Raw genomic sequence first — 576,716 nt, forward strand, 5'->3', positions numbered from 1 at the left:
GCTCTTTTGATTTATGTTTATGACCAAGACAGTGAAGTTTCTGTTGCTGGTTGGATAGTTTGAGATACAGACACTGAGGGTTTTCATATGCACAATGTTAAAGGATGAGAAAGGAAAACAAAGAAAACAGAATCAAACAAGAGGAGAAGCTGAGCTGTTGTTATGGACTGAATTTTGTACTTACCCCCAAATTTGTATGTTGAAGCTCTAGCCTCCAGTGTGATGGTATTTGGAAGTAAGTCTTTTGGGAGGTTAGTCATATGTAAATGAACTCATGAGGATGGAGCCTGCATGATTGGATTTTTTTTTTTTTAAATGAGGAAGAGAGACTAGAGTGCACTCTCTTTCTCCACCACGTGTATGAGGACACATCAAGAAGGCAGCCATCCTAAAGCCAGAAATGAGAGTCTTTACCAGGATCTGAATCTGCCAAGACCTTGACCTTGAACTTCCCAGGCTCCAGAATTGTGCCACCCAATCTACGTATTGCATTATAGCAGCCCGAGCTAAGACAGTTTTGAAGCAGGTCTAACAAAATTAGACAACCTCACAGAGAGTTTGAAGCTACAATGGCTTTAAAGAGTTTCCCCTCGTTGGGCTAAGATGACCAGGTCTTTACAGTCCCTGAAAGTGTGGGCACTGATCTGAGCTGCTGTGAGAAGGGGTATTTTGTTGAGTGAGGTAGCTCTTTGCAGCTGAGAAACCACTATCTCACTGAAAGTGATCTGCCTACTATGTCAGACTATCTTATTCAAAGAGCTTTTTCCAGAATTTATTCAGCAATATTTTCCTATTTCTCTATCACCCCTAAGTTCTACATTAGCACAGTTTAAAATTGAATCCTCTACTTTTGTTTGCACACTGAAGTTTCTATCTAGGTGGGTTTTTATGACTTTATAGAATACATCTTGGCAAAATGCCTCTATGTTCATTATCTTAAGAGATGTTATTTCCTGTTCCTGATGTCAATGAGAAAAAAAGATGGTTCATTTTCTTACAAGACTTTTCTTGAAATAAACTGAACCACCTGTGGTTTGTCAGGCAGTAAATGTTTTTTTCCCTAGAGGTTGAATTTTTATATATTCGATAACAAGTGGTATATATACATCAAACATGAATTTTTCTCTTTAAAAAGACACAATCATGATGTTTTCATTATTAAAGGAATTAGTTGGTGACATTAGTTGGAGCAGCCATAAAGATTGCTTTGCACCAACAAAGTATCCACACATTTAAATATTTTCTTTATTCTTTCCTTGTCTGTTTTCTTCCATTCTTTCAATAAATATCCATCTATTGTTTACCATATATTATGTACTATACTATGTATTAAGGACATAAATGACACAGTCATACAGCCTCTTCTCTTAAGGAGCTCACAGTCAAGTTGAGGAAATATATATAAAAACAACCAAAAAATGCAATACAGAATACTGTACACTGACAGATCAACACAGAAATAGTGGTATGAAAGAAAAAATTAACCAACAGGACCTGATAATATAATTGGAGACACACATAAATCATGAAATTGCTGCATCTGAATAAATCCTAGAGGTCAATTACACAAAACAATCATCCCATACTTGGGTAACCCCTACAATCTTTTTGCTCAGAGATGGTCCAGCTTGTGTTGACAACTTTCATTGACAAGCAATTCTAATTCATTCTTTGGGTAAATCTGGTGTTAAAACAAAAAGTGAAAAGAAAAAGATACTACGATAAACTCTATCCCTTCAAAGTTGATGCTAATTAGTCCTTTTTTATCCTTAGAGAATGAATATAATCTCTCATCCACATGCCAACCTTTCAAATATATATAATAGCAACAATTATTTTGTTTATCTTCTTCAAAATTCAAGACATGAGATAGAATTAAGACTTTATATTTTTATGTTTAACTGAAAAATACTTCATATCCTTCCAAAAAAGGCATTTATGAGAATAATAATCGTAAGTCTATATATGAAAGTCACATTCCTATGAATATATTTGAAAACCAATGTGTAGCTCTAACCTACATGATAGGTTTGCTAATTAAATCAGTGCTTCTCAAACATTAAAGTGCATATGAATCACTTGAAAATTTCATTAAATGTTCATTCAGATGTAGTAGGTCTGAGATAGGGCCTAAAAATTTGCCCTTATTGGAAGCTTCAATATGTAAATAAACTTACATACTGAAGGTAATGAGTGATAGTTACATAGCTGACACTGTTGCCTTGTTCACATCTGGTTGGACCTGCAGTCCAGTGCCCTAGTCAAAGGACAGTCATCAATAGGCCAGATCTGCAAGGCAACAGCAAACTTTGAGGAGGTTCAATATGATGCATTTATCTAAAAGGGGCATTCCATGTTGATTGCAAAAGAACTTTCATCTTCGGAGCTTCGCGTGCAAAGTCTTGATAGGAGGATGGCAGAAGCAGAAGTCACAGCAGAGATATCCATGGAGGCAACAATGAACACTCACTTCTGATGTAATTATGAGATGGTGAAATTGAAAAAGCAGTGATTTTCAAAATTGGATGCACCTTAGAATCACTCAGGGAGCTTTTCAAAATCCCAATGCCCAGGCTGAACCCCAGCCCAGAATCTTGGGGGCTATGAGCTTTCAATGTTTGTTCAAAAAAAAAAAAGAAAAATCCTAGGTGATTTCTGAAATACAGAAGTACAGTCAAGGTTGACAGTCACTTATGCTAGATATACTGTCAATCACTAAATCAGCTATTGAATTCTAGAAAACAAGGCATAAAACAATGTTCTCCTTGAGACTTGGTTATGGAGTTGTGACTGGGTTGTCTGTGTAACCTTATATTACTGGTTCTCAAGTGTCAGCTCTCACCAGAATCACCTGGAGAACTTGTCAGAAATGCAGATTGCTAGGTCCCTTTCTCAGAATTTTTTATTTAGTAGGCCAGGGGTAGGGCCTAAAAATGTGCATTTCTGACAAGTTCTCAAGTGATGCTAATGTTGCATTTCTGACAAGTTCTCAAGTGATGCGAATGTTGCTGACAAATGGACCACACTTTCAGAACTACTACCCTATATTATAGATGAATCAGGAGATTGGGAGAGAGTGAAAAAGAGAAAAGGAGAAAGGGGAAAAAAAGAAACAGCTTCTAGGCATTGGAAGTAATCAGAATAAATATAAATTTGTGAAAGATGGTGGGCAGTATGTCCACAGGATTCAAGGAGTTTGCTGTGACAATAGTAAAGGTAATAAAATGGAAAGGGCAAGAAATGAGACTCGTAGAGTGGGCTATGAAAGACATGAGAAGAGTGTGAATTTCACCCTGTAGTGTATGTAATGGTAATTATCCTGACCAAAGGTGGGAATCAGAAAGGTAATTCTGGCCTTAGTATGTTAGTAATTAATGCAAGGATCAAATTGATTCCTACCCTTTTCAAAAAAAATCTAAAATAGACATTGATTGGGATTTTTTTCACAAGAAACATTCTGGAAACAAGGTAAAAAATACATGTATACTGTATTTTAAAATGAGAATTGGTGAAATAACAAATCTACAAAAAGTTTTAGGTATTTAGAATAAAATACTAAAATTTCTTTTCAAGATAATTGAAATTTCTGCTTCCAAATATTACAAAACTGTTTCTTAATGATGTTTTAAAACTAAAAGTTCTGTTCTTTAATTTTTTTTAGAATATGTATATATGCCATCCTACCAGCAAAACTGATATGCAAATTCTAGTGCCCAAATTTTGGTCTCTACCATCATTTACAAGAACCAGAGCTTCTTGGAGAAAAGGCTGACTTCATGTCTACAGCATAGATGATCCAAGTTGAATTCAGAACATCTTGCTAGGTCAGAAAGCAAGGCTATTTTTAAAGATTAAATAGGTCATGCAATGAGGACATAGGAGCCAAGGAGCCATATTGAAGAGTTTGAAATGGGACAAAAGTGTGATAATTTATGCATCAAAAAAGAAAAGAAATTTATAGTTGCATAAATTAAATTTATAAAAAGCCATGAGTTTATAATGACACCAAAAGGGAGTCTTCATAAGGTATACAATATCACATATAATATCTTTTTGCTAAAAATATTTAAATTTAATTGAACTTTTAAATTTAACTTGTAATTTAAGGGAATTACAAGCATTATAGGGAAGAAGATAACCAATACTATAAGAATGACCGGCCAGATCTGGATGGTGGAGATGGAACAGTTTCTAGGACAACCAACAGTCAGTTCATGAGAGTTTCTTCACAAAAAGGTGCTATTAAAGAAGAGAAAACCTAAAGGGACATAAAATTTGTGATGGGGAGATCTTAGTTAAGACAGATAATCAGGAAAGAATATGTTAAAGTAATTAGGGAAATTTGAATATGGATGGGGTATTAACTGATACTAAGAAATTTTAATGCACTTCATTAGGTGTTATCCTATTATTTTGGCTATGGAAGAAGATATTTTTAGAGAAGCATTCTGAAATATTTAGAAGTGAAATGTTACCTGGTCTGTAATTGATATTAAAATACACTACAGACAGTGAGATACAAATGTGTGGATGTATTAGTTTTAATTTACTCATAAGAGTGATTAACTTGCCCTAATCTGGAATGCAGATTCCAAAATATAATTAGCTAGATTTTTATTCCAAAAGCCTAATTCCAAGGCAGCTGATGATAGCATTCCAACAATCTTTAATCTCAATCAACTCCAGAATTTTATTAATTAGCATCATTGCCTACTAGAATTGAATTTTTACAGTTAAAATTATTGGCTGGTTAGTAAACATCATGAATATTAGAGATAGGTTTTCATTAGTGAATTAGTTGTTTTCAAGATGTATGGATTTCAGTAGAAGTACTTTAGAGACATTCCTGCCCTTGAACAAACAGGTCATAAAAATCAAGCAAGCAGAGCAAACTTGTCCTTAGAAATGTTACTCTCACCTTGATTCCTAAATGGTCCTATGTGTATCCAGAAGATTTTTGCTTGCCTGACTCCCATCAGTAATGCGTGTTGAATCTTGCCACCAGATGATTGTCACAATTGAAGCACCAAAAATAAAGCTGGGGCTTTCATGAAGCCAAAACAGTTTGTCTGAGAACATTGTGTCTTTCTGTATTTGTGTCAGGATTCTATTCCAGACTCGTTTCCAGTGATACCTGGTATGAAGTTGTTGGGGGGAGAACCAACAACCATCACTTGCCTCTAACTGTTGAAGGCTATTAATGTTCACCAAAAGGAATCTAATAGTTGCACATGATCAAATTGGTTTAGTTCAGTTTGCAACATCATTCTTCTTGTCATGGTGATTGATTAAAGAATGTAAATGGAACCTACATCAGAGCAGTAAGACTGAACTGTGGGAGTTTTATAGAAATTATTTAGAAAGTGCTGTTCTTCAAAGACACTATAAACACACTGGAATTGCCAAGCTTGTTGAGGAGAATCTTGAGGCTGTTTAGAGCCATAATGGCAACTGCATGGAAACAGTCTGCATGAGAAAGAATCCAAAGCCAAGGAAAACAAGATTTAGAGCCAGACAGGTTCTTGATGTTTGAGCATCTGTATACAGAAATACCAGAATTTAATTCTCTCCATGAAATTTTCAATTATAAGAATGCCAAAATTATCCTTAACAATTAGGATTACATTTCTATCACTGCAACTAGTACAAATCTTTATAAAACATTAAGTTATATATTTCTGAGAGTAATACATGATTACAAAGGATATTTAGGGGTTTTTTTACCCCATACTCATCTTTGCTGTTTCCTTTTCTCAGTTCTCTTGGATGGATGAGCTCAAGGAATAACTAGTTCTGTTCATGTTCCAAGTTTATGTTATGTGTAGGCTCCTCCTAGCATATCCTTAGCAACACTAATCCAGACTGACTGATCAATGTAAGTGCTAGGTAAACAGATGCATAACAAGGACTTCGTTTATCCATAGAATCTGTTTGAAATAACTTGATCAATAAAAATTCCTAATTTTACTTATTTGATATCTAGACCATCTTTCTTGACTTGTAATTTGTTTCAACTCAGGTTGTTCACATACTAGTAAGAGAATGAAGCAAGGTAGTTAAAGATAGCAGCAGAAGAGTATTGAAAGTGTGAGAACACTATAGCTAAGCTGGGATGGGAAGAAAGTTAATACAGAGATGACTGACAGAATGAAGATAGATCTAGAAGCCAATGAACTGGTTTTGTAATGTCAAAGAACTATTGTCTTAAGAATTGCTGATTGAGAGGGTAGGAACGACAGGAGTCTAGCAGAGTAAATGCAGGACAACTTTTATAAGTAGCCTCTATCATCACTCTGAAGCCTGATGGACTAACACAGTACATTCATGACTTTTTTATACTATCAACAAAAATAAAAAATAATTCATTCATTTATTTTCCAGACTTCCATTGTGGCCTTATTTTGTACAACTGCTAATATCTATTAACAATAAGAAAATTCGTAAGCTGTACCTGAATTTTTATTCTACATACAAAAGTTGTAAAACTTAGCTGATGTTCTGTCTTTGGAAGCTAATAAAAGTGTGATTTTTCTCACTCTTTCCTCTCCAAAGGCTAGTCATCAGGTCATTTATTTCATTATTGAATAAGAATCTTTAAGAAGTCCGTAAACAAAACATTAAGATGTAAATAAACTTACCAATGCAAATAAAAATCTATTAATTTGTTTATTACTAATGAATAGTAGGGTCAGCTTATAGACCACCAATACCCTTTTTCTATTGTCAACTATCTATGATGACATAAATAGACTGAGAGGACCATTATCTGTGGGTGGATTGCCATTAGTAGGTGTAGTTTATTAATTCCACAGTCTAAAAGATAACCCTAGATTTAAACTAAATATGTGGAAAACTGATACACAGACATTGAAATAACTCTAGATTACTGAATTGTACTTTAATGTGATATTAAAAGATGTTGAGACAATTCCAAGACATTCTAAAAGTATGTTGATGGGTATATTATTCAGTTTGTTACACATAATACATGCTTATATACTAGAACCCTCAAAAACAAATTCACATTTGATTTTAAGATTAATTATAGTTGTGTCTTTCCTAAGATACTGAATTGCTCTTAAATTTATGGGTGAATTATGTGACTTACTAGATTTCCTTCTTTATATTGTCTAGAAGAAGCAGATTTGTCACCAACGGCTATCAAGAACATAGATATTCATCAAGTATTTATTAATAGCCATATTTAGTTCAATTTATTTGCTTTTAAATTTTTTGTCACAATTACTTCTTATTTACCTGAATTTAGTCTCTTTATATCTGTTCAGAAGTCAACCAATATCGCAGTTTTGGTTTGAAATGGGGGCTTTAATTAAATAATTAATAAGTATTTGATTATAAAAGTCATATAAATATGGTTATATGAGTATACTTCATATATATGCACACATTTATATACTGATTCTGATGATTCTTCTTAAATTGCTTCTTTCCATCTCGATGTTTCATATTTTTTGACCAAACTTAAATCAGATTAGGTAGCAATTCCATGTGATTTATACAAATTTGTTCACATTGTCCAATTTTTGCTATCTTTAAGAAATACTGGATTTCCCTTTAGCAGCAACTGTTTCATTTTTGTAGTAATTGTCTCTGTTCAAGACAATTAGGAGTGATGGGGACTTTATTACTTAATTAGCAAGGCCTGAAGAACACTGCTCCACCAGCTTAATTAAATCTATTTTAAAATGGACAATATAAACTATAGCTGGCTGTTAATGATCAATAAATCTTGTCTATTTGTTCATTTTTTTTCCTCCTAAATCTTTTCTTTTAAACCTGTGATCTTCTAGCTATTTCCTCAAAACGAAGTGAAACAACTGCAGAGAGATAGTATATCTCAAACATCCAAAAGACATTCAATACCTTCCGATTCCCTGTTCTCTATACTGCTATTATGACAATCACTTTTGAAGATAACTTTTTTTTCATTCTTGCCATTTGTCTAAGTAAAAACTGTTCCCTAAAATAATGAGTAATTCAGGAAATGGGAGCAATCCTTTATCACCTTCTTTGAAAAGAATGAATAAATTAATTATAGTGATTACAAAGTCCTTTTCTAATTCTTTAATGATTTGAACAATTAAATAGAAATACTTCCGATGCTTTGAATAGTATTTAAATTTAACTAAATAGACCCTTTTCATTTGTGTGTTATTTGCATTGTTTTCTTTTTCTTTTAGTCCCCTTTCTCCTATATACCCAAGCTGTCTCTTATGTATCTGTGCTGACATCTTGGTTTGTCTTTGACTATATAGAAATACATATGACTTATTTGGGACAAAAAAGGAGTCGTGAGCAAAACAGAATAGCCATGCTCTTGTTTATAAAACTATGATGCTTGAAGGTGACTAAAACAGGACATAGAACAGAAAGTAGGATAGGTATCCCCACGATGAGTTAGAAATCCTTAGATACGGGGCTAAATCACTTAACAGCCAGAAAGTACTAACCAATCACTCTAGTTATTTTGTGTATAATGTTTTTGGAGAGGAGTGTCAGAGACAGCTAGCTGCTTACTGAACAGCCATTGTACATTTTTTCTCTACAAGTATAACCCTAAATACATAATGTAGCAATATTAATGTACACAACTGAAAACTCCATTCCTCAGCCTGTCTTGCAGGTGAGGGTGGCCGTGTGATTAAGTACTGGCCAGTAAGCTATAAGAAAAAGATTTAAAAATGACTTCCAGCAAAACTCCTTTAAAAGGCAGGATATGTCTTTTCCCTTTTCCCTTCATTTTGCCTAGAATGTATATGTGATGGCTAGAGATTCAGCAATTCTTTTGTGACCAAATATATTTGTTCACTGCAGCATTCTAGTCCAGAACAGTGCCTAATATGGGGCTCAAAAAATTTGTCTAACACATGTATGAATGAATAAAGCAACGAAGCAGAAAGATCTCTTCCTCAGTAGATGCCTTGTCTTCATCTCTTACTGAGATTCTTTTTGTTAAAGATTGCCATTTTTAAGGCCAGGCTTTGGGATTATTGGCTATATTTATTAGCTACGTGCCCTTTAGTAAGTCACTTACTATTCATAAACTTTGGTTTTATTATATGTAAGCTGAGATAATAATACCTATCTTGCATGGTATAAGCTAACGACATACATCTCAATAAACAACTTCTTATTTCTTCTTATTTCATTACTATACAAACACTCATTTCAGAATATTATGTAATTTTTCAAAATAAAGTATATATAAAAATAAAGATGGAAAACCTTCATTCTTTATTCTTATATTGTTTTCTATTTACAAGATAGAAACTTTAACTAGATTATTAAAATATAGTTTCATATTAAGGATGGCACACTCAAGATTTTTCTACATGAATTCCATCAGAAAGATAAAAATGAAACAGAAGAATTCAAGGGAGGGAGGGATTTCTTTTGGCTGGGCATACCAGAAAAGGTTTCAGAAAAGTTTTCAGAAAAGAGGCAGCACAGTGGCCAGGGTCTGATGGATGGAATAAGATGGAAGAAAGGTCATACTGCAACTGGTGTTTCAGGTTCTTGTCCTGTCCCAGAAAGAATTCAGAGACAAGAGACAAGACTTAGAGGTTAAAAAAAGGTAAAGTGAGGATTTATTAAAGGATGAATAGTACACTCTCAGGGGAGAGCAGGCAGGCTCAGGTGAGCAGCTGCCTTGAGTTTCCTTGGCAAGTTAGCTATATAGGGTGTAAAAATGGATGGGCGGAATATTCATTGGGGAGGGAAGGGTTTGGGGTCCTATTCCCTGATTATCATCCCAACTCCACCTTCCCAACGGGAGGAGAGATTTTTGTCCTTACTTAGTCTGGATCAGAAGGGTCATGGCGTTGGTGTATGATGGGTACTTCTGATCTGCAAGGCTAATTTTATTGAAATGAGGGCATAATGAGCAAAAGGTTACATTCGCACACTGAAAATTCCTGCCTTTTCTCACCTTTCTTTGTTCTTCTCCAGACCACTTGTCATCCCAAAAGGCATGATCCCTTATCAGCCCCAAGGTTCCTGCTTTTCTTTCTCTGCCCAAGGACGCCTGCTGCTTACATGATGTGTGGTTTCCTGCATTTGGCTTGTGCCCCACCTTTCTGCCCAATTTCTGCCATTTGGTCTGTGTCCCCCTTTCTCTGCTCATATCTAGCTATCTGCCTGCTCTGACAATACCAGCTGACAGAACAGCATAAGACATAGAAATAGAAAATGTGTTCAGGTGGCAATCGATTTGTTTTGACTGGAAAGTAAGAAATGTAAAAGGAGTATTAGAATATGAGGATTGAAAGGCATCAAGATATAGCTTAGCTGGAAAAATAATAGTTAACTTTCTGAAAAGGAAGATGCTGTGTACAACTATGTTCACATTCTTTACTTTGTAGGAAGATGAGTTTCTGGAAGTGGGAGGGAAGACTGAATCAGAACTACTTCAAAGCACTGTGATGCTGCCCCTGTGATGATGCAATCTCAGTGTCTTTCACTGACACATGTTCATCCTTTTCGCCAATCACCTGAATTCATGACAGATTCCAACTACTTATTCTACTAGCCCGAGGTGCAGAGATATTTCTGATGCCTTTCATAATGCTTCTAGAAACCCCTGTTCTCTTTACCTTCTGTCCACTCTCTGGACAAGAAATGTGCTTCCTACCATGATTAAAGGCCTATTTAACATCTCACTTTATATACTTCTTTTGATTCTTTTTAATAGTCCAACCCTATCATTTGAACATCTTGTGGCAGATATGATGGGTCAAACAGTTTACCAGGCCATGTCAGATTCAACAGCAGATACTGCAGAACACACATAAAAGGGAGGGTATATTGGCTGGGAGAGTGTTAGCCCAGCCAAAGTAAAACAGAAACAGGAACAGAAAAGAAAAACCTGATTTCAAGATATTAAATTTTTCCTCCAGAATTGTATTTTTTTCTTTCAAAACCTTCTTACCCATTTCACAAAGTAAAATCTTGCCTTATCCAAGAAAGTTTGGATTTTATTGTGACATTTAATTACTCTATTGTTAAAAGGAGGAAAAAAAGGAAAGAAAAGAAAAAAAAAAAGGCATTACATAAGCCAGTGGCCCACAACTCTTCTGATTCTCTTTTGATAATGCATCCGACAACCAGAATAATGCACGTGGAAATACTCTTCCCAGCACTCAGTCTGCTTCTTCGTCAACTTCAATGGCAAGGTTCACTGAATGGTCTCATTGTCTACAAGCAGCTCCAGAGGCCCTTAAAACTCACCAGTCAGGCTGGGAGAATCAGTAGATATTTGGCCTTTTATCACAGGATGGATCCACAGACTGACACACCAATTAAACTAGGTAGAGTAGGAGGAATGAAGTAACTTGAACAAATCTCATCGGTTAATGACATTCCAGCCTTCAGCTGTTCTAAGTTTTTGAAATGTCAAACACTGAGAAATCTTTTTTGAGTATCTCGTTCACTGGTGGAGTCAGGTAGCCTCAAACATGATGCAAATTGCTCCTGGGGCGTGGCATGGAGCAGTCTACCTCCTGCTTTTCATACATTTTGTGGAACTAGTTGATCAAATCACCAGACTCGGTACATCAGAAGGCAGTCATAACTCTTCTGAGAATATGTGAAAGTCAAAATTAGAATCAATTATGGATTAAAAATGCAGTGGAATCTTTAATCTGCCTTAGATACAAGTAGCAACATCTAAGGGTAGTCTTCATCATGCTTGAGACACTTGAGAGGATTCAAAGTCTGAGAGGATTCAGTTTATTTATATCTAAATGCAATTTGGAATGATTCATAAATTAGTGAATACTGAAGATTAACAGACCCCTAATTAAAAATGTTTTGTTGGTGTGATGAACAGTGCTTTCTTTCATGAAACAAGATACAGGAATACTCTGAAATGTTTTCTCTGCTTTTTTCACTTTTACCACCCTCTTTTTCATGTGGTTGCTGTAAATGCCAACTCTCTCACGCCAGTATGCTGCCATCTTACCAAGACTCTTTCTGTGAAAAGACTGTTTTCAATTATTGAGATTAGATTTCTAAGTTCTTAATAGCAAACATACTAAATGTTGTTAGCTGAATCTACAGCTAAATCTACCTACTCTATTTTCTACTCTCAATCAATAACTGTTTTTGCCTGCATACCAGTGGAGGGTTTGTTTGTTTATTTGGTGGCATACTTTCATCAGAAATGTAGAAAAGAGATGCTTATTTCAAGGAAACCGGTAACACTTTCCTGGAAGTATTTGATTTTTTGTCTTAATTTTGGTGATTGACAGAAAAGATATCCTAAATGGCAGAATAAGCAGAATAAACATTCAAAAACGTTGGCATCATCCAAACATGGGTTTAAACCCTGGTTTCACTGTGTACTATTTGTGTAACTTTGGGTGAGACTCTGAGTCTCAGCTTCCTCATTTGCAAAAGGACATTATCTACATTGTAAAATTGTAAGGAAAATTTGAAAAGATAGTATATTTAATGGTTTTCATGCCATGACACATACACAGGAGATACTCAACAAAAGACAGCATACAACAAATAAATTATTGCCAGTCTTCATTTCTGCCGGTAGAGCTGTAAAAACATCAGGAAGCTCACAATCTAATTCTGACAGTGTAGCCTTCTCAAATTAACAGAAACCATCTCCATCCAAACATTTGCCATAATATATGACAAAGGATCTCCTAAGTTGGGTCACACATAGAAGGTCCTGAGACATGCTAGTGTCCCAACAAGCTCAGACTTTGATCTGATAGATCCAAAGAGAAACTACTGATATTGGGCTTCTAAAATTGTGGTGATGAGGAGCAGAACAAAACAGAAGCTTAAATGTTTGGCAAGATGATACCATGAGAAAACCTGCCTCCCTCTACACTGACCACTTTCCCTTTAAATATGACCTCTGTTTCATGAATTAGGCATACTGACACTGAAGGAAGAAATGTGAAAAGCCATCCAAGGAAGAAAGTATGAGACAATAAAGATAGCCTATTTTCTCAGTTACCTTCAACTGAATGCAGCCAAATGAAAGTTATGAGATTCCTTTAATTAGTTTTGGAAATCCATGCTTGCAATTTAGTGGAGGGAGATGCTGGTCTGCCCTACTACAATTTTCTTTGACTTGATATTAAAGCCACTGTTTCTGCCCTTTAATGTTCTACAGCATTTTCCCTTTTCTAATCTGTCACTTCAATTTTTCCAAAGTATGCTTTTTTTTCTTTGCAATTATACTGAGGTATAATTGACATACAGTACTGTGTAAGTTTTAAGGTGTACAGCACAGTGATTTGACTTACATATACAGTTTAGAGAACATCTATCATCTCATATAGATACAGAATTAAAGAAATAGGAAAAAGTTTTTGTGATGATAACACAATATTTACTCTCTTAAAGCTTTTATATATAACATACAGCACTGTTAATCATATTTATCATGTTGTACATTACCTCCCTAGCACTTACTTGTCTTGTAACTGGAAGTTTGTTCCTTTTGACTTCTTTCATCTAATCCCTCTTCTCCTACTCCCTTACCTCTGATCCCTCACAAGTCTGATCTCTTTCACATGAGTTCGTTTGTTGGTTTTTGAAGTATAAATGACCTACAGAATTGTGTTAGTTCCTGTTATACAACAGTGATTTGGTATTTCTATACATTTCAAAATGATCACCACAGTCAGTCCAGTTATGATATGTCACCATACAAAGATATTACACAGTTAGTTATTGACTTCATTCTCCACCCTGTGTATTTCATACCCATGACTCATTTATTTTGCAACTGGAAGTTTATACCTTTTCCTGTCTCTCACCTATTTCCTTCCTCTCCCTTCTCCCCCAACCCCTCTGGCAACCACCTGCTTATTCTCTGTATCTGCAACTCTGTTTCTGTTTAGTTATGTTTGTACATTTGTTTTATTGTTTAGATTCCACATATAAGTAAGATAATATGGTATCTGTCTTTCTCTGTCTGACTTATTTCATTCAGCATTATACCCACTAGGTATATCCATGTTGACACAAATGGCAAGATTTCACACTTTTTATGGCTGAGTTTATACATAAACACACATCTATATGAAATAGCCCACATGTCCCAGCTTTCTTATAGCCATGGGTGGCCAATGAGCTTCAAGTAGAAGCCTCCCAGAGATTTCTGGGAATGTTTCACCTTCCAAACGTATTAGTGTCCTTCCTTCTTATTCCTTCCTTCTTCTTCCTGTCTGAAAATTGGGTGGAAATCTGTAAATTGGGTAGCTTCTTTGAGATTATGAGACAATCAGGAGAGTTAAATGACAGGCTTTGGACGATGGGGTGAAAAGACAGTAGGAGCTTAAAATGTTGATTTTTAAGGCTCCCATATCATCACTGTATCACTTGTCCTTAGACTTTTATTTATCTAAGAAACATAAGCTTTTATTTGGTTAAACTGCTATAGTCAAGCTTTTGATGATTGCAGGGGATATACTATCTGAAAAGATTCTCTTTTTTTAAATAAGAAATGTTTACAATCTACATATATAGATTTAAAATATAAATATATATGATTTATTAATATAGATCTCTGTTTCAACACTGTTTGGCTTAGGATAAGTAGTTTTAATTATCAGGATCTTAGCATCCAAGAGTGAGCTAGTTAAGTAATATTTAAGTGATTTTTTTTCCTTCTAAAGTTCTAGAATTCCATGAAATGTCCAAATGTAACTGAAAAATAAGTACTTCTTAACTTGTACCTGCTCTGTAAATTGAATCAGTCATATCTGAGAGAAGAAACTGAAAATGTTTTAGAGAGATAGCCAAGGATTTGACCTTGTATAAGCTGGGTGAATTTGGGACAGGACCTCATACACTCAACAACTGGAAGCCAAGTAGAACATATTTCTAATTACAGATAACACAATACAAAAATATTATGTTTAAGTGAGTTTAAGATAAAAAATTAGGACAGAGTTCTGGAGGGTAATACGAGTTCTGGAGGTATTTATTATCATATAAAAGAAAGAGGCAGGATACTAGAAGCACTTCTCCCATTTGAAGCTGAAGTTGCTACGTGCTATACTGGTCACACTGTGGTAGAAGATGCTAATACTTACTTCAAATATTTATCATTTATTGGGAAAAGATTAATTTAAGTTGTACTGCCTGCAAATCACTGGGGAAAATACAAAGGTATGCAGAGAGAAATAACAACATGTTCAGGAAACTCTGAATCCACCAGATAAGGAAGCTTCATAAATAACCATAAAATAGCTTGAAATGGTATAAGGGTGACCATGCATTTGGTTTACCTAGGATTAATTCTGTTGTCCTGGCTTAATTGTTCACATTGTTCCCTTCCATACTTAAAAGTATTTAACAATGGTTACACAGGTTTGAAGTAAATTTTATTTTATATATTTATCAATCCAACATGCTGATTTTTATCCTTCCTGCCTTTTGCAATAATACAGGAACAAAATTTTAAGTCTCCAAATGTGTCCTTATGCTCATTAATCTACCAACTTGCTTCCTTTCCATATCATCTAGTCATTAGCAACACAAAAGAAATCTAAACAAAATCTGAAGAAGCGGTATTTTCAAGGATAGTGACATAAATGGTACATTATAGCACCTTTAGAAAATACATTGAATTAGAATAAGTAAAAAAAAAAAAAAGAGTAAATTCAAAGCACAAAATGAACCTGTAGGGCATACATGAGAATTATTAATAGAGGAGAGATTAAGAGCATCCTCTTTGCCTAAGGAAAGATGCTGTTAATGTGTTCTCTGATTGTAAAAGATAAAACTTTGCTCCCATTATAAGTGACATTTACCAAATGAAATGGTAATATCCTATTTTACATTATTAGCTGTAGTATTAGTTCTTCTGGCCAGAGTTGACACCCAGAAGACACCTAACAGGGGATGATGATGAAAAAATAACCACATTAAAGCTACGTATGATGGCACTGAAAGTGTAGCACACAGTGGGAGGTATCTAACTGATCTGTGGTTTTCGGGCTTATTCTTCCCCACAGGAAGCAGTTTAGGGTCACTTACGGACTTTTATGATTGGTTTTAGCTTTTTTCTTTTCTGATTGTGATAAAGAATAAAAATGCTTTTCATATCCTTAGCACCCACTGGAGAAATCATCTTCTTTCCTAATAGTAATAGGAAGTGCTGTAATTAAAAGCAGAGATTTTATTCCTTCCCAATAATCTGACTTCGCATAAATCCCCTGTAGTAAAACCATTTATCTATGGTTTGTTGAGAGATAATTATAAATAGACTTTAAAAAGCAGTTTTGGTTAATAAAGCAGCACTACAAATTGAGCAGGATTAATCAATTCCATTATTCTGTACTTCAAAATAAATGAGGAGGGGCAAGACAACAGAGCAAGGAGACTCCCATTTTCTACTGAAGTAAGCCATCCTGCTTTAATCACTGTTACCCAAAGTGAACTAAAGAGATTTATAAATCACTTATTAATGCTGAAAAGAAAAAAAAAAGTTCCCAGGTATAGACAGAAATTATTAAAATATTACCAAAAAAGTATAATTTTATGGGTTTAATGAAAGATTTACTGGGAGTAGAAATTTGATTGAAAGGCTGGTTAAAAACAAATCATAAAATAAAATCCTCCTTCTCCATCTGTTCTTGAGGTTCTTGTCTCTCAATACTTAGAGAAGATTTCAAGTTTCCAAAGGTGACATTTAAAAGTGGCAAAGTGAGAATTTTTACCCTTATCTTTCTGGTACCTCAATGATGAGGTCAATCCTCTTCTTTGCCAACCTAAGTCCTTAGGACCATTTCAATTTCACATGATTATCTGGTTAACTTAATCAGTGTCCCAATATCACTGTTCCTTAACTACAGAACTCAGAACAATTCACCTTTAAGGTAAGGAAAGACTCTTAGGACCCCACAATAGGATTCTCTATCTCTTGGACATTCTTTACATTTGAAATCTTGACCTTCTGATTTTCACTTTCTGGCTATAGCCGTCTCTTCTTTTACATCCACTAAGGATATGCTCCAAATGCACCAATTACTCAATAATTTTTAATTACCATTTCTCTTGACCCTAATCTATACCTTCAAAATCCCTGTCTATGTTTCATCCAGACCCACTGGTTAATGACCTCAAATAATTCCTAATTCTTACCTAGCATAATTTGGTTGAAAGAGCGCTAGATATAAAGGCATATGCAGGTTAAAATTCTGTTTCTGCCATTTAGAACTTGTGACCTTCTCTAAGGCACTATGATTTCTCAGCTTTAGTTTCTTCTTCAGTAAAATGGAAGTAATGTCTACCTCTAAACATTTTGTGATGATTAAATAAGGTAATGTGTGTAAAGTTGATCAGTAGATATAGAAGCTAAATAAAGATTAATTCCTCCTTCTTTTTTTTCGTTTCTTTGTCCTTATGAAGAATTCCTACCCCAAGACCTAGCCAACTAACATGTACACTTCTACAACTATGCTATTAAACTGTGACTGTGAAAATACCATATCTGGCCTCAATTAAACAACTGCAGTAAAGTTTGAAATTCCTTTTACAGCTCTCTATAGGCTGTTCCCTTTAGTGCCCCTTCTTTTGGTTATTCTAAGTCCTTATTATATGTGTACAACTCCATCTCAGTCTGCTATTCTCAGTCCCAGCAAATTATCTCGCATCCTCCTCCTCTGAGAATCTAATAGGCTATGAAACATAAACTACATCAACTTCTCTCCTACCACATTCAAACTCATCTATCTACTATCTACCAACCTACTATTTCCCCCATACCTATTCCTCTTCTTTATGTCTCAAAAGAGATGTCTCACCTCACCGCCAAGACAGACAGCTCCATCCATGTTAATTATCTCATTCCCCTCCTGTTCCATTGGGGACCCTACTTTATTGATGATACCCTCTTTTTGTTGGAGTTTGTACTTTTCTTCTCAGCATATTGAACATATTTATTATTTTCTATTTAAAGATATTTTCTTGGTCATATATTTCTCCCAGAACATAATCCTTGCTCTGTAATTCAGCTTACTGCCCAAGTCCTTGAAAGAACAGACTGTATTTATTTTTTTCATTTTCTCACTTCCCAATCCCTTCTTAACCCACAGAGATAACTTCTGCCTTCATTATTTAATAAAATAAATTTTTATATTATAGCTAGGCCCTTCATAAGTTCAGAATCTAGTGAGCATTTAAAATTCATTATTTTGCTTTATCTCTCAGAAGTATTTGCCACTGTCGTCTTCTTAAGAATTTTTTTCCCCTCTTGATCTCAGAATATCATTCTCTTCCTAACTCTATTAACAATTCCCTCTTTTCCCTTCATTTTACCCCACATCTTTACACAGCCTTGAAATACTTTGTTTCCTAATTTCTTTGATCTTCTTTGGTTTTCTCTTACTGTAGACATTTCCCTCTCAAGGTCATATTCATGCTCATGAAATCAATGGCCAAATAAAATTTGAGAATATTCATATTTGCATTTTGCCCTGTACTGATGCTTGAGCTACCAGATAAATATCTACATATCTAGATATCTACAAATGGACATTCTCTTCTAAATTAAAGGATCTCCATTAATCCAGTATCCAATATAAACACTTGACATAACTCTCTAAGTAGATAATGTCTATCCATGTTAGAGTGTGAGTCCAAGCAACTAGGGAGAGATTAGCAGTACTGTCTCCAGGCATTCAAGAGGAAAATAAAGGTGAGCCTAGGTTCAAATGAATACCCTAAGTCAAAGCTAAGAAAATAAAATAAAATAAAACACACCTGGAAAAATTACCCAGAAAATTCCTGAGTGATAGTTTATAATAGTATGGGAATGTCCATGGTTTGTGGTTGATACTGACTGCCAAACTATTCAGGGGTAGACCATGTTGACCTAAAGGCAGAATCAGTGAACACTGGTCCTTGATTCATCAGTTTCTAACATTTTTATATAAAACCAATCCAATTACCAAATCAACTTACTCCCACCACCTAAACATATCTCAGACTAATTCTCTTATCTCCATCCCATTGTCACTGCTTCAGTTCAGGTCATCATCATTTGTCACATTCACTATTGCAAAAGCCAGCTAATCAGTCTTTCTTGGTCCCAATGCTACCGATCTGTTTCAAGTCTAATGAATCTTCCGCATTGCCTTCAGAATGATCTTTCTACATGAACCTGGTCAAGTTACACTATTGCTGTAAAAGTCCTCTGCTAAAAAGTTAAAATCGATATCCCTTAGCATGCTGAACAAGAATATTCACAAACTTGCCCCTGCCCATTTTCTAGGCTTAGCTCCAACTGCTTTGGTCAATCGTGTTCCTTTTTACTCACCATGACATTCTTTCACACCTCTGTATTCCCTGCTGGGCCTGACTGTTATGTCCTAAAATCCATGTTTTCACCCAGTGAAATAGCAGTGATTCTTTAAATTTTAACTGAAATAAATTTTAACTATCTTTGTCATAGTTGCCTGTAATGTGCTGCAAGTGGCATAAATTAATATTGCCAGAATTACCTAAGTATCATATCCTAAGATTCTGTGATCTACTTGAGGTTGGGTAACACACTTATTTACATGTGCATGCCCCATATTCTGATGTGTGCCTAACACCAAAAAGTGCTCAAAAATATCTGTAGTTGAACTGTTTGGATGGATGGATGGATGGATGGGTGGGTGGGTGAATAGATGAATTAATGAGTGACAGGTCACTGTAAAAATGATCATGTCCCATATAAATTCTAAGCTGGTTTGAGTATATTTAACTATGGGAAAATATTCTTAGTACTTTTGGAAGAAGACTCACAGTTAATCACAGAAAGTGAAAAGGATTGCCAGCCCCAAAGGGGAAGCCTTTCTTTCAGATACTGGATGAAAAGATCAATGCTTCTTACAGTTGCTATTTAAAAATTCTAAATGATATTTAAATATATAAAAATTACTACTTCTGTCAGTAATTACAGCTTCAGAGTTGATTTAATGCAGACTCAGGGGATAAATTAGTATCTGGCAACTAATCAGTAATTATGAAGGGAGTGAAACTCTGATCAATAATCACCCCTGCTCTCTCTTGCCCTTCTCCATCATTATTGATGCCTTTCCCTACCAGGCTCAGCACCACTCACTTCCCAAGGAAGTTTATGTGGGGTGTGCTTAGCCTCAGAAATTATCATCTGTCATGACCAAGAAGTGACAGGGAAAGAATTCATACTATGCCTCTAGCCAGGTTTCAGTTTCTTGCCTGACACTCACCCAGCCCAATGTCCCAGTCTGCTCAGTGAGGGCTTACCTATCTTTGATCAGCTTTATTTCACTTTGGGTGAATGGATGGGTAACTCAACTTAAATTACTCTTGCCTTCTCCATTAGCTTCAGTACTACCTGCGATCTGAAGTTTTCTTCTGAATCATCTCACTGTTTTATTACGACATTTGCTTAAATCAAACTTGTGTTTGCACCTTACCTTCGTACACCCTATATGTGAAGCTGGACCTCCTCTAAAGTGCTAGTTCTAGAACCTAGATGTGTTTCTAAGTTCCCTATTAAGTTCGCTCTTTAGCTTACATCATTTTACAGTGGTTCTTGATGCAGGGGCAGTGAGCATACTGTCCCCTGTGAGACATTTGGCAATGCCCAGAGATGTTTTTGGTGGTCACAGTGGGGGATGCAACTAGTCGGGCAGGGATGCTGTTAAACATCCTATCATGCACAGGACAGCCCCCAGATCCACCTTACAATAAAGAATTATCTGGCCCACAACGTCAAATAGTGTTGGGGTTGAGAAATCCTGCATCTAGCATTTTCCTCTTCCTTGTACACCACTGGTGCTTAAAGTGCCAATATGCCTCATGGCTGTACTGACTTCAGTTATAAACCCAGGACAAAAAGCATATAATGTTTGTCAAATTGTGATACTATAATTTAGTCACTTATACTTCTTTTTGCCCAGGTTTCCCATCTTGATGAAATAACAGCTGACAGAGAGGGCTCTGGGGGTTTAATAAATCTATTTTAATGAGGATCTTTGCCGTCCTCAGGTGAAAAATGCACCAAAAGTGTTATTCCCATCACAAGAGAGAGCAAGGATTACTTTGCAGATTGGCATGTGAAGTTCATTCTTGCAATGCACCTCCATCTCATAGCTCCAAAAAGTGCAAAATTTGCCCATAAAAAATAGAAGTGGACTGACAACTTCAGCATTTTCTTTTTCCTCTGTCAGGATAAGTGGAGTCACTGAAGAATCGACTGTCAGGTGATTGCATCTCTAAATTATCCAGTGCATCAGCTACCACTGTTATTAAATTCTTTGCTTGGTTTACAGAATCCCCTAATGTATAAAGCAGGCAGTAGATACAGATTACACTGATTTCACAAAAGGAGGTATTAAAAAGTCCATAATGTACCCACCAAAAGTCTCAATTTGGCAAATGTGGTATATATAAAGCTGTAAGGATTGGAACGGAAAAGATTAGAGACTTTGTCTTCCTCGAGTTCAGAAAAAGACAGTTTCCCACATCTGACAGGATTTGAATGTTGATCTGCCTCTGGGAAGCTGCCTATATACAGTAGCCTAGATGGATTTAGTTTGCTTTCCTTCCAAATGAACCTACAATTAAAAGGCCCTTTAAGAAGCTAAATTTAATTTTTTACACATTTTTTATTTTAACTAGAAAGATATTACTATTTTCCCTTTTGCACATTACTTTATTTTTTATATATATTCTAACATGATTGCAACCATGGTGAATTTTAGTTGTATAGTCTTTTAACTACCTTAATTATCCTTTTAGCAAATTAAAATATTCAATTCACTCATTTGTTTATTCATTCATTGTTCTTTCAAGTAAATATTTATGGAGTGCATTCTCCAAGACAGTATTACATTCAATTACTATATCCATAAATACCACTGTGCCTGAACCACTAACTTCTCTTGCTTGGACTACTTTGAGAACCCTCCATTTTCAGTTTAGGGAATTCATTGGATGGCATATTGGAAAATAAAAGTGGCATAGATAAAAGTGAAGCTGATTTTTTTCCTGTCATTAAACTAGAAGTTGAAATGTAGTGGTCCAGGTCTTCTGCAACAATCCTCGGTCTCTGACCTAATCTTTCCCTGAGATATCCTTACATTGCAGATTCCATCCTCCACATCTCCTTACAGTTGCAATTTGGCCCTTGCATCTCCATCCTTTACCTCTATGTTTTGAGGGGGGAGAAATATCAAGAGAAGGAAAAACAGCTGCTGGCAGAGTCAGCTCCATATGTAGAGCTTTACCCCAAAGTCCCACCAAGAGATTTCAGCTTATCTCTTACTGGCCACAGCAATTACATGACCATTCCAAGCTGCAAGGAAGGCTGAGAAATAGAATTTTTACAAGTGTGCATAGCAACCTGAAAAAAAATGGGGTTATGTTAGTAGAAGAAAGAAGAGAGGAGGAATATTGGGTAGACAGCAGTCTCGTCTATATCTTGTTTCTACTGTTGCTACTCTTGTTCTCCTGCAGTCCATTTCCCAGGAGCAGTCAGAAAGGTATTTTCACAACATAAGTCAAATAAAGCCATTTCCTGATTTAAAGCCATAACATGTAGAATAAAGCTAAGTCCTTTTCCATGGCCTATATGCTGAGATATAGTTTCACACCATTTCTTAATATTTTCCCTCTCATTTCCTACTATAGCCACACTATCTAGTCTTCAAACAGCCCTAGTTCATCTCAGCCCTCCATCCTGTATACCTGCTATTCCCTCTGCCTAGAACTCTCTTCCACAAGGATTTTGATGGCTTGACCTATGTTAGCATTCAATAGGTAAACTTAGTGAAATCTTCACTGATCACTCAGCAGAGTGATAAATTCAGAGTTTGTACTTCCAAGACTCAAATATTTGTTTCTACCACAAGTTAGCTGAGTGACTTAGGCAGTTATTGATCTCTTCTTTGTCTCAGACTCCTTATCTGAAAATGGGTTTAACTGTATCTACCCATCGGGTGGTTGTTAGCATTCAATGAGTTAATAGGTCTAAACTGCAAAGAACATTATCTGGCACATTGTAGTCATTTGATAAATGTTGGCAATTTTTTAAATGGTGCTTTCCCATCCTTCACAAGCTCCTAGCTATGCTTTCAGTTTGCTTTGTTTCCTCCAAAACATAGCTAACTTACTTATGTGACTACTTATTGACTACCCCACTCCAGGAAAATATAAACTGTCTGAAAGGCACCCCTCTATATACAGACCCTAGAACAGTTCCCAACATGGATTAGGTGCTCAAAAAGAAATATTTTACTGAATGAATTGTGAAACAATTAATACATGTATTTATTTTCCTGATATTAAAATAAGATTATGTTATATCTGATATATTGTTTCTGGATTATTAAAATACTGTCACTTGATTGTTGGCCTCCTTTTTTTCCAGTTCTGACCTGGTTTCAAAAGATCAAGAATGCATTAGAAGCTTGGGGAAAAAATCCTAATTTTAAATAAACTTTATTTGGAAGCTAGGAGAGAAATCGTAAGATCTCACATGTGTATTTCTCAAAGTTTAGAGCAAGGTCCGCAAACATTTTTCTGCAGAGGGCTAGAATGTAAATATTTTAAGGTTTTATTTTATAATATTAAACTTATTTTATTTGTATTAGCTGTGAATATAAAGGTTTATTTATGCTAAAACAGTATCTTAGTGAAAATACTGAGGAGAAGTTTAGACTGTGTTACTCATTTAAGATTAAATGGATCCTGGGTTGATATTATAAATCACCAATGGAAATCAGAAAATGTCTGTATGGTCTACAAATGGGTTACAGATGTTAAAATTATTTTCTTGAGTTTTTAAGTAAGAGTGGAATTGGTATAATGATGAATATATGCTTTAAAATTATATGTTTAAATAAAAAATTATTTTTATACTTGGATTTGTAAATGATTAGCTGGTAATTACAAGTCATTTCACTGTTTTGGCCCTCAGTTTCCTGTTTTATAAAATGAAGAAGATGAAATAGATAGCCTTTGATATCTTTTTTAACACTAAACATCTATAATTTTATGAACTTTTTTTTAATTTAAATTGTTTTATCCTCCTCAAGACATGTTCTAAAATCTATTAATCAGTATAATTTATGAATTGATTGAAAAAATATTTATTGAGTGTTTATGTGTCAGATATCATAATTTCTGACACGGATGCAAAGTCCAATCAGACAAAGGCTCAACACATAATTCCAGGGAGTATTTCAGAAAGATTAGTTTTGCAGGTAGAATTTATAATATACCATGCCATCAAGAAACCACAAGGCATACTATCAAGCAGCAATTTGTGTAAAAGTAATTCCTTTTATACAATAAATCAAAATTAGTGGCAGAGTTAACCAAAGGATTCTTAAAATTTTTGAAATGTTACAATGGAGGGAAAGGTTAAATTTTGAAAATTCATAGTAAAAATGCATGTCCGTGGATTTATTCAGAATTGTTTTTATATATTTTTCTTCAATTTAAGAAATAAAATTATCATTTATTCTCAAGACAAAGACTTAAAACACGTAACACACCTCAGCACTGTCTTTTTTTCAAAGGGTGAAAAGTGGCATTATAACCATACAAAAGCTTTAAAAAATCATTCTGATTTCATGAACATTTAACATGTGCACCTGCTGTTGTGTTGAACTGGCAGGTGGCTAACAATTTTTTACCACTGTGAACCCTTTTCCTTAATGCCTGCTTGCAGTTTCATGTCATTTTCTGCCCTGAGGAGAAGAGTGTACCTGCTGTTTAATCTGCCTAACTATCCTGCCTGATGAGTTTGCCATTTTGTGCACACCTATATTATAGCTGCAGTTTCATGAAACAGTCTAGATTTGCTGTTTCCAAAACTGTCTATTCTTAAGATCATAATGTGGTTCCGCAGAGCAATTCAAAAGAGAGGTAACAACAATCTGACACATGAAGATTAGTTGGTCCTCAGAAAATGGGAAGTCATACCTTCGTGTGGTCACCACTTTCCAAGGGCTAGCCTTTAGTTTTGCTAATCCAGAATCCTAATTTGATCACGTCACCAAGAACAGATCAGGCTTTGAGGAATCAAGTCAGGATGTGAGTAACCAAACACACAAGAGAAAAATGATTCACTAACACAGAATGGAGCTATGGGTTTCATAAACCTATCTACACTGGCATCTCCATCCAAATCACCCATCATTAGAATCAAAGCATCCGGAAGATAGAATTTATTATGTAAAAGTAGCTTGATGGTGGTTGAACTGGAGTTAAAGTTGGATATTTTTAAAAGAGGTTTCATCTATTAGAAGAATGTGAGGAACTACTACCTTCTCTAGCAGTGGAATACAAGTCTCCAGAAAAGAAGAAATTCATGTTTGCTAGGGTTTACTCTGTGTCAGCTATCATATTATGTGTGTATATAATTTCACTTATTTGCACAATAATATTTGCATTCAAAGTGGGTAATGAGGTTGTTTTTACTTACTAGGAACAAATCTGAAGTCCAGAGAACATCTCATTGCTTTAGGGAGTAGAGTCCAGATGCATAGTCAGGCCTGTCGGACTTCAAAGCTCAACCCAGAGACGTCCTACTCCCTGTGATATGCTTAACCTCCCCACTTCAATGCAGTGCCTCTTCTGAATGCAGAACATCAAGTAAAAACTGATGAAGGAGTTTGTTTGTTTTTTTTTTTTCTTTTCTAAACTCAACATAAACTTCACCCTACTCTGATTTACACTTTTATTCCTTTCGATACATGTACAAACCACAAGTTCCTTTTTCTACTGTCTTAATCCTGAGGCTTCCTTGTTCATCTTAACTGGATATGGGTATTTCCAAACCTCTATAAAAACTTTTAGAAAGTGAAATGATATCACTGGGATATAACTAGCCATTGGTGAATGCCTCTTATCTTCTACTGCTCATTATTTTCATTCAAGTAAACTGGATTTCTTTAAATCAACTTGATGGTATAAAAACACAGAATGGTTTATTTTTCTTTAATCACTGCTTTCCAAAATACTCTTGTTGAACTGCAGTTCCCTACTGGGAAGCAGATTCCTTCATGACCATCTTACGGGGTTTCTACAGCCCTCTGGACATGTTGACTATAGAGTTCAACACTGTTTAAAATTCCACATAATAATCCATTTAAAGCTTTGCTCATCCCCATTGTTGGCTATAATTGTGGCTTCAGGAATATTAATTGGAAAGGAGCTGTGTTCTTCTCTTCCCTCTTCTAGGGAGTAGCTACTTAATTAGGAGGCTAAGGAGAAAGGGAAATAGTGAACATCAGTGTACTTAATGATATAGCCAAAATCCTTTCGGTAGTGCCTATTGCTGCTTTTTTGAACAACGACTGGTGGCTTCTGCTTGTCAAGTGTGCCTCCCTCATAAGGCACACCTGTCTCAGAGTACCACCACCCTCACAGGTTTTTCCACTCCACAGTTCCTGGGTATGGGAGTTCAAGTTCTTTCTCTTTCACCATGATCCTCCCAGGTTCCAACTCAAGTTGTTCACCTCATGTAAAGGCATCTTCCCTGGCCATTAGCCTTTCTGGGTTGGCTCCCACAACCCAGAAAAATCAGTTACCTTTCCCACTGTGCACTAGACACAGAAGAAATTCACACATCCAGTGTGCATGCACAAAGCTTTACACCCACCCCAGGGTGCCCTGCTCTCTCTCTCCAATTCTTTCCCAGAAGGACAGTCAGAAATCCACTGCCCAGGTGTATATTCAATTGAGAGAAAAAACACCAGACTCGTGTACTGTGGTATAGTATGTAAGTATAGGTATGCGAGTGATTCTCTTAGAGTGTCCTCATCATTTGAATTGGTGGCAGAGTGCCTACGTATAGTACTTATTGTGTAAAGGCTTCACATCATCCACAATTCGCTTCCCATGAGGCCCATAATGCTGATAACACTTCCTTTATCTCTTGCCTCTCTATACGTCTTAGATATATTGGGCTGAAAGTAAGGTTGAGGTCATCAATGGTAAAAGAAAGATCGATCCCACTGGCACTTAGTAAGGCCTGGCAGGAGAAATACAGCAAAAATTTTGGGTAGCTATCTTGAGAACGGAATGCATTTAGTAACTTTTTCTTCAACTTTGGACTGACTTCAATTACTAAGCTCTAGGAAACAGAAAAAGTCCTATCTTTTTCTTATTACACATTTTTTAAAATATATTATTCCAAAACTTACCGAATGCCTTCCACATGATAACCATTATAATGAATGCTGATACAGAAAATGGATAAAATATAACTACCACCCCCACAGTCACAGTCAGGTGTGTTAGTTCATGCCCCGTTTTCAGTCACAATACTCACAGCTGCCCACTAACTTTAACTTGAACCTTTTCTCACTGTAATGACAGTATTTATTAAGTGTGATAGGAGCACCAAGAGGGGTGAGAATAGTTCTCTGTGGGAGGTGGGAGGTCAAGGAAGGCTTCCCAGATGAAGAATTGTTCCTATTGCTTCTTAAAGAACAAGTAGAAATTAGCCAGTTAAAAAGATAAGAATGGGCATTCAAGAAAGAAGGTGTAACTTGTGCAAAAGCATGAAGACATAAAATAAATAGGAAAATACAAGTAATCAAGCATGGCTTGAACAGAGTCCATAATAATAGCAGAAGTATAAGCAATGCAATCATATTTAAGAACTTTTTTTAGCTGTCTTTAGTACTAGTGATTCTTAAACTTTGCCAAGCATTAGAATTTTCCAGGATTCTTGCTCAAATGCAAATTTTCAAATCCCACCAGAGATTTCCCAGCCCCACTAGAAATTCTCAGTCTGTATGTGTGAAGTAGGGCCCAGTATTCTGCACTTTTAAAGACATTCCAGGAGAATCCAAACTTGTAGCTTATGTAGTTCACTATCATAGATACTGGAAAGTTCTTGAAAGGTTTTGAGCAAGGGGGTAACATGCTTACATTTGCATTTTAGATACACACCTCTAGATATCCTGTGGCTGAATGACTGGAAAAGGCAAGAGCAGGGGTAGGAGACTACTTAGATGGCTATTACAAGAGTCCAAGCAAGACATGGGGGTGGAACAAACTGTCAGATTACATGATGGTTATTATGTGACTTTCCCTCGTCTGTGTCTGGTATTAAGATGAATTGTGTACATGAAGCTCTGTGAAGACAGAAAATATGGCATTGTCATGTACACACTCCTTCATAGTGCAGGTCACATAGTAGGCACTAAATTTGCTGAATGATTGAGTGAGATGAAATTTAAAGGTGCTATATAAATATATTATTTTGTTCCAAGCTAAAAATTGCAAACATACAACATCTAAGAAGTAATCTGCCTCCTTTGATTGAACAATGAAACAACACATAGGGGCTTAGACATGTAATTTCAGATCTCTATCGTATCTGTGACCTTGGTTATAACTTTGGGTAGCTGGCTTAACCACAGTTTCCATCTATTTTCATATGCTTCAATTCGTCTATTCATAGAATCATAGCAACAAAGATAATTCTTACTGACCTCATATAATGGTGGTAAGAAACAAACAACCAAAGCTATGGTTAAGTACTTTATGACTGAAACATAATGTGCCTTCCTAAATGTGGAAGCAACCAAGATGACCTTTCAGAAGACAATTAATTACTCAGACTCCACTAAAATTCTAGAGCAGTCCAGATACTAACAGTATTCCTTTGACATGATAAGGCATAGCAGATATGATATGCATATATGAAATAATTTCATATAACATTTATTATATTGCAATTATTAAAAAGCTCTATCAAAACCAACCCAAAAGGTAGCATTAATATAATAAAACTGTAATCTATTCTCAATGGCTTAACTGGAATGTGAGTGGTGGTAGAAAATATTAGGCAGGATAGTAGGCCAAATTCTAAAAACCATAAGCTTCCACTTTCAGGGCAGATTTCTGGTAGTTACTGCAGTTGGCTACTCATAATGAGGTAAAATTTAGTTGAAATGTGACAATTTAGATGAAAATCTAACCTGGTTCCTAAATTCAAACCCTCATTTCTAGGCAGAGGCTCATACAGGAAACACATGGGACAATACTGCTGCAAGAAATTTTAATTTAAATGTATAGCTAAGATTGTTTTATTCAGGATCCTTATTTTCTTTCTCCTTTTTGCCTCCATCCTCAACATTCAATAAAAGAAATAAGAAGAGAGATGCAGAAACTCTTTTCATGCTCTTTATAAAATAAAAAATATTGTGATTATCTAAAAAACCAGCAGGAAATTCTTCCAGGGCTTAATGATGATGATGACATTAGCCTTGCTCTACTGAAAAGATGATCAAAGGTGGAATGAGAGACAACATAACTTTGCATTAGTCAGGTTGTAAAAGGGATTCCATCAAAAGATGAAATCTTTAAAGTGTAAAATTGAAATGTTACAACTTGCAGAAGACTGTGTCATTTTTCCTGCAAAGGTATTAAAATGTCACATTACAGAAAAGGAGAGTTTACTATTACTGAGATGTAATAATGTTACATGGCTATATATATACACAAACATATGTGTGCGTATACATATTTTTAAGTACATTGAACCACTGTTTTCTTCTATTAAACTAAAAACACTGAGTATACCTGAAAGTCACAGTTAGCTATAATTCGTGAGTTTGAATCTACATGAGACAAATTCACTACATGTGTGAGCCGCTTTGCAGTGTTTTCTGATTCTTTGGAGGACTAAGGTGAACTTTATTCTCCTTGGATTTCAAGCAAATTAATCAGAACAGCCCAGCACTTTTATTTACTGGAGCAAGAAGTTAAAATTTTTACTGATTCCAGTAATTCATAAAAGCAGTAGTCAGGGTTTCCTGTAGAATTTTTCAATTGGTCACGAAGTACTAAAGGAGAGGATATATAGAATTTCCACCACATAACAAAAACAGCAGAATAGGAGAACCCTAATATTGCTTGAGACTATTTGCTGTCCCTATGAGTCCCATGCTGTTGAGATGAAGTCAAAATAAATCTAGTTTAAACAGTGTTTATCAAACACTGTGAATAGAGCATTATGATACATGCCAAAAGGGAAACAAGTGACATATATATTCCCTTAGGAAATTCAAAACTCTAAAACTAAAAGTTTAAAACCTGAAAGTTTGCAGATTTGTTTCATATTCAAGAATCAAAAATCTCCTTAGGAAAATGCCACATCAAAAATGAACCTACATCTCTAAATTAGTCCAGCACAGGCAGAGAAGGAATGACCTATTATTAAGTGTTTCTTTACCATTGGACTAGCATTTGGGGACTGTTAAAACATGCAAAATATGCTACATGCCCCCAAACTAGGACCACAACAGGCCACAACTCAGCAAGATGCTGCTATCAAAAGCTTCTGGGACCTGAGACCTAAATGAGGAACTTAAAATCTGTGACTTTCAATTCATGCTTTCTTTTAAAAGGATGGCAGATAGAGGTAGAGTCAACAGTACTATTGAAATTTTGAGCACATATATAGATGATTGAGTAAGTTAAATGAATCTGTGATAAAACTACACTATATTCATAATAAAACCAAAGCAAAGTAGAGACCCAGACCAATCACCCTACGCTTTCAGAGGAATGAGCCTCCTGTGTACAGGAAATCAGGAGGCATTTCAGGTAAACTTTGAAAATTTAGGAGAACAATAAGAACAAAGAAAAAGATTAGAAAGAAAAATATTCCAAAAGACAGAAACATGTGAAAGGGCAAGTCCTGGAAATGAGGAAGATAACTGAATTCAGTGAGGTTCTGATTTATATTAAATCACATATCTTGAAAGGCCTTGAATTCCATGCTGAAGAGTTTGAATTTATTCTGAAAGTAGTAGAAAACTGGAAGATTTCTGAGATGAGGAAAGGTCATTATGAACGAACCTGTGATTTAGAAAGAAAATATTTGTGGCAGAATGGCAAGTGAAATTGATGGCAAAAAATCAGAAGTAAGAAGTAAAGTGCAGGCCAAGTGGAATAGGAGTATGAAGAGAAGAGATGGAAAAAGATACAAAAGACATTTTTGGGATAAAATCACGATTTAGTGACTAATCAGATAAAGGAGAAAGGAAGATGGATAAGTTATTGTATCTTAGGCAACTGGAAGATTGATATCACCACTAATAAAAAAAATGACCATACAAAAGAGTAAAGTATTTTGTCAGGGATGAGAATGAAAGTGGGTAGAGAACATCCACTTCATTTCAAATGCATTGTGTTTAAGGAACCCAGGTATATGCAAGCAAAGGTATTTATCAGGCTTTTGAAAATTCATATTGTCAACAAGGACACTGCTCAGGACTGAAAGAAGGTGATGTGAGAGCTTTCTGAATGTAATGATCATTGAAGCAGTAAATATGAATGGGTTTGTCCAGGAAGAGAAAGATGTAGCCACTGTAGGTGAGTGGAGAATGGTTTCTAACAGCCCACTTATCTCATAAAATGATCAATTTATCACATGACTCAACCTTTGAAATCTAAGGATAATGTGAGCAAAAGGAAGAGATTAGTGATGCTAGAAGGAAGGTGGCTGACCACGTTATTTTCAAATGCCTTCCTAAATAATGCAAAGTATTTCCTGTATAATAAAAGCTTTGAGAAAGCAAAGTATGCAGGTCCCAAGGAAATGCCTTTAGAAAACAAAGGAGGGGACAGAAAACCAACCTGAAGTCATTTTCAAAATGGGATACAAATGGCCTTATAAATATGTATTGCTCAAGAAAATTTATGTCATAAACATTTTATTTTTAGAAGTACTGCCATCTAAGAATTCAACAGGTCAGTAAAGCATTAGAGGAATTATTTTAGAGTAGACTATATAGCACGTTTGGATTAAAAGTATGGCAGCAGCTGGAGTATTTGTGGAATTTTTGTTATAAAATCAGATACAATCAAATAAATTGGGATGATAATAGACACGTGAAAAGTAACCTAACGTAAATAGAAGTTTCCTTCTGATTAAGCACCTTGACTTCTAAGGTCTTATTCAAAATCTTTACAAAGAAGCACAAAATAAAAAATATCTAAAAAAGTCATTATTAAACACAAGATCTCTTCTTACCTTCCTGCATTATCTATCTTAACATCTTTCCCTTTGAATGAATATCTGCTATTATCTCTTTAAAAGCTGCAATTTCAATTCTGTAACAAAAGAGACTAATCTTATATATAAATGTATATCATGTCTTCAGTCCTTTGCATCTAAAATAATTTTGTATTTTGTAATGGATATACAAGAAAAGATGTTAAATTATAAGCACTCAACAAACCATAGCCTCTGACCCTTTCTATTTCCCTGCCTGCCACCCTCCCCAGACTTTAAACAGGTTGTAAAAAAGGACTTTGTCTTTGGCTTCTTGGCTTCTCCTGCTGTCCCACCAGGTAAAGGTTTGCTCTGCTCCCGAACCGTTTCATAGGATTGGGTAAATCAGGAAAAGAAAACCTTTAGGAGAGGTGGGGCTGACATTCAGACAAATACTTGTTCAGAAGGCAGAAACACTGTTTTTTGGGGGGCCTCCATTCCAACTGGATGGTGTATGTGTTGTAAAGGTAAATAAATACATTGAAAATCAACCCAAAAAGAAACCAGAACAATGTTTCTCAAACTATCTCTGGTGAAGGACCAGCTTTTTCCCCAATCCATCACAGACCAATGTTTTTTAAATACAATAAAAATAAAGTAATATAAAAATGAAATTTAAAAAGACAAAAATCAAGCCCATATTTTATTACTACATACATTACACACACACACACACACACACACACACACACAAAACCTCTATCAATATGCTATAAAGAAGTCTAAGTGTTTCCTCTCAATTTCTGTACTTTTCTCATTGCTACTGGCAGCATCAACTTCTAGGATCAGCATGAATCTGCACAATTCTCTGAGAGGAGCTCTGCACAGAAAGATATTATATTGAAGAAGAAAGAAAAGAAAACCATAGATCCAGGTAGGTGGCAGGATGGGTGAAAGAGCCAAGATACTTTGGCTTCCGTTTGGGGCAATATTTCTGGTGAGGAAGGAAAAATAGGACTTGGAAAAAAGCTTTGAAGGCATTCAATATGGAAAACAATTTTAAGAACTAACGCTATGGCTAAAATTTCGGGTTGACATTCTTTGAGAAATACTGAGTAAAGAATGGATCTCCTTTTAATATTTTTGGTTGTTGATATCTTTACTGAATTTAATACTAGAAGAGACAAAAATGCAAAAACAATGCAGTGTGGTTAGCCCTATGTTTAGTAAAAGAAATACTCAGCTCTATCAAATCAAAAAAGAATGCTTCTTCTGAATTTGGGGTAAGGGAGGGTTTTCATGAAGGAGAAACCTATATGCCGAGACCTGAAAGATAAATGAGTCATTGAAGAGAAATGGTAGAGGAAAAAGGGTTGTAGGCCAAGTACATGAATAAACGAATTAAGTATGAATGAACAAATGAATGAATGAATGCCTGGTCACCAACTAGAAAGTAAGAAAGAGCACTTCCTAGTCAAGGGAGTTTAATGTGGCTAAAAGATAACAACAAAAGTAAACAATAATACTATTTTTTAAAGAAACCAATTAACCACATACTGTGCATTTTTTTAGCCTCAATTTTTTTGAGATATAGGCCAGGTACATTTAACATTGAATACATATCCATCCATCCATCCATCCATCCATCCATCCATCCAATATCTGCTTGGTGTTAGGCATTATGCTCTATGCTGGAGATGAAGCAACTATAAAGATTTATATTTCAAAACATTTTACTTCAATATTTCACAATTAGCAATGTAAATACAAAAAAAACAAAGTGATTAGAAAGAATTAGAAAAAGAAAATTAAATCTTTAAGGGAAGCTGAGATTCATAGTTAAGTTTATTTTTATTATTGTGGGGGAGGTGGTAATGGTTTGTTTTATTTTAATTAACTTTTGTTCTCACAGTATTTGTTCTCGTTGAAATCCTGATGGACAAATAAATAAATATTCCCATAAACACTATATGAGACTGTATTTGGAAGTGAGAAAACCAATCATAGAAGCCACTTGAGCCAGTAAATGTGAAAGCACAACAAATAATCTGGGCCACCACAAAAATTTAAAGAGTAGTCACATGAATTTTATGTGGTTTTAGAAGACAAAACACATCCCTGAACCACCTGGTTCTCTGCCCCTATAGTCTTTTGCTTTTCCCAACTAAAACTACTTGTTCACCATTACCTCTCCTTCCCCCAGATCCCAGCTCAAGATCAATCTTGTGCTCAAGGGGAATATAAAAATCCATAGCTGAGCATTTTAAACAGTGAAATACCATTAAAATGAGCTAGCTACTCAATTTTTTTTCCTGACCACTATGATGTTAAGAGTAGCAATTAACACATAATGATCCATTATTTATATGAAATTCAATCTTTGTAAGAATTTTATTTGGTACAAATTCTATCCATTTTCCACCAAAGACATTGAAGCTCAGAGAGGATACACAACTGTCCAATATCAAACGGCTAGTTAATATTCAAGCAGAATTTAAACCCACTCTCTTTGATCTCAAATCCTATGCTCCTACTACAACTTTACTGATCTTCTGAAAAGTGAAAATAGAAGCAATTTAATAATGATTTTCCCCTTGGGAAATTTCAGATTTACCCTATTTTCACTTTTGCCAATTATCCATCCAGAATCTTGTTCTAGTTTCTAGTTTCTTCTTAAAAGGAATTTTTTTTTTAAATGGTTGCTTTCTTCTTTTTCCAGTGCATCTTTCTCTGTAATTTTATCAACAACATATTAACTAAAATGTTAAAAGTAAACAAAGAAGGCAATACCTCTAGCTACCCACTAAAAATGGTTCATTCTTTTTTGAGCCCATGGCTGGACAACCTCCCTTGCAGTAAGTTTTATGCATGGAATATCACTGAAAAGGCATGTGCCACTTCAAGATCTGGCCCATAAATTCGTCCTTCACAAGCTCTACTATGGTCTTTCCTTTTTCTGTGACAGGGATGTTCAAAGTCTGTACTAAAGATAGCAGAGCCTAAGGAGTCACATCAGAGTGTCACTAAATAACTAGATGGAGAAGAGCTACTCTGCAGACCTTTCTCTCAAAACTGTTGAACCAGGAACACATTTACAGGGTTAGTGAATATTTGGTTCTGTCAAAAATGTCCATAAGACATTCAGTTCATGCCAAAAGGCCTTCAAATGTGGTCCTATCAAAAACATCCATGAGCATATTTGGTCCACACCAAATGGTTTTAGACAAGATCAAATATCAAGGACCTTTTGGCATAAAGTGATGTCTTACAGATATTTTGGTCAGGACCAAATGTCCTGAAAGGGCTTATAGGGTTAAGTCACAGAAATGTCAAGAGGTGTTTGTTACTACAGCTTCACCTATATTACCCTAATTCAGCAGCAATATATAATGGTTAAGGCCAGCTCTGTGAAAGTCAGTTTCTAATTTATAGACTAGGGAACATAATCATATCTACCTCACAGAATGGTTATGAGAACTAAATTAGGTAACAATAATATTACCTGATTACCTGTCTCAGTAAATGGTACTCATAATAATAATAATAATTATTATCTTATGATGGAGATTATTTCAAGGATTTTATTCATGTTTTAGTTGTCCTCATATAACTAAAGAGTCTTTCAGTATTTGTGCAAAATTTTCATAGACTTTGTGTCATTTTTAATATCATGTGGTCAATTATAAACTCACTGTCATCAATATGCCTAGCTATAGCATTTGCCCTATGACAGATTAGCTGGATTTTATCTGCTTAAAACTGAAAACTCAACAAAAAATTTGTTGGAATTGCTTGGAAAATCACAGTATCATAATGGCTGTGGATTAAGATCTGAGGGGTTTTCATATGGGTGAAACATATGAGCTTCTAAAGCTGAGCCTTTTAATATAGTTTTATCTGCTTAGAAATTTCTCTCTTAAAACGTGATCTCTATAATTACTCTCTTGGTTGCAAATAACAGAAATACAACTCAATCTTATTTTTAACTCAAATTTGATTAAGCCAAAGAGAATTTATTAGCTCATACTATGGAGAATATCAGAAATACACCTAGCTTCAGTAAAGACAGGATCCAAGAATACTGTCGGGTTTCCCCTTTCTTCCTTCCTCCCTCCCTCCCCCGACTCCCTATTTTCCTCTCTCAATTCCTTATTTTCTTTTTTTTCTTCCTTCCTCTCTCTCATCCATCATTTTTTCTCCATTCTTCAGCTCTGATTTCTTGTTTTGGTTCCATTTTCAAATTGGCTTTCTCCACATATTTGTAAAAGCAGCTTAGCTGACAGCACGTTAAAAAAGACAATGATTTTATGCTTAACAAAAGCTTTGAGGTAGGCACTAATTGGCCTGGTTTGGTTATGTTCCTATCTTTGAACTAACCTCCATGTTACTTTGATAGCCAGGCCTGTGACACAGGTTTTGCCCCTAACACACCCATAGGGTAACTTAGGCTTCCTTGAGTCATGTGGGTTAAAAATGGTGGAATCATGGCTTCACATAATGATGTGGTCACTGAGTCCATTACATCCCAAAATTTAACTATGATACACACATACTTCTCTTCCCACACAATATCAAAATTCTAGTTGCAACGTGACTTTACTATTTCAACTTCAGTTAAAAGGACAATCACTCTATCAACAAGGACAAATAACCCAAGGTTTTGTATAATTATTGCCTCTAGCTATATGACCGACACTGGTGAGTGATATCTATTCCACCCAGTCATATTTACATGAAGCTATTCATAGTCTGGCAATTTTAGGGACCTAAAATATAGAATTTGAAAGGCATTTAATCTAAAATAGATAGCAGTTTGACAACTACTCTGCTTTCGTATATAAAAATACGCCAGTACTGTAGCCTTGGGAGGGAAATCCCCATTGCCATTTAATCTCTATTCAACACTTTCCACATTTTAGGGTCTGTTACTTGGAAAGTACAAGCCCATTTCCTATTTATAATTTTTCTTAGGTTATTATGTCTGCAAATATCATAAATCTAAAGTTCAGGACAATTAGCTAGAGGTGTTTCTGAGTTCATTGGGTTATCTAAACAAGTCACCAGAGCATCTCTTTTCATTACATTACTCTGTTTTCCTCCATGTTGGTTTATTTATGGGCCAAATTCTTCCTATGAGATGGGAAAGATGATCCTTGGTAGCTCTAGGCTTAAGTTTTTGGAGAGGTAACATATCCAGGAAAGAAAGGAAAGTTATTTTCCAACATTCTAACAAAATCCTCTAAGTAGGACTCTTACCAACTTTGCTTAAGTCACGTGCTCCTGAATCCATCATTGAGGTGATATGAATGCAAAGGACTTGCACAGAATATTCTCATACCTTGACCTAGGAGGTGAGATCAACGTCACATTAATCACATAGACCAAGAATGAAGTGGGGCCATTTTTCCAAACAGATGCTTGACAAAACACCATCTGTCCAGGGTATCTAGATTTCCTATAGTTGACACTGCCAGAGAGGAGACTTACTAATATGTGAGGTGCTTGGTACTATGTGTAATAACCTCCAATTTCTTTCAATGGTCTTTTGCACATAAAGCATCAGAAGCAAGTGCCAAAAAATTGACTTTGGTCTGTTTTTTTTTTTTTCAACTTTCACCAACTTTTCTCTTTCCTCTCCTACATTATGCAATTTAGTTCCACAATCATATACTGAATATTTGTTCTTTGCTTTTAAATACATATGACATAACCTTTAATTAGTGGTAGTCTAGTAGAGAAGACAGACATATAAAATGGGTAATTCTACTATAAGAGAGAAATGAATACACACTACAGTGGAACTAAACTGTACTGATTTATTTGATCAGAATTGTAAAAACACTCTTTTCCAAATTACATATTCTGTGCCTGTGAGTCTGTTTTTATTCCTGGGAATATAATAATGTTCAATAGTTATGCAAGGCTTCTTTTTACTCAGATTTTGCTGGTCTCTTAAAATAGATGTTATGTAATAATAGGCTAACCTTAAGCCAATTGCATAATTTAGATATGCTGTAAGTATTATTATTAAATGAGTTACCCGGAATCACTTCCCACCACACATATTAATGTATATTATCCAGATACCCAAAAAATGGTTTTGAATGGTAGGCAATGAAACCAAAATATAAAAATCTTTCTAGAAAGTGAGGACTGTAAAGTATGACTTCTAAAAGTACATATCATCTTCTGAATTTAAAGATACCAATATAAAGTTGACACTTTGATTCACTCACAGGAGTTACGGCAATTAACAGTAATAGGAGTTTAAAGTTCACAAAGAATGCAGAATTACCACTCAATAGTAAAATATTGTAAAGTTTTCTTTACAAATATTTTTGATATAACCTGGACTTATCAAGTCCATCATTTTGGCATAAATACTCTCAGAATACATCTGGGAAAACTAAACTCATGAGATTTATGGTTTTTGTAGGGAAAATCAGTCTCTGATTTCTTCATCTCATTATTAATGATAAGGGTTAAAAGGCAAGAGATAAGTAACCTAAATGATGAAACAATATGTCAGGTTTTATGGTATTCCAAGACAGATCCAGTAACTTACAGATATAGTTTCAGAATTGCAGTTTACCAGCAAAAACTATGTATCTAAGGAACAAGTTTAATATGATCATGTTTCAGCTATGCATGGCTGCCTATGTAACTGTAAAATGATCAATATATACTTAGAAAGGGACTCTAAGACAGGGACCATTCCTCAGGGAAAACTGAGCCAGTCTCATTTCCTATGTATTCATATGAGAACAAGTATACAATTTTTTAAACATTTAATGCAGAATGGTTGCCATGTAATTTAATAAATGGAGAATTAAGAACAAGAAGAGAAAAAAACTGGATTTCTTGAAATGTTTCCTTATAATCTCTGAATTGATGGAGAAATTAGAAATATAACCTTATGGTATATGATGATGCATTATCATTTTTATTATCATTATGTAATGGTGTTGTCAAAGGATACCCAGTAGAAGCTACAACCATTAACAAGCAAAACAGCATTTTAGCTTTCAACATTTCTCCCTCAAATGTCACATAGAAACAGGGGTAACGGAGAAGACAGAAAGAAAAAAAAAAAGAGATTCTGAAGTAGAAAGGATATTTGAAAGTTTTTAATTAAAAAAATTAGTTGAAACTTTTTATTCATAGGTTGCATATTTCCAATAATTAACATATAAAAAATAAATAATAGCTGATGTTAGGATTTAAGAGCAAAGAAGGATCTACAGTTCTTTACTTCCTTGGGCTTTAATTGAGGAGAATTCTCCTCAATACACTAAAATAATTCCATGAGAATGCATGCTGTTGTATTTACATAAACAACTTCAGAGCTCATGAAGCAGATGGGTGAATATGATTCCCCATCATTACAAAGCTCTACCTTCTGCAATAGGGTCTAGAGATTGTAGGCGACAAAGTATGGCTGGAAAACTGTCAGAAATTCCAAAGTTATATTCCCATGATGCCACCTCAACAAGACAGGCAGGGGACAAAATCCATTAAGTCAGTTAAATACAATTATGCTTGTTGATGGCCTCAGGATTGAGAATATGAGTATGAAATTAGACCACCAAGTCTGCAATAATGTTTGAAGAATGCAGGACTTGCCACCTAAAACTCTCTTTCCCTCACTGACAGCAAAGTCCCTTTTGCCGTGTAATGTAACCTGGTCACAGGTTCTGGACTTTGGAGATGGCATCTTTAGGGAGCCATTTTACTCTGCCTACTATAGTTCCCCTTTTAAAGTATGGATTCTCAAAGAAAGAAGTCATACTTTGAATCAGTCTATCTAAACTCGTCACAGCCAAGAATGCTTCACCCAGGCTCCATAATTTGAAATTTTGTATCTAGTCTGCAAAGTGTATTTATTAAGTGGCTGGGAATTCATTGTGTTTTTATTAATTAAAGTACTTTATTACTAACAATTAGACCATTTGATTACCAGGAGGTAGCCACTTTATTAAAATGAGTTCATATCACAAAGAAACATCATATTTGCCTTCATTTGCTTATCTTTATATTAAGTTGTTCAGGTTAGACTTTTTGGAACACATTGGATATTTTTAATTCATGCTGAAATGTTCCTGAATAACCCTAGATTTTATTAATTTATTCAATTATGAATTTGAATCACAAAATATCCTAACGATAAAGAAATGAAGCATTTTGACTCCTATTCACCTCTTTCTATTAGAGAGTAAAATCATTCCTAACAGCCCTCCAGTAGACTTCCTCTTAGGTCCCACTGGTCAGGTTTCATTTCCATTGTGGCAGATCAGTTCTGTCAACAAAGAGGAGGAGAGGAAGTGGTTGTTGGGTAGCAACCAACACCATCGGACTGCACTGACAGTTTAACAATAAAATCCGTAATTTGCACTGGCTATACAAATAGTTCGGTTCTGTTTTTGATGTTTGGTTGCTGACAGCTTTTTAAGCCCTACCTCTTCCGCTCCATATCTGGACAAGCTGATAAGAAATAATCCCAGGCACTTTTACATTTGGCTCCATGGGAGCCTCATCCTGGCTCCGCTCCCTAATTACCATAAAAACCCCAAAGCAGTATCCTTTTCTTGCTTTCCCAAGCTACTTTTTAACCAGTTTGGGAGTCTGCCTTGCTCTGCCCAGAAAACCCCATTTATGTGAGTCATAAACTTTTCTATAGCCTCTCAGTGTGTATGTAGTAACATCAGTCTTGATATCCAAACCAAATTTTGATGAGGATTCATCCTTTTTCTGTGGGATAGCTTAAACAAGGTCTTAACTTCTATAAAAGTATTTTTAAATGCATTAACTCTTTTGATCTGTACAATAATTCTTTCTGGTAGTTCTAATTAGCAAAATGGCTACAGATTAGTAAACTGGGTTTCTAGAATATAAGTGACTTCCCCAAAGACAGGTGGTAAATGAAAAACCTAGGTCTCAAAAACTCCAATTCAGTACCATTGCTTCTGTACTACAGTACCACTGATACATTTTCCAAATATGGTTTGGTAAAATGTCCTTATTTCAAGAATAATTTAAAATTAATGATACATTATATGAGGCTTGCAAAATTCCTGCACAAGCAAAATTTATGCAGAAGCAGAAAACATATGTCAAATAACTGTATGATAAAGATGATAAATATTGGCACTTAAATTTTTAAAAATGAACTATTTCAAGACCTCTGAAAGTTCCAATGACATAATAACCAGAAATTATTCTGTACATGTTAGGGTTATATACATGTATGTCATACCCAATTATGTATAAGCGTGTTTGTGTGTGTGTGTGTGTGTGTGTGTGTGTGTTTCATGAAGGTTTTGAGACCTCCCTATGAGTCAGTCACTATGCTCAATGCCTTACGTACTCCATCCCATTTGATCCTCATAGTAACCGTAGAAGTTAGGTATGTTTCCTCTTTCACAAATGGCAAACCAGAGTCTTAGAGAGTTCATGTAACTTGTTCAGATTTATAGACCTGAATGTAGGAGACCTGGGATTTGAAAACAGACTGCCTGAATCCAAAAAAGTCTGTAATCTTAACAAAGATTTGATACTATCTCCCTGATAATTTTTCTTCTAGAAATTATCATATTTTGGGAGGCTATTAATCAGTGTATTTGAAACATTTTAACTGTATTTATTGCTAAAAATTCAATGTTTAAACATATCACTAACTCAGACTTATCAATAATTTCAAGGTAATGGTTACTAAATGTAATTTTCCATGTCCTAGGAGAAAGCCTGAGTATCCATACAATATCACATTTTTAGAAATTATTGTTAAAGAAAATGAAAACACTTTAATAATCAACTTTATGTGTTCATTATTCATTTTAGTAATTCCTTGCATTTCTATAGTTAGTTTTACAGTTCTAAAGTGCTTTCACATTCTCATTCGCTCCTCATAAACCTATCAAGGTAGGAAGAGAAAGCATTATTGTTCCTATTTTATAGCCACAGCTACCACAAAGAAAATTTATACATGTTTCAGAGTCTGATGTAATGTTTTTGATTTCAGAATAAACAAAAATGTTGAAAATATGACAGTTCCTGAAAAAAAATTATTTTTTAAAAAGTCATTTAATATCTCATTGTGTGCCCCACTGCAAGAAGTTATTTATAAAAGATGCTTCCAGTTGAAAAGTTTTTGAAGTCTTTTTTAATTTTTTAAAACCTTATGCATATTAAACATGTAATATGTTTGGGGAGTGTAGAACTTGCTGCACAATGAAGTATCAAATCAGCAACAAGAAATAAAAGAAGGCTTTTAAATATTATTTTAATTTGCTTTAATTACTTTTAATATTACTTCTTCAATAAGATGACCTATTTAAAATTAGGATCCTAAGGAATAAACTTTATTTATTCATCTGCTCGTTCATTCAACAAACTTATTGAGCCCTGACAAATATGGCCTTAATGTTCCCCTTAGCTTATTATATAGACTTCAGACAAGCTTCTCCCTGACTTGAAACCCTTAAATTCCCTTTACTTAGAGAATTTATTTAGAAAATTTACAATTATAAATTATTTCTTTAACCTTTTGAGATGCAATTTTTAAAAATAGCCTCTTGCTAATTTTATAACCCAGGAATGTCTTTCTCAAGGACCTACAAAGCCACCCCTTGGAAAGGTAATCATCAAGCAAGACAGAATCCCTGTTTTCCAGTTTCTGTGGGAGGGTAGAAGCCTAACTTGCTCCAAGCTGTGAAACTACCCCCTGTCACAAAGATAGGAGAAAGTTTAACCACAATCCTTCTGCCCAGCTCTTAAAAACGTTCCCATCCTTTGTTCAGCAGAGTTAATCTCAGACTATTTATGGCCTCTCTCTCACACAGTAGCTTCAAATAGTCTTCCTTGCTTATAGGACTTCACTGGGTGCAATTTTTGTTTTGACAGAATTAGTTATTTCTGAAGCCCTTTGATAGGCATTGAGGATAACCCCAGATGAGTAGCATGGTTACCCTACCCTCAAGTAGTTCAGAGTTGGGGTTACAGGAAGGAGGAGCACGCAAATAATTAAATAGGTCATTAGAGTCTGTCCAGGGGTATTATAAAAAGGAAACACATGTTGACTGAAAAGACAGCATTTCAGATAGCTCTGAGTAACTGCTCAGAAGAGGCGGGGGGAACTCAGTATTACATATGATTTTAGTGGAGGGAGTACATACAGTCAAGCACACATTTACAAAGAGGCTTGCTCCTAGTCACCAGGAGTAGATGTCATCATTAATGATTTTAGTGCTTTTCTAAATATGAGGAGATGTAAAAATTTGGGCTCATACAATCTTCTCCTGAAAATATCTAACTATCTATGCTCTGCCAGTGTTCCCAGAGCACAGAGGGCCTCATTCCTGATCTCCACCCTGAACTCCTTCCAGGACGTGTAGGAGGTCAGTGGCTGCAGCGGCTCATGATTTAATCCGAGGAGAGGTAGATGGCAAGTGACAACGTGATCCAATATTTGTAGAGGCAGATGGCAAGTGCCAATTTTTAGTTGGCAGACAGAATGCTAAATAATTTAGAAGCAACAAGCAAACCAAGGCAGCTAAACAAGTAGGTCATGTAATACTTTCCAGAACAAAATTTGAAGTAAATCTTAAAGATAAGCTACTAGTAAATTTTAGGGTTCCCATAGCAAGCAAGGGGTTGTCACTAGTAAGAGTTAGAAACTAATACCAGCACCATTCCAGCTGCCCTAACATATTTATCCTATCTTTACCATATCCTTTGTGCAATACTTCTGAAAGTCACTTGCTCAGAGGATGTAAATATTAGTAAGGTTTAATCCTGGCCTCAAAAAGCTCACACTCTGCATTAATCCTCAAAATGTAATTAGCAGTTTAAACTGGCAAGGTTGCAAAACAGTACAGTCTGTCATTGGCTTCACCTTTCACTACTACCATACACTTCTTCTAGGCACCCAAAATATACTAAAGTCCCAGGGCTGTCCTGGCCTCCAGGTACTCAAACTCATACACTGTGCTAGCCTGCCTGGCTGCCTTCTTGTACTTTTCTCTGCTAATTAAGTAAAATGTCCGTAACATTTATGTAATTGTCTCAGAGACTAAATCTCTACTCATCCATTTTAATCTTAAACAAATTTTGTCAATAAAGTGGTTCTAATACAGTAAGAGGTAGTAAATTTAAGCTCTTCTTACTGGCATTGTTAAAAAATAAGCTAAGGTATATTAAAAATGTTGAGTTTCAGCAAAAATCAATTCCAATCAGGCAGTATCAACCTGGAAATGGTTGGAGTGCTCCAATGATAGGAAATAGGAGAGAGACTTTTATGGAGAAAAGGAAGAAGCAAAACAAGAAACTTATTTGATTGGCTATAGCTTAAGCTTTTGTCTTATTTGGAAAAGTTTAGTTGGCTGTTTGTGATTGGTTGTTCTTAGGTTTTGTTTTCTTAACTCTGAGACATTTACAGACTTAGGTTTTGGGTTTCTTATAAAGGCTGCTAAGGTATTAGAACCACCTCTGACAGCCTCCTTGTTTAATTAATAACAGTCTACATCAGGAAGTGTGTGGTGAAGGAAACAAAAATTACCTAAGTCAACCACCTTCTGAAACTTGAAATAGGCTCAGGGGACTGATATACCACAATTAAAATCTCGCCTCCTCCACTCACTTCTGGGTGACTTGGGGAAGTATCTTTCCCTTTGCTAGCTTTCACTTCTCTGAGCTGCCAAATGAAAAAAACAAAACAAAACTGTCCCTTCCTATAAAGTACTGGAAAATTAGCTATCCCTGACCACTAGTGAGGGCTCGATAAATGTGAGTTATAAGTAACTTCTTTCTAATCATTCATTCACTCAGTAAGTATTTGTTGGTGGCTAATGTGTGCCATGCACTGTTCTGGGAACAGGTGACAAACCAATGAACAATATTAAATACATTCTCCCAACTGGTCATCAGACTTCTATTTGAAGACCTCCAGTGACAGGAAACCTACTACCTCCTGAAATGGCTCATTCAGGCAATTCTGACTGTGAGAAACATTGCCTTAAATTACGTGAAAAAGCAGTTGCTTCACAATTTCTATCCATTAACTCTATTTCCATAGCACTAGAGCACCTACTGAGTAAGTGTGTTGGCTTTTCACCATGCAAGCTTTTAAATATAGAAGGTAGTTTGGGTGAAGTCTGGCTACCTAAGGGCCTGCAATAATCTCTGACTCTGGACTGGTCACTTCCTCCAAATCTACTCTTTGCTTGTTTTCCTCTGTTTCTTTGAAAGAACGGTATACAGAAGTAGCCATAGCATTTCCTCTTTTAAGATACTGTACCTCTTTTTAATAAAATCTAGGCTCAAAGTAGATTTAACAGCAACAACATGACAATAACAATTCATATTGGGCTTCAGGTCATCTGAAAGCTTATTGGTCTAAGTCCCATATCCCTCATTTTATACTTGTGAAGTTTTGCGTTTTTTAAAAATAAAGTGCAGAATGGTTTATAGTTTATCTTTTTATATAATTTATCACAGCAACATATTGATATCAATTTGCCTCTAGCTTTTTACCATGTGACATTTTACTGTCCCTCTCAATTTTGTGTAATTTGCAAATTCAAACATGTCCCATCTCTCTCCAAATAGGTCACTGCTATAAAATGTGGACCATTGTCAGTGTTGAGAGACGAACTCATTGTTTCTGTGTTAAAATTCTCCCTCCAATTTGATATCAAGCTATCCATCATTAATGTTTGGATACCATCAATCCATTATATATCCATCGGATAATGCTATTCTCTCTAGACCCATACTACCATGGTGAAAATTGGAATTACAATTTCCAATATCCTCTTCTGGCATTTATCTTAGTCTCTATAATTCTTTAAAGCTACTCTCTAATATTCCTTCTACAAGTTCTTTCATAGAATAGAATCTAATCACAGAACAAAAGAAATTCACTTTTCGAATCCAATCATTCCCTTACAGTCTCTTCATCCTTCGGGGGTGTTTTCTCCTTTCTCTTCCTTTCCAGACATCATTTGCTTTGAATGAGAGGACAACAATTTGAGCAGTTATGATCTCTTCACATACTTCTCATTAATATTTATCCCTCTAGATTCATGGAGTGGGCTCATTTCCTTCCTTCCCTCTCGCCTTCCTGTCTCACTCCCTTTTACCCTCCCCCACTTCCCTCCTCCTCCCGTCCTTCCTTCTTCCTTCCCACTCTCCCTCCCTCTCTTTGCCTGTGCTTCCCTCTCTTCACTCTCCTGGCTCCCATCTGCTTTTCTTTCTCCAGAAATGATTATAAAATAAAATTTTGTTATCAAGAGGTAGTATAAAGTGCAAAGAGCACAAAGAGCACAAATTTTTGATGGAGCAAGTAATTCTCTACAGTTTGGGCATTTGCTTAATCTCTTTAGACTTACTTCATAGGTTTTTACGAACAATAATTGAATAGATGTAAAAAACTTAGAGCATCTTTAAAGCATAATAGATGTTAAATAAATATTAATGCAGCATGAGTTTAAAGTTACAATTCTACAATTTAGATGGCCAAAATATGTAATTTGTGTTTTTACCAGAAATAGATTCAATCTCTACTACAGATTCCCCATTCCCACTCAGTAGTGGGGAGAAGAGAAGCAGCATGACAAGACCTTCAACTTGGCACGAAAAGTGTCTTAGTCTATCTCAGTCTCAAAAACAGTGGGTTTTGGATGTTTGTTGTTTTTGTTGTTGTTTGGGAAATACACAGTAAATTTTAAAAGGCAATATTCTATCCATGCAGATTTTCCTACTTCTTCCAGGAAACTCTCCTCTCTCCTTATTTCCATGGTGGTCTCAGGCAAAATTTTCATGATAGTCACCCTTCCTCTGGCCCCATTTACACAGCACAGTGCTTTCTCCTTCATCTCTTTATCTGGTGCAAACTTTCCTTCCATTTTATATCCTGAATATGACTTAAAATAAAATTCTATTTATTCTAAAATTCTGATTTAAGTCCTCCATACAAGGCTCTTGAATTGTAAAAGTGAGTATTTGGAACAGACTGTCTACAGGCAAATTAGAAAAGAATCGCACTATCCTCGAGTTAAAAAAAAGAAGTGAAATTGTTTCTTTTCATTTTTAATAATGACAGTGATACGAAACATAAAGCCATTCTGTGCAAATTCTATAAATCAAAATTTGAAAATAATATACCAAATATGAATTTTTAATTATAATTATTTAAAAGTTAAGGTCACTAGGATATAAGCATTGGTTGTAAAAGAGTTATTTATGCTCCTTGCTTTCAAGGAAATGAAAGTGCTTATTACAATTTCCATGCATACTTGCTCCAATATTTGTTTTCTTTAAAAAAATAAATTTGATTCATGTGGCAGGATGCATCTTAAGTCATTTTTGATGTGTTTTATGGGAAACTTCTTTTTTTGCTGGCAAAGTTAATATAGAACAAGGGCTATAAAAGTATTTTAAAAGATGTCTAGCAAATTTGTGTCTAAATATTTTGCTAGTCTATAATAAAAGCTGTATTAGGCTTTATAAAATTTAAGCATTTTAGTTCTTTAAAAATAGAGGTTTTATCGATAGCATGTTTCTTGTTATGGTCATAAGTTAATTTCATTAGTAAATATATATGCCACTTTAAATGTATAAAATCTAACTCTTTCAACACAGTAAATCTTTAGTAAAGAAGAAATTGCATTGGTCATGGAAAAAATTGATTTTCAGATTATGTTTGAATCATAGATGTGCTGATTGTGAGGTTCACACTCAAAGTGAGTTTTCTTCATTCTTTTTCTAGGGTGTTTTGAATTGGAGAACTGATGTCAGTACTGTTAGTCTGACATTTAGTTGGAATCAATGTTTTCATAAATGTCAACAATTTGTTTTCATCAAAGAATTTCATAATCTCTTCAACGATTTCAGAGACTTTTATACACTGACTTTTGTTCATATATCATTTTGCTTAAAATATTGTTAGTATAGACCAAATAATTTTAAGTATACTTTAAGTATATCTTTGATTTTCATTACAGAATCTAGATCCTTATCAATACATCAACAATTTCTAAAATAGCATTAGAAGAGTATCCTCCAATGAATATTCTGTGGCACAAGGGCATCAATTCAACTTTCTTACTGCTGTTTTGACAATGGCTTCAAATTTATGCAGGTAAATGTATTTTTAGTATACTTCAACATTTGTTCACACTGTAGTGTTTTAAATGTATCAGAATCAATAAAGATTTTTACCTTATTGTTTACCACAAAATTTAGACAATGCATGGAATGAGAAGTATAAAATACCTTTAACTACTCTGAATATCTTCTATCCATTCTCTTTTCCAAGCATAATATGTGCAGTACTGTTGTCTCTCTTATACCTCAAGTTATTTTTTTATGTCTCAATTTAAAGGTTTTGGCAAAAACTAAATTTTGTATATAATTTACTCAACAAGACCTTGCCAATATTCTTATGTTCACTTTCACTCTCTGTTTAGAATGCCTCAATAGTCTTTCAAATTTCAATTTTGAATACAACACTATTTTTGCTCTTTTCATCTTTGTCAAGATTATTTGATGAAGGTTGTCTATGTTTTGTCCCTTCTCATTTTTCAGTTGAATATTTTCCATCTTCAAATAGAATAAAATTTATAGAATCTTTTGGTTTGTAATAAACTAACAAGGATCTAGTATATTTTTAGCAATTTGGAAGAACTTATTAATGCTTCTGCAGCTATTCTGTCATTTGGTAATTTAAAAATTTTCCATTGTTTAATATTCAAATTATATCATCAAGTATCCTAATCTTCAGAAAATATATTTGGTCTAATGAATTTTTCATGTACATTTTATCCCAGTTTGTTTTGTTTTGTTTTGTTTTTTGAAATTTACCATTTCTGGCTGACATGGAGATGAGAGATAAATTCACATCCTTTTTTATCAGTGACATATTAGTGTTATACTACACAGAGACTAATAGCTCTGAAATCTCCCTTTTATAGCATTACATCTATCTTCTCCAAAAATGTATCTAAATAATACAAAATATTTTCTTTCACTTATGTATCCAATGACTTTCCATTTTGTTTTCAAAAATTTTTCTTTTCATCCTGACATATGAGGAAAATAGTATATAACAGCTCAGAAATTATTTTAAAATGTATGAAAATTTAAATAACACGAACATGATAAACTCATCAAATTTTAACAATACATAATTTTTGTACTGACAAAATTTCCATGATAAGAGAATATCTGTTCAAAAACAACTGGCCAGTTAGCTGATAATTTATAACTACTTATAATTATGATAATTTATATCTATGCAATGTTTATTTTGTGATTCAAGTGTATTAGTCACAGTTCTCCAAAGAAACAGAAGCAAAGGATATATATAAAAAGACTTACTATAAGGTATTGGCTCATACAATGGAGGATGAGAAGTCCCATGACCAAGGTGGAGACCCAGGAAGGCCAATGGTGTAGTTAAAAGGCCTGAGAGCTGGAGATCCAGTGGTGTAGATTTCAGTCCAAGTCTGAAGGCATAAGAACAAGGAATGCCGAGGGCAGGAGAAGATCAATGTCCCAGCTCATCAGGCAGGTAGAGAATGAGAGAAAGAGAGAGCCCTCCCATCCTCCACCTTTCTGTCCTGTTCAGGGCCTCAAATCCATCCACATTCCTTTTACCCAGTCCACTGGTCCAATTGCTAACCTCCTCTGGAAACACCCACACAGACACACCCAGAAATAATGTTTAACCGTATATCTGACATCTCATGATCCAGTCAAATTGACACATAAAATTAAATATAAGAATAAGTGATATTTAGTTATTACATAATGGTTCATGTAATGATGAAGATACTTGTACATTCATATTGTGAACCCAGCAGTATAGTCTTTGTCCTATAAACATATGGCAGATGATGCAAAGGAAAATATTATATAACAACTTAACCAACCCACTTACAATACAGAACTTTTTCCTCTTAATTTCAAACAATAAAAAAATAAGATCGTAATGTAGAAACATAGCTAATTTTAAATTTTGTTGCACCAATAAGCTCAGTTATCAAATTAATTCCTCTTCTACAGGTCAAAGGAGAATGATATGTTAATATATGAATTCTGTGAGAATAAAATGCTGTATTTCCATCTTTGGGAAGGTTCTTGTAAAATAATGAACACTGATTGCCATAGATGTTACTATCACCATTGTTACCAGAAGTCCCTGTTCAAACCAGCACAACTGGAGTTTACACTTCTCTTTACCTTGGTATATTGAACGTCTGCTTCAAGAGCTACTTTTCTGCCCAGGTTATTACCCCAGATATTTCCAAACTGCCTAAATGACTGCCCAGAAGTTCCTGAAATACCAAAATATCATATACCACACGTGCCACAGTGTAGGTCTCTGCTACTGCTAAAAGGTTTCCCCTTTTAGGATACACAGAATACCCTTCACTGAGGGAAACTATTACAGTTCTTGCCCATAGTGCTTTCTTTCCTGACATCATCTCTGACAGCAACTAGGTTTAGGAAAACAATCCAATTTGTCCTCACTTTAACAAAGGTGCACTTTCTGTAGCTTTATGATGAATGTCTGTTTCTTAAGGTAAGGAGAAAACCACTAGATCTATCATAAAGATTTTTTTTCTTTCATTCCTAAAAGTCTTTGGAGGCATGAGATCCACACAACAAACTGTATTAATTCCAATATGGCCATTGGCTGTTCAATTTAGATCCTAATACCACATGTTTTCTCCCCACAAAGTTCCCAGATTATCAGTCTATGAAACCCTAATGTGTCTTTGGAGTTATATTTTTTAAAACACAGGTCTAATTCAATCTTTGCATTTTACTCTGTAGAAATAGGTCTCAATGGAATTCAGTAACTTATCCAATTTACAAAGGCATGTTTAGGAGCTTAACTGGACTATCCTAGATATTCAGTGCAGCCTCGCATTTCTTGTTACGGTAAATTTATGAGCTCATAACTCATAGTTACAGATATTTGTAAAGGTTCCCATTTTGTTTGAACTAGACTATGTACCTGAATGATGAGTTAATTTCCAACTCACCAATTCTCCCCAGAGTTTCAAAACAGGTTCTCTAGAATTTTAGAGCTTCACTTCAATATCATTCATAATAGTCTGTCACATTTTTTAAGGCAATGCCAGTCTTCACACATTACTATTGGGTAATCCAAGCCCCCTTCCTAGAGATCAGTTTGACTATGTAAGATCTTCTGGAGAAAAAAAAAACAGAAGAAGAACACTAAAAAGCATTCTTATTAAAATAATGCTAACAACATAAAAACAGTTATGTCACAAATAAAAGAAAAAAAAGTATTTTACGCAAGATAATGAATTAAGATAATTCTAACACGTGGCATAAATTCTATTGCCCTGTTCTTAATAGTTCCTATTCTGCTTTCACACTATGTTTTGCATAAGAAGCATCAGATTTCATTTTTTAAAATCCTTCCTTGTAATAAAAATGTATTAAAAAGCCCCAACACTTTCAGGCTTGTTAGCACATTTTCAAAGTAACATTAGATGTACAGCCCCAAGTGGGAATATTAAAACAACACACATATCAAGCTATGGGACTTGAGAGGAAAATAAGTTTGTGATATGTTTTGTTGGGCCTGATTTACAGTTAGAACATAACTTTCAGTCATGCATTATTAACTGGAGATAGGACAGGAAAAAGGTTTTACTGTCCCAAGATTAATTAATGGCTGTTCTTCAGTAAGCATTTGCCTCAGAGGCAGAGTTAGCTGGAACAATTTCCTCTTATACTCTGGGGAACTTGTAACACTGTACCTGAAAACTCAACTTCATAGAATCCTAATACCCTGAAGAAAAAAAAAATAACTATGACAAAACTGAAACTGCCTACCTGAACACAGACAAGTATTTAACTCAGAGGAGCAGTCTGCATGCTTGCCTTGCTCTGACGGGAAAATTCATGTTCCTTTCACATCTGTAAGTGCAGGTGGATACTTCCTCATTATATCCAGAAATAACTAGTTGCATGGGACAAACTTGACTACAACTTCCTCTTCTTCAAAGGCATCTGCCTGGCACCCTGAGTAATCAAAATCCACCCCATATTGTAAACAGTAGTGACATTTTAACCTAATATTGTTGAGGGTTCAGCATTTTCAAAAAAATAGAAGTAAGCGTCACCTGGATTTTGCATTTCATCACATTCTTTTTTCCTTTTCTTTCATCTTCTTTTTGTTGGGAAAGACAGCACTTAGGGTATAAGGATTAAATTTTCGTATTCAAAGACATATGTCACCACTGTTTCACTCCCATAAAATATTTGCCTGACTAATATTTTATAATATTTTTTCCTACAAGCACACTGTGTTTCTTTAACTTTCAGTCATTGCCAATCTTTTGTAGTTACCACAACAACAGGTGTTAAGTGGTGTATACATGTGTATAGGATGAGCCTTTATTGATCTTTGTTATCTTCATCTTTCTTTTTCAGTAGTTTGGGTGTGGATTTCTCTGAATTTATTCTGTTTGGCATAGAATTTTTTAAGTCTATCATCAAATTTTATCTTCCATCAATTGCCCCTCAGGGGTTATCTGGGAATTAGGTATTAGTCTATGTTGTACATCAGTTCTTCAAATTTTTGTTGTATCACAGTATTTTATTTGGCCAACAATATTTGGTTTTGATTGTAGTATAGCTTTTTAAGTATAAATAAATTATAGAAGTGAGACTAGTGTGTACCTTAGGAAGAGGAGGGGACTGATGTTTCCTGGGAAGATGCATGAGGGAAACTCCTGGGGTGAAAGAAATGAACAGAGGCTAACACATGAATATATATGAAAAATTAGTCGAGTTGTATAATTAAGATACAACTAAGTGCTGTACACACTTTACATAAATTATACCTTGATAAAATTTTAAGGCATTTTTTCATTTATTATCCTCACAAAAATGGCATTTATTATATTCTTAAAATTCTACACAGCACTGGCTTTAGGAACTAAAATAATATAATACAACAGCAATATTTATTTAATTCATTGATTATTCCTTCAGTAACACCTTTTGGGACATCTACTTTGTGGAAAGTGTAGACATAAGACATAGTATTTCCTTGAGCTCACAGTTTAAAGACATGTAAGTTCAGGTACAATTGTTATCAGGGTAGAATTCCTATGTTTGGGGAAAATACAGTGGATTTTTAAAAAACACATAAGTGGGGTCAACAACCAAGTCTGAGGGGTGAAATATAAGGGAAAGCTTCCCTAAGTACAAGATGGCTGAGCTTGATGTGCACTTACGGAGATAAAAATCAAAGTAGAGAAACTTTTTTTAAAGTGGCCAAAAAATGGCATTGAAGTATGCTGGCAGAAGAATACAAAATTATTACACCACTTTTCTCTTTAAACGCATAAACCAGATAAATTAAGTGCAAGAAGACTTTAAGAAATGAATGGCTTATTGGAAATATATTCTCATTACCTACAAAAGGTTCAACAAGAAAGTAAGTTAATTAAAACTTTGAAAGATGAGAGGAAAACTGCTTCAGTTTTACCTGGGAACAAAGGTCTTTGGAGAAGATTTTATAAGAGAAGATCTGTTAGGCAATAGGGCCGCATGATCTTAAGTTTTATTTGGTAGAATGATGAACATTAGTGACCAGCTTGGGCTGAGCTCTTGTAACACATGTTAACTTCAAAGGAAGACTCTGGTCCAAGGCAGTAACACTTACTAATGTCAATAGTTTTCAGCCAGTAACTCCACTTTTTGTCATTCTTTTCCTAGCAACAGACTCTGACCTCAAATTATCCATTTGCCTATTTTTCATATGCCCCAGACCAGCAACATTTCAACCACATTTCTATTCCCTCTGGCCTTGCTCCTACTTGTTGCCCTATCTTGCTTCACTACTCCTTTTCTGAATGGCTCAGTATTCTCCTTTACATTGAAAGCCGTAAGAGCTTAGCAAAATAAAAATTTATCTTTCATGCCCACAAAATCCAACATAGATGTTCTGTTCAGTCAGGGTGACTTCCACATTATCATTTAACATCCAGTCTCTTTCCAGCTTTCCCTAGGGTCTGAAGTGTTCTGTTAAGATCCTTTCCAGCTGGCAGATGGGGGAAGAGGAAGTATAAAGAAAATATAGGAAGTTTTGATGAGCTAAGACGGGCAGTATTTCAAATCACTTCAGCTCACATTCAAGTGGCTAAAACCCAGCCACATGGCCACGTCTAAGTGTAAGGGAGGCTGAGAGATGTCGTCTAGCTGTCTGCTCAGGAGGAAGAGAAAATTATTTCGGAAAGCCCATAGCAGTTTCCACCACATCGTTTCATTACTGTTCTGCAGCTAATTTCCACTTTTATCTGGGCTTCCCAATATAATAAGCTTCACAGACAGATATCTGCAGTCCCTACTGGCCCTGAGTTGACATGCCTGAATTTTGGTAGTAAAAGACAGTGATAATTCATAAACCAATATGTATGTATTAAATGTCTACTCTGTGTCTAAATACTGGGGAAAAGTAGTAATTGAAGTGAATAAAAATGCTAACCCTCATGAGCTTACATTATCTCAGCATCTTCTCACAGGCTTGTGAGAAGAAAGAATAGCCACCTGTCTCTGTTAGAGAGTAAGAAGAGCATCCAGAAGATCCTTGTGATTAGAAACATCTCCTGTATTCAGGTCACATATTATTAATAGAGATTCAGACATGAGTTAATCCTCTAACCCTCCTAAACATATTAATAGTATATTAAATATATGTAATTTTTGGAAAGAATGATATATTGAGACATAAGAGCGTCTGTGTGAATCTACCTGTCAGATCCCTTTCTTTGAGATGGGAAGGTGATAGTACATAGAGGATGAAAGAGTCCTTGAGGACAGAAAATGTACACAGATGGAGGACAAAAATAAAAAAATATTTCCCACTTCATAATTTTACTTCAGACATCAATGCACATCATGCTAAGTAATTTTGTATTTATATGTACAAAACTCTAAGGAAAAAATCTTACCAAAAGCCAACGTTCCACTCTAGAATATTAGATGATGAGTTCATTTTCCAGCCATTACACTGCAAGATTTTCCTTGGCTTACCATAGGGTTATGTTCCAATAAACCCACTATAAGACAACAATGCACTTAATACACCTAACCTACCGAACATCATAGCTGAGCCTAGCCTACCTTAAATGTGCTCAAAACACTCACATTACTCTACAGTTGGGCAAAATCATCTAATGCAAAGCCTATTCTATAATAAAGTGTTGAATACTTCATTTAATTGATTGAAAACAGTATGAAAGTGTAAAATGGAACGGTTATATGGGTCCAGAATGGTTGTAAGCATATCACTTGTTCACCCTTGTGATCGTGTGGCTGACTGGGAGCTGAAGCTTGCTACCGCTGCACAGCATCACGAGAGAGTATCCTACTGTGTATCACTGGCCTCCAGAAAAGATAAAAATTCAAAAATCAAAATTCTAAGTACAGTTTCCACTGAATGTGTATTGCTTTTGCACCATTATAAAGCCTTAAGTCGAATTACCACAAGTTAGGAACCATTTTATGTCAAAAGAAATATTGAATCTCTAACTTCATGTGATGGAGATCAATTTTGTATGTCTCCAAAACCACCTATTGTACAACTGATCAGCCTCACATTAACCCTTCTCAAAGCTGAAAAATAAAAAATACTCTTGAACCTTAGTTCAAGGAAATGGTTTCTTGCCTCCTCCACCTGACTTGGAATTGTTAAATTCAGTAGGTAAGGAGATTATAAGTTTAAACAATGAGATTTTATATGGGAGTTTTCTAAGTTTAGTTTGCTGTTTCCAGTGTTCCTATAAAAGAGGAAACAGTATGAAGAAACCTAGTCCCTATTATCACCTATCAGTAGCTAGAGCACTAAAAAGGGCTTTTTATTTAAATTTAAATAAATAAATATTTATTTGTTAATTTATTTAAAGACCCCACATAGCTCTTCAGAGCTGTTCTCAGAAATTGAATGTTTCATATAAAAACTCTAAAATGATCTTTATGTAAAATGAGTTTGTGTTCCTAATTATTAAATCTCTTATCTTCCTATTAGGAAAATATACTAACCATTATTTCTTAAATTTGCAGAAATTTACATTCTTACAGGTTTATCATCTGCCTCCCGTATGTTATGACGAAAATGACAGTGAATACCATAAATAGTGAAAATTAACCACTCATATCTGGGCTGGTTAAACAACGCCTGAACTTTTGTTAGCTCTGTATGTCCACAAATACATAGACGTTTTAGCTAGAGAGGCTTAAATCTTATCTAGTCCAAGGCCTTCATTTTACAGATGAGAAAACGGAGGCCTACAAAGGTTATGGAAATCCATACTAACATTAGAAAAACAATGCAAGTATACCATCCCTCGAAGTTGAGTCAGTGTCAGCCCTATATACCTACTAAGTTTAATGTTTTTAAATTAAAGAACTGGATTGGATTTCAACTTTTGATCTAAATCAGATGAATGAGTGTTGATTAGTTCTAGAATAGACATCAGATAAAAATAAACAAGGGTCAAAATCTGTTTTTTAACAAGTATTTTAACTTCCCACTGAGTATAGTTAATTGCTCTTATTCATGTAGCCCGGCCAGGCCATGACTTGGGGAAGCAAACACTTTATTTGCTAAGCAAAATACTTCGGGAAGCAAATATTTTTATTCTGTTTTGAAAATGGGTTTACTTCTGTTAAATTAGTTATCCCGAGAGAGGGTAAAAGCTAATTCAGGGCTTGTTTATCTATTCAGAGGGATACATTCCTATTCTGCCTGCACTGCAGAAATTTGAGGAAACTCAGGTCCAAGGCTTTAATGCTGAAACTTTAAATCTGTTCATTGACTCTTTACAGGATTAACTTTCTAAGTATGCTTAAGTTCTGAGGCATTTGTTTGCCATGGAAGTCAGAGTCCTTAAGCCTAATCAGGAGCTGTTGCTGCAGTTTATTTATAGTTCAGAAGGTCAAACTGATTCGCTTAATTGGAAAACACTGCTTCCTAGTCTATGCACCTATTGATGTACTGTACACTTGACGCGATTAGTTACCAGGGTGAGATTCTAATATGACCTTTGTTAATAATGTACATTCTCCATAATGGGCTGTTTGCAGTTTCTAAGAGCCGTTTACATGATGTGCTTGGTAATCAGTTATACAGTACAATTCCTATGGTGGAGAGAAAGATCCACTTTAATTGGAATAGTGCAGAAGGCTCAAATATGAGAAAATTTTGGTAGTCTGTGGCTGATTTCTTGCAGACTTCCACATATGCTTTTAAAATGGAAAAAGCATGCTTGTACAACTCGCCTGACATCATGCACTTTCCATTTGGAAAGCTGCAGTAAAAGATATGAACACATCATGAGGGGAAGAGTATAAGGTGACAGAATGGGAAAATTATTTGCCCAGTTAGACAAATATTGCTCATAGCATGACCATACCTCATTCACGCTGCAGCAAAGGACACACATGGACACACACACACACATGAGCTTGCTCTTAGAATTTCTATTTAAAAGAGTACTACCATCAAACCATTCGGCCAGATTCATTTTAAAGAATACCATTTGTGGATTTTCATGTTGCTTATGGGGCACGGAAGACTAGAATGTCCATTTTAAAAAGAAACAACAAAGTACACTCTTTAAGGTGAGTAGCACAATGTTATGGAAAATTCAAAAAGTTCCTTGGACTTTGAGTCAGGCATCCCGAAATCATTGTTGGCTTTACCACTTATTTTCTGTGTGATTTTGGTCAAGGTAATTAACCTCTTTGAGGCTCTGCTCATTCATCTATGAAATGAGAATAATAATAGATATCTCATAGGTGTGAGTATTAAATAAAGTGGCACACAGCCTGCTTTACTACAACGTAAGAGTTCCTAAGAGAACACAAAACAAAATCAAAATATTAACATAACCGTTTAGTTGTATTCATTTTCTAATAAAACTAGTGAGAGAAAAAAGGAATTAAGAGCCAGGGAAATTCAGACCAGAAAAAAAAAAGTTATTTTTCCTGCAATATTTAAATTTAAAAATGCTTTCATAACTACAAAAACTAAAAACTAAAAACTAAATATCAGATTCAGAAACTAAACATCCCTAAGACACCCAATCTTTAAAATTTTCTTTCATTTACTCATTGTCTTTTCTCACTACCACAGTGCTTCTTACATGGTCTTATACCCAGTCATATTTCCAACAAAACATAAAGCCGTTAAAATAAAATATCCTTGCTGCTAAACAATAGCATATTTTTTTCAGAATCTAGTTACTATCAAGAGTGGCCTGCATAATGTAGATGTTCCCATACCTGTATGCCTACAACAATCATTTAGCAAGATTCTTAAGACTCTAGATTTTAGACCTTATTCCAGACTTGCTGATGCAGTAAGTCTCTTACAAGGCCAAAGATCTATATTTCAATACGCATATCTTTGTTCTATCCAAAATAATAGCCTCCAGCAAAAATAATACATAAGAAGCAAATCTGAATCACGTTGCTATTGCCTATAAATTAAGCTCAAAATTATTTTATTAAGCTTTATCCTGAGAATTAATGATGGCATAAGAACTGGATAAGATTTTAGAATAGTTACTTTTAAAACAAAATTGTAAAAGGAATTATCAGTTACTTGTGGTTAATAATGCACAATTCATCTTAATAGTGGTGTGGCAAAATTATGCAATGAAATAGGTGGAGGCCTCATAAGCCCTCTGTGCCATTACCTGCAGAAAAAGAACATGTTTCAACTTCTAGGCTCTTTATTTTCAAGGTTTTCACACTAATCTCACAAAACCTTTTTTTAGATGTTGTATCCGTCACTTGAATTGAGAGACTAACAGATGCTTCATGCCTCATGTTTCCACACCCTCCTTGCTAAGTGTGTATTGCTTCTATCTCTATTTTTTTTTATCATGTGTAATGTTAAAACATTTCTTTAAGTGGAAAACTAAATTCTAAGCCTCCTCTGGTTAAAAAAAAAGTTTGTTTTTTTCGCAGGATATGTTTTCTGAGCAAGATGCCTCTACATTTTTCTTAAATTGAACATTCACATGTTTTCAGAATGGAACAAATAAATTTCAAGATTTGAAAGCAGAGCCATACCGACATTTAGTTGGCCAAGTACCAGAAGGCCTCTTCAGAGTGACAGCGTCACTGACTTCACATACACTAGAGCTGGTGCTATGGCCCTGGTAGCAAAGTAAGAGAATCTATATGTACTGGAGACCCTATAGAGATAGAAAGTTTTTCATAATCAACCTTCCACAGTATCCCTGTAACTTCCTTGCTAAAGATCTCTACAGTAAATGAAACATATTAGAATGAGCCACTCAAGTTACTAAAGTGGATATAATGATATGGTAGTATTGCAGAAAGAAAGCAATCTTTAAAATTAGAGTACCTGATCCAAGTCACATCCATGTTACTTATAAAGTAGTGACCATAGGTAGTCACATGCTTTCTCTGGATTTTGTATTCTCAGCTTTAAACTGAAAATCATAGCAGAGTTAACCACATTGGGTGGGAGCAATATGCAAGACAAAATATGTGAGAAAGAATTAATAAACAGCCCTGAAGATGAAGATTCCTCCATCTTTCACATTTGATCTTTATATGAATATAGTAGTTCTCAATTTAACAAAAAAAAAATAGTAGGAACTACTTTTTTTCACGTATTTATGTAGAAAAATAATCTGAATCATTAAATTAAAACATAAAAATAAAAATCCAGAGAGACACTAATAATTTTAGCACAGGTGCTGCAAACAACTGAAGAAAGTGGAGACACAGGATCAAGCCTATCTGCTTTTCCAGTTCTTAATCTGTTTCCCAAAATTGATTTCTTTAAATTTAACTGGAAAGTAATAAAAATAAAAACATGGCTTTCACCACATCTGTCTTATTTTTCAGTTCTTTCTAATGCTCTTTGTATTGATTCCCATCTCTCAGATTCATTGTGGCTCTGGTAATGGTGACTAATTTAAGTGCTTGAGATTGGAAAAGGTGACATTAGGTAAAAGAGGGTAACAGACCTACTGTGCTTGGTGTCCCCAGCACCCTCTCCACTGACTTTTTGCACAAGAAAGGAGGAAAAGAAGTTTTTCCCATAACTGGTCATTTTTATGTTGTTTTAATATATTGAGCAGGATCTGGTCATTATTATATAATCCAGGGCAAAAATATAGCAACATGGTGAGACAGGAGGGAAGAAGGCAGAGCACAATCATTAAAAGAATGATGCAGCAATTGAGGATAGGACATAAGCTGGTTAGAACCAACTCAGCCCAAGATGGCAGAAGATTCAACTTCCAGTAGAATTTGAGCCTCATTATAGGCTCATTGTAATACATTAGCATGCTAAATGACACACCCACAGGTGCTATGACAGCTCCTAGGTGGACTATAAAAGTCTAAAAATTGAGTGGGTGCCCAATTCCTGGAAATCCTTGCCCCTTCACCAAAACAGGTGGAACAATCCTCCCACTTGCTCACATATGAAATTACCCAGCTTATAAAAACTAACAAGCCCATACCCTGGGTGGCCTCTCTTGCTTCCTGAGATGGCCCACAACCTGTCTATCAAATATGTATCTCCCTGAATAAATCTACTTTCACTTTACTATGGCTTGCTCTTGAATTCTTTCCTGTGCGAGACATGTACCTATTCTCTGGCAACAATAGAATTGATGGCAAAGTAAGAGATTCAACCTAGAACCTCAAAATTAGATGTGAGTGGCATGGCTTACCACAGCTGCTTTTACAACTACACAAGATTTTGCTAAAGTTCTCAGTGATGTGGATGTGGGATGATGTGGGTACCTAGGTTCAGAAAGCCTTCATTCAGAAATTCTTAGCATAGTAGATCCCACCTGGGTGAAGGTGGCACTCATTGCTATCACTTGAGCATCTTTTTCTTAATGGAACTGAGAAAAACTGCAGCACTAACTGAACAACTCCAGCCAGATACATCCCTTTATCCTTTGCTGAAACCTGTATCCTCTGAGCTTTTTGCAATGAACTATGGTTTGTATAAGATTCTATGTTATGACTCTAATTTTTACCAATTCCCAACCCCAGTGGGACTAAATCTGGGCTATTTTCTCAATAAATGTATCACCAAAAATAAGGATTTATAAAACATATTTGATTGTTATTTAATGATAAATTTTAGTCAAATGCAATTTCCCCACTCTGCTGTCTTCTATCCCCATGTCTTAACCTCTTTTCTGCCAATAGAAAGAAAAATGCAATTGGAACTTATTTAACTCTTTCAATGCCACATTGCCAGAAAGACTTAATTCATGCCATACAATCTATTGTTTGTTTTCTCTTCGCAACCTCAAGTTACCTCTGTTCTTATTCACAAACTTCATTCACTTTTTTTTCTTTTTTTAAAGGTTTTTTTGGGGGGATGGGGAGGTAACTAGGTTTATTTATTTATTTTTAGAGGCGGTACTGGGGATTGAACCCAGGACTTCATGCATGCTAAGCATGAGCTCTACCACTTCAGCTATATCCATTCACTTTCAATGATCACTCTCATTATGTAGCTCACGTTGTTTCTCTGGCCAAGTATTAACTGAGTGGCCCTTATTTTCCTTATTTTTTATTAGTTGTAGCCCTAGAGTTCTCATTTCTTTCCCATTTTCAATCTTTTCTCTAAATTGTCCCCAAGCCTCTCATTCTTCAACCATAGGTGTGTGTGTTGTCTGTGTGCATGTGTGTGACTATGTCTGTAAAAAAAGTAAGTTGATCTGCAAGAATATAAAGATAAAAAAATTAAAATTACCCTGTAACATTTACACTGATTGGTACAATATAAAATGAAAGAGAAGGAATATCTTCTATACTAATGGGATCAAACTGTTCAACTAGTTTAGTCAGTAATATTACATAGCTAAGGAAAGACTGAAATATCAGCAATGGGAATAAGGAAAAAGGAAGTCCTAATACAAGCTTTGATAATCCATGTGCATCAACATTTAAACCCTTTAAAATGCATCTCCAGAGACACAAAGAACCCAGTTAGTTGCTAGTGAGACATGCTCTGCTGAGAGGCAGATATTACAGACTCTTCCCTGATCTGTAAATAGTATCACTCACAACTGTTTGCCTTCATAATTCAATTTGTACCAAACATTGTTATAATTAAATTTAGATGCCCAGTTACATTTATATGAAGAATGAACTTTTATATCAGAGGATGCACATTGTATTTTTATAAAAAAAAAAAAAAAAGGAAAGAAATGTATCATTGTAGAGAAATAATTTGGCATCCTGGAGTATAAGTGTGTCTCTAGTAAATTAAAAAAGAATATCTAACCATCTCCATATTGACTGACGAAACCCAGCTTACATGCTTGCCAAGCCCCCAAACTTGTATCATCAAAATAACGTCGTCCTATAAAAGCTCTTTTGTCTAGCCAAATGACAACAAAAGTATCTCAGGTTTTTTCCTTTACAAACTTGAATATCAAAAAAAAATTAAAAACATGTTTTTTTTCTAAAAACTTAGGAATATTAAGAGCAGCAAGAGAAAAGCAACTTGTTTCATACAAGAGAACCCACATAGCACTGTCAGCAGATTTTTACACATGAATTTTGCAGGCCAGGTGGAGTGGAATGATATTTTCAAAGTGCTAAAAGAAAAAAAAGAAAGAAAGAAAAAACTTCTAGCAAAGAATACTCTACACAGCAAATTCAACATCCAGAATTGAAGATAGTTTTCCAGACTAGCAAAAACTAAAGAAGTTCATGACCAGTAAACCAGCATTACAAGAAATGTTAAGGGGACTTCTTCAAGCTGAAAAGAAAAGGGCATTAATTGGTAACAAGAACATATATAAAATAATAAATCTCATTGGAGAAGTAAATGCATAATACATAATTAATTACTTATAAAGCTAGTATGATGGTTGAAAGACAAAAATTGTAAAAATAACTATGATTACAATAACCAGTTAATATATACACAATAGAATATTATTTAGCCATAAAAAGAAGAAAATTGTACTACTTGCAACAACATAGATGAACCTCAAGAGCATTATGCGAAGTGAAGTAAGTCAGACAAATACTGTATAATCTCTTATATGCGAAATCTAAAAACAAAACAAAACAAAGCCAAGGTTATTAGATACAAAAAATAGATTGGTAGTTGTAAAAGGCAGGGTATAGGGGTGGGAGAAATGAGTAAACTGGTTTTGTATGTTTTTTTTGTTTTGTTTTGTTTTTTGTTCTTATTTAAATAAATTAAATGATAATTTAAAAGTAAAATAACAAAAATTAAGAGAAAATTACTGGGAAACCTTTAGCTATCTGAATATCACATTGCCCTCCAAATCATATTCATTATATAGTTCTTGCTGGACATGAATATTTTTGTTTATTAATTGATTCAAGATAAAATCTTTCAAAGATTTGGCTACTGTACACAATAGCTAGTTTTTCTGGTTATAATTTTGTCATAGAAAGTGTTAGATTTTGTCCAATAGCTATTTTCTGCTGCTTTTTACTTGGTAATATATTTTTTTTTGAGATTGCATAGTGATTCGCCCCAAGGGAAAATCATAATTGGTTTAAGCCAGTCATAAACATTCTGTCCTCTTTTTGCAGACACTAATTTTTACAGCTTCTTATTTGCAGAAAGAGATGACCCAACCCAATCATTTTTCTGGCCAATGAAACAGTAGGGTAAGTATTCTGCAGTGTAGAAAAGCTCTTGTTCCTTAATTAAAATAACAGATACATAAGGAGAGTTTACTCAGATCACCTCTTCTCCTGTTTCCTGTCTTTGGTAACGCTGTGAGAATGTGATGATTGGAGATGGTAAGCCATCTTCTGACCATGATAAGAAAGCCAAGATAATCACACAGGTGTCAGCCCAGTGAATTGAGAACTAACACCAACAACAGCCTATTTCTTGTCTTCATGCTTTGTAAGAAAACTATATCCCACATTTAATCCACCATTAACAGGTCAAAATTGTTCCTATACATTTATTCTGGATCAGGAAAATATAGAGAACCACTTTTATGTTATAGAAAACCTAGAGGAGCTGTGCATGTGTGTCTGTGACATCTATATTTTCTTCTCAGGCATGTATTACTCCCACCCCAATTCATATTATCATGTATGTCTAAATTTATACTGTATCCCACATTCTGACATGATTTTTGATTGATGGTTCAGTTGTTTTCCATGAAAGCAGTCTTGTTGAATATAACATGAACTTTGGCCAACATCAGCAATTCCCTTTGTCCAATGACAATTCCCAGTCTCATTTTTAAGGTAAACATTTTGGATAGATAAATTGAGATTTTATCCAATAATCTCTTCACTCATTCATATTAATGTATTCATTATACAATGTAAAGTTGACTTTTGTATATACTCATATACATATTTTGAAATAGATTTAATAAATTACAGCAGTTATTATTCCAACACTGGCACAGTTAGTCATCAGGTCTTTGACCACTGAGGTTTCACAATATCTGTTCTATCCTAAAAGGGCTGGATCTATTTGTTTCCACAGTTGGTACATTCTGTTGCATATGAGGAACAACTACAAAATATCTCTGAAATTACTTTGCCATAAGAAATAACCAATTAAAACACAATAAAGAAAGAACAAAGAAACATCAACTTGTAAAAAAAAAGTTGGGGGGGTGGATTTAGAGGTTATTTCTACGTAACAATTTCAACAGACACTTCAGATTCAAAAGCCAGTACCTAACTTGTCTTAAATTACAAAAAAAGTTTAATGCCTTGACAACAAAATTAATCTTCAAACCAAGCATTCAACAACACAGAAGTTGTGATGTTATTGTGCATATGTTTGTTTAAACAAGATAATTATCTCTGTCATTCCAAAAGCCAATTCTTCTCCATTTTAGCATCTTCATTAAAACTACTGTCAAATCAGATAGTGCAACACAAATAGGAAATATACTGTCCACATAATCAAGATTTTTTAAAAGACTATTTGCAAATTTTAACCTAAGGCAAACTGATATTTTTAAAGTTGGGACTTCTTGGAACCAATTGTGGAGAAGGTGCATTCTGCCATGCAGAGATGTGGGAAAGTTTTTCAAGAGGAAAGTAACAACAAAAGAATTAGAGATATAAAGTACAGGGCACATTTTGGGATTGCACAGTTAGGTTAAAGCAAGAGGGAATTAATCAGAATGATAAAAGACAAGGTATAAAGGGAAATAGATTCCAAACCACGGAAAGTCTTGAATGACATTCCAAATTCAATACTGATAGCTGATTGGGATACTATTGAATTTTTTTTATATTGTTTATCCATTTCTTATACTTGACATTAGAAACAGAGATTAGCTTACCTATCTCATCATCCCCTTGGATTCCACATGAACTTCGCACTTGTGAATCTAATTGCAACCAACGGTCAGTCTCCAAATATTGGCCCAACATACCTCAAGTGTTATAAATTGCTTCCAAACCACTAAGACATTCTCAAATGGGTTCTTCAATAGATGGCACATGAAAAGGACTTTTCCTAACCCACTTCTCTTCAATTAAAAGATTTTGCTTTTCACTGTGCATGTTTCTGACTGCACTGTTTACAGAAGTGCATTCCAAGTGCATATGGGTAATTGTTCTTATGAAGAAGTAAGGCCTTAGTCATCCCCCATCACATGAAAGGTCAAGAAACAAGATGAAATGATTACTGGTACCCTCTTCTCTACCAGAGAAAGACATCATTTATTTACCATCATACAAATATCATATCCAAACGATACCAATAAATGCATACTGATTAATGCATAAAGAGTGAGTGTATAATATTTTGTAAGTCTCCTTCATAGATGAGACCTAGTAAAAGATACTGAGGACATCTATTCATAACAATAAAAAGTTGCCATGGAATTTCAATTTTCTTTTGTAATCCATGGCATGTCATTTTTTTAAGTTACTTTGCTTATTTTTTTTAAATTTTTTGAAGAGGGGGCAGTAATTAGGTTTATTTATCAATTTTTTTTTAACAAAGGTACTGGGAATTAAACCCAGGACCTTGTGCATGCTAGGCATGCACTCTACCACTGAGCTACTACCCTCCCCATTGTGGTACATCATTTAACTTCACCTGTAAGATTAAGAAGATTTGCCATTCTAGACCAAAGAGGATTTCCCATCCTTTAGGACTAGGACTAAGATTGAACCTAATTGGGAAATCTAGGTCTTTCACCTAGAATAATGTGTGAGAGAAGTGCATTCAAGATTTATTCTTTCCAGGGTGTATTAACGTATATTATAAATCCTCCAAAACACATTAGCAAAGGTATCCATTAGCAATTTTTATCTTTGGATTGATATGTGCTGCTAATAACAGTTTTTCTACATTACTAACAAGTGTTTTGAAGTACCTATTCTGCACTCAAAACCATTCAAGTCCTTAGTAATCCATTAACTTAATGAAAGTAGGTGTGATGAATCATAAGGAGGCTTGTTTTATTTGTAGGGTATCTGCTAATTCATGGCTATAAAGGTGTTTCTGTAACACTTGATACAGAAAATACAATATTCCAGCCATGCCATTTCTTGGATGCTTCTCAAAGGAAATAATGCAAACTCTAAGATATACCTGAAACTATGTCTGAGGCAATGATATTTTCAATGCATGTGATTTCCAAATTTATTAAGTAAATAAAACATGTGTTTTAGATATTAAAATAAATCAGCAAGAATATACCTATTTTTCTAGACCTAACTACAATAGGCTATTGTAGCTATTAGAGCAATGATTATATATAACAATATGATTTCTACTTTTATCCTAGCCAGTGAAAGATGAGGATGTATGCCATAGGGAAAGAAAGGAAACTAACAGAGCAGAACAAGACAAAAATTGAGAACTATCTTCTGCAGCTGTAATGTAATAGGAATCTTGGAAAATAAAATTATGCGAGGTTTCATAACAATACTGACAATAAGAATTTGTTTACATGTATCAATAATGCTGAGGAAATGCCCTTTAAGATACACTTTTCAAACAAATGCAAAGAAGTTCATCTCTCAGAATGTCAGAAAAGAAATTCACAACATATATTTGGAAACAAGAGTTGGAGAAGAGTGAGAAAACAAAAATAATGGGAATTCTTAGGGTTTTAAGATGGTGTCAATATGGGGAGAAAAAATACACATGTATTATGTGTGTATGTCCCAAAATGTTTTTTTCAAAGTTAGTTAAAATTGTTTTTGAAAACAGTAAGCCAAAGTAAAGAGAGTATTTAATGAGAAACCTTGACATTTTTCATAATCAAGAAGATTAAGAAAGAAAGATTATTTTCATAAGCACAGTTGAAAATACAAACTACTGAACTACTCATTATCCTTTGTTAAGAAAATAAAGGAGTTATCTGGAGACCATTTACATACCAGTTACCATAAAGACACAACGAATAAACTGCATACATCTTGTGGGGTTCGGGTCCCCTTTATACTAATACAAATTCTATCTCATCATAATGAAACAGAATTGGGGGCTATTCGCTGTAAGAAAAAAAAAAAACCTGTAATATTCTACTCTTTTTATTTCTGCTTTATTTTTAAATTTCCTATAGGTTTTTTTTCTTTTTGCTACAATTTTTCTTACAAGTTTTTATGGGAAAATTTGTTTACTTACTACCTTTCTGATAGAAAACTGAATTTGTTAGAAACATTCTTAATAGGAAATGAAATTTACATACTTGAATTTGCTATCCCACCAACAATATGGTAATTAACTTACTATCTGTTCTCTACCTAAATTTAGTCTGTAATTCCACTGTTTGGTAATCAAAAAGCCTTAAGACTTTTTGACTTAGTTTTCCCATTATAGTCCTGTTTATGAAAAGGAACTGTTATTTTAACAGATTCTTTTCTGATGAAAACATGAAGCTTGTTTCTTCTACAAAGCGGTTAGAAAACCAAATTTAGATTTGGGATCAGGGATATGAGAGCTATATAACAAAACAGTGGTAGTTGCATAAATGCCTGACATCTAAAGAAAGAATACTGAAAATAAGCAATAAGGAAGAAAGGCAGGAGTGAAACCAAGTTAAGATTAATCAGCCATTTAAAATGCTGTAGATGAAAAGCTGGCTGGGGGCAAAAGATTGAAACAGAGAACATCCAATCTGGTAAGAAGAATGTTTATATCTTCACTCCTACTTCAGGTGTCAAGGAAGTTAAACCTTTCCCTTTTATAAGATGATTGTTTCATACATTACTTTCTCTCCAGAAATTCCCCACATCCCATGAGTTTAGTACATTTGACTGCCTTATACTAAGAGAAATCATTAGACAAGAATGTCACTGTCTTCCAACCGTAAAGCTACACAATAATTTTCATCTACCTTCATATTTTTCTTTCCTCCTCTTACAACTGACAAGGTGAATCTTTTTTTGAGGAAGTCCAATTCTTGTACAAGTGTTTTAGAATCTGTCCCTCATTCGCTTTTAAAGGAATGCTGATCATTTATTCAGTCAAAATATCTTTACTGAGCACTGATTCTTTGCTATATACCATGCTAGGAAATACTACAGTGGCCACAGAGAGACATAATCTCTCCACTCAGAGAGCTTCCAGAATGCTGGGAGACCAAGACATTAATCAATCACACTAGTAAACATTAACTCATAAGTGTGTTAACTGCCTATAGAATAACCAAATAATGCAATGAGAGCTCTTTAAAGAAATCAGGGGAGAAGTCCCTAATGAAGTAGACTTCAGCTGACGTATGGAGTATCTGTATATTAATTCGACCAAGAGAAAAGAGAAATAAGTTATAGAAAGGAAAAAAAAAGAAAAAAAAATATTCTAAGGCTAAAAAATGGCCAATCTTACTAAAGCAAGGAAAATAAGAGGAAAATCAGAGAAACTGAGCTAAGAGGTAGGAAGCAATTAGAGGATGCAAAACTTTATGGGCATGTTTAGGAAATCTGTATATATCCTAAGGTTAATGAGAACTTATCAGAGGGTTTTACACAGGGAGGTGGCAAAATCACTCCATCAGAAATGTCAGACCATATTCCAGAAGGAATTATGGAAAGATCACTTAAAAATAACTTCTGTAGTATTCTAGGCAAAACTATGTTAGAGTTTGATAAAGGTTTGGGGGAAAGATTAAGAATTTTGTTCTTTCAGTCTCATCATTCTTAGTTTATTAAGTTCTAACTTGACCCCATCTGTTGCCTCCATTTATTTGCTGCCAGTTCACAGTCAAACTACTCAAATAAATTGATTATATATGCAGTATCCTCACACCCACCTCTTATTAAATATGGAAACTGCAGAATTTCAGACTCACCACTAGTTAGAATCACTAGCTACCTCCATACTGCAAAATTCATTGAATCATTTTCTGTTATCTTATTTCACATTTAAACTGCATTTGACCAAGTTGACCAATAATTTATTCAACAAATGCATTTTTCATTCAACAAATATATATTGAGTTTCTACTGTGTAGCATTCACTGTACATTTTATTAGGTACACAAAAAAGACATGGGTCCAGAGGTTGAAACAAATAGTAATCAAAGAGTCATACAAATACATGAAAAATTTCAACTGAAATTAACTTTATGAAAATTACTCGGAACTTATTTGCTTAAGAGAATCAATATGTTCATCTCTTGACTATCATTATATCACATTCTCCTACATCCTGGCTGTTCTTGACTATATATCTATCCATTTATGTATCTGTCTGATGCATCCCAACAATCATGTTCCCTAGATTGACCTGAAACAGATATATTTTTCCTTTGGACAGATACAACACCTGAAAGACAGCTGCCCCCCACTTTAAAATGCTGATAGGAATCCCTCCATCTCTGTCTTGCTCCCTTTCCCTGCCAGGTACAACACATGCTGGCCATACATCTTGAAATGTACTTGTTATTTTCCTCACCCCTACCTAGATATGCTGCTATCCTCATGTAGCTATAAAAGGAAAAGAACTAAGGGAAAGGCTGGAGAGTACTTAGGACAGACTGGTTTGATCAATTAAACTCTTTCTCTGATTGTATAACTCCAATACTGTTGAAAATCTTTCTTTTTTGAATATTCATGAGTATTTTGTATTACCAGAGATAGTACAAAACATTACAAAATTGATTCACAGGCATCGAGATTTTAGCCAGTATCAACTCTTACTAATAGTTTCAAGAATACAAGCAGTAAGTGTTCTGGGGCCCCCACCACAGCTACCCAGGTCCTCTGTGCCAGCATACCACACACCCCAGCATGGTGTGGCCCAGTTTAACAGACAAGGTTTCTGAATAACTACGTAGTTGCCTCACTTACATAGAAGGCAATGTTTGGGTTGTAAAACAGCTTCATTTTATAATAAAACAATTTCACACTTTAAGTGACATTTCCAAGGAGCCAAACTCCATTAATCCATAGATTCCATGTATGTTTTACTCTGAACAATCCCAGACAACGAGGTACATCTCATTAAAAACATTCCATAGATAGGTGACATGTGGTAAAAAAGATGATTTAGTTTGCTTGGCAGCCTGTCATTAGTTTGTACATAAGGAGATCAGGCCTAGTCACTCCGTCCCTCCCCCTTTCCACCTCAGATGTGTCCTGCTCACCCCCTATGCCCATTTGCCTCAAAGTCAGTAAATAGATTACAGACATGTTGTTTAACCATTCATGTCTCAGCATGAAGAGACATGGGGATAGGCACATTCTCTTATATATTACCAATAAACTGACTTTTTAAAATCATATTTCTGATTATTTTCGTACTTGTTTTTCCGTCATCTAAAGATAAAATAAGAACTCCAGGAAGTAACATCCACAGCCCTCTACAATCCGTTGCCAACCACCCTACATAGCGTCAACTTCTGTATCTCTCAAGCACTTTATGATTTTGTCATCCTGAACTTCCTACTCCAAACCCAGCAAGTTCTTTCATGTATTTCCTCTTGCTTTCTCCCTTATACTGACACACATCAGACCCTCAGTAAAGACTGACCAACTTGAGCTTGGCTGCTTATCTACAACAAGGCAAGAATTATATTCACATTTAGTAAACTGGAAAAATAAAATTATATCCTAAAGAGTTACAAGGAACAAGGACACCCTCTTAATAAGGCTGAAATATTATCAAATTTACCTTATTAGTAACTGGAAGAAAAGTGAATTAAGCCGATCACTTTAATTGAAAATGAAATCAGACCAAACCTAATTAAACTGTGGTACAACACAGACCCTACACACAATGAAAACATTTGTCCTACTGTTGCAGACCTTGTAAACACTGCCAGCATCCTGGTAATGCCTCATTTCCCTCAGACTCTTCTAAATACCACAAAATTTATCGATGCATATAGTGAGGTCAGGTAATGAATTTTCAAGGTCATTTTGCAAATAGGAGTAAACAGTTTCTTTTGACTCCTCCTAGATGTCTCTGCATAATGGGTTGCTTCTGCTGAATTCATTAACTTTCTCACTATGCTGTAAACTAATTTTTCTTCCTACCCTCATTATAATCTACATTTATATAGCTCATATTAAATGCTCAAAACACTCCAATAACTTTGCCTTACTAACCCATAAAACAACTTTCTGAAGAAAATAGAGAGAGCTGTCACATTTCCCTTTTTACCCTTGAGGATGAAGAGCTGTGAATAAATTTGCTTCTATAAAATGAATCCAGGACCCAAGTTCCTGAAATAGAGTTTGCTACTCTTCTATCGGAGTCTAAAATTTTACATAAACATTTACAAAATATTTTCCTTTGGGTTGTTGTTATCGTGGGAGCTGCTACTTTAAAAAAAAAAAACACACAATCACATTGTGTGTTCAGCATGCAAGCCCATCAGAATGCCACTGGGAAGGGAAGGATTGCCTTTTGATATCCAATCTTTCCAGGAAAGTTATTCCCAGACACACCTTTTTAGCAGACCCTCTATCTCTCACTATATCTATTTCATTCTTCTTTCTCGAGTTTCCCTTCTTCCTGTTAGTTTTCTATAAATCAGATTCCTGTTTAAAAAAAACACAAACAAAATCGTGAGACAGATTTGGGATCATTCTCGTAGGAAGTCAAATAGCCAGACATCCTGTATTATGTAACATAATGTACCCTAATAACAAAAAATACTAAAAATTTAAATTGGCATTGTTCTAGGTAGTAAGAATCTAGAGTACCTTATCTTTAGCATGTGTATCATTTTAGCATGTATAAAAAACTTACTTTACTTAAGAAACCCAACGGTGGTCCATTAAGCCTTGAATCCACACTGACACCCATGCTGCAAATCCTTACATCTTTGCCTTCAATGAAATACCTAGACATCTGAGATTTTTAGTCTGCTACAGCAGTGCAACATCTAAGAGGTTTTCCTAGAGGACTTGTTATTAATTTAAAGTAAATTAGACTGAGTTATATGATTTCAGGGCTACAAGAGTATAGCCCCCTCTCTCACTCATCACTCACCCTCAACCTGCTATATCCCTGATTCTTTCCAACCAGTGCTTGGTATCTAAAAATTTACCATTAAATCTTCATCTCTTTAGGGTGAAAATAAATTTCTTTTTGGATTAGGTAATACCAGAGTGACCAAATAGTTTATCATCTAAACTGGGTAAGAGTAAAGCTCTGTGAAATGAGAATGAAAGAGGACACTATTAATAAATCTGTTAGAGCAACAGAAGAAAAGGCACGAGCCCAGGATGCATAGTCACCCTTGACACCTTAACATCTTCTCAGCAACTTATGCTAAATGTAGAAGAAATGACCAAAAGAAATGTACCACTGAATGGAAGCAAAAGAACTCTATCCAAAGGGGTATGTAAAAAGAATAAAGAGTAATTAATCTGGACTGTAAAAGGCAAATATTATAAACTTCATATAGATTCTCTGGCTAAATGATAATCCAGCAACTGGAATTAATAATTATAATAATTCTAATAATTTTCCACTTAATTTGAAATTTAGCAACTGAAGTCAAAGATCCTCTTTATCTTTTGAAATAAATTTTAAGGGAAAGGAAGTCCCAATCAATGCCTCCTCAATATTTTGGTCACATTGGTGTTCATTGTTATTATTCCCTTCTGTAGAAAAAAGAAGTTTATTTTATTTATTTTTATTTTAATTAGGCAAAACTTCCAACTATGCCAATATTGTATACATAAAATCTGAGATTTTGCAAACTGTCCTTTGCAGCATGTATTATGCTATTAAATATATTTTATAGAAAATAAATAGTTTTTAAAATAAATATTATTAGTAATAGTCTTTCTGCTAATTTGCTGATTTATCCATCCTTTGAGAACCATCCAATATTTGTTTTCTACATTTATTTTATTTATCCACAGGACTTGATGTTTGTTTCCTCCTTCTACCATTCTAACAACATCAACTGTCTCACCAGAAAAACAAATAGTGTCAAACCAGTCCATGGTACTGTGAGAAAGGAAGGCAGAAAATGACAGGCTCCCTATTGACTGACATATATGCATTTCATTTGTTGTCAGGACAGATTCCCAAGGCTGTGGAAACCACAGAAAATAAATAGGCTTTGGTGCAATGAATTCCATGGTTTTCTGGAGGACCCTGATAAAGACACATAAACTTTAAGACATAATTTCTGTCTCATCAGTTGTGCATAAAACACCTAGGTTAGGAAGAGAGATCGAGGATGAAGATTGAGTCCCTTTCTTTAGATTCTTGACATATACATGAATACTAGGTAAATTAAACTACGTACATGGGTTATTGGAGCACAGTAATTGGGAGACATGGTTCATTTTGACTTAAAGGACTGGGGAAGATTTCTCATACAAAGACACATGATTTAACACCTTAAAACATTAAATCTTGGTCAATGACAAGTGCAGAAAGCAACAGCTTCATAGACATGTGACTTGTGCAATGACAGAAGGCAGACTTGGGAAGGGTTCCATACTGGGTTTGATGTTCCACTTAATGATCGTGAAATACATAATAATTTTTAAATAATGGAGCTTGCATTTTAATTTTGCACTAGGTCCCACAAATTATTCACCTGGTTTTGAGTGTGGGAGAGCAACTTATCCTGAGCTCATGGCAGGATTAAAAGTTAATGGGTCACAAAACCTGTCAATATTACTGGAAGATGGGGGTGTGGTGGGAGTCTATCAGTGAGAAACCAAGTTTGCAAAGAAAGGCTGTGCCAGATCACAAGGGTCTGGGTTTTAGTGTCACATTCCAGAATTTATTTTAGAACCATTCACAAGTCTGCAGTATTTTTAAGATAAATTCTATAATTAGAATGCTGTGGTGATGTGAAAGATGGACTGAAAAAGCCAAGGAGTTCAGATAGAATGTTATTAAAATGGCCTCAATGAAAAACAATTAAGGCTCAATGATACATAAAACCACTGAAGGCGGAGTCTGAGACACAGTTCATAGAGTGGGCTAACTGTCTGCTTCCTTGTCCTGGCACTGTGCATGTCTCCATCCCCTTTCTCCAAAACCACAGAAAATATTACTATGGCCAAGTTATTGTGTGATCTCACTGCTTTTTCCAATTTTCTGCTGAACACACTCCTATAATAGTCAAAATCATCCAGAATGAAATTTTGGGTAAGATACTCCCCATAAAGCACAGCACAATTTAATCATTTTTAGGGGGTGGGTATAGTTTGGATGTAGAGCACATGCTTATTAGTATGTGTGAGGTCCTGGGTTCAGTCCCCAGTAAAAATTTAAAAATAATGATAAAAAATAAAATCATCTTTAGGGATAAATGTTAAAACAACCATGTGAATAGACCTATCAAAAGTATTTCCACTATATTCCCATCTTCTTCCGGTTTTACAGCTGAGATAGCTCCCCAGTTTCTTTTTTCCTTCAATGGTGTTTTAATGCTTAAAATATTTTAACTATAACCCGACACTTGTTTAAAAAGCTGACTTTGATTTTGAAACAATTATATTAATTAGAAGTGATCATTTTTAGCAATGAAACACCCTGAATACATATTAAAAGTCAGAATAAATAACCAACAGCTAAAAATAAATCTTTATCTAATAGTGACTGTAAAACATTGATTTTATTCAGAATATTGACTATGTTGTATAAAGTGCATTCTTGCTTCATTTTATATCAACCACAGCCAGAAAATTGCACAGATTGAGAATGCCATCCTGAGCCTCAAAGAGAATAGATTTGGCCTCAAACGTAAACTCTGGCTTATTCTGCCTCGTCAAAAAGATTGGAGCTTAAAGGTTTTGCTCAATTAGCAGCCTTCTTGTCTATTTAAAATGCAGCATCTGGAATCTGAGCTTCAGGTTAACCAAATAACCATCTGTTAAAAAACTGTCAGCAGAAAACTGTTAAAATCCCTGTTTCTCTTGCAAAGTTTTCTAGAAATTCACAGTATGGTGATTGTGACTATATGTAATTATATTTGAGTTAGGTTCATTAGCATTCCTCTGAATATTCAACACAGAAATATTAACACAGCCAATTTTCTAACCTCTTGCCCTCTCCCATCATGCACATACCCAGAAACCTTTCCCTCATTCTCTCCTCCTCACTCTGCTCCAGCAACACTGGGCTCCTTGCTTGTTTTCAAATATACAGACACATTACTACTATGTCTATATATTTGTCCTGAAACGTTTGTCCTTCTGGTTCCCTATGTCTGGGCCCTTCTCCCATTTTTTTATGGCTTGTCCTCAAGCTCTTTCAGATCTTTGTTCTAATGGTACCTTTTCATTGATAGCTTCTCTGACTATCCTCTTTAAAATTGAATACCATCTTCAGCTATCCAAATTCCTGTTTTATCTTTCTTAATATAACATGTCAACATCTATTATACTTGGAAGATTTTGTTGCTCAGTTTATTGTGTGCATCCTCTTTCTACAATGTAAACTCTGTAAGGGCAGGGATTTGGGTTGTTTGTGCTCCCTGGATCTCCAGTGTCCACGATAGTGTCTGGTACATTGCAGGCACTCAATAAACATGTCCTATTAAATGACTGGAAGTAGTCCCATGGATTCTTTTTTTAATTCACTTTTACCCTACCAGACAGAAGCTGAACTGGCCTGCAAATCTAAATCAAAATCACAGAGCCTGATGACTTTCAAACACTGAAGTGTCAAAGTTATCAGGTGGCCCCTGTAAGTTATTTTATGTATGCGCCCATAATGACTGTAATATATTATACAAAAAAAAATCTTAACTTGCCATGGATTGTTGTAGTCAGCTGAAGCTCCATAATAAAATACCATAGATGGGGTGACTTAAACAACAGAAATTTATTTTCTCACAGTTCTAGAGGTTAGAAATCCAAGATCAAGATGCCAGCATAATCAGGTTCTGGTGAGAGCTAACTTCCCAGCTGACAGATGGTTACGCTCTTGCTGCATCCTCACATTGTAAGGAGAGAGACCAACAAGCTCTCTGGTGTCTCTACTTATAAGTACCCCTATACCATCAGGAGTTTCTGACCCTCCTGACCGCAACTAAACCTAATTGTCCCCCAAAGGCACCATCACCAAACACCATCACTTTGTGAGTAAGGGCTTCAATAAGTGAATTTGGGGGAGGGAGGGACGCAACTCAGTCCCTAGTATTAACTTAGAGTACAGATCACTGCAAAACATTTCTTAACTTGTTTTCATGAAGTTCTTCCACAGTTGAATTCAGATGGGTGTCCCTTTTCTTCTCTCCCTCTAATTTTTTTTTTGTCTTCTCCATTCTCCAGGTACAATACAAAGTTATTTTGGTTTTGTTTTGGTTTTCTATCCAACTGTCCTGGTCCCATCCATCCTGGATTCTTTCCCTGAGATCAAGATTATAAAGATCTTTATGGTTTCATCCATTTACTTATAGTGACATGAATTCTTACATTTCTTAGATTTCCACTCTCTTTGGAGTGAAAGGCTTTTAAATACAACAAAGGCTTCACAGGCTAATATTGCACCCCACTAGGAGCAGAACTTGATGAACTTATCATGCTAACTTGATAATTACATTTACACTTGATTTTATTAAAAACAAAAGTCCTCACCTAGATAACAGAGAATGTATATGGGAAACGAGGTGACAGAACAATTTATTCTAACATACGGGTTTAACTTCCTATGTATAGACTTTAAATCAAAAAGTCAGAAAAAAGATTTTTAAAAAGCATTTGTTATAGCTAAAATAAAAATCCATGCAGAAAAAAGAATTTTAGAAGATGAGGACAGATTAGAAAATTTCTGGGACATTAAGACTACTAACATGCCCATTATAGAGGTCCCTGAAGGAGAAGAGAGAGAGAAGGGGAGAGAAAATATCTGAAGACACCAACTAAAAACTTCCCTAAACTGGGAAAGGAAACAGATGGCCAGGTATTAGAAGAATGGAGGTCCCAAACAGGATCAACCCAAAGAATACCACAAAAAGAGACACTGTAATTAAAATGACAAAAGAAAAAAAAAAAAAGGAAAGGAAAGGGGGAAAAAAGATAAAGAGAGAATACTAAAAGCAACAAGGGAAAAACAAAAAGGAACAAGTTATGTACAAGAAATTCCTATAAGGCAATTTCTGCTGACTTTTCAGCAGAAACCCTGCAGACCATAAAGGAGAGGCATGATAATTTAAAGTCATGAAAAGGGAAAATCTACAATAAAGAATACTCTACCTGGCAAATATTTCATTCAGATTTAATGGAGAGATCAAAAATTTTAAAGACAAACAAAAGCTAAGAGAGTTCAGCACCTCCATCCAGCTTTATAAGAAATATTGAAGGGACTTCTCAGAGAAAAAAAAAAATGGTCACAACTAGAAATATGAAAATTACGAAAGGAAAAATCTCACTGGTAAAGGCAAATTATAGTAAAGGTAACAAATCAATCATATATAAAGCTAGTAGGAAGGCTAAAAGACAAAAGTGTTAAAATCTTCTATATCCACAATATGTAGTTAAGGGATACACAAAACAAAAAGAGGTAAAAAATTGGATGTAAAAAGCAGTAAATATTGGAGAGGGGAGGAAGAGTAAAAAATGCAGGGTTGTTAAAATGTGTTTGAACTTAAGAGATCAGCAACTTACAATAATCATGTATATACATAGATTGCTATATGTAAACCTCATGGTAACCATAAACCGAAACTCTGCAATAGATACACACACAAAAAAAATTGAAAGGAATCTAGATATAACACTAAACAAAGCCATCAAATCACAAGGGAAAAAGAGCAAAAAAAGCAGAAAAGAACTACAAAATAACCCCAAACAACTAATAAAATGGCAATAAGAACATACATATCAATAATTATTTTAAATATAAATGGACTAAATGCTCCAATCAAAAATATATAGAGTGGCTGAATGAATACAAAGACAAGACCCGTACATATGCTGCCTACAGGAGATTCATTCAGATCTCAGAAAAAAAAGACTGAACATGAAGGGATGGAAAAACGTATTCCATGCAAAAAAAAAAAATCAAAAGAAAGCAAGGCTAGTGATATTTATAATCAGAAGAAAAAGACTTTAAAACAAAGACTGTACCTCTTGGGGAGTGATAGAAATGTCAGCTATCTTGAATGTGGTGTTGGTTTCACTGGTGTAAACATCTATCAAAATTCATCAAATCGTATATTTGAAATATGTGTAGTTTACTATACAGGAACCATACCACAATAAGTGTGTTAAAAAAAAACTGTAGTAAGAGACAAAGAAAGACATTACATAATAATCAAGGGGATCAATCCAAGAAGGAGGTAAAACAATTGTAAATACACATGCATCCAATATTTAAGGAGCACTTAAATACATGAAGCAAATATTAACAGAGAGAAATTGACAGTAACACAAAAATAGCATAGGACTTCAACACCCCACTTACATCAATGAACAGATTATCTAGACAAAAAAATCAATAGGGAAATACTGGCCTTAGAAGACACAGTAGATCAGATAGATTTAATAATAATAATAATCTATAAAATCATACATATTCATTTAGCTTTCTTTTTCTGCTCATCATTTCTATCTTAGCAAGATATAAATCATACACTTCACATTACTTTATAACAATGCAAGTATTCCAAAGAATTGGAAAAAGTACCAATAAGTTAGAAGACTATCATGTGACTTCTTTGAATCATTAGGCTTCCATACAGTTTTGCTAATCTAAGGTAAAATAAGCTTTATTTTTAATTGCTACAGAGACTAACTTGTGAAACAAGTAATTCAGCTTTTACAATATTTACCATTGCTTCTGTGTATTCATTAAGTAGTGATTATGAGAAACAGACCATCAGATGATTTAATGTTCTTCCTACACTGACTCTTGTTTTCCATTTTTCTGTCATTTTTGAAGTTCACATTAAGTCAAAATTTTCCATTCATAATGCCATCGATTTTTAATGAAAAGTATAGGTGGATGAATACTACAAAATAAATTTCTTGGATGCTCTCTCTTTCTGCTCTAATCTGGAGATGGGCATATTGTTGTCAATGCTAGCTTTTACTCTTAAGAGTAGAATTTGAAATTAAACACAATTCTAAAAATCTAGAATCTATGGGGAAAGTATTTTCTAATAAGTGTGTTAGCATTAGGGTTACTAACAAACTTTTCTTGTGATAACGGGATTTAAACTTATACCAGTCAAGCAAAGATACTGGTTCTTGGTAATTCCCATTTTTTATTTAAATATAATGAAAAGAAACAGGGAAGCAAGAAAAGAGGAAAGTAACAAAAAAATTATATTGCATTATTGTGCTAAATTAGTCTACTTGGATTTTTCCTCCAAGTTTCCCACTGGTGTTAAGCTCTTTTAAGAGAATAATAAGGTGCTAAATGCCATCAGTAACAGATCATTAACAACCCTAAATACAGAAATAACATATAAGACCATTCCACTTTTTTCCCTCAGTAGTGAACTCTTCTACTGATGTTTCTTAATTAAGATCAGTGTTGTTTATAAAGACCGTTGATCTCTCTAAACTCTCTATTCTTCAGACCCGTTATAAAAGAATTACAGACCACAGAAATACGAAGACTTCTGTCTAGCTTCTTTCATTGTGTAGAATTTATTTCCCAACTTGTTTTTGGGCACTGACAAAGACCTAAATGTTAAATCATTAAGAATTCCTGCTTGAAACTTTCAGCATCTTTATTTATTACAGGTTTTAATTGCGATTCAAGAAGCAATATAAGATTGATGAAAAGGAGTAAATGTCTGAATGGTACAGTAAATGTCATTGAATTCATTTCATTTGGGGGGTTTAAGGTAATTAATCTTACATGGTTAATATCCACAGAGGACTTGAATTGGATTGGTGAGTTTGGGGCTAGACAGGCAATGTAAAATGCAAAGATTTGGGAATCCAAAGGCCAATTAGTTATGAAAATCACAATTACCAAAAGGATTTGATTTCTTACTAAAATAATAAAGCCCAGTAAAACCCTTTGTATAAATAATTTATTGTCCTCCACTTTTCATTCTGTGAAGTTCTGGTGTTAGCCCATACTTAAAATGTGCCTAAAATAATTGTAAAGCAAAATGTGACAGTGTAACACAATAAGAAATGCCTGTGAGAGCAACACAGGAAATAATAGAGTCAGTAATTTCTGTTTTAATAAGAGGAGTGGTAGGAATAAAAATGTTCTGTACTATATATATAGTCATTATAAACCACCAGATATACCAATGTCTCCCTTGGCATATTGCTCTCATCTCCTAATTACTTAGTAACTTCTTAATTTACTGATGCCTTTTACACTTACTTCATGATGTTTTCCCTCTTCTTTTACTCGTATTAGCTTTCCATCTTTTTTCTTTTACATCAATATAGATACATCTCTGACTCTTCCATTTCTGTATATCCTCACCATCATCTCAGATACTCACTTCCTTGGTAAACTAGCCCTTGCCACCACCACCAAATACACTATTTGAAATCTCAGTTCCAAGAACTCAACATGTCATTCTCCAGTCATTTCTCCCTGTTTATCCATTGTATTAATCCAACCACAAACACACAGACACACACACACAAAGCTAGCCTTATCAGACTCTCCACTTCACTCCATTTCACCATTTTTTTTCACCAAGTGAGAAGAATTTTAAATGTCAGGAGTTGAAAGAGTAATAAAGTTCAGGCTAATGGACTCACTGTAAGTTATAAATTCCAGGAAATAACAAGTTAAATGGCAAGAGAGGAGAGAGGGAGGGAGAATATAAAAAATACATGCTTCTTAATTGCATTCCAGGGAATAACAATCCTTAACGGATACTTCTGAAAGCACTGGAACAACATCAAAGAAATTCTGTTCATATACCTCTCATTAAAAAAAGAGAAAATTACTTTCACACATAATCATGGAAGATGTGAAGGAAAAACATAGAACAGATATGATTATATGAATAAAAAATGAGCAGAATTAATAAAATATGTGGAGTTTACCTCAATTTCAGTTTCATACTAAGATACAGGGCAGTTTAGCCATCAATATCATTCTACTACAATTTGTTCTGGTTAGCAAAAGAATAATTTTTGCAGTTATGGCCATTTATATCTACTTTTAAAATTATCACCCAAAATGTGATAGATATACAAGCCTCACAATCCTTTGAATCTACGTCAAATAAAATTAACAACTCTTTTGTTCAATCCACATTGTTGAATAGTTTGAAACTATTCTCATCATTTGGGGTGGAATAGCTCTTAATCGTGCTAATGGGAGGCAAGAAGTGATGAATAATGAAAGAAGTCATTGGCCTTCCTAAGTGTTAATTCCCAGGGATGTAAATCTCGGCTCATTACAAGTATTTTAGACAGATTAAGGCACACTGATGAGCATTTAGCGGTATCAAGTCACAGAATGCAATGTCTGGGAACCTCTGTATTCGAATTATGAAGCTGTGTCATGAGACAAGCACTAAATCTAATGAAGCTCCAGTTTGGATAGTCATATTTTATAGTTGACTGGTTTGGTTCTGGGATTCCTTGCCATAGTGATTAGGTCACATTAATGGCAGGACAAAGGCTATTAATATGACTCTGCCAGAGAAAATTTTAATGGATTGTTGAAGAGAACTTGGAGCACAGGAGAACTCATGTCAAGCTAAAAGGAATTCATATATCACTTTTTAAATAAAATCACTAGGTCTCCAGCTTGATAGTCTTCCCTTTTGTGCAAATTTAAAATGTTCATATGGAAAATCAAGAATTATTGAGAAAAAAATGTAAGCATATTAATGATTTTTCTAGTCTCTATCACAGGGAATTTAGACTAAGCACAGTTAGAGATGTTTCTCTCTTGACCCTGAAATGCAGTTTAGTTACTACAACCTTCTGCATGTTAGAAATCTAAGAGACAGTCAGCAGTTCACTGAGAAGTTCCAAGTCATAATCTTGAAGGTGTATTCATGTTGAGTTAATGATCTCAAAGGTATATTCATGGTGAAGTGAAATACTTCCCTAGGGCTTTCTGACCTATAAATAAATGTTCAATTGACTTTAAGCAGATCCAGCACTACATTTAGAAAAAATGGCACAGGCATTAGAAACAAAAATTTAACCCTCTAAGAAACCATGTCCCCCAAAATAAACGGGTAAAATAAAAATAAGTAAAAGATTTAGATAGAGAAATTTCTGAGTTATCTATTTTGAACAAATAAAACAATATACTTTCTGAAAGAAACAAAATACTATCCCTTTACTGCGTCTTCTTTAACAACATTAAGTGATTTTACCAAATGTAGGTTCATTTTAAGTTTCTTCTTTCTATGTGTAAGAAATTCAAAAGAGTCCTAAACAAGTGTGGTAGAAAGCTTCTAACATGCTCTAATGAGTCCTACCCTCCTTGTATTCACACTCATATAATTCGCTCCTGTTGAATGTAAGCTAGATTTAGTGGCTCTCGTCTAATGAACAGAATATAACAAAGTGATAGAATGTCACTTCCAAGGAAAGGTTTAAAAATGATAGTGGCTTCCATTCTGCATGCTTCTCTTGCTTCCTTGCTCTTTTGCTTTGATGGAAGTTAGTTGTCACATTATAAGCTCATCTATGGGAGGGCCATGTAACAAGGGACTTTAGAGGCCTCTTGCCAACGGCAAGCATGGGTAGAGGCCCTTAGTAAAACAATTCCATACGAAGAACTAAATCCTGCCAACTGCTACATGAATGAGCTTAAAAATAAACTGTCCCTCAGCCACGCTTTCAGATGAGAATATAGCCCCAGCAGATACCTGGCTTGTAACCTTATGAGACCATGAACCAGAAGCACCTAGCTAAGCTTTACCCAGATAGGAATCTGCATAGAAATTGTGAAATAATAATCATTTGTTGTCTTAAGCCTTTAAATTTGGGGAAATATGTTATACAACAACATATAACTAACAGAACAACAAAAAAAATTAATAACTTGCAAAAGATTGTCATTTGGCCCAAGATTTAAAGTTTGATTTCAGTTTAATGTTAAACTAAATCAAACTGTCCAAAATACATAAGATATATTTTGCAATTTCCTTAAAAATAACAATAAATTCAGGTTAAATTAGAAAATAATTATTCATAAAAATACTCATCTCTAATTTAGTTAACATCTACTATAGAGTACTTCATAAAGGATTTGTAACAATATAAAAAACTATATCCTTATAATAGTAAATGACATCTCTTAAGACTTTAATCAGATTTGATAGGATTACTTGAAGCTCAATGATGTCTCTGAAAAGCAAGCAAAGATGCCTTCAAATTTTTAAAATATTACTTTGATTTTAATTTGTAAATCTCTTGAAATTGCTCTTTTTATTATCCTGATGTAGAATACAAAATAGTAAGACTTTGCAAACACATAGTATTTATGTAGCCATCTATTTTATATATGTGAAACTTATGTCAAATATGTATTTAAGCTGTTCATGATAGATTATTTTTTAGAGGTTAGAAAGTAATGATTCTTAGACTAATGCCTTACTTTTAAGTTCACGTCTATTAACCAATGCTGGAAATTTTCAGTAGTTTATAATTATGCTATTTTAATACGTGATTTAAAAAATTACATTTTACTAAATTTTTGTGCAAAAATCAAATTCATATCAAGATTTCTGGACCTCTCTCTCTCTGTTGGAGACAGCCCGCACTCTGTCTATGGAGCGTGTACCTACTTTTAATCTAAGCACCCAACCCACATATCTTGTGGCCTTTCTCTTGCCTTTCAATGTATCTCTCTGAATAAATCTACCTTTACTCAAAAAAAAAATTTCTGGAAACCTGAAAACTGTAAGCTATTTAATGGTACATAATCATATTAAAAGTGGCAATTTCATGAAAGCAAAAAAAAAAAAAAAAGTTTCCATCAAATAAAGATGCAGCACAGAGATGTTAGACATTTAGATAGAACTGAGCACCGAGCAGGGGGAAAGGGAGGGGGAAGGAGCAACCCAGAATATGCCTGCACTCAGGATAAGGGGCTCCAACATTTTCTACTTTCTATAAATGAGGGCCAGTGAAGAAGTCGACTAGGATTGAACGCTGTGGCTGCACAATAGACAGAAGGACTCAGCTTAACTTGACCCAGTGCTCATTATAATGTAATTAACACTGCAGTTTGAGCCCCTCCTGCAGGTTTCTCTGTGTGCATCATGGGTAAGAACACGCACAAAAGGGATGGGCGTGCCTGAGAACAAGGAAAGTGAGCCGTGAATCAATCAACCACGAAAAACATCCCCTAAGCCAGGATGTAAGACACAGAAAAACAAAGGAGCAGTACCATTTTTCCTCTCTTGGATCGGCCCGCTCCCAGTTCTCGGATGTGTACTATATTTTATTACCTTTTACTTCGCTAATAAAATCTTCTGTTTATATCACGCTTTCTGTCTCTCATTAAAAGTTCATTTTTTTCAAGTAACTAAGAACCGAGGTAACTTCTCCTCCCTTCTTCTCTGTAACAGAGACATTTTATAATTTATACCCCAAATGATAAAGAACTGACACTAAAAGACATCAAAAAGAATATAGGGAACAGAAGACGACATATTTTAGAAGCAAAAAGGGGAGAATCAAAATATCTTTTTAGAAAATCTTTAGATAAAATAATATCCTAACAGTCTTAAATATTTCAAATATTTCAAAGTATATTCCCATTACTATATGCAGGAAATATAATCGGTAAGAACTGTGCCCCATATCCGCATAGGGGATGTTGTGGGACACAATGCCACAGTCGCCTGTGGTTAAAAGAATTTACCAAGGACCAAAGACAATGAGGATCTAAGAACAAAAGGAAGGTTTAATAGATACACTGCTACAGGCAACAGAGAGGTGCCTGTGTGAGCACCAAGGGTGGACGTGCAGGGTCTTTTATTGGGGGAAAGGAGCTGTGACCACAAGGAATAGGGGGTTGCATGATCAACTTGTGTACAAATACATGATTGACTGTAAGATCTGTTAGGGGCTTGTATCAATAATAGCATTATAACTCTGATAAGGGCAGGATGTGAGGCTTGTCCACCTAGGGCATTGTGAGATGGGCTATTTCTTGGGGCAGTTTACCTTTGTTAGGGTAAACATACATTAAGAGAAGATATTTTTATCTTGCAGAAATGGGGGTATGTGAAGGGTCCTGCAGTGGGGAGTGAGGGGTTAATAGGTGTTAATAGGCTCCAAGCACATGGAAAGCCCAAGAGTGGGGAGTTTTTATGAACTTCAGAGAGCCTCAGCAAGCTCCACAGGGGAGGATATGTTCCATGTGTTCTTTATTTCCATTTGGAAGTGTCAGTTTTGGGAGCAATTGAGAAGTAGACTGATCTGAACAAGCTGATCATCTTGACTCTTTAAATGACTGACAGGCTGTGTCACTCCTCCATGTGAGTGCATCCAACTGTTATATGACACCTCATAATGCAGTGAAATGGTTTAATTAATTCTTGATAAACTGAGTTACCCTCAAAATATTTAAAAGGTTCAATAACTGGACCACACTCTACAGTGGTATCTCTTTTGACTTAAAAGATAAAAGAACAGACAAAAATACTAAGTATTTATGACAAAGGGCTCACAGTACTAAATAGTAATAAAATTATTAGTTCTTAAAAATAGTTCTCAGGAATATGTAGGTGTATGTCTCCTTAATGAGCACATTTTGAGTTAGTCTTCCAAAGGCAAACTATCATGCTTTGTAATAAAACATTTTTTGCATCTGCTGCCAAAAGTAGAGTACTGAGTTAGAAAGCAGTCTTAAAGTTCAGATAAATAAAAAGTGAAAAGTATAAGAAAAAACAACTCGGCTTATATAAATCTTAATAGACTGTTTCAGCAGGTCTCAAGGTGTGATCTTGAAGTTCCTGGAGACATCGTGACAGTTTTAAGGAATCTGTAAGGTTAATAGTTAAAATTAAGCTAAATATAAAATACATATTTTTTACTTTTAATCACTCTAAAGTGTAATGGACTGTATATGTAAAAATACTAAGAATATATTGAAGATTTTAAGTATATGTACCACTAAAATGTAAGACAAAATAGCACAAAAAGTGAGATGAAGGAATAGGGAGCATGATTGTAAGGTGTTTAGACTACATATGAAGCTGTGTAATATAATTTGAAGCTAGATTGCAATCAACTAAAGATTTCTATTGTAAATCTTATAGAAATTACTAAAGTAAAACAAAACATAACTTTTTAAAAAACAATGGTAGACCTAAAATGGGATCATAAAAAATACTTAAATAATCCAACAGCAAGCAGAAAAAAAAATTAAAGTGAGAGGGACAAACAACAAACAAAACAAGTAAAAAGCAACTAGAAAAAATGTAGCCTTTAATCCTCCTATATCAATATTTACATTAAATGTAAATTATCTAAACATGCCAATTAAAGACAGAAAGACTGGATAAAAAGCAAGACTCAAGTATATGTCTTGATTCCATAAGAATCTCATTTTAAAAAATAAGGCAATAAATACATTAAAAGGATGAAAAAAGATATAGCACGAAAACAGTAATCAAAAGGAAGCCTGAATGGCTACATTAACATCAGACAAAGTAAACTTCAAGAAAAGAAAATTATTGGAAATAAAAGGAGACATTCTTTAGTGGTGAAAGTGTCAATATACCAAAAAGCCATAATAATCCTAAATGTATATGTATATAACAACAGATATTCAAAATACATAAAACAAAAACTGATGGAACTTAAAAAAAAATGAACAAATCTACAATTAAAATTGGATACTTTAATATTCATTTCTCAATGAGAAATAAAACAAATAGATAGGAAATGAATACAGATATAGAAGGTCAGGTCAACATCATCAACCTATTTTCCTAATTGATGTTTACTGACATTTGTAGAATAATCCACATAACAAGAATAGAATATACAATCTTTTCAGATACACATGGAGCATTCACCAAGATAAACAATAATCTGGGCCGTAAACCAACCTACATTAAAAAAAAAAGCCAGTATATTTTTCCATATAACAGAATAAGAAGAAAATCATATGATCATACAAAAATGATATAGAAGAAAAAGTGTAACCAAACTCAGCTTATAATCAGGATAATTCTCAGCAAATCAAGATTAGAAAAGAATTTTCTTAATTGTTAAAAGGTATGTACAAAGAGATCCTACAGTAATATTATACATGGTAAGAGTCTGAATGCTTCCTCCTTAAGTTCAGGAATAAAGTCAGAAAGCCCACTTTCACCACTCCTGTTCAACAAAGACCGTAGACCTTAGCCGGTACAAAACAATAAAACTGTTAAAAGACAAACAGGAAAACAAATTTATGGTTACCAAAGGGAAAGGGGAGGGAGAGGGATAAATTAGGAGTATGGGATTAATAGATATACACCATTATATATAAAATAGATAAACAACAAGGATTTACTGTATAGCACATAGAACTGCATTTAATATCTTATAATAACCTATAATGGAAAAGAATCTGAAGCTGCACACATGAAACTAATACAATACTGTAAATCAACTATAGTTAAATAAATAAAAAGAAACAAAATAAAAAACATACAGAAAGGGGGGAATAAAACTAACTATTTACAATATAATTAACCACATGGAAAAAATTTATATATAAGAAGGAATTGTGAGTAAAAATATATCCATAAAAATATAAATAAATCTAAAACCATTATTTGTAAAAACAACAATAATCAAATGTAATATGTAATCCTAGTAAATTAGTTACATTATCCTCTGTGCTCACATCGTTCTTAGTGAAGTTCTTTAATGAAGATTCTATCACACTGTTTTCAGTCAAATGTAAAACTTCTTGATGGCATGGATCCCATCTTTTTAATCTCATATCCATAATGCTTAGCGAAGTATCAGATAAAAAAAGATTTAATACAGTCTATGAATCAGAAATTAAAAATTAGAACCAAGGACAATTAGAGTCAAAGACTGCAAACAAACCTAAAGCATAAGGCTAAAAGTAAAACCCTAGAAAAATCATAACTTGTAAAGCTTAATGAGAGTTTATAAGAATTAAAAATAATAATAAGGTTCTTGCTTCATTTTGTGGGGAGGAAAAAATTCATTAACTTTAAGCTTTGTAATTAAGTATTTATGGTAAAATTTCAAGAGTAGTAGTAAAAATTACTAAAAGAAGGTACAGAAGTTCAAATCCAGTTGAGGGAAACATATCAGAATATTAAAGAATAACCTATTCTAAAAAGAGAAAGAAAGAGGGAAGAAAAGACACATAGACAAATGATGTACATAGAGAGAATGAAATAATATGTTAAAAATGAAACCATATACAAAATATAAATGAGCAAAATTCACCAGTTAAAATACAAAGATTTTCAGATCTAATTTCTAGATAAAATATTTATGCATTGCATATCTATAGCTAGATATGACTTTGAAGAGACAAGTGAAACATAAGAACCTGAAAAGGTTGAAAGTAAAAGGCTAGATAAGGCACACTGAGAAAATAAGGACCAAAAGATAACTGGACTATTTATGTCAGTATCAGTTTAATATCACACAATTAAACATAAAGCATTATTAAAGCTATATAGGGTTTTTAACGATTAAGCTTCATTTTACAATATAATCTTAAAAATGTTAAACATATGCACCTAATAAAATATCCTTTAAAAGTATGAATTAAATTAGTATGAATGTAGAAAATTGGGACAATATAATTATCATCTTGATCTAATCAACATACACTGAACATTGCACCTCACAGATTATAGCCTTCCCTCTCAAGAACACATGGAACATTTTACAAAATTGAACATTAGATTAATAATTTGGTATATTAAGCCACAAAGATATCTGAAAAAATTTCAAAGAATCAGTAACATATTATCTGACTAAATCAACTGATGACTAAATTTGAAAATTTAAAATTACAATTCCAAATAATTCATAGGTCAAAGAAGATATCTTAAAAAAACATTAAAGTGTTCTTATAGTAGAAAAGAAGAAAGCCATAAAATTAGGAGCCTGCCATCCAAGTTTAGTTGTAAGGAGAATAGAACAAGTCCAAAGAAAACAACTGACATCAAATAAAACAATGGAATAAATTAAATAGCAAAACATAGTACAGGTAAGATAAAATAACTACAAATTGATTCTTTGAAATGAATAATAAGCAAACTTCTAGTGACACTGATTAAGAAAAAGGACAGAAAGCACACATAAACAAGAGTCAATGACTACAGCCACAGTAAAGATTTTTAAATAGAATGTCTATGTAGTCCTATATTGCACAATTGCCAAAATACTACTACCTTCAAATGTCCTGGTAGCCTAGTACAGCTTGGAACAATTGACTTAAGGCATCATGATTAAAGAAATTGAATTGTAATTATATAAAATACTTAGGAATAAATCTAACCAAGGAGGTGAAAGAATTATACACAGAAAACTATAAACCACTGATGAAGGAAATTAAAGAAGACTTTAAAAATGGAAAGATATCCAATGCTCTTGGATTGGAAGAATCAATATTGTCAAAATGGTCACACTGCCCAAGGCAATCTACAGACTTAATGCAATCCCTATTCAATTACCCAGGACATATTTCACAGAACTAGAACAAATCATAATAAAATTTATATGGAACCATCAAAGACCTAGAATTGCCAAAGCATTACTGAAGAGAAAGAAAGAGGCTGGAGGAATAACCTCCCAGACTTCAGGCAATACTACAGAGCTGCAGTCATCAAGACAGCATGGTATTGGTACAAAAACAGACATATAGACCAATGGAACAGAATAGAGAGCCCAGAAATGAACCCACAAACTTTTGGTCAACTTATCTTTGACAAAGGAGGCAAGAATATACATTGGAATAAAGACAGTCTCTTCAGCAAAAGGTGTTGGGAAAACTGGACAGCAGCATGTAAAGCAATGAAGCTAGAACACTCCCTTACACCATATACAAATATAAACTCAAAATGGATCAAAGACTTAAACATAAGACAAGATACAATAAACCTCCTAGAGGAAAATATAGGCAAAACATTATCTGACATACATCTCAAAAATTTTCTCCTAGAAGAAATAAAAGAAAGAATAAACAAACGGGACCCAATGAAACGTACACACTTCTGCACAACAAAGGAAACCATAAGTAAAACAAAAAGACAACCTACAGAATGGGAAAAAATTTTTGCAGATGAAACCGACAAAGGCTTGATCTCCAGAATATATAAGCAGCTCATAAGGCTCAATAAGAAAAAAATAAACAACCCAATCCAAAAATGGGCAAAAAACCAAAACAAGCAATTCTCCAAGGAAGACATACAAATGATCAATAGACACATGAAAAAATGTTCAATATCACTAATTATCAGAGAAATGCAAATCAAAACTACAATGAGGTATCACCTCACACCAGTCAGAATGGCCATCATTCAAAAATCCACAAATGACAAATGCTGGAGAGGCTGTGGAGAAAATGGAACCCTCCTACACTGCTGGTGGGAATGCAGTTTGGTACACCCACTGTGGAAAACACTATGGAGATTCCTCAAAAGACTAGGAATAGACTTACCATATGACCAAGGAATCCCACTTCTGGGCATATATCCAGAAGGAACCCTACTTCAGAATGACACCTGCAACCCAATGTTCATAGCAGCACTATTTACAATAGCCAAGATATGGAGACAGCCTAAATGTCCATCAACAGATGACTGGGTAAAGAAGAGGTGGTATATTTATACAATGGAATACTACTCAGCCATAAAAACCGACAACATAATGCCATTTGCAGCAACATGGATGCTCCTGGAGAATGTCATTCTAAGTGAAGTAAGCCAGAAAGAGAGAGAAAAATACCATATGAGATTGCTCATATGTGGAATCTAAAAAAAAAAAAAAAAAAAACCCAAAAAAACAACAACAAAAAAACCAAAGCATAAATACAAAACAAAAATAGACTCACAGACATAGAATACAAACTTGTGGTTGCCAAGGGGGCAGGGGGTGGGAAGAGATAGACTGGGATTTCAAAATTGTAGAATAGATAAACAAGATTATACTGTATAGCACAGGGAAATATACACAAGATCTTATGGTAGCTCACAGAGAAAAAAATGTGACAATGAATATATATATGGTCATGTATAACTGAAAAATTGTGTTCTACAATGGAATTTGACACAACATTGTAAAATGATTATAAATCAATAAAAAAAGTTAAAAAAAAAAAAAAGAACTGTAATTACAATCTTACACCAGGATACCACTAGACTTTGGCTGTTTTATACTTTGAAGGTAAGATTACTTCTATCTAATACAAATACTTCTATATTATGGAAAGAGAGAAAATATACACCAAATTATTTATAAAATAATGATATAGCATTTATAGCAAAACCAACAAAAACAGTACAGGAAAGGAAAATCACATGGTGATAACAGACATAAAATCCTGAAAAAAAAAAAAAAAGCAATGACAAACCATACTAAGCAAACTTTTAAAAAAATTATATGTCATGCCCACCTCGGTCTTATACAGAAATGAAATGTTACTTTAATATTTTTTAAATCTATTAAAGAAAATTCACCTAATTTCCAGGCTGAAGGAGAAAAACTATACTTGGATCTCACTAAACAGTAGGAATATGTTTCAATAAAAACTCAATACTTGTTTGTGATAAAACCAAACAATTTGAAAACTAAGAATATGAGGAAAGGTATCTACTGGAAATCTTAAAAATGTAAATCATCATCATATTTAATAGTGAAATGCTAGAAACATTCTTTTTAAAATAAGAAAAAGAGATAATGATACTCACCACCACAAATTCTACTCAACAGTGCTCCAAAGCTATTAGCCAGTACAGTGAAAAAAGAAAGACAAATAAAATGTCTAGAGAATGAAAAGGTGTAACCATGACTTTCAGTATGTGAAGGAAGATATAAATGTATATACAGTACATAAAATCTAGAAGTAAATTATTAGAAGTAGTAAAGTATTTAGCAGGATTTCTAAATAATATCCCCATAATTGCTTATTTTATTTATCCTAAAATATATCCAAAATATTTTTAAATTTAGAATAAGAAATTTTAGAGTTGTTCTCAAATTTTAAATATTGCAATATTAGCCCCACAATTAGCATTGAACAAAGTAGTTCCCCGTTCATCAGAAACTAAGATTTTGTATTGTGGGGTTTTTTGTTATTTTTTGTTTTTGTTTTTATTGAATTATAGTTGATTTACAATATTGTGTTAGTTTCTGGTGTAAGGATTCTGTATTACATTTTAAAGTTAATGTATTAGTCACTTTATTTGGCTTTTAAGGGCAATTTTAAAGAAGAAAATGTGCCTTTTGTACATGTTGGATTAGTTAGAAATGTTAGTTATGTATAGTTAATTATCACCAGATAAATGGTTGAATTCAATCTCCTATCATAACTGTAGTTTACAATTTTGAGAGAACAGTTTACTACAATAAACATTTTAACAAATGTGGTGTCTATAGCAAAAAGCAAAATGTAAACAAAAAAAACCCTATTTATTTCACATCTACAAAGCAACATTTTTGAAACCGTTATACAAAATGTTCAATTTAACAGAAAAATAACTTTGTCCTTTTTAGCATACAGTTTGAGATAGACTCAACTTTATGCTAAGAAGTAGAATAAATAAAGATGACTTACATTTTATAATCACAGCTATGTAAAAATATTTATCTACTTACCAAGATGAAATTATCCGCAAAGTTTGGCTTCTGAAAACACCTGTGTTAACAGATTCCCCTTCTAGTAAGGCTCTCCTTCAATTGTGACTGAGGCCTGGTTTTGCTTCTGCTACACCTTCTGCTTAAGGCTGAATTGAAACATTTGCTTTTCCCCCACATATTAGTAATCTTGACAAAATAAATTATTTTCAAAGTATATCAAGTTAAAATTCTTTATGGAATCATGGGATATACTATACTCAAATTCCATGTGATGTCAGCCACAAATAATTACTTAAGTTTTTAACAGGTAATTGATCTTTACCGATTATTTTTGATAACACCTACACAGAATAATAAATTATTCAATAAAGTCATGCCTAGTTCACAATTTTAAAAGTCTGCTTTCTACATCATGGCCCAAATATGCAGATTATGCAGTTGAGCCAAAATGACTTCAACATATTCATATAAAAGACGAAAGGAAGAGAGGTTCAACACAGCTGTGTTTTACACTCTTTGAAATTATCCACTTTATCAGGGAAATATTCTAACTTATCCTTACTGTCATAAGATTATTAAGACACAATTCTATACAGACATCAGTCACCAAGGAGTTAACCCAAGCTACTGAAATGCAGGCCAAACTGATTCTTATTTACAAAGTCTGAGTAAAAGCCAAAGAAGGCAGTTTTCTTCATAATATGTTTAAGAGTGTGAACATTGTCAAGAGAGGAATCACGTTGATTGAAATCTCTTTCCATTATATAAAATATTGCATGTGAATATATTATTTTATATTTTTTGCAAATGAAGTATAAGACCATTAGCATGTATTTCTTTTAGGAGAAACAGAAGCACATTTCCCTTACCACTGTCATCTGTAAAAGTCAAGGACTTGAAAGAGCAGTGGGAATGTATACAAATTCAAATAAATAAGGAAAGAGAAACAAGCAGTAAAGTCTTCTGAATAAGAAGACAGCAATTATGTTGTGATTGCAATATCTTTGTTTCTTTTAAAAGTATTTATTGAGTATTGACCACGGCCTATGCCAGGTCCTTCAAACGCATTATCTGAAATCTTCACCACAAACTAGTAAGGTGGAAATTATTATCTTCATGTTGCTGATGAAGAAACTGTGCCTCTGAAAGCTTAATTAAGTATCTTGCCAAAAACTCATAGTTGACAGAGACAGATTTCAAGCCTGCCGGATGCCAAAGCCAGTATTAGCTCCTCTAAGCTACACTTTCTTTATACCTACCACTACCATGGATGATGCTAATAATAACAATAATAATAATAATAACAACAACAACAACAACAAATAAACTTTACTGACCGCTTGCTATATAATACATAGTGCTTAGTTTTTAAATGTATGATTTCAGTAATTCCTAACAATTTAATTGGCCCCTTCTACAATGCCAAACAGATCACTGTAGTTTAAAACTCTTCAAAGGCTCTAAATCCTAGAGTAGTCATCTCCAAACATTTTGGTTGCACATCCATCTGCTCCTTAACAATTTTTAAGCATACTCCCAACATGGTATATTTATTTACTTACAAGTTAGATACATATATATGATGCAGCATACTTTAAAATAAAAATTAAAGAATGATATAATGTTATATAGAAGTTCTAATATATTCCTGCATACTCTGAAGGAATATATTAAGCAAACATCTGCATTCATCACACATAAGAGACCAATATTTTATATGATCAACGCCTGACTCCTCCACATGGGAGGCCCTCTCTAACATTCCAGCTGAACTGAGTTATTTTAATACACTCAGCAGCTTCACACCTATGTTTATTGCTCACATATCTTCCTGTGCCAGGAATGACTTTCTCAGCACATGACAAAAGTCCACTCATCTTTCAAGATGAAGCCACTTATAATATTATTGCATTTATACTTGTTTATGTGTCTACCTGACCCTGCTTCACTGAGAGCTTTCTGGTGGCCTGAATTTCAACTAAGTCTTGTCTGTGTCTCTAGTATCCAATGCAGTGCTTGGCACATAGAAAGCAATGACTTGGAAATGAATAAGTGAATAAAATGCATCTATTCTGTTTTTCACCATGTATATCCTATGATTTTTCTGTCACACTATATGTTCTTGAAAAATCAGTAGACTAGAAAAAGAAATAAAAATGGAATCTAAAATTATCTCTACCTCCATTGGCTGGGAATACATAAACACAGCTGATGTGTGATAAACGGAAACAGGATCACAGAATCAAAGAATTTTACTCCTAGAAGGGACTTTAGACAAGTTAGAGCTGAGGTCAACAAGTCAAAGGAAGATAAAGGAGTTAGACAGACCAAGAGCAGACACTGCAGCACTGAACAACAGAAGCAATGGAAAAATACTTCGAGGGGTGTGTGTATGTGTGTGTGTGCATGTGTGTGTGTGCGTGTGAAGCAGAGAGACAGAGAAAATGACTTTCTTAAACTAAAACAGAAAGTTTCATCATGTTACCTGTGGAAATTACAAAACTATACACTACCATCTAATATTATTGGACAGTATTTGCATATTATATTCTGTTTTTCCCCTTGTATATCAGAAACATTGTAAAGGCTATCTTTTGATTTCCCTCTATCATTTACTAAACTTCTCTCATTATTTTTAACACTGCCTTATCGATGTGCTTCTCAGTATCACAATGGTTTCTTGGAATTTTATATGGATATGAAAATAAAGGTCATGTGATTTATGATAGTACCTTTTAAAAGGCTGTCTGAAGGAAACATTCTGTGTTTTTAAAATTGACTATAACAACACATTTCTAAGGGGCCTACTTGTGAAGTTATTTGTCCTTCTACAAAAAGAATTAAGCAAAAAGTTGTCCAGGACTAGAATCTAGAAAACTGCTTAGAAATAATCTTTTCCTTTGTAATTAAAAAGCAAAATCTGCCCAGCATATTTTATCCCTATGAGGATTAAAAAAGTAATTGCATTTCTCATCTATGTACAAGTGAATGTATTCAGTTTAAAGAAACTCTAATTATGGTATTTTGTGAATGGTAAAAAATATTACCTTTGTAATTACAATGTGGTATTAAAATTATTTATTATTTATTTATTTATTTATTGGCTCTAAATTTTATTGTAATAAATAATTTACGAAGAGTTTTAAGATTTCCATTGATTCCTAGTTTGAATCAATATTTTTAATAGTATATACTAAATACAGGCTTCTTGTTGCGTATATAAAAGTAAGTAAATAATCAAACAAATAAGGATTCAAAGCAAGTTCACCGAAAATTTTCCACATTAGCTGATTTAAACTGAAGTCCATACAAGTTGAAATTGAATACAATATATTTTTTCCTTTGCTGCTCTTCCTACCACTGAGACAGTGCTACGTTATCATGTAAAACAGAATTCCAGTGAAATTCTTATCTCTGCCTGCAATATAATCCCCACAGCAGAGTCTAAGGCATGCCAGTATATATAACTTTTGCAAGTTAATTGTTTGTTTTAAACGTCTAAAATTGAAGTACCAGTGAATTTTACAAAACACTCACACAAAAATATGTAAACCAAACCCCCATGTAAGCAGCAGCCCACAAAATAAGAAACAGAAGAATGTATTACATGAAATGCACCGTTTGTATTCAAAGTGAAGGACAGCAGGGCAGAGGAAAGATTTTAGGAATGATATTGATAGACAGGGTCAATAGTTAATCACTAGTCTGTGATATACAAAGCAAAGTCATTCCACGTGGTGCGGGTTTGGTTACATTCATAGGAAGAATGCAAATTTAGAGCAGGTAAATGGTCAACAGTCTTAGAAAACTCTTAGCCCAAGAAATAAACTTTAATTACTCTTCAGTCTTACAAGGTAAGGTGCATCACATAGGCACCAAAGATGTTTCCTCTAGAGCTGGGTTACACCATGCACCACAGGAAGACCCAATTGTCTCATAGAATGTTTCCCAAGAAAATACCTAAATCATCATATGAATTCATCTCTATTTATTAAGTAACAAAGCAATAATAGTAACTAATGTGCATGTAGCTGGTACTCTTTCAAGTATTCCCATTAATCTCCACTGTAACCTCATCAAATAGGCACTATTTTCATCTTTATGTTACAGTTGAGTCAATATACATAGAGGTCATATAAGTTGGCCAAGTTTATAATATTAGCTATTAAAGGAGACAAGCTTTGACTGGTATATGCAGAAAATTTCTTAAAATGAAAAACCAAAACTGGATTTTAATAATTTATTAAAGTTAGTAGATAAGAGAATATTACAGATTTAGGCCATTCTTAGTCTTGCCCTTTAAAAAAATAAGGGATATAAACACACTTGTCCTGAATCCCCACACATTCTTAATTGCTATAGTCCCTTTAAGAAGCAGTATTTTAAACACAAAGAGAAAAGACTTAATTGCATTTTGTATATATGATAGACTTTTATCTAAAATCAGAAACTAATTATATTATATTTAAAATATGTGCATTAAATTTTAAATTATACTAATTTTTTTCTGGAGTGGTTCCCTATGAAACTAATCATTTCTATAACAATTAAAAGGATAATTTATCATATACATATCCATGCACATCCATCCTATAGTATGTAAACAGAGCTTTTAATTAATCAAATACAGACTCACACATACACACACAACCACATACACATCCTGTTTTTTCATGTTATATTATCAACGAGTCCTAAACTATTAATAGTTAATATAACACGTCTTTAATTTTGCTGCTATATCAATCAGCCAAGTGCATATATCAAAAACATTTAATTTATTTTTTCTCTCAATTTGTTTACCCCTTTAATTTGAATGACAGCTTCTCTTTGGCTCCGAAACCCTAGAAAGCTGATGTAAGTGGGATTCAGAGAAAAAAAAAATCATAAAATCACTTCAAAGATACCAACAGACTTCAGAGAGCAAAGTAACTTTCTTTTCATATGACTCAAAGTGTATTTCTACCCAGGAGTCACTGAATTTAAGAGAGTTTGCAAAGACTTCTTACCACTCAAAGTTTTATCATGTGATGTCTCGTGCTTTCCTAAAGAAAGCATTGCTAGTACTCTTTACAGATAAATGTGAACACAATGAAGACATTCCAGAAAGACAGAATATTTGGAAGTTTTCTTTCCTTTCTCCTCTCTAAGCTTCTGCTTATGCCACTATCAAAAAAAAGTCTCTCTAAATTAATGTCAAGGTGACACTAATATAACAAACAACAAATTTGTGAGCACCTAGTTGGGAGTAAATCTGCAAACTATGCCCCTATCCCCATGTGAAAAAAGTCAAATGAACTACCTCAAATTACCATTTTTACCAACTTCTTTGTATACATACCTTTAAGACTTTGAAGTATGATATTTTGTTCAAATCTTACCCTTAGCTTCATTGTATGTGTTTTTTTTTGTTCCCTGCCTCTATTTTCTTTGTTCTTCATCCTTTATTTCTTTATTTGCCTCATATATGCTTTGTTCTTTGTCCCTTCTTTCTTGTGTCTAATTTACATTATCTTGCAATATAATGTCTTTAGGAACAAAAAGGGAAATAAATAATACATGAATAAACAAAAACAAATCACAACTGAAATAACCAAATGTGAAGCAACGTAAAGAAGTTTCATGCCTTTCCTGTCAGATTCATTGAAAATTTATTGAGAATCTGGAGGACTGAATCTGTGCAATACTTTTCTATGTAATAGTATATCTCTTGTCTTTTTCTTGGAAATAAGCATAGTTAAAAAGACAGCTCTCAGAACATCTCAAAAGATGACTAGCACCATAGCAGCATATGTTTTAGCTTGTTTTGAAATATTCATTGAAACTATTCTTGCATTGGCAATTCTTTGGCCCAGAAATTGGAAAATAATTCAGTAGTGTTTAACTGCGCTCTCATTCAAACCTAAAAGACTAATATATCTAACGTATAATTATTAAGAAAAGATTTAAGAAAGCTATTTCTAATCTTTCCTTTTCTACAAGTCTGGTCCATGTAAAAATCAAATGCTCACATTGGTTAAATTCAATCCAAAAAAATGGTAGCAGGTATTAATTTTTCACCAGGAGAGAAAATTCAAACTAAGTTTCAAATGTAACATGCATGATCTTTGACAATTTTAACCCAAAACTGACAGAATATAGCCATGTCCATCTTTGAGGGTATATATTATCTATATTTCTAAAATATATTTCTAAAATATTGTTTAAAATATTTCTAAATATACTTTTAAATTAATGTCCAAAAATAGTGTCTGTATTTCTGCTAACTTGACTAAAGGGGAATGAGGAGTAAAGACTGTCCACCATTTGGGTCTGCTAAGGGGCAAGACAGAGAGTGGTGACATTTTGTTTTATCAGAAACACTGACAGGTCTTTGGATATGAAAATACAGTCCCAAAGAAAAGTTAGGGAAAGTGAGCTAAATAGGGTGAGGAAAACTAGACTGAAGGGGAGAAACCTAGTTTTAAGCAATCTTGCAAAAGGTAAACTCCTAAAGCTAGAAAAGGGAACAGGGGAAGGCTGCATGGTGAAGGGCTGTTTTACAACTGTCTACAAGTAGAACACAGCCAGTGAAAAATCCCCGTAGCTAAATGGACGAAAGGATTTTTTAGGATAAGACAATTTACAGAAATGCAACATAGAATTCCTTCTGCTGCCCTAAAATCTCAGTAAAACCTACTACATGTAGGAATGATTTGTATGAGTAGCAGATTAAGTATGGGGATAGTTCAGTGTATTATAAACAGAAGGAAACAGAAATGATAATAAGAGGTCAGCAGAAGGAACTCAGAAACAGAAGGAACCACAAGGCTGTAACCTCCTAGAACCCCACAGAAACTTAGAGACAGTCTGCAGAGTATGTGGGATGAGTATTCCTGATTAAATCTCAACCAACTGAATGAATTCAGCTGACATCCAGTTTACAAAAAAACTAAAGAATTACCTTCTAAACAGAGGGGATGTAAAGTTTAAAAGAAACACGGAGATGTAGTTTGAAACACCTACATGTTCTTTAAAGTCAGTCTTCCCTGAAGGGAGAGAGTTAACTAGAAACTGCTTGCTATCCTTTCCCAAACCCAAGCTTCTAACAGAAAATTCAGCTGTTTCCAACTCAAATCAGAAAGGTTTTATTACGAATATCATTTGAATCATTTCACAGGTCCCACAGCATTTAAACTTTTCATGCAAGTGGGAAATGTGAGCTCCGAGCACCAGAGTCTGAGTGCCTGATTTCCAAGGCGATGCAGTGCCTCAGGTTTGAGTGCCTGTTAGTTGTCAGGAACCTGGCTGCTAACATGTCACAGGCAATAAAGTACATATTACATGTTGCCACAGAAAACTGATATGGGTCCCCACAAAACATAAAGGTGTCCAAAGCATGCCTTTTGCTGTAGCTGTCATTGCTACTTGACTTTATTAGGATTTCAAAGAACCAGGTCAATATTAGAACACTGGACATCAGCCCAGTCATTACATTTTGTTGACAGCTTAGCTGTGCCAGAACTTGAAACTCAGTTCCTCACGTTTAGCAGACAGAATAGATTTCTGTTTCCAATAAGCTCTTGACAAAAAGAATCTATGAAGACTGCATGTTTACAGAAGTCTGTGCACTGTGAGGAGAAAAATATGAGAGTATCTGACAAACTGCAGACCTTCTGAACGTGTTCTACACACTGGATTTCACTGAGCTTCCTGAATAAAGCAAGAATGCAAAGAGGAACGTAAATTTAGGAACACTGATGAAGAATTATTCTAGGTGCAATGTTAATTCTTAAATAGTGTTTATGTTTCCAGCTTATTAGTTTTCCTTAAGAACTATATAGGCTATCTGCCAAAGTATGTATTATCAATGAATTTATTTACTTTACTATAGAGAGGTATACTTAAATTTCCATGTTGTAACTATTCACTGACCATATCCCATTGTATGGCACTATGAGACCAAATGTGAGGCACCACACAGCTACATATTCCTAAAAGCATTGTTATTTTTTACAACTGAGGATAAATGAATTAGGTGCTAACAAAGTTCAGATAGAATGTTGATTTAATGTTGCACCACAAGAATATTTTACTCACTATTCCCTCATTTTATTTGTTCTGCTTAAGCTTTTAACTCCCAGACTTCTGTACTTACAGAGATATCTGATGTCTCTAAACACTATCTGGTAGATGTAAAAGGTAACAGAAATGTCTTCCAGATTCTGCTATGTCTGCCTTATGGCAATCAGACTCATTTATCCAAGCAAGTTCCACTTAGGACATGGAAGAAAATATGGGTTCCATTTTGAATGACAGTCATCAAAAGCATTGATTCATTCATTTAATTCCTTTTTGGAGTAAGACAGGATCACACTTGTACTTTAAGAAGCCATTTAAAAATACTTTGTCCATTGACATTCTATCAAACTTCAATGTTTTCTAAGTAAAGAGCAACATTTAAAGTTATGTTGCTCTCCAAATAGTGCGGGCTTCTTAAAATGTATGTTCATAAATCTAAAATTTTATAAGACTGGGTTAGTTGAAAGAAGTTCATAGATTTTTAGAAATAGGATATAGACATAGGAAACACAAGAGGATATGAAACATACAGTAACAATTTTAAAATGAGATTCTTCCTCTCTCAGTTTCTTCTAAAGCCCCCAAAGGCCAAGAACAAAATAACAGGAGGCAATAGTTCAAACTGAATTTGCTAGACTATCAAAGCAAGACTTGAAAAGGAGATATATTGGTTTGCTTGGGCTGTTATGACAAAGTACCACAGACGGCGTGGCTCAAACAATAAATAGAAACTTATTTTCTCATAATTCTGGAGGCCAGCTTCCAAGATCAGGGTGTTGGCAGGACTGGTTTCTTCCAAGGCCATTCTCCTTGACTAGTTTATTGCCAGTTTCTCCCTTATCTTCACACGGGCTTCCCTCTACACCCGTCTGTGTCCAAATTTCCTCCGCATATAAGGACATCAGTCATGCTGGATTAAGGTCCACCATAATGACCTTATTTTACCTCTTTAAAGATGCTACCCTTAAATAGAGTCACATTCTAAGATATTGGGGTGGGTGGGAGTGTTAGAATTTCAACATATAAATTTGGGAAGGATACAACTCAGCCCATGGAAAGAGATAATCAAAACCTTGTGACCTGAAGCTGAACAGAATCTCAAGGATATACAATAATTGTGCCAAAAGAAGTTTTTTCCCAGAGAAAATGATTGCGGTTCTGTGGCATTTTCCCCTACCCATCTTATGCAGGAGGAAAGGTAGATACTTCACCCTCACTCCATGTCAAGTGAAAAGGGCTTTAAAAGAACAGATTATACAGCTTTACATACATTTCAGGAAGTTTAGGGGAATATAAAAGACCAGTTTTTGACTTATGCTTGAGAAATTTAATGTGAAAAGATACAGGTAATGTGAAGGTTAATTTTATGTGTCAACTTGACTGAGCCACAGGATGCCCAGATATTTGGTCAAACATTATTCTAGGTCTATCTGTGAGGGTGTTTTTGGATGAAATTACCATTTGAGTAGGTAGAATGAGTAGAGCCCTCCCTAGCACGGGTGCCATCGTTCAGTCAGTTGAGGGCCTGAACAGAACAAAATGGCTGATCTTCCTGCGAGTAAGAGAGACCTCTTCCTGTCTGATGTCTTGAACAAAAGCATTGTTTGTTTGTTTGCTTTTTTCCTGCTTTCAGACTTAAACTAAAACTTTGGCTCTTCATGGGTTTTGAGGCTGCTGGCTTTCAGACTTGGAAAGTTTACCATCAGCTCTTCTGACTTTCAGGCCTTTGGATTTCAGCTAGAACTAACCCATCAGCTATCCTGAGTCTGCAGCGTGCTGACTACAGGCCTTGGGGCTTCTCAGCCTCCATATTCATGTGAGGCAAGTCCTTATAATTAATCTATTTTATATATATATATATATATATATATGCCATCCGTATCTATATATCTGTGTGTGTGTGTGTGTGTGTGTGTGTGTGTGTGTGTGTATGTACTTATACATATAATAGATTTATTATAAGAAATATATAGACTTCCTGTTGGTCTGTTTCTCTGGAGAACCCTGACTAGTATAGCTAAAACTGTCAAGAGATGATCTTACTGGATCAAACAAGCTGTATGTCCACTGCTGATAAAGTGAAGGAGAGTATTTCCATGGTCCAGATGTGATCATGTAAGTGGAAGCTGCCTTTAGGGTCACCTTTTCAAAATGACACTGTCAAAGAGACTCCGCAGCTAAGAGGCACTGGAGGTATACTATTGGAGGGGAAAGCTGAGGGGTGTCATACAGCTCCCAACAGAAAAGAGGCATTGCCTGACACAAGGCAGGCTGCAGTCTTTGAAATCTCTAAGAAAAGTTACCGAAGTAAAAAAGAGAGAAAGATTTGACTTTGAACTTGAGCATACAAATGCCATATCAAAATTATATTTGTTAGAGAACAATGAGAAGATAGGTACAGGTGGTCAAAGGTACAGACTTCCTATTAGACATTAGGTTCCACAACAAGCAGTTAGAGCACTGCCTTGGATAACCTCTACAATTTTCATTTTTGGTTAAAATTTTTTCTTACTAAGATTCTAAAAACCCAAAATATATCTTATCATTTTTCCTTCCAGTTTTATGTATCATCTTTCAGATTCATTGTTACCAATTTTATCTTGCCAGTTTCCTAGACTAATTAGTGAAGAAACAGTGTCAGATTTCTACCTAATCATTTAAGTTTGACAATTTGTGCTAAGGACATTTCTGATATAGGTATATATGCAATTCTGAAAATCAGGATAGTTAGTGGTTATGGTCTTTGTTTTATGTGATTGTTCTTGTTGTGTAGAGATTCGTACAAGAGCATACAAAGAATAGACTTGAATAGGTAACCGAAATTGAACATTTTGCCTACATAATAAAGTGGAAACTCCATAGTATGGCATGCAAAGCCATGAGCGATTTGAACCTAACCTATCTTCCCATAGTTTATCTCATTCCACTCCTTTCACTGCAGTCACCTCCAGACTACTTGCCTTCTACTTATTTTCCTTCCCTATCCATCTGGTAAACTGCTTTACATCCATCAAGATTCTGTGAAAGTCTGCATCCATCAACATTCTCCTTTGTGAAAGCTTCCCAAGTCCCTCAAAGCTCACAAATGTTTCAACTTATAGCACTTTTTCTAGAGTTCTATTGTGAGATTTAACATGTCATATCACAATTGACAGTGTGTAACTATCTCACTGAGGAAACAATTTGGTTGAGGAAGGAAGGGTAAGGGAACAAATAAGTTGGTCATATGCATCCTTTCTTTCCCTACCTCCCGAAACCTAGAGCCATGCTTGCCTTAGTGATTAGAATACAGAACAATGGAAAATCACCACACCACACGGTATCACATCACAGAATTTTCTCTGGTTGTTTTGTTTAGGACCCTTGCCTTAGAGTTGATCTCAAATTGGTTAAAGAAAAAACATACAATTTTAAAACTTGTTCCCTAGTTCTTTGCCAGGGGTAAAGACCAAAAGTAGATAGCCCCTTGCATAGGAAAATATATTAATGAATATTTGAATGCATGCTTCAGAAGCAGAGGTAGAGACATAATGGTTGTATACAAGAATGTAAAAGTAGTAAGAGATGTGAAGGACTGGCAAAGCGAGCATAAACATGAGAAATCTGAGTAAAGCAGAGATACAGGAGGAGAGAGTGGTAGTTGTGAGCCAAAAGGAAGGGAACCCAGCCAGTGTGATGACAATAGACTCATGTTTCAAGAGGAAAGCTAGGATCAGATGACTGGATGAAGTAGACCCAGGAATGCAGGACCCTCGAAATCTACAGAAATGTTATAGAGGCAATTCTACAATACATGGGATGGATGGAATCTCAAATTATCTTACTTGGATATCTTACTTGGATAAATAAAGGGTGATCCAGAATGCTAGAGGCTTAGTGCCTTAATATTTTCTCAAAACTGTTGAACTGGAGCTCCTGTTAAGGCATGGTGGCTTAGCCCACTATAACTCTTTCTTCACACTGATTACAACTAAAAACTCTAGATGAAAGGCAAAATAACTACCTAAAGAATCTAGAAAAATAAAGGAAATTGGGCAGATTATGAAGGAAAACTAAAACTTTGAAAAGTAACCTAAGTGAACAGCTAAAATTCTATAGAAACTCCATCTTCCTAGCCCAGCAAAGTAGCCTCTGTAGGTTGGAGGGGTGGAGGAATCACAGAGAAAATAGAGCTGAAGAAGACAGGCCACTGATTGTGAGCATGAATCATCACAAGCTTCAGATTCACCCCTAAGCTATGCCTGTGTGGGACAGAACCAAATCAGTGTAGCAAAGGCTTACAGAACTGGACTGTGATTTGAAACACCACCTACAGAAGGCAACAGAACTTAAGGTCTGAAATTACCTGGATTGAATGCTGCTAAAACAAACACATCAACATGCTCTAGAGAATCGTAACAAGACCCAGAATCGATAGAAATTAATATTCACAATGTTCAGAACATAATTCAGAATTACTCAATGTATAAAAAATCAGGAATGTGAAAAATTCTCAAGGAAAAAGATTATCAGTAAATGGCAGCCCTGAGATAACTCAGAACAATTATGTGACACATATTTTAAAGCAGCAATTTTACTATGCTCCTGAGATAAGTAAAAGGTGTTGAATTCAATGACTAGATAAAAATTCTCAGCAGATAAATAGATCTTATAGCAAAAACCCAAATGGTAATGTAAGAAGTGAAAAATGCAATATCTAAAGTAAAACAACAACCAAAAAAACAAAACCAACCTTATTGGATGGGCTGAACAGAAAGGAGAAAAAAGAAATCAATGAACTTGAAGATAGTCAACAGAAATTATTCAGTCTGAAGGACAGAGAAAAAAAATTAACAGAGCCTCAAAGATCAAAAGGTCTAACCTAGGAAAATTGAAGTATTAGGAGAGGAGAAAGAGATTTGACAGAGAAAAATATTTGAAGAAATAATGACCAAAAATTTCTCAAATGTGATGAAAGATATATATATAGCTAAGTAAATACTAAACAGAATGAAATAAAACAAACACACACACACACACACACACACACACACACACTTCATAACCAAATTGCTGAAATAAAAGATAAATGGAAAAAATTAAGAAACAACCAGAAAATATGATACATTTTGTTATAAGCTGAATTATGCTCTCCTAACATCTATATGTTTAAGTCCTAACCTCTAGGACCTCAGAATGTGACTGTATTTGGACCTAGGGTCTTTAAAGAGGTAATTAAGATAAAGCAAGGTCATTGATGTGAGTCCTAATCAAACATGACTGGTATCCTTATAAGAAGAGGAAATTTGGATGTAGACATGTAGAGAGAAGACCATGTGAAGACACAGGGAGAAGATGGCCATCCACAAGCCAAGGAGAGTGGTCTCAGAAGAAACCAACTCTGCAGACACCTTGATCTCAAAATCTAGCCTCCAGAATTGTGAGAAAATAAGTCATTTTATTTAAGCCTCCCAGTCTGTGGTACTTTGTTATGGCTGCCCCAGCAAACTAACATACATTTGCTCTATGCATTCAATATATTTCCAATTAAAACTCCAACATACTTTCTTTTTTGCAGAAATAGAAAAGGAGATTCTAAAATGTATAGGAAAATGCAAATGATCTAGAATGATCAAAAATAAAGGAGTAAATAAATAACATTACAGGACTTAACTGATATCAAGACTTAAACTATAAAGTTATGATAATCAAGATAGTACAGTATTAAAAACAAGATAACCAAATAAATGGAACAGAATAGATATTGTCTAGAAATAGACATATAAATATATAGCCACTTGATTTTTCGACAAAGATGGCAATTCAGTGGGGAAAGGAATGTCTTTTTAACAAATAATGTTGGATAAATTGGATATCCACATGGAAAAAAGTGAACATTGATCCTTGCCTCATACCAACCATGAAATTTAACTTGAAATGGATTATAAAACTAAATGTAAAACAAACTACAAAATTCTAGAAAAAGTTCTAGGAAAAAATCTTTGCCACCTTGGGGTAGGTGAAGATTTCTTAAAGAACACTTAAAAATTCAAAGCATAAAAGAAAATAGAGAAATTAGATTCCATCAAAATTTAAAGCTTTTTCACATTGTAAGACACTATTTCAAAAACAAGAAGATAAGCTACAGACTGAAAGAAAATATTCACAACACATGTGTCAGACAAAAGAATTATAACTGGAATATATAAAGAACTCTTAAACTTTAATAATAAAAAGACAAACAGTGCAATTCAAAAATAAACATGCAAATATTCACTTTAGAAAAGAGTATATATGACGAAAAGTTCATGAAAAGATGTTCACCATTATTGGTTATAATGGAAATGCAAATTAAAGCCACAGTGAGATACCAATGGCCAAAGTTACTTTTTAAAAATTAAACTTTTATCTCTACCAGACCCAAACATTAAACCCCTATATTTAACAAAAAGATACAAAACACATACATCCACACAACACTTGTACAAAATGTTTACAGCAGCTTCAGTTGCAATAACCAAAAAACTGACATTAGTATCTATGTCCATGAATGGAGGAATGGTAATACCCATTCTACTGAACACTACTCAGCAGTAAAAAGGAATGAATTGTATTGATACACACAACAACATGGAAAAATCTCTAAATCATTATGCTGAGTAAAAGGAGTCAGATTTTTTAAAAGAATGTATTACATTAGTATAAAATTCTAAAAGTAATTTATAAATTCTAAAAACAATTCAGTGATTGTCTGGAGCATGTGGTGGGGGATGGGGTGGTTTGCCAAGGGGCACAAGTAAACTTTATGTTGTAACTAAAATGCTCATTATCTTGTGACTATGATATGCGTATGTATATAAGTTGATCAATTTGTATACTTTAAATATACAGTCAATTCTTATTCATGATAGCTATGTTCTATAAAGTTGTTTCAAATACTGAATTAGAGAATGTGCAACTATTGCTCCTAGGGAAACACAGAGTTAGGTTCCTGTGAGCCTCTCTTGTCAACAACATTTCCATCAACCAAAATGCCACTTGCTTTGTAAATATTTGTTTACCAGCATCCTTGTAAAACAAGCCTTTCTCATCAGCACTGAGTACCTGTTCTCCCACATATCCTCTTCTTGTGTAAAACTTAGCAAGCACTTAAAAAATTTTTCTGCAGCCTCCTGAACTACAAACTTAGCTTCACACACAAGTTCAACATTTTTCCCATGTGTTAAAATAAATTTCTATCTCCAAGATGGAGCTGCTCCTTTCCAGGGTGCCACATCAGCAAACTGAAAGTTAGATATTTCATTTGCCTGTTAATGCTTCTTCATTAGGTCAGAAACCCAATATATCCAGTCAGTCGATTCCCCAAATGCCAAGCCAACTGTAGGCTCTATACTTACTTCCTTTTTCCTTGATCTATGTAAATACGGTATGAAACCCTAACCAATCAACTGAAGTCCAGTACTTCATTGTTTTCTGCTTGTGTGACCCCAGAACAGTCTAAACCTGGCTCTATCCTGTTTCTAACAAGATACAGAGTTGTTTTTCAGAGACAACAGAACAAAACCACAAGTTATGCAGCCGAAGCTTGGGCAGAGGAGAAAATTTTGACAAACACCCAGAACCAAAGTTTGTCCCCACCATGGAATCAACAGACCGGGACATGACTGGAACCTGAACACCAGAACCCTTTCCTAAGCAAAGGGTCCTTTGTCCAGGAAGATCTGGTGTGGAAGCCCAGTTACTATCCCTTACCAAAGATGGCCAAATTCCAAAGCCCTCCAATTGAAATCCACCCTCACCAGTGTTTCCACATACCAACCCTCTATCTCTAACTCTAAAAAGCTTGACCAAACACCAGATCAGGGAGATTTGAGTCGTGCCTCCTGTCTCCTTGCAGGTCCACCGCTCAAGAAAAAACTCTTTTCTCAAACACCAGCACCATTGTGTTGGTTTCTATACATGTCAGCAGGCTGTAAACTCTTTCTGGGTAACACTTGCCTCTTTCTATAAAAGCTTGCAGCCCTCTCCCCTTACTTCACAGTTCTCTGAACTCTTGAGAGTGGGAACTGCGGCTTCATGAAGCGTTAAATAAAGTTTGTTTGTATCACCTAAATTGTCTTCTTTAATCATTTTAACACATATTACCTTTTGAAACATGGAAGCCAGCCAGTAGTAGTCAAAGAGGGTTTAACATTTTCCTGACCTTGCATAACATACATGTACATTCCTTTGGCTTTCAGCCTCCTTATAATACTATCCATTATGCTTTTTAAAAAATCAGTCATCTCATGAATCACAAATTTAGCCACTTTTCCATATTTTCCATAGCTTCATGTATAAATGTTACTTTAGCACTTTCCAGAGCAGCCTAACATACAGACTGACAGATTTTCTCTTCCTTTTCTGGATGCGCCATATTGTTGACTCATTAACACTGAACTCAGAGCCAGAAGCACTAGAACTTATGCCTGACAGAAACTGACCTAAGCCACATACTTCCTTGGCACATCACAGCCTTCTTATACTTAGGAACACCAGATAGCACTTCAGCACCATGCTTGGGAGATTATTTTTTTCAACAGCAAAATCAACAAAAAGCACAAAAAATGTGAATAATGTGGTACTGAATGCATCACCAAAAAAGCACTTGTTTACAATCTGAGAACCAAAGCATGAAGGCAAGGCAAATTTTCAGTGTTTTGCTGTTTTGCACATGTCCATGAGGGACTCAAAAAGCACCATGAGTATTGATTTTGGGATGACAAATAAATTTTAGCAAGTAGGCAAATTCACAAATATGAGATGTGCAAATAAGAGTCAACTGTGTATAGATTGCTGTACTTCAATGATACGTCAAAGATCTATGAAGAAAATTGTTGGTGCATGTCCAAATGAATGAATGAAGGAACTCAAGTAACTGTGCAGAACAAAGCCTTCAGATATGCACGTGTACAGCAGCCAGTCTGAGACTCTTGGGAATTTTGCAGTAATCTCTGCCCATTCCTTCTGTGCCATCTGCAGAACAAAACCAGGAACACCTGACAACTGATTGTAACACAAGCTGCCAGCTTGGTGACACTGATACTTTACTTTAGTCACATCCATACTTAAGGAACAAAGCATGTGGAAAAAATGGAGATGATCGCAGACCGTCCTCCAACACAGTTTATACAGGTGTTCCCTGCTCTGAAGAGGACACCATAACGTTTTTTTTTCTCACAGGTCTACTCATTCCAAAGTTACTAACAGCCACTGTGACCTGAAAGAAGTCTGTATATTTTTTCTGGTTTAAATTAGCACATTGAAGGTATCACTGGAATGATTTTTGTGCAGACAATTTAGAGACTACAGCTCACCCCATTCTAAATCATGTCTCTTTCCCAGTTTAGTTAGCAAACACACCAAGTAACTTAAAAAAAAATCTAGGCTCTCCCTGAAAACAACCAATATTGCCACTATTTCTCAAATGTGTCACTGTCCTCCTGTTGCTAAGCTACTCATTTTAACATTCTTACTCCACATTTCATTTTAAATTATTCCTCATCACTCTTACTTGTAAATCATATTGGTCTAAATGTAAACTCTTTTATCTGTGTTTTTGCTGTTTTCACCTAACAGTTGTTTTAGTTGTTTAGTTGTTTTCTGTTTGTTTATTTTTTCAGGAATAGCTTAACCAATTTATTTTTGCTTATGTTCTTTTTTTTTTACCTTTTTTTATTTTTAAGTTTTATTAGGTAGAATTATTACAGTTCGATTGCACATATACATTATATTGCATGTAAATACATTATAAAGTATACTGCATTTTTTTTAGTTTACATATATGTACTAATTATTGTTTCTAGGAACATATTAAGCTTTCAATATGTTTAAAATATTTCAACTTTTAACTCCTGATGATTTGTAGTTCAGGAAAAAAATAACCGTAGACCTCACAAATAGGCAGGATATTTAAGATACTTTCTTTTAAACTCAAATATCTTGGCTTCTGTGCTGCTGTCTTTTTGACAACTTTTCCCTCTCTATTTCTGACTCTCTGGGTGTATGTACTTCTGTCTATCATTCTCCATTCCTATCTTTCTCATTTTCTTTACTGATTACTGTCAATCTGTGTCATTGTTCATCTTTGCAAGTCTTTTTCTTAATCTGGCTTTCAGTTTCTGTCACTTCCTATAGCTGATTTCTTTTTCCCTTCTATTTCCTCTTTTTCTTTCTGCTGTCATGGCAGATAGCACAGCGCAGCAGTTAAGAGTTTGGTCTCTAGAGCCAGAGTTCTCAGGTCTGAGTACTGGCTTTGCCACTTAATGAGTATAACGAGTAAACAACGTAAGCCTTCTGGGCTTCAGTTTCCTCATCTCTAAAATGAGGATAATAATAGCATTCTCAGACAGTTTTTATTAGTTTTACATGAGTCATCCTTGCAAGTCACTTTTGAAAGTGCCTACAGTAGCACAGTGATCACTACTGTGTTTGCTAAATAAATAGTAAGTGTAATCTATTATCAGAAATATTACACTGACATGGAGACAGTGATATTGAATTAAGTGGAAACAATTACAGAAACAGGCTAAACTGCAGGATTGAAAAGGAAAGATTTGGAGCAGGGCAGTATCAGGGACTTGGGATGAAAACACCTTTACATAGAAATAAAACCCTTCTGGTCTTTCTGATGATTATCAATGCATTTTAGAGTGAGGGACAGCCTATTCTCCTACAAGAAATGTTAAGAACCCAGGAAGACTCTGAGAAGACTTAGAGGTGCATGACTGAGGGAACACAGTAAGAGGATGACAGGGATGGAAATAGTAAAAAGTGGCATTAACAACTCAGATAAGTAAAATAAGTTTGTTAGGATAAGGTACAAGGGAGAATGAAGTTAGTCTGCATTCCATCAGGTTCCGCATGGAAGCCTACTGGACAGCATTTTGAATAAGGCAGAGGCAGTGTCAGGCTCGAGATAAGAAAAAGGCAGTGTTTCTAACGGGGGTATACACACATATTCTAGATGTGCAGCATTATGGTAGTGCCCAGAAAGAACGGTGTGTATGTGTATGAACCACTTTTTTCTGTGTACAGCATTTTTTACAAAATGAAATAAAAGGCACCAGAAAAGTCAATGTTGAAAAGAATTTCATCCCCAAAAGAAATTGTTTACTTCAGTGAACTGCCTTAAAGAGTTCTGACACATGTTCTCTGTCTTCTTTCTCCCCACTTCACACTCAGCCCTGCTGATCTACAGGTAACTTTAGGCCCACCTCCAGGAAGAGACAACAGCCTACCAGAGATTCTTCACCAGTTTGTGGTAATCTTAATGATGCAGTAAATCCTTTTTTCACTTCACTTGTAGTGGTTCTGACTCTGTGACTGAATTCTACCTGGTGTACTGCCTCAGCAAACAGGAATGCAACCAAGTACAACTTCTAATTCTGTCCTAAATTATTTTTTAAAAACTAATGCATCAGTTATATCCCTAATATGATGGTAATAACTTTTTGTACTATAAATATATGCAAAATAAAGCCAAAATATACTAACTTAGTAGAATTAGATAATCTAATATTTTTCTATTTCCAACTGCTTCTGCAATTCTTTTGTATAAATTCTTTAGCCAAATTGTTAAATGCTCTAAGAAAAAGACAAAATCCAACCTTTCATAAATATTTTTCCTCTTTAGTAAATGTTTTCCCTTTCATCCTGAAAAGAAATTCTCCACACTTCAGTTGTCTGCCTTAAAAAATTCTCATAATCTATAACCTTGGTTACAAAATAATCCTACTGGTTGACTATGCCTCTGGGGCCTTCTCACTGATTTCAGTGTTAGTGTCAGTATTAGCTAGACTATACATCTGAATACTGATTTCCATGCCCCATACACGCTAACTGGGGACTAGGATTTCAACATAACTTTATGGGGAAACACTATTCAACCCATAAACCAGCCAAACGGAGATGAAGGAGAGAGCATTCCGTGCACAGGGCACAACAAGTATAAGTCACCTGACTCTGAAAAGAAAGCATTGTTTAAAGACCAGAAAACACGCTCTCATGAGACTGGAGAAGAGACTGAGAAGAGCGGTGCAGAGGGAGATTGCCCAGGGGAGAGCATTGTAGGGCAATGACAGTCAGAGTAAGGTGTTTGCAATGGGAAAACACTCATGTGTTTCAAGAAGGAAAGTGACACGATCTAATTTCTAATTTTAAAAGATCACTCCAGGTGCTAGGTGTTGAATGGATTGCAAGGGGTGGGGTAATAAAAATTTTAATATAGGAAAAACTTGTTAAACAAAACAATACTATAAATAACCAAAGAAGACATAGTAAACAAAGTTAAAAGTTAGCAGAAGACTGGAGGAATATATTGAAAGCATAAATAATACAATCATTTAGTATGCTGATATATATAAAAGCCAAAAAATCAATAAGAACAAGATGAACAATTTAACGGATATAAGAAATATAAATAAGCAATTCACAGGTACAAAAATGGTCGATTACCTATGAAAACAGGTTCAACTTTACCAGCATTTGAGAAGACATAAGCAATGAGTTTTAAGCTTTCATCTATCAAATTTTTTAAAAAGTTTTATAAAATTAAGTGTTAATAAGAGAGAGATGAAATAGATACTATGAAATACTGCTATTAGGGATGTGACTAGATATAAATATTTTAAAAATGATAATTCACTTGTTCTGTACCTATCCTACAGAATATATTCCCAAATATATGATGTTCACTATTCTGTTAATATTTTTATACAGTACATATGTTATATATATTAAAACATTCGAACAGTCTGTGCTTTCTATAGGTACATATCCATCAGCATAGAAATATTTTTTTAAAATCTTAAAAATATAGACCAAACTGATTCTAATAGTTATCTCTGAGTGAATTATTGGACTTAGAAAATTGGTAAATCGAAGGAGAATTTAATCATATCTCATTGTTTTAATGTTTTAAATCAGGAAAATGCATTCCTCACAGACACAGTATAATACAGTAGTTAGAAGTACAGACTCTAGAGCCAGACTGCCTGGTTTTAAATTCCAAGTCAGTGATTTACACATGCACGACCTTGGGCAAGTTACTTAGGTTATTTGTTCTTCTGCTTTTTTAATTTGTAAAATGAATATAAAAATTAAACCTACTTATACATCATTTTGGATACATTTGATGATTGAATTAATGTTTTATATATATATGTGTGTGTGTGTGTGACTGTATGTGTATATATATAGATGAATATGTATGTACTTGTGTATGTGTATCAAGATTGTTGCACCAACCCTGATATATAGTAATGTTAATTCTTATAACTTGTGTAATTTAAAATATTTTAAAAGTTCAATGTGACTCCAAAGAAAAAGATTACTATCAATTTTGGGAAATACATGCAGAACAGTAAACATAAATCTGTATTTCCATTGTATTATTTCAGAGGGAGTTACCTTTTACTGTTGGAATGATAAGAGAAACTAACAGAAGATGCGGGACTTTTAAATCTCAGATTTAGATAAGTTTACATGAGAAAACACGCATCAGTGAAGAAAACATCTCTGGTTGGATTAGGAAGTTCACCTAAGGATGTTGTCGGGAAAGAGCATGATGCATAAAAGGCTCTGAATTTGATGCTCTGGGGTTTGAACTTTATCTCTGTAACAAAGAAGAGTCCTTGATGCTTTTCAAGCAGAGGAATGATATGGTATGCTAGCAGTTTTAGGTTGACTTTTCTATCTTGGTATACAGGATTGACTGTAGAGGAAACACCAAAGCAAGCAGGCTTATCACAGCTGTAGCAATAGTTTGTATGGTGATGAGGATTAGAACTAAAATGGTTAGAAATGGAAAGAAAAGAAAGATCAACAGTATCTGAGAATCCCTTGGTTTCCAGAAATACATCACCTTACACCCAATTAGAGTTGCCAGATTTAGAAAATAAAAACATAGCAAATACAGTTAAATTTGAACTTCAGATAAAATAACAAAAGTTATTTAATTTTAAGTATACCCCTAAAATTGCCTTTATTGTTTTTCTGAAATTCAATTTTAACTGGATATCCTATATTTTTATCTAGCATTCGTAACCCCAATAAACATATTTTATATTTATAATCAGATTTAATCATCCTGCACTGCACTGTAAGTTCTTTGTTTGACTGTTCAGTCAATGATATGAGAAGACAGAAGTGGCCACATGGCAATCACAACTTCTCTTTTAATGGGACTGTGGTTACATCTTCTAGTGGAAACATTCCACTTCATGTTTAAGGCAGTAGAGCCCGAAGTCATGGGAACAGAACACAAAAAGCTTGTGAGTGGGCTATCACTTTGAATCTTTTGAACTGTTCTCCAATACTGCAATTTGTTATCACCCAACTAAGACTGTTACTAGTGTTTTTAGTAGGTTACTCTATGTTTCCACTAAGCCATCCTTCCATTACAATGGCTGATTTGGCACATGATAAAACTAGTAAATCCTCTGGATTAAGCCCATTCATCATTACTTTTGCTATAAAAATGTCACTTGGTCAAACATGGCAGTAGACATAGTATTTGGAAAGTCTACAAGTGGTGCTAGCAGAAGCTAGGGTGTGGATAAGAAGGGCAAATCCATTTTCAGACTATGTGTTATTCCAAAGAGGACAAACCATTGCATCTTTCAAAATAGAAGAGATCAAATATAATCAGTTTATCATCTTGCTGGTTGGACCTCAGGAAATGGGTGTCATATCAGGAGCTCAACATTAGTCTCTACCTTTGGCAAGTGGTTATAGCACTTGGTGAGTGGATATGCATTTTATTTACCTGTAGCATACCCCTCTTCCTGTCATCATGGAAATTTTGTTAATGAGCCCACTGAGCAAGCACAAGGATGGTGGAGGAGAGAGGCTGTTTGACATTCACAGAATGAGTCATCTTGTTTCTTAAATCTGGAAGCCTCTATTGAGCAGCTATCCTCTGGTGGGCATTTGTATGTAACAGCAGTATCTTTACACCCTGAGAGTTCTGTCCATGTATCTCTTCTCCATACTTGTTTTGGCAAAAATTCTCCAATCATGTTTTTCCAGGTCCCTGGCCATTCAGCCAAATCAGCCCTTGCCCATAAACAGATGTAAATCCATACATCTGGCCATTGTTCCTTCTACACAAACTGAACATACAGATTTTCACCCCATTAGGAATATTTCCATTCTTCCTATTTCCATGTATTACATGGCCATTCCTGAGTGGGATAGTGATGCCTGTATTTCAGATTGGTACCAACATAAGACTTGAAACTTCTATAGATAATATCCCAATGTACTTTTTTAGTCAGCTAACCATAGATAACTTTCCATGAGGCCATAGGTGGAATTGAAAGAGAGAAGTTGCAATGTAGCAGTAGCAATTGTCTTAAAAGTTAGAGAGACTTGCTCACATTTATGCCAACAGGACACATTTCTATTTGTTGATAGACTACCACTGTATATGCTTGATATTAGAACTTAATGAACCAAATAATGTATTCATCTTCTCTTGCTATGTACAAAATACCACAAATTCAGTGGCTTAAAATAACACTCACTGATTAGTTCACAGTCTGGTAGGTCAGAAGCCTGATATCATATGAATGGATTCTCTTCTTTAGGTCCCATAAGGTTTAAATCAAGGTGTGAGTGGTGCTGTGTTTCTTTCTGGAGGCCCTGGGTAAGAATCTACTTCCAAGTATATTCAGGTTTTTGGCAGAATTCAGTTTCTTTAGGTTATAGGACTGAGGCCACTGTTTCTTTGACATGTGGCCCTTTTTCGTCATCAAGCCAGAAGCAGTGCATCATATCCTGTCATGCTTTAAACACCTCTGATTCCCTCCTCTATGCTAGCTAGAGAAAACTTCCTGTTTTTAAGTGGCTCCATTAATTAGATTAGGCTTACCAGGATCATTGAGAATAGTTTTCCTATTTCAAGGTCACCTGATTAATAACCTTAATTACATCTTCAAAGTGCATGGTGTTGCTCCAAAACTCTAGGATTCTATGCTATAATGCTCCTACTTGGGCTTGTCAGAGGTTTATAGAGTATCTGTACCTTCCATGGACACCTGAGGTGCCACTGAATCAGTTAATGCTCAGCTGAAGAAATTTTTTATCTGAGTTCCATTCAAAATCAGCAGCCACATGGGCTATGTGGAAGGCAAATCAAAATAGTGGTTTTAAGTCAGGTCCTTGTTCACTCAACCTACGTTTCTTTTTCATTTTTCAGTTATATGGATCAAGTAATTTTAGTAGATATCCCATCTATTTCAGCACTAGAAGAACACCATGATTAATTAGTTAGACCATTCTGACAGAATCAGCCAGACAATTCTGTTGTTTCCTCAGCCTTGCTACCCATTTGGTAACCATACCCATTTTTCACATGATTGAGTACTGCCACTCCAGGATCCCATCAAGCCCCTGTAGCTCATTTCAATGGTAGTATACAGCCCTACTGGTCATCCCCAGCTTGCTGAAAAAGCTACTACAGAGATTTCAAAGAATGCTGCTACTTCCTCACAAATATATTTCTCAGTGCTGTCATAAAAGGAGTATTTTCTGAACTCTTGTGGAATAAATGAGGGAGGGAGACATTGACTGGGTTGCATATGAGTCCTTGGATTCCCTTCTTTATTTTTATCAAGAAAATTCTAAAAACTCAACTTAATTTAATGTAGGTCATCATTTAGTCCACATTGCAGTCAACCAACCAAGAAAGCAACAGGTTTCTTCATCTAAAACCTTGAATCAAAATCTGTGAAAAATAAACCCATATAAATTAGTTCAGCCCAATCCAATGTTATGCTCTTTTGTTAAATATCTGTATGATCCTTCCCCCACTTGTGCTCTCAAGATTCACTGATATAAATGAACAAAAATTTTTAATCATTTAAGTTTGAGAATTACACCCCTCCAAATCACTTATTATATACTAGTCCTCCATTTAGGTGTGCTGGGACCCTTTGTTATAAATATGGAAGCCAAGAGGATTGATTGGGTATCTTAAGGAATATTAACTTCCTTTTGAAAGTTGTTTGCCTTAGGTAAGATTATTACAGGTAATTTCTGGTGACAAGAGAGGTTCAATGAAATTAGAGCAGTCAAGATTATCTGAACATATACATATATTCCTATTCTGATATTTGAGTTCCCTCCCTTTTTCAATCAATTCCCTAACATATGAGACTTGGCTAGTCAAGTGAATTTAACTGCATTATAATTCTGCTTCCCACAGGATAAGTTTGAGTCAGATTATAGGCCCCATTGGCCCTATGGTTATAAAAATAAGAAATTATTTTAAGTTATTCATAAGGACTTTCTGGTTCTCTAACTGTGCCATGAGTTGAGGATCTAAAGTCTTAAATTTCCCTTTTCTTTTTTGTAGATTCTCTGCTTTAGTTAAAAGCTGCCGTTTCTCCGCACTTCCTATATAATGTTTGTTTTGACTTTTTTTTAAATTAAAGTATAGTTTATTTACATTATTACTTTAAGGTGTATAGCAAAGCAATTCAGTTACACATATACAAACTACATATACATATATTTTCAGGTTCTTTTTCATTATAGCTCATTACAAGAAATTGAATATAGTTCCCCGTGCTATACAGTAGGTCCTTGTTTATTTTACGCATAGCAGTGTGTGCGTGTTATGTAACTCTAGTTCCTATAATAGAAATACCTCCCAATTCTCAGGGGCTTAAAATATGAAAGTAATTTTTTTCCCATATCTAAGTCCTATGAAGGTTTACAGTTAGAGAGTATTCCATGTAGTCATTCAATTGATTCAATCCCTTCTCTTATGTATCCCTTGAAATTCTCTAATAATTCTAATAATTCAACCAGCAGACTGGGAAAGAAAAGGTAAGAAGATATATGCAGATTTCTATGGGATCTCTACAGGAAATTCTTATCCCAGGAAATAGCTTAGATCACTTGGGCCCCATTCCATGAACCAGAATTTAGTCATATGGTCACATGTAACTGCAAGGAAGACTGAAGAACTTAGTCTAGCTGTGTATCCAGGAGGAACTCATTTTGATAATACACAAACTTAATACTACTTTCCATCCTCTTATTCTCATATAAATATCATTCTATTATCACACATAATGCTCATTCACCCTTTCCCCAAAGTCTCATTCATTCATGAATTCAGTTGAATGTCCAGAAACTGCAGATGATGCACATTTCTTGTCATCAGGTTCAGACGCATCTTCCCATGATCCAGCAACTTGGAAACCAAACTAACACGTTGTCTTCTCCCCACCCATAAAACCCTCAATGGTGAAGCAGGAAAGAAAGACTCCAACAGAATCTCTTGTTTGGAAATGAAGGGAGTGGATGACACAAGCAGTCACTGGTCCACAGAAAGTATGACATTCCACTGGGCAGGCATAGTGAAGGCCCCATATCTAGGAATAGGGAGATATTCTTAATATCCCAAATCTTCTTTCTAGGAAGAATTGTTTTCTGAGAATCCTATATTTTGCCCTCTTTCAAGTATTTCCTTGTTGAATATCCATTATTATCCACTAAAGTATGAGAAATGTCTGTCTTCTTTAGAAGCTAAACAAATTTTGCATTGACTTTTGGTCCCAGGGCTTTTTTGATTTTATTTTTTTTAAAGATCACTAAATATTAATAGATCTGTCCACTTAAGCTGGTAGTTCTTTCCTATTTGCTTCTAGTTAATTCTGTGTTCCCAGCAACTATACACAAAGTTGTTTCTTAAACTATGTCTTAAAGCTTGCCTAGTTCATTCTTTCTCAAAGTACTGGAGACATTATTGGCACTACCTGAAACAATAGGGTCTTATAAGAAAAAAATATGTTTAATCTGATAATTACCACACAAATGATTCACTCTTTAATAAAGAGTCTTACTATGTATCTTGGTTACTAGAACCTTTTACAACTTTACAACCAAATACTCTTAGTATTTGGTTTCAAGAAACAGTCAACTTTTCCAATCTTGTAAGGCACTTGAGCTCTGAACTTTCTCTGTTACCTTTGATCTCTACTTGAAAACAAGTTAATTATTGCTTGGGTTAATCTCTTTCTTATAATATCTGGCAAAATGTCACACTAATAGTAGCCAACACACACTATCACTCTCTTTCAAACTTTCCCCTAAAAGGATTCTAAGTTATAACAAGAATCATTTTATCATTTGTCTTGCCATAGTGCTGGCAGTTATAGATTTTTCATTGCTGCCTACACTTTTTTGCTAAATAAACTCCACCTATTTTAGTTCTGTTGTTACAGCATCATCCAAATTATGACACCAACTTCTGAATTTAGTCAGGGAAATTAATCACTGCAGATATTTCAAGCAGGAAGAAACTTAATAAAGATGTGGCAGTTTTACAAATTACCACAAATTCTTTAACATTATTCCCACTGCCAGATGGGAGCAGTGTCTTCTCACCAGAACCTGGATCAGCTTGTATCTCCTTCAACAATAGGGTACAAAACCAGTGACCCCATATAACTTCCAAATCTAGATCATAAAAATCCATTAAGCTTATGCCCAGTCTTCCTTGCAGTCATTATGAGGGAAGCCAGATGCCATGTAAGAAGACTACTTGCCAAGAGTACTATGCTGGAGAGGCCAGTGGACAGTCAGACCACCAAATCAACTGCAGGACATCAAATAAGCCTTATTGGGATTACATCTATTTCAGCTTCCACATCTAACTGCAACCATATAAGAGTCCCTCAGCAGAGCTTTCCAGACATACATCCCCAAATTTCTGACACAGAAAACTACGAAAAGTAAAACTGGCTATTTTAAAAAGCTGCCTAATGAAACTTACAAGCTTCTGCACAGCAAAGGAAACCAGAAATAAAACAAGAAGAAAACCTACGGAATGGGAGAAAATTTTTGCAAGTGAAACCGACAAAGGCTTGATCTCCAGAATATATAATCAGCTCATACGACTCAATAAGAAAAAAATAAACAACCCAATCCAAAAATGTGCAGAAGACCTAAACAAGCAATTCTCCAAGGAAGACATACAAATGATCAAAAAGCACATGAGAAATGCAAATCAAAACTACAATGAGGTATCACCTCACACCAGTCAGAATGGCCGTCATTCAAAAATACACAAATGACAAATGCTGGAGAGGCTGTGGAGAAAGGGGAACCCTCCTACACTGCTCGTGGGAAGGCAGTTTGGTGCAGCCACTATGGAAAACAGTGTGGAGATTCCTCAAAAGACTAGGAATAGACTTACCATATGACCCAGGAATCCCACTCCTGGGCTTATATCCAGAAGGAAATCTACTTCAGGATGACACCTGCACCCCAGTGTTCATAGCAGCACTATTTACAATAGCCAAAACATGGAAACAGCCTAAATGTCCATCAACAGGTGACTGGATAAAGAAGATGTGGTATATTTATACAATGGAATACTACTCAGCCATAAAAACCGACAACATAATGCCATTTGCAGCAACATGGATGCTCCTGGAGAATGTCATTCTAAGTGAAGTAAGCCAGAAAGAGAAAGAAAAATACCACATGAGATCGCTCATATGTGGAATCTAAAAAACAAAAACAAAAACAAACAAACAAACAAAAACAAAGCGTAAATAAAGGACAGAAATAGACTCACAGACAGAGAATACAGACTTGTGGTTACCAGGGGGGTGGAGGGTGGGAAGGGATAGACTGGGATTTCAAAACTGTAGAATAGACTACACTGTATAGCACAGGGAAATATACACAAAATGTTATGATAACTCACAGAGAAAAAAATGTGACAATGAGTGTGTATATGTCCATGAATAACTGAAAAATTGTGCTGAACACTGGAATTTGACACAACATTGTAAAATGATTATAAATCAATAAAAAATGTTAAAAAAAAAAAAAGCTGCCATACTTAGGGGTAATTTTTACTCAGAAGTAGTAACCAGAACACAAAGAATTAGATGCTTATGAAATTTCTGGAAAAGAAATTTCCACATATGAAAAATTAACTGCCATTTCTCTCCCACCATTAAAAACTAGATAATCAGAAAATACATGAAACTTCTGTTTGCATACATTGGAAAATAGTCAGCAGAGGACTGTGATCCCTATGAGAAGAGCAGCTAATGAGATGGGCTCTGTGATTGCCCAAGCTTACCCCATGGTGGCAGTTTCCAGGCTGCAGATCACACAAGTGAACAAAGAGCCTAGAGGCCTCACAGACTTGCAGGAGATAGGAGACAGTGAAAGGAGTTAAGCAAGGTCAAGGCAGCTAGAACTTGTGGGGCAGAGTTACTTAGGGAAAGAGCCCCAGATACCAAAGTCCTTGTTGAATACTGATCTGGATAAACATAGGCTGAAATTCCATGGGACCAAGGAATAAAACATTGGAAAGTAGTTAGTAGGTCCAATAATACCTGGAGCACTTACAGGGATAGAACAGGTCACATTCTACTATCTAGATTGAAGTGACATCAAATTTAGGACAATTTCAAGTTCTTTGAAGGGTATCATCTCAGATGTGCATCTAAATAAGGCCTAACTAAAGGCTATTCTGTATCCACATCCAATATGGTAAAATTTATAAAATCCATCATCCAATAAAAACTTCTGTGGTATACAAAGTAACAGGAAAATATGACCCATAACCAGGAGGACAATTAATTAATAAAAGCAAATCCACAAATTATAGAGATTAAACTTTAAAACATATATTATAAATATCATGAACATGATCAGGGATGTAAAGAAAACATGAACATGATAAGAAAAGAAAAAGAAGCTTATAATAAAGAGTCAAGTAGAACTTCTAGAGATGAAAAATACATTTTAATTGAAAAATTATGAGAGTAATCTCAGATTAGACACTTTAGAAGAAAAGATCGGTGAACTTGAAGGAATAGTAATACAGTGACTCAAAATAAAGCTCACAGAAAAAAGTCTAAAAAAACTGAACAGCACATCAGTGATCTGTGTCCAACCCGGCAATATTAAACTGCTAAAAATATGTTTAATTGGAGTCTCAGGAAAAATATGTGTAAGTAAAGAAAAAATTAAAGAAATGACTAGCATAGTATCAAACTCAATGAAAACTCTAATTTTACAGATTGAAGATGCTCAAAAACCCTAAGAAATGCAGAGGAACATCATAATGAAATCACTAAACATCAGTGACACAGCAAAAACCTTGAAAGGGGTTGCAAGGGAGGAAAAATGAATTATATTTTTTTAAAAGCTAAGAATGATAGTTAACTTCTTGTCAGAGTTTAGGTAAGCCACAAGAAAATTAATTTACATCTATAAACTACTAAAAGGAGAAAAGCTATCAATGATAATTTCATGCCCAAAGAAAATATGTTTTAAAGATAAAGGCAAAATAATAATTTTTACACACACAAAAAATGAGCTGGCAAAATTTATCATTAGCAGAATTGCACTAAAAGAAATATTAAAAGAAGTCCTTTAAGTAAAACAAAAATGATACCAGAGATAAATTTGGAGCTACAAAAAGAAATGATAAGCGCCAGAAATGCTAACTACATGAGTAAATACTGAAGCCATTTTTCCTCAATTTTTAATCTTTTATGATAATAATTGATGATATGTAGCAAAAATTATGTAGTCAATATTATAACATGGGTAGAAGTAAAGCATATGACAACATTATCACAAAAGCCAAGAGGGAGTAATTGGGAGGTTCTTACAGTATATATGAACTAGTTTGGTATCATTTGAATATAGACTATGATAAGTTAAAGATATATTGCAAACCTGAGAGAAACTATTAAACATATATACATATATGTCAAATAAGCCAACAGTAGAGATAAAATAGAATCATAATAAATATTCAATTAACTTGAAACAAGACAGGAAACAAGAAAAAAGAGAACAAACAGAAGGTGGAAAACTAGAAAACAAATATCAAGATTGTGGATTTACACAAAACTGTATTAAATTGAAATGATCTAACTACACAAAGTAAAAGAGAAGGGAGTATCAGAGTAAATAAAAAGCATGACCCAACTCTATACTACACAAGAAAGCTACAATGACTACAGAGACTCAAACTGGTTAAATGTAAAAAGATTTAAAAATATGTATATATAAAAACCATGCAAATACTAATCAACAGAAAGCTAGAGTAGCTATATTAATACCAGACAAAGTAGATTTCAGAACAAAGAATATTACTAGGGATAAAAATATACATTCTATAGGAAAAAAAGGTACAGTTCATTAAGAAATCATAACAATCCTAAGTGTCTATGTATCTAGTATTGGAATATCAAAATTCATAAAACAAATACTGCTGGAAGTTGAAGAAAATTAAACAAATACATACTTAGACCTAAGAACTTCAGTATCCCTCTCTTTGCAATCAGTAAAACAAGTAACCTCCCTACAAAAAAAAAAAAAAAAAAAAAAACCTAGTAAGAACACAGGAAGATTTTAATAACAGCATCAAGGAATTTGACATAGTTAGCATTTGTAGAACGTTCCACATCAAAAGAGTTGACTATGATTTGATTTTTTTAAGTGTATATAAAATACTCCCCAAGACTGATAACCTACTTCCAATTAAAAAGTATCTATAAATTTAGAAGAGATGAAATTGAAGTGGGAGGAAAGGGGGCAGGGCACAATGATTGAAGGAATGACACAGTAATTGAGGACAGGAAAAACTGGTTAGAATCAAGACGGCAGAAGATTCGACTTCCAGTAGGCCTTGAGCGTCAGGCATACCCACAGGTGCCATGACAGCTCCTAGGCTGACCATAAAAGGTCAAAAAGCAGGTAGGGGGTGCATTTCCTGGAAATTCTCACCCTTTCCCCAAAGTAGTTCGAATATCCTTCTACTCGTTAGCATATAAAATTACCGAGCCCATAAAATTTAACAACTCTTCACCTCATGGTCGCTCTCTCTCGCCTTCTGAGATGGCCCATACTCTGTCTATGGAGTGAGTATCTGGTTTTACTTTAAACTAAATACCCCCACAACTCACAGTCTCTCTCCCTCGCATCCTTCTGAGATTGCCCACATTCTGCCTTATGGAGTGTGTATCTCCTGAGCCATTTTTCCACCTGAGTGAGATAGACCCCACTCTCTGTGAAGTGTGTATCTTTCTAAATAAACTTGCTTTCACTTTACTATTTCTAGCTCTTGAATTCTTTCCTGTGCAAGGCAAGAACCTATTCTCCCATGACAAAATCATGCAAAGTTTTGTTTTCTAACTATAACAGAATTAAATAATCATCATCAACAACAAAAAAGGGTATCTGGAAAATCTTCAAATATTTGAAAATGAGAAATAAACAAATAAATAATTTATAAGTAAAAGAAAAAAAATCACAGAAGAAAATAGAAATTTTTTTAACTGAAGGGAAGTTAAACAAAATGTATAAAAATTTGGAGATGTGGCTAAAGCATTGCTTAGAGGAAAATCATAGTACTTAGCACCAACACTAAAAAGGAGGAAAGTTCTCAAATTAAAAATCTCATTTTCAACTTTAAGAAACTAGTGAAGAAAATTAAGCCTACAGTAAGCAGATGGAAAAATACAAGGAAGATTAAAGTGGAAACTAATGGAACAAAAAAACAAAAAATAGACAAGCAATAGAGAAAATAAAGTCAAACAATGGTTCTTTAAAATTGGAAAAAACAATGCATAACCATTTATCTCAGATCAAGGTCAGGTCAAGAAAAAAAGAAAAGTTATCACTATCCAGAATGAAAGAAGAGACATCACTGCAGATACAAACACTGAAAAAAAAAAAAAGAGGATATTATTAACAACTATATTTCAATAGATCTGACAATTTAAATAAAATGGACAAATCCTTCTAAAGACAAAAATTTTCAAAGCTCAATTTACATGTATTAAATAGGTCTATATACAATATATGGCTCTATATGTATTATAGAAATTGAATTTATAAATGTAAAATTTCCCCAGAAGAATAAGAAAAATTAAAAAAAAAAGTTCCAAGCCCATACAGATTGGAAACAAAGTAAAATTTCCTCATTCTCAGATGATATGATTATGCCTGTATTGGACATCCTAAGGAACATACACGGTAACTATGAAAACTTACAAATGTGTGTACCAAGGTTGTAGAACTTGTCATTACACTAAAAGTGACTGCATTTACATTTTTTAGCATCTAAAAATTGGAGCTTGAAATCAATAAAATAATACCATTCATAAATTCCATAAAAATGGAATAATATTACCTAGTCTTATGTCTGGCTTCTTGTGCTCACCATAATTCTTTGGAGCTTCATATATGTTGTTGCCTTTATCAGTAATTTGTTCCCTATTTTGCTGAGTAGCATTCTTTCATATAGCTATACCAAGATGTGTTCACCCATTTATCAGTTGATGGATATCTGGGATGTTTCCAGTTTTGGATTATAGTCTTACAAATATAAAACTCTTTGTGTCAACATATATGATTATTGTTCATGGGTAAATATCTATAAGTGGGATTTCTGGGTCATGTAGTAAGTGTACTGTAAATTCTACGATACATTTCTAAGTGATTTTTTAACTTGGCCTGTGGCATTTTACATTTCTTCTAGCAATACATAAAAGTTACATTTGTTCCTCAACCTCACTAAAGTATAATATTGCCAGTCTTTTTCATTTTAGTTATTCTTGTGGTTATGCAGTATTATCTCAATGGGGTTTTAATTTTTCCAGAGATTAATTATTTTGAGCATTTCATAATATTCAATGAAATGTTAAGCAAACATTAAGAAGCAATTTAAAAATATTATACAGCATTATCATGATTATTACAAAGCATGTTGAAAGAAGAAAACTTTGTAATCTACACTGTAATTACACCCAAGTTAAGCTTGTATGTGCTTATATATAAGGAAATTAATTTAAATTAATTGTTGTGCCAAGGCCATTGCAGCACAGATTCTTACATTTTCATATCAGTTAGTTGGAGATTTTTTCCACATGCACATGCTTCCCAGCCAGCTCTCGTTAAGACTGTTAATGTTATATTTTCAGATTATAATGCTGCTATAATGTAGATATGCTAGAGGCTAGAAAAGGGAGAATCTGATTCATGTAGACTAACTATCCAATGAATGTTTCAAGAACTAAGTAAGATATTTGATAAAAGCCCTAAAAATGATGTGTTTGTTAGCATTTGGATGTGTCCAATTTATTTTTCTCTGTATGTCCCTAATTCCCCCAAATGAAGATGAGAAAGATACCATTTATATATCTAAGAGCTGACACTAAATTAGCAGAACACTAGAAAAACCAGGAAGCTGATCACAGATGAAGGAAATGGCACAAAGTGAGTAACTCAGAGGCTCTGCTGTCTGTTTTTCATCCACACCTAAACCTATTCTCAACTAAGCGTTCTGGCCATAGACAAAAAGTCCAAAAGAACTTGTAAAACATTTAGCAGTCTATAGAATCCTATAAAATAACTGGATAATGGATTCCACACATTTTTGGTGAAGTCTGAAAGGATGAGATATTAACAAATTTGTCCTCAAGTTGCCTCACTGGTCACAATTGTTCCAGATTCAGGAGCATTCTATGTGTTTCATGTCTGAAATGTGCTAAATTACTTCTTTCCTTGTTTCATCGTTGCTATTTATTAGCCTCCATTGCACAAACTCTTGTCACCTACCTGCATCTCCCATTCGCATTTCTGTGGACTTCCCTGTATCTCTTGGCATTGTTTTAATTTGTTTTGAATCTATAAATATCCTGATTATATGCTCCTAGGAGAACTGTAACTTTGTTCCATCATATTTTATGAAGCACTTGACATTTTCCAATGTTCTCTTTGTCAATACTTACAAGTGTATTTGCTAATCGCTTTGCATTGTTTTATCCTCTCTTTGTCTTCTACAATCAACTCAGTTCTTTCATTTATTCTCTGTCCATTTCCCAAGTTCACCTTTTAGCATCTCAGCTCAGTAGTTGAAACTTTTTGGGCAAATTTCCTTAACTATTTAATAATGTCTTCTGTAAGTTGCACAAAAATCTATTTCAGACAATCATGCATTTTTCCTAAATTTCTGTCATTTTGTTCTGTCCTATTATTCTTATTTTTTGACTGATTTTCCATGTTATTATTTTCACTATTATTATGGATATTTGCCATTCTTTTCAAAGGAATTTGAACATTCTAATATTCTTTTCTCCATTCCCTTTCTTTCTATTTGCCAATAACTTACTGAAATATCCATCTTAGTGTTTTGAAAAACTGATTATGTTAAGGATAATAAAAATTTATATTAGTCAACTTAAATGTTAAAGATATGCCAAACAGGGATCTCAAGAAGAGCAGAATGCTTGGGGAAGGGGAAAACATTTTCAGAAGTTTGAGAAGCTAATCTTAATTCTTTTGAGATTTTCACTTGATTAATCATTTCTAAATCATATATGTACTTTTTATTTGAACATTATTTACATGCATCCCAGTCAGATCTCCTTATTAAGACATATTTTCTTGTCATTCATTCTTATAAATGCAACTAGAATGCAGATTCAAAACTCAGTTTTCTTCTCTATACCATGTAACTTACTCCTATGAATTGCTCTTTTTCATATCAACGTCTTTACTTTTTACTTTCTGTAATTTTGGCATAGACACAAACTCTTATCTTCTATTCCTTCAAGCTAGAAAAATACAAATGCATATTTCAATACATAGTTTCTCATCCTTCAAAGTTATACACACAGGCCTCATAAATTCTTTAAAATCCTAAAACCTGAGTGTGTGTATGTATATGTGTGTGTCTGTGTGTGTTTAATAGCCATAGCTTCAAATCAAATCTCTTTATGACTAAGTTTTTAATCACTGAGAGTAGAAGAGAGTTGCCTAAGGAACTCAATCCTATGAAGCATACTATCAGAGAAGCATACTATTAAAATTTACCATTCTAATAGTGGCACATACAGAAAAATTGAGAATAATGCAGGTTAAATTATTCCCACTTTTAAATTTGAATTGACTAGATAGAAGGGGGTTCAAAGCCCTGCCCTGGCACTGGCTGTGGGAGCAACTGATCCTTTTGGACCCTCTGAGGACCTTCAGTTGCCCCGGCTCTAGAATGAGGTCTATAATGTGGACCTGTCTGTAAGTTTGTTTAAGGAAGAAGAAGTATGAGATGTCTTAGGCATCTTAGCACAATGTGCAGTATAGCATTATTAACAATAAATGCTAGCTCTCTTTTAAAAAATAATTTGAATTGAAAGTGCAACAAAGTTCAATGACAGCTCTCATAAAAAGAAGTAATAAATCTCATCCTACCGAAGTAGAGACTTCTACCTGAGACATTTGGCATTCAGGAGATGATAAATCTTGATGCCTTCACAAATGTGAAAATGTGGCTACAGGATCTTAGCTTTTTTCAAACTGTATTTCCAAGCAAAAGCATATTTTTTCCATACATACATTTCAACTTAACTACCTTTTAACTTGTACAAAATTTATTTTTTAGCTACTTTTTTCATAAAGTACAAAGCACTTGTGACCTGAAATCACTTATCTCAGGAGTGACAATGAGTTGAAGCCCAAAGATGACCTGAAACCCAGCTGGCCAAGTGCCTTTCTCAGTGACAGGCTCCAGTATAACATCACATAGAATTCAAGTTTGTGCTTTGTCGAAATAATAAATTTTAGCGTGACACAAACATTTATGGTTATAGGAAATTGGCTGAAACCTCAAATGTTAAATTGACAAGTAGGAAAGGTCAATTTGAAATAGTGATTCAGACTTCTCTAATATGTGTGCTGTATGCTGTCATTACATAACAAATCAAATTGCTGGGGCAGTATTTAGGACCTAAGAACTAAATTGTTTTCCCAATTAAAATGAGAATTGGAAAATGTTCGGAAAAAGGAAAATCTCTATTTTATCTTCTTTCCTGGTTCCCAAGACCATCATAAATTATTTCCTAGGACTGTACAGTATAAAACTCGAAAAACTTTAAGGAACAAATCTGAAAACTCATCTTCCCCAACTTCCAAACTAACCTATTGATTCTCAATTTTTAGGAAAGAAAATTGAGACATGAAGATTTTTAGAAATTAATCCAATTTGACACAAAAAGATGAGCCATCAGATTTTGTGAATCTTGTTTAACAAAGAAAATCATTTTTCCCCAAACCAACTATATAATATGTGATCTGCATGTAGCTTCATCCAGGATTGGCTATGACTAATGCCACTCCATCACAGTAAACACTGCTCTAAGCTGCCTTGTCTGTCATTGTTAACACTTCAATCAAACACTTTGAAGACTGCTGTAGGAAAAACACTTATTGAGTTCCTGGTTCACACAAATACTGTTGGGACCTAGAAAATGGTTTCACAGTTAAATATAGCATTTCAAAGAGGAAAAAAAGCATTCATGAGAAATAAAAGCTCTCTCCCATCCCACCTCCATCTCTTTGTGCATCAATTCTGTGAAGTTTGGCTAAGGAAGTCCTGGTATTCTTGTATAATGGCTCTAAGTAAAGTTCTCCTACACTTTCTTCCAAAACTTGGCTTCTTAAATGAAGCATTATATAATACAGGAGTAATGGAGGCTTTTGAAAGTAATTTGGGATTTAGGTTAAGAAACAGCAAAATTAAGATTTGAAAATTACATACTCCTCATATACATTTTAAGCTTCAATTTTCTGGTCATGAATCTTTATTCTGCTTTTAAAAGAAAAGCACATGTTGAGGAGAGATACATGTAAGAGGAAAATTGAGTTTTATGTGGCCTCCTACTACAGTTTGAAATGTAGTCCCTAGAGCAGCATTCACTGCATAAAATAATTGCACACAAGTGCTATTATATTAATTTCAGCCAAGATTACCACCTATTCTTACATCCCATTTTATTTGAATAAAGGATGAATTAAAGTTCCTGGCCCCTATATTTTGGTTGGAAAAAGAATGGTGAAAGTTTGAGTGACTGCTGTATGAAATAATTCAACTCCCCAAGTTACTAATGTATCATCATTAAGAAGTGGTTTATGTATGAAACAAAATCAGATTTGCTGTCTTGTTATTGAAGAGTTTGGTTATTCCCAAACCCATGTGAAAATCTAAAGCACTGGAGAATTCCTCAAAAGTGTGGATTTCATAGCTCTAACCCAAACATATTAAGAATATACAGGAATGAGGTAATATCATTTATGTTATCCTGTAATGCTCCTCTAAATATTTCTGATGTTCAGAACCACTTGACTAGAAGTTATTTATCAGATATAAATGTGAAGAACTAATACCTGTGGGTTTTCCATAGTAATAGGCATCAAGTGTTAATATATTATGTTTAGTCATCCTACTATGAACAAATAATTTGATATGCTTAAATGAAAACCATTTTATTTCTTATTTGTGATTCATGCTTGCATTAAAATCATATTAAGGTAAATTTTACATAGATCTAATCTAATAGTAAACTGTGGTCTCTAAAATGGGAGATGCAAAGCATAGGTTTAATGTTTATAAGAACATATGTTGTGAACAATAAGAATCCTAATTAAAATTGAAAATATTACTCCAAGCTAGTGTCTTTCGGAGCACTAATTTTTATTTTAATCAAATGCATCAATTTTTTATAGCTCTGCAGAGAAGAGTATTATGTGTTATATATGTGTATGTTTTTATAGCATTTCATGGAGTCTAAATGGCCTCTGAAATAGATATTGTGCTATTATCTCCTGTATCAATTTTCAGAATATTTGAGAAGAAAGGGGTGCTTTCTTTACAAATCTTAACTGTTCTGTCTAAGTTTTTCTTGGGATTTATTGAGTGTACTACTTGCAGGACTGTATCTTTGTGCTCTAGGCCCTGTGCAAAACAAACATAGTGATGTATGTGTTGTTATTCATCTGTGTATCTAAGAACATACATGGAGCACAGTCAAGAACTATACTTTGTGCTGAAGATATGGTGGTTAAAAAGTCAGAGACAATCCCTGCCCTAACAGAGTTTACCACCTCATAAGGAAGACATACATTAAACAGGGAACTGAGAGTGAAATAAATTCCACCAAGTGTGAGCAGGGAAGTTATCACTGCATAATTGATGTCAATGCAGGAACCCAAAGGATAAATAGGAGTTATCTACTTATCTGGACAAAGAGAGTTCAAGGCAAAAAAAAAAAGCAGATATGGTTAGAAAAAGGTCAAGCCTGCTACTGTGTTGAATTGCTCTTAAATAGTAGGTGATGACATAAGTGACGGTGGGCTCTGAAGGCAGACAGCTGTAGTTCTAAATCTAATTCTGCCACCACTACTGAGCCATGTCTGCCAGCAGATTAATTAATCTCTCTAAAAATTTCCCTATGTGTTAAATGAAGTTTGTAATAAAGTTGTAGTGAAGATGAAAGGAACAAATAACAGCTAAAAAATTACAAAAAAAAATTTAATACTTGCTTAACATAATGATATATAACCTTATCTTATTGAATATCTAAATTCCTAGCTCAAGAATTGGGTTCTAACTCCACGGGTCTGTTACACAGCATGGCATTGTAAGGAACTACGGATGGACTCCTGCAGAAAAGCTTTATAAACTCATTATTGCTATTCAGGATTTGGCAGAGGAGAAAATTAGATAGGGAAACTGAAAATACCAGAATCTTTGTTTCCATGTTCAAAAATATTGGAGAGTATTTATTGGAATAAGAAAGGCTTCCTTTGAATTTTAGATGTTGGAAAAGAAAAGGCTGCTTGTGAATTTTAGAAAGTAAAGATAGATTTAAATGTAGAAGGTAGCAGCACAGGCAGCAGGACAGCAAATGAAATTAACTTGGATAAATGACTCAGAGGGTGTTGGCAAAAATTACCTTAATTGTTCTTATGCACAGGTTATCACTGGGATAAATATTGAAATTAGATTTGAAAGTGATTGGATTATTTTATGAGCCTCAAAAGTACTTACAGGTAACTAGCACAAGCAATAATTTTTTAATCAAATCTCATGATGCAGGAAGTAAACTGATCATTCAGAGGTCAGAATGACATTTATGGGGGTGAGAAATTTCTGTCTCTGAAACTGGCTGAACGGACACTGCCAGAGGTAGAACTTGAGTAGAAGGATTTATTACCCAATACAGTACACAGTTCTCATATCACTAATTAATCATTAGGGGAAAATAGAAGAACCTGTCTGATACAAGCTCAAGTTCCTTAAATTAATAGTTTTCAGGACAATCAGATGTAGTTTAATGGATAGAGCATAAGATTTAACACCCCCAGAATTTAAAAAATAGATAAATGGGTTCTCATCTATTCTTCTACTACTCATATATTTATCTGAAGATATTTATTGGATATCTACTAGGGGCCATAGATTGTATTAGATACTATGATTTGTTATGGGTTGAACTGTGTTCCCGTCAAAATTCATTTGTTAAAGTCCTAACCCTCAGTACCTCAGAATGTAACTTTATTTGGAAATAGTTATTATAGAAGCAATTATTTATGATGAAGTCATTCTGGAGTAGAGTGGGCCCCTAATTCAATATAACTGGTATCCTTATAAAAAGGAGAAATTTGGACACACACAAATGGAGAACACTTTGTAAAACTGAAAGCAGAGACTGGGGCAATGCTTATACAAGCCAATAACACCAAAGAGTTCCAGCTAACCACCACGGAAGAGGAGAGGCGTGGAACAGATTCTCCTTCACAGCCCTCAGAAGGAGCCAACCCTGTTAACACTTTGATCTCAGACTTGTGATCTCCAGAACTGTGATACAATACATTTCTGTTATTTAAGCAACCCAGTTTGTGGTACTTTGTTACCTGAGCAAACTAATGCAGGACTGGAGCAGAGAATCCCCCACCCTCATGTTGCCTATATTCCAGTGACTAGCAGTAAATCAGCACACTTTTCTGTGTCTCTCAACCTCAAATGAGGAAGTTTTAGTTTAATCAAAAAAAATGTGTAGATTTGTGGCTAAAAGAATAAAACAAAAATATGCCAATCCAAAAGAATCCATTTATTAGTCAAAAACATAATTAATCTGGGCTTTATGCTGCATTTTCTCTATCTAATCTTCCAGATGAATGAAGTCCCCACCCTTTTCTGTGCCTTGGTTGCTGAACTTTGCAGACTGCATCAGTCAGTATCCTTTCCCCTTTGTTTTCCAGTTGCGTTCAACCAATATGAGGCACTGGAACGCGAGCAGGAATCAAGAGAGAGCCCAGTAGCTTCTCACTATTGGCCTGCAGTGTTAATAATGGCTAGAATCCTCTCCACTTGGTCATCAGTCTACTGTCTCCTCTCAATAAGTTCCCCAAACATTGCTCCCTACTTTTCCCCTTAAAACTAGGCTTGATAACAGCTAGTTCTTGGTAACTGTTCCATAATAATTGTTGCTAATTCCAGGGGGCTTTATCCTTTCTTGTTGTTGCCCTTAACCCTGACCTCACTTTGTAAATAATGTCAACTTTATACTTTGCTAATGAAGTCCTTGAATATGTCAACAATTTCTTTCCAGAGCCTGATACAAGAATTTTCCAGGAATATGCCAGGAAATAAACTCTAAAATCTGAATTTCAGGTTTGATGTCTCACATATTTGATGAGCACACAGATAATCTCTCTGCTAGGGGGCATCAGGACACTGGCACTTCATGGTTGCAGTGGCAACAAGGTTACTCAAATTGTCACAGGTGGCAAGAGATGGAGTGCAATGCAAAGAGGCTTTGGGAGATCAATTTTCTGTGTCATTTAGCTGTTATGTTGACATAGTTGATGTAAAAAATTGGAATATGTTTGCCATTTCTGACTGACAGACAAACACACACACAAATTAACTCAAAGTCTGAAATTCTTTTTTAAAGTACAGAAAACCACTATGAAGCTTTTCTCACATACCTGGAGTGCAGAATGACTGTGGATCAGAACCAAAGCCTGATTGTAAGGGCTATAGAGATGCAGTGCCAGTTATATGTACAATTACTTCAGATCTCTCGTGCTAACTTTAAAGACACTAGTTAGAAAGAAGTAAAACCCTGAAAATTGGGGTGAGGATTTTGGGTCAGTATATCTGGGTCAGTATATCTCCACTTTCTGTGGAGAGCTGGAAGGAAAGGTGGATGACCTGATGTAAAATCTACATTAATCCATAGTCAGCAGATAAAAGGTTAGTTGTTGGACATGTTTTGGGAAAAAAAAAAAAACAAGATTGGAAAACAAGTGACAAGGGAATCTAGAAGACAGGATTGTGACTAAACATTTCAGAATGAGCACAGAGTGTGAAAATATTCATGGGCCACATAAATTCTCTCCAGTGAAGTGAAGGCACTCACCAATCAAGTGAAAAAAAATTACCTATTGTGCAGATATAAGTCAGCTTCTATCCTTGGCCGCTAAATTGCTTGTTTAATGGGCCCATTTACAAAGTGGCCATAGTGGCAGGGATGGAGGCTATGTGCAGGCTCAATAGCATAGACAACATAGACTTCCCTTCAGTAAGACTGATCTGGTCACAAGGAATGCTGAGTATCCAAGATGCCAACAGCAGAAGCAAATGCTAGGCCCCCAATATGACCATTTCCAGTGGAGCTATCTATTTAACAGATGAAAGCTGAGTCCTTTAGAACCATTTTATCACAAAGGCTGTTCTCATGGGAATATACTCAGATTCCAAAAATAGATTTTCTTTTGTCTGCAAAACTCTACCGATATTGCTATGCAAGGACCAACTAAATGCCTTATTCATCACTTTAGTATCCTAAAAAAAAAAATCACTTTTGCTGAGGGGACATATTTTACAGTGAAAGAAATATAGCAATGTGCCCCTCTGAACATGTTCTCTAGTCTTATCACATTCCCCAGAGATAAACTGGTGGATAAAGTGATGAATTAGTCACCAAAGGCTCAAGAAAGGCACTTGGTAAGTGAAGAAACCCTATTTGTTTGTAATGCTCTTTACATGATGTGGAATGTGCTTTAAGCTAGTAGACAATAAACAGTTCCATCTCCTCTGTAGATAGAATGCTTGGGTCTGGGAAACTGGAGTAGATGTGGGAATAGATCTTCTTACTATTACACCCAATAGTGCACTAGAAGCAACCTCAGTGGGATTGGAAAAGTGATGCTTCCACCAGGAAAGTATACAGTCATGATTCCACTGAAATAGAAACTGAGACTGACCTCAGGCTATATTGGGCTCCTCATTTTGATGAACTAACTGGCAAAGAAAGAGGCCTGAGTACTGGTTTGATTAACTAATTCAATTACCAAGGAGATATTTGATTGCTTTCAGCTAGTGGGACAAAGAGAATTTTGAAATCCAGGCAACTCGCTGTGGCATCTGTTAATACAGCCATTCTTTCACTAATTGCCAATGGGAAATTGGGGCAATATAATCTAGTTAGGGCCACTAGAGACTTGGGTTCTATAGGAGTGAAGATTTGGGTCATGCCAACAAGAAAAAACCACCAACTGATGTTGGCTGGAAATAAAGGGAACATAAAACTAGTGATCAAAGAATGAAGCTATAATTCCAACAAGCCTTATAACCTAAGCATTATAATTTGTTACAGAAGTGGACACTATCATCAGCTATGTTTTATATTAATCATTATGTTTCTCCTTTCCATTCATTCCTGATATTGACACTCTATACAAAGGGCACTGATGCTCTTCAGTAACATTACCAATTAAAGTTCCTGATGAAATTCTTGCTACGTTGACATATTCCAAAGGTGATAATGTAATTAATAAGACTTTATGTTTCCTCTATGTTTGAGGATCCTTTTTTCCCTTGCATCTCAGATTTGTGTATCTAAATGAAGAATGGGAATGATTGCTAATTGGGGGGGGGTGGGGAGGATGAACTGTGCTGAATAGTCTGCATTTGCTTTTACACTTCTGGATCTATTATTTGCCCTGATCTTTAGCTCAGAACCATATCACTTGGTAGCTCATCTTCTGGCACCTTGTTGGTTTCAATTAATAGGAGGTACTACCAGGAGAAAAGGAGTAAGAGGACAAAGTTATTAGGTACTGATTCCTTCCACATATCAGCTCCTCTCAACCCATGATTTTGACAGTGGCTGTGTTCCCCTATGTGTGTCTACTACTATTGGGCAGCCCATCTCCCACAGCCACAGCCATTACTGGGCTCTGATGGGTATCACTTGCTATCCTTATCCCAGAAGGCTTCGGAGTAGTCATGGCTTTCCATTGTTGAGGGTCACCGAATGCTTCACCATCGCTTTTTGCTTCTCTTAATTCTGCCTATGTCTCCATAATTAGTCCTTTCCTTTAATTCACATCAGTTAACACTTTGTGCCTTCTGTATTCTACTAGCATTCTGACCAAATTTATGGTTGATAAATGTCTTTTGTGATCCCCTAATGCAGATTAAAATTTACTTGTCCAGGAATAGAAACTTTTTTTTAAGGTGCTATATAATAGATTTATTTAATATTTGAATTATCTTCTGTTTTTTTTTCAATTTAGAGAGTCATTTTTCCCTTTTTTAGTTTTATTATGTAGAATTATTACAGTTTGACTGCACATACACATTATATTGCATGTAAATACATATTTACAGTAAACTATCTCTTTTTTTTTAAATCTAGATTCCACCAGACACTACTGTGAAATATGTTTGTTTGACCAGCAGTGATGGGAGAGCTAAAAGATTTGGAAGGAGAAGATATATTCCCTGAGAACAGAAGATTTAAGGGTAGCAATATTCTCAGTATTATGCTCTAGTTGCTATATTCAAACCAAACTAATTGCATTAAAAATCTTCCTGCAATATGCTGAAGTAGGATGAACTGGTGAAAATGACATAATTACAAAGTTAACAAAATCTGGTACACTGAAATAAATAACAAGGAATTGTCTCATTTATATCTTTAAAAACCTATCAGACTTTTTAAACCAAGGTAACAGCTATCAGCTAGTTAGTTGGCTAGCTGATATATTTTGTTGTTGTTGTTGTTGTTTATTACTATGCTATTTTAGAACAGTGGTAATGACCTATTTTATGAAGACTAAGCTATTGTTGAGTTTTGTCCTTTAAGTACCTATGCAACTTATTCAAAATACTAACTGAAATCCTGTCTGTTTTTTTTTTTCTTTTACTTTCTTTGGAAAGAAGAATGTGAAAAAGAAACCTTCAGAATATTATATAGAATCAATGACCACCACATGTCAACTCTTATTGGCCTTTGCCATTGCCTTTGCCATCTACTCAATGTTTTTATTGATAAACAAGAGTTTTATGATTCACATTTAGCCTCCCTCCCAGTTTTGCTCTTTGGAGGCTAAATGCAATACTGTTGAAACATACTCTGTGAATTTAATAAGAAAATGATCGATTTTAATGCTACCTCAGGAGGAAAAAGTGTAATGTTCAACACTATAGTAAAAAATAGGAGGCAGATTTTGGTAGCTGTTCATTGAAATTGAGAAAGGCTCCTATTTCTTCCTATATTCCAGAACAAGTCACTATAGCAAACTTGTCGGCTTTAGCCAACTTGTGTTTTTATGTATCAGCAAAGATGTGCTTCAAAGAAAACTCCCTTTTGAAATGTATGATAAAAGACTACTCAAAGCAAACTGAATCCATCATCAAATAACGTGTATTTTCTTTTTTTAAAAATGGGAAAAGAAAACACAGCTCTTACTTGCAATACATTTTTAATAGTATTTTGAGTAGCTTTATTATTATTTTTTCTGTGAGAGTACATCAGATTCAGACATGCTCTAAAAGAAAAATCTTCTGTCTAAATAATACGTAGTTAATAATTTATTTTAAATGGAATATTGGAACATTAAAGTCAGTCAGTATGTATCAAGAGGTCTTTCTTAAAAAAATTCCTAAGAATCAAAACCCATAGATATTATTTTTTAGTGTTTCTATGGCCAGGAATTACTCATAATGCAAATTTTAGTTTCTACTGTGGACCATAGACCCTACCCCCAAATTCCATTCCCCATTCCTCAATCTACCCATTCCTACCTTTACCTGTTTTGTTCACCCCTCTTAGATTCTGGTTCTATTCAGTCCAAACCAATAGCATATGCATATGCATGTCATATGCAGTATCTGAACTGATAAGTGGGTCATCCCAGCACTAACTAGTGCTGAAAACAAAGCAGCATGTCCTCAAACATGAATGCATGAATGGATAAACAAATAACACATTATAGATTGAACTAGAAATTCAAATCCTATAAAAATGAATATTGATAAATTAACACTTGAAACCAATGTAGAAAAATACCTTTTGATTCTGAATTTGTGATTATGTATAGAAAATTAAGTAGGGCTTGACAGCAAACAACTCATGCATTTAAGAGAAAGAATAATTTTACTACCCAATGGTTCCAAAATTATAAATGTTTGTCTTATTTCATTGAAGAATATAAAATCACAAATACTGCAACTGATACCAAATATGAACAAAATTATAATAAAATTGTGTTCACAAAGAAAGTAATGGAACAGAATATAAAATCCAGAAATAGACCTACACATACATGTTCACCTGATTTACAACAAAATACTACTGCAATTCAGACTGAAAGAGCAGTCTTTTGAATAATTGTGCTGGTCCAGTAAATAGCCACAAAGGAAAAAATAAAACTGACCCTTACCTCACACCATATGCAAAAGTAATTTGAGACAGATCATAATCCTAAATGAGAAAAATAAAACAAAAAGCTTCTAGATGAAAAGATTAAAAAAAAAATCTTTTTGACCATAGATAGGCATAATTTCTTGAACAGGCTGCAAAACCACTAACTATAAAAGAAAAAATGTTGAATTAAAAAATTCTGTCATCAAAAATACAACAAGAGAATGAAATGGCAAGCTACAGACTGAGAAAAGATATTCCCACTATTTAGGTACAGCAAAAGACTTAAACTCAGAATCCTACAATCTAATTTTTTAAGTGACCAAAACTTGAAAGGAAACATCACTCAGAATGAAAGGTAAATGGAAAATAAGCATATGAGAAGATATTCAGCATCATTAGTCATCACAGAAATGTAAACTGAAATCACAATGAGACATAACATCCCCACAGGAATGGCTATATTTTCACATAACATCCCCACAGGAATGGCTATATTTTCACATAGAAATATATTTTTAATTTTATTCACAATACCAGCACTGACTGATATCAAGGAATACTAATACATTTCTGATGGGGCTGTAAATTGGTACATATACTTTGGAAACCAGTTTGACAGTACCTGTTATAATCACACACATATAAACACACATCCTATAACTGCAGATTTAAATATAGCTCAAGAAGAAATGAGTGCTTTTGACAGTGGAATGACATATACAAAACTTATGAATGTTCATGGCAGTGTTATGTACAAAAATCAAAAGCTGGAAACAATCCAAATGCCCAACAATAGTAGAATGAACAAATGAAAACTGTCAAAGCAATGGGAAAAAAATGAACTGTTGCTACAGACAAAAGCAAGGATATATCTCACACCTGTAAGATTGAACTAAAGAAGCCGGAAACAAACACATATATTATGTTTAATTAATGTGAAGTTCAAAGTAAGAAAAGCTAATCTATGATGCTAGAGATTAAAATCACAGTTATCCTATAGTGTATACCAACTGAGAGCAAGCATGAAGGTACATACCGGGTGGTGCAAATATATACTTTGATCTGAGTGGTGGTTTACTTGAATGTATATACGTGTATAGAAATGCAACTATTTGCAGCTTTACGATGTGGCAGATTTGATTAACAGATGATAGACCAGAACTGACATTTACTGAGTTCCGATGATATATGTGGGTTATTTCATTTAATTCTCACGACCATTTTTAAAGGATATGTTATTATTTCTCCTTTACAGATGATAAACTGGATATTTAAACAGGTTAAATAATATAGCTAAGTCACATAAGTGGCATTCAAATTCAGATCTCTGGGATTCCAAAATCCATAGCTTTAAAAACAAAACAAAACAAAAAACTATTCTGTTTCATCCACTTATCTTCTTAAAGTACATCATAGTGATGGGTTTATGAAAAGTCTAATCCTCATAGTTACAATTATACTTTAGAGGCTATTAGGGACTCTGAGATGTGGTAATTTTTAAACTTACTGAGACATGAATTTGAGTATCAAGTCACTTAGAGATTGAGTCTGACTTAACCTATGATTCGTAATACTGCATTGCCAATCTCTACCTATCAATGCAAATGCAATAGCCCTTATGAAATAGTCATTAAATAAATATTCATTACGTGTCTTCTATTTTCCAGGTACTGTTCTAGGTCTCAAGTAATTTATGCTACATCATGTATAAAAAGTTCACAAAAATAGTCATTAAACATTTGTTGATGTAGTCTTAGTAAATGTCAAGTGTTTACTAAGAATATTTCTCCTTCCTTGTCTTACTATGAAATTATAGATACAGTCAGAAAGAAAAATAAAGGCCTTTAAATAAACTGTCTTTAAATAAACTTATTAAAATGTCAGCCATTACCTAGGCACACTGGGCCCTTTATTTCTCCAGAACCAGAAAGGCTCAAATATTCTGGGATATTCGCTTTTCCTTTTCTTCCCTTTCCCATCTTTAGGGACTCCTGTTAAACGTTCTTTCAAATAAAACATTTCTATTCATATGCAAATAAACCAAAACTCATTCCCTAAGACTTTGCAACTTTCCATCTCTTTTTATATACAATAGCTATTAAAATTATCACACCTTATCAACTAGTGCCTTCATTGAACTCAAAAAGGTATACTGAAAATACGTTTATCACTATTACAATTCAAAAGTTTACATGAGTAAACTGAGGGTGAATCGAGGGTGAAGAACATAAAGAGGGAGGAACTGTGTGAAAATCCAAAATAGGCCTATTTATCCACAAATAATGCTGGTTTAGAATGTGGTAAGTTCATTTCCCCTTTTCCATGCCTAAAATGAGTGTTCTATTTATGAAAATTAATCAAAATGTCTCAGATACTAATTTTAAATACAGGAAAATAATCCTATAGTTTAAATTTCTTTATGCTATGAATAAAATCAGTAAAAATGTGCAATTTTTAGGCATAACCTACTGATATTCTTAAGAAAATACTTCTAAAAAATTGACATATTAACAATAGATTTAGATAAATTATCCCGATAACTTACCCTACTTGCATCTAGACTCCATCCCTAGTACAGGAACTAATATCCTCATTCTTAACAGTCTTTGGAATATGTAAAATTATGATAAATACTTATAGCACCAGAAACAAATGGTCATTGGGGAAAAATATTTTAAATGGTTCACTGATCCAATTAGTCATCGTGAGAAAGAGTAATAAGTTGAACATTACTTATTTTACACTTTAATATTATTGTCATTATGTATCACCTATGGAATATGTACCATGATATAATAGGTATATAATACTGTAGAATAGGTGTACACACCCTTCACTGTTTTCCTATGATTATCACCCAGATCTAAGTTGGTTTGGGTTTCAAAAACATCTTCTTGGTTCTCATAATTCCTAAGAACACTATTTCATGGTTTGGCCAAGATAGGAAATTACATTTTTAATTCCTAGCCATGCTTCTTGTAGTCCATCCAAACAAGGTTATTTGCTATTTCCTATTATTTCATGGTTTTATGATAAAAGCAAGACTTAGGGAATCAGAATATCCAACTCAAGTCTTGCCTCATCCTCTTCTTGTTCTGTACTTTGGTCAAATTATAGCTATTCCAAATCTTATTTTCTGATCCAAAAATGAGAATAATGGCTCCTTCACATTTTAGTGTAGTAGGATTACAAACTGAACTCATATAACTCAGATTCACAGAGAAAATGCAACTTCTTTACTTCTGTCTACCACAAATGTAGTCTTTCTCCTAAACCTGAACCTATTGTAACGTGGAAAATAAGTAACTGTTACAGATTTTCTTTGGATTAAATTCAGACTCTCAGGAAAAAGTGCTAGGTCTCTCAGATGCCTCAGTCTTCCATGCCCCTTCTCAGGTCCTTTTCACGGTAGCTTCTGAGTATATGGAAAGAGAGATACGGCTTAAGCAACTTCATGTTAGAGACTGACTCAGAATTGTTAGGCTTTCCTAGTCTCCAGGACCTTAGTTCACCTGATGGCACCCAATACTGATACAGCTCATAATCTGGTCTTGAACTAGTAGAGCTTGGTGGTACACTCTGGCTAATTAAACCTCATCTCTGACCCTCCCAGTACTTTAAACTCCTCTGAGATCTTACTATGACTCGTATGAACTTGGTTCCCTGGTTAGAAAAACCTACAAATGAGTCACTTTGCCCCTGCTACAATTTTCCCTCTGGAAACTTACCAGGAAGCACCTTGGCAACATCTTGTTTGGTATATGGCATTCGAGAACCCAGGGCATCACAATTGGCTATGTAGCAGATTAGTACAGGATAGTCTGCAAGGAATGCTCTTTCCCAAGATCTCAATGAGGACCATTGGAAAAAGCCCCATTCACCCCTAATCAGTGCTATTTTACTTACTAAAACATGTCTGCCTTCCCTTTTCTCTTTCTTCAGATGCCCACCAAATTAGCATGAAAGATTTTATTTTTCTTCCTCCATATCAAATGTTTCATCCTCTATAAGAGTAAATCTTATAGTCTGGCTACTCTAGGAGAAAGATCATCTTCACTACCTTATGGAAAAAACTTGATTTAAATCCTTCTAGTTCTTGAGGTGTTCAATGGGTGATAAATGAATCTGGAAATTCCAATTGTTTTCAAAAGATACTGCCTTTGCTGCAAAATCATTTTTTTGCACATTCAAAGTTAAAACTTGCCTCGGTTCTCCACTTTTCATTTCATGACAACAAGTCTCACTCCAGGTATCTGAAACCCCACCTAAGCCAGAACTGAGGTCATGTGTTTAAAAACACAAAAAGGAAATGAACATTCAGAATTACCCAAATACACCTTATTTCTATCTTCATAGACTTGTCATCAAGTTTCTGCTAGTTAAAATGGATTTCTATTTCTGCATTTTAATATTCCAAACTCCTTTCAGGATCCTTCCCAAATATTAGCTCTTTCAAAATCCTTATAAGTAGAGGCAATCTCTATTATTGTCAATATCTCTTCACATTTTTTTTCTGTTTTGATTTTATGGTATTTATCACTCTCTCTCTTAAATTATTATAACAGTTACATTTGTATTTTTCTCTCTTGCTAGATTCTATGTTCCTTATAGGTACAAGCTATATATTGGAAACAGTCTGACATAACTGGAAGACATGTCTAGCTCCTTTAGGATATTGGGCAAGTCAGTTAAAAATTCTGTATACACAAGGTCATTTTATCTGTAAATTAATAATAATAATAGTATTGTAGCCTTGCATAATTACTGTAAAAATATCAATATTACATGTGAAAAGTTCCCTGCACAGTGTCAATTTGTGCTCAACAAACAATAATGCAATTAATTAATTAGAATGTAGCATTCTTTTTAGAATAGCCCACTCCACAGAGCAGATACTCAATTTTTGTTCTGTTAATATCCAGGAATGATTCTAAACTTTGAAGAAAACCTTCTGATATTGAGAATGCAATATAAGGAACCATGATGAGTGATAAAATTAATATCATTATTTATATTAAAAACAATTTAATTTGAAGAATCCAATGAACAGCAACTAAAAAATATATATATACCTTTATATGGGACTTCATAAGTATGCACTTTCTTTCTTGTTTCTAAAGTCCAATTATTACTGCCGGCAAGGCGGCAAAAATGAAATCTTACCCTGTATACTACTTTCCACAGAACTTTTGTCAATGCAGTATTATTAGGAGAAGTAGTTCAGATTTAAAAATCTGAAGTTCAGAGGGGTTGGGGCACTTGCCCAAGGTCAGTTAACTGACTAGTCAGTAATGTGAACAGGTTAAGAATCAACTCCTCCCAATTTCCTGCCTCATTTCTTCTCTCATCAATCAGCAACAACAAACCTGAGAAGCTAATATTTTGCTAATGAGAATGCCATTCTGTTTTAGTTAGACTTTTTGAAAACATGTTTTTCTATTTCTGTCACTTATTAGTAATAACGATAACAGCAACATTGCCTATTTATGATGCAGGTCTTACTAGAAATAAATTTCCTGCTGTTCTGGGAATCTGGCTGTATGCCTAAACTATCAATAACTGTTGATCCACCAATCCATTTGTTACCCTCACAAGAGAGATTAAGCTCTTGTCATCTGACAACATATCTTGGCATCAAGAATACCTAGATTTTAGTCACTAAGGCCTATTCACTCTTTAATGCCTCAAGCCAGTCATCTACTTCTCTTCTCCTGCCCAAAGGTTTACTTCTGCAAAATTACACAAGGCTAATAGTTGCATTACTATTATACTGTACCAAAAAGAAGAAAAAAAAAAAAAAAGGAAGGAAAGAAAGAAAGAAACAATCAAAGAAACAAAGAAACAAAGAAATAAAGAAGGAAGGAAAGAAGAAGGAAAGGAAAAGAAAGGAAGAAAAAAATATTTGAAATACCATTCAGAGGTGATTGAATGCCTTGCTGGAGAGCTGGAGATGGTGTTTTCTCTTTCGCTTTCTCCTTTTTCTCTCTCTGCTTCCCTCCCTTTCTCCTTCCCTTCATTCTTTCCTCCTGTCCCTTCCTTCCTTCTTTCTTTTCTTTCTGATTTCTCTCTCTTCACAAATGTGCAGCATTGTGAGCAAACACCAACCATTACAACAACAGGATCAAAACAACCACAGAGCTTCACGATGAGACCAATCAATTATTTTACATTTAGATTTTTTAGCTTATAAATTTTTTTCTTTTCTTTCTTTCTGCTTTCTTTCTTTCCTTTTCTCTTTTTTTTCAAATTAAGTATGGAAAACATAAAAGATTTGAAAAACAATAACCTAAACCCTAAACATATAATGCATTAAAATACGGTAAAATTGTGCCCACTTAGTCTTAAAGATTGCCTTCTAGACAAATTGTTTGCAATACAGCAACTAGAGAGAAGTCAGTCCACCAAAAGCAAATTCTGACTCTTTATGTGCCATTGGGAGTAGTCTCTCACAAAAGAGGGTGCTTGTTATAGTCTACTCATTTTGTAAAATTTTACTTGTCTGGACATATAGTTTCCAGAGAAAAAATATCTTACTCTAAAATATAGTAGTAACCAAACAAAGATTTATGCATTAGTCAGAAAAGTGATTAAAATAAGCTGATCACTCTTTGATCCTTTTTTTTTTTTTCCCTGATCATTTAAAATAGAGCTTAGATGATGTTCAGTAGATTTGCTCTAGGTTAGAGAAGCTTCTTAAAGGGCACTGCTTTTCTGGCTTCTCCAGAGAAAACCATTGACTTATGCTGTGCAATAAAAGTAATCAGTCTTAGCTCAATATATTCACAAAAGAAAACTCAAGTTTTTGAGAAAAAGAAATGTATCTACAATCATCCAGAGTTAGGATTTACATGACATTCTACTGACATAGACTCTTCAATACAACTTTGAGACCTCGCTGCTAATATTTATTAGCATCTAAATCTACCCATTCAGTGACCACATGTGACCCTTAAACAACATAGGATTAGGGGCATCAACTTCCCTGCCCTCGTGGTCAAAAATTTGAGTATAACTTTTGATTTCCCCAAACCTTTAAGTCCTAGTAGACTACTGTTCACCAAAATCCTTACCAATCACATAAATGGTCAATTAACAACATACCTTGTATGTGTTAACACATTCTTTGCATTATATAAGTGCATTGTTACAGTACTGTAAGCTAGAGAAAAAACATATTATTGCAAAATCATAAGGCAGAAAAAATACATTTATAGTAGTATGCTGTATTTATCAATAATCTAAGTTTACATGCTCTGTTTACAAGATGAATTTTCTGTCAGTACCTACATCAATGTTGCCTTATATAATGCAAAATACTGTAATACATATTACTAATACTAGACATCAAAAATGAAAAGTCAATTTGAAAAATAAATTTATATTTATTTACAGGTATAACGATTCATGCATTGACAACAAAGTAGCAATCTGATTGCTTTACAGTAGCCTAGTGTAATCAGTACGATAGCTTCATAGTTGCCTAGCCTGTACACTAATGGATTGTTATAAAATTTTTATGGAATACCATGTCATATTCATACTACAGTATTAGAAATACTGTTACTTAAAAAAAAACCCACATACTTTTGATGATAGAACAGTAAGAAAATTAATGCATTATTAATTTAATAATATCACACATCTTATGCTTATGTAAAGGTAGACTAGTATCTAGGTATATTTTATGCATTCATGACATACCTAATTTTTTCTTAATTTTGTTGTTATTTCTAGGCTACATGGTTTGTCTGAAAGTTTTTTTCAAATTGTTTCTAATCTCCAAAATTTTTTCCAGTGTAATTATTGAAAATAATTCACATGTAAGTAGACCTATGCAGTTCAAACCCATGTTGTTCAAGGGTCAACTGTATTTACTGACCATCTTGTATGCCAGGCACTATGCTGATTCTTAATCACAACAGATAAGATCCCTTGTCTGTTACATATACACATGCAGGCACATACATACCCCTATACATACACAAAAACTCCTCTGAGAATCTAGCACTATAATGTTGTATAACAAAACAACAGAAAACTCAGTGGCTTAAAATAACTATTTATTATTGCTCATGAGTCTTTGGGTGAACTGGGTGATTCTGGGGTTTTAAATGGGTTCACTCATGCATCTGTAGTCAACTGTGTGTCAACTAGTCGGTCTTGACTGGGTTCACTCATATCTGGGGATCAGCTGACTGAAGTCTAGCCTGGCATAGGAGGGATGATGAGTGGTGTAACTCTGTTCCATATATCTCATCCTCCAGAAATATAGCTGAAGGATTTGATAGAGGTAGCAAGCCCCAAATGCAAGTGCTTTTCATGCCTTTGCATGTTCAGTTGTTTACAAAGAAGGCCACAATGATTCTTCCCTTCGCTTTACACAATGCCTTTTTGCAATGTGTTTATTTACTTAACTCTTGAATCTGGGATGGTCTTGTGACGTGCTTTGACTGTCAGAATGTGTCAATGTGACGTTGCTCAACTTCTGAGCCTAGGCTCCAAGAGGCTTTGCAGCTTCTATTTTTTCCTGCTTGGAAAGTCAGGTTACCATGTGAAGAAACTCTCTATACAGCTTACTGGAGGATGGTAAGACGACATGGTACAGAGATCAGTCACCTCAGGTGAGAACTCGTAAGTAAGCCAGCCCCTAAATCAAGCCACCAGATGAATGCATCTGAGCAAGCCACCACAGAAAAGACCAGCAGAAAACCACCCAGCTCAGCCAACCCCATATTGCTGACCCACAGAAATAAAATGATTTTTGTTTCAAGACATTATGTTTGGGGGTGGTTTTTAGTACAGCAATAGATACCTGGGACACTGTATTTGCATCATGTTTGGTAATACTATCTCATTGGTGAAATAAAATCACATGGCTATTTCCAGAGTCAAGAAGTAAGGCAGAATGTCCTGTCCACAATGGGAAGAGTGAAAAATTAAGGGCATCAATGCAACTGATCAAACCTACGTACACTACAATATAAGAAAACTAATGATGAGAAGCTTAAATGATTTGCTCATTACCCATTTAGTAACAAAAAGTGCTAATCCCAGCTCATTCAAGTATAGAGCCTGTGCTCCCTCTTGTCTACCACCAAAGCAGATCTGTGATGGTATATGGGAGTTTGGCTTCTTGAGGCTGGGACCCCTGACTTCTGTTAAGACCTATGCTGTAACTTAATTTTACATTTCTCCTCTTTTCCATAGTTGAGACGAAGTAAGTACCTGAAAGCTCAGAGTATTCAGATCCTGAGACCAAAGATGAACGAAAATGGGTGCTCTCTAAGGACCTTCACACCAACAGCATTTTTAACTAAGCATGATGTTGCCCTTGTTATTAATGAGACCCCAACAAAGTTCTGTATTTCTGCTGAATGGGCTCTGCCCTTATTCTAAGGTCTGATTTCTCACATTAGGTGCCTCAATTCTTCTAAATACAGTTCTATTCTGAAATTCTACTTCTGGTAATTGGTCTATTTCTTCATTGTTCTCTTTGCTTTCTTTAGTCCCAGTCAGATACTGGACATATTTTCCTCATTCAAATAACTATGACTCAAGCCCTACTGCCATTTTCAGACATTTTTGGACTGCCTGCCTAGACTTCCAAGAATTACTCAAACCTCCATCATCTCATTCTTCACACTGGATAGGATGCCCTAATATTTAATTTTTCAACCCTCTTGCTAATTTTTTCTTATAGTTCTACTAAATCCTAAGACAGAATATTTTATTTATCTTTTATGCTCCCCTGCAGGACTTTGCAGTGTTTTGAATCTAGCCAGTGTTTCATTAATCTGTGTTGAATATATGACATAAGTAAATGTTTAAGTAAATGTAAGTTATTATTTGGAGAAGCAGCTTCATATTGTTGCTTGTTAGAGTAGTAACTCCTGCCATTATCTCTTCCCTGATACTATTTTTACACCAATAGTTTGGCAAAAAGATTAACCACTGGGGACTCTAATTTAATAATCATAGAAACAGCTTCCATTACCTCCTGATGTGTCTACAGTTATCTATGGACTGTCTGAAGTTACTAGGTACCATGGTGATCTGTATTTCTATGGAGGCTAAGTGGAGAAATGGATATCTGATTCAGTTGTGTCGGGAACATGACATTGGATAAAAAGCTGAAAATACTGCATTGTACACAGCACACTGATTTCTCTCTCAACTACTTTCATAAGAAAGTACAGTTCTTCTTGGCCTTTGGTGCACATGAAACTGGTGAAAAAAATCAGAACGACAGATGTCTAAAGTCCTTTAATAAACAGAAATCAGTGTAGTTTTGATTCTCTCTTATCTTTTCTAATGTTATTCATATTCCATTTGCAAAAAAATATATACCCAGTGACCACTGTAGAATAAATCCGTGATGGTTAATTTTATGTGTCAACTTCACTATGCTGTGAGGTGCTCATGTTTTTCGTTAGCTATTATTCTGGGTGTGTCTGTGAGAGTGTTTTTGGATGAGATTAACATTTGAACCCATAGACTGAGTAAAGCATATTGCCCTCATCAACATGGTCTAATTCAATCCACTGAAGGCCTGAATAGAATAAAAGGCTTGGTAAGAAAGAATTTTTTTCTCTCTGCCTGACTGTCTTCCAGCAGAAACATTGGGCTTTTTTCTGCTTTAGAGCTTGGACTCGGACTGGAACTTACGCTGTCAGCTCTCCTGGTTCTCAGACCTTAAAACTCAGACTGGAACTATTCCATCAATTCTCCTGGGTCTGGACTTCTCAAGCTCCATAATCGTGTGAGTCAATTCCTTATGATAAATATTAGTTCATTTATCTGAAAAAACCCGGACTAATACAAAGTCCTTCCTCCCAGGAATGTAAACAGAAACATAGAACAAGCCAAGCACTCAGTGACGATTTCAGATCCCAGCAAGATGAGAAGTAATAATCCTTTATTATCATCATTTAACCCTCAATCATTTTGAAGCATCTGCCTTCTGAAATCATAAACTATTCAGAAAACATTAAAAGAAACAAGGTTTTTAGCCCAAAAGACCAAGGAAAGATGAAATCCATATTTTCCTATGTATGTTAGCAAGTTTTTAACAAGTAATTAAAATGAATAATATGTATCCTTAAAGGTCTGATGGTTGTCATGGTACTCAGCAAAGACATATTTATCATTTTCCAGTGCTCATGCAGCATTAATAAAAAAGGGATACCACAACTCCCCATGCTGTGCCAGAGCAAGATTTTGCTTTTATATTATATCCACAATCAGCAGATAGAATGGAGACTAGAAAAGATGAAAAACTAGCACCCTCTTTCCTCCACCCTCCTCCTTTTTCCACTCAAGAGATACTTGACAGTATTTTATGTAATTTTGTATGTGTGTGTATGCTTTTAGGTTTAAGAATTCATTAAAGAAATGCATCAATAGGGGAAACTTAGTCAAAGCAATATAATAATACACAAGAATGTTCCAAAAATCACACACTTGGACAATGGAAAAGATAAAAAAAAAATTCAATGGTAGGAAATTTGATAAGAACAAAGACTTTGATGGAAAGATTTTACCTATTTCACTACTATGAGTTCAGGAAAAGTAGTTCATGCAATGACTGTCATAACGATCATTATAGGTCTAATATGTAAATGTCATATTGCTAAGAATAACAGAATTGTTGATAATTTAAAATAGGAAGAACTCCAGTATGAAAACATACTCTGAATAATGACATTTTCATATTTTTCTCTGAGCCACTGGTCCAACATATTTTTATAAAAAGTTGGTCAAGGGAATATTTCTCAGTACCTAAAAATCACCATACTCCAAAGAAAACTAGTTCTTGAAAATGCAACAAAGAGAAAAATAAGAGAGAGCACCAGAAAAAGAAAGGTCGAGAAAGAAGAAAAAGAACAGAAAAAAGAGAGAGAGAGAGAGAGAAGAAAAGAAAGAAAAAAAGAAGAGCTGAAAACATTAGGTAAACACATTGCCTATTATTAGTGTTAATTTGTTTAAAGTATCAGAAGTTTTAATAATTAAGTTGTTTCATCCAGAGGAAAGCTATTGATTAAAATAAATGTTTATTGCTCAGGGATTGTTAAGAAGGTGACTGAGGTCAGACACAAAGGATTTTTTTATAATTATTGAGACTCAAGCTTGTGTCTTATCTTTTAGACTTAATGCACAGCCTAGTACAAGCTCTCACAGGAAACAGAAGCACAGACCCAGCAAGACTTACCATTCTGATATACAGTGTTAGACTAATATAAATTGATAATACACTAGCTCACTGCTGCAGAGAAAAATCTATAGCTACTAATGGGTTTTGCTCTTGGGGTTGAAAGTCACAAAAATATTACATTCCTGTCCTCAGATATTAGTTAATTTTCCTTTAGTGACTACTTTGGGAAATAAAGGACCACAGAAGGCTAAAAGGTTCCCATAAATTTCAACTACAATATGTTTAAAGAAAATAAAGTGGACTTTTATGTCAGGGGTGTGGTTTCTTATATGAAAGCTTTGGTAACAACTAATGATTATCATTCTAGTCATCTATACTTCCCCTAATGGTTACCCATGACAATATAGTTTATTCTGCAAGAAAATCCTGAATGATCAAAGCATATGCAATCATGCGTTATGCTTGTGGAAATATATTTACTCCTGTTTATGGTTTTGGAAAAATACAGTCTCAATCTGTCATTAGGAAAAATTTCATTCAAGCACTTAATATAGAATAAAATAAAATATTTGTGTAAAAGACATGAGACAACTACCCTCAACTGAAATAAACTTTCTGCTATTTAGTATGGTTTAATTGTAGAAACAAGTGTTCTAACTGACAAATAGAACTAATCTGAAAACCATTAACTTTTTGTCCCTGAAGGGAAGGAAATTTAGCAAGTGTCTTAAACCATCTACTGAGGTTTCCACACCTGTTAACCAAGAAAATAAAAGGTACTTTCCTCAAAGAGAAAATTTTTGCTTGGTATTTGATTAGTATTTTTAGAAGCACAAAATAAGTTGTAAGCACTGTGAAATCTGAAGTGAAAAACTTAACACAATTCCAATAGAATATAATCTAAGGTAACTAACAATGTTTATCAGTCTTGTGCATAAGAATTAGAAGTTTGGAGTCAGAAGTTTGTTTTTTTGTTTTGTTTTGTTTTGTTTTGTTTTTTGGAGTCAGAAGATTTAAAATTGGTAGATTAGTAGACGACCCCAATGCTTTGCCCCTTCTTGTATCTACATGTTTTGCTATACAACCTTGCAATCTCCTCCCATGGACACGGGAGTAGACATAATTTCCACCGATGGGTTCAGCCATGTATTGCTTTTGGTTAATGATATATTAACAAATATGATGCAAAGAAAAGATTAAAATGGGTTTATACAATTGGGTTCATTTTCACACTTGCTCTCTAATACTGTCATGAAAGGAGATACCTGGTCTAGCCTAATAAAGGATAGGAGACATAAGGAATAAACTGAGGTTTCCCAGTTGCTCCAGATAAGACCATGCTAAATCATGTGATAATGAGTTAACACCTAGGCATAATCAGCAGATTTGCTGCAAGCAGTATTCCATCCATATCTTAAAAATGGTCTCTGTAATACTTCTGGTGGGACCCTACCACTACATTGTGAGTAAGCTAAGTTCATAATATGGGAGGACCATGTGAAGATATTACACTTGGTAGATCCAGCTAAGATCCTGACTTGCATCTATCACCAGACATATTAGTGAACAAACCTTCATATAATTATAGTCCCTGGCCTTAAAGTCCAGGTTTTTTTAAGATATAGTAAGCCACAAAGTTTGAGTGTTTGGAGGCAGATAATCTGCCTTTTTATTTTATAGTTCTCCAAATCGAGAGGAACCACATCCAAACCTGGATGAGGTTTTGGACCATGTGAGACTGATGCTGTGACTGCAAGATATTTGAGGGTCTGGGTGGAATAGTGTTGAGCAAATGTTATATATTAAAGGTTGATTAAATAATTGTAACTATAAGTAAAGACCATACTAACTTAATTAATGGACCCAATTATTTTCTCTCCCTGTATCTACATATTCTCCCATATAACTTTTCAAATCTCCCCAGGGTAGGTGGAAGGGGGATTGATATAATTCCCTTCACTTGGGTTTTTTCATGTCTCATGCCTTGGCCAATGAGTTGTTAGCAAACATGATGCAAACAGAAACCTGGAATGGTCTAGTACAACTGTACTTGCCCTTGCTATAGCCCTCTTCTGTAAACATGAGAAGGACATGTGTAGGCCAGTCTGCAGGAAGATGTAAACATGTGAAGCAAAGCCAAGCAGACTCAGCCATTCCAGCTGAAGTTTTTCCAAATCATTTAATAGCCTGAAACACCCTGAAAATGAAACTGAATCCCATCAAAATTAGCAAAGCCACCTGCCAACCACCTCAGAGGTTAAATTAAATAAATTTAATAAAAGCTTATTGCTAAAGGCCGAGGAAGTTCTAGATTATTGTTACCAGATTTTGTGGCAAAACAATAAACTGATTCCACACAGCAAATACCAAACAACAGTCTATTAAAAGGTAAAAATGAATGCCACTCTCAGGTTATACTGTACTCCATTGTTACATCAGGAAGACACATAAGGGGTTAATTAACTTTCTACATGACCAAATTCTGCCCATACACTATACTTATTGGGTATGCGTTTGAAAAGCAGAAACTTAATATTCATGGGGAAATATATACATGTACACATGTCACAACCGCATCCTACTGAGATACAGAGAAGTGGTGAGCATCTGTACGAAATTGCCCCTTGCACTGTTAGGCGGAGCCACCCAACAAATTACCTGTAAAATAAAGTTACTGTTAACTAGAACACCAATAGTTTTTGCACATCGGCCTGTGAAATCAAATTTACATCCTTAAAATTTTACTGTAGGAAAATTCTTATTTAAAAACAAGAGACAAATATTGAGGCCAAGATGGTAGAATAGAAGACCCTGAACTCACCTCCTCCCATGGGCACACCAAAATTACAACTATATACAGAGCAGCTGTCTTTGAGATAACCTGAAGACTAGCAGAAAAGATTTTACACAACTAAAGATATAAAGAAGGGGTCACACCAAGATGGGTGGGAGGGCAAAAGACACGATGTAGTCAAGACCTATACCCCCAGGTAGGCGACACACAAATGGGAAGATAATCACAATTACACAGGTTCTCGAGAAGGAGTGAGAGATTGAATTAACACACTAGGCTCCCCAGCTCAGGGGTCCTGCACCAGGAAGATGAGCTCCCAGAATGTCTGGCTTTGAAGGCTAGCAAGGCTTGCATGTGGGAGTTCCAGAGGGCTATATAAAACAGACTCCATTCTTAAAGGGCCTGAGCAAAAACCTCACATACTATGACTCCTAGCACAGAGGCATTAATTTTAAAGAAGCCTGGTCCAGATCCACTAGCCGATCTTGCAGAGCCTCTGGGAGAGACAGGAGGCAACTGAGTCTCCTCCTGGGGACATAGATACTAGCAGTAAACATTTTTGTGAGCTTGCTCTATCATGAGGACACTGGTGCTAAAATTCTCTCTCTAGCCTATTAGCACTAGGGGCTTACCCACCCACCAATGGTCCAGAACCAGTCCAGGGACCCCTAGATCCCACAGCCAGCTGCCCCAGGACCTGGCCCTGCCCACCAGTGGACTGGCACCAGCCTTGGGACACATCAGAACATGTGGTCAGCTGTGCCAGGACATGGCCTCTTCTACCAGTGGCTAGCACTTCCAACGCTATGTTGAATAAAAGTAGTAAGAGTGGGCATCCTTGTCTTGTTCTTGATCTTAGAGGAAATGCTTTCAGTTTTTCACTGTTGAGTATGATGTTAGTTATGAGCTTGTCATATGTGGTGTTTATTATGGTGGGGTATGTTCCCTCAATGCCCAATTTCTGGAGAGTTTTTAGCTTAAATGGATGCTGAATTTTGTCAAAAGCTTTTTCTGCATCTGGTCCTGGACTTCTGTTTGTTGGGAGTTTGTTTTTTTTTTAATTATTTTTCTGATTCAATTTCATTACTGGTAATTAGTCTGGTCATTTGATGACTATCCTTAGTGTTATGTTTGGATTTCTTTCACTTTTGGGTGTGTGTGTCTATTACAGACTTTTGGTTTGTGGTTACCAGGAGGTAAATAGCAATCCAAAAATATACCTGATTGTTTTTAGTTGCTGATTGCTTAATTTAAATGCATTTTATCAACCCTGCATTTGTACCCTCCTCCCCTTATGATTACAATTTTTGACACCCAATGAACATATTTTAAAGTGTCAACCTAAGAGCAATACTCTTTACATTCTGTTAGATACATTCTAAAGCAATGTAGATGGTTTTTCAAATGGTTTTCTTTAGGGTTTTTTTTTCTTTTTATTGAATAAATATAACATATGATATTGTATAAGTTTAAGGTATATAGCATGTTATTTTGATATATTTATACATTATAATATGACTGCTGGTGTACTATTTATCACATTACATAGCTATATTATAATATTATTATCTATATTCATTATACTGTGCACTATATCTGTATGGCTTATATACTACTTGTTCCAAGTTTGTACTCTTAAACCCTGGTACCTCTCTGGGCACATCTGTACACCAAATGGCTCCCACTATGTAAATCTTAGGCATGACATTGTCAATCCAATAGTATTATTAGATGTGATTTTTCACAAATTGTCCACTAAGAGAGACCATGTTCAATGTAAGCAAGTGAACACTGTAAGTGTCAAGTCACTTTGTGTGGAGGTTTGAGTCCTCTGTATAGCAGTGACTAATGCCAGAGCTATTATAACCCCAATGCACTTTTTATGCCTGTAGATAAAAGAAATATCCCTTCATAAGACTTCTATCCAAAGGCTACTCAGACAGGTGTCAAATGAAACCCTGGTTCCCAAATCTATTACAGAACCTTCACTAAATACAATTTTACTCATGTATTTCACTCATTATGATATTTCCATAGGGTTCTCTACATGTATTTTGTCTTCATCTGAAAGGGGATTTTATTTTTCTTTCTCCTTTTTTCAGTAAAAGCACATGGCTGATGTTATTTAAGACCTAATGTTCCACAGTGGAGTACTATATGAGGTCATAAATGGCTCTAGCAGTTATCAAAAGCCTCGGCTTCAACCTCAGCATTTAATCATCTGTAAAAGCTAGTTATAGGCTCATATACTTCCTCACTGTGAACATTATTCCTCTTATACGACAAGGTAAAAAATACTTTAAGAAAATGGATTAAACAAATCACATCATCCAAAAATTAATAATGAACTATTTTTGCTCATCTCATAAGAATTTGGGAGTTCTATATTTTTGCTGACTTCTTTAAATGTGCATGAATTATTTAACATTTGTTCAGTCCTTTGAAGATGGAAGGCACTATAGAAGTGCTAAGTATTATTAATGACGTTATTATATGAGGTTAATTTAAAAGTAAGGATTAGATGAATAATAGCACAAAGGAATGTTTATGGAGAAAAGAAATGAGATTTGTGATTAGACACGTTTCATCTAGAGAATATTTTGTTTTCTTTTGAGAAGGGGTCTATTTACACTTTCTGAGCTTTGGCCAAAATGCCTTCTTCATATATTTGGAAAAGATGTATTATACTGATGCTGGAAATCTGCACAATGAAGAGTGCTATGCTTCATACATAGGAAGACCTACTATTGAGGAAAAAAAACTTTAAGTCATTTTTTAAGAATAGGAATGATAGGTTTATACTCATGCAGAATTTCTCAACTACTTCCCATTTCAAATGAGGATAACTTTTTCAAAGATCACACACACACACACACACCCCAGAGTCAGCGCTGTAGTTGGTATGCCCTGGTACAAAGCTTTCTGGATTCTGTGGAATTGGAAACTATATTCTATGTCTTATTTGTGCCATAGTTAATTAATATTCAAGACTCTCTCCAGGGAATAAAACAAAAATTGTTTAAATTTTTATGTTCACTATAGTGTAATAATGAATTCTACATCTGCCCCCCTCAATACTTTTTAACTGAACTTTCTCCTATTTCAACATAAATAAGTGTAATTTTCAAATTCTAGAGCACTCTATAAGCACTGTTTAATTTCCACAATTTAGCATGAAGATGAAATATTTTATGGCTGTATTAGGGTAGTGAGGCCCTGGACCAAAAATGGAGAGATGCAATTTCCAATGATTTTGATAAGAGATTCATTTATGCAGCCAATTTGGTCAAGGCATTTTCTGTTTTTTATATTCAAGTCAACTATGCACTTTCTCCCTTCCCTTCTAATTATACTCTATTGCTTTTCTTGAGGAGTGAACTATGAAAAAACACTTTTGTTTGTCAACAGAAATGGAACTGAAGAATATTTTCATGGAAGATTTATGATACATAGCCAATTACATCTGGATTGCAGATAGCAAATTAGTTTTGGATTTGTCTCATTCAAAAATCAATGACAAGTGTGATTCATCATAATAATTTTGGAGAGGAATCATAGCAGATCATAGCCTGCACCACAAATGATGCTGCTTTCATAATCTATCATGATTAAACAGTGGTCTAGAGTTATCTGAATGAGAACTTGGAATAATATATAAACATTGATAATTAGATGCTGATTTGAGGTAGGGGACATGGAGATTTGTGTGTATTGTTATCTTGCTTTATACTGAGCAGATTAAGAATTGTTTGTATTTGCTACTTTTGAATTAAATTAGAATCCTCATGAAAATTCTGCCTGAAACTTAAAACTCTGTTACTCTCCTATTTAAATATTGTTAGAATAGTCCCTATTGAAAGAATTTCTTGCAATGTTTGCCATCTTTTATGACTTTTTTTTTTAATTTTAGAGGTTTAAAAGGTTTCAAACTTAGGAAAAATTGCTCCCCAACAGATTTGTCCTTCCCAGTCGTGATTTACTTCCAGTGAGTTAGAAATACAATGCAACACTAAGTCTGCTGTTCTCAAAAAGATCTTCATATCCAAACTGCAAAAGTGTTCATCTTTGCCTCCTTGGAAACTCTGCTCATGATTATGAAGTCTCCATGACTTCATAATATATTTGCTCCCTCAGTAAATATTTAGTGAATATTGTGCTATGTTCTAGGTACTGTTCAAGGTATTGGAAGTACAACATTAAAAACAAATAGGCAAAAATGTCTGCCTTCTTTGACCTTACACTCAAGTGGGAGGAATCAGAAGGAAAGAAAATATATATGGTGATACTACACTGTTACTGAAAAAAAGAAATCACAAAAAAAAGGTTAAGGAATGTGAAATAGAAAAAGATTCCAGAAATTCTGAAATGTGCTACTATAGTTACGTGCAGATACAACTGAAAAATTACTGTCCTTTCTTCACTGAATGCCCTAAAAAAAGGGTAACTGAGGCAACCATGAACAAAGCTTTTAAAGTTTTATCTGCCCATTTGACCTGTCAGCTGTTCATTGGCTTTGCTCAGAAAGAACCACATTTTGTTGAATTGCTGTTTGTAATGTGGGAAAGATTACAGTTAGAATGACTAACTTAGACAGACAGAGTCTTTAACACTGGAAAGAGACTTAGAAAATATTTAGTTCTGTACCTTCATTGTATCATGGAGTAAATTTTATACAGATAGATTAAATTACTTCCTTACAATTCCATGACTAGTGAAGTCAGCACTAAGACTTGACCTAAATTTCATAATACCAAGTGCAAAATTCTCTGCGATCATTCTGCTCATTCTGCTGTCTCTCTCCTAAATATGCTGGATGCCCTACTGCAGCCCTCCATCCCACAGCTGGTTAGTGTTTCCTCCTCCTAAGTATCTAGCTCAGAAAGGTTTAAGGTAGAGGTGCATTTCTTCAGAGGCTTTAAGCTCTAAAAGGATAACTGACGGTGCATCCTCAAGGTATTAAAAAGCAAACCATCCTGTACATAAAATACGTATAAAGAATATAAAGTTGCTTTTCCCATGATGATATATTTGATAGTTTATTTGCAATATCAAGCATCTAATTCTTTCAAAGAATACCTTTATTGGCTCTGACTAGTGTTCTAGCTCATACTAATTCTGCTTGTTGGATGATCCATCACTGATTATCAGAATTCAGCCATTTGTTTATAATCCAATTTCACCATTTATATTAAATATAGTGTGACTAAGGTTGGCTATGCATTTACCAAACTCACTTCATTCTCCTCTTACACTACATTTTAGGCCTCCTTTAAAGTCAGATGTGACTATTTTTCTAATATTGGGATATCAGAATATAATGAAAGTATATCACTTCAATCATATCACTTCAGGACTGATCACTAAAATTTCCCTGTGTGACCCTCAATGCTTTCTCCATCCTTCTGTCTGATAGAATAGGACTCAGGAAAACATAGCAGAGCCGGAACCACAAGATGGAAGAGGCTTTGGTCTCTGAATTACTTCATAGAAATCTATTTGCCATACACCCAAATTGAATGCTATGTTAGTAAGAAATGCATTTCTATTGAGTTGAGCCAGAAATTTGGGAGGTTATTTTTTTTTGAAATACAGTCAGTTACAATATGTCAGTTTCTGGTGTACAGCACAATATCCCAGTCACTCATACATACATATATTCTTTTTCATTAAAGGTTATTACAAGACATTGAATATAGTTCCCTGTGCTATACAGAGGAAACTTGTTTTTTTTTAATCTGTTTTTATATATAGTAGCTAACATTTGCAAATCTCAAACTGGAAGGTTATTTTTTGTATCAGCTAGCCTACCCTGATTAATACATATGGATTGCATCCACATATCCAAATGCAAATTGATGCCTTTTATTCTCTTAAAAGTCTCACAAACTTTCTTGATTCATATGTCCATGTCCATATACTGCTAATCAACAGAATTTAGGAGTGCTTTTCATATAAATTTTCCAATGAATATTTTTAAATATATTTGGACCTCTCATTTATTGATGATCTCTTAAAGTTTCTTCATTAAAAAAAAAAATCAGTCCATAGTACAGAGCTGATTGTAAAAGATAGTCCACAGTTGCTTACATATCTTGTATTTATATAAATGGTTAGTATTTTTATTAGCAAGAATATTAAGATGTGCAAAAGTTATAAAGAATAGTAGAGTTCCCTATATACCCTGCAACTGAAGTCAGCACTAAGAAATTAAAATACTCTCACTACAATTGAAGCCTATGGTGAACCCATCCTCAATCACATTTTTGTCCTTTCCAGATAGTTACTCTCTTGAATTTGATTTTTAGCATCTTTATGTATTTATTTTATTGAAATATCTGTTCCTAAGTAATATGTAGTCTTGTTTTGCATGTGTTTACATGATACAATTGTTTATATACACATAGTATAGGTACTGCTATATGTATTCTCAACTTGCTTATTTTGGTTAACATTATATTTTAAAAATCCATCCTTATTGATACATGTGACTCCAATTTATTCACTTTTACTACGTCATTCCATTGTATGTCTATATCACAAATTTCCTCTTCTATTGATGAATTTTTGGATTCTTTCTAAATTTCTGCTATTGAAATATTTGCTATCTAAAACTTCACTATGCACGTCTCCTTCTGTGTACATAAAAGAGCTTTCATAGGGTACCTACAAAGACATAAGCTCCTGTATTTTAGGAGCTATCAGTCAAGATAAACTAGTTAACGCTGCAGCAACTAACAGCTGTAAAATCTCAGTAGTTTAACACACAATAGTTAAGGACTTGCTTGCATAAGTTTGCTGTCCAGGTAATGCTCCAGGGGAGCTGTCCTTCAGCCACAGGCTTAGCATTCATAATGCTTGAGTGTATGGTAACTCTGTATCACCATACACTCACATGGTCCCAGGAGCAGAGCAAGAGAGTGCATGGAGTTGTGTGTACTAGGAGTTGTGTGTACTAGCACTCATGTACTTGACTTGTAAACAAAACATATCATTTTCATTCACATTTTATTCATCTATGCAAGACTCACAGTTATGCTGAGCATTAACGCAGCAGGAGAATTTAATCCTCCTATGAGTTAAACAGGAGAGAAGAACCGGTGTATATCTTTTTGTATTCAACATTTTATTTAAGATTAATATAAATAAATATAAAGCAATATCTTATTAATAATTACAAAAGTTTCTCCAAAATATTGAACTAATTTCTATCAGTAGTGCAGTATGGAGCATTAGGGGTGCTCCACATCAGACTTGATGTGATTTTGTCAGACTTGATTTTGTAGACTTTTTCATCTTATTGTGGCTCCCATGGGCCTCTTCATGGCTGATAATGAGGATAACCACCATTTCACATATTTCTTCTTCGTGAAGTGTTGTTGGCATAAATTGTCATTCTCTCCTTGGTATGTACTTTAAAATTATATATTCTGGATGCTAATTCTCTGTCAGTTTATATGTTGCAACTATCTTTACAGAGTTTGTGGCTCATCATTTCACTTTTATTTATGATGCTTTTTGATGACTAGAGATTTTAAACTTAATGTTCACAGCACCTTACATTGAACTAGTCCATTGTCTTCTCCAATGATGTGCAATGGCACTCTGTTTTTGTATAGTTTCCAAACAAGCTTGAGTCTGTTTCTCGACTCGCTTTTGTTTCTTCGACCTGGTGTTTACCCTATGACAAGTCTGCACTGCCTTCATTTCTACTGCTATATAATAAGCCCTGCTATCTGGTTCCCCTGGTACCTGTTTTTGTTCATTCATATGACCAACAAATATTGGTTTCACATATACTATGTGTTAGGAACTTTTCTAGAAGCTGGGAATTAATAAGAAAACAAAAGAAGCAAATTTTTGTGCCCTCATTAAGTTTCTCCTCTAGTAGGTGAGATGAACAATAATAAATTGCAGGTAATACTAATCATATAGTGAAAAAATTGATACATGCTTTAGAAAATAAAAAACATGGCAGGAAGATAGGAAGTGCCAGGGTTAGGAAAGCTACCATTCTACGTAAGAGAGGCTTCCCATTTGAACAGACATCTGAAGAAGGTAGAGGAGAGAATCATTCAATCACCCAAGGGAAAAGCATACTCAGGGAGAAGCCCAGGGCAAAGGTTCTGAAGTTGACGTTTATTATTTTTAAGCATTTTTATATTCTTTACAAGCACTTGAAATTTGCTAGGAATGTAAACTTACTCTTTAAATTTTTCTGTTTCTCTTGGCCATTTGCTCTTCTACATATACATTTACATATAAATTCTTTACAGAACAATCTCTTACTGTTGCATGCAGAGAGTTTACTACTGACCAGTGTAAAAGTCTGATCAACTTCTAAAATAATACTTATTTTCTCCACTGATAATGTACAAAGTAAACTATAAAGAAAATATTTATGCAACACTATTTTCCTCAGCTGAAAATAAGGAGTAGCTTATAACGTCAGAGCTGGACAGTCTGCATCCTAAAGGCTTTGGTGGGAGGGCTTGGAGAACTTCCGCAGATAATCAGGACAACGCTGTTGTAAGTAACTTAAACCCTTAAACTAGCTTCCCTGGATCAGAATTCCAGTCTCTGCAACATGACTTTGACTGACTCTGTGACCTCACTCAAGAAATTAACCACTTTGATTTTCAATTGTCTTATGAGTAATAAGGGAGTCACAATATATTTATTCCCTTTAGGATTATTGAGAGGAATAAATAAATATTTGTGAGTGTTTTATTGGTAAGTAGCTTAATACAAGTTTGTACAATTTGAATTAAGATCTTCATGCAACCCCTGTTGTACATGGTTAGCCATGTTTTGCAAGAGCTAAATTCAGAGTCCAGAGTGCTCACCATTACACCATGGAACCGCAGGCCTGCAAGAGCTAAATTCATTGAGGTTTGATCCAGGTCCTCTCCAGAGACAGCAAACACTGATGGACCAAAATAATTACCATAATCATTCTCCTGCTAAAAATTGTTCAAAGATCTCATCACCTGCAGGATAAAATCTGAACTTACACAGGGCATGCAACCCATTCATCATCTGCCTCCTGGGCAACCTCACCTCCACCTCTGTCCCACACACACACTACAGTTCATCCACACTCAGGGTCTCTGCACATGCTTTTCCTGCTTCCTAGAATGCCCTCTCCTCTTTTGTTCCTTAAGACTGCCTGGAAGGTTACCAGCTCTGTGTCACCTCTGCTACCTAGAGGCACAGACAGGAGATGATTCTGTGCTATTTGATCATTATTTCCAAGTATAAGACATTCCTTTCGTGTGTACTGAGGCTTTTAGGTCAGGTCCCAATTGATTGGTCTGAAGATAATTTTAAAATACAGCTCAATTAAGGCAGGGCAGAATCCTTTAAAACCTGTGACGTACAAAATTGGATGTATCCTAATAGCCCAAGATTATACTAATATTGACTGAAGAATTTGAACTGGTATCCCTTTATGATCCTGGGGCTTTTACAACAGCCTTACTACAGCATTGTATGATTACTACAATTAAGTATGAGAAGCTCATCATTACTTGGTGTTGAACAAAACATGGTATGAATTGTATTTGGTCTTAGGTGCAGCTAATGGTACGTACCAGATAAGATCTGTAAAAATCTACAAGAAATCGATTTTCAGTGTTCCCTCTTGCCTATAAAGGTACTGTCCTGATTTGGTGAGCATATTAATTGCTTTCTTTGTAGGGAGATCTATGCCTGGGAAATAAACTTGGCTGACCAGCCTATGAACCCAAATCATCTATTTTTTGTATTGATTTAGCACTGACTCACTTAACCTATTAAAGCACCTTATTTTGCTGGGCTATATAGCAGGGTGAAATTTCTCTTACATTTATTGCACCTCCCAATAGTCCTGTGAAATAAGTGGTCATAAATGACAGTTGCAGAACCTGTGTGCCAAACTTCTCTACTGCAGTCATTATACATCCTTCTCAGACACTGGCCAACTGAGCACTCAGATGTAAATGTATACTGATAATTACACTTGTCTGGGCTTTGTTTTGTCATTTTTTCATTTCCTCTTTATATTGTGCCATGTATTATAGCAGTATGTTGTTATGATCTTCCTACAATTATATTTTCTCATATGCGTGCATCTCACATACAATGTTAGGATTTTTTTTTTATACATTCCAATCTCAGGTCCACAACACAATTTGATCCTCCTTTCTCCTCTACAAATGTATTTCCAGAAATGATACTAAGAAAAACTTGCTTCCCTGAAGAAACACCATTAAGAAAGTTTGTTCTATTTGTTTTGTGGCCAACATCGCCCATTTAGCAGGCAATTTTTTGAGCTATGTATATTGATATGTGCATCTTTTTGAAAGTTCACCATATGGTGACTCCAACATCACTGTCTGGCTACAGACCATAAGGAGAAATTGTGAAGTTTATAAACTATACAGCTATCAGAGCTAATTCTCATCTATACTCCAACTGCATCCCCTAGCAGGTTGTTCTATTTATTACTCTATCTTCAAAGCTCTTAATTATTTCTATTAGCAGCAAATCTTACACCTGGACTTTAGCAAGCCAAGCTTATGATACTTTTATTGGAAAGTGCTAACAAAATTAATTACGAAATTCCCTACATTGAGAGTTTTCAACATGGTAATGAGTTGTCAAACCTCTCTAGCTTTTACTTCCACAGCCTCGGTTCTGGGTCCACGCCTTTACGGATCTAACTCAAATTCATTCTTAAAAATTCGGCTTAAATTATGCCTCCTCCAAGAAGATATCTTTGATTTTTACAGGCTGATTCTAATGCCTATTTCTGTGCTCTCATATCACCCTGTGCACACTTCCGAGATTGGACTTACCATGCTGTCTATACCTTACAGATTGACCGCTGTGCTCTCTCCCCAAGCAGAGGGTAAACTGATTAAGAGCAAGTATTTTGTCTTACTTGGTATTGCAGCCTGAGCAGTGCCTACAGTAGCTACTTAAATATTTAATGAAGAAAGGCAAATGAAACTTGTAATTTTCTCTTTCTCCACTTCAGAAAGGGTTATTACTCAAGGTTTGTGAATTTGTTTAAAAAAAATTTGGCCCCATATGAAATTCTGCACAGTATCTAGCATGTATTAGAAGCTCCATAAATGTGTGAAAAAATGAGTGAATAAATAAATGAAATATAAACTCCCCAAGCATTGTTTTTGCTCTCAAGCTCTACATAACCTGAAGAGTGGGAGTAAGGATGTGATCTAATTGCAAAATAAAATTGATGTATTCCTAATGATTTTTTAGATAATAAAGTACAGGTGCAAAGCCTTAAAAAAAAAAAAGAAAGAAATTTACTTTACAATTCCACCTGTTCTAACATTCCTATATCTTTCAGCCAAATTATGTTCACTGTGCACAGAACCTACAAATGATTGCACAGCATGCTTACATTTTAAAGCATAGCTATTATGGAGAAAACAGTCTGCCAAAGATTAACAAAGCATCTTTTTAAAAAAAAAATTTAAAGAACCTAGGAGACTTTTATGAACAATTGCTTTAACAAAATGAGATATCCACAGCTGCCAATTAGTACAGTGTTAATGAAGGCCAAGCATCGTAAGAATGCTTCTTTATTGCATCTGCCTACACATATTCCTCATTCTCCCTTTCTACCTGGCTGTGGAGATTGGTCCAGTAAAAACATGCTGCAGATGAATTGCTCAGAGGATGTCAGAAGGGAATGTTTCAGAGCACATCCTAACACTATTCTGCAATTGTTATTTTTCATGGGTGTCCACATCCTGGTAATATATCCCTAGATTTGACTGTAATCTTGCCACAGAGCTCACCTGTAGGTCTCATAAACTTGTTTTAGTGTAGCCTTAAGTCACAGATTCTGTGGAACCAGACAGATAGTACTACCCCATAACATCCATTAGAGAACACATCTGCACTTACATCTACTACTAATAACTGTTTCCACAGGGGAACCACATCCTGTCGCATGAAAACATACAACATTACAAGCCACTGGCTGGCCACGTACCTATTGCTTTTGTAATTGGATTAATCATTCCTAATACACACTAGGTTTCAATTGTCCTTATATCCCCTGGATTCATGACATATTGGGATGTAAAAACAAAGATTGCTTATACTTTGAATGATTAGAGAACTGGTTACTAAATACTGGGTAACTGTTTTTAGAAGCCTCCCTGGCTTAAAATGTGGAAAATAGATAAATATGAAGTTTTAGGAAATCAGAGGATAGTACAATGATGTATGAACAATAGAGGTTCTTGCTGTTTCATGTAAGTTAATTAGGACCCATGTTCTGATTGTTTCCAAATGATATGTTAAGGTGATATAGTAGGTTGAATGGTGGTCCTTTAAAAGATGTGTCCATGTCTTAACCCCTAACCCCATGAATATAACCTTATTTGGAAAGAGGATATTGGCAGATGTAATTAAGTTAAGGACTTTGAGATGATATCATCCTGTATTATCCAAGTAAGCCTTAAATCCAATGACAAGTGCCCTTATAAGAGACAGAAGAAAGGACAGACACAAAAAGGAGGAGACCATGTGAAAACAGAGGCAGAAATAAGAGTTATGCAGATGTAAGCCACAGAATGCCTGGGGCCACCTGAAGCTGGAAGAGACAGGGAAAGATTCTCCCCAACAGCCATCAGAGGGAGCAAGACCCTGCCAACACCTTTATTTCAGACTTCTCACCTAAAATAAGTGAGAGAATAGATGTCTATTGCTTTAAGCCACAAAGTTTGTAGAAACTTGCTGTCGTGGCCCTAGGAAACAAGTATAGTCATTTTGTAATGAAGACGCAGCATCTGAAAGGCAAGCCCGTGCTTCTGCTTCGAAGTAGGGGGTTCCATTAGGGAGATGCAAAGTCACTGCGAAGCCAAGGACACTTCAGCTTCAGGACCCTCACTTCTGTGAGCCCTTTCCAAGGAGTGGGTACTAGTAATTTCTTCATATGATCAGATGTTTTGTACCATCTATGTAAGATATTTGAATCACTATTAGTTAAGATTGCTTTCTCTTTCCACTCCAACTTTTCCACACTCATTTCCCCTTGTTTTGACGGACTGGAGATCCACAGATGATTTAGGGATCTAGCTAATAGGAAACTGAGATAAGGATACATTTTATTTGGGTTTACTGTGCTATATTTATATGGTTCTTATTGATTTGCATGTTGAAGTTATTGTTAAATGTCCTGCTGTAGGAATGATTTCCAAGAACTCCCTCTACTGACAACTGTGTCATCTGACCTGCTGAGTTGACCCTGAAATGCAAGGCCCATATAACATTATGACAAGGCCATTCCCTGAGACCTCTGACATTAGAAGTACATAATAGAGGAGGAAAAATAAGGCTTGAAATGTACAAAGCCAGAAGATAGTTAGTCTGAAAATAATTCTTCCAATCATCACATGTGTAAAATTATAAGGACCAATTCTCATTGATGCCTAGTCAAAATGAAAATTTCTCTTCTGTCAGGAATATACATGACAATGCAGCAAATATTGTTACACATACACTCTACACAATTTTGATGGAAATCACAAGGACTAGAATGTATTAGCTCCCCTGTGTTGGGTACTAGCCAGAGCAGTCCTGCAAACAGCAAAAACATCTTTGTATGAAGTCACATGTCTCTGCAACCCAACTGTCAATAATAAAAAAGAAATTGCCATCGACCATGCTAGAGAAAAGCCTCTATACAGAGGCTGTTATCTTTACTGAAATTGATAATACAAAATTGTTGTCAAACGAAAGGTGATCAAAAAGCTTGCAGCCAAAATGCGTAGCTAATAAATATGATTACAGAGTTGTGTCAGGTAATAAATTATTGAAAACATACCATTAATTTTTGAATTGTATAATGTTTCTGATATTTTTTAGCTTTAGGGATTTTTTTTGATCTGTTGTGATTTCTAATGCTAAGTGAATATTCACTTTTGTGCCAAATTTTATGTTCTTTTCCTTAAAACGTGCCCCTAAATTGTATATGTTTCAGCCCTCACAAAACCTGGATTGGCCCTTGCTGCCAGGATATCACATTAGCTTTTTTAAATACACTAGGGATTTGGGGGGGAAGACAGAGAAATATGCCTTTGAGTTAATAGGAAAAGGAATTCTCTACTTTGGAATATTTTAATTTATATTAAATGCTTTTGAATATACTTCACTGTTTTGTAGTAGTAATGATGTTATGAAATACTTTCTTTCTTAAGGTTCAGTGTCTTATTATGTATTACTCCAACTTTTTCTTCAGAGATCTGAAATATGTGCAGCACAGGTGTTAGTGCCAATTTTTAGGTGAGAAGCCAAATTTAGCATTTTGACTCAATGTCTCTGGTCTTCCATGTAATGGCTAAACAACAGCTTCTTAGGAGAGAAATTCCAAAAAAAAATCCTTCTCAGATTATATTTCTGAATGCATAAATTTATGTCCAAATACTAATGAAGTGATAATCAATTCTTTAGGCAACCATTTCATCTTGTCTGTCTTCTGTTAGTTCAGAAAGGCGATCTGTATCTGATAATTTACATGTATATGCGTGTTTTTCATGCTGAGAGGAATATTTAAGATGTTTTATTGTTGGTAGTTATGGTTTGCTCTTCACAGTTCTTCTACCAAAAATCTCATCTGGCATCTCTTGATAAGGGAGATATGCTCTGATTCCTAAATCTAGCCTTACAGAGGTCTCTTCTAACTGCCTCCCCTACCGTCTTCCCTCCCATCACCGTATGTCTAGTCTGGAGAGAACGTGCTCGTGAGCAAAGCTAAGGCACCTCTGAAAGGCCTGGGTGGAAACAGCTGTACAATGCTGTGCACATCCCCTTTGTCACAAAGGTGGAAGGTCACGAAGAAAGAGAAGAATGTCACTAAATAGGTGATTATTCATTCCCTAAAAAACTATAAACTGGGCTTTCAGTAATGAATTTGTTCTTGATTCCTTAACAGTACCTTCATGGCAAACACCTAGATTAGTGTTTGGTTAAATCACTGGGTACTGTAGCCTGGCTACACTGACACAGAAAACTGACCATCCTAGGGAGTATTTTGACCATCACTAAGGGTCTTTCTAAAAGGTAAAGGCATTTTGTGAATTTTAGCAATGCATGCTAAAAAAAATTCAGGGAGTGAGTATTTTAGCCATCTACAGAAAACTTTTCGCATGAACATACAGCCTGTAAAGTTACGGGTTTGCTTAGGTGGGATTTTATATACAACAATGGACCAAAAATCAGAAAACCTGGATTTCAACCCAAACACTGCAACTAAACAGGCCACGGGACAATTCCCATCCCCTGCTCTCAGAACCTCAGTTCCTTCAACTGTAAAATGAGGCAGCTGTACTGCATGATCTCTAACTCTCCTGCCAGCTCGAAAAGGCCATGGTCCTATTATACACATTGGATCACACATATGTCCACAAGAAGCATTGTCTTGGGGCATGCCAGAAATAATTTACAGGGATAAAGAAGGCGAGTAGGATGAAGAATAGAAGGATGAAGGGGTGACTTTCTCCCTAGAGGAAAGAGACATTGCTATTTTCTCAGATGAAGAGGCTATCCTGGAGAAAAGCCTCTCTGCATAGATTTGCAGTCTCCTGGGAGACCACTAAAGAAATTCACAGCTTGCCGGTGTTGCGGCCAGACAGCAAAGAAAGAAGAGCCAACACCAAGGAAGAAAATGCAAGGAAGGATTAGTTCAACATTTGTTTCCTTGTTACTTAGAGGAATAAATGCACAAAGTCCTTCTTGTTCTAGCATCACACAAACCCAGTTTTCTAAGATCAGTTGTTTCAAGTCTAGCAAAATCCTATTTGTACAGAGTGGGCCAAGACTAGATTCATTCCAAAAAAGTGGATTTTGTGAGGAAAAAAAGGAGGGGGGGGGGTGACTGACAAGGTATTCTCATGCTCTGAGCGTCAGGACTAATCTTGAGGCTCCTTCCATTTCGACAGCAGCCCGAATCCTGACTTCTGAGAGAGTCAAGGGAGTACCTGTCAGCGCGAAAGGAACTGAAGAGTAGGCAGGAGAGAGGTTTCTCAGAATCTCTGCTTTCTTGTTGCCTGTGAAATGTGTCACTTCTTTCATTTTGAAGAATCTGGGGATATGGCATTAAATTGGTAAGAATTGTGATATACTAGAAAGTGATACAGTGCAAAATGAACGCTATTTCTTAAAGTCTGTTTAACCTTTGGATACTAGTGAAGTGCTGAGAGGTGCTGCCACCACAGCACGCCTGTCAGGCAGCTGGAAAATCACTGTGCTCTTCTACTACTTTCTCAGAGAAAGAAACACATAGTGCCTTAATTAACATAATATTCTTCACAAATATAATTTTGCCAAATGTCGTGTAAAAGCTATTTGTACCTAGATAAATACATACTCTTAATTCTGCACTGACTAAAATCCTTAGAGACTGAGAACAAATTGATTGATCAGTTGATTGAATAACTGAAAATTAACTAGAAAAAATATTCTTATTACCCTTAATAATCTTTCTAAAATTTTCTGTTCAACATCCTGCTTTTGTAAATTGACTATATTGGATGAATTTCATCATTCTTCGATAACTGAAATCTTGAAATGTTTTAGATTTTTCACTAGGAAGATTTTTTTTCATTGTGCCACAAGGATGGAAAAACAAACCAAATTTGGACTTATTTGTGGATTACAGACTGTTGTTAGTATTTTTAAATCACTGCTAAGTACTGATTGATTATGTTAGTCCACCTAAAAATCTACTATTTTTCTCTCACTCACTAAAGAAAAAAGGATTCTAGTTAATTGCAGTGCCAAATACTGGTTTCTAGATCATCAAATTTTATTCCACTTGTATAATCCTAGCAATACCTCGAGCTTCTAGCCCTCTTCCCTTCTCCTACTCTAATTGTGTTATCTTGCTTATTTCCAAACCTCAACTATCAAAAATGTACCAGTGATGTCCAAATCCATTTTTCCAAGCCAGATCTACTTCTGAGTTTTATACCCACAGTTTTGGCTGTCTCGATAGCCATCCCCGCCTTGATGGCCAACCCCACCTTGATATCCCACAAGCTTCTCTTACAATATATACAAAGCTAAGCTAGACATATTCCCTCCTAAAACTCTCCACCTCTATTCTCTACATTTAATTGTCATACACACCAGAAACTTAGGAGTTACCCTAGATTCTGCTTCTCTCCACCTCTTTCTATATTTAATTAGTTATTTAATTGGTTATTTGGTTATATTTAACCAGATTTATTTGCTCTTCAATAACAAAATCAAACCCTTCTTCTTCACCTACTCTGGTACACTACTAATTCAGTACTTATCTCTCACTTGAACTTGCTCCCTTACAATCCATTTTCCACAGTATGAATAGAGTGTTATTTACAAAATGAAATAAAATTAAGCATCCTACTGTTTAAAATCTCTTAGTGATATACAGGGTAAAATTCAAACTCATTAATGCTGCACATAAGGTTTATCATAATCTGGCTTCTATCCAGATCTTCAGCCTCTTCCCCTTCCAGCTCTCAATAAGCTGTGCTCTCTCATATCTCTTCCATACAATAGTGTGCAGTAGAATTGTCTCCTTGAGAAATTCTTGCTTATCATTCAAAGTTCAGGTCAACTAACCTCCCCTAAGAGGCCTTCCCTCACCCTCTAGCTAGCCTGTCACCCCCTCTTGGTGCTGCCTCTATACTTGGTATGCATTACTATTATGACATATTCCAACTATGCCATTACTTATCATGCATGTGATCCTCACCGCTCCAATCTACTCAAAAGTACATTGCTCCAACAATTTTCCTTCTCTAGTTCATCATGCTTTTCCCTCCTTAGTGAATTATATTAAGCATTCATTTTGTAAAATGTCTCTGCTTAAAAAATGATTCATAACCCCATACACTCCTATAACTATTACCCTATTTTTTCTATCCTCCTTTGCAGCAAAACTTCTTAAATTATGCACACTCATTATTTTTTTTTCTCCCCCCATTCATTATAACCATTTTCCAAATTCACCTGTGACCTTTGCATTACTAAGCCAAAAGTCAATTCTCAGCCCTTATTTTATTGGTTTTATCAGCAGCATTTGACATAGTTGATATCCCTTCTCTTTTTTCAAACTCTCTCTTCACTTGGCTTCTGAGAAAACATCAGCTTTCCCTACCACACTGGCTTCTATTTCTAAGCCCCTGTGATGATTAATTTTATTTGTCAACTTGACTGGACTAAGGGATGCTCAGATATTTGGTTAAACATTATTTCTGGGTATGTCTGTGAGGGTGTTTCTGAAAGATACTAGCATTTGAATTGGTGGGTTGAGTAAAACAGATGGCCCTCCCCAATGTGGATGGGTATCATCTAATCTGTTGAGAACCTGAATAGAACAGGAAGGAGAAGGAAGACTGAATTCATTCTCTTCCTGGCTGCTCAGGTGGAACCTGTACCTTTTTTTTCCTGCTGTACCCATGGTTCTCCAGATTTCAGACCTGAACTGCAATCTACACCATCAGCTGCCTGCCTCTCAGGCCTCTGAATTACACTACCAGCTTTCCTCAGTCCTTCCTGCTTGCAGACAGCAGATTGTGGGACTTATCCTCCACAATTACATTAGCACATAAATATTGTATCTTCTTGACTTTATTCTCTGGAGAACCCTAATATACCCTCCTTTGCTGATCTTCTCTTACCTTCCCGACCTCTGAATGTAGGAGTGTACCAGGACTCTGATGGTCCCCTTCTCTTCTCTATCTATGCCTGTTCACTTGGCAGCTTCATCTAGCCTCGTGCTTTAAGTACTATCTTTGCACTGACAAATCCTAAACTTACATTTCCTCAGCCAAGATATCTTCCCTGGACTTCAGATTCATATCCACCTGGTTACTTGATATGTCCATTCAGCTATCTCATGAGTATCTCAAATTTAAATTTTCAAAACTGAGCTTCTTACATCCCTATCCTGCCATCTTCCAAATTTCAGTTGATGGTAGCACTATTCTTTCTATTGCTCAATTTTTAAAGCCATACTAACACCCTAATTCTTTTTCTCACACTTTATAGGCAATTTCTCAGCAAATCCTGCAAGTGATACCTTCAAGATATACTCCAAATCTGACCGGCTTCTTGCCACCTTCACTCCGATGCCCTCTCCAAGTTACACTTGAATTACTGCAAAAGCCTTCTAACCTTTCACTCTACTTCTATCTCTGGTTACTATGGTTTATTATCAAAATAGCCAAATTGGTTCTATTCAGACATAAATCAGAATGTGTCAATACTATCTTTCAATGGCTTCCCAACTCTCTTACATTAAACAGCAGAATCACAGTAAAGCCTAAAAAGGCCTAAACAGTCTGGCCCCCCATTATCTCTTGGATCTTATTTCCTATCATTGTCTTCTATTTCAGTCACATCAGCCTCTCTCTTGCTCCATGAAAAAGTCAAGATAATCAATGCTTCTTTGCATTTGCTCTTCTCTGTGCATATAACACACTTCTCTTAGACATTAGCTTGACTCACTCTCTCACCTCCTGGAAGTCTTAGTCAAATGCCACTTTCACTGAGACTTTTCCTAAACACCTTATTGATAACTGCAGCCCAATTCCCCCCACCTACCATCACAGTATTCCCTCATCCTTTTTTGTTTCATTTTCCTATGAAGAAAAACATCCTCTGAATTTCTACACCTTTTATTTATTTGTTTATTGTATCTTCCTCTGTTAGAGTATAAGATCTATGACTTCAGAGCTTTTTGTTGGTTTTATTTACTATTTCGGTGCCTAGAACCATATAGGCATGGTTCAAAATATTTATTAAATCAATGATGAGTATATTAAGCTATACATCTTGTCACCTAACTAAAGATATGATGCGGAGAAAACTTAATAAAAGTAAAATCAGTTTAATGAAAGCTACACAGTGAGTATGCTCTGCAAGGAAGGAGCTGAATATAATGGATACAAGGAATAATTTAATATGAAACAGCAACTATCAAACAAGAACCAAAAATATCACTGATTTTCTGTAAATACGGTGTACAACTCCAATAAAGTAGAGGTATGTGGGAGAAACTGCAAAAAGAAAAAATATGTGGGATGGAAGGGAGAGTACGATTTTAGTGCTCTGCAGGCTGAGTGGGAAAGCCTTACTTATATAATAATTGGATGCAGAGTGGTTTAGAGGGATGCATAATCCCTGAAGTAACGTGCAAAGTGATAAAAGAGATGGAGAAAAGAGGACATGAGGGAAAAGAAGAGGAAAAACTAAGAGAGCCAGTGATTAGAACAGCATGACTGAGACGTGGAATTAGTGTCTTAATTGGGTAGGGAAATATCAGCAACTCCCTGTGAAAGATAGGTCAAAATTAAAATCACACTAGTATAATGTTTCTAAATAGCTGTTGTATTTATTTTAATGGCTTAAAAAGACTTTAGATATGAAGTTGACCACAGTGTGTGCATTAATCAAGAAAGCCTTACTGCTGTAACAAACTACCCCCAAATTTGAAAAGTCTAATCTAATGAAGTTTTTTTTTTCCCACTATATTTTCATCACAGTCTAGTGAGGGTCACTAGGGGCTCTAATTCATACAGTCATTTAAGGATTCAGGCTTCTTCACCTAGTGACTGTAATTTCTCGGTCCTTGGCGCTCCCAGCTAGATCCTCTGTATCTAGCCAAGAGATGAAGAGAGAGTATACAGAGTAGTTCATGAGCCAGTCCTGGAGGAGAGTACATATGCCTACAACCCACTGGCCAGAATTCCATCACACAGCCACACAAAACTAAAAGACAGGCTGTGGAATACAGTGTAGTTAAATGCCCAGAAAGACCCAACTAGCCACGTGTCAAAAACTGAAAGATCTGAGACTGAAATTTTAACCCACTTGAACACTAATAAGTTAGCCTGACATGCTTTCACAGATGCTGGTAAAGGACATGAGACTCCTGAGTAACAGACACAGAATAATTTATTATGTATAGAAATAGAAGTAGCCAGAGTATTGGCAGTTTGGGGGGTCAGTCCACAGGGTAATGGGAAAAGGTTCAGATGATGCCTGCAACAGATTGTATTACAGGAGAGAAAGCATAAGCTTACAGAATCCAAATTTTTTATAATGGGTAGGGAATCATACTTGACCTTTGCTGTAGAGAGAAATGCTAGCCCATCTTCCATTGTTGAATGTTATACAAACATCTTTGAAAAGATGGTGCAGAACAGACAGTGGTCAGTGCCTCACATGCAAGGTATACAGAAACACAAAAGACCCATGGATAATTGTCCCAAAGAACTACATGTAATAAAATAGTTCTCAATTACTCAATTACTTAAGGTAACTGAGCAAGTTATGTCTAATGAGCTATTAACATCTTGACATGTCTGAAAATGTGTCCTAAAACTCTTAATATTATATTGTTACCCAGATTAATCCGGATTCAGAGGAACCACGCTCCACCTATCTTCATGAAAGTGAAGAAAAGCAAGAGTAGTTGCAAAATTCACAAGTATATGCTTTGTGGTAAACAGATTATCAAAGAAGAAAAATCTGATTTTATGTAACTAATAATTACTAATAACTAATAACAATTTTATGTAACTAATAATTTCCATATTATTATTCTGTATTGTATGGCTGAACAGAATTATCTGTAAATTTACTTTGTACTGAAAATTTTATATTATTGCCCCAGTACTTAAAATGATAAAGCAAACAAATCCTTGAATCAAGATTAGGCATAAAATGTACCATTTAGGAAAAGCACATTATCATGTGATGAGATGCTGAAGTGACCAAAGGAGATAGCATATATCTGGATATGCCTAAACATACATGCTAATTTTTTTTTTTTAAATGTAATCTCTTGGGGCACTTTGGTCTACCAGGAAAAGTACTGATACTAGGTTTAAAAAAATTATTTAAGCTTATTCCAAAACTACCTACTTGTTTATATTCAAATTTGTTTCATTCAGCCAACATTTATTGAGCAGAAAACATACACAGATACTAGGCTAAACACGGGAGCTGAAACAGTAAGCCACCATTGTAGACTTCAGAGATCCCAGTTTGGGAGACATACTTATAATTACAATGCACTATAATAATATGGGCAGAGTGATATAGCAAATGCTATAATAATGATAGAGACAGCTGTTAAACATAATGGAAAGAAAAGCAAACTCTTTACTCTTTATGTGAGGATCTCATCACTAATTCGTGGGAGTCTTCACAGGAGTGACACTGGAACTTAGTTATTAAAGATAAATTGGAGATTCCCAAAAGGACAGTGTGGAAATAAATTACAAAAAGATTGATATGAAGAACAGATGGAATGAAAAGATGTGCTGTGAAAGGACAGAAGTCAGTTCCTGATGATAGAAACTTTTAAGGGTTGGGGAAAACATCCTGTGAGATGGGACTGTGATTGGGACTAGATTTTGATGAGCCTTGATTGCAAAAGAAAGAGGTTTGGATTTATACTGATAGCAGTAAGGAAGCAGGTGATATTTTATTCCTGGTCCTACTGAACGCAAGCCTTAGGCTCAAACTAATTATGTTCATCAGTTTGAAGTTCAGTTTGTCATTGCCATTTGCACCACAACTTTTAAACTTTTGCTTATTTATATTTCAACAAATACTTACTGAATGCCAGATGCTGTGCTAGGTGCTAGGGGACCCACCTGTCCCCTGTGGAGTAACTAAGGTATGATTTCTGCCTTTAAAAAGTTTACAACCTAACAGAGGGAACATATTTCAACATAATAAAGGCCATGTATGATGAGCCCACAGCTAATATCAGTGGTTAAAAGCTGAAAGTATTTCCTATAAGATCAGGAACAAACAAGGATGCCCACTCTCACCATCTTTATTCAACATAGCATTGGAATTCCTAATCACAGAAATCAGAAAAGAAAAAGAAATAAAAGAAATCCAAGTTGGAAAGAAACAAGTAAAACTCTCACTGTTTGCAAATGACATGATACTATACATAGAGAATCCTAAAGATGCTGCCAAAAAACTTCTAAAGCTCATCAGTAAATGTGGTAAAGTTGAGACTGGAGATATCACGTTCCCTCACTTCAGACTATACTACAAAGCTACAGTAATCAAAACAGTATGGAAGTGGCACCAAAAAAAGAAAACACATAGATCAATGGAGTTCTATGAATAGAGGACCCAGAAATAAACTCACACACTTATGGTTCATTAATCTATGACAAAGGAGACAAGAATATACAATGGAGAAAAGACAGTTTCTTCAATAAATGGTGCTAGTAAAACTGGACTGCTACATTTAAAAGAAAGAAATTAGAACATTTTCTCACATCATATACAAAAATAAACTCAAAATGGATTAAAGAACTAAATGCAGGAACAGAAACCATAAAATTTCTAGAAGAAAATATAGACAGAACACTCATTGACATAAATCATAGCAAGATTTTTTGGATCTGCCTCCAAAGGCAAGGGAAACAAAAGCAAACATAAACAAATGGGACCTAATAAAACATAAAAGCTTTTGCACAGCAAAGAAAACTATCAGCAAAATGAAAAGACAACCTACTGAATGGAAGAAAATATTTGCAAATGATATGACCAATAAGGGGTTAATATCCAAAACATATAAACAGCTTATACAACTCAACATCAAAAAAATGTTGACCCAATTAAAGAATGGGCAGAAGAACTGAATAAACATTTTTCCAAAGAAGACATACATATGGACAACAGGTAAATGAAAAGATGTTCAACATCATTAATCATCAGAGAAATACAAATCAAAACTATAATGAGATATCACCTCACACCTGTCAGAATGGTTATCATCAAAAAGACCACAGGTAACAAATGTTGGTGACGATGTGGAGAAAAGGGAACCCTCGTATATTTTTGGTGAGAGTGTAAGGTTGGTGCAGCCACTGTGGAAAAACATTTAGTTGTTCCTCAAAAAACTAAAAACAGAACTACCATGTGATCCAGCAATTCCACTCCTGGGTATACATCCAAAGAAAACAAAAACATTAATTCAAAAAGATACATGCACCCCATTGTTTATATAATAGCATTATTTACAACAGCCAGGATATGGAAACAACTTAAGCATCCATCAACAGATAAATGGATAAAGAAAATATGGTATAGATGTACAATGGAATATTACTCAAGCATAAAAAATAATGGAATTTTGCCATTTACAACAACATAGATTTGGAAGATATTATGTCTAGTGAAATTAACATAATACTCACAAACTAGTAGTGACCACTGGAAAGAGAGGAGGGAGGAGAAACAAGACAGGGGAAGAAAATTAAGAGGTACAAACTGCTACGTATAAAATAAATAAGGTACAAGGATATACTGTACAGCACTAGGGAATAATCCAATATTTTATAATAACTATAAATGGAATATAACCTTTAAAATTTTTGTATCACTAGGTTGTAAACTGAAACATATAATATTGTAAATCCACTATACTTCAATAAAAAAGTTCACAACCTACTTTCTATAATAAATCCAAAAATACATTTAAAAATAAAGGAAGGAAGTAATGAGTGAATAACATGGTAATTCAGTGCTGTGAGACAAGGTATCACAAGAGTGCATAATGGGGGACCAGGGAAAAGACCCAACAAAAAGTTGAGTCCCAGAGACTAAGAAGTGAGGGCCATGTAGAGAGGGAAAAAGCATGTTCAAAACAATGCAATGGAATCTCCCTGGGTGAGGAGCCAAAGAGTCTTCAAGGGAGCAACAGAGACAGATGAGTAAACTCGGAACTGGCTTGGCCAAATGTCCTGGCCCCTGCCTTTTGCTTGGATCTTGGCTTCATCCCCTTCTACCGTCTCACTTGCTCACAATGCTCCATCCAGACTAACTTTCTTCTATTTCTTAAGTGCAGTTCTCATTCCTGCCTTAGGACCTTTGTCCTTACTGTTTCTTATATCTAACATGCTCTTCCCTTGAGCTTTACATGCATGGCTTATTCATGTGGATGGAAATGCCATCTCATCAGAGAGCCTCTCCTGTCCAATCTAATACAACCTATTTAACCACGACACATCTACCTCATATTACCCCATTCTATTTTCTTTATATAGCATTTAGCAGTACCTGATAATTACACTTATTTACTTCTATGTATATTTAGCATCTATACTCCCCTTATAGGAAGATTCTGAAACATGAAACTTAACTCCTCTTTAGTTCACAACTCTGTTCCCAGCACACAGAATAGTACATAATAGATGCCTAATAAATATTGAATGAATGAACCAGAAAGTGAATTAAAGGTATGTCATGATCATATTTATAATTTGTAAAGGTATCCAAGTTGCAGTCAAGGGAGGGGTATATTAATAAAATCATATGATCCAGCAATCCCACTCCTGAGCATATATCCAGAGAAAACTGTAATTCAAAAAGACACATGCACCCCAATATTCATAGCAGCAGTATTTACATTAGCAAAGACATGGAAACAACTTGAATGTCCAAAGATGTGAGATATATATATATATATACACACATACACACACACACACATACACACACACACATACACAATGGAATATTATTCAGCCACCAAAAAAGAATGAAATGCCATTGCAGCAACATGGATGGACTGAGAGATTATCATATTAAGTGAAGTCAGACAGAGAAAGACAAATATCATATGATATCACTTATATGTGGCATCTTAAAAAAAAAGATTATATTTCTATTTACAGACTCAGGGACATAGAAAACAAACTGTGGTTACCAAAGGGGAAAGGGCAGGGAGGGACAAATTAAGGGTTGGAGATAGACACATGTCACTGTATATAAAATAGATAAACAACAAGGACCTACTGTATAGCACAAGGCACTATATGCAACTTCTTGTACTACTATATAATGGAAAAGAATCTGAAAAGAAAAAAATATATATATATGTATGTATAACTGAATCACTTTGCTGTATACCTGAAACTAACATTATAAATCAGCTACACTTCAATAAAAATGTTTTAAAAAAGAAACTAAATAATAGAGGAAAACAATTTGGACAAGAAATGATAAGGTTCTGAACTAAGGCAAAGGAGACGTTAGATATGAAAAGAGGAGACAAGTGGACAGACAGCGGGGTCAGTTGCTGCGACATGGATCCAAGGAAGAAGAGAAGATGGATCTAGTTTTGCATAAAGCACAGAAATATAAAGTGGGGATTTAGATCCACTATAAAGGAAACTTTCTGGGACTCAATCTTGGGACTAGCCCTATTGGGAATATAGTAATTGCATTAAATGCTGCTTGTACCCATAAAAAGTGGTTATTAATCTCTTCTTCCACACAATACCTGTGGAGGACTTTTCTTTATGAGGTTATATGAACTCAATCTCTACTTTGGAAAATTGAAATCGTTATTATTATAGTTTTATTATTACTACCTGTAGCTAGTACAAGTCCCTTTTAGAATGGATATAATTCACAAAAATGCAGCATAATACAAAGTTCTTTCTATTTGCTCTTTCCCAGATAGGTGTCTGAAATATAAATATTATGGAGATGAATTCGTATTTTCCAACCATAATCAGGTTTCTTATTTAATCTCTTAGCAAAATATTCCTATTGGTTTTCATCTCTTCTGATTCAGCTCATCTTTCCTACACAGAGAACTGTCTCCATGAAAAATTAAATGTACAAGTGGAATTATTTTTTCTGTGTGCAGTTATAAACAGATAAGCAGAGTCTACACCAATTGATAGTCAATAGAATCCAGTTTTCTAACTCAGGGGATCTTGAAAAGTCTGTGTTTACGTTTAAGGCCTTAATTTAAATGTTAATATTCAAAGAATTTGATGTACAGAAAAATGCTCTGACAATATGTAAAATGCTATTATCTATAATACACTGACATAACTGCCCCACCTCCAAAATTACTAAAAGCATAGTATACTTAGGTAACATCTCCAAAGATAAAGAGATAAACTGACTTTTTAAAAATTTTTCTTCTCTTTGAAAAAATATTAATCTTAGAGCTCAAAATAAGATGTAGATAAGAATCGTTTAAATAGATTCCAAAACCAGGGTGGACTTCTATCATTTCTTGCTTTAAGCTACAACTATGAAGTTGTTAATGAACCTATACTCTTCACTACATATCTAAACAACTTTCAGGAAAAGCAAAAATTGGCTGCCCAGCATCTGATACTTTAATACCAGTAAGGCAGCCCTAGGAAGTAGGCTCTATAGCACGTTTTTAAGACCCAAGTCAAGAAAGAAGAAAGGATGAGTAATCTGCCTGAATCTTCCAATCTATCTGATAACCTCCATCTGCACCTTTTATAAAATTTGTCTCCTGTAATTTTTTGTATTTCATATTTTCCTTTGAATTTTGTATCTTGGTTATTATATCCAAAGGGTATGACATCACTTCACTGGCAATTGGAAACCTGTCTGAAAAAAAATAAAATAAAATAAAAGAAGGAAAAATAGTATTATAAATGAATGAATATGCTAACTTTTCATAATTAAAAAAAAAAAAAAGGACGATTTTTTTTCCAGTTAAACTGGTAGGGATAACACCAAGGATTCCCTACACAAAGGTTTTTAGTCAGGTCTTTTTGTGGACTGCTCTGGAAGGCTTTTACAACAGAGTAGCCTGAGGCACAGAAAAGGAGGCAGGACATGTTTTGATAACTCCAAAATGGCTTACAGGCCCAGAAGCAGAGCATCTAAATACCTACCATGGGAAGTCATTAATTTAACAAGAGGTATTTATGGCTGCTTGATCAGAGACTCACAAAGCTTATTGTGACCAATTGACTTGCACCATCATTGGCCATAAGGCCTCAAGTCCACTGTCATTCCTTGACAGGTATTTTCCTCTGATATATTCCAATGCAATGTGAAACCCATCCCAATGCCAAAATTTCTACATTGCTTTTATTGGTTTTAGTCATTACTGTACTGAACCCAGTGCCATGCATAAAATGAGAATAATGTCTCCTTTGTTATAGCAATCAAACCTAGACCTGAGGTCAAGCTGAGGAACTGATACTGTACCATCGTACCCTCTCACCAGACAAGCTGTACACACCTCCTCTCTCTTCTTTCATCCTTAAGCTGAGCACACAAAAGCCATCATACAGATCTACTCGCACAACTCAACGTCCGTGGGTCTTCCACTGATACCCAAGAGGCATGGGGCTTCCCTGAAGCCTCCACTACCCTTCCCAACTACTGCTGCACTCCTACTCAGTTGGGAGTTAATTAACGAAAGCTTTTAAGAAATGGATTTTGTACTAAATCCCAAAAGGCCAGAAATTAATGAACAGAAAAAGACAGAAGCCCAACTGCTCTAGACCTTAGAAACACCTCCCATATAAGGCGTTCTTCCCCGAAAGCTTTCGACAGGTAGAAAGTAGTACATTTACCTCAATTGAATTGCTAATGTTTGAACAGATTCTCTTACACGCATTTCTAAGGTACTATATATTTTCTGCGAACCCAAACGAATGTTCTTAAAAGGGTTTTAGAACAGGGTCACAGAAAGCAGTGGCCCACAGAAATAAGTTCATATTTGCTCACATATATGGCTAAGGGAATGCATCACAGATCAATTGTGAATCTCATTATTAAGAAATTTCAGGCTGTCAGAACCTTAAAAGCCATATTTTCCCTATAACACACAGATGCATTTCCATTCACCTTTCTTATAAAGGTCTCCATTAGAAGAAAAAAAATTTGAATGACAATCCTAAAGAGAACTAGTCAACACTTTTATTTTTCCATACGAGTTATCTTGAGAGCTTCTATCATATATTCCATTACAACTTCTATGTAAGGTATGCTATGTAAGGTAGGCCAGATAAACATGTATGTTAGCTTTCCTTGGACAATGAACACTACAAAGAGACAAAAAAAAAAAAAAAAACCACTTCCCTTTTATTGCTTTTATTGTCAAAGGCTCCCAGGTAAATTAAGTGTTCTCCATAGTGGGTTGCTCATTCTAAGTAAACTTTCTTAGGAATATGGGCCCCCATTTAAGGTAGTGGTCTACTCCCTGAAGCAGCTGTAATAGTTTAAGCTTATCTCATCAATATTATTATCTTTGGTTTAACTATAGGGCAAAGCATTAGGGGGCTTTTCAACCCATGTTCATCACACACAAGTAATATGGCTATGATTCAAAACATAAATGCCTACAGAATCCAAGCAGCACAGGTAAGTGGGTGAGGATGATGGGGTGTAAGAGACAAAGCAATGTGGGAACTGTGAGGAAGGAATGAGGGCATATTCCATCATAAGGAGGCAGATGCTACTAAATTCTAGACACTTGTTGCTGTGAGGCAATGAGGACCCAGTGGAGGGAGGTGTACCAATGCTTAAGATAAGCTGGAAATGTGAATATGTTTTGTCTGTCTATGGAATTTCTCAATTTAAAATGTTGGCTAAAAAACTTTTGAGACTCTTAGCCAAACACATCATGCTTTCAGGTGCAAATTCAGTCAAAGGGTTGCCAGTTAGTTGCACCCTTTCTATGTTGATTGACTGTATATCCAAGTGTAATGTTAATTTTATATGTCAACTTGGCTAGGTCACAGTACCCAGATATTTGGTGAAACACATCTGGATGTTGCTGAGAAGATATACTGCAGAAGAAATTAATATTTAAATATAAAGACTCTGCATAAAGGAGATTACCCTCCATAATGTGAGTGGGCCTCATCCAGTTGAAGGTCTTAATAGAAAAAGACTTCTCTCCCCAAAATAGGAAATTTCTGCCACCAGATTGCCTTTGAACTTGAACTGCAACATCAATTCTTCACTGGGTCTTCAGCCTTTTGGGCTACCCTGAAGATTTTGGACTTGCCAACCTCTAAAATGATGTGAGCCAATTCCTTAAAATCAATCTCTCTCTCTCTCTCTCTCTCTTTCTCTCTCTCTCTCAATCTCTCTCTCTAGCTCTCTCTCCATATGTATATGGCTATATATAAATATATGTTGTTATAATTAATACAAAATGGAAACTGAACTTGAAAATTCCCTGAGCAGACAAAACCATTTTAGCCACATAAGCAAAACTTACTTTAGTTTCTGCAAAACAGGTGAAATTTAACTTTGGTTATTTCTTGTAAATGCCTCTGATAATCATAAAATAAACTTAAGTCATCTTTCTTAAAAAATGGTGTAAGATAATCACTTTTAACGAATCCCCTATCATTTGGAACTCTCCACTGTAAAAACCAATTATCATGAGTTAAACAACTTCCTCATTTTCTCTTTATAAGCCATCCTGTAACACCATGCCCCTTAGCTTCACATCAATTTTCAATTTGAAACCGCCTAGTTCCTAAACTGTTCTTATAGGCACAATAAACTCTTACTAAATACTATTTATTGATTTGGTGATTTTAATTTTACTTTTTATGGATTTCTTGAATATATATATATATTCTATCATTTCTGTTTCTCTGGAGAACCCTGACTAATTCACCAGTTTTGTTTGCTTGCTTGGGACAATTTTATGCCTATTTTCTCAGGATAACTAAGTAGTAAGAGTTTTACTCTCAAAATTTACAAGTTTGGATAATAAGTTACTTGACCACCCTAATTATACAGCTTTATCTCTGCCACCAAAAATGACTACATGCTAAATTCTACAAAGCAAAACCTAACCAGTCACTCTGCTCTAGCTCATTTGCCTCCTGGTACCTTCCTTCCAAACAAATTATAATTGGTTTCAAATAAAAGTTTCAGAAATATCATGCTCATCCCTTCAACTCTCTCTTTCTCACCCTCTGTCTCTCTCCTTAAAAATAACAATTTGAAACATCTCTTATTTGAATTATCTTTCTTTTTTTTATTCCTAATTTATATGGGGTTTTTTTAAGGTGAAGTACTTTTGACTTACAATATTATATTAGTTTCAGGTGTATAACATAGTGATTTAACATTTTTTATAGATTACACTCCATATAAAGTTATTATAAAATATTGGCTATATTCCCTATGCTGTACATTATATCCTTGTATATTATTTATTTTGTATCAAGTAGTTTATACCTCTATAATTCCCTTGCCATTTGAGATAACATAGATGGACCTGGAGAATATTATACTTAGTGATTGATGTTTTTAAATGGTAAACTACTTCAAATCATGTTTCTTTTATTCAGTTCTCAATCTAACATTACAAGACCCTTGACTCTTACTTTGTGAACTGCTCTTACCCAAGACTTTCTCTTGTTTTCCCCCTTTCCACTTTGTTTCTCACTTAAATCACTGTCTAAAAAGGATTATGGGAGTGGGAGGAACTTTGGTCTACATAATCATTCAAGGCCTCAACTACTTCTGTCTACCTATTCCAGCATCCCTAGGGTTTCCATAGAATCCTCTATATCTGACTGGTAGGTAAGGGGAGAGAAATGACCTGAAGATTAGACCAAGCGCCCAGGTCCACATTCTGTTGGTCAGACCCAGATGACCCATCTAACCGAAAGGAAGGCTGAGAAATATAGTTCAACTGTGTTCCAGGAAGAAAAGGAAGTAGAGCCTGGTGAACATATATAATGGGCCACAGCTTGCCTTCAATGTCTCCCTAAGATCAGTGGCATAATTATAAAATGCAATTTGGTAAATACTATGCTATGATGAGCATAGAAAAAGAAAAGTTACTAATTCCAGCCTAAAATGAACATAGCATATATAAAGTTAGAAGCAATTGCTTAGGGTTATAAACCTAAGAAAAAAGCCTTGCAATATTAATGAGAAACCAAGCTTCTTCCAATTCTCTTAATGAAATCATATCATTAGTAATTATCTCCTCAAATCTGTCCTGAACACTAATTCTAAAGGTCAAATTCTGAGATTCCGACAGGCTGCTTAAATTCTGAGAAATTTATTTTGAGAGTTAAATTCATTAAATTTTACCCAGTATAAACAAAACAAACTTTATGCTTCCTCATTCAATACATCTCATTAGCTTAAACAAGAATTTTTAATTCATTTTTTGTTTTTCTGATTGTTTGCTTGCCTTTACTTATATCAATTCTTTTTTGTTATTCCTAGTGTCTGTGTTACTCAATGGGACTGGCAGGATACAGATTTCATCTATCTTTCATATGTTGAGAGAAAAAAAGGCAATAAACAGTTTTGGAAAAACAGTCAAAACAGATTTTTAGTAGAAGCAAAGCACTTTGTCCTCCAACTCATTTTTTCCGTCTGTTAAATTTCCTCAGTCTAATTACAGAGCAAAGGGGTAAGGAAAGCTTCCAGTTCTCTTCACTAACTCCCACCTCAAATCTGCTCACATAGAAGAGCAAGATGTGAGAAATGGGTCAGATTTGCTGATATTTTATTGGATCACCGTTTCAAGAGGCAGAGTGGGGGGATTTTGATGTTGCCACGTGAAAGTTGGATTCTACATGGCAGACATTCTCTTTGGATGTTCTTCCTTCCACAAGGCTAGAGAAGAAAGACTGGGTGTAGGGACTGGTCTTCAACCATTAAGGTTCACTTTCTCTGTCTTCATCAAGCACTAATGTTTTTGAACTCCTTTTCTTGCTGGCTGTCATATTCTAAACTAATTTTTTTTATCATCATTGGAATGTTAAATCACAGGCTTAGACATGAAATTAGGGGGAAAAAATAGAGTAGATCTTTCTACCTGTTGGTTAAACTGAGTTCTCCCATTGGCCTTGCCTAAGATTGAGTCTGAAGCTTAAGAGTAATAAAATATGTGACCCAGCCTATTTTTGTCCATCAAGAATCGTGAGCATGGTGAGTGACAGTCACAGAACAGAATCAGTGGTTTAGAATTCTGAGTTCTTGACATCACTTAGTACTGTATTATATTTATAAAAATATCTATTTTAATTTTTAACAAAAACTTCAAGGACTACTTTTCCAGATATTGATGATATGATGAAAGGAAGAAAATCTGCCCTAAGGATGATGGTCAGCAGAAAAAAAGTGTATAGCACAGCTTTACAACATTAACCTCTAGAACAGATCTTTGTGTAAATTTCACAAAACTCCCTACTTATGCAAAATTACATTTACAAATTAGTTTGGCTACAATTTTTACATTTAAATATATAAAGCCTGTTTCAACATCCATCTATCACATACTTAAGGCATATTCCACCCCACAAGTACCTGAAAATCCCTAGGAAAGTAGCTGTCATTTTGTTTCAAAATGAAATTGATGGAGCAGCATATTTTTTGCTCACCATTGCCTCTTTCCCAATGTCACTCAATTCCCAAGTGATAAATGTAAACTGATTTTAATCACTATAGTCAAATGGGCACATACTTCAAGAAACTTCAAGGAACTTATTAAACTATAAAATAAAAAAGCTGGAATTTTCCATAGAGATCATTTGTCTACTCAGCTCTTTTAATGGAGATAGTACAAATTTTTAACCTTCAAATTTTGAGGTTGGAGATTTTTTACCTCTTTGGCAGTTAGGAATATATTAAAAACCATCACAAATGAAGAATTTGGGTACTGAAAGAGATAAAGACCAAAACATAGATGGTCTGAGAAAAAACTGATACAAAATAATGATGTATGACAACTACACCATTGTTTAAGAGTTTAACTATGGAAAGAAAAGTTAGAGACCAATGGCAGGTAGAGACTGTAAGATGCCTCAGAATTGGGTGGAGAAGAAATAAAGACATATATGTTTTAGGGTAAATGCTGGTGGAACATAAACATTTGAAGAAGAAATTTAACTTCAGTTTTACACAAATTAATATATTTTTAACAAAAAGAAACACCAAAATTTTGCTACTTTGGACTTACAATGTTGTATCTGCCAAATGGTTCTTGCGGGAAAATGTTTCTAATAACTTAAAATCATCAAATCTCCCATGTACATTCAGAGCCTGAGGCATAAGACAAAATCTTAGGTAAAACCCTCCCTCTACAATTTGAGATTCTGGAGGTGAAAATTCTTCTCTGCTATTTGGACAGGTGCAAAGAAAGCATTGTCTGAACTTAAGCAAACAAATGAAAGTATAACAATATTCTAATCCTTTGAAAGCTGAGGTTGTTCCTACTTCTGCTGGCATGGAGGAACACTGGAGGAAAATGGCATCAACCTGTACTTTTTCTGCTTCTTGGCATCCATGTTGCATCACTGTGCCTCTGCACCAGCAATCACCGGCAGGCAGCAAAGGCCTTTATGGTTTAATATTTATGCTCATCTGAGATGCTCTGAGTGAAAAAAAGGCAACCCTTCATCCCTTGAAAAATAGTCATTCATTTAAACTAACATGATCATTATCCCTGAGAGCCAGGTCACTGAATATAACAAATTTAAAACTGAAGAGAAAAAGGGCACTGCAATGCCTGCTTTCCAGCACACCAATGTTTTTAAAGTAATGCAAATGCCAGTATAATATTATAGCACACTCGAAGGTATATATATAAGTGGAATGGACTTTCTAAATAGACTTGCTCCTAAGTATTTCTTACATTGAGTTGATCATTTTGGTTCCATTTGCTACTGGTGTTTTGTTCTAATTTCTAGCAGTCAAGAAACATTCTCAGCAAAAAAGTATAAAAATCTTGTTCTTATTAGTTTGAACACAGCTCTTGAACTGAGTTAGTGTTTTTCACTCATATGAATGTCAGCCTGTGAAAGAAATGACTACGCTTTTGTGAGATGCAATTTTTAATGTCAAGTCCAGGAATTAGCTGTGATTTTAAAAAAAAAGTGTTGTAATATAAATAAATGTGAATCACAAACCCAAAAAGACCTACACACAACTCACAGGGAAACAAAGAAAAAGGAAAAGAGACAACTTATAGGAAACTTTGATTTCAAGTTACAAGAGAGTTTAGGTTATTGTTCAGTGTATTTAAAACAATATTGACAGATTAATGCAAATAAAGATACATTAATACTCATCAACATTGCTCTGTATTTTTAAATTTATTTTCTTGGCCCTACATTTGTAATCTTAGGGAACTACAAATTATAATTACCTAGTACTTTCTCTCAAAGAGTTGAATACTTAGGAGACACGAAAGACATTTAGTTACAAATATATAATCATAGGTACATAACCATAGGAAATTTTCAGTAAATGCAATTTAGAGCTTTTTTCAACACCCTTTATTCTGGTAAGTTTAAATGAAAATGTAAAATAAAAGATGAATTCAGGAAACCATTTTCCAAAGTGGATCACACTGGATATCAGTTATTTTCTTTGGAAAAATTGGGCAATCTGAATCAGTCAAGAGATGTGGGATAGGATCTCTGCCCTACCACATCCTAGCATTGGCTCTAGACAAGACTCTTCATCTTCATGAGCTGTAATTTCTCAATCCTTTAATTGGGGATCTTTTCATTTCCATGATTTCACCTTCCTAGTTAATAATAAAGGTACAATAGTAAGTATAAATTAAATTTACTGAGCACTAACTATGTACCAGATACTCTTCTAAGCATTTTACATATATTAATTTCTATAATACTCTTAATAACCCTAGGTATATCTTATATATGTTATACATTGTAATATATAGTAACTATTACATATGACATATTGTATATTAATATGATCATCATCAGGGAGATTAAGGAGAGAAAGCAGATCATATAAAGTCTTATAAGGACTTTAAATTTCTCTCTGGGTGAGACTGGGAATGATTTGGAGAGTTTTGGATAGAGGAGGGACATGAGCTGACTTTCTCTTTAAAAGGTTCAGAGTGCTTATAACCAAGAAGACAAGAGATACGTGTTGGCAAAGAAATGGAGGAAAGGGGACACTTATACTCTGCTGGTAAGAATGCAAATTGGTGCAGCCACTATGGAAAACAGTACGGACATTCCTCAAAAAATTTAAGATAGAACTACCATGTGATCCATCAATTCCACTTCTGGGTTATAACCAAAGGAAATAAAACAATATTGAAGAGATATATGCACTCCATATTTATTGCAGCTTTATTCACAATAGTCAAGACAGAGAAACAACTTCAGTGCCTGTCAATGAATAAATAAATCAAGAGTAATTTCGCCATGAGAAAAAAGGAAATCTTGCCATTTGCAACAGCATGGATGGAACTTTAGGGCATTATGTGTGATAAGCCATACAGAGAAAGACAAATACTGTACAGTATCATTTACATGTGGAATCTAAAAAATCTGAACTTATAAAAATAGAGAGTAGAATGGTGGTTACCAGGGGCCTGGAGTGGAGTGGAATTGGGGAGATGTTGTGTAAGAGTACAAACTTGCAATCAGTTGATAAGTAAGCCCTGGAAATCTAAAGCACAACATAGTGATTACTGACAACAATACTGTATTATAAACTTCAAAGCTGCTAAGAGACTAGATCTTAACTGTTCCCATTATAGAATGGAAATAATAATTATGTGACTTGATACAGTTGTTAGCTAATGCTACTGTGGTAATCATACTGCAATACATGAAAGTATCAAATCAACTGTTACATACCTTCAATTTACACAATGCTATATGTCAATTATATCTCAATAAAAATAATAAAAGAAAAGGCTCACTCTGGCTGCTGTGTTGGAAATATATTACTGAGGGCAGTAGTAAAAGCAGAGAGAGCTCAGTGAAGTGGCTTGATGATAATTCAGGTGAGAGATGATGGGGGCCAGCACCAGAGGGCAGCAATAGAGGGGGAGAGAATGTCTGGATTCTGATTGTATTTCAGAAGTTGAGTCAGTGAGATTTCCTGATGTATCAAATGTGGGATGAGGAAGAAAAAAGGAAAAACTGAGGATGCCGAAGGTTTTGGCTCAAATACCTGGGAGGATGGAATTGCCATTTACTGAGGTGTAGAATATTGTGGCTGGGGCAGATCTGAGAGGGAAAATCAGGAGTTCATGCTTATATACCCATGAACTGTCACTTCATCGTCACTCAGCAGGGCACCAGCAGCTCTACAGTGGCAGTTTTGGAGCGTGTAGGTGCCACTATTGCTGCACTTGGCAAAATGGCACCTGGAAGCCAGTAAGAGTATGTGCAGCTATTCCTCTAACCTACTGTTCTTTCAGGCTACACCATCCCTTCCTCACTCCTCACTCTGGCTCTGGTTGACACACTGAGAACCCATGGGTCATAACTCCCCACCTGGGAAAAGTGGCTCCATGCTGGCAAAGCTGCGATTCAGGGGCAGCTCCACTACACACTGGTATGTGTAGCAAAATGGGGCAGAGAGAGAAGGGGAAAAGCCATTCTCTTCCTTTGCATCATCATACATATATATTTTAAAGAGCTCAATAGTGGTGTTATTTGTGCTCCAAAATTCAGTTTCCCAAAATAGCTCCTCAGATTAGACTTACTTTCACTCCTTTCTCTAGGATCAAATATTCTCTGGAGACTGAACTAAAAACATATTTGATTAAGAGCCTCAAGCTTTGCTAAAATCATGATTATTAGGCCTGATTTTGGGTCAAATGCAGCTGTTCCCTACTTACTCACTAATTATAAATATCCCTATAACTAGGTAAGGTTAAACCCCAGCAGTGCAAATCAAGTCCTTTCCCAGAAGCATCTTCACCCCCAAAATGCAAACAGACTTTCCTTGGATTTGTGTTATCAGTTTTCCAGGCATGGGCAAATGTGTTTAAACTCCATCAACTGATTAATACAAGACTCACCGTATAATTTTCACTTTAGTGTCTTAGCTCTTTAATCCTCATTTTACAGATGAAACTGTGTCAGATCTGAGATTTAAACCCAGGCCTTTTTGACTTCAAGACTCATGAGTTTAATCACAAAACCAATTAGAAAAGCAAAGATCAAGAAAGATTGGGGATTATGTGGGCAGAAATGGCAGGAAATGAAGTGTATCAGTTCTCTCATCTGATTAAAATTTACAGTATTATCCTTGAATTAGACAATTAAAGCTTCAGGTGTGAATGTTTAGAAAACATTACAATAATCAGTAAAACTGAGTTTAAGATGATATTTTCCACATTACTGGAGAAAAATAAGGAATGTAGTATTTAGGGGCATGATCTTTATAGGCAGACATGCTGGGATAGAATTCTAATGTCTCTCCTCACTAATGGTGCAATCTTGGACACATCATTTACCTTGTTGAGCCATAAAAGACAAAGTCTTTCAGCTGACTTACAAAATAGAATGTAATACTGCACGTAAGAAATATACCTTTAGGGGGAGGGTATAGCTCAAGTGGTAGAGAGCATGTTTAGCATGCATGAGGTCTTGGGTTCAATCCACAGTACCTCCTCTAAAATTAAATAAACATATAAACCTAACTACCCCTCCCCAAAAAATAAAATAAAAAATAAAAACTTTGAAAAAAGGGAAAAAAGGAAATATACCTCTAAAAAGTAGAGTAAAATTTAGGCAAATACCAAACAAAAGTCAGGGCTGGCAAAAAAAAAAAAAGACTTCAGGCAAAAATGTGTAATTATGTAACAGGACCTTTCTGGTTAACCCCAAACTGACAGAATCAAAAGCTAAAGCAATAAGATAAGACATCCACTACATTCCAGAATAAGTAAAGAGCAGGAGCCAAACACTGTTTCCAGAACCTATTATGAGAGGGAATGAAACTGATTTGCTGCTCTCAGCTATCATCCCAACCAATCTATTCCCCAGCCCTGTCAGTAGGTATGAACAAAAGCCAGAGAAGAAGTAAAGGAAGGAGAGTGAGAGAGAAAAAGAAAAAGAGAGAGACAGAGATAGAATAAGGGAGAAAGAGAGAAAATTATCATTTCCTGAAATTAAGTAAGGGAATCACTCCAAGGAAACATTGTGCAGTGGATTGGCTGAGCTGTCAGAGCCTCACCTTTACCCCCAAAGCCTATGTGATTGAAAGAAAATTAGATAAAAAGAGCAGAGTAGAGAGATGTAGTAGAGCAGCCTGCACATCCACCTCATGTCAAATGAGAGAATGTGAGTTTCCAGCAAGTCCAATGGGCACCACAGAAGGCAGCACAGACTGAGTTGTCTTGAAGGTATTTCTGAAGAGGGCCACCTGCTGGGCAAAGATGTTCAGCAACAAGAGACAATGGATGTACTGATGGGACAGAAAGGAGGGAGATTTGAAACAGTCTGAGCTAGAACTTCTCTACCATATGAGTAACCTGTACAATGCATAGGCTTTTAATATCATTGACCAGAAAGGTCTTTCTGGGACTGCTACAGGACCTACTTGAGATAGCAGTATCATTAAATGTCATCAGGAAAAGAGAGATTCAAGAGAACGTGACTAAAGTCAATGACTGGAGAAAACAAAGTCATTTTCTTCATACTTCATGGAGCTTAGCCTATTCAATCACTATAACTAGTTTCAAAGGTAGTACAGAGAGTGGGCTTAAACTGATTAAAAATCTCACACACAGTGAAGATGGGCTAATCATGAACCTCTAGGTACTGAATGTAATAGTATCAAAATGTCACAAGCAAAAATGGACTCTGGGGCCGGATTGCATAGGTTGGAATTCTGATAAGTAACACTAAGCAAGTTATTTAAATTCTCTGTCCCTTCATTTCATAATCTGAAAAGTGGACTTAATAATAGGACCTTCCTCATTAGGTTTTTGTGAGGATCAAAGTATATAATATAACAAGTACTTCAAACAGTAATAAACACATAGAAAGTACTACATACATGCTAGCCAGCAGCAGCAGCATTATTATTAATGCTAGGAGAAATAGAAACACATTTGTGGGTGGAAATGTGAATAGAGCATTCTCAATTTTTAATAACTGAAAAAGAATCTACATAAAAAATAAATAATAAATATTTGCATGGTTAGAAAAATATTAATTACCATCTCAGGAAAAAACAGTAATAAAGAAATAAAAAAGTAAAAATATGAGTTACAAAGGTCTTGTGCCTTCCTATATAAAAAGCACAGTAGATACAAAAGGAATAAAACATCAAAAGAAAACAGAGTTAACAAAATGTAAATATACTGTATATATATAAAATTGTCAATATCATTATACTCAAGAATAAACAAAAATTGAATAAAGGGGGACTTTTAAAATGAACAAATTATTAAAAATTGAAAATTATTATCAATGTTAGCTAAATCACTAGGTAAAAGGCACCCCCATGCAAGTCTGCATAAATTGGTGCAAATCTTTTGAAAGCAGTTGGTTACATAAGCCAAAGAGATTTCAAAATGTCCTTGCCCTTGGAATTGAAAATTACATTCTTAAATTATCCAAAGGAAATATAGTGAAATACAGAAAATGTATAGACAAAGGTATTTAATGTAGCATTATTTAGAAGCAATATATATATATATATTTTGAATGTCCATGAATAATGTATACTTAGGTATTGAAGTATATGGATCTGACTATCAAGTAGTCATTTAAAATTAAGTTTTTGTTAAATGTGATTAGAAATTTCTGTTTTCAAATAAGTGAAAAGAAAAGGATATAAAGTTAGATAAAAAATAATATCTTAATTATGCAAATAACATACTAGTAAAATAAAGCGTAATATAAAGTGAATGCACAAAAATGTCAATAGTGATTATTTCAAGTATGTGAATCATTTTTTTCCTTAATTCTAATTTTGGTAATTTTAGTTTTCAATAGTGGGTATACATTACTTATAACCAGAATTCTTAATTTGTAATTTAAGTTTCAAATACCAGCAGAGTTTGGAAGATGGAAACAACCCACAGCCAAGCCCTCTCATCACTATGTATATGTACCTATACATGCACTGATGTGAATTCTCATTCAACGGGTACTATACTTGTCTGAAATATATTCCTTTAGCTACACTGGTTTCATTGTGCTGTTGCACTGAAAGTTTATCCTTTTAACCATTTTATTGCATTTCTTTGTAAGATAAATGTTTATCAGGGATACATTGCTCTTCTTGGTGACTATGCTATGGTGGAGAGAAAATGTATTCTTTAAGGTAGGTCAGTGCCAGCTCACCATATTCTTTCCTCTTTTATTTGGTTGTGACACATGGATTGAATGTTTTCATTAGTCTGAGACTTGGATCTTTTGCCTCCTAAATCTTTTTCTTTCCCTTGCCTGTTTTGTCACAGTTTATTAAAAGCACATTTTGTTCTGTGGAATTAGATTCCCATCTCCTTAGCTTGATGGGATTTTTGTCTCGTCACCTGAGAACTGTAGATTACAGGATAATTCAGTAATACTTTAAATCAAGGAATTTAATAAAACTGCTATGTTGAATACAATTTAAAAGCACTCTAAAATAGATTAGTCTAAAATATATGGACTGCCTTTCAGTTTCTATAAACTTTTAAAGATAGACTGTGAATATTTATGTGGGATAAAAATCCAGATTAAAAATTTAAATTATATGCATATATATGTATACAAAGGCACATATTACATAGATATCTGCAGACAGAACTCAAATTGAGTACCATGAAGTCAGAAAGAACACATGGTACAGGTAAAAAGCAAAAGCCCTTAATCTATCCTCATTTTTAGCCCTGCTCCTTCTTCCCCTCCCCCAAACCCTCTCATTATGCCCTCCCTTTTCCTCTCTTTCTCTCTCCTCTCCCTTCCCCATCTCCCTCTCACTGTGTGTATGTGTGTGTGTCTGTCTGTGTGTGTTAAAGAATTCTTAGGCTGTAATTTTCTATCTTTGTATGAAATATAAAATAAAATGGCCTAAAGTTGTCATTTACACTAATTTGGTCATTTTGATACATGCAAAAAAGAAAAATAATCCATTTACATTCTACCCATCTTTTCTAAAATAGATTAAAAAACAGGAAAAATTGCAACTTGAAATATTGCCACATACTGGTGATCCAGAGAAATGATGTTTCAAAACAAACAAACAAAAAACCTGAAATATTACACTAATTATTTTAAAGCTTTACCCAAAGAGTACTCAGAGTTAATTTTTAAGTGACTTTAGCAAGTTATTTCACTTCTCTGATCCTCAATTTCTCCCTTTTTTCAGAATAATAAATTGGGGTTTTTCTTAAAAATATAATGCTTATTATAAAAACCATCTTAAAACATACAAAGAAGAGAGATTACATGGGCAGAGATCTTCCATGGAGAGTGAATGGTTTGAGCCACATATTGGGCACCCTGGAATCCAACACTAGGAAGACAAGTCTCACTGGCTAGTAGGACTAAGAGGAGGGCTGAGAGAAGCCTGGAGTCCATTCATCAGGCATGTACATACGCTTGCTTAATCCTGAAACAGGGCAGAGAGGGCAGGTTGAAACTCCATGGGTTGCTGGCAAGTTTCCCCCAACCTTCCCAGCACATGCCCCAGCCTAAACTGAGACATCGCTCCAGCCCCTTGCTTCATTATGCAATTCTGCACTGGGGAGAGGGCTGTCCTGGTTTAGAGGAGATCTCTGCTATGAGATACAAAAGCAGCTCAGACCTACAGAGGTGTCTAAGCAGGACATGGGTAGCCATTACTGGCCTTTACACAGGAGTGCATCAGAAGTGGTCTAAGTCTCTGACAGTAGCAGGACCACTACAGCCTGTACCCTGACCCACACTGAACACCTTCACCAGTGCCTCTTACTCCAGCATTGTTCATCTCAAGGGTGAGGGGGCCAGTGCTGGGGGGAAAATCACATACAAAGAAAACGGAGTCACTTCAGACCTGAACCTCAGGGCTTCTGCCCCAGCAATGTGGAACCCAACCTTGCCCCCAGTAGAGCAGTGACAGCCACTGAGCAGAGGAGAAGCCCTAGCTGACACCTGGCTCTGGCCCTAGCCCATCCATCTCAAGCCCCTCTCCTACCAAGGTGATAGCTGCTAGAACACCCCGGGGAAGTCATGACTTGTATTGATGTCAGATCCTGCCTGTTCACCAAAGCCACTGGGAACATGCAGACTGTATAGGGGACACCACTTTAACATTGCAATAGGTATCTGTTTCACAGAGACAGAGAAACTTAAGCAAAAGGAGAAGACAGAGGAATTTGTTTCAATTAGAGAGCAATAGAAAACCCCTGAAAAACAACTAATAAAACAATTCACCAGATAAAAAGTTCAAAGTTTTAGCAATAAGAATGCTAACTGAATTAGGGAAAAGAACAGAGGAAAATATGAGAATTTTAACAAGGAATTAGAAAATATAAAAAAGAACCAGTCAGAACTGAAGAACACAATAACTGAAATGAAAAACACATTAGAAGGAATTAACAGCAGACTAGGTGATACAGAAGAAGGCATAAGTGACTTGGAAGACAGAATCATGGAAATCACTCAATTGGAACAGCAAAAAAAGAGGTGGGGAGAGTTTAAGAAACCTCTGGGACAACGTAAGTATACCAACATTCACATTATAGGAGTCCCTAGAAGAAGAAGGGCAGCATCAAAAATGCATTTGATGAAATTATGGCTGAAAACTTCCCAAACCTGTAAAAGAAAACTTATCAAGGTACAGGAAGCACAGAGGATCCCAAACAAGATGAACTCAAACAGACTCAAACCAAAACATATCATAATTAAAATGGCAAAGTTAAAGGTAAAAAGAAAATTCTAAAGGAAGAAAGATAAAAACAAAGAGTTACATAAAAGGTAACTCTCATAAGGCTATCAGCTGATTTTTCTGCAGAAACTTTGCAGGCAGAAGGGAGTGGCATGATATAGTTAAAAGTGCTTAAAGGGAAAAACCTAAAACCTAGGAGAATCTAGCTAGAAATATTATCATTAGGATTAAAAGAGAGATAAACAACTTCGCAAACAAGCAAAAACTAAAAAAGTTTATCAATATTAAACCTACCATAAAAGAAATGTTAAAATCTTCTCTAAGTGGAAAAAAAATGGGTTTAACAACAAGTATCTATAGGAAAGAAAAACGTATCACTAGAAAAAGCAAACATATATAAAGACTGAAGATCAACCACTTAAATAAGCTAATACGAAGAGTAAAAAAGGAAAATTCTAAAATCAACTGTAACTACAATAATCACTATAGGAATAAACATGAATGTATAAAATATGGTATTACAAACACAAAATGTAGGGAAGGGGAGTAAAAAATATAGATATTGTTGAATGTATTTGAATTGAAGCAAGTACCTGTTTAAAACAAGTAGATATAGTTATAGGTCAACATATATGAACTCCTTGGTAACCACAAATCAAAAACCTACAGTAGATACACAAAAACTAGAGAGAAAAAAACACAAGCATAATGCTAAAGAAAAGTGTCAGACCACAAGGAGAGAAACTAGAAGAAAACAACAAAGAAAAACTACAAAAATAGCCAGAAAAACAAATGGCAAAATGGCCATAAGTATACACCTATCAATAATCATTTTAAATGCCGATGCACTAAGTATTCTAATCAAAATACACATGGTGACTGACTGGATTAAAACAAAAAAAGACCTGTCTATTTGCTACTTACAAGAGACTCACTTAAGAGCTGAAGACACACAGAGATTAAAAGTAAGAGAATGGAAAAATATTTTATGCAAATGAAAACAGTAAGAAAGCAGGGGTAGCAATACTCTTATCAAAAAAAAAATAGACTTTAAAATAAAATCTACAACAAATGACAAAGAAGGGCATTATATAATGATAAGGGATCAAAACAAGAAGAGGATATAACACACATTAAGTACATATTCAACTAATAAAGGAGCACCTAAATAGATGAAGCAAATATTAACAGACATAAAGGGAGAAATTGAAAATAATACAATAGTAGGGGACCTTAATACCTCACTTACATCAATGGACAGATCATCCAGATAGAAGATCAAAAAAGCAATAGTGGTCTTAAAAGACATATTAGAACAGTTACTAGGAGTCAATAGGTATCTATCGGACATTCCCTCCAAAAACAGCAGAACACATTCTTTTCAAGTGCACATGAAATGTTCTTCAGAATAGATCACATGTTATACCAGAATACAAGTATCAACAAACGTCAGAGGACAGAAATTATATCAAGCATTTTTTTCAGACCAGAACAGTATGAAGCTGGAAGTCAAGCACAGGAAGGAAAATGGAAAAAGCACAAACACATGGAGGCTAAGCAACATGATACTAAAAACCAATGGATCAATGAATAAATTAAAGAGAAAATCAGAAAATACTTTGAGATATACGAAAGTGGAAACACAACACTCCAAAATCTACGAGATGCTGCAAAATAAGTTCAAGATGGAAGTTTATAGTTATACTGGCCTACCTCAAGAAACAAGAAAAATCTCAAATAAACAATCTAACCTACCATTTAAGGAATTAGAAAAAGAAGAGCAAACAAAGCTCAAAGCCAGTAAAAGAAAGGAAATAATAAAGATCAGAGAGGAAATAAACAGAACAGGGGTCAAAAGAACCATTGGAAAGATCAATGAAATCAAGAGCTGATTTTTTGAAAAGATAAAGAAAATTGATAGACCTAGCCAGGCTTATCAAGAAAAAGAAAGGTGAGGTGACCCAAATAGAACAAAATGATAAATAAAAGAGGAAAAATAACAACTCATATCACAGAGATTTAAAAAAATCACAAGAGAACACTATGAAGATGTATGCTAACAAATTGGACAATCTAGAAGAAATGGACAAATTTCAAGAATCATACAACCTTCCAAGACTGAACCAGGAATAGAGAATCTGAGCAGACTGGTTACTAGTAACGAAAATAAATTTGTGGAAAAAAAAAAAATCTAAGCAAACAGAAGTCCAGGACCAAATGACTTCACAGGGGAATTCTACCAAATATAAGGAAGAGTGAATACTTATCCTTCTTAAATTACTCCAAAAAATTGAAAACTCAAATTCATTCTACAAGACCACTATTACCTTAGTACCAAAATCAGACAAAGACATTGGGCCAAGATGGCGGAGTAGAAGGACGCTGGTAGCTCACCCTCTCCCACAAATGCACCAAGACTCACATCCACAGACCCACTCAGCCAGCCAGAGCACCTGCTGGAACTCTGACAGAACATCATCCTCTTCAAAAGATAGAGACGCCAAAAATCCAATAGGAGAAAAGGAAAAAATTAAGAAAAAAAGGCAAAACAGAGCAGGACAGGTCCTGCGGGGAGGGAGCGGCAAAGGAGGACTGGCGCTCGTTCACTGGGTCCCCCCTCTCCAACGGAGGGGCCAGCGGGACAGAGGAGGAGCCTCTGAGGCTCGGATCTGTACAGAGCAGCCCTTGACCAACAGAACTAAGTTAAACGGGCAGAGAGGGTTCCCGCGACACCCAGCCCGAGAGGTGGCCCGACAACTGGAGGCAAGGCCAGGCTGCCCGAGCCAGGTGGAGGACGGGGATGGCTGCACTGAGGCAGCCCCGGGGGAATGCAGGGGGCTGTGCACCATGGCTGTGGGTGCACAGGGCAGAACAACCTGGGCACTCCATAAAACAACACGGCTGATGTGCCCTGGGGGGAAGGGGGCATACCCCAAACTCTGAAAACCCACGGAAAGTTTTCGGGTGAAGAGAGGCGGGGCTCAGGCACAGCTGCCATATCCTCCGGCGCTTAGCACCCAGGAGGGGGTGGGGGCGAAACCTGCATCCGCCCCTAAAGATTTAGCAGCCTCAAAGGCCAGATGGAGACTTGTCTACAGCCAGAGGCAGATAGGATCCTTCAGTCCTGGTCCCCCAGAGAACTTGCTCCGCCAAGACAAACAAGGAGCTGGGTTTTGGCCTGGAGCAGGGACAGGGCTGTTCCTCGGTCTTCCCGGAGCCCGCCTGCAGAGCGCCAACCCGAGGCGGAGCTCGCAGCAGCACAGAGCAGCAGAGCGAAAGGTGCCGGGAGAGGGCAGGCAGCCCCCTACCTTTCAGGCAGGAATGCTGTGCTGGGAGGGGGCGCAACACCCCCCTCCCACCTGGCGAGTCTGCAACATCTGACTGCAGCATTGGGAGGGGCAGTGACCCGCCCGCCCACAGCAAAGGAGAGCTGCACCTGACCCAGTGTTGGGAGGAGGCGCGATCTGCTTGCCAACAGGCACTGGGAGCAGCACAGATGAGGGTGCCAACGGAGGGCCTCTGAAAACAGCAAGCTGAGCTTCCAAAACAGGACGAAGACAGAAACACTTCACATTAAAAGCACACAGTCTCCAGAACACCGACCCCCCCCCTTTTTTTTTAAATCTGTTTTTATCTGTTCTATTTTCTATTACCCTTTTAATTTTTACTTCTTAAACAATTATATATACCCTCAGGTTTAATCCCTTTTAAATTTTTAAAAAATATTTTATTATTATTTTTAAAAATTCTGCTTCAACTTGCTCTTCTATTATTCATTATACACTGTTTTCAAACCTTTGTTTCTCCCTTCTTTTAAAATTCTTTCTCTCTCTCTTTTTTTTCTTTTCTGTTTTATTCCTACATAGGCATTAGATAGATAAACTCCATTAGGATGACAATAGATAACTGATACTCCATAAACCACAGTGCCAGAGAGGTATGAGCAAGATGAAGAAGCAGAGAAACCATTCCCAATTAAAAGAACAAGAGAAATCCCCTGAAAGAACAATCAATGAAATAGACATCAATAGCCTGCTAGATCAAGATTTCAAAAAAGGAGTGATCAAAGTATTCAAGGAACTAAAACAGATAGTGTTTAGACATATAAAAATGTCAAAAATGAAATTGAAGCTATAAAGAAGAGCCAAGTAGAACTGGTAAACTCATTGGCTGAGATGAGGAATGATCTAATGGCTGTGCAAAGCAGACTAGATAATGCAGAGGAACGAATTAGTGACCTAGAAGACAGAACAATGGAAAGCACCCAATCAGAACAGCTACAAGATAAACAAATAAAAACAAATGAAAATAGCATAAGGAACCTATGGGATAATATAAAACGTGCCAATCTTCGCATAATAGGGGTCCCAGAAGGGGAAGAAAGATCAAAGGAGATTGAAAAGGTTTTTGAAGAAATCATGACTGAAAACTTCCCAAACTTAAAGAAGGAATCAGATATCCAAGTACAGGAAGCTCAGAGGGTCCCAAATAGGAAGAACCCAAACAGACCCACACCAAGACATATCATAATTAAGATGGCCAGAGTCAAGGATAAAGAAATGATACTAAAGGCAGCAAGAGAAAAAGCAGAGTGAGTTACAAGGGAACCCCCATAAGGCTCTCAGCTGATTTCTCTACACAAACACTACAGGCCAGAAGGGAGTGGCAAGATATATTCAAAGTTCTGAATGAAAAAAAAGATGCAGCCTAGGATGCTTTATCCAGCAAGGCTATCCTTTAGGATAGAAGGAGACATAAAGAATTTCACAGACAAGAGAAAGCTACAAGAGTTTAGCAACACTAAACCCATGCTAAAAGAAATATTGAAAGGTCTACTCTAAATAGAAAAGCAGCAGGATGCTACAGAAATGAGAAACTCACAACTGGAAAGGTGATAATTCATGAATTACAAATAAAAATAAACACAAAATTCTAAAAGAAGACATACAAATCATTGAGAGTGGAAGAGGGAGGCAGGAAAATATAGAATTTTTTTTTTCTTTCTTTTTTAAATTTTTTGTTCTTGGTAGGATGGGTTTGGGATCATGTTACTATCAGTTTAATAAAAACAGTTATACTAAGGGGCTAAAAGACTTACAAAAAAGGGTAACCACAAGCGAAAAACTTACAAGGGAGTCACAAAAACTAAATAAAATCCATGATAATACAAAGGAAAATTACCAAACCACAAAAGGAAGAAGAAAGGAACAAAGAGGAAATACCAAATCAACTGCAAAGATAAATGCAAAATGGCAATAAACACACACCTATCATTAATTACTGTAAATGTTAATGTACTAAATACTCCAGTCAAAAGACATAGAGTGGCAGACTGGATAATAAAGCAAGAACCTTCAATATGCTGCATACAAGAGACCCACTTTAGGGAGAAGGACACATATAGATTGAGAGTGAAAAGATGGAAAAGGATATTCCATGCAAATGGAAAAGCCAAAAAAGCAGGTGTTGCAGTACTGATTTCAGACAAAATAGACTTTAAAACAAAGGCCATAAAGAAAGATAAAGGACATTTTATAATGATTAAAGGAGTGATACAAGATGAGGATATTACACTCATTAATATATATACACCCAATATAGGAGCACCTAAATACATAAAACAATTACTAACAGAGATAATGGGGGATATTGATGGGAATACAATCATAGTCGGAGATTTTAACACAGCATTAACATCACTAGACAGATCTTCCAGACAGAAAATAAATAAGGCAACAGAGAAACTAAATAATACAATAGAAAAATAAGATTTGGTGGATATTTTCAGAGCATTACACCCCCCCCCAAAATAGGACATACATTCTTTTCAAGTGCACATGGAACATTTTCCAGGATTGATCATGTACTTGGGCACAAAAGAAACCTCAGCAATTTTAAGAAGGCAGAAATTATCACAAGCATCTTTACTGACCACAATGCCATGAAACTAGAAATCAACAACAGAGAAACAAAGGAGAAAAAAAGGAAAGCATGGAGATTAAACAATATGTTATTAAAAAACAATGGGTCAATGAGGAAATCAAAGCTGAAATTTAAAAATACCTTGAGACAAATAAAAATGAAAGCACAACCACACAAAATTTATGGGACACAGCAAAGGCAGTGCTAAGAGGGAAGTTTATAGCAATACAGGCCTTCTTCAAAAAAGAAGAACAATCTCAAATAAATAATTTAACCCACCAGCTGAATGAACTAGAAAAAGAAGAACAAAAAACCCCCAAAAGGCAGCAGAAGGAAGGCAATTATAAAGATTAGGAAGGAAATAAATAAAATACAGGTTAAAAAGACCATAGGAAAAAAATCAATCAAACCAAAAGCTGTTTTTTTTGAAAAAGTAAATAAAATCGAAAAACCTCTGGCCAAACTCACTAAGAAAAAAAAGAGAGCACAAATTAGCAAAATAAGAAAGGAAAATGGAGAAATTACAACAAATTAAATAGAAATACAGAATATCATATGAGAATATTATGAAAAACTATATGGAACCAAACTGGATAACCTAGAGGAGGTGGACAAGTTTCTGGAAACATACTGTCCACCAAGACTGAATCAAGAAGAAACTGACCACTTGAACAAACTGATCACTAGAAGTGAAATCGAAATAGCAATAAAAAACCTCCCTACACATAAAAGTCCAGGACCGGATGGCTTCACTGGGGACTTCTACCAATCATACAAAGCAGAACTCATACCAGTCATTCTCAAACTTTTCCAGATGATTGAAAAGGAGGGAATACTCCCAAACTCATTCTATGAAGCCACCATCACCCTGACACCAAAACCAGGAAAAGACACTACCAAAAAAGAGAATTATAGGCCAGTATCACTAATGAACATAGACGCCAAAATCCTCACCCAAATATTATCAAATAGAATCCAACAACACATAAAAAAGATTATACATCATTCCCAAGTGGGGTTCATCCCAGGGACACAAGCGTATTTCAACATATGCAAATCAATCAATATAATACATCACATCAACAAGAGAAAGGACAAAAACTACATGATCATCTCAACAGATGCAGTAAAAGCATTTAATAAAATTCAACACCCATTTATGATAAAAACTCTCACCAAAGTGGCTATAGGGAACATATCTCAACATAATAAAAGCTATATATGACAAACCTACAGCCAGCATAGTACTCAATGGTGAAAAACTCAAAAGATTCCCACTAAAATCTGGGACAAGACAAGGATGCCCACTATCACCACTCCTATTCAACATTGTCTTGGAAGTCCTAGACACAGCAATCAGGCAAGAGAGAGAAATAAAAGGGATCCAAATTGGAAAAGAAGAGGTAAAAGTGTCACTATATGCCGATGACATGATACTGTATATAGAAAACCCCAGAAGGTCCACACGAAAATTACCAGAGCTGATCAAAGAATTCAGCAAGGTAGCAAGTTACAAGATTAACGTTCAAAAATCAGTTGCATTTCTTTACATTAATGATGAATCAACAGAAAAAGAAAGTAAAGAAACAATCCCCTTTAAAATAGCACCCAAAGTAATAAAATACCTAGGAATAAATCTAACCAAGTGGGTGAAAGAATTATACACAGAAAACTATAAACCAATGATGAAGGAAATTAAAGAAGGTTTTTAAAAATGGAAAGATATCCCATGTTCTTGGGTTGGAAGAATCAGTATTGTTAAAATGGTCACACTGCCCAAGGCAATCTACAGACTTAATACAATCCCTATCAAATTATCCAGGACATATTTCACAGAACTAGAACAAATCATAATAAAATTTATACAGAACCATCGAAGACCTAGAATTGCCAAAGCCTTACTGAAGAGAATGAAAGAGGCTGGAGGAATAACTCTCCCAGACTTCAGACAATACTATAGAGCCACAGTCATCAAGACAACATGGTATTGATACAAAAACAGACATATAGACCAATGGAACAGGATAGAGAGCCCAGAAATGAACCTGCAAACTTTTGGTCAACTAATCTTTGACAAAGGAGGCAAGAATACACAATGGAATAAAGACAGTCTCTTCAGCAAATGGTGTTGGGAAAACTGGACAGCAGCATGTAAAGCAGTGAAGCTAGAACACTCCCTTACACCATACACAAAAATAAACTAAAAATGGATCAAAGACTTAAACATAAGACAAGATACAATAAACCTCCTAGAAGAAAATATAGGCAAAACATTATCTGACATACATCTCAAAAATGTTCTCCTAGAACAGTCTACTCAAGCAATAGAAATAAAAGCAAGAATAAACAAATGGGACCTAATGAAACTCACAAGCTTCTGCACAGCAAAGGAAACCATAAGTCAAACAAAAAGACAACCTATGGAATGGGAGAAAATTTTTGCAAATGAAACCAACAAAGGCTTGATCTCCAGAATATATATAAGCAGCTCATACGACTAAATAAGAAACAACCAAACAACCTAATCCAAAAATCGGCAAAAGACCAAAACAAGCAATTCTCCAAGGAAGACATACAAATGATCAATAGACACATGAAAAAATGCTCAATATCACTAATTATCAGAGAAATGCAAATCAAAACTACAATGAGGTATCACCTCACACCAGTCAGAATGCCCATAATTCAAAAATCCACAAATGACAAATGCTGGAGAGGCTGTGGGAAAAGGGGAACCCTCCTGCACTTTGGTAGGAATGCAGTTTGGTGCAGCCACTGTGGAAAACAGTATGGAGATTGCTCAAAAGACTAGGAATAGATTTACCATATGACCCAGGAATCCCACTCCTGGGCATATATCCAGAAGGAACCCTACTTCAGAATGACACCTGCAACCCAATGTTCATAGCAGCACTATTTACAATGGCCAAGACATGGAGACAGCCTAAATGTCCATCAATAGATGCCTGGATAAAGAAGGCGTGGTATATTTATACAATGGAATACTACTCAGCCATAAAAACTGACTACATAACACCATTTGCAGCAACATGGATGCTCCTGGAGAATGTCATTCTAAGTGAAGTAATCCAGAAAGAGAAAGAAAAATACCATATGAGATCGCTCATATGTGGAATCTAAAACAAACAACCAAAGCATAAATACAAAACAGAAACAGATTCATAGACATAGAATACAAACTTGTGGTTGCCAAGGGGGCAGAGGGTGGGAAGGGATAGAAGGGACTTCAAAATTGTAGAATAGATAAACAAGATTATACTGTATAGCACAGGGAAATATACACAAGATCTTATGGTAGCTCACAGAGAAAAAAATGTGACAATGAATATATATATGTGTATGTGTGTGTGTATATATATATAACTGAAAAATTGTGCCCTGCACTGGAATTTGACACAACATTGTAAAATGATTATAAATCAATAAAAAAGTTAAAAAAATTGTCTCAAAAAGAAACAAATACCTACTAATAAACTTAACCAAGGAGGTGAAAGACCTTTACTCTGAAAACTATTATACACTGCTGAAGGAAACTGCAGATGATACAAAGATATGAAAGTATATCTCATGCTTTTGGATTGGAAGAAGTAATATTGTTAAAATATCCATAGTATTCAAAGCAATCTACAGATTTAATGCAATTCCTATCAAAATATCCACAATACTTTTCACAGAACTAGAACAAATAATCCTAAAATTTATATGGAACTACAAAGAGCTCAAATTGCCAAAGCAATCTTGAGGAAAAGGAACAAATCTTCTGACTTCAGACTATACTATAAAGCTACAGTAATCAAAACAATATTGTACTAGCATAGAAACAAATACATAGATCAATGGAACAATATAGAGGGCATAGAAATAAACTCACATACTTAATCTATGACAAAGGAGGGAAGAATATGCAATAAAAAAAAGACCTAACTGGTGCTAGGAAAACTGGACAGCTACATGTAGAAGAATGAAATTAGAACATTTTCTCAGATCACATACAAAAATAAACTCAATATGTGTTAAAGATTTAAATGAAAAACCTGAAATTCCTAAAATTCAAGAAGAGAACATAGAACACTGACATAAATCATAGCAGTGTGTTTTTAATCTGTATCCTAAGACAAAAGAAACAAAAGCAAAAATTTAAATTTATAAAAATAAACAAATGGGATATAATTAAATACAAAAGCTTTTTGCACAGCAAAGGAAACCATCAACAAAACAAAGACAACCTACTGAATGGAAGAAAATGTTTGCAATATGATCAATAAGAGACTAACATCCAAAATAAATAAACAGCTCATAAAACCAGTATCAAAAAAAATAATTAAAAAATTGCAAAAAGACCTGAATAGGCATTTTTCCAAAGATGATTACAGATGGCCAACAGACATATGAAAAATTGCTCACCACTGCTAATCATTAGAGAAATGTAAATCAAACCATAAGAGATATCACCTCACACCTGTCAAAACGGCTGTTGTCAAAAAGTCTACAATTAATAAACGTTGGAGAGGATGTGGACATATGGGAGCCCTAGTACACTGTTGGTGGGAATGTAAATTGGTGCAGCCATTATGGAAAACTGTATGGAAGTTCCTCAAGAAACTAAAACTAGAATTACCGTATCACCCAGCAATTCTACTCCTAGATAAATATTCAAAGAAAACAAAAACAGTAATTCAAAAGATATTCACCCAATGTTCATGGCAGCATTATTTACAATATCCAAGATATGGAAGCAATCCAAATGTCCATCAACAGAAGAATGGATTAAAAAACTTTAGCACACACACACACACACACACACACACACATACAAGTATTACTTAGCCATAAAAAAGAATGGATTTTGGTCATTTGCGATAATGTGGATGGATCTAGATGTTATTATGCTTAATGAAATAAGTCAGAGAAAAACAAAAACTCTGATATCATTTGTATGTGAAATCTAAAATATAAAACAAAATAATATATATACAAAATAGAAGCTGACTTAGAAAACTAACTAATAGATACCAGGGGGAAGGGGGAAGGAGCAAGATTAGAGTATGGGATTAAGAGACACAAACTATAAAATAAATAAGCAACAAGGATATGTTGTACAGCACAGGAAAATATAGCCATTATTTTGCAATAACTTTAAATGGAGTATAATCTATAAAAATATTGAATCACTATGTTGTACACCTGAGTCTAATATAATATTGTAAATCAACTAATACTTCAACTATACTGTCAAAAGAAGCAAAATGAAAAGTAATCATCACTAAAATTAGAGAACAATATAACATACATTTGTTCAGGCATATATATACAGAAGGAACAGAGATAAATGGTGTTCAAATTAAAACATAGTACTTATAGTATTACTGAATAAAATGTACTGAATTTGTTTCCTTGAAGTTTAGAAAGTAAAAAAAACAATAATAAAAATGAAATACTGAAGTTCAGGTGAAATATTTTTGTTTCGAGAGTTATTAAGTTCTAAATGAACCTTTTGGTGTTAAAAAATGCAAAAAATATAAGGAAGTACTTGCCATTTTTTTTTTCTTTTGCCTTCCAATGTTACAACAGTGGAGAGTATAAGTGACTTTCCACTCTGAAAGTTGAGAAAGATATCATTCTTCCTCCACCTCTCATTGTTGTTAAGTTTCTTATCATTTTTCTTTTGACAATGTTTGAAAAAAATTTATTCTGTTCTAACAGCCTAATTTCTCCAGGTGTTAAATTTTAGAGCACTCAATCTCTCTACTCCTTTGTCACTAATATCAAGTCATGTGAAGGGGATGAATGTTTGTTTATAAAGGGCTTTTGCTTGCTATCAAACAATGATCCACATTGTATTTTAGATTTAGAAACTGGTTGAGTATTTTGTCTAATTTAATCTTGTACACAGCTCCAGCAGGTAGATAACACTTGTAACAAACATTTCCTGCACCAGAGGTTACTGTGAGTTTTTATATCTGAAGTAAAGACAGGTTCAATTTGTGATTATCTTTTTCCTACAATAGCCTTGTTTTATGACTTTATACAATTATCTGAAACATGCTTTACAAACCTTGACATCTGTGCAAATATAGTTTACATTTCAGAGAGAAAAAGAAAATGTCCCTTATAAAACAATTCAACCACAGAGTACGCATTTCTTCTTCAAAGAACTATTTTAAACTAAAAAAAACAAAATCACAGACACAAAGCAGGAGAGAAGATTGGTGGTTACCAAGGGGCTTGAGGTGGGGGTTTGAGGAAATAGGTGAAGGTGGGTTAAAGGGTATAAAATTCCAGTTATAAGATAAATATGTTCTGGGTATCTAATGTACAGCATGATGACTATAGTTAACAATATTGTATTGTATATTTGGAAGTTGCTAAGGAAAAAAAAAAGCTGTATCTATGTGTAGTGACAATGTGTTAACTAACCTTATTGTGGTAATCACTTCACAATGTACACTTATATCAAATCAATCAATCAGTCAATCAACAAAAGTTAATCATTGACCACAAACTACTTCCTATAAATAAAGAAAGTAGTGAGTGATTTAGGGGAAAGAAAGAATACTTTCAAGAAACTGAAGAAAGAAAATATCACATATGATAGAGAACTGAGTAATCAAAAGCAATTAGATATGGAACCTTTGACTCAGCTTGACTACTCAGGGCATAGGTTTTATTCATCCCCAGCTTTCTAATATATTTGTTTCTTCCAGTTTTCTAGTTAATACAAAGAAAGTAATTTATAACACAGCCCATGAATAAAGTATTTTCTAAATTATTTGCTTCATAATTTCCCTTTAATGAAAGCAAGTTCCCTTCTTAAATAGAAACTTGTATTTCCTATTTCATATTTTTTCTAATTAAGAGGAAGCTTATACTATTCTTTTCCCACAGTACTGTATCTCCTAAGTATATACTGTTCAGAAGAAATGCCTGTTGCAAATACCCATCTCAGCAGGGTATAAAATTCTCAGAACAAAGTTACTTTTCTTCAAAACATTATTAACATATTCTCACTTTCATATGACATTAGATGTTGCATTATTCCTTTTACTATGGCTTCTCCATCCATCTTTTGGTTGGCTAGATGTGTGTATATGTAATTGGTTCAAAATAACCACCCATATTTTAGTTTTCCATTATTTCAAGTTTGAGAAAGGCCTGCCCATTTTCTTTGATTTTTTAAAATGAAAATATGGATCTCACTTTCTTTACTATAGAATGAATAGGTCACATGCTATCATCTCCTTGCATTGAATATTGCTGGAGAAATGTGATCAATACTTTATTTCCCCTTTATAGTTGATTGGATTGTTTTTCTACCTGGATACTAAGGTTTTTTTTTCCTTGAAGTTCACTAACACATCTAGAATATGACTCAAATTAGGTTTGATTTTATTGGTTTTACTTTTATTTCATAACATGGAATATCCTTTTGATTGTCAGATTGATTTTATCCTTTATGTTAAGAAAAGTTTATTCAGTGATTTTCTCTTCCATTTGTTGTGTTTCCTGCAAACTTGTAATGTTTAAAATTTAATAGGTGCAAACCTCTAAAGTTCGAAATCATAGACAAGGTGAAAACTATATAGAGATACGTATTTTAAAAGACAGTAGGTGCTTAAATAAATACATCATATATTTTCCTCCTCCATTTTAGTTTTGAAATGCTTTTAATATAGTAATTCTATGCAGTTTTCACTAGTGCACCAACTTCAGTCTATGTGATTTTATAACTTTATAAACGCAAATTTGTGCAAACCTACTGAACTTTAAATATCATAAATTTTCAGGAAAAGCAACAAAGGAAGATAAAATGTAATCACTGAATAAACTATTTCTAACACAAAAGATGAAATAAGTCTGCAAATCAAAAAGAGATTACATGTTTCAAATAAAAGTAAAACCAACCAATCTAAATTGAGGAATATTCTAGTTGAGTTACTAAAATTCAAGGGGAAAAAAAACAATACTAAGCACTTTCTTTCTTTCTTTACTGGTTTATTGACAACCTCTACCTTTGAAATATTTATGAATACAGATATTTCTGTTTATTTTGTTCTCTACTGTACCCTGTCCTAGACCAGTGCAAAGCCCATTGTGGTAAGAGTTTAAATGAAAAATACTTAAGTTACCAGGTTGTTATATGAGATAACATATTATGAGGATGAGAGAAGTTAATATTTGTTTTGCTTCTATTAATGCTAATCATTTTACTTCTATTTTAACACATTTGATCATATAGAGTAAACACTGAGATTTCTGTTTTACAGTTGAGGAAACTGAAGTTTAGAAAATTTAAGTAAGTTGCATAAAGTCACAGAGATAACTGTAGAAATGACAGAAAACCATGCTATGACTTACAATCCATGATCCTTGCACTACACAATCTCTCTGAAAGTATATAGCATATGGTTGATACTACTATCATTTGTTTTCCTTTTGTTATTATTTGCGTCCCATTTTCGGTAAAATTTTACATTTTCAAAGATTATATTTCCTCCTGACTGCTGTGTTTCAGATTCTAGGTTTTGCAAAAGGTAACACTGCATGAGGCTAATCACTAAAGGGCACTGACATGAAGATTATGTTTTCATAAACTCAAATTAAATGAGAGAAGTATATGATAGAGTTCTTTAAATATTAATTGTATAGCTGTCCTCATTTTCCAAAATAGATATCCTTCAAGTACCTCTGCTTAAAAGTGACTAAAATTTTCAAGTCTACCTAGATGCTTTTTAAAGAGACATATAATAAATCTTTCACTAAGGGGAAGATTCCTTCTGCTTTTAATTAATTATTCCCCCAATAATTAGCTTTGTAAGTTCATATTTATATAATTGGATTTAATTTGTTCAAATTATTCTACATCTAGTTAGTTTTTCTTCCTCTATTTTCATATGTTCTGATATTTTATCCTTCAAGGACTAGTTAAAATGGTTTTTCATAGCATTTCCTTCAGTCACTCAAGCCAGATGTAATTTTGCATTTTTTTTCTAAATAACGTTAGTATTTTATCTGACTTATTTTGGTTCTTATTATTTTCTACTTTGTATCCCTCCTATTTTAGTGCAAGCATTTAGAAAGCAAAAAAATATATTTTACATTCTCATAAAATACCCCATGGAATCTTCAGTATGCTTTTAATATAGCAGTATCCAATAGGTGTCCAATAACTACTGATTGAATGCTCAAATTGGTATTTATTAGAGTTGTAATATATGAAACTAAAATATTGCTGAATACTTAAATGCTATATTAAATACTCTTTCAAAAGTATACTTTATAATTGCTATTCTAGTACTTTCTATTATATCAACAAATTTCCTTAATTTACTGAATATACGAGCATGACATTTTTATAAAGAGATGGGAGCATTTACTAAATATGTGTTCATACATATTTGGGGGAAATATCTTTCTGAATACAGAGTATGTTTCATCAAAATTGCTAAATGCTAATATTCAACTATTCTTTTTTAATAATGAGTGGATACTTACTTAACAGCTAGTTCAAGAGTAGTTGTATTAAATCCTAACGTAAATTAAATGGCTATTTCAGACACTCAAACGGGTTGCTGCTAAGTCTTTAATTACTGTTGCTCTCATGCCTGGCCTTTCAAAACTTCCTAGGGAAGCAGATACTTAGATATCTGCTTCAAATTTTGTGTTAATTTTATTTAAATTTTTAATTAAAATTCAATATTGGGATAATTAAATGAATATAATTTACTGAATTCTATTGAGAGTTGCTTTCATGACTTGAGGACAATGTTGAATATGAATGTTCAGAATACTTGTATAGAATAAAAGTTGCCAAAGAAATAAGGAAATTCTGATAGAGCCAAGTTCTGGACCTGGATTTTGGTGTATATGTTTTGCCAAAAATTGAATTACCTCCAACATAGCTATGAACCTGGAACTTGTCTTCCAGTGAAAAATAAAATAAAATACGTAACAACCCCTGATTATCACTTCTGGCTGGAGGAGAAATACTTAGGCACATTTAGTTTTTATAACACTTCCCTAGAATGTATAATTTACCATGAATTAGAATTTTTACTTTTAGCATACATATTCTTTTCTAATTTTTTCTTACATTTATCAAAATATTTTTGTGCACTAATAAAATATTTTAAGTTAATATTAAACAACATGTACTTTCATACCTTAAACAAAGGCTTTATTTGCATTCCTAACTGGTTTGACCACAACAAAAAAATGTCTTTCAAATCATTTTTGAATGGAGAAAGTTAATCTTGGCGGAACAAAATTACAGTCCCAATATTCCAACTTATCACATACATTTACAGGGCTCTTTTATTTACAAAATAGAGTATCCCATTTCATTCTCAGCACAACCCAGTAAGAGTGCAGGGCATGTTTTACACATGAAGGTACTGAGAGTTGTAAAGGTAAAAACGAATTGCCCAAAATCATACCAAAAAATAATTCCAGAACCAGAGCTAAAAACTGATTCTTCGGTCAGTGCTTTTTCTATTGCCTCCTCTTCCTATAAATACAAGACTCAAGGAACAATCATTGCAGGTAGGGTTTCAGTCAATAAAAGTAAAGAGGTATTCACAAAATAATTCAATAATTTTTCATATATTTATTGAGCACTTGTAATGATCGTGATACTGTTTATGATGCTCTGAGAAATACAGAAATCACATTTTCATGTACTTATGTATTTAATTATCTATTTATTCAATAAACATTTTTTAAACACATACTGTGTGTCAGGCACTGAGAAAAATACAGAAATGAATAAAATACATCATCTACCTTCATGGAGATTATATTAGGGTTGTGATGTCAAACATAAAAAATAACTATAATGAATATAGTGAGTGTCCCCAAAAAGACATATTTATAAAGTCCTAGGATATCATAGTTGGAATAAAAATCTCTGCCTTAGAGTTCAGGAAATATTTCAATGTAAAAATGGCTTTTAGCTGCCAATTTTAGCCAAAAACACACTTAAATCTTTTATTATAAAAATTAAAGCTTATTAAAAAGAAAAAAAAATCATAGTAAACCCTAATAACATATGACTTGAAGTACAGTGATATCTTTACTACCAACAAGAAGCGTTTCCCATAACAAAATGCAATTAGAGAAGGTAAAAAATGTGAGATATACAGAAAGTGAAAAAAAGAAGATGACAGTTAAATCATGGAAATAAAACACAGACAAACCAAATTACTGCTTATCTTAGTATTTTCTTGACTATTCTCTGTATACTCCCTACCCTACCTGGGACCTACTGCATTCCAAACAAATAATATTTTGTGATAAGATATCCTCTGGCTATCAGTCCATTCCCCACAGTACTTAAGGCTATAGACTACAGATGTGAAGCTTGCTGATGCAATCTGTTGAGAATAGTTTGAATATTCTGCTAACACTGAAATGTTAAGTGGGTAACTAACTTTTAGCCTTATGTTTTAAAATAAACAATGAGTTTTATGAATGCTTGGCCATCCTTGATTTGCTTTGATATGCTCCTGACTCTTGTCTACACTGATCTAGTGCTATAAAACTTAGTGCCCAGGACATCTTAAGGGAAAAGAACTTATATCATTTGTTGGGATCATCGAAGCAGAGCTGAATCTACCCTAATTGGAGAGGAAAAGACAAAACAGTCTAAGAACTCATGGCTACTGAACAATGGTCTGTACCTATAGGGACTCCTTCTTTACTCTCAGTTAAGTGCACTGGGAAAAGTGAGAATCCCTCAAGTCACCTCTTTGGCCCACTGATTTCTTCCTGACTAGGTCTTTGTACAAAAGGGAACAGTATTAATGTTTGCTTAAATATCATACATATATTTTTATAATAGTCATCCTGACTGATACAAGGTGCTATTTCATTGTGGTTTTTATTTGCATTTCCCTGATGATTAATGAAGTTGAGCATTTTTTCATATACATGATGGCCATTTGTATGTCTTCTTATATTCAAGTTCTTAGCCCATTTTTTAACCAAGTTACTAGTTTTTGGTTTTTTGTCTTACTTTGTTTTTTGTATTTCTTACTATAGGGTTATAGGGATTTCTTGCATATTTTAGAGATTAGAAACAAAAGACAACTGTTGGTAAGGATGTAGAGAAACAGAAGCCCTTGCACACTGTTGGTGGGAATGCTAAATGGTGCAGCTGCTGTGGAAAACAGTGTGGAGGTTCCTCAAAATATTAAAAATGGAACAACCATATGATTTAGCAATTCCACTTCTGGGTATTTATCCAAAAGAATTGAAGTTGGGATCTCAAAGAGATATTAGCAATCCTATATTCATTGCAGCACCAAATATTGACTTTCATAATAGTCAAAATGTGGAAACCACCTAGATGTTTATCAACAGAAGAATGGATAAAGAAAACATGGTATGTACATATAATAGAATACTATTCATCCTTTAAAAAGAAGAGAATTTTGTGATATGTGACAACATGGATGAATCTTGAGGATATTATTCTAATAAGTATAATAAGCCCATCACAGAAAGATAAATTCCACATGATTCCACTAATATAAGCTTTCTAAGATAGTCAAATTCTCAAATTCATAGAATCAAAGAGTAGAATGGTGGTTGCCAGCATCTAGGGGACAAGGGGAGAAAATGGTGAGTTACTAATTAATGTGCACAAACTTTCAGTTAGGCAAGATGTATAGACTCTATAGATCTGCAGTGCAACAGTATACAAGTTAACAATAATGCATTATACACTTAAAAATTGTTAAGAGGGTAGATCTCATGTTAAATGTTCTTTCTACAGTAAAATAAAATGAAATTAAAATGTCAAGCATATTTTACCCCACATAGGTAGGTATCTCTGTGAAAAGGTAAAAGAACATGCCCTTCTGAATTCATCCCTGAAATTAAAAAATTACACCTTACTCAGATTAATACACTGAAAAAGTGTTCTTGGTTTAATACGGCACCACTAGATTACTTCATTGATCTTAACATCAAGTCTGACCTCTTCTAATGTATATATCAGAATAATATGAAATTTCTAACAGCAATACCATTCGTTACTCTTATTTTCCACTAAATTAACATATTATTAAAAGATCATTTATTGATTGCCTTACAATGGCAACCATTGATCTAGGAGTGCTGGAGAATATAAGGATGAATAAGATAGAATCTAAGGACACAGTCTAGAGGAAGAAAGAAAATTTTGAACAAACACCTAAAAACGGAATCCCACTCGTGCTATAATAGCACTGTGGGTAAATTGCTTCATGTATAAAACAAAGGACATGACTAGCTCTGCTCAAGTCAAGAAATGCTTCAGGAGGAAGTGATTTCAACCAGAGTCTGAAAGAGCAGGAGTCTGCTAGGTGAAGAAGAAAAGGCTCTTCCCACACAAAAAGAACAACAGGTAGAGCCAAGTCATGGAGTGAAGGATTAACTGGAAGAATACTAATGCTCCCCTTGACTTGTATATGGGGACACGGTGAGACAGGAGACTGGAAGAGTCTTATTTAGAGTAAATAATGAAGAGCATAGTTTATCTTGCCAAAAACAAAGTCTGATCCTATCCAATTGATATGGAAAGGATTTTTAATAATACAAAAGTATTGGAGAATGTAAGTACAGAGACAAGGCAACTGGTTAGAAGATTCCACCAATGCTCAGTGGCCTCCAAAAGTTTTTGATCATGCAATCTTATCAGTAAAAAATTGAGCCTGTACTCTCTACTACAGGCATATCTTATAACATATATTGACATATGTAAAGTACATGTTACAGAGTTCACTTGGAAACTTAAAAGGATAAGAAAAATAAACAGAAATAGAAATTCTAAACTGTTTTCTCTGACTTTCAAGGAGCATCATCAAATGTGTGTGTATCCCTTTTCAGAGATTGCTGGACTAGATGATAGTTTCCGAGGACAAAGACAGCAGGAAAGGAGAAAAGAGAAGGGCAATGAAAATGACTTAGAAAGCAGACTCGAAGAAGGTGGTAACTGGACACAGGGATGCAAGAACAAGGAAAAACTGAGATTTTTTGTTTGGATTGCAAGTTTTAACATGTTTTGGGAGAGGACAGATGAGAAGAGAGAAAAACTAATTTAGTTTGAACTTGCTGGTATAAATGTCTTTTATATAAAGGTGTAGAGCTCAGAAGAGCTTGAGATACAATCATTGAGAGTCATAGGCATTAGTTGCTAACTGAGATTCTGAAAAGGATGAGATTGTCTAGAGGGGGATAGTAAAGAAAACAATGGTTAATAAGCATGTAGGGAGAAGGTTATACTCTGTTTCGAGAAGCCAAGGGAAGTTGGATCCTCTCTCCATAAAAATGCACAGCAAATATTTTCTAATTAATTTTAAGGAATTCCAAATCATAAAAAGCGAAGACAAGGGAACACTATTCAGGAAAAGGAATACACATACCCCAATATAATGCATCATGATACACAGGCTATGTATATGATGAAGTATATTTTAAGAAATCAATTTTATAGTCTTGTAAGTTTAAGTTTATAGTCTTAGAAGTATAATTGCATAAATTTAGGCCTCAAAATACCAAGCAAAATCTAAAGCAAGCATAATAAATAGATCCTTTTAAACTCTAATTTCAAGCACAATGTAAACTGGGCAAACGTGAATTATTTTTTAGTGGGTAGAGTAACTCAAGCAGGGAAATGTGCCTTTGTCCAGCTTAGGAAAGGAAGCACACACACTTCTCTTTATTATTAAATTCCTTTTCCAAGATGGTTTGCATAAGGTAACAAAGACTTAATAGTGAAAACAGAAATAAGTATAATGTGCTATTTTCCTATGAAGACAATACTCCGGCCCCACCATCGGTGGAACATGAACTTTTGAATTATTTCCCATGGGTGGCAAAAGACTTGTGTTGATCCATCCAATTTCTGTATTTAGCAACATTCTGTTTAGAAAAGTTACCAATCCACATCTCTCCTCTTCAATTTGGAAATTCTCTGAGGCAACTGTGCAAAACTAAATCAAAAAAAAAAAAAAAAAAAAAGGCCTATGTTACCTGAATCCACTGTACACTTTCAGTAACTTAACCTGCAGAAGAAAGAAAATTAAATTCTCACTGAAACCTTAGTCTCTTATAAAATTAAATCAACACAATTGTTTTGCCCTATGGTTTCATCAAACTTGACTGTAATTAATACTATGAAGTTGTATTTCAAAATCTCACAGGAAACAAATAGGAACTAAAAACTTTCACCTTTTGTTTGCTTGGAGCATTGGCTGTGATTGATAATCTTCAGGTCTCTAAAAAAGAAAAAAAAAAACTTATATAGGTTTCTATCCCATAATAAGCAAATAAATATCTACAGAGGACAGAAAGGGAAGAAGCCACTATCCTTCACAGAATATTTTTTTTTTCTCAAAATTCCACCATGAACGGACAAAATCACCTTAGTAGTGTTCTTAATTTCTTGGATTTCATCAGCTTTCTATTACCTCCAAAAGCAAACATTCTGACTAAGAGGCTCTGTCATTAGAAGTTGAGTTCTTATTGGGCTCATCCATGCGAATAATCAAAGGAATTGGAGGACTTCAATTCCAGTCAGCATCTTATGCCTGATTTTATTTAACTAGAGTTCCCTTGGCCTTAGTGCCCCTGAAAAGAGCACTTTTTTGTCCTTCACTTGAATGGACCAAATGTTTTAGATGTGTTCTTCCTGACACTTGGAGGCCTGAGCTAACAGCATTTGATAAAAGATGTCATTGATTTTCATTCTACTAAGTAATTTATTTGGGCTACCTTTTTTTTTTCCTATGGACTTCAACCAGTTGGGGAGTAAAGTTTAGTGGCCCCTCTTGCTCTCCACTTTGTGAAGCATGGCACACATAAATAATTCAACTGCATTTCACAGGGGAGGTCAGGAGGAGAAACAGTGCATGCAAAGGGAACCTTTGTGGAAATGGCTGCTGGGTTTTCCAGAAAGAGCTCAAATATTTTAAGAATGCCTAGGTATTAGGACAAATGGACTGGGAGAAGAGGAGGAAAGAGGAACATAGCCTGTTAGGAGAAAAACATTTGGTTTGTTTCTAGAAGAAAATCATTGGCACTAACTATCTTTTGGAATGCCTTAATTCTTACAGATAAAAGTACAGCAAAGTGCTAAAATTTATTTCAATAATCAGGGGATTGTCAAACTTTTTAACTACCTGTCCATAAAAAGCACTGACCAATCAGAACATATATATAGTAACACCTATATATAATAATATAGCATTTCAAGATTCAACAGTTATTGAGCATCCAGTATTTACCCACCTGTTCTAAGTGTGCTTATGTGCTTGAATTCAATTAATGAGGACTGCAATCTTTTGAAAAGTATTATTTTATTTTTGTTTTAATAAAAATAATAATAGTGAAAGGAGTAAAATACCATACCGAGCTAGCTAGTAAGGGAGAGATTTTCAAGTCAAGCTCCTTAGTGTGAAATTCAATGTCTTTTAACTCTCACTTTTTTCTCTCCTCCCTCTCCTCTGTCCTTACCTTCCTTCTTCCCTCTCTCCCTCTCTCTCTCTCTCTCTCTCACGAACACACAGGCACACTCACATGTGCACATGTATAGAGAAGTTTCAAAGTCCTTTTCATATTAGCACCTGCTGCCTCTTATTCTGATGTTATTAAATAGTGTCATTTTCTAAAGTGCCTGGTGAACTGCTGTTTACCAAACATTTTTTGTGATGTATAATCTACAATTTATTTTTCTGTATTTTTTTAATTGAAGTATATAGTCAGTTCACAACGTTGTGTCAGTTTCTGGTGTATGGCATAATGCTTCAGTCATACATGAACATACATATATTTGTTTTCATATTCTTTTTCACCATAAGTTACTATAAGATATTGAATATAGTTCCCTGTGCTATATAGTATAATATATACTATATTACATATAACATATATATAATATATTATATATTACAATATATATTAATTAGTATCTTCAAATCTCAGACTCCCAATTTATCCCTTCCCAACCCTTTCCGCCTCTGGTAACCATAAGTTTGTTTTCTACGTCTATGAGTCTATGTCTGTGAGTCTGTGAGTCTGTTTCTGTTTTGTAAATAAGTTCATTATGTCTTTTTTTTTTTAGATTCTACATATAAGTGATATCATATGGTATTTTTCTTTCTCTTTCTGGTTTACTTCACTTAGAATGACGATCTCCAGGTCCATCTATGTTGCTGCAAATGGCATTATTTTATTCTTTTTTATGGCTGAGTAGTATTCCATTGTATAAATATACATCTTCTTTACCCAGTCATCTGTCGATGCACATTTAGGTTGTTTCCATGTTTTAGCTATTGTAAATAGTGCTGCTAGGGACTTTGGCATGCATGTATTTTTTTGAAGTAAGGTACCCTCTGGATATATGCCTAGGAGTGGGATTGCTGATATGGTAAGTCTATTTTTAGCTTTTTGAGGAATCTCCATACTGTTTTCCATAATGGCTGCACCAAACTACATTCCCACCAACAGTGTGGGAGGGTTCCCTTTTCTTCACAGCCTTTCTAGCATTTATCATTTGTGGACTTCTGAATGATGGCCATTCTGACTGGTGTGAGATTGTAGTTTTAACTGCATCTCTCTGATAATTAGTGATATTGAGCATTTTTTCATGTGCCTTTTGGCCATTTGTACGCCTTCATTGGAGAATTGTTTGTTTAGGTCTTCTGCCCATTTTTGAATAGAGTTGTTTGTTTCTTTCTTATTAAGTTGTATGAGCTGTATATATATTCTGGAAATTAAGCCCTTGTCAGTCTCATCATTTGCAAATATTTTCTCCCATTCCATTGTTTATCAAACTTATAATATGAAAATTAAGACACTCTGTGCTTCAGATCAGTGCCACACAAAGTTAAATAGGAGTTCCACTGGCCTTGCTACCTGAGTTTCAGATAATTATTTAGTAATTCTGATCATTACACTGTTCATACCTAACCATTTCTGCCCCACGGTTACCTGCCTCAGCCTGGCTTATTCAATCTTAGCTCCATTATTTTGGTGGTGACCCTAATGTATATACCCCAATGTCATACTGAAGAAACTACTTAAGTTCTCCTTACAGATTACAGAATTTGAAGTCTCCAAGCAATGCTTTTTCATTTCTTTTAGAAAGCATAAAGTCTCTGTGATAAGCATTTTAAAGGTATTTTCATATTACTTATTGCCCCTTGTTTGCATGTAAGTATTTTCATTGAAAAATTGAAATAACCACAAGCATTGAGATCACAAAGTACCCATGCCCATGCAATGTGCTCTTGACTTAAATTCTCATTAAATACCCACAGAAATTCTTCAAGGAAGGTATCATTGTCTTAGTTCACTTGGGCTACTATAATAGAATACTATGGACTGGGTGGCTTTGTAAACAACAGAAATTTATTTCTCATAATTTCAGAGGCTGGAAAGTCCAAAGTCAAGACACTGACAGATTCAATGTCTGGTGATGTTCATTTCCTGGTTCATAGACAAACATCTTTCCACTGTCTTCACATGACAGAAACAGTGAGAGAGCTCTCAGGGTCTCTTTTGTAAGGACATTAATCCTATTCATGAGGGCTCCACCCTCTTGACCCACCTCCTAATCACTATCACAGCTCTACCTCCTAATATCATCACATTGGGGGTTAGAATTTCAACATATGAAATTTGGGAGGACACAAACATTCAGTCCATTGCAATTATCATTCTCACTTTTATAGGTAAGAAAATAGACTTGAGAGGTTAAATAAATTAAGTAAGGAAGCTGTTAAGTAAAAGATCCAGGGTTGGAAAATAAATCTATCTGATTCTGAATTCTAGATTATTTCCTCAGTAAGGCCTTGACTTCACAAGTTTGTTGTATGTGATTTGCTTATTAAAAGCATGTAAGAGAAATTACCAATTGCATGACCAATATTAATGCAGCTACCAATTGCACAAACTTTGTTGAATGGGCTTTTTCCTAAGTCACTATTATCAAAACATATCACTTAAAGAAATAATTACTGCTTCCACCTGGAAAACAAATTTTGAGCCTACATTTGTATAATTTTGGACATTATAATTGAAGAAAATTTGAAGTTCACAACATAGAAATTTCCTGCTAAATCACGTATACTCCATCTATAAAGAAAATGCAATGCACTGGTCAGCATAATATATTCTTTTATTTGTCTGCTTTCAGAAATACAGCTTTAAAAGAACCTAGAGAATTCAGATCTGTGGATAAAATGTATAAGCAAAAATAAAATTACCTCTTTTATTTATAAAAAAATTAGACTTAGCATTTGGTCATTCCTCATGTTCATACTGGTATCAAGTACTAGTGTCAAACATACTATTATTAACTCCAGATATTTCTCTCTATACTGATAGTTACTGATAGTCACACCTCCATGAATAAGTATAGGAAATTTTCATTCAAGAGCATGTCAGTATGTCTGAGAGATCCATTATTTGAACAACAATGTTATACCATCAGTCAGAATCCTTGGAGCAAATTTAGAGACCACTTAACTTGTTTTGTTTTTGTTTTTTTTTTTTTTTTGACAAGGCCAGAGGCCAGAGCTCTTCAAAAGGGCTTTACATAAAGATGTCAAGGACTAAACAATCATCACTCCTTTTAAGCACTTATCATCTCAGCATTCTTCCGATGTGGGGAAACTTTACACTTTATAAGTCTTCATAGCAGGAGAAATAGATCCCAGAAATGAGAAAATATAAGCATTTGCTTCCCAGGTTCCCTTGAATCTGGGATGTAAACATGGACCTGAACTCTGCCAATCACATGCATCCATGTCAGGCTTCAATTCAAAAGCTAGTCTCTCTAGCTGGCAGCACTAGAGTTACCATAAGGTTGAGAAGTTGGCAGAGTACAAACTGTCGCAACTGGCATTCAATGAAGGCAGCAACAGTTTCATCATCAGGCCAGTGCTGAAGTGTGGCTTGGGTGTAAGTTGCACTTAGGCTAGGCCTCCTGTCTCCCAACTGTACTGAGACCTCTCTCATCCCTCTAATAAAATTTTATCTTGATAAAATTAGTTGGAGTTACTGCTTACCGCTGAAAAACTGTTGATAAAAAACTCTGTCTCTATTTTACAACAGGATCAATAGAAGCCTTTTTGCTAATGGGAAGTAATGGAGAACAACTGTTGAATCAAACTGATCATTTATTGAATGTTTATACCTATTAAATAATTTTAGCTCTAGTAATTACCATTATTAGTATAGTAGTCAGAGTCTTGAAGATCTTTTTCTAGGACTATCCCTGCTGCATTTCTCTTCCTTTTATCATGAGTTGGATTCAGCCCATCTGCTTCTCCCTTCTAACATTACTCTATTTTTATGATAAATTAAGTGATATGAAAATGGTTGGTTCAATATGTCCCAACCCATCAATAAGTTGCATGTGGCTCCTAAGGATCAACAGTGTTAAAGTGGCTCCAAGAAAATTGGTTACACTAACGTTCAGCCCTAAATCTTGCAAACTGGCACCATGAGAATCAGCTACAATCCCCTTTCTGCTTTCTAAAGGAAAAAGTTTCTGAGCTCAGGTTATTGGATTCAGGCAAGCTAACATCTAGTCAGTCTTTTTCTCTATCTTATTCATATTAACTATATATTATCTAATAACTGTAGCTGACCTTCCTCCTTCTACCCCCTGTCCAGACCTGAATCAGGGCCATTATTTGATTTTGATATTATCGATATTTATGCACAGAAATATGCTCTTACACTAAAGAGTCTACCAATATAAATTAGTAATTTTAATTTGAGCAAAACCAGACCCCCCAAAATTGATTTTAACTAATTAACAACTTTCAGTTCAAATAGATATTAGGAACTGATTAAACACTAAGTTATTATCAATGTGGAGGAAAAATAAATTGCATATTTTAAGTTTAAAAACAGTTGTGTTTTAATTAATTCCTTTTTGATCTCAAGAGAAGCGGTGAGTTTTAAAATTACTTTTCATTTTTTTTAATCACCACAACTTTTTGTCATTACTAAGGTCCTCCCATTCGAGGTCAATTCTTAATAATATTTCTGCATGTAAACATTAACATTTTGAGTAAAGTTGCTTTAAATGATTTTGCCTTTTGATTTTTACACATAGCTCTTAAATACAAAGATTTTCTACATGCACTCTGGAGAAAGACTTTCTACAACTATCAAATTTAGTTTTTAAACTGTACTTTTAATATATCATTTTAAAAAAGCTGGTGAAATATACACGTAGTTTTTAAAATCAAGACTGTGTCAAATTGTGTGGATTTAAATACTGTCTTCACCATTTATTAGATCTTTGATCTTGGGTAGGTAATTTAGTATTTCTATGTTCCAGTTTCCTAAAATGAAAAATGAGGATAACAATAAAAACCATGTCTTAGGTTGGTATGAGAATTAAAGGAGTTGTTATACATAAAGCACTTGGAATTTTGCTAGCATAAAATAAATGTGCAATAGATGTTAGCTATTATTACTATCAGTTTTGTTCCAGATATGGACAGATATCAGATATAGTGAAATGCAAAGAATAGGCGCCTTGAAGTCAAAACTACTCATATTCAAATACTGGAATGTGAAGGAGATGTAAAATCTGTGTGCTTAAATTCGGATCTGAATAGTAATATTTATATGGAAGAATTCCTACTGCCAAAACCACCTCTGCGTGGCAAGTGTTGGAAATGCTAAAATATATATATATATCCTCTGCTTAAAAAGATATCTCTTCTAATCATAGATATTTCAAGATCCCTACTGAGCTTTGCACACACAAACCTTTTGTAAATGTCTACAATGATACCTGCACACATCTGCTTTATTTTTTTTCTTAGAGTAACACTAACTCCCCTTGTCCACTCATATTTAAACCTTCATACCAAAAGTTTCCACTTAAAAGTCATGCTCTTCTTTCAGAAAAGAAAAAGGGATTTTATCTTTCACAATACAAGTATCTTGTGAAGTTGAGTTGCTGTCCTTATTGTTTACCCTTTCTAAGACAAATGTGTATTTTATAGCTGAAATCAAGATGAATCTTGTGACCTCTGTGCCCAAGCTCACAACTGTACCATAACAAAACCCTCTGACAGTTCTGCATACTCAGCTCTCTTGGATGTGGTTGTAGAGATAATTTTGTGTCTTGGTTGGGTCCCCTGACCTGAGACAAGGACTAAGTGCATTCAGGTTATTTGGGAGGTGCAGAAATGCAAGCAGAGAAGTAAAGAGGTAATGTGGAGTTGCAAGGAACAGTGGAAAGAGGTGTATTAAGCCCTAGAACCAAAACCTTGAGAATCAGGAGCACTGATGTCACATGAGTAGTTAGTCCCAGGAGGTCACTGAGGAGTCAACTCTACATTACAACCAGGCACAGTTCATAGTCTGCATCTACATCCAAAGGGGGAGCAAGGTAGAAAGTCACTGTCATGAAGGCAGGAGAAGATGGATGTCTCAGCTCAAACAGAATGAACAAATTTATTCTTCTCCCATGTTTTTGTTCTATTCAGGCCCTCAGCAGACTGAATGATGCTCACTTGCATTGGGGAGGGCAATCCACTTTACTCGGTCAAACAACTCAAATGCTAATCTCTTCTGGACACGCCTTCACAAATACACCCAGAAATAATATTTTAACAGCTATCCCAGCATCCCTTAGCTCAGTCAAACTGACACATAAAATTAACCATTACAAGGGAGAAATTACAAATTGTAGTGGAATGGTTCCATCATGGTGCTATAGTGACTTTGGATGTTTCCATTAGGCAAGGATCAACTACAGTCTAATCCAAGTCTTTGTGGAACATACTATGATCTACTCTAGAACATGACAAGATAAGAAGTCTTTTTAGAAGCTGTCACAAGATCACTTTTCATCCATATCCCTCTCTTGCAAGAGGGACACTACCTTATGGAAGGCCGTTATGAAGCAGTTTCTCATCTGCCTCACTGGTTCTAGTGAAACATGGGAATTTCTAACTTGCTCTCTCTTTGGGTACAACTGTAGACTACACAACTGCTTGGGTGCAATTTAGAGATGGCTTCTCAATGACATTGTGACTCACTACTTGTGTGATCTGTCATCTGACCCCTCTGGTTCTAAATTGTCCTGTGACATCCTAGGATGTGGGGAGTCAACACCATGTTGATCTTGCTTTTGCTGTCTGTGTAATAAACTCTTTAAATCCATGTGGGCTTATTTTCTCTTCACCAGTCAAATCTATGGAAGTTGGCAAGCCAACCTAGCAGCTACCACCACACTGCTGCCGAGAGATTACTGGACTGCTTGATGCAAAGGCAGCTGCCACAATGGGAAACTAAAGCTTTATATCTGGGAAGTGGTGTAAAATGCATGTCTCAGAGTTATCTTGGTCAAGGGATGAAGGATAGCTAGAATATTTATACCCTCACACCCATGTTATTGATTAAGGGCTGTCTTGGAGTGACATTAATGATCAGGTGATTCTGGTATGTGGTTTGAGGCAGTAAAGTGTGTTTCAGCAGTACAAAGACGTAGATGCTGGCCATTTTAAATTCAAGTTTGCACACACAGATGTGGTAAAGGGAAGCAAGAGAATATTGGCAGAGTACTGACCATGTTCAATCAATGGTCATGCCAAAAGGATATTGTATTATAGATAGAGTCTAGTGATGTCTACCTAAGAATATTAATATTAACCATCTTTTCAAAGAAGAGATAACTTAAATAAAATAGTCTCACCTACCCCATCACTTTCTATCCTTTTACTTTCATTTTTCCTATAGTATGAGTTTATATGTCTGTCATCTTTTCCCTTCACATAGCAGGGGCTTTGTCTAACTTCCTCACCACTATATCTTCAGGGCCTAGGAAAGTGGGCATGGACAACAATAAACGCATGAATGAATCAATTTATTTTTCAATATGTCTTTGGCTAAGATAATCCACAGCCTCTGTTAAGACTGTGTCATTAGAAAAGCCATTTATAATTGCTAGGTGATGACTCCTTATTCTAAGAAACTGCAGGGTAAGAACCAATATATATTATATTCATGTTATATCTCTAAGAGCCACCAATAATAGAGTAATAGAATCTTGCACATAGTAGACTTTACATACTATTCAATCTATTGAACTGTTTCTTATAAAAATACATTATTCCCTTTCATTTGTATGACTATTGGTGTTTTTAAACACTTCTACTTCAATTATCTCATCTATTTCTCTCTATTGGTAGGTATTATAATTCCAATTTTGCATATGAGGAAGAATATTATTTTCAAGAAAATTGAATGAGTTTTTCCAATGATGCAACTCCTAACCATTTATTTAGCACATGTATACTGAATGTCTACTCTAAGCCTAACACCATCCTAGACTCAGGGAACAAAAGTATAAAGTCCCTAAATGGAAAGAATTCACATTCCAGTAGAAGAGTTCTACAAAATCATTTCCAATGGATGAACATCCCAGGTGGCAAACCAGTCTGATTCCGATCCTGATATTGCTGTCTTCCAGTTCTGTCCCTCATCCTGAGCAAATTACTGACCCTTTCTGGGCTGCCATTTCCCCAGTACTTTAAGAGGTACACAGGAATACTATGAACTTTATAAGTTAGTTATAAAGATTAAATGAGGCACATAGAACCATACCTGGAATATAGTAAGTGCTTAATAAATATCAATTGCTACTATAAATGCGTTTTGAAAGAGATGTTCCAGGTGAAGTAGATGAACAACTAACTATAGCCCCAGAATAAGGTAAATCAACTTTCCTTTTGTTTTCCAACATGGAAGCTAAGTTGGAGGTAAAGTCTGAAGAAGATCAAGAACTAACGCAGAGAAGAAGACATGATGAGAGGACCTGAACTAAAATAACAATTCATGTAGCAGATGAAAACAGAATTGGTGATGAGTTGCACAGGTGAGATAAGGAGAGAGAAAAATAAATGATGATGAGATTTGGGGCTGGGTCAGTCTTCTAATGGTGCAATATTTACAAATATAATGAATATTTATGAAAAATGAGGTTTGGAGAGAATGCAGGAAAAGATGAGGATAGGTGCAGTTTTAGACAAGGTCTGGTGCTCTTCCTACTATACTTTGCTACCTGAAAAAGTGTGAATTTGTTAGAATTTGATTCTAAATGAAAGAAGACAATATAAGCATAGATACAAAGTGTAACAGAGTTTGTAAGGGCAAAAGCTGACTTCAAAATGAAGAGCAAAAAGAATTCCGTTGCCAGGGTCTGAAGAATCCTTTAATGTCATGAATCCAGTGCCAGTGCCCAAGTAAACTTTCACCAAATCTGACCACATACACATATACACACACAAATACATTCACAAATTATGTGCACATAAGTGCAATGCATTTGATTTTAACAAACATTGAAAATGCTCTGCCCTTCTTAATTACTCAATAAATATTTCATTTGATGTATTTGATGGTCATCTGCTCATATGATGTTTCATTCCTTCATCAGAAGGCTCCAAATATAATTTTATTGTGTCTTTACTGCAGAGGAATTTAAAATCAGAATTTTTTATTTTGTGCTTGTCACATTTAATGATAATAATCACCTTCAATCCTTCAAAGTAATTTCATATCCAAGTGAGAGACAGTTCTTCTCTTAAAATTCTGATAAATTTGTTGTGATACAATTGCATTGACTAAGCAATTAACAAGTAACAGGGCTGAGATTGCAACCGTGGCATAAACAACAAAGCAATTTAAAGTGACAGAGCTGTCAGGTGAGTGAATCTCATTTGACAGTCTTACCCAGTTTTAATATCTTACTATTTGTGTTCTGGGAATAATGTAAATGAAGCATGAGAATAGGTTTGTTGAAGAGGTTTTTTTGGCATACTTATTCATGTCATAGCTACTCATTATGCTGAAGAATTTTAAAAGGTTACAATGAAATGATGTTTACCTTGGCTTGTAGTTGTGAAAGTGTGTGTGTATAACATGCAAGCTAAGGTTCAGCTCCAGAACACAAGCTCACCTCTTTCAAAACGAGCTCTTAGGCTGTGGATGAATGTCATGATCTATGCATGATTTATTTAATACCGTGGAGCCTATTTTTGCAATAAAAAAAAGGCTTCAGGTTTGACATTCATTTACTGAAAATATGAAAAACAACTTTACCCACTGACATGTGTCACAAAACTCACGGGAAAAAAATGCTTCCTCTTGGGTTGCATATAATGTACTCGCTGTACAGTTCATTCTAACTGCACTGTAGGTCTAGTTTTTTTTTTTTCCCACTATGTATACATTCCCAGTTGCACACACACTTTGTCCTCAAGCAACTATGTTTCCAAACATAATTCTAGACAAACTAAAAACAGCTTTAACTTCCACCCTGCCAAAAGAGAAGGTGAGGACTTGTAAGTAAAGATGACATCAATATAAAAATTTCTGCAGACAAGAAAATGCAAGCATGCTGGTTTTCCCTTCTGTTCCTAAAATCATAAATGGATAACTCCATTGAGTCATTTCCCAAGGGGTAGGAGCATGTCTACTACAAACATTGGTCACATAGGTATAACTCATCTCCAAAGAAGAGGAGCCAATGATTGGCATGTGTTTCAGACACAAGTCTGTGCAACCAAGTACCTTCTCCTGAATTCCTGATTTTAAGAAGTAGTCAGTAATATTTATTATGCACTTGGGAAGAAACTGGGAGAAAGTATAAAAAGGGAGGAACAAGGCCAAAGAAATGAGCCAATTTTTTCTGCCTGGGAAGTTGCTTGTCCCCTGGGTGTGTAAGGAAAATCCATAGGAGTTTCAGGTAATACAGTTTAGTAGCTCTTCTTTTAGGAATCATAATCCTAGGAGCCACATTTTGGTGATGGAATAAGTGGGCCACTTCTGTTATTCATTACGAAAGATGCTTTGTTTCTGTGAGTTTATATCTACTATTTGATAAATGTCTAGACTCCTCAAATAAAAATACTAAAATTCCAATAGTCTTTAATTTAAAAATTTAAAGAATCTCCAAGGCAGAGTTAGTCAGTCTCCATGATTTACAATATATGTCACTTACCATATTTTGAAAATGCTTTTTCTTTCCCACAATGAAAGAATAATATCCAACAAAAAGAAAATGGGGCTGTAAAAGTTCTCCTTCATCTGGTTTTATCACCAAAGTCTGTTTCCTCTGGAATAGCAATACTACAGGAGGATGGAACAATTCAGGTGAGTGAAGAAAGGCATATGTACCAATCCACAACACAAGAGTCAAAATTTTGAACATTGTAATGTGTTACCCCTCCTCAGAAAGCTGCAGAATAGAGCCTTCTTGCCAAAACAGATTCTGAGACTCCCAAGATAAACATGACCAGAATCCAGCAGATTTCCTGCAGATAATCCATAATGTTGTGTTGGGCTATAAATCATGAGCAAAAGCCCACAGACATTCATGCAAGCCCAGAAATGAATAAGGAAGAAGTTATAAATTGCCCTTTCTTCTCATGAAACAAACTCAGGTGTAAAAGGAACCAGCTATGATGGGTAAGAATATTTACTGAAGTTATGGACATTTTGAGTACTAGATCATTCCTCAGAAAATTCTGTCATACAGACAAATGAAAGGCTTCTAGAAATATCATAGCAAAGACCAATGTGGTCCATATCCCGAAGCAGCCACAAAGATGTAGATTGTGAAACCCTTCTTAATACTGTCATCATTCTCTTTCATTTTGTCAGTGTCTAGGTAAGTGAGTGAACATACAAAGGAATATCCCATAATATTTAAATGTCTGGAAAGGAAATCTACTCTTCTGCCCAGCAAGTAACTGACTCTTCTTTCCTCAGTATCAATAGGTAAGCAATAAATGGCCATGGAATTGAACTGAATACACTGTCCCAAGGATTGCTTCAGGGTAACCATCTACTGCTGCAAGCAGCTCAATCTACTCCATGAGAAATTCTTCTTGTGAGAAATACTCCTGTTACCCTTTATATACAGTATGTGGTAATTGTATTGGTCAAGAGAAATACCCTCACTCTCCTGTAGGTATGATTACTACAACTTTGCTTAAATGACGAGAATGACAACCTCTAAGTGGGAGACTGAAACTCATTATTTTAATCAGTCAATGCAGCACAAAATTATCTATGATTTAGACTTCAGGCCATGCATAAACATTTTTAACAAATGTATTTTAATGAATAATAAGCAGAAATCAATTCAAGCAAGGACCTGAATAACAGATAGCAGAGCCTATTCTGAAGACAGCATCTTGGCAGCTTATGCTCAAAGACTGTTACTTGGCTGAGAATTCTTGTGACAATTAAATCTGGAGGCTTTAGCACTAGATCTTCACAGAGATCAACACTTGTGGAAATACAAAGAGGGGAAATTAATCTTCAAATTAACTACTATTTAAGAAAAGCATTCAACGATCATCATGAGATTAGCATTTAGAGCAGAAAACTTGTTTCTAGGTGTCATGACCTTGCATATTTGGGTATTTAATGTTTTCTATGTGTCCTGGAGACTGTGCATGTATATTTAATGAACAAATAACACTGGTAAGACTGCCTGGAAAGTTCAGTGGTTGGTGAAGTTTGCCTTTACTTTCTCTTCTTTCCATCGTGACCTCTAAAACTTCTAAAGGTCTAAGGGCTCTCCAGGTGCTCATATCTAATAGTATTCGAGAAAATATCAAATGCATGATCTCACTCTTGTTAACAATAAGGATTTAACAATTCTTTCTGGAGTTTTTCTTTTCCTTTCTTTTTTTTAATGAACTCTTCAGGAAATGGAGTGAATTGTGACTGGTGGAATTTTATTCATCATTCAGGCAGAAGGTTTGGTAGGTGAGTAATCTAAGGGTTCACAGGATGGGAGAACAGCTTCTGCTACTTTGTGTAGGATTTAATCCTAAATGCACATTCTTCTTGGCTCGGATATTATCTAACAAAAACACTCTCTTAAAACCTGATTTCAAGCCCTTCTCTCAGTTATTGATGTGTTCAGCAACAAAGAATTAATATGAATGTGGCAGAAAAAAATACATCTCATTCATCCGTTTTTTTTTAATTCTTTCAATAAATATTTGAGTGTCTGTTATGTTTGATGTTCTAGCTCAGTGGTTCTCAACAGGACTAAATTTAACCCCTAGGGGACAAAAAAGTCTGGATACACTTTTGGCTATCACAAATGAGAGGATGCTCATGGCATTTAGTGAGTAGAGACCAGGCTGATATTCTGCTAACCATCCTACAGTGTACAGGGTAGCCTCCCACAACAAGGATTTGTCCCACTCCAAATGTCAAAAGTGCTGCTACTGAGAAGCCCTCCTCTATCTAGACATATGATAGTAAACAGAACAAATAATTGTTTCTATATTTGTCTCCCATTATCACTATAATAAAATAATTTCAAAGATTATCTAGCTGCCACCTTTTACCCTATGGAAATTCAAAACTGCGAGGTTTATTAATACTTGACTTAATAAACAGTTAAAGAAACTGACAGTTATTGACCACTTATTTTGACCAAATGCTACACAATGTTACATACTATGAAGCATATTAATAGTACCTCTTTCAGTGCAGTGCATACATTCCTTTCTCACTGGATCCACACTTTTTCAGGTCATTACAGCAGAGTCCTTAAGCAGAAGTTAGAATCCCAGCATCCCTCACCAGCAATAGTTCTTACATTTTTTTCTAACCTCATGGACTCATAGCATGACTCTAGCTATCATTTCTTCCAGCTACCTTCTACACAATTGTTGGCCAAATCCCTCCAAACTGTAAAGGTGTTTATGATGTCCTTCTTAATGTTAAAGGACTTCTATCAACCTTAATTATCTGCTAAGCTTTGCCCTCTATTTCTATGATCACTGCCTAAAAGGAAACCTGAAGTTCATACAACTTGCCTTTTAACATCCACTTCAATACATGCCCTTTGTTTCCTTGTAGGAGATACAGGGTGACTTCTACCAGTCACCTAGGTCAAATTCTTCACCAGAATATGAAATAAAGGGTAGGAAGGGAAGCCACAGGCAGCATGCATTCAACTTGAGAAACAGTAAAATTTTCATCAGCTGAAGGCTCTGAGAACATGTGAATAGACAATGGATGAGATGTCACTTGTAAAGAGATTGATGGATGATGATAGATAGATAGATAGATAGATAGATAGAGTACTTTAATGGATTGTTTTAATATTTATGGAACATATGAATTTGTTAGGAATATTGAATGCATTGGATGGCACAGCCACAAAACAATCTTGATAGACTGGAGAGATCGGAGTAAATCTTACAACATGAAATTTCACAGGGATAATAAAAAGGTTTTGTACCGGACTGTAACAGGATTAAGAGCATTACAGCAGAGTGGTTCAGAGCACAGACACTAGAACAGGGCTATAAGGGTTCAGATTCTGGCACCATCAATTTCACTTGTAAATAGCTGTGTGACTTTTGACAAGTCATTTGACCTCATTGTGACTTGTTCTCTTTATCTATAAAATAGGGTTAATTATAGTTTCAATTTCATAATTTTTTTAAGAATAAAATGAGTTAATGTGTTAGAAAAGTGCCTGACATAAAGTGAGTGCTATGTAAGGGTAATGATGGAGGGGCATGATTTCACTGCAGAAAATCTGCAGAAAAACATAATTAGGGAAGAAGAGATTAGTCAAACTCAATTTGAGTTTTTAAAAATGATATTAATATTCAAAGTTAAAGAAATAAAAAGCCCCTGTGCATTATAGATGAATAGTAATTAGTTCAAGAAGAAGCAACAATCCTTTGCTGTTATTCAAACCACATCTGGAAGATTGGTTAAAGACAATATAAAGGACATATGAAGAGAGAAAGCAAGAAAGAGAAGAGATTTGAAGCCACATTCAATGAGGAATGATGGACTCAAAGGCAATAGGGAAGTTTGGCATAAAAAGAAGAATCTCACAGGAGATATGGAGGACATACTGGCTGTCATCAAATATCCAAAGAGCCGTAATGTATAGAGTGGTTGAATTAGACCTATATTACCCCAATGGTTATAATTAGGAAGAAAAATGACAGAGAATCTAAATTTATTTTTAGATTTTTTAAAGTTTTCTTAAAGAACATTTCAGGGATGGAAAAGCTTACTTCAAAATGTACATATCTTTTCAGGAACTGTTCAAGAATAGAGTTCGTTAAGTAGGCAAATACCTTACTCACTCTGGCTGGTAGGTCAAAGAGGTGGAGGGAGAGTTGGGGGTTGGGAAGGGAGGAATGGCCAGGAATGACAAAGCTTATGGAATGAAGGTCCCTGGAACGGAAACATCTCTATCCATAGCCATAAGCAAACCAGCAAAGCTGTAGGAAGGTAGTCCAAACAGTGTCAAAATCCTAATTAGCGAGGCTAACAGTGAAATAATCAATTCAGACATTAGGTGACCGAATCCAAAGGAGAATAATCTAAAAAGAAAGATAAGCTACTGGGGACTCACCTCAGATGCCACCTCCTCAGAGAGGCCATTTTCTGACCACAGTATTGGTTACTCCTTGACGGACATTCTCTCTAGCATTACTATGTTTTGTTTTTGTTTGTTCATTTTCATTTATTCTCCCTAAGATATTTCCCCTCCTACAATGTAAACTCCATGAGAGTAAGGACCTGCGTCTGTTTTGTTTTCCACTATATGCCCAGCATCTAAAAGAGTGCCCAATATATAGTACACCCAGCAAGCAACTATTCAAAAAGTAAACGGATGAATATCCAGATTGACAAACAATTAAAGAACCAAGGCAGCCAGAGGCAGTGGAGGTCACTGAGAGAACAGGTTGATGCTCTTTCCAGAAATAACTACACAGCTAATGAGTGACCACCTGGTTCATATATTCAGGCCTAATGGTTTGGGGATAAGTGATGTGTCCTAGACAATTAAGGGTATTTGAGGAAATTGAGAGTGAAAAAAAAGTCTAAGGAAATTTTAAACACTGGAAGTAGGGGAAGATATAGTGGACTACATCAAACCACTACATCAGGGTTTTCAAAGGATCATCCCAGACCAGCAGCACCGGAATCACCTAGGAACTTGTTAGAATGCAAATCCTTAGCCTCCTAATTTAGACCTACTGAACCCAAAACTTCAAGGGTAAAGCCCAGCAATCCATATTTTAACAAATCTTCCATAGACTGTTGTCGTGCATGTCCCAGTGCGAAAACCACTGGGCTGCACCATCTTCTGAGGCCCTTCCAATGCTCCATGATTCTATAAGAGACAAGAATAAGCCCTGAGTGATAGAAGAAAATTCCTAAAGCATCCCTGACCAAAATTTACTCCATGGAACATGAAAACAGCAATAAAAATAGTAACTAGAATAATTCCTCAGGTTGTTAATTGTTTGTTTGCTTGTTCTGAGAAGAAAATTTTTTTCTAAGAAAGTGTTAGATTTAAAAATGTATTTCTTTCCTGCTGGAGTTCTTAGAGCCTTGATACTAATAGAAATTATGACCCTCCAAGAAAATGGAGGCGTGGTATGTCGTATTTTCCACATGTATTTGATCAAGAATCCCTATTCCCACAGTGTATCTTGCAGAAAGAGTGTTTTGCTAAATTCCATCTAGGAAACACAAACTCAAGGATGCTGAGTTTTTTAGGTTTTTTTCTTCTTTTTTTTTTTGAGAACCAAGTGCCCAAAAAGCAGAAGAGTTGCTGACAGAACACCAGGGTCAAGTTTTTGTCCCTGGCTAACCAGGTCTGTATACTAATATATTCGTTTCTATCAGTAGGACAGTGTTGCTCCAATTTAAGATGGGATTGATACTTATGTTTCTGGAGAATTTTGTGCTCCACTAAGGGTACTGTGAAGAACAGGTGTGCTAATAAGTCTCAGATTGTTTTCTAGACCATGAGCAGCTTGGACATTTCTGTATTTTCTTACTTACGTGAATAATGGAAGAGAGTTCTGGTCTTCTTTTTCCTAGTATAAAGAAGCTAAAAATGAACTTGACTGTGATTCATTAAACATCATTACCTGTGTCAGGCATCAGAAAATTACATTTCAGCCAAGGGCATGAAAATACGTATGTGAGTTACAGTGATGGTAAACAACTTTTCAACTAATTTATTCAAGTATTTACAGTTTTCATTTAAAAGCAAAAGGAACAATATGAAATGTTGAACAAAAATAATTAATCTGTATATATAATACTCATTAAAATACAGGAAAAATTCAGTGCTCTCTCCAAAAGTACCGTTCAAGCTATGTCAGAGCAGTTACCAGAAGCTTCTTGGGTTCTATAAAGTACACCAAGGGAACTTAATGAACACTAATTAATCAAAGTAATATTTAGTTCCATTTCCAATTAACTCCTGCAATGAATGTTCGTAATAGAGAATATGGATGCCTAAAGACAAATCTATTATTTATTTAGGTGTTATTTATTTATGCCTCCAACTACATCCAAAAATAATTAATTCAAACCACAATGCAAGTTATCAATACAATAAAACTATTTTCAAAAGCACAGGAAAAAAAATGACTCAGGCAATATGTGGGAAGAAAGAAGTTATAAAATAAAACTCAGGATAAAGGAAACCAGGCAAAAGGCTTAGCTTTGAACTTTCTATATATCATATACCCAATGAGTCACAAAGTTTATCTTACCCAAATTCTGAAAAAAAAATTATATATATATAAAAAATATATATGAGGATGTGGGTCCTCATAAGAAATCATGAATAACATCCTCAATTGCTGTTTTACTACAAATATGCAGAGCTCTACATAAGGCTATTTCTCATACAACTGCAATTAAAAACCAAGGACAGAGTTTAATAATGCTCTACAGTATGTAGTGCGATATATACTGAGCTAACCTGATACAGGTTTAAAGCTTAGAATCAGGAGAATTTATGGATGATGTGCCTCTTAGAGTAACCCACCAATTATTGTGTCTCAGCTGAACTTCCTACAGGACTAAGACAGATCATTCAAATGTGGGGATACTATCAAGCATTTGAAGTTTATACATTCTATATTGTCAACTGAGTCTTGCACCATGAATACAAGTCCACAGACACTATTCGTATAGGGTTAAATCTACTACACTGAAGAAATGATTTCTTGTATCTGACAAATCAAGTGTAAGTTAAGGTATCAAAAGCCCTTACAAGTAAGTTAGATCGTATTTGTTTACCAGGATGGTAGATCAGGCTTTGAGAGATTTTGTGATTCCTTTATGGACCAGCTAGGGCAAGGTTGATCTGATATCACTAAAACCAAAGTGGCTGGCTAAATTTATTTTGCTAACTGACTGGACTGAATAAAGGGTTTCACATTTGGACATGAAAGAATTCCCTTTCAATTTTTGTTGTCCTAGCTCTAACAATGTATTCTGAATAGCAAGTGCCCAGTAAGTATCTTTGAATGAACAGCTATTATTAAGGTGTTTTGGAAACAGATTATGTTAGGAGACTTGTTCACTCATTCAATTACTACTCATTATACAACTTCCATGTTCCAAATACCGTGCTAGTTATGAGGATACAATGATGAGCTGGGCAGACTTAGTCTCTGTTCTCACAAAGACCAACAATAAATAATTAGGCAAACTAAGATTTTTGTTTCAATTGTGATGATTTTTCAAAAGAAAAAGAGAGGGTGCTAGTGTTAGAAAAGTAAATAGGGAAGAATAAATATTATAACTACCTGCCGTTAGGAAGTTAGAATTTTGTGGATAATATTCTTAAGAATGATGAGAGCCAGCTCATCCGAGTGCAACAAATATTTTTTTGAGCATTTACTATGTTACAGCTCTGGGCTAGTCACTATAGTGTACAGAGATGATTAAATTTCAGCCTCTGCACTTAATAACGTAAAAATCCAGTAATAAAAATGTCCTCTAGCTATAATCTAAAGAAAATTTGTTAGCTTCATGCAAAGAGATCACAAATCCACTAATAAAGTTCAAAGGATGAAAAGTTCCTCACAGTTGAAATGATTAGAGGGTTTTATAAAGTAAGAGATATTTGTAATGGCATTAAAGAATGCCTATGTGAAACAACCTAAATGTCCTTTGATGGATGAATGGATAAAGAAAATGTGGCATATACATACAATGGAATGTTATTCAGTCTTTTTTAAAAAAGGAAACCCTGCCATTTATAATAACATGGATGGATCTGGAGGACAATAAGCTAAATGAAATAAGCCAGACACAGAAAAGCAAGTATTGTGTGATCTCACTTATATACAGAATCTAAATAGTCAAACTCACAGAAGTAGAGTAGAATAGTGATTGCCAGGGCCTGGAGGAAGGGGAAATGGTCAAAGGGTATAAATTTTCCACTATACAAGATGAGTAATTTCTGGAGATCCGCTATACAGCATTGTGCCTATAGCTAAGAATACTGTATTATATGCTTAAAATTTGTTAAAAGAGTAGATCTTTTATGTTAAGCATTCTTATCACACATAAAAAAATGATGGTGGTAATGATGATGAGGCTGGGAGGAAACTTTGGGGGATGATGGATATGCATACAGCCTTGATGGTAGTGATGGTGTCAGAAGTATACATGCATCCCCAAACTAGCTAAACTGTATACATTAAATATGTACACCATTTTTCATGTCAGTCACACCTCAGTAAAGTAGTTTAAAGGAAAAAAATAAATAGTGCCTACATAGAATACGGATGGAAGAAAAAGAGGAGAAGGGTATTTTAACTGACAGAGAAGCAAAAGCAAAGGGGATGGCATGAGGAAACAGGCTACCAGCAGCTGTTAGGAGGTAAAGATGAAGGAACATGTAAGTTAATAGGGGGATAAGGCAGGACAGGGGGGTGACAGCCAGCTCAGGAGACTATTAGATGCCAGGCTACAAAGTGTGCTCTTCATTCAGTAGGTGATGGAAACTTACTGGAGACTTTTGATCAGGAGAGTGACATGATAAAAAGGGAGCTTCAAGAACCTTGAACTCTGTAGGGTGATTTTGAGAGATGAGAGACCAAAGGTAATCAGAGCAGCTGGTAGTCGAGACAAAAGGTAATAAGGTCCTGAACTATGACAGTAGGAATGGAAATGAGAAATTAGTAAAGAACGCTGAGCTCCAAACCCATTAGGAATCACCCGCAGTAACTGATCTGATCACAGCAGCAGTGACACCTCCATTAACTCGACTGCATCATATTTCCAAGAGCATAAGAACTGATTGGTCCCGGGAGCCACTCCTGAAGCAAATGCAAGCTTATTCTGCCACAATCTGCATGGATGTATTCAATCACACAGGACCACCCATGCAGTCTTTGACTTAATTTTAAAATCACATACTAGATCAGTACTGAAACATTTATCCCATTGTGCTCTCTTGCAGATCTTTGAAATTATTAAAATGCACTTAACTTTTCCCACTTCTCTCTCTGCTTTATTTCAAAGAGACTTCACTTCCTTATTTACAAACATAAACTTTTTCTATCTCCTTACCTAACATTATTCCTTACCTCTCAAAACCTTAGCTACAAATACAAGTTATAATGTCATATCTTGGAAGAGAATGGAAGGAAATTCCATATTCAAATAGTAAATAATAAACAGTAAGTATCCAAGAAAATTGGGACATCTATTTTATAAAGAAGGGACCTGCCAGTGACATGTTTTGTTATTGGAAACTTTATTACTGATGGTAAAACATAACCTAGAAGGCAAACTTTTAGTGTTTAGAAACACAGGCTTGGAAATTAGACTTCCTGTTTTTGTGTTCTCTGTTTACGCACACCTGTGAGATGTGGGTAAGATAATGCAACTTCTCCAAACTTCAATTTTCTTATCTAAAAATAGGACTATTATACTAACTGTATTTTTTGAGGATCATATGAAACAATCCACATAAAGCACTTTTACACAGTAGCAAGCACATGGCACTCCAAAATAGTGAGTTATGATTACTATTTTTATTATTTTATATAATATTGTATATTATTTGGTATATTTTCATCAATCATCATCATACTGGAGGTCTTCTATCTTCTCTTCTTTCTCTAGAAAAAATGATTTTGATATAATCTCAGTCTAGCTTGGGATATCCATATCTTTTCAAGTTCATCTGTAACCCAGTGAATCAGAGAATATACAGAATCCAGAAGCACAACTTTCTTTGGTGCCCAACAGACATCCCCTTCCCTATGGTCATTCATCTTCCTAAGTCACTTGAGATTTTCTTAGAGCTAAGATGATCAGAATTTCCGTTTTATCCTCCATGCTAAGTAAAGTAAATACAAACGAACTTTGTTCAAAGACAATCTATTAAAACATCACCTCACAACCTAACAGTAAAGGGGATATTTTTTCTTTTAAATTTAGAAATATCTCACATTCCATCCACTGCACTTGAGATTACTTCACCCTAAGACAACACATTCTTTTATAACCTAACAAAAATTTGACATTTTTTATATACCCCATGACTATGTCCTTGAATGTATAAACAGAAACTCATCCTCTTTATCAGTTTTTGCCAAAACATGTTCTACAGAATTGTCCCCTGAGGTGTCTTTTCTCAAAACTAGTCAAACAGATGTAGAAAATGCTGTATTCCCTATTTTCCCTCCCTTAGAGATTCACAATGAATACCAGCATTTTAAAGGCTCTTACAAATCTCATCAAAAAGAAACATATTAAACTATGCTTCACTTGGTGGGGTTTTTTTTTAAGTAACAAAACTTTTTAATATTACAAATAACAATAACCATGCTGAAGAGAAAATGTTCTAGAAATTTTGACTCATCTAAATTCAATCAAGGCATTGAGAACCCTTGGATTATTTTTCACATTAAGTACACTATTGAGAAATAGTTCAAGAGATTGAAGGTAGTCATTTAGATCCTAAATGTCATTCACCATTGATCTTTTTAAGGGATTGCTATTCCTAAAATTATTGAAACAAATTATCATAGGTGACTAGAATTTAATTAAAAAGTTAATATAGTGAATATTTCATGCTATTAATGTGCAAATTATTGGGAGAATCTATTTTTGATTGCTGTCTTAAAATTTCAGTACTGAAGGGCAGTCAGAAGGAAACTTCCAATTTATTATTTTCACATTTTGCCCCAATCATTGAAGAATTTTATACCTACTGTGTGCATGGGCATTTGACATTTGAAAAGTCCCATGAAGAAATGGTAAAGGCCTTTAATTATTACACAACTCTACGCCACTAAAAGCTGACCATAAAAAGGGGCTTCAAAATGAATAAAAGGCCTCTCTAAAGTATGTTAACTTTTGATCTTCTCTTAATCCTGAGGAAGAGACAGAGAACAGTTTCTCTTTCAGGTTGAGCTAAAGACAGTTTTTAAGATACATGTGCTAGAACAACTATATGTTTCTGCAAAAGGGATCCCAAATTCTTCAGGGTCAACAACTTGAAATGAAGGGAAAAAAAAAAAAAAAGATACCCTGTGTGTTGATTTAATGTCTGTTACTGAAACCCTGAAGCACAACGCTGGGTGAAAGGACTTAAAAGTTTTCATCAGCTTCTAAATTTATTCCTGACAGAAATTAGAACACAAGCACTTAAAAAAGAGAGAGAGAGAGAGAGTAGAGAGTGAAAGAACTAAGTATGGGGTGAGAAGGAGAAAATTTAGGATGTGGAAGAAAATACTTTAAAACTTTCAAATCTGGAAGAAGTTTGTTGGTGCCTTTTTCAAAGTTTTTTTTTTTTATTAATAAATGAAAGCCACTATAATGTAGAATTATATCTACAAGTCTGATAAGGAATATTTAACATTCACTCACATTATTTTTAAGTTGTGTTTCCTCATGGTTTGACTGTACAAGATCAAACAAACACTATGGATTTCAATTTTAAAAAAAGGATGACATTTTGATTGATTTTCTTTCTTTATCTTATTCACTTTCCTGCTCTAGTTATTCTCCATTTGCACCTCCCTTGACTTCTCCTCTTAAAAGTAAAGATGAATTAAAGACATTCTAATTTGTACTGTCAAATTAATCACTGACTTAAAAGACTAGGTATAAATACAAAAATAGTTTAATCAACTTCCTCAACAAACTTACAAAAAAATGTTGTAGATTCAAATCGGGGACCCTATTTCAGATATCCCATTTGGTTTAATTGGTTCAACTCACTTTTACTTTAAAACAATCTAACTTCAGCCTAATAATCAATTAAATGCAATTATTAATAATTTTATATTCTATTTATTCTTATAATTCAATAATATATCTTATTAGATTTAGTTGGATATATAGATATGTGACTTTGAATACATTATTTAACTCTTCATCATGCAGACCCTTTATAGATAAACAGGATCCCTCAGGGTATCCAGCCTCACCAGGTAGCTTTTCTAAACCTTCTATTCTCCCTGACCTCCTGCACACCATCCTTACCACATGATGACCCTGGGTGTCATTTCCATGTGGAAAAAAAAAAAAAAGAAACATGGACACATTTCTTCTCTACACACTTAGAAGCAATATTCGGCATACACAGCTGTCCTCTCATCCTTCCCCTAAAGCTCAGGGAAATAACTGTTTCCTTCCTTTTCTAAATATAACCCCTCTATTTCACGCCTCTGTAACTCTTCTCAGTTTCTGTAGGGCATTACTAGTCCCTGTTTTTAAGACTTTCTTCTTTGACCCAGATTCTGAAACTTATGTCTGGTCTTTCTCTTCATTACTTTTGAACAACTACAGTACTATTAATAGGAGTTGGTGGTTCATAAAGTCTCAAAGTAAAAAAAAAAAAAAAAAAAAAAGGAGGAGGAGGAGAAGAAGAAGAAGAAACAGAACGAAGGAAAATCATTATTCACTCTCACAAAGACATGAAGATAGACTAAGTGATATTAAAAACATTTTCAACAACATCTAAATTAAAAAATTAAATTTTAAAAAACTTGGAGGAGGTAATGGCTCACCATAAAACAGAAAATTTGTAACTCTATTATCCCATCCCTAGAGTAATCTAATTGAGATTAGTGGTAAGAACACTGCAACAGTGTCAGAGAATTGCCATTCTATTGCACTTCATTCTTGTATCCTATCGCTCACCTTCAATGGGCTTCACATCTGTAAAATGAGAGAGTTGCTTTAGAGGGTTTTAAAATTGCTTGACCACAATGCATTCACAAGTGATAAGCAGCAGTGGTCTCACTGGTGTAAAACCTGTGCTGTCTCACATGCTCAGAAGGGCTCCACCATTGGATTAATAATTCACTATTGCCATCTGAAATTTTAAAATCATTTTTTAACCAAGGAGACACATAGTTTCATCTGACTTCGGGCCCTGCAATATATGTAGCTGGTCCTGGTGGTGAGACCAGCTTGATGAGCTGAGATCAGCATTTCCTTAATGAATTAATTGAGAAGAACTGCTAATGTACATCACACAAAGATTAAACACTCTTGTTCCAGTTTTGTTTACAAGCATGTGTGTATCTGTGTGTGGAACAGGCAGGGGAGTGGGTATTCATGTGTGTACATTTGGTTGCAATATAAAACACTTTTATGTGAGTTGTGGTCAGTGATTAGACAATTACTAAGGCCCCTACCAGTTCTAACATTCTAGGGTGCTGTGTCTCTTGTTATGAACTGACCCAGCATAATTGAAAAGATTTTTTCTACAGTAGAAGAAAAACCCATCATCCAGTGGGAAAACCTAATGATTCCAAAAAAAGGATTCAAATTCAAAGCCAGCTAGTTTCACCTTCCTTTTGAAATGCTCCTATGCACAAAGAAAAAAAAATAACTTAACCACTCTAAATATGGAACTATATTTATATAAACATATTTTTTAAATAAATCGAGATCAGTGCCACATAGTATATAACAAAAAAATAGGAAAGGTAGAATTATTCTTTGTTTGCAACATATCAAGTGTGTATTCTCCAAAGATCATAACAAACTTAACTGGTCTCTTATTATAAGCTGTACTTTAGAATATCATCATCATAAACACTAATATAATTATTTTGAATCCCCGAATATTTAGAACTTCTATTAGGTCTTTTTTCAAAGATAACATTTAGTATGATTATATACAACATTCTGATATCTATTTATTGAAACTGCACATTGAACCTGGGATAAGACACAGTATTTGTGCAATAATAAGCACTTTGCAGAGATGGGTGTGTTGATATAAAACTACTAAATGTATGTAAGCCACATAATTTTTTCATATTTAGAAAGCAATGGCATGTTTTTCTCTTAAAGAAACTACTTTTACAACCCACATTTACAAAATGTGAGCTTTCCAGAGATTAAAAGCTTTTTCCAGCCAAGCAGAAATAGGATGGAGTTAAAATACTTTCCTGACACACTCCAAACTCACCAGAGTTCAACAGGGAAGCCAGTAAGAAAGTCCATTCAGTGGTACTACTCTCCTGAGAGAATGTTCAAAAGATAAAATTATGACCCCAAGGTGAACTGAAAGCCAGGATTCTGCTGATAATTATAGTTCCAAAACCATTTCAATTTCAATGCATTTTAGAAGCTTCATATATGTGAATTATTTGTCAAATTGATATCATTACACATGCCGTAATGTGTATTTTGGGTGCTCATAACGAGCACCCTGCAGCTAAAATAGTTTGGATATACAGAGTCTGAGTCTGATAAATAGCTATCATTTTTCTTCTGTGGTTAAGGAAGTCATATTCATAGCCTAGCTGATAATACAATGCAAATGACATTTCTAATGTGTCCCAGCATTAGACAAAAGATCAGAGAGGAGTAGGCCAGCGGTAAAAAAAACCCAATCAGTGTTACGGGTATGTCAAGAAATTACGGTTACCAAAGGGGAAAGGGTGGGGGAGGGATAAATTAGGAGTTGGGGATTAACAAATACACATTACCATGTATAAAATGAACAAGTACCTACTGTATACGACAGGGGACTATATTCAATATCTTGTAATAACATATAATGAAAAATAATCTGAAAAAGAAAATACATATATGTGTATGTACAACTGAATTGTTTGCTGTACACCTGAAATTATCATTGTAAATCATCTACACTAATAAATAAATAAATAAAATTTAGAAAAAAATCAATTAAAAAAAGAAACTAGCTATACAGTTATGCAAAAAGAAGTCGTGGATAAAGTTGACAGCTCACAAGTTAAGAAGTTAAAAGACCTGCACTGATCTCTTGTTTCAGCTCCAGCCACTATTTTGTTTTCTCTTGTACTTCTGCAGCTTTATTAGCAAAGGGAGGTGATAAACATGTTCTCAGACTCATCTTCCAAACTTACTGTTAGAGTGACTGAGAGGCAGTATGATATAGAGGAAGACATATTCACGGCTCAATCTGCTATATGAATGAGGGCCATTCATTTAGTTAACAGAGAAGGTCAATTTTTTCTCTCATCTGTAAGATGAAACTTCTTATAATACAGAGTTCACAGAATTGATATGCAAATCAAATAATATCTTGTATGGGAAAACTGGTTTGCAAACAGTAAACTGCTATTATAAATGTTAGATTACTGGCTTGGAGTTGCATGAGAAATACTTCAAATAGGATCTATTTAGATATCCTGGATCTAAATTCCTAGGAAAATAATTATAAAGGAAGATATAATTCCAATATTCTCAGAATATTGGAAGCATCTATAATAATTTTAAAATGAATAGAGTTAGTGTGAAAAATATACACAATTTGATGATCTATCCATATTTATCCATCTCAAACAAAACAAACCTGCAATCTGGGGAGGAGGGGTAAGTAGGAAAAAAGTAGGAAGGTTCTTATTTGTTTAGAGCCATAGCACCGTCACCAGCCAGGTATTAGGGAATTGGCTTATCCTATAGAACTTCTTTTTGAGGGTAGTTATTTCCTTCCATCTCCTCCAGCTCTATCATCCCTATTCCACATCCTACACACATACATACTATAGTAACTTCTGTTACTACAAGTGTTTGGGAGAAAAAGAGAGAGAGAGAAACCTGAAGAAGGGACCAGCTGTGATCAGACAGATGGAATGTTCTTATCAGTCTGGTCTGCACAATGTGCCTGAACTTGGAGTGGACCTAATATGACCCAACCCCATAGATAGTAAATAAGACAGTGGTGAGCACTCTGAAACCAAATTAAAGCGCTAGTTCTAGGAGAAAAGTAAATGGATGCCACTTGGCATATAACTAGACAAAACAATAAAGCATTACAAGCTCAGGTTTTCTATCAGTACAAGATAAGCCCATGTTTTTCACTATAGCATAGAGTTTTCATGACCCGACCTCTGCCTTATCATTTTTTGCCTTTTTACATTGCATGTTACATTCTGGCAATATTCAAACGTTTGTATTTCTTTATTAACTCAATGTTGTTTCTGTACTCCATGATTTGCCTTAAAATAAAAACAGTGTCCCTTTCATACACATACACCTAGCTACTGCCTTCACATCATCAAGCCTCATGTCAAGTGACAAGTCTTACAAATGATCTTTCCTAACTGTGAAACTTGATTTCATGGCCTCCTCTTGTGTTCTCACAAAATTTTATGCAGGGACTTACACTGCACTTATTACATGAGAAAGTCTGTGTATTTCTGTTCCCCTCACTGCAACAAGTAAACAAGTTTCTTGGGGGCAGAGACTGTGTCCCAGTCTCCTCTGCAGTGTCAGCAACAGACACAGTGCCTGTCTCTCTCCTAGATAAGCAGTCCCTGATATTTCAGAGGGCAATGCAGGTTCTGAGATTCCGGGGAGGGTGGTTTGGGCCAAACTCACAAGAGCCAAAGGTAAGGAAAAGGTAGAGCCAAAGCAGAACATCAGAGACAATCCAAAATTGATTGCTTGAGCAGACAACCCAGAGTTAATCCAGTAGAAAGTTAAATCCAAGTGTCTTGGCATAACAGCAAGTGAAAGTCAGGCGTGGACACAAGGAAAGAGAGAATCAGGGTACAGCAAGTGGATTATATCAGAGCACTGAAAGCAGAATCTGGAGCTCTTTCTCCTCACTAGGATTCAAGCTTCAGGAGACCCTGAACAAGAGCAGCACTTATCTCAGGACCAGGGGGTAGGAGGAGCTGTTGAAGATATAAAGATGATCAGACAATTGTGAAGGTAACTTTCCATGCAATATCTTATTCGAGCCCACTGCATCTTCACTAAACCTAAGATAAAATGTGACTTAATGTCACAAATATAAACTAAAAGGTGTCCTTTAAGAAACTAGAACCCCAGTCTTCTGACTGAAGCCATCCAATAAAAAATTCCAATAGACAGCACCCAAAAAGTATGTTACTATAGCTCCTGCATTATAAGAGACAGTAAACTATCAAAATGAATCTCAAAATTAAGTATATTCATTATAGTGTTTTAAAAACTATCTTCAGATGAGTTATATGTAGTGTTCATGTATGTTAATAAATAGCAGGTTAAACTCAAATGTATTAAACAAAAGATTACACATGTATGTAATATTTACAGTGCCTAAAACTGCCTGATTTGTGTTTGTAATAAACATGTGAATTTATTAAACAGCCAAGAAAAAAGTTAACATTGAATATTCAGAACAAGGAGTAGTTTCATCCAAGGGAATATTTCATTGGCAGATGGAAGTGAATATGCAAAATTGTTCCAGTTAAGCAAATGTTTCATATAAATTTTCAAGATAAAACATGTTTGTACTTCTATGCAATTTGCACTATTTTTAATAGTCTGCTACTGGATGGTTTTTTATATGACAAGTTATTTTTATCAACCTACTCCTCTGAAGCAACACTGAGTCCGAAAAACTGAAATGCAAGAAAAGCTCTGGCATAGAAGTAAAATAATGACATTTTAACAGGACCATGAAACGATGACAGATGTACAAGGGAAAGTTCTTAAACATGCTGGAGAAGAAGCCCATTAAGCCCCCAGACCTTGTGATATCTGCTCATCACTCAGTCTGGGATTCACTATACAAATGGTTCAGAACTTCCAAGATTTATTAGACTTAGTGCCCTAGTGTTAGGGCCTCATTCCTGGAACACCATGTTGAATTTATGAATGGAATTCAGGGGAAAAAATGGTGATTCCAAGGTTAAAAAGGAATGTATGCCACAGGGTTAAGAGACTCTGAAATCAAAAACCCTGGGTTTGATTCCCAGCTCTACCAAGTATAAGATACACGATCTTGGGCAACTTGCTAACTCTAAATATGCTTCTGTTTCCTCACCTGTAAAATGGAAATAATGATGTCACCTACTTTACAGAGCTGCTGTGAGAAACAAATCATACCATGACTATTAAATGCTGGCAACAATAAATTCATGGATGAATATGTAAAGAAATAGCTGAAATAATCAAACAGTGTGATATTCACATGAATGTGTTTCTACTGCAATGATCTATAAACTCTAAGAGTTTCTATCACTTGTATATGCCATTAGGAAGCTTCCTTGACTAAACTCAAATTTAGCTTGCAAATAAAAGCAAGAGTTCTAACTTTTAGTTTGAAAAAAAAATCAATGTATTTCACACTTAATAAGACCATAGTCTTCTTTTAAAGTCTTAAATTAATTTAACATTACCCTGAAACAATTAGCCACCAAATCTTAATGAGAAAAAAAGAATATTTTGAATATTTGTGTTATTTTACTAAAACAGACACAAGAAGTGTATAACTTCTTTCCAAACTGAATTACTAAGAAAACTCTCTTAAATAGTCATCAAAAATTTTTAACATTCACCAAACTTCTCTGAAAATATAAATAATTTTAAGGTTAGAATGAGTCTTTGATATCAAGTCCATAGCACCCACTTTACACAGAAGGAAACTGAATCCCAAAGACATGTGATTTGCTCAAACTAGTACAGAGTAGTGATCAGAGACCAAGTGATAGAATCAGGTCCCCAACTAAAACAATACTGTTCATTTCAATACATCACATTGACAGTGGGATGTATTTACTCATACAAAGTTACAAATTTTGAAATCTTTCAGTATTTGCTTAGTATTTGTCCATTTCTATTGAGAGTCAAGTATGCTATATAATGTGCTGATTAAAAAGATACTAAGAAATTGGCCATCTTCCAAAAATACAAAAGAATTAATTCAAGTCATGAAATAAGACTTTATCAAGTATTTCTGGAGGGAAAGAGTTGAAAGAAAAGATCATTGTCTCCATGACTTCATGATGTGAAAAGTCATTATCAAGAGGAAAGTGTTAGTTGCCTTCAAATTCAAGGCCAAAAAATAAGCAAAATAACAAGAGATTTAGACCAGTGTGGTAGACTATGTTTCCAAAGATGGCCAGAGTAAAATCTCCTCTTCAGTATGTTCCTTTACAACATGAACTTACCATTTTCCCATCAACAGGTGAAGTCTGTTTCCTCTCTCCCTGAATATGGATGGGTCCTATGATCTGTTTGGAACTATAAAATATGTTGTAAGTTATACCGTATAACTTCTCTTGCAAGGTCTTAAAAGGTCTGCTCAGCTTCCAGCTTTACTGCTTATAATGCTTCCTTTGCAAACCCAATCACCACGCTGTGAGGAAGCACAAGTAGATGTGTGAAGAGGGCCACTTGGAAAACAGAGCCTATAGGCTGACAGTCCCCACTGAGCTCCCAACGTACAGTGAGCACCAATTTTCAGCAAGTGAATGAGGTCATTTAGACTTCCAGCCATCCCATCACTTCATCTAGTGCCACATAAAGCAAAACTGCTCAGAGTGCCCAACTCAAATTTCTGATGCAGAAAACACTGAGCAGATTGGTAAATCAATGAATTAAGCTTCCAAAGGTTACCTTCTACTTACTCTTTACGCTAAATGACTTTCCATGTGCTTCTGTAACACACTATTATTCCCCTACCATAGCATTTATCAAGTTCCATCTTAATTATCTCTGACTTACCTTTACCTCTCACTGTGTTGCATGCAAAAATAGTTCTATACCATAACAGATCACTGCAGCAGCCAGAGGAAATATTTGGATCCTAAACATTTATGTAATGCTTGGATAATACTTAGTCCTACATATAATATATAGTTTCTAGAGTACCTTAGTCTGGGTTGAATAAACAAGGTCATACAAATTTTTTAAACAAAATAATATCTCTAAGCCTGTGCCCTCTAGTCACATCATTGCTCAATTCCATCCAGGTAGTTCTGAGGATCCCCAGAGAGTGATTCTCAGCATACCAGTTCTTTTTACGATTCTACAGAACTTTATCCTTTTCTCCTTTCATGCCTCATGTTGCTGAAGTTCTATCCTGTGCTATTACCAATGTTGCAATGAACATCTTTGCCACTGAAGTACACCACAGGATGCTACTGATGCCTGTTCATTTCTGAGTGTGTAGGGTGTTAAAATCTTCACAAATGTTATTAATTTAGTCAAGTCCAATGTCTTTTGCATCTTCTCATGTCAGGACAAAAGATTTGGTGATAATTCCCCTTCTGGAGCTACTGGTAAGCCATATCTTCAATACTCTACATAACTTTACATAAAGTATTCTTTCCCTAGACAGAATGATATTTTCTCATTCATTCCTTCAAAAGTATTTATTCAATTAATGGCATTGTTCTCAGCACTGGGTGCAATGGAAAGCAAGGCAGACAAGGATTCTGCTCTCATAAAACTTGCAGGCAGACCAAAAACGAACACATAAAGGAAATAACTACAAATTATGATAAGCTGTAAAACTGCAGAATTCTGGCATAGAACAAGGTAAGAGAGATCTACTTCCATCCCTTCTTTAGAAGCTAGAGACAGCCTTTTTGTGGAAGTGACGCTTTAGCTGACTTCAAAAGTATGAAACAGAGAGAGAGAGAGAAAAAAAAAGAAGATGATGCGAAAAAAACATTTCTCGGCAAAGGAAAAAGTATGTCCAAAGTCTCTGAGGTTAAAAAGAACTTGGTCTGTTCTAGGAGCAGAAAAGAGGCTAAAGAACTTGAACCAGCGAGTTCTGGGATGAATGAATTAGATGAGGTTAGAAAAATAAGCAGGGAGTAGACCATGCAGGGAATGAAATCTTGCCATTTGCAACAACATAGATGGATCTAGAAGATATTATGCTAAGTGAAATAAGTCAGACAGAGAAAGACAAATACTGCACATTCTCACTTATATGTGGAATGTAAAAAACAAAACAAACAAACAAAACAAAATTAAAACAGACTCACAGATATAGGGAAGTACCCAGCAGTTGCCAGAAGGGAGGGTGTTGGGGGGTTATGAAATAAATGAAGGCAATTAAGAGGTAAAAAACCTCCAGTAATAAAGTAAGTAAGTCACAGGGATGTAATATACAGCATAAGGAATATGGTCAATATAATAAATTTATATGGGAATAGATGGTTATTAGACTCATCCTGGTGATCATTTAATAATGTATGCAAATATCAAATCACTATGCAGCACACCCAAAACTAATATAATATTGTATGTCAACTGTATTTCAAATAAAAAATAAATAGGAATTTCTTTGCTAGTGCTCTAAAAAAAAGAGGACTAATTAAATTGACAGGGTTTTGTTTTTCTTTCTCAGGGAATCCCCTTGAAGACAGCAAACTACCAGCATCAATAATAGCACAGAGAATGGGCATTGCCAAAGATATTCAGTGGGACTTCTTCACTTCACTGTGGTCACATGGCCGAATGAAATTCGTGTGAAATTATGATGCCTTGTCTAAAACATCTAACACCTGATAGAGCTCAGAGTCATTCTGTGATTCCATGGCACCAGAAGACCCAATACAAAAAGCATGAAGAGAAAGAGGTTTGAATCCACAGTCTCTGTGGAGAGTTGAACAACAGAAAGAATGTTCAATGGCTTATGAATTATGATTATCAGAAGAAGGTAAATGCCTTTCAACATCCAACTTGAGTTGATAATTAGACATCTAATCTTTATATCTCTTTTCTTTAAAAAATTTGTAATAACAATCACAGGTTCATGGACTTTTGAATGATGGCCCATTCTGACTGGTGTGAGGTCAGGGTATGGAGAAAAGGGAACCCTCCTACACTGCTTATGGGAATGTAGTTTGGTACAGCCATTATAAAAACAGTATGGAGATTCCTCAAAAAAACTAAAAACAGACCACCATATGATCCAGCAATTCCACTTCTGGGCATATATCCAGAGGGAACTCTAATTCAAAAAGATACATGCACCTAAATGTTCATAGCAGCACTGTATACAATAGCCAAAACATGGAAGCAACCTAAATAGATGACTGGATAAAGAAGTTGTGGTATATTTATACAATGGAATACTACTCAGCCATAGAAAAGAATAAAATAATACCATTTGCAGCAATATGGATGGACCTAGGGGTTGGTATTCTAAGTGAAGTAAGCCAGAAAGAAAAAGAAAAATACCATATGATATCACTCATATGTGGAATCTAAAAAAAAAAAAAAAGAAAAAAAAAAGGACACTATGAACTCATCTATAAAACAGAAACAGACTTACAGACACAGTAACCAATCTTATGGTTACCAGGGAAAAGGGGTAGGAAGGTATAAATTCCAGAGTCTGAGATTTATAAATGTTAGCCACTATATGTAAAAATAGATTTTAAAAAAGTTTCTGTGTAGCACAGGGAACTATGTTCAATATCTTGCAATAACCTTTAATGAAAAAATATGCAAACAAATATATATATGTATATGCATGGCTGGGACATTGTCCTGTACACCAGAAATTGACACATTGTAACTGACTGTGTATTTCAATAAAAAAAAATCACAGGTGAGTTTCAAGAGTGAGCATGTGCAACTGTTCATGTGTAACCAAACCTAAAAACAGTTTAACTAATATTCCACTAAATTATGAAATAAGACAGCTAATTCTTCACACCAGATTATTTTATGTATATCAGCATTGCCTGTGACTGAAATTTTGCTACTTTCTTCCAAATTCTAGTAATGTTAGTATAATTTTGAATGTTAACAGAGTGGGACACAAATATTATTTATCCTATGTATAAATTCTATGAATAATCCTCTTTTTCCCTTAGGTAATTCTCTATCTGAATTTCAAGATGGATAACAAGAGTTGATATATGTTAACCCAAAGCAAATATGCTTTCTTGCTCTCTCCTGCTCACTCTCTCTCTCTCCCATATACACGTACACACACATACACACACACACACACGCATGCACACACGTGACACAGGCAAAGAGAAATACCATCAGTCAACAAATGCCTTGCTAGAACAGAAATCAAACTGAAGGCTCATAAAACAAAGAGAAGAGAAGAAGAAATTCTCCTGACAATATACAAAGAAGAAGCGGGCTAACTGCCAGCTCAAAAAAGAATTCTTTAGGTAATATTTTCAAATCATATGCCTTAATTTTATTACTGGACTAAGAAAATGAATATATAGAAGCTCAAGTAAACCAAAGGCTTTCACACCATTTCTGGCCTCTCCAAAAATTCAGACTCCTCTCTCCTTTCCTTCACACTTGAGGCAACTGAGCTTATATATATAAACAAATACCAAGTGCCATGAAACAGCAGGCCTCTTTTCTTTAAAATAGTTGAATATATTTTATGAGCTATGTTAAAAAATAAAGTGGCAATTTATTTGTTGCTTACACATGTTCAGACTTTCATGAACATTTTTGGTGAAAACTTCTGTTATGGGCTGAATTATGTTCCCCCAAAATTCATATGTTGAAGTCCCAATGCCCCATATCTCAGAATGGGGCTGTATTTGGAGAGTGGATATTTAAAGAGGAGACTGTTAGAGCGAGGTCATTAGAAGGGACCTAATCCAATATCATTGCTGTCCTTATGAGAGGAAATTAGGACACAGACTCTCACACAGAGGGAAGTCCAGATGAAGACACAGGGAGAAGGCAGCCATATACAAGCCAGAAGGGTAGACTCAGAAGAACCCCAGCCCTGCTAACACAGTGCTCTCTAACACTGAGCCTCCAGGAGGTAAGAAAATACATTTCTGTTGTGTAGGCCACTCTGTCTGTGGTACTTTGTAATGGCAGCCAGAGCAAACTAATAAAACTACTAACTGCCTAAATTCATGGCAATAAGCACTTCCTAAATACAATTACTGGTATTACAAAGATCACTTGTCCATAAATATCACCCACAACTAAACAGAAATATAACTGAGAGAATTTCTTATAAAATCAAACTAACACACTCTGTAGTTGTATATGTACCTTCTTCCTAAGTCTGGCCAAGTGTTTCATATCTTTAGATCCATTTACAGCCTCAGGGGGGCAGAACTGGCACATTCAGAAACCCCAGGTAGAGTGCTGCAAGACAGAAAAGCTCAGGACTGGAATATGGAAATAAGAAAAGAAATGGCTGTAGGGTTAGCTTTCTGGGGTGAAGATAAATTTTTTTCCAATGTGAGAGAGTCTGACTCAGATCAAAACAAGCTGTCCCAGGTTAAAGTCATCTTGACTCCTTGTCCCTGCTCAGTGGTCCCCTGTAAAACTTCTAGCTGAAGGTTTCTTTCTGTTGTCCTAGTCACTTGTCTGCCTCAATTCACTGGACCAGAATTTCCTATAGAGCAAAGACCACATGTCTGGCACATCAAGGGCATGTGTATTTGAGAAGTTGATGAGTAAATGGATGACTATAGAAAAAAAATGGGTGAAAATAAATCAAAGATTCAGGGCATCTAACAAAATTCCAAACAGTAGGCGATTGGCAGTGCAGGCAGATGAACTGTTTAATAGCAGATATCAGTATAATGAAGTCATTGAACAATACGTATTATTCAGCCCCTGGAGGCATTATTCATCTTATTGTAATTTAGTCCCAAGAAGATTATACTCATTACATTCAACTTTGGTTATATGGTTATAATAGATCTAACAACCAGACTGAGTCAGTGTTGAATCAATGAACTTCTCAGAGTCCCTGGGGATGAGGAGACTTGCATACGGAAAGTAATTTAGGAACAGAACATAGTTAAGCTCCATAAGGACAAGTTATATGTCTATGCTGTATCTCTAGTCATGACACATATCAGGTTCTCAATACATATTTGTTAAGTCAAGTAATGTTTAAAATATATTCAAGTCAGCTGAAACATATTGCAAATTAATGAAAGCTGTGCTGTAAAACAAATTTCAATAATTAACTGATCCAGAAATACCAAATATAATGGGTGGCATTTGGTGAAACCAGACCCTCCAACATCATCCTTCCCTGAGTTATGTAGAGCCTGTCAGTCAGCCTCACACAACTCCACTCAGTATTTGGTCTGTAGCCAGTGAGAAAGCATGTGGGTCAAACCACTTAATCAAGATGTGTTCTGGGTGCACTCACCATGCCTGTTATTCTAACATGAGCTGAGCATTCATCATTTTAATTACATATTCACAGCACCTTAGCCATCTATGTGGCAATCGAATTATTCAAAGTGTTAACTATTTGCTTTTTTGACCCAAGGGACAAAACTGTAGGGAGGGAAGGGGTGAGAAGGGAGTTGGAGCTGATAAAAGGGGTGTAAAGGGAATTGACATTAATTAGACACATGCTGTGTGTCAGCCATGGTGATAGGCTTATAATAGCTCTCATATCATACAGTCTTCCTAACCACTGTCTGGGGCAGATGTAATCATCTCCACTTTACAAATGGGATAAGTGAATCTCAGAGCTTTACTAAATCAATTTAGTTAAAAACAATAATCATTTATACTTTACGATTCTGTAAGTCAATAATGGAGGCTGGGTTCAGCTGAGAGATTTTCTGATCTCTGCTGGACTTTCTCAAACATCTGTTGTCACTGCAGATGAGGTAGGAGACCCTGATTCTGATTCTGGGGAGTGGCAAGTCATTAGCTGGGAATCCCTTTCCTTCACATGATCTCTTTAAATGTGGTGAGAGATCTGGGCTCCAAAGAACCACACAACCACTCATTCTTTTGGCCACCTCATTGTTGGCCAAAGCAATTACAAGGCCAAATCCAGAGTCAAGGATTAAGGAAATAGATACTACCTCTTAATGAGAAGAGCTACAAAGTCACATGGCTAGAGTGCAGAGTGAAGAATTAGAAACATTTTGCAATCAAAACTAGCACAGGTATCAAGTAGCTTTTCCAAGATCACCCAACTGTTAATCACTGAGACAGATTTTCTTCTATAATAGTTCTCAGCAACTGCCACAATGCTACATAAATGGTAGATGTTTAAGAATGCTTTGAACAAAGACAAATTCCACTAACTATATTGTGTACCTAATTAAAAGCTATATCTCAGGCTATCTTTGCTCTTCATCTGATAAATTGCTACGAGACCTTATTTAAAGTTCCCCCCAAAATTAAAAAAAATAAATAAATTGTTTATGATCCTTAATAGCCTTTCTTTTTTTGTAAAGAATCTGTTAGAAATTCTATATATTAACCGCTTTTGTTAGTCTATTTGTTTTGTCTGATTGTCTTTAATTGTTAGGTGGAAACAAGAGATTCCTTTAAAAAAAAGTCAGATTCTAAAATGAAGGTTCAAGTCAAACTAACCAAGTAACAAGAAGCCATACTGCCAAGGACAAGCACACAATACTCCTCTAGTTTGAGAAAAATTCCAGCAAGAAAGTTTTTCAGAGAGCCAGCACTCTCTAGAGATCATACCCAGTAGTGGTCAAAACCAAGACAACTGCACCAGGCAGGGAAGCCAACCAGGATTAGGAATGGCTTTAGAAGCAAATCAATTCAAACAGCACAGTGCTAGCAGCATCACATCAGCCTCACTCCTTACCACAGGAGTACCTTATAGGCCCTCGCACTTGACTCTGAAAATAGTATCTTATTAAAAAAAAAAAGCAGAAAACTTCAGCCACTGGGTGGAAGATAGCCTGCACAGGAGAAACTGAGGATGGCCCTCTTGGCAGGAAATAAGAACTCCCACAATACTCAGAAAATAATCGCAAACTACCAAGAAAGATAATATTTTTTAAGTACTGCAAGGTGAAACTCATTACACAAATGGAGGTAGAAGTTGTGAATGATAACAGCCAACTTTGACCCCTACCACGTGTCATATCTTGCAGTAAATGCTGTATTATTATTTCATTTAATTCTCACATTGACTCTAAAAGGTAGATTCTATTTTATTTGTATTGACAGGTAAGAAAATTGAGCAAGAGGTTAAATAACACTCTCTAGGTCATACAGCTAGTACACAGCAAGGCCTGAGTTTAAAACCACAGTTCTCTGATCCCAGAGTCCATACCTTCAACCTGTACATCACTGCCTCTTAAGTAAAGCATGGGGTTCCATTTAAATAAGGAAAAGATGAGCAAAACTATTGTCTTTACATAAGGGAAATTTGAATTATTGGTATACAGCTAAATATAACTAATCATAGATAGATAGATAGATAGATAGATAGATAGATAGATAGATAGATAGATAGGTTTTACATAAAACAATTATTCTGATCAAAGTAAACTCAAAATGGTTTAAAGACTTAACATAAGACAAGACACTACAAACCTCTTAGAAGAAACCACAGGCAAAATATTATCTGACATAAATCTTAGCATGTTCTCCTAGAGCAGTCTACCCAGGCAATAGAAATAAAAGCAAAAATAAACAAATGGGACCTGATTAAACTTATAAGCTTTTGCACAGCAAAGGAAACCATAAGCAAAACAAAAAGATAAGCTACAGGCTGGGAGAAAATGTTTGCAAATGATAAGACTGACAAGGGCTTAATTTCCAAATAGATAAACAGCTCATACAACTTAATACCGAAAAACAAACAACCCAATCCAAAAATGGGCAGAAGACCTAAACAAGCAATTCTCTAATGAAGACATACAAATGGCCAAAAGGCACATGAAAAAATGCTCAATATCACTAATTATCAGAGAGATGCAATCAAAACTACAATGAGGTATCACCTCAAACCAGTGAGAATGGCCATCATTCAAAAGTCCACAAATGATAAATGCTGGAGACGCTGTGGAGTAAAGGGAACCCTCCCACACTGTTGGTGGAAATGTAGTTTGGTGGAGCCATTATGGAAAACAGTATGGAGAGTCCTCAAAAGAATAAAAATAGACTTACCATATATGATCCAGCAATCCCACTCCTGGGCATATATCCAGACGGAAACTTACTTCAAAAAGATACATGCATGCCAAAGTTCAGAGCAGCACTACTTACAATAGCTAAAACATGGAAACAACCTAAATGTTCATCGACAGATGACTGGGTAAAGAAGATGTGGTATATTTATACAATGGAATACTACTCAGCCATAAAAAAGAATAAAATAATACCATCTACAGCAACATGGATGGACCCGGAGATTGTCATTCTAAGTGAAGTAAACCAGAAAGAAAAAGAAAAATACCGTATGATATCACTTATATGTGGAAGCTAAAAAAAAAAGAAGACAAAACAGAAACAGACTCACAGACTTAAAAAACAAACGTATGGTTACCAGAGGGGAAAGGGGTGGGAAGGGATAAATTGGGAGTTCAAGAATTATTAATATTAACTACTATATATAAAAATGTACACTCTATAGCCCAAGGAACTATATTCAATATCTTGTAGGAACCTGTAATGAAAAAGAATATAAAACTGAATATATGTACATATATGTATGACTGAAGTATTATGCTGTACACCAAAAATTGACACAATGTTGTAAACTGACTATACTTCAATTTTTAAAAAGTATAATGTTACATGTAAGCATAAGTTAACATTTTCAGATAGAAGAAAACTGGATAGTCCTTTCTTTTTGTAAGAATAGAGTCTCCACTCTCTCAACTTTCAAAATATAGCATCAGCCTTTCCATTACCACTCTCTGTTATTCAAAGGACATAAACATCCTTAAGTTATGAGCTCAAAAGTCCAAATGATCTGGCCTGAACTTGAGGGTATAACCTTTAACCAAGTCAAAATCTATTGTCAAAACTCATTCAAAATCTCACCAGAAAGGCTGAATATACTATTATAACAGCCACCATTTCTGAATACTTATATGTCAGATGCTTTACACGTGTTACCTTTAATGCTCATATAGCAAGGCAATATTGATTGATATTGATATGATATTGATACATGTCATTGGGTTTGTTTGTTTTATAGTCCCTTTTACCCATAATTGTCCCCCTACCATTCAAACAGCAGCACTGGTTATCTATACATACTGCTCTTGGCTTAGCATTTGATATAGACTGAAAAATGAGTCAAATACATGGCTTTCAAGCACTATATAGACTTTTACAAATATTTAACAGAAACAATATTGAAATCCACAGTTTTTAATTGCAGGAATGAAGTGCTTGAGAAAAAAAGTTTCTTTCTTTACTTTTTCCCTCAATCTCTCTGCCTCTGTCTCTCTTTCGCTCTCTCTCCCCTCCACCTCTATTCTTCCCACCCTCCCTCTTTCTTTTTTAAAAAAATTCTAATCATTTAGCTTTACTTATCAAGAGCCAAATCCAATAGAATTCACAGATAAGAATTTATTCATTAACCATAGAGAAGGAAAATAAAATATGAAATGATACAAAAGCCTTATTTCACTAGGATCATATGCCTAAGATTTAGATGAGGTGAGACTGAAATGAGGTGGGAGATCCAGTTACCTCACCCCTCCATCACCATCCAGAATTAATTTCAGGTGAAAAAAGTGGAGAAATGATAGAAACTGCAATGAATCAACAGGTATATTTTGAGAAATCACAGAGTATAAAAAATAATCATTGAATAAACAAAATGTGGTATAAACATACAATGAAATATTATTCAGTCTTAGAAAGGAAGGAAATTCTGGCACATGCCACAGCATGGATAAAGTTTGAGGACTAAGTAAATTAAGCCAGTCACAAAAAGACAAGTACTGTATTATCTCATTTATATGAGGTACTGAGGGTAGTCAAATTCAGAGACAGAAAGTAAAATGTTAATTTCCAGGGGGCTTGGAGAAGGAGACGTGGGGAGTTACTGCTTCACAAGTATAGAGTTTTAATTTTTCAAGATGAAAAGAATTCTGGATATGGATGGTTACACAACAGTGTGAATGCATTTTTAATTCAACTGAACTGCACACTTAAAAATAGTTAAGATGCTAATTCTATGTTATGTGTATTTTACCACAATTTAAAATTTTAAGAATTATTTAAGTAAGTATATAACTTTCCAGACTTCTTACCAGTTCCAGAGGGTCCTGCTCCTCTTCATTCATGCTAATCCAATGTCCTGGAATCAGGACCAGGAACAATACCTGACGTCTACTCAGAAAGACAGATTTTTTCAGAACTCAACAGTTACTGGGCACATTCTCCCCGGACAGACAACCATGGACTGATCCACAGATTCTCTGCCACTGTGTGCTCTTCCCAGTAGGAAATCTATTGTTAATAATTTTAGGAAGTGTGACTTTCCGTGGCTACTTCTTGGCATAGCCAAATGAACCTCCAACATTAGTTTCTACAGTTGGGCCAGTTCCCCAAGAACCTCGGTCCACTTTCATTTAATGGTCCTCTCTTCTCTCTCCCAGTATCATTCTGCCTCAAGAGATCATCATACCTTATATCACACTTATGATCTCCAACATTACAAATTTTGGAAGCAAACACACATATACACAATATATATACATATGTGAATTGATGAGGAGTTTATCAATTGTGTAAATACAATAAAATCTTTATGTGTTATAAGGGCATACTTACTGAATACTAATATACTTCCATCGACGGTTATAGTTTTCTGTGTTTCTTAACTTTATATAGTGTGCTTTTTTTCAAGAAATATCTCATGAGACTAATTTCCAGGGAACATGCTTTTGAAAATGGTATGTTAATGAAACATTATATTAATAAGGTCAGAAATTTTGAGTTTTATCTCTGAGGTCTTCAATCATCTGTCTAAAAGCAAATGTGAATGTTGAGGTCCTGCTACCTTCTGTGGATGTCTGTTATTTCTGCCTCCACAACTCCCATTCCTCCTCCTTCTGTTTTTTTTTGTTTTTTTTAATTTTTACTTTTTTGGGGGGTGGGGCTAGAGGGAGAGGGGAGGTAATTAGGTCTGTTTGTTTCTTTGTTTGTTTTAGAGGAGGTACTGGGGATTGAACCCAGGACCTTGTGCATGCTAAGCATGCACTCTACCACTTGAGCTATACCTTCCCCACCCCCCTTCTAGAAACAATTACTTGGTTTTCCTTTGGAGAACCATCCTTACTCACAAAATCAACCCACCCAGTTTGGATATGGTTTATTCTACCCTCAGTTTCAAGGACAGTCCCATGAACCAGCCCAGCCAATCAACATATTTTATCCTACCTGACACAGAAATTGGGTCAGGGTGGGCACATGATCAAAGTCAAGCTGACTCTTAATTTTTTTTTTTTTTTTTTTTGGGCTGGAACTTTCAGGAAAGAAAATCTCTTTTAACCAGGGTTGCTCAACTTGTAAGATATAAGTCTGAAGCTGCTCGGGGCAGCATACAGAGAAGGACAGTCTAAAACTAAAGTCTGCCCAGGAAAGCAGAGCCAAGTGGTAGAGTGTTCATGGACATATGTGAGTCACTGACTCTAGCTGAGGGCAACAACACCTAGGTTTTTCAGTTACATCAGTATTTTTCCCCCCTTTTTAGGCCATTATTAGTGGGGTATCAGTCACTTTTGAGCCAAAGAATCCTGATTAATGCACTACTCTAAATAGGCAGCACTGTTCCCCCAGTAATAAATAGCACAGGTAGAGTGCTTTGGAAAGGTTAATTCATAGTGCTTAAGAGAAGTTAATTCACTTTCATGAATCTAGCCTTATATCCTTTATCCTAATTCTGGAGCAAAAATGTCACAGGATTATTAAGAAGGAAATCTCTTTCTTCTACAATCAAATGAACCCCAACTTCAGGTTTCAGCTTCTATTCCTTAATTTATTGAGGTCTCACAACTTTTAAAGTGCTTTAAATTAAGATTCATTTTGTAAGCCTCATGAATCGTAATTAATCTTTACAAGCACCTGGAGATTCTTGGGTGCAAGACCAGATAAAAGACAAAGCAACATTATTAAATAATTTAACCATTATTATTTTTTCAAGAGAAAATACAAGTATGAAAACCTTCAGGGAACATGATAATCAGGGAGACAATAACGAAGAGCTGATTAAAAAGAAGCCTCTTTGTCCCTGCAAAAGAGAAAATCTTTGCAGAGTTTTTGGTGAATTCATGGTTCGTGCTTCATATCCCTTTACTCCCTGCAGACCGCTCCCTCCAGCTCTCCAGCACAAACAGACACACAGACCCCAGAGGAAGGTTCTTTGTGCACGTTTGAATTAAGGGTTCTGAGGAGAACATGTAACAGTTCCTATACAATGATGGAAATGTAATGTCATGAGACACTTCTCCAAAAGAGAGCTGCCTGGCAGAGATGAACATTTTAAAACATCAAACAATAGGGAAATCTCATAAATATCAGTTCTGACCACTCATTAGAAGCTAGAAAAAAGGAAATGACTGATTCTAGACAAATTGCTTTCTGGATATACACAGAAAAAAGGAAATGACTGATTCTTAAAAAAAAAAAACAAAACTGCTTATTGGATATACACAGAAATAGAGCATGACTTTGATTTGGTGGTGAATGGAAGTTGTCCTAAAAACAAATTTAGGTAAAAAAAAAAGTTCCCAGCTTGGCGGGTGCATCTTTTGCAGCCCCATGACAGGATTAATTCCTGTGGTGCCACATCACTTCATATAAAGGTCAGGCTCAAGCGATAATGATAAAAGGACAGGTCATCTCCTAAGAATTAATGACTAGAGGGAAGGAATTGATGGCCTTTGGCTCTACCTTCAGCCATTAACCCCAGCTGGCCATTAATCCTCAAGAGATGCCCTGTGTTGAGGATGTTATTGCTGTTATAAACTCTAAGTGAAGGAAACTGCACAGGCTCAAACACTGGCATGAGAAATTTAACTTAATGAATGATGCATTTTGAAAAGCATATTCAAGATAATCAGACAAATAGTTGAGCTATATGTGACTTAGCCAGCTTGCATCCATCGGCTCCTTTTAGTTAGGTTAAAACTAACTCTACAAATGATGCCAAAGCTAGGCTCTGAGTCTGACTGGTTTTATATATGAGTGCTGTGATTGATATTCCATTATTGTCAGTGTTCCTGATTAGTGCAGTATAATTACAAGGTTTATTGCTAATGTCAGTGAAATTACAGAGATTAGCAGCTAGCAAGGGTTTTGCAGACATTTCCAAAGGTCTGTCCGCCCACTGACTAGTTGATGGAGTTGATATTTTGCTCCCCACCAAACAGTTTGTAAAAGGGACCTGGACTATTCCACATGCCTTTCTGACTGACATTTCCAGAACTATCTTCCTTATGCCTGAGGTGATAATTCCCCAAATTGGGTTTATGTGCTGGAAAAAAAGTTGATCCTTATAGGCTGCTTGAAATGCCATCTCTGCAGGGACTCATCTTGAAGCAGTAATTCCAGAGTGACATGAAAGGATTAAAAGGTAAATAAAGGAATTGGGTATGCTCCAAAGTCAATTCATTCAAACAGCTACTTGTAGGAAAAACAAAAAGTAAAAGTAATACCATGTTGGGATTAACAGTGAGAAGTAAAATTATTTGAGGCATTGTAAGAGTAGTATTAGCAATAGAAAGAAATATCCTGGACCTAGATGTAAGATGTTAGCTGGAATTGGGAAACAACTCAAAAGTAATTTAGCTTCCTAATGGACACCATTAAGTGATTTCTACTAAGTGCTAATCTCTGATATGATTCACTTTCAAATCAATAAATCAGACCAGCTGTGCCCTCTCAAGACAAAAAAAAAAAAAAAAAAAAAACCTGTGATGAATCTATACGTGGAGGAAGTCTCAAATAGATAATGTCTAAATATCATAACATATTTTGTCTGGTGTCTTCTAAATTGCTATAATTTGTAAGCTTTAAAGTAAGGTGCAAGAGAAGCACTTTTACCTCAATTTTAAAGATGAAGATGCTGTGACACAGTAATTGCTCAAGATTCCATGGACAGAAAATGAAAGAACCAAAATCTGAACCTAGGTCTTTCTAACTCCAAAGCCCATGTCCTTTTGCGCTGCCTCTTTAGAAATGACATTGATACATGACCTTTTTACCTTAGTCTAGCCTATGACTCTTCATGACACAGCTCTAAAATATACCTTCAGTCTCATCTTCCAGGGTATCCTGAAGATGTTCCAGCCAAGTGACTTTATGCTGTTCCCTGACTGTCCTTGTGATTCCTCCCATATCCACTGTCATCTATGAACACCTGACTCATCATTCAGTGCCCATATGCCTCCTTTTCCACAAAGCCCTTCCCAATATCCAGGCACCTTTTCACCATCTGACCACTCTCATAGCATTACTGAGGTACTGACTTTTGACACACTTTCTTATATCCTATTTATTTGTATATGGAACATATTCACTATTAAATCATAAGCTTGTTGGAAATAGTAATTAATTATATTCCACCTTTATTCTCCATTATGACAACATCTTTCAAAATTAATGAATGATGAATGCTAATAGCTTTTTTTGATTTTCCAATTTGTATCTGTAAGGCAAAGGAAGATTCAACCTATAAAGTAATCGTATATGACCACTCCTAGACTTTTTTTAGAAAATCTTTGATAATATCATTTGGCCTGAATCCTCCAAAATAAATTCTGGCACACTGACAAGGCCTTGAGTTCCCTGAGACTTAATGGCAATGTAATCACTGGTGTAGTCAATGATATGTATAAAAATGGTACTACAAGAATGACAAGAGGTAAACTTCTGCCAAGAAAACTTCAATAGGTGAACACCTAGATGAATCTATACACATATAAACCTAATAGAACTAAGGTCATATTTGAGTCTAACTTGTATTAATCTTCTTAAAATGTTGTCAAAATGAATCTCAGTCTGAATCTCTGAAAACCACATCATCAAGCAGACACACGTCATCAGAGCTAATTAATTCAATTGAAATTCGCAGTATGTAATATGTGGACATTCTCTAAATCATCCCACTTGTACCAACGTTTCCCTTAACTAGCATTAAACAAATAAAAAATATAAATATTTCTCTGCATAGTTTGGCAAACTGTGTTTTCATCTTTTTATTAACAAGAAACAGAGATCTAATGGGTCGGAGGTTGTCAGTAAATTTAAATCTATTTCTGTTAAGGATTTACTAAAGCAAGTCTGGTTATCATGTCAGGAAGGGAAGCTATTTGCAGAAACACTTATGTTTTCCGAGAAAGAGTCTCATGTTGTTTCCAGAGTTGCTGATCCACTACCCAGTAACTTTGTTAGAATAGGTTTTCTTTTGGTAAAAGAAAGATCCTTTTTGACATCATATCTCACCACCACCCCTCATTTGTTGAATCTCCTCAATGAAAACAGCAAAAATAAGTCCATTTATTCACAAACTATTTATGTGGCAGGCACCATGCTAACACTGAAATGTGTGTATGAATTGTAGCCCTTGATATCTTTCGGGAGAAGAGCAAAATAGCCTCATGTTCCCATCTGGAGTGTTTCATCTTCCTGCACAAGGAACTCCTGTCTCTAAGTGACATTGTGAGTCAGCACCACCCGCCCCAGCATAGAGCTCCTTTGTCACCTGCAGGTTATTCCCAAGGGAAGCAGTCCTAGTTCCTCTCTCATCCTGCTTCGTAGAAGGAAGGCCCAAAGATGCCTCTAACTGAGGCTTTCGTAGCCCTAGACCATCTCCACAAGCAGTGTGTGGCATGGTTCATGGCTTAACAAGTAAAGACATTGAAGTTCAGCTCCACTTCCCTGTGACTCTGTGTAAATCAAAATTGGGTCATAAGTGCTGCCTCCTATAAAAAGCAATAGGTCAAGAAAACCATTTCATAACTTAATGTGAAGAAATAGTCAGACCCATGTTACCATGGCATTTATGAGAAAGGGGAACAGAAAGAAAACAGCATAAAAAGTGCAAGGCAAGATTCTTATTAAAACAGAAGAGATTCTTGTGCCAACATGTTTTCATCGGAAAAAAAAAATGGTTTTTAATCATGTTTTTCCCTAAGAGAAGGAAGCACTAGAACATCCCTATGTGAACATTCCCTGGATGAGGGATGTATTCACTTGAGGTCAATCACAATTTGTAGGAGCAGAATTCTTACCCTCTGCCACCTTATCTGAGTGAAATCAGGTTAAAATGAATGTCTGAAGCAGGCTTGAAGAGTAGTACAATGTGTAAGAAGAGACCTTTATTTGCAGCTTGCAGAAGCAAAGGTGTACCACGTGATTTGACTAGGTCAAGCTTTACAAATTGATCAGATGCTTATAGGGGCCATAGATAAGTAATGGAAAGTGGGTAGGGAGTGCATGCCTAAATTCAACTTTATAAATCAGTCTGGAAGATACATACCTCACCTGAGGCCCTGGTTTAGGATCACTGGAGTACATGACTTTCTGCAGAGGAGGATAAATGGGCTTGAACTTAGAGTCTTCACAGAACAAGTTGAAAAGTAACCTACTTCCCTCTAACAGCATACCTTTAGTGGGTTGATCTCTGTAAGTCCTGGGACCTCTAAAATCCTGGACCCTGGAGAACTTTTTGCATTGATTTGCTTTCCCCCATAGAGAGAAGACTTTATTTTGGCATTTCTGATGTCATCCTACAAGTACTTATAAATATGCAAATCTTAAATACTGCTGGACACCAATATTCCATGGCTCAGTCTTACAAAGGCTGAGCCATTATCCTCACTGTGCTCACTGACAGTCTTATCTCAGGGGACCGTTTAGATGTGTTCTCTGCTGAGAACAAGACTCCTCCATACCCAGGGAGCTGGCACATAAACGTGTGACTAGTCTCAAAAGTCTTGGATAGGAGAGAATCCGTGGATTTGAGTGAACAATTTTCTTCTAGGCCTCATTCTAGACCTTTAGGCTACATTTTGCTCTTTATTACAGCCTCCTTAAAACTCTGCTCTGCTGGGATTGTTTCATTTGTTTGTTTTTCTGGATTTCTTCTTTCTTCTTGGTCCTTCTGTGAATCCCTCATAAGATGTTTTTCCTCTAACTACCTATTAAACATTATGGTTCCCCAGGGTTCTGTTCTCAGTCCACAGCTATTCTGCACTCTTCCTACGTGAAAGGAAGGAAAAAATGATGAGTCTGTACAAGAAGGTGAAAAATCTGTTTCCAGGAAGAGAGAGAGGGCTAACAATGTCCAAAGCTCATAATAGGAAAACTGCCCAATGGTGTGAAAAGCAAAGGCGTGAGATTCCTGGAAGTAGCACAGCAACTGGGATCATGAAGGCTGTGCATTCCGACATCTGCTATAAAAGTTATAGTCACAGTGCTACCATGGATTGAGTCACTACCCATGACAAGCATTTAACATGCATTTTTATGTGTTATCAGATCATGTAACTACCAATTCAACCAGACTTTATCCCCACTTACTCTGCAAAGGAACCTGAGACTCTTGAGATGTTAAGAAGTTTCACTAAGTAAGCCCTTTGGGTACAGTGGATAAGAGGGATGCATTTCGTGGCCTGGCTAAATCCAAAGCTGATTCTCCACATTACGCCCTGACAATCTCTCTGATGGTAAGAATTAATCTGTCTGGCTCAGCAGGTGAAATCTCTAGCAAGTGCTATCTCTGTGACTCCAGGGGATTTCAGTAATAAGATTTTGGGGAGCAGCATTATTAATTTTGAAAGGAGGCAAGTCTTTTTCTTCTCATACTTTTACCCTTCTATCCTCTCCTATCTTTGGTAAAATCCCTTTACCTCAGTGAAGAGAGTTGATAATATTATTGGTCAAAACATAGAACTTTTATTGAACCAGGTTTTAAAAGTGACCTGGTTAACTCTGCTTTGCAATTTGATAAATTCTGATTATATTTCTCTTTTGCACCCCTGCTTCCATGTGATAAATTTGTCTAAGAATGGCTTGCTATCTAGATTTGGGCAAAGTTATGGAAAGCTTGAGCCTAAGTAAGCAATGCTGGCTGATCCAAAAGAGAACTTTGTCTGGACTTGGGTATTGTTTCTTACACTTGTAGATTTTTGATAGGAAATCTCCAAGAGAGATGGGAGGTGGTAAAATTCCAAAGGCCTAAGAATGCCTAAGAATGTTGATGCTGTGTTAACACATATTTTTAAATAACAGCATGAGTTTATAAACATGGAAATGAAGCAAGCCAGCTACAGTTGACAGGGGAGAGCAATTCTACACTGTTTCATTATGGATTTTCATATTCTAAGCCTGACATGGATTAGAAATCAGTCAAGCTATTTAAGAGTGTCCCCCTCCACCTCAAAGTAGCCACAATCCTTCTACTTTCCATGAGCTCTTTCCCCTGCTATACCTCTCTTCATAGGAAACTGCTGCTTGCTTCCCCTGCCAATAGGGAAGAAAGAAAGCTTGGCAGACAGTGGCAGTTTTTACTGTCTTCCTCCAGCTACCCCAGAGCCCGCAAGGGCCTGCTGAGTTTCTTGCACAACCACAAATTAGTATTACCCAGCCTTGAGGCAGGCAGACACACAGGGGAACCTGGGAAGGGAGGCACAGTGTTTCTGCTGCAGCAGTCAGGAGTTACAGTTTACCTGGTAAGAGTGTATCCACCTGGGACAAAGAGAGCACAGACTGCCATTAGCACTGGACTGTCCGCAGCCAGAGTTCCAGCGCTGCACTGCTAAGTCCAGATGAACACCACAAAACAGCAGTCCCTTTGACTATTATAATATGTACAACACCAAGAAAAAGGCTTCTTCAAAATAGATTTCTATTAAGGATCTTGTTACCTGGATTTATCTACTTTAACACTAGGGTTTTGACAGGTAGGTAGGATTCATACATTCCAGACACCTACATGTAACCAAAATGTCAAACTAGCAGTCAGTTTTCACTGACTAAGAAACAACGGATAGGAAAATCCAGTTTTCAAAGTCGATGACCAAGAACAGGTCTGATAACTCCAGATGGTATCTTGAAAATAAATAAACAATTAAATAAATAAATAGTTAGGAAAGGAAAGGTGGAAAAAAGATTTGGAGAGGATTTCTTTGGATAAAGCATGGTACTGTGAGCTCCACTCTACTGCCCCCAAGGAAATGGACTTGGTAAGAAGGCTATTTCTTCTCTTACCTCGAGTCTGGTGAGAGGGTGTTCAAGGGAAACCTCTTGGAGAGTTTGAGATGTGCTCCCTGGAGTTTGGGGTGTACATGAGGGTGTCAGGTACAAGCCCGGGAATGCCTAGAAGAGGCTGGCTGAAGTAGCCTGTGTCAGCAGAGCAGAAGGCTTGTCTAAGCAGTAACTGCACAGGACCGGATGATGGCCAGCCAAAATGTGTCTATTATTTCCCTAGTGCTCTCATAACAAACTACCACAAGCTTCGTTGCTTAAAGCAACAGAAATTTATTCACTTACAGTTCTGAAAGCCAGAAGCCCAAAATCGAGTTGTCAGTAAGGCTGTGTTTTCTCAAAAGCCTCTAGGGAGAATCCTTCTATGCCTCTGACAGTTTCCAGCAACGCCAGACATTCCTTGGCTTGTGGCTGCCTAACTCCAATCTCTACCTCAGTCTTCACCTGGCCTTCTCCTCTGTGTTTCTTTTCCCTCTACCTTTATTTTATAAGGACATCTGTCCCCTAATAACCCAGGATGATCATGTACCAAGATCCTTAACTTAATTACATCTGGAAAGACCCTTTTTTCCAAATAAGAACATTCACAGATTCCAGGGGTTAGAATGTGGAATATCTAAAAAGACCCCCAAAAGGGGGTCACCATTCAACATTGGCCCATATGACGACTCTGCAGGAGTAAAATCTAAGCTGATTTTAAAGAAATCTTGACAAAACAGTTTCAGCCAGACTGCAGAGACAAAAATGGAGGGTCTTTGTAGAAGGGTACCCAGAAAACCAGAGATAGAAAGTCAGAAGCAAGTGACTGGAGAGAAGTGCTGACTATGTTATAGGAGTGGTCAGTGACTGGCTTAGACAGAGTTTCCAAAAACACTTACAGAGGCACCCAGGAGAGAAAGAGGTGAGCCAGGCCAGCAAGAAAAATGCCAGTTGCTAACATCCTAGTCAGTGAGATTTTCCTGGATCCCATTCTGCTTTCTCCCTCCCTTGCTACAAACTGCCTGAGGAGACCAGAATCCTCAGTCAACAAGTTGAAAGAAGAGAACTGAGAGTGAGACAAAGGACCAAACCCCTTTTCCAAAGGCAAAAGGCATCATTTGCAGCTGGTTCTCCCTGGAGAAGGGGTTCAGAAGTCTTATCTTTGAATGAAGACTGAAGAGTTAATCATGTGGGATTAGAAATTCTAATTCTAAGCCATGGCTGTGTTTTCCATCTTAAACTGATCACAGGATTTTACATTATGTAAGAATATTTAGAAAAATTCCGCAGCTTCCTAGAATCTCATCCAGAAGCCCAGCAAGACTTTTCCTCACTGAATACATTGTAAAGAAGCGGGGGAAATTAAAACAATTGAGTTTTGACCATCTTCTACTAGTTTTCTTTGGTCAAGGTACTAGTTAACTTCATAAAAAAAATATCTGAAAGGTTTCCCTGATTCAGAACTTTATTAAGATGACAAATGATATTGATTTGCTTCTTGGTGACAATTACCACCCCAGTTTGGAAAAAGAAAATGAGAATTGGATTCAGTTTGCTCTCCAGACCAATATATAAATGAGCTCCACAGCATATTCAAGGGGCTCTGATATCAACCTCCAATTCATCTTCATGGGAAGATACACATTAATTAAGATACACCTTAATTGGCTTCATCCTGGGTCCTCTCCTCTCTATCACAGGCTGACACTATCTAGTACTGGAGGTACCAGTAGTGATCTGTACTGGAAGCTGCTTTTTGGTTCTGGTTCCCTAAGTCTGTCTTAATCTTATACACTTGACTGAGCAAATTTTTAAAAAGTCTTTGTCAAGCAATTTCGAAATGACACATTTTTCCCCTCTAATACTCAGCAAAAGGCAAATTCATGCTACTATTCCTGTATCCCTGGGCAATCTGTGCTGGGCGGTACGTGCATATCTCTGCAGTCACTTAACCAGTGCATTCTCTCTGTAGGGGGGCAGAACTCTCCTCCACACTGTGGTAAGGGACAGTGAGCTTATAACACATTTTTGCAGAAATAATCACTTTTCATTTTGAATGAAATATCAAAATATATCTCCCATTATGCTAAAATATGGATACCATGATACTTTCTACCCGATAAATGTGTCCCAGGCAGAAGCTTAACTTGGAAGAATTTCAAGAAAATGTTCACACAATAACTTTCTACCCAGTATCATTAGATCATATTTCTTTAAACAACTGTGAAAATTCAAATGGCAAACAGTGACAAACAAACAAAACAAAAGATGCTATCATTTCATACAATACCTGGTATCAAAGACTTGCTGGAAGTTCAAAGTTAGGGAATATGGAAAGCTTGAGATATAAACACATGGGGAGTTTTATTTCAATAAGCCTTTAAAAATACATTAAGAGCTTCCTCTAAGTATTAAAACACAGGCTTCTAGGAAGATTGCACTTGATGACATCTGTCAGTCAGTGACTTGCTGTACATTACTGTCCAGAAAGAAGAGGAACATTAAACTATTTTCCAATTGATTTACTATAACATGAAAAAGAAGAATAATTTGGTCATTAATCAATAATTAATTTTAAAAATATCCCTTGTGCAAATGGAGCCTATATATCAGAACCTTGCGGCGCTTTATGTGTGGTACTCTCAGTGTCCATACAAAGTCAACAAGATCAATTAATAATGTGCCCTTTCTACCTCCAAGAGTCATACTGGCTAACAGTTCTAAAGCCTCACTCTGCATCAGGCACACGCTAAGTGTTCTAAAATGCTCTGTTTTATTTAATCCTCCCAGTCATCCAAGAAAGTAAGGTTCCCAAATTCACACAACCAGACAGGGGCAGAATCACTAAAGATTTCTCCTTTTCCCCTAAATCCCGGTCAAGGGCACCCAAGTTCATTGCTCAATTTACTAAACCATTACCTCTTGGAAAAAAACAAAAAGGAGGCATCAATTTATTTTTAAAGAAAGCGATTATTTCTCCAAAGGAAAATTAATTACCCTCCAAGTACTACCATCTGTTTTAACGCTTTCAAGCCTAAACTTTGGAGAGACACAGTAACTTTAAAATGTCCCCAACAGTAGAGCCCAAATGACCTCTGTCATTAAGAAAGCAGAGCACAATCATCCTGCATCAAGAAACTAACTATGAAAGTGATGTTGTACGTGGGGTCAGGAAGTTGCCTTAAGAATATGAGAAAAGATCGCCCAACACCCAGCATAGCTAAATTTCTATCTAGAGGAGGTCAAAACATTGTGGGGTTGAATGGCCCCACATGATGCTGCAGAGATGTCACAACCAGAAGAGAATAGTCAATGACAATGGATTCCAGAAAAGTAATTTGTGAGATGTTTCCATCTCATAGGAAAAAAAGTTTACTTACAAAGTTTCATCATGTATTTACTATATACAATCATGCTAGTTAGAGACCATGATGAACCAGAAAGCAACCTTGACCCTAAGAGGCTCATAGGTTACTGAGGGAAATGGACAACTAAGCAATAAACTGTGATAAATCCTGGGAAAGAGATGTCTATGTGACACATGTGACACTTTCCAACCAATAATAATAATATTGGCTACTATTTATTGAATAGTTGCTATATATCCAGTTCTCTGCTATGCATTCTTCATGTATTTTCTCCCCCAAATCAATTTAACCCCCCAAATCAATCCTGTGAAATAAGAATTATTATTGTATTTCACAGATGTGAAAGCAAAGACTCAAAGAGGTTAATACATTCAAGATAATGCCAGCTTGTACATGTTCTGCTGTGCTTGATTTAAACAGCTACTCCTAGTTTTAAAAGGGTACAGAGATATATTTGAAAGCAGATGATCATGACTTTGGTCAAAATCAACTATGATAATGTTTACAAGCCTTAGATAGAGCTGATATTTGACCTCATATCTGTCTGACTCAGATCCGGGTTTCTTAACCTCCAAAATCTATATGAGTTTACTTTATACCCAATGTTTGGAAATGTTTTATTAAGTTATATTAAAATTATTCAAAATTTATCAGACTCTCCTTATTTTTCATGACCCCAACAGTCTGGAGGAGTACTGGTCATGTGTTCTATAAAATGTCCCTTAATTTTGAAGACTCTTATCTAAATTCCTACATAAGCTCAATGTGAAGCACTAACAGTGCACTTTTGGGTATTATCCAGATCCAAAGAATCTTGAAAAAGGAAGTATGCTAAAATATACTAAGAAATATATTTATGAAGGATAAGCACAGTGGAACTTTCTGGAGTGATAGAAATGGTCTGTATCTTGATAATGGGGACATGCATGCATGGAAAAGTTTGCTTCTCCAATGGTCTGGGTTAGTGAGTCAGAAACTATTCTGCACATTCTAAAACTTGAACAAATGAGTAAATATATGGAAGAAAATGGAAGTCAGGTTTCTCACAATTAGAGAAGTAAGTTATAAATAAAAGGAAGAACAGAAGAATAGAGTACCTATAGAAGTTCCAAAGTCTGAACTGCAAGTGAAGGTCAAACAGTCCTGACCCTTAGGTTGGATTCTACCTTCACTCTGTGTTGCTTGAAACTCACAATGTTGATCTCACAGCATATTTTGCTTGTTTGGTTGGTTTTTTGTTTGTTTTAATTAATTGGAAATGCATTTTAAAAGGTGACTCTTTGTTTGAGCTGAGCAACAGTGTCTGGGTTTCAATATGCAAAAGAAGTCATAGTGCCCCCAGCCTGTGTGCTCCACTCAGCATTTGGCATTTACTCAGCACCTACTGTTGCCTTTTCTAGACATGCCAGGAGCTCACCTATTTACTTAAGTTCTCTATTTACACCCAATTCCTTTTTCAGTGTGTTATCTTCCTGTCCTTAGTTAAGTCATTTAGTTAGTAACCCCTAGGAAAAGCTTAAATATTACTAAATAGTTAAACCTTAGCTAAATGAGCAAATTGCCTTTAAAATGAGATGATAATGGGAGAACAGTGACCACCCTAGAGAAGAGAGGGAGTAAACCAACATAAGATATGTCTAGGCACTAACAATCTTTCCACAGATAGAAATGTATTTGTCTGTTACATGCCTCATTCTCCTTGGCCCTTGCCTGAACTCTTCACATCAGAAAAGGTCTCACCAAGAAACTAGCATAAAGATAAAGCAAACAAGATTTTTTTACATGTCATTCATCCTTGCTAAGGAAAGTAAATAACAGAAAAAAAAATTTGGTCACTCAAGTGATTCTAATTTGCAGGAAAAGGATTTATATGAAGTCATGTTGCTTCTTGTGTTCTTTAAGGATCAGTAGGAATGGATTCTGTGACATCTCACTTGTAAAACCTCCCAGAGATAGGCCACTTGCTTATTGAGAGGTCTAATTTTTAAGAAGTTCCCACTCTTACCAACAGACCAGAAACTACCTTCTCTATACTCAACCTTGGAATAAATGTGCTATGTAAGAGTTAGAAGAGAGGACGATTTTAAATCACAAGGGTTCTAAAGAGGATAAATCCGATAGAGAAAAGAAATGGCAGGAAATTCTTTGTGTTTCTAAATAAATCCATGTGTTTTTCTTTTGCCTGAATAACTAGAAGAGTTTCAGATATGCAAAGGAGATAGATCTGGGGAAGATAGACTGGAGAGAGCTGAATTGGACTATACAATTGAGTGAGAATTCTGAGTTCCCAGAGGCAATCCAGAAGAAGAAGGTGACAAAAGCAACACAAAATGATAGAAGTGGGACCCTCAGCAGGTAGTGTGGCCAGTGAGAATGCCTGACAGTGAATTAAGAGCAATACTGACTAACTTCCAATAACACATTTTCAATAACTTAGTTCTGCTAGATACAAAGCTCTAATATCTTTGGTTGCCTTGATAAGGTTATCAAGAAGGGGCTGTGTGTCCATTAGGGTCAGTGGCAACAATGACAGGTCAGAGACAAGAAGTCAGTACAGGCAGGACATTGGAGTCAGGTGACCATCAAAACATAAGCCTTATAGGAACTGACAGAAGTCTTAGAAAAAGCAAAAGACTGTTCACAAAACAAAGAATGAGTCGATGAGCTAGTCTTGCCTAAAACCTAAGAGGCAAGGTGACACCACCTCACATCTCAGTTACAAATTTATTACTCACTCTATGCAACTGGTAGAACTGAAGATTTATGAGCCTTATCAAGAGTTGAGATATTCTACAATTCTGACCATCTGCTTTCAAACATCTTTATGCACCCTCCTAGTTTTAAGCCTGAGTAGTTTGAAATCAAGCACAATAGTAAATCTCTAATGATCTACCACATTTAAATTATCATCCAGCCCATCCAATCAGTCCAATATGAACCCAGCACTAAGCCTCAAGAGGCTCATATTAATACGATTAAGTAGTTAATTTTTCTAGGATGTGCACAGCTGTGGCCATTAATAATCTAACAGTCATCATACTGCAGTGTCTGGGAAAAATCAAAGCAGCAATATCTAAAAAAAAGTCAAGGAACTAAAAATTGAAAGCACAGAGAAAAATGCCACCAGCTGTAGACAGTAAAATCTATTCTACCTGACTAGCTACATGTCAAAGAATCAATGCCTGTCCCAAGAGATGAACATGAACTAGTGCGTGAAGAGCTGCATGTTCAAGATTATTAAGGTTGCTAAGTGATAATTCACAAAACACTGAACACAGAGTCACAGTCTTGCTTTCCTCCCAACATTCCGTTCATGGAAAGGGACTTTGTCCTTGACTTACAAGTTCAAATCTCTACTTGCATGCTCTATACTTGTATCCAGCAGCATTTCACTCTTCTAACACATATACTTGTTCAATAAATATTTCTAGAATGCCTACCATAAGACAGGCACTGTGTTAAGATACAATAGTAAATGCAGATCATTATCCCTGCCTTCAAGGAGCTTACAGACTAGTGGTAAACAGGCAATTACAGTTAGGGTGCTCTGATACTGATAAAGGAAGGAAGGTCATTTCAGAAAGAGGGATTAGTACAGAGAAACTATCTGCATTTCAGTGTGATTCATGCATACTGACCATATGAATCATATCAACAAAGGTGGTGGCAGGAAATAAAGCTGGAGAGGCAGCCATGAACTTGACCATGAAGAGTTCTGAATATGAACCTAAAGATATTGGGCCTCATTGTGAAGCCAAAGGAGAGGCTACTTTGGAGTAAGAATTCATTGGAGAATGGCAGGGCTAGAAGGGAGAAAACCAGTTCCAAGGTGATCAAATTAATTATAGGGGAGACTAATGTGGTAGAATGGCAATGGAAATAAAAGGACAGATAAGTAACAGGACTTGACTGGCTGGATAGGAGGGCAAGAAATTACAGAAAGAATCAAAGATAATTACCAGCTCACTGGTTTGAATAAGTAAAGATGCCATTTACTGAGCTATGGAAGGAGAAATAGGCTTGGAGGTGAGGGTGCAGTGACGAATGAGGAGAGAATTAGAGGTACATGACATAGAAGTAGAAATGTCCAGTAGGCAGCAGGATGCTTTGTTAACTAGAATCTTTTTTGTAAAGGGTGACAGATATCAATCAAGCCAGCTTTAACAAAGTGCAGGCTTTGCTATAAATGTACTGTGATAGGGATGTAACTGTGTCTGAGCAACTAGAGGATTCAGAGGCCTAATGCCTTCAGTACTCCAGACATTTCTCAGCTTGTCCCTTTCTCTAAGTCTCTCATTTATTTTTTTTAACCTTTGAAAATTATTATTATTGAGATATAATTCACAAAGAATAAATTTAATCATCTCTAATTTACAGACTGGCCACCTCTGTATATATTGTTTACATGAGAGCACACACAGTTGCCTGTAGCTCCCAAGCTTTCTACCTTACAATTCGAGGTTATGTATAAAATATTTAACAACCAATCAGAATTGATGCAGCCCTTACATGACACTGATGCATTCAACGTGACAATCACCGAGATTCCAGCCCAGAATCTCAAAGAGAGGTTGTTCTGAGTCCTGGTCTCAAACCCCAAAATTTCAGGGCACAAATTTAGAGGCCAAGGTTGGATCAAGCACCCATCCCTGGACAAATTAGCTGAGGTACAGGAAAGGGTCACACAGTAACACAACTTCAACATATGGTTAGAAAGGGAGGGCCACTCCTAGAAAATGGGTCCTCTTCAGGTAACTCCTTTGATGTTTACTACAGACATCAAAGTCATGACCTAAGGCGGGAGGTCAGCTTTAGAAGCCATCAGCATATGGATGGTAATGATGCCATAGAATATGGTGATCATTCAGAGGAAATGTAGATAGATAGAAGAGAAGGCCAAAAAAAGAGCTTTAAGGTCTAATATTCCTGACAATGGGGAAAGAAGAAGTTGCTTTCATGGAGACTGAAAAGAATAATTAAAGGGATAGGAGGCAGACCAAAAGAATATGAAAATTTTCATAAGAGAATATGTTGTTGCGAAGCCAGGAGAAGAAAGGAATTCAAGATGAGGCTCTATGTAAAATGTTGCAGAGAAGTCAAATGTCTTGGGATGATCTTTGGAAGCTAAAACAAGAGCAATTTTGATAGCATCACAGGGATATGAGCAAGATTGTTGAGGGTGGAGGTGTGAGCGGAAAGTGAGAAAGTGATGACAGCATGTTACTGTCATACCTCAGAGGACTGGAAGCTCCACTAATGCACAAAATAGTATTTTTGTGTATGTAGATATATGACCAGTGAAATGTGCCACAGCTCTGTGATTGCTTTTATTTACAGTTTTTGACACTGAATCATGAATTCTGGTTCTGTACCATGTTTTATGCAAATAAGAACTTCCCAGGCTTATGTTCATCATGAATATGATTTTGTTTCTACCAAGGCAACATAAACTATGGGAAAATTATATAAGCACCATGTGTGGTAAAATCATAAAATGCCCATTAAAATAATTGTACTTTATATTACTATAGGATGTTACAATTCTCTATGCGGTTTTACTTTTATATCTCATGTCATAAACTGTGTCTAAGTGGTCAAGAACTTCTTTCTAAGCAACCTAAATTAACCCAAATGCCATGAAGCATTCCTCTGATAATCAACCCACTGACAAGATAAGATGCCTCAACATGTAACAGCCAATGAGGGCTAAATAGAGTTTGATATCAACTGTTTATTCAGACGAGGCTGACATTTTCTCAAGTAACAAACTTCTGTATCTACACAGCAAGTCAAATAGACCAAAATAATGCTTTGGGGTTTTTTTAATTCAGAATTTGACTTCTCAAAATTGTTTATGGCCTGGCAATTTTAAATTTCAGAACCCCATTCACTTTCTTGTGATGGCAGGATTAAATTTCTCCAATAATTTTCAGCTAAAATGATACACACATAGAATAAGGAGAAACCAAGCTGAAAAATAAAAATTCTCCCCAGTGTACCATGCAAAGTCCAGTTTACTTAAATTCAGAATATCTAAAATTCTTTTTTTATTGAAGTATAGTTGATTTAAAATGTTGTGTTAGTTTCTGATGTACAGCATAGTGAAGCATAGTGATTCAGTGATACACACACACACATATATATATACACATTCTTTTTCATATTTTTTTCATCAGAGGTTACTGTAAGATACTGAATATAGTTCTCTGTGCTATACATTAGGACCCTGTTGTTTATTTATTTTATATATAGTAGTTTGTATCAGCTAATGACAAACTTCTAATTTATCTCTCTCTTCTTTCCCTTTTGGTAATCATAAGTTTGTTTTCAATGTCTGTGAATCCATTTCTGTTTTGTAAATAAGTTCAACTGTATCATTTTTTTAGATTTCATATATAAGTGACATGATATTTGTCTTTCTCTGACTTAACTTCACTTAGTATGATAATCTCTAAGTCCATCCATGTTGCTGCAAATGACATTATTTCATTCTTTTTTATGGCTGAGTAGTATTTCATTGCATATATATATATATCTTCTTTAAATCATTTGCCAAAGCACATTTAGGCTGTTTCTACATCTTGACTGTTGTAAACAGTGCTACTATAAACACTGGGGTGCATGCATCTTTTCAGCTTAGAGTTTTCACCAGATACCTGCCCAGATGTGAACCTGAAAACCTTCTGAGACAGACTGGAAGTTATGAATAACTGGAAAAATGCTTTCTCAAAAGCCACACAAAATTCTATCAACTCAATACAATTCATTTATCCTTTCAGTGCATGCCTGATAAGTAAAAGTTCAGAGGCTCCATTCTCTACTGCTTCAAAGGTGATGGCACCCACAGTAAGAGAAACTTCTGCCTAGATCAACTTCTTTCAGTAGTAGCTAACTTTTCTGAATCACTAAGTTAACCCTAATATAATAGAGAATTTTTACTTGACAAATATCATTGTCTTACATACAGTCTCATACTAAGTAATGATTGATTTAAATCCAGATTATTAATTATCCTGAGATCAATTTTGTCTGAGGCATTAGATCTTACAGAATTCCATTCTCAACCTAGTCAAGTCACTTGAAGCAGCCAGAATTAATAGTGTATCGTGAGGTAACAGGGAAATATTTCCAACCATCAGGTGCAGAGGTTTAAGTGTATACTCAACAGGTAGGACTGGGCCTTGCACAAAAACAAAATATTTTACAGAATCAAATACTTTCCCCTTTGAGAAACAACAACAAAAAAGGCAGTTGAACACAAAGGCTGTGAATACTTGCTGATTTGGAGTTAATCTAACATTGAGTCTACATCATGGCCACATGATGCATTGAAGTTAAGTCATTTTTGTTTTTTTCTGAATGGTATATATGCTTTTGATCTCTACAGATGTCCAATATTCCTCTATTCTCTGAACTATGTCCCAGAGGCACAAACAATTCAGAGAAACTAGTTCATTCATGACCACTGCAGATTTGTTATCTTAGCAGTGTTGATAATTGCATCTCAATTTATTTTAAGGCTAGTATCCCTGAGAACTTGTATAGTTTGTAGCAAAGAATTTCCATCTCTACAATCCTTTGGCATTACTAGTAAGGTGAGTACTTAATACCTGACACATCTCCAACAGGATTCTGAGCAATGCAGAAAAAACATAGTCAATATAGTCAAGATATAGTCAAATATAGTCAATCCTACAGGGAAGAAAATAGTGACATGAGTGCAAGGTTAGTTGAGTTTTTTCTAGTGAAAACAGAAATTTATACATTGGCAGCAGCTTTGAGTCCCTGCATAAAAAACCTGGGCCATGGTGTGACCTGGTGGGTGAGCGTAGAGTGGAGGAAAGGAGAGAAGAAAAAAAGTCAAGGAAAAAAGTTCTCCCCAGGAGTGGCCCAGAGAAGCTCTACAGATACATAAATCAAGAGTGTGCACTGAGTTAACTATTAGGATGATTCACAGAAGACTTGCATTTGCATCAGCTGAACCAGGTAAGTAAAGAGATAGGGAAACTTCAGAGAAGAGCAAGTAGAGCAATTAAATAGGTTGTGGAAAGTGCATAAAGTGTCTTAGTGGATGACAAGCAAATCACCACCAGATTTCAAAGATCCTAGAATGACTTTGACTCACAAGCAATGGGTAGTCAGTGAGTATTTCTGAGCAGAGGATCATAGCTCAGTTCTACCAAGGGAGTTGTGGAAGGTCAAAGATCATCGAAGGAGTAGATTTGAAGGTGAAAAGAAGTTTACTTTAGGATATGCTAAATTATGGACGGTTTTTAAGGAAAATGTCACACCCTTAAAATATGTATGCCTTTATGAAAAAAATATTCTGATCAAGAGCTTCTAAGGCTGTCAGCAATTTGCTTCCACCTAGGAAAAATGGAAACTCAGATTCTGATCTACTTGAAGCCTCGTTCTTTAGTCTGCTCAAGCAAAACTCAACTCAACTGACAGGAGAGAAAAATGATAAATTGGCTACTTGACTGAACTGACCAATCAATTAATTCAAAACAGTCAACCAAGCAGTACCATTCAATCTAGAGACAGATCTCTTCATGACAGTAAAAGAAGAAGGGTCAAGACCTCTTCCCCCAAGGTTATTCTTCTAAAGGATGAAATAATGCTTTTATCAAACAATTAGATCTCTCAGCAAAATCAATTACTGATTGTATCCCAGATACCTGGCAGAACTGCATCATAAAAAGCAGGCCTTTGTAAGTTGTCAAGGGCAAGGACACAGTGGTTTAAAATCTTTTTTGATAGCCACAGTGGTTATTAATGCATGCTTTACAAAATGAAATGCTTTCATCTTTATACTTTCTAAGGAAATGAAAATTTATAGCAAAGAGATTATCTGTTTTTTTAAGGGTAAATGCATTTATCCTAAAAAGGATGTATCTCCTCAAGAAGAGATTCTGATATTATTTCTAAAAAGGTTGGTAGCATTAGTGATTCTTCTGTTTTATATTTCCTCTTTCATATAAGCAAAAAGGTTTTAAAATAACACATTTCCAAATACAAAATTCTTAATGCCAGGTTGAGGAGGCACGGTTTTCTGTGATTTGCCAAAAATTGTGGGCACTTGATTAGGGTACATGAAATTTCAACTTCCTTAATGGTAAGAAAATACTTATTTCCTATAAATATAAAAACCAGTCATTGATATGACCTTATGATCTTCCTTTTTTTGTACAAATTTTAATTTTTTAACTATAACAGATTATCTTGCATTTTCTTTTGTCTAGGTAATCAAAAGAGTAAGGTAATGCTTTAATTGATTGATTCCCAATAGGAAGAAATGCCTTGTTCCTGTGCAACTTGATATGGATTTGGTGTCAAATGCCACAGTTATAAAGAGAAATTGTTCCCTTAATTAATGATTTCCATCTTAAAACTAGAAAATGTAGGTAGTTTTTTTGTTTTTTTTTTTAAGTCACAACTGCTATTTAAAGATTGATGCTTTGGAAAGGGAATGGGAAGAATTAGGTTTAACAATGTAAGAAGGGTTTCAAATCAAAGTGTTTTGTTTCAGTCAACAGAAAACTAATCTTTTTAAAAGGAACACTGATATCTTTAAGCAATTCTTAAGACTCCATAGTTGACCAAGCCCCTACAGGACCCAACATTCCCTATTATGTTATACTCAGCCACTTCATATATAATTTTATGTAGTGCCTGTTTCCATAGGTGTTCCAGCCTTCTACTTCTGAGGTTGTTCTCAATATTAAAGGTTAGAGCCAATTTAATTCACATGATCTGCTCTCTAAAAATTTATTTCCCAAGTTTGATTATCTGAGTACTAAAAGAGAAGTACTACAAGAAAAGATTGAGCTGTCTTTTTAAATTACTTTATTAGGAACATTTTATTTTATGTGTGTGTGTATATGTAAATTAAGAACATACATTTTTCTTCCTCTGTCTCTACACTGCTAACAGTTGCTTGGTCAACCTGTAATGTTGTAGGCATAGTCGTTATTGTTTTTGTTTCCTTGTAAAGTTAACACATATATATTTATTTTATCTCTTTACATTGGTATAGATTAAGAAGATACCCAGTTTATGAATCTTTAGAATATGAATAGAGTTATATAAAACCTTTAAAAATTAATGCCAAAAATTATCAAAACATAGATTAGTGGAATTAATCTCAAACCATCTGAGTTGGGAGAGAAAAGTTCTTGAGAACAGGGACCACTTGTATAGGTTCATCGTTGACTATTCCTTTTATAAAAGAAACACATTCCCCAATTCTCTGTCGACGTCACCACTCCTGGTTACTGCAAAGCTCAAAGGCTTTCCTCAGTAAGCCTATCTGCCTGGTACCTGAATTCATTTGATTTTGTAACACCTAATCATATGCTAAGTTTCCCTAATACTCTTATTTCTAAAAAGTAAAAGAATTAAGTTGAACTACATTTCAATTGAGAAAGGAAGAAAATTTAATATTCTCAACAATCCATCAGAAAAATATAATAAAATTGCAATACTAATAACTGAATTATTTTATAAATTTAACAACAAAATGAATACCACACATAAAGTATCCTTTTGTCTTTAACAAAATAGCATATCCACCATTGCCTTGTTACCTGATAGAGTTTTATCCCCTACTGGTGAAATTGTGTTGCTTTAGGAATAATTTTTGTGTATAAACCACAGATTACAGAATTTCAAGCCTCAACATTTAAGATAGTTTGTAAGATAGTTGTCATTCTGAAGGCACATGATAAAACCCTGGGTGAAATGAATTATTATGAAATTATAACTTAATATTAATATCCCACCAATAAAACAATGTTCATTGCATTTTCATAGCAAAAGAGACCATCAAATAATTGCCAATATTTTCCATATCTGAAATTAAAGAATTATGAAGACTATTTCACATTGTATATGAAAAGAATTAAAAAACTCCTGTCATCTTTAACCATGTGGATATTCATGTAAGAGTACTACTAATATTACATGACTTGCTTGTCTCATTTCTTAACTACTTAGGTTTAACCAGAGCAAGTAAAACATTTTTCATGAAAAAATGTTTTATTATTTATGCATATCAATAGAAATTTTCAGAGCCAAATATGTAGTGTCAAAACTTTTAAATCTATTTTTATATTTAATAAAAGCCCTGTAATTCTCTAATCATTCACATTAACTGATTTTGAGCACTTCATATAAAAGGATAAACTATATGAAAAAATCTTGTATTTAACATCTTAAAACTGATCACATACAGATTAGAAAATATTTACAGTTACAAAGAAAACATGGAATAGACTCATCCATTCTATCAGTAAGAGTTTCCCCAGTTGATAAAGTATTGATTACGAAAAAAATATATTATTATTAACACTCAAACAATTATATGTCAAAAATGTCAACCAAACTGCAGCTAAAGCACTTAGCATGAAAGGGCACTAATGACTTATATTTTCTTTGTTACGACATATACAACAATGTTGCAATACACAGAGCAGTTGTGCTGGAGATGTACCCATTGTCTCTGTAACTGAAGTTCCAGGTAGAGCGCTGTCAGGAGCATATTTATGACACAATTCTAGTGGTCTACAGACTTATAATACAATAAACCTATTGCACAAGCCCTGTTGTGTTTGGGGGGAGTGGTTGGCATTAACTTTGCTCTTACTTCTCAAGTTGATAAGGGGGTTGATGGTCTCCCGGCTAGGCATGGTAGATGCCTGAATGCTGTAAGACAACTGGAACGAATTTATCACTGGGCAGAAACATCTTCCACTAATAGAAATGGCGGGTGTCCAGGCCTGCCCTTCCAGGAATATGAGTAGCTAATTTTTGTCAGCCACAAGGTGTTGAGAATGATAGTATTGTTTAGACTTGTTTGCTTTAATAGTGGCTTCTTGTCTATTTTGTGAATATACTGCAACAACTCTTCTGGAAAAAGGTAATTGCAAAAATTTTCTGGTAAAAAAAATAAGGATGAGTATGCCATTTAGAGTAATGCAATGCGGGAAAATGTGTAAAGGGAATCCAAATACAGAGAGGAATTTAGTGAATTTTTAAAATAAATAGAAAGGATATACAAATATCTTCAGCATATTAGAGTGAAAAATTAATGGGCTCTGCAGCCTGACTGACCAATGTTTGAAATCCCTATCACTTTCTAATTGTATAAACCTGGGCAAGTTATTGAAACTCTCCGTCTCAGGGGTTTTTGTTTGTTTGTTTGTTTTGGTTTCATAACGTAACTGAAAAAACAAACCAGATTGTTGTGAGAATTAGATTAGGTAACACATAGCACAGTGCCTGAAACATAGTTGGTACTCAGTGAGCAAGAGAACTCTCCCTACCACCACTTCAAATAAGGCACTATCTGTCTCAACTTAACATATTATTTGGTGCTTCCCAGGTTTCATTCGGAGGGGGAGGAAACACTGATCCTGCTTTCCATCTAAGAATGGCATGCAAATATGCAGCAGTAGGAAAATTCTTTAGCCCACACGAATCAACTGGCTTGAGCTAAGGTTGTATCCACTTCTGAAAGTCAGATATGTCTGGTCACGTCTAGTGAACCAGAAGGGTGACCCAATCAAGATATGGCTATATGGGAGCTGCAGCTCATTGCTGAGGCTATGATGAGTCTATGGATGAACATGCATTGACTTGGTAAAGGAGGTCTGTCAAGTCAGTTTGTGTGGGGGCTGCAGAAACTCAGGGATGGTCATTTATTCCAAGGGTACAAGGAAGAAGGCACAATGAAATGACCTGGTGACAAAGTCAGGGATGGAGTGTTGATTCACTGTAGCTATCAATCAAACCTATCTGTAGACTGGTCCCATGATTTTATCTGGATTCTAGCTTAGAGAGAGAAATATCTCTAAGTTAGTATCTCTCTACAAGGGTTTTTTAATATTGTAGATTGATGAACAAGAGCACTATGGAAACTGAAACAATCTAACAAAGAGGAAAGAGACCTTCTTTCCCAATTCATCAAGGACCTTGCACAATTTGGGTACTTCAAGGCCTGTAGTGCATCAGTTGCAGTACCTGATCCAACAGTAACAGGACCCCTTGAGACCCTGGAATCTGGTAGAAAAGCAGCAAACCTAGACAGTAGGACAGTAATGCCAGGCTGAAGACTCTGCCTTTGCCTGGCATGTAAAGAAATAATAACATTCTGGCTATCATGGCTATTACTATAGCTCCATCTCCAGCCCCAAGTTGGTGAAGTCTGGCAAAACTGGGACATTTTCCAGTGCGCTTCAAGTTTGGTATTATACCCATTGTCAAGTCTCCCTTTCTGTACTCACTCTAATCTTCCCCCCACCCCACAAAAAAGGAATAGAAAAAAAAGTGAAGCAGTTGAGGGTTTCCATTTTTAATTTGGGGAGTTTTTGTTTATGTGGCTAATTAAATTTCTAGCCATTCATTTAAAGTAACCCAGACAAGGTTGTACAGTTGTTTATCATCATAGAATCTTGTTTTTTAAAAAGCCAGGCATTCACAGTCTATTTTCCTCAGCAAAAAGTCTGAATTACCAAGAAACTGAGTGCCTTGCAAAGTACTTTACTAGTGAGAAGATATAACCCATGCTTTTCTGATCGTCATCCAGCAAGCTGTCAACTAAACAATACAGCTTTTCCAAACAATTATTTTTAAGCAGGAGCTGAAATCTCAGCCATTAGCTCTTCTTGGTGAGATACTGTTTGTTAACTTTGAGGGTGCAACCTCTGGTAATTTATTAACTTACATTACATTTATGTTTACAGTATCACTCATCTGCTCTTAACAAATCTTGCCCGTGAAGGATATAAGAGCACAAGTAACTTCAGGCAGCCTTCAGATTTCTCCTGCCTTATGTTTTATTCAGTCAGTCAACTTGGCTGCCATTCTATATTCCTAAAATACAAGATGTACAGCAACCTTGCAGACAGCTAGAAAGGGTGCACACGCCCTCTAAGCCCCAGGGTGTATCAGGGAGGGATTGACTCAAACCAACAAGTCTCATATCCTTTAAGCCCTTTAAAGTCATAGGATGACATATCTCCTAGTGTCTGGAGCCCTTAGAACATGCTGAATTAGCAGTACAACTTAATGAGGATTAGGCTAACTTGACAGAAGATGTAGGACACCTTCTCCACATCTCCTCACTTTAGTTTCAATCTGATATCCAGTAGCTAAAGGTGAAGGAATGAGTGACCTTTACCAGCAACTTTGAGTCTCTGGGTTGATAGAGCAAAATTGCTCTTTCTCAGATGTCAGAGTAACCACAATGCATGATGTTGATAGGGGTCAAACTGCCCAAGATATATATTTTCATTCACCTCCTTAGAGATTCAACCTGACAAAACTGTAATAGCTTATTGAGTTTCAAATGACAATGACATACTGGGTATTTTCAAGCACTTTTATTTTTCTTACTTCCTGTGCCTGGTTAGAAAAGAAACTTATCCCACAAAATTATAATCCTGCAACATTTCAAAATAATTTTTTCATTGCATGTAATTTTATAATACAGTTGTCCACCTCCCTGTATGTGTATACACTAGTATATTAAAGCCAACAAATGTATAAAGTTTAAAGTTGCTTTTCCACAAGTTTAACTAGATCTATCTCGAGCTCTTTCTGTATAAACAAGCAACATGAATCTAGATCAAGAGCCAGCAGACTTTCTGTAAAGGACCAGAGCGTAGTTTCAGCTTTGCAGGCTGTAAGTTCTCTGTTGCAACTACTTCACTCTGCCCTTGTGGCACAAAAGCAGCCAGAGACATTATATAAACAAGTACATGTGGCTTTGTTCCAGTACAACTTTATTTGTGGGCACTAAAATTTGATTGTATATAACATTCATGAAATATTCTTCTGTTGATTTTTTTCAATCATTTAAAAATGTAAAAACCATTCTTAGCTCATAGACCATATGAAAACAGGGGGTGGGCCAGGTTTGGTCCAAAGACATAGTCTAGCTAATAAGTTGTAAAAAGATACTCTGAATCTTCATCTTGTTGTTCAAATTCTAGAAGCTTTAGATAGCATTTAATAATACTGACATTTATCAAATGTAATAAACTCAGTATTTACAAAAGTTTTTAACCTACTGACTCCTAGGGCCTGGAAAAATACTAGGTATGTCTCAACTTTAATGTGCACATGAATCACCCAGAGATCTTGTTAAAATGCAGATTCTCATCCAATAAATCTGGGGTGGGACCCAGATCCTACATTTCTAACAAGTTTTCAAGTGATGTCCATGCTTTTGATCCACAATGCACACTTTGGGTGGCAAAGCTTAGAACGTAACAAAATTTAACTAAATATTCTAAGGTAAGGCAATTCCATCAAACCACAGTTATTTACTGAGGATCTACTATACGTCCACTTCTGTGCTAGGTGCCAGGAGAGACTCAGAAAAATATAGACAATATAATTCTTTCTCACAGGGAACTTACAATCAAGATAAGCACAAATGAACAAGAATAAATAAAAAGAGCTAAATTAAGGAGACTAAGTGATAAGGGAGTTCAGAGAAACAGAATGATGAATGAAATCCAACAGACTACAAGAGAATAGATAAGCCTTTACCTAAACCACAAAGAACAAACAGTAAAAGAGAAAGGGAAACCTTAAGACAACATTAGTAAAGATATGAAACCAGAAATGCAGTGTTGGCTCTAGAAAGTCTGGCAAGGAAGTAGTTGCAGGAAGCCACTTGTTGGAAGGAGTGACATCTGATATTATTACTTAGATTATATGTTTATTTTGTGTGGCTTGGGAAACTGTTAATGGAAATGGAAAGGAAATTTGCCAAACCAAGATATGTCTTGGAGCCACTCTGTACCTCGTAAGAAACCTTTTAAAGGTTTGGCTTCTTTCAAAGAGTGTTCCTTTAGGAATACAATTAGTTATCCTATATTACTATAGTTGAGTTGGAGCAGAAGCCAATAGCTTCAGCAGCTTACGGTGGGAAATGACGCATTTCAAGTTTTCAGTGCTAAGTATATTTATCAGGGCTGCCTTTCCTAATAAGCAGGGATTTAAGTATTACTTTCTGTCACTTAAGCAAATTTTTGCCTGAAATCCCACTGTTAGAAACTGCTTATTTTAGATTAAGACCACATTTTTCCAACTTGGGACTACATGGCAGCATGCACAGTATGGAAATTCATAGGGAAAAAAACAGTGTATCTTCTGGAGGGTCAATTTCATTGATGTGGTGAAGATAAAAGTTAAACAATTTAATTGTAACCCAAAAATGTTATTTTATACTAAACAAACATTGGCATATTATGAATTAGAATGCAATACCCACATGATTTCTTTTCAAATGATTAATCAAATTATTTCAAAGAAATATGGGGCTTGAGCCTAGAGCTCTGGGCTCCACTTTGAGAGGGTATGAGAGTGTAAGTTCATTTTCCTCAGTCTTAAGTAGTTCTTTCGTGAAAGCCTTTGAAAAGATTTGGATTGATGTCCACCTATGAATACTATACAGCAGTTAAAAATGAGGCACTAGAATACACATAACAATTTGGCTGGATCTTAAAAACATTCTACAAGTGAAAAAGGTATGAAGACAAATGAGATCTAGTACATAGTATACCATTTACATAAATTAAAATACTTGCAAATAAAACAAAAATACATACTCTACAAGAATACAAAGAAAAAGGTAACACATTAAATACATTAGAGTGGCTACTGTTGAAGTACGGGAAATGGGACTAGAAAAAGACTAAACAAGTAAGTAAATAAGAGAGAACTTGCATATGTAATAAATTATTATAATTAAATCAAACCTCTGAACTTAAGATTCAGAAGACTAATGGGTTAAGTCATCACCAACAATAAAGCTTTTCTTTATAAATGAAGGTATCTTCCAATATCTGACATTAAATCTTTGTTAACAGCCCACTTAAAGAGGTCAAGGAAGGAACTTGGCAATATCAGTTTGCAGGAGGAAGACAGTTTTCAGACTTTCTAGGGGGAAGACAGTTTTCAGACTTTGACCTGTTTGCCCCTCGATCCAATCTCTTAACCACTGAGAGTGGCGTAAGGTCAGGACTCAGCACGGTAGAGATAACGACCCAGTGTAGGGAGAGGCTTTACTGAAAAGGGAGAGGAGAGAAGGGAGGTGGGGGAGATACGGGAAGGCACTGAAGAAAACTGCACCTTTCACAACCTAGTCCTTAGCCAGTCTTTAAAGTTTATGATTGTTTTTTAAGTTCAGCTATAATTTATCTGCAGCTCCTTATGAACAACTAAACAGCATTATTTTTCCTCCTGCCATTTAATTGAGAAAATAGGGTTTGTTGTTGTTGTTGTTGTTTTCATAGGGACCTTTCAAGAACGTTCTTGGGCCCACCACTAGAAGTTCCAAGTGCCTGGCCTACAGTTTTGTTGTTTGACTCCTTAAGAAGCCTTGAAAAATAGCTTACTATCTATAGTTTAGTTCATTACAATTCTTTTTTTTTTTTCTAAAGGAAAATTACACTTACTTGTTAAGATATGGGAAGGATCAAAAAGTTAGTGTCTGTATGGTGCTTTGACAAGAAGCACCATGTAAGTGTCAAGGAATCACTGCAGAGAGCTCCCGTTGCATTTTCTTATTTTCACTTTTTATGACAAACCTCATCCCTTGGCTTGGAATTTGAGTTTCTTGATGTTGATGATAATCACTTCTGCAGATCTACCTAAATGACTATAAGGAGGTCTCTCTTCAGTTTTGGGGGAGACTTAATAGTGTTTTCTATGCTTTTATGTCGCTTTGGTCACAAGGCAAGGGCATGCAATTCAGCAGAGCACTTAACTGGTAAGGGAGGCACAAGTTACATTATAAAATTCAGTTTGTGGGTTTCTGCTTTGTTTATCCATGTTAGTAATCATATAACTTGGTCAGTATAAAGAATATTTTATGGAAATCTCTCCAGCATGTTCATCAAAGAATTTTGGGTTGTATGCATTTTCTCTTTCATTGTTGTAGTTTTGGTTTTGCTTTTAACTTAGCACCATTTGATATCCAAAATGCCATGTGTGTTTTTGCACTTCTTTTGAAAAAAAAATTATAGCCTAGAATAAATGGTATGGAACTACTGAAGATTCAAATACTGCTAAAAAATATGTGATTTAGAAAGTCTAACTTTCTAAACTTGGAAGACAATCTCCAGTAATGAACAAAAAAAGGTAGTAAAATAGTTTTTTCAAATTGCTTAGTTTTTAACACTAAAATCTATAAAAATACATTCACTGATATTTCTATCCTAGAAAGATACAATAAACATTTAAAATTCTTTAACTGATTATAATACTTTCATCATAGTGTATCTATGATTTACTTAAGGAAAACAGACTTCTTAAAGAAATGGATTAAAGGCCGGCATATACTTGAAAAAATAAAGTTCTATTTTTTAATAACATACATGGCCAAAAATAATTCTTTATGGATTGAATTACATAGAATATTAACATTCAATTTTTCACAAGGGGAAAAAATGGCAAGTAGATTTTGAATTAACATTTCTGAAGCATGTGTCATTTCTGTCAAATGTGAAGTGAACAGGGCAAATCATAATTAAAGTTTCACATTTGGCTAATCTGAGAACATCATTTTGAAACAACAAATCAGTCAATAATCTGTCTATCTCCTGTTTCCCCAAAATTTTGTACTTCTCAACATCACAAATGCTCCAAGTTGAGCAGAGTGGTAAGCTACTGGACTGACTGACATTTATGCATTAAACATCTACACATATGAAATAATTCTCCCATTATTTCTTTAGTGATTCAACCTTTCATGTCAATTTGCTTTCCTTAATTGCTTTTTTGTTTAGCTTCTGAGACTTTTCAAAGCTATTCATAGCATGAAGCAACATTTAAAGATGTTTGTCATCTTAAATAGCTCCTTTTTTCACTTGTTTAACACTTAGAAGCTGAAAGAAATTTCAACATATTAACTAAACACTGTGGTTTTAATAGATTTAATTAAAAGGGATATTGCTTGGGGACTTAACCACTCAGTCACCCATTCATCCAAACATCCAACAAAAAATTTTGACCACTTATATGACATTATACTAAGACAATAAAACATGATTCCTACCTTTAAGGATTTCCAAATCTAGTAGAAAAAAATATGTTAACAATAATTACAATGAAGTCTGTGAAATACTGTAATAGATTTGCAAATAGAAGAGGAAATAGGAATGAAAATTCTACCAGTGTTGGAAGGAATGCTCAAGAGGTTTTTAGATGCAATAACAACCTATGTATGTAGTGGCTTTTTTCCCTAGGATATAGACTGTGTTTTTCATCCTATCACTTAAGATTCAACTCTGACTTTAGATAATAAGATTCTAGAAGAGAAGATTAAAAAGACAGTTGTAGCACTTCAAAAAGAGCCCTCTCATAGAGATTACTGAAACTGATCATTCAATTTTACCTTTTTGATGGTCCAAAATAGTTTTTTCCATTAATTTGAAGATAAATAAAACAGCCCCTACTTCAAGAACTTCACAGTTTAGCTGGATAGAGATTCTTGTACAACTAATCATAATTTAATTCTAAATGCAAATAAATATAAAAGCACAAGGAAGAAAGATGATACTTTTTTCAGGATAAAAAGGCAAATGTATGTATTCTGGTAAATAGATTTCATCATGAGGAAAAACATAAGATGAACTTGGAAAAGCAGAAAGGAGGCAGATACAGGATCTTGCATGCCAAGGTAAGAGATTTCCACTTTATTCCATAATCATCTAGAAGTAAAAATTTTAATTACTGGAGTGATGTCATGATATGTTTTTAAAAGATAATTTAGGTAGTACATAGAGGATAAATTGAAGAATTAAGAGATCAGTGTACAAAAGCACAATAAGGAAGCTCTTGTGATGAGGAACTGAACCAGACTAATGACAGTGAGCATGGAGGAGTAAAGAATTTAAGAAACATTCCTAAAGGGGTTAGGGTGTCTGATAGGGTTTAAACAGGTTGATGTGTCTTTTAAAATCAGGGATGGGGTAACTCAGGTAGACTAGAAGTCCTGCAGGAAAGCATTCCCAGTTCCCCATGGAGCAGGAATCATTCTAGGCAAAGCAGGAATACTGGGAATATGGTCTACAGAAATGGCCAGTACGTCATGGTTTTGAAAAAACATAGGAAAAACGATGAAAGTTAACAACCACTTTCCCAAATGCTTAGGATACTATGCTAACTGCCTCATATACATATCTCATAAAATCCTTATAACAACAATGAAGAAGAAATAATTCCCCCTCATTTTACAGAGAAGGAAATCTATGCACAGACAAATTAAATGACCTGCTAAAATGCCATGGCTAGCACACAGCAGAGCTGAATTTGAAGACCTAGATTTGCCTGACTGTAAAGCAGGGGTTGGCCCATGGACCAAATCTGGTCTACCACCTGTTTTTGTAAACAAATTTTTATAGGAGAACAGCCATGCTCATTCATTTACATACAGTCTATCTATGCTTTCATACTACTTAAGCAGAGTTGAATAGTTGCAAGAAAAACCATATGGCCACAAAGCCTAAAATATTTACCATCTGGCCCTTTACATAAAAAGTTTGCCCACCTCTGCTCTAAAATCCTCACTCATAACCATTAAACAAACATATATGTATTGAGTATCTGCTATGTTCCAGGCAATGAGCCGGACATTATTCCTTACAGCCATCCAGAAAAGTTATAGAAGTAACAACAATAGGAATGCTCTTGAATCTAAAACCATTGACATGTAATAAACTGCCCATCTTGACACTCCTCATCTTCAATGGCACTGCAGGCAAATCAGGCCATAAATAAAAGAGAGAGCCATGGTTTCACTATTGCTGTTTCTGTACTTGATCCAAGATATGTGGTAAGCCCTTGAGATTTGTAAGAAATGCCACCCAAATCCTTCATAGACCCTCAAACTGTCAAATATAGCTATGGCAAAAATTAGACTGCATCAAGTATAATTGAACATTTTAAATAACATCCACAGATCAATCCTCATTCTATAAATACAAGGTTACCAATGCATTCTGTAAGTAAAATAAATTAACAAATTGTATCCTTTTTAATAGGATATTAAAATGGGACTTCAATTTCAGTAGAAGTACCAGTATTTAGCAAAGCAAGTATGAGTAGACTATACTAAGGGGAATTTACAAGGAAATGCTCAGAGCCTGTTTCCTGACTCTTGTGCCCTTTTAACATGAGCACTTAATGCACTCTAGGAAAAAGGAGCAAGAGAGGGAAGTGGAGGAGAGGGGCTTTTGAGGTGGAAAATTCTTTGGAGATGGCTGTGTTTTGAGCCCCAACCTCTTGTCTCATCACAAGGAGTTGCCACTAGGAAGGATCTAAAGGGAGGATCTAAAAATGACTTGAGGGAGAGTCAAATCTGAGCAGTGATCAACCTCAGAGACCACAAAAATAATCTCTTAAGTCACAAGTACTAGTTCAGTACAAGTAAGAAAATTCTTGCCCTCAGTTCAGTTGCTGTGCAACTAGTTACCCTAAATTTAGTGACATAACACAACAGTAACTTTATTAAGCTCACAGATTCTGTCAGACAGGGCACAGTAGGGATAGCTTATTTCTGCTCCATGTTATCTGGACCCTCAGCTGGGAAGATTCAAATAACAAGGTGTTTCAAACATCACGTCTCTTGACCAAGATAGTCACAAACCTACCAGGATCCTAAGGCATTGCGTACTTACCCTACCCCTGAATAAGAAGAGTAGTAAAGAATTAGTAGTCACATTTAGAAACCACTACAACCCTCCTTTCCTCTCCTCTCTCTCCATGCACCCCTCCCAGAGGGGCGTGAAACTTTATTTACTCAGCTGGCATAGAAGTGGGAAAAGAGAGACAAGGGCTGCCTTCCTCTCCTATTGTAGATGACTTGCTCACAGACATGCAGATGGTCTGACTAGAGGACTGCAAAAGCTTGACTTAAAACAAGTTCAAAGTTTTGATGATTAGCAAAGGCAGGGCATTCTAATTTCTGAAGTAAGTGTAACTTAAAACTGCCTATTATCCTACGTATACAAGAAAAGCTAGGGAACATCACCAAGCTTTCATATAGAAATAAAATTTATGGGGCAATGAGAGAACAACGAAGTCATGCTTTGATCATACTGTACAGTTAGGTTTTTCATCAAATTGGTTACATACAGCATTACTATGGTAATATTAACCATAAACTTACACAAAATTACAAAACTGGACTGGTGGTGATATATTAAAATAGTTGCTGTTTACTGCATGAAGTCTGTAAACGGAGACCACACTGAAATACATCTATCTTTGTAGCAGGATGAAATAAGGAGATCAAAGTTCAGCAAGACCCTCTGACCTTATGGGGAGTCACTGGCGTCAATACTGGTAAAGAAGTGATGAAGCAAATGATACAGACGTTAAAAGAAACTTCTGAAGCAGAGTGTGAAGGACCAGCCAAAGGAGCACGAGCAGATGAAAAGAACATGATGACTGACAACTTTATTTCCCTGTATATGTCTCTGTGACCCAGTGGAGGTTCTGAATGGAGGAGTGACATAAAATGATTTATGTTTTAGAATTTTTATCGTGATTGCTGTGTGGAGGGGTAGGGGTGTGTGTGTGTGTGTGTGTGTTGGGGCTGTGGTGGACAAGATGTAGAGGTAAGCAAAAGTCAAAAAAGTTAAGAAGCTTTGAGAATGGTTCAGGAAAAATATAATGTTAGTTGGGACTAGGGTAGTAGCAATGGGCATAGTGAGAAGAGATAACAAGGAAAATGTTGTGAAATGGGCAGAATGTGGATATATGTTGGAGAGAAAGCTAAAGGACATGCTGATTGAGGAGATGAATTACAGTGTGATGTTTGTGGCACTCCTAAAGAAAAAATTCGATGGGGGATGAACAACAGGTATTACTTTCCAACGGGTGAGATGAGTCTAACTAAGCATTAGCACATGTGAAAATTTTTATAGGGTAGTTTAGTTAATAATATTTATAGCAATTAATACTTTAATAGTAATTTTGTAGGTTAAAGCACTATTCCATAAATCCTTTCACTTGGTCTCCGAAATAATTCTGACTATGCTCATTAAAGTGAAGCCAAATAAATAAATTTTAGTCTTTGATAGAGAACACAGAGGCAGAGAAGGAACTAGACAGTTTTGCTTTCTCTCTGCCCTCTTGACATTATATTATCTTCCCTGAGTTTGAATCTATCTCTTTCTTATTTTTCAGCTTGCTCCAAACATAGCTTTCAGGACATCTGTAGTCATTAGCATTTCTCACAAAGTCTTTCTGGACTTCAGCTTTGACCTTGTTCTTCAGATATGTGCCACTCTTTTGTGTTTGTCCTTGGCATGTGCCTCTTTTATACATGATCTTTTTATGTCTGAGCTCAAAGAGCTCTCTATACAGACACATTGATCTCTTTCAATGTTTCCTCAACTTCCTTCTTGAGATCATCTATGATTGTACAGTAAAAGAAAAATCTTATTTTAGAACTCTTCATATCTATTTATTATATTTTCCCCTACACCTTCCAATATTTTCTCCAAGTTTTTGGAAATTTCTTTCTTAAAGTTGTATTTTTTAGACTTGTTAATTCATCATTGAATTAGGTAAAATATTGTTAACCCTTTTCAGAATTATATTTCTAACAGGGAATTGTTTTTGCTATAAAGGCCTATAATTGGATTTTAGTGATAACTGGTCAACCACTGTCAGAGTTCAATTTTCCTGCTAGTATTGACACAAGAATAAAAATATACATACACACAGAGTTAAAAGCAAAGACTTCAAAGAAATAGAACTCATTTTTCCAAAACACAACTAATCAAGATAACATTTAAATGTCTGTAATATTTCTTCTCCCAAGTTTTCTTTCAATATAACAAGGTTCTTTTTTTTTTAATATAAACCGTATTGAAATGAGTGTTCTACCACAAGCAGAGTATTAACAAGAGTGTCTGCCCTTAGATTTCAATCTCATTTCAACTAAAGTCAACTAAAGTCAATATTTAATTTTTAAAGTTTTCTCGTTATCATTTACCCCAAAACTCCAGGAAATCCTGTGACCAGTGTTAATGATGATGTGCTCCAAATTGCATTATACATCTTCATTTCCTTTACCTTCAACTCAAATAAACTACTTAAAACATCTTCATTCCTAGGTGATGTGTTGACAGTTTTACCTCTTACATTTTGGGGTTTTTTCTCTTTCTCTTTTTAGATTTTAATTCTTTCCTATGCTCTGGAAGAATTACATGTGTTAATACTCATCTTTTACCCACTGATAAAAAATTTTCTAATTGACCCTTTGAGTTCAAAAACTTAAGATGTCAAACCAATAAACCAACTGAGATGCAGTAATTTTTTATTTTCCTTTTTATTTTCTTGAAAGTACAGAAAAGATAGTTGTCAGTTTCTATACTTTCCTCAAACAGAGCTCCAAAAGAAAGCAATGTCACCTAAAACATGTCTAATTTTCAACAGCACAATTTAATATGCTCTATGTAGACATACATGTGTATATATACATATATCTAGTTTATTGAAGATTTGAGTTTCCAATATCTAGTAGTAAATCATTTTTGACAGGTTTTTCTTCCACTTATTTTAAGATACAGTAAAAATAATTTGACAAATAAACTAAATGATTATTTTAAAAATACCTTCTACTTTCACAGTTGCCTTGAAAATGGGCAGGTTATATAGATAGGTAAAATTTAATAACCAATAACTCAGGATTTCTGTTCTGTTTCTGAACTACAATTGCCATAAAAATATACTTTTCCACTTATGGTTACTGTGAGTAATCGATTATAAATGACAAAGAGGAAAATGGACATACTCCCTGGCCAAACATTTTCATCACTGACAACAATAGAAATGTTGCTCCCAATAAGCCCTTGGGTATTGCTAGTACTCCACACCCAAAAGTAACTGCTCATAGATGGGGCTCGCCGGGCAGAAAATCCTCTAGGACTTCTTTTTTTCTTTTTTCTTAAATGATGATTACATAAAAATAGTTCAAATATTCCTCAGTAAATCGTTTGTAAAAGACCAGGTATCTTTCCTGTTCGGAAAAACTACCTGACAGGTAACAAGCTGCTGATCGAAGGAAAAAGATAAAGAAAGTAGCCTCCTGTAGAAGTTTATGGTGTAAACTCTTTGGGGCTAGTAACTGTCCTAAAAAGGTGGCACCTTAGACTTATTTGTGATAGCATTCTATAGGCAATAGGCAGCCACTTGATAATCTAATTTCCATACACAGTTTTTAAACTGAACCCACTCATTATCTCTTACACAGGAGAGAGCTGCAGTTGGGGGAGAATTATACTCTCAAAATTTGCAAGGTGAGCTTCCAGCAAGTTCTCTACCTGGAGCCTTCCTCTGCTAACTTGACCATAACACCTTGGTGACCTGCACTACCTTTTTTTTAAATTGAAGTACAGTTCACTTACAATATTATATTAGTTTGGGGTATACAACAGAGATTCGGTATTTTTATAGATTATATGCCATATACGGTTATTGTAAAATATTAGCTAAATTCCCTGTACTGTACCTCATATCTTTGTAACTCATTTATTTTATAACTCATAGTTTGTACTTCTTAGTCCCCTTCACTTATCTTGCCCCTTTCCCACCTCTTTCCCCAGGAACCACTAGTTCGTTCTCAGTGTCTATGAGTCTTTCTGTTTTTGTTATATTTGTTCATTTGTTTTATTTTTTTTAGATTCCACATATAAATGAAAACATACAGAAGTTACCTTCATCCATCTGACTTATTTCACTAATACCCTCTAGGACTACCCATGTTGTCACAAATGGAAATTTTTTATCCATTTTTATGTTCCACTGTAAATATCTTTTAAAGACTCAAATAGTGAGAACAAGAACAATGAGGGCCATGTTATTTCTCGTCTAAATTATAATAAGATGTAGGTTTAAGATGCAAGATGAAGGCTTGGAGTAGAAATGTTGCCTGTGCCTGACTGTATTTCTTCCACAAAATCTTTTTGTTCAGGACCTCTTTATACTCTTATGAACTATTGAGAACCCCAAAGAAATTTTGCTTACTTTGGGTTATATCTGTGGATATTTACTGTGTTCAAAATTAAAACAGATTATTTTAAAATATTTATTAACTTATTAAAATTATAATAAATCCATTGCATATCAACAAAAATTACATATTTTATGAAAAATAACTATTTTCTGAAAAAAACTAGTCAGTAGAGTGTGTTGATTTATTTTGCAAATCTATTCAATGTCTGGCTTAATAAAATACAGTTATATCTTTACACTTGCTTCTTCATTCCATCAGTTATAATATCCAACTCTACCATATACTCATGAGAGAATGAGAGTGAAAAAAGGTATTTAAGATATAAGCAGGATTATAAAGACAAGTTTCACCTCACAAACCCCCTACATGGATCTCTAGGATTCTCAAGTGTCACTGCAACACACTCTAAGAACCACTACTCTACACCATGTTCAGAACCATGGAAAAAAGATTGAGAATTCAAATTGCCTGTGGAAGAACAAGGAAGCCAGAGAAAAAGTATCTCTTTAGTTGAAGGGTACATGGGAGAAATTTTTAAACACCTATAGAAACAAAAGTTGACAGATAACATAATTATTTTAAGTAGATAATAGTGTGGAGCACAAAGGACCTTAAATTGAACTTCACTTAACAGTGGAAACTTGCTTCAAATTAACAAACACAAGGTTCCACAAGTTTATTGGGAAACCAATGATTCAAGTTGTAAAACACAAGAACATCTAAGTTACAGGGGCCCATAGAGGTTATCTTTTATCATTTTTAATTCTTTCATTTTAATTATAATAATTTGGGACCCATCAGACTAGAGGCTTTAATAAGACAACTGAATTCAATTTTCCCGGATCCCAATTAACCATTCTTTACTCTTCACTATGCTACAGAACTGAAAAATAACATTTCAAATAAGCCCAGCACTGGGTAATCTAATTGTTATTAACATTTGGAAGAGGATATTAGTGATTTCTTTGAATATTTAATGAAATCTAAGAATCCATTCCCCAGAAAAATATACAAAGGCACATACACATAGGTCCCTGAAGTCCAAGCATGAATTACCTAGGGCTCAGTGTATCCCGTTAAGAACCTCCAGGCCAGTTTAAAAACACACACACAATTCTGGGATCCATACATCTGAGAAGTGAAAAACTGGAGGGCAGAATATAATAAAAGTTACAGGAGTTAACGTTATTTACATTATTTATTTAACAGACCACATTTTATTAATTTGATACAGACTAACATAGTATCAAGTAAGAATAAACCTCTTCCAGAATAGGGTTCATTCATTCATTCACAAATATTTTAAATGCCTACTGAAAGCCAGGCATTTTGCTAGGTCCTGAGGATAAAAGGTGAGTATAACTGACATATTCTGTACAATAATGGAGACTAGTGAGAGAGATAGACATTAAATAACCACACAACATACATCAAGAATAAAAATATTAAGCCTTCCCCACATGAACTCTCAGCTTCTCCCAAGTTACAATCTAAGAACCTCCTCAAACACCATCCACCCCCAATGTCAGAAGATGGTTAAAGCATCATTTTAATCACTATTTGGTCAGTGACACAAAAAGAGTGAACATCTTTTTTCTTTCAAATAGAATAATTTATTTTGTCATATAGGTCCTTCTTTGAAATGCTTCCATCAAGACAGGCCTATGGCTGCCTCCTCCTTCATGATAAAAACCGTTTCCAGAAGAAGTTTTGGGGTGGACAACTCAAGTCTCATGTAGAAGAAGCTAATTTCCCTGATTCTTAGATTGGTGTCTCCCTGCCTCATCTTGTTAGTAGTGGTGAGGTCTTAAAGACCGAGATCAGGATGTGAATCTATAATAATGCTGCCCAAGAGAACATTCTATGATGACGAAAGTGCCAAGTACAGTAGCTACTAGACGTATGTGTCTATTAAGCATTTTAAATGTGACCAGTATGGCTGAGAAATTGAATTTAAATTTTTTAATTTAACATTTTTATTTTATTAATTAAAACATTAAATAGCCACATCTGGGTAGTGGCTATCATACTCCACAGCACAGAGAAAGAAGAACATAAAGGCCTGCCTTCAGTCTGTTTTAGGCTATAGACATAAAAGGAGTCCTCTTGGATCACAATGTTAACTTTCCAGTTCACCAAATCTATATTCACTTTCACAATGGAACATTCACTAAGACAGATTATAAAACAATCCACAACGAATTTTAAAAATTGAAATAATACAAAATATATTATCTGACCATTTCAGAATTAAACTTGTAATCAGCAATAGAAAAATATTTGGAAAATATCTAAATATTTATAAATTAAATAATATACTACTAAATAACTCATGGGTCACAGAAGAATTTGAAAATACTTTTAATTGAATAAAAATGAAAACACAGTATATTCAAGTTTGTAAGATACAGCTAAAGGTGGCTTAGAGGGAAATGTATAGCATTAGATGCTTATACTAGAAAATAAGATTTTTTGATCAATAAGCTAAGCTTCTACTTTAAGAAGATAGGGGGGCAAAAAAGAGGAAACTAATCCCAAAGCATAGAAGAGAAAGGAAATAATAAAGAACAAAAGTCACTTCACTTGCAAACAAAAAAAGAGAGAAAATAAACAACACCAAAAATCTATTACACCTCCACACCCCTCCCCCTAAACACAATTCCTTGTGAAAAGTGTGTATCATCTTTAAGCATGTCTCAGATATAACTTTCTCTATGCCATCCAAAGGAGACTATGGCCCTTCCCTAAAAGTAGTTTTAAAGTGGTAATGTTCTTCTCTCCAAGATGATATGGGTAAAGACTGGCTTCATCCCCCACAGGTAAATAAAGGGATTATGCCCCTCTGAAAATTCACTTCCTGACATTGAATCAATGGCTCATAGTTTATTCTCTCCTTTGACTTAATAGATGTCAAAGAAATACATTTAATCACTTTCTCAGAAACTATTCTGAGTTATCAAGTGAAGAATTGATAGACTGTGATCAAATCCCTAGTGTAAGAAGCACACCTTAGTGTTAAATTTGAAATTCAACAATGATAAACTATGATGTCCCTGTGTTTGGTCATTTCAAAAGGTGTATATTACAGCTATTAAAAATGATTAAAGAAGACAATTTAGGTGACACACATAAACTTAGCACTTCACAAAGTGGAACGTCTTCTTTCAGGGAACTGCAAAATTGGGCGGAAGGCAGTAAGTTTTTATAGGATAAAGAATAAAAAACAAGAAAGAGAAAAATAGAAAATATCTGACTGACTGGAATCACATAGTCAACCTTGTTTGGGGTGAAAAGGAACAAGAAAGTAATTTAGAGACCCACAGTTGGCCTGGAATTTGTGATTGGACAACTGGATATACTGCATTTCTGGTCAAGCAAAGCGTTTACAGGGATATGAAAGTTTTGGTTTGCTTACATGGCACCCTGGGAAAGAGTGACTTCATCTTAGGCCTAGGAAGTTATTTCAACAGCTTCCCACTTTTGATCATCCTCTTGACCAGTCAAAAGATTTGATCAAACATATTGGTCTTAGTATGTCTTTCAGATACCATTGCTTCTCTGAATCTCAGTGCAGTATTCAAAACAGATGATGTTAGCCTCCAGTTTTAGTTATGTTCTATTCTCCTTTGTTGGACAGGATCATTTCCTGACTTATTTGATTCTAGCTGGTTTAAGTCTTGGGGACCTTTGCTCAGGAGAGCTCTCCAAACCATGGGCATTGTTTCATTGCTAATAATGATTACTGTCTCCTTAATATGCTGCATTCTCTCAGAAGTTATAAATGCATGTAGGAAGACACTGACAAGCTGACGGATGGTCTCTCTTAGGGTGGAGCAACAAAACATCTTATCAAGTGAGAGAGAAATCCTTTCAAAATTTCCAGAGACCCTCTGGGAAATCTCAAAGTTAGTCTGAGTTCAAAAAGACTGCCTTTAGAATTTGATTTTGAGAAAATGTCAAAAGGTTTGAACATCTGATTAAATAGAATCATAGATCATTATGAAACAATACTTAATTATCTTTTAGCCAAAGTAACAGTGGTAGATTTTAAAGGCAAATACAGGTTACATTGCTGTGAACAAAATTTAACTCTTTTAATTTTGAGAAGACTGGGTTGTTCTAAGTAATCAAAGACCTGATAACAACAACTGTGAAGCACAATGAATTATTTTAGCAAGACAAAACTCAAAATGTTTGCTTTCCAGGTAGATTACCCAAAATGTTAAAAAAAACAAACAAACAAAAAACCTGTCACAATCTATTATCAAGAGAAGATCAATAGTTCAAGTAAACTTTGTCCTTTTATCAGAGAAAAAGCCAAATTCTAACTTCACACCAGTATACTTTCATAATAAAATTTTCTTAATTAAATAAATTTATTCTAATCTTGGCCAGCTTGACCACACATAAAATTCCTTTCCCAGGATTCCTTTTCTACAAACCTTCTACAACAATTTTATGTCCATTCTGATTTTGTCAGATGTTTTTCCCTCCTTTTCATTCAGGAACAATCAGGTGTTTCACTTTAAGATAAAATTACTCTCTTTTTCCCTTACAAAAACACCTCTTCATACCTAACACCTTTTCTTGCCAAAGACATATGCTATTTTCCTTGCATAAAGATGTCTCCTTTATTACTTCTAGTAGTTTTAATTACATACATTAATTAAATTCTTAACCTTAGAAACCTTAATTCCTAGTAAAAACTAAGAAGTAGGTTGTGGACTGTCTGTTACACTAGCATTAGGTAGAGTGGCAAATTTATAAATACATTCCATAATTCCTGGTAGTATGCTGTTCCTCACAGTAAATTTTTCAATATTGCACAAAGCACATCTACGAATAGAACCAAATAGCTTTAGTTCGTCTATAAAAAAGTCCAAATGGATAAACCTATGGTCAGTAATTGCTGTTTCAGTATCTTATTCAGACATGATTTAGATATTTAATAAATATCTATCATTTAACTTATCTCATTCTAACTTTGTTTCAAGCTACCAAAAAGATTTTGGAAACTATTTTTAAGTAGACATACCATAAAGTATAATTATTATTGAAAAGTTCATTTATAAATATTTACCTTGCTTACATCTATTTAATTCACTTGCTCTTAACAATTATGTTTAGGCTAACTATAAAAATTCCGTGAGACATTAAACAGCTAACCATTATCTTAAATTATCTTTCTTGCTGATAAATTTTGTTACAGAGATATCATGAGCTTCTCTGTTTGTTAACCCTAGGCAAAATGAAAGTATTATACTTGATGATAACTCTAAAGACAATGAAACCAACAAACTTAAACTAGCTTTTATTTACCAAAGGTTATCCTAGATCACATGAACTTGAAAAACATTACAGTTAGTTCCTATATTTCTGAGAGCATATTTTGATTTATATAAACGTTCAATTTTCCTTAATTCAAGTAAATAGAGCTCTATATAAATTAATTTGTAATACCATTGCAGGTAGAAAAAAATCACACATTTGTAACATATATATAGACATACATAAACATACAGACTCAAAGATCTTACAACTTTTGTTTTAAAATTTTAGCCATGAGACAGATGCAATAACACAAAACTCACAAGTTTATGAAAGAAAAATACTGTTTCTGGCAGATGAAATAAGTTAAGGTTACTTGCTTAGATGGTTAAAACTTTTACTAATATTTGTGAAGTAGACTTGTAAGATTTTTCTTTTGCCTAGTTACCAAATAGCCTTTCCCTTTTTTTTTTTTTTCCTTTTTTTCCCTTCTGATAAGAATTACCTCCGTAAAGCTTGTGTTTCAAAGAGACCTGAGTTCCTAGAGAAGACTGGGTAGAATATTCACACCTCAAAGGCACAAAGATGTATGCAAGTTCCTCCTAAATCCAGAATTTTTATAATGCCTACAGTCCTTTTGAGATGAATAGGGGAGGTCTGGGGATTGGTTAAAAAGGATAGGTAGGCTTTTTCTGTTCTTGTAAAAATTCAATTTGTAAGACAAATTGGACAAGTTGTCCTCAACTTATAGGACAGTTGTTTCTAATTCCTCAAAGAACTGGACTGTAACCGGAAATGATATTAAGGTGTTGACCCACCCATCCTACTAGATTATCTTCAATTAAGCTAGAAATTTTTTAAGTTCCTATGTTCTAGATTTAAAGCTATTTGTCTTTAGAATGTTATTATTTCCCTCTGGGTACAAAGTTTTATTTTGCCTAGGGGAGAAGGCCTTTAAAGAAGTTTCTATCAGGCTCTGAATATCAGCTTTCAATTTGGCCAGCGTTTGACCATAGAGTCACTCTAAAAGAAAAAAAAAAAAAAACTCATTCAAATATCTTGTCAGGCTTCGGTTGGTATAAATAATAAATATTCTTGGCAGTATCAAATGACCTCATGGACTAAAGAGACATCACCAAAGAGGGTACAAAGATAATATTCTCCCAAGATTCAAAGGCACTCCCAAAAGTAGCAAAAATAAAGAAAGTCCTGACAATTCTCAGACAGCTGGCCACAGCTGGTAGGACCCTAGCCACAAATGGAGTGCAACTCACATTTTTGTCCAGCCAAATCTTTGAGCCCCCAATTTGACAGTTGAGCTGCCTACATTAATGCAAGAACAGACAGCCTGCATGCCCCAGGCAGGGAAAAAGCCAAGCCAAGTTACCAGGACACAAAAAGAGACAAACAAGAAGGCAAAAGCTGTTCCTGAGAGAGAAAGGATCGGCAACTAACGGGCACCCCCTAAAAAATTCACAAGAGTCTAGATTTATAAAAGAAGGGACATCTTGAAGTTTATCTTCCTTTTTCAACCAGGCACTGTAGAGATCCCAGAAAGCTGACTCTGGTTAAAATTTTGTTTCTAATTTTGCAGTTTTTTCAGCGTGGAAAGGCAATTCAGATAGAAGATTAGGAGCATGTGAGTACTCAGGTAAAGGAAGATAGAGGGGAGTAGGAGTCACATAGTCTTACAGTCTTTTGTTTTAGGTATCTCCAGTGTCTTTAAGTTTTCATAAGCCTTTTGCAATAAATATTTCAATGAAGTTATTTTAGAATCTTCTAAGTAAAATAGGTATCCCATTCTATTTGTTGATTTGGGAACCCTTGCTTTCAAATGCACTTCTTAAATGAACGATCTTGTCTAACTGAAATGTTTTCCATAATGGCCATTGTCATTCTAGGCTGTCCTAGTAAGACTTTACCATTTTTATAAATATTACAGCTTCCGGGACTACAGTACTTAGACATAAAATAAGCAGCTGTGCCAGAAGGTGGTGCACTCAATCCTTTGAAACTTGAGAGTCCCATCTTTTTAGCTAAGCCTTGAGTCTCTTGGAGCCAAATTAATACCTAAGAGGGATGTGCCACTAAATTGAGGATTTTGGTGGTGTTTTCCAGTGTACCTCATTGCATGGAAATTTTCTTGAGGTTGATAAGTGACCTAATGTCTAACCCACTCTGTGACCAACTTAGCAAAAGAGTAAAAGCTTTTAATTGCTTGACCCATGCCAACCAACTTTGCAGCTTTGATTTCTGAGATTCCCGCTAGCAATAGATCTATTCATCCTTTCACAAGATGATTTCTTTAGAATGGCAGATGCCCTGATGACTTATAATAGTCTGACTTAACGCCTACTTTGATTTTGATTTTGATGGTCAAAAAAGTCCTAATTTCTTGTCTTCATTTATTTTCCCAAGTCCCCCAGCAGTTTATGCTATGGACTTACCTTGAGGCTTTGTGAGTCCCTTAACAACTGCCACCTGTTGTAGACTTCCCATACAACTACTCCAGGACCTTTCTGGGACCCCAGGACCCTTCTGGGAATTTTAATAAACCGTGGGACCTTTCCAGAACCCCAGAATCTTTCTGGGAAAAATATATATTTATAAATATTTTTAATAAATTTTTTTTGGATCAGAGAACAGCATGCAAGGGAGCAGAGCTCAAATCCGAGTGTGACTTACCCATGGCCTTAGTAATGATGACAGGAACAGTAAATTCAAACAGCCTCTGCATCTTGTCCCATAGGTCATTAGCTGCCAGTTTCAGATTTCATTCCTCTTTGCCAAAAACTGTTTAAAAAAATGTATTAAATAAAATAATTTAGGTGATACAAACAAATTTTATTTAACACTTCATGAAGTCGACAATCTTAGAGAACTGCAAAACTGAGCAGAAGGCAAGAAACTTTCATAGGGATGAAAAATAAAGAACAAAGAAGAGAAAAATAGAAAACATCTGATTGGCTGGGGCCACACAGTCAACCCTGTTTGGGATGAAAAGGAACAAGGAAGTAAGTACAGAGCCCAGAGTTGCTTTGGGTGTTTGGGGGTTGGCTGACTACAAGTATACTGCATTTCTGGTCAAGCAAAGTATTTACAGGGACATGAAAGTTTTCTAAGTGGTGGTTTGCCATGTAAGGTAATGAAAAAATAACAGTCTAAACAGATGATGGTTTCAGCTGCAGCAATACCATCCACTGGATGCATTCTATTTCAAAGTAATTCAATTTAGTAGATGTTTACTGAGCCTACATTGTATGCAAGGCACACACTCCAGTGAAAGAATTCATTTTGAATCACAATACTTGAGACAAAATATCACTTAATCTAACCCTTTATTTACAGATAAGGAAACAGAAACAAGTGAATTTAGTGATGTTTTGCAAGAGATCAGCCTTATTTACTAAAATTTGGTGGCAACACCAAAAAGAAAACTAGGCCAAGTGTTCTTATCACTATGCAAGCCTGCCAATATTTTTCACCCTTTCTGGGAAAACTTCCCTGACTGTTCGTGTAAATCTGGTCATTTATCCTTTGTGCCACAACTGGGCCAAGTATATAGATCTATCATTGTAATTAATCATAGTATTACAATTATTTACATCCATTCCCATTTATCTGCTGCAGAAATTAAGAGTATGAGCACTGAAACTCCAATCCCAACTACTGACAAGCTGTATATTACCTGGAGGAAGTATCCTTTCCTCTCCACGCTTCAGTTTCCCTAAGTGCAATAGTAGGGGAATATTTGTGCCCAACTCAGAGAGCTATTAATGATATTTAAATGAGAAAATCCATATAAAGCACAGTGCTTGTCACATAGTGAGTGCTAAAACAAATAATTAGCTGTTGTTATTTTTGCTATTATTATTTTTAAAAAGCATTTACTGAGTGCCAACAATATTTCTAGCAACAGAGGTACTTTGGTTGTTCAATAAGCAAAAAAATTTATTGAGTACCTAATATATCCCAAGTGCTATTTCCTAGCATTGGACTTTCAAATTTTCAAATTTTGTAAAATTACAAAAATTAGTAAAATACAGTAATCAGTATGATAATTATAATTGAAATTGAAGTCATAATGGTAACACAAATGAAAGAGTGGCTAATGCAGCTAGGGGCGCAGTGGAAGGTGAAAACGAGCTTCATAGGGAAGGAGAAATTTACTGTAATACCTCACCTTTCTTCTTCATTTCTTTTTATTGTGCCAGGGAAAACTAGTATTTTCCCTATACCTCTGTAAAGGCTGGAGAGAAATCTGAGGCAAAGAAAAGTCACTTGGGCACAGCAGTACATGCTGTCAGCTAATGTATTCAAGTTTGGTAACAAAATACAGAGTAAGATGGGGCAAATTCAATTATTAACATAAGGTCAGGAATATTGTTTATATGGAAAAAAAGCCTAAGTCAGTAAACAAAAGAACGTAAATTATATAGATGAGAGAGAATAATTTTCCTTGTTTACGGGAGGGAATGAAATAAAACCCACTGTAAAGGCCATTTTCCTTCCCTCTGCACATACATACTTCCATCTACAGATCAGAGAGCTTTCTTCTCTTATGTCCCAAATACTCCATCTCCCAGAGCCATTAGACAGTGCTACCATAAGTATATCTTCCCTCAGCCATCTGAGTTACAGTACTATAAAACATAACTTCTATTATTCACTAAAATTTTGTTACATCTGTATGTTCTTAACATCCCCAAAGTATAATTATGGCACTGAAAACAATATGGAAGTTATTCAAAGTAACTATATGACAATATTAACATCAAACTAATCATCAATGATCACATCCAAACGTAAGTCACACAGAATTTTTATCCAAGATACTTGAACCTTGAACACTGGAAGAAAAAACCAGTGGCAGTTTATATGTGTACCTGCTCAGTTGAAGGTGACAAAATGCAATTAACTCCTTTTTATAGGCCAGTGTATTATTCCCATGATCATTACTTAGCTAAGCTACTTAAGGATAACTGTCCTTTAGAGAAAGGACTCTCTGATTCTCATTAACTAGATTTCTGACCCATAGAGGAGTGTTAGCATTTATTTTCAGGTGCTTTAACTTTTTTTTCAGTTAAGCACTTCATCAAAAATTTTAAGTAGCAGTGTGATTTAATATTGTTTTGTCAAAGGTCCTTATTTAATAAATCTAACCAGACAATTGGCTTAAGTCCAAAAACTAAAGGTCAAACTTCTTGACGTAACTGTTCTTGAAAATTTTATAAAGACTGTAAGCTGAAATACTCTCTAAAGTAGTTTGCTTTGAAAGAAGTTTCACTTTGAAACACAGAAAACCAAAATAACCAATAATCATTTTAGTCTGAGAGATAAGCAAATTAAAAAAAAAAACAGTTGAAGTCATATATGCATGTCATAGAGATGGTTAATAATCCAATGTTAAGGAGAACCATGATACAATACACATCAATTATCCTAGATAAAGGGTACTGTGTTTGAGATAATCAAGTGGGTTAATAAGGAATGACTTGCATTCACATACTCTGCTCCTTCAGAGTGTAGCGATTTCAGTTTTCCTGAAACCCTCAATAAAGTTTTAGGATTTATAAGGCTTTAGGATTTATAGCACAGTATCTTCAAAATAAAAAATACAGATTTGAAGCATGTTTCATATTTTTCCTAGAACTTAAAAGAACTGAATAAACTAAAATTCTGAATTTTTGTAGCTCTTCCATATTTACCTTAAAATTTATCATCATTTGTAAACTTCAAATGTTATTACTTCAGGCAACTGAGTCCCCACACTCAGACCAAAGGAAAAGAATGTATGGTGGGGAAAGCATGAGGAGGAAAATGGTCTGTCATGTACACTCTTTAGAAATGAGACCGCTATGGTGCGAATTACTGCATTTTGCCTGTTTCCGCAGGTTTCCAGGTCTTAAGTAAGGAAGCTGCCAATAAATCCCTGGCAAAGCAGGAAGAAAAAGGTCAGAGGCACATTTGCAAAAGCCCAGAGGTGAGCAAGGGAGTGCCATGTTCACGGACTGCCATGCTGTTTAGAATGCAGGAAGCCCATGCTGTTTAGAATGCAGGAAGCGTCTGTTGAAACGAGGGCAGCAACCGGAGGTAAGGCTGAGAAGCCACGTGCATAAACAGCATCCTATGTTGCCTAAGGGGGTTGGACTTTATAACAAAGCAATTGGGAACTATTTAAGAGGTTTCATTAGGGGAATAATACTATCAGCTCTGTGCTCTAGAAAGACCCCTCAGGCTGCAGTGCAGACAACAAGGTAGAAGGAGCAATACTGGAGGAGGAAAGACCAATTGGGAGGCAATCGCAGTAATCTAGGGAAAGATGAAGTTGTTATGAACAAAGTTTATGATAGGATGGAGAGAAGCAGCTGGCTGTAAGAGATATTAGGGAGGCTGAAGCTGCCAGACTCTGTGATTGATTGGACAACAATGAGGTTGAAGCACTAGAATGGCATGCAAGTTTCTCCCTCAGGCAACAGAATAAATAATGGTGCCTGAGTTTCCTTTGAAACATCCAGGGGTGATATCCACTAAGCAGAGTGATATACAGGTCGAGAAATCATCAGAACGACCCAGGCTGGAGATAAACACCCCTGTAGAAGATGCATTTCTTCTACAATTCTATAGCAAGCTGCTTCTATTTCTATCGTTGTATTAATCACATAATTGAAATTAAATGTTTATTCTCTGTCTACTCTACTATGCTGTCCATTCACTAAGACTGGGGATTATCCATATTCATCTTTTTATCTCTAGTGCTCAACAAGCAATTATAGAATATTTACCAGGCACTGTTTCTATATGCACGCAATTTTTTAATCCTCACAACAACCCTACAAGGTAGCAGTAATTTTATCCCCATACTATGGATAAGGAAACTGAGGCTGAGTAAGTAAATAAGGTTACTGAAGTCTTGCTGCTAGTAAAACAGACAGTGAACACAGATTGTAGGCTCATAGTAGGCTCTTAATATCTGTTTATATAAATAAACTGACCTAAGAGCTGTATGGAAAATGTGTTACCTAAAGACTTGAAGAGGGGATAGGGAGCACTGTCAGTGCATGAAAGTCCCTGAAAGAGAAGAAAGGAGGTGATGGGGAAAGATGTTGGGTAAAATAGACACTCTAATGGTCTCTAATGTGACATCAGTCAGGACAGCTAGGTTGCTTGGGGTGACTCACTTGGCCCACTTAGCTACTACCTACAGGTTAAAGGAAACAAGTACTAGTTAGAGCTTCTCCACTCACGCCAGTGGGTAAGAGAGGTTTTGCCAACTTTACCTATAGCAACCAGAGCGTGCTGTCCAGCACTCCCTGTTATTATTGGGAAGCTGTGACTCACTTGCCTACGTGTGTCCACTCCTTCCCCATCTTCTAGTTTTCTTTCAGTCACCTCAAATGAATTCCCTTTTCTGTGAGTGAAATACCAGGGATTTCAACTATCAGCCATTCCTAAAAATGACCAACCTTTCTTTTCCTGGTTATTTCTCCTCCCACCACCCCAAACTTTATCTATTAGGTAATCAAGCCATCTTTCTAAAATACTAATCTAATCACACTATTCCTTTAAATCTTTCAGTGGCTCATTATTACTCCTGGAACAAGGATCAAAGTCCTCAAAAAGGCCTATGAAACTCTGCATAATCTGGCCCCCACCTGCCTCTTCCATCACATCACAGGCCACTCTGCCCTGGCTATAGGTACTTAAGCAGAACTGATTTGCCTCCACTTATCCAAATGCACAGTGGCCCCTCCAGCCACAGTGACTTTGCACATGCTGTTTCTGCTACCCAAGTGGCTCCCCAACCCTTTCTTATATAGTTAACTTCACCTCATCCTTCAGACACCAGTTAAAATACTGCCTATTGTTAAAATCTTCTCTAGCCCACTTGACTAAGTCAAATTCCTCTCATAAGCCCCCAAATATTTTCCTTTATAACCATTTATAATTGTATGTTTATTTATAGGACACTGTATCTCTCTCTCTTTCTCCCACTGCTTTCTCTATATGTTCCTTGAAGACAAAAGTAATTTTCTCATCCTTGTAACTATTACTGCCTAATAGAGGGTTTGGTGTATGGAAGGCCCTCAAAACCAAAGTCTGTCTGACTTCTGTTAACTCTTCTTTCTTGGCTAGGCTTCTGGAATTTCATACAGGAAGGCCACACTAGTTATATCTCACAGCAAGGTTTCTCAAATTTGTCACTATAGACATTTTGGACTGGATAATTCTGTTTCGTTAGGGGGGCTGTCTTTGTGCATCATAGAATGTTTGGCAGCATTGCTGGCCTCTACCCACTATATGCCAGTGGCACTGATCCCCCAAGTTACGACAATCAAAATTGTTTCCAGTTATTTCCAGCTGTCTCTTGGAGGGAGGCAGGGATCCAAATTATGCCAGGAGAACAACTGTCTCAGGGGCTGACATGAGGGAGAAGGCAGAGAAAGGGACGATTCAACTCAGGAAAGATGGAATCCTCTTTCAGCAACTCTTGCTGTCCAGGCCATTCACAAATTGTAACTGATTATTTTCCCTAACCTCATATCCTCTTGATCCTTTCTTCTAGATGCATTCATGTTTCCATTCCTCATGTGCCAAGCCTTTGACTTTACTCAATGTTTTTACTTTAACCTCAGAACAACTGTGTTCTTTTGCACGGAATTTTGTATTGATCCAATGTCAATCTCTCTCTCTGTCTCTCTCTCTCTCTCTCTCTCTCTCTCTCTCTCTCTCTCTAGCTCTCATTCTCACTTCCCTTTTCCCTTTCACTCTGTTTTCCCCCTTCTTTCCCCCTCCAAGTTTCTGGTCACTAACATTACCTAGGGTCTTTTTGTTGAGTCTGCAATTCCCCAAATTAGCCTATGTCACATAATTGCTACCTCAAAAACCATACAAAAACTCAGAATTTAAAAACAGCAATCATTTGTTCTCATGGATCAGAAGGTAACCAGAGGGTTGACTGCTCTAGGCCCAGCTTCTCAGGAATCACTTGGCTCTGCTCCACTGTCTCCTGTCCTCCCGGAATTACAGAACTAAAACATGTTCTTCTTATGGCAGGGGTATGAGAAGCCCAACTGAGCAATTTCTTTTCAGGTCTTTGGTTATGCCATACCTACTCACATGCCATCGAGCAAAGTAAATCATGTGGGCAAACTTGCATAAAGGCAAGAAGAAACTGCGGTCACATGGCAAAGCATGTCATTACAAAGAAAGAGAAGGAACTGGTACCCTTGTAATTTACAACATGCCTCATTTTAATTGTCATTATTTCTGATAAGTTTTTAAGAGCAGGCCTGCTTGTGTTGGCAAATGTGGTAATAAAATAATGGCCCAGTGTTCAGATATTAATTAAGCCTTACTTATTAATACTCAATGCAGGTGCTAAAGGCCTACCTATCAACTTTCGATTTATAAATAGGATGCATTTGTCCCCTGATACTGCTGTGTAATTTCATTCAATTTTCAGAATAGATAGTGCTTTACTCTTACACAAGAGGAGTAATTATCACTATTTTTTAAGCTTTGATTGACCATTTTCCCTTCTCAAAGTAGTCACTTTCTACAAATGGGAAAATTAGGAATGGCCAGAATATATAACACTAATTAAACATATAAGGACCAGAATGTTTCACCTACAATGTTCTTTTATTAAATACAGGAGGTTTGCAATATATATGGCAATAAAAAGGAGCAGAAAATGACAAGAAAGCTCTTTTGAAAGACTGAGAAGACACAGTTATGCCATATAATCATGTGTGTGACACAATGTGACACAAAAGTCCTATAAATAAACATACAATAAATATTAATTACACTAAGACCATTAAGATGAAATGGCTTATTTGTTTCCAGATTAGGCCCTTGTGCTACTGGGATTCTGGATTATCTAAGTTAAAATTTTCATTTCTGTCCTGATTTTGAAGTTCGAAAAAACCAGCTGGTTAGGCCATTCCCAGTCTAGTGTTCTCAATGAGCTATCTGTGTTACCAGGCATGCACCTGGTAACAGAGATGCCCATCTGTCCAAGAACGAACAATGGAAGATTTGAAATCAACAACCTGTGAGACCCTGGCCCTCTTTGTGGATACCTGGTTTTTCTCAGGCTTCATCAAATTCATTAAGCTGTCCAAGCAATAGTCCTTCTCTATGGCAACCTAGAACTTTAAAGAGTTAATCTAGACACTTAAATCCTGCTTCCATAACATCTCCAGTTTCATATACCCCAGGCACATAAAATCAATGGTGTTCAAACCAAACTCATCATCTTCCCAGTAAACTTGTTCATCCTTCTGTGTTTTCTATTTCAGTAGGTCTACCTACCATCCAGTGCTCAAAAGGACTATTTCTGAATGATTCCTTTTCCTTTAACTCCCACCTATATCCAAGATACTCCTAAAATACATTTGATTACATTTGCTAAATATTTCTTGATCATCACCCTTTTCTCTCCATCCCACTGCCATCATCTTAGCCCAAATCACTATAAAATTTCACTGGAGAAGTTTAGTGCCTTCTACCTTGTCCCTTGCATTAAATCTTGTCCACTCTCCATTCTGCAGGCTGAAGGGTATTGTTCAAAGGTAAATATGGGCATTGTTCTCCCTGGCTTAAAATCCCACAAAGCCTTTCCGTTGCTCATGAATACCTACAGTTCAAAATCTTTCATCTAAAATTTTGGCTTATTTCACAATGTAAGTAATTATGGTGATAATGAAATAAAGTGGTTTATTAAAGAAATTTATGGTGGCAGAAATGGCTTTATTGGTCCCCTCATCTCAATCAAAAGCTCACTATCCCAAGTTGTCCACCTCTTCTCAGAGGAAAGAGCTACTTTTCAAGGCTATCTTCCCAATAGGTGCTGACTGGCACAAAAGGCTTTTGGAGTTCCCCAGGAGACTATAAGAGACAGATAATCAAATTCACCTCCTGTTACAGAACCTGACACATAATTGATAACCAATAAATATTTGTTTAATTAATTAAAAGTGCTGTAACCAAAATATTCTTTTTATTGTGGAAAAGGAAATTAAGGTAACTTAAAAGACTTCCCAAAGACTAGAGAGCTTTCAATTGGCTGAGCTAGGTATGCATCCTTCTCTGTCTGCAGGTCTCAGAAGAGCATCTGTAAGGTTCAGTGAATCTATACAAATATGCATTCTCCAGCCCCCCTTCTTTATGCTGTCCTGAAGAAAGATGGAAGTGAAATCAGCAAGACATCATGGAGCTAATAGCATCAGAAGTTAAGGAATACTGGAGGATTTAAAATGTAACTTCAAAGAAACGAAGTTATATTCCAATTAAATTCAACAAACATCTACTACAACCTGAGAATGCCAAGTTGAAGAAGACAATGGTCTGGACCCTCAAGAACTCATACTCCAGCAGAGAAGACAAGCATGTAAACAATTGACTATGATAAATATCATGAGGCATTAAGTAATATAATGAACAAATATACAACCCACACCTCCAGATCTTCCTACTGAGCTACACAGATGTATCCACCTATATGTCCCGTGGAGAAAAAAACTATGTGCAAATTGAAAAATTACAGTCTTCCCTCCCACTCCTGTTTCTCTTCCTGTGGTTACTACCTTAGTGTAAGGCGGCACATCCACCCTGTAAAGCATTCTTGACATAACCTGTACTAAAACTAAATCGACTCTTCCTAAAATTCAAACTGATCACATTACTCATGAGAAAAAAAATCCTTCAGTGATTCCTCTTTACTTCAATATATATTCCAGCTCCTTAGAATCCTTTGGCTCTCCTTTTACCACCACTTGTCATGCACTAGTTAGTTCCCTCCAATCACTCCCATTGCCTCCTTTGCAGAGGTCTATTCATGCCACACCATACAGCGATGCTGCCATCTGCTTATCCGTCAACTTCTTCAGTGCTGGAATACTGCTTGACAGATAATGTAGTCACAAAAATTATTTATTAGTTGGATGAATGAAGGAAGGAAGGAAGGAAAAAGTCAAAGTTTTAGGATCACTGTTTACTGACTATAAAGTCTTGAACAAGGTCATCCCTTAACAGTCTTTGTCTTAGGCCCTTCAACTCTAAAGTGACAATTATACTCATCCCTCTAAGCCATTGTAAGAATTAAAGGAATTCATATGTATAAACAGACTTTGTAACAAATAAAGTACAGCACAGCATCAGTTATTTTAATTTTGTTACTTTATAAGTTTATTCTATCATTTCAAGACTGGTAAAAAGAAATTTTCCAAGAATCTAAATTGCTTCTAAAGCCATTTAGATTTAGATAGATTTAGATCTAAATACTTCCTTGAAAATATCTTATTGAATAAAATTTCAGGACATAAAGTTGTAAGTGGCAATGTCATCAGTATCCTTAATTATGAAGGTGTAAGAAGTGGATGAATTGTCAAGGTTATAAGAGCCAATTTCTCTCCACTCCACCACTCTATTTACATATTAGAGCTCTCATGTACTTGCAGTTTGGTAGGGGAGAGAAGTGGAAAATGATACAAGGCATTATAACAAAGTCCACTTTTAAATAATTATAACTTAAGTTAATTACATTGACATTTCTCAGCAAGGATTAAGTAAATCAGAAGGGGGAGAAAAGGCGTATGAGAAAATAAAAAGCAAGGCCTGAACTACAAGAGCATCTCTTTTGTCTTTCATTCAGGAGTGTAATTAAATTAAGTAGGATTGATTGAGTGTCAGACATCTGTGGGAGTCATTTCCTAACTTCATTAATGCTATTGTGCCTGAAGAAGCCTCAGTGGTAATTTCTCTCACAAGTATCTAATGAGAGTCTAGTGATGTGATATGAAAGCATTACACCAAACCGCTGTGCTCTACGCCACTGCCTATCTGTATGTGAGGAATTTATTAGAAATGCTGGCCCAGTAACAGCAAAGCTACATTATCCACCTCAGCAGTAGGAGTGGGACAGCAGGCAGCAGCGAGCTGAGGTAATGGAGTCATAAAGTTGAGAGCTTAGACAGCAAGCATAACAGAATAAAAACAGGACGGCTAAAGAGATCTAAATGGTCATAAAATAGATCATATATAATGAGGTACAGAAGATAATGAGGTGCATTTATATGGAAAACACTAAATAAAAATTATGACCATTTCCTCTTTAACCCCATAACCATCAGAGCTTCTCCCAGCAGCTGGATTTGCAAGGTAAACTAGGGAGAGGGAATTAACTGGAAGGAAATATATATATATACACACTAGCCAGCTTAGTTCATTATTATAGGCATTGCTGATTATACAGAGAGCCCTAGCAGAATGGCACTGGGCAAAAACATTATGAAAGATCTATAATTCCTTCCTTGTGTAAAATTATGATTTTAAAAAGTTGTAATACTGTTACAGTTAAAAAGTAATTAAATGAAGATAAATGTAAAGTTAGTTCTGTTTTATTCATTTTATCACTGTGATTAGAAGTTACCAGCTTCCAAGCTTTATTCATTCATTCATTCATTCATCAATTAATGAGTATTTACTATGTATTGGGAGTTCTGGCCAGCTCTAAAGATGCCAAGTTGCATAAGAACAGTCTCTGTCTTTATGGAGCTTTTAATCTGATGCAGAAAACTTACAAGTAATCAAATCATCAAAATAAAAGTTTAAGCATAAAAATAGCTAAGCAATGGGTCCTATGGGAACACAGAGGGCACAGCACTCGGCAGGGCTCAGAATACTGAAAAGTGAATAGAAATCAGGTTGATTTAGGATGTCAATATAGATGAAGGAGAGGATGGTAGAGTTTCAGTTTGAGCAAGCCACGTTTACAAAGATACCCAGGTGTGAAATGAAAAGATAAGTTTAAGGAAGGGCTAGGAAAAGAAGACCAATGTGAGGAAGCCGAGCTATAGAGCCCAGGCTTTGAACTGCGATGTGAGGCTAAGATTTTATTCTGCACGTAGGCCATGGGAGCCATTGAGGGTGCTTGTGTAGAGGTGTGCTCATGCATTACTGACACACACACAATATTTAAATCAAACTTTCCAGTGCTGGATTCTGCATTCCCTATAATTCAGTGGAGTCTCGTTGAGAAAACTAAGTGTGGAAAACAGTATATAATTTACACAACTAATATCTCATTGCACATGATGCCCATCTCTCAAAATATCATGTGCCCTGTGGCAAGGTAGTCCATATTTGACAGGATTAAGACTGGAAACATCAATTTCACTGAATCCTCAGAAATCTATAGGCACTAAATCCCACTCAAAAGCTTCTTTGTAATATAATGATATATGGTACTGAAATGAACACAGATGCTCTGAAGTTATATGAAGTTATCCTCATGTAACATTTTACCCTACTTATAAATGGGAGGTTTTACCCAGTCAAGTGGGATACTGTAATCTGAAATTAATTCATCCTCAAAAATTAGCCAAAAAGAAATTACTAATCATATTAATATTGTGAAAAGCACCTTGGGAATGCAGAATACCTCATAGTGGGAATACTAATTCTGCTGAAGGGACAATGTTTAGGTCTCTGGTAATTGCTGTATGTCAAACTTTCACTGTAAGTAGCTCTTAGCATCTGGAGACTCGATGTGCGCTATGATGTAACCAACCCTAGTAATTAATAATCCATTTTGTAATAGGGCTCTTCTGGGAGGATCTGTCTTAGCATAGTTGCTCAGCAAAATTTACCATCTGAGAAAACTAACAAATGGTCAGCTTAACCAGACTGTTAGCATGTTAAGGATAGAAATCACCACATTCATCTTTGTCTGGCTTGATAGAGGCTTAGCAAATACATCAGAGTGTTATCACTTTGATATCATTATCATCCCCCATTGATTTTATCGTCTGTATTGCAGGAGCGGGGATGAGGGATATTAGGACTGTATTTCCCAGGATTCCTTTCCCCATGTTGTTTTAGGCTATAATCTGCCTAGATTTGCATCTATCTTGAGAAACTAAGGAGAAGCAGGGGAACTTGAGAATCTTCTAGTCAAATGTAGAACTCAGGAGCAGTAACTTCCCTATGTCTTATGCCACCAGCCCATCCAACAATTGTGAAAGTCTCTATTTTCCTGTATTAAAATCTTTCCCACTTGGAACATTTTAAATGGCTTCTGATTCCTCATCTCAGTGTGACTGCAATGAGTATTTTAGTGAAAAGAAGAGAAGGAGACAGGAAACAAAGAAGGAAGGAGGAACAAGGGAAAGAGAAAGAAAGAAAGAGAGGTACTAAATTGCCTCCTTGGTTGTACACAGTTAAACAGAGCCAGGGGTATGCCTCATTCTTAATTCTGCATGCACTCTACCTCCTCTGGAGAGCAGTGTGAGTTCTTCTGCACTGTGGAAATATTAAAATGTCAGGAAGTGTGACTCAAAGCCAGTCTTTCTCAACATCCATGGGTGCCAATAATTCAAATCATGCAAGATGGGCATCACAAGAAATCGTTACTAATTCTCTAAATTAGAAAATGTGAACATGTTGGCAGATGAATAATTAGAGCTGACAGAATAATTGAGCCACTCAGAGGAAAGACTGGTAGAACAGTGAGAACATCTAGGTAATCACACAAGGAACTTAGGGGAAACGGAATGGATCAGTCAAAAACAAACAGAAATTATTTGTGCTTTTTAAGTTTTTTTGTTGAAAAAGAAAAGGTGCTACAAGTCAGCAAACTAAAGCAATGAGGCCTCTGTGAATCAAATTCCCTAACTTCTCTGTTTCACTATTCATAAGCCAAATGTTAGGGGAATAAAAAGCAGAATATGTTTGAGCCATATGTTAAAGGTGTTAAACATACGGATTTTGACATATTGAAATCTGAACTAAAACAATTACTGCTTATAATACATCCAATTTTTGGAACTACTGAATTCAGTATGACTCTCTCTCTCTGTGTTTCTTTTGCACAATGTCTTCAAATTTTTTAGCTTTTCAGACATTTTTACTAATCCACAAAATGTAACCAATCGTTTTCATATCCACTGTTGTTAATGAGCTGACAATGCACAATACAAACAACTGTTAATAATTTAAGGCATATAGAATAGTTTTTAAAATCACCTTTAGACTGTGTTTACTAAAACAGCAATGAATTTTCAGCTGAATCTCTTGGAATTTGAGTCTGTTGGACTGCGCTAATTTGCTTGGCTGAGTATGTGTTTCTCAACCCAAACTTCTTTCCAAAAACCAACTCCTCCTGACTCCCTATTACCAGTCTTTCAGTCACCGAGGCTTGGAACCCTTGGATTCTCTTTGATTCTTTCCTTTATTTGCCAAATTCAATCAGAAGCAAAAGAGTGTGAGATTTTTCTAGCACTTTTCCATTCTCTTTGCATTCCTGCAATACTTTACAAACTGGCCTTCCCCTTCATTCCACTAAATGGAGAAATTATTTAAAAAACCCCTACAAAGTTTCTAACATATATTAGACATTCAATAATGTTAGTTCCCTTACCCTGCTTTCCTTTCATCTTTCTAGTCTAAACACTAAATCACTTGAAATGCAATTCTGATCAGATTATTCCCCTCCTCAAAAACCTCCAAGGCAACTCTTTCCTGAAGTCTAGCCCACTCAGCCCAGCGTTCAAAGGTCTCTGGTTCTCACTGACCTTTTCTCACTGCTGTCTTATACACAACGCTTATGCTTTACAAACTGAATCATTACTCAATGGCATACTCAAATATCTCTGAGCTCAAGCCCTAACCAGGCAAGCTTCCACTGGAAATAATTAAATAACCAATTAGTTGACTGCAAAATATCAGAGACTAAACATAGCTATCTTAAAATCGAGCATATAGCCTCTTAGAGGTAAGTCATCAACAATGAATATGTCAAATACTCGTACCCCAATAAGCCAGAGCACTTGTTATCTATACCATGAATCAGCAGATTACTGCCTGCAGACCAAATCTGGCTCATGCTTTTTCTGTACAGCATGCAAGCTAAGAATGGGTATTGCATTTTAAACTGTTAAAAAGAGTCAAACGAAGACTAATGTGTCATGGCACATGAATATTACATAAATTTCAAATTCCAGTGTCCATAAAAAAAGCTTTATTACAATACAGCATGCCCACTCATTTACATAGATGCTTTTATGCTACAACAACAGAGTTGAATGGTTGCAACAGAACCGTATGGCCCACAAAGGCTAAAATATTTACCATTTAGTCCTTAAAAAAATAATTTGTTGACTTTGGACCTATACTATGAATTAACTCATACTACTTAGTATTAGTATTTATGGTTTTTTTAATATTTCTTATTCCCCCAACTTATTTTTAAGCCCCTCAAGATTAGAAATCTTTGTAACTTTCTAATACTCTGGCCTGGCACATGTGTTTTACATAGCTGGTACTCAATAGATATTTATTAGTTATCCTGGGATGCTAGTTCTACAGATAGGTATGGATGGGGGAAAGGGTATAGCTCAATGGTAGAGCATTTGCTTGGCATGTATGAGGTCCTGGGTTCAATCCCCAGTACCTGTATTAAAATAAAAGAAAAACTAATAATAAATAAATAAATAGATCTAATGACCTCCCCCCAACAAAAAATATACATAAATTTTTTTTTTAATTTTTAAAAATCAAATAGGCACAGATGACCATATGGATTCTCCTGGCCCAACTGAGGAAACAAACAGCAGGCTATGGTAACTACAGTCTTTACTGTAGAGGATGTTGTTTGTTCTCTCATTTTAAAAAGTAGTTGGTCATCTGCAAATACTTATTTGAGTACTTCCCAGGAGTGATCTCCCATCTCCCTTGTACCCTGGCACTAAGAGGTACCACAATGCCACTGTGACATCTTGACTTCTATTGCCATTACTTTTACTAAATTTCTATTTTGGCCCAACTACTCCTAACAAAAAACGGTAAACCTGGGACACAGCTCTTTGAATGGTGAAATTATCAAACCCAAATTATTTCATGGAAAAGAACATGATGCCCTTCGATGACACCAAAATAACTGGCCCGTTAGGCTGGTTCAGTTCAATAGTACAGTGATTTGGTAAGGTAAAAAATAAAACTGATCATTTGGCTAAATTAACTTAATCCTATCCAAATACTTTACCTGGTAGCACTGTTTAAGGAAAAAAAAAATATATATATATATATATAATATATATATCTCCTTATTATTTAAATGTTAAGTCCCCTCCATCAAGTACAATACATGTGTGCATATGTATATATGAGTATCTTACTGAAGATGTCCAAATAAAGAGTAACATTTAATCCGAAACATCACGCTGAAATATACTGTACATTTTTGGACTCATGTAGATTTTGCCAATGTTTTTCTATTCTTTCTTCCTTCTGAATCTCTAAGACCTGTCAGAGCTGTCAACAATGCAATGCCAACTGTTTACAAAACAGATCTCATTCACAGGGGAGATAGAAGCCTGATCCAGTACTCAGAGAAGCTGAGAAAAGAATAAAAAAAAAAAAAGAAAAAAAGGATGAAACACTGACAGTTGCACATTTTTATCTGAAGTAGTAAAATCTTAAGAATAAATAAAATGTCAGCAAAATCTACTGTCTCTTTTCTTGGCTATAGGCTTATATTAAGAAATAATGTCACAATATTTTTCAGACGTCAGAAACATTTTTAATAACAGGATTACTGGGATAAGACAAAACTGATACATAACAGATTGTATAACTTCAGCATTGTAGTTGGAATCTACTGTAATTGCCTTTTGTTTCCTTCACTGAATTCTCTTGTTCTTTCTGCATTTCTCAAAATTTTGCTAGCAATTTTAATGTGTTAAGACCACGTATCGTCACTCAAAGTATTTCAAGAGTTTCGAATTATCTCTGCTGGTCTTTTCATGTTAGCTGTAGAGAGAGTTATAAACACACATTTCCATCAGTTGTTCCAAGTGTATCACATACATGATGTTTGATAGCTGCACTGTCATCAGTAAATCCAATATAAAGTTGGGCTATGCAGTGTAGTATACTAAAATTATTTTTTTTAAGTTTTCAAATGAGAAGGAAGTTGGTAGAAGCTGCTCTTCATTATATAACTTCATTACTCAGGTACCTTGATCTTGTGAAATATGTATTGTCTCTCTGTAAACATACTTTCAGGAGAAAGTACTGCAGGGTCAGAGTAGACAACTATTGTTTCTGAATCTCCAGAACCCATTCACCCTACTTGACTAGCAGCGCACCAACCTTCAAACAGGGACTCAGCCTTCCTTGATTCATAGACCACATGCTATGGAGTTAAGTTCACTTCCAGTTTCTAGGGTGATTTGATATCAGCCTAGTCAATCAGATCATCTCCTTCCACTGGTGTCAGGCATTGGTTCAGTTAGGAACAATGGTTCAAGCTGAGTGAGTCAGGTCAGAACAGGGCTAGTCTCAGAACCTTAGCCTGAGTGCGGCATACTTGAAGTCGTACTTGACTCTAGTAAGGTATGAGGCTGATGCTGCCCCATAAAGACAGAGCCTATCAGTGAATGGAGCCAGTACCAAAAAGGTTGTCTGAAGAAGTGAACAGAGAGAATCTGGTCCTGATGAAAATCATTTCAGCCCTGCCTTTCCAAAACAACCTTATTCCCAGACTTCTAATTTTTATAAATACCATTTAAGTCAGTTTGAATTAGGCATTCCATTAGTTGCTATTTTAAAAGTCCTGATATTTGCTTTCCTCTGTATTCCTAACATGCAAAAGAGGTTAAAAACTCTCGTGCCTTCTTACACCTCTAATCCAAGAACCTAAAGTTCCCATTCCCATAGTGTTGGAGGCTTCCAAAAACATAAGTTAAAGCAGAGATCTCTATTCCTGATATATCTCTGACCAGTTTTCTTCCACCACTTTCCGTTAGGTTCATCAACTTTCAGGAAGATGTAAGGAACATTGCTGGTTCTCTGAAAAGACCTATATTCTCCAAGGTTAGCCATTTTGTGAGAGGAGTGGATGTTTGTGGGAAGACACTAAAATGAAGGATAATTTTCATGAATGATGGTTGGAAATTAATGTTCATTCATTCGTCACATGTGGATATTCAGCCTTGAGTGTCAGTCTGTCAGGAACACCACCTTTCGTTCTTTTTTTTTTTTTTTTTTTTGGTGTGTGTGGGTATATATATATATATTTTTTTTTTAATTGAAGTACAGTTTACAATGTTGTATCAATTTCTATTGTACAGCATAATGCTTTAGTTATATATGAACATATATACATTCATTTTCATATTCTTTTTCACTGTAAGTTACTACAAGATATGGAATACAGTTCCTTGTGCTATACAGTATGAACTTGCTGTTTATCTATTTTATAAATATTAGTATCTGCATATCTAGAACTCCCAATTTGGTTCTTGATTCCAAAGGAGATGGTGAATTTCCATGCATAAGGTGACCAGTGGTGGAACTGGTCTACTTACTCCAGTAAGTGGAATTATAAGAAACACTGGACTGGCCTAGGATTGGTGAGCAGATGTTGAAAAATATTACAAATAAAAGAAACTAGTCTTTTAAAAAACAGCTCAGGAGCTGGATTTCCTTTCAATGAATAAGTCTAAAATGTCTTCATTTCTGCTTTAAAGTAAGAAAATGTATAAGGTCAGATTTGGAGAGCATAATTCAAAAATTGAGGTCCATGGGTCAACAGTGTCAAGTCACAGCTCCACAGTTTTCCTAGTAGCCTTAGGTTTATTCTGTATTCAACTTCCCCACCAGCCACCCTTACCCCAATTTTGGGAAAAAATTAACTCTACTAAAAAGTTATCTTCCTTCCTGTACTCCTCTAACCTTAGCTTCCAAATGTGAGGCTTTCAAACCCAGAATCTTAATTTTGTATATTCTCCAACATCTTAGGGAAGAAAAAAGTCTTTTCTGAAAAGCTTACCTGAAAGGTTTTGGAGTTGGGATTTGGCAAAATGTGTGCCTAAAGCAAAGTTCCTGAGCGGAGTAGTGAAGGGCTAGTGGCAGACCTCTCTCCATTCAGGGAATCTCAGCAAAGCTCCTAGAGGAGAGTAGAGCAACTAGTGCCAACAAGGGGCTGTGATAACCAGCAGGACTTTGCATAGGCTCATCTGAAGCTATGAGACCACTTAAATAAGGAGCCATCCTCACTTGTCCTTTCAGCACAAGCATGAAAAGCCTTATAAAGAGATCTGAAGAAGAGAAGTCTATTTCCAATTCACGCTTAAGAAGTTCTCACCCTGCTTTACAAGAAGACTGCCTGTCAAAATCACACTTAATTTCAAAGAGCTACTACATTCAAAAATACTTCAAAAACTGTGGAATGCAATTTGAAAAATACTCTCCCAGCCCACATGGTCATTAAATGAACAGAGAAGATGAAATGTACTTTCTGGTGATTCAGTGTGGTCAGAGATGAAGACTTTTCTTTTGTCCACACATTGTGCACTCTAGCTCCTGCCTAATCCATAGACAGTTGGTCAAATATATGAAACACTTTATTTTTAAAAATATTTTGACTTGTTCACATTTAAACTAGTTTTTCCTCAGCTACATGTATTAATATTTTTATACTATTGGGTTAATTTTTTTAAAGGAGCATTCTTTACAAATTCAAAATAGATTAACTCCTTTTCACACATTACACCTAACTATGAAGTATTTTTATTCAGCTACATTAGCATGTTAAAAGATACTAAAGTCCACTAAGTTGGGAAATTAGACTTAGAAAAGATGGCGACATTATAAAGACATATATGTATCTCTATACTGCAAAATGTGCATAAGATGCATAATATATAATAAATTATTTAAAAGCAAGATATGTATATTCTATATGAAATCAATCAGATGAGGGACTTCAAGACAGGGACTTCCATTTTACATTCACTATGTATTCCTCAGTTTTAAGGTTTTGTCAGCACTATTAAAAACATGTAACATTTATAAACCAAAAATAAAAACCAGCTGGATGTCAACTGTTAAAACGTCTTTACCTTAGTCAAGAAACCAAACATATTTTTCCTGCAAATCTACACTTTAGTTAAAGGTATCTTAAAAGTGTTAAAGGTAACAGTAATTCTGTGATCTGATCAAATTTGAAAGGTAACTGTCTTTCCCTATGCACAGAAAAAATTGAGAAAGACATTTCAAACTATGATACTCACAGGAGCTTTTTCTAGGAAAATGATTTTACTTCTAACACTGACTGCACTACTTGCACAGATTGCAGAGAGAGCCATGGTTAAGTGATGACTATGAAATACATCTGCAAAGGACCAAGCACAGTGCTGGCATGCTAAGTGCTCATCACATGTCAGTCATCAGAGACTCTGGTCCCATAGCATCAGTGGCACCTAAGACAACTCCTCAACAAATTCCAGCTCTCAAAAATCTTGTACTCCCAAGCTGCAGTGAGGCTGTTAGAAGCTCTGAGGTGTTTCACTGAGTACCAAGTCTCATGGGAAACTCTTCTCATGTTCCTAGTTCTGGAATGTCAGTGCTCAAAAGTTGATGCAGCAGAGGGAAGACTGAGAATTAGAAACATGGACCCAAGGAATACATAACTTACTCACCATCTCCCTTTTGCTCTCTTTTGTTTTGTTTTGCCTACATCCATAGGCAAAATCAAACAAAAACATTAGGTAGGCTGAGATCACCAAAAATTACAATTCCTGGAGAATGTTCCAAATATTCTTTCTTCCTATTATTTTTCATCTTTGAGACAGTACCAGTTTTTCATTACTGTAATTCAAATGCCAGTTTTACAGAACTATAAGTTGGTCTTCTTATCCTTCAATCTATTAAAACATTCCCCTTTCCTTCTCTCATTGCCCCCACTTCATCTCCCTTTAAGATACTGAATCACTGCCATCTCCAAGCTCCCTCAGGATTCTAAATTTTCAAATTTTTAGTTATTTTTAATTGCCCTCTTTGCTCTTCTTCACGTAACCTCCCACAAACACTGGAATTGTCATTTTAATCTGTCCTTTCCTCTCCACTTCCATAGTCACCCAGTCCAAGGTCCTTATCAGCTTGTGTCTCAGTTGCAGTAATGGCTTCCGTGCAGGTTTCTACGCCAGTCTCTGTTTATCATATCCCACCTACTCAAATGTTCTAATGATTTTCTCTGACTTCATTTTCTTCAGGTCCTTTGCCTGCTCAACAGTCTCCAGTGCTTCAGTGTCACTTTTTATGCACATCTCAAGCCCTCTCCAGCCTTTAGGGCTTTCCACCAATGTTACACCCCCCGGGATCCCATCCTACCTTCATTTCTCATTACCTTTCCCTGCAGCCTCTCCGCTCCCACTAGCAATATTTGCCTGTCATCTTCTATATGTGATTTGTTCATTTTCATCTCTGTATCTTTCCTCATGCAAACCCCCCACCCACTGACCTACAAATTAATTTCTGCTTTCTCTATCAGTATCGTGCTTTCCTTCAAAATTCTGCTCATCACTCATCTCTGCAGAAATTCCTTCCTACTTAACTGCAAACAATAATGAGATTATTTTTGCCCTTTATCCCCTCAAAAGAGGGCAAGCCTCTGGCATAGTTGAGGGTGGGGACCTGGGAACATAAAGAAATTCAGAGCAATGCATGTAGTTTGAGTGCCAAACTACAAATAGTTTGATGTGAATTAATAATAAAAAAAATACCTTGCAAATATAGAAAATGATCAAAGGTCCAAGCAAACAAAGCTCTCTTACTCATTTTACAAGGGAAATATCCATGTATAATTACAACAGCTACCATTTATTAAGGATTTTATTTTATTTCTACAAAGGACATTATATACACTAACTCATTTCATTTTTATTTTAAGCAAGGTAAGTGTTGTCATAGGCATGTTACAGACAAGAAAACTGAAGCTCAGAGAAGTAAAGATAACTTGTCTGAAGTCACAGAGCTAAATACAAAGGCAGAATTTGAACTCAGATTTGTTCTCACTCCAAAATCTATGGCCTAACCCACCTAAGCTGTTGTCACAAATTCCTAACAGCATTCATAGCATTCTGTTCTAGTAGTTCCTGAAAAAAACAAAAACAAGACTTCACACCTAAGCTGACAGATTTTATCAACGGGCACTTGATACTGACAACTTTTTTTCCTTCCCATATTATTTGTCCTCTTTTTTCCCACACAATCTCCTCGTGAATCTGCCTCTTATTTACTCTAACTAGAAAACTGGAGCCATTACATAAAATTTCTCTTCCTATTCCCAGAATTCATTGAACCGATTTGAACTTGACCCTTCTCATTTTGTCTCCCATCATGGTGTCCCTCTCCCTGTAAGAGGTCAATCCAGTCCATGTGCTTTGGTACCAATCCCCTCTTTTCTTATCAAAGTTTTCATCCATCATATAACCTCCAACCTCCTGCATCACCAATCTTTTTCTTTCTACTGTTACATTTCCATTATTTTCAAATATGCTGCGGTAACTGCCATGATTTTTTAAATAAATAACACATAATAATTTTTTTAAATTCCCATAACCCCATATGTTGGCTTAGATACGGCTTCACTTCTTTACTTCCCTCTATGGTCAAATTCCCCAAATGGGCTGTCTTCAAAGCACTCCCAACTACCTCACTTCCTGTTCGTCATGAAGTCCTCTATAAACTGGTTTCTTCCTCTCATCCCACAGGAACTGTTCAAGTCAAGTCTCTAACAACCTTCATGGAGGTCAAAACCATGTTGCCAAATTTAATGGGAATGTTCTTTCCTTATCTCACTTGATTTCTCAGAAGTTTTCAGTAAGTTTGACCACTCCTCTCTGGAAATACTCTTTTCTTTTCTAAGCCCCAGTAACATCACTGGTCACCCATCCATCTCGATGCTCCCTCTCACTTCCCTTGGCTGACTCATGCTCTTTTTTCTGATGTCTAAATTTTGAGGTCCCTTAGGAATGGGTCTTGTGCTTAGTTTCTTCTCTCTGTATTTCTCTAAGTGATATGCCATTAAAGGCCATAAATATAAATAGAATTATCATGTCTATGATTCCTAAATTTATGTCACCTACCCAGACCTCTGCTCTGAGTTCTGGATTCTTATATGTCATTGACATCTCCAACTTATATATACAAAGGAAAACTATTTTTTTCTTCCAAAACTTATTTCCACAATACCCTCCAATCAAACTCATTTTTCCCCATTTCAGCAAAAAGTCAAACCAATTCTCAATTACTCAAGCCAAAATCTTAGTAGTCAACTTGGATCTATTTTTTCCTTCAATACTTTGTATCTAATTTAAAAGTAAGTCTTGTGTATTCCACTGTGAACTGGCCACAATCATCTCTTATCTGGGCTATAATAATTGTCTCCTGAAACAACCCTCTTCCATTCCTGTCCCTCTCTAATCCATTCTCCACTTATTTATCAGATGGATATTCTTAAGATATAAATCAGAATAATCTTATTTTCCTACTTAAAACTTATTGATAGCTTCTCAGTGTTCTTTGATTGAAATCCAAAATATCTCCACATTCTATATCAGAAATAGACAAATTTTCTTTCTGTAAGGATCCAGTGATTAAATATTACAGGTTTCATGGGCTATACAGTCTCCTTTACAACTATTCAACTCTGCCTTGCAGCATGAAAGCAACTATAAAAATATATAAAGTAATGAGCATGGTTATGTTTCAATAAAACTTCATTTGCAAGAAACTGGCAAAACTTAGCAAAATTTGTCTTGTGGGCAGTAATTTGACAACCTTTCTTTATGGTCCTGCATGATCTCATACCTTTGTGCTCCTGTAACCACATATGTACCATTCTCTCCATCAGTCATGTTGTCTTGGACAAACTGGTCTTCAATTCCAAGAATATACCTATGCATAACTGCCTGAAATTCTCTTCTAAACCTTATCCTTCACATAACTATTAATTTTATCTTTGATGCCACTTCTTCAAAGACGATTTTCTTGATCACAGTGTATAAAATAAGTGCACCACATCACCATCATTATTTTCTATTCTCAGCTTTTTACCTGTTTTTCCCGTAAGAATTATCCACTAACAACTAACAGCCATTATGCTATTAATCTCTTCTTATTCTTGCCTGTTTTTCTTTCTAAAATGTAGGTTATGTAAAGACCAGGCTTCATGTATGTTTGGTCATCACTTTATCATCCTTGCCTAGTGCCTCCAGTAGTTAGTGCTTTTCCTGTCTGGCACAGAGCAATTTTTGCTAGGTAAATAATTCTTGAAAGGAAAATGAAGAGGATCAAATACAGATGTGTCTCTCTACTCACAAGTTAATTAAAACATTGGTTTCCAATGTTTTCTATTATACACACTTGAAGGTAAGAAAAAAATTGAGTATACCCTCCCACTCCAGTACATGTGCATCTCCTTAAAAATACATATTCTATAGTACTAATATATTATGAAATAAAATACCTACCAATGTATCATTAGTTAAAGCAACATTAGTTCCTTATACAAAAGATCAGCTGAGTGAGAGAGAAAAAGAGAGAGGAAGGGAAAGGAAAGGAAGGGAAAGGAAGAGAGGAAGAGAAGGTGATACTTCTTCCTCATAAAAATTCTAAAGAGATATTCTTGTTCTGTGGTGACTCTCTTACAAATGGTTCCATTATCTTTAACACATGACTTCTGAGGTCACTTTGCTTGTGTCATCCATCAAACCAGCAGAAGTAGAAAGAGCATTTACAACTGCACATGTGAGTTTTTATGGATAAAACCATCACTCAGTTCATATACTATTAGCTGGAATCCAGTCACATGGATGCACCTAACTGCAAGGGAGTTTGAAAAAGTCTAGTTGTGTGCAAGGAAAAACACTAATGGTTTTGATTAATAGCTAACCAACAGCTGCCATATTCCATATTACACATGGAACTTCTATTTTTTTTCCCTCTATCTCTTTATCTTGTGTAGCCACTGAAAGAATCACAGCCCACTAAATTGGTGGGCTAGAAGATTACATGACCATTGAAGCATTTCTAAATGGTCTTTTCACTAAGAGGCAATGTCCACTAGTTAAGAATATCTAAAGTTCTACTTCACCAAATGGCAATTGCTTAAGGTTACGAATCAGTCAAGACAAAATCTTAGAGCAACCCTATCCTCAGGATATTCCGTCTTCAGCCTGAACCCACACCATTCAGTGTTACTGACACTTTTAACTACGGTTGAACTCCTTTGAGAAATTATTGTTAATATGAGTGTTATTTTGCTTAGCAATCCTGAAAACATAAAGAAATATAATACTATATTTAATATAATATAATTTGGATCAAAGAAGTGACCTTTGATCTTAAAGGAAATAATCTCATTAAAAAAAAAACGTTTTTTTCCCTAAAAAGAGATTCTCAGAACCACTGCATTGTCCAGTTCACTTCTTCCATACAGTATAGTGAAATCATTTTTCCCTCCATCTCCTATAAACAAACTCTAGATTTGTGTCCCCTCAAAATTCATGTATTGAAGCCCAAACTCCCAATGTGATGGTATTTGGAAGTGGGGCCTTTGGATGGTAATTAGGCTATGAGGATGGAGCCCCATTAATGGGATTAGTACGCTAATAAGAAAAGACATGAGACAGATGATCTCTTTCTCTCCCATGTGAGGATATATCTTATAGATGTCTCTCCGCAAAAAGAGTCTTCAGCAGGAATTGAATCAGCTGGCACCTTAATCTTGGATTTATCGGCCTTCAGAACTGTGAGAAATAAATGTCCGTTGTTTAAGCCATCCAGTCTATAGTATTTGTCAGGGCATTCCGAGTTGTTAAGACAGCTTCCGTCCTTAACCTTATCCATGGTTCCTAAAGACTATGAGTTGGATATCTTTCATTACTATGCTCATATAATGCCTTTGTTTAATTTTATGTATCTCAGATTTCTGCTCTAGGTCTAGAATCTGTCTTCGGCTTCTTTTTTGTACACACCATCTCTGTTTCACCATCAACAGGTGTTGCAAAATTCAGCACCTTCTCCACTTCTACAAAAAATACACTCAACAGCAAGCATTTGTGAGGGATCACAAGGATCTACCTTATCATATAACACACATCATTCTGACAGTTTACTTGAGGTTATCTTCTACTTCTCTTCTAGAAACAATGCAAATTATTCTTTTTATCTCATTCCCAAACGATAAGGGACTTTTTTTTACTACTAGTACATGCCTTTGGGGTGTCACCATCTACCACAATTGGTTTATTAAAGTACTTCTTTAACCCAATGCTCACCACAGGAGAAATCCTAATAAATATTTTTCAAATAATTAATTATGTGCTAATGAAAATATATTTGAGTTTTCATTTCATCCTTATTATTTAGACTTCTCTATCACTACTGAAGATGAGTTAACTATTTCCAGGTATGTTTATTAATGAAGTAACTTGTTTCAAAAATGCCCACATTTGACCAGCATGAGCATGGACATATACTAAAAGTTCTATAAAGGAAATGCAGTTGTTAAGAGATTAAAAATAAATTTTTAAATGACTACCTAATGAGAGTTTGAGAAATCACATTTTTTTAACAATAGAGGTAAATTTAGTATTTCTGAAATTGCTAGTGTGATATTTGTGGCAAAGAGAGATTCAAAGTTTAAGAAATGATTCTGGTGCTCACTTCAGCAGCACATATACTAAAAAAGAAATGATTCCAAAGTTTATAGGGATTGGTTTTTCTCATAAAACAACTCCAATATTGTTGGAATAGAATAGTCCAACTGTTCTAGAAGTAAGGCTTTCAAATGTCTGGTGGAATATTTCAGCCCACTTTTAAAAAAAGGTTACACTGCTTATTTACACTCTGGTGATTATATCTTTAAATAGAAAGCACTAATCAATTAGTATTAAAGATTTATGAAGGGACAAGTTAATAATTTTCCACTCAATTCCTTCCTACTAATTAAAGATTTTCACCATTAATCTTTGTCTTTAGCATTTAATCTGAAATAATGTTTGTCCTTTAGTTTTAGAATTAATTTTAAATAACATCTTTAATTTTGATATAGAGAACTATTTTTGCAATTGCCTCTCAGATTAAATTAAGAAATCTCTAAAAGTCTGTTTAATTTTATATATAAAATGTCATTTGCATTAATCTGATGATTTTAAACTACACATTTGGCCCACAATATCCAATTAATTTGGCAAGAGAATTATGGAAATAATAAAATTAATTCCGAATTTCAAGGAACACTTCATTTTTAAATGCCTAATTAAATATATCTTTGTAATAAAAGAAATCATTCTGAAGAAATATAATAGTATTTTAATTTCCAAGTAATAGGTATGCTGAATGTTAATTTGACCTATATTTGGCATCCACAAGAGACAAAAGCATTGTCTTCTCCATGCCCAAAACAAGCAGTATATTCATAAAACCTTAAAAAGAAAATAAAATCAAAGTTGTTTGGCAAAGAATACAAAGGGATCAGTTGAAAAAGTGCTTCATTTTTAAAAAGCCTAACTGGCATAACATGGTAATTTTAAGTTTTTCATGCATTTCTGCCAAGTGACCAGTAAAGAGCAGTGATATTTAAGAAGACCATCATTTTAGTTACTTGTTTCTTCATTTATTTACTTTGTGATGCTCCTTCTTTCTGATGGGTGCTGCTTCTGATTTACCTCAAGAATAGCCCCAAAATGTTCTCTTTCATGCTAGCAGTGAGGTTGGATAAAGAAGAAAAAGCTTTTGCAGGTCTCCTGCCTGCTTTTTTCCCCTTATTTCAAACATGAAAATCAATTATAGACTAATTTCTCCAGTGAATGGTCCAAGATCATCCCATTTTCCTCTTTCTCTAATCATGAGATTTTGTACTCCCCACTTCTCTATTAAAGTCAGCTCAAAATCATCTCATTTCCCTTTTCTCTAATTTTCAAGTTCAATGGTATTTAAAACCTGTATCAACAATATATCCCATCCCACAAGAGTAAGACAAAATTTGTGATTTTTCTAAACATTAAATATAGCTTTAAAAAATAGAAATGTAATTTCAATACTAGTGGAGTCAAAGTTATATACTGCTATATTAAGACTAGCAAATCTGCATATTAGTAAGTAATACAATAATTCTAAAGCATGTGGAAATTATTACAAGAAAAATCAATATACAAGTATAGTAAATAAATGCACCCATTAACTTACTAGATATTTGGAAACAACTTATAAAAAAATCATTATTTCTTGCCATCTTCTGTATTCAAGGATAAAGAGCCTGTGATTCATGTTTCAGATTTTATCTTTCATCAGTACAGAAAGGCAACATTCAAAAACCTGAAGCAGAATCAAACTATGTCATTTAGAAACATCTTCATCTCTGAGCATTATCAGGGGACTAAATTCCCTATGCCTTTCCATGTCAGAGAAGCTCTCAATATCATTGGTTAATAGTAGGCTTCAAGCTCCTGCAGTTTTCCAAGCAAATGAAAGGTCAATAATGCATGCTACCTGCTGGCTCCAGGTTGGCAGCTTTGCCTACCAATTCAGCATCACCCAGGGTACCACTGCTGCAGTTACAGTGCTATCCCAAAGGTACTTAGAGCTCGTTCCCTATTCATTCTAGCATAATCCCTTCACTTGCTGACCATTAGCAGTGTAATTAATGGGCATTTTCTGATCGATGTACCCTTGCAGATAAGTGTTATAATAAAAGGTGATTACAGTGAAGAATAATATAGTTGAAAATCAGTAGCTAGTCGTCACCACTCATTGGCAGTGCCATAACAGAATCAGACAGTGAGACCAGACTGCATAGAAATTATATCAAATAAAGTAATTCTTTCAATTTATTGCACTTTTAATTATGCCATCTTTAATTTAAAGAACTACCTTGCCCCGTACAATGTAGTCTCTAAGCTAAAGGGAATTAATCTAAGGCTAACTAATATTCACTCCCCCAGCACATTTTAAATCAATTTTACCTTAAGCAAAATGTTTTATGAGTCTTTAGTTTACCCTGGGCATTATGCATCTTCATAATTTTCTAATGAGCTTAAGTTATCCATGAGCAGAAGCCATGAATCATATTTTTGGTAGCCCTTAAAAACAATTTTTTTCCAATCTGCTGCAAATTAAAAGAGATGTGAAAAAATGAGAATAAAATCTCATTACCACTCACAACCTCACACCTCAATAAACCTGTTTTAAATCTTATTAGAGGGTCAGTTATTTGTCATTTTTAGTAACCATCATCACAGCCAACACTATGCCATCCAATCTTTCTTTAAAATACCACAGCACAGAGGTCACACAAAGAGTTCGGGCTCTGAAAATTATCCCTGAGAGTGAGTGTAAGGAATTTGAGCTCTTTCCAGAGGCTTCAATCTAAATATTGACACGCATTGAGCTGCATAGTATTACACAGAAGGGTCAGGGACAAAGGTCAAATGGATTAAAAAAAAAAAAAAGAGAGAGAGAGAAGATTCCGCTACTCACGAGGGTTTTCTAATGACCAGAATCAAGAGGGAACATGGTGACTATCATGGGTAAACCACAAGAACACATAACTAAATGAAGCTAAATTTTGCTTAGTGGATAAAAAGAAAAAGAAAAAATCTTAAGCAGCTACAGGCTTTATGTATAACCAATTTTTTACATGCAAATTAAACTCATTCTGGATCCTCCTGGGTTGAATTTTAATAATAGATCAATTTATATGATTGTCCAGCAAATTCTAAAGCTAGTCTCTGTCCTGGGTATGTTCATGGAAAAACAGATAATTTTAATAGAATCTAAACAAACTAGATGAAAGAGATAATGTATGCTATCAAAAAACAAAGATAGCAAACAACTATTCCAGTAATTCAAGCAAAATACAAGTGATTTTTCAAAAGTCTGTGGTTGATTTAGCCACAACTATTCCTTTTCCATTTTGCAAATAATAGGGATGATCACAAATAGAGGAGAGCCTTTTGCTTTAAAATCTAGTCGATTTTTCTTGATTTCTGCTTATAAGATAGTTTTTGTGCTGCTGGCAGGGATTAAAAGGAGAAATTTAAATGAAGAAATTTCTTTGTTCTAGAAGGAATGTCAAGGAGTGCTCTTTGATTTGTAATTGTGTAGACAGAATGCCCCACAAAATTGCTGTACAAGCACTACTTACTCCTACTGTTCTTCGGTTTTGCCCCTTTGTCAGCACATGTGATATAACCTGCTTTATCGCTCATCTAATATTCACAGGTTCTAAATAAGAGGGAGGAGGTTAATAATAAAATCAAAAGCACTGAACACTTACAATTTTACTTACAGTACATTAGGTGTAATTATCAACTCTCCAGCAGCTTGCTACTCTGATTTCATTCATTTTGGAAATGTTGATCATAGCTTGAATTTTATCAATTAATTATTTCAAACAACTGGTAGTAAAACTTTTCATCCTGCTGCAGCTTACCTAGGAGGACATTCTGATGTCAATAAAGTTTACTATAGATCCATCTGCATTGATTTTCCTGAGACTTTACACATTAGTCTATGCAGGTTGTCATAACAAACTACAACAGACTGGGTGGCTTAAACAACAGAAATTTATTTTTTTCACAGTTCTGGAGGCTGATCTAGAGATCAGAGTGCCAGCATTACTAGTTTCTGGTGAGATCTCTCTTCCTGGTTTGCAGATGGCCACCTCCTTGCTCTGTCCTCACATGGCCAAGAGAGAGAGCTCAAGCTCTGGTGTGATCAGATCAGATCCCTAACCTATGATTTCATTTAAACTTTATCACCTCTTCATAAGCCCTATCTCCAAATACAGTCACATTGAGGGTATGACTTCAACATGGAGATTGTGGGGAGAGACAATTCAGTCCATAGCACTTTACATGACAGAAACGTCAAACCTCTTTTCTTATGCCATTTAAGACTGTCTTTATAGGACACCAAAGCAACCAGCAGAAGCAAAGATGGAAAGAGTTAAAATGAATGTTTTGAATAATATATGCAGTGGACATATGATTAAAGCTATAATTTCATTTTCCTCTACTAATACTTGTTTCCATTTCTATTTGGTGGCACAAGGGCAAATATAGTCATTCAGGGATTTCTCCTCCCCTCCATTTCTGCAGAGCAGCATAAATATTCTGCCAAAAATAGTCAGGATCAAAACAACAGAGAATCTGGGTGCGGGCATCTGATTCTTTGTTAGCATTATCCACACAAGCTTCTCATCCTCTGAGGTACTCAGTCTACTTCTCTTGGACCCAAACTTGAAGTGCAAATGCAGGAAAAGAGGAAATATGGGAGAAAACATAAATTAATATCTAAAATATTATCTTAACATGTGAAGCAGGGGTGATGTTTGACCCTTTTTATCCATCAAATGTCAGAGTTGGAAAGGCTCATGGTGCTTTCCTACCTCATTGTCATAAAGTTGCAGATAAAGACATTGGGTCCCAGACAGGTGACATAACTAAAGCCTGTTCCCATGAAAACTCACTGATGGGTCACAGACTGGAAGGCAGGCATCTTCATGACACTTGTTGCCTCTTTGGAACGTAACTGCGTTCAACCAACCCCACGTAAGTGCCTACTAAGTGCGAAAACTATGATAAGCTTATCAAGCACCCTGAGAAGCCTAATGGAAAAAAAAAAAAAAAAAAGGCATCTAACGTCTGAAACAGCCCCTCAGAATCAATGAAAGAAAGCCTCTTGATGTTATTGTTGCTTGCTGCTGCTCTATTTTCAGAGATTTCTGCAAGGAGGAAACTAGAAAGAGGTAGTCCAAGAATACCCTAAAAGCTTGTTTGAAACATTTTGATAAATAAGAAATATATTTTTTTCTCTTTTCTGTTTCAAGTCACTTAGAGTTAAAAAAAAATGCTTCTGGACACTGTGATGAAATCTTGTTACATACTCTATTCTGTCAATTTTGCTAAGATTAGGCAAGCCTAAGAATCAAGGACACTTTGAGATAAATGAAAGGAGAGTGATCTCTTATGTCACTTTAATGGGAAATTCCTGTCAAACACTCCATCTTGAAGAAGAGGGTTTCCTTTTTTTGATCTTTTTTAATTAAAGAAAATAATTCAAAACATAAACATAGACTGTAGACTAAGTGCTTTATAATAAAAACCTTATTACTCCTCCCAGATAATTCCTTTTTACAAAAACAGGGTTATATGGCTCTAGTATAGTGGGAAATGTATTTTTTCTCTCAGTCCTAGTAGATGATAGTAACTTCCAAGTACCTGATTTCAGTAAAAAGTAAAATTATTCTGACAAAAGAAAAAAATTTTTCATTATGATGATTTTCAAAAATAAAGACATAAAGTGAATATAAAAATAAATCCCATCAACTAACAGCTAATTTTTTTTTTCTAAACCCTCATCTACTACACCTCCACATAATTATTTTGGAGCAAATAACACATTATTTATCATATTCAATTTCAGTATGTATCGCTAAAGATAAGAACTCTTTTTTTAAATATAAATCAAATAAATACCATTATTACATTTAAAACATTAACAATTATTCTAAAATTTTATCAAATATTTTCAAATCTGTCATATCAGTTTTGCTTTTTGTAGTTTTTATTCTTGCTACTGTTATTGTTCAATTAACAATCCAAGTAAGACCCATTCATTTCACTTGTTTACATGCCTCTGAAGTTTCTAGTTTATAGGTTCTTCCTTCACCACTTTTACTTTTATAATTTATTGATTGAGAAATCTCAATCATTTGTCCTGTAGTTTTTCACACTCTGGATTTTGCCTGTAGCTTCCTTTAACATTTTCCTTGGTCCCTGGATTTCCTGTAAATTAGCAGTTAGATCTAGAGGCTTCATCAGATTTATAGATTTTTTTTTTTTAGGATAATACTTCATAGGTGTTGTTGCTTCAATCAAGAAGCACATGTTTGTTTTTCTTTTTTGATATTAGCAGACACCAATGAATATTGTTTACATCCATCATACCACTAGCGGGTTATAAAGTGATGATATTTTAATTCTATGCTATCCTTTTTCATATATTAGCTGAAAGTTTTCTACAAAAAGAAGCTTTCCCTCACCAATTATTTGGTTGTCTTTAGGTACAATGAAAGGAAATCTTTGATTTTCCTGTTGTTCATTCCACACGGCTTGTTTCTTGTAAGATGTTCTCTGCACAAGTCTGCTTTAGTGATGCACTTGCCTCCTGATACTACCTGATGTGCTGCTTATTCCCTGAGCCCCCTCTGCTCTACACTGTTTCTTATTACTCCGCACTCCACACCCTGTTAAGTCAGTTAAGCTCATGAACGTACCATTCAAGGGGTACAGTGCAGCAAAGTTGTACAGTTTTGTAGTCTGGAATTACAAATAAGTTTTCAACCTAGAGACTCCAACTTTCTGAAATACAGTTTTTTCATCTATAACAAAGGAATAATAACAGTACTTGCCTGTGCCAGTTATCATTTTATTGCTCCAAATCCACCTTTCTTTGCCATGCTTTGTGGCACTAGAATTGGACCAAAGAAACACTTCTCCTCTGCCAAACTGATATGTTAGGCTTCTCAGCTGAGGTCACTAGATGGACATTGCAAGAGTAAGGAGCTTCCATTCCTGATTCCAGTCTGGGCTTCTTCTCCCTCCTGTTACAGTTGCCAGTAGTGTTTGTGAAGTGCCAGTAGCACTCACTCTCCAACGGGTGGTACTCCAGAAGCAACTTCCTACAAATCAGCTGTGGCCTACTAAAACCCTAGCAAACATCTACAGACATTTCCTATAGAAAAATTCCAGCCTATTCACCCATTTTTGGCACTCAGCAGGCTTCTCCTACAGACTAACTCTGGCTCACACCCTCTGCCAAGTTTGTTGGCCTCCAGCAGCCAGCATCTTCCTATGGGAGACATGCCTACAGTCAAGGGCACCTTCAAGGACATGGACCTGTGTAGTCACATAGGGGCTTATCCTTGGAAGGGCTCTGCGCTTGGCTTAATGTGCTGATGCTGACATCTTGAAATTCTCAATAATTTTTTAACAAGGAGCTGTGCATCTTCATTCCGCATGGGATCCCACAAATTGTGTAATCAGTCTTGCTCTGAGTCCTGAATCTTACCCTCCATGGGAGGCCCTTCAAGATTCTTAGTTTCTTCCTGTTCATGCTCCCTCAGTCCTAGAGATGATAGCTACTTTCTTTATTTCCTTTCCCTACATTTGTTAGATGCCTCTTTTACTCCCTTTAGTAGGTAATCGCCTCTTACTAGTTTAATAATTCTTTATATTAAATTACTGGTGTGGTTACTATCTTCTGATTGGACCCTGATTGAGACACTGCTTCAGAGTTTCTGTAAAACTTAATTGATACACTTCATGTAGTAATGCAAGTAATACTAATGCCTAGCACTTAATAAGTGTTAATTAATCCAGGAATTATTCATTATGATTATTTCTCTACATCGCCACAAGTGAAAGCTCCTACTTGGTTCTCCTATAAGGTGTATCACGATAAGAAAAATTAGGAAAAAATATGGATTGCTCTCAATCTACCACTCTCCCCAGGAATGAAGTCAAAAATGTCACCTTTGAACAGGAAGGTGAGCAGAATGCTATACTGAAAGGAGAATTGTATTTGGAGCCACAAGATCCAGGTTTGAAAAGAGGTAAAAATGCCTATGGAACCTTGATCAAAACCACTGTACCCATCTCATTCCTGCTTTTTTCCTCTACAAAGTGGTAATAAACATACCTATCTCAGGGTTTTCTAAGGCTTAAAAGACAAAACATATGAAAAGACACTATAAATCATGAGTGGTTTTACAAACACTATTTATTAGCAAAGATATTTGTTGCTACTTTTATGATTATAGAGTTGTCGATATCTTACACAATGCAAGCAACTATTTATTATTGTTCCATAACTATCATTCAACAGTCTTTTATATACCAAGTCTTTATAAATTATTTCATCAACCATCACAGCCTCACCATACAAAATGTATTATTTTCTTTGGCATCACCTATGACTCCCATAATTCTCACAGCCCACAATCAATCTAACAGTGAATCATCTAGATTTTACTTCCAAACTGTGGTCAGACTCTGACCACTTCTCAGCATGTCCACTCCACCAACCTGGCCTAAGAGACCATCTCATCTGCTCTGGATTCCTGTAACTGCTTCCTAACGGGCTTTCTAGCCTCTGCCATTCCTCTACCTGCCTCTAGCGTACACCTCACCCAGTCTATACTAAAAACAATAGCCACATGATCCTTTAAAAATATAAGCCAGATCATCTCACTTCTCTACCCATAACCCCCCAGTGGTCTCCCCTCTGACTTAAGAGTAAAGCCAAAATCCTTACAATGGCTTCAAGTCCCTTTGTAATCTACCTGCCTTACATTATCTTTCTGACCTTATCTCCTATTCTCTGTTCCCCACACTCTAGTTATGCTGATCTCCTTCCTGTTACTAGAACATGCCAGGAAGAACCCTGCCTCAGGGCCTATTCTTCTCCCAGATGGTCGGTTGGTTCTCTTGCCTTCTTCAGGTCTCTGCTCGAAGGTCGCTTTCTGAATCAGTCTGCCTGACTTCAGTTGTGGTTTTTCAGCACCCCCACTGGAAAACTTCTCCTCCCTCTTTCTGTATCTTCTTCTATATTACTTCTCACTATCTGACAGATATGTCAGATATGATACATTTATAATATACTTATGAATTAGGATTCCTTATTTTGCAAGTAATAAAAACAGAGTTCAACTTGGATTAAACAAAAGGGAACCTGTTAACCCAGGTAACTAGAAATTCCAGAGGTAGGGCAAGCTTTGCAAGGATATGGTCAAACTCAGTCTCTATTTCCTGTCATTCACTTTGCTCTTTCAACCTCTGTATACTAGCTTTATCTGCAGACTGTCATCTCTCATGGCAATAAAAAGGTCACCAGGATTCCCAGATTTTTCACCTACATGCCACACCATTCAGAGCAAGGGACCATATGTCTCTTGTATAAATGACTTGTCCTTCATTCTGACTGGACCAATCACAGAGGCCAGTGCAATGCTATGCACTGATTGGCTTAGGCCTAGGTCTTTGCTCATCACTGAACCAATCTCTGTGGCACGGGCTAATTGCCTTATGTCCAATAGGGACCATGCATAGAGCTGGGGTGATATCAAGCCTACTCCTAGGGAGTGGAATAAATGCTGGAATAAATGTCCACTACAGCCACTATGTTATACTGTGTCTGCATATAATATAGAAAACTGTCTCAGAGATCACAGTGACACGGCCAGTAAGTGGTAGAGCCCATACTCAAAACAAGGCCTGCCTAAATCCAAAGCCCACACTGTTGGCCATCCTACATCTCCTACATCCTATATGAGTCACCAGAACTCCTCTTAATCCCTGGTTTTTCTCTCTATTAAAGAGGACTCTTGTTTAAATAAGTTGATCAAAGTGGACGTTCAGGAATGGAATAAACATTTAGGGACTTCATAAGGATGTAAGGCTGAAAAGATAAGATTCCTTCCCTTCTCACACATTTTACTCACTATTTTCTCTCCTCCTCAGTGGAAGCTAGTGGGTCTTTTGGCACAGTAACACTCCAGAGTCATGCTAAGAAAAAGAGTGCAATTTAGTAAGAAAAAAGTTGAATTGTCTCATACATGCACTATTCTGATTAAAACTGAAAAACTTAATTCTGCTGGGTGAGATCTAATTCTGCCTTCCCAGGATAATCTTAAACTGAGGCCTTCTGCTAGAAGGGAGTCAGTTCCCAGCGATGAAATCAAAGGAGAAAACAGTGGAGGCGACCAAAGTGAGGTGAATGCCTGGTGCGTCCTGAGGCTGCTTCTGTGCAAAATAAAAGGGACCTCAATGCATCATCCTGGAATCCTATTCATGTTCCTGACCCACTAGCAGTAATTCTGTTTTCTTTCTGGTTCCTGCATTCCCTCCTAGCACCACAAAGGTATAGTGGGCAATGCTTGCTGCTCAGCCACCTGGAATTCTTTGTAAAACAGCATCATAAACAGGGTATATTTGTTTATCTGTAATTTTTTTTCTTACATCTCTCTTAAATTTGAACAACCAGAACCACAAACAGTTTTACACATGGAAGTACTGTCCTTTCAGATTCATTTTTGTAGCCTGACTGGTTTTAGGGACAACAAATTCAGCAGTTGAGAGACTCAGGGTAGCTGTCAATAACAAAGGCAAAACTGGTATCTCAGAATCCATAAGGCTATAGGTATAGTTTTTATTTATTTTTTTCTAATAATAGTACCACAAGCAGACACAAACACCAGGATTGTCTGCTGCTTCTATGCTGATTCACACAGCCTTAAAAGAACTTTCTTTAGTTTACTCAAATAATCTTAGCATTTGTCTACTTAAGGAACCTAATATAAGAGCAAAACCCAGAGATCTTTCTCTGCAGTCCCTTTCCTGGAACCATATTATTTTCACCTTTGCATTAAAAGGGGACCATTTATTATCATTTTTTAAGCAGAGTATTTATTAAAAGGGAAAATGCATTTTGTGTTTGATATTTGAAACTATAGTCAAAACAAATGCATGTTTACTTCAGATGAGTTTAGGTCCAGAGTATCTTTCTATATCAATTTTTGAAGGAAGAATTTATAAAGGAAGTGCAATTTTAAATGTTTCTTGAAGAAAATGAGGGAAAGCAAGGATTAAGAAGTAGATGAACTAAAATTTATGCCAAGCATTGTGTTATTTGCTTTAATGTATTAACTCATTTAATTTAACTACAATCCTGTGAGATAAATATCCCCAAAAGAGGAATCTTCGGCTCAAGAAGGACAAATGTGCTACTCAAATAATAGAGTTAAAATTCTAACCCAGGTCCAGTTGGACTTAAAAGCTACTGGGTATTGATGAGTATTTCCCAAAATGTATTTCAAGAAACAGCACTGCCATAGGAAGTTGAAAATCATAGTTTTAAACAGACAAATAAGTTTAGAAAATTCTGGTTTAAACAATGTCCATTTTTCTTTTAATTGCAAGATGGTTAAAGACGTTCATATACAAATTAAGGTGTAAATCTTTAAGACAAGTTATATTTATACAGCATTTCTGTAACTCATCTGACTGCTGAAGCCCTTTGCATAGCTTCCTAGGGTCCTGATGGGTGTTTCATGGAACACTCTTTGAGAAACAGTCTGACTCTCTCACTAGCACCCAGAACTAGAATCATTATCAAGATTAGAAACTCGGATGAGCTTTATGTTTGCAAGTTTCCATTAAGCTTTATGTATGTAGATCAATGAGGTTTAAACATATCAACAGAAAATACGTTAAGCTACATTTTTGCTGTCACATAATACAACGGACCACTTTAAGCCAAACAGACAAAATGGTTCACTTGCCAAAATAAATGAGAACATGCACCAGAGGCTCATAGTGTAGCAAAGTGAAATAACATTCTTGCCAAGTCAACCTCTGCAAAGGAGCGAAAGGAAGGAAAATGTGATGATGGTAAATAGCTCTATCAATGAGCTTTTAAGAAAGGAATTTAACAAATTTTCTATTGCAAATAATGTACAATTAAGTAGGCTATTTGACCTTCTCCAATGATTTCAGTTGAAGGACTGTAATCCTAGGGGACAATGTTTAGGGCAAATTGTCCATCAAAATGTTGGTATTCATTATATTCATCGGTGAGTCCTTGGGGTCTGAATATATCATGACTTATACAAAGCAAATCTCACAGCAGTCTTCCTTGAAACAAAAGCTGGCTCTTTTTAAAACTGAACTGGCAGAAGGTAACTTCGGTTTTGAGGTATGGGAATAAGTTTACAATTCAGTCTTCCCAAAAAAGTTGTTATAGATGTAAAATATCTATGGTTTAAATACACACAGCCTCACACACACACACACATGCACAAACATTCTCTTTTTCTTTCCCATCTTCCTTTTGCCCTTAAGTTCCTATAAGACCACAAGCTAGTGCTTACTAAATAGAAACTGCTATTTTCATTTCTTCCCATCTTGAATGAGGTTATTCTGAATGATTCCTCATAGCTTGTGCAGTGTAGCAGTTAAAGGCACTTTATAGCTTTACAGACCTGGATTTGACTCCAAGTCACAACACAAAATAGTTGTGAGACCTCATTTAAGTTATTTAACTTTTTAAGATTCAGTTTCCTCTTCTGTAAAATAGACTTGCTGTGACTGTCAAATTATGTGTTATTGTAAAGAGCATGGCAGAGTTTCGGGCATATAAGTGTGTTCCAAACTGGTAGCTATTACTAAGCTCTGACTATTGTGAACATAAACCTCCCATCCAACACTGGCAAAGGAAATGGGCAGTATTATAATCTTCTCAAATGTTTCCACAGAGGCTTCTTTAACAACAAAAAACAGTAACCTAAGTCCCACCACTTATGCTCCCCATGGCATGTGAGTCAATGGGGGCCTAACACCCAAAGAAATGAAGATATTTCTTTAGATTGTGTTTTCACCTCCTAAAACAATGTAAATTTTGATTTGTATTTAAAATACATCCCTGTTTACTTAATATGAAAATGCTTTCAAATTACTTACCACTAAGGAAAACTAATAGTTAAGGAAAATATCAGGCAGCAAATAATCAAGTTTGAGAAGCAGAAGTTAGATAAGCCTGCATTAGGTCATACAATCAGTGTGTGGTTAACTCCCCTTCACTATGAGCTTAGAATATTACTGCTTAGCAGGTGTTCTATAATTTGTTGGCCATAAACATTTATTGAGTGCTGCCCGGACAATGCTCACAGGGCTTGGCTAAACCAACCTAGTAAGAGCCCTTCTCACTAAGGGTTTTGGTGAGGGAGTGGTGATTTGAAATAGCGTCAGAAGAAGTAGAATAAAAATCATAGTCAAGGAAGGGAATAGCCCAATGGTAGAGCATGTGCCTAGAATACACGAGGCCCTGGGTTCAATGCCCAGTACCTCCATTAAATAAACAAACAAACAAAACTAATTATCTCCCCTCTAAAAAAATTTTTAAAAAATTTGTAAATCATGGTCTAGCAGGAGTAAAGGACAAACAAGAGTCTTTACTTCAGTACAAAATAATGAGGTCAAAAGAAAAGCTCAGTGCACCAAGAAATAGATCAAAGCAAGTCAGGAAGGAAGCTGTGAGTGACAGGTTTGTGTCATCGTGTATTGGCTGTGTGGTGTGGGAACAGGTAAGCCAGGGAAATGCTTATCATGTACAAGAGATTATGCTAGGTGCTATAATCTATCCAAGCCATGGGAGCCAAGAAGGCAAAGTCTTTATCCTTCAAAATCTAATAATTTTAAATTAGGCAATAAAAACAAACACAGCATTTTGATTTTTTTTTTTAGAATACAATATTAAAATGGCTAACATCTACTAAACAACCACCATGTGTCAGGTTCTTTTCTAAAGACTTTATAAGCATTAACTTATTTAATCCTTACAAAAAGTGGGTGCAAGTAATTATCTCATTTTACTGATATAGAAATAAGCTCAAAGAGGTTAAATAAGTTGCCCAAGATTATATAGCTAATGAGTAGAAGAACCAAGATTCAAGTTCAGGTGGTCTGGTTCATTGTACTTACACTTAACCACCAAACCATGATGTAATTAGGAAGCAGAACAGGGCCCAGGAAAAAGACTGAGGCCAGGAGAGTGGTGGCCAAAAAACCCTAGAGAAGAGTAGTGTATTTCTCAGAACACTTTCAGGTCGAAGTGAAAAAAAAAAAAAAAAAAAAAAAAACTAAAAATACTTTAACCAAAAAAAGATGAGTTAATTCATGTAACTAAGTTCAGACATCACTAGATTCAGACACAAGTGGATCACTAACGCAAATTATGTTATTAGCTCACTTTCTCGCTCGCTCTATCACCTGCCTCATCTCTCACCTTTGATTTACTCTGTGTAGTATTCTAATTCCATATTATTACAAAATTGCCCATTAATTTCCTCAATGCAGACAAAGAAGTTAACCAGAGGCAACTCAAAAGCCCACCAAATGTCTTTAATGCCCTAACTCAAAAATTAATAGAGAAGAGAATGTCTTTCTCCAATACTCATATATAGAACCCTCTAAACAAATTTTTCTGACTATAAGAATGGAGAATCAAGTATGGCCAGGCCTTGGTTACACTCATGGCCAAAGGCAGAAACTGTTTAAAAAAGAGGGGAAGGAGGGCAGAGGGATAAGATAAAAAGCAACCCATTATTTAGAAACAATATCTACTAGAGTCCATTATGAATGGCATATGGAATTTGCTTGTCTGGAGTCACGGGATAATATGGCAGACCTAGTAATTTATCTGAGCTGAGACAGGCAAATGACTTTCAAACTGGCCCTTAATAACAATCACAGTGATTTCAAGAGTAAACAATTGTGTACCACTTCATAGCTGAAAAGACATTTTCCACACATTACTTCCTTTATAAAATGATTCACTTTCCTTTCACTCTTGCCAGAAGATGGCCTCTAATTTGCTGTCATCTCTTCAGAGATCTACTCTCAGAAATATTGATCTGAATGCCTAATGTTTCACTTCTTCCAAAACCAGCATTATAGGCTATGGATGATCTAAGCACTCCAGAAGCAAAATAGTTTAGCCTTGATCTCAGCAACTGCCCTTTAACACAATACTCTGAACCTCCCACATCTGAAGCTACCACTCAGCCAATGGTCAATGTTCAAGGATCCACTGCAGCAATGCCCTACTGATAACGCTTAAGTATAGTTTTTTAATGCCCAAGATGGGATCCATTAGTCTCAGCATATAAACTTACACATGCTATAAATGTAAGGTTGAGACTATAAAAAGAGTGCTGATGTCAAAACTGTTGCAAATTTATGTTTATGTGAAGTATTTCAACACAGAAAATTAAAATAAACTACAGGGATAGGTATCAGCAAAATGTTCAGAATGTTCTGGGTAGTTAACACAGATTAACAACAGGTATAAAATGATATATGTAGCTAGTTAGTTTAGTAACAAATCTTTTTTGATTGGCTGCCATGGACCAGGCACTGTGCTTGTCACTGGGCATGAACATATAAATGATGTCATCTCTGCACTTGAGGTGCTTAATATTTAAAGGGGAAAAACAATATATACGCATAGTAAGGATATAATACGGTATTTGCTGAGCTAAAGGTATACTCAGAGTACCAAGGGAGACTCAGGTACTAAGGGACTACAGAGAAAGGGAAACTGAACCAGTTTGGAGGTTAAGCATAGGTTTCCTAGAAATTATAATACCTGAGTTGAGATCTAAAAGAAGGGTAAGAATATCCATATGAAGGAAAAGTAGGACAGACATTCAAGGCAGATGGAAAATATCAACAAATGTGAACTGTGGAACAGCGTGAGGCATATCGAGATAAATCAAATTTTCTAAGTGCAAATTATAAGGCATCATAAGGCATGAAGTTGGGGGAAATGAAGCTGAAGGGATGTGTTATGAACTGAATGTGTCACCCCAAACTTCGTATGTTGAAGCCCTAACCCTCAATGTGATGCTATTAGGAGGTAGAGTCTTACAGGTACTTAAGTTCAGATGAGATCATAAGGATGAAGCCCTTGTGATGGGATTAGTGTCCCTATAAGAAGAGGAAGAGACATAAAAGTTTCCTTTCTCCACCATCTGAGTATGAAGGGGTCATCTGCAAGGCAGGAAGAGGGCTCTCACAAGGAACTGAATCTGCTGGCAAACTAATCTTAGAACTCTTGGCCTCCAGAACTATGATAAATAAATGTTTGTTGTTTAAGCCACCCAGTCTGTGGTATTTTGTTACAGCAGCCTGAGCAGACTAAGATAGGTAGGTAGGAATAAGTTTATGGAAGGTTCCAAATGCCTTATTGAGAAGCTTTCATTTTACTTTGTAAGCAACAGGAAGTCACTGAAGGTTATAAGCAGAGGCCAAAATTGGAGTTATATTTAGATTAATCATTGGCAAATTTGCTGAGAACGGGTACAAGTTATACAGCAGACAGACTCACCCATGAGGAGGCTGTTGCAGTTAGTCAAAGAGAGAGGTATTTAGAGCTTGTACTGGTATAAACAGGAAGAGACCAAAATTCAACAAATTTGTAGGAAGAGATCAAAATAATCAGATTGTGGTGATTATCATGTATGCAATGAAGGAGCTAGAGAGGAGTTGAGTGAAACCTAAGTAACAGACCTAGAGCAATGGGTAGAAGGCAGTAAAAATAAAGAGCATCAGGAATACAGGAAAGCGCACAAAGAGGGGAAGAAGAATACACACCTCTGACACAGAATGTTTAACCTGCCTGAGGAACATCTATGTATGTCCAGCAAAAAAAGTTGCTTTTGAGCCTCATTCTCAGTGGAGAGTCAGAAGCACAAATTTGTATAACCTGAGTGAAAAAAAGATTTCATAAACTTTTAGATAAGAAAGAAGAAAACTCATATGCAAATAATCAGGAATCATAATGGCTTTAGACCTCTTAAAAACAACACTGAAAGTCTGAAGACAATGAACCTTAAGGTTGTGGCCCCACACAAGCCTGATATGCCAGTCCTTGTAATTAAATCTAGAGGGAGAGGCAGGTCTTGAAAATAACAGTGGGTATAGATTTTGTCATATGGACTAAAATGGAATCAAATATATGAATATCCAGTTGAGTGTTTGTAAGAGCTGAATTGGCAAGAGAGCCACATTCTAGACTAAAAAGGAGTGAGACTGTTCAACATGTTAAAAACCTCAGGTTCCCTGTTCCCTAACTTTTTAGAGGAAGATGGCAAGCTGAGATGTCTTCTCAGGCACCAAAAAGTGGCATTTTCAATGCACTCTTCAGAAACAATCAAAGACAGAGATAGTAAAGGAAGAATGACTCAGAATCCAGAGAAAATCTAAGAGAAGAGGGGAAAAAAATGAAGAAAATATTAAGAAATTATGGAGCAAGGGTACTGTAATAAGAGTTCCAAAAAAGGAAATTGGAAAAAAACAGAAAAGGAGGTAATCAACAACTAAATCTTAAAACTCAAGGACATGAGTCTCCTCAAAGGCTTAAAGGGCTACCATATACACAGACTCACACTGAGGTACATCATTATAAATTTCAGAACATGGGGTGAAAGAGGAGATTCTATAAGCATTCTGAGAGGGAAAAAAACAGTTTATATGCAGAAGATAGAAATCAGAATGTGTTCAAATTTCTCAGAGCAACACTGGAAACTAGAAGATAGTGGAGAAATGTCTTCAAGATTATGAAAGAAAATTATTCCCAATCTGTAGTTCCATACCTAGGCAAACTACCAATCAAATGTGAGAGCAGAATAAGATTGTTTTTAGATATTCAAGGTATGAAAAATATTTACTTCCCATGCATCATTTCTTAGGAAGCTATTAGAGGATGCCCCACCAAACTGAGAGAGTAATCCAAGAAATAGGAAGTTATGGGATATAGGTAACAGAAAGCTGAATATATGAGAGAGGCAAAGGGAATCCCAGGGTAATGGTGAATGAAGACCCCAGGACGACAGCTGCATACCAACTGTATAGAAGGCAACCCACCCAGGTTTAAGGAGTGTACTCCAAAGTTAAATTTCCTGAGTGTTTTGCTATCATTAACAAGATGGCTTGAATGGACCATGTGCTGAGGACACACACTGCACTCTCAAAGAAGTTCTGCTTTTGCAAACTTCTGAGAACTGGAGGCTGGCTTGAGTGAAAATAGAATCAAAATATAGAGCAGCCCACCACCTCTGACCATATTCCTACTAAATAACCAGTACCTGGCTCAATACAACCCTGCTGATAACCCACTGTGGTTAGCCCTACACCTCCTAAGACTAATTCATGGTTTTGTCCACTTCCCTCCCAGGAGTACCTATAATTCTCAGGGAAGCAGAAGCCAGACTATGAGTTGGAAACTTACTTCAGCTTTTCTTTTTCTGAAAGCTTGTATCTATCAATGGCACTATAGTCTTCTCCTTCACAGCTAGGTTTGTACTAGCTATTCTCTTTTTATATTATCACCTTTCATATTCTTTTTATATGGAAATAATCACTGATCAAAATTAATAAAATATTAAATTGATAATAAAAGAGAAAGGAAAAACATCTATAGGGATATAAATCAATCTGTTCATGGTGGTTTATCTTTCAGAGTGAAACAGAAAACCAGGCAGCCAAATAGAAAACCAATTTATTATATTGCAAGCAGAGAAGTTATTTAACACATAAGTTACAAGGCTAAGAGAATACAGAGATAACATTAAGTAAAACTAGAGATAATAACTGCATGACACAGTTACGATCCTCAGTATGGGAAAACAAACAAACAAACAAACAAACAAACAAAAAGAGATAGGGTTCTAAGAACCCAGGACATGTAAAGGAGGGGCCTGGAGGAGTATGCTCAGACTTTTGTGGGGATCCCCATCTGTGCAGCTGTACTTCTGAGGAGTCCCTGAGGCTGGTTCTGCGATTGTCAAAAGAACATGGAGACTAGGGAAAACTGCCACTGGTAGGACTAGTACAGAATGGAATGGGAAGAAACAGAGAAGTCCCTTCTCCCTCCTCCTACCTCCTGCTGATAAAACGTTCCAGAAAGCCATCTGGTAAAGCCATCTGAGAAATATTATTGGCAGGGGCCCCAACTGCAGTATCACAGAGTAAGGGAAGGAGAATTTGTTGTTGTGGAATCTAGATAATAACTAGCTCAGGTGGCTACATTCAGAGATGGGACCGAAGATGTGGGAGGGCTTAGCTTTTTCTGTGTTGTCTGAATCTTTTATAATAATGTATCTGCATGTTACTTGAAATTTAAAAATAAAAATGTGTAAAGGAAGCTTTAGGTTGATTCTCAAATGAAGTACATTTATATTTGTCCAATACATTCATGAAAGGAATAAAATTGTTTCCTAAGAAAGGTACCATTTTCTTTCATACTATTGCAGTGTCCAGCAGTGTTATACAGCATAAAGAAATTTCTGAATAATTCTAACTTAAAATAGAAACTTTTATATTCAAATATATTTTATGGTGAACAACTAAAAATAAAAAATGTGAAGTCCCATTACCAAGAAATTTGCCAAAGGAATAGAAATTTGCTATGCATTGGTCATGAGGAGATGAGGCCAAGACAGTCAGTCAAAAAGACCTGGCCTTGAATTTCTGCTTCACCACTAACTAGCAGTGAAGTTTTTGGGCAAGTCTCTGTTTTTCAAAGACTTAGTTTCCCCAAGTATAAAGTGAGGAAAAGATTTCCAGACGAAAATATGGAAGCATCTAAAGTGTGAATAAATTAAATGGCTGTCATTAAAGAGAGCACAAAACATCAGAACTTCAGAAATCATTAACTGGAAAAAGTTGAAAATATTCAAACAGGTAAAATTTTCACCAGGATGTATATTTCTCTAGATCTAGATTGATGTTACAGTTTTTCCTAAATTGAGTACACAAGTAGTGGCAATAGAGGATTTGTTCATCAGAGATTTGATACTATCATGTGAATTTGTCTAATCTATGGAAAGTACAAAATGCTGGATGCTACACTGATCTCTGCCTGAGAAAAGCCTAGCTAGTTGGCTCACACAGTCGTAACCCCAAGACACCAAACACACACACAGAGGCAAAGTATGTTCTTGGCTTTGGGTCTGCCATTGCTATTTGCAGAGACTAGTCATGTTTGCCTGATTCCAAGACAACAGGAATTACTTCAGTCTTCGTTCAAATTTCATTTTGGATTGCTATATATCAAGTTTTCTGGCTTGCTGACATTGTTTTCCAGCCCTACACAATTCTGTCAACTTGTTTGAGGCTGGGTTTCAATTTGTCCATCCATTTTCTCTTTCACTTTGTAGTTACTCATTGCATTTTCCAATACCTCACTTAGCCAGGGTATATATTCTTAACTATATCACTCTAAATACTGGTAAACCTAGGCATGAGTGTTGGTCATTCACCCATTCATTCATTAATTCAAATATTTATTATCTTCTATATATCAAGGCTTGACAATGAAATAAATAAGGCAAGATACTTGCCCTTAAAAATCTCTAGAAAGGAAAACAAACACAGAAACATAAAATTAAAATATTGTAAAAAAAATTTTTTTTTAAAAAGCCCCTAAGAGGTAAGGAGGAGGAATAGATTCTTAGAGGAGCTCAATTTTATATTCAGGACAAATCCACAAATTTTAGCAGAATACGCTATACACTTCAGAATCTAAAGACATCCTTAGCTAATTTCTCATTCTTCTAAAATCTTCATCATCCCCACTGGCTGTTGTTTGTGTGGCTATGTGTTTATATGTACCTGAAGGTGTCTTTCTGTGAAGTTGTTGTTGTTGTTGAGTTTATTGATGTTGTTGTGGAGTTTATTGATGTTGTTGTGCTGTTTTGTTAATACTGTTCTTTGCTATATAGGCAGATTCAGCAACTTCTCCTTACTCTGTACTGCCAAAGAAGTCCTGGGTTATGTGAAAGCTTCCTTTGAATCAGATTGATGACCTTGGTCTCCAACTTGCAATCGACATACAGTTAGTAATTCACTGTACAGTACAATTCACAATACCTTTTTAAGACAAATGGTTTTCAGACAAACGGAATTTGAGACATGAAGCAGTTCAACAACCTAGTTCAGAGTTTCTCAACCTCAGGACCACTGAAACTTTGAGCCAGGTAGTTCTTTGTCGTGGAAGGCTGTCCTGTGGAGGATGTTTAGCAGCATCTCTGGCTTCTACCCACTAGATGCCAGTGGCCCTCTGCCTTTCAAGTTGTGATCATCAAAAATGTCTCCAGAAATTGCCAACGTCCTTTCGAAGACAAACTAACTCCCAATTAATATTACTGTCTTAATTAAAGGAAATATTTCAGTAACTTTTAAATCAACTGTGACTTGCAGACTGTAGAGATATTTGAATAGTTCTGGCACTATTTGCTAGGACTTTTCAATTCTTGACATGGTTCCCAATCATGAATGGATCTGAGATAAGGATACATACAAATAGCCATAATTAAGAGATTAAAGTGATAAATTACTGAGTATCTGAAATTTGGCAGGAAGTGCAGCAGCTGATTTGCATGCTAGTAGTGTATACTGAGCAATTATTATGTGTCTAGTAAATAAATGTTTTACATTCATTATCTCATTTACTCCTCACAACAACCCTACAATGTAGAGGCTATCTTTCTTCCATTGTTGCAGATAAAGAAACTGGGGCTAAGAAAGGTTAAACTGGAACTTTTAGTCAAAATGGCAGGCTGAACTGACATAGGACAACAATATCTTCTACTACTACAGAAACACAGAAATGCTAGATTCAGGGAAAAAATTTTTTTAATTTAAAATAAATAGTAAAGATTCAAATCAAGAAATGTAATTCTACAGGTACCAGAAATGAAAAAGGAATACATGATGGTAACAGGATATTGAAATCAGATGGGTATAATGGAATTCTTTGTGTCTGAGGTCTTAATATTCCAACAGGAAATTGAAATTAGAGTCTCTGAATAAAGTCAGAAGTCAGGAAAATCCCCTTGGCAAAGCTCCACCTACTAGGGACGTGAAATAAATATGAGTCATCTTATTCTGAGGTTTCTTTACCTCAAGAAATAAGGTTCTCCAGCCTACACCTATCAAATGTGTGCAATCAGAATTCTTTCATTGCTTGCATGGAGACCCTGTGCAAAAACTTTAACTTAAAAATATGCCCAGAATGAGTGAACATATAGAACTACATCAGAGGCAACCACAAAATTATCAACAAGGTCACATCCATAAATCAAAGGAATAAAATGAAACCCCGAAAATAAATAGTACCATCAAAAGTGAGCTGACTAAAATTATAAAGCATGTAAGAAAATGTTTTACATGGCCACATGGCTACAGAATTGCCATGACTAGTCAGCAGAAGTTGAAGAATCATCAATAACAGAAAAATCAAAAAGAGTCTTTTATAAAGACTAAAAATAGACTTACCATATGACCCAGTAATCCCACTCTTGGGCATATATCCAGAAGCAATCCTAATTCAAAAAGACACATGCACCCCAATGTTCATAGCAGCACTATTTACAATAGCCAAGACATGGAAACAGTCTAAATGTCCATCGACAGATGACTGGATAAAGAAGTTGTGGTATATTTATACAATGGAATACTATTTAGCCATAAAAATGACAACATAATGCTATTTGCAACAACATGGATGTCCCTGGATAATGTCATTCTAAGTGAACTAAGCCAGAAAGAGAAAGAAAAATACCATATGATATCACTCATGTGTGGAATCTAAAAAAAAAAAAAGAAAAAGACGATGACAAATGAACTTAAATATAAAACAGAAATAGACTCACAGACATAGAATACAAACTTGTGGCTGCCGGTGGGAGGGGAGTGGGAAAGGACAGACTGGGAGTTCAAGATTTGTAGATACTGAAAGGTATATATAGAATAGATAAACAAGTTTATACTGTATAGCACAGGGGAATATATATAAGATCTTGTAGTAGCTCACAGTGAAAAAGAATATGAATATATGTATATTCATGTATGACTGAAAAATTGTGCTGTACACCAGAAATTGACACAACATTGTAAACTGACTATAACTCAATAAAAAAAAAGTTTTTTTTAGAGCAATGTAATTGTTATTTTATAATATCCAATGCTGTGGGGAAAAAAACTCACAAGGAAAACAAAGAGTATTATTAAAGGAAGATCTGGAAAACAGATTAAAATTTTTTAAGGAAAATTACAGTCACTGAAATTAAAAAAAAAAAAATCTCAGTAGCTAAGATAAACAAAAGATTCTTCTGAGAAGAGAATCCTCGACTGGAAGATAGCTCTTTAGGAATCATCCAAAACAGTCTAGAGGGATACAGACAGAAAAATACGAGTGGTTAAGGGACATGGAAGATAGAAAAAGAAATTTCAACATAATTTAGTAGGCATATTAGAGGGAGAAAAATGAAAGAACAGAAGAAAGTAAATATTTGAAAAGATGCTGTCTAAGAAATCTTCAGAACTGAAAAAAGGCATGGGAAAGTATAGGTCATGAAAGGTATTAAGTTACTAAACCTGTATCTAATCACTGTACTACATACTATATCCTCACAAAAACTTATCATATTTAACTACCATTTATTTATCATCTACTATTAGCAGGTCACTTACATCAGTGCTTCTTAACAGGGGACAGTTTTGAATCCCAGAAGACATCTGGCAATGCCAGAGACAGTTACTGACTGTCACAACTAGGGAGTGAGAATGGGGAGAAACCAGGGATACCACTAAACATCCTGCCACACACAGGACAGCCTTCACAAGGGAGAATTATCTGGCCCAAAACATCAATAGTGCTAAGGCTGAGAAACCCTGCTTTACATATACTGACACTAATACTCATAATCCAACAGTAGATATTATTTCTGATGAAGAGGTGAAAGGGTTTAAGTAACTTGCTCAAGGCCATGCAGCTAGGAAACAGTAGAGCTGAGATCCAAATCTATGTTGGTCTTACACCACAACCAACGGGCTTCAAACTGTACTTTTTACAGGAGTCCAGATCAACAAAGACTGCTACTGTGAATGTATAAAGTAGGTGCAGCAACGTAGAAAGCACAGGAACTGACCAGTGGTCAAACGACTGCTCTCCGACATGGTAGACTTACAGATGGGTCCACCAGTCTTGTTTCTCTTACCCCTCAACCTGCTTCAGCCTTGTGTGTATACATACCCCACAATGTGAGAGAGGTGGACACAGTGCTCTGCTCCTTTAAAATATGAATACCTATAATAAATGCTCACTACCACATCAATGCCACTGCTAATGTGCTTCCTGCTGGTGGCCTAAAATTTGGAACATACTGTGCTTACTCTCTGGGCCACCTAGACTTAAATCCACTTCTTAGTGAGACTACATTGTATAATGAGTATTTTTTATTCACATTCTTACATCAAAAGGGCCCTCCAGATGGTCTGTTTCTTGTTGGCTCAGCCCAAACACACATGCATAAATCATCAGCAAATTTGGTAATAGGACACAACATTTGGAATCAAAATGATCCAACTGACATAACCATGCTGTGTTTCCTAGCCATGATTTGATCTCTTAAATCATAGTGAAACTCATTTCAAAATAAAACATGTCTAAATATGCCATGTCAACCATATTCTAAAACTTAGATTCATGAACACTTTTCAATCAAACAAGTATTTTATTATTCTGTGTAGAAAGTCCATGTGTTATTGTCATAATGGATAGCTCACGATTCTCACAAGAACTCTAAGTTCTTTTCTTTTAAACTTAAAAATGTTCTTCTTAATTTGTGGGGCTGCTGAAATATTTTAAAAATCTTTTTCAAATGTAGTTTACCTTATTCCATAATTCTTATTACTGTTTTTAGACATGGGTTTCCTTGGAAACTGGACTTCTAATGGACTTTAGCCACAAATAGGCTAAAAAATTGCCTTTATTCTTTTATCATTTCATTGTAATTAAATCTTCTATATGATGTGGCCTGTTCTCATGTATGGTATCTTGTTTCCATGGTAACTGAGATTTTTCTAACCATAGTTTCAAATGCCTTCACAGTATTTCTTGATTAACTCATGAGCCTGAAATTACATTTTGTAAACTTACATGTAGTGGAACTTATAAAGAAAAGCCTGCAAAAAATTATCTTGTTTTCTATTTCTTTGAGATTTGCTTTTGTTTTTATGATTCCTTTTCTTGATATGCTGCCCTCCTAGAGCAACATAATTTTGTACAGCTAGGAAAAGCAAATCCATGACTAGATTTAGCAAACCAGATCATTTTTGTGGTTGGATTGCCATCTACAGTTCTTAAGACCCAGTGGCTGAGAGAAAAGAAGATCAACTATGATACTTCCATAAAATGGAAAAAGCAAAAAAGGATGTGAGTAGCAATTTTCATTATTTCTTTGCTAATGTTTTTAATAATTTATTGATGTTGCTAATCTATCAATAAAAGAAATACCACACCCACAGTTTTTGCCGTCAACACTGGCCTTTGTTTATTCCAAGAATTTTAGAACAATTCAGAAGACCTGTAGTTACTGATCATACTCAGAATATTGGAGTAAAACTGTGAATGTATAAATTTCACTGCTGGGTTGACAGTACGATAAAATTAACAAAACTCTTATTCTTGCTATAGAGTAGTAACAAATAACAATGGACAAACCATATTTAGAACCATTCAGTTGTTCAATAAATATTTTGTCATCCACCATAGCCAATACTACCTTAACCCAGACTTCAGCTGGTCTTAAATTCTAATAGCATTCAAGTTGACAAGCTCATGGCTTTAAAGATTCTCCTAGCCTGGGGTGCTGAAAGAGCTAAGTTCAAGTAATATCTACATGGAAAAGTTATTTCTGAAACCACAGACTGAGGTAATTCAAAACTAATGATATAAAAATGGGTGGACGAGACCCTGTCTAGGATTAGACTGTCCTACTGAGTCTCATTTTATTAATACTATATTAGAACTTCAAGCCATAGAAGGATCAGATGCATGTTTTGCATGATTGCCCTTATTCTCTGAATATATGGGTGTAACTAGTATGTGTTTCAGAGTCATTAATAAACTTAGAAATTCCCTGGGGTTCTAACTGTGGAGCCAGATTGTGAGGAACCAGACTACTTAAGCAAGATATATTCTTTGGAAAGACCCTTAATCTTTTTAAATTCCAGGTTCATAACAGTAAAAAAGGGATAACAGGCTTATAACAATTTACAAAGCTGTCATTATAAATAATGAGATAAAATAGGAAGATGAATTTTATAAACCATAAAAGTATGACACAAAGATTCAGCATTAATATTGTAAGATTACTGGTGATACATGGGGCAAACAGGGTTGACTCTGCCTAAGGTTTAATATGGGAAGCTAGGAGCTCTGCATTGAGGACTGAGGGAAGTTGGAATTTAGGAGTGAATAAGCCTTGGTTCTGGCATCTGTAACCCCACTGCTCCTGCTGTTAGTGTATCTCATTCTTTGGTGGAGCCCCTGGGAGATGCTTGAATCATTTCTGTGAAGGCCCACTAATGCTGTACAATATACCTCTTTAACTTCATTCTCTCTTCTGTGTCTGAGTGGACCTTTAAAGTTTAATGTTGCTGGTGTCAAGAAAAATGAAGATCCGAAGGAAAATTTGGTGAAGTTGGGTTCCTCCCCAGAGACTGAATAATTTAAAAAGAAAGAAAGAAAGAAAGAAAAAAAATTACATAAATAAGAAAAATCTCCCTTGATTGGCAAATGGAAACCTATGCTTATCCTTTCATACATGTAAGCAATCTTTCAGAAATCCTTTAAAAAAAATAAAAAATCTTCTACCTCTCTGTTAATAACCTAATAAGGGACAAGAAGAAATATTCAACCCTGGAGACATTCAGCAAGAACTAGTAAGTAACAAAACTCACAACGCTCAGTGGCCATTTTCTACCGTAACTTTCAGGGGGAAATCTGAAAGGAGATTTTTTTCCAAAGATAAAGCAATTCTGCAATGACAAAAAAAAAAAAAAAAAAGGAGGGAAAAATAGATAATAAAAAATTTAAACATTCAATTGGTTTCATTTAAAAATAATCGTTTCTGTTACCCTTCTGCAAAACTGTGGATGGACTTGAAGACTGAGAGGGGATAAGGGATCCTTCCAGGGAGAGAAAAATTATCTGTTTTGATCAGGGTGGGAGGGATGTTATAAAAATTCGTCCAGGTGTATGTCTAAGATTATATGTTACCTAAGTTACATCTCAATTTTTCAAAAATGGAAAAAAATAATTTTCCTATTCAGAAACACAGGATGTAAAACTGATCATGATGAGTCCATAGTTTATCTCAATGATTTGTTTTAAAAAGTAATGAAATGCCTTACATTTCCAAGGGAAAAAAAAAAGTGCTAGAAATCTACAACATAACCTTTGATTTCCTAAAATACAATTGAGAGAATTATTCAATTTATTTGATTAAATCCATACAGAGAAGCTTCATCATTGAGCTGATGTATTTGTCTTTCACTGTAACAATCAACTGACATATTTAGCTCTTTTTCTTCTCCAAGGATAACTTAAAAAAAAAAATGTGTATGAGTGTCTATGTCTACAACTGGAACCAGAAAGCAATCACAGAGCCCAAAAGTCCTTGACTTTGCAGCAATGACAATGAGGTTTAGGGTAGGAGAAATGGACCTGAGTAGAGAAGTTCAGTAACTGATGAACAGAGGTGGGAAATATAGCCAGAAAAAAAAAAAAAAAAAAAAAAAAAAAAAAAAAAAAAAGGTCGGGGTGGAGTTTACTAAACAGGAAGCATGATTTTAAGGAAAGTCACTAATCTTAAATGCTGTTGATGGTACTACAAACATAGGTTAAGGAAAGTTTATGGTCTTTTATGAACATGATTTGACCCTAAAACATTTTGTATTGGTATAAACTAGATGAATAATGTTAGACTGCTTTTAATAGCAATAATCCATGCCTTAGACCTTAAAACAAAGAAATAAAAAACACAGCAATGTGTGCTAGAGAGAATATGTGTAAAGGCAAGCAGATTCCCAGAAAATGTCAGCACCTTGTATGATGAGCTCTGGCAGCCATCTCAGTGTTGACAATATGCTAGAGAGGGTAGGAACATAAATCAATCTACATTTGTTCTCACAGGGACTGGGAGCAGGAATTACTGTTTCTGAAACTTGAGCCAATATTGTCATGGCAGTATAAATGATGGAAACTCTGCTGCTGTAGTTTGCTTCACCCACTGCATGAACCCCCTGGCAAACAGCACCCTGGAATTTCATTAATTAGCGCTAACTATGATTGGCACTGCCAGAGAGAACAATAAAACCACCACAGTGTTTTTATGAACATATGGGTGGCAGAGTCTCTAGCTGGGTAACATAAAATTTGTTTCCAACTTATTAAAGCTTATTTATCCTGCAAATAATTTACCTACTTTTGCCCTTTTAAAGCTAATTTATTATAATATTTTATTTTGCAGATTGAATTATTAAAGTAGAAATTGTGATTTTAAGTATAAAATTCAAATTATTGAAGAGCAAAGTAAATTGTTTACTATGTCTGCAAGTCTGTTTCTGTTTTGTAAATGAGTTCATTAGTGTCCTTTTCTTTCTTTTTTTAGATTTCACATATGAGTGATACCATGTGGTATTTTTCTTTCTATTTCTGGCTTACTTCACTTAGAATGACAATCTCTAGGTCCATCCACATTTCTGCAAATGGCTTATTTTTTTCTTTTTTATGGCTGAGTGTTGATAATTGTTTCACTTGATTGACACTGAATTGACATGTAACAGTTTTTAGTTGGCATTTTGGTGCTTCCTCTACACCTTTTAACTAAACAAACTACATGAAGTTTTCCATACAACATTCTTCCAAATAAGTTATTAATATAGGTTCCTTCATAAGTGAAGGGAAAGAGTCCATCAGACTTGCTCCCATCTGCCATGTTTATCACATTTGGTATTTTGGAATTTTTCTTATTTAATTTTTCTTTCAGCTGGGGAAATCATTACAAGAAAAAGCTATATTTTCCCTCTCTTCATGTCAGTAAGCAAAACGGAGTTTATTGAACCTTTCTGGACAGGATTCATAAAAGTTTCCTCCCAGACACTTGTCTATTCTATTAGAGAAATAAAAATAAATCATAAATTTCCAAACTTGTAGAATCAGGAGTCTAGAAGTCAGATGGATATCCAAATCATGCCAGCTCTTTATATATATCACTACAAAGGAAAAAAATATATTAAAATTAGAATCGCTAGAGCCCCTTTCTCTAGTAATTTCATGATTTTCTTGCCTCCAGATATTCCTCTATTAGCTGCCACATCAGCTATTTCTATCCTTCTTAATAATAAAAATAAATAAATAAATCCCTTTACTCATTTAAGCCTCTGAAGATCACAGCAGCAAGTAATATCTTCTGACGAGTCTCTCCCCCCACATCCCCCTTCCCTTGGGCACACAGATATGTGGGTTTGGGTACTGTATTTGGACAGAGAGTAAACCTGTGGGAGGACATTTCAGTTGATATTTTAATTTTAGAGGATACAAAAAAAAGAAAGAAAGAAAAGAAAAGAAAACAGCTACTTTTGAGTCACATTTGTTTAAGACACTTCTCGATTCCACTGCATCAAGGATGCCACACACCCAACAGAATATCCCAGCTTGATCTCTATCTTAATTGAAACCAGGAACTTAAGGGCCTGCATTGGCATTTATATAGTAATGCCAAACAACCAGTAAAATAATAAATGTTCCAGCCATTGAGAGCAATATAGATCCAGATAAGTAACAATGAACCAGGCATTCAGTACAAGCAATCAGTAGGGAGCTACAAATTCAGAACACATTGTTTTTATTCCACCTTAAAATTGCTTTTAATGAACACTACTTTGTCTTTATAACTCCAGACCACATTAAGGGACACTATAAGAACATCCTACAATATAGTCACTGTGGACATATCCTGGAAGATATGTCTACTGTCTCACACAGTATCCCTTTATAAGGATTGATCACACACATTTCTCTAGGTCTCAGCTCAGGAAAATTGGGTGCCCAGAAGCAACAGGTTTTGTTTTTCTCATGGACACTGCAAAACTATAGAAAGGTGGTGCATGGTTAAGAGAAGTTTGTTTATCTATTTAAGATGGGATGGACTTGCTCTAGGTCACATGATGAAGGAAGAACAACTAGATATGGGAGAAAAAAAGGGAGATGGGACCAATAATCCATTCCAGGATGGGGCCAGGGCCGGGCGGAGTGTTAAATACTGAAGTTGTTTGTCTACCTTCTCCACTCATCCTTTCCACTCTTGAGAGGTAATTTAGCACTCAGTTTGGGGCTTGGACTTTGGAGCCAGACCATTTAAGCCAATCCAGATCTATCACTTATTAGATAAATGACGTTAGGCAGGTTAATTAGCCTCAAGTTCCTCATCTTTAAAATGGAGGAAATAGTAACCTATTTTATAAATTGTTGTTCAAATAAGCCAGTATGTATACAATTGGAATAGCACCTAGAGCAGAGCAAATACTCAACAGTTTATCATCATCATCGTTATCGTCTTTGCCTCAACTTAATCTTCTCAAGGAATGGGGTTTGGGATTAAATTTAATTCAGCAAAATTACTAAACATCTATTGGTCCCAAGCACTATAAGAGGGGATGAAAAGACAAAGATAAATCAATACCTGCTCTCAAGGTCCTCAAGGTCTAGTAAATAAATAATTGCACTGCATATGTTAAGTTAATATCAAAAACAATCATACATACATCCAGGTCTCCAGGTTATAAGGATAGGCAGCAGAAACTGGGATGAAGAACTCCTGGAAAATGCCTTGTATGTTTCTAGAACATTGAGGTCTCTTCCTAGAGGCTTAAGGAGCCAGACCTGAGGGCAACTTCCTCTCACCACAGCCTACGCATAGAAAATGATTACCCCTCTCTGCCCCTTGGAAGCTGTGGTATGTGAGATTAGGGAAAAGAGGGGAACCAGAGAGAGAGAGAGGTTGTAACTCTAAGACCAGGTTGTTTAATTTGCATATGTGGAAAATAAGCCACGTGAATGGTGGTAGCAGAGCTATACATGCAGTAACCATATCTAGGAACAACATATTAGGGTTCACCAAAAATAAGAACCCTGAACTTCCATGCTATCTCTTCATAGTCCAAATACTAATGAAGGTCAAGTCTGTGGACAGAGGCTCCAAACTTTACACTGATTAGAGTCTCTTTTGAAATCTCCTCTATTGTGATCGTCAAAGCAACCATACAAAGGAACCACTGCAAAACACCCATTTGGACAGATAGTACCTTATCCTTAAACTGTCTTACTTCCAAAGAGATGTGTAAGTGCATACAGATGTGCAGTGTGTGCACGAGTAGGAAGGTTTGGTTCAACTAGACTTGATAGTGGGTATTGTGAAAGCTGTAATTATGTTAAAGAGTTCTATAATAAATATAAATAGTTTAGAAAGGCTACTTCTAGTCCACTTTTACTAAGTCAAAGCCAATGGAATGAAGGCATTGCAGAGTTCAGAGTAGGTCTTACGACGCTTCCTGATCAGCACAGCTTTGAAGGAGGTTGTGTCCCTAGAAAGGGACAGCTCTCTCTTCCCAACCCCATTTGACCCCTTGCTCTCCAAAGTGCTGGCTTTCAATCACCCAACCATGGCCCACACCCTACTTAGCCAAATGCATCCATTTCCTCCACTCCAACGACAAAAGAGAGGAGCTCATTTTATTGTGAATAGAGGTATACAATAGTGGAAAACCACACCAAGTTCTGTATCAGAACCACTTTTTACCAGTTACACCACTGAGTTTTAGAGAACACAAATGAATAAAAAATTGAGGTCTTTTGACACTTCTTTTGTTGTTGTTTTGTCATTGGCACTTTCACTCTTAAAACCTTAGCAGCAGAGAGGAATAAAGAATTTCAAATATTTTATTTGACTGTAAAAATATGTATATATCCTTCTTTTCTTCTCATATCAATACATATTTCAGGTGTGTACCTTCTTGAAAAACAAGGTAATCTCAAAGCTTTCAGCTCTCTCAAATAAAGATCCAGATTAAAGATCTTAAGGAGGAATTGAAAACTGGTAGTTGAAGTTCTTAAGCATTGAATCAATAAGTCAGAGCACAATACTGATGGTATACCAAATTTTCCCAGTAACAAAATTCAGGGTTATGCTAGGCTTTCTTACAGTTCTGACGATTTGGTCAAAAAGCCTAGTGGAGCTGAAATTCCCTCCAAGGTGAAATGCATAAAATTCTCACTCTCAGTTTTGCCACCTAAGGAAATAGTATTAAAAGGTGTGTACCTTTGGACTGGTTACTCTTCTATTATAGCAATAAATTTTTTCATTTTTCCTGAACCCACCTACTTTTCTGGTTATAATTTTTAAACCCATGGTTTCCTCTACTATTGCCTTTCTCTGGTCTATTGTGTTTTACTCATCATAGCCAAACAAAACAGCCAGACTAAGAATTTTTAGTTACCCAAAGAGTTGTTGTTATAAATTGAACTAGTCATGCAGAAAAAAAAAAAAAAAAGTTCTTTTTCTGCTTAGCCACCAGCTGAAGTCTTATGACATCATGTCATACCACCCTCTTTCCAACCTCATTATCATTTACTGACCCTCCCATTGTTCCCTCCCATTCCTTAAGGATCATAGTTGTCTTTCTGACTTAACTGACAAGTGTTTTCAACATATATTTTGATGAAACCACCCAACACCTTGGCCCCATTATTTCATGACATCCTTCACGTCAAACCCTTACTTCTACTCCAAAATCCATTCCCATTGATTTTCTAATCAATCCTTTCACCCCTACCAATCTTCAGAAACTCTGCTCTTTGATTTCATCAGGATCTCTACTGACTTCCTAACTAATACCCTCAAGCTGGCCAGTCTCTTCTCTTCACATTATTCCCTATCATTCTTGGGCCCAAGGGCAACAACTTTAAGTAAATACTCAGCATTACCTTAATTCCTTCATCCCCTTCTCCTAGATCCTTGTGCTGATCCACAACCATTAATTTACTTACTGCCTCTGCCCCTGTTAGCCAGAGCTACATATGGTTTTGCAGCATGCACCCTGCACAAGACTGCTCAGGCAAGGAGGTAAAAAAAAGTGCTGCTTGCCAAGCTCTAAGCACTGCCTTCAACTGGAGGGAGGGGCTCATTTGTCTACTGCACACAAAGGTCACCTTCGCTCCCCAAGCCCTCTTTCTTTCATAGACATGAACAGTATAAGCTAGCCATGGCCCACTGGGTAGCTAAGCACAGTTGGGAAAACACAGAAAGAAGCTTTTATTCAATATGATTTGTTTAAAATATCTGTCATTATTGACTACTCTCTGTTTCTTGAAACTCGTTTCTATATTACTCTCCAAAACATTAATTTATCCTTGTTCTCCTATTGCCTTTCATTCTTCTCTTAAATCTCCTTCCCTGGCTCCTCTTCCTTAGACATTGCCCAGCAAATATTAGATGTTCATCGGGGTGCCTCCCTAATGTACTTCTGCTTCTTCCCTATACCTTCTCTCTGGGTGGTTTCATTACCTCTCACTGTCTCAACTTTCCATTATTTAAGTGGCATCCAAATCATTTCTTCACTTCTGATTTCCCCTGGATTCTAAATTCACCTTCCAATTACCTACTAAACATTTTCACCTAACCATCCAGTAAGCATCAAAAATTCATCATGTCCAAAACTGAAATCAACATTCCCCTAAATCCCTGTTTCCCTCCATGTATGTTCCGAACCTTTGCGAATGATATGTCCACCCCAAACCCCCAAGATAGAAACCTGAAGGTCATTTTGGACTCATTTCTTTAATTCACTTTCCACATCCAGCCAATTACCAAGCCCAACTGATTATCCTATTAAAATATTGTTCAAATCCATCTCCTCTTCCTACTTTACTATGCCTACATATTCTCTGATCTAGGCTATAACAATAGCTTCTTAATCCATTTCCCTTTCTCCAGGTTTCTCCATCCCAGATGTACCCTTTACTCTGCAGAGATTGAACATAGCACTGCCCTGCTCTAAAACCCTTTGAGTGTTTAATGAAATCCAAAACCCAACAGCATGAATGACTTACAAACACCCTTTATGATATAATTTCAACTTGCCTTCCAACTATATATCACTAGCCCCTTCTACTCATGTACTCTATGCTAGCCATACTGACCTATTTAATTTTCCCTGAACACACCATGAACATTCACAACATACTGTTCCTACTTATCTGGTCCCTCTCTTGGAACGCCTATCACTTCTTTTCTCTTTAACAAACAGAATCACATTCATTCCTAATTGTCCAGTTCTAATGTCCTCTTCTCTAAAGAGTTTTCCCTACTGGCCTTCCTACAGCTAAAAATTAACTGCCCCATCCTCTTTTCTTCTATAACACTCTGGGCTTTTTTCAGCACTTATTGTCTCAGTTATAAACTGCATGCTCCATAAGATGTGAGACTATGAATTATTCAGGGCTTCAGAATCAATTCTACCTGGTCTATACTGAACAAATTAGCCATTTTCACCTGCATTCTGTGGTTTTCAGAATCCATGTAAGTTGTGTGTTATTGTGTTTGTTTGTTTGTGTAATTGTTAATTTAATGAGGGGGGACTGTTTCAGTGGAAGGAAAAGAAATTTTTATTCACCTTAATTGTTAACTTTGATTTTTAACTTTTATTTTTATGAATGTTGCACAGACTGGCTCAGATCTCTGGGCTACAGAAAGAATGGGGAAAATACAACTCACATTATATGAGAAGGCTCAGTGTAGAACAGGACCCTGTAGTTGCAGTATCAATCACCTGCGGTGAAAGTGGGAGCCCCCATCTCAGCAGGCAGAAAACAAACTCTTTCAAACTCAGTGCTTTTCATTCCAAAGACCCTTTTTCCCACTTAGATCAATCTCTTCTGGCTTTTTAGACAACACCTTTCTAAATCAAACTCTTCTAGCCATGCATTGGGTCAGATCATGTTTCTTATGTAGAATGCATCCCAGTCCCACAGAGCTGATCTCCTGACTGCAGAGGAGGACACCTAAATGTACCTTTGTTTATATTGTGTCCACTTCCTCTTCCTTCCAGCTTCACAATATAACATTACGGCTGTCATTTCATCTTTTTACATTCCATACCTATGACTCTGCTCCTCCATTCCTGCACCTTTAACAGTTAATATGCATTAGTTAAGAAAAAGAGTTACAGCACAGGAAAGTCCTGAGAGCAACACATCAGCCATCTAAGAAGAGACACCAGCTTGCTGGCTTTGTGAATATCAGTGATTTTTTTTTTTTTCAGTTAAGACTGGATATAAAATGATCATCTGACCCCAGGAACGTGTCAGCAGGTTCCTGGTTTCCAACGAAAAGCTTTGATTCCCTCCAGGTCAGGGTCTCCTTCTTGAAAGCTCAAGGAATCAGAGGTCACCTGGGGGTAACCATAGTTAGCTAGAAAGGCTACAATCGTTTTTGTGTCAAACAGACAATTACACTCTTCTCTCCCAGAGGAATTTTCACTACAGAGAGCTATCTGTCAAAAGATACTCAACATTTTTCAAGCAGAATTTCTAAAGGTATTTCTTTTTATTTCAGGTGAGCTTTGAGTTGAGAGTAAACTATACCGATTCTCAGGCCCTCCTACAAAGAGTGAACTCCCACTCCTGACTTCAATCAGGGAGCCAGAGCTATAGAGGTCCCTACAAACTCACTCTTCCCTACAGCAAAATAAATTGCTAGCTTTGTCATGCTATGGCATTCCCCAGATTTATGCAAATGAGGGGGCCCTATTTTCACAATGTTAATTCAATCTTTTCAGAAATCATATCTCTGAGCTCATAATTTTGTGTTATGACTATGCTGCATACAGATGAGAGCTATGTTTTGCTTCTTGCCATTCCTGAAAATATCCGGCATTTCTTCAACAAATAGAAACATTACCAAATTACACTGCAGCTACCCTGTTTAGCTACACAAGCTGTTTTGTTCACTCAAAAAAAGAATGCATAGAAATTTTGTTTTAAATCGTATTCCTTGGTCCTTAGGTGGTTGATTTTGGAAAGAATAACTCAACATGCTTAAATTCTGCGACTGCACTTATTCTTTGTTGGATAGAAAACACCACTTTGTGCCTATATTTCATTAAACTTTTGCATAACCAGAAGGTAGCTTTTAGATTAGCAAAGATTCTCTTACATGGAAGATTACAGTTGCCACTCAACCATCAACCTCATGCTGGTTCTTCTTCCTCTTCCTGATGTTCTTAAACCATAATAAGCTGAAACTAAAAGATATATTTAAGAACCTAGGTGCAATATAACATTATAACCATGAAGAAAATTGCTGCTGCTGCAATTTCAACAATTGTATTGGCTTTATCTTTGAGAAAACAACGTAAGATTGTTTTTTCAAGGGCCTACAAAGATTCTGCTGATGAACCAACTGGATATATACTTCCCTGATTAACAAACTTGATGAAAACCATTGCAATCTCTGCAACCACTGATAACTGCACCTCACATTTCTGAGTGACAATAATATTCCCAGTACTTCACATATACTGCCTCTTTTGATCCTGACAACAACTCTGCTGGGGGAAGAGGGGGCATTTTCATAATCCCCATTTTATAGACAAGAAAACTGAAGCAAAGAGAAATGAAGTAATTGTCTTGAGATGATGCAACTAGAAAGTGATGGGGATGGAAAATGAAGTTCCAATTATTTACACCACCATGCCACGAATCCCCTTGAGAGTAAGTTTCTATGGGATGTTTCTGCTCCTTCCCACTTTCAGATTACAATAATAAGTGACTGATTTTTCTTGACCAATTTAACATACTGTCCAGGTTCATAATCACCACCAAGGCAGCCCTGCAATAAATGAAAAGCACTTTCTGAAAGAAAAGGGGCCTCTGGGTCAGCTAAAGATCTGTACTTTGTCTTTAACAAAGAGGGAAAAGACATTTGGTGAAATGTCTGTCAAAAATTTCAATTTAAGCCACTAACAGTTACATTTTTTACTAAAAGCTGGAAGAATGTGCCAGTTGAAAATTCCATAAACGAGGCCAGCTTATACTATTAAAATTTCCTTTCAGTGCTTACTGGAACCATTAACAACTCTTGTATGAGAGAAGGACTCAGTTCAGTGTTTCTGCACAAGATATTTCTTCTTCCATTTCTTTCCTAATAGAGTTCATTCATAGTACAGTGTCTCATTTCTGAAAGTCCTTGGTAATCCGTCATACTACAGTGGCATTTTGTTAAATTGCTCATTTATTCAATTCTGCAGGAAGATATCTTCTTACCTAACAAGGATAATTTCTTACTTCTCGATTATGGGTAAAACTTGAGGGTAATAAGTTGAACAGGTTCAACTTCACTGCCTTAAAAGCTGATGAAGAACTCCTCCACCAATTCTAATTTCTTATTTTGATGGTGGGTAGAAATTGGAAAGTTCTTCATCTCTCGATACCCATAATACAAGTAGCTTCAGTGTGCTTACTCTAAAACAACACTGTGTACCATTTACAGTCTTGAACTGTGGCTGCACAAACAAAATCAGGAAGGACCTCCTTGTATGTGCTTTCACAAATTAACACAAAAGAGTAAGTTCATACATGTTAGCATTCACAGAATTAAGGATAAAGCTCTAAATTAACTATTCCTAAAAGAGTTAGGAAAAAAGAAGAAAACAGTGTGCTGAGGCAGATCTTTACAGAAAACTCCATAAACAGTAAAACAAACATTCTGAACACTACTTTCTATTACTAACAACAAGACTTCTGGGATGTTACAATGCACACACAATTGCAAGTAAAACTGTAATTTAGTTAACTTCACAGAAAATTATTGTCATTAAACCTTCTAATAAGCTATGGGTAAAGCAGGTTCTACTTTAGCTTGACAGGGAACATAAGTTATACACGCCAGAAAACCAGTTGGAAGAGCCTCAAACTGTAAATTTGATAGTACTGGGCTGTATTTGTTTGTAGGGAATATAAATATACTTTCCACCCCCAGTATTACATATTATGTAGGTACATCAAACTCTCAGGTGGTTTGGTGTCAACACTGAAGGTCAGTAAAAATAGAATGGCAAATACATGTAGAAATACAATTAATATTTACAATTGTAAGAGTTTTGAATTTGAAAAGACACACTAAAGACTATATTTCAGAGTTCCAGAAAATAATTTCATAAACACTAGTTCTCCAGTTTGTTAAAATATGTTACCCCTTTCATTCTTCTCCAAAAGGGCATCCCTTGGTCAAAAGTTTAAGACCTGAGTCAAACAAAATTAGATAGGTGTCTTTACTGTAAGACTTTTTTTTTTTTTAAGTTTTACCAAGTACTGGGGTTTTTAAAAAAAATTTTTAATTAGGTTTGTTTGTTTGTTTTAATGAAGGTATTGGGGGTTGAACCTAGGACCTCAGCATGCTAGGCACACACACTACCACTGAGCTACACTCTCCCTCCTACTGCAAGACTTTTTGAAACAACTTTCCAAGAGAGAAATATACTCTGCAGCATTTCTTAAGCTTTTTAAACTACTAATCCCTTTTTTTATAGAACATGTGTAGGGCATACTTTATGGAATATCAATGTAACTCAGTTCCTCAATTAAGTTATGTAAACCAAGGCAAAAGGCATGTTGATGGAGGGTTGGTATTAGGATTCAGGTCATTTAATTTCAAAAACTGTCCTTTTCTCTCAACACCAGAAAATTGTTCTATGTTTTCCATTTTGACCCTTTGATAAATTTACTAATGTACACTTTGTTCTCATTATAAAGTTCTCCCATCATAAATTTCTCCTGCCATGAGAGTCTTGTACCTTTACCCCCTACCTCATTACTTCCCTTTATATTAATTATCCACCTACTGATGGCAGCATATTTCTAGACAGACAAGTTCTGCACTCACAATGGCTGTATTACAGGAAGGCTCCAATCTTGATACTTTACAATCAGATGTTGGCGGGATGTCATCCTGCAGTGGAGGACATATGAGCGTTAAACTAATGTACTGCATTACTTTGCAGATTGAGTGAGACCTGTAATGAGTAACCTCAATCTAACTGAAAGAATTTCTACATTCTGAATTCACCTCTATAAAATGTTAAGAAAAAATGAAGAGTTAACTGGAGAAGGTGGAGATATTTAAATGATAAAAAAAGAATATCAGTTTCAGCCATAGGTAATACACCCATTATGAAAATAATTCAAATGCTATGAAAATAAAGAGCAAGAAAATGAAACAAGCCAGATGGAAAATAGTGAGATGCAAGAAAACAGCCATATAAATAGATCACACAACAAAATGACAGCTCAAATTATCCATGGCCCAAGAAGGACCAGGAACCAAGTACAAGACATAACCGAAGGTACAAAAGTCATTTTGATGACTTGAAATTTCTTTCTATAAGTTCATAAGGATGTTGAACTGGGGTTTTAATGGCATACATAACTCTCCTTGTATGGACATACCATGTCATGCAGGGCTATCCCAAAGAGACCTGAAAATCTATGTGGATAATGAACAGACAAATTATTTGCTATCAAACACCCTAGTAAGAGGTAGGAATCACCCATAAAAAATGGATCTCAGAGGGCAAATCCTACGTATATTTGTTCCAAAAGGATGGAGATTTTGCACATCTTGATCACCATCACATCCCTAACACTTAGAACAGTGGGTTGGCAAACTTTTCCCATTAAGGGCCACATAATAAATATTTTAGACTTCAAAAACATACTATTTCTGTCATAACTACTCAACTCTGCTGTTGTAGCACAAAAGCAGCCACAAACAATATGAAAACAAATGGGTGTGACTATGTTCCAATAAAAGTTTATTTACAAAAATAGATACCAGGTCAGATTTGGTTCAGATCAATGATACTGCCTGGCACATGGGTGCTCAATATATATGTGTTAAATAAAATGAGTGATACCCTTAACTAGAACTCCACCTTCCTCTGTAGCCAGAGCCTCCTTGGGCAATGTACCAGGGACAAAAAAAGAATTGAGTCTACTTGTTGGAGATGATATTGACCTTGATGCTGAGGAAGTATAAACACAGAGCCACTGATAACCGTATCTCCTGCTCTGTATCCTGCAGTAGAACAGAATGAAGCTCATTGGTGGAGATAAGGAGACAAAAGTGCCAAAGATGGAATCTTGACCACGTTCAAGGGTTGCTACTCCTGTGGTGAAATCTGCAATTTGTTCCTGCTCTCCTTTGTCCCATTCTTCCTTTTCATAATAGAGCCCAGAAGTTTTAGTGGGGCATATGGCTTACCAGCTAGAGACTGTTTTCTAGCCTCTCTTGCAGTGTCATGACTAAGCTCAGACAAAGACATGGCAGCAAAAGTGACATAAATAATTTCTGTGTCACTTTCTTATAAGGAAACAGCTTACTCCATTTTCCCAATTCCCAAGCTCCAGCAGCTGCAGCTTAGACCTGACAGGAAGTGATCCAGAATAAATCACACAGAAAATATACCATGGTTAGGTATGGTGGACAATCAGATAGAAAGAACTTTGGACTCTGGATAACACAGATCAGGTGACTTCCTCCCCCTGGACTGTCTACTCACTCATGCTTTTACATAAGAGATAAATAAATCTGTCTTATTTAAGCCATGCTATTAAAATAGGTAAACTGATATCTTAACTAGTAAAACCCCTAAAGGACTTTCCCAAGTTCCTGCCTTCCAAACCTTGAGTGTTCTTCAATTACAACGATTCTCAGAATTATATCAGGATCTTTTCAATAAGTCATTCTTTTGCGTAATTTAGTTCCAGTTGAGTTTCTGTCATTTGAAACCAAAATTTCCCTGATAATGTAAGAGATAATGCTAGTAGTATCCAGTTATCCCTCCCATGAAGAGATTATTTTTCCTTCACTGTAAGTCTTACAAGTTTAGGTTTGTATTATAACACTGAATGTGACAATTTCCTCACAAATACATTTAGCAAACTAAGAGTAACTGTCCCAATTATAAAGAAGACCCTATCAAAGCCAATAATCTCTTCAGAACAGGAGGAAATAATTCTAGAAGACTCTTAAATGAGCACATTTCCTAAAGCAACAATTTTCAAATTATTCATGGAAATTCTTCTAAGTATCTTCAAGGAGTACTTTCAAATAAAAGAAACCTATGATAGATGGATTTAATTTATATGTGCTGCATGACCTTCAGGAAGTATCTATGACAAGATTGTTTTGGTAAATTGAGGGTGTAAGCTGCATGCACAAACATACATACACACAGAGAAATGAAGGCAGATTACATGGACTCTCACTCAGCTCCAAAAACATTTAACTCAATGTTTTATCATATACCTTGACCAAAAAAAGAAAGGAAATATTCAATATTGAGTGGAAACTAAAATTCTCCACTGGAAAAAAAAAAACTGAAGACAGATGAAATACATAATTTGTGATAGGGAGAAAATGAAGCCAGTAACAAGGCAGTCTGAACCAAAGGTATCAAAGTCAATCAAAGAAAATTGAAGAATGGGCTCAAAACACAAACGGGACAAGCTAAGATACTAAATAGAAAAAAGAGTAGTACTCAATAAATAAAAGTTGGTATCATTATTAGCAACGAGGTAAAATATGGACAAGTCACAGAAATCAAGACATTAACTGGATATTGACTTCATTATTTAAATTTAGCAATTTCAACTTTCCCTCGACCAGTAAAATAAGCAAATGGACTTGATCAATTGGAAAACTATTAAAACTTAGGTGAACTCACAAAATTAGATCAGGAAAAATTTTATAATAATTTTAAGTTGGTGATACAGCAAATCCTGATGATGTATATTTTGTCCTAAGACAAGAATTTGTATCATTTATTATTGCATCTACATCATGTAGTACAGTGCCCAGCACATTCTAGATGCTGATCACTTTAATGAATAAATGATCAATAAATAATTCCAGAAAGCAATACGGTATGTAAGATCTCTATTAGTATCTTATTACAGCTTTTAAAATCCTTTCTTTTCTATTCAATATCCCATGTTTTGCATATCAGTCATATAGATTTGTGAGATGTATAGATTAAAAATTATTATTGCCAATGACTTCTTAAAAAGAAAAAAAGCAAGTAAGTACCAGGCAGAGCCAGAAATAAAACACAAGTTTCCTGACCCATGGTATATTACCGTGAATTAGTAAGATAGCGAAAAATTCCTTCTGTTTATAAATGCTATCCTACCTGTACTCTGACACCAGCAAAGCTGGAAAAGAAAACTAATCATAGAGCAAATTGTGTTTGAAACATAAATAGATGTCCTTGTTTAAAACGTTTCCTCACAGGATAAATGAAAAAGATAACTAAAACAGGGGAGGAGAGTAGTCTAACAAACACTATCTATGGACAAGAAATACTAACAGAGTTAAGAACAATTAAGAGGGGTTTGTCAATGACAAGCTGTTGCCAGTAAAGCCAGCAAGCGTTCTTCCAAGAAGCACATAAAGAGAAAATAGTGTGGAACATTCTTCTTTCTACATAACTCTATTGAGAATAGATATGAAATAATGTTTCTACCATTGTCAGTTCTTTTCTTCTAAAATGAAATGAGGGACCAGCCCCTGTTTGTTAAATTTCATATGCACAACCTACTGCTTCCCTAATGCCGCACTCTCTCTCTTCCGGCTTCTCTATCAAAGTGGCAGCACAAGTCTTATGTCAATGAACAGCATAATTTAAGAAAGAAATGAATATTGGAGAGAGGGGGAGGGGAAGGAAAGCAGGAAACAGAGAGACAGAAAAGGAGAAAAGAATTTACTGGTTTTCTAGACCTCAGTACTTATTTTCATGAAAATACTAAAACATGCTAAATGTTAATATATTTTTGATGGGAGAATTAAGAGTCAGCCCACCTTCTCCATGTGAATTTGCTACTGCATTGTAAGGACAACCAGGATAGGCAAGTTAATTATTTGACCATTTTTGTCACCATCTATCTGGAGAAAAATAAAAAGTGCTAAATTGCAGAACCAATGAATACTCACACCAGAAAAGCACTGACTTTTAACCAACTGACTGCCAGTAGGATAGAATTGGGTTAGAGAAAGTTCAAAAGACAGTAGAATTGATTAAAATACTGATTTAAAAGAGTAAAGAAGCAAAATCAATCCTTTATGTACAGATTCCTATAGCAGTTTTCCCTATTACAGCACAAATAGATTTCAAATAGCAGAATATAAGCCTTCATAAGCAATTGCTCTCACAAACATTCAATGCTCATAATGTGTTTAGAAGATCCCCTAGGGAGGAAAAAAAAATGAAGAGAATACAACACTAGAAGGAAAGTAATGTCTTTCTTTTAGAGTTTGGGAAGGTAAGCAACAATGTAAAGGCCATCATTGGGAAGACTACTTAGTGATGGCTCTGAAAGCAGAATGGGTATGGTACAAGGCCCACCTAGAAAAGCATGAAGTTTTGATTGAGTTATGTGAAAAGCCAGTAGTTCATCAGGAGTTTTTATCAGTGATTTTTCTCATGCACAAAATCATTCAGTTATTCCTATTATTTCAAATTTACATTTCCTTCCTTTGAGGGAAGATGGAAACTTATGATGAGCGATAAGAATAAGCTTGAGCTGCATTCCCAAAGTATATTCTATGAGACATCAGCTCTGTAAATATAACATGGGTGGGGGAAAATAATTAAAGTCAAATAAGTTTAGGAAACACTGCATACCATATGGCCCTATGGAGATCTATAGTCCACAAGATTAAACCAAAGGCTCTGAGACGTCCTGCACTAAAAATTGTCAAGTATGTTTGATCTAACACTTGCCAAACTTTTTGACACAGAACCTCTTTTGTATATAAAACAAACTTATATGCTATGGATCTAGTATTCCACAGCACACAGTTTGAGAAATATTGAACTAAAGAGTTTTTAAGATGTAGAGCTTGCCAATTTTTGCAGAGAAGAATTTTTCTGGCTTTTCACTCTTTCCAGTGTCTAGCTTCCATGTGATTTTTATGGTGTGATAGGCTTAAAAAAGAGTGAATGTCAATTTAATCAATTATAAGGCATGTTAGAAATAAATAAATAGTCTCAATGTCCCTGGTTAATATTAACTTGATTATAAAGAATATAACATTATAATATGAGCAAGTGTAAGCTTTTTAAATTATGTTCAGAACAAACTACAGAGAATTCAGAGTTTCACATGAACTATGTTTATTAATACAGAAATTTCATCAGAAGAAAGTTCAGTAACAGCTCTTCTATCATCATTCACCAGTCCTGATGAAATAGCATTAGAGTTCTCATTTATTATTGAGAAATTGATGACAAGGAACTTACCACTACACTTCAAGACTCTCAATTGCTCACTAACTTCCTTTGGTTGTATTATAGAACTTTGAGAAATCCAGAAGGTCCATGAAACCTAACAGGAGGGATAGGCTGTTATCCAAGTATGCCTGGGACTCTATACGGCAAGGTAGAAATTCTGTTAGGAGGGAGTGAGGGACTATGTAATAGCTGACACTAGCATAATTAGCCACCAATCTGGAAAAAAATGAAGCTGAAACCCAACCCCACACCATGTATATAAACAAAAAAATCTTAATACAGTAATTATCAAAGTCTAAAAAAGAAATAATAAGAAATTTTAGGATAGTATCTCAACAACCTTGAGGTAGGGAAGACCTTCTTAAGTAAGAGAAAAAACTTAGAAGTCAGAGAGTAAATATTAAACAATTTAACCACATAAGGAATTTAGAATTTTATGTGGAAAAATATGCCAAAAAGTAAAATGAAAAAGACAAATGATGAATTTGGGGAAATATCTGCAACAACACACCAAAGACACACAGGGATTATATATTATCCCTTATATGTGAAGAAACAAAGAAAATAAAGAAACAGAGAGAAAAAAGCCCAACAAGTCTAGAGGAATGCAAATGGCTAATAAACATGAAAAAGTGCTCCCTCTCACTAGTAACTACTAAAATGTAATTTATATTCAAAATAGCATTTCTTCTCCACAAATAGCAATTTGTGAATGATAAAAGAGGGCTACTAAGCAGGATAAAAGGAACAGCACGCCTTCATTTTTGGTGGATATGTGGACAGGGCAATATGGCACCTAAGGACACTATAACCTTTTTTGAAGTTATTTACAATGTTTATTCAAATGAAAAGTATGTGTTTATTTTCTCCAGATATTCCCATTTTTAAAAATCTACCCTATTAAAGATAGAAGCACTGGTACATAAGAATAGCTATTCAAGGATGCTTAATATAATAGCACTGTTGGCAATAACAATAAAAGTGAAAAACTCATAAAAGTCTATCAGTAGGAAAGGAAATTTAGAAGATTATGTGGCCATTTGTTAAATCAACTGGTTCTGTGTCTACTGACGTAAGGGGTATCCATGACTCACTAACATGTAAGCTTTAGGACAGCAGTAAGTCATCCATCTTGCTAACCATCACATCCTTAGTGCCTAGAACAGTGCTTGGCACATAGAGATATGCAGTGACTAATTCTGAATGGATAGAGTTTTAAATAAAAAATAACTGTGAAGAATATATATTATTTCTGTTTTGTAAAAATACTAACACATGGGTATATACATACATATATTTGTATGCATACATATGTGTATTTGTATGTATATATACATACATGGATATGTATGTATCCATAGAAATGGAGATACAAACATATATCCTTGGCTGTTAGCTTTAGTAGTCTATTTAAGGAGATGGGAGGCAGAGGGAATTATTAACTTCCCTTTATAAAGGCTTGTTTTTACTTGTTATAATAAGAGTGCATTAGCATTAGTAAGTTCTTCCTAATATAATAACAAAAAATCTAAAGGAAAAAGTCTAGAAGGTTTATTAAAGATAATTGATAAGAGATAACATAGAAAGGACAATTCAAATTATATTCTTCAGGGATCATTTTTTGCTAGTCCCCAGTGAATCTCACAGCCTTGCATAGACTAGTTTAAACAAAGAATGATCTATACCACAGAACTGATGGACAAATGTCTGGCTACTATAAATTTACCAGGACACCTATTAAGGTAAGTAAATGAGCAAGAATATAAAAATATAGATCATCCATCCTAGATAACATACAAAGAGAGCCACCAAGGCTGTACAAATGGATCTTTGTTCCATCCATTCATCTTTGCTGTTAATTATGTGGCTGAAGGTTGGAAATGAGTTGTTGGTGTTCCACATGCTGGCAGTACTCTAGCCACTATGGAGAAAGGAAAGATAACACGCTGGGACTACCTTAGCACAGAGAAAAGGGGTAAAGTGGGGGAGACCGTCTTGGCTGGTTATTCATTGCTTACTACAGAGATGAAAGACACATGTTTGGAAGAAAGTCAGAGAAGGAGAATAAACAGGCAACTCAGACAGTTGGAACCTCTTTTAAAAGGAGGTTGATGACACAGGTCTTAGATAAAATAGCAATTAAATGCTACTTGTCCCATAGAATATTGAATCATTTTAAGAAATACTGAAAGCAGTGCCATGTCTCCATCTCAGCAAGTATGTAGGCAGACTTTTAAGCATTTTAGAGACAATATATTTAGGAGTCTAATTTTTTGTTTTCTTAATGCCAAAGGGATGGAATTAATTTATTCTAATTAAAGATCTGCTCAAAAAGATCACTGCCACATTACTCCAATAAAAAACTTCTCATAAAAACACAAATTAAAACTAAGAGTTGAAGTGTATCATTTCCTTATAATGTTTTTGATTTTATCAATAAATTAATATTGTTAATGTCATTCATTTTTCCAAAAAGATGACATGAGGATTTATGCTACACTTTGAAACATTCTGCTTTCATCTTAGGAGGAACCCAGTTTAAGATTTGAAATATGTACGCCTGATTGTGGCTTGTAGCCAAGGTGCACCTAATTAATTGAAAGATCAAATGTGTGCTCAGTGGGAGGCACAACTACAAAACCATAGGTGGTAGCCAACAGCTCCATTTAATAAAGGTTGCACAAACAGAATGCTGTGCTGGGACTCCTGTCACCTGTGTTTGGCTCTTCTGCCATTTTGTCATTGACATGAGAACAGTTACTGTGTCATAAAGAGATCCCAAGCTTCTCGTTCCACTGCAGCTTAACTCTCTGTGCTTTAGAACAATTCTGTAACATGCTGGAGGATGTAAAAATCTGTTTGTTTAGTTTTTTGTTGTGGTTGCTACTGCTGAATTTATTACTGGTTTGTCCCAAGAACATAAAAACCCATGATTCTGTTAAGTAGACAGGAACTGTTGATGGTTAAGGGCACACATCTTAAAGTGAGATGAATCTAGAGTCAATAATAATAAATTAGCCCTGCTAATTATAAGCTGTGTGATATTAGAGAAGTTAGCCTCTCTAAACTTCTTTTTGTTCATCTATAAAATGAGAAGAATAAGATCTACTTTATAGGTTGCTGTCCTTATAGGATAGTGTATAGAATAGTATATAGAAAGAAATTGTGTGTAGAAAGCATTCAACAAATGCTAATGGAAAATTAGAAATGAGGCAGTAGAGAGAAGAAGAGTCATGAATTTTCTCTAGATAAAGGTTTAAGAAAGTCCAAGTATTGTAAACACATTGTTACTATGGATTAATTTCCCAAGATCATAATCCCCTAACAGTCCCAAAGGATCTATTTCTCAATTCTAAATCTTAAATGCACGGAAAGCTTTGACAGAGCTAAAAAAATAAGCAGGTTGCTTTTAAGTGATTATTCTTTCAAGTTGTTTGTTTTGGTGTACAGTTATTTTGAAACCTATTTTTATTCAATTAGGAAAAGACACAGTAATAGAAGAAACAGAAATGAGAATGTGAATTGTCATCTCCCACTGAAAACTGGTAAAAGTCTAACTGATATCAAAAAGACAACAAGATATTCTAAGAAAAAGTTACTAAAACTAAACTTGTCCTTAGTTGCCTGTCAGAGGGCACAATACTCTGCTTTGTTGCTCTATGTATTATGGAGTTATGATAAGAAATACCTGGGATTGAATTCTGACTCCATCAATGACTGTAACCAAGTCATTTAAACTTTCTGTGGAAGCAAAGCTATAGTAATACCTACCTCATTTGAGTGGAACAAGGAATCTGATGTTTAGTGATCCCCTTGATGATTTTTATGCACACTGAAGTTTAAAAACCACTGCTATAAAGTAATGCTTTTAAGAATAGCAATAAAACAGCAAATAAGATATTTCCACTACCCAAAGTAAGTGAGTTAATGTGCCTTCACTGAATCATTATCCTGGGTACACTTAGTAGCTAGATCCTTTATCATAAATGGGAGAGCTTGGCATATACAATATGCTTTATGGTGTGTGTGTGTGTGTTTGTGTGTGTGTGTGTGTATCATCAGCAAAATGAAAGAAGGAAATTGGGAGGAAAGAAAGAAAACACTCACATGATTCAAAGTGGATTTTGCCATTAAGTGTCTGTTGGCTGTAACTGCATGATAACACTTGTGAATATGATACTAATGATGCAGTTGCCTAATAGACTCAACACAAATAATGCAGAAAATTACAAATAATGCAGACTCAATTACCACTGAATGCAGGCAAAAGACAATTGAAGATGTAACACACTTCATTCTACGTTATCCCTATTCCTTCCACTCAGTTAAGATAGGCCTAAAGCTAGAGAAATTCCCTTTCCCAATTATTTTCCAGGTCCTCTCAAAGGCATACTTCTCCCCCAGGTTCTTTGACTCATCCCAATATTAGGGCCAGTAGCTATTTGTATAATGTTTATATAGCCTAATCTCTACTGTAAAGGAGACAAAGACAGCCATACTGGTTTTGGAGAAGGAAATTAAGCTGTTTTGCATGACTTCTACAGGTGAGGTTCAATATTAGGAGTTTTTCATACATATTATCTCAGTTTATCTTTATGATTACTCTATAAGGTACATATTATCATCTCCATTTAAGGACAGGAAGCTGGAAGCTCAAAGAGTTCACTGAACAAGTTAATGTAGGCTGGTAAAAGACTTGAGATTCAAACCAGATTTGTCTGATTTCTAAAATTCATGCATTTTTGACTACTAGGAATAAAGCCAGGCCTATTAAAATACATAGAGTTCTTAGTTTCAAGAAACAAAATCAAACTTGTCAGACAAAGAATTTACTAAAAGACAATTGGGCAGTTCACAGAGTCCAGGAAGGATGGAGAACTACAGTGGAATTTCCCAGATGGGCAGTGCTCCATCATATCACAGAACTCGGCCAGTAAGGGAACAGTCATCCTGGGGCTGGCATGGACTCTAGATGCTAGAGATGAGATTACTGCCATTGGTGCCCTGGGAACTCAGGCTTGTTGCTGTCACCATTACTCCCAAAGGGCATTCCTCACAAGCCCTGCTTCTCTGTATGACTAAACTCCCACTTACTTAGGTCTTGTTTTACATATTGTATCATTTAATGTATTTTGTATGCATTAATGCATCTATTCCTCACAAGGGCTTTATAAGGGTACACTTTCATTATCCTCAATTTCCAGACAAAGAACTGAGGCTCAGATAGGTTAAGTGACTTGCCTGGGATCACAAAGCCAGTAGGTAGTAGAGCCACTTAACTCCCATTTGTTACTGACACTTTTTAGTTAAAGGGCCATAGTTTTCAAATCACAAAAACCTGAGTTCACATCCTGGCTGTTCAAATCCCTACTCTGAGGGGGAAAAAAATCTGGCACTATGCATCTAAGTGGTGGAGACTAAGACATGTAGTTATGCCGTAGGTTTGAGAGAGGCCGTGAGAGCTAGTACCTGGCATTTTCAGTTTTTTGGGGGGGAGCCTGGCTCTGCCTCTCAACTATGCTCTTGGAAATCACAAACATAGAGAGTGGACTCAGATGTGTACAACTGAAAAAAATGGCAAATGTCTAAGAAAATCTATCTTTTGGTTGCTCAACAAGAATATATACTCTTCTTTCCATAAAATTTTTCCCTCTAACATATTACAATTCTTATATAACCGAAAAATACACTCATCAGCAATCCACACCAAAATTATCAATCACTGTATCCAGTAAGTCCAGAATCACTGGATGATATCTACTCCTCATCTTGGTTTATTTGGTCTTATTATTCTATTAACCCATGGGCTTGACTGTATAGTTAGCCACTACCAACATGGTCTTTATAGAAGATTAGAAGAAAAGGAGTGAAAATGATAGAAAATTTGTTACTAGAAAAATATGCCATGTAAGCCATGATAGACTAGGTTATACTACAGCAATAAACAACCCCAAAACCTTAGTGGTTCTAATAATAAAGATGTGTTTTTTACTCCCACTACATGTTTATTGTGCATTAGCTGCAACTCTCTCCCCACAGTCTGTGCTCTGAAATCCATGTTGGTGGGGCAACCTCTAACTAATACTGCTGATCTAATGGCCAAAGGAAAAGAGGATACAGAGGACCATTCACTGGCTTAAATTTCTGCTAGTAGTAATTCACATCACTTCTGCTCACTTTTACTGGCCAAAGATATTAAGATAGTAAGTTTGAAGTTAGCGGAGTAGAGAAATATAATATAGTTTCTCTCCTTAGAGAGAAATAGCAAGTATTGGAGAACAATAATACAATCCACCATACCTACAATTTTAAATCCTAGTCACAACAAGGAAAATGAGACAGATGTTTCTCCATAAGGTCCTAAGGCCATAGCTTATTTTTATAGCTTCTTTGTCCCACTTCCCATTCTGTCATTGCTTTGCCCACAACCAGCACTTCAGATTGTTGGGATTCTTCACCTGCTAGGCTTTACATGACAATAATGAGAGGAACACAAAGTGAAGTGTGGGTTCCCTCCATTCTTCCCTTACTCTCTTTGGGCAGCTTCAACCTTGACAATCAAAATCAATCATCATGGTCAACACTATGCCCCTTTTCTATTTATCTAATGTCTTTGCTTCCAAATTATTGGAATCACAGTAGTAACCCCAAGGGGAAAGATTCCCTGTGTGGGTCAAAAATCTCTAAACCAACAAAATCCAGAGTCACAGGGACAATCAGGAAATTTTTTATAAATGGATCAATAGGCATGACAGAACAATGCACCCACTCTCTTTTCCTCCGTGTGTCTAGATCTGGATATTTTAGTTACTGAAGAGACAATTCTGTGTATTGGTCACTGATTTAGTGAACAAAACACAATTTTAGAACGTACCTTAAACTTATAAGATGCTGTCTCCTAGATAGTGCTGTAACTATATCTCCAGTAGTCTATTTCATGGTTCTGGATGATGGGGGAACATACTAAGACTATGAATAGCATAGGCATTAGCCTACTGTCTTACATCTTTCATTGTGAATGATTACTTACTGAAAAGAACATGGCTTTGTTCTTTCACTATGATGGAGTTCCCTGGTGAGAAACAGTTTTGATTGTAGTAATACTGTATAAAGTATTAAGGAATTCTGTGGATGTTGGAAGAACATGTCAGAATAAGGAAGAAAAATTTAAATCCACAATATGTATCAAAGAGACCTATCACCTCCCCTTACTGATAATAGGACCACCTGGGACATGCCTTATCAGGGACTCAGAATTTAACTCTAACATAGCAGTAAGAGAAGCCAGGTCAGATTTTATGAAGGGCAATCAATCTTGTTTATTTCATGCATAGCCACCATCCTCTTCATTCATGGGAACTTTTTTCAAAAGCTCATTAATAAAGTACATCAGAGTAGCTTGGAAAGAAGTCTGCAAACAGGCACAGGGTTAATCATCTTGTTCTGATTAAGAGCCTTCTTTTCAATGAGGTCTGTTTATCAGCATTCACAAGGAAGATAGATTAGATAGATAGATAGATAGATAGATAGATAGATAGATAGATAGATAGATCGATCGATCGATCGGCAGGCAGGCAGATAATTATGAACTGATTGCAAGAGATTCGTCTGTGTATTCTTTCAAACCTCCTTGTCACAAATCCTCCAATCGCATTCCTTCCAAACCTCTGATCATCTAGCCCAATCATTTGCCACTATGAATAGATATACATACTTATCTCAGGCTATCTTCCCTTTTAGATGAATTAGATAATGGTGTACACTATTAAATTCTGTTCCCTGAAAATTTTTTTCATTGTCTTTCAAAGCCACCACTGTATGAGAATATCACAACAGTACACATAATTGGTGCCCACATATTGATTAAAGTCATCCATAAAATATACTCAAAATATTTTCTTCCTCAACCAACAGATCATAGGGAACTCACAATGATGCTATAAACACAGATTGAGAAAAAGTAGGTAAGTGACCTAACAAACGCACTGGAAGTGTAATAAACCGATCGTGCATCTTGCTTTACCTTCACTACCTACTCAGGCCCCATCCCATATATCTCACTTCAACTGATGAAAAATTTATTGCTGGGCATCCTAAATGTATGGTTTGTGGTTCAGATAACACGTAGTTCAAACTGGGCAACTTGGGTGGCTTGGTTGGTCAACTTGTGTCTCTGGTCAGACTTTACTCTCTGTCAGGGTCCATTAAAAGGCAAGATGTCTTTCTTAAAGAAAAAGTTAATTACTGAAAACAGCATGACTTTTCTCCAAAGCCCTAGGTATTTTCGCTCTGATTTCCCCATATGCCATCAGCCCCAATGAACATTTTAATTTGTTTCAGATACTTTGACCACTACTGACTGGATCCACCAACTAGTAAGAGTTGAGAGAGTTGCTAATACTAGTTTAGATCAGCTACAGAAGCACCTTTTGCTCTAGACACCACAAAAATCTAGCAGCTTTTGTAAATGAGTCATATGTAGCATATACTGTTTCCAAAATGCAAAGAAGCCCTTGAAGCATTATCTCTATCTTACTGACAGAGGGAAAAAAAAGTCTAGCAACTTGTCTTTCCAATTTTGAGATATTTCCAGGCATTTCACAGACCACTAGAACTTCGGAAATTTCACTGAAGTTGTAGACCCCTGTATTGGGGGAGATTTACTTCCTCCTCTTGAGCAATTATGCATCTTCCCAAAGGAAGCATCATGCCATCAATACAGTACACCAACATGATTTCCTGTGGAATGTGGGATAATGAAAGTTCCTGCAAACAAAAGTGTGGTACAGAACTGGAGAGCTGATATAACTCTTAAGCAAAGGTGACCAGGCACATAGTTATCCTTACCAAATAAAAGCAGACCTCTTCAGAGTACTGACTGTGTATTGAGATAGAGAAAACAATCCAGTTAAAAACTTCCAACTCAAGCCATCCCCTCATGCAGGTCAGATACCTGATGCAAGGCACCTAAAATGGGGAGGGAAATGTCTGCTCTTTCACTTCTGTAACTCTACCACGCCTCAGAAGACAGATGGAAACACAACTTCTAAAATTCTTTCTTCCTCTCCTAGGTCTAATCTCAACACATGGCTGGGAGCAAAGAGAAAGGATGACTGTAAAACGCAACAGCTCCCTTACTTAATTCCCTGTAGTTACAATTCTTTTCTTGTTGTCACAACTCCCCTTAGTCTAGACCTACACATGGTAGGCATCCAGATGCTGGCTCACCTGTGGGACACATATATACATTCTCCAAAGAATCAAACCTAGTGTGAGAGACCAGGGTCCAGCTCAATCTCTCCCACTCGATCTCAACATCCATTCATGATACACCCCACCCTCACTTGCTGCTGGGCTCCCTCAAATATAGTACAAGTGGTTCAAGCTCAGCTATCTCCCTTGTCACTTACTTAATACATGAGAAACTAGAGTATCTTTGCACCACCAAATTTGGGGAATGCAGTCCTCCTCAAAGGGCCTATGAGAACCTTGCCAAGTCCCTTAATGTAAGTATCCTCAGACTCTGCAAGTGATTCTCCTGAAGACTCCCTTCACTTGGCTTTGGACAAAGGTAAGCACCCCATCATGTTCTCACAGTGCAAACACCATTCCAAGGCTAATCATGAAGCTTCTTTTTCCCCTCCTAAATCTTTTCATGTGAGCTGAGAATGAGGTGATTGGATGGTAGCTCACAGTAATTCTAGCCCTGAGCAAAAGGCCCTGTAGACATAAATCTTGCCCCAAATGTGGTGGATTTTTTTTCCAATGTGGAATATTTAATACCTGTAATTTTCATCTATGAATACTAATGCAAATTCCTGAGCAACAGGAAAAACTCTTCTGTAGATAAAGATAGACAGACAGAAGAAAGAACTGTAAAGATTTCATTGCAAAATGGTGGATAACTCCAACAAAACACTTAGATGAAAGTTAAAATGTAATCATTTAGATTTTTATTGCAGTATTTTTAGCATTACACTACTAATAACCAGAATTTAATTTGTTCCAGACAACATTCTAACCTCCTTAGATACATAATTTCACTCCCACCAATTAAAAGCCATTAACTTTACTAACTCCATTTTACAGATGAGGAAATTGAGACTTAAAGGAATTAATTTGCCAAGGACAGACATCTCTTCTTAACACCAAATCACTACACAGTATCTGAATCACTCCATTATACTATCTGCCAATTATCTCTTCCTAATAATTCTCTTACTTGTCTACTAATGGCAATATTTTTAACTTTAAAATGCCACAGAAGCACCAGGAGCAGGATTCCCAGCAATGCCCAAATACTTTGCTTACATATTACATTGTTCCATAGTTTGGATTAAGTTTTTTTCTTCTCTATTCCTAAACAAAAATACACATATCTACATAATGTATGTAATAAGAAAGAACTGCGAAGTTTTGTTACACAGGCTTATTTTGGACATATTTTCTTCCTCTTTATTTTCACGTGTTAATAAATCTGACCATGCTGATGCAATTGCCTCTCTCTACTAAAGGGAGAGAGGGGAGAGAAGAGAAATGAAGAGTCTTTGGATCCAGAAGTCCTATTGTCTTCTTAACCAATAGTCTGAGGCTGAACGCTGAATAAACTTGACTTGATTTCCCTGGAGTCATCATCTTTCCCCACAGCCTTCCTGGGTGAGAGAAGACGATGGCAGCGGCAAATTCAATGACATGACACTTGGCACACATTCCGAAACTCTTTGATTGCCCAAGGGCATACAGCATGGCCTTGAATAAATGCAGATTAAACTAAGGACTGTACTTTCTTAGCTTCTTGCCAAAATTTGCTGTCTTTTGAAAAAGATTGTAAATGTAGGAACCTGCAGTCCCTATTACCATTAAATCTTCCACAAAGAGCACCTTTAACTGGAAGGCTTGCTGAGGATTTCATTTTAATACTCTGGTTGCCAGTTTTGAAGGAGGAGAGAGGAAAAGTAGAATTGGAAATTCATGAAGGAATTCTGATTGGGGAAAGAAGGAGAAGAGGGGGAGGAGAAACAATGACTAATGACATAATTAATATACTTCAGCCTTTGTTTACTCTAGTGAAGATTCTGTGTTCTCTATTGTTCATCTTGGGGCATAATTTTAATTAAATGAGGCATAATATTTAACTATAGTAAGGGCTGCAATGAGCATAATCCTGCCCCTAAAGTTCACACAGTGCAGGCAGCTGGGTACTACTTTAAAAGTCATCAAAAATGTGGAGAATAAAATACTTAAAACCATCTATTTTGTTGATTCAAGCTTATTCAACCTTTTGCTAGTGGGAGCTTTTACTGTACACTTGAGTTGCTTGCTTGATAGTATTTGCCTCCAGTGAAATCCTGTTTAGGAACTCATATTCTTTTATATGCTGAGATCCAAACTGTTTTGAACAGGGCTAGCTTCATTAAAATGATTTCTTACCGTCACATGGTGACCTAAATGACAATTGACTTTTGCCTTCCATTAGCAGAATGCATTCAGATTTCATTTTCATGTATGAATGCAATTCATGCTTCACATCATGTTATTTTAAACAATACCACAACGTGGATTCATGAACAGTGCTTTAAAATCTATTTCCAGTGTTGTTATCTTTTAAAGGATAAACTATAACGAGTCCTTTGCCCTTATACATTCTAATTCTCTGAAAATGCATCACAGCATTTAAAAATGATTAGCCTTATACACTCTTAGTGCACCAAAAGCTTCTACTGGAATGTGCTATAATCAGAAACAAAAGCTTTCTCCCTCTCTCCTACTGCCAGGCATTATACAACACACAGAAGCAAGAATTGAACTGGCATAAAAATGGCTTTCAAACACTGATTAAATAGCAGCAAATCCTTACAATTATTTCCTACTATTGCTATACATTTTGGTTTATCCTATCTCCTACTAGTTAATAACAATAAACCACTCTTATCAGCCAGATAGTGACTCTAAGATTAGTCTGAAGTTTTACCTCAATGATAGAAAGAGAAGATGGATTTTGGAAATAAATAAGAAACATGCCTTGATTCTCCAGATCCTTCATTTCTCCCATGATTTTTCAGTTCAGATTTTATTTTTTCACAATTTTGGGACAGATCATATTGCTGCTACTGAACTCTTGGTGAATACAAAAAGCCCACAATGGGTGTTTATTTGATCTAACACATGATTAATATGGTGAATTGCATGCAGTCTCAACCTTTTAAATCTCTCTGAAGAATTACATTTCTGTCCACAGGCATGTCACTGTTAAAAAATGAGCCGCCTAATAAAAGAACACACAGTATATTAATATGTAATTTCTTTCCCAGTATGAATGCTAATTACTGACAGTGCAGACCTTATGCTTGCTCTTTGATATGGATCGACTTTCTTGCTCTCTTGGTTTGTGTCATCGCTCTTTCTACTCTCATTCACACACATTTTCATTTTAAAGGCTCCTGAAGATAGGCAGGGGGCCTATTTAGTATTTTTCTAGATCTAACACAATCTAGCTTGAAAACCTGTAAAAGGGTGAGGGGGTGAGTGTATTCTAATGTACTTCCAGAAATTAATTTGGTTTGCATGAAAAGAAATGTCATTATGTTAAATAATTCCCCTCTTGAAAGTACTTTCTCAGTTGCTTTCTGGCAGTCTTATTAACCTGTAAAGATAATTCAGTTACCTAGCTTTTTTTTTTCTTATTAGCTTCCAATTGAGGAAGCGTTATGTAAATGTGGGATTTCTACAAATTACAGGAGCTTCAAATGTTTGTTCCAATAGTCTTATTTTTGTTTTAAATATCAGCGTCTGGTAGGAAGGAATGATTCTCACAAGAGAAATATACAGTCTTCATCATTTGACCCACCCTTAGATCTCTCTTTCTTTCATCAAGCCCTTATGTTTATTCCACAGCCCATTTCCAACAAATTCTCTTAGTTCATCTGGGAAAGCTTTTAATAACACAATAAATCTCAAAAGGCAAACTTTTGGCCACTTATTAGCCCTTAAAACTATTTGATATCAAAAATATATCCAATGCTCTTTGAGAACTTACTTCTTTAGAATTGTGATAAAATTAATCTTACTTCTCCGGTGCCTGGCATAGTGTCTGAGACACACAGAAAGCCCTAGTTATCTTGGTTTCCATCTCATCCAGCACTGAACTTTGAACTATTCAGAAATACTTTTGACCAAGTATATGACCATCAATTTAATGAACACTCAAGTTAAACCAGCTGTCTACCGGAAGTGGTTTAAAAACCAAACTTTATACTGCTTTGACTAACATGTACTTTGGTGCCAGAGAATGAAGCCGACCTCATCTATTTCTAAGATTGAGAAAAGTGGCAAATATAACACCTTGACATTTATAATTAAAATTTTAAGCTAATGGGATCAGAGTTCAGCAAATTGTATCAGAGTTTTCTTTAAGGGTCAGAAAAAGGAGAAAATCTATTATGAGGATGACTACATTTTAAGCAGTATCAGTGAAAAATAAAAAGACACAACACGATGCCTGGAAGCAGAGAAGCCATCCACAGTGCCTGTGTCAAGACCCAACAGCAATGCCTGACAAACAATCATACATTGAGAATGGAAGAAAAACCAAGTGTGGAAACTAAAGAAACTTGCCTTTGAGTAATTTCACTTTCCAAATAAGCAGATAAGGAGTTAAGCCCCAGAAAATGGCCATAGCAAGAGATAACCAAAGTCACGTATTAAGTTACTTTTCACAATTTGTTTAGCTGTGCCCAAGGTCCTCCACCCACAGTGCACAGACAATATACCCAGAATCCAAGACACTTGTCTGACACATAGTAAATGCATGTAAAGATCTGTTGCTGAATGAATGTGCCTGTCTGTTCTTAAGTAACTAAACTTGTACATGTTATCTGATAGCTTAGATAATGCACAAACTTCAGCCCTCAGAATATTAAAGGCTTAGCCTTACCTTACCCTGATTACAAACTGTGATAAGAAAGAACTCAAATGTAAAAACAACCTACCAGAAGTTAACAGGCTGGTTTCAGAGTTGGTTATTCATTGGTTTTTTTTTGTTTGTTTGTTTCTTTTTTTTTTTTTTAATATTCTCAGGCAATAGTTCAACTTCCAAGGGATCTCTTAGTCTCCAAGCTTTCTGGGCCTCTGTGTTCTTGTTTTTCCTGTGAGGATTGATTGTGATGATTTCCTGGGACCCTGTAGGGCCGTACTGCTGTCTAGGACTGCTGCCAGACTTATTTCCACTGGGTCCTATAATAACTACTCCTTTCTTCTCATTCTTAGAAATTCCCTGAGTGATTCTTTTCCTTGAAACTCAAAGTTCACAATCAACATACATACGGAAAGCTTTATTTCCATATTAGAAGGAAGGAAGGAAGGAGAGAGAGAGGAAGGAAGGAAGGAAGGAAGAAAGGAAGGAAGGAAGGAAAGAAGAAAGAAAGGGAGAAAGGAAGGAGGAAGGAAAGTGTTTTATATCAATCATCAGTGTTCTGCCTTCCTTCATAAAATCTGAACATCTTTTGATAAACATTGTCATCCAAAAATATTTAATCCCTAAGCTTCAATAATTCACCAAATAATAAATAGTTACTTGTAGTTACTTGATCCATTTTACAGTATTATCACAGGCATAATATAATAAAATCCTCCCCTCAAAATTATGTTTCATATAATGTCCCAGTAATTAACCTGGAAAACTCCCCTTGAATAACACATTTTAAAGAGCCAAATCACCCTGCCGTATCCAACACTGACCTAGCTTGACCTCTCAATTGGTCCAATTCCCTTATTCCTCTTGCTTTATACTCACACAACAAAGGAATGTTCTATAAAGCAGTATCTATTGATCTCTAACTCTGCTGCATGAAATCAAGAGAAAATGGGACAAAAGGGGACAATTTTGGAAATGAAATGGGGAGAAGAATGCATCTGAGCCAGAAATGGACATTTTGTAATAGCTGGTTCCATTTCATCATTTTGCCATTTTATCTCTTTTCCTCAATACCAGGCTTCACACATCTCTTACAATTTTTACAAGGCATGCGTGATTACCTTTGTATCCAGAAAGAAATATTCTACCTGTAAGGGTGGCCAAGTTGTCTCCAAAGACCCACACAGGTTTGTTTGTTTATTCTGTCAGCAGTAAAAGAGATAATGTAGCACATCAGTGGGGTATTGATCTCCTAATACTTTTTTTTTTCCTTAGATTGTGCCTGAAATATTTGCCTTTACCACAGGATATGGAGTTAGAGTATGTGACTTCTGTAATAGTTTTTTAATTTGATTATTTTATTTGCTGACTGATTGCATAATGTCTAATAGTCTTGACTGAAAAGTGCTTCTCATATTTTATTTTTTGACCTTGCTACACCTAAATGTCTGTAAAGCTTGCTTGCTTTGAGTTGACATTTTAGATATATATAGATATAGATCTGATTTCACCATTTGACTTGTCCTCTCTCTTAAACTCTGCACATTTTATAGGTCTCTCCATGTCACATTATTTCAAATAATTAAAGTTAAGAGCTTTTTAAAGGCATTAATACATTCAAGTCTTAAGTTATTTAGCAATAAGTTCTGCTTATCTGTTAGAATGGGTGATGCTCAACATGGGAGGAAATCCAAACACTTAGCCCAAACATTTTACATTTGAAAACATTAAAAGATCATTCTGTCGCTCCAGGCAAGAGAAAAGGTATAATCACCAAAGAGCAACAGTCACTGGCAGTGCACTTGCGTGCTGGGAGGCATTCCCAGTGATGCCATTATGCAGTGCCCTTTCCAGGTGGAATGCTGTAGATGTGGCTGGACTCTAGGTGCAGAGAGGCCTATTGCAGCGACTGTTATCAGCCAACCTCCTGTCCACAAACCATGGCCATCCACCCTGGAGCACATGCCCCCTGGGCCTAGACTCTGGCTGGTGACTAAATGACCACAACACAGCCCAGGGCAACTCTTCGGAGGTCATCTGAACACCTTTTAGAGAGGAAGGGACATTCAGGTTACGTAATTCTCTTTGGGTCTCAAAAGCGTGTTCTCACTTAACATTTTTCAGTGACTCATTTCAGCTCCCTGAATCATCCCTATTCTATTAAAATAAAAATATCCAGACTTTTTATGTCATCTAATCTCTTAAAAACATTGTTCAGAGCCCCAAGTACCCAGCTGATGACAATTCAACATTTCAAAGAAAGGGATTTTAAAAACTAGGTTTTTAAAAATTGTTTGTTTGTAGCACTAGCTACCAACACCCTTCAGCAGTTTATACATAAGTAACACATTTTTTTAACACAGAATGCCTATACCTATGAAAGGAAACCTATTTGTATTGTAAGCGCTCAAGGCCTGGCAGGTTCATGGATTCAATGGCGCCTGCGGCGGAAAGTCTCGTCGGCCTTATGTATCAAGGCAAACAAAGCCGGCATCCAGCCAACTATGATAGGAGCTAACCAGTGCGCTTGCGTGGTGCAAGTCATGCTTATATAACACTACATGGGTACTGTGCATGCGGGATAGCACAGCTGAGTCACTGGGCACCAGATGTCCTACAAGAGAGCCCGAGAGACTCCATTTTCCCTACACTATTGGAGTAGGAAATAATTATTTCAGATTTCATAGTAGGACAGAGTTTTTGCTTCCTTTGAGCAACTGCTTTGTTTCCATTATACAGAACTGAGAATCATATCAAGTTTCTTTTCTTCAGCTGCTAAAAAGCTAGAGTCAAATTTTCAGCCCACCTCAAGTGAATAATTTAGATTTCAGATCATTGATGATATATACTCTTTTTCCAGGGCTTTAACTTATTTTTCTATCTTTACTTTCCCTTCATTCTGATTTCATTTTTATTCACTCTTTATCCTGTGATCCTGTATATGCAGACATTTTAAATTTGAGTTTTTTTAACAAGATAAATTATGCACAATTAAAACATATATAATGCATATACATGATGGAAAAAAACTGCTCAGAGTATAATCAAACTCTTTTAATGTCTATGATACAATGGCACTCAAGTACAGCAGACTCAGAAACCAAGACAAAACTATGTATTCATGTCTGTTGGTAATTTTATTATGTGAGATAACATTGGAGGATACAACAAACCTCACTGCAGCACTAGAACCAACCTGCAGAGATACAAGTCACTGCCTACTGTTGGCTCTTCTCTGTTCATCTGGCCACTACAATCACTAAGAAATTTTAGATGTTCCCAAACAATCAGCATTCCTAATAAAAACTATTGAAAAGGAGAGAGAAATAGGGGGGAAGTTGTGGAGGGGTGAGTATAGCTTAGTAGACTGCATGCTTAGCATGCAGAAGATCCTGGGTTCAATCCCCAGTATCTCCACAAAAAAAAAACTTTTTTAATTAAAATTTAAAATTAAAAATCTTGAACAAAATGTTTAAAAAAAAAAAAAAAGAATGGGGAGGGGGTGCTGAGACTAATAAACAGAAGCACCAATTGCCCAAATACTGACTCCCTATTGATAAACACCATGATGAATGAATTTTTCACTTCTTTGGTGCTTTCTGCATTAGAGTTCCCCAAGGTGTATGTTTCCTGTGTTTTCTCTTTTAAAAGGGCTAAAAGAGTATTTTGTTTCCTTAGCTTTAAGCTTTATTTTGCTTTCTTCCTGCTGGCATGATATGAGAATGCTTTTGAATACCCCTTCCTCCTCCTCCCTCAAGTGACAGTGACTAATTCATCTGGCCCTCAAACCATTATTAAAACAAAGCATCCAGCATCTTCAGTTCAGAAAGCATACTCCAGCCACCTTCCTAGGGGGTTAATGCAGCTGGAAGCAGGTCCACTAAATTGAGGTGATTGTCCCTGGCTGGAAAACACCGAAGGACTGAACAGAGCCACTGCCATTAGTATCACTTCTCTGACAGTAGTAATTTTTACTCTGATTCTGCACGTCAGCTAGTATGCCTGGCAACGGCATGACAATGAAATAATGAGATGGCAACAGCTTCTCAACCCAACCTGCGGCCCAAGCCCTGTCTCTGGGAATACTGCCAGCTAACTTTACCTGGCAGTTGCCTGCTTGATGCCAAGGAAGAGCAAAAAGTATTTGTCTTTTCACTACAAGATGCATTATTTTGTCTTTCCAGCACTGGTTGGGAAGGCATTGCTGGAAATTGTGCAGTATCCCATGAGGTTTGCCCCATGACTTGAGTGAAACTTCAGATGAGGGGCCTCCTCACGTGCATATTCTTCATGGTAAGAAAATAAATGTTTTCAAGAGTTTCTACTCTAATGTTTTGAATATGTAGTCTGGGCAAAGCAGGAGAAATGATGGGGAATTGTGTTGGTAAGTCAATAACTTGAAAGCAGTTTACAAATTGGCAAAACATTTCTCCTCCCATATTTTCACTGACTCTAAAATTGTGACAGCAAAACTTGTTGCAATACTGAAAGCAGTATCTCCTTTTTTCTAATCAAAACTGTGCCCAATAACCCTTCAGTTAAAGTGTATTTAGAATCACACTTCAGTTTTCTGGAGAAAGAAACTCATCATCCTCCCGAGAAGTAAACAGAGGGAGAATGGAGTCCTGCACATTGTTCTAAGAGGCAGGTAGGAATTAGTGGCAGAGAAAAGTTAGTACTGGCCCTAAAATACTCAAAAGAATCTCAGCTGCTGACTTTGGATGTAGAATAATATTTACCTACCTACAGTATTATACTTCCTTGGTAATTATAGCTTACCTTGCAGCTTGGCTCACTTGGTATATTTTCTGATTGGTCCACTTCCCTAACTTCTGATTGGTCCATTTGTAATACTTCATTTGCATGGAGCTCACTCCTGATTGGTTATTTCTCTCACTCCTGATTGGTCTGTTTCTGCAGAGCTTGTTCCTGGTTGGTCAACGTCTGTTGTACTTTATTTGCATATGATGTTGCAAAGTGTAAAACTGGCAGCCTATCAAAGGCCTGTGTAAACCTACAGACAGGGTCCAGAGCTTGAAGTGTTGACTCCTCTGGGCCCGCTGGTGTAATAAACCTGAGTTCTCCAACTCTCCGAGTGCTGCTTTGTCTCTCACCCGGATCCAGGTTGCTGTAACACTGAGCTGTAAAACCGAACTGTAATACATTTTTCCGCAACACCACCAGCCATTATTCCTCATTCCCTCTTCTTCGTGAATCAAATGAGTTTCCTTGTATAAAGTTATGGCAACCATCTTGCAATCATGAAGCAACAAGCACAAAGATGAAAGCCAGTACACTAGTGATATTACAGTGGAAAGACAGAAAAAGAAGACTTGGGTACCTTGTGACATCACTGAGCAGCTGAACCAAAGCCAGAAACTATAATTCTGGAGTTTTTGTTATGGTAAAAAAAACAAACAAACAAAAAAAAAACACACACATACACATACACTCATTTGTTTAAGCCACCTTCAGTTGGGTATGCTGATACGTGCAGCCAAATACATTCCTAGTTAATCCCATACGCACAGCCAAAGGTTTCCACATTTGCAAAGACCAATCTCACTTGTAGATGAATTACTGTAAGTCAATGCTTATGAAATTCTGGAGTCTTGAACTTGAGAAATAAGTAAGTTCTGTTATGCCCAATTCTCATCAGATCAAAGACCTTGAATTAGGAGGGCATAGCAAAATGTGAATGGCTAGCTCCGTCTATTATTCCCATCCTTCCTTCAGCTGAAGCATCACTGGTTCTGGAGATCTGAGATAGAAAGCAAAAAAAAAAATTCTTAGGGAATAGCCCTCTTTGACTGATACATTCTCTACATCCAGATGTCTATGAGGCCAGAATATCTTTCTTGAGCTAGAGATTCTGATAAAGATGTACCTAAAGTTCAACCAAACACCCCCAATATTTACCCATTCTTGGAAGGACTAGAGATTGTGAGCTATCACGTTATACACTGGAAATAAGCTCCTTGCTTTGGAGCTAAGTAAAACACCTAGAATTTTCTATTTGGTGGAGGGGAAATGTGTATATTAGAAAGGGAAAATCTGGCACTTAGCAGCAAGATTCATTGGTGACATTTTCATTTGGTTGTTACAGCAAGAAAATCCACAGCCAGTGACTGTCAAATCCCAACGCAGAGGAGTTAACAGGGCTCCAGTAGTTGACAGAGAATGCATTTTTACCCTCATGAAAGAGAACAAAACAGGGTACGGGGTACAGAAAGTTCAGTACTGACCAAATCTAATTCCTCTTGACACTCATGGTTATAAAATCCGGGGCAAATGTACATATTAGCCACTAAAAAAACACAGACTTAAAAGAATGGGGAAAAGTCAAAAAGTGCTGAAAGGAGTCCTAGAACTATACATTCACCCCTCTTTTCACTCCACTTCAACTTCTGCCTTCCACCTTTGCCAAGTCTTTTCAAATGAGTGCTATAAGCAATGTAATTTATGTAAATAGAATCCATTATGCAAATGTTTCCAACTTGCTTGCTACTTAGAAATTGTGTTCTTTTATGTTTAAGAAACATAGCCTTTATCCCCTAGAATAGACAGATTGGTTATGTTTATGTGCTTAAAGCCTTCTGCTACTGTTCCTGGGCTTTGAGGAAAAGTCATTTTTTATTTTAAAAAATGTTTTGCCTTGCCTCCCATCCCCTTCTATACAAATAGCTTCTTTGTTTAATTTGGTGGTTTGCATACTAGCTTAATGATTGCGGTGGTTTAACAGAACCTTAGTGAGAAGGGTAGGATACAGAGACGAATGTGCAGATTATACCCTCTACACCACAGGGGATCTGTTGTTTCCTTGGGTTAGTATGAAACTGAGTAATTCAATTAATTCAAGAGATCTCTGCAAGCTTTATTCCCCGATCTGTTTTAGTCATATTTCCAAATATGAACTTGATAAAATTCTTCTTTGGAGTCATAAATAGAGAAAAGTACATGCTCTCTGTGTTCATATTCTCTGCACGTTTTAAAATTGCAAGCCAAATTATAATAAAATGTAAGAAAGCATGCTCCACTCTACACATGAAAATATTTAAAATGCTTTTTCTTCTAACATAAACTGTATTTCATAATTTTATTTATATGAATGCACATACATGCATAAAGTATGATAAAAAGAAAAGAAAAAGGCATAGTGTCCCAAAATAAAAGAATGTAAGAGAATACGGTTGGCTTTAACAAATGAACTTTGCAACAAATGAATTATGAACTTAAAACTTTCCTGCCACCCTGAAGAAACACATTTTTCAAATTGACGAGTCACTGCAACCAAACTGCAAGCTTCAAGTCATTTAAAAATACTGCTGTTTTAATCAAAGAGAACACAACATACTACAACCTCCAATTTGACTGATGTTTATTTTGCTACTTGCTGACCAACCCAATCCAACCAGCCATGATTTAATCCCATTTACTCTTGGACTATTCAAAATAAATCCCCTTGTTTCATTTAGACTAATCATTTCATCAGAACATCTTGCTTTCAGACACTGCTGTGTTTTGCTTGCTATTTATAAATATCTGATGACTTAATACTTTGTGGCTGTGAAAGTGAAGCTGATATGTTTCTGGTAGTTTTCTTCAAGTTCAACAAATATTTATTGAATACTGACTAAGTGACAGTCTTTGTTCTAGGCTCTGGGACTGCAACAATAACCAAGAAAGCCAACGTCCCTGCTCTCATGAAGCATATGGTCTGGTGAGAGAAGACAAACAATAAATTCATAAATAAGTAGGTGATCAAGATGATTCCAGACATGGATAATGCTCTGAAAAATAAAGTGTACAATGAGATAGATTGAGCAGGGGATGGGAGGAGGTTAGGGTCAAAGAAAACCTCTCTGATAAGGGGACAATGAACTGAAAGGTAAGTCCTAAGGAGAGGTAGTCACATGAAGATCTGAGGGAAGATTAATTCAGGCAGGGCAGACAGTGGGAACAAAGGCCTTGAGCTAGGAATAAACTTTCCCTGTTTAGATACAAGGAAGAAAAGCCACTGTGGCCAAAATCCAGGGGGTGCGGGGAGGGGACAGGAGAAGGTGCAATCAGCAAGGAAATCTGGAACAAATCACTTAGGGCCTCTGGGGTCTAGAAAGGACCTAAGATTTCATCTTGATGTAACTGGGAAGCCATTTGGGGTTCTAAGCAACGAGTGATATGATCTCAGTTATACTTTGAGCCCATTTCTCTGGATGCTGAATGAAGAAACAGAATGGAGGGTGTGGAGGGTAGAAGCAAGGGGAATAATTAGGAAGACTTCTGTATTGTTCCAGGTGAGAAATTATGTTGTCTTCAACTAAACATCTGAACTATGGATTTGGTAAGGAGTAGTGAAATGCAGGATATATTTTGGAAGCAGAGCTTACAGATTTGATGATTGGTAATAAGATGTAGGTTATAAGGAAAACGTCTTCTATTGAGACATTTCTTTTCTCCTTAGTGGCATTTCCTCTCATGCAACCATATTGGTCTTTACAAATAAACTAGGTCAACATAAAACTTTATACCTTAATGTCAGTTTCTGTTTTTGAATAAAAATTTTACCAACTTATAAGACCATTAGTGGGGGAACAACTTAATACACTTATTTTGATATGAAAAGTCTTTAAAACATATAGATTATAAATGGAGGAGCCTTAATAAGAGCAGTGATTTGTGGTGAATAGTTTTAGAAACACTAAAAAAACACATGTGAAATTTCTGAAGTTAGACACCCCCGTCTGACTTGTTTTCAAGCTTATGCAAGCACAACAGAAAGGGGGTGGTCAAAATTCAACACTTAACCGGCAATTTATCTTAGAGTTAGTGAGTTAATCAAATGTTTTCCTGTGGACATAGTTTTTCAAAAGAGGGAGAAGGGAAAGAGAAGATGAACCAAAAGCTCCTGAGGGTAAGATAAGAAATGCCTACCATGGTAGAAAGTGTAAAACATTAGAGCAGAAAAAGAAATTCTAAAAATGAGATTCATCTGTAATGCCATCCCACTCCAGGCCTAAGTACAGCAGGGACAAAGGGAGGAGGCAAGCTCAATGGTAAGGCCAACATTTAGGAATAGATGGGATTTTCATACACTGTTGTTTTTTGTTTTGGTTTGGTTTGGTTTTTTCACTTACCCAGGAGCCAGGCATGGGGTTTAGACAGGAGCAGCCCTACCCAGGGTCAAGTCCAGGTTCCCAGGAGAGGTGCCAAGGGTCTGACTTTGGCTACAGGTGCTGCTGTGAATGTTCAAAGTCAGCAGCAGCAGCAGCAGCTCAGGATCAGAACACAGGGTGGGTCTCCAGCTCTTCAGTGTCCAAAGTGTGCCTTCCACTTCCCCCGGCACCAATGATGGCAGTGAAGAAAAATGGTCTCAAGCACTCTCATCACGCCCAGACATTCTGGTGGCCTACCGTGTACCCAAGCTTAAAAGAGATGTGGAGAGAATAAGCCTCTGAAACGTTATTTCTTTTTAATGTCTTGCTGGTAGCATCCTGTCTCTTGCCTAACTCTCCTGATTTTACACTTAAAAGCAATTGTCTCCACATTCCTCTTCAGTGAGCACTCTAGTTTCCAATTTATACGACATTTCTATTTGTGTTATCAGGTCGTTATGCAGCTTTTTGTTCAGCTAATTTGGTTTCTTCTCACACCCTTCCTATTTTTCTGACATAAAAAGGTTATATCCTCCTTTCTTAGGCTAATTTTCAACTATAATATTGTTCTTCCTTTGTGTTGAATTATTAAAAACTTTCATGCCAGTTGAAAAATATTAACACAGAAAAACAAATTCAGCAAACAAATCTAAGGCAGTTTCTACAACACAAAACAGAGACACGGGTAAAGGCTCTGGGGGTCAATTCAATCTGCAAGTATTATTTTTAAAGCAAACAACTGTTGATTGTTTTATTTCTGAATCTTTCTTTCTGAATTTTAAATACAAAAGTCTAACCACATTATAGGAAAAATGGGAAAAAAGAAAAGAGAGAATCATCTTTAATCTCATGACCTAAACCATTACTGTTTCTGAGTATTATGCTTATTTTACTTCGTTATGGTTTGGCTCTTGTTCTTGTTATTTTGAAAACAATATGGTTAGGAGTGAATTCAGCCATTTGGGTTTTACTGAGAAGGGTTCAAGTGTAAAGTCTCAGAAAATATTTCCTGTAGTGGTAGTAAATTATTTAACTATTATTAGATGCCAGAATGTGGTAGAGATGACACAAAGAACATTAAGGTAGATGGAATCATATTTATTCAGTCAGCATTCAGCTTAAATTAAACTAACAAATCAGAAAGTAAAAATTATGGGGAAAGGAAGCCCAATATATACTGGATAGGAGGAAAGTGTATGTCATAGTCAGTCATTTCCAGAGGATCCAAAGCAGTACAAAAAGACTTTTCTAGGGTAGAAATGGTTTGAAAATAAACACCAAAGCAGACAGGAGAAAAATAACTTGACAAGTTCACCCACGAGATGTGCACAAAGACATATTATTCATGCATAATGTAAATACTTCATTTTTTCAATACTTGTACAGTTGTCTGCATGTCTATTTTTTTTACAACTGTCTGTGTCACATGTCATCTATCTTAGATGGTTAGCTCTTAAAGCAGTGATCCCCAACCTATGAGAATTGAAAATCCCTATTGTTTGCTATATGACAAGTGCCCTACCCAACCTCTCCTTGACCAAAAAAAAAAGGGGGGAGGAGGATTAGAGAGCTTGAAATTACGAGAACTTTGATTTTATGTAAATTAAAACTCTTCTGATTTAGAAAAGTTTTACAATTTCAGCTGAGATAACCAAGGATTTCTCCTACATTATGCCCATTATGTGTTATAAAACCACAGTTGCCACTGTCTCAGGGGAAAGGTATGTCTAACAAAATCTTTCTTTCTAAATTTTACACATAAAATGAATAGAACTGTTTTATAGTAGTCGTGGGGAAAAAAAGATTAAAAAATTCCCATAATCTCATGATCTAAAATAATTAGAACTGGTTTTGAATATTTTGCTTTTACTTCTTCATGGTTTAGCTTTTGTTCTTACATTATTTTTAACATTATATAGGAAATATATTATTATAAGCTCATTGTTTAAAAAAATTAACAATACAAAAATGTCTAAAGAGTAATAAATGAAAGTCTTCATTATTACCCTACCTCATTTCCATTGCCCCCCTTCCCTGAGGTCAGAACCATTAACATCTCAGTATATGATATTATCCAATTTATTCTTCTGGTGTATGTGTGTGTGTGTGTGTGTGTGTGTGTGTATATATATATATATATATGTATCCCCATGTGTTTAAACTCTACAAAAATAGTTTGTTTTGTTTTAATAAAATCAGGTTATACTGTATACATTATTTGGCAACTGCATTTTTTTTTAACTTAATAATGTATTTTGAAACTTTTTCCACGCTGGCATATCATTCTTTTAATTGGCTACATAATATTTCATCACAGTAAAATCAAAAATTAATTTAAACACACCCTACTGCTAGATATCTAGGCTGTTGTTACTTTTTGCTTTAAAACCAGTGTTATTACAAACAACATATATATTGTAGATACATCTTTGTGCACATTCTGCATAGAACAGATACCTAGAAGTAAAAGTAACAGGCCAGTGAATTTTTTAAATTACAATAAATACTACCACATAACCTTATAAACCTAACTTTTTTTAGTATTATGTTTCCTAAAAATTATGTTTCCTGCCCTTTTCACAGTTGCATAAGATTGCGCACACAGATAAAGAACACTTTAACCTTTTTCTGCTGTTAAATTTTATGAGGATTCTAGTTTTCCACCAATATGAAAAAAATGCTGTGTTGAAATTCTTTGGGAATATGGGTTTTCAATGTTTATATGATGGTTTCTTAGCATGGTTTATCACTCATGCATACTTTTGAATTTCTTTCCAATTTTACTGTACTATTATCAGTTGCATTTTAATTTGTACTACTTAAACTTAAATGACCCTAAGGAGGTTGAATGTTTTTTCTACATGTATGTTTTCTAGAACTCTTCTTTTATATGTTATATCTATGGGGTCTTTGCCCATTTATTAAGAATATGAATGCTTTAATAATCAAACTATTAACTTCATACTTTATTATATTCTCTGCTTTAAAATAGTTTCTCTAGGTTGCTCTGTTTGATTTTATTTAGACTACATACTTTTTCATTGCTACAATGCAATAATAAAACAATAGTAATTAACATTTTGGAATATTTACTCTATGCCAGCCATACTAGAAATTTGCTGATAAGGGAAATAAGAATTTTATCAGATTAAATCTATAGGTCTTTTTCTTATAGTTTCTTTTCTCATTTCAAATCAGAGAAAGTCAATCTTTTTCAGAGTTTTAACAAATATTCCATTCTAATTCCCTTTACCCATAAATATTTGTCTTTCTAAACTCTCTGGATTTATCTTGATCTGTAGCATGAGGCATCACATGGATTTTTTTTTTCCCCAAAATTGTTAGCTTCTTTTCAAATCACCGATCACAACAGTGTACTAACAGAATCAGAATAAATACAAGAAGGTAATGATAATAATAAGAAAGGAAGAAGAATATACAGCTGTGTTTGAAATAGGTCCAAAAAGGGAACAGAGTATGACAAAATAAACAGAACAGACTGCAGAAATTTATCTACATACCTGGTATAAATTCTGTTACTGATTATCATACTTCTATTACTTAGCATTGATATTGCTCTATTAACATTTATGATTTTTGAAGTAGTGAGTATGGTAAGAAAATCAATATACTTTTAAAAATCACAAGAGGGCTCTCCTGGTAAACTAGTTTTCCCAAAACAATTGTAAGCTCCTTGGGAACTTGATCTGTGTTTTATTTCTTTTAAATTCCCTACATGGCCCAGGACTCAATACAGGGCTAGCTGTTAAGCATTAAGTAAATATTGATTAATAAGTGTAATGCAGATTTCACTATTTCCTTCCATAAAAATGTCTGGCACCTATGATGAGGCAGACACTGCTGTAGATGCTGGGTAGTCAGTAGCCACAACACAAGAGCAGTCTCTGCTCTCATGGAATCTGCATTCTTGTAGGGTAGATTGTATTACTCAAATAAATTGTAATTACTAATTATAATTAGTCTGAAGGGAAAAATACAAGGTGGGGTGGAAGAGCTGTCAAAGAAAGCTTCCCTGAAGAAATGACATTTGAAATGCGATCCAAAGCACGAGTAAGAGTTGACTAGTGAAGGGGGAGATGGGGTGACCAGGCAGAGGGAAGAGTTTATACAAAAGCCTTGATTCACTTAGAAGCACATCTTTCAAATGATCATCACAGTGAATCCAAAAGGAAGTCGGGAAAAAGCAATGGAGAAAGTGTGGAAGAGGCATGGAGTAAGAATGAATAATGATACAACTCTACAATATCAAGGAAATTAGCTAAAAAGCAAAGAGTTTATAACTAGTTGTTCTGTCCAAAATATACCAAGAAACTGCCTCATCTGCGTTCTTACTCTAAAGAGGCTGCCCCAGCCCCTGTCTTCAGTAGCGTTAGCCACTCTGGAATCACAGGCTACCTGTATGTCTTGCCAATGATGAGCATACCTTATTGTCCCCCCAGGGCCTGCTAGCAACATGGGTGGTAGTAATGTAATGTCTTAAGCTCGGCAACATAGAGGACTTTCTGAGAGAGCTGTAGAGATAAAACCTTTTTCCAAATTTTCCCAACCCCTCGCCCATTCTGCATGTCTACCTCTAGCACCATGACAACACATATCCAAAACAAACAGGGAAATTATTTTTGCCTTTTACACAGGAAAGAGGGAAAGAATGAACTAAAAAGAAGGTACTTTCACACCTCATGGAAGATTCTTATCTCCAGAGGTGATGCTTATATCTCTGCATTGTCTTATAGGCTCTGGGCATGGGTTGCCACATGGCACCTGCCCAGGAGCACTGAGAAAGTCTGTGGATTCAGGAGCTCCTGGGAAGTTGGTATCCTTAGATTCCAAGTATTCTTCCTCATGGCCAATGTCAATCAACAAAATAATGTAAATTATCTAACTATTATATATTTATCACCAGGTGGCTCTCTTTATAGATGAGAAAAATGGGGGATGTTAGAGAGAACTTATCGCAATGATCAGGAAGAAAAATGTAAAAGGAAAGACAGGCCATGGAAGGCTGAAGCCATATCACCACACCATTCAAATATCCTGCTTTTCAGCCCTACCCTCAATAGTAGTTAGGGTGAGGGGTAGTTGTTTCCATTGTATTAAAATATCAGTTGCTTTGGCTTGTCAAAGTCTAAAATGAAATAATCTCTCAAAGTTTCTTATGCATGTAACACTCAAATTGCATTTCTTGTTGTGAAAATCAAGACAACTTTTCTGTGCCCTTTTTTCAGCTGTAATAAAAGCCTTTTTTCAGTGCAAAGATAGATGGAAATCCCTTCTCACAGAGGTGGCGTACCATCAGGCAGGCACACTCTCATTGGAGTGGCATCCTTAGTCCCCGGCGGGGTGTTCAGTGTCAGAGGCTCCAGGCTTGATCAACATCCTACACATTTTCTTGACAGATGGATGTCTTTGGCACCTCAGTTAGTAAACAACAGCACCAATACCCATGATTACTTCCTCATCTCTCCTGCCGAGCTATAAGAAAGAGTCTTCTTTTGCCTTAAAAAAAAATGTACATTGTTTCTTATTTTAAAATTTTTGCTCTTCTAAAATAGACCCTAAAGAGACCACATTCAAGTTTTGATTCTTAATGCACTTGCTTTGATAAACATTTTATAGAAAACTTCCATAGAAGACGTGAAATCCATTAAGAAGGAAATAGTGCCGTTTCGGATTTGCAAGTTGTTCTGAGGATCACTGAGCAGAGTTGGGACCCAACCCTTACCAGGCTCAGAAGCAGAGCCAGCCAAAAATGCCAGCATCTCTGCCTCCAAGACACTCAAGGATCCCAGGTCAAGACTGTTACCTAAAGAAGGGCCTATCATAATTATTGGGGGAAATTTTTCAAACCACTCATCTGCTCCCCAAGATGATCCAGATGTACTCCTCTCCCCAGTTAAGAACCACAGAGGTAGAAGGGTGGTTTAGTACTTAACAGCCAGTACGGTCTGAATAACAATTGGAGCTTCTCATTATCTGTGTGATTTTAGATAAAGTTCACAGCCTTTCTTTACCTCAGTTCCTCATCTGTAAAATAGAATACTGATACCTTATGGGGTTATCACTAGATTAAATTAGATGTGCATCATTCCTGGTCCATCATAAGAACTCCACAAATGCTATTTCTCTCTACTTTTTCTTAGAAATAAGAAAGCCTGTGTGTCAGACAATACCGACTGGTTGTTCTTGATAGGATACCAAGTTAACATTGTTCTCTTAAAACCTCATGTCTTTTGACACAACAAATACTTCCATATTCAAGTCATACTTTTCTTTTTTTTCTTTTTTTTAAGGAAAAAATGGACAGTGAGGAAAAGGAAGAGATCAGGGGACAAAGAAAAGCAGGAAGACAAAGAGAACTAAAGTTTCTTGGGCTAAGGTATGGTGGATACCTTCCAGATATCTGTATCATTTAATTGTTCCCATTCTCATGAGAGACAGATCTTACTATCCTTGGTTTAGAGATGAAGAAACTGAGACTCACAGAGGTTAAGTGAGTGACCGGACTCAGAACTAAAGCATATCAGAACTCACTCATCTTCCCTCCAAAACCTTTCAGTACCTTCTGCACTAAGCGTGTTGCCTTGTCTTCTTCGCCCATTTAACTGTTCCCCTTTTCCCTTCACTGCTGGTCATTGCTGTTTGTTTGTTTCCTACCTACATTCAACTGGTATCAACAATCTATTTCCTAAAATAACCTGAGAAACGTTTGCGTTACTTGAAGGAAAAAATCCATCTAAGCAAGATAATGAATATTACAATTCCGCTATTACTAATATTGTTGCTAAGGACTCAGGGGACCTACAGTACAGAGAGTTAAAGGAAATAAATCAACAAAGAATGTAACAAGTGTTGTTTTGCCTGTCAAGTATTAATAAGGTATATGGAGATCCATCCTAATAAAGTTGTTTTCCTTGAGCAGATTATTGATGTGATCCAAATATTGAAAATCAATGTTACATATGTCCATACTTTCAAAATATTTGATTCACTAGCTCATTAGCACATTTAGTACAAGATGTTTGGCAGCGTGATTGATTACTTACAATACATATGAATATATGAAATTATAGTAAAAAATAAGCTTTGGGACTTACTGATAAATATGCTTTTCGAGGAGTTCTTAAAATATTCTTGTCAGTCTCCAGGAAAAAGCCTACAGCAAAAAAGTGATCTGACCTTTGACATGTAAATATCTTTTTGCTCTACAAACAACGTCAAGAAGCTTCTAAAATAAGGCTGTGGTATCAGAGACAGGGCAGAGAAAATTTCAGGGACAGAGAATTTCATGGACAAAGTCCACATGCCACCAAAGCACCCAGAAAATACCTGGAAGATCAGTCCCCTCTCTCTCAACTTCATTGCTACTTGGGGATGTTATGCTGAAGAGCCACCATCCCCAGGGAAGGAGTTCCCACTGGAGGCCTCTTGAGTACATCCAATTAACTAGAGTACAGAGAAAATGGGAAATGCTTGAAAGAATAAAACTCAATCCCCAAAAGCTATTGGCCTCCCACATTAGGCAGCTCTAAGAATTATTTCCTATCAGCACTATAGCAAGTGACATAAGTAATTCCCAAGTGTTCCCCTTGCTAAGTATTCACCTCTAATCAAACAAGTAGGTGGAGGAAAGACTTATTACAATGGGGTATGACTCCACCTTTTCAGCCTCATTTCCCTTAAGGTTTGCAGGCTCATTCCTAAATGTTCTAATGTACTGGGATGGGAACAACCTAAAAATTACAGACACAGTATACTGAGTGGCAATATTTGAACCATGTTAAACTATACTCAAAGTTGGTATAAAAATGGAATTCCATCTTCAAAATCAGTCTAATTATTTTCATCATAACCTCATTCAAACTATTCCCTCAAATGACCTCCACAGGATTCCCATATGGAAATCCTATTCACTCACATCAAGTCCAACTAAAAATGTAATTTTCTCCACAAAGTCTTTCTTTACCATCTGGCACCATTTCTTTACCATTTAATGACTATATTCATTTATTAAACAAGTAAGTATTGAGTTTCTACTGTGTTTTGGAATCACAATTACTCCATAGGCTTCAATTTGTTACTGATATAGTCAACAAACATTTAATGTACAACTATTATGTACAGCCATTGTAGTAAATATAGGAGGTACAAATATAAATTATATCTCAAGGTTTTACATTTTAAGAGGATCAAATAGATTTTTAATTCTTGATTATACTATAATGAATTGAATGAATTTATAGAGAGATATATGCATTTCTAGAGCATACTATATAACTCATAGGTGGGGCATTAATTTGGTCTCAAGTTGTAGAGTCTAGAGAATCTTATTTAATTGACAGGATGCCTTACTTTGCATTTACATTTACACAGTAATTTAAACCACTAGTTTTGTTTTCATACATGGTTTCACACTTCTCAACCAGCTGAAAGTTTAGTATGGATCAAAACACGCCATTAATTTCTATAGGTTCTTTTGAGTATCCTGAATATTACACACATACACAAACACACAAACAAATTACCCAAAATTATTGCTGGTAGAGTCATTCATTTGTATATCTAGTAGCTAAAAGTAAGTTTCTGAAATTTTTGAAACCAGAAATTGCAGACTAACAGGTCTTCAGGCAGTCTGCAAGACTGTTTTGCTTGCTTGCATATTTGCTGCACAAAGTTTTCAATTTTTAAAGCCATGATCATTAGTGCAGATTTGATATATCTCACATAAAAATCCAGATTTTTGCACTGCCTTGGAAAATCAATCTGGTAGAATTTATAAAATTCTCTCATGGCAACAATAGCTGGAGTTGAGAAAGAGCTATCATGTCAGCTCTTACTCATTCATTGTCTAAGTCACCAGTCTCGACCAAGCCGACTACTTATTTGCATTACCTGCGACACCTCTGTACGTACGAAATTTGCAACGTATTTTAAGCATTAAGATCTTAGTAAAGGATTTGTCATTTCCAAATTCCCACGTGCCCTGTTTGGACAGATAATGTGCATTCTGCATGGCTTCCAACTGTTACCCTGAATCTGAAGACACTGGGATGGGCTTTACCATTATTCATAGGCGAACAGGAAGGAAAAGGAATGGCCTGTAAAGACAGAGTCATAATGAGGGCACCTATGACTTAGGAAAAAGAAATTGTTCCTTATTTTATTCTCCAACTGAGAATTGGTCATCTGAACCAATGCTCTATTCTCAGGAAAAACAAACAAACAAAAACATGCCTAATCTAGTTAGCAGCTACTATTACATTGAATGCATGGCATCATCTTGGAGCTCAAATATTTTATAGAATTCACTGAGCCTTCTCATTGCCTGGCCTTTTGTTATTAATGAAAAGAGGTATTAATAAACAACACTCATTCTTTAATCCTCAAAGAATCATACCATGCACGAAACTACAATAACAGGAAAATGTCTCTCTAATAAAGCCATAGACATCTAATTCATCATCATTGAGCACAAAAATACTCATCCTCTTGGACAGCTGAAAGGTTAAACTGGCAGCTGAGAATTCTAGGAAGGCACTCATTTCTCTGGGTCCCAAGTTCTTCATCCATCAAATGAAAAGGACTGGATGGTCTCTAAGGTTCCTTCCAGCTCTAAGACTATGATTTTTTCAAGACACTGACTTAGATGCTACAGATTTGAAGAAATATAGATATCTCCCTATCCTTTGAGAGTTTTGTAGGGGAAAGAAGACTCATAGAAAAAATGAATAAATAGCATTACAAGCTGGATATATTCCACACCCAGTGAGAGAACAGAGAAGAAGTATACAACTTTACAGGAAGACAAACTTTCTGGGAATAATGAAGAGAAGGTCCACAAGGAGGCTGGGCATTAAAATATGGTTTTATATTAACAGGCAGAAAAGGGAGGAGGTTCACAGACAGGCCTGCCATCAAGGAGAATCAGGTATGGATCACTTCCTTACTAAAATTGCCTCCACAGAAGAGATAATGCTTCTTATGAAAGTCTTGCTCTCTTTCCATTCCCTCACATCCATTTCCCCACAGTGCTGATCCTTCTATTAAGACAAGAGCATTTGACTTACGAGTTTGAACACTCAATGACGTTTACCTACAGGTATAGGTCCAACTCCCCAAAATGGCATCTGAGAGCAGCTGGGATCAGATCCCTGCCAAGCATCCCAGCTCCATGTCTTGCACCTCCCTGACCTGTTCTCACACTCTAGAAACATACAAACACGAAATTCCCCAAAGGGATCACACATATGTTTACTGCATAAATTCAGCATAAATTCACTTGCTAAAGCTGCTCCCACCCCTTCAAAAGCCTCCTCTACTCTCTTTGCCTGGTTAATTTCCACTTCACCTGGCTAATTTTCATTCATTCATTAAGGCTCAACTCACCTCCTCTTGCTTCCCAAACTCTTCATTTACTGTACTTGTAATTACTTGCTCTGAGTCTATTATCTCCACTAGATGGTAAAGATGGGAAATAAATCTATCCTATTTCCACTGTTTCTCCAGCACCTATTAAAATGCCTTGTACACAGATGTCTCTCACAAAATACATGTTCAGTGAATGAATGAATGAACTAGGAAATAGCAAAAGAAATAAGGTAGCAATAGTGCAAAGAGTACAAGTAATACTCAGCCTCAGAGTTCAGGATAAACATGAGCATTTAAATTGTTATTACCTAACGTTAAAGAGTACATTGGCATAAGGCGACTATGCATACCTCCTTTAATAGTCCAAGACATAGAAGTCAGGCAGGATCAAATGCTTCATAATATTACACAGTGTGCTCACCCTTCCACGTTATTAAGAGTCACAGTGCTTGGACATCTGAACCTTCAAGTTCAGATTTCACTATAAAGCCCAAGCATGTTGCTGTGGGAAAACAAGATCCACTTTTGCTCCCTCCATGTAAAACTTGCATCTCATGTTATATTTTTAGCTATAATGGAAATTCAGGCTTAGACAAATGACACATAATTATGGCAGGGGCACTGACAATGAGCTGAGAATTCAGTATGTTAAAAGCCAGTGCATCTTTTATCCTATGATAAATCATTGTCCGTTCTGTTTTTAAAGGAAAATAAGAGCACATTTCAGGTGATGGCTACATACAGAGAGAATGCAGATGGCCTTAAATATTTTAGACTGGTTGGCTTAAAATGTTTTTGACTTTTGTTTGCTCCTTCCCTTGGTGGAGTTGGAACACAGGCTTAAAATTCTCTTTAATGCCAAACAGCTGCTACTTTGCTCTGTTTCAGTTAAAATAAAATGTAGCTGCCCCAGATGCCCTGCCCGTGTGGAGCTGTATAAGATGTCACTGAACATCACCACCAAGCCCTGGAAAATGGTGTTATGCATGTATATTAACAAGCCATGTGGTATTTGGGGAGGAGAAGGGAGAGAAGAGGGGATTCTGACATTTATTATACTACAGCACCAATGCAAAGCTATCAGTACATTAAATTCTCTTTTGTATGATTTGGAATGAAATATTTAAAGTTAAGATATCTTAGAAATCATCCAGTCAGACCTCCTTTTATGACTGGAAAACTGGGGCCCAGAGAATCTTAGTGACTTTCCAAAGTCACACATCTGCTCTATGTCAATGCCTCACTCTTCTCCCTTGACAAAGCACTCAGCACTCAGTATCATGAAAGAACTTTTTTAACACTGTAACTTTTATTCAGCTGTCACTACCTTAGCATGTAGTCAATATCCAGTGAACTCCCACTTGCTCTTTCTCTCTTCCTTTCTCTGCATTGCTTTTTACCCTCAGCCAGAGGTTCTACTTTGATCTTGGAAACTGTCCTTTATGTCCTAAAAAACAGGCAGAAGCAACCACAATAATAGTTTTCACTTCTATGAATAATTTGGTTAGTTTCATGCCAGGCACAAAGGGAAACAATCTCCATGAACTTGAAAAGAAATTTTAACATTGACATTAACATTCAGCTGAGGGAACATGGCTATGAAATATGTTAAATGTCCTTTTATTGCCTTTTTCTGCCTTTCCTCATCTTGATTTCTTCATGAAACCCAGTAGGCATCTTGTTACTGACAAAGACATAATATTTGGATAGATAAAACTTAGAGGCATTCCCATTGTTAGAGCAGGCAGATAGCTAGATTTGAGCAGAGAAAGAGGGACCCAGGCCAAATGGCAGGAATTGGGCAAAAAGGGGGGGCAACGGCCAAATGCAGGAAACCATACATCATGTAAACGTCAGGGGTCCTTGGGCAGAGAAAACCAGGAACCTCAGGACTGATAAGAGATATACATTTGGGGGTGACAAGTGTCCTGGAGGCCAACAAAGAAAGGTGGGAAAAGGCAGGAATCTCCAGTGTTTGAACATTATGCCCTCATCACAATAAAATTAGCCTTGCAGATTAGAAGTACCCATGATGCACTGACACCATGACACTTCCAATCCAGGCCAAATAAGGATAAAAATCGCTCCTCCCTTCGGGAAGGTGGAGCTGGGATGAAAATCAGGGAATAAGACCCCAAACCTTTCCCTCCCCAATGAATATTCCACCTATTCATTTTTAACCCCATGTAACCAACTTTTCAAAGAAACTCAGCACAGCTGCTCACCTGAGCCTGCCCGCTCTCCCCTTGAGAGTGTACTATATCTATCCCTAAATAAATCCTGACCTTACTTTCTTAACCTCCATGTCTTGTCCCTGAATTCTTTCTGCAATGAGACAAGAACCTAATCACTGGCAACAACATGAAAAGTCCAGTCCACAGTAATAGAATATGTGTAATAATAGGGTAAATTAGCTGTTGTAACAAATAGGCCCCAAAATATATAATGGCTCTGAGACAACAGAAGTTTATTTCTTACTCACTTACTAGTACTGGGTAATTAAATAAATTAGTAAGCTGGACTTCTAAATAGTTATTCAGAAAGAAGGCTGATGGAGGCAACCAAGGGTTGGCCATCTTCAACATGTAGCTTCCACGATGACCCTAGTCACCTGCACTCCAGTCTGCTGAAAGGGGAAAGGGAGCATGGAGGAACACGTAAGAGGCTTCAGTGAGCCCAGCAGGAAGGTGGAGCCTGAGACTTCCATTCACAATCCATGGGCTAGACCTCAGTCACACGGCCTCATCTACTGCAAAGCAGGCTGGGAAATGAAGTCTGGCTGACTGTCCAAGAAAAAGAGAACCTGCCACTTGAGCAATATAGAATCTGCTTTGTTCCCTGTGATATCTCTTAACTATGTAAACAATATCCCAAGGTTAAAGAAAGAAGGAACAGCTTTGACTTACCCTTATTCTTACTCAAATTCTTCTATGGCTACAAGAGTAGAAAATCAGAGACACACATTGCTTCTTTCAAACCAACTAAGGACATCTACAATTGAAGATGTAACTAATGCCATAAATTAATACATGAGAAGTCTAGGCTACAAACCAAGTATTTGTGGTGCACCTTGCAGCCCATGGTAGCAAATCACAGTTTCAACTGATATTTTTCCATTAAAACTGCATATCTATACATATCCAATCAGGTTTTTAATCAAACTTCCCAGTTAGTTCAGCTTTAAAACCAAACATATTCAATTAGTCATAGAAACAATCCTATTGATTGGATTGACCATTTCTTTTAAGCTTCCATTTACCAAGCATCTGTTCTTCATCAGACATTGACCTATGGGACATGATACGTCCTTCCTTACTGTCTCCCATTTTGCAGATGGGAAAATAGAGGCTGAAAGAGAAATAAAATCGTTCAAGGTAAGTTACAGGGTTGGGAGCAAACCCAGGTCCACCTGACTCCAATTTTTCCTCTGTGGTGCACTGCTTTCCCATCGGTTCTTTCCAATGTTTAGATGAGCTGCATGTGGATTCGGCCAGAGTATTGAAAGATTATGAAAATGAGCTCTGAAGGGTTTGCCTAAACTTAGAGTAAATAGCACTGTCATGACCTGATAGGATGCATGACCTCCCTCTGTGCCCACCCACTACTTAGCAATAAGAGGAAGCACTAAGGCACAGGGAGAAATCTTACTTGATGTGTTACTCCCAGCAGTCCACTTTTTCATCCAATTTTAGGGCTTTTGAGCCTCTGCTTTTGGGAAGTGCAGGCTGGGAAGGCAGGATCAAGCCTACTCAGAAATACAAGCTGAGGTATTATCCTAGCAACTCCCTAAAGCAATTGTAAACATTGTTTGCCTAAGCCTTAAGTGCTGCTGCCTGGCAGTACACAATGCAAAGTTCAAAGGTTTGCTCATTACCATAATGGGATATAAACCTTTGCTGTTGGCTGTGGAATAATGAAGATAGTTCTTGTGGATTGTTCCTTCAATCTCTGTTTATTTAGGTTAAAGAAGTTTGTTGTGTAGCTGTTTTTTTTTCTTTCTTTCTTTTTTAATTTCTCTGGAAAATCTTTCTATGATCAGTTCTAAGATAATACTCAACAAGGTCCTTCATAAAGGGCAGAAGATTATAAATTGAGTTTCATCCCCCACAAAACATCTTATCCTTTCACTTTTCATGGTCAATAAGTAACTCATTACTTCAGTATTTCTGTACTTGCCAATAATGGGAGACTTGTTAGCCTGACAAAGGCAGATTTAATTAAAACATACATACACACAACAAATGTGTTCATAATATTGAAAAAATTGGCAGGAAACAAATGAGAGCATATTGAAAAAAACAGAACATCTCTTTTTCTTACAAGATAACTTTAGCTACAACCGTGAAATCAAACACACAAAGCAAAATAAAATAAGGATTTTTCCATCAGCACAGTTTTAGGGTTAACTTTCAAACATAAATTAAACTTCCTCTGCTTGACATGTCCCGGCACATTGAGACTCAAAGCTAGACTCAAAACATACAAAGCATTTAATATTTTTAATTATTCATGCCACGCACTCATCCCAGAGATGCACATTTCAAAAGTGGCAAGGTTTCTGCTTTGGGAACACTAACCTAAAGAGACATTGGGGAATTTAATCACATTGTTCCTTATGCTTTGGAGTATTGGGGGCCACTCTCAGCTCATAGCCTTTGTATGCTAACAGCAAGGACTTGGTCCAGAAACTGTTTTGAGTCTACAATGAAACAAGGAACTTAAGCTTTTATCTAATAGGACTTCTCCAAGGAACTCCCAGATTTGGGGGCCAGAGGTTGGGAGTAGTGGAACAAGAGCAAGGGGAGAGAGAGTAGATGCAGCCTGTCCTTCAGCCCTGCTCCTCCAAAATTCCTGCAAAATAACTGGGAAGCACTGCAGTGGTGACACCTTCCTGAGTCCCTTCCATCCCACCTTCTCAGGTTCACCTGATTCAGTAGAGATACACAGAATCCTCACCTAATGATCAAGGAATTCTCCAAAGTGCAAGATGGTCTGGGAAAAACAGACCATCTTTCCTTTGTCTTAGCTTCATCTTTCCTTTTTGCCCCTAGGAAGAGGTCTTAAAGGCTCTGACTTCTGAAAAAAAAAAAAAAAAAAAAAAAGACTCTAGTACACAGATGTTCACTCTCTCGCAATCTCGTCTTCCTCTCAAGGAATCCCTCCCTTCATTAAGCCAACTTGGTGATCTTTCTCCTTCCTTTGAGAGATCCCAAATACCTCTGTGGAAAAAGGAGAAATCTTGTTTCTTATGTGGCTTAAACACTATGGTCCTCTGGCTTTAGCTAGGTGTTTAATAAGGTGCTCAGTTACAAACTCAGAAAGGAAGGAGAAAGGGAAAAGGTGAGATCTAGTGTCATGTAAAAGCCAAGACTGTTGCTCCAATTATGTTTTTCTTCACCCTGGCAGAGAAGGCTATAACTGCTTTTCTCACTGTTTACCTAAGACACAAGCACATGACAAGGTAAGCACTAATTTTTCCCTGAGGACAATCAAATCAATTATTTATATAGAAAAGACATCCTTCCTATCAACATGACTTGGGATGCTGCCCTTTGTGAAGCAAGAATCCTGCTATTTCAGGGATAGCCATTTTTGGCTCTTTCCTGAGCCAAGCTTCCCTTACAGGAGTCACCACAGTAACTTGGACAAGCTCTTTCTTTGCAGTCTAGGAGAAGTAGTATCAATTCTAGTAAGATCTTTGCTATTTCAGATCCTCCTCAGCAGTACCATAGACTTGAGAGAGGGCATTTCTTCCTGCCACTGACGCAAGACGTCTTACTTGGTGATACAAGTGAAAGACAAAGAAGAAAGAGACTTGGTCTCCAAGAAATTTACAGACTAGTAGGGCCATACTGGTTATATTGATGTATAATAAATTTCTCCAAAACACTGTGGCATAAAACAACAAATATTTATTGTATCACCGTTTCTTTGGAACAGGATCAGGATACAGCTAGCTGGCTGTCTCTGCCTCAAGGTCTTAATGAGGTTGCAGTCAAGCTGTCAGCTAGGGTTGCAGTCTCATCTGAAAGCTTAACTGAGGGGAATCCACTTCCACACTCATTCACATGGACCTTGATCCCTTACTACATGGACCTCTCTATAGGGCAGCTTGTTTTCTCAAGAAGAAAGTAAAAAGGAGTGTTTAGGACAGAAGCCAAAATCTTTTAAGCAGCTAGTATCAGAAGTGACATCCCAGAACTTCTGCCATATTCTGTTCATTAGAAGAGAATCAGTAAGTCCAGCCCATGTATAAGGGGAGGGGATAATACAAAGATATGAATACTAGGAGGAGGGGATAATTGGGGGCCATCTTAGAGGCTGCCTACCACAAAAACACTAAGACAAGCACAAAGACAACTAGACAATTTACCTTAAGTGAGGTACAGTTTCAAAGAGTGAGAAAGCACTCTTGTTAGAAAAATCAGAGAAGATTTCAGCCTCCTAAAAGAGAATGTATTTAAGCTGGCTCTTAACAAATGGGCAGGTCTGTAATAAGTGGAGATAACTGGAAGGTGTTTTAAGCTAAAATAAAGGCATGAGCAGAGGTAGAGAGGCAAGAAACTGTGGAATGCTCAGGGATGACAGCTTGGTTTGACTAGCAAGCATGTCTACAGAGACGAGTAATGGACTTAGGTTTGTTCTTTCTGTTTTATAGACATAAGATTAGCTCCTTGTAACCAAAAACCAGCATAATGTAGAAGATAGACTTTGACTCCATGAAATCTAAGTTCAGATCCCAATCCCTCCATTCAACTTCTTATGTGACCTTCAGCACATTATACAAATTCTCTGAGCTTCCTTGTCTGAGAAATTATGAGAATATTATCTTACAGGGTGTGTGTGGGAATTAAATGCCTAGGACACATCTAGCATAGCCCTTGACAATGATGGGCATTCAACTGTCAGGTCCTTCTTAAAGGAAAGAGTTGTCTTTTATTCTCTGTATCCCTTCTAGTATCTCCCATACAATAAGGCCTCAATAAACATTTAATTAATTAATTGATGCAAGCATGCCTTAATGAATAAATGCACCTCTCAGCCAAATGGTGAGTTTCATCATTATAGTGTTATTCCTTGAACATCTATCCCCTGCTGGAATAACAATGCAAAGAAGAGTGGGGATTAATTATATACATGATCATCTTCGAATAGTAAACTGTACATAGCAGTATTATTATTTGCTAAGATCAGCTAATACTAAAAAATGGCAAGTAGTACTTAACTAGGTTCCTAGGGCAACTCTATTTTCTTTACATATCAATACCCTCACTACAGACTTCAGGTAGATTATAAAAATAAAAATAATACTTCAAGACTACTCAAAAGATAAATAAATCGAGACTAAGCATAAATGAGTGTCAATAAAGGCAAGGAGAAAGAGTGCACAGAACCATAGGTCTTCCAATCCTGTGTTACTAGGATCACATTCCATGACATTAAAATGTCTTGTATTGTACATCTTCTTTCTCTTTCATCTTCTTTTCTCTTCTTCCATTTTCTGACTGTTCCTCCTCTTTTTCTCACCTACCATTAATTTCTTCTTTCTCAAAGCCCCCTTCCTTCCACATAAAAATCTATTGCTTCTATTCTGCTTCCTCTCAGCCTAATCATATCCTTACCATCAGCAAGAGAAACAAAAACCCATAATCTTCTCAGATCAATGAAAAGCAGTAAGGATACTGGCTAACCTGGATTGAAAGTGTACTGCTTGGCCAGACTGAGTCAGACCTGCTATGCTTACTGTCTCCCAATAAGAGCACTAAAAATGCCAGAGCCAGTATGTCTGGGATACTCCCCTAAAATATCTTCCAGTCTCCTGACTCCTGGGACCACTTTGGATGAGGAAATATGTGAGACTGTCTTACCCCCAGAAAATGTCCACTTTCTCAAAGTAGACAGGAACCCTGTAAAAATAATCAAAGACATTGAGAGTTTGAAGTAGGAGACACCACTATCCATTAATATCAAGGTTTTAAAAATCATCTGGAGTCCCAAGAAGGAGAAAGAGTCAGATCATCAGTCATTAGCACTTTGCACTGGCACTACTGCCTGAAGAGTACTACTGCGAGCGCACTTGGTTATAAACAGAAGAGAAGTGGCAGGAATTCCAGCTGCTCACCAAAATGCTTTGTCTCATCTACCTGAGCACCACTGGACTACAGTTCCCAGCTTCCGCTGCAAACGTTATCTTTAAGTGACTGAGCTCAACTGAATGTGAGAGGAGATGATATGTACCATTTTCAGGTCCAATCCTTAAGAGACTCCTTCATGCAATGAAACTCTTCCCTTCCTGATTGACTATGATGTCAACCCCTAAGGGTGACATTCGAAGCCTTCCACGGAATATGGCAGAGACACAGAAGCCGTGGTCCTCCAAAGACTACCACTGACTAGGGACTTCCTCAAATTCTTATTTGAGCAAGAGATAAATGTCTTCTGCATGTGACATTTATTTGACCCAATATGCCTTTTAAAGATCCATTTGTTACAGCAACTGGTGCTATCCTAACACAGGATAGTTGTCTGGTGAGGGACCTGGAAATTTTTATGGAATTTTGATCACAGCAATTGACAAGCTTTAGCCAAAACAGTGGCTAAATGGTTTAGGGGCCACTTACTCTCTTTGGAAAAACTCGGACCAATGCAAAAGTCTCTATTCCCTAAAAAATTCACATGAACCTTCTCTCTCTCTCTCTCTCCTCTCTCTCTCTCTCTCTCTCTCTCTAGCTCTCTCTCACTCTCACACACACACAGACACACACACAAAATTGGATAAAATCCAGGAAGTTTTTTCATGGATGGTAGGACCCTTGGTTAAAAGTGTCTGAAATATCTGTATCAATCACTCACTATATGTGGCTGATGAATTTCTATGTGAACTAGGTCAGCAGTACCAGCCCTTTGGAGCTCATAGTCTACTGGATCTAGACAGTGAGATATCTTTGTCTACATTCTGTCCAAGGCACTTAATCTATTTAAGAACTGCAAGGAATTTAACCACAAGTCCCCATCAAGACCTATTGCCCTCCAAAATCACCATAGGGATCCCTCTTCTCCCACAGATCTCCTCTTTCCACCTTCAACACTGGCACACCCATCCCACTGTGACCACTACCTACCCTTCCTCCACATTCATCCCAGATCTCTTTCCTGAATTACTGCCCCAGGACCCTGGGTGGAAAACACTGAGGCTGATCTCCTGTTGCCCTCTGGTAGTCATATCTGGCATGGGCCTGAAGAGCACACCATCCTGGAAGCCTTACAGCCTCCATACTTGCATAACATTAACCCTTCAGGGCCCTGTACTGCCCCCGAAAGAAGACTAGAGGGGAATACGAGCAACGTTGCAGAGTATGGACAGACCAGAAAACACTATGACGTGTTCCTGCTCTGCACAGTTCTGCATCCTTTCCTCGTACTCTTTCCTACCTATATTCCTCCCTCTTACTCCTTCTTTGTCTTTAATTATTTCAGTTTTCACACACTTCTGTCTATGTCTTGGGCCTACCCCTGAGGTTTCTGTCGGCATTGTTTGAAGACATAAATTCAGCTTTACCTGTAGGTAGAGTGAACCATTGCTTAAGGTGTGTGATTTCAGGGGTTCTGGAAACAAGACACCCCGGTTCTATATTGCTCGACCCCCCAAAATTTCTCCCAAACTGTCTGATGACTGATATTGCTTTAATTTATTCAGTAAAAATACACTGATTACCTACTATGTGTCAGGCACAATTCTAGGTACTGAGGGTATAGCAATAAACAAAATGTATAAATATGGGACAAATATTTTTATTCCACAATTAGGGCCCCCTTTAGATGCAAATATTACTGAGAAGAAACATATAGATGTACATAAACCCTGATCTATTCATGCATGTCACCAAATTTCTCTGTGAAAGTCGTACAGCAGTAGGCAGAGAGGGGAGAACTATTCAAGGAGCAATGGCCCCTTCCTGATTCTCCTATGATCAAACCACAAAAGCTAGCATAACAACACAATTCTGTAGAAAGAACAGAGACTTTAAGGCTGTACAGACATGGATTTAAATCTTGGCTCCATTTCTTGCAAAGTATATGTTCTTTAGCCAGATAATTAACCTCTCTGAATCTCTGTGCTTTTATCTACAGAAATAGAGAAACTGACCTCAGTTTATCATGATTGTGGTGCAAGATCATGTGTAACCCCCAGAGCAAGCTCTGGCAAAGAATGGACCTCATAAACACGAGCTTCCCTGCCATTCCCAAAATAGCTTGTTTATAGTCAGAGACCAGTGAGCTAGGGTGACTCTAATGACAATGGCACATAATGACTGAAATTGCTTTAATAAGGGATCAAGATTTTGATTTCACAATTAGAGCTGTTTCAGGGGGAGGGATATAGCTCAGTAGTAGTGTGTGCTTAGCATGCACAAGGTCCTGGGTTCAATCCCCAGTACCTCCAGGAAAAAAGAGAGAGAAAAATAGTAATAAAAAAATTCAAAATTGCAACTCCCCCACACATCCTACACAAATAAATAAATAAAGGAAAGAAGAAAAAAACCAATTAGAGTTGTTTCCATAATTAGCACAATTCTACCCCTAGTCTGCAGCCTGACAGAACCTACTCCTTTTTCGGTCACAGCCTGCCCTGGCAACTCATGGTACCAAACGCAGGAGCTGAGGCTCTCTGGAAGCTCTGGAACCCATTCAAGGTATTGGTCTTTTCGTGAAAGGGTTGGAACAAAAGCCTGCCACGTGGAGAGTGTGAGGAGGAAGGGTTATCAGACCTCAGGGAATGCAGGGAGGGGAAGAAGAAAAACACCTACCTAGTGTCATTTCTCCCCTTTAATGTCATTTCGTGTCATTTTATTTATTGCCTGTAGGGAATCAATTAAAACAGTGCTAATTTATGGGTCTTAATGAACAAGGTATTATGCAAACTTTGTAAGCGTGGCAGGCTTATTGAATGGAGAACACTGAAAAGCACAATTGCCTGACATGACATTCTCTTACAGTCCTCCCTTTCAGATTCCAAAATGGTACAGAAACGAAACGAACATAAACACGTGTGTGGGCATATGTGTGTGTGTGTGCAGGATGCATACTGCATATAGTCAACTCCTCCTGACCCCACTTCTAAGAACCACAGGGCAGAGTATTTACCCCAAAATATGAGATTATCTTTGTAATCCATCATGGTGCTTTGTGCTTTGCTCTACATAATCACTTCTTGGACTAACAGACAAACCTATTTCTTAATCATTAATTCACATAATAACATTTTGAAGACTATCTGAAGTCCCTAATGCTACACAGACACCATTCCAGGCATCAGAAATGTTAAGGTGAATAAAATACAGTTACTTGCTTTAGAATTCACAGGCTAGCTGAGGAGACAGATTCCTAGACAAACAACTACAGTGTCTTATTGCACCACAGAGGACAGACACTTATTCTGGGACATCAGGAGTATAAGTCAGGAGCCGCTTCACTGGATCACTGGGAGAAAAAAGTCCCCTCCCTCCTCTTCTGTGCTGATCAGCTTGTGGTTTCTGATTTCCTGGAGCCTGAGCCCAGTTTGTGGGTCCAGGGCCATGTGCCTCTACGAGCTACAAGTGCTCCTTTTCTAAATCCCATTTCCTGCCTGAACAGAGACTCCTGGCAGGATTTGAACACAAGCCCATTTTGTCATAGACTCCTCTAGCCTGAAGTAAGAATGCCCCACTGATGTGCTTGATGCCAGTAGGCCTGGTCACAGCTGAGTCCCACACTTCTAGGATCCAAGAATACCTGCCTATTTCCCAAACAGCTGGCTGTGAGGCACTTGGTCGAATTTGAAGTTGAACATTATCGCCTGCCCACACAGAAGAAAAGAAACAAGCCCTACTGAGCAGAATATTCTGTGCCACCGGATAGAGTAATTTTTTTTATTTCTAGAGGCAGAGTGATGTGTGGTTAGGACCCTAGACTCTGCAGCCGGGCTGCTGGGTTCAAATCCTAGATCAGCTACTTGCCTATTATGTGCCCCTGGAAAAATTACTTGGCTACTCTGTGCCTCAGTTAACTCATCTATGAAATGGGGATAGTAATAGTCACTCCCTTCCAGGATTGCTGTGAATGGTGGAACATGAGGTCATAGGAGCAGTGTCAGGACCAGAGTCAGCACCACACATGTATTTCCCATCACAGCTCCAGCTGGCCCAGCCTGTTCTTCCTTGGGGCATTTTTCCCTCTGGTGGCTCCTCCTTCTCTTCCCTCTTCCTCACATCTACCTTCAGGTTCAAATCCAGCAGTATTATCTTTTCTTTCTTCTCTTCCTTCTTGGTGGCATATGCTAGGACGAGGTGCACATGCCTCCAAATGTAAAGATTCCAAACCACGGGGACAGATTCCTCCTTCAAGATCGACCTAATGAAACTTGGGTGCAGCAGAAATGTCCCGTGGAGATAATACACTTTCCAGGTGCTGTCAATAAATGAGCAGCAGATAATGCTTTTGAAATTAAAGCTTCAACTGCCCACTCCATATGTGAGCCACAAGTCACTCTCCTTGCTCTGTTAGGAGTTTACAGCAAGGAGTAGTTTGCTATGTTCCAGGATAGCTTCCTTGATAGAGGTGGTAGTTCCTCCAGTCCAAGACTTGCAGTCAGTCCTACTTACTAAGATTCTGGGTCACACCCCATTTATCAGAACCCTGAAGAGGGACAGAGGGACTTTGCATCTACCTCCTTGAGTGCAACCCTAGGGCAAAGATACAGGCTTTCTGGCACTGATGACTTATCTGCCCCTCTCCAGACCTCGAGGTACTAGACAGCAAGACTGTGTCTTATGAACTCCATATCCCCAAAACTGAGCTTTGTGCTGGCATGTAGTAGACACAGGCAGCCTTTGTTTACTTAATTAACTTAAAGGTAAGGACTTTGCTCTTTGAAGCACTTAGCAGCCCCTAGGAATAGCTGAGGCTGGGCAGTTTTGTTTCCAATGAGAAATCAATGGCATGACATGCACTGTGGTCCATGGCACACGCTGAGACTGTCCTGGCAGGTGGAGAAGATCCTGCTGGAAGAGGCAGCTGATAACGCTGCTGCTTACTGCTGTCTGTAGCAGTCTACAGCACTTTGCCTCCCAAGACAGACCATCTTGGAGAAACTGAGGCAGCACAACATTCTCATACTTTCTTAAAGGTAAGCTTTCCTCTCTTCTCAGAGAACGTGAGCTCATTGCTGTCTCCCAAACTAACAGAGCATGGTGTTGAGGGGCAGGGAGGGGAGCCACACTGCTTGGATTGGAAGCTCAGCCCGGATCTGCCCATCAATGGGTATATTCCCATGAGCAAGGTATGTAACCTCTCTCGTGTCACCAATTCCTGATCTGAAAACAAGGTTTGTAATAGTACCTCCCTCAAAGGAGTGCTGAGAGATGAGGAGTAAATGAGATAACATTTGAACAGCATGTAGGGCACTCTTGGCACTTGGGATGTGTTAGGTGAGTGTTCAATAACAGTATTATTCGGTGTAATGTCAGATAGGAAGAAAAATCAGCTGTGAATATCACTGCCCCTGGTAAAGAAAGTACCTCGTACCTCTGGACATTGTGAGATCTGGCCAGGAGCAGTGGTGATTGTAATTCAAAGCAAGTTTTAGTGTCTCAGAGACCTAGGCAGAATGGAACCACTTGTCAGCTTGTGCCTTGAGGGAAAGCAAGCACTGTAATAGGCCATAAAACTGCTCTTCCTAAGCTGTCTCAGGCCACTACATGCCTCCCTGGCACCTGCCGCTGCTGGGCATTTGGCAGCACCAGCACCTCTCAGCTGCTGCATCTGTGCCAAGAACAGCTCAAGGGACTGATAAAGAGACCTACATGGCAGGGGCACACAAGCAGGGAGGAAAGGAGGGCAAGGGATGGGGAAGTGGTGGGCTGGGAGCAAAACTGCGGAGATGGAAGGAGGGAAAGCCAATCCGTTCAAGAGAGTATCAATCTTGTTTTACTATCCCTCTGACCCCGGGAAGAGAAATGACAGTGGAAAGCTTGTTAATAGCAACAGGACACAAAGCCAATCCTTTCTTTTCTCTACTTTCCACAAGGCCCAAGTGACATGGAAACCTGATTTTTGTTCTCTGTGCTCCCTGATATTTGACCTACAGGTCTCTGCATTTTCTTTCCTACCTTTTAAAGCATAATAACTGCCTTCTTGCAGCATGTGTTGGAGACAAAGAACACAAGAATATGTCATTTCCTATAAAGGCCAGAAAGGGTGTTGTGACCAGCAAAGTGCTAAAATGACATTTGCACTTAGGTGACAAACAAGCCCATTCCATCCCAGGTAAAGGCCAGGACTTTTTCCAGGACAGTAAAACATGGGAAAGGAAAGGCTGCCCTCTACAGGGCACTCTGGACATAACAACTGGTGCTTCGGAAGGCAGCAACGCTCGCCCAGGTTGGTGAAGGGTAAGAGTTGGAAAGTCACATTTGCTTTCAGGTGGACGCCACCTGAGAGCTTGTCCTTGACTAGTACTCTCCCAGGCACCAGAACACTAGGAAAGGAGCAACCAACCAGGAGAGAATGTGCTCGTTTATGCTGGTCCACTCAGCTGCCTTCTCACATAAACAGGCTTAAAAAAAAAAATGATTTCAAGCAAATTGAACTTGAGGGACAAGCTTTTTAACATTAAAAGAATTTTTTAAATAAATGCATTAGGCTGATACACAAACTGTGGCTCCTTCCAATGCATTATAGGGCCAGAGAGACAAGCAGCTGTTCTTCATACTGCTGAAGAGGAAAAATATGAAAGAGACAGTGAAGAGGCATGACACACTCCTAACTCCATCACAAGATTACTGCCTGCAATCGGGCAGGGCACCTTCCCACTCTTGGACTCAGTTTCCTCATCCGTAAAATGAGGTGCCTGGGCTAAAGGATGCCTGAGATTCCTTCCAGCTGAGACATGTTATGATCCATGACCTTTATTTTGTACTCTCAGCCAGCAGTGTAAGTGCTCCAAAAGAAATAAATGGAGAAAGGAAAAAATAAAATACAGTAAGAATGACACGCCAGCCCATCCATTTTCTACAGCCCATGGGTTTACCCCACCTGAGGGTCCTTGGAGTTAGAGCAAAAAATCTGCAATCTTGCCTCATGCATCTCCACACCACTACTTTTAATTACTGGTATTATTGTTTTTAATCCTTTACCACTATACTGAGGTCATGATACCATTTTGTATTTTCTTAATTAACAGATACCAGAAATGTGATAGTTAGCAGGTGAAGACTGAAGGAAGATTTTAATTTAAAAACAAAAAAACAAACAAAAAAACCTCAACTAAAAAAAAATTGGAATCTCTGTTCTACAGTTCAAAGCCTAATCCCAAATAAGGGGATCCATACCAATAAAGGTCTCAGATGAAAGCATTTCTCACTCTCATACACACGCACGCACACACACGCATCAACTCTATCTGAAATTCAGTACAAAAGGCAGTTAGCAATGAAACACAGAGCAAAGAACCTTTACAATGGGCTGCAGAGACAAGCCAGCTGAATCTCTGGGACATTTCTAATTGCTGAGGAGGAAAATCTACAATCAGGCTAAGCCTCTATCAGTGGCTAAGCTCCTGAGATACTGACGTGTGATTAGAAGCTGTTGTTACAGAGTCTGTGTCCCTGCCTGAACACCAAGTAATGCCCTCTCCTCTCTCACACACTCCTCTAACGTGTGTGAAGTATATATTACAATTTTTTTCCTTTCTTTTTTTAATTGAAGTACCATCAGTTACAATGTGTCAATTTCTGGTGTACAGCACAATGTCCCAGTTATGCATATACATACATATATTTATTTTCAGTCAGCTCCAAAGCTCTTTGCTAGGCTTTTGCTCTGAGAGTGGTTGGGGAAAGAATCATAGCTCTTGACTAGTTCTTGCTTTAAAAAAGGGTTGGGGCAGAGCCCTCATTCTGAGCAACTAAAACAGGGAGCCAAAAAATTGTTAGGAGTGAGTTCTGCCAGTTGTGTAAAACCACTTCTCTCCTGCAAATAGGATGGTTCACCAAGAAGTATGCTCCTAGGCCCAGCTCTGCCCCCAGCTCTGCTTCAGTCTTTTTTTGCTTCCCTGCTCACCCTTGTCGCAGGAGGGACAGGTGGGGGCATTCCCTGAACAACCCCACCACTCCATCCTAGGAGGTGCTTCAAAAAGAACTCAGAGTTGCAGCCTGAAATCCCCTGCAACTGTTGGTCATATGTCTTTGCCAATTCTTCCCTTCATCCTTCCCATAAAGACATGAAGAGATCTTGTCAGTGAGAGAAAATAAAGTATACTAATCTGAAAGGTTGGGTTTTAGTACCCCTGTTCTGGTCACATCAGTTCTGGGTCTAATCAAATAACTGGGGTGCATTAGAAGAGTCCTACCTTCTCACAGAGTCCCCTTCTCACTCAGCCCCCAAACTGAAGCTCAACACAAAATCTTGGTTATACTAAAAAAATTCACAATATAAGAAAACATTCTTTACTCACTGTGCCAGAAAGCTATTAGAGCTCTTTCTGTTGGGATAGATAGATCGATCGATCGATCGATCGATCGATCAAAAGGGAAGGGGGAGAGAAAGAGAGAAAATGGGGGAGGGAAAGAGAGAGAAAGGGAGAAAAAAGCTGGTGAGTGAAAAGAAAAGGTGATGAGTTATGCAGTCCAGGAAAGTTCATGTGTGGAGGCACTGGAACATTGTAGATTGAGGAGAGCAGACCAGCAAGGTCATTGAGTTGTGAGTTCTTTATATATTCTAGATCTAAGTCCTTTATTGGATACATACTTAGTAAATATTTTTCCCAGTCTGTGATTTGTCTTTTCATTTTCTTAATAGTAAGTAGCTTTGGAAGAGCAGAAGCTTTTAAGTTTGTGGAGTCCAATTTAAGAACTTTTTTCCTTTATGATCCATGCTTTTTGTGTTCTATCAAAGAATACTTTGTTTAACCCACCATCATGAACATGTTCTTCTATGTTTTCTTCTTGCATTTGTATAGTGTTGGTTTCACATTTATGTCTGTGAACTATCTTAAACTAATTTTTGTTTGTGGTGTTAGGTATGAGTCTAAGTTCATTCTTTTGCACACTGATGTCCAATTGTCTCAGCACCACTTGAAAAAACTATCCTTTCTGCATTGAATTACCTTGGCACCTCTGTAGAAAATCAATGGACCATATACAGGTGGGCTATTTCTGGACTGCCTCTTCTGTTCCACTGATCTATGTGCCTGTTCTTTTGCCAATGCCAGTCACTTCTCCAAAGAAAAAGTATGGATGGAATATAAGCCCATGAAAATATTCTCAACATCATTACTCATTAAGGAAACATACATTAAATCTACAATGTGATACTACTACACACCTATAAGAATGACTAAAATAAAAAAAAATTGGAATTACAAAGTTCTAGTGAGAATGTGGAGCAGCTAGAATTCACATACATTGCTGGTAGGAATGCAAAAGGGGACCATTACTTTCAAAAAGAGTTTGGAAGTTAAAGTTTAACACATGCTTATCCATATGACCCACCTCTAGATCATCAAGAAAATGGATGCATATATCCACACAAAAACCTGCACGTGAACTTTTAGAGCAAATTTCATCATAACCACCAGATACTAGAAACAACCCAAATGTTCATTAAATGGTAACTGAACAAACAAATTCAAGCACATCCATACAACATACTCAGCAGTAAAAAAGAATAAAATGATACACTCAATAACATGGATGAGTCTAGAAAGCAGATTATGCTCAGTGGAAGCAGCCACACTCAAAAGACATTAAGGAAAAGGCAAAACTGTAGTAACAGGAATTAGTAGTTGCCAGAGGCTAGAGTGAGGGAAGGGGATTGACTAGTAAGGGGCACAAGAAAATCTGGGGGTAACAGAAATATTCGCCATCTTAACTATGATAATTACACAACTGTATACATTTGTCAAAACTCAGAACACTAAAAAGGGGAGATTTTACTTTATGTAAATTATACCTCAAACCTGACTAAAAAAAAAAAAAAAAAAAAAAACGCCGGCAGATACAAGATTAGCCTGAGAGAAGGAAAAGCTCTCAGGCCTCAGGTGCCAGCCGTTGGATTAATATTGTTTTATGTTAATTAAATTTATTAATATAACTCTGTGATAAGAGTACCTGTCTTTTAGTTTCGATATTCCCAGGACAGATGAGAGCAAGGGAAATATGCCAACCTAGCAAAATTCTATGAAACTAATTATCTCAGGAATTTGAGTAAGAATGAATCAACACAGGTGTTACACTCCAATAACAAATTAAAAATACCAGCCTACAGAGAGATTTTATAATATACCCACAAGAGTTTGCTGCTTTGCTTGAACCTCATGAATAAATTAGGGTTTGGGTTTATTTTGAGATTTTGCCACCTTAATTCATTATCCAGTATAGAAACTGGAGCTCTTGGTATTGGCTGCATTTCCTTGTTACTGAGTCTTCCCTTGTTTCTTTTGATACTCTGGCCAACGGCTGCTGCTGCCCATGGTGTCTGAATGGTAACTCTCCTCTGTAGAACTGACAACGTCCAAGAGCTTTAGTCAGTCCAATCCAACGGAGCGCATCAAAACAGTCACTCGAGCAGCACAGCCCTAAACTACCTAGTTTGACATGGCAGGTGCCAGAAAATGACAAGCTCTGATTCTTCTAGTTCCGCCCCAGTCACAGAGACAATGACATCTACCAAAACTAGGCAGTGTCAGAGCAGGTAGGCCATGCTGGCCTTGTTACTCAATCACCCTCACTCCCCAGCTCCAGCCTTCCTCTCTAATACTATCTCCTGATGGCCCCGCCCCATTCCGGCTCACCCTCACCCCACCCCACGTCCATTCCTCTACCTCCACTAGAGACCACCGAGTCATCTCTCTCTAGGCACGCCAGACTACTGCACTCGCCACAGACCCACTGGGCATTTCCTCATTTTTGCTCCTTTATTCATGTATCTGCAGCTCAAATGCCTATCCCATGAAAAATCTTCATCTATGGAAGTCTTTCTTCAAGGCCCAGCACAAAGGCCATCTCCTCTATGAAGCCCTCCTGGCTCCTCCAATCAAAATGATTCCCTATGTCTTTTATTTCTTCATGGCATTCCTCCTCCCTGATGTCCGTTTTCACCTTCAATGCCTGTCACGTGCCCTTCACAGAGTAAGGGAGCAGTCAACCTTAGTGTGATTGGACTGGACTTAGGCCTATCACATGAAATCTCTCACTTTCCCCCACCTCCGATATTTCCAGATAGAATAATGCCTTAAATCTGACTCATTACAAGACAACAGAAAGTTTCTGTGAGAAAATTTTCACTCTGATATTAAGATTGTGAACATAGACCTACAAAAGAAAGGGCAAAAGAAATTCACTCAATTCAAATATTGTCATATTGAGCAAAAAATAATTGACTTGCTGAATTCAACTGCTTTAAAAAAAAAAAAAGAAAAAAACTTTTCAATAGCCATGTTGATCTATGTGTGCAGACATAGACTAATGTTGCAATTAGGCATTCCAGAACATGTCTTCCCATCTTTAATCCATCATGTCAATTTTGAGATTACTTCTTACAAAGGATTTCTATGTTTCCTCGAAAACCAACAGGATATGAAAATGTTAAGAGACTTTTTTTATCAGAGAAAATGTACTGCCTTTATTTTGTCTACAATCTTGTCTTCCTCCAAACTTCCACCTGCTGGTTAGAGAAAAATAAATTAACTAAATGTCTAACCTGGTTTAAATTTAGTCTGATCCAATAATTTAAACCACCGCTTTAGGGAATACTCAGTCTCTCCTGAATAAAATCACTCCATCTTTCAAACAGCCTTCCCCTCCTGCTGCTTCTCTCCCTATGGTGGCAATGAGAGGGGTAGGGGAGTAAGGCAGCTTAAGTGTCCTGCTGCTGTCACACCAGCCCTGTTAGCTCCAGACTCAGCATCCTCATTAACGGGAAATGAGAGACCCTCACGAGTGCCAACCTCAAGAGATTCTCCCCCCTCTTAACTATGACTATCCCATGTTGGTGCTGGCCCTTTCAGAGTCTCAAAACAAAAACCTGCTATTCTTACTGGGTGTCCTTCCTACTCTAGGTCAAAAAAAAAAAAAAAAAAAAAGAGAGAGAGAGAGAGAAAATACCTGACTGACCACCTCACTTGTTTCTCTCTTCTGTCCTACCTCTACTCTCTCTAGGAACAGAAAGTCTAAGTGAATTGCTCTACTAGCCCCCATCTTCAACCCCTTCCTCAGCCTACCATGCCTTTACTAACTTCGATTACTCTTCCTATTAATATATAAGCCACGGTCATGATCCTATGAAAATCTAGGACTTCATGACCCCTGTAAGCCTGTGGCCCACAATTCAGATCTCTTATTAGAGATCTTGTTTTAGTTTGCCGTTGGTTCAGGCTGATGGTGGGCAAATACCTCAGCCATGTCTACTAAATATGAATGAACATGCCACAATAGAATTGCAATGTCCAGTGACAAGCTGTCAATTTTCCTCAGACAAGCATCACAGTTATACAGACACTGTGTTAAAATGCCTTTGAGTCAAATGCACATTTGACCTTTCCATATCTGTCTATCACAGGTTCTTCCAGAACTCTCCCCAGTTTGGGCTTCCTCATCACTGCCCGGCTTCACCTGAACATGATCCTTTTTGATGTTACCTTTACCCTCTGCACTACAGCACCATAGCCCTTATAGCACTAGCTTTTTAAAAAATTTCTCTCTTACAATTCTCTTTTCTTGGAAAATGAGAATTCTCTTACACTGCTTTGAGACTGGCTCCAGCATTGCCAGAAATTCCAAACCCAGAAGTTCATCTCAACCTTCCCTTCTCTATTCCTCTGTGTCTCTTCTCGAATCAGCTGGTAGACCTCCTCCAGGACCATTGACTCTCCTGGAACCTGGAAGGCCCACCTTACAACTCCTTGTGACCTTAACTCTTGCAACCCAGAAAGGGGACTCTGGGCTGGCTTCAACTTTCTTAGGTCTCAGTGTGAGCCCTTCCATCTACTGCAACCTCTATTCAAATGCAGTTCTTGAAATGAATTCATACCTTGTCTTCCAACTTTTAAAACCTATACCTTATTCGTTCATCTCTGACATACTCACAGGGACTATTTCCTAGCCTGACAGTCAAGGAATCTGGAAACCTCTTCTGCCTCCAGCACAAACTAGCCACATGACCTTGAAAGTGTCTTATGACCTTGAGCGGGTCTTCTCACACTTAGGAGCCTCAGTAGATTCATCTTTAAATTAAGAAGGGCTGGAGTAAGTGATTGCCAAGGCTCATTTCTACTCTGTAGTGCCATTAGCTTCAATAAATTTCTCTCTTCTTTAAATGTGATTCTTTGCATTCAATTGCAGGAAATAACAATGAGAACTTTCCTTTCCTCTTTGCACACCTGCTGCACCTTTAAATTAGGACAAATCACAAGCAAAGCTTCCTACAATATAACTTTCTTTCCTTTCCAAATGTTAATTGACTCCTTAACAGGTGTGTTTTACCCTGCTCTCCACTCCAACATTTTAAAGAATAGTATTTCTATCACATTACCCAGAGCCTGCCAGCTTCATTATTAAAAATGAAGCAATCAACATTAACAGAGATAAATGAATACAAGAAACTATTTTTATTCAATGTCCAATTTTATTAGGACAGTGTATACATCTGTATACCAGCCAAGAGCACACATTTTCTTTCTTGAATCTTTTTTTTCACTGTCACACCTATTTACCAAATTCAACACTGACCATTCTAGCTCTCAGAATATGCTTCCAAATTCCTAATTTGCTCACTAGTTGCACTGTCTTCTGAAATCTCCTTCAGTCTTTGTAGGAGTTTTGTTGTTACTTTTTTGTTGTCACTATTGTTAATTTTTCATTTCTTTAAGACATATACTCTACGGTCATTTTATTCTGGTTGACTTCAAATCCCTTTGTCTCTGTGAAGTTTTCAAAAAATAAGTTGTCCTTTGTATTACTTGTCATTACATTAAAACCTATCATTTTGATACAATTAAGTATTTCATCCAAGATAGTCAAAGTATGGAAAAATTCTGATTTTCTTACACAGGTACTGTAAGTTCAATCCTTACTTATAATCTATTTTTATGGATGGTAGAAAGGTTGACATAGAATTGTTTTACAATACTCACATAAGGAGTTGGTCCACACTCTGGTTGTATCAAACAACTGGTTAATTCAACGAAGTTGCCCAAAAATAGCAAATCAATTCAGTGAAAAGAAAATCAATCACAGAGGTTGTTTGGTTGTTTTGTAGACAAAACAGCCAGTGGAGTGATTGAATTTTTCACTTTTCAATGAGTTGTTTTGGCCTTGTGTGGATGCAGCCATTAACTCATTAATCACCCAGAACTCTTGAGTGGCTGAGAGAGGAAATCATTACTTTCCAAGCATAGATCGCATATTAACAATATGCAAAAGGCCTGGCAGGGTGACTGTGCTCAATGACCCCATTTGACAAAAATGAGTTTCACAAATATTTTATAGCATATGGAGGTAAACTGTACCTGATTTATCATTTCACTTTCCAACTGCAAAACTCTGTGTCCTTTAGTGTAAGTTTACAGAGAATTTAATGCATTTGAAATGTATTCATTTAATCCTTACGTTAAAGTGAATTTTAATTCATAGAGCACTAAAAAATAATCTTACAACATATTGGATTTCCCTACAAGGATTTTATGCAATATCAAAATAGAGGAATTCTGCACACATCACAACTAGCTCCTATCCATGCAGTATACATATATATGCCATTCTGATAAATATGTGTATCTTCCCATATGGTGTTGAATGTTAGCTTCTAATTTACCTCTTAATTTTTAATTAATTTTAAATTACATTCTAAATGAAGCCAACAGGAGTCTAATTTGCATGCTTATTTGCATATCTGTAAACACACTGCTTGCATTGTTTATCTAGTCCCTGTCCCCATGACATGCAGAGGTTTTTCTCACACCATGCTGCAAATTGAGGCCATGGAAACATCAAGGTGCCCTCTAAGACTTCCAGAGAAGATTCTGATCCAGAATGGAAGATACTGACTCTCTTTTATCCATAGTGGCCACAGAGGATTTTAAGAGGCCAAGGTCAGTAATAGTAGTTAAGCCCTCTGCTTTCTCAGAGGTCTAACAGTACATGGGCTACATCTTAAGAAAATAAAACTATACACTTTTTGCACACTTTGGATTTTTAAAACATATAATGCCCAGAACTCCTGAATTATTAACACTAAATCAGAAAAAAAAAAATCACATCCTATTTATGTCTCTGGTTTGATGAGTTCCTAACCCAACCCAACCAGAAGAAGGCAGCACAGAGCAAAGGCAGTTTCCTCTGTGATGAGCAATGGATAATGATTTTCTTTGTCTGAATAGGCTGTTCCAGCAGCACTAATGGCAGCTGTGGTCTGTGATGGTCTCACAACACCACACCTGCAACCCTAGTCAATCAATATACAAGTCACCTCAAAGACCCTTCAGAGCCTGACAAACAGTTTGGGATTCAAAGGGATTTGTTGCCTTCCTACACACAAACTGTACAGTCAGACAGGACTGCAGAGGTACTTCTCCCTCTTGGAGGCACTGTGATTTCCCTCTTTATTAATGGCTTCAGTAAGCTAAGGTATCACAGTTAACAATCCTGACCTGCTGTTAGAAAAGCAAGCACCACACTGCAAGCTGAAAGAGTTGGGTGATCATGTTTAGGGTCAAACCCACCCAATTCCTAATCCCAGCTTTTTTACAGTCCAACTCTGTGACCTTGGGCAAGGTCCTGAACTTCTCTGAAGCTGTATTACCTCCATGTAACAGATAAACATTTTAGAAATGATTATCTTTCAGGGTTGTTGTAAAGACTAAACGAGATGGAAATCTCCTGGAACATTTTTTTCTTATTTTTCCTTTCCTCTCCAACAGAAATAGATATCAAGTCCCACCCCTGGCAGATGTTAAATGTGGTACCTCATGGCACATAAAAGGAACAGATTAGACCTGTGGGAACTGTATGCAGTTCTCTTGATCTTTACTTCACTAAGACCACCTGCTTTCTTGTTTCTATAGACTTCCATGGCTGCCCTATCAGGAGACAGACTTTCCCTTTCACCTAAGTGTTTATCAAAATCAAGCCAGACCTCAGTGGACCAAACGTAATATTAAATGTGTCAAAATGATAGTCTTTACAGCTGGACTGTCATCATATAATCAATCAATCAGCCACAAGAACAGCAACACTTCTACAAAGAGCAGAAAAACATTCTTCCTTCTGAAATAGCCAAGAGTCATTTACATCAAACACTGGGGCTTAAGTTGTTGTGCTTGGTCATTCTGTATAGTGAACTGGTACTGCACATGAGGGCCTGCTTGATGCCCCTGTAAGGGAGAATAACATCACACTCACTGACTCTACCCCATGACCAAAGATTGGAGTCAACCAGAAAGAATGCATGCAATTAGATGTAGAAGTGTAAATATTTAAAGGAAATCACAGCAAAGATAAAAGAGATCAGACAGAAAACTAGCTGACTAGAACATACACCACAAGATCACACACAATTATGATAACTGGAACCTCAGTTCAGTTCTAAGCTTCTATATACCGAAACAAAAAGATAACTTAATCTACTAAAGAAATACACTCCACGTGAAATAAAGCAATACCTGTTGCCCAGAAAAGTGATGTTTTCAGGTACTAAAGTCTTAGAGACATGTCTGTCATTGGTCCCCATGAAGGACAATCTATGAGTTTGAAACTGTTTACCTACAAATTTATCTTATATCTCTATGCCTTTTAAATAGATAAAAGACTCAAAATTAATCTCTCAGTCCTCTCTGCTCCTTTGGCATTTTTTGCTCTCTATAATGGCACTTTCATAGAATGCCTTGATTCAGGGGAAAGTAACACATCTTGGATACTCTAGGGCTGCCGTGTACAGCTGCCCAGACTATGCACTGCATTAACCTAGAGCATGGTGAGTGGCACCCCCTGGGGGCCGTATGACACAGCTTGCAGCACCCAGCACAGTGCCTTGCCTACAGAAAGCACTCAATGTTTTCTTTATTACCCGAACATACTTGATATAAACAAGCAGTAAATGTAGTAAAGCACACGGTCACTGCCCAGATGTGCATTCTAACTCTTCCAGTTGCTAACTGTAAAATCTTCGGTGAGTTACCTAACCTCTTAGCACCTCTGTTCCTCTTCTATAAAATGGAGACAGTAAAAGTATACACCTAATAAGATTAAATACATTTGCACATATAAAGAACTTACAATGGCCCCTGGTACATTCAGAATTGGTATTTTATTTTAATGTTCTCAATAGAATGTCAAATTGTTACACTCTTCCTAAAAAGTACCTTTAAGTAGGAATACCACAATGACACAATACCTTTGGTAGTCTGTATTTCTAACAGACCACAGTAAGGGTGGGGGAGGAGATTAACCATGTTAATCACCTACTATATGCCAGGCATTAAGCAATATTTCATATATCCTTCAGTCCTCACTACTGTCCTATGAGACAGGAGTATTCTTCATGCCCTAGAACAAGCTAACCCAGCCTGGGAGTGCAAAGTGTGTCACATCCTCAGTAATCATCTTGCTGTCATCAGTTAGCACAGAATACAACCCCTATAAAATTCCTACATACATCTCTCTCTGTCTCCAAGGCTTTCGCACATTGGTTCATGCACAAAACCAGTTGGTCAGATACCTCTTGGCATCTCCCAGATATCACTCCCCCTTCTGCCTGGCACAGATCACTAAGGAATGGCTACCAGTTCTGTCCAGAACTGCCACCTTTGCTGGACACAGGCCCTTCTGCTGTGTACCAGTATACACACCAGGCACCACCACTGCTGGCAGGATCCCTTGGCATCTTCCACTGGGCACCAGTTGTCCACCAACTAGCAGTGCCTCTCCCCCTGCACTGCTGCACTGCTTAAGTTCTAATAGGGGAATGTAGGAGGAATGTCTCTCTCCATTTTGGGTCTTTACCTCCCGCAGAAGAACAGCCAAACTGGAATGCTTGTGCCTTGATGGTTCCCATTTCTTAAGAAATTACCTCTTTAGACTCTTTACCTTCAGCCTTCTCTGTTTCCATAACCCAGATAAATGGGAGCTAGGTCACGGATGGATGTACCTGAAACTGTTGGCTATGCAGAGAATTGCCCTTCCCTCTGGATCCTAGGGTTTACCACTAATCTAGCCTACAAGATATTTTACAGTTTGAAAAATCTTTGAGAGCACCATAGTTACTTTATTAATTAAAAAAAATACATTTTTCCCTAATATATCTATGTCTGTAGTAAGGATAGAAAATATGCAAGTATATGCTACATTTATCTGTGTGTCACTGCACCCCATATTGGAAAGAATACTACAATCTTCAGAATCAGGGGAAATGTAAGGATCATGCAATAAAGACAATGCCTGGAATAACAGAAGTATCAACTCTGAAACCAAAAATATGTGGGTTTTATTCCAGGTCTGTGCCTTTGAGTCCATCACCTCACCTCACCTTCATCATCTACAAAATTGAAATAATATCAACCTTGTGAAATCCAAGATACAAAATTACTGAAATGCCTGGCATATAGTAGGTGCTCAATAAATGGTGACCCCCCCCCCATTATCATCACTTTATCTTCTTTGGCTATGTACTTTGGTAGCTCTAGGTCACGAAAAGTGGCTAACCATTAAAGAACTATATTTGCTCCACAATTATTTATGGAGTGTCTCCTACATGTAACCCTCTGTTAGCTCATGGGGATACAAAGGAGAACAAGATCAGCAAGGTTCATGGAGCCTCCATTCTAGGTGAGAAGATATAAAATAAACAAGTAAACTAATGAGTAAGTGATATTATTATAGACTGTTATTAGTGCCCTGAAGCAAATGTATAAAGATGTCAGGGACAGAGAACAGGAAGTCTACAAAGAGTTTCAACCATAGTCATGAAATTACCTAATTGATATTTCTAACAGATCAGTGTGACAGTTTGGAGTGACTAGATTGGAAGGCTGAACATATGAAAATGAGTAATACAAGTCACTCTGCTCTGCTACAAGAGGGCAACATACAATAACCCTGACTGACTTCAAAATAGTCTTCAAAATGATAAATGAACAATTTATTTGTGTAAGGGGTGTGTCATTCAGATTCTTTAGGGGTAAAAAGTTTCTTTATTATGGGAACTAGTTAAGTTAATGAAATAGTTCCCATCTCCAGCCTAAATCACGGGGAATACATAAGAAGACTCCAAAGTCACAGATGAAGGAGAGTTGTGCCAAATTTGGAATAAAGAGATTTAGAAGCTGCCAGCAGGCTCAGGGCACAGATTTCACATGGCACAGGAGGGGAAAATAGTGAGTAATGCCAGCTAGGTCTGGCTAGGTCTGGCAAGGAAGGAGCCAAGACCAGCTCTTAACAGAAAGCTGAGCTTGGTCATTTGATTTCCATTAGCATCACATTAGTCTCTTCACCTTAGGGGCAATTTTACACAATCTGAGAAGCCTCTAACACACAAACACATATGATACATATGTGATACATGTATAAGATCAAGTTAATTTAGTTCATTAGTTTTATTCCTCCCCAGTTTTATTAAGATATAATTGACATATAACATTGTGTAAGTTTTAAGCGCACAACATAAGGATTCAATATATGCATATACTGTGAAATGATTGCCACAAAAAGTGTAGTTAACATCCATCACTGGATGTTACATTTCACATAGTTACAAATTTCTTTTTCTTGTGATAAAAACCTTTAAGACCTACTCTCTTAACAGCTTTCAAATAAGTTCATTAGTTCTATAAATAATTTTTCTAAAATGCAGAGTTCTTGCAAAAATAATATAGCCCATTAGAAAAAGTTAACAGAGTCTACACTGTTAAGAGAGTCTACACAGAGAGCCCCATCTCTCAATTTCTAGGATTATGAGTACTTTGAATAAAAAATAAATGTGTTTCTTTGTCAGGAAAGTATCACTGCACAATAATCCATTAGGAGACTGGATTATTTTAACAGATGAGTTTCATTAAACTGGAAGGGCCCTGAGGGGATGAGTCTCTTAAGAGTTAAGCTTTGATGAGGGAACAGTAAGGAGCCAGGAAGGGTGGATATGAATGAGGCGTGAGCATCAAGGTCCCGAGGTCCCAGCAGCACAGGTCCAGCGGTACCTAAAGGTCATAGAAAAGAGGCTGCAACAGAGGGAAGGGGCAGGACAAAATTCACCTCCGTAATACTGTGTTCAAAGGCAGTCCCACCAATACTCTACCTCCTGTTTTCTGTGGTGTCTGTTTGTTAATTGTCTGTTTCCCATAGTCGATCTAGAGACACAAGAGACAGATTCTATCTTCTCATTCTAATCCCATCCTTCAGATACAAGGAGCCACCAACAAAACATGTTCTTGAAAGGTCAAATTTAGACTGGAATAAAATACTGGGGAAAAAATTAAAAGCTAAAGTAGCTTTAGCTTTTTTTGTAGTTCCTATGAAATCAAAAGCAAGAACCAGCAACATGTACTTGACAGAACATGAAGTCTTGTGCTCTCTGCAGGGAGAGATGAGGTGATTCTTTGGATGCTGATCAAAATTCCCTGCCTCCCTCTGGGTAGCTGCTGAACGTTACAATGGCAGGAGAGCTGCGCCATCTTGTGGGAAGATACATGGCATCAGCACTCACCCGCAGAGGCTTTTTCCTCCTTACACACACACACATTCACATGCACTTGCCTTTTTCAAGGAAGATTTGAGAACAAAACCCAAAGCTGAGTTGACAAGTACAAACGTACCATAAATTAAAGGTATTCTCTGGAAAGTTTCACAACAAGTTAATTTATAAATGAAAAAGATTGAAATGCAGTATCTTCCTTATATCCTTAATTTTTCAGAAAGAATTATAATAATATCTGATAGTTATTGAATGTGTACTCTGTGTATTTACTCAGGTAAGTACTATCTAGGTACTTAATGTGTATTAATACATGTCATCTCACAAACACCCTATGAAATATGACTATTACCATCCCATTTTACAGGTGAGGAAACTGAAACCGAGAGGTTCAGTAACTTGCCCAAAGTCACGTAGCTGGTAGGTGGCAGAGCAGGAATATTACCATGATCTTGAGCTGGTAAGCACTATGTTAGGCTGCTTCTCTGATATACACAATGTAGTACAGTGAGAATGGACACCCATTTAGGAAGGTCAGAGGACAAAAGACTTTGAAAAGCATGTTCCTAGAGCCTAAGACTGATTTTAAATTACTGAAAAATACAACTCTCTGAGCTTCCTATAAAGCAGAACCTTTACAAAAAACAACTTCTTGAAAATCACTTTTATAACAAATAAAGTTCTCTTTTCAGAATCATAGAATTTGGAACTAAGGGGAAAGACCCCTTGATAGTCATGATCATTACATCAATATCATCTTCAACATCACCATTATCATTGTTGCCATTGTCAAAATCATCATTATCCTAATCACTAGCATTTATTGTTTTACTTTATGTCAGAGACTGTGTTCAGTTCCTTGAAGTTATGTGGTTACAAACTCTTTACTTTATAGATTAGTAAACTGAGGCCCAGTGAACTTAGGAGACTTGCTTAAGACTCTACTAACAGTCAGTGGTCAGCTGATTCTGTAATCATGCACAGCCCAGTGCACTTTCCTGTATACCAAGTTACATCCCCTACTAAACAGAATAGGCATCATCAACCAACATTTGGAGAATAGCGGTACGTTTTTCCATCTCCAACTATCTTAGTAACACTAATTTTCTCCAAAAATGCTTTGTCATTTCTTTGAAAACCTTCATCTTTCTTTTCCAGGGTGACATGTTGTCATTTCAGCTTGGTTACTTTTGATGCAATTTAATCTGATTTTGCTTGAAACCAGTTACTCTTCTTACATCTGTTTGATCATTCAGCAACTAACAGGCATTTTCTACAACTGCTGATATAAGAAAAACAGGAAAAAATACAGCTCACCTTATACACCCTGATTAATCTGAGCTGGGCATGAGTCACATATCTTGAATTTGGAAAATGTATATGTTTCCAGACTTCTCCCTTCTCTTTATTCCTAGGAAAGAGGCTGGAGACTCAGACACCAGCAGGGTAAGCCTGTGTACAAAGCTGCTTGTGGTGGTGCCCAGACAGAACTGGTTACAAAGGACAGGAGAGGCTGGAGGTCTTCCCAGCACATACCCTCCCCACAACTTCCAAGGGAAAAAACAGACTCTTAACTCTCAGTAACCCAACTATTCTATTAAGATAGATGAAACATTTAAATTGTAAAATTCAGGTCATGGTTTTCTTTGAATAGAAGTAAAAGTCTTTTTATTCAGAGTGAAAACTAAAACCTACCAAGATACATCTAAGTAATCCATGTCCTTCCCACCCATGGATCCCAACATGTTAATCAGACGTGTAGTTTCAGCATCAGGACCATTTGGTGTGTGGTGAGGTCACCTTGGACAGACTCCTTTGAAGAGAGAAGCTATCTGGAATGAGAAGAGAACTTGCTGGAAATGGTCAGATAAATAAAAGTAGATTATAGCCTATCTGCCAGGAACCACACTTTTTCCCCAGCCATTTTCAGGAAGAGCTAGAGAAGTAGATTGCAATGCCATTACGGGTCATTTTCTCTCCTGAGCTGCGCCACCCTATGCTCCTTTTTCATTCCAATTGCTGCATTTCTGGAGGATCATATTGTCATTTTTCTCCTCCCTGTCTAACACCGATCGCACTTCTGGGCTGTTGTTCTCACCGTTGATGGTGTTAATCTCCATAGGAACCAATGTGACTCACAGGGTCAATGTGTGCTTGGCAAGTCCTGTTACAATCATTGCCAGCATGTTAACAGCAATGGCAGCATAATCCATGGTGGTCACATTTTTGTTTTGTGAATTTTTGGGTGAGTCATGCAGCTTAAAGGCAACAGGCTCGGGAAATCTTAGCTTACCGAGCTTAGCACTTTGGAGTAAAACCTATCACAGCCACCTTCTACGCAAGCTGCATTCCAGCATCCCTCATTTCAGAAGCCATGGAGTCCACTACTTGCTAAGGAATGAGGCTTTCTTGGACTTTTCTATGTATCCATTGTCCTGGTTTGGGGTCATGCATTCTTTCTATGGATAATAAGAGTTATTTAATGGAGAAGATAGCAATGGTAATGGAAATAATCACTCTCGTTTTCATCAGAACAATCTCCTTTTTCTATTGCTGCTGCTGCTGCTGCTGCTGCTGCTGCTGCTGCTGCTGCTGCTGCTGTTGTTTTCATGTGATAACATGAAATCTGCCCTGTGGTTTCCTACAAGATGACTCCAATGAAAGAAATCTGTTTGCTTAATTGAGAGGGTCTCACAAAGTCTGAGTGGCAAAGGCAAGTTAGAGATTACCTAACCACCACCCCCAATCAGGTAGAGGTGTCCAATAGATGTGTCCAGAATCTTTTGGTTTAGTGCAAAGCAGAGTCTTCCACTTCTTCCTAGGATGCACCATCCACTGGTGAACTGCTCTAATTATTATTAGAAAGCCTTTCCTTATACTTGAGCCAAACCTGTCCTCTGTTCCTTTCACCAACATATTATTATTCTGCTATCTGGGGAAAGACTAAAACTCACTCTTCCCTTTGTACTTCCATTTTATCTCTACCAGGATCTTCTAATAGCCAGCCCTTTCTGTCTCGACATTAGGACTTATCACATGTTTTTGGTGTGTCTATCTCTTCAACCAAGTGAGTTTCTGGAGGACAAAAAGCATGTGTCTTTGTGTAACAAGTACCTACATTTGATGACACCCATTCAAATACTTCACATTGGCTTTTATTTCTCCGAAGGTCATGCTAGTCCAGGCTAAACATTTCTAATTCCTTCAACTATTCCTCAAGTCAGCAAGCAGATACTGGCCTCTTGTTGCCTCCTCCCTCCAATAGGAGCACTAATGGGGTGAAAGAAGGCAGATTAGATTATATACTGTCTCTGCGACAAAAACTATTCTTTCAAATATCATGCTGTGTGGTGAAAGTATGAAGTAGTTCAAAAATTCTATAAAGGATTTTCTAGGTCCTTCAAACAGCCTTGAAATTATACAATAAATGAAAACTTTATAACAGGAAGAGATTGTAGACATCACCGCATCCAATCATTACCAAGGAGGATATGGGGACCCAAGAATCAAACTGAACTGCCGAAGGTCACAGAGCTTGTTACTATCAGAGCCAAGACTGGAAACTGTCTTCTTTTTCTCTCTATAGTGTTTTTTTACAACACACCACACTAACTCAAAGGGAGTATTATGCTAAGCACTTTGTAAGTTCCTGAATAGTTAACTGGGGATTTTAAACATGGAAAGTGCCTTCTTAAATCTTGGGACCTAAATGTTAGCACACTCTCTCCTTCTGATAGCATTTATGTGGAGAATGCCACCTCCTGTAGCATTTAAATATTCCAGCAGGGTTTTTTGGGTTTTTTTTTTTTTTTTTTTTCCAGCAGGGTTTTAAGGCTTACAGCTACTGCCTCTGGCAATCTTAGTTTTTTGGAGTTGTTTTGTTTTGTTTTTATTGAAATTTAGTCAGTTAACAATGTTGTGTCAGTTTCTGGTGTACAGCACAATACTTCACTCATACAGAAACATACATATATTCGTTTTCATATTCTTTTTCACCATAGGTTACTACAAGATACTGAATATAGTTCCCTGTGCTACACAGTATGAAATTGTTTATCTATTTTGTGTATATTAGTTAGTATCCCCATTCAGTGTGACTGAAAGAAAGCTCTTGTTAACCCTGAAACCAGTACCTGCTAAGTTCCTACCAAGTCACTTTACCAAATTACAACAGAAACTTCCTTATTCAGTGCAATCAGAAAAATTAAATATAAAAGTTGGGTCAAGCAGAAAACTCCTAATTTATCCCTTCCCTCACTGGTAACCTTAAGTTTGTTTTCTATGTCTATGAGTCTGTTTCTGTTTTGAAAGTAAGTTCATTTGTCTTTTTTTTAGAGTCCACATACAAATGTTATCATATGGTACTTTCCCTTCTCTTTCTGGCTTACTTCACTTAGAAGAACATTCTCCAGATTCATTCTTGTTGCTGCAAATAGCATTATTTTATTATTTTATGGCTGAGTAGTATTCCATTGTATATATATATACCACAACTTCTCTATCCAGTCATCTGTCAATGGACATTTAGGTTGCCTCCATGTCTTGGCTATTGTAAATTATGCTGCTATGAACATTGGGGTGTATGCGTCTTTTTGAATTAAGGTTCTCTCTGGATATATGCCCAGAATTGGGATTGCTGGATCATAAGGTAAGTCTATTTTTCAGTTTTTTGAGGAATCTCCATACTGTTTTCCATAATGGCTGCACCAAACTACATTCCCAACAGTGTAGGAGGGCTCCCTTTTCTCCACAGCCTCTCCAGCGTTTATTGTTTGTGGACTTTTGAATGATGGCCATTCAGACTGCTGTGAGGTGATACCTCATTGTAGTTCTGATTTGCATTTCTCCGATAATTAGTGGTACTGAGCATTTTTTCATGTGCCTGTTGGCCCTTCATACATCTTCACTGGAGAATTGCTTGTTTAGGTCTTCTGCCCATTTCTGGTTTGGGTTGTTTGTTTTTTTTTTTTTCTTGTTAAGCTGTATGAGCTGTTTATATATTCTAGAGATTGAGCCCTGTCAGTCTCATCTTTTGCAAATATTTTCTCCCATTCCGTAGGTTGTCGTTTTGCTTTTCTTATGGTTTCCTTTGCTGTGCAAAAGCTTACTAAGTTTAATTAGGTCCCATTTGTTCATTTTTGCTTTTACTTCTGTTGCTTGGGTAGATTACCCTAGGAGAACATTGCTGAGATTTATGTCAGAGAATGTTTTGCCTATATTTTCTTCTAAGAGGTTTATAGTGTCTTCTCTTAGCAATCTTAGTTTTGATCCCAGAAAACAGAGATCATGCTGATATAGAATCTCCAGAACCTGACAGTCTTTCATCTTCATACTGATCATATGTCAGCACTTAGTACAGTACCTGGCAAATTAGACATTTAAATAATATTTGCTGACTGATTAATAACTTTGTAGTTATTCATTGTTGAATTCATGACTAAAGTTCAAACCCAGGCTAAATTCCCCTATCATTTGACCTATTTCCTATTTCTAGACCTACATGCCCAATAATCAACTGATTTATGTTCATCATCATCATTAAATACTAATGTTTATACAAACAAAATATAGTTTGAAACTTAAATATGCTAAAAACAAAAAGTAAACATAGAAGACTATTCCAACTTGCAAATGTGTGGTGTTCCAAAAGATTGTATGTAAACTAGGGATGAGATCCTGAAACATGTATTTTAAAGAAGTAAAAGGAGGAAGAAAATGAAGAGAAAAGAAAAGAAAAAGAAAATACTGTTTTCACTAAAAAGTGACTGGCAAAGTATTTCCTTTGTGTTGGTGAGGCATGTTATAAAGAACATGATAAAGGAAAAAAAAGGAAGAAACTGTTTGCATTTCTGGCTCTATGACCTTGGGTTAAATCAATTCCCAGGGCTGAAAAACAAGACACCATTTATTATGCTGTTTATATAGGGAACATCAGGCCCACTTCAGAATGCTGGGAATCCAAATCCCAGTTCTTAAAACAGCCACTTGCCAGGTAAGAAGGAAATTTGCTCCCCATTCAGTGTGACTGAAAGAAAGTTCTCATTAATCCTGAAGACAGTACCTGCTAACATTCCTACTCAGTCACTTTACCAAAGTACAAAAGAAACTTTCCTAATCAATGCAATCAGGAAAATTAAGTATAAAAGTTGGTTCAAGCAGAAAGCCATTTAAAAATACATACCTTAGGTATTTTACTTAAACTCCAAACATGCATGTATACATTGCCACTGCCTGAACTTCCTCAAAGTTCTTTTTGTATAAACCACTCCTAAAATGCCTCCTTTACAATTTGTAGCTTTGGTATCTTTAACATGCAAAACATTAAGACACTTGAAAAGCACTCTGACTGCATAAGTCTTCTTGATTTTTACAATGTTTTAATCATACTCCAGTTTTTCCAAAACATATCATCATTTTTCAAAGAAATAACTCTCATAATTTACCCATAAGATATATAACATATTTTAATAATATTGCATAATTACAAGTACAATAGACAGAAGTAGTTTTGGGAACAATAGATTTGCTAAGTATATAGCTCAACTTCTGAGAGCAGAAGGACCTGGGCAAACTAGAGAGTAACCTACTAACTAGAAGTGTCCAGTCAAGCATCTTATACAGAGGGCACAGAGAGTTCTGGTTCATCTGGTAAATCAGTTTTCAAAAGTTCCTACTATATTTATATCAATGATGAGCCTCATAGGACAGCATTTCTGATTGCTAACCCCTTCTTCCCAACTCTCCATTGACTGTACATTGATAACACTATCTGTATTCGTTTCCTAGGGCCACCGTAACAAATTATCACGAACTGGGCTGCTTCAGCCAATAGAAATGTATGCTCTCACAGTTCTGGAGGCCAGAACTCAAGGTGTCAACAGGGCCATGCTCCCTCTGAAGGCTCTAGAAAAGAACCCATCCTTGCCTCTTCTGACATCTGGGCTCCCAGCAACCCTTAAGAGTTCCTTAGCTTGTGGCACCATAATTCCAACTCTGCCTCTGTCTTCACAAGGCTGTCTTCCTTCGGTGTTTGTCTGTGCATCTTCAAATGGCTTTCTTACAAGGACATCACTCAGTGGATTTAGGGCCCACCCTAAGACCATCTGGGTTCATTGTAACAACTAATTACATCTCCAAACAGACTATTTTCAAAAAAGTTCACATTTTTATGTTCCTGGGGAGGGGGTGTAAATTTTTGGTGGACACTGTTCAACCTGTTACATCACACTCTGACAAGTCCTCTCAACTCTAGGCCTCAAACATGCTATTTTTCTCTTCTAGAAACTTCCCTCCCTCATTCTATAACATGGTAAATTCTCACATTCTTCACTACTTAGCTCAAATATCACCTCCTCCTAACTGCAGTGCCCAGATGGGTTAGGTGCCCTTCCTGGCTGCTCCCTCAGAGCCCAGTCATTGCCTCCTTAATATTATACATTTCACTATTCTGACATTGCCTGTTTTCCTTTTCTGTCTCCACCATGATACCTACTTATTCAACAACTATGGAGGGAGCACTTCCTAAGTGCCTGCACTATGCTAGGGGCTAGGGAAACAATAAGGGCTAAGACACAAGTTCCTGCCTTTTTTTTTTTTTTTTTTTTTTTTTTTGAGTAAAGGTAGATTTATTTAAAGCTACAAGAGAAAGGTCACAAGGTGTGGAGGTTGGGTGTTCAGATTAGAATAAAAAAATATGGAACGCTTCACAAATTTGTATGTCATTCTTGCATAGGGCCCATGCTAATCTTCCCTGTATCGTTCCAATTTTAGTATAGTGCTACCAAAGCGAGCACAAGTTCATGCTTTATGAAGGGTAGAATGTTTCAAGTATTTCAAGGTAAGGAGTATACATTTGATTTTGAATATCCAGAGCCCAGCATACTATCTCAGATGTACCTTAGGCACTCAATAAACATCAGTTGAGTGAATTAATGAGTAAAAATGTCTGAGGTCAAAGCAAATACTAGTGGGTAGGATGGGACAGCTGGAGGATACAAATTTTTCGCCTGCAATAAAATTTTTCAGGGACTCAAGACACAATAAGAAAATGCACTGCCTCCTTTTTACTTAAACTATTCAAGCAAAAATCCATTCATAGGAAGTTGGTTACATGGTTTCTAAAGTACTTTCCAATTCTAAGATTTCTTTTATTCTCTGATAGATTAAATGATGGAGAGATCATTTATTTCTCAATTTTTTTCTTTTTTCCTAAAGAGATTAAAACAGTAGAACTGCTGCCAGCCTGGGTCTCTGAATGACTAACTGGAGGAGAGGCTCCTTGGTCACTATCAACTACCATTAGTGAATAAAAATCAAATTTCTATTGTGTTTGAACCACTATACATTTGGGATACAACAGTTAGCACATCCTAAATATTATAACTACTATCTTATCCATTTTATACATGAGGGAACCTGAGCTCAAAGAGCACAAGCTTAAGGTCAGGACTAGTGGTAAATGTTAACGCAGAGATCTGAAACCCTTGTCTAATTCCAAACTCTGAGCTATTGATCTTTATACTCTCTTGCCTCCCCGACTGTCAAAAGCTACATATTTACACTTATGAGATGATTTCCAGTCTGACTTACTGGAGAATATTGACTGCAACTACTAATTAGAGGTTTAAAGTTGTACTGTTTTCAGTTATACTTAGTTTAGTTTTTATGCATCCAAAGTTGATAAATGCTTTCAGAAATCATAACTTTAATTCACAGTTACAAAGTTGTCCTGTAGCAAGTCCTTTGAAATCAGATGTGCACAGTAATGAGACATGAAAAGTGGCATGCGGAAATAAATTAATATTTCTTTTGACAGACACAAAAATGAGTTGCATCACTTCTGAATGAAATCCATAAAAAATTCAAGTACAGATGAACCATTGTCAAAGGGCTGTAGATTTTGGTTTCACATGCACTAGGAAAAAAATCAAAGATTTCCCAAGTGAAAATGCAAAGTCAGGATGAAGATTTCATGAAAGATCTTATCAGAAATTATTTCAGAGATTTTGCTTTTCTAAGCATCTTAAAATGTAAGATCACATTCCAGACAATGATGGGCTTTGTCCTAAATTTGTGACTCTATGGTTTTTCCATACAAATTGCATATGATGTGCCCATGTGGAAACTAATTTGCGTTGTCTGCAAAAATAGTATTATCAATTCATATGGAAGACTTAAGGAGCCTTTCATTATCTGTGTAGGTTCTCACATCTTTAATGTAGTATAAGTCACAGAATTGCTGAATTTTGAAAAAAGACAGTAATAAAAAAATAATGTTGGCTAACAAAGTCTACCATAGTGATGGATAGGAAGAGCATTGCTCAAATCTCTTTAATTCACTGTACGAGTTTTATTGTGTGCCCATTTCTGATGGTCTTTAGATACACAATTGAACACTGCTCTTCAGAGAATTTTCCTCTTTTTTGCTTCATTTTATTCTCTTGCTTCTTAAATAAGTTAATTTACTGCTGAGACTTACATGCATCGCATTCCAACCTGAAATACAGTAAATGTGAAAAAAAAAAATGGAACCACTGAATGGCAGATGGAGATTATAGGTTCTTTTAGGTAAAAGTTGGGGAAGGAATTGTCTTTTTATTCTTTTATATTTAAAAGGGTGCTACAGCTTTGGAACATATTTCCAGATGCAAAATTAACATCATAGAGAAACACCAGGTTCACAGTTTTTATATTTAATGCCAACTCTTCTGTATGCTGTGAGTAGCCGTACCTTTTAGCATTTAAGAGATAAAGCTCTGCGTTAAATTTTCCAATTATTACCTGTCTGGTACAGTTGCAACAGGACCATATCAAGTATTTGAGTTTTACTAGGGAAACGTAATTACAGTTTGAAAAATAGTAGAAAATGCATTCCTATCACATCCTTAGTGGCAGTTTATATGCTAAAAAGAAAAACGCTTAGGGCCTAATTCATAAGAGCTTTATGCTTCATTTACATTTTTCTGTGCAGTTTACTTGGAAAAGAGCATAATGCATGTTTTTCAAGTAAAATATGCCATTTTGGAATTCATTCAACTTGCTTTCCATTGTCCTCATTGAGGGCCAACTGTTCTTTTCTACAATCCTGAAGGGCACTAGTAAATGGAGTGGGTGGAAAGCCCTCAATATTAACTAGAAGAAATGCCTAAAACCGTTGTACAGATTATTTAGAAAATTTACAGCAGTCTCCAGCAGTCAAGCCTTGGAAAGCTCATTGTGTTTTTACTATGCAGACTGTTTTCCAAGCCCTTTGTATAGGATATTGAACAAATTACATGACAATACAGATATTTTTTGAGGGCTGCTTAGAATTCACAACAAGATTTTGACCATTTCCTGGCTAATCTAAGTTCTCTGACTTAGTTCAGTGTTTCTCAAATTTTCATTTCTTAAAATGTGGCCTCTAGGTTAGCAAGTATCGGAATCAACTGACATTCTTGCTAAAAATGATTTCTTAGGCTCTATAACAGTGTTTCAAAATTTTTGAATGGAGACCTGTAATTTTAATTTTACAAGTTGTTCAGATGATTCTTACACAAATCTCAGGATTTAAAACCTCATGATTGAGTTTTGGACTAAAACAATCAACAGGGAGTTCACTTTTAGGTAGAGTCACACACTCTTGTTCAATGATCAATGATTTGTTAAACCAAGTTTATTAGCTGGTGTAAGATCAATGTGGAGGAGGCCAAAATCACATTTGCAAGAGACAGCAATTTGATCCCAAGAACTAAGTCATAACCCATGAGGGTCTAATCTATGACCCTCAGTCTTTCCTGCTTCTGCTGGTTTTCAGGCTCTCCGAAATTACACAAAGAAAAGGCCAGGCAAAAAACATTTCTCACATTGTTCACTGACACACTGGAAAATGAATATTGCAGACAATCAACCAGCTATTTATTCTACACACTATCAAAACCACAGGGCCAATTTTCTTCACCAATGAATTCACTGAATTTACAGAGTGGTTTTGGCCTCACGATGAGACCACCATAGCCTGTTATCAGAGAAAATTTGGGAGTTGGCTCCACCGTTTAGAGTAACGATTTTAATACATTCAGTGGAAGAAAGCCATAGACCTTGACAAATTTTGCTAAGTCTACTCCAACTTAAAGCTGAACGCTTAATACTTCCTAACTGATTGATAAAAGAAAAACCTATGTAGTAGGAATCCCTAAGTGTCACCGACATCTGATTTGCCTCTCCTTCCTGGCACAGAGGAAGATGATACTTCATTGCCCAGGTAAGCAGAAATATGTGTCACTTCCTGGACAAAACATTTAATTGCCAGTATGGACTTCCCAGCCCAGTCCCTCCCTGCTACAATGACCAGGGAGATCTGTGTTCCTTAGGGTGCAGTCACAGGGTGATGCACATTCATCATCCCAGACCACTGAGTCACCCCAGAGTCACCTGGATTTGCAGTTCACCTTTGTAAGCAAGAAGCAAAAATTTCTTCTGTTAAGCCACTGAGATATGGGAGTTGTTCATTAACACAGCATAACTTTTCCTACCCTGGTTAACATAACATAACACAGCCTGGTATATTAAGGCTAACATATCTACACGTTAACCTCAGCAAAAAGAACCCAATAGACTGATATCTGGCAGAAAAGTCTTGATGACCAAACAGCTCCTTTTCAAAGAACACTTCATCTTCACGTTCACTGAAAGAATATCAGTCTCCAGGTGGCAATGAAATATTCTGAAACCTTTTCTGGGTCTAGGAAGGCTTTTGGGATCCAACTCAGAAGAGATTAAGAGGATCCAATGAGATCACGTATGCTAAAGTGTTCTGTTTACTGCACAAAGCCATACAAAGAGGAATCGGCTTGACAAAGAGCCTGTTTAGACTGTACTTAAGTTCTCACATTGTAAAGTGAGCACTCCATCATCCTGCTTTCCATTGGAGGGTTTTTTGTTTTGATATTTAAAAGAGAATAAAATTTGCTGGATAAAAGGGGATCCACATGTTATGAAATCAGAGTTGTACTTCCTGTTTTGCCACTATTATCTACATTTGTAGCCATGCATTTTCTTCAAGATATGTCTATTAAGCACTGGCTGACAGCACGATGGGAAGTGCTGTGAGAGGCAGAAAAGAAGAGGAAGTATCCTTTACGGGCCTCCAGTTTCATCATCTGTGCAATACAGTTAACAGCTTCTAATCTCCCTCATGTTTCTACCCAGAAAAATCTGAGCAAGAGTGCTATCATTTCTACTAAGTGCTATCTTTAGAAGGGGGTCTGATAACAATGGTGTTTGGTCAGAATCTTGAATATTCAATTTTTATCCCTGGAAATTTCTTTGAATGAGGTAGCTTTTCTTTAGAAAAGTGGTAGGGATTAATTAAGTATAGATACCTGGATAAGGAAAGAGTTAATATAAGTATTAAAATCCTTAACTCACCATTACAGCTCTAAAAAAAGATGAGAAAAGACTTTTCTAGGCTTTTCTAAGAAAGAAAGACCATTATGCTGTTTTCTTCTGTATCAGTTTGCCTTAAATGGGTGCTGTTTCCTAAGCTTAATAAGGGTCCTATTCCTTCTTTACCCTTACAGTCCATTATTGTGGGGGTTGCTTTGAGACGTCACCGCAAACATCTGTAAGAGATGATAGGAGCTCTCGTCATTCTGAGATGTAGATTTTAGCCATCTAAAATTACCCAAATGAAACAGATGTTGCAAATGTGAGTCCTTATTAGAATGTTTTCTTCTCATTACCCAGCAGAAAGCTGTGTTCCTCACATTCCAGTCACATTCCAGTCACACATAGAGGGCCGCCTAAAAAAGCTTGGGCTGAGCCTGCTGCCCATGTCTCTTTCTGCAGGACCTCTGGGCACCCAAGGACCTCTGGTTTGCATCACTGACATAATACAAAAAGCCATACCAGAAGCAGCCAATGAAGACCCAAGAACAGGACTGCCAGGTCCACTCAGTACCCAGCCCCCCATCATATGTTACTCAACGTAAATCTGCAACCATTGTAACCAGGAGGCTAGTGACACATGAGGCTGTTTAATGAAAAATTGGGGGAAATTGACCCTTTAAGCATGCTATTAGCACTATATGATTGGCATTCATATAATGGAACTTTCTTCTGTTTGTGGTGAGTAGATCTCTTTATAATACAAAAAAGGGGGGGAGAGAAAAAGGAAAAAGCTATCTGGAGACATATTCTGATAAATGATCCATACCATTTCCCTTCCTCCTTTCTGTATCCTCCTGGCATGTATGTTTCATATTCCAGAATTAATTCACTCAATAAATACTGAATGCTTACTGTGTGCTGGGCATTATTCTGGTTACTGAGGAAACAGCAGTGGAAAACACAAAGTCTCAGTTCCCATTGAGCTAATACTCTAGTGGGAGACAGGCAATTGTAAAAATAGATATATAGTATAATGTTGGGGATACACATGCTTAGAACAAAATAAAGCAGGATAAAGGGAAAGAGAATGAAAATGGCTCCAATTTTCTGTAGAATAATAAGGACAAGCCTCACTGAAGAGGTGATCTGGAAGAGAAAAAGAAATGAATGAAGTGAGGGAATGAACCATGGGAAAACCTGGGATGAGAGTTCTGGGCAGCAGGAACAGCAGGTGAAAGGACCTGAAGGTGGGAGCAAGCTTGGTGTTTGAGGGACAGCAAAGCTATGAAGGCAGCTGGAGCAGAAGGATAAGGAGAGTTACAGAACATGAAGCCAGAGATACCTTTCCACATCGGCTTGTGCCACTAGGAGGACTTTGGATTTTGTTCTACATGTGATGAGAAGCTATTGGAAGGTCTGAGCAGGTGAATATATGATCTGGTTTTTTAAAGGTCATTCTGGCTGCTATTTAGGAATAGTCTGATGGGGCAAAGCTACAGAGACTAATTGGGAAAGAGAAAGAAATCAGAGTTCTGTTACTGACGGTGTGTGGGGATCACAAATCTCATCCACCTTCTCAGATTCCCATCACTGCCTACTTCTTTCTTTCTGGAGGTTGATACCCACCTATACCAGCTAGCCCCTCCACTTTAGAACTTAGAGAAATTGGGGCCAGAGGTTGTCTAGGTCCTTCATGAAGGACAGTCCAAGCCTGGATTAAACATGTAAAGATTTTACAGGGGGAATGCCTATGTGAAAGGAGATAGAGGGAGCTGGAGAGGGTGAGGAGAGCTGTCAGACAACAATGTAAGTCTGACACTGAGTGAAGGAGACAGGAGAGGGTTGAGTGAAAGCCTCCTAGAATGCCATGCAGTCCACCAAATGTTCGACAAAGTATCAGTTCTTGAGCCAGAGCTGGCCAATAAAGGAGTCCTGTGCCTACCAAGATGGGATCTGTATTAGTATCCCTGCCAAATTCAGTCATTGAAAGGGAGCAGTCTACAGGAAGCACTGACTAGTACAAAGACAGGATAGATTCCAAAGCTCAGCAGTTGACGACCTCAGTGAAGGACAGACCCCCTTTAGTAGGACATAGGCCGGCACATTATCAAAGCTGCCACAAAAGGTTAATAGAGAAAATGAAGGGTCAAGGGATAACTTTTTTTTTTTTAAGGATGGCAGATGTCCCAGTACAGAGGGTCATAATGAAGCAGAAGAGGGAAGGGAAAATGGCAGAAGCAAGAGTGATTCAACTATGGTAATGCGGTAGAATTGTGTGATTCACTGCCTATACATGAAGAAGAAAACATGAAGTGTTTATTGTAATGTTTAAAAAGTGGACCCCTCAAACTTAATTTTCTACACACATGTCATATACATCTATCCATATTTTCATGTACCTCACTGATCGTGACATAAGCATGCTCACCTGGCTGGTACAGCAGTGGCAAGCAGGGGCAGCTGTATCGAAGACCACTATACCCAAGGGACTGAGCTGCTCCCATTCACTCACATCCAAACTCACTTTGATATATCAGCAGGTACCTTCAAGTTGCCTTGAAAGGAGATATTACCCACATGTGCCTAGAAAGAATTGGGTAAAGAGTAAAAAGTTATTGCTGGTCATTGTTCAGATTTAATGTGAGAATCTGGTGCACTTTTAAAAGGTAGGTATGGAGGTTTGGCTCCAGCATCAGCATTTTTTTAACTCTCCAGTGATTATAATGTGTAGCCAGGATCAAGAACCAGTGTGCTAAAAGAGTGAAGGAAAGGAAACAATTTATTCCAAATAGAGAAGTGGATCATATTTTTTATGATACACTTGAGTTGGGTCTTAAAGTAGGATTTCAGTCTAGAAAATGAAGCAAAAGAGGGTCCTAATGTTGAAAGAAAAACATGACAATTAAAAAAAACACAACACTCCAAGAAAGGAACGTGAATGGTAAGCTTAGCAAATGCTGAGTGTTCCTTGAGGTTAAGACACCAAGCGCAAGAAGGGGTATAATGAAAGGTAAGTGCAGAGAGGGGTCAGATTATCAATGAGAGGTTCAATCTATAAGGCCAAGTAACCTTTCGCAAAGTCACAAAATTAAACACCAACTAGAATTCTGACCCTATGAAATCATGGGGAATCTTATCCAGATAATCTTTCATCTAATAAAATCATGTCATGTCTCACTGTCTCACTAATTCAACATGTGAAGAGATTTTTTTAATAGCTCTTCACTTTGAATCATTTTCCTAAATATTCCTAACTGAACTGAATTGGAGTAACACATCAGGAATAAATGGGGTCAATAATCCTGTAGGCAAAGTATCTGTAGGTGCAACAATGCAACAGACTTTATCAATTATTGTTAAAATGTGTGCTTCTGGCTTATCTATACTGACTTTAAGTCATCAAGGAAAAAAATATGAAAACACCAATTTTAAAATATACATATTTCTGTGTCCTCATATGCTTTTTCAGCTCCACTGAAGAGCAACCATGGTTCAGGTAATACCAACCTGGGAAAATCTACAATTTATATACATACCTTTAGAATGATTTTGAGTCTCTGCATAGAATTTATCTTCCTATTTAAAATTTTTCTTCAATTAATATTAAAATTAGTTTGCATTTTTCCTGAATATATATCATAAATGGCATGGAGAATGCAGACTGGCAACACCCCTATGCCAAATGGAGGGTCATCTTGCTATTTCCACTTCCCCAGTTAATCTACAAAATAAGTATTTCACAGGTGGATAAAATCAGAGCTGATCATATATGATGGACCAGGAGGACTGTGTTCTATCTTCATAACCCAGAATAAGAAGAAAAGAAAGGGCTCAGATTTCTTTGCAAAATATTTAGATTCAAAAGAACCAACAGAATTTCTCTGAACAGTTTAACATGCAGTACTGATGCATGGAAGGCACTTTACATCCCCAAATCAAAGCTCTGGGTAGAATGAAAAAGAGTTCCACTCTGAGCTCAGTTATTTGTGGATACTATGAAAACAGGAGCTCAATGTCCTGCTTTCATAACGTGTCTAAAAGCGCTGATACTGTTTCTAATATTATTCATTAACTAAGAACATACAAAGATTAATACAAAGGCCTGACTTGAAAATGGACTTGCTATCTGAGAGGGAATGGAAATGCACTCGAAGAGACACTGACACCTTAGGATTTTGTGGGAAGTGATAACGCCTAAAAGAAGAAAATCAGCTCCAGCTTTCATGCTTTATTTTTGTCAAACAGGTTTTCAGGTTGACACTACTGGACATTGGCAGATTGCTCCTTTCTGCTGCCTCCCACCTTTACCCTTTAGTATGTTCCACCTCCTTCCCTTGGGTCTGAATCTGGTTTGCCTCGCTGAGACCAGGGCCATTGAACAGGGAATGGGACTAATTCTGCCTCAGTGTGCACCCAGAATGGCACTATCATCTCCATATGGGACAAAGCATCAGAATCACCAGAGAAAGAAGGCCAAGGGAAGCAGAACTGGGCAAGCAAGAAAAACTATTTCTTTCTCTTTCTTTAACTTCTCCACAACAAAAGCCACTTTCCTTCAATATCTAGAGCTTTGTCTAATATTTTCTGTTGCTTGCATTTCTCAAAAGGTAAATTTAGTTCTCTTATCTCTGGCTCCCTTCCACTCTCCTCTCCCCAGGTAAGATGGAGATCAAAGATCTTTCTTTCTTTCTCTCTCTCTCCTTCTTTTTTAAACATGGAAAGATGAACCAAACAGAGCTTAGAGGTCCATTAAAATCCCCAGCAGCCCACTGAGTCAATAACATACAAAGCAACTTTGATTTATGTGTGGCCTGAAATGCTGCCTTGGAAAAACAATGTGTATTTTCAGAATAAATATATTTAAAAAATACATTCTGGTTGATACATCTTAACCATCTTTATTGATGTCTATAAGCAACACATATGCCAAAAGAGATAGACAAGTTGAAAAGACCAACCAGTTGGGAAGAGGTACTTCACAATACTGGAATGGATACAGGACTTAGTAACCAAACATTATAATTTCGGCTTTATTACCATTCCCTTGATTAGAATCTTTTCGTATTAAGGTAAACAAAGTGCTTTGTCTCACAGAAATCTTTTTATTTTTATTAATTTGAAACTATGTTTCAAAAGCTTTGGATCCTGTAAATTTATCTTTGAAATTATCAGTCCTGTCATGAAACTAATTTTTATTATATTAGGCCATAAAAGATGGCCTACTAGTTTTTCTGGGTCCCTTGGAACATAAGAGGTGGAAAATGATGGGGACATTGGGAAGGCATGCATTAAGTGCTCTGGGGCATCAACTCATAGCACCAGGCCCAGAAGACCTAAAAGAATACACTTGTCCACCAGAGATCCTACCTAATGACTCCCAAGGAGTAGTTTACACGGCCTAGGATTTATTTTAGAAAAATCCTACAGCCAGGTGCCTCTTCTCATGGACTCCTAGAAATCCATGGATATGTTTTTGGAAAATCTTTAGCTGTTATGATTATGTACTGCATGTTTTCTTTTCAGTGATCTTTCAAAAACAGTATGAGAAAATTCTGGATTATCTGGGTGCCCCTTACAATTGAGGGGATAACCTAAGTGGGGATAACCTTAAGTGGCGGCAGTTAACTTTCAATGCAAGGCTTCTCAAACCTCCTGAGGTCCACATGTGGATGGTACTAGGCAAGCTCAGGTGTGGGTGCCATGGATGTGGTCAAAAGCTGAGAATCAACAGACAGCATTTCTCTTCCTATTCTTCAGTCTTGGTAAGTTCCAAACTAACAGGTTTCCTCTTCAAAACATTCTTTCAAGGCCAGTGAGGATATCTCTTGTATTCCATGATCAAAAATCAAGGCAAATGTTTCTTAATTAATCTGCTTCCATACTGCACATTAAGCGCAGAGCAAGATCCTTTGGCACTTCATTCCTGGTTCTTCATTTTTATCCCCCATTTCAGGTGTGCTCTGTCACTGGCATTGACTAGACCACAGCTCTCAGACTGGCACAGCCAGACCCTGTGCTCAGGAGGTATTGAGAAATCCTTGCTAGTGCCTAGAAAAAACTCAGAAGAGACTTGGGCTATCAGATAACGTCCCAGTGATGCGTACCAGTTATCAGTATTCAGAGACTGTGGAATGAAATTCCAGTCAGAGCAAATTCACCCTGACTTATGAATTTTCTGGAGGTTATTAGGATGAACCAAACTGGGAAGAAGTGATTGAAAAAAAGCTTCTAATATCCCTCCACCAGAATAAAATGCGTAAGCCAGCTGAAAACAGGGAGTTGATTTCCCAGACGATTCCTTGGATTGATTTAGATGCAGGCATCTCACATCTCATACAGTTCTGATTAATATCCACTTTATCTCCCTCTGTTGCTCACTTTCTCACAGATGAATTAAATAATGCCTACCTGTGCCACCCCAAGTCCTGCAGGAGCACAACCTGATTGCTCAGAAGTGGTCTATTATGGTGAGCATGGAAAGCAATCATAATAAATTACCACTTTTAACTCCATCACACACACACACACACACACACACCCCAACGCATCCTCCCCCTTCCCACTGCAGCCTCACAGCAGCCCTCATGACTCAATAGGCCAATTAAGTAACGTGATATAAACATGCAGGTTGAAAATGAGCCATCTCTCCTCAGAGCTGCCTGCAAATCGAACAGCGCTTTATTTCATTTGCAGTCGGGGCAATTAACCCAGATACTGTCAATATCAGACACTTTTGTGACCTTCAACACTGCAGGTAAAACCACTCTTTCCTGACCCTCCTCGTTCCCTTTCTCCCCTCTGCCAACTCTTCCTGTCTTAGCTGTTACACATTCCCGCTAGGTATTTCTCTTTAACCAAATCAGCTCTTTGATGCATGTCTCTCTCACTGCTTTCTCTGTTTCTGACTTCCATGAGATATTCAGAAGGAGAGCTGAGGCAATGCTGCTTCCAAGAAAGGAAGAAAGAGAAAAGGAGGTGCTGTATTGTCTTCTAATCACCAGCTCAATCAGAAATTTGGCAGCCTGGAAATGTCATGCATAATATATGGAGCAAGCGCTTTTAAAAGTGGATTATGAGGATTTTTTTTTTCTGATATAAAGCCAGGCGATTTTATGCTGATGCTGCTAAATGAAATAATCCTTTCTTTGGTCTTTCCCTGAGGGCCATTTTCATATTATTTTATGTTATGTGTTTTTCTTCTCTTCATGGGTTTCTTTCTCTCATATTTATTTAAAAGATACACATCCTCAAAACTTTTTTGTAATATTTTTGTACGTTTTCCTGTCATTTCCATGAATGCATTGAGAATTCATTCATTTTCTTTCTCCAGCTGCTGTTTTGGTGGACTAATAACGTTGCTGTTAAAAATCTCCCTGGATCAAAGAAGATGTGCTGAGACTTAGAAACAGAAAGAATAAAGTTAACTGCAACTGAAAATAGCTGAGTGTCGTTATATCTCAGGGAGTATAGTAAATGTGATTAAAATCACTATGTTGAAGAAATAGACCTTAGATACCATTTAGTCCAACCCACTCATTTGCACATAAATCCACTAAGTTATAAGGTCTTTGTACACTGGTCTAGTATTCACCACACAGTGAATCCATCAACAAGGCCCCTCACGCTACCTTCAAAGTGTAATCCAAATCCACATAACTGTCACCACCTCCTCTGCTACCCATCCTGCCCAAGTCATTGTTTCTTACCTGAATGGCTGCAGTAGCTTCATACTTCGTCTCCCTGCTCCTATATTTGTTCCCAAGTTAATTATTCTCTTATAGCAACCATATGGATCCTCTAAAAGTGTAAGTCAGATCATGTTATTGTCCTACTCAAAACCCTTCAATGTCTTGCCATCACACAATCCAAAGTCTTTTCCATTAATCAAAAGACCCTACATCACCTGGCCCCGGCTGCCCCTCTGATTCCATTACCTTCCTTTCCCCACCTTCTTCACACTGTTCCTTAAACCCACAGAGCATACTCCCTACTTGGGCCTTGACTCATAAAGCTCCCATATAGAAAGTTCTTTCCATAGATCGTCTCATGGCTCACTCCCTTATTTCATTCAGATCTCTGCTCAAACGTCACCTGCTCAAGAGAAGCCTTCTCTGACTCCCCTGTTAACAGCCACTTACTTCACTCACAACTTTCAATTGTCTTTCTTCCTTTTCCCAGCTCAGTTGTTGTCATAGGACTTTTATCTCTAATCCACATTCAGTTATATATTTTTATATTTACTTACTTATGTATTGACTGCATCCCTCACTGTAAAGCAGGTAAATATGGTCTTTGCCTCTTTCATGCAGCGTTGTATTTCCAGAAGAGCGAAATCAGGCAGGAAGTCCCAGACCTCAGACCTGTGGCCCGGTTACAGTTTTCTGTATTATCAGGATCTAGGAAGGAAAAGTAAAGAACGTCTGTTCTTCCTTCTGTGGTTTATGAAATATCCAATTTGGAGTGTTTGAGGTCTGGTATGAGGCAACCAAGGATCTAATTTGGACCAATTTGAAATATTAAAGGACAAAACAAGATGTCCTGGGAATAAGGTCAAATATTCTAGCAGCAAACTCTCTCTTTGTAAGATCCCTCTAGCGTGACATGTTGTTTATCGAAACAGGGTAGGTATTTGTAATTTTGAAAATTATAAAAATCTTTGTTAAAGTTTGACCAGGGGCACTGCTCGACTTTCATGTTGAGTAAGTGACAGAAAAGATCTCTAAGGCCACAGAGGGGTTAAAAGTAGAGGCCAAAAGTATGTGCTCTGGAGCCAATCTGTCTTGACCCAAATCCTGGCTCAGTCACTTACATGCTGTGATGGTTAATTTTATGTGTCAACCTGACTGGCCCATGGGGCACCCAGACATTTGGTCAAACATTATACTGGATGTGTCTATGAAGGTGTTTTTGCGTGAAATTGCCATTAGAATCAGTAGACCGAGTAAAGGATATTGCTCTCCCTACTGTAGTGGGCCTCATTCAATCAGCTGAAGGCCTGAATAGAACAAAAAGTCCGGCCCTCCCAGGAGTAAGAATTTCTCCTGCCTGATATTATTCAAACTGGAATATTTGTTTTTCCCAGCCTTTGGACTTGAACTGAAATATAAGCTCTTCCTGGGTCTTGAGCCTGCCAGCCTTCAGACTAGAATTTACACCACCAGTTCCCCAAGGTCTCCAGCTTGCTGGCTAAAGAGTTTGAGACTTGTCAGCCTCCATAATCACATGAGGAAATTCCTTATATTAAATCTCTTTATACATATGTCCTATTGATTCTGTTTCTCTGGAGAACACTGACTAACACACATGTTGTTGGGATCTTTGATCATATTACTTAACTTTTCTGTCTCTGTCTATAAATGGCAATAATTTACAGCATCTATCATAGAGAATTGTTATAAAGCATAAATAAGTTACTACATATGAATTGTTTTAGTAGTCTCTACACATAGTAAGCATTATGTCAGCTATTATAATCATTTTGCCATCCAGGAGATTTTTTTAAGAATAGTGTTTTCCTATGAGCATTTTGTCCTGTATACAGTTTATAGAAGAGGTACAGTAATTTCTGTCTTGATGCAGTTTCCCTTACTCTAGGACCCTGGAAGATATGCTGGAACATGAGATACCCATTAACAAAATAATCCCTTTCATCTTTACCTCAATATCTGCAACAACAGAAATATCTCCCATATAATTAATTAGACTTTGTAAACCAAATAAAAAAGTATTGGGCCAAGGTTTAAAAAGGTGTTTCCTAAGCAACAAGAGAGTTTAAGGTTGGTATTCAAAGTGCACTTTACAGGTAAGGAAGCTGGAAAAAGAATACTGCCATAACCAAGGTCACACGAAAGGGAGGACTGCTAACTCTCCAGCCCACTGTTTAACTCGCTGAATCCATACAGAGACAAGCCAAATCTCTCTTCTAATGTACTTGATCTCTGATACTTTGAAGCCGCTAGACTCCCATGTTCACTCTGAACAAAGATTCATCTTACACTACTTCAACCTCCCCAGGCCAGTCTGGACTTACGGTTTAATTAAATCCTTGGAGCTGCATTTTTGAAGGAGCTATTATCTTTAAGTGATTCTGGTGTATGAGCACATAGGAAAGGAGGAGGGAGAGGGAAAGAAGACAGCAAGAGGTGAGAGAGGTAAGAAAGATAGAGTACAAATCAAGTATCTTTGATCTCAGTTGATTAGTTACACATTTTTGTCAGAAGTAATTGAAAGACACAAGGAGAATGTGAATTACCCACGGAAAGTGACAGTGTGTGGTAGGTACATAGCCTCTCTCCATTACCTATGTCAATGGTAGAACCAAAGTGCTGACACTGCATCATGGTTTTCAAAAGGCAATTTTGGACATGACATAAAACAGTTTTTCACCCTTACAATTTACATTTAGATGCTGCAGAAATAAGTTATGGAAGCAAATCTAAGTTGAGTTTACAGTTTCAATCAAAATTTCTCTTTTCTTACGATGTTTATTATTCATCATATACAATGCCATTACACAGTGAGAAGATTTTCAAGAATAGTGTTTTTGCATTGCCCAGTTTGCCACAGGCATGGTTAAATCAGGGGTATCGTTCCTTCTGCAAAATAAAAATTAAGTATTCTTTAGCTTTCAAAGAGTGATTTTGGATGAACAAATATTTGGGGGGTTCAGAAAATGATCAAAGCTAGTAAACGTCTTCTCTTTCCCAGATATTTTTATTCCTGAAGCATAGAAACAAGGAAATGGCACCTTTCCATGCAAATAGAATGGCCTCAGGCTTTTCTTTGCAATATTTATGATCAAATTATATTTTTTAATGTCTTTGGAACTCTAGAAACAATTGGAACTACATGATTAGCTGACAGTGCTATGTTTTTATTATACACAATAAATCTAGGTGTAAATTTCATTTCAATATTATATCCTCTGAGGTTGTTAGCCACTTGATCTTTAAATTTGCACATTTGGTACAATCTAATTCAACAAATGGTAATTGCCTGCTATAGATTGGGTACTGTGTTAGGCACTGTGGTGGTTAAAAATGAGAATACAGTCCCTGTACCTAATGAACTCACAAGTTAGTTAGGGGATAGGCTTCTAAAAGAGACAGAATAAGGGCACAGACTAAATCAAAATGCAGAATAAGATAGCATCATGAAGACATATACAAGGTGCTAGGTAAAGTTCAAATGTTTCTCCCTCAACCCCTTGGATCCCAACTTCTTCAAAGTCAGGCTACCAATCTTCTATCATCTTGTTCATCCTCCCTGTTGTACTTATGTGCAGACCCGCAGGTTAATTCTCTTCATCCCTTAAAGAGGCAGCACCTGACTCATTGTAACTCTCCACAACTACTCTTGGTGATTTCAGTGTCTACTTGGATTTCCTTCCAGTATCTTGGCTTTTTAGTTTCATTGCTTTCTTAACTACAATGATCTGATCTTCCAACCACCCCATTTCAGCTTCCCTCTTTTCTACACACAATCATTACAAATGACTGCACTGCTTCCGCTGGCTCAGTTCCAAGCATCCCACTCTCTGAGCTCCATCTGCTAACCTCCTGGCTCACTCCCTCTGGTACCCTAACTCCAGCAATCTATTGAACTCATCCATGTTTTCACCTTCCCTCCCCACCCTAGCCTAGATTCCACAACCCATCGTTATTATCACTGTACTGCACATGCCCTACCCTCCCCTACCCCCAACACTGATAATTGCAAACACCACTCCAAAGCTGCACTTGAATCACAGGCACCAAAGCCACTGAGTAGGTGAATACATAATTATGCTGATTCGCCCTGCTTCAAACGTATGACTACAAACTCTACTGCCTCCTGACATGCATATTCTATTTCTCTAATCTGTTGTCAGTCTCCCACTCTCCAGAAGAACATTCGTATCTTCTTTTCTCTCTCAAACTCCCAACATCTCTCCTGCTATCTTTTCTCTCAATTACGACCTGATTTCTTATTCGCTGAGAAAACAGAGGCAGTCAGAAGAGAGTCACATCTTCCTACAGCCACAAGCCTGCCTGCATCTGTACCCATATACTCTTCCTTCCCTCCTGTTCAAATGGATGAACTGTTTACACTCCTATCAGAGGCCAACTCCTTGACTTGTACTTTGGATCTCTTCTGCTCTTGCTCTTGAGAAGATTTTGCACACCCTCTCTCCAACATCTTCAAGTTTTCCCTCTGGGTTATTCTCATCAGTATACAAACATATGATAATATCACTTATCTTTTAGAATATTCCTCCCCAGATTTCAGATTATCCTCCAACCACCACTTCTTTGCTCTCCCTTATAGCAAATCTCATTTTTTTTAAGTTGTTTATACCTGCAGTGGCAAATTCCTCTCTGCCAATTCTCTCTTGATTCAGACTTTGTCTCCACCATTTCAGTGTACCTGCTTTTAATCTCCACCATAACAATAGTCATATCTCAACTCTCATCTAACCTCTTATAGTGGCAGCATATTACAGGGCTTATTATTACTTATTCATTGAAATACTTTTTTCACTTGGCAACCAGGCTGAGTATCCAACTATTAACTGACAACTTCATAGTTGCTACTTCCAGCCATGACCTCTCCCCAAGTTCTAGCTTTGTGTCTCCAACTGCCAAGAAGACACTGCCACTTAGATGGACAACAGCATCTCAAATCTAACATATACAGCAATTACACTAATTTTTCCCTCTTACCTGTTTCTCCTACAGTTAGCCCCTCTCCAAAAAAAAAAAAAAAAATCAATTTCATCTGTCCAGTTGCTCTTGCCAAAAAGTTTGAAATCATCTTTGACCCTCTTGTTCTTCCCTCCTACATCCAACCTAAGAGCAAATCTTGTTGGTGCCACTTTAAAAATACAGCCAAATACAGGCACTTCCTATAACCTATACTATTACCCTAGTCTAAGTCATCATCTAGATTTTTGCAATCACCTTTTAATCAGACTGCCTGCTTTTACCCTTAACTCCTATATTTCTTTCCTCACAGAGCCAAGAGAGTAATTTTTTTTAATGTTAGTCATTTCAGATCATTTCTCTACTCAAAATATTCCAGGATATCCATATCTCTTTCAGAATAAAAGCCAGAGTTTTTTCAAGACCCATCAGTCCCACATGAGCTGGTCCTCACAAAATCTCTGAGATCACTTCCTATGACTCTTTCCCAGCTCCCTCTGCTCCATGCAACTGCAAGAGGGCTACAAAATTTAGTCTTCCAAGTTCCTGGAAGGAGAAGAGAACCATCCATAAGTACCGCCAATCTTTCCAAAATGTCCAAGACTAACAGGGCAGCATGGGGCACCAGATCATTGTGCACAATGTGACATGGACCAGGACGCAAGGCTTGGTCCAGAGGTGGCTGCTGCTGATACTGTCACCATCACTACTCTGTAACCTTCACTTCTCACATCTAATCATTCCTCAAGTCTTACAGGTTCTACCTTCTTAAACATTGATGTGTTGGGCAATATTGGGTCCTTTTCTCCATTACTGCTACCACTACCCTCTACCTTTAGCCTTTTACCACTCTCATTTGGAAATCTGTAGTCTCCTACCTGGTCTCCCCACTCTCTGTCTTCCATTGTATCTCCCATCTCAAAGAGATATTTCCTGATCATCTAACCCAAATACTCTCTTTACCCCAGCCACCTTCTCATGCTCTGTTCTTTTTTTTTCCAGATCCCCTGCCACTATCTGAAGTTGTAAGTATATCTGTCCACTTGTCCCCACCTCTGTTTCTACCACCATAAACATAAAAAGGCACTGGAATGTGAGCTCCCTGAGATTAGGGAGTTGACTAATCAGAGCTTTAGCTCCAGCTCCTGGAAGAGTGTCTAGCACAAGGCAGATCCTTAATGTATATTTGTAGAATAAATAAATTTTCCATCATGAAGCCCAAGTGATCTTTCTAAAACAACTCTGACCACATAATTTCCCAACTTAACACGCTCCAGTGACTCCTTATTGTACTTCCAAATAAAATTTCTGCTCCTTAGGAAATTCCTCAGACCCTCCATGAGTATCTCTGCTTATTTTCTAGTGGCACAGACTATAATCCCCTTATTCTCAAGGGGTTTTCTCCCACCGGGGAGTTTGTAACTGGTTTTCCCTCTGAGTAAAGTACTTTTCAAAGGCAACCACTCCCTTTACCTGGTTCACTCCAATTTATTCTTCAGAATTCAAGTCAGACAGTGCCTCCTCTAAGGGTTAGAGCCCCTCCTATGTACTGTGCTACACAGGTCACTGTGTTAGTCTCTAGGTTACAACTAGTAGCTGTGATAGACACCAGGTTAAAACCAGGTGCTGGGCCAGATACCAGGTTACAACTGTAAATATGACCTATCCATGTTGTGGTGTCACAATTAGTTCTAAAATCTAACTCCCAAATCTAGCTTAAAGCATTTTTCATATAGAATATTATTATTGTTGTTGTTATTTTTATTATTACTCCTACCATAGTTATGCTTATTTTATCCAATGGCTTTAATCATCCAGAATGGCCTGAAAACTCAGAAGTAAGCAAACAAGGACTTGGAGTAGCCAAAGTGGTGTCACAAAGCTAATATACTTTATTTACAATCTGCCCCCCAGGTTCTCTCTCAGAACCTCATTACAGTACAATGTACTCTTATTTAAAATACACTTCAAAGAACTTTCACTATTTGATTCCCCAGCCCACAGCTGATAGAATCCACCATTCAACAAGTATTTTATTAAGTGCTTACTACACACAAGACATTGTGCTAAATTGTGGGAACTAGAAGAAAGTCTTTTTAAAAAGTCACCACTCCAGGGGTAACTGGGCACCCTCTGTACTCTCTACTCAAGTTCCTGTGAACCTAAAACTGCTCTAACAAAGTTTATTAGTTAAAAAAATTTTAAGTCCTCACTCCCGTCATTACCACCACCTGCTTTATTAAAGAAGTACTGAAGTACCCCAAATACAATGACAAATAGAGGCAAATACACAATGAAAGCAAGAAATGAAAACTGACTTTTTCAACTAAAGGATACAGGGGGAAGAAAGGAAAATCAGGAATAACAACTTAATAAACATAGTAGTTTAGAGTTACTTATTGAAGAGATGAAAAACCCTACATACCTAAACCTTTCATATAGGACAATGGGAAGATAAGAGCTGAGAGCTGAACTTTCATCTTGGTCTCTATTTGCCCAGCTGTGCAGTCTTCAGAAAGTCATGCCAGCTCTCTGGGCCTCATTCTCTTCCTGTCTACTAGGATGGAGTTGAATCAGATGGTCTTCATCAAGGCCCACCACACTCTAAAATCCTATGATTCTATGTTCAAACTTCTGACCTTAAGCCATCAAAATAAAGGTAAAATATATTCAGTATACTCTGATATAAAATGAAGGCAGGGATAGGTATCATATATTTTAGAAGAGTTTATAGAAATGGTAAATTTTTAAGTTTGCAAGGTAGCAAGATAAGTTTCAGTTATCTGGAAAATCCACTTATGTGGAACACTGCTATCCCCCCATATTGCTAGATAAGTGAGAATTTCAGCGTTATTTAAACAGCCCAGCATGGGCTGACTATGTTAGTATTAGGCCAAAGAAACAGAGAAACCTACGGGGGATTCCCCTTTCTCTACAGTTTCTATAAAATTAACTAGCCAAAAAAGGTAAATCTGTCATTCCTGAAGAACATCCCATTAAGAAAACAAGTGTTGCAAGGATGTAGTGGTCAGCTTTTAAAGAAGATGGACAGGCACCAATCTTCTCTACCTAACCACATCCCACCACACCCCATACCACCTAAGCAAAGTACAGACGCATGCTGATGAACAGTGGGACTGCTCTATCTTGTACCAAAAAGTTATCAGTAGCCAGTAAAGGGTATCCAGATGGGCACCTGTCCAAATGGCTGTAGTTTTAAGTTTTAAAACTTAAATACATGTTTCGCTTTATACGGCTACATCACACATGGGACCCATTTCATTCCCCAAAGATGACCAATAAATGAGTTATCAATTGTACTGTTTCTGGATATAGGGAGACTGCCAAGCCCAAAGATGCTGCTCATATCCATGCCCAGCTGAGGCCAAGAAAAGATGACTCTGCAAAATGTTCATGCATTCTCTTATTCATGCATGTGACATTTTCAGGCCCCACTATGTGTCAGGCATTGTATTAAATCCAGGAATTTAATAGTGGAGGAAAAAACTAGACATGATTTTTGACTTCATGTAATTTACTTTTTGTAAAATTACAAAAGTTTTATGAGCTACTGAGGATTAGTAATATTTAAGAAAAATTGGTGGCTGGGAAGGAGTGGATATAAAAGAGGAATTGACAAAGTTATGGGAACAAGGGGAAGCAGGGAAGCCTTTCTCTTCAAGAGATAGCATTTGAACTAAGAACTCAAAGTTGAGCTGGCATTAACTTCCAGCCTTTTATGTAAGTCAGCCAATCAATTATTTGTCATCATGCATCAATGTTTGTCAGCCTACTATGCACAAACTCACACACCTAGGGACACTGGGAAAATACAGTCACCAGATTACTTGGCACAGTTTCCATCTTGTCAATTTCACTCACAATCTATTAGGGGAAATATTCTTATTATATTAAAACCAACACAAATTAATTATGACAGAAAAAACAGTATGTGAGGGGGGTTTTTAAAGAAAATACAAAACTTCTAGATAGTTCTAGTCTTCTGTAGGATTGTTTTGGGCCATGCCTAACCCCTCAATTCACTTCCATCTGTCATTAGGGCGACTTCAATAGAAAAGTATGAGGCGTTACTGATGCATCATTAATAGAAAAGCCTCGGATCTAATTCAAGATTATTATATCACTGAACTTAAAGTGACAATGGATAAGTGTTCATACTTAGTAGTAGCAATAGTAGTAGGATTAGTAGTAGTAGTAGGAGTAGGGGTAGGAGTCGTAGTAGTCATAGTCTCAATAATGAAGCTATTTCAGTAGTAGTAGCAGTTATTGTTATTGCAGTTATTATAGTTAATGGCAGTAAGTAGTACTGGTGGTTGTCATCATAGTCATAGAAGTAGTAGTAGTAGTTAAGAGCTATGTTGGATTTGAACACTATCATTTACCAGCTGAATGAGATTGGAAAAACTATGTAAATTTCCTATATTAGAATGGAGTTAATAAAAACATCTACCTCCTAAGATTGCTGAAAGAAATAAGTGAAATATGTATAAAGAAAAGTGTTGGCACAAAACAAGCACTCCAGATGTATAGGCTATTTTTAAAGTATTATCTTTATTATTAGTGTTATTGGTATTATAACATATCTTGACATCCTGAAAGGAAGCTGGAGTAAAGGAAAAGCAAGTCAAAATTAGTTTGGGGTTGAGGAGCAGTGAAGTAATAAAATAACCTGACTTCAACCTGAATTAAACCTACAATCATCAAACGATTTCACTAGGGAAGAAATGCCCTCCCTTCAGAGTTGTCATCATAATTTCTTTGTAAAGTACTTTATAATCTCCCTTTATGCACTAACTCAAGTTAAACTAAATCCATGTTGCATTTCTCAAGATAAAGAATTTTATCAAGCACCAAAATACATTAAGTAAATAATGATAGACCTTAAGAGAGAAATAGACAACAATACAATAATTGTAGGAAGCTTCAATATTCTACTTTCAACAGTGAAGAAATCATTTAGACAGAAAATCAACAAGGAAACCTTGGAATTGAACAAATAAACATATAAACATATACAAAATATTCCATCCAGTAGAAGTAGAATACACATTCTTCTCAAATGCACATGGAACATTCTCCAGGACAGATCATATGATAGGCCACAAAACAAATCTTAGCAAATTTAGGAAGATTAAGATCATACTATCTTCTCTGTCCAGAATGGTATGAAACTGGATATCAACAAGAGGAAAATGAGAAGATCTATAAATATATGGATATTAAGCAACACACTTTCAAAAAATAAAATAAAAAAACAAACTTTCAATCATTGGGTCAAAGAAGAAATCAAAAAGGAAGTAAAAATTATCTCAAAACAAATGAAAATGGAAATAAAACATCAAATTTTGTGGGATGTAGCAAAAACAGTTCTGAGAGGAAATTTTATATCAATAAACACATATATTAAGAAATTTAAAAGATGTCAAACAACTTAACTTTACATCTTAAGGAACTGGAAAAATATGAACAAATTAAGCCCAAAGTTAGCATAAGGAAGGGAATAATAAAGATCAGTGTGGAAATGAATGAAACAGAGACCAGAAAAACAGCAGAATAGATCAAAAAAACTAAGAGCTGATTCTTTGAAAAGATTTGCAAAACTGACAAACATTTAGCTAGACTAAGAAAAAAGAAAGAAGATGAAAAATAAAAATGAAAATAAAAGAGGAGACACCACAACTAATACTACAGAAATATATAGAATCATAAGAGACTACTATGAACAATTATATGCCAACAAATTAAACAACTTGGAAGAAATGGATACATCTAGAAACACACAATGTACCAAGACTAAATCAGGAAGAACTAGAAAATTTAAACAGACAATAACTAATAAAGAGATTGAATCAATAACCAAAATAACCCCAACACAGGAAACTCCATGATGGCTTCACTGGAGAATTCTACAAAACATTTAAAGATGAATTAATAAACAACACACTTTCAAAAGACAAACACACACACACATACTTTCAAACAATCATTGGGTCAAAGAAGAAATCAAAAGGGAAGTAAAAATTACCTCAAAACAAATGAAAATGGAAATAAAACATATCAAATTTTCCTCTTCAAACCCTCCCAAAATATTGAGGAGGAAACACTTCCAAACTCATTCTATGAAGCTAGCATACTTTGATACCAAAATTAGATAAGGATACCACAAGGGGAAAAAAAACAGCTATAGACCAATATCCCTGATGAATATAGATGCAAAAATTCTCAACAAAACATTAGCAAACCAAAGTCAAGAACACATTAAAAGGATTTACACCATGACCAACTGGGAATTATCCTTGAGATGAAAGGATGGTTCAACATATGCAAATCAACACATGTAATACATCACATCAATAAAATAAAAAATAAAAACCACATGATCACCTCAATAGACACAGAAAAAGTATTTGACAAAAATACTTTATTTCAAGATAAAAACTCTTAATACATTGATTATAGAAGGAATATACCTCAACATAATAAAGACCATATGTCAACAAACCCACAGCTAACATTATATTCAATGGGGAAAAATAGAAAACATTTCCTCTAAGATCAGAAACAAGACAAGAATGCCATTCTCACCACTTCTATTCAATATAGTGCTGTAAGTCCTTAGAGCAATAAAGCAAGACAAAGAAATAAAAGGCATCAAAATCCAAAAGAAGAAAGTAAAACTGTCATTTGGTGATGACAGAATCTTATATGTAGAAAATTCCAAGGAGTTGTTCAAAAAACTGTTGGAATTAATCCATGATCTCAGTGAAGTGATAGGATACAAAATCAACATACAGAAATCAATTGCATTTCTTTACAGTAATGATGAAGCATCTGAGAAAGAAATAAAGAAAATGATCCCATTCACAATAGCATCAAGAATAACAACATATTTAGCAACAGATTTAACCAAGGAAGTAAAATATCTGTACAACGGCAATATCTGAAAACGGCAAGACACTGCTGGAAGGAACTGAAGAAGACACAAACAAATGGAAAGACATCCTGTGTTCACAGACTGGAAGAATTAATATTGTTAAAATGACCATACCACCCAAAGCCATTTAGAGATTCAACATAATCTGCATCAAAATACAAAGATATTCTTCACAGAAATAGAAGAAACAATCCTAAAGTTTGTCTGAAACCACAAAAAAAACCAAATAGCCAAAACAATCCTGAGAGAAAAAAACAAAGCTGGAGATATCACTGCTTCTGGATTTCAAATTATACTATAAAGCCATAGTAATAAAAACAGTATGGTACTGGCACAAAAATAGACACATCAACTGTTGAAACAGAATAGGAAGCCGAGAATTAAATCCTGGCATATACAGTCAACTAATATTCAACAAGGGAGTCAAGAATACCCAATGGGGAAAAGACAGTGTCTTCAACAAATGGTGCCAGGGAAATTGGAGAAATGTACGCAGAACAGTGAAATTGGACCCTTATTTCACACCATTCACAAAAATGAACTCAAAATGGATCAAACATGTAAATGTAAGACCTAATCCCATAAAACTCCAAGAAGAAACATAGGGAAGAAGCTCATCCATATTGGTCTTGGTGATTATTATTTTTTTTAACATGATGCCAAAAGCACAAACAACAAAAGCAAAAATCAACAAATGGGATTACATCAAACTCATCCTTTACACAGCAAAAGAAACAATTAACAAAATGGAAAGATAACCTACATAATAGGAGACAGTTTTTACAAACTATATATCAGATAAATGGTTAATATCCAAAATACATAAAGAACTCAGTCAATTTAATAACAAATAATAATAATTTGATTAAAAATAGACATTTTTCAAAAGAGGGCATCAAAATGGCCAACAGACACGTGAAAAGATACTAAACATCACTAATCACCAGGGAAATGCGAATCAAAACCACAATGAGATATCACATAGTACCTGTTAAAATGGCTATTATCAAGAAGATAAAAGACAGGTGCTGGTGAGGATGTGGTAAAAAGGGAAAAATCCCTTATACATTGTTGATAGGAATGTAAATTGGTCCAACCACTATGGAAAATAATATGGAAGTTCCTCAAAAAATTAAAAATAGATCTAACACACAGTCCAGCAATTCCACTTCTGGGAACATACCCAAAGAAATGAAAACAGGATTTCAGTGAGGTATATGCACTCCTGTGTTTATCACAGCATTATTCACAATAGCCAAGATACGGAAACAACCCAAAAGCCCATCAAAGGATAACGGGATATAAAAAGATGTGGTACAAATACACAATGGAATATTGTTCAGCCATGAGAAAGAGGGATATCTTCCCATTTGCAACAGACCTAGGGCAACTATGTTAATCAAGATAAAAACAGAGAAAGACAAGTATTATATGATATCCCTTATATCTAGAATCTAAAATAGTTAAACCTATAAAAAACAGAGTGTAAAAAGATGGTTACCAGGGGATGGCTGACAAGTGGTAAGTACAAGGGGTAAGGCTGATGATGTTTAAGGATACAAACTTACAACAAGTAGTAAATAAGACACAGAGATTTAAGGCACAGTATAATGAATATAAACAATAATACTGTATTATAATTATGTAATGTGATATATATCACTATATCAGCAATTAAGTTACAATATATAGATGTATCAAAGTACACACTGTACACCTTAATCTTACACAATATTATATGTCAAATTTATTGTTTTTTTTTTAAGGGGGGGAAAGAAAATAATTACATCAAATCAGGGAATGGGGTACATGGTATCTTCAAGGAGGTAGGCCTAGCATGACTTTCTAGTTTATAGTTGCCTACTTCTGACTTCTTTCACCTCTCTGGAGTAGACGCCTTGGTTTTCCACAAGCCATTCTTTTACAGAAAAACAAATCATCCTTAGCCATTTAAATTCTCATTGCAAAAACCAAAATACAAATGTAAGCCTCAGAGCCGCTATCCCTCATGGTTTCCTATATCCTTACTGTCTAAGAGCCTTTCCTCTTCAAAGACTAGTTAGAACCTCATGTTCTGAAGATTCAGGTAGCTGGGCACTTAATCTTCTTAGCCAGGAGCACAACAGCTTGTTTACAGACCTGGTAAGAAGTAATAAAAACATTTTGCCCTAAAGACAAACTTAGCATTTATTCTGACTGCATGCAAATAATTTAATCCTTTCTTTTATTTTTCTTAGCTGCTGAAAGGCGGGCACATTCTTTTTAGAGATTAGCCAGAATGTGATGACTTAATTCACATTTACTACTTACATGCCTGGTTTAACATTCTTGTGAATGTGCTTTTGAACATTCTTCCTAAAAGCACTGCTGTCATTTTTGCTGAGAAAGTGGGTGCAAGTCCATTTGCTATGGCAGAGGCCTTAGTACTAAAAATTTGCGGGTAAATGGCTGGGTTTCCCAGTCCAAACGTCAGTCAAGGAGGCAGTAACAGAGGGCATTACCAGCACTAGCTCTAATGAGCACAATGAATCACAGTCCAGTGGCTTTTCGGTATTTTCTTGATGGATGGTGATAAACTTTAGCAGAGAGTAGGGGAGCAGAAGAGGTTCAGTGTTCAGCTACACTAGGGTCACTGTAAGTTTGTGTGGGGAAGTTAGTTCTTCTGCTCTTTCTACTTATTAAGGCCTGCCATGAAAACTAAATTCAGAATAGTTGGCATTCCTTTCTTCACCTTTCTTTAATTTTTTAACTCATTTATTGAGCACTTACTAGGTGCCAAGCACTTTGCATGCATTAATAATGTCCAACATTTACTAAGTGCTACTATGTGCCAGGCACTATTCTAAATGTTTTGAATAGATCAACCCATTTCACACTCATAGCAGCCCAGTGCAACAGGAATTGTTATCATACCCATTTACAGATGGAACTTGGGCCCACAGGGGTTAAGTGAGTTGTACATGATCACAGAGCTAGCAAGTGCAATCTGCACAATTGGGGGAAATGCTATCTAAGAGTGTCTGTGGGACTTATCTGAACATTGGTTGTGGACTGAGGGGGCAAGCAAGACCTTTTAGAACATTATTATCTCCTTAAATTTTCCAAAGCCTCTCAATGACCAGAAGTATATGCTTTATAAGCATCATTCAAAAGTTAATAGTAGAATACAAGCTACCATTACTCTGGGGGAAGCAGAGGGGCTATTTTGGGATAAATAAGTCTATCAGTGACCCTGCCCTGAAATTTTATCTTACAGGTGGTCACAAATATACAGATACAGTCCTTTAGTTTTCAGAGGATCTGAGTTTGGATTCAGAGGACCTAAATTCTATATCCAATTATGTACCTTGACAAGTCACTTACACCCTCTAAGTCTCCATTTTCTCACCCAAGTAATGGTGTTATCATACTAACAACAGTCATACCTACCTAAGGAATTGCTGTCAATCTCAGAGACTCTGCAAGAAAATGTTTCATAAACTGAAGAGTGTTATGCAAATGTGCTATAATTGTATTGTATTGAAATGTGCTTATTCTGTAGGAATATTCTGCAGACAATACAGGATTTATTGCTGTCACTTACTAAGAGAAGGGAGCTTTAGTTACTTTTGCATGTTGCCCTGTTACACACTTAACACACTGTACCTTCTCAGTCCTTGACCAGAAAGCTCTAGTAATTTTTATTTCTGATATTCCAAAGGAATCTCAAGTCTGTCTACAGGCTTTGGATAGCTCTGTACAGTCAAAATGGTTTGAAAGGTCCTACCTATCAGAGAAGTAAACAAGCTTCCAGTGATTGAGGTGACTAAACTAAATAAACCCAGGAAGAAAGAAGAAACACTGTTCCTCTAATCTTTACATGGTTCAAAAATACGTAACAAAGCAAGTCACAGATATTCAGAAAATAAAATTTGATTCAAAATGTGAAATACTATAGATGGTTTTGTAAAGTAAAAGTTCACCCAAAAGGGATTTTACAGAAAGCAAAGCAAATCTGAAGTTGCCCTTGGGATCACTAGAAAGCAGAATAATTCTAGAGGCCCAACCATGTTTTTTCCACAGATCAAAATTACTATACATTTATGGACCTAATGCACCAATGTCAAAAGCAAAAATCCTTGAAGGTTCATGAAAAATGATAGAAAACAAGATTGAGCTACTAGCTCAACTTTCAGATGATGGTTTTAAAGCATATTCTCTCTGTCCTGGTAAGACTTTGGAGAATTTAAGGAGACAGTAATGGCCCAGAAGGTCTTGCTTATCTGTCCTCCCATAGGTCACCTTCAAAGATGAACTATATTCTAGTCTGTCTCAGAAGCCACTTATGAATCTGACTTTCATTAATTTGGCCAACATATTTCAATTCATTTATAATTCCCAACATGATCACTCCTTCGCGAAATGAGCACTATAAATATAGAAATTTCTAGAACAACAGTAACAACCAACATAATCTATTCCACTGCTTTCACTTGATTTTTCAGAATTATTTTGGACATAATTATTTAACCCTTGTTTCACACTTAACTCTTTTGTGTTGTTTTGTTGTAGTTATTATTATTCACTTCTATTGTCTGTGCAACATTACTGTAAAAATGCACAAAAATGATTTTAACATCCACATGTTGGGACAAATAGACAAGAATAGCCAAGAAAAAAACTGAAAAAGAAGACTGGTAGGGGCTAACACTACTACATACTATAGAAAGCCAGAAGGCACAGAAATTTGAAAATCTCCCTGTAAACTCACTTAACCCTCTCCTGTTCTCACAGAAAATGAACAACAAACATCTTGTTAAGAACTCTCGGGCAATTTATTTTGCTTAGGAAGATAATTTGCTTTACATTAAAAGTTACTGCTGTCTTTCGCAATTATAGAGGGAAAGCAAGCAAGAGAGAAGACATAAAAGTCTCTTCTTTTAAGTTGGTTCTGCAAAGAAGCTATTTTATTATTTGATATGAAATGTATGATTCACACTAACAGCACAAATATCTGAATATATGTTGCAAGAAACCTTAAGTCAAATTATCATCCCTGTCAAATATTCTTCTCACTGAATCTCCTCCCGCAGCATCGGGGCATCTGGATATTTTAACACAAGAAGATTCACTCTTGGAATAGTCACTGCCCTTCTTTCCAGGGCCACGTAATATTGCACATGGTAAATTTGTACTCCCTAAGCAAGTGAGGCCCTGTGACTCTCTTTGGACCTTGAGTTATAGTGGAAGTTACATATGTCAATTCTAAGCCGAATATTTAATTGCCAGTGTAATGAGAAATGCTTGAGTACCCTTTTCTCTCAGCACAGTAAACAGCTGAAATGGCAGAAGCTCTGTTATCCTGGATCACTGCATGACTCTCCCAATCAACAGTGATGCTTACCATATTTTCTCTTGAACCCTAGTTTTTTATCTCCCCTACAAGACTGCAAGTTCTCTGAGGATAAGGACCAGATCTAATTCACTTTTACATTCTTCATAAGGTATAGCTCCGATAGACAGCAGAAGCTCAACACTATTTGCTGAATAAATATACTTAAAACAGATTCCAATCCTAGGAAGTAATCAGATATATTTTCATATTCTACAATATACTTGTCTGCTTTTATTAAACTATTATCTCTGTGTAAGATAATTATTGAACTTGGCATTCAGCACAAACCAAGTATTTTCATCTAGGGCAGAAAATATGTGGGTTTTCCAATTATAACAAGGACAAAGCTAAAAAAGACAAATCTTTGTCATGTAGGTAAGGGGATTTCACATGTTAGAGAAGACACACTGACCGCCTATGATGCAAATTATATTCCCATATTAGTGAAAAGCCTAAAATCTATCCAGCTTCTTGTGATTATGGTAATGTGTATTTATTCTAAAACAGAGTAAGCTGGTTGGCCAACATGTCCTGGGGCACACACAGCAGCTCACTGGGTCTGGGTCTCCACCCGCAGCCAAGACGGAGGGGACCCTGGGCTGGAGGGGCAGATCCCACAGAAATGAGCACAGTGAGTGAGAGGAGGAGATGCAGGAGAGCCCCGCAGGGTCTCATACTTTGGTTCCGGTTTCATATTGGTGGGAGCAGCTGCTAGGTCGGATTTTGTTTGTTTGTTTTTCAGTTCAGTTAAAGCTCCTATAGATGATTTCTGCATTTGACACCAAAAAGTACCCATAAAAATGACATGTTTTATCCTTGAGCACCCTTGGTACCAGAAAGTAGAAACTTATCTTTCCTCGGCAGTAAAAAGAGCAAGACAGAGGAGATGCTGAATTACCAAGGAGCACATGTACAGCTGGTCTTTCAGCAGGACTGTCTTCCCTGAGATCCACGCCCTGAGCCTCACCTAATCCTCACTGAGCAGCAACAGCCTAGTACACAAGTATTTTTGAAATTTCTATCCCCATGTGATTAATGCACTGTTACTTTCTAAGGTAACAATAATGTAATGTCTAGAATGGTGTATTGTTGGGGGGTTCCAGTGCATTATAAGTTAGTGACAGGCAAACTATGTCTAATGTATGATCCAAAATATTCAGAATTATCTCAGAAGCATACATATTTCTTTATCCAAGGCAACTAAAGTATCAGATATATTTCTAGAGGCTGAGTTCCCATAACTGAAGGGAAGAAACTAATTAGAATTTTTCTGCTTAACTGAAATGTGTTAAATAATCAATTCAAAATTTGAGATCAGATATCCACTTTAGTGCTTTAATTATTTAAAAAATAAACTGAATGACAGACAAAAGAGAAATCTCTCTCCAGTTCAACTAGAAGTCTCAGGCGGCTTTCTACACACCAAGTGAAATAAGTAAATAGTAAGAAATAAGAAATAAGCAAACCCTGTAACCTGCCCAGCAAGGAGGCACATGTCCTGGAGAGACACACGTACATCAAGGCAGGCAGTGAACAATACAGTTGAAAGAGTGAGCTCTGAAATCACGTCCCTGGGTTGCAATACGGGCACCAAGCAAGTTCCAATCAATGCTCCTTGACTAAATGAATTAACTGAATTGTTGGAATGGAAGGAAGTGTGTCTGTAACAGTTCCTGGCTATACCTAGATATTCAGTAGATACATATAATTTGACATAAAATTTGATTCATTGTTTTATCTGATAATCTTTAGTCTGCCTCCTTTAAACAATAGATCCTTTTCCCTGACATCTTATACAAGACCAAGGAGTTCAGTTGCCTCTTATTTTGCTTCTCACTTATCTTTTATACTTTTGATCCTTGAGAGATGAGGAAAGTGAGAAGGATGACCTTGAATTTCAGCACACGCTGCAGAATGGAATGGGGGACAGAAGGAAAAGAAATGAGTTTTACTTTAAAGAGATGAAATCATTCTGGAATCTGGAGAGGACACTGTAATGTGGACCCATCATCAAATCCGGGAAATGATGAGAGTCTGTGGGCTGCCAGGTCAGAGTGAGACTGAGGAGGTTTGAGGGAGTAAACTTACTCATTAACAACCTAAGGAGAATTACTTGCAGGCAGATTTCCATTTGTCTGTAAACTACATCTTAGAAACACAGGCCCACGTTCTAGCTCCACGTCCTCCTCTTTCCATTAATGCTGTTATTTTGTTGACTAATTTTTAGTTGCTTCTATTGATGGTCACCAAAATAGGTACAGAAACTGCTAGAATGTTGTCTTCTGAGTTTACAAAGAAAGCACTCAAACATTTTACTTTTTTTTTTATTATTATTTTTTATCCAAGAATTTACTCTGGTTTCTGGAGATAATCAACAAATATGTTTTATCTCATCAGGACAAGGATCATATTTGCCAACTTGAAATGTCAAAAAAAAAATCTATAACGTTCCAGGAAGAGGGAAGATTCTTCTTTCTTCTTGAGAACTCTTCAGCACCAGGATCCAGACCAGACACACACCCAGCAGCCAGGTCAACACCCTTCCAGTGAAAAGGGAAGCAGGGATGACCTTCCTGAACTGAACAGAGACCTTGTGTCTGTCATCCCCCGAGTAATTTCATGATTGTCCATTTCAAACAGGACAGCAGCCCTGCATGGGAGCTCATATTATACTTCTCTTTCACATCTGAGGAACCAAAGGTGTGACAAGGTGATTGATTTACTGAAGGTCTCATTTTCCACAAGTAACAAGGACTAATAACTGTTATTATTTAAAAAAAATAAATAAAAGCAATAACATTGACTACTGTTAATAGTCACAGGAATGCCTCCAATCAGAGTTTTGCTGGAAGACGACCATGTGCCATCACTTCACATGCACCAACCTTCCTCCTCGAGGCTCCATTGGGGGGGGGGGGTGGAGAGTTAGTGCAAAACACTAAAGAGACTTCATTTTAAAGCAGACTTAGAATTGCCCATTGAAGCCAGATGTAGATAAGTATATAGATGGTGCCCAGTGAAAATAAATAAGAAAATGCTGGGTATTAAAAGCTTTCAATTATGCTTATTTAAAAGATCCCAGATTAAGACAATGAAAAAATAAGTCACAGACTTGCAGAAAATATTTGCGAAACACATGGCTGATAAAGGACTTGTATCCAAGTATTAAAAAAAAAATTAAAAAGTCAACCATAAGAAAACAACAAAATTAAAAAGCAGGCATTGATATGAATAGATACCTTGCTAAGGAAGATATACAGGTGGAAAAAAGCATGTGAAAAGATGCTTAGCATCAGCTGTTATTAAGTAATCACAGATTAAAACAAGGAGATACCACTGTACACCTATTAGAACAGCTAAAATCCAAAACACTGACAACATCAAATGCTGGTGAGGATATGGAGCAACAGGAACTCCCATCACTGCTGATGGGAATGCAAAGTGGTCCAGTCACTCCACAAGACAGTTTGGTGGCTTCTCACAAAGTTAAACACAGTCTTACATACAATCTAGCCATCATTATCATAATCATTTACCCAAATGAACTGAAAACTTATTTTCCCAGTAAACCTACACACCAGTGTTTTTAGCAGCTTTATCCACGATTTATTCATGATTCAGAGAGAAATTGGAAGCAACCAAGGTGTCTTTTAACAGGTGAAAGGATAAATAAACTGTGGTCCATCCTACAATGGAATATTACTCAGAAATAAACAGAAGTGAGGTATCAAGCCAAACAAACAAAAAAAGACATAGAAAAACTCTAAATGCATATAGGTAAGTAAAATAATTCATTCTGAAAAGGCTACATACTGGATGAGTACAACTATATGACTTTCTAGGGAAAGCAAACTTACAAAGACAATGGAAAGATCAGTGTTTGCTGGTGCCAGGAATTATGGGGGAGGGGTGTGAACAGATGTGAAAAAGGGTATTTAAGCCAGTGAAACTGCTCTGTGATATTGTATAGCGGACACATGCTATCACTCATTTCTCAAAGCTCATAGAACCCCACAAAGCTGAGAGAGAATACTAATGCAAACTAAAGACTTCAGTTAATAACGTATCAACATTGCTCCATCAATTATAACAAATGTACCACATTAGTGCAAGTTGTTAATAATGTAGAAACTGGGGTGAGTGGTCAAGAAAGGAGCAGGTTACGTGGGAATTCTCTGTACTTCCTGCTCAGTGACTTTCTAAACCTGAAACTGCTCTAAAAATACCTTATTACTTTTTTTAATTGACAGGAACAAAGTCAACAATACAGATGATCTTTTAAATCCAGGTGAAGTAATCTGGGAGTCTGCCTCTTACAGATCAGAGTCCCATTAGGATATTAAACGTTGGGAAGACCTGAAGGAAGAAGCATGTTTATTGTTAAGTCCCACGTTTCCTGACTTTTTTGATGACTGAACCCCAATTTCTACACATAATATCTAGAAACAAGCTGTGTCACACGTTTTAGGAAAGGTTGGACTAGACTTTGTAGGGGCAGGGGGGGCAAGGAATAGCAACTTTATTCGGAAAGCCAGCCGACTGAGAAGATGGGGGATAATGGTCCAGAGAACCAACTTCCCCAAGCCAGAATTCAGGCTCCTTTTATACTAAAAAGGGACGGAGGGGGTTGGTTGTGCAAACTTCTTGGTGTCAGAGTCCTTTGCCCTTGCAGCTGTCCATGTGGGTCAGGTCTTGGTGTCCCTGTAAACCTCCCACAAAACAAACATTATTTTCTATTCTGCAATTTGTCATCATTATATGAGTGCAAAAGTGTTATACCCTTAAAGGTCAGAGCCTTGATGATGGGCTCTCCTGTGTATTTCAGGCTGAAGGCAACATTCTTTTATAAAAGGTGCAGAGCTAGCAAGACTAAGCCCAGGAAACAGGAAACAGGGAACAGGGTGAGAATCAAAGGAACTGGTCTCATATGGAGACAGATTTGTTCTTTTCTGTTACAGAGGGACACGGTGAGAGCCATCTGGCAATTGGCCAGAGGCGTGGCCTGCTGAGAGCCGCCTGGCAATTGGCCAGAGGCGCGGCTTGCTGAGGGCTGCCTGGCAATTGGCCAGTGGGGCCGCAGGGGTCACAGGGAGGTATTGTGATGCACCGCTAGTGGTTATAAAAGCCAGCAACACCGCGGAGGTCAGCCATAGCAGAGATGGCCTTTCTGGTGCTCTTGCTCATTGTTGCCACCTTCTCCACTGCCTTCTCCACGCCCACCTCTGACGCACGCCGTGCCCACCCTTCTTGCTCTGGGCCCCTCAACCACACTACACACTCCACTTTCATGCTGGCATCCACCTTCATACCTCTCTGCAGGCTGGAGTGTCCACGCACCCACACCTGGCGCCTCCTGCTCCCGTGGGGGTTAGCCCAGTTCCTCTCCCTCTGGTTCCAGCCCCATGGCGGGATATTGGGCTCCGAGAACAGGAGCACAGCAGACCCCTGCCCATCCCGGGAGCACCCCTCCCAGGCATCTGGCATCCCAAACCAGCTTCTCACTGGACAGCCAAGCACTCAGACACCAAGGTAAACAGAGGGCAGCCGCTGACTCCCATGCCACACTCTCCAGAACCCTCTCCAAGTGCACAGTGGGTATCCAGACAGAAACTTTCCTTGGTTGTTCCCTGAGTCCTCTTCTGCCTGTGGCCATCGGCACCTTTGCCAGACCTAGGTCAGCTGGCAGGAAGAGGCTGCTACCTGGTGGAAGAGGAATACCTCATTCTGGTCCTCATACGTGCCATCCCCACGCTGCCCTCCAGGCATCTGAGCTCAGAGGCTGCAGTGGGTGAGGAGAGGGGCCCCAGAAACCTCCTATCACCTCCTGGCAACCTTGGCCTGGCTGCCTCCCTGACTCCCAGCCCCAACAGCCATGAAGGGAAGAACCGGTACAACCAGCTCGGCCTGCCACAGCAGTTCAATTACTCCACCAGACAGATTGGAGGCTGGGAAATGGGGCAGCAAGAGCGACCTGGACCAAAAGACGTGGGGAGTCCTGACCAAGACGTGAGAGATCCGAGGCCACCAGCCCAGGCCAGACTCTGTCTGCTGTTGCTGTGGCCAGGGCATCGGCAGCAGCTGTCCAAGGAGGCGACAGTGGCCTTTGTCAAAGGCAGGCGCTCAAACGTCAGCACTTTGGTGCTCTGAACCCTTCAGAGCATGATCCTCCTGATGGGTCACTGGGCCAAGGTGCTGGTGGGCCCCTGGCCTGGGACCACATTCAACCTGACGTCCTGGTTGCATACTGCCTGGGGAGTCCTTCTTCTCTGGAGAGCTCTCTTGTTGAGGGGAAAGGGATGCTGCAAACAAGAGAAGCTGAAAGAGCTGTCCATGGAGGTGAACCGCACGGGGTACATCTTTGGCCCAGTTTGACAAAAAGCTGAAGGTCATAAAGACAGCTGTGAACACAAGCAAGAAAAATCTCCACAAGACAATGTCTGAACTAAAGGAAAAGTACAGCATGTCTGAAGAAGAAAACTGAACGTGAAGAAATCCACTTGTTCACTTCTCAGAGGAGGAACACCCTTTAAAGAACTTGCCAGCAGAACAGGTGCCCCGGGACGTGGTGTGGGGAGGGGCGTAGGCACATGCCAGGGGAGCCCCCAGCCCTGAGCACAGAAGAGTCCTTGGCTGAGCTCCACAGGCTGCAGGAGAGGTACTATCACTCGGAGGGGGAGGACTTGCAGAAGCAGGGGGAGTGGTGGTGTCAGCAGGAGGCTGAGGTCCCTGAGCTAGAGAGTGTCTTTGTTAGCATGCAGGGACTCTTGTGTGTTTCCTCAGAGTGAAGCTTCTTTAGAAACTTTTGTGCTGGAACTCTTTCCTAGGCAGCAGGGGGTGCACTCGGGTGCAGGGGAGGGGAGGGGGGGGGCATGGAAGGGGAGCTTCACATGTATATGAATTCTCAATAAATACTGTGTTAGAATGCAAAACAAGTGTCCACGAGTGACGGTGGCCCCAGAGACTGCAGCAAACGGAGTCCTCACACCCTTCAGCTGGCTGTTGTCCCCCGGGCAGGTGCCTCCGCGGCTCTGAACTACGGAGAGCCGGCACTGTAGCACCCTGCCCAACCTGCCAGCACCAAAAGTCAGTGCCCAAAGCCAGTGCCGAGCGGGGCGCCTTGGGATGGAAAGAAACCAGGCAGACGGTCTGCTCCTGGTGTTTCTCCAAAGACCATTTCCAGCCTGAGAAAGCCAGTCTGTGGCAAAACTTGGGTTTGCATCTGACTTTCTGGCTCTGACCTCCAGCCACGGCGGCAGTGCCCCTCCACCCCAGGTGCCTGCCTGATGTAGGCCTTTGATGAGCAATCGCGGGGGAGGGAACAGAGGCGCAAGCTGTGCTCTCTGCTGCTGGGTAGGGGCATGGTGAGAGGGGGCACAGACAGCAGGCCACGAGCTCAGAGCCACAGAAGCCCTGCGGGACTGGGGGCGTATTTGTTGTGGCTGCTCTAGGTTGGAGGAGAGGGGCTGGGTGGAAAGAGAAAGGAAGAGCAGGATTCAGGTGGGAACTGGGAGACCGGAGGGTGCTGGCAGATGTGAAGGGGAGTGGCCGCTTCCAAGAGGCAGCGCTGAGAATTGGTGATCAGTAGGATGCTGGGGGGCTGCAGGGAAGCAGCTCAGGTGGGGTGGGATCCATCTCCCAGGAGCCACCCCAGCAAAATCCCCTCCCACGTCCTCCACCAGCTGCGAGACCAGCGAGTGACCAAATCAGTGCCCTCTGATCCAGAGAAGGCAACATGGCCCACCTGGCAGGGTGCTCTAAGCAGCAGGGCCTGAGGGGTACTCACCAGGCATCACCCCAAAGGAAGGCCAGGGTTGGGCTGGTCAGAAAGCTGCGTGCTGGGGCTGAGGCTCCCCTCCAGCTATCACATGACATGCATGGCTGCACTCACAAGCTGCAGTGACTTCTCCTGCGTCCTTCAGGGTGGGTTCTGTGAAGCCGCCAGGGGCCTGGGGTGACATTCCCTGATGCTCTATGGTTTCTCGATGACAAACAGCCCAGTGTGGAAGGACAGCAGGCTGGAGACCTCATGCTCCAGATTCTCAAGGAACTGCCAAAGTGCCACCCAAACCATCAGCAGTGCATCTGCCTCTGTTCTGTTCCCACAGCGATGGCCTGACTGCACCTGGACTGGGCTAGACATTTTAAGGTCCCCTTTGAGTTGCCTTTCAATGAATGCCTCTCTCGAGCATTTAAAAAGACTCGCAGAAAGGAAATAATTGCACTGGCCGGCCCTCTACTTTTCTCACTCTGAACTCAGACACGGAACCCCACTTGTGGCTGTCTCATCACATCTCCTATGACAGCACCGACTGAAATCAACGCTGGCCCTCACACTGCTGAATGAGAGAGTTGCCCCTCTTGTCCACCAATGTCTCCTGAAATGCTCAATTCCCTTGTCTCTTCTGATTTCCCTCCGACTTCGTGGGCAGCTCTTTTTCCATCTGCTTTATCAATCTCCCTGTATTCAGCCTTCGACTGTTGGAAATACTCCAAGCTTTGTGCTGGGGGCCACCTCATCATCTCATCCTAAACTTTCCCATGAGTAATCTTGCACACATTCGAACATCCTTATAAGAGCTCTGCCCATGGGATCCAAATGCATACCTCCAGGCACCTCAAACCCAAGCTGTGCAAAGAAATGCTAACGACCTTCACCTCCAGACTTGTGCTCCTCCAAGACGACCTTCCTCTCTCAGCGAACATTCCCACCACTTCTCCAGTTGCATAAGTACAATTCAGCACACTGGGAGTCACACTCCACACCTCCCTGTCTGGCCCATTTGATGCTCTGTGCTGCTTTCTCACTGCCTACCCCCGCCAGACACCTGCTTCTATGAGGCCGCTCCCCTGTCACCCCAACGCCAGTGAACACCATTCTTCTCGGCTAATTACATAGTAGCCTCCTAATATGTCTTTAAGAATTCCAGGTCCAACCTTCTCCATACCTCCCAAAGCAGCCTCTTAAAAATATATTCTTGATAGATCAATGGAACAGGATAGAAAGTCCAGAAGTAAACTCATGCGTGTATAGTCAATTAATCTATGACAAAGGAGACAAGAACACACAAATGGAGAAAAGATAGTCTCTTCAGTAAGTGGTGCTGGGAAAACTGGACAGCTACCTGTAAAAGACTGAAATTAGAGCATTCTAATTTCAGCATTAGAATCTACTTAGATAATGCATCTAATTAGATCATTCTCTAACACCATATAAAAAAATAAACTCAAAATGGATTAAAGACCTAAATGTAAGACCAGATACTATAAAACTCCTAGAGGAAAACATAGGCAGAACACTCGTGGACATAGATTACAGCAATATATATTTTGAACCAGCTCCTGAAGTACTGGAAATAAAAACAAAAATAAACAAATGGGATCTAATTAAACTTAAAAGCTTTTGCACAGCTAAGCTTTGTATCAACAAAACAAAAAGACAACCTCCAGAATGGGAGAAAATATATGCAAATGAAAAACATACAGAATGAAGAGAACATAAACAAACTTTACAACTGATACCAAAATTCACTCAAAACTGCCCATAGACAAATTTAAATGACAAAACTGTAAAAAATTTAAAAGGAAATGGGAGAAAATTTATAAGACCTTGGGTCTGGTGATGCATTTTAACACAACACCAACTGCCTATCTACAAATTAATACAAAAATTAATAATGTGGACTTTATAAAACTATATACTTCTACTCTGTGAAAGAGCTTATTCAGAAAGACAAAAGAGGAATCACAAACTAGGAGAAACTATTTGCAAAATGCATATCTAATAAAGGATTTGTACTCAAATTACACCAACAAAATCTAGAACAAACAACCCCATTAAAAATTGGTAAAGACAGAAACAAACACCTGGCTAAAGAAGGTATACAGATAGCAAATAATCATACAAAAATATATTGAAGATCCTAGTGGAATACAGGTACAGCTAACTTTGGAAAACACTTTGGCAGTTTCTGCCAAAGCTAAACAGTCTCAACTTCAAATCCAATAAAATCAGCTCTTGTATTTAGACAACTGCTTTAAAAAACTGTTCAAAGAAAAACTAGCATCACGGACCACACAGGAGCTCTATTCATAACAGCTAAGAAACTCAAGTGATCGGTATGTCCTTCTGCAGATGAACTCAAACAAAGCAGGGCACATTCATGTCACAGGGAGCAGAATATGCCACCTCCCAAATAGGTCTGTACCCTAATGACTACTACAGTCTGATTAACTTTTTTCAAAAGACTCTGAAAACTGAGTAGAGGTTGCCCTTTTGTGAAGGACATTTTCATTTATTAAGGAAATTTCCATTTTTAAGGGTGTGTCCCTCTTTCTGTACCAGACATAGAAGGATAATTAAGCCTCAAGTAATTCTTATTAGTGGAAAAGTCATGTCTTAAATCTGAGTATCAACCATATCATGCTTTACACAATATCCTGACATAACTGGCCTCCTCTCTTCCCCAAGTCTTTGTTTTTAGCTGAAGATGGTATTTAACTGTGATGACTTAGACCATTAATGGGAGTGACTCAGTGTTCCTGGGTATCTCCCAAGTGTATAGGAGGCATACATGCTATTAAACTTCTTTGGTTAATCTTTTATTGCAGAGGGGGTGTCAACCAAGATCCTAGAAGGGTAGAGGAAAAACTATTTTTCTGTCCATGCATATGCAATGGAATACTGTTTACCAATGGGAAGAAATGAACCACCAACCTATGTAAAGACATGGATGAATCTTATATGTATACTGCTAATTATGCAACCAAAATCATCATCATCATCATCATCACCATCATCATCATAAATAATCATAATAGTACAGAAAACTGCAAATAGGAAAAGTGCTTATTTAGGGTCTTAAGAATTGCATTTTGGAGACACAGATTCAGATAACCCTTAGAGTGTTCCAGGCAAGAATAAGAGTACAGAGGCTTATAAAGACAAAACTCCAGGAGGTTGTTAAAAGTTGAATGGCCATAATCGTGATGGACTCTGATTCAAGTCAGAAAATATTTGTCCTTAAGGAATCATGAGTTGATTTAGGGTAAGCATCCAATATGTAGACAGACTGTTATGAATTATTTGAGGCCAAGAGTACAATAAGTAGATTTCTGGCTGGTAAGTTCCTCTCAGATGTTCTGGATGACTTCATCAGGTCAAAGCTTAGGATTTCTTCCAGGCTGAGATGTGAAATTGTGATGTCACAATTTCTGAATGGGCTCCTGGCTCCATTTTACAGTGCTCTCTTATCAAAACCAACTCCATGTTGATTTTCCTTTCACAAGCGACAGAATCCACTCTGGAGAGGCTACATATGCACTGTATAACCCAATTTATACAAAATTTGGGGAAAGGGAAAACTAAGAGATGGTAAACAGACCATGTGAGAGTTTGAAATATTCCATAAAATACTTTAGTGATGGACATCTGCCAATATCCATTTGTCTAAATCCATAGTTTTCTATGGCCCAACAAGTCAATTAAATAATCAAGTAAGTGGTACTGTCACAGGATAGAATACAGAATGTAACAAAGAATATGTATTAGAAATATAAGAAAAACTCACTGATGCTGGTGGAGCAAAATGTGCTGGCCTCAGTAACTGTGGGAATGAACAGAATGTGTAGACTAAAGACTGCACACAAACAGTGGAATCTATAAGGTTCCATCCCACAGGGGTACAAGCTAAGAATGTTAAAACCACTCATCTGGAGTAGAATGAAAAATGAATGGATGGAAGACGGTGGAAACCAGGATTCTCACTGTCTGACTGGGACTTACAGATAAGCAGGAAGGGAGACGTACACTGTCCATATGATAATGGATCAGGATGGAGGCATCTCATCTTCAGCTTAGTATGAATACAGACAGTTCCACATAGAAATCTTTATAATTAGGAGTGTATACTATTGGGGAGAGGGAAATTTCACTCTTCTTGTGGCTGGACTAATAATAAAACTAACACAAGACAGAGCCACAAGAGAAAGAAATTTTAACTCCTACACACAAAAGTCTCATAGCAATGGGAAGTAAGAAGTAGTGAAAAGAGGCAGATTTTATATATCTAGAAAACTATAAATTTGTTAGGAATTGACAGCCCAAAGAAATGTAGCTTTGGGGTACTCAATTAATGAAGAATCTAAAAAGAGTTTGGGCTTGGGGTGGTAAATTAAAGTAACAAGTTATGTTTACATGGGCTTCTGAACCTTTCACGTGACAAACTTATTTCCTGCTTTTAGGGAGACAGAACAGGAGTCAGAGTGTCCCTCTTGCTTTGGCCATTTTCTAAGTAGCTTAAATGTAAAACACTATGTGCTTGTGGCAGATTTGTGGGGAGGGTGAGGTGGTGTTCCATGAGCAACAATACACTTCGGTGGGAACACAGGCATACATTTTCTTGCATTGTCAGCTGAGGACGTTTTCCTCCTGAATGTAAGTTCTTAATACCACTCTCTAATAAAAGGAATCAGGACTCTTTGAAGAAATGGCTTATACTAGGACTGAGACAGTCAATATATGAGCCAGGATAATATTGAATCTTGTATCAGAAAATGAGGAAGTACCAAGAAAAAAAAAAAAAAAAGGAATGATCTCAAAGGAAATAGGAGCCAATGAAAGAGGTCTCAACAGCCAAAGCAGGAATAAACTGAGCAACCAAAATCTGTAGTGCTGGATTATAATCAAAAGATTAAAATAACTCTGCAGGTGTCTATAATGGTGAAGTTAAATGATGAAATACATGTTTTTTTGTTTGTTGGGGTTTTTTTGTTTGTTTGTTTGTTTTTTTAATAAATGGGATTGAATAGAAAACTCCTATGCAGGAGAATTCCTAATAATCCATGGCATCCATCATGGAGGTGGAGCTAAATACCCCTCTCCTGAAGTGTAGGTTCCACATAGTGACCTCTTGCTGTTTAGGTCAGAAACAAGAAAAGTCTGAAATCCCACTGCTGGGCATATATCCAGAGCAACAATCTAATGTGAAAAGACCCATGCACTAACTGATTTTTTTTTAACAACAGTGAACAACAATAAATTGGAGAAAAAATGGTATTTTCAACAAATTGTGCCAGGCAATTGTCTATCCAGTGAAAAATTTTCACTTCCAAGAGAAAAGAAATTGGATCCTTGCTTCATACCACATACAAAATTAACTCAAGATACATAAAAAGCTTAAATTTAAAGAGTGGTACAGTGACAATCAGCCCTCATCTGCTGATTCTACATTTGCAGAATCAGCCACCTTCAGATAAAAATAATAATTTGAGAATATTCCATAAAGAAAAACTTGAATTTGTGGCATACCAGAAACGATTTAAAAAACATTACATCTTCTTCATAATTATTTACGTATCATGTACATTAAATTAAGTATTATAAGTGATCTAGAGATGATTTTAAGTATACAGGAAAATATGCTTAGATTATTTGCAAATACTACACCATTTTATATAATGGATTTGAGCACCCACAGATTTTAGTATCCACAGGGTGTCCTGGAACCAATACTTCACAGATGGGGAGGGAAGCTGTATAAACTCTCAAAGAAACAATGGGGATAAATCATCATGACCTTGGATTTGGCAATTTTCTTAGATCTGATAGCAAACACAAGCAAGGAAAGAAAAAAATAAATAAATTGCCTTTCCTCAAAATTAAAAACTCTGTACATCAAAGATGCTATCTAGGAACTGAAAAGACAGCACACAAAATCAAAGAAAATATTTGCAAATTATATGCTTGAAAAAAATTTTATCAAGTATATATGAAGAACTTTTACAATTCATAAAAAGACAAAACAACCCAATTTTTAGCATGGTAAAAGTACTTAAATAGACTCTTCTCTATATGTAAACTTAAAAAGGAAAGTGCAGTATATTATATATATATATGTATTTACATGCAATATAATGTATATGTGCAATCAAACTGTACTAATTCTACCTAATAAAAATGAAAAAGGAAAAAACACCCCCAAAAAAATTAAATAAAAATTTTTTTTTTAAATAGGCCCTTCTCCAGACAGGACAAATAGTCAACAAGCACATGAAGATGTTAAAAATCAGTCATGAAAGAAATGCAAATTGATACCACAATGCCATACCATTTCAAGCACACTAGAAGCCCTATAACCAGGAAAACTAAAAACAACAAATATTGGCAAAAATGTGGAGAAATTGAAACCTTTAAACATTACTTGAAAAATTGGAAAATGGTATAGCCCGTGTGTAGTTTGTCATTTGCTCAGAAAGATAGAAATAGTTACCTTATGGTTCAACAACTCCACTCCTAGATACAGAGCCCAAAACATTAAAAACAGGTGTTCAAACAAAAAAAAAATTGTACACAAATATTCATAGCAGCACTATTCTCAATGGCCTAAAAGGTAGGACAATTGAAATGTCCATCAAAGGCTAAATAGATAAACAAATTGGATATCTATCCAAAAACTGCTGTATGATTCTGCCATATAAAGGAATAAAATGGTGCAGCCATGGTGGAGAACCATATGGGATTTCCTCAAAAACTTAAACATGGGGTTAACATGTGATCCATCAATTCCATTTCAGGGTATATATTCAAAATATTTGAAAGCAGGAACTGGAACAGAAATGGATGCACCCATGTTCATAGTAGCATTAATCACAATAGCAAAAGGTGGAAGCAACTCAATTGTCCATCAACAGATGAATGGATAAACTAAATGTGGTGTATACACAATGGGACACTGCACAGCCTTAAAAACTAAGGAAATAATGACACATGCTACAACGTGGCTAAATCTTAAAGTCACTATGCTAAGTGAAGTAAGCCAGACATGATAGGACAAATATTATATTATTCCTCTTATATAAGGCATCCAGGGATGTCAAATGCAGAGATAGAAAGAATGTCATTGCCAGGGGCTAAGGGGAGTTAGTGTTTACTGGATAGTTTCACTTGGGGAAATGAGTAAGTTCTGGAGATGGTGAGGTATCTGTACAACAATGTGAATTTAGTTAATATCATAGAACTGTATATTTAAATGGTTTAAATGGTAAATCTTATGTTCTATATTTTTAATGACAATGAAAAATGTGAATGAATCACTAATGATATGTGCTACAACTTGGATAAAGATTGAAAGCATTCTAAGTGAAAGAAGCCACACAGAAGAGGCCACTCAGATCATATTCATCTCGTTGCTTTAATCCATTAAGATTTTGAAAAAGAAGGAAACTCTCAGTAATAGTTTCAGAAAAACAAAACTGGCACAGAATGGAAAAATGGATTTCCACAAGTTGGGGGCAATGGTGAGGTGGAAGTGGGCCTGTGGATGCGATTCCAAGGTGGAACCATAAAATTTCTTCATTTGGGGTTTATGTGCTGGTTCCCTGGGAGCATATCCCAGTTTTAGGTAAAACCCACTGGAGTATTTTATGCCAGGTAGTAAATGTGAGTACTGCATAATACTACTTAAAGTATTTTATACATTTGAAATTACTAGAAACTAAATTACTTTTGAAAACAACCATGTCAACACCACGCCAAAAAAGCAGAGAAGACATCAGATTTCCTTATAAGAGGCCCACCCTAAACCAGATTCAGTTCACCCGAAGTGCTGATGCTAATCGCCCTTGTAGGAGTCCAAAGGTAATTCAGAGGCACTGTGAAGATTAGGAGCCACTGTGTTTTGGGTGCTGCAGATGACCTGGATGTAGTCCAAAAAGGGTGATTTCTGATTTCTAATTTTCCACATCAAACCATCAAAAAACTGTTAGAGCTAATGAATTATTGTAGTAAAGCTACAAGATACAAAATCAATACACAAAAATCAGTTGTCTTTCTATACATCAATAACGAAACATTAGAAAACAATTTTTAAAAATCCCATTTACAATTGCATCTAAAAAATTAGCTAGCAATAAATTTAATCAAAGATGTGAAAGACCTGAACACTCAAAATTCTAAGACACTGAGGAAAGAAACTGAACAGGCACAAATAAATGGAAACATCCATTCTACCCAAAGCTGTGTTCAAATTCAAAGCAAGTCTTGCCAAATCACTATACCCTACACCAGAAAATAACAGAACATTGTGAACTGATTATACTTCAATAAAATAAAATAAAGTTCAGTGGCATTTTTCACAGAAACAGAACAAACATTCCTAACATTAGTGTGGAAACCCAAAGGACCCTGAACAGCCAAAGGGATTCTGAGAAAGAAGAACAGGCTGGAGGTATCTCCTTCCCTGACTTCACACTCCATTGGGAAATTACAGTCACCAAAAGTGTGGAATTGGCACAAAAACAGAGACATGGACCAGAGGAACAGATAGAGTCCAGAAATAAGCCTACGGGTATGTGGTCAGTTAATTCACAAGAAAGGAACCAGGAAACTACATTGGGGAAAAGACAGTCCACTCAATGAATGGTGCTGGGAAAACCAGACACCACACACCAAAGAAGGACATGGCACACTGTCCACACTACACACAAAACCTGACTAAAACCCAGTTTCCCACATCCAGCCCTTCCTCTCCCAGGGCCTCTGAGGAGGGATTCCCCTTAGCAGTCAGCCCTTACAGGAAACTTCTCCTCATGTTTCTTTTCTCCTCATCTTTCCTTCAGTGCAGCACCTCCTGTTGGGTCCTGGGGAGACTGGCTCCTGTCACCGTGGACATGGCCCCCTGTGATCCCAAAGCCCTGCCAGGTCCAGAGAAGACATGGTTCCAGTCAGCTGAGCAGGAAGCCAAGTGGGTTCCCACTGCAGGTGGGAGAGGTGGGCTCTGGGCCCTGCCAGAACAATGGGAAAGCTCAGACCGAGCCACCCTGACAGTCAGGGGGTGGGCAGGGGGGAGGGATGCCCTAAGGCAGCTCCGCTCAGTCCACTACACTGTGGATAGGGAGGTGGGAACCAAGCTACCCTCACAGCCACCAGAGGCCCTGCCATGAGGATAGTTATGCTGAATCCTTTAAACTGAAAATTCAAACTGAAATATAGCCAAATATCCATAACTTCTCCAAATAGTTAAGGAACAATTAATTGGAAGCCTTAAGGAATGATGTGAATGGAGACAAAAACTTTAAAACTTACAACAAATTCACTCAAACTTATTCACACACATTTAAAATCCGAAGCTCTCAAAATTATACAGATAAACAGAAAAAAAACTACATGACCTTGGATTTGGTCACGTAGATTATGACCTTTGCGTTTTATCACACTACACAAAAAGCCAATCCACAAAAAAGTAGTATTATGGACTTTATAAAAGATTTCTACTCTGAAAGACCTCATTCAGAAAGCCAAAAGACAAGTCACAAACTGTGAGAAAAATATTTACAAAACACATATCTGATACATGATTTGGACTCATAATAAACAAAGAGCTCTAAAATAAAAATGGGTAAAGATCTGAACAGATGCCCAGCCAAAACAGACAGTAAATAAGCATACAAAAAATATGCTCAGTATCATATACAATTAGGGAATTATAAGTTAAAATCACAAGATATCAAGGCACACCTATTGGGACCACTAAACTCCAAAAACATGATAATACCATTTGCTGGTGGTGAGGAACAGCAGAACTCCCTCATTGCTGGTGGAATGCATGCATAGCCACTTCGTAAGAGTTTGGTCGTTTTTCTCAAAGCTAAGCAAGTCTCACCTTGGGATCCAAAAATCCTGCATCGAGTATTTAGGCAAGTGCTTCGAAAAACTATGTCCAAACACAAACTAGGATGCAGTTATGTACAGCAGCTCTGTTCATATTGGCTAAAAATTTGAAATCAGGATGTCCTTCAATAGATGAAGGCATAAGCAAATTGGGGTACATCCATGTCAATAGGAGCAGAGTAAGCCACCCCAAAATAGGCTTCTTTGGCATAAAGATTACTGTGGGCTAATTTAAAAAAAAAAAAAAAACATAGAAAACTGAGTAGAGGTTGCCCTTTTGTGAGTGATATTTACATTTAATAGGAAAATCTACATTTGTAAGGGTGTGTCCCTCTTTGTACCAGAAATAGAAGGCTGATTAAATCACAACTAACTCTTGTCAATAGAGAAGTCCTAACTTAAATCTGCATAACAAACACACTCTTGTTTACTGAGCTTTCAAGATTACCTGCCATAATGGACTTCCTCCCTCTCCACCGCCTCGCTTTTGTTTTTAGCTAAATACCATATTTGAGGTGATGCCTTTGGCCATTCAGGGAAGGACTCAGTTTTCCTGGGTATCTACCCTGCACACAGGAGGTACACATGTTATTAAACTTGTTTGTTTTTCTCCCAGTAATCTGTCTTATTAGGGGCTGGGAGGTCTCATCCAAGAACCTAGATGGGAAGAAGGAAAACTGGTTTTCCTCCCATACATATGCAATGGAATACTACTCAGCAATAGAAATTAAACCATCAACTCATGGAAAGACGTGGGTAAATCTTACCTGTGATGCAAGAAAAACGGATGTAGGGCATGAGGAGGGCCATGTCCCAGGCTTTGGTTGAGCCCCACCCCAAGACATGCCCCACCAAGTGTTGGTCCTTGGCTTCACACAGGAAAGAATTCAAGAGCGAGCCACAGTTGAGTCAAGGTAGATTTAGAGAGATACACTGAAAGGCAAAAGAAAGGCCACAAGGTATGGAGGTTGGGTGTTCAGATTAGAGTAAAAGTAGGTACACACTCCACAGACAGAGTGCAGGTTGTCTCTGAAGTGGGGGGAGTGGGGGAGGAAGAGGGGGGGCGGCAGCAGCAGCCACTTTGCTAGTTTTTATGGGCTAAGTGGCTTCATACGCTAGTAAGTGGAAGGACCAGTCTAACTAGCCTGGGGAAGGGGCTGGGAAGGGGCCAGGATTCCCACGAAGTTGGTCATTTCCCACTCTTTGACCTTTTGTGGCTGGCCTTTGGACTGTCACGGTGCCTGTGGGCATGTTATTCACCATGTTAATATATTACAGTGGGCGTATAATGAAGTTCAAGGTCTACTAGAAGCCAAATCTCCCACCATATTGAGCCTCAAGGCCTCCTGGGGGTTGAATCTTTAGCCATTCTGGTGTTAATTGCTGTGTTATTCCTTGAATGGCTGTGCTCTTCCCTCTTCCTGTCTCACTTGTATATTACTAACTGAAAGAATCCAATCTGAGAAGGCTGCTCACAGTTTGACCCCATTTATGACAATTATGGAAAAGGCAAAACTACGTACTTAAGCAGATCATGGGGTGGCGGCTAGGAGTTGAAGTAGTCCATGTGATACTTTAGGTTGGTGTCACTATGAGTATGTCTAAACCCACACATTTGCACAACCCAAAGGTCAATCATAATCTATTCAAATTTAGTTGTTTAGGGTGCAGGAGTGTCGTGGGATGGAACACACAATGTGACAGAATCTGACTGTATTAGAAATGGATATGATCAGATAGTAATTTCAGATCTGACTACACATTGGATTCACTTGGGGAGTTATTTAAAAAATGCTGATGCTGGGGCCCAATCCCAACTTAATTGGTAAGGTATATGATATGGACATTTTAAAATGTCCCAGATGATTCAGATATGTAGTAAAGTTTGAGAACCACCACTTTAGAAAAATCATTCTGGAATCTGTTTTTGTTAAATTGGAGAGGGCAATGTTAATGGCAGAGAAACTAGTTACAAAGATCTCCTAATGCAAGCAGCTCATGGTAAGAATATGATCTAGGGCACAGAGAAATGGAAATCAAAACCACAGTGAGGTATCACCTCACACCAGTCAGAATGGCCATCATTCAAAAGTCCACAAATGATTCCTCAAAACACTAAAAATAGGTTTACCATATGATCCAGCAATCCCGCTCCTGGGCATATATCCAGAAGGAACCTTAATCCTAAAAGATACATGCACCCCAGTGTTCACTGCAGCACTATTTACAATAGCCATGACATGAAAACAACCTAAATGTCCATTGACAGATGACTGGATAAGGAAGTTGTGGTATATTTATACTAATAGAATACTACTTGGCCATAAAAAATAATAAAATAATGTCACTGGCAGCAAATGGATGAACCTGGAGATTGTCATTATAAGTGAAGTCAGAAAGAGAAAGAAAAATGCCATATGATATCACTTACACGTGGAATCTAAAAAAAAAAAAAGACAGACAAACTTATTTGCAAAACAGAAACAGACTCAGTCTTAGAAAACAAACTTATGGTTACCAGGGGTGGGGGAAGGAGGTGGGAAGGGATAAATTGGGAGTTAGAGATTTGCAGATACTAACTGATATATATAGAATAGATAAACAAGTTCATGCTGTATAGCGCAGGGAACTATACTCAATATCTTGTAGTAACTTACGGTGAAAAAGAACATGAAAACGAATATATGTATGTTCATGAATAACAGAAGCATTGTGCTGTACAGAAATTGACACAACATTGTAAACTGACTATACTACAATAAATATATATACACTTTTTTTTAATTAAAAAATTTTTAAAAAACAAATGCTGAAGCAAAAAAAGAAATTTTAAAAAAGCCACTAATAAACTTACCTACAAAACACAGACTCGCAGACATAGTAAACAAACCTATGGTTACCTGGGGGGGAATGGAGGTGGGAAGGATAAATTGGAAGTTCAAGAATTGCTAATATTATTGCTAATATTAACTACTATATACAAAATAGATTAAAACATAAATTTCTTCTGTATAGCACAGGGAACTATATTCAATATCTTGTAGTAACCTATAATGAAAAAGAATATGAAAACAAATGTATGTATGTGTATGTATGACTAAAATACTATGCTGTACACCAGAAACTGTAACTGACTATACTTCAATAAATAACAAATTTTTTTAAAAGAATCTGATCTACGGCAGATCTCAATAACGTGAGGGATTCTCTCTTCTGAAAAAATATTGCAAGAGTCAAATGTGAGACTGAGATGGCTAACTGGACATGGGAAATAAGGAAAATAGAACTAGACAGTGATTCCAGGGTTCCCAGCTGAGGCAACAGCATAGCAGGTGCTGGGATAAATTCACCAATTTAACAGAGAAAGGGAACACAAGATGAGGAACATGGGCAGGAAAGAAAGAGTGGACACTGAGCCTATCCTCCAGTCAATTTGGCCTTCACCTCCCTCCCTCTGCCCAGGAGTCATCACTGTTAATTTAAGCCAACATTAGTGCTTGACAGCTCTGCCAGGGGCCAGAAAAGTCAACAGATTTAGGTTACTGCGGGATAACAGGGAATCTATTCTACTTCTGATGGCCCTCTCCTGGGACCTCCCTGCCTGAAGAGTCCCAATATAGAATTCTCCCCAAGAGGAATCCAGCATTTCAGCTGTCACCAGCCCCTGCCAAGAAAGAGAGGGGGCATAGTTTAGGAGTGAGGATCCAATCACCATGAGCCCATAGATCACAATCTCCACCTTGACTCCTTGAATTGCGTCCCCTAGCAGATGGGAAGCCAGCGCAGAACCCAGAGCACAGATGCTACAAACTCATGCCGAGAATGAGTGAACTGTGCCGTCCTTCTTTTTAATTTCTTACCTGGTAACAAGCTTGCAGTCCCCAGATCAATACTGCCAGCACATTGCTGTGCACCCCACCAGGCATACTTTGTTGTCTCTATTACTTTTTAGGGAAATAATTATCTGTGCACACACCCATGTAAAAGTTATTGATAGTTTATTCTTTCTCTCTCAAAATGAAACAACTAAAAAGCATACTTTTAAAGAATTGTGCCTCTGCCTTTCATAGTAAAAGCTTGTTGAGAAGAGTTGCAGTTTTGTAAAAGGTTTGATCCCCTAGGATCTGTAAACAGAAGCTGTGAAAGTGGAAAAGATATGGCAGAGAGGGTGTAAGTCAGTAATTCCCATCCATAGCATAATGACTTAAGGAAGAAATACACCATCACATGTCTGAACAAACTTCAGAATGACCAGCTTTAGCAAAAATGTAGCCTGATCTGCCTCTCGGCTACCAGGAGAAGCAGAAACAAGAGGATTACTGGGGCACTTGACAATCTTCTCAGAGTCTAGGCTGAAAAGGGGCTCCTTGACACATTTTACCATGTGGATGGGGGGTTTATTATTCTAATGCGGGACACAGGTAACTCAGGGACTGTCTCCCCATCTACGCACTGTTTTGGGTGTCTCTTAGGTGTGTATGTAAGTGATTCTTTGTAGTATCCTTGCTTGCCTCTCTTCTTTTCTTTCACAAGGTTTAGCAATGTCCCTCTGGAACCACAGAGTGAAATCTACCCTCCCATTGCTAGTCTTGTCACCTAAACATGCTCCCTCAAGCAAATTAGAGAACTGGGATAATTTTTTTACAAAGTACTGGGTATTAGTTTTGCCACTTTACTAACCTGCTGGTCTTGGGCAAGTATTTAACCTCTCTATACTTTACGTTCATCATCTAATAGTCCCTAGAATAGACTGTTGTGGAGATTAAATATATTAATGCAGGCAAGTATTATGCCTGCACATAGCAATTGTCCCAAATATGTTAGCTAGTGTCACAATTTTTCTGTGATGCAGTATAGCTTAGAGATTAAGAACATGAACTCCACAGCCAGCCTGCCTGGGTTCAAATCTTGACTCTACCATTTTTCAGCTGTGTGATTTAAGACAAATTATTGACTTCCCTGTGCCTCTATGTTATTTAACCTATAGAAAAGGAATAATAATATTATCTAATAAAATGGTTATTGTGAGGATTGAACTAAATATATCTTAGATATATATAATATATAAATAATGTATATAATATAAACTAAATATATATATATATATTACAGTGAATAACAAAGACACTCCTATCAAATAGGAAATTCTAAGGGTTCAGAAGCTCCCTCCCAAGAACCTGGGATGCATGAAAAAAACAAAAAGATAGCTCCCTTCCCTTAGATGCCAAAGCTTTGCTATTTCTGGAGTGGGAAGAATAGGAAAACCTGAACTGAGGTTCAGACCCAGGGAAGTGACAGTCAGGAGGAAACCATTACTGCCCATGGCTGCAAGCCCCAAGGCCATTTGCCCAAAAGCTTTTTACTTCCTTATTCCACTCTGGGAGCCAGACTCTACAAACTTCCAGCTGCCATACATTTGGACAAGAACTCAGAATAGCACAAACGATGTGATTGAAGGACTGAAGATAAATATCTCAGGTTCACAACAAAAAGGTAAGGAAAACATCTATGAATATTTGAAAGATCATATATCAAAGGAGGAAGGAAATGAGAAACTGCTTACTGTTATCTGAGGAAAATTGTAAGCTAAAAAAAAAAATGAGTATCAAAAAGTATAACCTATTCGGAAGCATGGAGAATGTGTGGCAAACCCAGCCTAAAACAAGTTTTGCTCAATCCCTTCTGGAAGACGTGGGGACCTGTCAAACTGGTCAGCCAGCCCCAGGAAGCAGAACATTTCTTTTAATTTCTCGTTGGGGTTTACAGTTTGTTCTATTACAATACAGATTCTTTTCTTGAAAACTTTATGACAATGAAACTGACACTGAGAATGGCTGTTTTTTACACTGCGGAGTGAATGAGCCCTTTCCTAAGAGTTAACTTAAGCAGGCTTAGACTTAGCTAGGTAGGCATTTGGGCTATAGACCACGCCCCTACTCACATGCAGTACCATTAGCATCCTGTAGGGCCACTATGGGATGAGATGAGGGGAGAGGAATGGTTATACATGGAAGAGGAGAGAGGACGTTTTGATGAGGTGAGGGAACTATAAAGGAAGACACAGAACATACACTGACCAGAGCTGGGCCACTGTCCATTAGGGTCCCTTGGACAGGTTTTGGGTTCACTGAGCACAAGTAGATCTCCTTCAGGGAACTGGAAGAGTATGGTTGAGATGAGGAGGCCCTTTGTCCAGCCTCCACTGGGATCCAGCTCAGTTCTGGTGCCTAAGAGACATCATTCTTCATGTCAACACTGAATTCTCATGATGTCAGTGCAGCAATTAAGTCCCTCTCCAAAGGGTCTACAGGCAGCAGGTGTATAAAAGTGGCAGCCAGTACTGGAGAAGAAGAAGCTGATGGATAGAAGTTAATGCTAGTGACTTTAGGCAACTGACTACCATTCTGTGAAGACTCCCCAAAATAAGGAAGAAACATTTTGGATGAAGGAGATCTAAAGTCTTGTTATGTATCAGGCAGGATAATATTGAGCTAGTAGATACTGAGGCTACACATACCCAGACTAAGCTGTAAGCATTTTGGTGTATTGTTAATTCCAATTGTTCATCATTGCACAAGCACAAAAACCTCTTCCTGGCAGAAGTTGCCTGCTGCTTTTCTGACTTGGTCTTGCCTGGGCCCCCTTGTTCGGTGCTCCAAGCTCTTCCAGAACCACACACATAAGCTGCTTACTGGTATCAGAACCTGTCTCCGTCTCTCCATCCTCAGTTATTCAGAGTTTACATTTTAACTGAACTTTGAACAGCAGCCTCATCAAATGCATTTCTCTAACTCTAGAGAGACTCATTCCTCACTTGCTACTGCAGATAGCTATGTAATAGACTGGGTTATCCTCCTGTGTGTATCTGTAAAATTCCTTCTAAGGGAAATCGACCTGTTACCCAGGGGATAGGTTTTGTCTTTTTGTATGATGCCTCTGTCTCCTGCTTAGTCTGTCTCACTCTGTTCTGCATGAATTTTATATTTTGTGCTGCAAAATCCAGTATGGACTATTGATAGGGGAAAAAAATTTCAAGATGCCTATTGTCTAAAAAAAAAAAAAAAGTTCCCTATTAGTTAGAAACAAGTGACATCCAGAGTCACACCATCATATGTTTCATAGCATAAAGCAGCCTGGGATTTACTGATGAGCCAGTATTTGTATCTGACACTTACTCTGAATGGTCTTTTGCATTACAAAATACAAATTTTGAAATTCCACGTTTGACACTCTAGAAAAGTCTAAAAATGACAGAAGAGCCACCATTTATTAGGCAGCTACTATTTTCTAGAAGCATTATTAGTTTCATTGCCTGTTCACAATAATTGCAAACTAGGCATTACCCCATTTTACAGAAGAGAAATTAGAAGCTCAGGTGTTTAAGAACTGACAGCCTCTTCAAGGCCAAACTGTAGATAGGCGTGCTGGGAATCTAACTTATAGTGCCTGGTTCCAAAGCTTCGTCTCATCCCCCACTACTGCATTGCCCAGGAAGAAAATGGTAGCATGCTACAATGGTACACATTCTAAAATCTCAGGGCCACCCTAAATTTGCAGGGAAAGCCATTTGTATTGAACAAATGACTAAGAATTAAATATTAGCCTTTAAAATCTTTGCCAATTTGATCAAAAGGAATGGTGTCTGATTTTGGCTCATAAGTCTTTGATTATTGGTAAAATTTGATGTTTTTTCATTCTTATTTGCCATTAATTTTCTTCTTATGTGAATGGACTATGCATGTCTTCTGTTCTTTTTTCTCTTGTAATCTGAAAGTTTTTCTTACTGATTTTTAAGGCCTCTTTATGCACTGAGGCTGTTAATCATTTAGCCATTACAGTAGTTATAAACATTTTATCCCAACATATCACTTTTCTTTAAATTTTGATTATGGTGATCACTTAGGTATGAAAGTTTCGAACACTTACACAGTTAAATCTAAATCTTTAAATTTAACTTTACAATGTTCCTTTATTTTTGTACTAAATTTGCCCAAGAATGGTCAGGTCCAAGTGGGATTATGTTGTATTAACCAAAATTCCATAAATAGATTGATACACTAAAATACCAACGTATTTATTTATGATGACGACTATACCCTAGTAGTAACCCAAATACCACATAGGCAATGTGGTAAGTACAAATCACTTTGCCTCATTCTCCAATATCTTGGAGTCCATATTATACCCAGATCTGAGGTACTTAGTACTATTATTTCTTTATAACAGAGAAAGAGACTCAGAAATGACTCAGTTCTTTAATAACACAACCAGAATGAGCATCCAAATCTCTTCTTCACTGTTTGATTTAAAAGAAAAAAATGTGAAATGTATGTTTTCATAAGAACACAGTCCTTAATTGCACCAAGCATGAAAAAGCAACACAAACATTTTACTTTGCCAAACACATAGATCATTTAAAATGTTTTTAAAAATGAGGAAAACAGATGTAAAATTGTCTAGAAAAATGGACAACTTCATGATTTGTTTGTCATCTTCTCCCTCCTCGCCTTGACATAATATATAGCATATCCCATGACAGCTCATAAAGTGCACCACTGTCACCAAATCACTAGCTTTTATGGAGACAGTAATGAACATAAGATACCTTAGTAGGAGTTATAAAAATGTAGACACTTCTAACATTAAAAAAACAAGTGGAAGTATTTTGTAAACCAAAAATATTCAAATGCCTTGAGAAATGGGAATGTTTGGAACCAAAACTACTGCATAAACATCTGCATTTTTACCCATACACTATTTCTCTGGTATTTACAGCTATTCACCATTTTTAATGCTCTAGCTCTGACTTGTTTAAAAACAGTTTGCAAGTTCTTGTAAGTCCCAATTGATTTTGAAGGGGATAAGTGTTGGGGGCACTGAAGAAATTTGTTCAGGCAAACAGACAAGATTGCCCGCAACCAGCAAACTGTCTGCCAGCTCCGTTCCTTTTACTCAGTGTTTCTAGGACTCTGCATGCCCTTGGACAGACAAGTTTTGCTCACGTAAAAGTGAAAATGATCTCTCCTCTTCTGCTTCCACATTTGAAGGATTAAGACATTTCAGTCTCCTCTGAGTTCCATAGAGTGAAAGCCCCTTGACATCTTAGATATTAATATGGCTAGCACTGATGTGACTTAAATGGCCTTTTTAAAATCTAATCTATAATACTATGATTATTTACTGTTCCATGACAGGTACCAGATCTGACTGAAAAAGAGTTTCTCCAAATATTAAGTATTTGGAACAGTCAGATAAAAATAAGAAGAATATATTAAAGGATTAAAGGCAAACAGAAAATGAAGATGAAGGCAGGCCTGAGAAAATTAGAGTAACAAGAAGTGAGATTTTGAAAAACAGTACTTGTGAGGATGAAATTAGCCAAATGTAGCTCTCATACAGCACATTGTCGGCAGGGTTTAAAACACACTGTCCTGCTTCACAGTATTAAGTGTTGCCCAAATGTTTCTCATCCTGGGTGCTGCTAGTTAGCACTTTTATCTCTATGCTACTTGCCAGTTTTCTTTGTTGCTGTCCAAGACAGCCATGTAAAATGTGTGTGCATCCTCCTCCTAATGAAAACATTAGGGCAGGTAATGTGGACCATGTTCCACAGCAAAAAATCCAAACAAGTGGCACTTATATTTCAATTCCTTGCTCCCTGTTCACCAGTGATGGAAACATCTTCAAAAGGTACTTATTTCCAAAAGCCTCTTTCCTTCTCTTTCAAAAGGAAATTTATTTTCAAATTCTTCTAAAGGCTTTACAGAAAACCCTGAGACTTCATCAGTTAAAGAGTCCATTCAGCCCTCATGGCAGCCATCAACAGTTCCTGGACTTGAGACACAAGGCTCTTACTCTGCCACTCTGAGATCAGCAGGGAAATAGCAGGCATATTGTCAGATAGAATATTACACCATTTTGGCCCCCAAAAGAGATGTTAAGAGCTGTTCAGCTGTGGCATGCTGCTCAAGAAAGAAGACAGTCAGCTTTAGTAACACACTACCAAAAATGCAAAGAAACTTATTTTTTCTTTTCAACAAAGAAGACCAAAGTAGAGACCATTACCACTATCTATTCAAAGACATTACACTCTCCCTGAAAATCAAAACTTCCCCAATAACCTGCTTACTAAATACCTACAGAGCTCACCTATACTTTATGCCAGTGACTCTAAAAATATGGGCTGTAGACCAGCAGCAGCAGCATCTGGGAACTTTTCAGAAATGTAGATTTACAGTTCCCACCTGAAACCAACCGGATTAGAAATCCTGGGGGTGGGGCCCAAAAGTCCAACAAGTCCTCCATGTGGTTCTGATACACACTGAAGACTGAGAACCACTACCATATGCAATGCAATTTTTAACCCTCATCTGGACACAGAAAATATTATTGTAATTTAGGGATAGTGCACCTGGCCAGAGCAAATAATATCAACTCTGCTATTATTTCTTTTCAGCAATGTTGTCACAAAATCCTTTGAGAATCTTGACAAGAAACCTTTGAGAATCTAGAGAGAAAATGCAAAAATTCCTAAAGGCAAATTTTGCATTCAGTTTTAGGAGGTTCCTGAACACACATGAAGCCTGTCCGTGTACCCCAGCACAGGAGCATCTGCTTTATCTTTCTCCAACCATTTTCATCTGCTCTTCACAGTAATCTGTGAAATCAACAGGACAGGTATTATTATAATTTATAGCAGAGGACTTTGACACTTGAAACCTAAGCGTCTTGCCCCAAATCTCAGAGTTGGTAACAAACAGAGGGAGCTCATATCTGGGGCTCTGCTTCATTCGCAAACTCTTTGCTTTACATTTCACTCCTCTCCCTGCTCCCTCCCATTTAGAATGTTGTAAATAATAATAATAGAAATATCAGTGATTGATCTGCTTTGCTGTTACAAAACAGATACGTTCTGCAATTTAGTAGTAAAAGTGTATTACTTCTACTGAAACACAGAAGCTGGGAAGAAAACCTCCAAATACTCTTTGGAAAATGGTTGGGAAACCTGGAAGAGGTCATTCAATGCACAGTTGTCCATGAAGTCTCGTAACAACTCTAGATAAACCAGTCAATATAGTCAAATCCAGTTAATTGAAAAGTAATTGGTTATAAGGGTTCTTGATGACTGGAAGGCTCAGTTTTCCACTTCTCAATTTGTTACTTTGGCCCAGTATACATCTACTTTTAGTACTGAGTATTTTCAATTCAATTTTACAAACATTTATTCAGCAGCTACTGTGTACAAGGCACTGTAGAAGCCAGAGGTAGATGTACAGAGATATAAGGTATTGTCCCTGCTCTCAGGAAACTTACAAAAAGGTAATGAACTGTAAAAGTGAAGACAGATGCCACCTGACCAGGAGGATGTTGATGCATTATCGGTATGGCAGCAAGAATCCAGAAAGCACCTAAATTCTTGCCCATGCATTCCTGATTGTAATCAAATATTGCATGTGCCTTCTCTCTTGGACCTCCCAATTTGCTGTATCCACAGAAGCTTCTGGATCAAAGGCAAAGCTGCCCCAGCTATTGTAGTTTCTTGATTCTGGAGCTGTAGTTGTGTCTCTATCTTTACTCACATGACTTTTTGTAACAGATCCCTGATTTCTACAATCTGATTAGCTCCCTGAGCTGAATGTGTGCTAGCTGTATGTGTGCTTATCACAGGCCATCCATCCCCTATCACCTAGTCAGGTACATCATGCAATTGTGTTCCTCTCTCTCTCTCTCTCTCTCTCTCTCTCTCTCTCTCTCTCTCTCTCTCTCTCTCTCTCTCTCTCTCTTTCTCTCTCTCTCTCTCTCTCTCTCTCTCTCTCTCTCTCTCACACACACACACACACACATCAGCAGCACCAATTTTTCTACTCAAAAAAGTTTAAATATTCTGTCTCCTCTCATTCTCTCTTGAATCTGTTCCAATTAGGATTTAAATCCTAATACGCACTGCAGCCAAAGCTATCAACCACTGGGATGTAAAACCCAGTGGTCATTTTCCAATCCTTATCTTATTCAACACATCTTCTTCCTGAAACACTTTTTGTGCTTATCTTCCAAGTCACTGCCTCTCAAGTCTTCTGCTACTTTACTGGTTGTTATTTCTCAGTCTCCTTTGTTCCTTCTCATCCTCCCAACATCCAAACACTGGCAAATCCCAGGATTCAGTCCTTGAACTTCTCTATTGCTGTTCACTTCCTGGGTGATCTCATTTAGTTCCATATCTCTAAATACTGTATATATTGATGTCTCCAAATTTGTATCTCTACACCATCGTTTACCTCTGAACTCTAGATCATTTACTCAGCTTCTTACTGGTGTCTCCATTTGGATACATAATAAGTTTCTCAAGCTTAACATATTCAAAATTGAACTACTGATTTTTATTCAACACCACCACCAAAAGTACTCCTCCCATTGTTCTCCTTCTCAAAAAAATGTTAATTTCATCCTTCCAGTTGCTCAGGCTAAAAACCTTAGTGTCATCCTTGACTCCTCATCCTCTCTCATGTACTACTACTAATTTATCAGCAAATCATCTCATCTGCACCTTGAAAATTTATCGGAGTTCCAACAACTTATCTCTTCCACTGCTACCATATTGTTAAAGCTATCTGGATTATTAAAACATTTTTGTAAAATTGTCACATTTATTTCAATAGTCTCCTAACTTGTCTCCATCCTTCCATTCTTGGTTACCTACTGTCTATTCCCAAACCACTGCCAAAGTAGTCTTTTTAAATACGTCAGAGTATGTCACTACTTTGCTTAAATCTTTCTGATGTCTTCCAATCTCACTCAGAAGAAAAGCCAAAAATCTTGTAATAGCCTACATGACCAATATGATGGAATCTAGCTATCTTTTTGATATTATCTCTTCAAGCTCTTCTCAGGCTCACTGTGCTCCAGAAACACTGGCTTCCTTGCTCTTCTTTAAGCACTGAAGCACATTTCCACCTCAGAGTCTTAGCACATGCTGTTCCCTTTGCATGGAATGCTCCTCAGATGTCTGCATCATTTGCTCCTTCACCCTCTTTGGGTCTTTTTCCAAATGTCATCACCGATAGTGTTCACCCTGACCAATGTATAAATAAAAAAGTTCCTTACACAGAAACTCACACTCTCTCCACTTACTCTTTTCTATTCTTCATCACCGCCCTAATCTCTACTGACATAATTTATATTTATTCCTACTATTCCCACTAAAATGTTACTGTGACCACCAGAACTTTTTAATTTATTTTTAAATCCATGGTTTAAAACAGTAACATAGCCATGAGTAGATATTCAATTAGTATTTGTTGTATGAATTAGTAAATATTATTATATTCAACTACTTATTGTCTATTCACTCAGCTCTGACCCAGTGTTTTAAGTGTGAATCAGTTCTCCAGTTCAGACCATTTTTAAAGTGGATGTCACAAGAAACTACACCATGTTCCCATTTGTCTATCATTAATATTGTTGGTTCTGACAGTAATAGTGATGTGTAATTACAATGTTGATGAAAATAATAATGATATTAATGGTAATATTTATTTGACAGCAATGAAAATCTAAAACTTAAACATTATCTCTAATTTTCATGCAACTCTGCAAGTTGTATATCATCATCCCAGTTTGTCAGATAAGGAAATTGGAGCTCAGAAATGTTAGTTAACCTATGTAGTGACTGTCAGTGCTGGGACTAGCCTTCAGCTACCTTAGGCTCCAATGTCTGCGCTTTTTAAAATTCCTATCCTTATCATTCACTATTTGCCTATCCAGCAACTTTGATTCTTTATTGCTTCCCATAAAGAAAATGAAATATAAACCAAATATAACATAATGACTTCATCTAAATAATACTATTGCTCATAATTGGCAATGTCTAAGAGGAAGATCACTTACAGAATGTCCAAGGTAGAAAGTTTAGAGTTAATTTAGTCCAACTTCTTTATCTAGTTCAATTTCTATACTTTAAAGAAAGGTTAATTTGCCTCAAGTTGGCTTGCTGAAGTGGGAGGTGTTGAGTGACATGGTTAAAGACAGCATCTTGGAAGTCAGATAACCTGGTTCAAAGCCAGGTTTTACCTCTTGTGTGTGACCTGGGACAACATTCTTAACCTTTCTAGTCCTTAGTTTCCTCACTTTAGAATGGGGATAATACTTTCTTTACAGAGTTGTTTTGCAAATTACTCTTTCTCTCTCTATATATATATATATCTTTATGACTATATGTATATATAAAACCTAGCACAATAAACTACAGCTATTATTATGTAGTAATGTCATTGTAAGAGCTAAGTCTTCTAACACTCAGCCAAGTATATCTTATAAATCATTATTTTCCTCAAACAGAACAAAATATGAATCTCCACAGGAAGATACCTACTGTTGACTCAGTGTTCAATCTCAAAATCTAATTTTTCAATCTTCTTCAAGATTCTAGCTTAAAACTGTGAACTCAAATGATAATAATAATGGGAATATTTTTGCTGCTTTCTAAGAAGGAAATGAGAGAATAAAAGGAAGAGAAAATAGAGCCTGCTAAGATGATGGAATGAACATTCTTGAACACATGAACGTTTATGCACTAAACTCCTAAGTAGTTGAAATGTATATTTGAAAATATGAATATATATTTTTCAGGACTTAACAAATTCTTCTAGTAACAATAGAAATTGTGCTCAGAAGGAAAGGAAAAAATTACTTTGGTTATGTCTGTTAATATGCTTTAGGGTTGAGTATAAAATTTCCTCTCACATAGTAAACACAGTTCCTCATGAAATTTATAGGACAGGAAGTTTAAAAAGAAAATGACACTTGAAAAATAATCAAAGAAACTAAGTAAATCCATCCATGCCCTGCTTAAAAACTTTGCATGGCTTCCACCATCCTAAGAAGAAAGCTCACACGCACTGGCATGGCACCAATGCCCCTCCAGATCCGGCCTCCCTACGGGTTGCTCAATCTCCATCTTTTGTCCCTCTACTCCTTTATTCTCTAAGTACCAATCTCCAGGCCTTCGTGTCTGCTATTCCCTCTGCCTGGGACATGTCCTCATAGAAAAGCTTCCTTGAAGAAAACAAAAATGAAGATGCCACTGCCTCAGGCTGTGGCAGAAGCAGGATGAGCTTTTTGAGGGGAAGGGATTGTTCTGATAAGTGGAAACTGTACTAACAATTTGGGACAAGAAAACCTGCATTTGACAACTGAAACATTTAGCAAATTATAGCACGTAAAGTTAATTAAAAATACACAAAGGTAGGAATTGATTACCAATATGCAAATTATGGGGTAATTCAAAGAAGGACTGCACTCTTTTTTAAATTACATTACTCATCAACCAGATTATAGAAGCATGTGGTTTGCATATAAGTTATGTCAAGAACTTCATTCTGTAGCCTTCTTCCTCATTAGACATGAGGAAATAAAGAACTGCATTGAAGCTGCCATTTTGCACTCTAACTATGACATATTAAAAAGTATCTGGAATGAACCAGACCACAAGATTAATGTGAGACTTGTGACATGTGGGGTACAACTTGAATGTTTGTAAACTATAGAAATGACTGTCCTAGTTCCTTTATAAATGGGTTTTGACCAAATGTTAATGTACAGCCTAGTTACTAAGTAATAAATTTTTGAAACAGTACAATTCTTTTTGAATCACTACATGTCACTCATTCTTGCATGCACACCACACACACATACACACACTGACTAAAATGAGGTAATGCAAAAACAGTATTTTTGAAGTAGCAGTATTTTAGGTTTTATTTAAATTCCCTAGTTTTCTTTGTAAAGTAAAATTATCTTTGTAATATGAGCCATGGACCTAAGTCCTGCCACAAACTGCCTATATAATTTGGGGCAAGTCATTTAAGCTTTCTTAGCTTCATTTAGAAAATTGAGATCATAATTCCGATCTCACAAGATTGATATGAAGACTAAATGATACATTTTATTTGAAAGTGCAATGTAAACTCTAAAGTATGATACAAAAATAAATTATTATAATGGTATTAATATGCAAGTATTCTCTTCTCAAATGCCCCCTCCCTAGAGATAGGCCTTCCCTGATGTCCCTATCTGACATGGCACAATTTCGACCAAAACAAACAAATCACCCTGATATCCTTTTCAGTTTTGTTTTCCTCACAGCATTTCTCACTCCTGCAATTGTCATTTATAATTGGTTTAGATGTTTATTGCTTCCCACTAGAATATAAGCTTCATGAGACTAGAAGCTGTGTCTGTTAACTGCCAATCACCAGCTCCTAAGAAAGTAGCCAGCTCAAAATGGGTACTCAGTAAATATCTATGGAAGGAAGAAAAGGAGGAAGCAAGGGAGGGTAGTGTCTATGCAAATGTAATTCCCTTGTCTCTTCAAGAAGAGGTCAATACAATCACCAAAAAAGAGCCAAAGTATAGAGGGTAAACCAGCAAGAAATCAATTGGGCAGCTCTTAGCTTACCCCCCAGCCCTCAGAATTCAGTACTGAATCTAAGAGAAAACCATATAGTTTATTTAAGGGAAATAATTTTTAGTGCTACCTCCTATAGCACAAATCTATTCTCATATCAAAATAAGGTATACTGTAAACTCTACTCTTAAGATGCTGCTTTGTACAACTGTCTTATCTTGATATTCTTTTCTATTGGTCTAAGTGTTTGTGTTTGCTCATTCCTCTCTAGCAGATTTCAAAATCCAAATCACTGCAGTAATTCATTTTTTATTGTTCTCTTGCTCAGCTTCAACACATGTACAGTAGTAGTGTTCACTCTTCAGGGGGATAATGGCATTTTTGGAGATTTTACTGTAGTCATTACTCTTGCTTCTTTATTAAGAGACTTGACTTTAGTCTTCTGCTTTAGCTATGTGGTTTATCTTATGAATATTAATATACAACCCAAAGGGATCTAGCCAGTGAATATGAATTAGAGAGGGATGTTTTATATTGAAGAAAGAGAAAGCCATTTTCTGGTATGCACATCTTTCTGGGGTGTACAAGTTCTAATTTAATCAGCATGTAGTCATCATGTATGCCACTAGCGCTCCAGGCCACGAAGTAATTGAAATGATTCAAGCTTGTTTAATAAAGTAATTTCAATTATAGCAGGACTTGAATCAGAAAATGTCAGCTGCACAAAGTTTATGCAGCCTAGAATCAGCAATAGGGCACCAAATGCTCATAGAGAAAGTGCCATTGTGGAAATAAGCTGTACTTCTTTAGGCTGTGAAATACCTCTGTTCACATGAGACCAGTTTCTTACTTAAGTGGTCTGTTAGTTGAGGAAGCCATATTTAATCTTGTCCTAAAAACAGAGTAAAGAAATTTAAGTATAGCCAAGAACTTAGAACTGAAAGAGTCAGAAAGTCCATCCTATATCCTCTAAACATAACTGGAGCTGACACTTCACCACAGTCTGTACCGCTCCCTAATGCCTCAAGCCAACTCATCATTTATATCTGGAGCCACTCATGACAGAAGACTGCTCTACATTCTCTCCTTCAAAATATTAGAAAGGGGATTCCACAACCTTTCATTGTAAAATGTAACAGCATAAAATACATATTTAAAGTCATTTTTCCATCACCAAATAATACAAAGATATTACAGAAGCTCATAATATGGTGCTTTCAGTATTTCATAAGTGATAAACTCCAACATGCTTCATGTTTTCCATTCTCTTTCTTCTACTTCCTCTTTTGCATAATATGCTTTATCCTTCTAAGCCAGTACTGCAAGCATATTTTACCCACTTAGAGGGCTGAGTAGTTCCACTACCCTAAAGAGCTTTAATTCCTGAATTATGATTCTATTGCTGTCCCTCTTTTGTTTACCCTGTTCTTTGATTAGGGGACTTCTTTGTTTATAGAAATGGTTTGCTTTTTACTTATTACCATCCCAGTTTCTAGTGCTGCTCCTTACCCACAACTGTTGAGTAGACAGACAGTTGGACTATCTGTTTGCAATTCACCACTATATAACCTAGAAGGGCTTATTAAATTCTTTTTACTTAGGTTTATCTGTTCTCCAAACAGTTCTCTCTCACCTTGATCACATTGGGTGTAGGCTAATTTTTTAATTTAGCAATGATCTATTTTTAATATGAAGCCACAGTTGCCTCCAAAGGTAATAGGACCTTTTCTGGGTTCATCAACACTGCCACTGCGGAATCTCCTTCCGGTCTAGTTCTAGGAATCAAAACTCATGGACATTAGAGGTTTGCTATTATGCTAAATGAAGATAATTAACAACTGCTCTAAAAATACACCTTCCTAAGTTTCCTCCCACTAGAGACATCTACTCATCAACTACAGCTATCTTACAGCTTAGACAACCCAACTTTAGTTGAGACAGTGAGGACATGCAGTGAGATAATAATTGTCCAATATATTGTTTAAATTATGTGTGGTCACCCAGAATAGTCATTTAACATCTTACCAGAGTTGGTAGGAGAATTAAATATAATCAGACTATATTTTTGACAAAGACTAAACATTCCCTGAACTTGAGTATCAGGATTCTCGAGTGAAATTTCTTCTTATGAACTGAAGTTATTTGATTTTTCCTATAGAAACATTTCCAAATATATACTGGAAGCCAACGGGATTACATAAGTTAATATATAAATATTTACTCTCCGCACAACTTTTAGTTTAACCTTTCTTTAAAAATCCTACTTCCTATCTCCTCATTGATCTGTTCTGAACCCTAGCTAAGTAATACACTCAGTTCAAAACTGCAAAGAATAAAAAGTTCCTGGTTTATATAGCACTTTCCCTTTATAATCCTCAAAGGAGTGTGTAGATGCAAGATCATTATGAGTCCAACTTTACAAATGGGGAACTGGAGGCTCAGAGAGGGTAAACAGCATTACCAAGGTCAGGCAGTAGTTGAGTTTCAAAGTACGCAGTCTTCCTAAATTTTAATTTGCCTCACTTACCCAGAAGACCATGCTACTGCTTCAGTAAGGAAACTGTGCCCTTATAAGTACTGACACTAAACTTCTCCTGCTTAGCACTCCAGAGAAAGAGAAGTAAGAAATTAAAGGTTCAAATTTGGGAGGGCAATAAAATGCTTATGACAATAGTATTCCTTGCTAAATACTCTAATTTTGATATCATTTTAGAAGAAATCCTTCTATATTCAGAGGACTTCTAATGTACTGAGCTAATGATATCCACTTCTTACTGAATAGCAATATCTACTTATGCTCTTTTTATGGCTATAAAAAGGAAGGTTTTTAAAACATAACATGAAAAGATTCAAAAGGGTAATAGTTGAATTTGGAATAGAAATACAAACAAATTGCTAAAACTGTGAACAGACAAGCTATGTACAAAGAATTCTTTCAATGTAAATCTTTCCAAGAAAGAAAATGCAACAAAACTAGAAAGTAAAAAAGTGTTTCATTCTGATACAATTATCCCTAAAGTTCTATGAAGTGCATTGAAATGGGTGCCCTGCCCAATTCTCGTGGGGCAATTGGAGAAAAAAGAGTGATGTGTGACACTCACAGAGGTGCAGTGGGAGGTGTCAACCTCTCCTGTCTTCCATCTGGCTTCTGAGTTAATAAGAATTTACTGAGACCCAGGAGGTCTTTGTCCTCAACTTACCAACTGCAGGTAATACAAGGACCCATGTATCCCAGTGCTACACTGAATGTTGCTTTCAAAATGACATCTCAATTCACCCAGTCCTCCATCATTCTATAAGCATGCATGCTGTCTGATGAAATCACAGACCTAGAGGATTTACCACCACAATAATGGTGGAGAATAAAATTAAGTTCTGTAATTTACTGAAGTTTACAATTGTAATTTGAAGATACATCTGGTAACCTACAGACTAGTCCGAGTAATAATCACACTCTTTAAGCCTCTTTTTCTCACTCTCAGTAGAAAACATCAGCTTCTACTTTAGAGAGAATAATGTCAATGTCATTCAGCTAAAATTATTTTCTACTCGCAATCTTCCACACACACTTTACATGCAACCATGACAAATGTACCTACATCCATATCCAGCCATTCCTCTTACTCTCATTTTTGGTGGAAACACTTCCTTTCCTCTGAGCAGAGGAAATGATGGTCATCAAAACCAGTTTTTCTGAGAGAAATGCTAAATATGTATGATTATCAAGCAACCATTTTGATACGGTTCTACACTAAATGTATACGACTCAGATGCTGTTTTTGCCTTTCCTGCATGGTAACCATGAAAGGCACATGAATATTCCCAGTGTCAGAACCTCTATTATTGTAAATATTATACAGAATAGGTAATCTATAGAAGTCTGTGAATGAGAGGATGGCAAGTTCTCTACTAGAGGAAAAGCTGGGCTAGCTTCTCTGTTTTGGAGGATTCATTCCCAAAAATTAGGAGAAGGTGGATCTTTAGAGGGCATTGGGCAGGAAATTCTATATACTTTTATAGGACTAAAGTAGATTTAAATGAATATCAAAAGAATTTTTGTAGAGAAAACTGAGTAACTAGAAGCAAAAAATTAGTATGAAAAGAGAAATTCAGCCTTGCCTTTTCATTGGCTATAGAGAAGCGAGAAGGGCATGTTTTAGACTAGATGTTTGAAACACTTTAGAATATTTAGCACCATCAGGTGGAGTCACTTGGTTCCCCTCTAGCTGTCTCCCTGAGTCATACCCTCCAAATTCTCCCAAATGAAGTTGACTGTCCCACCTCAGGCAGCAATTGCTCTGACTACCAAATCCTTTTGCAGCACTGAAGACATGTTTGCTTTTAAAATCCATCCCTGATATAAATACCAAAGGCCATCAAACTCCACGAAATACAAGAATGAAGCCCTCCATCTCCCAGAAAATGGATGTGACCACAAATGACGTACCTAACTTTAGGGACCTGGGGTAGGAGTGACCCTCAGCAGTTATTCTGCCCCATCCCAGAACAGACTTCAAGGCAGAGATGCTTCTCATCCTCTCTATTTGGCAGCGTATGAGACTTGCCCATCTTTAGACTAGTAATTACCAGGCCTAAGTTGGTGCAGCTAACAGCATTTTTCTAGCATTTGTCACTTTAAGAAAAGGGACCTTTATAAAAACTGTTCATTCTTACACAATCTGCTACAAGATCCACTAATTTCCTCTTTTCATTCATCTTCCAGAAATCCTACACCCAAGACAAATGGCATTTAGTGTAGTATGCTTTCAATGATAACCACAGTGAACAAGACTATTTTAAGAATTCTACTCATCAATTCTTAATAAATATTATGATACTAGCACTGAGGCATTCGAGTGACTTTCCCAAGCAGATCTCAAGCTCTTTAGCAACACAAATGCATTAGATCTCTTAATTCCCTTGCAAAACAAGCTCAGAAGCCAGAGCTAAAACATGATTTTATAATGCAACGTCAGGTCACCAGGAAATGGCCCATCTTTTAAAAGAAAAAAAGTAGTGGGGACAAGATTATGGTAACAGTAAAATGATCAGAGTACTAGCACTGTCACATCCATTTCCAAGTCCAGTTTACCAGGAAATGTTGGGTAACAGTGAAAGATTCACTGGCCTGTCATTCAGTTATTTAAGAACTATTTATTAGGTGGCTACATGGTTCCAGGCACCGGGTTAAACCCTTGGGATATATATATATATTTTAAAAGCCCTTTCCTTGTCAAGTGTGCATTAATTACAGCAGCAATAGCTATTTAAAATATAGTAATAAAATACTGTGTAATAAGTAAAATAATGGAAGTATGCCTGGAAAGTACAGATAGCATGTGTGTGATAGTGCGTAACTCTGTGTAACGGAATGAAAAGATTTTCCAGAAAAGACTGCCCTAAGATGCAATATCCAACACAGAAGGTTGAGTAGGAGTTTGACAATGTAGTGAGTATTCTCTTTCTAAAGAAAAGGGATCCTTGCTGATAGCAATGAATGTGTTGCAACAAATTTTCGTGGCTTCCCTGAAGACAGACTGAAAGATCAATGTGTGAGTTAGAAGATAATGGCCCTTCCGCCTCCAACTGCTATTTCAAGTGTAGTCTTGTGAGGGCCTTACCAGTAAATCACAGAAAAGTGCCTCTTTCTATAAAGATATGAATGTGTTTATAGTCTGTTTCTTCTACTCTCACAGCTGCTTACAAAACAAAGATGGAATCAGAACAGGAGAAACGGCCAGCTCTCTCATTTTACAAATGAGGAAATTACATCTGTAGGAAATTAAGTGTTTTTCCTCAAACTTGCAGATTGTTAAAGTCCAAAACCCAGAGAAGCCAATCATATTGAACTCTTATTCTACTGAGAACCTCAAAGTCCACAGATCACTCCATTTAACAGTTACATACTCAAAAGTGAATCATAAATGAGCTTACCCTACATAGACTATGAGCTGCTTAACAGCGGTGTCTCAAGGTAGAATAAGTTTTCCTGTAGAAACAAGTAAACCTGAAAATAATGATGGCTTAAGCCAACACAAGTTTATTTTTCACTCACAGAACATCTAGTGTACATGATGGGGACTTTCATCTCACTTCCATTAACTGAGAAATTGAGACTACATCTTCTGATGCCATCATCTCAATATGACTTCCAAAGTTGCCGTATCAGGGTAAGAGAGAGATGGTGGTGGCACATCAACTCTTTAACTGTCCCTGCCCAGTTATATGTTCACAGTCTGTTGGTCAGAAGCAGTCACATGGTCCCAACCCAACTGCAACAGAAGCTGGAAAGTACAGGGAATTATGAATATTTGATGAATCTCCAGAACTAGCTGGAGTATGGTACAGAATGTGTGCTTAACAAGGGTATATTGAACAAATAAGCAAATGAAGAACCCACTGTGGTCAAGCTGCTTTTTTAGCACTATCCGGGGATATGAAGATAGGCTAGGACTAATTCCTGTGTTCAATAATTCCTGGAGCTGAGAACCTAATTGTGAAATTAAACACAAATACACACTCTAACCAAATAAAATTAACCATCCACAGCAATGGGGACTAAATAACAAGAAAGTGATCTTCAACACAGAAGGAAAAAGAAGTCAAGATTAGAGTGGTTTGGAAATCCAGTCCTCTATTTATTTATATCTTGAACTGAAAACATTCCTCTCATAAGATCCAAAAGCCATTTGCCTCGGGATATTATTTTAACTTGAAGGACAAGAAAAATTATGAAGTAATAAAATATAGTTGCAGAAGTTTTGGAATCCAGTTGCAAAGATGAAGACAGTTTTGTTTGGGAATTATTTCTCACATTATTTTTTCTCTAGAGAAACATCATATATTTCCAGAGCTGAGAATTTTCTATTTCACATTCATACACAATAGACTTATACCAGGGCAACTGAATTGACCATCACTAATATAGATTCAGATTTTCTTAACTGTTGTAGCAACAGGAAGGTGACTGCCATTGAACAACAGAGAGCATTCTTCATAGAAATTCCATGGAATTTTGATTACTATAAGAATCATTTGAAAAGTGTTCATCATTTTCTGGCAAAATGCTAGCCTTTAATTTTAAAAGGTACTATTGACCTTTAGCTACAGGAAATTAAGAACCAGCCATAATATTTTACAGCAACATTTTAGCCTGATCTCAAGTTCAAAATTTTGCAGATACCAAATATGTAAACTGACACAGCATTTCTGAAAAAACTCAGCCATATGAATGAGCAGTTTTTAAAACATTCCTATATTATGACAACTAATTTCCTTTAAAAAAATCAATCCTGAAGTAATGATGATAAAGAGTTCAACATAAGGATACTCATGCAGCATTATTGGTCATTGGGGAAAACTTCAGACAACCTAAATGTCTAATTCTGAAGAAATGATTAAGCAAATTAAGTTACTTTCATATATGGAGATATTATGCAACCATTAAAACGGATGATTATAAATCTCGCAGTATCTATCAAAAATTTAAATGATTCATCCTTTTAGTCAGTATTTTCACTCCAAGGTCTCAATCCTACAAAAAATCTTTTACAAATATGCAAAAAAAAAAAAGTTTGCACATTCAAAGGTGTTTCCTACAGCATTTTTATAATAACAAACTTTGGAAAACCTGGATTAGAGATTATCTAAATAAAGGTAAATCTAAAAATGATAATAGATGAATTTCAAAATTTACTAACAGTAAAGGAAAATAAGTTGTAAAACAGTAAGTATATCAAAAATCTCATTTTGAGAAAAAAAGATTAATTATTTATAGATCAATAACTTAGGTTTGGTTGGGGAAGCAGCATTCTGTTTAATTTTATCACAACCATGTATTGTTTTAATTTAAATTTAAATTTTTTTCATTTTAAAACCCAACAATAATATAGAGAGACAAAGAGAAAAGGTTACAGATAACTTTTAGTTATATGAAAGAAATGCTATAATGAAATGTTAAATTGGAAACTTTGGCAATACAATATTGTGTGTATAGTATTATGTAAACTATGTAAAACTATCATAGCCAGAATAGATGTTAGAATATTAATAGTGTCTTCCCCTTGGTAGTAGGACTATTGGTAGGAAGGTTGATGGAAGCATAATTTTGCTTCCTATGTTTTTATGTACATTTTGCATTTACTACAAAATGTGTTAATTGTGTAATCAGGGAATTGGAAAGAGCTAAAAAACAAAAACTAATATTTAAACAAGAAAAAACATCAAGATCAGCATAAATCTGAAAGGATCAAAGAGGCAGCACTATTTTTCCTATAGATGCTCCTTAAAAGCCCTTCCTTCCATTAAGTTATCTATCTTTTAACTCTATGTTTTCATATAAATGAATAAGACTACTTTGTCCTTGAAATCAGCAGATGCAACTAGAATGATGTACAACCAAATTTTCCTAGCCCATTATGGTTTTAAAACATAGCCACAAATTTTTGATACTTCCCTATTTAACATGTGAATCTATGCTGGAGTTCCAATCAAGATGGCAGAGTGGTAGAACCAGGAGCTTGCCTCTCCTCGAGACTACTATGAAACCACAACTAAATGCTAAACAACCAATGAAAAAAGACTGGAACCTAGCAAAAAAGATCTTCTGCAACTGGAAACATAAAGAGGGAACTACAGCAGGACGGCAGAAGGGGTGTGCTCGTGATGTAACTGGGCCCCATATCCCCCATGTGGGTGGCCCACAAGCTGAAGATTTGTCAAGTCACACAAAGGCCCTCCCACAGGAGCGAGAGCTCTAAGTCCCATGTCAGTCTCCACAGCTTGGGTCCCGGCATTGGGAAGAGAAGGAGACCCCAGGACACCTGGTTCTGAAGGCCAGCGGGGCTTGGTTCTGGGAGCCCCACGGGACTGGGGGAAATGGAGACTCCACTTGCTTGAGAAGCGTACATAGAAACTCACATGCACTAGGTCCAAGGGCAGAGGCAGTGATTTCATAGAAACCTGGGCCAGATCTGCCTGCTGGATTTGTAGGGTCTCCTGAGGATGTGGGAGATGGCTGTAGCTCACTCAGGGGTCATAAAAGCTGATGGCAGACATTCCGGGAGTGTTTGGCTACATGAGCTTTCCTGGAGGCTGACTTCTTGATTGGATCATTAGCACCAAGACCTAGCCCCACCCAACAGCCTGTAGAGAAGCCTCTGGCCAAACAACATACAGGGTGGGAACACAGCCACACCCATCATCAGACTTCCTAAGCCACAAAGGCCTCTAGACATAGCCCTACACACCCGAGGTCCAGAACCAAGCTTCACCCAGCAGTGGGCAGGCACTGGCTCCTCCTGCCAGGAAACCTGCATAAGCCTCTTGTCCAGCCTCATCCACCAGGGGCAGATACTAGAAATAAGAAAACAACAATCCCAAAGCCTGTGGAAGGAATCCACAAACACACAGAAAGATAGATAATATGAGGTGGCAAAGGAGTATCTCCCAGGCCAAAGCACAAGATAAAAATCCCAGAAGAAGTAAGTGATAAGGAGATAGGTAGTTTATCTGAGAGTTTAAAGTAATGATGGCCAAGATGTTCAGAGAACTCAAGAGGAGTATAGATGCACAGAGTGAAGTTTTTAGCAAAGAGTTGGAAAATATAAAGAATACCCAAACAGAATTGAAGAAAAAAATCACTGAAATGAATAACACACTAAAAGGAACCAAGGATAGACTAAATGAGGCAGAAGAATGGATCAGTGAGCTAGAAGACAGATTAATTGAAATCACTACTTCAGGACAGAAAAAAGAAAAGAGAATAAAAAGGAATGAGGATCGTTTAAGAGAACTCTGGGACAACATGAAGCACTCTAATATTCACATTATAGGGGTCCCAGAAAGAGAAGAAAGGACCTTAGAAAATTTTTGGAGAGATAATCACCGAAAACTTCCCCAACATGGGAAAGGAAATAGTCACCCAAGTCCTGGAAGCACAGAAGAGTACCACACAGGATCAACCCAAAGAGGAACACACCAAGGCACATAGTCATAAAATTGACAACAATTAAGGATATGGAGAAAATATTACAATTAGCAAGAGAAAAGCACAAATACAAGGGAACTCTCAAAAGGTTATCAGCTGATTTTTCAGCAGAAACTCTACAGGCCAGAAGGGAGTGGCATGATATATTTAAAGTGATGAAAGGGGAAAACTTACAACCAAGAATACTTTATCCAGCAAGACTCTCGTTCACATTTGATGGAGAAATCAAAAGCTTCACAGATAAACAGAAGTTAAAAGATTTCAGCACCACCAAACCAGCTTTACAACAAATGTTAAAGGACCTTCTCTCATCATCAAATCATAAGAAAAGAGAACAAAAAGAAGAAAGAGAGAAAAAAAAAAAAGACCTACAAAAGGTTGCTTTGGCTGTTTAGGGTCTTTTGTGGTTCCTTATAAATTTTGGAATTGTTCTAGTTCTGTGAGGACTGTCCTGAGTATTTTGATGGGGTTTGCATTGGATCTGTGGATTGCTCTGGGTAGTGTGGCCATTTTGATAGTGTTGATTCTTCCAATCCAAGATCACAAGAAATCTTTCCATTTCTTTGCATCATTTTGGTTTTCAGAGTATAGGTAACCTCCTAGGTTAAGTTTATTTCTAGGTGTTTTGTTGTTTTTGATGTAATGGAAATGTCTCTGCCAGTTATAAAATTCTGGTTTTTGAAGTGAAAAAAAGTGAGCAAAGGGCTGCAAATGGCAAAATATCCTTTTTTATGGGTGAGTTGTATTCCATTACATATATATATGTATATGTATATGTGTGTATATGTATATATGCTGCATCTCCATTATTTATTCAACTATTAGATGTGCACCTAGGATGCTTCTGTATGTTGGCAATTATAAATAATGTTGCTGTTAATAGCAGGGTGTATGTATCTTTTTGAGTTAATCCTTATTTTGTAGTTGGCTTTATTCCTTTGATAACTATGTAAGTTTAAAAAGCTAAAGCTGTATAATGATTATAAATCAATAAAAAATGTTTTAAAAAAAAGCTAAAGCTCTAAATGTACTTAGAAACAATGAACAGTACATATATGTAAATTTAAAAATACATATGCAGTAAAAAAAAAAAAGATCTATGAAGCCATGAAAGACACAGAAGAAACTTAAAAAGACATTTTACTAAATGAAAGAAGCCAGTCTGAAAAGGCTACAAACTGTACGATTCCAACCAACTGACATTCTGGAAAAGGCACAACTACAGACACAATAAAAATATCTTGGTTTCCAGGGGTTTGGGAAGAGGGAGGGTGGGAGGAATGAATAGATGGAGCACAACGAATTTTTAGGGCAATGAAATTATTCTGTATGATACTATAGCGGTGGCTACATGTCATTATGCGTTTGTCAAAACCCATAGAATGTACTACACCTAGAGTAAACCCTAATATAAATTATGGACTTTGGTTGATAATAATGTGTCCCTGTTGGTTCATCAATTGTACCAAATATGCCACACTGATGAGGGATGTTGAGGGTAGGGGAATATATATGTGTGGGTGGGGAGGGCTACGTGGGAACTCTGCATTTTCTGCTCAATTCTGCTGTAAATCTTAAACTGATCAAAAAAAATAAACTCTATCAAAAAATGTGAATCTATACCCCCACCCCTTGAATAGGAACAGGTTTGTGACTACTTTAATGAATAGAGCTTGTGGAAGTGATCCTATGTACTTCTGAGGCTGTCATAAAAGGTCACGGAGTGCTTTCTTTCTTCTCTGGAACAATTACTCTTGGAGCCTTAAGCTGCCAAGTAAGAAGTCTGACTACCCTGAGGCCACCATGCTGTGAAGATGTCCAAACCACATGGAAAGGACATAGGTAAACAGACCGTCAACCATCCCAGGTGGGCCAAGCCTTCCATTTATCACAGTCCATCTCATTTATCCAGTGCCAGACATGTAAGTGAGGAAGCCTCCAGATGATTCAATTCCACCAGACATTTAAGTCTTTTCAATTGAGATCCCAGACCTTGTGGAGCCAAGACAAGATATCCAGTCTGTGCTCTGTCCAAATTCCTGAACCACAGAAGCCATGTACAAGTAAAATAGTATTGTTTTATTTGATTGTTATGCAGCAATAGATAAGTAAAATATACCTTCTCCTGGTACACAGACATATACATGATCTTTTAATAAACAGTGTACAGATTCAGTGAAATCCCTATCAAAAAACTAATCGGCATTTTTCACAGAACTAGAACAAATAATTCTAAAATTTGCATAGAACACAAAAGACTCAGCATAGCCAAAACAATCTTAAGATTAAAGAATAAAACTAGAGGTATCATGCTCCCTGATTTCAAAATTATACAACAAAGCTACAGTAATCAAGAGAGTATGGTACTGGCACAAAAGCAGGCATATAGATCAATGGAACAGAATGGAAAGCCCAAATGAACCCACACTTAGATGGGCAAGTAATCTACAACAAAAAAACCAAGAATATACAGTGGAGAAAAGACAGCCTCTTCAATAAATGCTGCTGGGGAAACTGGACAGCTACATGCACAAGAATCAAACTGGACTACTTTCTCACACCACATACAAAAATAAACTCAAAATGGATTAAAGGGTTATATGTAAGACCTGAAGCCTAAAACTTCTGGAAGCAAACATAAGCAGTATGCTCTTTGACATTGGTCTTAGCGATATTTTTGGGGATATGTCTCCTCAGGCAAGGGCAATAAAAGTAAAAATTAACACTGCTGTATGTTAGATATGAAAGTTAGTCGTTAAGAGAGTTCTCATCACAAGAAAAAAAATTTTTTTTCTATTTCTTTAATGTATCTATATAAGATAACGGATGTTCACTAAACTTACTGTGATAATCTTTCATGAGGTGTGTAAGTTAAATCATTATGCTGTACACCTTAAATTTATACAGTGCTGTATGTGAATTATATTTCAATAAAACTGGAAGAAAGAAAACAGGCAGTAAGATTTTTCTTAATATATAAAGAAATTTTCCAAGAGTTCTGCACTTGCTTCTAGTATAGCTGAAATTATATAGTTCTCTATTCATTGTTTGAATGAGTCACTAAATGATTGGACCATTTTAACACTTGTTTCTAAATTAGGCATTTTGATGATGATAAAAATATTACTCTTCCTCTTTCAGCTATTTGAATATAATTCCCACTTAATAATAAAAGCCAGCATATATACGAGATTTTGAAGAGTTTTTCATCTATTATTAACTTTAAGCCTCCCAATATTTTGTTCACTAGGTACCGTTAGCATCTTCTCATTTTAAAGTAATTAAGTTGAGCAAGGGAAGTTGAGTAATTTACCTAAGGTCACACACTGGTAAATGGCAAAGCCAGGATTCAACCCAGGCAATTTTCAGCCAGAACCTCTGCTTTAAACCACTGCACTAAATTCCTTCTCCTCCTTTCTTTCTGCTTGACATACAGAAAGGTTAAGCTGCCAGGAAATACACATCTCAGAACTAGTTATGGACACAGGCCAGTAATCTCGCAGCTCTGCCTCATGAAGACTAGATCATGTTGCTATTTTACTACTATTTTTTGTAGAAAAGACCCCAAAACCCAGAGGTATAGAGTTATATAAATTAAAGAAGAACAAAGAAAATAATAGAAGCAAAAGATAGAGATGGAGCCCTTGTGCATGGACCCACATGCGTGACCAAGAATTTACAGAATGAGGGATTCTACTGGTAAGTCAGTTTCGAAGTATTTATGTAAATAAACTTTAAAAAATAAGAAGTAAGGAAAGAAGAAGAGAGAGAGGAAAGGAGGGGATAAGGAATGAAGAAAGGAAGGATGGATGGACGGTAACAACTTTAGTAATAATGAATAGTTGAAGAGATTCAAGGCCACTGTGTGAAGGAGGAAGAAAAAAATGAGAAAATAAATAGCTGAAAATAGGGAACCAATTACAAATCCAGTTTGGGGACTTAAAAAAGACTTCAAAGGGAGATACAAATAAGAGATATCTGCCACTGAATAAATTCAGATCATAAACAAATTTCCATTCAGTTAATTTCAGTGGGGAGAAATGCTCTACAGTGATGGGCAGAAAAACAAACCTGTGTGTGCATCTGGAAATTCTAAAGGACTAAGTTGAAAAGCTAGTTATTTAATCATCTGTGACCCAATTACACCTAAAGTTATTTCCGATTCTCTGTGCAGTGAAGGAACTAGCATGGCAAATAAGATGGAAGGGAGTAAAATGTGTTAACATTTAAGAAAATGTAATTTCAACATGAATAATATTGATTTATTTAGGAAGGAGGAAGTTAATCTTTTAAAGGAACATGAAAAGTAAGTCAAATGAATCTTAGAAAAAGATTAAGAGGCAAAATGCAGAATTTTATAGAACAATATATAAAGTCTTAAGGAAGCTATATTTTTTTAATGCAATAGTCATCATACATTAATGCCCATTTTTAAAAAATTGTTCATATGTATGAGAAAATACCACTTTTAAACATTCTCTAGTAATAACAAAGGGAACAGACTTCTGGAAATCTCCTTCTTTTGGAAGTGTTATTGAATTAAAATGAAATACTCCGTAATACAAGCAGAAATAACCCCAAATACTCAACCATTCACTAAATATTTATTGAGTACTCATTATATACCAGAAACACTACTAAGGCAATGGGGAGCTAATAAAAAACTGACTTAAATCCTCCTCAAACATTTCTCAAAAAAATATAATAAGAAAGAAAAATCTCTAATGTACCAATTCTTGATGTAATGTATAAAAATTTGGGTCAGTTTTCCAATGACCCCTCATATCTAATACTAAATGTTTTTCTGCCATAGAAGATACATTCATTCATGGTCCACAATCAATACCACTTTATCCATGTGAATTTCCAAAAGTTGTGGAGAATGTCAATTCAATAGGATAAAAGGCTACTGGTCTCAGAGAAAAATATCTTGTAAACAGAGCCCTAGAAAGAGAACATAGGTCAGCTGCCCACTGCAGGACTATGCTAGTAACTAGCTGCATGGCATGTAATCTTTAGATCCTCAATAAAATAACGTTTAGAAAACTTCAGTTTCATTATACAGGTGAAGAAGGCCCAGGAATGTTTAATGATTTAACTGGGGTTAATACCCTGAGCCTGTGCATTTTCTTGCAATTTTATGCTGCCTCTATTTTTCTTATCTACTGTCAGCATTTTTTATGAGTAGGAACTTCTTCAACTGTAACAAAAATGCAACTCAACCTTGAGTAAAAAGAGATTTGTTGTCTAAAGTAAACTAAAAAGTCCAGGGGCAGCAGGGATTCAGGCATGGTTGAATCTAGGAACTTGATTTATATTGTTTACTTGGTTATTACTCTCTTTATGTTTTGATTTTGCTTATCTCTGTGGCTCCATTCTCAGGCAAGTTCTCCCTTCAAAGTCACACATTAGACCTCCAATTGTTCTATCAAAATTCCTGGGACTTTATCTTATTGGATCAATTTGGGTCATGTGGCAATTCTCAATACCTAGAAAGCAGAGTCAGCCCAACTCAAACCACATAGAATGGAGGTGGAGGAAGGATGGTTCTACCCAAGAAAGTTCAGGATGCTAATATCAGAAGACTGGAAAGTGGATGCTGGGCAGGCAAAAAAATTTGAAATCTACAGCACTCTTAAATAGCCTTAACTACAGATGTCTGCCATTTGTAACAGGTTTCATTAACTTTCATTAGATACATTTATTCTTGGTATTCTAATGCTTTGATTTGATTCATAGGATTCACTTTGAAAAAGTTCCAATAAAAGACAAGTCTACATGACATATATACAGCTGAGCAACTATTTTCAAATATACTTTCTCTGTAACTTAGCTAGAATAGTCAGACATGAAAAGTGACGTGAGCCAGGTGAGGATTGAGAAAGTGAAGGGAAGGATTACTTTGCATTGATGTTTCTTCTATCCACATGTCTACTTCTCTAGAAAAAAATAACTACTGTCACTTTAAAAGGACCACGGTGACTACTCATCCAGAACTACTTTCTATGAGTATCCTTACACCCAGGTGGCAAGAGCTATAGTGAAGTGCATTTAGCATCCTGTGCACTTACCAGAGAACATGCAGCCCATATGGCCTGAAAGTAAAGAAACTTGAACAAGCTGGTGGAAGAATCAGCAAGAGGTCTGTTCTGACTCCCAACTGTATGCTATTTCCATGGTCTGTTTATCTGAGCCAACTCAGATGACTATGAACATTTCAGATTGCTCTTCACTGTGGTTACTGTTCAACTCTGTCATTTGCCTTCTTGAGTTATTTTTGACATTGGAGTTCAACCATTTATGTAGACAAAAATAAATCGTTTTACAGAGCACAAAACTAGCCCAGAAAGATGAGACTAGAGCTAAGAGTTCTGGATAACAACTCTCCCCTGTAAGCTTTAGTCCTTGACTCACTTAAAAATAATGTTGTAAAGTCTGAGGTTGCAAATTACATACCTTCATCTATGGATCTGGAATCAGTTGAGAAACAGAGTAAGTGACCAGATATCAAAATATCACCTTAATTGCTGGTAACACCAGATTTGAGACTACACCTGGATCCACCCCTGTCTGATTTTCCTAACACTTTCCTTACAGAACAAACCCATCTACCCTTTACAACACTGAGTCTCATGAGGAACAAACCTAACACACATAGGTAGAGAAGGAAAACACAAATGTGTGAAGCAAAGGCCAAGAGAATGAAGAAGAGCAGACTACAGAAGAGCAACACTCATCATCTGAACTCTACCCAGAAGAATGGACAGTGGGTGTCTGACTCTTGCAGTGGAAAGGTAAACCACTCCTGCAGAAATAAGTAACAGATGGAGAATGGAGACTAAAAAGGGGATCTGGCTTTCAATGTCTAACAAACACCCAGAGCCATAAAATAGTTCTTTATTGGGCAATGAAATAGAAATTTCTTCATGAAAAATAAAGTCAGAAAAAAATGAGTTGGCTCCTAAAAAAAAAGAAAAGAAAAGAAAGAGTGAGAGAGAGAATGGCTGCCATTTATTAAACATCAAAGGCGTCAAGTACTTGAATTCTATTATTCATGAAAAGCCTTATGGTTATTTTTATCCCTATGTTAGAGATAAGGAAATTAGGTTTCAGAACATTTAACAAGCCCTTTCTCTTTCCACTGTATCACAATATCCCTTGGAATATTTTCATTATTGTTTTTTGCTGCCCAGTATCTAAATCCCCTTCCTAAACTGAGGGAGTCTTGTCCTTGTGTGAAATTTGGAGGTAGGCAAGGCCCCCCTCTCCCAAAATGGAAATTGAAAAGGCTAGACAATTGCTCTCCCTGAATGCATAACCTAGACTCGACCAATCAAATGTACCTGGGACACCAACTCTAGGTCAAATGATTTTTAAAAATCAGGAGGCAGTTTAGAGTTCATTAAGTGGCAGTGACAGCATCCTGTACCTAGAGGCCAGCAGAAACTCTGATACCTATAACTACTACCAGTTGTTCCTGTGGTGTATGGATCATCTATGGTTCAGGCTACAGTTTCACTTGATCCTTGCCTGTGATGGTCTGAATTACAGTTCAGCAAATATTTATTCCATCCACCTCCTGACTTTCCACAGTAGGTCCTGCCCAACTTATGTTTGGCTTGGCCATGTGACTTGCTTTGGTCACAAAGGAACATTAGCCAATGTGATACATGAACACAATCACATGCTTGTGTGGTTGGTTTAAAGCATAAGTTCCAGGGCTTTGTCACAAGAAGATTATGCCCCAGGAAGCTTCTTCTCTTTCCCTGAGCCCAGACAAAGACACACATGCAGCATACAGAACCCAACTCAGAGCCTGGAGTTGAGGAGTCCTGCCAACCTGTACCTCAAAACAGAGCTACCTGGTTGTATTAGTTTCCTGTGGCTGCTCTAGCACAAAGCTGGTATCTTAAAACAACAAAAATTTATTCTCTGACATTTCTGGAGGCCCAAGTCAGTTTCACTGGGACAAAATCAAGGTATCACCAGAGCAGTGCTCCAACCAGAAGCTTTAGGGGAAAATATGTTCTCTTGCCACTTCTAGCTCCTAGAGCTGCATTCCTTGGTTCACAGTCCCTTCTTCCAACTTTAAAGCCAGACGCATAGTATCTTCAAATCTTCCCTGTTGCCACTGAACACCACCTTGTGTCTTCTGTGTCAAATTCCCCTCTGCCCTCCTCTTCTAAAGACATTTATAATTGCATTTAGGAGCCACTAGGATAATCCAGAATAATATCCCCAACTCAAGATCCTTAAGTTAATCACATCTGCAAAGTCTCCTGCCACATAAGTAACATTCACAGATTATAGGGATTAGGACCTGGATATCTTGAAAGGGCCATTATTCAGCCTGTCACACCAGCAGAATCCATTCAGGACCTACCAAACCACAGTCATTCTGTAGACCCATGAGAGTGAGAATAATGCTCATTTTTTAAGCCTCTGGGCTTTGGGGTAGCTTGTTATGCAACATAATTGTGGCAATAGCTGATTAAAACATGTTCGTTTTCTGAAATCTTCCTCTTGATTTTCTGAGCCACTAGGAATCTCCAATAAACTCCTATTGTGCTTAAGTGAATTAGAATCAGTTTCTGTTACTTGCAATCCAAATAACTTACCTGATATTTACTAAACATAACAATTTTGAGAAACACAGAGTAGAATATCAAATGATAATACTGAGAACATAAACCTTAAACTGGATGTTTTTCTTAGTACTTGTATAATGATTTATTTAGAGAAACTGACAAAATAGAGAAGTCAGCAGAAGATGGATATTTAGATGACATGAAGTATTTTAAGTAGACAATACTTCTTTTCCAATTAAAGGAAACTAAATCAAAACCCTAACCTTCAGGTAAGGAGATGAGTAATTAAGATAGGTGTTTTAACACAGAGAGCAGTTGGTAAAATGATTACAATAGTGTATGCTGTCCCAAAGAAGCAATGACAAGAACTCTGAAAAGACTACTGAATCAAACTGGCATTTTTTCAAACTTTATTTTAACTCCTAGTCATTTCTATCCAGAAGAGATTCCACAGGTCAGAGAACTGGCAATGAATTAATGTCATAAAAAAGGTATAGAGACAGCAGGAAATTGCAGACAATTAGTTAAGCCCTGTGATTCTTTGCTCTCATTTTACATCTTAAAGAAAGTAAAAAAGGGCAGTAGATGGAAGGTAACTTTAAAATTTGCTCCTTTGTAAAGGCCAGCCAATAGAGCTTCAGGACATTTATTTGAAGTCAGGACATTAGTGCCAGGGTGAATAAAGGGAATGTAACAGGTTTACATTTTCACAAAGGGGCCTGACAGATCTTTATCACAGGAAGAATGTCCACGAGACAGAGTGACAGGATAATAGGAAGTGGAATTAAAACCTGGCTTCTAGGGAGACAAAAAGCAATGATAACTTGGAGTGCTTCCAAAGTAACTTGGGAGTAATGTGTGAGGGTGAGGAGCAAGTTGGAGCAAAGAAAGCTCCAATACTGGGTGGATATAAGCAAAGGAGATTCCCCCAGGAGAAGAGCTGTGTCTGCCTTCTTGAAAACAAAGATCAGCAACATTTCACTGGAAGAATCACAACCCTTCCTTCTTGAACAAATTGCTTAGAACAGAAATTGCTAGAGGACTTCTGACAAATAAACTAAAGTGAAACGGATGGTCCTCTCCTCCAAAAAAAGAAATTCTGGATAAAATATAACCCAAAAAATAATGCATAACTGAGTTCGAAATACAGAAATAGAAACATTCAGGTGCATAAAAACAAAAGGAGATTTCACAGAGCAGGAAGTGTGAGCTAATCTCACAGCCTTCCAGCAGAACTGTGATCCTGGATGTGGGTCTTAGGTCCAGGGGTAGGATGTGGCAAGGGTCCCACAACATAGTGTTGTATGTCAATTATACTTCAAAAAAACAAACAAGCATACAAACTAACTCAGAAAGAGATCAGATCTGTGGTTAACAGAAGGCAGAAGGGGGAATTGGATGAAAGCAGCCAAAAGATACTACAAACTTCCAGGTGTAAGATACGTAAGTACAAGGGATGTACAACGTGATAAATATAATTAACACTCCTGAATGTTATATATGAAAATTGGTTGTTAAAGAGTGTAAATCCTGAGTTATCATCACAAAAAAATTTTTTTTCTATTTCTTTAATGATGTATCTATATGAGATGATGGATGTCCACTAAACTTACTGTGATAATCATTTCATGCTACATGTAAGTCACATCACTATGCTGTACACCTTATACCTGCACAGTGCTGTATCAATTATATATCAATAAAACTGGAGGGAAATTTTTTAATAAAATAAAAATACTCACGGCCAAATCTATTTTTAAATGGAAGTCAGAGGACTGTATTGTACTAAATAGATTTCTGACTGGGGAAAGTCATTCAAGATATTTTGGGCAATTTTTAAAATCCACAAAATGAGGGGAATAAACAAGATAATTTCTAAGGATGACCCCTATTGGTATATTCCACACTGCATTATTCCACTTTGTGAGCTAGTGTATGTGGAAAAACAATTGAGATCAGGGTTAAATTTAAGGGAAGAACCTGGTCCTCCTGGCAAAGGAACTTCCCTCTGGTTGTCAGGAGTTGCACAGCACTACAAATAACAGAGAGGACACCTGGGAATAAAACATATTCAAGTAAATGAAAGGACTAACTTAAACACACTAATTCAGGAAATACAGAGTTAAGATTGAAAACCTGTCCTGGTCCCCAGCATTAAGTAAAGCTTTTTGTCTTTTTTTCCCCTGCTACAACAGTGCCAATTAAGAATAGAGTGTCAGCTGAGAGAGGTGTATAATGGAAAATGCTGACAGATTCTTAACTCTAACAGCCAGAAGAGAGTAGCTTTAATAAGGTGTCTGGAAGCAAAGGAATTTTTTAAGGAATGGGGAGGAAGGGGAAATTACTAAGCAAGATGAGATGAGCTGGAGGTAGGGATGGGAAACCTGATAAGGAGGCCCTGAGGCTGACAGAACGCTGAATCAAATCATGCTGTAAGCAAGATCCCTTCTCTTGTTTTGGACCCTACTACATCCTCACCCGGCTTATTCTTGGGTGAACTATACCCTACCCTAGAAGACAGGGATCTAGCTGTGAGTCTACCTCTGACCCCTTTCCTAGGGCTCTGCTCTGTCGGCACACAGAGGAAATGACCATGTGATAAATACATTTAAAAATAAAGTCATATTTAATGTAGTGCCTTCTGAGGTCTCTTCAGTATGAGTCAGGTCAAATTAAAGTCAAGTCATATCAAGTAGAACATCAAACCAAAGAAACTTTGAGTGGTGTTATGCAATATGATCACCCTGAAATATAATGGGATTCCTCCGTGGTCCTACTTTGGGGACTTACCTTTTACTTTTTATTACGGAAAATTTTAAGCAAACCAAAAGTACATAGGACAGAAAAATGAGCCCTCATGTAGCCATCATCCTGCTCAAAAATTATCAACGTAAGTCCAATCCTGTTTTATTTGCATACCCCCCCATATCCCCTTTTCCTCCAATGAATTATTTTAAAGCAACTCTATGCAGCAAATTACTTCAACCCAGGGATTTTGGTATATATCTCTAAAAGACTTCCATGTTTCTTAACATGACCACAATATCATTAAAATACCTCAAAAAATACCAATAACTCCTTAATCATAAAATTCAGTCAGTGTTCAAATTTCTTTGGGGCATTCTTTAGAACAATGAGAGTCAGGCAATAGGCAGAGGACAAGCTGAGAGCACTACCAATTGATGCTGGATAATAATAATAATAGTAACAGTAAAATAAAATAAAACAACCAACCTTGAGACAGACACAATCACATCATAAATGCCCTCTATAGTCCCTAGAGTCAGGCCCTACAGGTGCAGCCAGGCAATACCACCTCCTGCCTCCCTCTGCACATGCCCTCAACCCTTCAACTCAGGATTATTGTGCCATGACTTATCTTCTCCTTTGAGACCACTGTATATATTGTTTCACAACCAATTTTGACCTGCATATAAAATTGAGGGGAAGACCCCATATTAATTCCCACAGCACTATAGCAAAACTTAGATTCTGTCACCCAGAAAGACTGGCACTAAACAGGTGCAATCACAGAGCACTAAACAGAACTACTTGAATGGGCCCATTTGCACAAACCATGATGAATCTGTCAAACGAAGAGGAAAGAATGACTCTTGGTGAATGAGAAATGATGAAGAAAAAGGGCTCTTGAGTTGGACAGACTGGGTCCTAATCCCAGATCTCAGCTTACATTCTGAGTAACCAAACTGCTTATTAATATTTGTAACTTCAATTCCCCAAATGTTAAGTGAGGTCAGTAACAGGATCTATCTCCTAGCTTAATTTTCAGGATTGAAAGCAATAATGCTAAAATTGGGAGAGTATCAGGTAAACAGGGATGGTTGGTTAACCTATAAAAGGGTATCTGCTACACAGAAAGTGCTCAATAAATATTAACACTTACCAGTAGTAATAGTAGTAATTGAGGTAGAAGTAGTATTTTAGCTTCTAAATAAAGGAGATAATAATAGCTAATTTCCCAAACAACTCTAAAATATAATTTACTTTCTCTGTAGGCAGGGATTTCCCAAATCTGGAAGCATTCAAACACACTGAAAAAGGGTATAAGCGTCCAATTTAGTGAACTTGTCCCATGGTTCCCAAACCTAATTGATCCTCAGACTTAGTTCTGAGGAGATTCCTTAAAATGCACATGCTTGGGTCCCTTGAATTAATACACTTCATTTGGGATATGGTGATCTATATTCTTTTTAAAGTTCCTTGGTTGATTCTTATCAGCCATCAGATCTTGACTACTTCCAAAATTTTCTCTAATCTTCAAGTTTTATGATGTCAAGAATTTCCAAAATACTCTTGTTTCAAAGCCTATATATATATATATTCATTCTCAGGAGGACTAAATATCTAAGTCTTCAAACTTTCGAAAACTGAAACAAAATCTACCTGAGTGTTTTGAGGATGTTTTGTAGTTTTTGAGGTGTAGGGGTTTTTTTTTTCCAATTTTTTTTAATTGGGTAAAGTGAAAAATCACACCATCTGCTTCTGAGTCTCTGGTGGATTTGTCCAAGGCGATTCAATCATATCAGAAAAAATGAGTAACTGATTGCCTGATTCTTCTGACAAGCGACACAACTCTGTCCTGTTCTCAAGCCTGTAGCAAGAGACTGGCTGAGACACTGGAGACAGTGGTGAATGTTTCAGCAGCTGTCTTGCCATCAGGGAAATGGAGAGGTGTAAGTGATTTATACTAGGTCACACAGCAAGCCAGGGGGCAGTGCCAGAAATAGGATCTGCGTCTCCCGCTTGGCAGTCCATGGTCCATGTAGTACACCCTGAGGATATGGAAGCGAGACCCCTCGTCTGAGCAAAGAAGCAGACAGAGAGACTTCCATTTAGAGGTTCGTAAATGCTACCCTGAAAGAAGGAAGAAAATTCCTCTTTCATGCTCAATCAAGTCTAAACCAAGGTGAGGGAATGAGGAAATGTTATTTATTTTTGTAAGATGAAAGACTACTGTATTTATTCATTTCTGTCTGTACCACAGAAGGGCTCATTTTCCCAATAATTCTTCATGCCTGGTCTCATACAGTGCTGCTTGGAAGGCAGACTGGGGCAAAAAGATAGAGGTGATTCCTATAGCTGGCCTAGAAGAAAGGGATTTTTTTGTTTGTTTTCTTTAATAAAGCCATATAGCATTTGAGTTTGATTTCTAAGTACATCACTCAATGCAGTAACCTCAAAGATGTAAGTGAAGTACTAAATGTCACTGGAGGACCCGAAAAAAAGATAATTTCTTTTCCCAAAAATCTTTACCTATTCCCAAGAAATAAGTCAATCTGTTTAGGCTGAAATTGTCTGTGTGTAGTTACATATTTCTATTTAAAATATTTTCGTCTCTTTCACATCTATCTTTCTGGCATGTGGTTAATTGATTCCTCAAGGGTAAAAATCAAGTGTATTCTTACACACACATGCACACACACAGCTTCATAGAACCCACTACAGCATTTCACACTCAGGGTACTCAATTAATATTTTGCAATTATTCAATTATAGAAATAAATATATTAAATAATTTATATATTTAAATATGCTAAAAGAAATATGGGTTGGATGGCAATAAATAGGTGTTATGGGCTGAGAGCATGGTGGAGGAGGAAAACTTCCATTTATTTACTTTTTATAGCTCAAAAATCAAATAAAATAATGGTAGAATTGTTGATGGGGGTTTCCATGTTTTTCTATGTTCTTAATGTATATATAACATGTATACAATGGACATGTATTTGCTTCATAATGCAAAAAAGAAATAAATGTTTACAAAGCTAGCAAGTATGAATCATAGTACACAGACTTAAGTATGTAAGAAATAATACTTAATTTTCTATAATTCAACTTCCATTCTGACTCCAAGGCCCCTTTTCACTGGACAGGTGGTAATTTTAACCTCAACCCTTTCCCTGGTACCAGGGGAGTAGGGGAGGTGAGGGGAACCAGTGCACACCAGTTAGAACTATGCTTATTTCTTATAGTACAGTAGTGATCTCCCTCCACCAAATCAGAGTTCAGCCTTGAAGATGGGGTTGAGATTCTAGGGCTGGGGAAGGGAACGAAAAAAACAAGTCAGGGACATAGGTATGGTGGAGGCAGGGAAAAGAAGAGGAAAGGACACCAGAAAGAGAGACTCACAGATTCCCATCTAAAGCATAGTCCCTCAAAATAGTCTCATTTTTAGATGACCATGAACATACAATATCCTGAAGACAGTACAAAAGGATCTATTTGATCTTCCCTCTGAGTCATCTTTCCCTCCATGTGGGGATCTTATCAGAAGGAATTCCAGGAATTCCTGCTTTCTCTGGATCCCTTCCATTTCCCCCAACTCCCTAAGGTCCACTTTCATCTCATTTTCATTTTGGAAATACTTTGCAATGTCCTTGAAACCATGAACATCAATCAGGGCTCTGTACTATCTGAGTAAAGGAAGAACCCTACAGTACACCAAAGGAGAAAACTTAGGTCTTTTACATTTTGTAGAGTTGAACAAGACAAATGTTTATCATGCTAATACTGACAGCCTCTTATAGCTCTACTTGGATGCATGCTATGCAAAGTCACTGTTTCTTTACTGTGATTAACAAAGACCTGCTTTCCACCAAGGGGAAGAAAAATCTTATCCTGCCTCATATAGACAGAAAAGAAAAGGAAGCTAGCTGCCTACTTTTTAACCAGTGCTTTATGAAACAGAGTTGATTAACATATTAGCATGTTCTCAAGTTGCTCATGTCTAGTGGAAAAGACAGACACAAGCTACAATGTGATGAGTGCTCTTTAAAAAGAAATTTTAAATTGCAGAAGAATCACAGAATGGATACAGTTATTTTTGCCTAAAGGTATTTGAAAAGACTTCATAGAGGAGAGACATTTCAACCAAATCTTCAAGTCTGACTTAAGAGAATGGGCAGATAAAGACAACAAGCCATATGTGTAATGCATAAAAGGATGAAAACATTTGACATATTCACAGGCTCTCAGGTAGAACAGTGTGTCTAGAATACAGAGGTGATCAGAGAGTGAAAGACAGATTTTGACCAGATTTAATTTAAATGATCCCTGTACAGTTGGGCAGTGCTCAAGTCTCACAACAACTCATCATAAAAGGGCTTGCTTAATCCCAAAGTAAGGACATCTACTGCAAAGAGGTAAACAGGAATTATGTCCCAAAGTCAAAGAGCAAAGAAATAATGATGAATATGTGCAAGAATTGCTAACCTGGCTCCAAGTCTGTTAAGGAACACACTGTCTCTTACTCACTCCTCATTCTTTATTTTTCCCTCTCACTGTACTGAAGAATACCTTTCCATCTCACTCCCCATATCCTCTCAAGCCAACTATCCCTCCTCCAAAGGATGAATTTAAATTCAACATCTACGTCCATATTAGAGAAGGTAGAAATGGTCTTTCATTTTTATTTTTCCCCTCAATTTGGTAGTGATGAGTTTGAAAGAAACTGCTCCTGCAATAGGTATTGATGTCTTTTCTTCCTTTATATTCAGTTTCTAACAATTGCAGTCAAAACCCAATACCCAGGGAACGAGGAATGGAACAGCCAAGCATCTAGTTGTACGAATGTTTACACCAGTTCAATATCTGATATTCTTCTTTTTTTTCCGAAATAATGGAAAGTTTGCCAAAAAATCAATAAGCTTTTGTGAAGGAGAAAAGCTAAACACATTATAGAGAGAGGTGCTAACTGGAGGCGGCAAACTGATGTTGATGACGAGGCTCTCTCAAGATACAGGGTGCTCCTCTTATAAGGCTGCTGGTTTCTCAACCATTGCTGGTTTCTCAAGTACATTTGTGTCTGTGTGCCATAAGCAGGGATGTTTTAAATTTAGGGTTAGAAAAACTACTTATTTTTTTCCTTATTTTGTATATTCGTTTTTTATGAATTTACTACCTTACTGCTGTGTCCTAATCCCTACTTGAACGCTACTTGGAGAAACAGGGAGTGAACCCTGGGAGAATATGAAGGAAACTACATGTTGCTTGGTAACTCAACCTTCCCGATATTTCCACAACTGATTTAACCTTGGACCAAGGGCATTTTCAGCTGATTCCTGTTGTAAGCTGAATTAATTTACCCAGGTTTCAGAGCATTCTTGTTTTCGTTACACAAGAAACTATCCCATAATAATTAAAATAATTTTTATCAAGAAAACTAAGTAGCCTTTAGAAAAGGTAAAAACTAAGAACAAAGCAATAATTCAGAAAGCACTGGAGTGATATAAAATAAAATCTTTGAAATGTAGAAAGCAGTAGATTTAATCATGAGTGTCTCCCCATACAATTGGGCAGTTCTGAAGTCTCATAAAATAGTCCACCATAAAAGGCTTGCCTGATCCTAAAGTAGAGGGAAGTGGCCTGGAATGATAAGATCAGAAATGACTGCTACCTTTGCTGCCTGACAGTCTGAACCTTGTATAATCAAATAATCACAAAATTTTTCAGCTTCTGGAGACCACCACAGAGATGACAGTCCAAGCCCTCAATTTACAGATAAGGAAACTGAGGCCCAGAGAGTCTAAGAAGCTTGTCCAAAACCACAAAGAGCTAAAATCTCCCATTCATTCAACTCCCTTTCATTGGATTTAGCAAACACAGTGGTAAGGAATATTGACATACACTCTGTCCTCGTTCATTCATTCAATAATTATTTGTTCAGTGTCTACTTTATGCCAAAAACAATGCTAAAAGTTTATATATACCAGAGAAAATGGATGTTACAACAAATAATTAATGTTAGTATCTACTTTGTCTCTTTTAAAATAAAAGACAGATAGTTTTCACTATAAAATATATACCACTGATAGAAATTTTGAAAATGACAGAAAAGTTGAAACAAGGAAAAAGATCACCTACCACCCATTGAAAACCATTTTACCATCATTTGAAACCACTTTCAACATCTGGTATTTCTTGTCACACTTTTTTCTCAAGTGTAAGTTTCCATTCTATCTTCCTTTTTCCCTTTCAAAAAGCTGTATCATCCTAGATGGACAATTATGTATCCTACCTTGTAGTATTTCCTCATGTTATTAAAGACTCTCTGTAATTATCATTCTTAACAGCTGCAAAATATTCCATGGAGTGGCTATAACCATCTATCCAATGTTATTTCCTCTTTGGGGAAAGTATGCATTTAAATTACAACCATCGTTTCAAAAGTGTTTCTGTATTTTAGAATACTTCTTTGGGAAATCAATTTATGATAAATCACATCTCAATTTGTTCCAAGGGTTTTAAGGTTGTTTCCTGAAATTCCCAGAATTCCAATGCAAGTCCAAATGTGCAACCCTCCTGGAAACATATCACCTAATGGTTTTTTGACAGCAAATTTTTACTGCCACTAAGGATATGAGAATTGTATAGTTCCTTCGTCGCTTTGACACCACCAGTTTTCCCACTGCCTTCTCATGTTTAATATTCTCAACCACTGATTAGACTATGGTAGTTTAATCCTGCCTGTGAAATTATCTGCCATTAGTGTAGCAGAAAGTGCTCCACCTTTTAGAGTTGCTCAGTGAAATACAGGACACCCAGTTAAATCTGAACTTTAAATAAACAATGAATAATTGGGACATACACTAAAAAATTATTCATTTTTTTATTTGAAGTTCAAATTTAACTGGGCATTCTGTATTTTTATTTCCTAAATCTGGCAACCCTATAAACTCTGCCTCTTGCTAATTGCTAGACTTGGGAAATTTTTTACACCACTCAACCTCTTCTAGAAAATGCAGAGAATCATCTCCACTTTGCAGGATGAATGAAACTCACAGAGGAACACAAAAAAGCACCTAGCACACGACATTTGCCTTCTTCCATCTGAGTTTCATATTATTCTCTTTTCCCTTACCTACCCTGCCACCCAGCTCTGAGGCCTACCTGATTTTATCCCCACTTCCCTATCGTAGGTCTTGGACTCCAAACCCAGCCACCTACCACCTACCTACCACTACCACCTACCTTTCCGTGCAATCCTGAGTGCGAAGCTTGGTTCTAGGAAGTGCCTCATGTCAGAGCTTGGTGGCAGAGCAGCTGGGAAATCACAATTCAGTGTGATAGTGAGTGCTAAGTAGACATATTACAGGGGTACATATATTAAAGGGGCCTAACCCAGGCTGTGCAAACAGGGAAGGCCTTCTGAAGGGAGTAATATCTCAACTAAGAACTGAAGGATGAGGAGGAGTTGGCAAGGAACGGGAGAAGGCCAGGGATGTATAGTCTTCAAGGCAAAGAGAACAGCATATGCAAAGATTTAGACTCTCTATTCCTGCAAATCTAAAATCAGTAGAAATGAAGATCTGCTTCTAGGCCAGCAATCCCAGGAAGTAATTTCGAGCATCTAACAAGCATGATAGGATGACATCATCCTGGATCAATGTGGCCAAATATGGAACATGTGTCGGGGATGAAAACAGTTCTACTAGGACCTCATGGACTGAGATGGGGAGGGATGAGCCCCAACAAAATCTGGGGGCTGTTACCAAAGCAGGGTCTATACATGCTGGACAGGTAATAGTAAGTGTCAGCTACACCCTGTTCACCTTCAGTTTTAAAAACCCAAAATAGAGCTGAAGAGAAAGGTTCAGTAAGAACACTGTGACAGAAGAGAACCCAAATATGCAGCCAACCCATATCATGCATGGCAAGAGAGGGGTGACAGTCAAATCTTTAACAAACAGTATGGCACAGGGATTGACAACTCAGAATGGATGCCAGCTGTTATGTCTATCAGTGGGAACTGGCGCATATCAGTCCTGCCTGGGGAGGCTGTGCAATTTGTCAGGCTGGGGTTGATGAATTCGATACTTAGGAGTCTTCAAATAAGACAAAAAAGAATACTTTAAAAGCTTAAAGAAGGAAAGGAGAAAGAAAAAGAGGGAAGGACACAGATCATCTTACATAACTAATTCTTTTTAAAACAATTTAAAATAATTCAAATTCAAGATTAGCATTTTTCACATTCATTTATCCCCACCATCCATTGGTAAACAGTTCAATTATTGTACCTTTTCCTTCATAAAAGGCCAGACACAGCTAATTAAATAAGAAATTTACCATTAGAGTTGACAAGGGATAACAGCACCTTACACAGTCCCAGTTTCCCAAGCAAATATTCACAGGGAGCATAGAGCATATTTTCTATATTTTTCACATGCAAATGATTCCCTAAGGTGATTACTCCATATACTACCCCTGCCGAATATGTACACATGAAATTATGTCAAAATTGAATTTTGTTAAATCTAGCCATGTTTCAAAAGTAGTCCAAACACAGACCCTTTCTGGTAAAAAGCAAAATTTAATTTCATAAAGCAAATTGGAATCCTATGTTTTGACCCTAATTTACAAAGGGTTATTATAAGGATCAGAAAGCAATGACTGTTTATTGACCTACATGCCTAGCATTGTGTTGATGAAGAGAGAGAGAGGACACCAAAAGAAATGGAAAAACACATTTCCTGCTGTTAAGCAGCTCACAATTTTAGTACGTACTCAAGTCCTTTACACAATTGGAACATTTAAAGAAGAAAATAGAAACATATAAGAGCAATATAGGTGCTGAGTGGTGTAATACATCCCATAAGGGCCAAAGAGACCAGGAGGAAAAAGATTCCTGTTCATGAAATGCTTCAGCAACCTCAGACAGAAGCATATGATGAACACATAGCCAGTATCCACTCACAGAGGCAGTGGAATCCAAATTACCCCCCTGGGATTGTGGGCTCTAATCTCAGGCCTATAGCCATCTCACTCTCCCACCTTTGGCAAATTACCTCGCCTGTCACTGCTTTCCCTGCAAAATGGTAATAGCAATCAAGCCCTATTCTTTAGGGCTGGTAAAGAATGAATAATAAAGAAATGGTAGACTCAGTAAAAGATGAGTGCCTAATAAATCCTGACTAGTTAGCGTCCAGCCCCAAATGGTACACTACACGGAGCATATGGTATCTTGGTTTGTAGATGTTTATGTATCACCAGTTTGGCTGCATTTGTCAGAGAGGTAAAAGGGTCCGCTTACACAGCTTGTTATTAATTACTGTGAAGGATATTTGCGACACTGAAATGCAGATAACTTCTAGATTAAGTGCAGACATCTGCCCCCGTTGTAACATGAGAGCATAACTGTCATCAGCAAAACCATGTTTTTCTTACATTGAAATGGAAGAGTGAAGTACCACAATTAAATATTTTGACCAACACAGTGATTAAAATGACACTTATGCTGCAGGCGTGGTTTCTAAATCAATTTTGTGTGCTTTCACCTTATTATGCAAGTCATATGGGGGAAGGGAAGTTATTTTTAATACACAAATTTACTTCTTTTAAAAAAAAATCTTTAAAAAGAAAATGTTTTGGGGGAAGCTATGTTCATAATAGCTTTGATGTTAATTTTAGTCTTTCCTTTATCTTCACTTTTGTTAATGTTAAATATACACAACGGAATATTTATAACATTCAAGGAATGAAGGATAACAAGAAAACAGAACATCAGCTTCATGTTTCCTGTGTACCCCTCCTTAATCTCAACCCCTGAACCACTATTTTACATTATGTATTAATCAATCTCACCTTTATAGCTTCATATATATATGTGTGTCCCTAAGAAATATTATACAATTTTCCATGTTTTTGAATCTTATACAAAGGATTACACTACATGTATTCCTCTGCAACTTGTTGGGTTTTTTTCTTTTTCATTTGACATTAAGTTTATGAGATGCATCCTTGTTGATGCAAATAGCAGTGGTTCGTTCATTCATTCTCATTGCTATATAGTATTCTAAATTGTAAGTATTTGGTATTATGCACTTTGCTGGTATGAAAATTCTTTTCTGTGTCTCTCAGAGAACATGTGTAAGAGTTTCTCCCAAAAAGAGCTTTCCAGACGAGACTCCACTCATCAGTGGGTCAGTTCAGTAAGTCTCAACCAGCAGTTTAAACTAGAATAAAAAATATCAGAGTGCAATGCAAGTCATCTGGCAAGAACTGCCTTAGGAAATTTTGTTTCACTGTTTGTGTGTGTACTATGTTATGGTGTAAAATGTATTTCTTACTCTAAGACTTTCTTAGCATAAGTCTCTGTCAAAAATGTCTAAGAAACAGTTTCCTAAGGCAAAGTTTCTCAACCTGTAATGTGAACACGAATCACCTGTGGATTCTGATTCCATGATCTGGGTGGGGTGGGGCCTGAGACACAATTTTTAACAAACATCCAGGTAACCAACTCCAAATGCTGCTAGTTAAGGAACCACCCTTTGAGCAACAAGCCACAAGGCAAAGGGATGTATGCTTGTCTGTAGGATGTACATATCTTCATCTTTACAAGATAAAGCCAAGTTGTTTCCCAAAGTTGCCTGACCAATTTTCAAGTTTCCACTGATCCATATTTTCACTAAAAATTGCTATTAATAGCCTTCAACTTGTCAATCTAACAAATACAAAAGTGTATCTCTTTGTAGTTCTAATCTGCATTTTCCTAATTATTTGTAGGATGGAGCATATTTTTATAAAATTGTTGGCTATTTATAATTTCTCTTAAATAAAATGCTTAATCGAGTCATTATCTATTTTATACTGAGTTATCTTTTTCTTATTGATTTGTAAGAATATTGTATATATTCTGTGGCAATTATATGTATTGAAAATATATTTTTTCTAGAGAAAAAAATATTCTCTGCCATATTCTTAAAACCAAAAAGGCCACTGAGTTCCAATCTTTTCCTTCTGTCCATAGTCTTACTTGTGCACCAAAATGCCGTAAGATAGGATCTCACTAAGAATGGCAGCCGGCCTTTCAGAAGAAGGAACAAGGTCTTCTCAAGGTCATTCACTTCTATAATCCTGGCCAATGAGGAAAACTGAGAAAGTCTTAAAAATGAGCCCCCCAACGAGAAGACTGAGCATTTTGGAGACAAAAACACCATAAATTTAGGGATCAACAGAGACATACCAGATAATGCCTTCTGAAACTACTGAGCTAAGTTTTGGACAAGGCCACCACCAGGGCCTACTTTGTAGCTATATGATATATGCAGTTACAGGGTGCCACACTCAGAAGGCCCACAAACTTGGTTTAATTCTCTATTGTCACTATTTTGAAATCCTTCATGATTTTTTAATAAGGAGCTCCCATTTTCATATTACCCTGAATCCCATGGACTATGTATTCAGCACTGTTTTTGGTGGTGCTGGGGTGGGAGCTGAACATCCAGTATAATAGAAAATGAAAGCAGGAAAGCCCCAAGAGAGCTTTAAGAGAGTAGTATACTTCTACACCACCAGATTGGACATAAATATATATTTTTAAATACTTTATGATATCTGTGAGGAGTAATTCATTATCAAGCCATTAAAAATGGCTCCAATTCTTACCAAGAATAAATATATTCCACAGCTACTTCTGCTTTATTATTGATAGAAACTATTTACTGATAACTATGAATATAGATTTCAGAAATGTTAAATGTTGTATTGATTCAAGACTTCCTCATATCCAGGAATATTCTTTTCACTCTAAATAACTGATTAGATGTGGCACAAATAGAGGTAAAAATGCATGGTGATATAGACTCCAGAAATAACTACCTGGATTCATATCCCTTCTCTGTGATTTACTAGTTACAGGATCATGGGTGCACACCTGACCATCTGACTTTGCCCCAATACTCCCCACTTTCTCACCCCTCAGGATGAGGTACCTGTACCCCCTGATTGACTCACCTCTTGCTGATTCTGCTGCTCAATCTCTCCTCCTCCCTCTTACTCAGCTTTCTGTATCTTTGATAAAGTGTAATAGTACTTCATATGGAGAGACTGTATACACTAGGGGTTAACTGTACACCCTCTGGAGCCAGACTGCAGAGGCTGAGTCTTGGTGCCATTGATTACTAGCCATTTATACAATCCGTGCATCAGTTTCCTCATCTATAAAATGGGGATAATAACAGTACCTCTTTCACATGGTGGTTGTAAAGACAAATGACTGCTATGGTTAAGTGATACTCAGCCATTCTGCTATCATTTTATACTCTCTGTGTAAAAAGAAATAAAGCAAGACACTTTAAAATTTGGCCCTCCTGGACTACTTCTTTTTTTTCCTCCTGGACTACTTTAAAAGCCTCTTAACTGATCTTTCAGCCAACGCTCTTGGTCCACTCCAATTCATCCTTCATGCAACCAGAAGCATAATGTAGGTAAAATGTAAATTTGATTATTTAAATCCCCTAATTGAAACTTTTCAACAGCTCCCATCACTCAGGGTAAGTTCTGAGCTCCTTAGCACTGCATAAAATGCCTTCCATGACCTTGCCTCATCTACCTCTGCAGCTAGCTCTTCCTGATTCTGAGCCTGGACCTTGACCCACAGCATCAAATTACTTACAGATCCTGGAATACACCAAGATATCTGTCACTGCTATACCCTTATCCATCCTATTTCCCCTGTTGGAGTTCTTCCTGCCCTAAAACTGGATTAACTCCAACCCGGCCATTATACATAAATTCAAGGATCTCCTGCTGCAGAATCCTACAACCAGCCAAGTCTTCCTTGTAGCCCCCTAACATTCGGTGCATCTCTTCATCACTGTAGTATAAAGTAATGATTAAGTGTTCAAACTTTGAAATAGACTACCTAGGTTTGAATTCTGGCTCAATCACTTATCTGTAGTGTGACTCTGAGCAAGTTTCTTAAAATACTGTGCCTCAGTTTCCTTATCTATGAAATGAGGATAACAAAAGTACCTACCTTATGGGATTGTATTAAGGAGTACATTAATTAAGGGCCATTATATTAAGGTCTTAATGTAATGCATGGACTAAAGTATATATTCAATAACTGTTAATGCCATATTTTATTTTCTATTTATGTATGTCTGGTCCCCTGGACTATGAGCTCCTGACACTGAGCATTGCTTCTCATTCATTTTTTTAAATACCCACATCTTAGCAAAATGTCTGGTATTGTGTTCATCAATTATCCTCTCCTTCTTAGATACACAATTAAAATACATTTCCCATACCTATCTTGCATCTACCCACCGCCAGCCTAGAACATGTAATCATATGACTGTGTTATATCCAACTGAACATGAGTGCATATAATATACAGCACCACCAAACCTAGTCATAATACATCCCAAGCAAACTTTCAAAGGTTCTTTCTCTATTCATGTGGCTGGAGGCAAAGAACTCTTATATCCCTGAATATGGCAGTACCACAAGATGGAACAGATCAAATCTCTGGATTACCCTTACAAGGCAAGCAGATTAAGCAGGAATATTCACATTGGACTTAAGGCAAGCAAGAAATAAACCACTGTGCTAAGATATGGAGATTTTTGTTACAGGAGTTAGCATTACTCATCCTGTCTAATATGGTAGGTATTCAATTAAATTTTGTTGAAATGAATGATTGAATGACTCAACAATTAACTAAGCAATATTTAAATAAATATGATGGGACCAAAGAGTAAGAAAGGCTAAACTAAGAATAGAACAAGATGGCTTTGAGAGTTAAAGAAGTCTGGAAACAAGACAGAGGATAGGGAAACACAAACTGTGTGAAGCATCCCTACACTTCTGCCCTGCCCAACTCAGTTACAGAATTCATTCTGCCTGCTATTCTCTGGCCTCCTTTTGTCCAACAGTTGTTAAAAAAAAAAAAAAACATAAACAGAGAAGAGTCTGAGATGAAGTTTTTGCTTCTGTTGGACAACTTTCTGACCCCTGGGATGAGACAATATAGCACCAAGGATTTCGGGGGGAAATGACTGACGTTCTTTAATGAGTATATATAGGCAGCTTCTCAAGGGAGAAGAAAATGTAGACCTAGACTTTAATATCTTTTATTTTCAGATGCTACTGAAGATTAGATAACTGTTAATAGACCATGACTACCTACTGTTCTTAAGTGATCATGAGGCATCAGAAATCTAGAAGGGAAAAAAAAAATAAAAACTCCAAAAGGGAGAAAAGAAAGGACTCTCCACAAGGTTTGAGAGAACTAATAAGGAATTTTGTGTTTGTCTAAGACATTAGGGAGAAGGAGAGAAAAGGTGGAGAGAAGGATGATATGGAAGGGGTCTTTTAGGGCCATTCAACCAATCCTAGCATCAGAACATCAACTCAGACTTGCTCTTTTCATGCTTTCCTAACCTTTGTGTTGGTATCCCCTATTTTCTGCATTTGTTCAAGCTGTGTACAACTGTGGAGATTTTCCTGAATGAGTTCCAACTATGGAGGATTCTCTACATGCTGATCAAACCTATGAGAGCAATGTTGGAATTAGACTGGTAAGAAGGGTTAGGGAAGAAAAGAAAAAGGAAGACAATGGAAAAAGTTTTTACCTCTTCACCATTTTGTCCTGAGCTATTTCAATGAGAATCAGTTTTAGTGACAATTCAATTCAGCTCAGTAAACACCAGGATTCTGTCACATAACAAGCAGTGTGCTAAATGTTGAGAATACAGAGGTGAATATGGCAGGTTCCTGGACTTCATAATGCAGCAAAAAAAAAAAAAAAAAAGCAATGTCCAGTTAATTAAAAGGAAATTTAATATGGATGTCATACAAATACAAATGGCAGTTTTCTGGAATAGAAGAAGGGTCAGGGACATAAGAGACACTTAGAAAGGAGAGGACATTTGAACTGAGACTTTAAGAATATCCTGATGGATACCAAAGACCAAGGAGGAATGTCTACCCCAGACAGAGAGAACAGCAGAAACAAAGTTAGAAAGAAAAGAAATGACTGGCTCAATTCAGGGAGTATCAGTATTCTGGTATATCTAGAATTTGGGGTGCATTAGGAGAAGTGAATATAGAAAAGGTTAAAAAGTTAGGCTGAGCTAGTTTGTAGAGTAGAGAGCCTTGAATTAATGTCAAAAACTTATATTTTAGTCTGAAAGTAATGAAGATCCATCACAGGTTTTCAGGTAGCAAGATCACTGAAGCGTCAACTAGACAAGAATGGACTGAAAAGGAGCCAGATGAGAGAGAGGGAGCTGGGTTGATGGACTATTACCTAAATAAGGGAAGTGGTAATAAAAATGAGGAGGAGGAGGAGGAAAGAAATAAAAAAATATTTCATCAATAGAATTTGATGTTTTTGGTATCATATGGGAGGGGTAATTCCTAAGCTTGGACAACTGGGTAGATTTTAATATGGTACTGTTTTCTTTACCACTTTCCTACCATACTATCATATCATACTTTGGTCACCAGTTATAAGATCCACACATCAGTTTTCTCATCTCTCTTTGATGGGAAGATAATCACAGCTGTGTTCTGCTCTTTAAGAAAAGTGAAAGGATACTACATTTATACAAACTCTAGCTGCAACTATTTTCTCATGAGCTTTGTAAACCAAGGGGTTAAAAAAAAACAAAGAAATTCAACAACAAAATCTTGGTTTTTAAAGCTCTGGGATTCACCTGAGTCAACTGTTGCCATGGCTTCAAGAGTCTAAAATCAACACTTCAAGGTAATCCAAAGATCTAGATATTGCCGCAATATTCAGCTATCAAGGAACAATCAAAGTTCCATTACCCCATTAGTGACCAAACTCCGTTAAGGCTGTGCAAATGCCATTGGTATTCTGCTTAATTACTGATGCTTTATTACTACTTATAGCATGACACCATGCAAAAGTCGGACTTTTTAAAAGGCTGGAAAGTGGCATTACTTTAATAAGTCATTAGGAAATTGCTTTTTGAGGATGCACTGGAAACACAAGTTTCTCAATTAAGGGAATTTTGCAAAATTGATGCAATATTTGAGCATGGATGATCTGCAGCTCCCAATCCTTCTGAAGTGGACCAAGTCACTGAAAGGGCTAGCTAAAGAGAAGGAAGATGCTCTGATTCATTGTATGAGAAAAATGGTAACGGAGGCTATAGAGGGTGTTGAAAGACTGCTTGTCTCCCAGCTACACCCACCGAACTCTTGTTGGCTCTTCACCCTGTGTTTAGAGCTGAAATAAAGACATCAAGATGAACCCTATCCTTTGAGAGAATTAGCCAACCTTGTCAAGCAATATCTGTGGGCAAGAAAAATAAATGATTATTAGTTAGGCAACCCAAAAATATGGGTGTTGTGACTGGGGCTTATTTGTAAGTTGGGGAAGAACTGTTTAAGATAGGAAGTAAGATGAGAGAAGGTGACAAGTTTGAGAATAAAAGAACTTGCAGTTCTTCCAATGGCCAAATAAAATACTTTTGTTCTGAAACACTCAGCCACAGAAATTCATACCTAAAACTTTAAAGAGCAGCATGTGGACTCTACACATACATGTGTAACTCTGTGTATGTCTGTGTTTGTCTGTATGTGTACAGAAGGAGAGAAAGAGAAGTGAGAAAATAGTTTCTTCCTTATTTTCAGTTCAACAAAGAATATTCATGTTACATCTCAGATTACCAGTTACACAATTTGGAAAGGCTCAGGAATGCTTTCTTTAACCATATTTGAAACTTCCTCAGAGAAACTGCCTTTTTTGCAGGACTCCAGTTATTGATCATTATCAGAAATGGGTTTCTATATTTAATAAGCCAATGCATTCCTCTAGTATTAAATTTTTCACCTGGAAATTGGTAACCCTGCTTGAGTTCCTCAAGGTTCAATTGAGCCCATTGTTTGCAATGATTATCACTCGCAGCAGATTTGGAAATGCTTGCACAACTCTAAAGTCCAAATACTTCTTCAAAACCTTTTTTTAACATCTTTACTTTTGGCTTTGTAAAAGAACTTGGGTTTGACAAATATGCTCCAAAGTTCCCTAATTTGTCATCTGTGGGCAATATTATTTGAAGTCAAGCAGGAACAATAGCGATTAACAAACTGTGATGTGATGAACAACTCTTACAGTGGAGGCAGTGTATATATATATATATATATATATATATATATATACACACACATATATATGTATATATGTAAATGTGTATATATGTAAATGTGTGTGTGTGTATATATATATATATATATATATATATATATATATATATATATATATAGCATAATTATGTAGACTATTTAGAAGGAAAATATCTGGTGTCATTAACAGAAAAGCATAAATAACTCAGGGCCTGTAGACTAAACTTTTATTCCCTTAAACTTCAGGACAAATTTTACATTATCTACTTGAGTTACCAAAGACCCAGAGCTCAACTCTGTTCTACAGGGAATTAAACTCTGAAAAAAGATTCTTAAAAGTAAAAAGACATTAATGCTGCTTAGTCATTTTGTTAGATGTTTGACATAATTTGTAGTCTGAAGGCACTGCATCTTTGGTCTTTGAGCAAAATTCATGGAATGACTCGGTTGTTCTCAGCATGAAGGAGAACAGACACATTTTTGAAAAGAAGCATTTGACTTGTTAAAGGTTTGACATATCACAAACATTTTGATTTTGTGATCAGACTGGATGGTGATTTACTTATCCTCTGACTTTACTGTCAGGTAATTTATAAGTTTACTTCTCAGCCAAGAACTGTGGAAAATCTTAGGAGGAATTGTTAGGGAAAACAGGAGAGAAACACAAAGATATAATAAAGCTATAGCGGTGGCTAAAATGACAAAAAAAGCAAATGGAAATCATTTGATTTGTACTGCACTTGTGAGAGAAGAAATTATGGCCTCTTTTTGCATCTGAATCTCACAGGTCTATTTTGAGTTGAGATCTGTGTGAGGTACTTCATTCACTCTTCTAAAACAGCCTTTACTGTTTTAGAAGAGAACTGTGAATATTATAGAAATTCTTTCTGAAGCCAAAAAAAAAATGGTTCATATTCCTTACCTTAGCTTTTGACTAGTTCAATGAATTCTTCTAGAATCTATAGATAGAACGTGGTAGTGGTATGATTAAGTTTGCCAATTCATTGGTTGCCATAATTAAAACCTTGATTATGCAGCACTTATGTCCAAGGAATAGGATCCCTTCTTCAATCCATTCCATTCATCTTCCCAAGGATTGGGGCAATGTGTTACTGCTCTTGCTCACTGGAAGATTCTAAGATTTGAGGCACTAAGAAGCAAAGTGCTTGGCTGAGGGACTCAGTTAAGACAATGGCAGAGGGACTGGTATTGATGGCTCCTGGCCATGCCTACTGAAGTCTCACCAGAAGCCATCAGCTCCATTTAAGGTGAGGAATTACTAGCTTACACCTGTTAAAGTATTTAAAAAAGGAGACCATCAGATTGAGGTTTCGCTAATGTCTTGGTAGCCTATATAAGCAAACCAAAATCTAAGAGTCAGTGCACCTGAACCCAAGAAAGTGAAACTTAAGAACAGCCAACCACAGTTAATTAGACTTTCCCAAATAAGGCAACCACTTAAAATATAACCAAATAAATCATTTATTTTCTTTGCTGCAGCATCTTCTTTTTAAAAAGCCTCTCCCCTAGTTCCTGCAGGTGAAGTACACCTAACCACTTTAAACTTGGCACTGCCTAATTCAAATCAGTGTATACTCAATATAAACTCTTGAAAATGTTAACATGCCCCAGTTCATCTTCTAACATACCAGAGCATCAAACTGTTTATTCCAATTTTATCCTATGCAATAACAGTAAACATTCATCTAATGTTTAATGTTATGCTCCTCAATAACAAGTATTTCTTAAATACCAACTGTGTGTCAGTCACCATATTTAGCACCAGGAAGCCAAAAATGAGTAAGACATAGTGCCTGACTGCAGAGCTGAATCTTATGGAGACAAACATGAAAGTTAATAAACACAACTTAAAAGAGCAGAGAGAGAAATACAGTAATCTAGGAGCCCAGTGAAGGATATAATTAATGTCAATTAACTATGATTTTGTTTTTATGGCTTGCTACATCCCATTTCCTAACATGGCACTGGGCACATACAGGCACTCAATAAATGGTGTTGGATGGATGGATGGATGGATGGATGGATGGATGGATGGATGGATGGATGGAAAGAGTAAGTAGGGAGTGAGTGAGTGAGTGAATGCATAAAAAATAAATTGACAACTTAGGGGGAAAAAATCCTTTGACAGGTCATGTGCTCTCATTTTAGGTTTAGGAAAACTGGTCAAGGTAGTTGGAAAGTATGATAGAAAATCATTGCCATAGCCGAATATTCAGAAAGGCTGGATAGAATGCTACAGACAGTCAAATATAAGGTCAGAGGTCCAGTTAATTGTTTCTCTATGGGTATACAGACCCAGGCAACTTCACCTCATCTGTTGATTTGTGCTCATCCTTAGCTCAAGCATCATTCCTTCAAAGATAAACTTTCCATGTCCCCAGTCCCAGACACAGTCCAGGGCAGGGTATCTGTTAAACACTTTCACAGAATTATAGATTATTACTTCAGCTTGTTCTTATATACACAACAATTTGCATGATTTATTTTTAGATTCATGCCAGTCTCCCAGGTAGAATATAAGATCAACAAGAAGAGTAGGAACTACATCTATTTTTTCTTTCCAGTGATAGCTCCAACATCTAAGACAGAGCTTGGCATGTAGAAGGTGCTAAATAAGTATTTGTTGAATAAGTAAAGAGAAACATACCTGTGTCACTAACAGAGATACAGTAGGTATGAAAGAAAAAATTCAAGAGTTCTGTAAATGTTTGCTTTTAAAAAGAAAAGTTTTTCTTTTTACTGCTCATATATAGATGCTAAAGAATACATATTTTTTTCAAGAAAAATTGGACATAAGTTCAGTTCAACCAGATGAGTCTCAATCATTCAGACAACATCAGCTAAGTAGGGGTTAGAAAATGACACTGTTCGGGTTTTAGGGAGTCAATAAATAACATCCATTTCTTTCTTCTCCTAGTTTAGGACCAATGGATAAATAAAGGTGATGCACTGATAATTATTTGTAACCCAAATAATTTATGACCTTTTCTTGTCCCTCCACCCATACTAGACCTTAGGAAAGCCCATCTAAAGGAAAGTTTGGTTCTACAGGACACATATTCCTACAGTAACTGTTTCCTCATTGTATCTAGAGTAATACAAAACATAAGAGAACATATCCCCAGAATTTGGGGCCTTGAGAATCATGGCACAGTGGATATTGTTCAGGTAACTCAGGAAACTCACAAGAATAATGGATGGAACAAGAGGCCAAAAGGTTATTCTAAGTCCCTGCACATGGAAACAATGAAGCCAGAGGAATAGAGAAACAGCCCTGCCCCCATGACAGACAAACCCTTGGTAAGTGTCTCTTTTCCAAATACTATGTCACAGCATATATGTGGCAAATGAATGTGGGAGATGCGAGAAAATTAAATATGTAAGTTTGCTTTTCCCAGGTGGTATAACTCATGCAAATTACCACCCTTCATTTTTGGAGCATCTGATAGCTATACTTTTCCTTCGCAGGAGTTGTGGAATAATTTAAAAGAATACAAAGACCATGGGCCCACATAATTCAAGAAGTTCTGATATTATAATGTCCAGGTGGAGACCATGGGAACCAGACATTTGTGTTCCTGGCCTGCTTCCACTCACTGCTTTCCAGTCCCCTCCCAGTTTCCCCACTTTCAACACCAAAACAACCCTCATTATGTGAATCCATGGCAGAAGGCATAAAATGTGGCATAAGCATAAGAAGAAAAATGCTCAATTCCTTGGTGGTTAGGTTCTCCTGTACACCCATTACTACATAATAAACAGTAGCTACAACTTTCTGAGTACTCACTATGTTCCAGGCACTCTGATAAACACTTCATATATAGTATCTCAATTCTCACAATCTATACAGTAGAATGAATATCCTATCATAAAGATGAGGAAACCGAGGTTTGTAAGTACCAATCTCTTACCCAGATTCACACAGCTAGTCACACAGTAACTGAAGGAGCCCAATTAAAGAAACTTGACTCCAAAGTCTACACACCACCATCACAACACGAGCAGCTAGGAAAAAGGAGAAATACCTCGAAAACTCTTCTCAAAGAGAATACAGGTTTTCACCTGTTGGCTCTGTTTAACAAATAAGAAAGTTTAAAAGAAAGAAAATTTAATACCTATTCCTGATTCCAACTGAAGTTACCCTCAGTAATAACCATGACCAATGAAGATGGTCACAGAAAAAGGCCAAGACAGAGCTTTTTAAAAAATGCTTCATGTCACCTTTGTTTCCACCTATTATGGCTAGTTTCCAAAGATGGTCCCAGTGACCATATCCTACTTAGTATAACCACTTTGAATCTGGCCTGGCTCTGTAAACCACTCTGACTAATAGAATGTAGCAGGTGTGATACTGTGTAACTTTCAAGGGTGGGCCTTGAGAGACCTGCACCTTCCTCTCTCTTCTCTTTAAACATTTCTCTTGTAGTCCATTGATCATGCTTTAAGAAGCCCATATGGAGAAAACTGAGGTGCTCCTGTCAACTGCTGAACTCTAAGCAGATGGCCAGCACCTCCTGCCAGCCATATAAGTACATCAACTTGGATGTTTCAGCCTAGACGAGTTCCCAGATGACTGCAGCCCTGATGACATCATGTAAAACAGAAGAATAGCCCAGGCTGAGCCCTGCCAACCCACAAAGCTGTTACAGATAATAAAATGTTTGTTATTTTGTGCCATTAGATTTTGGAATGGTTTATTGCACAGTGGTGACTAGAACACAGCCCTTCTCTGGCCCCTGGGTGTCTGGAAAAGAACTGTCATTATTCTTATCATCCACTAGGGAAAGCTACACTTGCAACATCATTTGTTTAAATGAAAAATGTCTCCTTTGTTTTATTTTCCTTGCTGAAAATATGAAGCTAAAAAATTCTAAAGCAAATGTAATTACCATATTGACTGAGCATTCCACAAAGAGCTTATATATGAATATTATGTTTCAGATGAAAACTATTTGGAATTAGCCTCAATCCTTTAATGAATAAAAACCTCTAAAGACCAGTTGATGGTGCGACTGGAAAGCTGGCAGGTAATTGGTAATTTAGAGAAAGAAAATGTTTATCTTGTGGCCCTGTCACAGCTTAAAACCCAATTTGGACCAACATCTGCAAATGGAGAAAGCAATTAGCAAATCAATTAATTAGGGTCTTGTTGGCTTTAATAGTGTCAACTCTAATTATTTGTTTGTCTGATCTAAGGTATCCTCAGATTATTTACGATTGGTCCTTCCAACCAACAAAAGATAATAAGGTTGAATCTTAACAAGTATGTGGAGAATTTGAGAATAGCTTTATTTCAAGGTGCTCAGTCTAGACAAGGCAGTATTTTCAGAGCCTGAGTCTTTTCTTCAAGACAAAGTCTCCTTCTGAAGTTATAAATGACTAACTTTCACAATAAATTTTCAAACAGGGCAATAATTAATTTGCCCGGAAAAAAAAAAAATTTCCTAGATCCAGGGACATCTGTTCAAACTCAAGAGATAGGAGTATTTTCTTGTGATCTATTTTCTTTTTCCATAAGTTATTTTCTTGCACAGAGTATGGGAAAGAAATCTTCACTTCTGGAGGAAACTGAGGCAGGTAACTAAAAATCACTCTGTTTAAAAGTGATGACTACCCAATGGCAGTATTCACAATCTGAGAAACCATAATTCTGTCTTCACTTCTCAGAGGCATGCTTATCAAAACATAAGCCAAGGTTATTTTTCTTTGTTCTACAGCTCGATCTCAGCTTAATTTTATATCTGATCGTTTTTATTTCACTTTGTTCTAAAAGAAAAGAATCCAGGTTCCATTTTTAGCTTGAGAAAAATGGAAAATTCACTCTCTCTAGCAAGCTGAAAAGCAGTTCTTATAACAAAATAATTACCTAATTAAAGTGCTCAACTGAATCAGTTACCACAAGTTCAATTAAATGAAGCTGGCAACAAGGATATATTATACCTGATAAGGAGAGTTAGTGAATAGATTGACACAAAGCATGAAGATCATGCTCTCCATTAAACTTAGAGAAGTTATCCATTGTTTCCTTTAAAAGATGGTATATCTTCCCAATGAAATACTGTTTCTTTTATTTCAATGAAGCTATATATCTGGCAATGAGAATGCTAAGTATCTACATGCTAATTTGGAAGCTCAAGTTTAGATGTTTACTTTGTCAATGAACTTCCAACCATATGTTCATGAAAATGAAAGGCATTAATGACTAGTTTATCATAAAGCCACCTTGGTCCTTTTCCCTCATGAAGGAGTGGTGGTGGCATATTCAGTGTGAATGATCACATAAGCAATAAAAAGAATGCCAAACGTGGAGCAGGACAGAAATGCTAGATCTCTATGAGCAAAGAAAGATATCTTTTCACTTCCTAATCAGAGAACCCTGTATTTCTTTCTTTCGTTCAGTTCTGTGATGTCTCTTTATCATGTTCACATCATTCTTTCTGTAGGCTGGAATTCTGGGATTTTTTCTTTATTTCCACTGTAAGTCTCATCTACTGTACCTGTCTCTGCATTGAGAGGAACATCCAGGACAGCCATCATTTCTGCCCTGTTCTGTCAGAGTTGTTGCTCCAGTGGAGGAAACAAAACACTGCTGGAAAACAGGGAAAAAAAGACTATTGTACTGGACACGTAAGGCATCGTGTCTACAAACGGCCAGTTGGAAGGGAAAGTACAATAGAGAAAACACACAAAAAAATTACTGCAAAGAGTCAATCCCCAGCGCCTCACTGACTCTTTTCTGGTTCCTGTCTGCATATACCCTTGTATCTTACAATAAGTTTCCTTTTTTCTGAAAGTGCCTGAATGATTCTCATACAGATATGTGATATTCTCCAATCTGTGAAACAACATTACAAGCAAAACTAGTCACTGTCTAGATCCTATATGAAATTTAAAACTGTTTCTGAGAAATTTGAAAAATTCCAAGAAATTAAGAAAATATTTTCTTTAAATTGTATACACCATGTATCTTTTTCAAAATAGTTAATAATTTTTATACTCATGTTATAAAAATAATGTAGTAGATATTTGACATATATAAAGTAGGGATTTGATTTAAAGGATTCCATCTTTATGCCTTTTAAACCACAACCTAACCTAAAAATTTCTCCTCAGAAGAATGAATGCTACCAAGAATTTACAAGAGCTTTTTTCCTACTATCAAAGGAGAATTTCTTAACTTTGTCTAACTGGTACTCACAATATCCACTCATTTTCCAGTACTAATATTCACATCTTTTAAAAATATTACCAATGCATCTTATAAATCCAAAATATCTTTGGGAAATTTCTGTAAAACTATTTCTCACTTTACTTCAGAGTCCTTTGAAGTCAGTAGGAGCTCTGTGCTTGAATCAACCCCATGGAGTGAGAAGCCATAGAAGAAATGGTGCCAACACAAAAATATCCAAACATACAGAGTGAGGCTTTCCTATCTATGATGTGTCCCAAAGGGCTGAGGTCAGAAACTGTTCTAATGAGAGAATTCTTCAAGGAAAAAAATAGCTCCAAAAAGTGGCCAAGAGCTAGTCAAACAGAAGGAAGAAAATCAGCAATTTAAAATGAATTTTAACGAACGCTGATTCCAGATTCCAGGAATTAGTTATAAAGTTTGTTGGAAAGATGAAGACTTAGTCTTGATTATAGTTAAAATATAAGGTTGCCCAGAAGGCATGATTTTAAACTTAACAGATCCTCTCATCCTTCACCTCCCAAATCTGTTTTTCCAACCTCATCCCACATATCTCTTTCCTACTGAGAGCTAAAACATCACCATTAGTAACTAATTCCATTCAATTAATCCTCCTCTAGTGGTCTTTTTAAAGCAAATTCTTTAGGAACAAGATACTGGAATTTTGTGGGGTTTTAGTAGTACTGAAAACAGGGAATGTTATGGACTAAATGATGTATCTCCACAAAACTCATATGTTGAAGCCCTAACCCTTAATATGACTGTTTCGGGAGACAGCGCCTATAAGGTGATTAAGGTTCAAGGATGTCGTAAGGGTGGATCCCTTGATCCCATAGGATTACTATTCTTACAGGAAGAGACACCTGAAAGAGTGCATGCACGCACACACTCCTGCTCTCTTTCTCTCTTTCTTTCTCCCCCTCCCTGTCTCCCTTCCATCCTCCCTCCCTTTCCTCACAAATACAAAGAATAGATCATATGAGCTGACAGCAAGATGGCAAATGCCTGCAAGGGAAGAGAAGCAGCCTCACACTGAAACCTACCCTACCCTACCTTGATCTTGGACTTAACCAACCTTCAGAACTATGAGAAATAAATTTCTGTTGTTTAAGCCACCCAGTCTGTTGTATCTTGTTATGACAGCCTGAGTTAATTAAGACAGAAGATAATAAGATAAGGAGTAGCATCCTAAAGAGCAGTTTGAGGGACCATTCCCTCAGCAATACATAAACAGATGAAGGCGATATGTCTGAAGATAAGAGTTACCCTTTCAGAAAGTAAGTTCCTTCATTCTCCTCTGCTATCTTCCTGAGGTCATGCAGGAATCTCTATTGGGAATTCAGGCCATTGTCACACCCTACTCTTTGAGAACTTCTTGAGTCCACTCACATTATGGGCCTATGGTATAAAAAAAAATAAATATTTGGTCTTTGTTCCCAGTTTCTGGCACAGAATTTCCTAAGTGATGGGTATCTTCTGTATGCTTATGAGATGATACTTGGTGGAAGAGCCCCTAGGTAGCTTCAGGATTGGGGGATGGTCACCAAAAAAAGCCAACCAGATGATTAAAGGGTTATAACATTCAGCTCTACCTGCTATGCTACTGAAAAACCAATGAGTCATAGAAGAAATCAGAAGGGAAATCAAAAAATATTTTGAAAGATATCACACCTATTAGAATGGCTATCATTAAAAAGGCAGTAGATAACAAGCACTGGGAGAAAAGGGAACCCTTGTGCCATGTTGGTGGGAATGTAAATTGGTGTAGCCACTATGGAAAACAGTATGGAGGCTCCTCATGAGATCAAAAATAGAACTACCAAATGATCCAGCAATCGCACTTCTGAGTATATATCCAAAAGAGAAGAACTCACTATCTCAAAGAGATATCTGTACTTATATGTTCACAGCAGTATTTTTCACAATAGCCAACATATGGAAACAACCTAAGTGTCCATCAATGGATGGATGGATAAAGAAAATGTGGTATGTGTGTATACACACACACACACACACACACACACACACACAATGGAATATATATTATCCTGCCTTAAAAAAGAAGGAAATCCTACCACTTGTGCCAACAGATGAAGCTGGCAGGGAACTATGCTAAGTGAATGAAATAAGCCAGACAAAGAAACTCAAATACTGCATAGTATCTTTATATGAGGAATCTTAAAATAAAAAATTTAGACACATAGAAACAGAGAGTAGAATGGTGGTTACCAGGGGCTGGGGGCTATAGAGGGGGTGGGGGGATTAGTGGGGAGGGCATAGGGAGATACTGCTAAAAGGGAACAAACTTCCAGTTATGAGATGAATACGGTCGGGAAGATCTAATACATAACATGGTGACTATGGCTGATAATACTGTAGTGCACAACTGAAATTTGCTAAAAGAGTAGAACTTAAGTGTTCTCGCTAAGGAAATAAAAGTAAATATGTGAAGTGATTGATATGTTAACTAACTCCTTCCACAATGTATATGTACATCAAATGATCACATTGTACACTTTAAATAAATTAAAAGTGTATTTGTTAATTATACCACAATAAAGTCAAAAAATAACTTTAAATAATTTTAAAAATAGTGAAACTTTATTGTTCTTTAATTTTGTTTCAATCTAAGATCTCATCAAGAAATTATACACTGCATTTGGTTGTCATTTCTCTTTAATTTCCTTTAATCTAGACTAGTTCCCCCTGCCTTTTTTTTTTTTCATTTTTTTAGAGTTTTTATCTTTTTTTTAATGTTTCTTTTTTTTAATTGTAGTTGATTTACAATATTGTGTTAATTTCTGGTGTACAGCACAGTGATTCAGTATACATGTATATATTCCTTATCATATTCTTTTTCATTATAGGCTATTACAACGTATTGAATATAGCTCCCTGTGTTCTACAGTAGGACCTGGTTGTTTACCCCCTGCCTTTTTTAATCATTCAAGATATACCTTCATTTTAAAAATCACTAAGAAAAAAAAGTACTGCCATTTATAATTGTAAAATGTTATCAATTATAAGATGAATCCTACTAAATGTTGAAATGTGACATGTAAAAATGTGAGAAAAAAGTACCTCAAAATCAATGAAATATGATATTTCTGACTGAATTTGATATTAAAAGGAAATTGCAGATAATAATTAAAAGTTTGGAAAACATGTCAGGTAAGAAAGGCATGAAGAAAACAAGAGTATTTAACTGCAAGAATAGGATAAAAGGCAATTTAACAGGCTTTAAATTTATGAATTCTTAAATGAAAGAAGGTAACTAGCTTTTCATCATCTTCTAAGAAAGCAAAAGAAAAAAAAAAGAAAGCACAAGGACTTAAATCATAAAGTAAGGGCTTTAACTTAGACAAAAGGAATGTTTCTTCTACCCAGAGATACCTTTAAAAAATTATTATGAATGGTTGGTCAGTCCCTTTCTCCAGAGATGTGATTGAAATCTGCGAGGCTGGGAAGTGGGCTTTTAGACAAAGATACATGGTAGAATGGGGGACAAAAAAACATTTCGGAAGTGAAATGTCAAGGGCTGAGGCACGGAAGTCATTTTTTAGCAAGTCTGGGACATGACAATAATTTGTTCAGCTGAAGAAGTAAGTTTTGAAAGGTGATCATGAGAAATGTGTTTGTTAGGATTAAAAATGGAAGAACCAAAATTTTGTTAACAGAAGGAAGGAGAATTCAAGGGTCAGTAAAAGATTATGGAAGCCAGACAGATGTATCTGTGATGGTGGCAGTATATAACAGGCAGTCATTCTTGATTTGAGACTTGTGACAAAAATCACATTTAATGAAGGAGGTTTTTTTTTCTAGCACGTATGTGTAGGCTGGCTTGGAATAAATAAAAAGCAGAGTTAAGGAGACCAGCCAGAGTCACTGCAATGAGCCAGCCTTACCATGGACTCAGTTAAGTAAATATCCATCTCTCAGAATTCCCATACAGACAGTGGAAGCCTGAAAATCCACCATTAGAACATTTTTATCTGACTTCCTATGAACTGAGGATACTTCTGTTTCCTTCCTAAGGAAAGATTAAGATAAGAGTCCATGGTTAAGACCTTCAGACACAAAGAGCCCAAGGAGAGTCAAGAGTATAGATTCCAAAGCCAGATTTTACCTACCTAATAATTTTGCCTACTTCTGGGCACCATGATAGAAATAAAAACAAAGGAGCTTTTCCTTGTTTTTCTCATACTTCTGGAAACAAGGTATTATAAATGAGATTCCATACCTATGTGAAGCCTTTATTAGTTGCGAGATAGGATGATAGGGGGCAGGACACAACCACTCACGGAATGACACAGCAACTGAGGACAGGACAAACTGGTTAGAACTAAGATGTCAGAAGATTCGACTTCCAGTAGACCTTGAGCCTTATGGCATACCCAAAGGTACCATGACAGTTCCATAAAAGGTCCAAAACATAGGCAGGGCCCCAATTCCTGGAAATCTCTGCCCCTTCCCCAGAATAGTAAGAATAATCCTCCCACTCGTTAGCCTAGGAAATTACCAAGCCCATAAAAACTAACAACCCACACACCTCAGAGTCACTCTCTCTCTTGCCTTCTAAGATGACCAGCACTCTTATCTATGGAATGTATACCCACTTTTACTTTAAACTAAACACCCCCCCACCTCTCGGTCTCTCTCCCTCTTGCCTTTTGAGATGGCCTGTATTCTGCCTATGGAGTGTGTATCTCTCTAAATAAACTGGTTTCACTTTACTCTGCCTTGCTCTTGAATTCTTTCCTAAGTGAGGCAAGAACCTATTCTCCAGCAACAGTTGTAAGGTCAGGTCAATCTTAACAATATGAAGCATGTTCCAAAATCTATTATCTAAAATATAATTCAAATCTTAGCTCCACGCTTCCTTAATTTTTGATAATGAGCATTTGGTGTTCAAGGCTATGTAACGTTGTAAATTGAGGCAGCTAATAACCCTAAGAATTAGCTCCTTTGAAACCAGTGACAAGAGTGCCCTCTCGGGCTTTTATTTTTTTCCTCCTAACCTTGATGTTCCACAACTGCAAATGTTGCTGATGCTCTTAATTTTCTAGATTATAGTTCTCCTTTAAGTGACTCCAAGAACAGACTTCTCTCTCTACAAACAGCCTCTGATTAAATACACCACCTTTATCAGTTCACCAAAATCATTAAATCCATTCTGCCCTTGACCCCAGAGCCTAGATTTGCTCCCGAGGAGGTAATGAAAGGGGAAGAGGAGAGGAAGATTCCACGCTACAGTTAAAGGTGCCCTAACAGTGTGACTGCCATCAGAAGTTACCTAGTTTATCAACTCTTTATATATGGGGCTACCCTTTCCTGGGTATTTTACACCTGTGCCTCTCTCATTGAGACACTCAGTGAATGTGAATTAGCCTAAAGAAAATCCTCTAATGAGCATGAGAAAGCATCAAGGAGTTTTAAGAAGGTGTAGTCCAAAACATAGTCAGTGCCAAGAGTCCCTTTACACTGATGAGAATGCTAAGAAGTTGCCACCAGCCCTCTCAGAGGCCCACCACTTCATATACGGATAGAACCTGCTGCCCTCACTGTACAAGTGTTGCCTTGAACATGATCTGCTCAGGTCCTAGGAATTCTCCTCCAGGGCACATCATCCACTAAAAATAAACAAAGAAAACAAACCAAAAAAAACCTACTTTCTTCATTACAAATCTAAAAATGAAATGCATCCTCCCAGTTCACTCTTCAGGGCCTTCCTTATGCCCCCAAAGTAATCTTGAGGCATTCTATTTCATTTCCATGATAGCAGATTTATGAATATTTACCAGGAGCAAGCAATGGCTATAGGAAAGCCCGAGGAGAGGGCTCAACTTCACTTCATTAAAAAACAATGAAATTTTCAAAGGAGCCAATGTGTCTTCCTTACCTTGTTACAAATAACATGCCATAGCTTAAAGATCTCAAAGTAAATGACTAAAACAATACAACATAATAAAGTAAAAAATGGGGGGAAGTCATCTCCCCCTAGAAAAAAAATTTTAAAGTCCCAGAGGTTAGAAAAATGGCTATAGGTCAGAAAGTGACTTAGGAAGGAAACTAAAATTGCAAACCAGTTGCTTTCTCTTCCTGGGCCCTCTTTAGTCCCGTAATCTGGGTCTTTAATGTGCTTTTCATTATTATGCAGATTTCTTTTAGCAGGTAGATTTCTGCTGTCGGTTGGTTTCACAACAACCCCCATATTTTGAGTTATTTGGAATCCTGATAGACTTTTGCTGCTCTCTGGATATTCTGAATGCTGGCTTTTCAACAGCCTAGATTGAAAAGTGTCTGAGAATTTCTAAGTTCCTATACAACAGAAAGATGTTGCTCTATCTAAACACCAAGAGTGAAAGTTAACAAAGTAAATAATCCATCCACAATCATACTTGAATTCAGCAAGTATGTACTGAGTGCCTACTAAATGCCAGGCACTTTTCCAGGCCCTTGGGGATTCATCAGTGAACAAGACGGAGAAGAATTTTTACTCAAGGAGCTTACATTGTGCTAGAAGGAAACATAATAAACAATCAAACAAAAAAGTAAGTAAGTATGTGAGATGGGCATAAAGGCTAAAAATTAAAATAAACTCAAGAAAGGAGTTAAGGAATGCCAGTAAAGGGCAGAAAGAACAGGAGAGTAGAGACAGCATTACTGATAGACAAGCAGAGACCTGAAGGAGGCGACCCTATTCCAGAAGCATTCTCAACATGACTAAGATCAGCAACAGTGGAAAAGCTAATGTGGCTGGACTGAAATGGGTGAGGAGAGCCTGGCAGAAAACGGAGTCAGAGAGAATAAGAGGCCAGATAGGATTGGGCTTTGCAAACAGTCTGTCTCTGTCTGGCTGAAACTCAGAATGTGATGCAAGCCAATGGAGACTATTCAGTCAGGGAGAGAGGGAACACTCCTACTTTCTGCTAATAATTTAAATCATCTTCAAGTAGTTGCTATTACTTAGGCTTAGCAGATTTTTTTTTTTAATTTTAAAAATCTTGTTCTAAAAACAGGATTGTTTCAAGACTCATTCTTTACTCTATTATGAACTCAATGGAAAGAGAGAAATTAGCCTCCATTCTGCCTGAGTATACACCATGGAAACACAAATTCTACATACTGATTTTCAAACAGAATTAACTGGTTTGGGAAAAAGGATAGCTCAGATCTACTGCATACACACACTTCTCTTAGTAGAAGGGTAGATGGATGAGATGGTCCATAAACACTGATAGAAAACCTATTAGCTGAATCACATTAGATTAGCCAAGTAGTGTCATTGAGGGCATCTGAAAAACCTCAAATGCTAACGTCAGTGGACTATGCATTAAATAGAGGTGAGATACTAACACCTAGAAGGACAAATAGGAATTCTCTCATTATTTAAAACAAATTCATCCATATTTCTTAAGCAACTACCTATTCCTTTGATCATACAGGAGGAAAGCTTGTTATCAGTCAGGAGGCAGTTACTAAAGTGGCAGGTAGATAAATACCTGATGGTTCGACGTGTAAGTCCCTTGTTGAAATGACCTCCATTTGAGTCTGTCATTATGCCCAGAATTAGGTATCCGTTTGGGCTAAGTCATTATCTTGCTAAAAGGGCTTTGCAAAGGCTAATAGTTTAACTTAGCACATTAACTTCCCAGGCCCTGGTGATGCACACTAGCTAGCTGAAACCTTGGCAAACAGAGCCCTAAGGGAGAGTAATATAAGTGGGCACTGGCCCAACAACAGCACCTTTTTAGCCTTTAATTAATACAATTTATTGAGCTCTTACTATATGCCAGTTTCTAATCTTAGAACAGCCCAGAGGCAACTATTATTATTCTCATTAAAGAAAGTGAATAAATTTCCCAAGGTCCATAGCGATAAGCAGTGAAACCAGAATTCAAACCTAGCATTTAACACATTTCTTAGCACATAGTAGGAGTTCCATAAACAATCCACAAATGAATGAACGAGTGAATGAATGAATGAAATCCAGATCTGTCTTTTCCAAAACTCAAATTCTTCATTTATTCAGTACTTTTACAGTTTTTAAGCACTGTCCCCTATGCTGTGGTGACTCTGGGGTAGAAGCAGCTCATAGTAGTATTTCTCTGGTCTCAATAATACATTTCTTGTAGGATAGCTCCTCTTCCTCCAGTCTATTCTATAACACACCAAGACAAGCTGAAGAAAATCTGGATGATGAGGGATACACAAGGCAGGGTGTTGCCTTGTGGGGAACAAAAAGAAGGAAGGGGAGCCAATAAGCCAACAAATTATACAAGGGCTTTGCAGACAAAGGGCTAAGAGGACACATAAAGATAAAAGGGTGCTGTAGTGGTTAAAAGGCAAGCTCCAGAGTCATTCAGGCTTGGTTTGAGAGATAGTCTCATTTCCTAATAGCTGTGTGACTTCATGCTTCTGCACCTCAGTTTCTGCATCCGTAAAATGGAGATAACTGTAACTACCTTAATAGGTAGTTATGAAATTATGTGGGAAAATATGTGTAAAGCAAAGTGCCTGGCACATAGTAAGTGCTCAATAAAAGTTACCTATCTTCATTATTAAAGAATAAGATGGTGGTTCCCATGGTCAAATCTCACAATTAGACCTATGGTCCTCATTGAAGCCATAAGCCACCACAGTTCTTACCCTTTAAGATCTTCATGAAATAAGAAATATCTGTCTGATCTAAAGGATTTGAATTGTCACCTTCCTGAAAGCAGGAAGCAAACTGGACCTCTTATTTCACCCTCCAATGCTAAGATATCCCAGTTTTCAAATCGCTGTCTGGGGAAGTTGAAGCAAGTCTTCCTCCAGTAGAGTTTCCCCTTTTAGAAATTCTGTTTCATGCCAGTGTTAATTTCACAGTCCTTAGTGTTCTTTCTATTATTCATGAGTTCTCTGCAGTTCAATTTTATAAAGCAAAGGAGGGCAAACAGAGATACGTTTTCCCCTTTGAAAACAAAACAGTTTCAGCCCCTGTGGAACGGAAGGCCTGCTGATCAGATGAGTCTCTGTGTAGCTATAGCAATTGGATTTAAGCCTGTTTCTTGAATACAGCCCAAAGACAAACTCTACACTTTGCATTTACATTTGGGGGACATTTTACATTGCATTTCTCTTTGTACAAGTGTATCAATTCCCTGAAATTTACTCTGCTTTTCTTTGTAACTCAGCTTCCCTCCCTTTCTTAGACAATCATGAGAGCGGCATACAAAAGAGGAAAGTAAAGGAGAGTCCCCTATCCTATCTCTATTTGTCCTGCTTCCAGTAGGCCTCCCATAACACAATTATGACCCTTCATTATCTGAGTGTGTTAGATTTTAATGCTAATGTAATAACTTGACCAAATGGATTGCCATTAGATTTTCCTTCAGCACCTGTGCCAGCTATGCAGTATGCAACGGGACTCATACCATCTGTATGCACAAGGGTCATAGCATATATAGGATCTTTGTGCAGAAAAGAGAGTCACTCTTCCGACGGTGAAGAGTTTGGCAAGCAGTGTCTTTCTACAAATTTAAAAAAAAAAAAAAAAAAGCGCACTCCTTCCTCAAAACTGAAACTGTCTTGAAGCACAGGCTGGATTTCAGTCTGTACTTATCTCTGTCAAACTAAACAGTGGCTCCATCCTCAAGCACAGAATCTAATCACCTTCTGCCACCCTCCACCCAGTGTCTTCCCACATACACCCAGTTGAGATCTTTGCTGGGGGGATTTAGGGAGCATCTGTCAAGCTTAGGGACTGGTTTGTAAATCCCTCGTCTCACTGTGAAGATGAAAACAACTACCCAGTCTACTCTGCTGGCAAAGGGGTTGATTAGCTCAGGCTAAAGCATAATAGACACAGTGTGATTTAAGCCTGGGCATCCCTCCACTCTGGACTGTGTTTGGTGCTGCAGACTAATATATAAATATCTAGTACCTCAGCTCCTGTTTCTGGGGACATGGGACACAAAGATATGTTGACATTTTAACTACCATAAACAAATATTTACATGGACCAGAGAGGGTTTGACTGAGGGACTCAGGAGCTATCATATCTAGCATCATGTCTCACCCTGTGACCCACACAAGCCACTATGGCTGCACCTTCATAGAGATACTGATAGTGACAGGGCCATAGACCTATTTCAAAGAAGGGATCATTCGCTATTCATTCCTTCACCACAGTGGAGAGCATCAAAATTAAAGGGAGGTATCAGAAGTAGAAAGGGAAGAGTGTGGTACACAGATAAGACCACCTCTAATTAGAAGTAAGAGGCTCAGAAAGGAATTATCAGGAAAATAAGACCCACAGAATTCACCTGAAGTACTATCCTGATATGAATCAGAGATCTCACATGCCAATAGCTGGACCTCTTCATATCACTTTCATGTCTGAGGTTTCCTGGGACACACATCCCAAAAAAGGCTAGACTAGGCATCTGAGGCAGCCATCAGTAAGTAGGTAATGCTTTGCTACATGGGCAAGTAGTTAAGACAGGAGGAAAGAGGGCAGGGCACAACCATGAAAAGATGACACAGCAATGTCCTCAGGCCATAAACTGATTAGAACCAAGATGGGGAAAGATTCAACTTTCAGTATGGTGTCAAGTTTAGCAAGCAGTATCTTACCATTATAGGCTCACTGTAATACAACAGCATGCTAAATGACATACCCACAGGCATCATGACAGTTCCCAGGCTGACCATAAAAGGTCAAAAAGTGGGCTGGGCCCAATTTCTGAAAATCTGTACCCCTTTCCTAAAGCAGTTAGAATAATCCTCCCACTTGTTAGCATATGCAATTACATAGCCCATAAAAACTAACCACCCACACACCTCTGGGCGCCTCTCTTGCCTTCTGAGATGGCCCACATTCTGTCAATGGAGTGTGTATCTCCCTGAATAAGCTTGCTTTCGCTTTACTATGACTCGCTCTTGAATACCTTCCTGCCCATGACAAGAACCTATCCTCCAATAACAGTGGTAAAAGAGATATTCCCTCTTCAGAGGCCTCCACTGTTCCAAAGGGACACATCCTTCTGAGTGACAAGCTCTCCTTAACCAGGAATAGCTTTTACATTATTGCTAAAATTCATGAACTATTTGTCCATTTTATGCTGATTGCAAACAGTGGTCTCCATCCTTGTCATCAAAAACATCCCTTCGTCTAGAGGTCCCTGTCACATTGCCCAGGGCCTCCTAGCCCCAAGGTGAAATAAACCAATTCTCTTTCCCTTTCTTACCTGGGCCTCACCTCCTCACTCTTAGATTTATGGTTGTCCTGTAAATTCTGTTTTAAGTCATCGAGTTAATAAATGACTCAATACAGTTCTCAGCAAGGACTAAAAACAGCAGGGCTAGGTGTAATCTTAATTAGATTAAATGTTCAGCATTTAACTAAATCCTTGAGGACAAAAATTAAAATTAAGTTGAATATTTTTTTTAATTGAAATTTAGCATTCAGAGTCAAGCATTAGGCACTGGTGATAAAGGCAGAGAGCAGATGGCTCCCCCTGTCATCTCCCATCTTTTTCATCATTCTCCCACCATGTGCCCATTTCTCAGTCTTACTACTCAGATTTGGCATCAAGGAAAAGACACAGGAAAAAAGCCAGGTGACTTGGAGTACACATATGTTCTTAACTATTTCTCACATCCCTCCTGCACGGCCCTATCCTATCTCTCCCTGTCCCTACAGCATGCATGAGTGCACACACACACACACACACACACACAAACACACACAACTTAGCCAGTAAGCACAAAAGTGGTATTCAGGTCCCTTATCTGTCAGTCAGGGGGAAATGGGATTGCTAACCTAAAATGCATTTTCAAATCTAGTCCTGTTCTATAGAAACAAATGCTCCTGCCAGAAAAACACCCTGTAATTCACTCAGCATTATTACTAGTGGATAAATGAGAGGTTGTGATTTCAGCTTCTTCTTGATTGCCCTATAAAGTGGCATACCCACAGTTGTTCTGGCTACCCTGTTATTCTTGGAATATTCAAACCACCCTCCATGCCCCTATTTTGAAAATGGCCATTGAGATGCAAACAAAATGACTAAAACTTGACACTCCAAAATATGGTTGTTGTGCTTTGTGTAAGTTAACAGCCTCCTCATGTAGGAAAAAACAAAACAAACAAAACAACAACAAAAAAAGGCACATGTTATTAAGACACCCATTTCCATTTGGATCTGAAAGACTTCTACAAAAAGGAGACTCAGCCTCATTGTCTTCTCTTCTCTCAAGAGCTCGCTCAACAGCATCCTTCAAGGTCAGCTGTGCCAAGGCACTTGCACTCCTACTCAGACATCTCCAAAAGAGGAAAGAAATGACTTCCTCCACCTTTTTCAAGAATCTTCTGATTGGCAGTAGAGCACAGACTATTACTAAAGCTAAAATCATTAAATTGGAGTTATTAATTGGTCTAGAGCCAAGAGTCAATTATGAAAGTAAAAAGAAAATGAAAAGCTATTTTCCCAGGACTATCAAGAATTAAAACACAACTTTAATATGTAATAATTAACATTAAACTAAAAAGCTTCTGCACAGCAAAAAAAAATGAACAAAATGAAAAGGCAACCTATGGAATGGGAGAAATATACACAAACATATATCTGACAAGAGATTAATATTCAAACTAGATATAGAACTTATGTAATAACAGCAGGAAAAAAGGAAATCATGCAATTAAAAATGGACATAAGACCTGAATAGACATTTTCCCAAAGACATTCAAATTGCCAACAAGTACATGAAAAGTATTCAACATCATTAATCACCAGAGGAATGCAAATCAAAACCACTATGAGACACCACCTCTTACCAGTTAGAATAGCTTTTATCAAAAGACTACAGATAAGAACCATTGGTGAGGATGGAGAGAAAAGGGAATCCTTGTGCACTACTGATGCAAATGGCAAATTGTTATAGCCACTGTGGAAAACAGTATGGAGATTCCTCAAAAAAAATTTTAAAAGAACTACCATATGATCCAACATTTATACCTATGGTAATATATCAGAAACACTATGCTGAAGATGTATTTGCACCCCCATGTTCACTGCAGCATTATTCACAATAGCCAAGGGTAGAAGAGAGGGGGGAATAGGAGTTGAGTTCACCATCCTCTGTAGGAAAAATAAATGTCCTTTCAACAGAGGAATGGATAAAGAAAATATGGTTTATAAATATAATGGACTATTATTCAGCCTTTCAAAAGAAGGAAATCCAACAATATGCCACAACATGGATGAACCTGGTGGACACTGGCTAAGGGAAATAAGCCAGTTACAGGACAAATACTACATGATTACACTTAGATGAGGTACCTACAATAGTCCCAGTCATGGAAACAAGAGTAGAAGAGTAGAAATGGGAAGTTGCTGTTCAACAGGTGTAATGTTTTAACTTATAGTGAATAAGATGAATGCAAAATGAGTATGTTCTAGAGATCTGCTGTGCAACATAGTGCCTAGAGTTAATAATACTGAACTGTACAGTTAAAATTTTAAGAGGGTAGATCTCATGTTAAATGTTCTTATCACAATTTTAAAAACTATATAATAGTTTAAAAAGAAATAAAAACCCACCATGATGGGCCACATTTTTAGAATCTGGGTCATTTCTTTCCATACCAGCCTGGCACACTTTAGACTCCCTCTGTTACAAAGCAATGGAGAGAAGATAAGACATTGAAAAATGTCTCCTAGGGGCAGAAAACTCAGAGTTCCTGGAATCAAAATTGAAATAATCTAGATTGAAAGGCAATGGCTCTGAAATCTCTGCAGTTTTGCTTCAACCTGTGCTAACATGCAGCAGTGCTCCTCCTTGAAGAGGCAGGTGTCCTGTCCCCTGTTCCTAGTGAGCTGAGCTCTGGACCTAAGGAGACCTGCTAGTAGTTATGTATAAACTGTTATAAGTGTGGTATACTCTGTGATTTGCCATTACAAAGTGTGAAAAAGTAAAACAAACAAACAAAAGAACTTTTTATTCTCAAACCAATACCTGATCAGTACAAGGGTTCTGACCTACTCTGTTTCTGACATAGGCCAGTTCGTTCCTCCTTAGGCAACTTGGTGGTCTCTGGCCCCTGGCAGGTCACCATATTTTTGTTGAACTTAGTGCAGACACCAGGTCATCAGCAGACTGTTAAAAGCTTAGGCCCTAGAGAAAAGAGACTCCCCAATCTATTCAGAAGGGATTTTTCTTTTCTTTTCTTTTCTTTTTTTTGGGGGGGGGGGGCACTTCCATTTGCATGGAGCGTTTAAAGTTAGAAAAATGGTTTAGATTAAGATTCCTTTTGCTCTCTACTCCTCCTGGGCCACAACCATAGTGGTCAGCCAAAAAAGGCATGAGCCATTCGATCTGGGGTCCCGGTGCTTGTTCCTCTCAGCCAAGGCCCTGAGTTTAGCCAGGATCTTCCACAGAGGATGGTAAACTTGACTCCTAGTCCCACCTCTCTCCTCCACCAGCTGCACATTGGATGGTGGCAAAATAAGTCATCAAACATCATCTGACCATCCTCAGAAGACACGTATGAGGCAAACAAATGACACATTACATTCTCCTCATATTCTAACAGGAACAGAAAAAGAGTCTGGAGCCTTTGTCTATGTCCCAAACCTCCTGAATCCCCCATACTCTTCTTAGTTCACAAAACCTCAGGCTAAGAGGAGTTGCAGTGACTCAAGATATTTTTCAGATAGCTTATGAATCCCAGGAAGAAATCAGAGTACACAGGATGGGAATTAAACCCAGATTCCCGAGCATTATCTCTTACACAGTCAAGTAGAAACATGTTTAAAAAAAAAAAAAAGATGCTAAGGAAAAAGGAAAGAATGTAGAAAATGGAGCTGATTTTTGCCAAGATAAGAAATTGTTCTAAGTTGCCCCTAGCTTTCTTGAATATGTGCTCAAACCCCATCACCTTCATTCAAGCCCTGGCTAAAATTTTAAATGAGTTATTATACACATTAAATTGTCATTTAATCGTACCCAAGCACTGTCATAAAAGCAAATGAAGCAAGCCAAGCACCACTGGAATAAAAAATACTACACTAGTTACATTCTGAAAGCACAAGCTGAAAAATGCTTACTGTCACCTCATACAAGGGGAGGGGGGGAGGCCTGCCATCATAGGCAACAAATGGCCCAGGAGGCTCTGGCTCTTCACTTTCTCACTTGGAGCATGGGAGCTAATGGCCGCCAACCAACATCAAGACCCACTTTCACCTAACTGTCCTCAGTTGTACCTACCTTGATTTGAGGTTGTTAGGTCCAAAGGCCCAGTGCAGAAAGAGGTTGCCAGGCACTAACCCCATAGTGCCTTCTCACATGTTCTTTTTCAATTAGGAAGTGATGACAGTTTCTTGTCTCAGAAATCCTTAGTAAAACACCAATTTGAGGCTATCTTGACAGTGAATGCAAAGGTACCATGACACCTTCTGTAAGTGACGGAGACAGGTACCCATAAACTCTCCAATTCACATTCACCCAGAGAAATCATGGCTTGCCCAGCCCCATGAACCCTTGTGACCCTGTCAGGGGTGAGGAGAGGGGAAAACTGGCAAACCCAGGGAGACTGGCTGGATTTATATTGGCAGGAACAGTGAGAAGCTAGGGAGCCTAGAGGGCATCCTGAAGCTGAGGGTGTGAGAATAAGGAAGCTGGTGGGGTGGAGGTGAGGGGTGAAAGCCTCTGAGACATTTTTAAAGGGGAAGATGTGAAAAGATAACTTTAAGAAGTTATGAAAGTAAATCCTTTTTCTGGTAATATATATATATATAAATATCAAAAAGCAAAAAATAGTAAATTCTTTTTGTTCAGTTTTGTGTTTGCTCTTTATTTGCTGATTTGTTTTGGTTGTATTTTTGAGAGAATTCTTTTTTAAAGATTAAAATTGCTCTTTCAAGTATTTTTGAAATTCCAGACAGGTGTCTTATTTTTAAAAGACTTGAGACTGGCCTATATAGGCACTTCATCTTATACAGTTATGTTTCGATATTTATGTTTGTTTGGCATTTTCTGAAAATAATTTATTCAATGTATGCAATATTTGTTGAGTGCAAAACACTCAACTTGGCCTGTAGAAAATTCAAAGGTATCAGACAAGGACTGTTTCCAAGGAGCTTGACCAGGTATAATTGCCATTTAATGGCTATGATAATTACATTCGATTTAAAAGCAGATACTTGTAGAAAGAAAAGCAGGGATCAGGCTCTGTAGAACCTCAAAATACAGAGAAAGTACTCACAGCAGGGGAGGAAGTCATGGGAGAAGGAGAACCATCATGAATCACAGAATGCTTCATGCTGAGGTAGCATCATAGATGGGCCTTAGATGATAGGTAGGCTTTGGGTGTGCAGAGATAGAAGGAAGCGTCTTCTAAGTAGAGAGGAGGGATTCTAAACTGAGAGAAAAGCCTAAGCAAAGTGTATGAGAAAGAAAATATAAGGATGATTAAGTAAGTAGTGAGAGGTTCTGTTTAACCAAAGCAAAGACTCTATGAGAGCAACTAGTAGGAGATGAAATTCGAAAGGTAGCCTATGAGCAAACAATGGAAAGCCAGGAAATGTCATGCTAAAGAGCTTAGATTTGACTGAACAATCAATTGTGGAGGATGCAGGTAGCAGCTGAAGATTCTGAACACTGTGTTCCTGAAATGGGACATGTTTCATGACTTTGTGTTCAGGCCCAGCCTGCCCCTCAACCATACTTTTCCCCTATCCACACTCATTTCAAATTTTCCTTAACACTGACTCAAAAAAAGTAAGTTTTCAACAAGGTATTTCCTGAGACTTTGGAGAAAGGATTGAATGGCCTCTGTCTATCAGGCAAGAAAACTCTCCAGGAGGCTGGGATATAAGGTAGTGTTTCCTAACATGACAGCTCACTGCAGCTTTTTCTGCCCAACCAGGAAAAATATGACCAGAGTGTCTTCTTCTGCTCCCACTCCCAGGACCAAGCAGGAGCCCAGTTGTTCCGAAGATGAATGTGGCCATTGGCACAGGTAAGTTCCCATATGCTGGTGATTTAAGAAATGTTAAATGACGTCTAAAATTGAGGTCAAGGTGAAGGCTGGGTGACAGAGATGGCATAAATGCAGACCTCAGGAATACTGGAGGTCCCAGAGCAATGTGCTGGACACATGGAGAAAGTATCAGGGAGAACTGATGCTGTTATCATCAGAGAAGAAGTTTCATTTCCAGAGGAAAGTTGTTGGAGCTGAGACTTGGTCATTGGTGGAGTGGAGAGCTGTCACGCATAGTATATTCCAGTCACTTGAAATGGGAGACTTCCTGGTACAGGGACTGTACCTCTTTGATTCACTATTGTACCCAAGAATCATTCCTGTAGATAGGAGACACTCAAGAAATATTTATGGACTAAATGACTGGGTGAACTAGTGCAGCCTAGTGAGCAGCCTCCTAGGATATCAGAGAGGATTTCTGCACTGGCAAGTGAAACTGGATTTGATTTCTAAGATCCCTCCCAATACTAGGACTCCTTGGTCCTCCTCTGAATGTTGAAATTTAGTCAGTATCTATTGAGCACCTACTATGAACCAGACAACATACTAAGCCCACGGAAAACAAAGATGAATGAAAGAGAGTCCTTGTGCTGGAGGAGCTCTTGGTCTAGCAGACATGATAGTCAGTAGCTTAGCAATACCCTCCTCAACGGGATTAGAGAGTCTCCAGACCTCTGAAATTATCCCTTTAGTTTCTTCCAGAGATCTTCTAAATGTTAATGTGCAAACCTACTAATAACCACCTCCCTAGACTATATGTTTCTGAATCTCCTCTCCAACTGAAAATGTGGGTGAGGACATCAAAGCTCAACGTCACAATGCTTCCCGAAGGCAACTGATTGCCTAGAACAGTGACATTTTAATCAAATTGCTTATCTTTCTACTCCTGTATATTCTTTTACTGGAGTTCATGAAAAAATCGTAAGATCTTAGGGCTAGAAGGGGACTTAGAGCTCATCTAGTACAATACCCTGAGGAAACCAAAGCCCATGAAGTCAAATAGCCTCTAGTTAGTGACACAGCTGAGACTGAGACTGAAACTGTATCTTTTGACTTGCAGCTAACATTCTCTATGCCACATCAAAATAACATACTTTTTAAGCATTAGGAAACTTATGATGTCCTCCATGGATCTGTATTATAGCTTTAAGGCCTTATTACCATAATCCAAAAAGATGTAATGAAATACTTGTCTTGCTTTAATTCTCAGAAGAAAATTTAAACAGGCTGCTCAATGTAATGGAAAAAATATTGGAGTGGCGCCATGAAACTAAGGGTTCTAGGCTGAGCTCTTCTAGTAATCTTACGGGTGCTTTAAAACTTCAAGCCCTCTGGGTCTTAGTTTTCTAGCTGAAAGTGAGGACACTGTACTAGAATCAGGAGTAGCAAACTCAAATGCCTCACAGAATCAGGAAGGTAACTTAAATATGTATAAAGCAGGCCAAAACAAGACTACAAGACAGAGGTGGCAAGCTGGAGAGCTCACACCTTTTTTAAAGACATCCAAATCCAAATTTTAAAAAAATTCTGTAGACTCCAAGAGACAGGTCTGTGAGTCACATGTAGCCTACAGTCAGGCAATTTAAAACCTCTGAACTAGAAGCTTATGTCCTTTCCTTCTATAATCTCTTAGGTATGAAAATAAAATAAACAGTCATCAGAAGTCAATGTTTTGATCAGAGTCTAATATATTATTACTATCTTCAAATAAATCATTTATTTTAATGTTTCCATGATCCAGAAATTCCTAATCATTTTCCTCTGGCTTGCTGTGCAGCTTTCAATAGTCTGTATAGTCTCTCTTTGCCACAGTTTGTCATTAACTAGATGAAAATAAAATTGCTCACCATTCTTATGGGGTATGGTATGAATTAATCAACTAATGTTTTGTTATAAATGCTATGGATGTTCATTAATAAAATATATCTCGACTGAGCCGAGTGGGAGACAGACTTCATAAGTGCACAGTTTAAGAGTTGTTTACGGGAGGGAGAAGATGGCGGAGTAGAAGGACGCTCGCAGGTCACCCTCTCCCACAAATACACCAAGACCCACATCTACAGACCCACTCAGCCAACCAGAGCACCTGTGGAACTCCGACAGAACATCGCCCTCTTCAAAAGATAAAGACGCCAAAAATCTGGTAGGAGAAAAGGAAAAAAGTAAGAACAAAAGGCAAAGCAGCGCGGGACGGGTCCCGCAGGGAGGGAGCAGCAAAGGAGGACTGGCGCTCGCTGGCTGGGTCTCCCCTCTCCAACTGAGAGGCCAGCGGGACAGAGGGGGAGCCTCTGAGGCTCGGATCTGTACAGAGCAGCCCTTGACTAACAGAACTAAGTTAAACGGGCACAGAGCGTCCCTCCGACACCCAGCCTGAGACGCGGGCCGGCAGTGGCAGGCAGGGCCAGGCTGCACAAGCCGGGCGGAGGACGGAAGTGGCTGCACGGAGGCAGCCCCGGGGGAACGCAAGGGGCTGCGCGCCGTGGCTGAGGGTGCACAGGGCAGAACAACCTGGGCCCTCCATAAAACAGCAAGGTTGATGTGCTCTCGGGGGAAGGGTGCACACCCCCATCTCTGAAAACCTGCGGAAAGTTTTCGGGGGAAGAGAGGCGGGGCTCAGGCACAGCCGCCATATCCTCCGCGCTTAGCACCCAGGCGGGGGCGGGGGCGAAACCTGCATCCGCACCGAAGGGCTTAGCAGCCTCAAAGGCCAGACTGAGACTGGCCTGCAGCCCGGGGCAGATAGGATCCTTCCATCCTGGTCCCTCAGAGAACTTGCTCCACAAAGACAAACAAGGAGCTGGGTTTTGGCTCGGAGCAGGGACAGGGCTGTCCCTCGGTCTTCCCCGAGCCCAACGGAGGAGCGCCGACCAGGGCGGAGCGCGCAGCCGCACAGAGAGCGGAACTACCGGCAGCGCAGGTAGAGCGAGAGCGGCCACCCGCCTTTCGGG

General features: G+C 36.5%; 1 long non-coding RNA gene and 1 other non-coding gene across 2 annotated transcripts; both read right to left on the minus strand.

Annotated features, from left to right (window-relative positions):
• Positions 1 to 49,243: 49,243 nt before the first annotated feature.
• On the minus strand, positions 49,244 to 460,393 carry LOC116657455. Its single transcript, XR_004312525.1, has 3 exons — positions 460,227 to 460,393; positions 307,458 to 307,565; positions 49,244 to 49,497 (listed from the first exon to the last, which is right to left on the minus strand). It is a non-coding gene; the product is annotated as an uncharacterized LOC116657455 (long non-coding RNA).
• Positions 447,300 to 447,404, minus strand: LOC116659456. The gene has a single exon (XR_004314841.1). It is a non-coding gene; the product is annotated as a U6 spliceosomal RNA (small nuclear RNA).
• Positions 460,394 to 576,716: the final 116,323 nt, after the last annotated feature.

Source organism: Camelus ferus, chromosome 2 (genome assembly GCF_009834535.1).
Source record: "Camelus ferus isolate YT-003-E chromosome 2, BCGSAC_Cfer_1.0, whole genome shotgun sequence".
Lineage (NCBI taxonomy): Eukaryota > Metazoa > Chordata > Mammalia > Artiodactyla > Camelidae > Camelus > Camelus ferus.